The sequence below is a fragment of the Eschrichtius robustus genome, chromosome 16 (genome assembly GCF_028021215.1).
Source record: "Eschrichtius robustus isolate mEscRob2 chromosome 16, mEscRob2.pri, whole genome shotgun sequence".
In the NCBI taxonomy this organism is placed as follows: domain Eukaryota; kingdom Metazoa; phylum Chordata; class Mammalia; order Artiodactyla; family Eschrichtiidae; genus Eschrichtius; species Eschrichtius robustus.
In genome coordinates this window covers 75,365,014-75,820,080 of record NC_090839.1, presented here as the reverse complement: position 1 = coordinate 75,820,080, position 455,067 = coordinate 75,365,014, and the positions used below count along the sequence as shown (strand labels likewise).

At 49.2% G+C, this 455,067-nt stretch overlaps 5 protein-coding genes across 20 annotated transcripts; 2 read left to right on the top strand and 3 right to left on the bottom strand.

The window, feature by feature from the left end:
* Positions 1-6,848: 6,848 nt before the first annotated feature.
* KATNIP (katanin interacting protein) lies at positions 6,849-201,756 on the bottom strand. Of its 7 annotated transcripts, none has more exons than XM_068524184.1 (31): positions 201,700-201,723; positions 183,577-183,632; positions 156,466-156,618; positions 156,073-156,242; positions 153,496-153,572; positions 144,968-145,137; positions 143,252-143,349; positions 131,358-131,489; positions 111,009-111,276; positions 104,028-104,159; positions 89,368-89,540; positions 88,305-88,364; positions 86,683-86,801; positions 85,005-85,107; positions 80,862-81,077; positions 71,559-71,696; positions 69,784-69,996; positions 52,683-53,550; positions 35,751-36,476; positions 34,739-34,944; positions 32,527-32,605; positions 25,421-25,598; positions 20,308-20,473; positions 17,064-17,221; positions 15,488-15,552; positions 14,058-14,168; positions 12,178-12,317; positions 10,196-10,297; positions 9,468-9,628; positions 9,263-9,351; positions 6,849-8,710 (listed from the first exon to the last, which is right to left on the bottom strand). In XM_068524184.1, the coding sequence occupies exons 4-31, from the start codon at positions 156,172-156,174 to the stop codon at positions 8,652-8,654; spliced, it is 5,109 nt and encodes a 1,702-aa protein (XP_068380285.1). In that variant the 5' UTR covers positions 156,175-156,242; positions 156,466-156,618; positions 183,577-183,632; positions 201,700-201,723; the 3' UTR covers positions 6,849-8,651. The 7 variants fall into 7 exon arrangements, with proteins under 7 accessions (XP_068380285.1, XP_068380287.1, XP_068380288.1 ...); XM_068524186.1 differs by having other exon boundaries at positions 35,751-36,473; XM_068524187.1 differs by having other exon boundaries at positions 71,586-71,696.
* Positions 201,757-201,977: 221 nt separating this feature from the next.
* On the top strand, positions 201,978-275,102 carry GTF3C1 (general transcription factor IIIC subunit 1). 2 transcript variants are annotated; one of them, XM_068565264.1, is made up of 37 exons: positions 201,978-202,208; positions 203,937-204,146; positions 206,901-207,077; positions 207,824-207,967; positions 209,664-209,760; positions 214,312-214,435; positions 228,769-228,927; positions 230,547-230,662; positions 231,743-232,052; positions 232,830-233,044; positions 235,568-235,704; positions 237,430-237,583; positions 240,426-240,529; positions 241,967-242,151; positions 243,643-243,897; positions 244,165-244,310; positions 245,437-245,534; positions 246,030-246,126; positions 246,244-246,421; positions 249,128-249,269; positions 249,667-249,802; positions 250,239-250,320; positions 250,454-250,642; positions 252,398-252,555; positions 254,414-254,556; positions 256,684-256,765; positions 258,872-258,984; positions 260,667-260,729; positions 261,622-261,715; positions 265,251-265,423; positions 266,578-266,865; positions 267,587-267,846; positions 268,931-269,211; positions 270,903-271,458; positions 272,092-272,143; positions 273,011-273,203; positions 274,151-275,102. In XM_068565264.1, exons 1-37 carry the CDS (start codon positions 201,988-201,990, stop codon positions 274,361-274,363), a joined length of 6,345 nt encoding a protein of 2,114 aa, XP_068421365.1. In that variant the 5' UTR covers positions 201,978-201,987; the 3' UTR covers positions 274,364-275,102. The 2 variants fall into 2 exon arrangements, with proteins under 2 accessions (XP_068421365.1, XP_068421366.1); XM_068565265.1 differs by lacking the exons at positions 201,978-202,208; positions 203,937-204,146; positions 206,901-207,077; ... (1 more) ...; positions 209,664-209,760; positions 230,547-230,662 and having other exon boundaries at positions 214,417-214,435.
* A 7,011-nt stretch (positions 275,103-282,113) lies between these two features.
* On the bottom strand, positions 282,114-314,772 carry IL21R (interleukin 21 receptor). 2 transcript variants are annotated; one of them, XM_068566031.1, is made up of 9 exons: positions 314,165-314,772; positions 298,011-298,074; positions 295,118-295,220; positions 291,837-292,036; positions 289,476-289,621; positions 288,243-288,420; positions 287,684-287,780; positions 286,598-286,682; positions 282,114-284,786 (listed from the first exon to the last, which is right to left on the bottom strand). In XM_068566031.1, exons 2-9 carry the CDS (start codon positions 298,057-298,059, stop codon positions 284,022-284,024), a joined length of 1,623 nt encoding a protein of 540 aa, XP_068422132.1. In that variant the 5' UTR covers positions 298,060-298,074; positions 314,165-314,772; the 3' UTR covers positions 282,114-284,021. The 2 variants fall into 2 exon arrangements, with proteins under 2 accessions (XP_068422132.1, XP_068422133.1); XM_068566032.1 differs by having other exon boundaries at positions 314,326-314,772.
* Positions 314,773-351,965: 37,193 nt separating this feature from the next.
* IL4R (interleukin 4 receptor) lies at positions 351,966-390,754 on the bottom strand. Of its 7 annotated transcripts, XM_068565290.1 has the most exons (11): positions 390,667-390,753; positions 378,066-378,256; positions 372,388-372,475; positions 371,812-371,986; positions 369,935-370,086; positions 368,577-368,728; positions 363,442-363,598; positions 359,863-359,962; positions 357,955-358,033; positions 356,485-356,534; positions 351,966-354,963 (listed from the first exon to the last, which is right to left on the bottom strand). In XM_068565290.1, exons 3-11 carry the CDS (start codon positions 372,455-372,457, stop codon positions 353,400-353,402), a joined length of 2,499 nt encoding a protein of 832 aa, XP_068421391.1. In that variant the 5' UTR covers positions 372,458-372,475; positions 378,066-378,256; positions 390,667-390,753; the 3' UTR covers positions 351,966-353,399. The 7 variants fall into 7 exon arrangements, with proteins under 7 accessions (XP_068421391.1, XP_068421393.1, XP_068421394.1 ...); XM_068565292.1 differs by lacking the exon at positions 378,066-378,256 and having other exon boundaries at positions 390,667-390,754; XM_068565293.1 differs by lacking the exon at positions 378,066-378,256 and having other exon boundaries at positions 372,388-372,478; positions 390,667-390,747.
* Positions 390,755-419,573: 28,819 nt separating this feature from the next.
* NSMCE1 (NSE1 homolog, SMC5-SMC6 complex component) lies at positions 419,574-454,841 on the top strand. Of its 2 annotated transcripts, none has more exons than XM_068565299.1 (8): positions 419,574-419,631; positions 426,534-426,680; positions 446,260-446,381; positions 447,151-447,228; positions 448,422-448,568; positions 453,047-453,163; positions 454,019-454,139; positions 454,621-454,841. In XM_068565299.1, the coding sequence occupies exons 2-8, from the start codon at positions 426,545-426,547 to the stop codon at positions 454,698-454,700; spliced, it is 801 nt and encodes a 266-aa protein (XP_068421400.1). In that variant the 5' UTR covers positions 419,574-419,631; positions 426,534-426,544; the 3' UTR covers positions 454,701-454,841. The 2 variants fall into 2 exon arrangements, with proteins under 2 accessions (XP_068421400.1, XP_068421401.1); XM_068565300.1 differs by lacking the exon at positions 419,574-419,631 and adding an exon at positions 419,793-420,122.
* The last annotated feature ends 226 nt before the right edge of the window (positions 454,842-455,067 follow it).

Sequence of the window (455,067 nt, the reverse complement as noted above, 5' to 3'; positions counted from 1 at the left end):
CAGGTGCGGAGAGAAGGGAGAGCAGCGGAGGTGGTGAGAAATCTGGCAGCAGAGGTCGGTGGGGCCAGAGGGACTCTGAAGCCTCTTTGGGACGGAGCAGCGGGGGATGCTTTCAGCAGAGTGGGAAGCGCCCAGCTGTGCATTCCAGGAAGGTCCCCGCAGCTCTGGACAGAGAACAGATGCGAGAGGATGGCTCCCTTCCTCATCCTCACCACACCTGAAGGGAGAGAAGCGGGTGGGCTGCTTCAGCACGGAGGCCCTGGGATGGGACAGTGAGAGCAGATTCAGGAGCTAGTCAGCAGGGAGAACAGGCCGAGGTGGGGGGAGGAGAGGGGAAAGTCAGCGATGACTCTCAGGTTATGGGCTGCGGGAGGCGGGGGCAGGGTCAGATGTCTTCTGTCTCAGTGCCTGGGGGACACCCAGGTGGAGGTGTGTGCTAGTCATTCATTCATTCATGCAGCTGTTAAGCCAGTGATTCATTCATCCAGTGAATATTGCAGACCTACCGTGAGGGGTGGGAGCTGGGTCTGGGAGACAGACTGGGACCCAAATAAAAAGGCATTGAATGTCAGGACAAGAGGGTCAGGCTTTGGCCTCTGGGCGAGAAGAAAGCACAGCAGCAGCGTGAGGCTGGGCAGGGGCGCGTCCAAAGGGAAATCTGGCCCAGGGCCCCTTGGAGCTCTCTATTCTCACCCAGGATCCTTTCAAAGTTACAAGTGGACCACAGAGGTCCGGGAGATGATTTTCATTGACACATGGGAAAAATTCTAATCTATTTTAACAGTTGTGTTTATGTAAATGTGTATTAGGAAAAAAATGTGTAACGGGCACATTAGTGCCATGATTTCACAGACGTTATTCCTTAAGATGAAACCAAAATAGGCATTTAAGTTAAAAGAAAAAAGTTGGCTTAAAGAAAAATATTAAATAAATAATCGTGGAAGTGGTATGTGATTATGGTACGCGGACGGCTCAAGCGAGGGCCATTCTTACCCTCTGCTCAGGCCAGAGAGGGACGGGGAGGAGGGAGGAGGCCCATGGGACCACTCAAGCTTCAAGTCCTTTCGGGCACCTGCTGGGCGGCGGGGAGAAGTAGCTGTCTTTCAGTCTCACAGAGGTTGCAGCAAGAAGGCTGCAGGTTAGATTAAAGGAAGCACTTCCAGGCAGGCCAGGTGAATGATCCCAATGAGTCCCTACTGAGAGTTACTGGAAGGGTTGTCTTCATGCAGGGAACAAATGCCACACTGTCTGTCTGAACCTGGGAGGAGGAAGGACCACCTGGTTTGAAAGCAGGGGTCCTGGGTGAGCACACAGAGGCTTGGATGGGGAGGCAAAGGCGCCCTCCTCCCGCCCCGGCAGACAACTTTCCCAGCTCCATCCCCTGCAGTGAGCAGACATGGATAGAATGACCATCCGTCTGTCCATGGATAGAATGGCCGTTGACCTTGGATGTTGACCTTGACCCCCATAGGTTGGCCTGACCCACAGCCCAGAGTAGTTCTTATGCAGCCTGTTCTGCCCTGGGCACCTGCTCCCAGCCTCCCTGTAGCCACACACCCTGGGCTTGTGTGCACACGCCAACCTCGACATTGTATAAGCTTGAGTTAGCAATTTGTACGTGCACAGCTGCTAACCCACCCTTGCCTGTGTGCTCCCGCTGGCCCTGAGCACGCGCTCATGTGGGCACGTGCTGGCCCTGGACCCGTGACTGCACATGCCCCGTGCCCTGAAATGAGGCTCTGCCCTTTTGTTTGCTCACATGGCACCCCCTTTCTCCCCAGGTGCCCTTGGGGCCATGGTCCTTGCCCTGCCCGGGGGCTAACGGGCAGGTCCAGGCCTCTGGAGGTCACTGGGCTGACTGCCCTCTTCGGCTGGTGGCTGCGATGAGCCGTCCTCCCCGCCGCCAGCACCAAAGCCAGCCCATCCTGGCCACACACTCCCTCAGGTAATGGAAGCGTCAACTTGATTCATGGCCATTCGTCCGCGGCAGCCAGGCCTGAGGACAAGGCTCGCTGGGAGGCTCATCTCTGGGAAGAGCCGCTGCTTCCAAGGTGCCGACTCCTTGTTTGGGAGGAAGTGGGGACAGAGGAAAGCAGCTGGGGCTGCAGAGTTAGTTCAGATCCTGAGACCACCGCTGACCAGCATTGGGCCTCATTCATCGAGAACTATTTGCCGAGGGGCTTCCGTGTGCCAGGCGCTGAGTGTGCACTGGAGCTGCCACGGTGAGTCAGAAAGACACTGACTCTATCCTCATGGAAAGGATATTCCAGGGCGGAGACAGAGATGACTTTAATAATTCTAACAAAAATATCAGTTCAGCTTCTGGGAAGCGCTGTGTAGGCGAACCACGGAAAGACCGGATTTAAACTGCAGGGGTGAGGGCGGGCCTCTCAGAGGAAGGGCCATGGCAACAGGGATTGAAGGATGAGGAAGGAGGCAACGAGGCGGTGTGGGCAGAAGTCACAGCATGTGCAAAGGCCCTGGGGTCGACGCGAATGCCGTGTGGTTGTGTGTGAAACCGGGACAGTGTGCCTGGAGCTCCAGGCGAGGGCATGAGGCCTGCTACTGAGCAGGCGTCTGGGGTCAGAGTGTGTGGGGCCTTGTGGATTACGGCAAGTTTGGCCTTCACCTGGAAGGCTGCAGGGAACCTCTGATAGGAGGGTTTTAAGAGATGGACACATCATGATGACTGATTAAAAAAAAAAAAAAAAAAAGAGATGGACACATCAGCTCTGAGTTTTGGGAAGTGCACCCAGGTCTGGGAGATGGGGTGCAGGGCAGAGGCAGGGTGACCAGAGAGGAGCTGCTGCAGGTCCTGGAGGGAGATGGGGAGGGGGGAGGGGCGTCTGGACTGGGCTGGCCTTTCTCTGAGCCTCCCTTTGGGGCTTTGATACTGTGCAGGCAGGGATGCTGTAGGCCACATGAGGCCTTCGTGGAAACCAGGAAAGAGTGTCCTCTGAGTGGACGACTTAGAAAAGCTCCTGTCCCCAAGCCACGAGAGACGGGGCCCTGGAGCACATAGCCTGGGAGGCCTGGAGTTTAGCTCCTCTCACCCCTCACCCCTCACCCAGGGCCTCTGGGCGGTGAACAAATTACGCCGCTGCACTGGTGGACAGCCCCGCCGTGGGACCGAAGATAAACTCAGCCCAGCCGGCCCACCAGTCATGAGGAAAAACCAGTCTCCTCCGCGTGGGGATTTACTGCATAGACAGACAGGAAATCACGGCCCGGGACCTCTTCCCTGTTCCCGCCATTCCCTGGAAATTGCTTCTCGGGCCACATTTCACCCCGGACGGACGCTGTCTGAGCTTCTGCCTTCGGGGAGGCCGGTGGCTGGGGGATGGCCAGAGGCCTGGCAGGGGAGCAGGCAGCTGCCAGGACTGGCCAGGACATTGAGGAGGGAGGGGCCCTGGGACTCGGGGGGCGGGGAGCGGGAAGGGGCCTCTGCCTGGGAGAAGTTCCAGGGCATGAGGCCGAGATGGTGAGTCAGTGCACCAAGCCCCCTTCCCTGGACCCTGCTGACCCTCCCCCAGAACTTCCAGGGTGAGTGGGTGGGTGTGAGGGGTGGGAGGTGCAGGCCAGGGTGGGTTAGAGAGAGAAGGCGAGGGAGGGGCTCAGAGCAGGGACAAGAGCTGGCGGGGGAGGGGAGACAGCACTCACTCTCTGAGGCCAGTGCCCTTTGAGGACCGACCAGCTGAGGCTGGAGGGCATCCCGGAAGTTCAGGTGGGCGGAGCGGGAGCGAGCGCCGCCGTGCTGCTCTGGTGAGGAGCCTCAGCCCGGAGCTGGGCAGCCCTGGGGTCCCATCTCAGCCCCCAGGCCGCTCTCTTACTGTGAAAGCCTCAGTTTGCACACCTGTAAAGTGAGGGCAATCATAGAGCTTAGCCAGCGTGCCCTCCCTCCCAGGAGATGCCCCAAGGGCACCCAGAGCGACTCCACGGCGCAGGCATGGCTGGCACCCTGCGACCTGGGTAAGGAAGCTGAGGAGGCACGGGGCATAAGGTCACTCGAGAAGGTCGCACAGCTAGGAGGTGGTGGGGCCCACACTTGAGCCCTGGCTGGCTGGCCCCAGGGCCGTTGCTCCCATCATCAACACGCTGGGGAAAGGGTGCCCTCGAGGTCTCGGTGTCTAACAGTGATACGCACCTTCAGTGACGAAACCCACAGAGCATCCGGCTTGGTATGGGCTTCGTATGCGCTGGCTGTTATTATTTTTGTTGTTCTTATCATCACAGAATGTGACTACCAAAGGCTGCCCCTTCGGCAGGGGCTGAGTGGAGCAGTTTCCCAGAGGCTGGGAACCTGGAAGTGGTGTCGCGAATGAATGCCGCGTAGAGGTCCAAGGACATGCCTGACCCGCCAGCCCCATGGCACATTGGGACACACGACCCATTGGGCGGCCTCCCCCAGCCCCCTGGCCTGGGCCTGTTGCCTGACTGGATGTTTGAAGCTTGAGTCCCAGGATGCCAGGAGAGCTCTCTGTGTGCCTAGGAGGCTGAGCCCCACCCCTGCTGGGCCCTTACAGCACTGTCACCCCGTCCCCTCCTGCTCCTCCACATAATCAACCTGTCTCTGTCTCAGGGGTGCAAAGTCGGATGCCTGTAGAGTTGTGATGTCGAGGCCAGTGAGGCAAAAGGGGCTGGTGGGGACTGCGGTGATCCGGGGAGGACCTGCCGGGCTCAGGGCCAGCTCTGGCTTTGGGGACCGTCCGGTAAGGTGGGGTGAGAGCTGCCAGAGCTTCCAGTTTTTCCAGAGAAGCAGGGAATTGCCAGACCAGGGCAGCCAACCAACCCCGAGGAGGCTGAGCCTCCAGACTGTGAGCTGCCGTTTCACTCAGAGGCCAGGGGGTGCCTGGAGCCTCGGGAAAGGACCATCCTGGCTCCAGGTGGGGTGGGAGGTGAGGCCTGCGGAGGGACCCAGGGCGTCTCAGCAAACATGTCTGGGCATGGGGCAGCTGTCACCTGTCTGGCTACAGAAACAGCCTTGGCAGGCTCTGCGGGACCCTCTGGGCCCTTCTGAGGTCATGGTGCCAGTGCTGGAACTGCCTGGAGCCAGACAAACATACAGAAGCCGGTCCTTCCCACTGAAGAGCAGAGAAGGCAGGTCCCCAGGGCACGCAGGCCTGCGGGGAGGCTCCCCTGGGGGCCTGTGCCTGCTCTGCCTTAACCCTCTTGTCAGCTGTGGCCAAGATTCACTCCCAGCAGACCATGCCTGGGTGCCAACGAGCCCCTGCGTGGTCTGCGTGCCAACTGACAGCTATGGTTTGGGGCTGATTTACACCCCTGTGTTTTCAGGGTCGGGGTGGGATGCAGGGAACAGGAGGCGGGATGTGGAGAGAGAGGGAGGTCTCTGTTCTCCAGGAGGGCTGGGGCTGGGGACTGTAGCTCCAGTCGGCAAAGGTTACCCCACTGACCCCTGCCTTTCTGCCCCTGGGGACTGAGGGGCGGGGCTGAGTTCTCAGGAATAATCCCCTCCCTCCCTTTACCTCCCTGGAGAGGCAAGGAGGGCTGGGGGGGGGAACCAGCCCTGGGCACTCATGGAGCCAGGGGTCAGGGACCAAAACCTCCCGGGGGCCAGGAAGGGAGGGGGGCTGATGTTCAGGCTGAGCTGGAGTGGGAGCCGGGGTGGACGGTCGGCTTCACAGGACTTGTAACCGGATTTATTTGGCTCACTCAGTGTTTACTTTAACTTAACAATTTAGAGCCAACATTTAAAAGTCAGATTTCACATTAAAAATAATTAAAACACCTGGATTCCTGGCTTCCCTTAAAACCCCTGAAGATCTGGCCTTGAGGGCCCCTGGGTGCTGAGCTGCAGCTGCCCCCTAGAAGGGGCCCGTGCTGCCCTGTTGACCAGGTCCTTGAAGGCCAGCTTTGCTCCCCGACGTTGCTTGCCTGGCTCCTGAGCAACAGGGACCCAGGCCCAGGGCCCTGGCTGGTGGCTGGAGAGGCTTAGAAGTTGGGATGCCCGGCCGGCCTCACAGCCCACAGCTGGAATGCGGGAAGGGCTGGCCTGCGTTTAGGGTCTCCAGGGCTGGCGCAGAGACACAAGCCCTGGCAGCACCAGGGTGGCTGGCAGAGCAGGGCCCTTCTGTATTCACAGGAACTCAGAGGGGAGCAGGGGCTGGGGCAGGCCCCCTAGAGGCCCTGCCATTTTCCCTGCATTCAGGCAGGACAGAGGCCCTCTCCTCTCTCGCTGGTTCAGTGGAGGGAGGTGGGGTCTCCAGAGGGCCCTCTTACCTAGTGCCAATGCAATTGCTGGCAACCGAGCTGCAGTCTAGACCCCTGGCCCCTTCAACTGAACCTTCTTCCCACTCAAGGGCTGCTTTATCCAGATGCCAGTGCTCACCCCTAAAGGACGCAGGGGCGTGGGGAACCGCAGGAGGAGCCAGCAATCCAGCATCTGGGGGCTGGGCTTTCAGAATCCACACATGCTGAAGGGAAACCCCAGGGCCCAGGGAATTTCACCCCGTCTCAGCTCTCCCTTGGTTATCTCAGGATTTGTGTATTGTCTAATAGCTCCCCAAGCTGTGTGTCTTGGGCAAGTTACTCAGCCTCTCTGTGCCCTGGTTCCCTTGTCTGTAAAAGGAGGATCATAATCATACCTACCCTACAGGGTTGCATGCGGATGAAATGAGTTAGTGCCAAGCAGGTAATAACCACTATAAACGTACGGGCTTCTATTACCTGGCCAGGACCACGACCCCATTTGCAGGTGGGAAGAGGGAACAGCCAGCCTCCAGCGGACTCTGACTCAGTTCTTGGCGGCAGCACAGGCTCCCTCTGTCTGAGCCCAAATCCAGTGCATCAGACCATATTCTTAACAACATCTTTTATTGATTTTGCAAGAGAAAAAAATAGAGAGTTAATGCCTGTACAGCTTTTCCCCCCCCCTAAATTGCATGGTACATACAATTATTCTAAACATCAACTGAGATTCCAGGAGCAAGAGTGTGCGGTGTTCGTGCAATCTCCCGGACACGTCTGACCTGTACACGTGCCTCGGCGGGGATGGAAGGCTGGGCTCCCTTGAAAGCCACGGCACTGGTTTTGGTCACTAAAAGCTGGTCAGGTCTCCTGGGAGCCCCGAGGCCCCGGAGGCGCTTGCCACATCTGGGAGGTGAGCAGGGCAGCCGGGGGCTTGCAAGCTACAGAAATGATGGATCTTCTCCGGGAGAAACAATTCCTTATCTTCACATCAGCACCACGCTCCAAATGAGAAGCGCATTTGCATAGCTGCTCAGCTGAAGCTGCAAAGCTCATAAAGTATTTGCTGGGGCTTTTGGTTGCATAGGAACTACTTTGAGTGCAGTAACGCGGCGGGGCTGGGCCGGGCGCCAGGAAAACCACGGATTAATATTTGGAACAAGAAATTACCCACCACTGGGAAACCAATTAGGTCCCTGATCCGAGCTTGTTACACAGGTGGAAATAGATGCGTTTTGGGCTTCACACAGCTGGGGGTGCAACCTTATTTCCAACTTGCTGGGAAGCTGCTCGATGAGGGAGCAGGGGTGGGGACCCCCGGCACCAAGAACCTCACTGTCTGACGCCCAGGACACGGGGTCAAGGACAGGTGGAAAGGGAGACAGCAAGCGCGAAAAGCCTGGATCAGACCGAGGGCAGGGACAGGCGGGGAGTGAGGGCCCCGCCCCCTCCAGGCTCGTTCCAGCGGAAGGGGGCGGGGCCTCTGGGGCCCGAGGGTGGGGCCGTGGCACCGGTCCTCTGTCTCCGGGCCCTGCATCCAGAAGGCATCTGGGTGGGTCCTACTGGCCCTCTGGGGTATGACGCTGCCCACCTGTCCTATCTGGGCCGGGCAGCTCCTCAGGGACAAGGCCCCGCAGGCCAGGGTGGGGCCGGCTCTAGGCCGCTGGTGGGTTCAGCTCCCTCCGTTGCTCAGCAGGACACATGCCCTTGGCAGATCCCTTCTTGGGCTTGACCAGAGGACAGAGGCCCTGCAGGACCAGCTCCCCTCAGGGGATCCCTCCTTCTCAGCTGGGCCTGGGCGGGACCCAGGATGGGTGAAGGGGTGGTAGCAGTCCAGGCTAGACATCTAGGAGGGTCCAGGGGAAAGTCCCACCTGCTCCGCTGGCTCCGCAGCCCCCAGATGAGGCGGGGATGTGGTGGGGGTGGGAGCTGCTGGCCCGTCAGCAGGGGCCTCGGAAGGCAGGACCCCACGCCTGTCGGTGTTGGTGTCTGACGCCTGGCCTCCACTGCCCGCTCAGCCATACTCCAGGCCCTGGCACGGCTGGCCATGGTACCGTCCTGCCTGGAGTCAGGCTGAGCCCGCGGATCCCACGACAGGCCTCAGCGGACTCGGGCCCTGCTTTGCTGGATCTCACGGTAGAGCCACGGAGCCAGGGGACCCCGGGCTCCCTGCAGCTGGGCCCAGGACCGCGGGGGACAGTGGAAGGCCACACCACACCCCTTCTTCCACCTGCCCAGAACTCCTGTATTTCCCAGGGCCGTTCACCCCTTGAGTCCCTTCTCTCCAGCGGGCTCCCTCCACGCTGCAGCTCCCTTCCAGCTCTTGGGGTCCGGGGTCTGGACTGGCCCACACGGAGGCCTGAGGGCGGGGGACATGGGTGCTGAGTGGGGGCCGGGTGACGGAGCCCCACCCCGGCTGAGACGACCAGCTCCCCCTCCCTCAGCGGTCAGCACCGCCAGCGTCTCGCTGTCTCCTTCTCGCTGATGCAGGTTTTGGGGCGTAAGGCTGTCGAGGGAGAGCACAGAGGGAGCAGTGTCACCCAGCCACCATCCCCGAGGGCTGCCCCATACCCCTGGGGTGAAATCCAGACTGACTGGGGTTGCCATTCACGGCCCCTGGAGACCTGGCCTCCGCCCCCAGCAGCCTCGAGCTCGGAGCAGGCTCCGCCACGCTGTTCCCTCTGCCCGACCAACCCTGAGCATCTTTCGGGATCCAGCTCGAGCATCCCTCCTCTGGGAAGCCCTCGCCCTGCGCATCCTCTCCTGGTTTCCCGCGGCCCAGGGCAACCCTTTCAATATAGCGCTTCTGCCCTTCATGGCCCTTTTCCCTCTGTACATGCAAGGCTTGGCTTCTGGGAAGCGCACCACATTGCTCCCGGGGTTCTGCCCCCATCAGCCCCCCCCGCAGCCCCCCGGGGAAGGCTCCTGGGTGGAAGAGAGGGGTCTGAGGGCTGGCAGGGGCGAGAGACGGTGTGTGATGCTGCCAGCTCCTTCTCTGTTCCGACCAGACTCCTGAAGGGGGGTGGGAGGGGTGCTCTGGGCAGAGAAGGAAACTGACCTGGGTCAGCTGCATTCTGCTTCCTTTTCGAGTTGGTAACGATTTGGTTTTCATTCATCATCTGCACGTCCTGATCCTCCACCTGGTTACTGCGGGGAGGGAAAAGCCAGAAGGTTCCATCAGGCTCCAGGCCACGTGTCCCTGCCATCCTTCCTCGTTAGGGCCGGCAGGGGAGGTGAGGTCACGGAGCCGGCTCGGGGCGCACCTGATGGCGGTGTGCTTCTCCTGGTGACAGATGTCCGTGTCCTCGGTGAAGAGGATGGTGTGGTAGGGTACTGTGGGCTCGCACGTGGGCAGGATGCCCCTGACCAGGTGGCCCACCATGGCCAGGATCCCATTGTACACGAGCAAGTCATCCACCAGGAGCTGGACAGACAGAGGAAGGGCTGTGTGGCGTGTGGTCCATCATCCCCCTCGTCCTTCCCACGTGTGACCTCGGGCAAAGTGCATCACTGCTCAGAGCCTCGCCTACTAGGTGCACGGCCCATGTTATGATTTCAAATCTTCACGACGACCAGGAAAGGCGCCTGGATTAGCCCCACGTTGCAGATGGGGAAGCTGAGGCTCAAAGGGCTAAAATCTTTCGCCCATGTGGCAGGGCTGGGAGGCAAACTCGGGTCTCTGGTCCCCCAGGACCCTAGCTCTCCCTACCCCAGAGTCGCCTCCGGCAGGAAGAGCTCCCTACACCAGTACGATTCGAGAAGAAAAGATGAAAGAAAAGCCACTCTGTTTTTTTCGGGGTGATGATTCAAATCACTTGGAGGTTTTGAATTCACGGTTGGATGGCAAATCTCCCTGCCTCTGAGGACCAGGCACTTGTGTCTAAGGTTGCAGCCGAGAAAAGTAAATCGAACTGCAACAAATGATAATTGCCGGCAGCCTAATTACCAACAAGCATAATTATCTCCAAAAACTCAGCCAGTAAGTACTTACGCCAAACTCCTTCACTCCTCGATGGGGTGTTTTTGCGTAATTCCACAGTTTGATCATTGACACCGTGGTAGGCCGATCGAAAATCACATAAACCCGGTTCACCTGTCAGAGAGAAGAACTAATTAAAACAGGCATGTTTGGGAACAGAGGCACTGGGCTGGGCCCGGGGTGCCAGGCGTGGGCCGGGGCGCGAGGGCGGTGGGTGCCCGCGGCAGTGCCGGCCCAGGTGAGCCGCCTGGGCTGCTCGGGACCGCTGTGCGTGGGGTTCCCGCTGCCTTTCTTCTCCTTGCAGGCCATCTTGAGTCAGGTCACGTGTGGCTGCGTTTGCAACAAACCGCTGAGCTGGCTGTTGAAAGGCCTGTTTTCCGGGCCTGGCATGGCCGTCATTTAAATGCCCGCGGAGAACTGGGTGCGCCCTTCCCTTCCCTCCAGGTCAGGTCCAGAAACACAGTCTGGGGCTCCAGGGGCCAAGGGAGCGGTCCCCAGCTCCAGAGTCAAGAGGCACGACCTCCGAGCAATCAGCACAGCCTTGACCCCTGTTTGTCCTTTCTCCGAGTCATAAATGAAAAGCACAGCCGAGTGGCCCTGAAGGCACTGCTGGGTGATTTTCAGCGGAGATCTCTGAACCTCTGCTGGGGGAGGGGGAGGAAGGTGTCCCGATCCGTGGCAGATCAGCTAGTAAAGTGGGACCCAACAGCCTCCACCAGTTCCTCACCCCCAACAAAGACTCGCAAATATTAGGGGGCCCCTTGCAAGACAGAATAAAGCAGTAAGAATTCAGTGTTGGCCACAGGCTGCAGACTTCGTTTTGTCCCAGCCCTGGGTCTCAGCCCCAAGAGGACGTAGGGGGATGTGGAAAGGGTCAGCCTTCTGCTTGTACCGTGGAAATAATAAAGGTCTAGAGGAGGGTCCTCAAACTCAGTTGCCCACAGCGTTCAACTGGATACAAATGTTTGAGTCCAGCTAGAAGAGGGAGAGACGGAGAAACTGCTCTACACCCAAAGGCCTTCATGTGAAAGACGTTGGCAAATGCCTGCTGGCCAAGGTCAAGATGGCAGCAGGCTGGACTGGCCAGGGGGCCACCAGTTTGCAGCCCCAGGTCGGAGGGCTGATAGATCTATATGGTTCCCTTTTGCAGTGGTGGGGCTGAGGGGTTTGGCCTCTTCTCAAGGGAAGCTGATGGACCATTGAAGGGGTGCTGCCCCTTCCTGTGAGGGTTTTGAGAGGAAAATGTACCCCTTATCTTCCCACCCAGTGGTCACAGGGGTAGATGCCCAGCCCCTGCTGCACATCTACCCAGGCATCTGGCCCCGTGACTGAGAGGCTAGGGGGTGCTACCCAACCCGTCCCATCTCCTGGTCTCTCACCTCCCTCTCTACCGCTATCGACCAGGCCCAGGCGGGCAAAGGCCCACCCCTAGGTTCGCCATCAGGCCTTGGAGCAAAGAGACAGGCAGGACCAACTGCAGAGTCTGAGACCTGGGAGACTGAGTCAGTTGGTTGGAAGAGCTTACCAGGCAGGTCTGAGGCCAGAGAGAGGGCAAGGTTGGGGTCAAGTGCCCAGTGACATAAAAAGGGAGCAGAAACAGTGAATGTGGAGAGGCTGGGGCTGGGAAGAAGAGGACAGAGTGGACTCTTCAGAGAGAGGAAGGGGCAGAAAAGAGAACCAGAGAGGGATGTCTTGCAGGGATCGACAGATGCCCAAGCCCCCAGGACCGCTGCACTGGGCTCCTGGCCTCAGAGTCCAATGTGGCCCTTCATCTCCCTGGTGTCCCCTTATAATATGCACCCTCAGAGCAAAGGGAAAGAACTCTGGCCAGGAACAGCCAACCCGTCAGATGTGTCAGCAAAGACCCGAGCCTTCCTGGCAGTCCCTGGGCATTTTGACTTGTTCGAGGTTAACCTGGAAGAAAGATGTGTCACTGAGACCAGGGACAGAAAGCCCCCCCATCCACCCCAGGGCTGAGAGCCTCCGGAACCCACCAGGCCAGGCAGGATGGGAGCCAGCCACATGTGTCTGCCGTCATTGGTGTCGTTCACTTGGTCGATGAGCTTGTCGGGGGTCCGCACGTCCCCACACACGCCCTCCAGAGAGTTGACGCTGTCGGGGAAGGCGGCGATATCTGTGGGCGCCTCTAAGCTCTCATAACCCAAAGCAGAGTGCTCAGCACCGCGCACCGTGGGCCACTCTTGCGGCCGCCAGCCTCCATCAGGCTGATGGCGCGGCTCAGGGGACGCCAGGGCGGGCGCGCCTGGCGGGCAGAGCCGCCATCTGCTGCTCCGGGCAGCCAGAGGAGTGACAGCCAAATTAGACATGTTCTGGGGAAAATGAAAGCAAGGAGGCTGAGGGGAGTCGGGGTGAGAGTGGAGGCGTGGCCAGTTTCAAGGAAAGGGGAGGAAAGCAGGCAGAGAGCAGGCTGAAAAAGATGGGTTTCATGGAAGTGCTGGAGGCGGGAAGAAAAACTGTTGCTGTCTCTTTGGCGAGTGGAGGGCAGACTCTGAGAAGGTTTTCCTTTGCGAGGGGATGGACGGGGTCATGGCTGGATTCTGCCTTGGCGTGTGACCACCCTACCGAGACTGGAAGGATGTGGGGGGCGGAGCCTGACTCAGCTCTTGCTACTCAACGGATGGGTGTTAATGTGGACGGAGAGGACATGGTCCCAGCTCTGGCTCTGCCATCCTGACCTGTGAGATCTTGGGCAAGTCATGGGCTATCTCTGGGCTTGTTTCCTCATCTGTAAAATGGGAATAAACGTCTCTATGTCCCAGAATGGATGAAGACTTATACATCTAAGGAATCACTAATAACGATCAAAACCACCAAGAATCACTTATCCCAGGTGAGGAGCATGGTGCCATGCCACCAGGGCAAAGCAGAAAAGGATCCAATCAGAACCCAGGGACCCCAAAGAGATGCAAGGGAGGCTTTCGGGGGTTTGACCTGCTCTGGTAGTTCCCTAACTGGTGCGTCAGGGATCACAGATCAAGAGCCCAGAGGGGTCGTGCAGGTTATATCAAAGGGAAGCAGGACAGCTCAGTGGTCAAGAGCATGGTCTTTGGAGCCAGACTCCCAGCTCACTGGCTGTGTGACCTTGGGTAAGTTACTCAACCTCTCTGTGCCTCACTTCACAAGATTGTTGTGAGGGCAAATGAGGTACATGGGACAAGCCCTGGCACCGAGTGAGCCCTTGGTGAATATTAGCACTATGTTTCTGGGGCCTGGGAGGTAACAGTGGAGGTAGAGGACTGGGATCAAGCAGGTGGATGCGCTTGGGGAGAAAGGGCAGCAGACACTCAGGTCCAGCCATCGTCACTATGCAGGACTGTGGCCTCGCACTGCCAACTTCCCAAGAGAAGCTGAAGATTGGGTTGTCATCTGAAACCTGCTGATTTTTAAAACATATTAGCGACTAACTCAAAACATGTAAAAACCCATTGGGCTAACAGTTTGCTAATTCTGGTGTCGGCATTCTGTGAGCAAAGGGCTCCATGGTCAATAAATTCAGGACACACTGGGTTGAACACAATAGAACAGGTTTCTCCCTACAGGCCTTGTCAGAGCCTTTACAACTCCAAAGTGTCTGTGGTTCTCCAAGAGGGGGCTGCACTTGGTAGCCTCTCCCAAATTCCTGGACCACAGGACTCTTTGTTTTATGGATGTCTTGGCAGGTGTGCCTGGGAGCTCCTCTCTGCTTTGCAAGGGTCACATCTGACCGTAAGCAGAGCCCAGTGGCATTTTTAATTTCCAGGTCTGGTTCCTAAAGGGACATTTCTCTCTACATTTGAGGATTCTGCTTCTTCCCCCGACCCTCCCATGCTCCCTGCAGTCTGGGTGGAGCCCCCCTTCTGCCTAGAAAGGATACTGTTTTCCGACAGAGGGATTTTTTCTCCCCGTTCGTCATACAGCTCCAGGCTGGTAAGACCGATGTAATAGGGGTCACCCCAGCTGGTCAGCAGCTGAAACTGGAAAATGACTGGAGCATGTTATTAAGGAAAAACAGGCTTAATTTTCTGGAGAACAGAGGGAAACAATTACAAAGATAAAAGGGATATATATATATATATATATATATATATATATATATATATATATGTTTATAGAGATGAATGAGAGAAAAAAATGATTTCTTTTTCCTTTGAGACTGAAGTCAATCAAAATGTATGTGGCATGAAATTTTCTTTAATTTAAACTGTGTATGAGTGTGTGTATGTGTGTTTTAAGAATTCAAAAGCTTTCTCCAGGCCCCAGGAGGTAGGAGGACAGGCGGGGAGGGTGCGCTCCAGGGAGCTGGCAGGATGGGGACGCATCTGTCACAAACTCAGTATTTAGAGCTGAACAGTGACCAGGACTCAAACTACCTCCTGCCTCAGTTTCCCTGGTTGTAAAATGACACGAACAGAGTGCCTGTTCCCTGCTCCACCCGTTTCAAGTGTGCAGGGCGTGAACGGGGAGGGGGGATGCGGGAGCATCACAGCATTGGGGGGATGGGCCCTGGCAGGGTGACACCCCCCCCCACTCCCGCATTGCTGACTGCGCCTCACACAGACAACCGGGCATCCAGCCCTTCCTCAGCTCTGTTCCCCACTGGCTCCCAGCATCCCCAGGAGCAGGCAGGCCGGGAAGCCTGAGAAGTGGTAGGGTGGTCCCCAGGCGATAAAGCCGGAGGGAGAAAAGGCTAGTGAGAGAGCCAGGCTATCTGTGTTCACTAACCTGGTCCTACCCCTTCCTGGCTAGGTGGCCTGGCAAGTTAGTTAACCTCTCTGTGCCTCAGTTTTCTCAGCTGTGAAATGGGGATGCAGTACCCACCTCACGGGGCTAACACAGGAGGTTCATACAGGCGACCTACTGCAAACAGTGCTGGGCGGCAGAAAGGGTCCAGCACATTTGAGCTATGATTCCTTCTCTTCTCTCTTCACCTCCTCCCTGCCTGGTTGAAGGAGAGCCCCCAGCCCAGTCCCGGGGTCAGTTCCAGCTTCTCTGGCCCCTCCCAGGTGCAGTCCTCGATGCTGCCTCCTGAACCTCAGCCCACCAGGGGGGCGGGGCCTGGAACTCCTCGGTCCCAGCAGCACCCAGTGTTCCCAAGGACCCGGGAGCTCTCCCATCCTCCCCTTAGTTTCCCTGCATGGGCTCCAGCTGCCTTGGCTGTGGTCTGGCTGAAACCCCAGGGCAGCAGCTGAGGCCCAGACCCCACCTCAGGGCCCGTGAGGGGGCCACAAGGGCCTCGCCCTCTCCCTGGGCTCTGGGCATAGAGCCAGTGCCTGGGATGCGAGGCGGGTGGAGGAGGAAGGATACAGCCACAGGGCATCAGGGGCGCCTCATAGTCCATGCTCGCCCGCTCCAGGCTCTTTGTGTCCAGTCTGAAAAAACAACAGAACAGCACCAGGAAGCAGAGGATTGCAGTGGCCCGAGTCGCTGGTCAGTGATCCCCCGGGGAGGCAGTGGGGGAAGGACAGACAAGCTTCCGGAGTTTCCCATCTACTGGGGGAGGCTCGTCACCTCGGGTTTGACTCACGTTCCTCAAAACAACCCTGGGAGGTGGGTGCTCTCACACCCCTGGGTTGTGGGTGAGGAAAGTGGAGCACAGGGAAGTGAAGTCACTTGCTCAAGGTCACACAGCTGGGCGGTGGCAGAAGTGGGATGTGACCTGAGGTTGTCTGGTTCCAGGGTCCACACTCTTATTAATCACCCCACCCGACTTTAGCCCCTTCATGAACAAGGTAAGTCCACACTGTTCTGAGAGCTGAGTGAGACCCACGATGGGCCGATGGGGTGGAGTGCTGGGAGGGGGCAGGCTACCCCAGGCGGTAATCAGGGAAGTGATGTCTGAGCTAAGGAGGAGGCAGCCATGGGAAGAGTCAGAGCTGAGCCTTCCAAGCCAAAGAGCACCCAGAACAAAGGCCCTGAGGTGGGACGGGGCTAGACAGTTGATGTTTGTCCCAGAAAGCAGCCAGATGGGCTGAAGTGTGGGGTGGGATGGGAGGCGGGCAGGGAGAGGAGGCAGGGAGGTGGGGAGAGCCCTGAAGTCTTTGCTTCATGATCTTGAGCAAGCGGCTTCACTTGCCTGGGCCTCAGTTCCCACATCTGTGAAATGGGCTTAACAATCCCTGCTTCAAAGGGTGGTTGGAAGGATTCCCTGAAGGATGACTACAAAGCATCTGGCTCACAGCAGGCACACGGGAGGGAGCCTCTCTCCTCCTCCAGACTCCTCCCCGCGGGGCTTCTCTCCCTGGTCCACGGCCAGTGCCCTCCAGCCCTGGCCTGGTTTTATTCAGTTTCAAGGGCAGTGTTATAATTAAGTGACTATTCCCAGTATCTGGCCCAAGGAGTGATCCCAGCTACAGTGGAGGGAAGCTCATTTTGTTTTGAGAGCTTGGCCTCTGGTACTTGGACATCAGGGGGTTTAAATGAATAAACTTAACGTGGCATTTACAAATTGTTATGAACTTAATGGCAGCTGAGACGGGCCAAGCAATCCCAGTGAATCCATGAAATGTTAGGCTCTATTTTTCTCTTTGAATCTTTCTAAATCAGGAATACAGAAACAAGAGGAGGAAGGCCCTTCCCCGAATTGGCCAGCAGGCATTTCTGGAATCTAGGCAGGCTTGAGCCTCTCTTCCCAGCAGGAAGCACAACGAAGCATTTAAAACCTCAAGCGCTCCAGACTGTGAGAAACCCAAACATCCCCAGACAAGGTGGGTACATCCCCCAGGCTTCCAGAGAGGCTTGGCTAAGCTTTAGAAAACAGCCAAGTTGAAAAGCAATGTGTTTGATCATCATTTCAAAACCCTTTAGGTACACGTTTCAGAGCACGACGCAAAGCCAGCGCCCTTGGGCCGGGAGGGACCATTCATGGAGCCGCTCCCCTCACCTCTGGGCTGGCGGGGGCAGCGGGCAGGGCTGCAGGTAGTCCACAAAGAGGATTTCTTGAGCAAAATCAAAGTGGCAGTTGCCCGGCCCCTTCCGGATGAGGAAGCCCTCAGGAGGGGAGACGCACAGGCCATCCAGGGAGACGTGGACGACTTTGGCCTAGCAAACAAAAGAAATAACAAGCCTGAAAAGCAGGAGCCAGCGTGAGGAGGGCGGTGAGCGCTGGCGTGGCTGGTGCTGCCGGCAGCTGGCATGTATGACTGGGGGCCTTCACAGAGCCCCCAGGCCTTTCTCCCAGACCAGACCACTTGGCCGGGGTCCCCTTTCCAGTGCCATCCCTACTCTGTGCTGGGCACTGGACGGATAGCAGGGGAGCAGGCAGGTGAGGCCCCAGCCACGGTGGACACATGCAGACCTTCCCCAGTCTACTCAGCTGCAGTGGCCTGAGCAGGTATGACATGGTGGTCAAGGGCATGGACTCAGCTGCTCTGAGATCCACCATGAGTAGTTGTGCAAGTTACTTGACCTCCCTGCCTCAATTTCCTCATCTGTTAAATGGGCTCAACGAGGAGCTGACTTATATTAAGTCTCCAGAACAGAACAGTGCCTTGCACAAAATACACACTGGACCAGTGTTAGCCTAGACTGATCCTTCTCCAAACCCTGGTTCATACCTCACCTCCTCTCCTAGCACCTTCCCCTGCGACAGAAATGGGCCCCTTCCTGATATTCTTTCTCACAGCCCTTGGCTTGTCCTTTTAAGGGCATGTACTCCCTAGCTGCGTCCTCCGTGGTTTCGGGGTCTCCCCTGATGGCAGAGACCCCAGCTGGATTATCTCTACATCCGCCTCTGGGCCTGGCATACAGTAGGAGCTTGCTGAATTGATTGGATCTGGGCCACCATGGCCCCCTTGCCAGCCGGATGGCCAGGATCTGCCAGTAAATATCAAAGCCTAATGGCAGGATCTGAGGTGGCTCAACTCTGTCCCCCGGGGAAGGAGGCTGGTAGGTGAGCAGAGAGGGGGCTAAGCCAGTACCCTCTCTGACTCCACATTTTGGAATCAGGGCTCCTTGGCGCCTCACTCCACCTTCATGGTTGGCAGCCCAGCCAGCTGCTGACCAAACTGGTGGTGTTTCACCCCGGGAGACACAGAGGGCTTCTCCGTGAGGAAAGGAAGGGGCCCTGTCCTGGGTCTCATGGATAACAACGTACCCTGGGGCTCTTCACCCTTCAGCATTTAGGGAGCCCCCGTAACTCAGTCAGTCAGTCACAGGGTGCATAAACCTAAAAGGTGTAGAGGGGCTGGAAATGGCGACCCCAAAGCTGTCACTACACCTCCACTCTGCTTTCCTCAAGCCTAATTCCTGCCTGGGCCCCAAGGCTGGACCTGTGACTCAGGCCTGGCTAAACAGAGAACTGTCACCCACTGGCCATGTGGTTGGTTCGGGGTGATGGAACTCGACCAGAACAATCAGCGTGGCTCTTGGGGGTTTTGCTGGCTTGCTCTGCTAGACTTGGAGCATGCAGGATGCAAGCCCAGAGCTGCCAGGGTTGGCCCGGAGGAGAAAGCCACCTGAAGTGAAGCTGGCAACAGAGCAAAGCAGAGGTCCAGGAAGTCCCTGTCCCTCTTCTAGGGCCACCACCGCCTCCTGGGAGCATCTCTGACTTCCCCAGACCCCGGTTCATTGCCTCAGAAGGGGCTTTTATTATCACCTCCATCTTATAGCTAAGGAAACTAGAGTTCAGAGAGGCTAAGTAATTTGCCCAAGGACACACTGGAGGGGTGTGACGCCCACCTCCTGGAGTGCCAGGCCTGGCTCTAACCTCATGCCAGGGGCTCAGAGCCAGGGTACCCAGTGGTGCCTTGTGGGGTAGGCATCTGATGCACTTCCCTGGGGAGCGAGGGGCCAGAGTTCCCATTACTCTGTGCCCTGGGATCGCCCTCTCAGATGGCGCTCAGCCCCCCTCCCGTGGTGGCCATTCATCACTGGCACCAAGGCTGGCGGGGGCCCGACCTGGGAAGCAGGGGCTCTGGGCCCAACGTTTCCAGGCGGTAAATCCAGGTCGTGGAAGCTCAACTGGAAAGAGGGATTCGCTCAAGGGAAGGGAAAGGCCCAGAGGCACGAGTTGAGGCAAAAGAATGTTTCTTTAACCCCAATATAGCTGACATTTCACTCGCGCTCGACCCAAGAGCACGCTTACAAAGACACCAGGGCGGCCTGGGGAGGGTTTGTAAACTGCACGCTCAGAGGAGCCGCCGGGGGGCTGGGGGCTGCTCACTCCGCTGTGATAAACCACCACAGTCTTAAGTCCCTGGGCGTATTGAGGACCCAGACCTGGGCTCACAGCACCCTCACAGGCCGGGTCCTGGCTTTGTCAACTTCCGTGGGCCAGAGGCAGGTATCCTCCTCCTCCTCCTCCTCCTTTTACAGACGAGGAAACTGAGGTCCAGGGAAGGTGGGCCACTTGCCAAAGGTCACACAGCTGGTAAGGGTCAGAGGGGGGATTCAGACGCAGAGCCTTGTGCATTTAGGGCCCTAACTGCATTGCTATATTTTAGGTGACCTTGTCATCATCACTTCCATGTAGTGGGAGGGGACAAATGTCTCATGGTTCATGGTCACACGGGTCAGAAAAGCCCATGAAAGGGGGCACTTCTGATGCTCTTTTCCACATGCCAACAGAGGCTCCTGCTTTTTCACACCCAGAAGGAGAAGAACATAGAGTGGAAATTAAGAGTGTAGGCTCCAAGCTCAGCAGACGTAGACTGGGCCTCTAGCTGTGTGACCTGAGACGAGTGACTGGACCTCTCTGAACCTCAGTTTTCAATACCTTGAAAGATGGGGGTAATAACACCTGCCTCCCAGAGGCTGGGATGCGGGTCCAATGAGATGACAAAGGCGTGAGAAGCCCTCAGCCCGGGCCTGGCCCCCAAAGCGCTCAGTGAACAGCAGGGCTGCAACCGACCACTGTGAGTTGGGGCTGGGCCTGCTGAGGACCCCTGAACCCCCAGAAGAGACAAGGCACTGCAGTTCTCCGAGTCTGCCCTGGGCTCTTTAGCCTGCATTTGCTGTTTGCAGAAGAAGGAAAAGGAGCAGCTCTCTCTCCCTGGCTGTAACCTCCCGCAGCTTCATCTGGAAAGTTCTGAAGGATTTATGCTCCTCTCTGGCAGCCACGCCAGCCGTTCATCAAGGTGCTGTTTCCCTGACAGCGGACTGAGCGCGGCTGCTGTTGCCCGGCTTACCCCTCGATAGGTGTCCTCGGGAGATTTATTGTAGTTCCAGAAGCGCAGGCCTGCGATGCTTTCGGCTCTGTCGAAGTGGATCGTGACCACGTGGTCCAGCCCCGGCGAGAAGGGGATCAGCCACATATGCTCATCCTCCATCGTGATGTTGGCTCCATCGATTAACCTGCACTCAGTGGGGAAGGAGCGGAGAGATGGGGGCAGCCCGGTCTGCTGGGAGAACTCACAGTGTAGGGTCTACACCCACTCCTCTCCCCATGGCAGCCCCTGCCTGGCACGAGCCTGGCTGGATCTGGCTCATTAAGGGGAGGTGAGACTAATTAAAGCAACAGTGAGGAGCCATCTCTCATCTGTGAAGTTAGACAGAATAGGAAAACAAGGGGAAAAATAACAGTCTGTGCTGTTAAAGGTACAGTGAAGCAATCATCAAGGTTTTTAAAATGGGGATGGGGGTGTGTGCTATTTTTTAGGACCCTTTAACCCAGAGATCCCATTTCTAGAATTTATTCCCCCTAAGAAAAATTTATTCAACATGTCAAAAAGCTATCTGCACCAAGATACTACTTACACTAGCAACAAAGAAGCAAACCCTAAAAGGTCTCAAAATAGGGAAAAGTTCAGTAAATCTGTACGGTAGTTAAAATGACGATCACAAGGATGACGCAGTGACGGGAAAAGGCAGGCTATGGGATGGCAGGGGCACTGATTTTAATGCTGTAAAATGAGGACAAGGGCCAGGAGAGATTATGCAAAAGTGAAAGATATATTTCTGTCAGAGGGGATGGGGGGGTGACTATTTCTATTTTCCCAAATTTCTATAAAGTGATGTATTGACTCCATGGTACATTTTGAAAGAATTCTATTCCTTCTTTCTTGTGCTGGGGGAGAAAGACACTAAAGCACCAGGGTGAACTTGGCAGCTCCTGGCGTGGGACAAGTACAAGAAGGGGCAGGTGCCTCTTGGGGGAGATGGTCTGGCCTGTAGTCACCCAGCCTGGGTATCCCAGGGCAGCCCGCCACCGCTGGGAGGGAGCCCCCCGCACCCTCATGTTCTAAAAGAGCTTGTCACCACACTGCAGTCCCATCCTGGCCAGTTTCTGGTTCTCCTGCTTGAGACATCCTGCCTCATCCTTCCCAACTCTGCCCAGCACACCTCAGCCCAGACCCCAGCCCTGATCTCACTACCACTGAGAGGCCTGGCCCTGGAGATAGGGGCCCAACTCTCAGCCTCTTGGGCGACCCCCTCCCCTCACCCTCCCATTTTCCTGGTGGCTTTGAAGCTGCTGCCCTGGGAGGGACACAGGCTGCTGCCACACTTCCTAGATTTTTTTTTTTTTTTTAAACATTCTATTGATTTATTTTGGTGGCGCAGCATGTGGGATCTTAGTTTCCAGACCAGGGATCGAATCCATGCCCCCTGCATTGGGAGCACGGATTCTTAACCACTGGACTGCCAGGGAAGGCCCCACGTTTCCTAGATTTTAAAATAAACTTTATGTTTTTCCTCTTACATTTTGAAGTTTTGGACTTGGAATAAATCTTACAATCGAAGTGTTCATCCAAGGAGGTAATGTTTCTTTTTTTCTCTAAAAGGCTGTTATTAAATTGATGGATGGTGTGTCTTACAATTGCTGGCATCTTAAAACTGAGGAAATTCAGCAATTTAACCCTGGGGTGTTTGTGGAATTAAGCTGACTGAGGTCTAACGCTAGAGAACCTTCTATTTCCTCCCCAAAGCAATTACCTCTCTGTCCTAGATATGGTGCCACCTCCAAAGCAAAACTACTGCCCAATTCTGAGAGTGGAGAGAACCGATGAAGCGTTTATAGCTGACAGTGAAGAGAGGTCCCTATAGACACCCTCAAGAATATCTAAATGATACTTCCTAGCTCTGTCCACAAAAAAAGCCTAGAAACAAGGATTGACCCAGAAGCAATGAGCATCCCTAGAGGCTAGATTATGGTCTCTAAATACCATTTCCCACTAGAAGGAACCTGGGCTTCTTGGAGAAATAGCTGATTCCATGCCTGGGACAATACACATAAAAGAGGAACCTGGACTACCTTGTCACATCAGAAAGCAAGGCAGCTATCAGAGACTACTATTTTACAAAAGGATTTGGGAGGTCCCAATGTCCAAAGAGGGATCAATTTGAGCATCAATAGGATAAAAACCGTAATAGATTGAAACCCTTCAAACACAGTAGGTTTAAATCCATGAGTTTATGGTAGTCAAAAGCAAACAAATGTTTTAAAGGATGCTAGAGAAACAATTTGCTCTTTTGAAAACTGAAAAATAAAGGGAAAGAATCAAACATTTAGGTTGTCTTTCCTGTTTGAATTGTACCTCAAAGTAACCAAATAGGGCTTCCCTGGTGGTGCAGTGGTTGAGGGTCTGCCTGCCAGTGCAGGGGACACGGGTTCGAGCCCTGGTCTGGGAAGATCCCACATGCCGCGGAGCAACTGGGCCCGTGAGCCACAACTACTGAGCCTGCGCGTCTGGAGCCTGTGCTCTGCAACAAGAGAGGCCGCGATAGTGAGAGGCTCACGCACCACGATGAAGAGTGGCCCCCGCTCGCCGCAACTGGAGAAAGCCCTCGCACAGAAACGAAGACCCAACACAGCCAAAAATAAATAAATAAATAAATTAAAAAAAAAAAAAAAAAAGTAACCAAATAATTGAGGGAAATTTTCCCTTTACTGACAAAAAAAAAAAGTGATAGGATCAGTGTATCACTGTTTCACAACCCCTAATAGAGTAATAGATCTAACCACTACGTATTGGCTGCCAACATCACAGAAAGCCTGACAACCAGATATTCCATGAGTCCTGAAGGGAATACACAGTGACATCCACGCCCTGATGGTTATGTCTTGCCCTAATGGTCAAACCTCAATCTGATCAGGCCTCTAGATCTGGTGAACAATTTACAAGAAATACAGGGGCCTGAAGAACAGGCTAAACGATACCATAGCGATGCAGCCAGTAAAATCCAGACTCAACAGGGCAAAAACCCTGGTTTCTTCAACAGATAATTTATAAGGAAAAAAAGAAGAAAGATGGAAGGGAACCTAGAGATTATGAGAGGCTTAAGGGACATATCAACCTACAAAGGAACTTACTTACAAAATAGAAATAGACTCACAGTCATAGAAAACAAACTTATGGTTACCAAAGTGGAAAGAGGTGGGGGAGGGATAAATTAGGAGTTTGGGATTAAAATATACACATTACTATATATAAAATAGACAACCAACAAGGACCCACTGTGTAGCACAGGGAACTCTACTCAATATTTTGTAATAACCTGTAATGGAAAAGAATCTAAAAAAGGAATATGAATATATAGATATATATATCTGAATCACTTTGCTGCTTACCCTAAACTAACGAAACATTGTAAATCAACTATATTTCAATAAAAATTTAAAAATAAATAAATAAATAAAATTTTTAAATTAAAAAAAAAATTATTTTTTGGCCGCGCCACTTGGTTTGCGGGATCTTAGTTCCCCGACTAGGGATCGAACCTGGGCCCTCTGCAGTGGAACTGTAGAGTCCTAACCACTGGACTGCCAGGGAATTCCCCCCAAATTTTTTTAAAACGAGGCATAACAACCAATCACAATGTATGGACCTTACCTGGATGTCAATTCAAGAAACAAACTGTTATAAAAGGGGGAAAAAGGTGGTCAGGAAAATAGAAACATGCAGGATATCTAGTAATTTGAGAAATGACTGTTAGTTATTTAGGTGGAATAATGGTACTCAGATTATGTTTAAGTCCTTATTGTTTAGAGCTACATACTGAAATATGTAGAGATGAAATACTATCAGACTTGGGATTTGCTGCAACACAATCTGGGTAGAGGGTGGGTGTGGATGAACAAGCAGGGCCAGCCATGAGCTGATCACCTTTCCAATCGGCAGCAGGGACCACAGTGTGCAGGAGTGTGACTCGCCAAGATGGCCCGTGAGCAGGCAATGAATGACAGCAGGCTGTGAGGGCCGCGGCTAAGGGGCACCTTAGAGGAAAGCAGGTAGGAGCCCACCATGGACCCCACACACGCTCTGGGCCAGGGACGGGTCGCAGCTGTGATGTGGCAATCCCCCTCCCGCCCTCCAGACATGGGAATTATTGTCCCCATTCTACTGATAAGGAAACTGAGGCATAACTTAGTGGTTAAATGTATGGGTGTTGGTCTCCCATGGACCCGTGTTCAAATCATGACTCTGCCGCTCAACTAGTGTGGGTGACAATTTTAACCTCTCTGTACCTCAGTTTCTTCATCTGTAGAGTGGGGGCCTCTTTGGGCTGTTTGAGGTTTAAATGAATGAATATCTGCAACCTGCTTAGCATGGTCCAGTGTCTGGCATTTAATAAATGCTCAAAAAATGGCAGTTATAATTTCCGTTATTATTATTATTATCACGACTATTACTATTGGAGAGGTTAAGAAACTAGCTGGTAAGGGGCAGAGACAGGATTTGAACTCTCATCCCTCTGACTCCCCTAGACTCTTCTTGTTTGCACCTCCAGGCAGGGCCTAAGCCTGACAGCTGTCCTGATTCAGGGGGGCCAAGTGCCAGTCTGCAGGTTCTGGGGCCCCGTGGATCAATGCTATATTCAGGCTTGTGTTCTCTTATTGACTTGACCCAACCTGGGCTTATGAGTCTGACAAATGCAGAGGAAAGTGCAGCTGTAGCCACCTGTGGAGACTTCCTCAGCCATCACCTCTGACCTCAGGGAGGGGAAAGCTTTCAGCCCCCGAGAGGTGGGGTCCCTCACGCCTAAACACCGAGCTAAAGGCTTACCAAGCAGCCACCATGTGCGAGGCCCATGCTAAGCACCGTGAAGAAAACACAAAGCACACCTGGGTCTGGAAGCAGGAGAGCCTGGCTTCCAATCCTGCCTACCTCTTGCAGTTGTGTGGCCCTTTCCTGGGCCTCAGTTTCCCTTGAGTATAAAATGGGCAGACCCCAGACCTCATGGGATGGCTGGGAGAAGGTGGAATAGGAGATGCCGGCTGACGGTTGAGTCTGAAACCTACGATACAGATCAGGTCCCCGAACCCCTGCTGTCATGAGCCTTGCACTTCTTACAGACACTCACTTGTCCAGGGTCCGGGAGTTGTTGGTGTGCTCAGGAAGGTCATTTAAGTCTCTGGGGGAGGCAGAGATCTGGTGCAGGTTGATGGGCAGTGCCTGGCCGTCCTTGCCCACCACTTCCAGGCCTGTGAGCCCCAGGTAATGCAGGTCTCCCCAGGAGGCGGTGAAATTCAGCTGGAGGCCTGCAGCAGGAAGAAAAGTGTCCCGTGAACATCAGAGGTTCCAGAGGAGGTACCCAAGATGGAGAGAGGAAGAGGAGTGATCTTCAGCCTCTGCATTCTACCACCTGGAAAGCCCAGACTTCAGTGAAAGGGCCTTCAGAGTGGGCTCTGCACCTTTCCTCTCCGTGGCCCTTGGGCCTGGGTCACTGTTGATGCTCAGGAAATGTCTGCAGGATGAGTGCGCCGGTGTGGTTTAAACTTGCACACAGCCCTGGGTCTTTTCTCCACTTATCAATCACGTTGCCCACCCCATGCTTAACACCTTAGCGTGGCTTCCCATGCTGCTTGGCCAGCAGGCTTCGTCATCTGCCTTCTGCCTACTTCTCTAACCTCATCTTGCACCCAAAATCCCTTGCTCCACTCAGACTGTCTTTCAGTCCCTCATATTCACATTCCCCTCTCCCACCACAGGGCCTTTGCACATGCTGTTCTCTCCCTCCTGAACTCACATGGCCTAGGCTAACTTGTGCTCATCCTTCAGATTCCAGCTACTTCCTCAGGGAAGCCCTCCCAACTTCTTTGACCACATCAAGCCTCCACTCACAGCCTGCCATGTCACTGTGAACTTCCCCTTGCATGCTCTGGTCACCACTGTGATCTTGTGATCGTTTGGTAAATACCCATCTGCCCTGAGGGCAGAAATCCCATCTGTTTTGCTAGCTCGCTGTGCCCCCAGAGCTTGGCACAGTACCTGCCACACAGTAGGAGCTCAGTACAGATGGAATGATTAAACAAGTAACTAAATAGAGGGGGCTGCAGCAGTGAGCCACAGCGTCGGAAATGGACATTTTATGCAAATTGGCTGCTATCATGAGGATTCAAGGTAAAGGATTCAAGGTAAAGGAAGTGACCCATGGTGACACTCCCATGCTCTTGCCCTTGTTCCACCCCTTCTCCATCAGGGAGCATTTAGGAGTGAACTTCTGGGCAAAACTGCCCAGGTGAGTCATTCATTTGCCCAGAAAGTGCAAAGCCGATGAATCTCTATCTAATATCTGGCTGGAGTTTCTCTTTCCTGAATGGTCTCCCGTTACAGCAGGACCAGGACCACGCCCCATGAACTCTTCTACCCTTGGAGAACTGGGGGCCTACTTTAGCACTCTTTTGGGTGGTTGTGTTCCAAAGAGTCACACTTGTTGCAACTTTCACAGAATGCCAGCACCGTAGCACTGGAGGAAGGAAGCCTGGATTCACGCAGCTCCACCCATTTCAGCTCAGGGAGGTTGCAGACGTCCTTGCGGCTGGAAGGGAGGCCAAGCCACGTGACCTCCCTGGAGCGTGGCTTCCTCTCCTACGCCCCTGTCGTTTCCAACATACATTTTGTAACTTGGTCTCAGATCCCTCCCCTCTGCGCTCCATGGTGCCAAGGTAACTCTGAGCATCTTGGGGGCACATGAAACAGATGTGTGACCAGCATGGTCCTGGGCACATCATAGCTTCTCACAGCACCAGAAGCCTGCAACATGGCCACAAATTCCTCCCACCGAGTCCTTGTCTCTTTGCAACGTGATTTTTGCCGCTTCTCCCATCCAGAAGTGGAGTCTATTTCTTCACTTCCTGATCTGGGCCATGTGATTTGCTTTGGCCAATGGGACAGAAGCAAAAGTGAAGCACGCAGAGGCTGTAAAGCGCATGTATACAGGGGTTTGGCCTCTCTTTCCACACCTGGAGTCTTGCCATGTGAAGGAGCCAGGCTAGCCTCCCAATTGCAGGCCATGGGGGTGAAGACATCCTAGGTCATTCAGCTGCCAGCCCATCTGCCAGCTGACTAGACACATGAGCAGGGCCAGCAGAGGCCAGCCCGGCTCAGATGCAAAGGAATGCCCAGCCAAGCCACTGAATTATGATAAATCACAATTAATGGTGGTTATATTAAGCTGCTAAATTTGGGGTTGGTTTGTTTCACAGCAGAAGCTAACTGATGCATTCCTTCTCATGATGAGTCTGTGTTCAATTGTCATCTCCTCAGAGAGGCCCTGCCAGCCACCTGAACTCAAATAGCACCCTCTCCCATCACTCTCAAAACCCTTCCTCTGCTTTATTTTTTGTCACAAGATGTTCTACATTGATTTGCTTATTTGTTTTCATCAGTCTTTCCCACTAAGATGGAAGCTCCCTGAGGGCAGGGGCTCTGTTAGCTGTGTTTCACTGTTGTTATCTCCAGAGCCTAGAATATTGCCTGAAAACAGATGGTCCATTAAGGCTTTTTTAAAAAAAATAAATGATTGATTGAAGAGTATGTGTTTAGTAGATACGTGTAGGTAAATGAATCAAAATACAATCATTTGAGTTTCACCAAAATCACAGTCAATGGTAAACATATTGCTACTATGGTACCAAGCCCTGTTCTTGGCACTGGAGATTCAGGGGTAAATACACAGCAAAATCTCTCTAGGAGCTTCCACTGCAGTGAAGACAGACAATGAACACACACTAAAAAAATAATCTGATAGTTCCATAGAGTGATGAATACCATGAAAAAAATGAAAGAGATAAGACAGGGACTAACTAAGCAGGAATAGGGCTGGCCACGGAGGGCCTTTCTGAGGAGGTGACATTTGAGCTGAGAGCTGGGTGATAAGAAGGAGGCCGCCATTCTGTAGCATTTCTGGAAGAACATTCTAGGCTGAGAGGGCAGGAAGGGCAAAGGCCCTGGGATGGGAACATATTTGATCTGTGGTTGGAACCAAGTGACTGAGGTAGAAGGTGGAGGAAAATGAGGTCAGAAGGTTAGGTGGAGGCCAGATCATGTCACGAAGTCTGGATTTTCTTCTCTGCAGTGGGCAGCTAGGGAGGCTTAGATGTGGAAGCCGAGAAGTGACATGATCGGACCCGTGTCTTGGAAAGCGCACTGGGGTTGGACTCCATAGGGAGGCCAGGGAGGAGGCAATTGGGATACCTGTGGCCGGGACAAAGGCGGTAGTGGTGAAAACGGGGGCAAAGTGGACAGGTTCAGGACCTGTTTTGGAGACAGCCTTGCCAGGGTTCTCAATGGCCTGTATGGAATTAACGAAGAGAGAAAATGTTTCTGACCCAAGGGACAGAGTAGCTGTGGGTACCATTCCTGAGATGGAGAAGGCCTGGAGGTGGAGGAGGGAGTGGATTTAGATCAGGGGGATCCCTGTGAGGGAGAAATGCCACCTCCCCCTCGAAACAAGAGGCAGCACCCCAGACGCTCCCAAGCCTGCCACCCCTTCGTCTGCCTGGCAAGATGCACTATGATGCCATCTAATCGAGGCTGCTCTGAAAGTGATGGATGACTCTCCTTTTTGAGCTGATATCCGTGTTCCATATTCATTTGTATCAATTAGTATTTATATAAATGGAAATTAATTTTGTTATTTCTCTCCCATGTTTCAACTCTCTCAGCTCCTTTCCTATTCATCACCGCTGATATTGGCAAAACTTCCAAAATTAGTGTCATCTGCAAATTAGCAAGTCATATATCCCCGTTCAAAACATTAACAGGATTGGCCGTATTTACCAACCCCAACGCATCCCCCCTGGGTCACTTTATCAAAGCTCTCTTCATTTGCACAGGCTGGGAAAGTAGGGTTAGGATTTGTGATACAATGAGGAGAAAGCCAAAGGTTCAGAGAAGAGAGATTCGGAAATCACAGGCCTCAAAACGGGCAGAGGGTCCTTGATCAGGAGGTTCTTCTGCCTTCCTGCTGAGTAGAGACGCAGAGAAATTACACTTCCCTTGCAGCAAAAAGGTCTGGGAGCGCTACTCCAGGGCAAAACTCCCAAAGGCACTGAAATAACACTTCTGAGAAAGGTCAGAAGCCGGTTCAGTGGGACAGACATTTACAGACAGCATCTTTGGGGAAATCATCAGATGCAGCATCTTTGGGGAAATCATCAGAGGAAGAGGACACTGGCTGCTTCTGGCCTGCCTGCCTGCCTGCCTGCCTGCCTGCCTGCCTGCCTGCCTGCCTTCCTTCCTTCCTTCCTTCCTTCCTTCCTTCCTTCCTTCCTTCCTTCCTTCCTTCCTTCCTCCCTCCCTCCCTCCCTCCCTTCCTCTGGTTATGGCACTCTAACCTCCTCTGAAGCACTGTATGGGAGGCTGACTCCTCACCCTTGGCTCCAAAGATGGGCTTCTGACCCAGGCTGGGCCAATCCATGTTTTCCATCACACCCCCTTCCCTCCCCGCCAAGGTGAGCCACGGTGATTATTAGTTAAGGATGGGCACGTGACCTGAGCCAGGTGAGGAGACAATTCTGGGACAACTGTTGGACTTATTGGGAAACAGAAGTTCTTTTACCTGGGATTACCAGGTAGAGCTTCTAGGAGCTCCCAGGTGGACAGAGTCTGAATGGGAGACGGACAAGAGAGTAAGAAACAGGGCAGAGAGATGCAGGGAGATGCCAAGGCTTGATGACGTCGTTTGCACACCTGGATCCAGCAGTACGGGGAAACTAGCAACACCTGATCTTTTCAGTTGCATAAGCTAAGGAATTCTCTTTTTTGCTTAACTCAATTGGAATTCAAGTTCCATTGTTCCCCCCCCCCGACCCCGCCCCCCAGGATCCTGACCAACCTAGGGGAGTCCAGACTGAACAAGAAATGACTGCTCTCTTCCAGGACCTTACAGCTCTGTGGGGATGCTGACTCTTCCCAAAGACCTCTGAGGTCAGGCAGCCTCTCAGGGAGTGTGTAGAGTGGTGAGGACCTGGGCTTTGAATTCAGATATGCTTGGTCCCGTTCTTGGCCTTGTACTAGCTGTGTGACTTTGGGTGGCTTTCTCAATTTCTCGGAGCCTCAGTTTCCTAATCTAATCTGAAAAATGAGGAGAATAAGAGCTGTGAGTGAGATAAGGGAGGGAAAGCCCCAGCACAGTGCCTGAATGGGATACACAACCAAGCCTCAAAGCAGGCTCTTCACTACATTAGGTTGGCTTTTAAATTACTCGGTTGTCCCAAGGTCCCAAAGTAATTGAGAGAGAGTTCTGGAGAGTAAGGGGCTGTGAGGATTCAAAGGAAGACTTTGTCTTTTCTAAGAGGTAATTTGTCCTTGTGGAGTGAGGGAGGGAGAGCTGAATTGTCAGTGGGCACCGTGGGGAAGGCTTCTGGGGATGGGATGGGATTACAGCAAGGCCTTAAGAAGGCGGAGTGGAGGACAGTGTGGGGCACCGCCCAGATCCCACCTCCCATCCCCAGGGTTGAAGGGCTCATCCCTCCAGTGGCTGGGAGTGCTGACGGCTGACAGCTCACAGCTGAGTCCCCCCACTTGTGACTAACCTTGGCTTTGCCCCTCCCCAGCCCATATCCAGTGACATGTTAACACAGGAGTGTAAAGGCCCAGCCCCCTCACTCAACTCAGGGACAACTTTCAGGGGACTTTGCAGCTCCCTGTGGAGCTGGCAGAGGGCTTGGTGTGACTGCCCCGTGGCCCAGTTCTCCCTCTGCCCAGCCCTGCTTCCTGCCCTCCCCCAAAAGCATGCCCCAGTCAACTCCATCTCAGAGGCTGCTTCTTGGGAACCCAATCGACAGTCGACATCTTCTCAATGGCAGGGATGGAGAGTGAGGGAACAGAAGCCTGCAGGGGGAGGCTGGGGCGGGGAGGAGCGGAGCAAGGAGGGGGCTAAACTCTGACACATTCCGCTTCGGCTACGTTCTGGAGATGATGGTGGGGATGTGGGGAGGGGGCGTGACAATGGCACGTCTCTTCTTTTCAGAAGATAACTGGAGGCAGATGACAGGCACAAGGGGGCAAGAAAGAGCAGCAGGGGGACTTCCCTGGTGGCGCAGTGGTTAAGAATCTGCCTGACAATGCAGGGGACACGGGTTCGAGCCCTGGTCCGGGAAGATCCCACATGCCGCGCAGCAGCTAAGCCCGTGCGCCACAACTACTGAGCCCGCGCGCCTAGAGCCCGTGCTCCGCAACAAGAGAAGCCACCGCAATGCGAAGCCCGCACACCGCAACAAAGAGTAGCCCCTGCTCGCCGCAACTAGAGAAAGCCTGCGCACAGCAAAGAAGACCCAACGCAGCCAAAAATAAAAAAATTTAGAAATTAAAAAAAAAAAAGAAAGAGCAGGAGGGGAGGCCGCAGCGAGCAAGCCCGCAGAGCCTTGTGAACAGGGAACCGGTGGGAGAGATCACAGCGCTACGCTGGGCCTGAGGATTCCCTGGGATGCAGGCAGAGGTGCTGGTGGGAAGTACGCGGAGTAAGAGAGGAACTGGCTGGAAGGGCACACAGGCAGAGGAGACAGAAGAACAGACAGCGAAACCCAGACGGGATTTGCTCAGAGGCCACCAACCAGCAGCCGGCTGGCCGAACACATGTGTTTTGTTTGGCTCATAGGGCGTTTTAAAATACTGTAAAATTAGTCACCAACATTGAAAAATCTGGAGATTTCATGTAAAAATCCAGATTTCTGACTTCTCAGAAGACCTGGCACCTGGGCTGGTACTCCTGCTGCCCCACCCCACCTAGCGCCAGGAGGATGCAGACCTTCTCTGCCGCAGCACCTGCTCTGTGGTCCAGTTTGAAGGGGCAACTCAAACCCCTGACTGACAGATGCCCAGGTCTCTCTGGCTCTTATGTCTTCTTGCTCTATAACTTCTGGGCTCTGACTGACGCCTCCTGGGTCAGGGCTGCAGCTAACACGTAAGACGTCTGCGTGTGAAATGCAGAAGTGCCCCTCTGGGAGGGCACACTGCCAGGAGGACCCCTCCTCTGAAGGGATGCAGCCCTGCCCGGGCCAGTGTCGCCAGTGCAGGCTGGTTTCAGCCCTGACTTATCCCAGGGCCTGGTGTCTCTGTGCCAAGGTACAACCTGCCTAACTGTCCCGGGAAACCCTGCCCCAAGTGGCCATGACTCCCTCCCCACCCCCGACCCGTGAAGGTCCTCCTTCCCCTGACACTGCCCCCAGAGAGGGTACTCACAGATGCCGTGGTAGATGCCCGGCTCTGGCGTGGTGACTTCAGGGACAGTGGGGCTGGGGGGCAGCTCTGGCTCAGGGGTCTGCACACAGGTTGGAGAGAAGCAGAGGGAAAGGGGGTGACTTTAGTGATACCCACGCAGCTCACTGGACATCTTCCCAGCTAGATGCCTACTCTGTGCCCCAGGTAAGCCCCAGGTAAGTCCCGGTGTCTTTTCTGGTGTTTTCTGCCCTGGTGGGAGCTCCATGACTGGTAATATGGGCGGGCCCAGAAACCCTGAGTGCATCTGAGTCCTTGCCGGAAGTTCTTACTGTAGGGGAGGAGTTTGACACTAACCAGCTCAGGTGATTAGATTTTCTGGGACAGGGAAGGGCCCTATCTAGTTTATCTAGTGAACTAGAGGAAGGGGGGAGGGAGAGAGATCGGGAGGGAGGGATGGAGGGAAGGAGAAGAAAGAATTCAAACGTAGAGAGTGGTTCTCAACCCTGGGGTCTATGATCTGCATTTTTAAAACCTCCTCTGTGATTCCCATGGGCAGGCAGATAAAGAACCCTCGGTCTACAGACACGGTGGGCTGCCACACCCTGCTTCTTGGGTCTCTATGTAAACTCTTTTGATTAGATCTCTGCACCGTAAGTCAGGGTAGAAGCGCCTGTACTACTTCACAGACAGGAAAGCTGAGATGCAAAAAGAGGTGAAGTCGCTTGTCTGGATCTTAGAGTTTTTAGTGGGGATGGTGTTTCGGTACCCAATGACACCCTGATGACCCCTCAGTCCAGCCCCTAGGGACAGCCCCTCCAGGCCCCTGCCCGGCTATGGGGAGGAGGGAGAGGAAGCCTGTCTGCCAGAAGTTAACCCCTGACGCTGAGTGGCCTCCCGGAAAGCTGCTGCCCTGGAACCCACGTGCCTTCTCCTGCCTTCCCTGGCGCCCTGCCCACCCTGAGCCTCCTGCCACGCCCCCTGGTGGATGCACCGACCAGGACACCTAGGCAGGCGTGGGGCGGCTCCAGCCCAGCCACCTGCTAGGGGTGTGACACTGACGTGGCCTCCCTGAGCTCGAGGTCCTATCTCTAAGGCAGAGAGAGTGATCCCTACCTGCCCCTCCCAGGACTAGGTCCTATCAGAGCTCCTGAGCAGGCACTTTGCCATTTGGAAAATGTTGGGGGAATGAAAGGCCTCAAGGCCATCTCCCAGCTGGAGGCCTGCACAGCAAAGCCAGACCACGGACATGTTTTGTGGCGCGCAGAAGGGTTGAAAACATCATGGATTAGTTGCCAACATTTCTTAATGGGGAGATTTTTACATAACAATCCAGATTTCTGGCTTTCTTTGAAAAAATCAGGACAACCATCAACAATGAGCTAGACTGTCTGAGTGGGCGGGGCAGGGGCATGTCACTGCACCGCCCTGGTCATGACCTTCTTGTGGCCGAACCTTTTGTCCGTGGTTCCTGGTTCTTTCCACTCTTCCCCCCACCCTCTTTAACCGTCTCCTCTTTCTCCTGTGGCCTCAGGAACACCCCCGGAGACCCTGGTGTCTCTTCACCTTGATTACTCGTCTTTGACTTGGGCTGACCCTTGCCCTGAAGGTCATCTTTCACTTTTGATAATTTGTCCATTAAAAGCACAGACTTTGGAGTCCTACATTCAAGTTCTAGCCTTGCTACTTTCCCAAGATGTGCCCTTGGGCAAGGCCCTTAGCCTGTCTGAGCCTTGGTTTCCTAAACGGGGATATGAATCACCTCTACCCCAAGGGCTGTCAGGAGGGTTAAACGCGGTAACAAGGTGCTTCCACAACTGGATCACGGTATGTGCCCAAGAAGTGACTGCCAGGATCATCATTCTTTCCATTCTCAAGTCCGCCTCTTAAACGCATTTCTAGCCCTTCCATCAAAAACAACAGTGAGTGATCAAAACGCAACCCAAAGCAAAAATTCCCCTGAGACTGCCAACCTCTAAATTACAGAAATGACACAGAACTGATTTCCCCTAGCTCTGATTAAAATTTGAATACTTCCTTCACTTTGGTTTAGAAAAAAATAAAAAGTAATTAGAGAATGAAATATGACCTACAGAACAAAAATGAAGCAGAAAAAATGGGAAATGTCAAAACGGGAGCACCAGCGGCTTAAAGGAGATCCATCTTCATTCCTCCTGGTATACTCCGAGTCAGGAGAAGAAACCTCTCTGGGGCGCCCACCCGCCTCCAGTCCTACCCGGTCATCAGCCCACGAGCCAGCCTGGGTGTAGGGCCTCTCCTCCCACTGGCCGTCGGCCGTGCTGGGCCTCCTCAGCGCCTGCTCGCACTGCAGGCTGCACGGGCTCTCCACGTCCAAGTCAAACGTCTCATCAGAACAGAAGATGGCCTCAAGAATGTCCTCATCGGTTGTGAATAAGATCGTGTCTCCAAAGTGCTCTGGAGCTGACAGGGGTACCAGGAAGACAGAAGAGTCAGCTCACCCCATGTCCCAGTGATGTGCAGACCAGGAACCTAAACCCATCAATCTTTGGGCTAGAAAGTCCCAAACCACTAACAGGTCTTGATTTGTGTAACTGAGCCTTATTCTTCTTTACGTATTTGCAAATGGAATTCACGGACCATAAGAACCACATAGATTTAATGAAGGCACCTAATCTAACGAGAATCACTGTGGTCTGTCATGAAATAAGGGATGTTTCTTAGGCGCGGGTGAGGCACAGTAGCTGATGCGGTTGGTGCCCCATCCAGATCCTTTGCCGATCCTTATAGGGGGCCTTCCTGGAAGGATGTGGGAGTTACGTCCCAACCAGGAGTCTGAGGCTTCCAAAGCCCTGCTGCTTTGACTTAAGGCAGGACAGACCCTGCAATTTACACTCCAGAGCTCCCCTTGGGATCAGGCTGAGGCTGGGCTTCCCCTGAAACGATATCCTTGCCTAGCTTCTCCCCTGACCCTTCCATATCCTACACCCCTCCCTGCCCTACAGGGTCTCCTGAGAGCACTCCCTCCATAACTCACTTGCACTCATCAGGCTCAGGCCCTAGGAGGCTAAGTAAGGCTGGTACCCAGGGGAGGCGTTTCAATGAGGTCAGCTCTTTCACACCCAGCAGCAAAAGACGAGGAGCGGGCCAGCTCTTGGAAAGGAGAGAGACCTGTCTGTCACTGGCTAGCCACTAAGTTTAGTTTTTCCTCAGAGCCTCAGCGAGTAGCAGGTAGGGGCTTCGAGGGCATTCTTACAGACATACTGTACCTCCCGTCAGGGTTCCTGAGGCCTTGGCGATTTCTCCCTTAAAGATGCACTGTGTATCTAACAGCATCGTGATGTCCTTCACACCCCGGAAGGAGTGTATCCGCGATTTATTGTAATTCCAGATCCTGATCAGGGCGACTTGGCAAGGCTGCAGGAAGTCGATGGAGATGGAGTGGGACTTGCCCGGCGTGAAGGGGGCCAGCCAGACATGCATGTCGTCCTGGGTCCTATTCACCCCGTCGATAAGGTTGGTGACCACACGGGGGTCTCTCCCATAGGCCGGTAAGATATTGATGTCCGGGGGGTCGGCTTGAATGTTCGCAATTCGCACCGGCTCTCCCTTGGAACTGAATATTTCTATCCCGTTCAGGCCCACGTAGTGCCTGTCCCCCCACGTGGACTTGATGTCCACGACCAAGTGCTGTCCATAAGGCAAGACGGGGATTTTAAAGTCACCCCCGTCATCTATCTCTAGGGAGCCGTGGTCCTGTCCTTTCATGGGCTCCGGCTTCTCCTCCTTCCATGGGTGCGGCTGGTCGCTGTGTCGGCTGCTCTTCTGCTGCTGCAGGAACTCATCCAGGATGTCGCCTTGGAACTCCACGTTGGAGATGCGTCCCCGGTGGGAGTGGTCAAAGACGGTGAGGGAGTTCCACGATTCACGTAAGGTGTGTTCCTGCTCGCTGTGCCACTGGGGCCGCAGTGGCGTCCGGGTGGACCAGGCATCTTCTGGAAGGAAGGACACAGGAGAGGCGAAGCCCCATTAGTGGCGTGTGTGGAAGTGGGGACCCTTAGAGATCGTTTCACCCAGTGGCTCTCAGCTGGGTGGGGGTCACCCTCAGGGGGAAATTCTAGAAACCAGTGGGTGGTTCGACGCTCTTGGCCGTCTCAGTGCCTATTGGCCCTGCTGGCACTTGAAGGATGGGACCAGGGATGCGACTGTCCCTCACTGCCGGGGATGGTTCCAGGCACAGAGTACGCTCTCCTGTCTCAGGCACCATTCAGCTCGGTAAAAAAATTGTTTATGGTCACCCGAGTCTGGAACCTAGTTGTTTTACAAAGAGCAAAGTGTTTCTCGATGTACTTTGAACTTTCTAAGAATGAGACCACCATGCAGATGAAGGGGACACTCTCTGCTTGTGTGAGAACCTTTTCAGAAACTCACACGACCCAGGGCGATGCCGCTGCCTGCGGAGTCTGAGTCAGCAGCCCCAGGGTCTGCTCTGACGGCCGTCACAGCCACGTGACTCTAACGGGGTGTTTCAAAGACTGCCTAATAGCAGGCGGAAGGCTTGTGAAAGAATGTTACACGGGGAAAAAAAAAGAGCCAGATAGGCCATTTTAGATGCGGCCTCTCGTAGTGTGGGCGGCATGTCCCGACCTGTTAATATCATCGTGTCTGCGTGGTGAGTAGGAAAGACTTGTACTTTCCTCTTTGACACCTTATCTTCTAAGTTCCCTATGTGTATTATTTTTATAATCAGGGACACATTCTATTAAAAAACCAAACAACTCAGGTACATTACAAGGCAAGGAATTTACTTCTACTTGTGGTTAAATTGGCTCCAAGAGCCGAAGCTGCGTCTGGGGCATGCGGAGAACACGGGCCTGGCCCTCAGAGGCATGGCTCTGAAGGCGCTGCTCTCCTCCCTGTAGAATATTAAAGTCCTGGCGTGTGCATCTAAGCAGCGGCCGGTCCTCACGGCCACGCCATGGCTAAATGCCATCTAAGGGTGTCATTCTGGAAAAACAGCAGCTGATGACACTGACATTCTGTTTTTCCTTCTTTCATATCGTGCTGCGCCCTGCACTCCATTTTCTGCCTGTCTCCTCGGGGGCCTGGCCCCATCAATTATCTCCTCTCTCCAGAATCTTCAATCACTCCTTCCCCACTGGCATCTTCCCCTCTCTCTGCCTGCAGACATGCATAAATCTCTCCTGCCTGAAAGAAAAAGGAAGCTGACCTGATCTTGGGGCTCCCTCCCACCACCGTCCTATTTTCTCCCTCCTTTCACCAAAGACACTGCATCCTCATCACCACTGCCCTCTCTCACCACCATCACCCTCTCTCAACCCCCTGAAACTTGGCTCCTGTGTGCAGACTTGTTGTTTTGCCCACCCAGACTCCACTTCTCCTTCTCCTAGGAACAAGATTCTGATTTTCCCCATCTTCGGTCCACGCAGATTAGGCAAACACTGACAGCATCCTTCCAAGCTAGGCTCATGAAAGGAACTACGGGGAGAGAGAGGGGCTCTCTTTAAATTGACACTGCTGAGCTGGTAGGATGGAGGGGTGGAGTTGTTGGTGGCCATTTGCTACACCGTGTGGGGGGAGCCTGGCTGAGAATGAAGCCAACCTGGGGAACGTGAGCTGAGAGATGGAGAGTCCTGATGACAATCATTTGAGCCCCTGGATCCAGCTGCGCCTGAAGTCAAACCCTTTGCGGTTTTCTGTTCCTGGCATCCATAAGAGTCCTCTAATTCCCACAACCCTCCACTGAAGTGACTTTCTCCAAGTACACAATGACTCCAAGTACACAACCTTTTCTCAGTCCTCCTTCCCTGCTTGACATCCCAGGCAAAGCTCCTCCACTCAGCAGTGCCCCCTCCACCAGGTTAGGAGACATCATCCCTCCCTGGTTCCCCATTTCCCCGGCCAACAGCTCCTCTCTTTGTGTCATGGCGCCCTCCACTCCTCCCTGCACTCGAAGTCTGGTTGCGCCCAAACCCCTCAGCTCCATGCCGTCCTCTCCCAACACTGCCCTCATCCAGCTCCTGGCTCCCATGCAGGCCCTGCTCACTGACATCAGCCAAGTTCTGGCCTCTCTTCCTGGGGTACCATCTTCCAATTCCAAAGACCCCTTGGACGGTCCAGACATGTCCACTCTGTCACTTCAAACTCCGGGTACCTAAAATGGAGTTTGTCATCAACCCCTCTAATTGGCATTATCTCTACTACATTGAGAATAAAGAAAATCTAACTCCTCACTGTGCCCCTAGGGCCCTGAGTGTGGGCCCCCAACTCCCAGCTGACTTCTCCAGCCCAGCCTCACAGCCTTCTCTCCACGAGCATCCCACTCCAGCCACGCCAGCCTTTCATTCCACGGACACAAGTCTCTCCTCGCCTCAGAGTCTTTGCCCTTACTGTGCCCTCTGCCAGGAACGCTCTTCCCCCAGAGCCCCACTTCGCTGGCTCTTCTTGACACCCTCCTTCTTGGAGAGGCCTTTTCTGCCCTGTTCCCTGCTGCATCCCAGGGCCTGGCACAGAACCTGGTGCCTGGAAGTGCTCAATAAGTGTGTGCCAGTAAAGGGACGGGTGGTTGGCGCCACCATCACGTACCCCCTGTGCTCAGGGCTGGAAGCCGAGGGACTGCCCCTCCACCTGTCAGTTCTCCTGCACCTCCTGTCCTCTCCCCTCCTCCTCAGCTGTCATTAACAAGACCCCAGGAGTTCCTTCCATCCTTTCTTCTGGGCATGAGGCTTAACATCTGGCAGAAGGAACTTCCCATATGGGTCGTCATGACCTCAGTTTACTGTGATTTGATTTCCACTGACTGAAGTGAATGGGCTGGGTTGGTCTGCAAGGGCAACCGAGGAGAAAGCACCAAAAGTCACGTGTCAGGGACTCAGCCTGCCTTTCTCTGCCGGGGTGTGCAAGAAAGGCAGGACTTGGCTTTCATCCTGCATCTGCTTTCTGACCTATTCTCCCTGAGGTGTACGTACGCCCTGGGTTTTAAAAGCAGAGAGGTATAGACTTTGTCCTGGACCTCTCAGATGAAACAGCGGGCTGGGGCCCACGTTTCCCTCTGTCACACATGACTCATTAGTCTTTGGGAGTTGGGCAACTGCTGGGATCGGTGCTTTGTCTTGTCTGTCAACATTCCTGCCAACAAATCTGAACCAACAACAGAAAGCTACTGCTTTAATCTGCAGTCCGCATGGTCTGGGAGGGACCAGTATGAGATGATGGGATTAAAGGTTCAAAACTACTCTTTGGTGGAGATTAATATGAACTGCAAAGTTCTGAATTTCAGTTTATAAAAATCACTGGCACCACTATGAGGTAGGCATTAATTGCTATTAAAATGGGAAGTGAAAAAGCATGTAGTGAGATGCAACAGAATCACGTTTATTCTAGGTGAACAGCCCTTTAGCCATAGCTGATTGGACTAGGAGTGGACACCTGACCCATGACAGCCAATCAGCTTCTGCCCTGAGACTCTGGAATTGCATTCTGGAGCTAGAGCTGGGAAATTGTCACTTTTGGACTGTGAAGCCATTTCCTGCCATGTGCACAGAGGAGGGGGTGAGGAAGAGTGGACCTGCAAAGAAGCAGAGGCAGGGCCCAGCAGCCCTGGAGAGTCAGGGAGAAGCTTCCTCGGTGCCTACTGGCTTTCTGGTTCCTCCTTCAAATCCCATGTGATGCTTCCTGCCTTTGGGGGTCCAGGAGCTTCTCAAATAACACCCCTTTTTACTGCTCAAACTGGGCCAGTGAGATTTCATTCACCTGTAGCTAACTGACCCCTGATAAAGACACTTCCAAAATGCAGATGTCATTACAATGAGATACTTTGTTTAACAAAAGGATTTCCAGGCTCTATGTTATGGTAACAGCACGATTCCAGTCCCAGGGAGGATCGTGGGCAGTCATTCATTCTACAAGCACTGTTGGAGGGCTTGGCCCCCACCTTTCCTGAAGGGCATGGCTATGGGATTTGGCTCTATGTAATGGGTAATTTAAAATTTCTAAGCAACTTTCCTTTTTAGCACGACCAGCTTAACAAGCATGAAATCTCAGGGGCTCAGTTCTTAATGTGTGTTGAGCCAAGCAGTGAAATGCCTGGAAGGAAATTAAAGCGAGACAAAGTCTTCTGAACATGGACAAGTTAGAAAAATGCCCATCACCTCATAACTCCCAGAGGTTCTTTGGGTCTGTTTACCAGGAAGGTTTGGAATTGCCTAGCTCTTCTGGGGCAGGTGGCTGATGACAGCTGGGGAAACAGGGCACTGTAGGGTAGTAGTTCGAAGCACGGATGCTGGAGCAGGACTGCTTGGGTTCAAATCCTGCTCTAACCCTTATCGGCTGTGCGACCTGAGGAAGTTACTTAAACCTCACATTTTCTTTTCTTTTCTCTTTTTTAATCATATAACTTTCAGGTGTACTGCATTGTGGTTCAACATCTGTATACACTACAAAGTGATCACCACCATAAATCTAGCTCCTATCCATCACCATACAGTTGACCTCCTTCATCCATTTCACCCACACCACAACTGCCTTCTCCTCTGGTAGCCACTAATCTGCTCTCCATATCTATAAATTTGTCTTTGTTTTATTGTGTTTGTTTTGTTTATTAGATTCCACATATTAGTGAAGTCATCGGTATTTGTCTTTCTCTGTCTGACTTATTTTACTTAGCATAATACCCTCAAGGTCCACCCATGTTGTTGCAAATGGCAGGATTTCATTCTTTTTTATGGCTGAGAAGTATGACATTGTACGTATATTATTCCATGTACATATATACTATATATATATGTATATACATACCACATCTTTTTTATTCATTCATCAGTGGACACTTAGGTTTTTTCCATATCTTGTCTCCTGTAAATAATGCTGCAATGAACATGGGGGTGCATATATCTTTTCAAATTAGTGTTTTCATGTTCTTCAGATAAATACCCGGAAGTGGTATAGCTGGGTCATATAGCAGTTCTAGTCTTAATATTTTGAGATACCTCCATATTGTTTTCCATAGTGGCTGCACCAATTTACAATCTCGCCAACAGTGTACAAGCATTCCCTTTTCTCCACATCCTCTCCAACATTTATTATTTCTTGTCTTGTTAATAGTAGCCATTCTAACAGGTGTGATGGGACATTGCCTTGTGGTTTTGATTTGCATCTCCCTGATAATTAGTGATACTGAACATCTTTTCTTGTGCTTGTTGGCCATCTGTATGTCTTCTTTGGAAAAACGTCTATTCAGACCCTCTTCCCACTTTTAAATCTGTTTGCTTGTTTTTTGTTGTTGAGTTGTATGAGTTCTTTATATATTTTGGATATTAACCCCTTAAAAGATATATGATTTGCGAATATCTTCTCCCATTCGGTAGGTTGCCTTTTCATTTTGAGGATGGTTTCCTTTACTGTACATAACCTTTTCTGTTTGATGTAGTCCCATTTATTTATTTATGCTTTTGTTTCTCTTGCCTTTGGAGTCAGATCCACAAAAACATTTCTAAGGCTGATGTCAATAAGGTTACTGCCTATGTTTTCTTCTAGGAATTTTATGGTTTCAGGTCTTATATTCAAGTCTTTAATCCATTTTGAGTTAATTTTTGTGTATGGTGTAAGATAGTGGTCTAGTTCCATCCTTTTGCATGTGGCTGTCCAGTTTTCCCAACACAATTTATTGAAGAGACTGTCCTTTCTCCATTCTATGTCTTTGCTCCTTTGTCATTGATTAATAGTCCATATGTGCATGGGTTTATTTCTGGGCTCTCAATTCTATTCCATTGATCTGTGTGTCTCTTTTTGTGCCAGTGTCATACTGTCTTGATCACTATAGCTCTGTAGTATAATTTAAAATCAGGGAGCATGATACCTCCAGCTTTGTTCTTCTTTCTCAAGATGCTTTTGGCTATTTGGGATCTTTTGTGGTTCTATATACATTTTAGAATTATTTGTTCTAGTTCTGTGAAATACACCACTGGAATTTTGATAAGGATTGCATTATATCTATAGATTGCTTTAGTAGTATGGTATGGACATTTTAACAATATTAATTCTTCCAATCCATGAGCAAGGAATATCTTTCATTTTGTGTGTGTGTGTCTTCTTTAATTTCTTTCATCAGTGTCTTATAGCTTTCAGTGTACAAGTCTTTAACCTCCTTGGTTAAATTTATTCCTAGGTATTGTTTCTTTTTGATGCAATTGTAAACGGGATTGTTTTCTTTACTTCTCTTTCTGATAGCTCATTATTAGTGTATAGAAATGCCACATATTTCTGTATATTGATTTTGTATCCTGCAGTTTTACTGAATTCATTTATTAGTTATAACAGTTTTTTGATGGAGTCTTTACGGTTTTCTATATATAGTATCATGTCATCTGCAAATAGTGAGTTTTATTTCTTCCGTTCTGATTTGGATGATTTTTATTTCTTTTTCTTGCCGAATTGCTGTGGCTAGGACTTCCAATGTTGAATGAAAGTGGTGAGAGTGTGCATCCTTGTCTTGTTCCTGATCTCTTAGAGGAAACCCTTTCAGCTTTTCACCATTGAGTATGATGTTAGCTGTGAGTTTGTCACATATGGTCTTTATTATGTTGAGGTATGTTCCCTCTATACCAACGATGTTGAGAATTTTTATCATAAGTAAATGTCGAACTTTGTCAAAAGCATTTTTAAAATCTATTGAGATAATCATATGATTTGTATTCTTCAATTTTGTTGTATCATGTTGATTGATTTGTGGATATTGAACCATCTTTGCATCCCTGGAATAAATCCCACTTATTCATGGTGTATGAGACTTTTAATGTATTGTTGGATTAGGTTTGCTCATATTTTGTTGAGAATTTCTGCATGTATGTTCACCAGTGATATTGGCCTGTAATTTTTTTTTTTTTTTTTTTTTTTTTTTTTGTGATGTCCTTGTCCAGTTTTGGTATCAGGGTAATGCTGGCTTCATAAAATATGTTTGGAAGGTTTCCCTCCTCTTCAATTTTTTGGAAGCGTTTGAAAAGACTAGGTATTAAATCTTCTTTGAGCGTTTTGTAGAATTCACCAGTGAAGCCGTCTGGTCCTGGACTTTTGTTTGTTGGAAGATTTTTGATTACTTTTTCAATCTGCTTACTAGTAATTGGTCTATTTAAATTTTCTATTTCTTCATGATTCAGTCTTAGAAGATTGTTTGTTTCTAGGAATTTATCCATTTCTTCTAGGTTGCCCAATTTATTGGCATATAATTGTTCATAGTAGTCTCTTACGATCCTTTGTATTTGTGTGGTATTAGTCGTAACTTCTCTTTCATTTCTGATTTTATTTATTTGAGCCCTCTCTCTTTTTCTCTTGGTTAGTCTATCTAAAGGTTTGTCAACTACATTTATCTTTTCAAAGAATCAGCTCTTAGTTTCACTGATTTTTTTCTATTTTATTTTAGTCTCTACTTCATTTATTTCTGCTCTGATCTTTATTATTTCCTTCATCTACTAATTCTGGGCTTCATTTGTTCTTCTTTTTCTAGTTCCTTTAGGTGTTAAGTTAGATTGTTTATTGGGAATTTTTCTTATTTCTTGAGGTAGGTCTGTATTGCTATGAACTTCCCTCTCAGAACCACTTTTGTTGTATCCCACAGATTTTGGTATGTTGTATTTCTGTTTTCATTTGTCTCCAGGTATTTTTTGTTTCTCCTTGATTTCTTCAATGCCTCCCCCCCCCCCCCGCCGCAGTTGTTTTGTAGCATGTTGTTTAATCTTCATGTTTTTGTGGTTTTTCCCATTTTTTTCTTGTGATTGATTTCTAGTTTCATACCATTGTAGTTGGAGAAGATTCTTGATATGATTTAAATCTTCCTGAATTTATTGAGACTTGTTTTGTGACCTAACATGTCATCTATCCTGGAGAATGTTCCATGTGCACTTGAGAAGAATGTATGTTCTGCTGCTTTTGAATGGAATATTTGGTATATATCTGTTAATCCCATCTGTTATAATGTGTTGCTTAAGTCTGATGTTTCCTTATCAATTTTCTGTCTGGATGATTTATCCATTGAGGTAAGTAGGGTGTTAAAGTCCCCTACTATTACTGTATTGCTTTCAATTTCTCTAAGTCCATCAATATTTGCTTTATATATTTCGGTGCTCCTATGTTGGGTGCACATACATTTATAAATGTTATAACTTCTTGTTGCATCGACTCCTTTATCATTATGTAATGCCCTCCTATGGGAACGCCCATAAGGTTAACAGCTGATTTCTCAGCAGAAACTCTGCAAGCCAGAAGGGAGTGGCATGATATACTTAAAGTGATGAAAGGGAAGAACCTACAACCAAGATTACTCTACCCGGCAAGGATCTCATTTAGATTTGATGGAGAAATCAAAAGCTTTACAGACAAGCAAAAGCTAAGAGAATTCAGCACCACCAAACCAGCTCTACAACAAATGCTAAAGGAACTTCTCTAAGTGGGAAACACAAGAGAAGAAAAGGACCTACAAAAACAAACCCAAAACAATTAAGAAAATGGTCATAGGAACATACATATCGATAATTACCTTAAACGTGAATGGATTAAATGCCCCAACCAAAAGACATAGACTGGCTGAATGGATACAAAAACAAGACCCATATATATGCTGTCTACAAGGGACCCACTTTAGACCTAGGGACACATACAGACTGAAAGTGAGGGGATGGAAAAAGATATTCCATGCAAATGGAAATCAAAAGAAAGCTGGAGTAGCTATACTCATATCAGATAAAATAGACTTTAAAATAAAGAATGTTACAAGAGACAAGGAAGGACACTACATAATGATCCAGGGACCAATCCAAGAAGAAGATATAACAATTATAAATATATATGCACCCAACATAGGAGCACCTCAATACATAAGGCAACTGCTAACAGCTATAAAAGAGGAAATCGACAGTAACACAGTAATAGTGGGGGACTTTAACACCTCACTTACACCAATGGACAGATCATCCAGACAGAAAATTAATAAGGAAACACAAGCTTTAAATGACACAATAGACCAGATAGATTTAATTGATATATATAGGACATTCCATCCAAAAACAGCAGATTACACGTTCTTCTCAAGTGCGCACGGAACATTCTCCAGGATAGATCACATCTTGGGTCACAGATCAAGCCTCAGTAAATTTAAGAAAATTGAAATCATATCAAGCATCTTTTCTGACCACAACGCTATGAGATTAGAAATGAATTACAGGGAAAAAAACGTAAAAAAGACAAACACATGGAGGCTAAACAATACGCTACTAAATAACCAAGAGATCACTGAAGAAATCAAAGAGGAAATCAAAAAATACCTAGAGACAAATGACAATGAAAACACGACGACCCAAAACCTATGGGATGCAGCAAAAGCGGTTCTAAGAGGGAAGTTTATAGCTATACAAGCCTACCTAAAGAAATAAGAAAAATCTCAAATAAACAATCTAACCTTACACTTAAAGAATCTAGAGAAAGAAGAACAAACAAAACCCAAAGTTAGCAGAAGGAAAGAAATCATAAAGATCAGAGCAGAAATAAATGAAATAGAATCAAAGAAAACAATAGCAAAGATCAATAAAACTAAAAGTTGGTTCTTTGAGAAGATAAACAAAATTGATAAGCCATTAGCCAGACTCATCAAGAAAAAGAGGGAGAGGACTCAAATCAATAAAATCAGAAATGAAAAAGGAGAAGTTACAACAGACACCGCAGAAATACAAAGCATCCTAAGAGACTACTACAAGCAACTCTATGCCAATAAAATGGACAACCTGGAAGAAATGGACAAATTCTTAGAAAGGTATAACCTTCCAAGACTGAACCAGGAAGAAACAGAAAATATGAACAGACCAATCACAAGTAATGAAATTGAAACTGTGATTAAAAATCTTCCAACAAACAAAAGTCCAGGACCAGATGGCTTCACAGGTGAATTCTATCAAACATTTAGAGAAGAGCTAACACCCATCCTTCTCAAACTCTTCCAAAAAATTGCAGAGGAAGGAACACTCCCAAACTCATTCTATGAGGCCACCATCACCCTGATACCAAAACCAGACAAAGACACTACAAAAAAAGAAAATTACAGACCAATATCACTGATGAATATAGATGCAAAAATCCTCAACAAAATACTAGCAAACAGAATCCAACAACACATTAAAAGGATCATACACCACGATCAAGTGGGATTTATCCCAGGGATGCAAGGATTCTTCAATATACGCAAATCAATCAATGTGATACACCATATTAACAAATTGAAGAATAAAAACCATATGATCATCTCAATAGATGCAGAAAAAGCTTTTGACAAAATTCAACACCCATTTCTGATAAAAACTCTCCAGAAAGTGGGCATAGAGGGAACCTACCTCAACATAATAAAGGCCATATATGACAAACCCACAGCAAACATCATTCTCAATGGTGAAAAACTGAAAGCATTTCCTCTAAGATCAGGAACGAGACAAGGATGTCCACTCTCACCACTATTATTCAACATAGTTCTGGAAGTCCTAGCCACGGCAATCAGAGAAGAAAAAGAAATAAAAGGAATACAAATTGGAAAAGAAGAAGTAAAACTGTCACTGTTTGCGGATGACATGATACTATACATAGAGAATCCTAAAACTGCCACCAGAAAACTGCTAGAGCTAATTCATGAATATGGTAAAGTTGCAGGATACAAAATTAATGCACAGAAATCTCTTGCATTCCTATACACTAATGATGAAAAATCTGAAAGAGAAATTAAGGAAGCACTCCCATTTACCATTGCAACAAAAAGAATAAAATACCTAGGAATAAACCTACCTAGGGAGACAAAAGACCTGTATGCAGAAAACTATAAGACACTGATGAAAGAAATTAAAGATGATACCAACAGATGGAGAGATATACCATGTTCTTGGATTGGAAGAATCAACATTGTGAAAATGAGTATACTACCCAAAGCAATCTACAGATTCAATGCAATCCCTATCAAATTACCAATGGCATTTTTTACGGAGCTAGAACAAATCATCTTAAAATTTGTATGGAGACACAAAAGACCCCGAATAGCCAAAGCAGTCTTGAGGGAAAAAAATGGAGCTGGAGGAATCAGACTCCCTGACTTCAGAGTCTACTACAAAGCTACAGTAATCAAGACAATATGGTACTGGCACAAAAACACAAACATAGATCAATGGAACAAGATAGAAAGCCCAGAGATTAACCCACGCACCTATGGTCAACTAATCTATGACAAAGGAGGCAAGGATATACAATGGAGAAAAGACAGTCTCTTCAATAAGTGGTGCTGGGAAAACTGGACAGCTACATGTAAAAGAATGAAATTAGAATACTCCCTAACACCATACACAAAAATAAACTCAAAATGGATTAGAGACCTAAATATAAGACTGGACACTATAAAACTCTTAGAGGAAAACATAGGAAGAACACTCTTTGACATAAATCACAGCAAGATCTTTTTTGATCCACCTCCTAGAGTAATGGAAATAAAAACAAAAATAAACAAGTGGGACCTAATGAAACTTCAAAGCTTTTGCACAGCAAAGGAAACCATAAACAAGACGAAAAGACAACCCTCAGAATGGGAGAAAATATTTGCAAATGGATCAACGGACAAAGGATTAATCTCCAAAATATATAAACAGCTCATTCAGCTCAATATTAAAGAAACAAACACCCCAATCCAAAAATGGGCAGAAGACCTAAATAGACATTTCTCCAAAGAAGACATACAGAGGGCCACGAAGCACATGAAAAGATGCTCAACATCACTAATTATTAGAGAAATGCAAATCAAAACTACAATGAGGTATCACCTCACTCCTGTTAGAATGGGCATCATCAGAAAATCTACAAACAACAAATGCTGGAGAGGGTGTGGAGAAAAGGGAACCCTCTTGCACTGTTGGTGGGAATGTAAATTGATACAGCCACTATGGAGAACAATATGGAGGTTCCTTAAAAAACTAAAAATAGAATTACCATATGACCCAGCAATCCCACTACTGGGCATATACCCAGAGAAAACCGTAATTCAAAAAGACACATGCACCCGAATGTTCATTGCAGCACTATTTACAATAGCCAGGTCACGGAAGCAACCTAAATGCCCATCAACAGACGAATGGATAAAGAAGTTGTGGTACATATATACAATGGAATATTACTCAGCCATAAAAAGGAACGAAATTGAGTCATTTGTTGAGACGTGGATGGATCTAGAGACTGTCATACAGAGTGAAGTAAGTCAGAAAGAGAAAAACAAATATCGTATATTAATGCATGTATGTGGAACCTAGAAAAATGGTACAGATGAGCCAGTTTGCAGGGCAGAAGTTGAGACACAGATGTAGAGAATGGACATATGGACACCAAGGGGGGAAAACTGCGGTGGGGTGGGGATGGTGGTGTGCTGAATTGGGCGATTGGGATTGACGTGTATACACTGATGTGTATAAAATTGATGCCTAATAAGAACCTGCAGTATAAAAAAACAAACAAACAACAACAACAAAAAAATCTGCTGACAGCCTTAAAGGGATTTCCTTGTATGTCACAGCTGTTTTTCTCTTGCTGCTTTTAGGATTCTCTTTTTATCCTTAACTTTTACCATTTTAATTATAATGTGTCTTGGTGGGTGTCTCTTTGGGTTCATCTTATTCAGAACTCTCCAGGCTTCCTGGATGTCTGTTTCCTTCCCCAGGGAAATTTTCAGCCACTATTCCTTCAAATAATTTTTCTTGCCCTTCCTCTCTTCTCCTTCTGGGAGCCTATAATATGAATGTTATTCTGCTTGATGTCCCAAAGGTCCCTTAAAATATCTTTATTTTTTTAAAATTCTTTTTTCATTATGCTGCTCTGTCTGGGTGAGTTCCATTGCTTTGTCTTCCAGCTTGCTGATTTGTTTTTCTACCTCATCCAATCTGCTGTTGAACCCCTCTAGTGTATTTCTCAGTTCAGTTATAATTTGTGTGATACTTTTTTATATTCTCTATCTCTTTGTTGTTCTCACCATGTTTGTCCATTCTTCTCCCAAGTTCTATGAGCATCATTTGACCGTTATTTTGAGCTTTTTATCAGGTAGATTGATTATCTGTTTTGTTTAGTTCTTTTTCTGTGGTTCTGTCTTGTTCTTTCAACAGGAATATACTCCTCTGTTTCCTCATTTTGCCTAATTTTCTGTGTTTGTTTCTATATATTAAGTAAATCGACTACCTCTCTTGGCCTTGAAGGAGTGGCCTTATGTAGGAGACGTCCTGTGGGGCTCAGAAATGCAGTCATGCCTGGCCACCAGAGCCAGGTCCTCAAGTAGTGTCCCCTTATGGGTTGCATGCACCCTCTTGTTGTGGCAGGGTCATGGATGCTGCTGCCATGCATTGGTGGGCAGGGCTGGCCCCTGGAAAGACTGCAATGCTGGCCACAATGGCTGATGGGTTCTAGTGGGCAGGGTTATCACATAGTCAGCTGTGAGGCCTGGCTGAGGTGCAGGGGTGGGTGGGGCTCTAAGTGGGGTGTGCCAACTGGTGCTAACAGACTAGAGGGAGAATTCCAAAATGGCACCCACAAGCATTGGAATCAGCAAGGTAGCCTGAGACTGGAAAAATGGCTCCCTCCAGTTTCTCAGTCCCCAGAGAGCATCCCAACTCATTCCTGCCTCTCCAGCAGATGCTTCAAGATTAGTAGGTGGGTCCCATTCACCTATGGCCCATGCACTTTTCAGTCTGGTGTTTTTGTGCTGGTTTTCAGGTGGAGTGAGTGTGAGTGTGCCCTTTAAAAGCTAGCTTTCCATTCTCTGCAGTTCTGTAGTTTTGAGTGTATTCCCCATTGGTTTTCAGAGCCAGATGTTTTGGGGTCTCATCTCTCTTGTGCAGGATCTAAGGACTGGGGTGCCTGATGTGAAGCTCAAATCCCTCAATCCCCAAGGTAAGTAACTGTACCTGTGTAATCCCTCCCATCTGTGGACTATCACACCTGGGGTGTGGTTTTTTTCCTTGATGAGATCATCTCTCTGCCTCTCTTATCTGCCTTGATGCTGCCCTTTTACCCTTTCTTGTGGAGACTCTGTTCATCCAGTTTTCAGGTCCTTTTCAGAGGGAATTAGTCTACACGTAGCTGTAGTTTTGTTGTGTCCATGCGAGGAGCTGAGTTCAGGATCTTCCTCTGCCACCATCCTGAACCTCCCATCTCACCCTGCTTTCTTACCTCACATTTTCTTTATCTGTAAAATGGGACTGGTATGAGGATTAAATGAACCCGTTTGAGTAACGTGCCCAAATGACAGCCTGGCTTACCGCAAACATGCCATGCATCTAGCCATTGCAGCTCCTTCTTTCCATGATTCCTCCCACACTGCAGAAGACCCACCATGAGTCAGACACCTGGGTCCTGGGAACCCCAACACAAATAAGACGCAGTCCCTGCCCCCAAAGAGCTTCTCGGTTCTGTTCTCCCACTCTGCTCTCCTCCCTGATACCCAGTCTCAGGGTTAAGTCTTGGTTGGGGTGGGCAGCAGAATCTGTAAGGCTGGGGAGCCAGAAGGGGAAGCTCTGCCTGGGAGAAGGGAGCCAGCCGCTCACCATGGAAAGGCACTCAAGAGTCTAAGGGACTTGCTCTGCCCTAAGTAACATCAAGGGTCTGAAAGAGGCCACAAACTCTTCACATTTCTATGTGTAGACTCTGGCTAAATGCAGGCCTTTGGGGTCTGTCCAGTAGACAGTAATAGTGCAGATGCTAATGTAATTCACTAAAAATATATACATTGGCTTCACATACAGATACACCAAGAGGCAGAGTCACGGAATGGGGATGACGATGATGGTGATGATGATGATGATGACAATAATAATAATACATAGCAGCAGCTAACGTCTGTTGGGTGCTCTTATGTCCCAGGCACAGTGCCAAATGCTGCACATGTAGGATCTCATTTGATCCTCCCAGCCCCTCGTGAGTTGGATATTATTGGTGTCCTTATAAACGAGGAAACTGAGGCTCAGGGGGATTTCAGAACTTGCCCACAGTGTGGGTTGGCAGTGGGGAACCAGGATACATGCCCAGTCAGTTTGACTCCAGGGCTTCTGCTCCTGTGTGGTAGGGGGTGGGGATAAACTCAGAGGATCTAGAGGTAGGTAGGTAGGCTTCTGCTCCTGCCTTGGTAGGTCCAGGAGCTCTGTGGACAATAAAGGATGTAGAAGCTAGTGTTGAAATAGTGGCCACCACTTCTGGAGCACTTTCCACATGCCAGGCTCTGGTCAATATTTTGAAGCTATCATCTCATTCATTTTTCACAACACTGTGGGGCGTGGGGGTTCATTCCCATTTCACAGATGAAGATGCTGAGGCTCAGAAAGTGGAAATGCCCAGCTCTATAGGACCCAGTCTAGAGGTCCCAGACCTATAAGTAGCAGAGCTTGAATTCATATGATTTGACTCCTTGTTGCTATGCTACACTCCATCCCAGTAGCCAAATCTGAGGGCAAATATTCAGTAACCCAGCCGTTGGCACCTCCTTTCGGATCTCTTAGAGATAATCTACTGTAAAGTTCACAAAGCAGGTGAATCCTGCTAGCAGATGTATATATATATTTTTTGACCCACACAGTGGTTTAAAAATAATCTCCATCAGTTGCCCATGTTGAAAAACAAGAATATTCTACAATTTTGATTTCTCTTGATAAAAGGAAAAGGGAGATCTGGCATACTGGTCTTGTATTCCTGAATGCCATAGTCCTCACCATTCCCTATAGTCCTTCCAACCCCCAGGCAAGAATTGATTGCTATTTTTCAGCACACTTGTATTATTTTTCTAATGGTATGGTTAAGAAAAAGTGAAGTTCTTAGAGACCAACGTCTCCATCAGAGGTGGGATAACAGTCTAGATTGGAAAAGCCATGTTTTGCAAGAAAAATGGACAAAGGAACGTATCTTGGAGGTAATGACAAATATATCTATGAGTTTAACATGCAAAGTGTGCCTTGCCCATTTCACTCACTGCTGCCATCCCTGTGGCCCCTGAGACAGGGAATTTGTGACCCTTAGTTGAGAAGAACCCACTTGCTTTGCAGATGAGGAAACTGAGGTTCAGGGAGCAAAATGGCTTCATGCCAATCAGTGGCCCTGGCTCAGGTGACATGGCCCCGAGTCAGACTGCCTCCCAAGCTTACCTCTGCCGTCTGGCTGGCCATCACCATGACTGTTGCCGAGGGCGTCCTTCCTCAGGCCCCTCCTCCCACTAGCAGGGTGCTCCCTGTGGGAGGGTTGGTTAAAGATGTCGAAGTCATCACCGCAGACTCTGGGGATCGCCCTCTGAGCTCGCTCGCTGGCGATGACATTCCAGCTGCTTGCCCGCCCTTGCTCACGTCTGGGGCCTTTATCTCCGGCCTCGGTCTCTCCAGGCCCCTCACGGCTGATATCCTCTGATGGAAGCCTGCCTCTCCAGTCCAGTGGCTTCTCCGGACTCAGCCAGAGGGGTTTTGACTTCGGGCCTCCCTGCTTCCTGCCTTTCCCTGCGGGAGAAGGTTGTAACCAGGATGGGGTTTTCCCTGGAGGCTCAGAGACTTTTCTGCCCATAAGGTTTTCCAGCTGTTGGATCAGCGAGAGCTCCTGGTCAAGAGGAGGAGGGCATTCGGCGGGGGAGGAGTGGGGAGGGACACTGGGCATGCCACCCGGCGAGGATGGTGCGGCTAAAAAGCTGCACTCTTCCTCTAACTTGGACAAATTGTCCTTCATGCAGTCAGGAGAATTCATCCTTCCACCAAATAAATTTCCTTGTGAAGAAACCTTCACATCCGCTGCTGCTGCAGCTGGCTGCGAGTAACTGACGCCGCGCTCCTCGTCCCCATCGGTGCTGCTCCTCTGGCGGGCACCTTTGCTTTCTTCCGAGTGGGCAGCAACGCTGTTTTCCATTCTCTCAGTTTGCAGGCCCACCAGGATGCTCTGTGGGGCCTCGTCACCTCCTTTGTCTAAGTTGCCATCAAAGATGAGTTTTTTGTTGACGTAAAGCTTCACGTTTTTGGCCCCAATGTCAAGATCCTGAAAACACAAAATTTCACAAAATGAAGATGCCTGGCATGGGACTGATGTATCAGATTTTGAAAGGAGCAGATGAAAAAGACAAATGTGGGACGCTGGAAACGTGAGCTTTCTGAGACTACGGCACTGGGGCTGTTAAATCAGACTCCTTTTCATTTCCGAGCAAAGGGTTACATATGTTATAAATCAAAGGACTTTCACAAAGAGGCGGCCTCCATCACTGTCTTCGTCATCATTACCTCCTGCTGGGACACATGTAACAGCCTGCTAATTGGTCTCCCTGCTTCCTGTCTCTTGCTCCTCCGACCTCAGCTCCACATTGCCACCCGCGTTAGTTTTCTACAAGAGCAGATCTGGCCCAGTCACATCCCTTTGTGAAATTCTTCATGTTTTTTTCACTGCCTATAGCAGGGTTCTTTAAAGTGTGGTTCCTAGGCCTCCTGCGTCAGAAAAGCGTGGCAGGCACATAAAATGCAGATGCCCTAGGTTCCATGGGTGCCATATTTTGGGGGCCCTGAGAGCAGAGCCTGAGACAAGGATTTGAGTGCAGGGAGCTTATCAGCAGGTGCTCCTAAGAGGGAGAGTCAGGTAGGGCAGGTGAAAACCCAAAAAGGTTTGGGGCTGGTCACTGCTGTGGGGAACTGGGGCTCCATCCAGCTGGGACACTGTGAGGGACCGGCAGAATGCATCTCAGAAGTGTCCCTCCAAAGGCGGGAGGCTGGGTGTTTATCCACTGACTCCCTTCCCTGCTGTTGATGGCTGCCCCTGGGGACACTGACTCCCCGCCATGACCACAGGCTAAGCCCTCTAGAGGCTTCGGCAAAAGGACCCAAGCAGAAGGGCTTAGAGCCTGGAAGCGCTGGAAGTGGTGCCCAGTCAGCACTCCCGGGACTGTCCCAATGCAGCTGTGGCCACAAGTGGAGGGGAGCCCAGAGGATGCGGTGTGGGCGCTGCACTTGTGTGGAGAACACCAGGCCCATGAGATGAATTCCGAACCCCTCAGCATGACGTACAGTAACCTTCACAAAAGGGTCCCTGCTAGCCTTCTGTCTCCTCCTCTCCCAGCACATGTGCCCCGTATCAGGCAGGTGTTCAACGCTTCTTGGGTCATACTTAAAATTAGGGGGCTTCCCTGGTGGTGCAGTGGTTAAGAATCCGCCTGCCAATGCAGGGGACACGGGTTTGAGCCCTGATCCGGGAAGATCCCACATGCCGCGGAGCAACTAAGCCCGTGCACCACAACTACTGAGCCCGCATGCCACAACTACTGAAGCCTGTGTGCCTAGAGCCTGTGCTCCGCAATAAGAGAAGCCACTGTAATGAGAAGGCCTTGCACCACAATGAAGAGTAGCCTCCGCTCGCTGCAACTAGAGAAAGCCCGTGCGCAGCAAAGAAGACCCAATGCAGCCAAAAAAAAAAAAGAAAAAAAAGAAAAGAAAAAAAAATCAAATAACACCTCCTCCTGCTACTGCCTTATTTGGCCATACCTCTTTACACAAAAACATTTTTAATAAACAGCTTTCTCGAGGAATATAATACATACCTCATACAGTAAACTGTACATGTTTAAAGCATACAACTTAATGGATAAAGAAGATGTGGTGTATATATATATATATATATATATATATATATATATATATATATATATATATATATATATATATATATATACACACACATACACACACAATGGATATTACTCAGCCATAAAAAAAGCATGAAATAATGCCATTTGCAGCAACATGGATGGACCTAGAGATGATCATACTAAGTCAAGTAAGACAGAGAAAGACAAATATCATGTGATATTGCTTATATGTGGAATCTAAAAAAAAGATACAAATGAACTTATTTACAAAACAGAAATAGACCCACATTCATAGAAAATAAATTAATGGTTACCAAAGGGGAAAGGGAGGGATAAATTAGGAGCTTGGGATTAGCAGATACACACTCCTAAGTATAAAAGAGATAACCAACAAGGATCTACTTATAGCACAGGGAACTATATTCAATATTTTGTGATAACCTCTAAGTGAAAAGAATCTGCAAAGGATATATATATATATACACACACACACACATATATATAACTATATATAACTGAATCACTGTGCTATACACCTAAAACTAACACAACATTGTAAATCAACTATACTTCAATAAAAAAAAATAAAGCATGCTACTTGATAAGTTCTAACACATGTACATCCATGATCGAGGTAATGAACACACCTGTCACCCATGAGGTTTCCTCGTACCCCTACGTAATCCCTGCCACCCTATCTTTTTCCCCCACCCCGAGCCAACCGCCCATCAGCCTTCTGTCACTATAGATTACTTTGCATTTTCTAGAATTTTTCTATAAAAGGCATTACACACTATGAACTCTTTGGGGCCTGGCTTCTTTCACTCAGCATAATAACTCTGAGATTCATCCATGTTGTGTAAATGAGTAGTTTTATTCCTTCTTATTGCTGGGGTGCCCCACAATCTGTTTGTCCACCTTTACAGCAAACTCTTAAGAGTCACAGTCACAGCTGCGTCTCCTGCCCGCTGGCCTTTGCCTCCTCCTCTACATGAACCCACCCTGCCAAGGGTGCCAGAAACTGGGTCACAGAACTTCCCTGTTTGCCTGGACGATTCTGATTTATTCCTGTTGCCCTAGTCTATCACTCATAGAGCCTTCTTTTCACTCTCAAGGGTGCCCTGGTTTGGACAATCAGTTTTAGGGTCTAGCAGGGGATCAGAACCACCGGGAAGTTCTCCGTTCTCAGGTAGGCTGTCCTCCTGCCCCCCTGCTCTCACCACAGCCCAGGCTCCCCGCTGTTGCTCCTCTTCAGCTGGGCCTTGACCGGTTGGGCTGGTCCCCAGCCTCCCGATTTTCCTGCACCCTCTCACTAGGGGGTCCCATTCAGGCCCAGGGCCCTAACTATCATTCTCTCATTGGTGACTCCTGACTATTTAATTTTATTTTATTATTGAAGTATAGGTGATTTACTATGTTGTTTCAGTTTCAGATGTACAGCAAAGTGATTCCGTTTTATATATGTGTGTGTATATATATTCTTTTCCATTATGGTTTTTTTAAAAAATAAATTTTATTTATTTATTTATACTTTTGGCTGCATTGGGTCTTTGTTGCTGTGCATGGGCTTTCTCTAGTTGTGGCGAGCGGGGGCTACTCTTTGTTGCGGTGCACGGGCCTCTCATTGCGGTGGCTTCTCTTTGTTGCGGAGCACGGGCTCTAGGTGCACGGGCTTCGGTAGTTGTGGCTCACGGTCTCTAGAGTGCAGGCTCAGTAGTTGTGGCGCACGGGCTTAGTTGCTCCGTGGCACGTGGGATCTTCCAGGACCAGGGATCGAACCCGTGTCCCCTGCATTGACAGGCGGATTCTTAACCACTGCGTCACCAGGGAAGTCCCTTCCATTATGTTTTACTGCAAGATGTTGAATATAGTTCTTTGTGCTATATAGTAGGTCTTTGTTGTTTATCTATTTTAAATATAATAGTTTGTATCTGCTAATCCCCAACTCCTAATTTATCCTTCCCCACCCCCTTTCCCCCTCGGTGACCATAAGTTTGTTTTCTATGTCTGTGAGTCTGTTTCTATTGTGTGAATAAGTTCATTTGTATCATTTTTTAGATTCCACATATAAGTGATATATGATATTTGTCTTTCTCTGTCTGATTTACTTCACTTAGTATGATAATCTCTAGGTCCATCCATGTTGCTGCAAATGGAATTATTTTTGTCCTTTTTTATGGCTGAGTAGTATTCCATTGTATATAGGTACCACATCTTCTTTATCCATTCGTTTGTCAGTGGACATTTAGGTTGCTTCCATGTCTTGGCTATTGTGAATAATGCCAATGAACACTGGATTCCTGACTATTTCAATCTCCAATCCTGACCTCTCCATCCAGCCCACAGTGACCACATGACCTCTCTTCTTGGATATCTACCAGGCGTCTCAACCTTAACAGGCCCCAAACAGAATGATCAACCCACTCTTCCCAAACCTTGTCTTCTTTCATCTCAAAAGTGGTTCCGCCATTCAACCAGCTGCCCCAAACCTAGGAGTCCTTGAGTCTTCTTGCTGTCTCACTCACACATCCAATCCATCAGAAGCCCTGCGGCTCTACCTCCAAAACCCCTCCGGAATCTGACCTCTTCTCCCTGAATGGCGGCCGCCTCCTAGCCCGGGCCACAGTCATCTCTCCTGGAGACAACAACCGTATCCTCCTAAGTGCTCTCTGCGTTTCCACTCTGCACTGTCACCCACCCACCCCCACCCCACCCCGGCACACACACTTCATTTCCAGCCGCCAGTCTTTCTCAAAAAACAACTTAAATCAGGGAATTCCCTGGCGGTCCAGTGGTTAGGACTCTGCGCTTCCACAGCAGGGGGCCTGGATTCAATCCCTGGTCGGGGAACTGGGATCCCACAAGCCGCACGGTGCTGCCAGAAAAAACCAAACCAAACCAAAACAACTTAAATCAGATCACAGCAGCCCCCTGCTTAAAACCACCCAATGACTTCCTACTACGCGGAGAATAAATTCCAGCTCCTTTCAGTGGTCAATGTGGCCTGCGTGATCTGGTCCTTTGACAACCTGTCTCTCCCTTCCCCTTCTGCTTCCAACACACCGCTCTGCTTGCTGCTCTGTGATCCCAGGGAGCTCCTGCCCACCTTGGGACCTGGGCACCTGCCTGGAATGTTCTGCTCCGGAAACCTGCAAGGCTGGCACCTCCTTGTCTTCAGAGAGACGTGGCTGCTCTCCCTAGAGCAGCCCCCGGCCCATCCCGTCACTTCTCTAGCCCATGGACCTGTTTCCTTTCCTTCTGGTCTCTGAAATAGTCTTGTTTATCAGCTTTCTAACTTATTTATTGTCTCCCCCACTCAAAGTTAAGCTCCAAGACAGCAGAGACCCGACTAATCTCATCCAAGGGCCCGGCAAGTGCCTGGCACATAGCTGCTGCTCAGTAATCCCTTCGGAATTGTAAGTGAATAAACACAGGTATTTTTCTCCCCGGGCAACACTGCTCTCTAACCATCTTCAGAGAACAAACCTGATCAGAAAAATGGTAGCCTGTTGGTTTCAACCCCAGACCATTTTCCATCTTGCTTTGGCTTCTGATCCGCTCTTGGGATACAAGATCTGAGATCCCAGAGGTGTCCATCTATACTTATTTCCCCCTGCCTTAGCCCTCCTGAAAGCCAGGCAACGAAGCTCTAACTAACTTCCTAGTTCACTAAGTTATTGCTACGAAGGTTTCCGTAGCAATTTAGGATGAGCAACTTCAAGCCCGTGTTACACCACAGGAACCCAGCTTCAATCGTCCAATTGCAGGATGGCAGGCTACTATTTGCCGCCTGTCAGAAAAGTCGATTCTCAAAGAAGCCCTCTTTTACATGTTTATACGGATGTGTTCTCTGTTTAGCGGAGGCGCAGAGCAAGTGTGTGATGTGAATTAATCAGGAAATAGCTATTTGAGAAGAGGACAGCCTGGGCAGCTTTCAATGACTAGTTCCGCAAAATTACCGCCGTGGAAACATCTGGTGAGACAGACACGCTCTCACCGAGAGAGGCGGTGGGTGGGGAGGAGAACTTTCAGTCCGCACAGTCATCAGATGGGCATCCCGGCTTCCGTAAGGAGATGCCTGGTTTCCACAATGGGCTTCTGGACCGTCCGTGAACGGTCTAGAGCCCCGTCTGACCTCAGCTCTCTCCAAGAAGCCTGGCTGAGTGAGGACAGAGAGAGGGGAGCAGGCTGGGGTGCTATTAGAGGGGTGTGACCTCTAATGCCCCTAGGATCAGGCAGGTAGGAGAGAGAAGAGGGTTAGGGTGGAAACCACAGGGAGTGGCGGGGGTCATGGGGAGCTGAGAGGTTCATGCCCCCTACCTGATGGTGTTTAAAGTTTCCAACACTCTGCAGACCAAACAAGCCGTATCTGTGGGTGGATTTGGTCCAAGCATCACCAGGGTGGGATCCCTGGTGGGGAACGGTAGGGAGTCACTTCTCTGGGGATTCCATGTGTTAAAAAAAAAAAAAGGCTGCATGCATTGTTCCATGCTGTCTTTGGAACAACTCCCCAAGGTCTTGGGCATTAGGGCCCATCTGACAGATGAAGAAACTGAGCCTCAGCCTTCCCTGAGGTCACACAGCTGGTGCACAGGGAGCCACTCTGGCTGGCACCCTGAGGTCCTACTGCCACCTCCCTTTGGGTCAAGCCAGACCTGGAGAGGGCCTCCGTCTTGGCCGTGCTCGCCTGGCCACCTGCTCTGGGAGGAACCCTGAGTCCCCACTTCTATTTCTTAATTAGTCCCCATGGACCAACTATCTCGTACTCCCATCCTAGCTCTCTCCTCACTCCCTAGAGGCAGTCCCTGTGGGCACTGGTGGGGAGCATGTGCACGTATGCTTGTGTCCTTCCAGGCTTTTCCTATGTATTTACGTACATATTGATGCAACTGCCATCACACCTCAAGAGTGTGGTCCAAAGCTATGTGAGACACGTGTGTGCTCCGTGGAGAAGACGGGGTTGAGATTTTGCAGGTCTGTACTACTTGGCATCCCTCTGTAAAGCTCTGCATGAGGGGTGCCTTTGGGAATAGATCCAAGGGAAAATCCTTTCACTCCTAAACAACCAGCCTGCTTCCTCCTTTCCAACAAGAGGGCTCTAGTCCTGGCTGTTTCCTCCTTTGCCTCAGCTTCCAAGAAGTCCAGGTGAAACTCCATCCTGCTGACGACCTTACCCTTGAGAACCATTTGTGTGTGTGTGTGTGTGGGTGGGTACTTGCTTCCTTGGTGCTCATATTTTCTTCCTCGTTTAACTAGAGTTATTGCTATGCCTTTTGTTGATGCTGTCTCAAACCCCTTTTGCAGTGGATTTTCAAAAGGACACTTTGAAACTCTGTGGCTGCCACGTAGTTGATGGGAGCACCTTCTCTGGTCCAAAGAAGGACTTTATCCTTCTTCCCAGTTGACGAGAACCAATCATGTTGAGACTGTAATGCATTTTAACACAACAACATTAGTATTATTTTGATCTAAGTAATTGAATTGACTCGATAAGGCCACTTTCCTCCCTGGTCCTGGGGTCAAATAACATGTCTCTTCCAATGAGCACATGAATTGCTCAGCAAAGATAGATGGCGGCCCGGCTCCATCATGACAACAACCCAAGCACAGGCGGGGGCTCTTGTGCTCACAAAACACTTTCCCTAGAGACCAACAACCGCCCTCAGCACAGGCCAAAAAGCCTGAAGGAAATGATCTGGAGCAAAGCATTGGCTAAGCCTACGTGCCGGATGCCAGGGAGGGTCCATTAAAGCAAACCCTTCCTCGGCGTGGGTGACAATTGGAGTCGAACCAGCTGTGTGTCGCTGGACCTCATTCATGCACAGCCCGAGGGGGCCCGCACTCTAGGGGTTCTGTCACCTGCTGGGCACCCACGCTGGCTCCACTGCATGGGGAGAACATGGGCTGCCGTCCCTTACTGCTCTCTTTGCCGGGAAGTGCTGGGTCCACAACAGGAGGGGCCGAGGGGTTGTGGGCTGATTGGGAGGCTTATCAGGCACGGGGGACTTTGGGGAGTGAGCTGCGGCTGCCCAGAGAGCTGCCATGTAGGCTTCGGGACCTGGCTCAGGAGCTGAGGACCCCTCCGGGAAGCCCCTGGCCCTCCCAATCTGCCCCTCCCGATGTGCCTCTCCCCGCCTCCTCAGGTTGAGTCGAGGGTCCTCCTCTAGGCTCTCACAGCTGGGCTTGCGGCTAGACCCTTGCGCCTACTACCTCGTGGCCCCATGTGCTCACCTGTCTTCAGCCGGATGGAGACCTTCAAGGATGGGGAACAGGACTATCGCCATCTATCTTGAGGCCTGGCTCTGGGAACTAAACCTGCTCTTTCCACCTGAACTTGAATGCTTTATCGAGAGGAGCTCTCAATGACCTTTCATATGTCCCTTGGGAGGAAGAGCAGTGAAAACCCTTCTTTGTGATGTAGCCACTTGAAGAAGATGGTGGGGACATGTGACATTTAAAAAGCTACATTTAACCTATTACATGCCAGGCTGGGGGCCAACGACTCTGACCTCCTGGCGTCACAGACTCAGAGGACAAAGGATGGGGATGGGACCTGACAGACGGGGTCACTAACTGGAGGACCCACAGCTGAATCTGGGCTGGTTTGGCCCATAGAGCAGTTAAAAATTTCAGAACCAGCTGATAATATCTAAAAACTGAGAGCTTTCACATAACAATGTGCATTTTTGGCCTCTCTTGAAAATTTAGGCCATCTGGCAGGAGGGGCCCAGGGCAGAGTGATGGCTGCTCTAGGCAGGGCCCGGCTTGCCAGTGACCACAACTACTCTCTATTGAAAGGCGGGACCAGGTGGTGGGCACCAGATTGCCTGGTAGTCACGTGACTACCAGCAAGTTCTTCTGCTTTTCTGTGCCTCAGCTTCCCCATCTGTAGGATGGAGCTGATCACCATAGTACCAATCTCATAGGACTGCTGTACGGAATAAACGAGCTCATACGTGTAAAGTGCTTTGAATGCTGACTGGCACATAATACACACTCAAGAAACGCAAGCCGCCATCATTGTCTTGTACCCCATCTACTGCCTGGATGGAAGTACCCGCTGAGGCTGGCTGCTCAGGGCTAGCGTGGCTGGAGACTCCCTGCTCCCCTAAGTCCTGGTGCAGCAGTTCCCTGTTCCTGGGAGAGGCTGGCAGCAGGCACAGGAGAACGCCATCCACTCCAGAGTGGGACCTAGCATTACTCCTGCGGACTTAGGTCAAGATTCCCCTCAAGTTGGGATTGACATATACACACTACTATATATAAAACAGACAACCAACAAGGACCTTCTGTATAGCACAGGGAACTCGACTCAGTATTTTGTAATAACCTATAAGGGAAAAGAATCTGAAAAGGAATATATATATATATATATATATGTGTATATATGTACATACATAACATATATATGCATACATATATATAACTGAATCACTATGCTGTACACCAGAAACTTACACGATATTGTAAATCAACTATATTTCAATAAAAAATAAATTAAAAAAAAAAAAAAGATTCCCCTCGATCTGGGCTCAGGCACCAGCAGGCAATTCTCGCAATTTTATTCAACCCAGCACATACCACATGGGGGCCTTTCAGGATCCTGGCCTGTGTGAGACACAAAAGATGAGAGCAAGGCTCCTCTCCTTAAGGAGTTCACAAAAGTATGAATAATTAGGTGTCACAGACTCAAATGCTTGCAGCACCACAGACGTGAGCGGCACGGGGACGCTGGTGAGCTGGGGAACGCACACCTGCCAAGTCCAGAGGCTGCAGGGGCCACTGGGCTCCAGCCGGTGGACGCCACAGAGGGAATATAGCAGGCTCATCAAAAGCCAACTTTCCAACGTTGTCAGATGTTTCACAAGCTGTACAACATCGTGAGTGCCAAACGGAATACGCCTGCAGGATAGATTTGGCCGGGGGCACCCGTTTGGGACACCAAAGGCTCAGGAAACTGAGGGATACCCTAGGGAAGTACATGACTTGGTGCCCGGAAGGGGTGGCTGAGACCACCAGAAGGGGCCTGGGGTAGGCTAAGGGTGTGCAGGAGGCTGGTGGGTGAAGCAGAACCTTGATGTTTCCAAAGGCAGGGTTTGTAATGAGACCGGCTAGGCATTCCAGGTGCTGGAAAGGGCAGGAGCAAAGGCACAGAAGAGAGGAGCTTCCTAGGGACCAGAGGGGATGAAAGTTGCATAAGGATGGAAGAGCCAGAGAGCCAGTTTTGGGGTCTGAGAATGGGGAAGGCCACCAGTGCACACGCACGCAGGGCCCGGGCAAGCATGGCAAATGGGAGAGGTGGTGTGGTGTCAGGACAACTGTGTCACTGTGTCGGGGACACAAGTAGGAGTGGTGGGGACTGCGGCGCCGTGACTCAGCTCCGCCAAAGCTTCCAGGAGTGGATGTCACCTCGTGTCGCCAGATCGTCTAGTTTCTCAATAAAAGTCAAAAATCCCTATTTTGCACGGAATCCCTTCCAACTTTTAAATGTTGGCAATTAATTAAAGAACTTTGAAAACACGCTGTGAGCCAGCTGCAATCTGTGAGCTGCCTTTGGTGAGTCGGGGCACAGCCTCTTCCCAGGATGCCCCGGCAGCACGAGCTGGCCGGGGACTGCGGCCTCTCCCCTGAGGCATTCTGCAGTGGCGAGGCCCTCGGCTCATCTCCCGCCACTGTCCCAGCCCCACTGAACTGTGGTTTGCCGTTATCCCCCTGGGCCCTCCTGCCTGGGTGAGAGCTCGCAGGGGCAGACAGCGTGTCCGATTCCCGGCCCCAGCAAAACGCCTGAGTGGGGCGATCGATACGGCTCTGCTGATGAGACGGAGGGACTGACCATATGAGTGAGCGGAGCGGGGAGGTGGAGGGGGCAGCGGGCAGCAGGGGAAGGAGGAGCTGGACTTGGAAGGAGACAGGTTTGGGCAATGGAAATGGTAGGACTTAGAAATGACTGGCAGTGAGGGGCAAAGGGCGGAGCGGAGGATTCAAAGGTGGGAGTCGGGCGCTGCTGCAGACAGTAAGAGGAAGAGGAAGCGGAGCCGGGACCGGGGCAGAGGGGCCTGGGGGTGGGGATACCAAGTTGGGGTGTCAGTGCAAGGCCAGGCGGAAATGCCGAAGAAAAGTATCTCGTGGCTGGGAGCGAAGCTTGGTTCAGAAGTTAAGCCTTGGGGAAGGTTTAACGAATAAATTCAACAGCATGTGATTTCTGCATTCTTAGAGGAAAAGAAAAAGGACCTAGTTTGGGTATCGTTTTCTACTTTCCCTGGTGATGGTCCCTTCTTTTGGAGACAGCACCTCAATTTTCCATCGGGAATCCACCCTTCCCTCGACCTGACTTCATGTGGATAATGTGGGCCTCACCCCAGGTTGCAACCCAGGCCTGGCCAGTGGGCCCTCAGTCTGGGACTTTCTTGGAGGAGAGTCTCTTTCTGCAAGGAGTGCTGAAATCAAGAGCGATGTCATCAGGGACCACCACCTGGAACCTGAGGATGATGCCAACACAGAGGAAAGCAGAGATATGTGATAGAGGGAGGCAGATTCCTGATGACATCATGTGAACTCCTGGATCCTGCCATGCCTGAAGCCAGCAAACTCATACTCTCCTGTAACATGAGCCAAAGAACACTTTTTTGTCCTTAAGCCGGATTTAATTGGGTTTTCTTGTCCTTTGTTACCAAGAGAATCCTGGCTGATACACTAGCGCTGGGACTGAGAACTTTAATCAACAGATTCAGCTACTAAATCAGTCCTGGCCAAGGGAGGCAGGAGATGGGGAGCCCTACCGCCTAGGGGGTCTGGGATTTATCTTGCTGTCCTAGGCTGGCCCCTGCACATGGGTGAGCAGTTCTCCCTACTTAGACATCTGTCTGGTCCCAGATGCAGCCTGTCCCCTGGTCTGTACAGAACAGGACATGGGCCTCAGCTTCTACCCTGGTTCTGCATCTGTGTTCTCATCCCTGGTGGGAGCACAGTATGGATCTGAATTCCAACCTTCTGGTTGGAGCCTGAATACCTCGTTGGGCCCCCTCTCTCAAGGCAGAATTCTCTGCTCACTTCTCCTTCCCCTGCTGGCTGGGGGTCTGCTTCAAACCTGAGCCTCCTGGGACTCTCAAGATGACCACACCTGTATCTTCCCGAGTATGGACTCTGCACATAGATTTCAGATCCTGCAGCCCACCTACAAGAGAGCACCCTCTGGTGACAGGCAACGGCCTAGACCAAGCCTGAGGTCAACGCCTGAGGAAGGCTCTCGTGCACCTGGGTTAGTGCCTTTCCCACCAGCTGCCCTGTTAAGATGCCATCATGATCTCCAGGCCCAAGGGTGCACAGATCCCACCATATGGCAGAGCCATCAGGCTACACTGACTTAGCTGCCCAAATGAAGGTCACATCTTTGACTTCAAAGCCATTGCCATGTTTGGCCTCCTCCGTTTGTATCCTGATCCAAACAAATCAACTATTAAAAAAAATAATTTGGGGGCAATCAAGGATATTTGAATATGGACTGGGTATTACAGCATAATAATTAATTATTGTCAGGTATGATAGTGGCATTGGGATTATATAAAAACCAACTCCTTATCTGTTAGAGATGCATACAAAAAATTTATGAGTGAAATGATATGATAGCTACAATTTATTTTTAAATGTTAGGGGAAGAGATGGAACAAAAATGGCAGAATGTAGATAATTAATGAAGCTGGTTAAAGGCACACAGGTCGTTATTGAACTAATCTCTTCACTTGCATTCATTTGAAAATCCACCCCCCCAACCCTGCCAAAAAAAGAGGCCTTTCTGAAAATAGAAATATTGCCCTGGGATGAATTGAGTCTACCCATGGTGCACTCCAGAAGCACTGTGACCCTCATCCAAGCCACCAAGCTAGACTATGCTAAGAGCCTCCTCTTGGGGCTCCCTCTTCCCTCTGATCCCTTCTCCAAACAGCAGCCTGAGTGATCTTTTAAATTCCTCAATCAGATTGTATCACCCTTTGCCCAAAACCCTCCAATAATGATACTAAGAGCTGACCTTTGTATAGTGCTCACAAAGGCCAGGAGTCATTCTGAGCATTTCATACATATTAACCGAACAATAATCACCCCATTTTCCAGATGAGGAAACCGAGGCATAGAGGCGTAGAGTAACACGCCCAAGGTCACATGGCTAGGAAGAGGAGGAGCCAGGGTTTGCCCCAGCTGGGCTGGCTCTGACCATCCCCCTATTCTGCCTCCAAACCAGTAAGGCCCACACGACCTGGTTCCCACCTACCCTTGGGACCTCCCCTTACCCTCTCCTCTGTTCACCAGCTCAATCTCTGCCTAAACTGGTTGTTCCTGCCTTTGCTCTTGCTGTGCCCCCTGCTGGGAATTCTCTTCCCACTGATGTTAGCACGGCTGCTCCTTCTCAACATCCAGGTCAGGGAAGGCCTTTGATCACCTGTCCAGAGCAGCCCTGCCTCTTTCTCCTCTTGCCTCTCTCCCGTTGCCTGATTTTATTGTCTTCAGAACACTTAGCATTACCTGAAATGACACTATTCACTTGGGTCCTTTTTTTTTTTTTGTCCCTTCCTCATGAGAAGGGACAGGGCTGTGTGAACAGGACCTTGTCTATTTGTTCAACATGGTTCCCTTAGCACCAAGACCCTTATGGTCCAATATGTAGTCACCAGCCACATGTGGACAATTACATTAATATTAAAATGAAATAAATTGTAAAATGCAGTCTCTCAGTTACAGGAGCCACAATTCAAGTTCTCAGTGGCCACCTGGGGCTAGTGGCTACTGCCCTAGACAAGGCAGATAGAGCATGTTAATATCATCAGAAGTTCTACTGGGCAGTCCTGGCCTGGATCACCATGACAAGTCACAGAAATATACCACTGGAGTTTGGGATTGACATGTACACACTGCTCTTTTTAAAATGGATAACCAACAAGGACCTGCTGTAGAGCACAGGGAACTCTGCTCGATATTACGTAACAACCTAAATGGGAAAAGAATTTGAAAAAGAATAGTTATATGTATATGTATAACTGAATCACTTTGCTGTATACCTGAAACTATCACAACGTTGTTAATCAACTATACTCCAATATAAAATAAAAAGTTAAAAAAAAAAAAAGAAAAGAAATACACCACTGGGGAAATCTAACATTAATTAATTAATTAATTAATTCAGAAACTACTTAGTGAGCACCATTTCCATGCATAAAATATATCACTGGGTCCTGCCTCACTTGCTGTCGTGACCAGGCTGGAGGTGGCGTCCGCATGGTGATGCTGCAGGTGAAAATGGTGATGGAATGGCGCCACGGAGATGATGAATGTGCTTATTATAAACGAAAACAGATGGGCCGTGGCGAGCAGCTGAAAGCCCACTTTTTGGATGGGTTATTACATCCTAGAGGAGGGAGACCACTGATTCCTTTCTCCTAGCAGATGTCGCTCTGCAGGGGAAGCAATGCCGAGAAAAACCGCAGGAAAACCCACAGCCCCCATGTTCCCTTCCCACCTCGGTCCCTTACTCCTCACTAGCTGGGCCAGTCATCTAATCTGGGGAAACATCACAAAATGTGACAAACATATTATCGCGTCCTCCTCCTGAGCCCAAGACAGGCATCGCTGATCAATCACACACCCTTTCCTGGATGAACCAGAAGGAAAGTTCTAAATCCTTCTCAAGACAGCACTCCAGGCAGCCATTTCCAAGCAGAGTTGGCAAAAGAGACGCAGCTATCTGTCCCGTAGGATCTTTTTATCCTAAGCCCCAGCTTCTTTATCTACAACGTGGGGCCCGACAACATCCACCTTGCAGGATGGTTGGGGGGTTAATTGAGATGATTCATTTGTTCAGTTATTTGTTCAGGCATCAGATGTTTACGGAGCGCTCAGTGGGGGCTTCACGCCTGCCGGATGCATGCAGCACTGGGTAAACGGCGGCTGTCATGAGTACCGACACCTGCGGGCCGCCCTGTGTGCCTGCGTGGACGGATGCTAGCCTCCGTGTCCCTACCCTGCCCGCAAGTCCTCTCCTCCGGGCCGGCTCACGCTTACCGCATCACCTAACGAGGGGGAAGGAACCCATCCAAGTTAGCCCGAGGATTAAACGGGCAGCAGATTTTCCAATAAGAGACTTCCATTCTTCTGGCACCTTCTTTTCTTATGCTCTAAATAAGCCTTGGTTGGATCAGCGCCTCACATTGAACTTTGCTTCCTTGAATTCCCAGACACAAAACACTGTCTTAACAAGCCGTGTCTACTGGGCTGAGCTATACTTCCTATAAACTCTCATTTTATCTCCTCTAAAACACACAGTAATAGCATTCTCTGGAGAATATTAAATGAAACCAACCTGCAGCTGCATTTGTTTGCGCTTTCTGTCCCCGGAAAATTCTGTCAACAGATAGGTGTGCGTGACGTAAGTGGTGGCCCTGCCGGGGACTGCGGCCCTCCACACGCTCCTCTGTGTAGAAGCACCTCAAGTCTCTAATCCCCGCAGCCGGCTGCTCCCCAAAACGCCCGCAACAGCAATGACGCCCTGATGTCCTGCTCCTTTTCTGTTCTCAGCACACAGGGGAGGCCGAGCGCAGGTTAAAGAAGAAAGGCAGGCCTCAGCCAACAGGGACGAAGCTTATCTGCTTTGTAATCCAGCACATAAAATCTGCTTTTCTTGGCCTGAGCGACATAGTTGTTGACAGGGCCGAGCTACAGGGCACGGGCTTGGGCAGCCAGCGCTGTTTCACTAACCATTGCAGAAGATGCTGGTGACCGCCTGCCAGGAAGTGCCGGGAGAACTGGAGAAGGAGAGGACCCAGCCCTAGATGCCGGGAACGCGCCGCAGCTACGTGGGGCTGGGGCTGCATCCGGGGCCTAGAGGACAGCCGCTCCGCACACCCCGGGCAGGGGAGGCTGACACGCCCACAGGAACTTTCTCATTTGTTTCAATAGTTTGGACTTTTTCTCAAATCTAAACTTCAGGCATTTGTTTGAAAAAAAAAATCGAAACACAGAAATCAGAGAAAGCTTTTTGTTACTTCTCTGGGGCAGCGTCGTGTGTGAACAGAGCCGCCTGGGACCGCGTCTGCCATGTTAGCCTCCAGATCCCCAGAGCCTAGCAGATGGCTGTTTGGGAGCTGGAGGGACGGCTGGGTGAGTGGGTGGGTGGAGAACCAGCCAGAAGAGGTACAGGAGGGGAGGACGGCAAGGTGGGAGGAGGCACGGAGTCTCCTGGTTGAGCCCCAGTTGGCCTCTAGCCTGCGGTATGACCTTGGGCAAGCATCCTAACCCCTCCTACTCTCAGTCTCTCATCTGGATCTCAAGCAGGATGAGACAATTGCTTATGGGCTCTTCGGGGAATGAACTCATTCATTCATTCGACAACCATGTATTTCTAATTGGAACAGAGCAGTGGTGGAGACGACTCAGGCCCTGCTCCCAAGAGGCCCACAGTGTGATGGGGGGACAAGTGTCCATCCTGGTACAGGGGTGATAGAACCAGTTCATGAGGTCCAGAAGTACACAGGGGTCAGGGGGTCAGGTCAGCATCCTGGAGAAAGGGATGTCTGGGTTTCCCAGGAATACGAGGCAGAGGCAAGCATTCTGAGTTGAGCGAGACGGGAGGGGCCGGGGACTAAAGGTGCGCCTACCAGGGAGGGCGGTGGAGAGCCACGAGCAGCTGGCACTCTGGAGGGTGGCGTGGTCAAGGGGCGGGTGCCAAGAAGGAGGCAGGCTTGACGCACAGGGATTAGGGGCCCTCTGTCCTGGATTCTCTGGATCAAGGGGAGCCTTTGAGGGCTTGAAACAGCAGAGTCGTGATCAGACCTCCCAGTGGCTACTGGAGACAGACCGGAGGCTTGGGCCTGGGGTCAGAGAGAGCGATTAGGAAGCTGTACTCTTCCACACCTCCACGCCTTTGGCCGCGAAGCTCCCTCCACCTGGAGAGCCTTTCCCTTTTCTGTCCGGCTCAGTGCTTCTCTTTCCACTAGAGCTCAGGTATGCGCTCTTTCAACTACCTTCCCTGACCTCTCCCAGCCTGAGGTGGGCTCCCTCCTCCAGGCTCCAGGGCCCGCAGACTGGGAAAGGCTAGCTCCAGCCCAAAGATGAGTTTGGTTTGAACTGTATGGTGGCTTCAAAAGAAGTGAAATTAGCTACTGACATTTGCAAACAGAATAGCTCATCTCAAAATCCAGATTCCCAGCTCTCTGGGAATGTTCAGAAGATCTAGCAGTGCTGGCTGGCATTGCTCCATATCAACCATTAGTTAAAGCTGAAAAATGCCCTGCCCTTTACCTGGGCCATGTGCTTGCCAGTCTGCCACGTTCCCCACCAGGCCCTAGCGTCTCTCTCTAACAATATTGAGGCCGACGATTGGTTCCCATTTATCATCTCGCTTGTACTATTGCTTCCCTTATAGCAGATTAGAAAGGAAAGTAGAACAAGTTTGGCTCCCTTTTCTATCATAAGAGGGGAAACCAAGATAGGCTGAGGGAGTCCTGTCCCTCCTTGCTCACTGCGTTCCCCTGCTGAGTCCCTGGGGCTTCTGTTTGAAACCCTTGGCTCTCCGGGTTCAGCTTTATCAAGGCCTTCATCACACTGCCTCATACTTCCACATTTACTTGTCTGCCAGCTTTTAGACAAGGAGTACCTCCAAGGCATGGACTGTGTCTTTACCTCAGCGTCCTCAGAACTGATCATGAAGCCTGATGGTACCTACGATGTGCTCAATAATCAAGGTTGAATGGAGGAATAAATGCATATGAATATGTGAAAAACAACATGGAGAAGAAAGCAAGGATGAGGGCCTGGGTAGTGGTGTGAGGGTAGGAAGGAGGGGAGGGACTCTGAAACCAGAGGGGCTGAAGAGCCCAGAGGTTAAGAGCTTGGCTGTTTAGAGCGGGGTGCACACACCAGGAGCGCTGGTACATGCGGGAGCTGTGAGACGTGCAGCATCTTGGGCCCCGCCCTAGACCTGCTGGATTAGAACCCGCTTTTCATCAAGATCCCAGGCAAGTTGTTGCGGATACTGTTTGAGAAGCGCTGGCTAAGCCAATGGGCCTGGAGTCTGACTGCAGGGAATCAAATTCTCACTCTGACGCTCACTGGCTGTGTGACTTGGGCCACGTTACGTAACCTCTCTGTGCGTCTGTTTCCTTATCTGTTAAAACTGCGCCTCGGTTCATATTTCTCCAGTTCCCCCAAAGGGTGACCTGATTCTACTTCCCAAACCTTCAGCGGAGGCTCTGCTCCTGGGGGCTCTGACAACGCGAAGTGAAAGCCCCCAGCAGGCGCTTGCTACACCCAGGGGGAAGGGCAACGGGGCCTCCTGGTCCCCATTTTGCAACTTCGGGAATCAGGCTGCGGGAAAGCACTAAGTGCTTCCATCAGCCAAATGCCCAGCCAGGAACCGGAGCCCGTTACTTACGCCATCAGCCGTGCAGTAATTCCAAACCTTGATGTTAGTTAGATCAAAGTCACGCAGCTGTCTCGTGTTGCGGATAACAAAAAAGAGCTGGAGCGGCGGGTGGAAGGGGCACGTCCACAAGGAAGGGTCTTTCTTGCCCTGAAACGCCAGCAAGAGAAGGAAGTTGTTATTGTTAGCACAATTCTGCCTTACCCCAAAGTAAGCGGGCAGTGACCATGGAAACCCGGGGAGGATGAGGATGGGAAGCCACCCACCTTCTCTACTTCATCCTGGGTGGGGTCTTAGATCTCACCCCATCTGGACCGTATTTTGGAGCAGGCTACTGACCCTCGTCCCCGGCACAAAGCTGCCACATGCGCCCCTCTACCCCTGCCATCCAGACCAAATTTAAAATGCAGCGGGCTTTATTTTAATCAACCTAATCGGCTTTGTTGGGGAGAGAGACTGGAGGAGAAGGACGGGAAAAGAGCCATGACTTGCGCTATTTGATTAACCTGGCAAACAGAGCCTTTGATTTTCTTTTGTAAAACCCTGTAGAATTTTTAAAATTTAAAAATAGAAAAGAAAGAAACTGGCTCAGGCGTTTGTTGGGACGGGGCCATGGCACTGAGCCTTAGGATTTATTCTGTTCCCTTTCAGGGTTTCCAAGCCGTGGGACCCCTGTGTGCAGTTTCCGCCTGCCAGCGAGGCTGCCAAGGCCATTCTCAAGGCCAAAGAAGCAGAGGAGCAGGGGAGCCTTGCTGTCATTTTCATTTGCACCAACAAAATTTCGTATCATGAGTGCTTGGGATGCAGATGGGAAAAAGTGAAATCAGGGGACTTTTCTCAGCCCTGGTCACCTCCTCTCTTGTCTCTTTGGGTACCTCTTCTGCTCTCTGGACAAAACGCACAGTTGTTCCCAAATATGTCCATGCTGGCTCGGCCTCTGTGCCTTTGCACAGCCTGGGCCTCTGCGTGCAGTACTCTCCTGCCCTTCTCCCCCTGGGAACTTCAGCTCAGATGTGCTGTCTCCCCCATTGTCACCCCTTCCCTTGACACAATCACTCCCTTCTCCAGGTGCCCACGGCTCCTTGCAACACCTGAGGTTATAATTTACTCAGTGTCCCACAAGTACCTGTCTTCATGTCTATGTCACCCCCCTCGCCAACACACGCATGCGCGCGCACACACACATACACATACACGCACACTCAGCTGTGAGCTCTTCTAATTCATTCCAGAACCCTTAGCGTTCAGCACAGTTCCTTGGCACCTGGTAAATGACAAAAAAATCTTGGAATTGAATTTTTTGAACAATCGTTCAATGAAGAAATGAAGAAATGAACAGATAAGTGAAATGTACCTCCTAATATCTGTCCTCTCACTGAAACTTTAAAGAAGAGACTAAACTGATCTGGCCGGCAGAGCTATTTTGTCTAGCTCATGAAGTGTTTTTTTTTTTTTTTTAAAGGCAAATGCGTTGCCAAGACTTAAAGATGGAAGATATCCCCTCCCCCTCAGAGCTAGATGTCTGGCTTGTCTACAGACTTAGGAGAGGCGGCAACACGGGGTCCCTGACAGCCGTTGGCTGGAGCTGTGTACACTGCTCTGGCGGCCAGGGCGGGTGCTCTCTGGTGCCCCAGTCCTCACCATTCCCTACTGTTCTACACCCACCTCACCTCCCTGGTTATGCTTCTGCCCGGACCCTGCAGGCCTGAGTTTAGGGTCCCTGCTTAGGGGCTGAACAGTCACAAGTCCCATCTGCCAATAAGCAACCTGTATCTCTGACACTGGCTGAAGTTGTTCCTTTTATCTAAAAGGAGCATCTCCCCTTATTTGAGAGCGTCTGCATGGGCTCCCATCCCCAGGACCGTGCCTGCCTCTGGGGTCTGCTGGCCCCCAGGAGACGTGAGGCTCAGGCTCCAGCTGCGCGGAGGACAGAGGTGGCTTGTCCCAGTGACAATGGTGCCTTTCAGGAGGGAGGAGGCTGCTTTGTTAAGGGGGAGAGACGAGTTCAAGGGGTTCTGACTTATTCTGGCAAGTTTCTCAAGCTCTGCGAGAACTTTTAGTGCTCTGGGCAGCTGCGAGGGGTCAAAGATAGCACATCTCAAATCCAGCAGGGGAGTCTCATTCCTTCTCTTCATTGGAGCCTAAAATGGGTTGCTGAGGCTGCTTGACAAAGGCAGAGACTGAAGGCTGACCTTAGACACAAGCGAGGGGACTGTGATTGATTTCCCATCACATTTCCGTCAGCGGGAGGGATAACGGGAGGGCTAAGTGGGAGTCGTGGTGTTCAAAGTCAGAGAACATTAACCTGCGGGTAAGTCGGCCTCATTAGCAACTGGGCCTTCTGATGTTTCCTTTCCACAGACAGAGTCCCCGAGAGGAAGGCTGCCGGGGAGCTGCCGAGGGCTGACCCAAGGCACGCTGGGCAAACCTCCAGATGCCTGGCCAGCAGGAGAGCGTCTGCTGCACCTGCCCATCGCAGGTGGTAATCAAGATGGCAGAACAAGAATCAGGGCACCTGGGCACCGCCGTTATCTCACTGGGTTCTCTCCGAGCCCTGGAAGGTGAGTACTGCAATAACACCCGTGTCACCGAAGGAAGACCAGAGTCCAGCAAAGGTGTGGTTTGCCCAAGTGATGGAGTGAGGATTTAAACCTAGGTTTTTAATTCATTCATTCATTCATTCTGTGTTGGTTTGGATTCCCCCAGGAGCAGACCCTGAGGCAAGGCAAGTGTAAGGAGTTGATTTAGACAGTGAAGGAAACACCAGTTGGAGGGTGGGGAAGTGAGAGAGGGAGAGGCATTCCATAAAGAGTGTGTTACCAGGCTAGGCAGTTATGTTAGGAGTTAGAAAGTTACCTCCTGAGAGAGGCCTTCTTCTCTGACCATCCATTCTAAATTAGTCCTTCCATTGGCCATTAATAATTCTCTCATATTTTCTTCATTGAATTTATTCCCCCACCCCCAGCCCCGCTTGATTTTTTTTTTTCTTGGCAATGTTACTTGTTTGCCTCCCCTCCTGGCACAGAGCTGGGATCTGCTGGGCCAGGCTCCCCCCGCACTCGGCATTTGTTGAGCAAGTGGGTAGCAGATGCCGTTGGCGCCTCCCCCAGTCCCCTGCCCTTCCCACTTTGGTCCCTGCTGGCTGCTCTTCCCACTGCCAGCACACACATTTCTCCGATGGAGGATCTGTTTTCTGGCCTCCAGGGCCCACTTTGCCTCCCCTGCAGCAGGCCCAAACTGGCGGGGAACTGAGCCCCCAGGAGCAGCCCTGAACCTACACTGATGGGAACTGGGGTGTGGATACCCCAGCTCCCTTGTCCCGGAAGTGGAGTCACCCTGAGGTGTGTTCCACACTGGCTCCCAGGTTCCCTGGTGGCGTGGAGCTACTTTGGCCATATTTTCACTGGGTTGTTTGTCTTTTTGTTGTTGAGTCTGAGTCCTTTTCTTCATATATTCTGGATACAAGACCCTTATCAGATACATGATTTGCAAATATTTTCTCCTTTTTTGTAGGTTATCTTTTTACTTTCTTGATAATGTTCTTTGAAGCAAAAATGTTTAAAAATTTTTGTTTGTTTAAAAATTTTGATGAGGTCTGATTTACCTGTTTTTTTCCTTTGTCGTTTATGCTTTGGATGTCATATCTAAAACTCCGCTGAAAAATTCCAGGCTATGAAGATTTACACCTATGTTTTCTTCTAAGAGTTTTATAGCCTTAACACTATGAAAGTTTCAAGGTATTTGATCCATTGAGTTAGCTTTTGTACGTGGTGTGTAGGAGTCCAATTTCATTCTTTTGCATGTGGAAATCCAGTTGTTCCAATACCATTCGTTGAAAAGAAACTATTCTTTCCTCATCAAATGGTATTGGCATCCTTGTTAAAAATCAATTGACTATAGATGTATGAATCCATTTCTGGACTCTCAATTCCATTCCATTGATCTATATGTCTACCCTTACGCCAGAACCACACAGTCTTAATTACTGTGGCTTGGTAGTATGTTTTGAAACTGGACTCACTCAAAGTGTGAGTCCTCCAACTTTGTTCTTTTCCAACATTGTTTTGGCTCTTCTGGGTTCTCTGAACTTCCATTATACACTTTAGAACCAGCTTGTCAATTTCCACAAAAAAGGCAGTAGGATTTAACTGAATCTGTAGATAATTTGGGAGCACTGCCATATCAATGGTATTAAGTCTTCCAATCCATGAACACAGATATCTTTTCATCTTTCATTATTTAGGTCTTTAATTTCTGTCAACAATATTTTGTACTTTTCAGTGTACAAGTCTTTCACTTATTTGGTGAAGTCTATTCTTAAGTATTTTATTCTTAAATAGCATCAAACTATTATAAATGGAAACTTTCTTAATTTCCTTTTCGGATGGTTCATTGATAGTGTATAGGAATACTACTGATTTCTGTATATTGATCTTTTATTCTCTAAGCTTGCTGAACTCGATGTTAGTTTTACCAGTAACTTCTGTGAATTCTTTAAGATTATCTGTATATAAGATCGTATCACCTACATATATAGTTTATTTCTTCCTTTCTAACCTCTTATTTCATTTTCTAGCTTAACTTCCTTGGGTAGAATCTCCAGCACAACATTGAATGGAAGTGATGAAAGCAGGCGTCCTTGTCCCATTCCTGGTCTTAGAGGGAAAGCTTTCAGTCTTCCACCATTCAGTATGATGTTAGCTGTGGGTTTTCATAGATGCCCTTTATCAGACTGAGGATGTTTCCTTCTATTCTTGGTTTGTTGATGTATTATCATGAAAGAATGTTGAATTTTATCAAATGCCTTTTCTGTGTCTATTAAGACGTCATATGGTTATTCCGTCATTTATTCTATTAATATGTTGTATTCTGTTGATTAATTTCCATATGTTGAACAACTTTGCATTCCTGGAATAAACTCCACTAGGTCTTGATATATAAATCTTTTTATAAACTGCTAGATTTGGTTTGTTAATGTTTTGTTGAGGATTTTTACATCTATATTCATAAGGGATACTGGTCTTTAGTTTTCTTGTGATGGCTTTTTCTGGTTTTGGTATCAGCGTAATACTGGCCTCAGAGAATGAGTTGGGAAGTGTTCTCTCTTCTTCTATATTTTAGAACAGTTTGTGAAGGCTTGGTGCTAATTCTTTAAATATTTGGTAAGATTCACCAGTGAAGCCATCTGGTCCCGGGCTTTTCTTTGTGGGAAGTTTTTTATTGATCACTAATTCAATCTCTTTTCTGGCTATAGGTCTATTCAGATTTTCTATTTCTTCTTGATTCAGTTTTGGTAATTTGTGTCTTTCTAGGAATTTGTCCATTTCATCTAGGATATCTAATTTGTTGGCATAAAATTGTTCATGATATTCCCTTGTAATCCTTTTTATTTCTATTAGTTTGGTAGTGATGGCCCCTTTTTCATTCCTGATTTTAGTAATTTGAATATTTTCCCCTTTTTTTTTCTTGCTCAGTCTAGCTAAAGGTTTGTTCATTTTGTTGATTCTTCCCAAAAAACAACTTTTGGCTTTGTTGATTTTTCTCTATTGTTCTTCTCTTTTCTGCGCTGTTTTTTTTTTAAAAACAATTTCCTGTGAGTCTATAATTATTTTTAAAAGTTCAAAAATGTACTGCTCTATGTGCTACGGATATAGTGTGAATAGCACAGACAAGAACTTACAGGTTGATGGGAGGAGACAGATCAGAAACAAGTGAACAAAATCACTTTTGATAGTGGGAAGTGGTCTGAAGAAAATGAAAAAAGCTGATGTGATACAGACTGGCGTAGGGAGGGAACAGGACTCCTCCAGCTTGTAGAGTCCGGGAAGGTCTTGCTGAGAAAGTGATACCTGGGCTGAAATCTGAGTGATGAGAAAGGAAGGAGCCACATGAACATCGGGAGGAGGGATGCTCTGGGCAGAGGGGGCGGCAAGTGCCAAACCCACAGGTGAGAACGAGCTTGGCAGGTCAGAGGAGCAGCAGGGAGCCCTGGTATGTGAGGCAGGCAGAGAGCGAGCTGGAGGTCGGTTCACAGACAGCCTCCGGGGCCACAGAGAGGCATCCAATTTTCCCCAGAAAGTCACGGCAGGGGTTTTAAGCAGGGGAGGGCTGCAAGCTGACATTTGTTAAAGATCCCTTTGGATACAGAGTGGAAAATGGAGTGGATGGGGGCAAGAATGGAAGAAAGGGATGAGAGAGGAGACCACTTAATAGTTCCAGTGAGAGGGAGCAGCTGATCAGACTTGGGAAGAACCAGTGGAAATGGAGAGAAGGGGCCAGATCTAGGCTCCATGTTGGAGGTGGAATCAATAGGACTTCCTGATGTGTTGGAAGGGGAAGGGGCGTGGCGCCACCAAGGAAGACTCTTAAGTGGTGGGCTTGGCAGCTGAGCGGATGGGGATGCCATTTACTGAGCTGGAGGAGGAAGAGATGTGGGCGTGGGCCAGGGAATCAACACTCAGGTTTCAGGTCTCTGAAGTCTGAGATGTTGAGCGGAAGCTGACATTCAAGTCAGGAACTTGGAAGCAGGCAGGGCTGGGCATCTAAATTTGGAGCCAACTTGAAGCCACGGGCCTGGGGGGTGGCGATGAGAGAGATGGGGTGGGCAGGGCAGGAAGGAGGGTGTGCACTGAACACAGGGCACTCATACAGCCCCCTGCATGCCCCCCATTCACCTCCATTGAAGCAACTTCTCTTTCAAACCCAGACTCTGCTTTCAGGTATCTTCTCCTCAGCTTTCAGCCGAGCCCCACCACTCCACAGCAGTGTGGCCTGGACGAGTCACTCATCCTCCCTGAGACTTGGTTTTCTCGTTTATCAGATGGGGAAAGTCATCCCGAGGTTTATGTGAGGATTCAGTGAGGGATGCCCGAGACCCCAGTGAAACTGAATGGTTCTGAGAGGCAGTGTGTCCTGGTGGCCCCAGGCGTGGTTCACGGGGCGGCTATCAGAGAGATCCCAAGCCAGGGCAGCAGGGGGAATCCAGCCCACCCACAGCTGGGCCCAGAGATCTAGCAGCCCAGGGTGAGACAGGTGCCTCAGGGCCCAAAATTTAAAAAAAAACAAAAACAAAAACAAAAAAACGAAACCCACAAAAACCCCGGGCCAAAGTCCTCACTGCTGTCACATGGCAATGCTCATCAGCCTCTGCTAAACAGAGAAAAGGGGAGAGCAATCAACAGAATTTGTCCCCATTAAATCCAGTGATGCTTTTTATCGCCCCTGGTATGCTCTGTTCTGTACGGTAGGCTTCCAAAAATGCCACTGCTTTGTGCACAAGGGGGACGGGAGAGGTTTAGCAAGGGCTGGTCCAAGCCTCAGCAGCATGCACGGGAGCCTACAGACTTGAAGCAGGGAGCAGAGCAGGGAATGCAAGGCCAGAGTGTCCAAGCGGCCATGACCTGTTTCCTTCAAGGTCCCAGAGCTGCTGATCTTTAAGTGGGCTCAGAAAACACCCAGTCCAACCCTATGGACAGGCTGCGTTTCCTGGCTATCTCACATCTACCCTGCCTTTCTTTCAGTAACAACCACAAATTTCTTCAGGGAAAATTCCCTCCCTGCCCCACTGGGGCATCTTAGTGGAACTGGCACCAAGGTGCCCGGCCCTCCTAGCCAGGTTGGTCCATCAGCCTTCCTTTCCTGGACTGGATATCTCCAGCAGAATGACAAGATGACAAACCAACTAACTAACCAATCAACCAACAAACACTGCACCCTCCCCCCACCAAAAAAGAAGACCAAACTCTCGGTGTTCATGCGTCCCAGGATGCTACCCAGAACCCCAAGTTGCTCACGGGGCCTGTCCTCTTTTGGCCTGGGTGACAGTGAATACGCCAGCTACTCAAAAGACTTGCAACAAATTTCTTTTCAAAAATTGGCTAAAGAGAGCCAGACTCAGTTTCTTTTGCTGGCAAAATAAGAATCATACGAATTATCCAGGCCCTCCACTCCCATTCTACAGGGGGCAGAAAAAAATGACTCTCAGAGAAGGCGGGTAAGATGCCCAAGGCTAGAGAGTCAAGACCAGAACTTGGGTCTCTAGAGCTGGGGATTTCAAAGCCCTCCTTTCTTGCTTCTTTTTCTTTAAATGGTAATAATATTTACTTCATAGTGGTATTACTACTACGACGACGAGTAACAACGGAAACAGGAATAGCTGATGTTTTGGAGCCCTTTCGAAGAGTGAGGATCATATTTACATGTGATCCTTAAAACATCGTATCAAGGTAAGTACTATTATTATCCCCATTTTACAGACGAGGAAATCAAAGTAGATGTTAGGTGAGTTGCCCACGATCGTGAAGCCGTAAGTGATTAAGCGTTGAACCCAGGCCTTTCTGCTTCTCCAGCCTGTACACTGTTTCGTTTAAATAAGGTTATACACACAACACACTTAGCGTGGTGCCGGGCACAAAGCAAGAACTGAACATGTGGCAATTGTCTTCATTTTCAATACCTTTAAAAAAATTAATAATTTGTTCTTTGGAATAGCAAATACATGTACGTCGCAGGAAATTTAAAAAGTGCAAAAAAGCCTCCAAGGGAAAGTCTTCCTATTGCCCCTGTCCCTTGCTCAGCCAGTTCCGTGGCTCAGAGGCAACCTCTCTTCCCCATATCTCGGGCCCCTCCCAGAGGTCACGGTGACTGATGCTGAAGCAACATAGCACCGTAAAGATGTCAGTCAGTGCTGGGTGGTCTGTCTAGTCTCCTGTGTCCAGCTTGCAAGTGGCAGGAAGAGAAAATGCCAGTGCTTTTCTTTTTTTAACTTTCAGATATTTAAAAGAAAGTGATGTTCCACGTTTGCTGGGTGCGTACTCCATGCCCCAGGGAAGCAGGACCCTGAGAGGGTGCATGGGCCCTGGGCCAGGCTGCAGGGGGTGCATTTGCACCGCCCCCCTCCCCCCTCCCTGACCTTCCAGCTGTGTGACCTTGGCCAAGTCAACGCCCTTGTCCAAGCCTTAGCTTCTTCATCTACAAAATGTGGGCGTTGTCCTCAATGACCCCTGAGGTCCCGTGTTTGGCGGTTACTGTGGGAAACTGCAATGTAGATAAAGGGGGTGAACCGGCTCCGCTTTGTCCCCTCAACCCCCATAAGAACCCTCTACAGAGCAGGGATCTGGGCAAGAGCTCAGGCCCGGGGGTGCGGTTGGAGGCCTCTCCCTCCGTCTCCTCCCCACCCTGCCCAAATGAATGGCTGTGGACGATTACATCATCCTTCCCCTTGCTGCACCCACACCCTTACCGTGGGCTTATCGTGGGCAGAAAAAATGCATCAAAACATTCGGCCAAGACTCACACAAGGGCGCCTCCACTTACAGCCAAGTTCTTGCTGACCAGGTGGCCCAGCTCCCCGGGCGTGTCCGAGTTCCGGACAGCCACATCACAAGGTGACACATAAAGCTTTGTGTTGTTCCGGTCGAAGAACTCCACTTCCGTGAGACCCACCCACGACGCGCTGCCCCAGTTGGACAGGATTTCCATGGTCACGTAGATGGCATCTTTGATCTCTTCTGCTTTCGGTCCCGATTTGTCCTTAGCGAGGAGAAAAGTAATGCCAAAGGATGGAAATACAACAGGTGGAATCCAGCTCTACCACTAAATGACAAGGTATTTAATTGTTCAGTGCCCGGGATTCCCCCTCTGTACCATGAGGATAAGAAGAGCACCCATTACAGATGGTTATCATGGAGATTAAATGAGCTCATGTTTGTAAGGCATTTCAAACATAGTTACTAGAGGAATTTCCTGGCGGTCCAGTGGTTAGGACTCCACTTTCACTGCCGGGGCCCAGGTTCCATCCCTGGTCGGGGAACCAAGATCCCGCAAGCCATGCAGTACGGCCAAAAAAAAAAAGTTACTGTGAACCCTGGCACTTAGTATTTTCTGTAAGAGTCTGTAAATAACAAAGAATGTTTAAAAGGCATCAGATTCTGCCTGAACACGTACTTTTCTCATCCACTACCAAGGGTTCATGTCCTATAGGCATGTCACAACTTATGCTGAATTGGGCTGGTGTTATGGGCTAAATTGTGTCCGCCACACACAAATTCAGATACTGAAGCCCAAACCCTAGTACCTCAGAAGATGACTCTGTTTGGAGACAGGGCCTTTAAAGAGGTAATTAAGTTAAAATGAGGCCGTTAGGGTGGGCCTAATCCATTCTGACTGATGTCCTTACAAGAAGAGGACATTTGGACACCACCACCACCTCCGTGGGCTGTGGATTATTTACCCAGTTTGACAGTCACACACCCCCAGGACCAGAGAGACACCAGGGATGGGCAGGCACGAAGCAAAGGCCATGTGGGGACTCAGTGAGAAGGTGGAGAAACCCAGCCTGCCAACACCTGGATCTTGCATTCGCTTCCAGAACTGTGAGAAAAGAAGTCTCTGTTGTTTAAGCCACCCAGTCTGTGGTACTTGGTAGTGGTAGCCTAGCAGATGGCCTGTCTAACACAGTAGATAACACAGGGCCCTGGACAAGCCAGTTGACATCCCCCTGCCTGGTTGGGGACCAGGAGATGACACCATAGATCTGACAATCCTGTCCCGGAGATTAAGCGGGATATGCACCCGGAGAAGACCCGGTCAGCAGTCCTGGCCTGCGTGCACTCTGTAAGTGGCCATTTCCGCCCATTTCTCTCCTCCATGGATTTTAATGCCTGCCTCCTTCGCGGGTAGGTTGTCTGGTCTGAGAGGCCGTGAATGCCATCAATCAATGGCCACACCGCGGAATGACTTCCCGAGGCCCCTTCGGGCTCTGATTGCAGTGCTGGTCGCCACGGATCAGCCGCTCAGAAAATGGTACCTTCCCCGCTTGCACATGCCCTCTCTTAATTAACACCGTAATCTGCGATGGTTCTGTGAGCAGGAAGCTGGGCAAATGAACAGCAACTGTTCCCTACTTATTTTTTTAATTAATAGCCAGCGAGACGTGCTAGCGCTCTCAGCATGTGTTTGGATGAGCCTTGATTGTCAGGCGATGGGATGGGGACACGGAGGGAGGTAAGTAAGCTGTCAGCCCCCGGAAGGAATGCAGGGGCTGTGTTTATTAGCAGACCCCATGGCTTCCTCCTTCTCTGCCGCGGGGCCCTGTGGGCCCAGGCCAAGCCCTCTGCTACCCTGGGCCTGAGTCCCAGGCGGGCAGGATGGTGATAAAACTCAACGGGCCCGGCTCAGGGCTCGGGGATCGGGAGGTTAATGAACTTGTGCTTGGGAGGCGCGTTCCGCTGCCAGGTGCGCCCCGTGGGAGGCGTGAGGATGCGGTGCTGGTCACCGTGGTTGTTGGCCGTTGGGAGGAGGCCAGATGGGAGGCGAGCTGCCTCGAGGAGGGGCTGCTGGATCTCACGCACAGTGCAACCTAAGATATGCAAATTCCTGCAGCGGGGTTTCTAAATGAAGAAGCTGAAGGGTCTATTAACTAAGGAAGTGTCACAACTTGTAAGAGTTGCAACCTGACGGCCACCCCTGCTCGATTTAGGATCGAGGGGTCTGAGGCAAACACTGGCTGGCAAGCTTCTGGTCCCCGGCATTCACTGCCCCGCTCTCAACAAGACCACCTGCTTTTCCTTTGGTGAAGCTGTCCCTTCTCTTTTCTCAGCCATGAGGTATGGGGGATGGACACTTTCCTACCCCAAGGAGTAGATGAACTGGTCCAATTGATCAGTGTGTCCTGTCACCCGGGCCACCTGGAGGGAATGGCTCAGTGATGGGCACGTGACCCAATTTCAGATCTGTGTGTGGAGAAACTGCTCTTTTCTCCTGACTGTGGGGTCTGAGGGTATAAGGGCAAGAGGTGGGAATCACTCTAGCTATTGAGGGATCACAGGGAGACAGCAGAGCTGGGACTGGGCATTGAGGTGGGGATGAGGCTCAAGATGCAGCTGACACGGTACAGACATAGCGTGAGCCTCTGGATCAAGTCCTACTTGATCCCGACTACGGCACTCATTACAAAGAAATGTGCCATTTTTCTTCTCTTTGTTTTATAAGTCAGCTTGCCCTGGGTTTTCTGTCTCCTATAATATAAGGAGACTTGATGCATCCAGGCTCTTTTTAACGTGGCTGAGGTTTCACCACACTTAGGATCTTCATAGCTAAGAAACCAACTATGCCATACAGGGGGGAACAAAGCTTTGCTTTCCCTAGATTTTTCTAGACGGCATATTTCCTGATTCCTCCTTGCCTTGTGCCAGGCACTGAGCCGTCTGCCCTCACAGACCTTTCCTCTTCCAGCTGCACAGTGGCCCCCGTGGGCTGTGGATTATTTACCTAGTTTGACAGTCACACACCCCCAGGACCAGACAGCTTAAGAGGCTTATCTAAGGTCACACGACCTCTAAATGATGGTGCCAGACTCCAAGCCAGAACTCCAGTCTGGGCTGGAGCAGGGCTCTTTCTGCTGTCATATGAGCTTTACGTGTGACTTTGGGAGGGCTTCCTGTTAAGTCCCCATTGGCCAATCACAAGATGGGTGACCACGGAACCAAATAGTTATAAGAAAGGCTTGGGTAGAGGAAGAAGTGAGAGGATGTGCTGGACACACACCTTTTGACCAAAAGAGAAGAGCATCACCCGTTATCCCTCCACCCTGATGCTACCTTGCCCTTTCACCGTTCATGTCTCAGCTCCATCGACCCGCTCATAGCCATATCCTCGCCCAGTCGCTGCAATCGTATTGGACTCGATGAAGGTGAACATCACTTTTTGCAGCTAACTTTATATCCTTAACATTTTCTATCCGTATAATCTCCATAATGAAAATTTCCATCCTTTTACACGACTGCATTGTGCCGATGTATCATACTTTCCTGATTAACTCTACTATCGTGAGACATTTATGTTATTTCTGTGTTTTTTTCTCTCACCTTTCCCTACTTCCAATAATTGTGCAATAGACATGTTTGCACCTATAGTTTTTTATTCCTGTTGAGTGATTTCTTCAGGGTAAGGAAGTGGGATCGTCGGGCTGGAAGACATAAGTATTTCTAAGGCTCTTCCTAAGAGCCTTTCAGCTTTTCAAAAGCTTTCCACCCATTTCTATTGCTGCCGGCAGGGTAAGACTGCCAGCTTTACTGTAACCTTGCCAGTGCCAGAGGTTATCATAAAAAATAATTTGTTAACTGAGATTTGTTGACATCAAATGGGATGTTAAGGTTGCTCTAATTTGTATTTCTTGATTACAAGTGATGCTGGATATTTTTCTATGGGCTTACAGGCTATTTATATTTCCTCTTGTGTGGACAGGCTTCTGTCTGCTGAAACTCCATGCTCCATTACATGGATGTCTATGTGCTGGGGAGGAGGGGGGACGGAGACTGGGGCAGAAAGATGCTAAGTTTACCACTGTTAGAGCAGCTCCCACCGAACAGAAATGATTGTACCGAGGGGCCCTTCCTCCCTCAGCCTTCAGGCAAGACGTGGATGCCTTCCGAAACCCTCACAGGTCAAGGTTCTCACCTCTGGGTCCAGAACTTGCTCCTCAGTGGGTGAAACAACCTGGCTGAGTTGGGCGGAGTCACTTTCGATGGCCTGGAGGACTTTCAGAACCTTCTGCTGTTGTCTGAAATTGATTTTGTTTTAGCAAACAGGTATCGATAGTAATGATACACAATAGAGAATGTTCCCATCAAGGGTACCGGGCTTACTTTTCTATTTCAGAGAGAAGTAACAATTTGAGACGAAAATACTCACACCCCGCAGACAGATCAAAGGCGCACACCAGCTGGTTTTCTCCCTTTATAAATAATTGTACAATTAGCGATGAAAGAAGGGCCAAGTAAGAGAAATTGCTTGGGGCCAGATGGCCAGCTGATCTCCTTAAGCTGACTGCTAGGCTGTAAGAGTCTAGAGCCGGTGCCTACACAGTACATACAGCCTGCAGGTCAAATGCAGCCCGCAGCCTGTTTCTGTGTGGCCTGCAAGCTAAGAATGGTTTTTACGTTGTTAAGGTGTTGTTAAAACAAACAAACAAGCAAAAAGTGAAAAGCCTGAAGTATTTGCTATCTGGCCCTTTACTGAAAAAGTCTGCCAGCTCCTGATCTAGTGACCTGCCTTGCAGCTCTAGTTTCTGAGGACACAGCATTCCAAACCTAGCAGAGAGTTGTCTGCAAACACACCCTACTTGTGCTGTTTAAGGCTGAGAACTCCCAAGACCCTGAAGCACAAAGGATCTTGATGATGAAGAAAGAAGCATTTGGTGCTGTGTGTGCTGCTTGTAATGTATCCTGTGTCTGTATCTGATGTAACATATCCTCAAGGCCCAGCCCTTTCACTCTCAGAGGAAACTTCAAGTTCTTATCTATGGCCACAGTGGTCCACAGCATGGTTTCCAGTCTGGGGTCTGCAGACTCCTGGAGGAGTGGCTAGCACTGCCTTTAGCCTATTCAGAGTTTTTCTACAAATTATCAAAGGCAAACACCCTCTGGATGGACACAGATCTGGAGAGTACATAGACTGGCCAGGAAGTTCCTCCTTTGTGCAGAGAAAAAGCCCCCACGCCTTTTGGGGCTGATGCAGCCTCAGGCCAGAGCCTCAGCTTAGCGACCGCTGTGCAGGCTGGATTTCAGCTGCTCTCACCGCTCAGCCAGGCACGGGCACTGCACAGACTACCATGCGCCCGGCTCTGCACAGCGGCCCGGGGAGCATGGTGGGGTTCAAATGCGTGCTTGAAGCTATTGGCTCGGCATGGTGCATCTTTCTGAAGATCAGTGTTGCCTGACGACTACAGGAAAGCCTTTATTTTGACAGTAAAACTTGACAGTGCCAATCACTGATGCGGTGCGCGAACGGAAGAGAATGCCGCGTTTGAACAAACTCTGAACAGAGAAAAGAAGGTTCAGAGGACACTGCCTTGGGTCACTGTCTGCCGCGTGGGCTGCTTCCGTGGAACCCTTTGAGGAGACTGAAGTTTTACACGGGCTGAATGGAACTGAACAAGCCAAGAGCCATGTGTCTGAAAGAAATCAAATCAATTTCAGGCTTTGGGGTTGGAGGGAGGGTGAGGGGGGATGCAGTCTAAGGGAGCAGTTTTAGATGGTCTGGAATCATAATGCAAAGGAAAGCCTCAGTTAACAAGGTCCTCGTGGCTGGGTGGCTACGGGTTGCTGTGTTTGTTTTGAAGCTGCCTCATAAGTACCTGCTCCCCAGAAGGCCAATTCTGTCGATGGCTCCGCTGACGGCTCTGGCTCCCCCTGCTGCCCTGGACTGCTCCTGCGCGCTGGTCGCTGTGCTGGTTGCCGCGGTGATGGAGGGCCGCTGAGGCAGGATGGAAAAGCTTATTACACAGATGTCCCAGGCGACCCTCCTGGCCCAAGACACAGCAGAGCCACGGTCAAAGGGACACACTTGGCAGGCCATCAGTCTCGTTGCGGGAAACCGGGAACAGGAATGAGGGTGAAAGCGACTACCTGGGGCTGATTAGATCTAGAATCCCCTCACACGGTCTTTGCAAGAAAGGTGGGATCTCAGTTTCTTATGATCTTGGGAGGTCCCAGGAGATGGTCTGCTTCAATGAGCCACTGAAAAATTTCTCTCGTCAAAACCTTTCTCCACCTCCAGTGAACCTCTGTTCTGTTTGCTACAAGGGAATGGGACTCCATGGAGAATTCCAGTAACATTAGACCCTTTGATTTTTAATCCTCCAAGCCTTTTCCCCTTCTTTTCCATTTATCATCTAAACTAGAAATGTGCTCTGCTCTTTATCTGCAAATAATTGTAGTCATTTGAAGCTCCGTGAATCAGGGGTCAGGTCATCCAGAAATCCTGGACCGCAGGGCGGGCAGAGTGGCGAACCTGTCAGAAATATTGGCCGGCAACGGTTTAAGATGACTGGGAAGTAATAGAAAAAGCAGGAGCAATGCCAAAAGAAAACCACTGCGTTGCTCTGGGGTGCTGCCCTGCCCGGCACTCTGTCTCATGAGCGTTCTCTCCAATTCCCTACTGTCCACCCCTTATCTTCCCCTGTCCTCTTCTCCTCCACGACTCTCCCACTCCTGGGACAGGCCAGGCTCATTCCCACCTCAAAGCTTTTCCCCTGTTCCTTCCACTTGGAATGCTGTTCCTTTGTTGGCTGGCTCCTTTTTTTTTTTTTTTTTTGGCTCCTTCTTACTAGACAGGGCTCAGCCTAAATGGGACACCTTCCAAGGGACCTCCTTGGATCCCCCTGTGGGAGGTAGCCACCATCCTATACCCTGTCACTCTCTCACCCATTAGCACCTTGTATTGCCACCTCTCTCTGAAGTCACCTTGGTTATATACGGCTTTACTCGTATATACTCGAATCTTGTCTGAAAGCTCCCTGAGGGCAGGGGCTACTCTGGTCTGACTCAGCCACCTCTGTATTCTGAGAACACAGCATAGACTTGTGCACAATCTAACAAAGACGTTCCCAGGTGTTTTATTAATTCACGACCATACTTCCTGGGGCCATCTTTGCTGAGATTGGCCTAACTGACCTAGGTAGATGTAGATATAAATTGATTTATTTAGGATACTAAGACCCTTTTCTGTGTTATCTTGTCAGGAAATGGAAACGTAACAAGGGACTGGAATCAGCAGGCCTGGGTGAGTTCTGGCTTCCACTCGTAACCTTGGGCAACGCGCTTCAGCACGGGTCTCCCCATCTGGGAGATGGGCAGAATGCTGGCGTGCACAGGGAGCACGGTGAGGCCCTGCTGGGACCGTGTGGGGAAGGCCCTCTGGAGACCGTTGGCTGCTGTGGGAATGGGGCTCTGCTGTCCCTCTCTGGCCTTCACTGACCTCAGGGGTCTCCTCCTTCAGCAGACAGGTCCATGACTCTGCTGGTGGTCTCTCTGTGCCCTGGAAGGATGGAATCACATGATCTGAGGTCAGAATAAAGCCATCCACTTTACACTCTTCACTGATAGAGGTACAGACCGTCTTGAGGTCATAGACACAAATGTCAGGGGCAAAGGGCCGAACGCCAGGAAAACAGACTACAGATGCTGCTTGATGATCGCCCCAAAGAGCAGCCCGCCAACAGGGCCTGGGGAGCAACTAGCGGTGTGGACGGGGCCCTAGGCTTTCAGGCAGGCAGACCTCAGCCACTTCCACAGACATACCATGAGAGAGCCACCCTGATTCTCTGGGTGCCATCAGCCATATCTATAAAACAGTGTGATGAAACCAGCCCTGCCTGTTTCAGGGCTACTGTGAACATCAAGTTAAGGTAAAGGATTTCAACAGGTGAGTCAGGGAACATGCTTCTGAGAAAGGATGTAGACATTGAGGGATGTCCAAGGCCTCCAGCTCCCCAGAGACCCCCGCTCCACCCCACCATCCATCCTCCTGTTTGCTGCTCAAAGCCGAAGGCTGTGGGCACCAACTCAAACACCTGTAGGGCCAGAGGGGTTTCCTGAGAAGGTGAAGCAGGCCAGGAGCAGGACATTAAGGAGTGGTGAGGACTGCGGAGCCCGGAAGGGCTCATGCTCTGGGGAAGGGGGTCTTTCCAGAGAAGCCAGAGCTGGTTGTTTGCGCCATTCTGTCTCGGACCCAACAATGTGCAACTCTAGTTGAAGGTATTCAGGGTTTGTAAGGAAATCAGCAAGAATTGGAGGCATATTAGCGTCCAACTTAGGCTTAGGAAACAAAAGATGGAAAGGAGGTGGAGGAAATGGGGACTTCGACAGGTCAGTAAGCAGCTGTGCATCAGACAGTGGATGTGCTGATTGGTCTAAGGTCAGGGATGCCTCCACTGCTCTCTCTCCTCGCCATGTGCCCTTTGCAAGCACCGCTCAGACACTGCCTGGTCCCTGAGTAGCCCAAGTCCTTCTCCATCCTTTCCCTCTGCCCGGGAACGCACCTGTGGTGGGCTGGCGGGGGGCTCAGCCTTTCTGCTGAGGATCGCCCTCTGCAGGGCCTCGTTCTCCACCTGGATGGCTCTGAGCACGGCTGAGGCGTCCTCCTCTCGGTCCTCCGCCTTGCGCGCGAGTTTTCGGGTTGCTGATAGGGGTCTCTCTCGGCGGCTTCCAGGTCCTGGGGGCAGAAAACAGGGGGTGAGCCTTTAGACTGCATTCTTGGAGGTCAGCTCCAAATCGATTAGACTCAAATTGAGGAACATTCTATAAAAACAACTGGCCCATACTCTCCAAAAATGTCAAGGTCAAATAAGACAAAGATAGCCTGGAGAGCTGCTCTAGATGAAAGCAGATGGGGCAGACATGGCAGCTGAATGCAATGGTGATCCCGAGGCTGGATCCTGGGTTGGCAAATATCCCTGTAAAGAACATTATTGTAGCAAGTGGAGAAATCCGAGTAGAGTCTGTGACTTGGATAATAGTATTGTATTAATGCTAAATATCCTGAATTTCATACGTAAGTGCACTGTGGCAATGTAAAATGAATGCCCTTGTTCTTAGGAGATACATACCGCAGTGTTCAGGGTAAAGTGGGATGCTGTCTACAATTTAATCTCAAATGATTTAAAAATACACACACGCAGAGCAAATATAAAGCAACTGCAGCAAAATGTTAACAACTGGTGAACCTGGGGGAATGGGAGTGTCATTTGTACGATCCTTGCAACTTGCCTTTACATCTAAAATTGAAATAAAAAGTTAAAAAGTTAGCCCTCTAACAAAGTGCCTATAAGGACTAATACCTGACATTGTGAAGAAGGATGGGTATTTGGGAATATTTTTGCTTTGTTTCATATTTGCACGGGTAATAAGAGTTACAAAGAAATTACTCCTCAACTGAAGAAAAAAAGTATTGCAAAGCTGTAGTCGATTCTGGAAGTTCTAATGAGTGGAACACTGATTTTATAATATGCAAAAATATTTGCAATATATGAAAAAGTACCCAACAAGACTGGTTGGAAAAAAATACATTATGGTACGTTTACCCAATGGAATACTACACATCTGTAAAAAGAAAGGCATTCTAAAATATCTATAGATAAATATGGTGACCTGAATTTGCTTCATAATCACCTGGGGTGTGGGTGTGGGTGCAGATGAAATTGGCCATCAATTGACCATTGCCAAGGTCGGGTAATGAACATGGGGGGTTATGATAACATCCTCTCAATTACTTATGTTTGGATTCTTTCTCTGTTAAAAAAAAAAAAAAAATCTCCATTTAAAAATAGAACTGCTCAAAATGTTTCCATTGGGATGTTTAAAGAGGCTTTAACCTACTGAATTTCATCCCCTCGGCAAATATTTATTGAGTGCCACTCTGCCAGGCTCTGTTCTTAGCACTGGGGACACAGCAGCGACCACACAGATCAAGACCCTCGCCCTTGTAGAGAGAGGCAATAGGCAGAGAAACAATAAATACTCTAGGGTGTTCCATGTCAGAAAATGATATGGAAAAACAAGAACAGCAGAGCAGGGTAACAGAGATGGGGCGAGCAGGGTGGCAGCGTTGGCCTCACGGAGCGTTGGGGAAGTGTGGTCCAGGAACCAGTGCGAAGTGAGAGGCCTGAGAAGGGGTGGGGAGGGCCAAGGCAGGGCCTCGGAGGACACTGTAAGGCCATTACTCCGAGAGAAATGGGGAGCCACTGAAGGCTTGAGAGCAGGGGACCTGATTTGAGTTAGGTGCTGAGTGGAGAACAGAATGAAGAGGGGTGAGGGGGAAAGCAGAGAGGCCAGTTAGGGCTCCTGCAGCTGTCCAGTGGAGGGGGGACGCAGAGTGTGGTCAGTTTCTGCGTGTATGTTGCAGACAGAGCCAACAGGATTTCCTGACAGAGTAGATGTGGCTGGTGCAGAAAGAGAGGAGTCAAGAGTGATGCCAAGGTTCTGCCCTGAGGAAACAGAGGATGGGGCTGCTTTCAGTTGAGCTGGGGAGGGCTGTCAGCAGAGCAGGTTTGGAAGCGAAGAGCGGGGGCAGCTTGGAGCCCAGAGATGCGATTTTGGCATCAGGGTGGAGCTGTCGAGTGTGGAGTTTGGGAGGGTGGTCTGGGCTGGAGATGTGAATTCAACATAGGCAACTGGGTTGCATCATTTAACAATAGTATCAAAGACTGACATTAACGCTGGCCTATAACTAACTAACTGGGAATTGATAGCTATGACTTCTCTGGGGAGATATAGATATAGATATAGATACAGATATATAGATATAGATAGCCTGGCACAAAGGCTTGTTAAAAACCAGCAACCTGGGCTTACCTGGTAGCACAGTGGTTGAGAGTCCACCTGCCAATGCAGGGGACACGGGTTCGAGCCCTGGTCCGGGAAGATCCCACGTGCCACGGAGTAACTAAGCCCGTGCGCCACAACTACCGAGCCTGCGCTCTAGTGCCTGTGAGCCACAACTACTGAGCCTGCGTGCCACAACTACTGAGCCCACGCGCCTAGAGCCCGTGCTCTGCAACAAGAGAAGCCACCGCAATAAGAAGCCCGTGCACCGCAACAAAGAGCAGCCCCCGCTCGCCACAACTAGAGAAAGCCTGTGCGCAGCAACGAAGACCCAACGCAGCCAATAAATAAATACATAAATAAAATTTGAAAACAAACAAACAAAAAAAACCCAGCAACCTTCCATCCTCATGACCTCAGTTAACAGGCACCGTTGATTATTAGAGATTTAGTTGGAGCCCTTTATCCTCCTGCTGTGTTGTTAGAATTTGCATCTGAATGAGACTTCAAGTAGCAACACCAAGAATGGCTTTGGCAGGAGAGGGAGTATAGCCAGGTACTGGGTTGATGGAAAAGCTAAGCTAAAAGGAGGGGACACCAATTTCTTCCAGGCATCCAGGAGAGGGGCTTTGGATGTGAATAACCAGGGACCGGGCAGGCACTCTGAGTGAGTAAGACCGAACTCAGGGTGGGGGTCGGGGAGATGGGAGGCAGCTGAGCCACTGCCCAGCTCCAGCCAATGCCTGCCAGACAGAGCTGTGCTTCTAGTGTTGCCAGGTTTTCCTCCAAGAAAAGTTAGAATCTGAAGTTTATGTGAAATCCCCCTGAATGTATTTGTTCATAAAGTATTTCAGTCTTTAGGAAACATGAAAGCCAACAGAACCCAAGGGCTGGTCTAATACAGGCCACGGCAAGTCCAAGCTGCTCCTCCAGGAAAGTCAAGGGCACCCAAAGGAAGCCTTGCATGCCTTCGGATGGCTGGCTGGCCTGGGCGATAACGGCAGTGGGTCATCCTCTGACTTTGATGGACTCTTGCTGTGGCTCCAGTACTGCTCCTGGGGACATAGAGTAAGGCACTGCTGGCAATGTGACCTGGGGATTCTGTTCTCCCCAGTCAAGGCTGCTTTAACTCTGTTTTCCTTTCTTATCAGCTACTCGGCCTGCTCTGCAACTCGAGGGATGAGAAGGTGAGAGCTGGAAGGAGCTGATGGAGGTGGGGATTCTCATTGCTATGGAAACACTGTGGGTCCAAGGGGTGTGGTGAGGCCACTGAGATCTTCCTCACGCAGGTCCCTGAAGCAGCTGGGAGGACAGACAAAGAGAGTGAAAGAAAAGAAGTGGCCTTGAGCCCCTCTGGAGCTGGAACTGAGGAATCCTGAAGCACCAACACATCCTCACCCCAAGGGGAGCTGAAGCAGAACTGGGTTCCCCGCAAGGCACAGGCATTAATGACACAGGCTCTCAACTGTCACTACACTGTGGGATGAGATGCTGCTCTGGGTGCCGGGGTACAGACGTGGGTGGGAAAGGCATGTCCCTGTCCTCACAGACCTCACAGCCATGGGGCAGAGACAGACACGGATCAGGCACACAGGACACACCAGCAGCAGGTGATGAGTGCTGGGGAGAAAAATCAAGTGGGATAAAAGCTAGAGATGACAGGAGGGGGAAGGACACTATTTCAGACACTCGGTCAGGGAAGGTGACACCTGAGCAGAGACCTGAAGGCGGGGAGCCTTGTGAATACCCATATGCGGAGGCTGTTTCAGGCCAAGGGAGCAGCAGGTGTCAAGGCCCTGCGGTGGGCGGAGCTTGGCACAGGGGGGCTGGCCTCGGGGAGCGAGGGGAAGCCTGGGGGGCAGCGGGGGGGTGGACAGGTCTCATGGGACCCTGAGGCCACGTAAGCCCCAGAGGCCTCCTACTACTCCAGGAGGCCACGCCCACCTTGTTTGCTGCTATGCCCTGGCTCCCGGCATTATGATCGTTGTCAAATGAATGGATAGAAAATGATTTCAATTCCAAACCTTGTCAATCTGCAGTATTTGCGAATATCATTAAGACATATCATCTCCTCCTCCATCTGCAGTAAAGCAGAGCTGAGAAATTCAAGGCCCCTTCAGAACCTACAGAAGACCCTATAAATAAGGGCCAAGGATCTTGTGTACAGCTAAACAAACGCACCAGCACTCTGACACTGGGGGTGCGAACCCCAGCATCGGTGCGAGGCTCGGGCAACGCCAGGATAAGCAGAACCTGAGATTCGTAAGCTCCTTCTGCACTTCGTGCCTAGAGCACTTATAAAGTCAGTCGAAAGAGAGCCCCTGCGTGGTGACCCTTGCCTATGTATTGCCACTATGTGGGCGAGAGCCCCGTCCGCTTGTGCCTCAGTGGTCTGGGGCTATGGCGGAGCAGCGCGCCCAACAAAACCATCTGTTCTTGGCCACTACAACCCTACGATCACCTCTTCTTGGAAAAGGATAATCAGGAAGGCATTTTCTTCCAGCAGGGTTCAGCTTTGTCTGCACAAACCCGTCTGCCCTGAGCGCCTTTCATCTGGGAGGGAATGCTCCTGCAACAACACGATCGTTGGGTCCTGCCTGTGCCCTTTGAGTCCTATTAGGCTAAGAAGATGCTTTTAAAAATTATATCAGCCTTTCTCTGAGTGAAGGTCAATGCCACAGCTCCAGCACCAGAGCTCTCCCCACCCACGGCTTCCCAGAAACGCGTGTACACAGTGCCCGTGTCCTCCTGAATCACATCCTCGCTGCCCGGCTGTGTAGACTGCGTTTCCTCATTGCACACGAGGTCACTGCCTTTTGATTCCAATGGAAGTTCTCCTTGCTCTCTTGGGGGAGCTGTTTCTGCACTGGCCTGAGCACCACGTGAGGGTGGATTTATTCTCATCACAGATCTGGAGAACGGTGGATTTATTCACACAATAAATCGGTGCCACCAGCAAAAGCCAAATGGCACATTTTAATTTATCCCAAGCTTCTCTTTTCTGGTTGAAAACCACTCCTCTACTGTTAACTTCACTTTCTCTTTGCTTCACTAGAACTTGGCTTTCATCTCTCTTGCAGGGAAACAAAAGAGCGTATCAATTCAGGAGATTTACCATGAATGCAGCACATGTCACAAAGAAGACGTGAGGACATGGGGGCTGTCCGGTCAGCTCACCAGCCAGGCGGCTTCTTCCCACTCGCCAGCTATGACTCGAAAAGCTCAAAGTCAGAGTCTCAGCAAAATGACCCCTTCCCACATGCAAGGGCCCTTTGAGATCACCTGGGAATCCACTGAAAAGGCAAACATTACATCTGAGAATCACAAGGGTCTAACGTAGAGCTCATAGGCCGGCAGCCCAAAGGCTGAAGCCAGCCTGCAGATTGCGTTGTGTGACTTTTTTTAAAAATTGGAAACATGCTAAGTTAAAAAAAAAAAAAAAAAGAAGAAGAGGAAATCCACCTGAAAATCGGGATTCCTGGTGTCTCTTGAAAAGTCCTATGATCCGACGTGGCAATCGTGAGCTGGGGAGCAGCGCCTGCTATAGACGGGGCATCAGTGGTGGTAACGTGCCTGTCAGCCCGGAAACTGTGCACGATTTGTGTGGTGAAAGGTCCAGGGTAACAGCTGGCTTAGCCGTGTTTTGTCCTGAGCTGCACACACTCCCTCTAAAATCCAACCAGGAGGGGGAAGGGGGCTGCCCGCTGGGACAAGAGCTTACATCTGAGTATTCCAGAGCCTCTGTGCATTTTAAGTTGGCTCAGCCTCAGCAGGCTACACGCTTCCCACAGCGTAGGAGACTGCGACAAATGGCCACAAATGCCTCCCACCTGCAATGTGCCACATCGCCCTGTGACGCTGCAGCATTTCCCATCAAGAGGTGGGCTGAATCTGTTTCTCTAGCTGGGCATGGCCTGGTGACTTCCTTTGGCCAACAGGTCCTTAGCAGTCACGACCAAGTGGAGCCTAACTTAAGAAAGCACTGCTGGGGTGTGTCCTCTCGGGCTGCCTGGAGACCACCAGGCGCTGGATAATGAGACCACGTGGAGCAGAGACGAGGTGTCCCAGCTGAGGCCCTTGGGCCAGCGGGACCGCCAGATGTTGTGAGGGTGGCCGTGCGAGACCAGGCAGCCAGGCACCCACTATGGAACTGGCCAGCCCCCCCCCCCCCGCAGCAATAATAAAAGCATTGTTGCTTGCAGTCACTGCAGTGTGGAAAGGATTGTTAGGCAGCAAGAGATAGTTGATACACCTGGCTTGTCCAGGCCTGTGCTCTTCTCATCTCTGAAGCTTATTTGGGGGCCTCTCCACAGGCAGATGCTGTCTGTAACCCTTAATACTCATTCTTCCGCTGCTGTCTCTTCGTGAGCCCAGGAATGCACGTGATTTTTAATGATTTTTCAAGGAAGGCAGTCAGCCCCCATCTCCCCATCCCTGACTAAATGACTTTACTCTTTCCTCGCATATTACAGTCCTTTGCTCCGCACCCGGCCCCTGAAGATTTGTAGCAAAGTGTCCTGTGTGGTTAATTTTTGTAAGAAATGAGCAGCAGTTGCTTTCATCCTCCCAGCAGCAGTGACCTTCACGGCATCCATGTTTTCCTTCAGGGAACCACCTCTTCTCCATCTTCTCAGTCTACATGCTTTGGATGGATCTGGATCTGCCCCCACTCCTGGCCCTGCCTGGGCCCTTGAGAGAACAGGTGCTCTCCCTGACTACAGAGACTGGAGATCGGTTCAGGGTAGAGCTGGTTCTTGGACTCTGCTGGAACTATTTGGAGAGGAGCAGTCCCTTTCCCCTGGGGTTGCTAAGTCAGTAAATGCGAGCCTGGAGCCACCAGGGACCATCTCCGGACCATGCCTGAGACTACAGATGTGGTTCTCAAAGTGTGGTCCCTGGAGCAGTAACATCAGTATCACCTAGGAACTTGTTAGGAATTAAAACACTTAGGCTCCACCCTAGACGCACTGAATTAAAAATTGGGCAGGGTCCAACAATCTGGTTTTAATTTGCTTGGCCAATACTTCTGATGCATGTTCAAGTTTGAGACCCACTGGACTCAAAAAGTAGAGCCAAGTGATGAAGAAACAGTTCCTGGTGATAGCATCATCTGAGTACCTGGATCCCACCATGCCTGAGGGCAAATCTATAGTCCTGGACTTTTCAGGTCTCTGAGCAATACATCTTCCTGTGTTGCTTCAGCCAGTTTGGATTTCTGACACTTGCTATTAATAATGAACACTGACATATGTTATGAGACTCTGGACTTTGGCAGAATGGTCTTCCTGCTGCAGGTTTTCTTGACAGAAATGCTAACTGCGCTAACTGCAGGGCTGTTAGGGTCTTCTAATTCACTCATGCTGAGGGGTGTTACTTTATTTCTGTGGTTGGCAGCTTGTCTGGGAAAAGTGGTTCAGATATATAACTTCCCTAGAGCACTCTGACAACTTGGACAGTAAACTTTCTGCATTAAAGACTGACGTTCTTTCACCTTCAACAAGACAACAGGTCTCTGGAAGTTTCCTGGAAGGCTTATTGATAGAGACCAAAGTAACCCAGGGCATGAGGCCCTTTCATTAGAACAAGGGACAATTATAGTGATAGAGAGGAATTAAGCTCTTGTGGAGTTGCATCATGTGTACATTTAATTGACATAAATTCAATTTTATGACCTTGGCCAAGGATAAAGGAGCAAGGAGAGAAATAACTCTTTTAAGAGGGCAGGCAATAGGTTACACTTATGGTAATGGCAGGCTATCTAATCCAGACCAACCTATCCCTGGAGCACAACTAGAAAACCCGGACCAAATAGTAGTATAAAAATCTGTTTATAAAAAGAAATCTGTTTGAAGGCATGGAGAGTGAACAGGGCTGTGAAGGGTTACAGGCAGGAGAATAGAAACCTAGAGAGGTGACCCCAGCGCCTGGGAAGTGTTTCCCCTCAAGGTGCTGCTGATTCTAAGAGCTGTTGCAAGGCTGAGAAACTGAAGAGAGCTGGTGACAGACTCAGGGCTACAGTCTGAGAGTCAGGGTGACCTAGAAAGAGCCAGGCGTGAAGGGCACAGAAAGGTTAACAATGTAGGCAAATGTAAATTACTATTGACTATTTTAATAATAATAATAATAATAATGATGATGTCTGGTGAGGTTTAATATCTAGAGAGAATTAAAATGCATGACAATAATAGCATTTAATTTTGGATGGGAGTAAATGGAGTTACAGAGTTGTAAGGTCTCCACTGAATGAGAAGCGGTAAACTTGCTAATTTAAAGTAGGCTCTAATAAGTCAAGAATACATGTTGCAATCTCTGGTAATGACTAAAGACTAGTAAAAGAATGTATAACTAACAAGCTAATAGAGAAGAAAAAAGAGGGATAATGTAATCAGTTCAGAATAGGGCAAGAAAGGAGAGAAAAAGGAACATAAAACAGGCGGAACAAATAAAAAGCAAACAATAAAATGGTAGATTTAAAATCAAATATATCTGCAATTACATTAAACGTAAATGGACTAAATGTGCCCATTAAAACACATAGATTGTTAGAGGATAAAAATAAAAACCAATTACATGGGGTTTACAAGAGACAAACCCCAATGTAAGGATGCAGACTGTTTGAAATGAAAGGATGAAAAAGGATACGCTACATAAACACTAACCAAAAGAAAGCTGGTCAACTTTAAGACAAAAGCATTATTAGAGTGAAAGAGACAACACATGGTGATAAAAGGTTCAGTTCACCAGGAAGATATAAAAAGGCTGATTTTGTATGCCCCCCAGAAAGATGTCCCCCCCACAAACAGAAAGTAAAGCATCTAAGCAGTCCAGATTTTGCCTGGACAAGTGAGAGCTGGTTTGAGTCTTCTGTCCTTTCAGCAAGTCTCAGGGTCCTGTGCCTCTGGAGGTACGAATATCTCAGTGACCTCAGCATAATGCCAGTGCTTATAATCACATTTTCCCTACAACCAGACCCTAAACAAGGCCAACTGCTTCATCTGGAGCTTGACCAAGAAGCTGTGATTGTCCCCACCCTGAAGGAGCAATGACTCTTGGGCTTAAGGAGAGGTGATATGGCTGTATGGGGTTTTCTAGATGGAGCCACATACGCTGCACTTGATCATCAGTCTGAGGGATTTTCAAGGGTAGCTTTAACCACCTGCACTTTTTTTTGACCTTTAGAACCTCATCCCCGTGGGACATGTGGCTCCAATGTCATCCCATTTCAGTATGAGAGTGGTGACAATGCCATGGTTTTCAACTTTCCTTTTTTTCAAATTTGGCCTATGTAGGAGCCATGTATACTTAATAGATAAAGGCTGACCTCCAAACCTGTTCAAAATGAGGATTCCACCACCTCAAACAGTGTCCTCTTTAAGGGAATCAATGGGACAAACTAAGAACCAAGTGCCAGGGACAGCTGGTAATCTGATTTTTACCAGATGGACCCAGTGACATGTGCTGTTTATGTGAATGCATTGCTTCCTTGCCATGGTGGTCCAGAAACTCAGAGTCATGAGTGTGACCCCCTGAGGCATTCATCTGTTCACCCCTTGGCGTCAACTTATTGTTCCTACTCTTGTTTTCCCTTTACCTTCATTTCCTTACGTATTTGTTAAAGTCTTCTTGCACTACAAAATTTGTTAGAACATGTCAGAACTTCTTGGAGAAAGGCAGATTATAAATAATTAATGAAGCTTGACTTCTCAAAATGCTGTACATGAAGGTGTGTGTTACAGTTGATTTGTTGAAGTCTTAACCTCCTAGCACCTGTGAATGTGACCTTATTTGGAAATAGGGTCTTTGCTGATGATCGAGTTAAGAAGAGGTCATTAGGGTGGGCCTCAATCCAATATGACTGGTACCCTTATAAAAAGGGGAAACTTGGATCCAGAGACAGATGTGCATACAGGAAAGCACCAGGTGAAGGTTGGAGTTATGTTGCCACAAGGCAAGGAAATACCAGAAGCTAGGAGAGAAGCCTGGTGCAGATTCACCCCTAGTGCCTTCAGAAGGAACATGGCCCTGCTGACACCTTGATCTTGGACTTCCCAGCCTCCAGAAATGTGACACAATAACTTTCTATTGTTTAAGCCAATCAGATTGTGGTACTTTGTTACAGCAGCCCTGGGAAATGAATACAGTATTTGAAATGATTTTAGTTGATACATGGTTTAACTTTAAAAATGTTAATATATTATATATTTATATTAATGAACATTAGAAAAAACAGAATAAGTGACTCCAACCTGTGGATTTTAGGCACGTCATTGCTTAGAACTAGACTGATGTGGGTATGTCGCAAGCAAATAGCAGTTTAGTTGACACACGAGGGGCCATGCAGTGGAGTGATTAAGAACAGATACTCTGCAGCCAGGTTTTAAACACTGGCTTTACCACTTACTGGCTGTGTGACCTTGGACAGAGTCCTCAACCTCTCTGTGCCTTGGTTTCCTCTGTATAATAGTGTTGATAATAGCAGTACCTACTACACGGGGTTGTCTGGGTGATTAAATGCAAGATTAACACGTGTGGTACAAAACACCACCTGGGAGCTGGTTCAGTGCTTTGTAAGTGCTGGTTCTTCATTTTATTACCCAGAAACGAAAATATTTAGTGATCATGGCCTGCACATGAAGGAGGGAGATCCCAGTGAGCCCAGCAGGACGGCTGGGAAGGGTGCTTGACCGCCACTGTGCTGCTCCCACTCTACCAGGGGCTCTGGAAGGTTCCTGCACAGTGGCACTCTACCCTTGGTTTCATTTCTTTTAACAACTTGTCTTGGAGGAATTTTCTAAAAAGCCATTTTAAAATTTTTCACATAGAGTGAACATCAGCAGTACAGACTGGAGTCCTGTCAACTCGAGCAGTGGTCAGTGGAGCCAGTCCAGGCGTAGAAGAAACAATGGCTCAGGGCTTGCCCTCCACACTCTCCACCAGCTGACCCTGAGCAAGCACTGAGCTGCTCTGAGCCAGGCGCTCCTCTAAGCAGTCTATCCATCCAGTCCTTTAATCCTTATACTGACCCTCAGAGGAGAGTCTTACTCTTATCCCTGTTTGGCAGATGGGAGAGTGAGGCCCAGAGAGGTTAAGTAACCTGCCCAAGGTCACAGAGCTGGTAGGTGGACGGGCAGGATTTGTACCAGGTGGTCAGGCTGCAGAGTCTGCCAGGCCTATTTTCTGCCAGGGTTGCTGGGCTGGTGGGCTGTCAGCCCAGAGCTGCTGGTGGGCTGTCTCACCACCCTAAGAGCCTTTCTGAGAATGCAAGGCATAAAGGAGAAGCTGAGCCAAGAGGTGTGGAGAGGCAGACTGCTGACATACTTTAATTACTGGGGTCTGGCTGTGCCCAAAGATCACACCACCTTTGAAAGTTCATTTACACGGGTTGATGTAGATGCTTTTCCTTCAATCCACTCTTTTTACCACTTGCTATCTAAAATGCTTTGCCTTGTATTAGTACAGTCTTTCCCCCCCATCAGTTTGGGGCTTGATAAGGGTTAATCAGGGAATGCCTGGGTGCCCCCTTAGCCAGACCTCCACCTGCAGCTCTGCCTCAGGGCTCCACCGGCACCCAGAGCCTCCTGAGCCAGAGCACTGGAGGGTCAACACCACCAGGCACAGCCCGCAACCCAGGACCGAAGGGAGGGTCCCTCATCCACCCCGGGGTGGGAGCAGGCTTCTGCTCGGCACCGCCCCCTGAGCTCCCCAGCCAGGTGGAGCTCCACCTGCCCAGTGAACTTGTTTGGTGATGAAGCCAGTTTTGGCTCCTCCCCTTTCCTGTCCCCTTCCAGGGACCACCTCCCAACTAGATTACTTGTTCTGGAATCCTTATCTCAGAGTCTGGTTCTGGGGAATCCAAACCAAGACAATATTTACACAGCAGGGAGCAAACGCTCAGTAAGTGGAAGGACTGTTATCACTTCCTCCGCCTCCTTCCATCTGCCCTGAGCTGCTGGGAAAAGAGCTTCAAGCCTCAGGCCTCATGCATGGAGTGCACTGGTCCAGATCTGGGAACGGTGACTGTTTGGAGTAGGGGTTGCTTCCTGCCGCCAGGTCCCCTGGCCCGTCCCTGCAGGAAACAGTCCCTCCAGCTCCTTAGTAAACGTGGATGGAATGTCATGGCCACAGAGGTCACTTGTCTAACAAGGCTGGCTGGCTGGGGCTGGATTTTGCCCTAGGCACCCCACAGTTCCAAATTCTTAGGACACCAGGATGCCTTGAGCTCCCTGAGGTTCTCTGGATCACAGAACTCAGAAGCAAGTTGCCCTCACAGAGTCACTCCAGCCACTAGTTTGGATCCACAGCATCAGACTGAGATGTTTCATCTGCAGCCTCCAGTGTGTGCAGTCTGCTGGGTAAGCACACAGCAGTGGAGTCACTCCCCCAGGGTTTGAGGCCTACATCTGCTGCTTTCCAGTTGTGTGAATCACCTGCTCTGTGCCTCAGTTCCTCATCTGAGAAATGGGCACAATCGGAGAACCCACCTCAGAGCCTGGTGATAAGGATTATAATTTACCTACACATATAAATTACATATATAATTTACTTATACAGTAAGTCCCTTACATACGAATGAGTTCTGTTCCGAGAGTGGGTTCGTAAGTCCAATTCATTCATAAGTCCAACAGAGTTAGCCTAGATACCCAACTAACACAATCAGCTATATAGTGCTGTACTGTAATAGGTTTATAATACTTTTCACACAAATAATACATTAAAAACCCACAAAGAATAAAGAAAACATTTTTAGGGGACTTCCCTGGCAGTCCAGTGGTTAAGACTCTGTGCTCCCAATGAAGGGGTTGTGGGTTCAATCCCTGGTTGGGGAATTAAGATCCCACATGCCGTGCACAGTGTGGCCAAAAAAACCCAAACAAACAAACAAAACAACCAAACATTTTAAATCTTACAGTACGGTACCTTGAAAAGTACAGTAGTACAGTACAACAGCTGGCATACAGGGGCTGGCATCGAGTGAGCAGGCAAGAAGAGTTACTGACTGGAGGAGGGAGAGGAGGTGGGAGACGGTAGAGCTGAAGGATCGTCAGCAATAGGAGACGGAGGCCAAGCTGCAATTTCACTCACACATGACACTGATGGAACGCACATTCACATCTTTGAAATTTCGCAAATTGAAGGTTCATATGTAGGGGACTTACTGCATATAGATGAGTAAATTTCATATAGAATTTATATATATATATAAGTAAACTATATAATGTATATAAGTAAATGATAAGTAAACACATAGTAAATTGTAATAAATAAAAGCTTACAGTGGTGGCTGGCTCATGGTAAGTACTCAATCAATGGACCCCCTCATTTCATTAGAAGGGCGGCACACAGACCTTTCACCATAAACTTCTTTGTACCTTTAGAATGTAGTATCATCTGCATGTATTGTTACCCATATAAAGTAAGCAAATTCATTTAAAAGTAAAAACAAAAATAAAACAAATTTTCAGTTATAACCACATCTTGGTTGTAGACCCAGAAAGTAACTGTGACGGTTAATTTTAGGTGTCCACTCAACTAGGCCATGGGGAGCCCAGCTATTTGGTCAAACATTATTCTGGATGTTTCTGAGAGGGTGTTTGGGGGTGAGATTAACATGTTAATTGGTAGAAGAAAACAGGCTGCCCTCCATAGTGTGGGTGGGCCTCATCCAATCAGTGGAAGGCCTGAATAAAACAAAAAAGCTGATCCTCCCACAAATAAGAGAGAATCCTCCAGCAGACTGCCTCCGGATTTCATCTGCAACACTGGCCCTTCCTGCCTGATGGCCTTCGAACTGGAACACTGACTTTTCCTGGGTCTCCAGCCTGCTGACCCATCGTATAGATTGGACTTGGCAGCCTCCATAATTGCATGAGCCAATTCCTTACAACAAATTTCTCTCTGGGGGAGGGACGGACTGGGAGTTTGGGGTTAGCAGATGAAAACCATGACATACAGAATGGATGGACAACAAGGTCCTACTGGATAGCACAGGGAACTATATTCAATACCCTGGGGTAAACCATACTGGAAAAGAATATATAAAAGAATGTATGTATGTGTATAACTGAGTCATTTTGCTGTGCAGCAGAAATTAACACAACATTGTAAATCAACTATACTTCAATAAAAAAATAATTAAAAAAAATAAATTTCTCCACCTCTCTCTCTCTATATATATATGTATGTATATATATAGGCATATGTATATACACACACATCCTATTGGCTCTGTTTCTCTGGAGACCTTGACCAATAATACATTTGCTGAAGGTCAGCTCAGGCCTCAGGGAGGAGGGTGAAGAAGCAAGGACTCCTCCATCACGGCACCCCACTGACCCAAAGCCCAGTCCCAACTGCTCGGGGGTGGGCACGGAACTCTTACTTGAGCATGCCCTCTCCTGGTCTGGGAACACGGTCAGGGACTGGGGACTCAGGTTTGGCTCAGGTTTGCTGGGAATGAAGACCTCAGCGTTGTCCTTCCGCTTAGCAGACAAATTCCTTTCCTTTTTATTACCTGTAAAAACACAATAGTTTATATGTCAAACACTGAGTACAGGCAGAGTTGGGAAATTCTGCTCCAGCATCTGTTTATTTGTGCGTTCACTTATTCATTCAACAAATATTGATGGAATCCCTGTTCTGGGCCAGGCACCATGCTAGTTTCGGATTTGTTGCAGACAACAAAACAAGTTTGCCGACAGCCGTTATGTGCCAAGTACCACATTTTGATAAATAAGTGAATTCTTCTAGGACACACACAGGTTTTCAGGTTTTAACATTTCTGATTAGGGACAAGTCTTATAAACAATGGGGTACTAGGTTTAATTGGCAGCAAGATACAGAAAATAATGATGTAACCAAGGATATGCAAGAGCAGGAAAAGTATAGTAGAACATGTTTGCTGCCCTCGAGGCACATTCGCGCCGAGGAAAAGGATGGTTGAATGGATAAGAGAGCAGGGCTGGCACAGAAGAAAGGATCCAGTACCAGGGTCACAGAGGACGGGGCTGGCAGGTGTGTAGTCGACAGTGAAGAGAACCCTTACAGATGACCAGGGTGTCTCCAGGGCACAGAACTGGGGGGCATTCAGACACAGGGAACAGTGTGTGTGAAGGCTTGAGAGCTGACATGCATGTGGCAGGTGAGTGGCTAGGGTCTGGGCTGGCGAGAGGAGCCAGACAGTGAAGGGCCCACGGGCCATGATTTATAGTCAGTGTTTCCCAAAGTGGGGTGCCTGGACCACTGGTTGGGCATTGGGGGTGATGACTGGGACTTCCCTCGTGGCGCAGTGGATAAGCATCCACCTGCCAAAGCAGGGCACATGGGTTTGATCCCTGGTCCGGGAAGATCCCACATGCCGCGGAGCAACTAAGCCCGTGCGCCACAACTACTGAGCCTGCACGCCACAACTACTGAGCCCATGTGCCACAACCACTGAGGGCCACATGCCTAGAGCCCGTGCTCTGCAACAAGAGAAGCCACTGCAATGAGAAGCCCGCACACTGCAACGAAGAGTAGCCCCCACTCGCTGCAACTAGAGAAAGCCCGCACGCAGCAATGAAGACCCAACGCTGCTAAAAATAAATAAAATATAAAAAAAGAAAGCAATTATCTATCTTAATGTGTATGGGAAAAAAATAAGCAACCAGTATATCAAACCTTGACTTCGTGTATATTATTGTGTGGAACAATCCTAGAATTATGAAAGAAAAGAAAGAAGGAGTGAGGAAGGAAGGGGTGAGGGGGTGGAGAGAAAAGGAAAGGAGGAAAGAAGAAAGGTGACTGGTTTAAATAACAGCTAAAAAATAGTATGAGTGGTCTGTGAATTTGGCAAAAAAAAAAAAATTGTGAAGAAGGTTTGCAAATGGCACAAGTCTGGGTAAAGTGGCTCCAGGCAGGAAAGCAGCCCAGGGGGCAGCGAGACAGGTGGCTAAATGGAATAAAGAGAAAAAGCAGGGAGAAGAGTTAGGTCCCTGGACTTGGGAACCTCCAGCCTGGGAAGGCAGAAAACCTCGGAAGTGTCTGCTCAAATTCAGAGGAAATCCTGGGGCCTGTGGTGGCCCAAAGGAGGGAAGTCCCAGAATCAAGGGCGCTATGGGATTCTTGGGAGCTCAGGGTAGATGTTGGGGATGAGTGTGGCGTCTGTCCGACTTGCACTAACCTCTCTGCCATCCCCCCTTGACTTTGCAAAGGACACGTGTTTCTCTACACTTTCTCAAGTGGCTGCTCCCTGGTTGGCCTGACATCCAGGGCCCAAGGGCAGACCTGTGTGTGAGCGAGAAGCCACCATGTCCAATGGGACAAGACAAAGAATGGAGAGGGGCCAAGGCCCAAACGGAGATTGGCTGTCTAAGTGCTGAAAATATGCTGATGATGGTAAGAACTACAGCCAGCATGTATTCAGTTCAGCCTCCTGAGTGCCCAGGCACTGGGGCAGGTCCTTGGCACACACTGTCTCATGTGTTTCCCCAGCCATCTTAGTGGGTGGAGGGTAGGTAGAACAATGGACCTCAAAAATGGCCACATCCTAATTCTCAGAAGCTGTGCATGTGTTAGGCTACAAGGCAAAGGGGAATTAACTGTGCTCATCAGCTGACCTTAAACTAGGGAGGTTATTTTGGATTATTCCGCTGGACCCAAGGTAATCACAAGGGTTCTTAAAAGTGGAAGAGGGACAGAGTTTCAGTTTGGGATGATGAAAAACTTCTGGTGATAGATAGTGGTGATGGTTACACAACAATGTGAGTGTACTTCGTGACACCGAATTGTGCTCTTAAAAATGGTGAAGATGGTAAATTCTATGTTATGTATATTTTGCCACAATAAAACACATGTGCATGTGCAGCACACAGGTGGAAAAGTGCTGCAGAAGAGCAAGATCAAAGGGAGATGTCACTATAGAGGAAAAGCACAGAGAGATGCAATGTTGCCAGCTTGGAAGGCGGCCAGGAGCCAAGGTATGTGACAGCCTCTAAAAGCTGGAAAAGGCAAGGAAACACATTTTCCCCTGGAGCTTCCATAAGGAACACAGCCTTGCTGACACTGTGATTTTAGCTCAGTGAGACTGAACGTCAAACTTCTGACCCACAGAACTATAAGATAATAAGTTGGTATTGTTTTAAGCCACCAAGTTTGGGCTAATTTGTTATAGCAGCAGTAGAAAACTAATACATACTATTGCAGAGTAAGGCTCTGAGGTTCAAGTCGTTTGTCCAACATCACAGAGCTAGGAAGTGAGGGAATCAGGATTTGACCAGGCCTGCCTGGCTCAGAGCCCTGCCCTTAACCACTTTATTCCCTGTCTCCTGGCTCCCTCCTCTCCTTAAGACTGCCCTTCAGCAACTCTGGTGGAGGTCTGCCTTGGCCATCAAAAGTCTATACAAGGGGGCTTCCCTGGTGGCGCAGTGGTTGAGAGTCTGCCTGCCGATGCAGGGGACACGGGTTCGAGCCCTGGTCTGGGAACATCCCACATGCCGCGGAGCGACTGGGCCCGTGAGCCACAACTACTGAGCCTGCGCGTCTGGAGCAGTGCTCCGCAACGAGAGGCCGCGACAGTGAGAGGCCCGCGCACCGCGATGAAGAGTGGCCCCCGCTCGCCGCAACTGGAGAAAGCCCTCGCATAGAAACGAAGACCCAACTCAGCAAAAATAAATAAATAAATTAATTAATTAAAACAGAAACACAGAAACAATTAAAAAAAAAAAAAAGTCTATACAAGGATATTTCTTAGGGCACCAAAGGACCCAGACTCTTGGTGCGATCCTAAAACCATCAGGTCTTCATGGAAAGTGGCCTGGGTTCACTCATTTTGTACCACCCTCCCCCCACCCTTGGCCCCGACTCACTCGGCTGCAGCCATACTGGCCCTTTCTCTGTACTTGGGTACACCAAGCTCTTTCCCTCTCCAAGCCCTTTGTGCTTGCTGATCCCTGGACCTGGAATGCTGTTGCCATGGCTGCTTTCTCTTCCTCATTCCTGTCCCAGCTTAAACATCACCTCCTCTGAGAAGGCTTTTCTGACCATCCCAGCTACCAGCATCCTTCGCTGACCCCCAACGCCCAACCAGTGTCCTGTTTTATAATCTTCACAACTTTCAAGACCATCAGGGTACCATTCTCTCCTCCTCCCTGAATTCCTAACCCATGACCCAGCCCTCCCCTTTCCAGTTAATAGAAAAATAACTTCTGCCTTTCTCTGTGCCGCTCATTCACTGCCCCTTGCTCACAAGGAGGACAAAAGGGATGGGAGAGAGTGGGGGCAGGAAGCCATCGGGGCTCAGCCCAGGCCCTCCTTCTTCCCTCTTCTGTGGGCTGGGGTGGGGTGGGGGGGTGCCGTCAGGTCACATGGCCCCCTTCCACCATGCTGATGCCATCAGCGGTCCAGCTTTGCCAACATCTGGGGTCAGGGGTCAGTGTACTGCAGAGGGGCAGTACTTTCAGTTGGAGAGGTAATCATTTGCTGACCTTCCATCCATGATCATTTCTCATTTGTTTCACAATTTAGAAGGGAAAGCAGAGGCGGGTGGGGTTACTTACTGGCTCCTCAAAGCCCAATTATCACTTTGTAACTTCATCTGGTTTATTTATTTAGCCTAAAGATTAAGAGCGCAGGCTCTGGGCTCAGACTGCTGCAGATTCAATTCCACTCTGCCCGTTCCTAGCTGTGTGACCTTGGGCAAGTTATTTGACCTCTCTGTGCTTCAGTTTCCCCTCTGTAAAACAAGTACAACGACAGGACTTTCCTCGGGGTTGAGATTTAATGTGCGGGTGAGGATTTAATGAGGGACTATATGTAAAGCCCTTGGAATAGCTCTTGGCTCATATTAATAACAACTCAGTAAGTGTTGGCAATTATTATTTATGTAGTTATGCGCTTATTGTCTGTTTTCCCTGCTAGGATTAAATGACGTAGAATGAGCGGGCCCATCTCGTCCCAGCACAGGGCCTGGGGCATGATGCGTGCCCAGTGCATGAATGAACTGCCCAGAACCAAGCACATCTTTTCAGGTTACTGCTGACTGTTCTTGAGTAAACACTCAGGATTATCTCAGAACTCCAATCCCATGCTGGGGTCTGGGGAGACCTTGTAACAGGCCCCTCAGCCTCCTTCTTGCTCCCCTTGGTGGGAGGCTGTCTCCTGCTGGGGCTGAGAAGCCAGCCAGGGGCTGCAGATGAAAGGGGCGGCTGAGAGCGGCGGTAGGGGGCATTCGTGCCGCCCTCGTGTACTGCAGACTGGGCACCCGCCGCCTGCAGCAGACATCACCAGGGTCAACTCGGGGCCTGCCGAGCAATCTAATTGTTAAAAAATGTAAAATGGCAAGAAAGTGAAGTTCTCTCCTTCAGCTTTATGCCCAGTATCACTCTTAAACTGCCTGGGGTTCAATTGCTCCCCTTCTGTGGCCTGGTCCTCCACACCCGGAAGTGACTGTCATACCCACTCCCACCTCCGTCCCCGCCACACCCCCGTTTCCAGGGCAGGGGCCCAGTCAACCCCCTCACAGCACTTCCCTTCCCCTTGGAGGAAACACAATCCACAGCAATGACGCAGCCCCAGTGGGTCTCAGTCAGAAGGGTATGTTCATTGCCGTGACCACCAGACGCTTTAGCAGGTGGGCATAGTCCTTCATTTATTTTAAAGATTTCCCGAATGGCTTGAATGTGCCAGGTGAAGGCTGCAAGCTGGGGATGCAACAGAGGGGAAGAGCTGGCCTGTGCCCTGGCAGAGCTCACAGGCCGGAGGGAGAGAAAGGCAACTGCGGGCATTGAGACTAGGGCCATGATGACGCTACAGGAGCAGAGCAGGCACCGACCTAGCTGGCCAGGCTGGGAGTGCCAAGAAGGCTTCCTGGAGGAAGCAGCCTCTGAGCTGAGTCTCGAGGAAAAAGCAGGGAGCCAGGTTTCATGGGTCAGAGTGGAGAGGAAAGAAAATGTGGTGATCTAGGTGGAGGGAACAGCCCAGCAAGGAGGTGAGAGCATGTCGGAGGGACAAATGTTCTCTTCGCTGGAGACATCAACCGTGGGGTGTAGATTTTCCAGAGCTGCCTATTATTATGTCCCCCCAAGACTCATAGGTTCAAGTCCTAACCCCCAGTACCTCAGAATGTGGCTGTATTTGGAGATAGGGTCACTAGAGAGGTAGTTAAGGTAAAATGAGGCCTTTAGAGTGGGCGTTAAGCCAACATGACTGGTGTCCTTATAAGAAGAGGAGATTAGGACACAGGGACACACAGAGGGAAGACCATGTGAGGACACAGGGAGAAGGTAGCCGTCTGCAAGCCAAGGAGAGAGGCCTCAGAAGACACCAAGCTTGCCAAAGCCCTGATCTTGGACTTCTAGCCTCCAGAACTGTGAACAAAATTACATTTCCGTGGCTGTTGATGCCACCCCTGGTCTGTGTACTTTGTTACGGCAGCCTGGGCAGACGAATATACTCACTGCCTGATTTCAAACATTCCCTCATTTCTCTTTCCTTAGGTTCACTCATGCTTCCCCATTGGTTGGTCTTGGTATTTGGTTCAGGAAATTCGGCACCTCCAGCTTTGGGGAGAATGCCCTAACCGTAATCCCCCCTGCCACCCACCAATTGTTCTGTTGACTCTACCTTCTAGGGTGATTTCTGAAAAACCCTCTCCAGTGGACAACTGCTGTTGGTGCCTAGCTGCTTTCCTCCTCCTTCAGATTCACCTTAATTTTCCTTTGGAAACTACTATCTCCGTCCATGTGGTTTGGGTGGCGATAACCACACCCCCAGTCCTGTTGGTCGGACCTGGCCAATCAGAGCCACAGTGACTAGTTCAGAGATGTGACCCCACGTGGGTTCGAGAGCCAAGTCTGGGACTTTTGCTGGAGCTTTTAGGAAGAGAAATCCACTTTCTGATGGAGTTGCAAAGCCAGTGTCTCAATTCTGTGTCTATATGTGGAAAGCCCACGTGAGAATGGTGCCAAGACAAAAGAAGGAAGAGAGAAGAGGGAGGAAGGGAAGAAGGGAAGGAGAGGGGAGGGGAACAGAAATGAGTCCTATTGCAGCCCTGGACTCCTTAGTTATCCAAGTCAATAAATAGTCCCTTTTGCTCAAGTCAGTTTCACTAGCCAGTTGCCGCATAGATGCTGGTAAACTTCCTACAATGCACAGGACAGCCCCCTACAACTATCTGCCAGACATTTACCATCTGGAATTTCAGGGTCATCTGTAAGCTTTTGGGAGCCTTCACCTCTTGCAATCAGCAGAAACCTGACTGATATATACCCCGGCCTGTGAGATAGTCTACCCAAAGCTGAATTCAAAGTACCACTGGAAATTTAAGTCCTATTATTAGATCCAGAGACATCAAAGGCAAAGAAATGCCGCCTAAGACAGAGCTTACTTTTGGAAGCTGGGTTAAATTCCAGCACTACGAGGGTGTCTGGGCCCTGGGGAGGGCGTCCTTCTGTCCCCTGGTCCTCGGAAACATCCTTCTGCACTGAGTCCCCAGTGGGAAGAGGGGAGTCATCTCTAGGACGGCCCAGCAGCACCTGGTCCTCAGGCTCCGGCTCAGAGAGTACATCTTCTTCGATAGAGTCATACTCATCACTGGAACCATCCTCTTCTTTCCTTTGTAGATTGACACTAAGTTCCAGGCTTTTTCTTAGCTCCTGCCAAAAGTCAAGAAGAGAAGTGAAAAATGAAATACGTTCCTTTGAGGAAAAACTCTTTTGAAAATAGATCATTAGAATCAAAGAACTATTCCCATGAAACTAACATTTACCAAAACCATCTCAACCCATGTGTTATCCTCGCTTTGAGGATGAGAAAACAAAGGGGCAGGGACAAATGAGAAACTCTCCTCTGGATGGAGCAGAGTTTAGTTTTATAGTATTAATTGTGGTTTCCTGTAGCTGCTTGCAAATTTTTTCATACGTCTTCTGTCTCTAAGAGATTGTAGATTTACAATCTTAAGACCAAGCATTAAGCTATACTTACAGTGATCAGAAAATTTATCACTGAAGCCAGGATATTGTGAATTTATTTATTTATTTTTGGCTGCATTGGGTCTTTGTTTCTGCACGCGGGCTTTTCTCTAGTCGTGGAAAGCGGAGAGCGGGGGCTACTCTTTGTTGTGGTGTGCGGGCCTCTCATTGCGGTGGCTTCTCTTGTTGCGGAGCACGGGCTCTAGGCACGCGGGCTCCAGTAGTTGTGGCTCACGGGCTCAGCAGTTGTGACTCGCGGGCTCTAGAGCACAGGCTCAGTAGTTGTGGCGCACGGGCTTAGCTGCTCCACGGCATGTGGGATCTTCCCGGACCGGGGCTCGAACCCGTGTCCCCTGCGTTGGCAGGCGGATTCTTAACCACTGCACCACCAGGGAAGTCCCCAGGATACTTTGGAAGGGGAATAAAGGCACTACTACATTTACACTGGGACGAAAGTGTACACTGGACTGTCTGGGGAAACCAGTATGTTTGGTTAGCCTAGCTATGCTATCCCTGTAGCCCTTGTAGTAACTAACATAGCTGTGAGAGCATGAGAAGCAATCAAGTTTACGGTTGACCATAAACTTAATAGTTGTGTGGTAGGCTGAATAATGATCCCCCAAAGATGTCCAAGTCCTTATTCCTGGACCCACTGAATTAGTGAGGGCTCATGTACAAGTGAGAAGCACCACATAGAAAACTTTGATCATCTTAGAGAAATCATCCTAAAAAGCCCAGTGATAGAAATATGGAATCAAAGGTGCTGCTGGTGAGGGCTCAGGAAATAAGGAACATGTTATTGGGAACTAGAGGACAGAAAATCCTGTTATGTGGCAGCAGAATCTTAGCCAAACTGTGTCCTACAGTTATACGGTAAGAGGAACTTGTAAATGATGAACTTGGATATTTAGCTCAAGAGAGTTCCAAGCAAAGTGTTAAAGATACAGTCTGGTTCCTTCCTGCTGCTTAGAGTAAAATGCTAGAGGAAAGGGACAGACTGAGAGAACCGTTAAGTACAAAGAACTGGGAGTTGATGATTTGGGAAGCTCTCAGCCTACTACAAAAGATGCTAAAAAAAAAAAAAAAAAGCATGAAAAAGCCAGGAAAGCGTGCTCTGGAGAAAAAAACGAAGGGTGTGGCTGGACAACCTTTTGCCAAAACCTCAGAAGGATCTACAGTTTAGAGCAGCGGTCCCCAACCCCTGGTCCATGGACCAGTACCGGTCCGCGGCCTGTTAGGTGAGGTGAGCAGCGGAGGTGAGCAGCCGGCCGGCGAGCGAAGCTTCATCTGCCACTCCCCATCGCTCACATGACTGCCTGAACCATCACCCCACCCCTGTCCGTGGAAAAATTGCCTTCCATGAAACGGTTCCTGGTGCCAAAAAGGTTGGGGACCGCTGGTTTAGAGTATTCAATCACACTGAGGGCTCTTTGAAGAGATTAGACATGTGACTCATGAATCCCCTTAGACATCTCAGCAGAAGCCAGGAATAGAGATGGGATTATCCAGGAAAGGTTTGTGGAGGAGCCTCTTGTCTAATGGAGTGAATCCTAGAGACATACAGAGGAGACCCACATGGTTTTTGAGACTGTTATACCAGCAGAAACACTGCCAGCTTGAACTCCGTGGGAGAGAGAAAGGACAAAATTAAAGAAAGCTGACAGGCTCCCAAAATTCTACAGGCAGGAAACAGGTTAATAAAACTACGTAGGTGCAAACACATGCTACCCTTCATGAAAGAGGAAGAATGACTCCCAGGGTGGAGCCATGGGCCCAGAGGGCGGAATCCTGAGCCACAGAGAATTATTCCTGTGCCACAGAGAATTATTCCTGTGCCTTGAAACCTAATGGAGTTTGCCCAGTTGGATTTCAAACTTGCTTGGGTTTGGTGACTCTTTTTTTCCCTTTAATTTTCTGTCTATTGTAATGGGAATGTCTATAACTGTTATCCTGTGCCTGACCCACCACTGTATTTGGGAGCAGATAACTTGTTTTCTAGTTTTAAAAGTTCAAAGAGGGAGAGAAATTTTGCCCTAAGATGAGTAATACCCATAGATTCACCCCTCCTAATTTAGATATAGATAATGAGCTTTGGGAGTTTTGAGCAGATGAGACTTAAATGATATTTTGCACTTAAGTTGCTACTGTAAGGGGTTGAGACTTTTGGGAAACTTGGGATGGGATGGAAGTATTTTGCATGTGAGGGGGACATGAATCTTTGGGGACCCAAGAGCGGACTGCTGTGGGCCCCAAAGATGTCCATGTTCTAATCACCTTGGATGGTGAATATTACATGGCAAAGGGACCTTGCAGATGTGATTAACGATCTTGAGATGGGGGATATTATCTTGGATATCTAGAGAGGCCTATGTAATCACAAGGGTCCTTCTAAGAGGGAGGCAGGAAGATCAGCATCAGAAAGACGAGATATAAGGGTGGAAGCAGAGGTTAGGGAGGAGAAAAGATGCTACCCTGCTGGCCTTGAAGGAGGAAAGGGCACAAGCCAAGGAATGTAGGTGGCCTCTAGAAGTTGGAAAAGGCAAGGAAACGGATTCTCCTCTAGAGCCTCTAGAAGGAACACAGGTCTGCTGACATCTTGATTTTAGACCAATGAAACTGAATTTGGATTTCTGAGCTCTAGAACTGTAAGATAAACCACTAAGTTTGTGGTAAGTTGTCATGGCAGCAATAAGAAACTTTTTTTTGTTTTTAGACATGCTTCACAGCTTGTGGGATCTTAGTTCCCTGACCAGGGATTGAACCCAGGCCCCTGGCAGTGGAAGCACTGAGTCTTAACCATTGGACCACCAGGGAATTCCCCAGGAAACTAATATAGCTATCTATCTTTTATAGCTCTCTCCCTCCCACCCTGCCCAATATCAAGTATCAGTGATATTTATTGAGCAAATAGAACACTGCCTGGCACATAGTAGATGCTTGACAAATATGTGCTGAATGACTAATTTATGTCAGTGACTGGGTAGAAGCTGTAAGCAGGGGTGGAGAGCACCCACCTGCCTTGGCGGTGGCATTAGTGATGTGACTCTTAGAAAGTTACTTAACTTCTCTGATCTGCATTTTGCCATCCATAAAAATGGGTTAACAAATCCCAACCTCACCGAATTGTTTTATTAAAGTAGTGGTGTGAACTGGGGATGATTTTGGACATTTGGCAATTATTTGGAGATGTATTTGGTGAGAACTGGGGGAAAGGAGTGCTAGCGGCATCTGGTAGGTGGAGGCCAGGCATGCTGCTAAACATCCTAGAATGTACAGGACAGTTCCCACAACAAAGAATTATCTGGGCAAATGTCAATAGTGGTGTGAGTGAAAAACCCTACATTAAAGTGAGCACGTATTCACCGATGGCATTTCAAAAGATCATAGCAAGGTCTTCTAGTTGAGTGTATTGACATGATCCACGCAACCTTCACGGAAGCCAGACTAAAGTCATGGCTCATGTCTTCACAGTCTGACTGTAGTCGGCAGTTGGAGGGCGAACAGATTTACTGCTCCTCCGTGGGGAAACTTGAGTTCCTGGGTGGCCTGCTGTTTAACAGCAACTGCAGTGACGGTAAAGCTAGTAATCCTTTACAGCGGAATAATGTTCTGTACTTTACAAAACATTTTCAACTCCCTCCCTCATTTGATCCTCACAATAACCCTGCAACATAGATGGGTGGAGTGAAACTTGCTTTGATGATAACGTGAACTCCTGTTACAGCAGGATAAGCAGTCGGTTCCGGTTCTTGGTCCACCCCACCCATCTCAGATAGGGTCATCTTCAGTTCTCTGTTCTGCAGGGGTGGAGGCAAGGCTAGGTGAGAAAACAGTGGGCAAACCCGGTATTCTCACCCAGTCACGGTGGAAAAAAATGATTAAATGGATGCCAGCTAAACTGGGAGATTCCCGGATGGGAGACTGCTGTGACTGTCCAGGAAATCTCGGTCAGTCCCAGGGCCCAGAATCCTCCCCACTGATGTCTAAGGCCGAGTGGAGCTACCACCCACTGCCAGTTCCAGGAAATAGCTGGATGGGGCATTAGGATTCTAGAACCCACGGTCAGCTGAGCAGGTTCCCTCCAGCCTCTTCATTACCTTCACCTTGTGGTGGCCCCATGTTTTAAGAGACTGAATTTCTGGAGTCCCCACAAGTCAGAGGACTGAGGCCTAGAGCCTTTAAGCTGGTCCGACCCGTCACAGTGATTAAGTAGCAGAGTCGTGACGTGTGCCCTCAGCCACTGCTCCCTGCTCCTTCTAGACTCTCCAAGTGTAAAACAGACCCACTTTTGTGGTCCAACCAATGGGGAAGAAGATGCGGCAACTATTATCATTCATTTATTCACACACGCAGGTGTGCTACAGGCGCTTCGTTGAGGGCTGAGGTCATGGTGGGGAGTAAGATGGCGAAGCCTCGGGCAATCAGTGCATAAAGAAAAAGAATCAGGGGCATTTCAGATGTGGCCAGGACTGGGAAGGAAAGAGCCTGCCTGGATGACGGAACCAAGAGTAAGTGGGCTGAGGGCAGCCCTGTTGAAAGCTGGTCAGGGAATGCTGGGTGGTAAAGAAACGCCCAGTGAATGTCTGGGGCACAAGGTGTGTCAGGAGGAACAGCAGAGGCAAAAGCCTGGAGGCAGCAATGGCTGGAGGGCAGCGGGTACCAAACACACTGGGAGGGGAGGGCGGGGAGCAGGAAGGGGGTCACAGGGGCAGTGCCTTGTAGGCCTCAGAGCAGAGTCTGGATTTTCTTTGATGTACCATGAGAGGTCACGAAGGGTGCTAAGCAGAAATACAACATTATCTGATTTCTGTTTTTAAAGATCACTATGGGGCTTCCCTGGTGGCGCAGTGGTTGAGAATCTGCCTGCCAATGCAGGGGACACGGGTTAGAGCCCTGGTCTGGGAAGATCCCACATGCCACGGAGCAACTAGGCCCGTAAGCCACAATTACTGAGCCTGCGCGTCTGGAGCCTGTGCTCCGCAACAAGAGAGGCCTCGATAGTGAGAGGCCAGCGCACCGCGATGAAGAGTGGCCCCCGCTTGCCGCAACTAGAGAAAGCCCTCGCACAGAAACGAAGACCCAACACAGCAATCAATCAATCAATCAATCAATCAATATTTTAAAAAAATAAAATAAAATAAAGATCACTATGGCTCTTGGATACCAAGTGGATTTTGAGAGGCGGGGCCAGGATGGAAACAGGACAGACAGCAGACAGCTGCACCTGCGGTAGCAGGTAAAGAGGAAGGTGGAAGCAGAGGTGGGGACAAGAGATGCATTTTGAGATGTATTTTGGAGGCCGAGATGACAGAAATGGCTGACTAGAAATTAATAATGTGCATACCCTTCACCCCAGCCCTTCTAGGAATTTACCCTTCATTCTTAAGTATGCAAAGATCGTTGAGGCATCATTTATAAAAGAGAATGACCTGCATGTTCATTAGTAAGAGATGGGTTAAATTACTAATAGAGCAGGCGTTGACGGAGCCCCAGGCAACCCTTACAGAGAATCAGGTAGGTCTCATGCACTTATTCAGAAAGACAACAAGATATATGCTTAAGTAAAGAGAAGCATGTTGGAAAATGTACATATAGTATAAACCTGATTTTTAAAAAAATTATTATGTTAGTATGTATACATATAGGCATACAAAAAGTCTGGAAACATCAAACTCTTAACAATATTCTCTCTGGGGTGGCATGATGGGGACTTTGTTTTCTGCTTTGTTTTACTTAATTTTTTATTATAAGCATGTTTTCCATTTTATAAATAGAAAAAAATCAGGTATTTACATTTACGTTTAAATCCTTACTCCTGAAAATAAATAAATTCCATATAAGAGTGGTAGCAACAGTGGTGTGGAGGACCCTGAACGGCCAGTTGTCTGATAGGCACTGATCTCTAGCCCTGGAACACATCTTGTCCCCAAAAGAGGGAGATGATGGAGCCGCGTCTAACTTACTGTATCCAGTCAAGGGGTCCAGATTTAAAAGCAACAAGCCACCACTCTCAACAGGGAGACATTCCGGTAATAGAAATATAGCACCCATAAGTCCTTCTCAGAAAAAACCTCCAGAGGACAAAATCCAAAGAATGAAAAGTAAAATCAAAATAAAGAACGCAGACCAGGAGACCCTATGATAAAAGGTCTAATGGTGAACACTGAAGACGCTTAGAGACTAAAGAAATACAAGTGACCCTCGAACAACACGGGGACTGGGGCCCTGCCCCCCATGCAGTCGAAAATCCATGTACTGCTGTCTCTGCCTCAAAAGCAAAGGAACTGATAAATGGCTCACCCAAGGGCAGGAAGCTGAAGCAGTCTGGAGAGAAGAGGACTCAAACCCTAGTTCTTTTGATTTCGCATATTGCGATCTCTAACCGAACACAAACTTTTCCCCATACTTAAAGATCTGTAAAATGAAAATACAGGAACTATATTTATTGACAAAAACCCCGCATACAAGTGGACCCATGCAGTTCAAACCCGTGTTATTTAAGGGTCAACTGTATTAGACAATTGTGCGTATCTGGGTTGTGGACCAAAATGTAATGTTCTAAACCTAAGCTCTTAGCTAAGCTCACAAAAGCCAGAAGAGGGCAGGCAGTGTGGGTGCACCCTGGCCTCATTTTCCATAGCAGATTAGTCAATTCATATCCATCTTAAATGGAAACAACAGGGTTTTAAAAAATGGCAACTCCGACCTCTTAATATTTTGTTCATAATTTATTAAACGGACGGGATGTTTTAAGAAATCTCTCTTGTGATAAAGAAATCTGAATTTCAATAATTCTGTTTCAATTTGGTTTTGCTTCTGGCAAATTAATGCAAATTTAAATGCCATAATTGTATTTACTATAAATATATATAGTAAATATATATATAAAAGAAGCCTAGATTCTGCATTACTGCTATCTTGTTCACAGAGGAAAATAATACATTTGCTTACACTGGGTGAGCACACTTTAAGAACCTAGGCCCTTATAATGCCCACGTGACCTAAAACCATCCGTTCCAGGGGCAAAGGGGAGATGAACTAAGTAGCCACATTCCCTCGAGAAAGCTGTTCAAATCCTTTCCACCTGGAAAGATGAGGACCTTGGGTTGGTCGCTTTGAAAGCCAACCTCCCGATACTTCAAAGGGATACCCTGCTAGGGCATCTACCAGTTGCTTTGAAGCTGTCATCCAGAAAAAGCTCTGTGAAAACTTACTTTATAGCTTTGCTTTAAAACCCTGTTATATGCAATTTCAATGCTCAGCCCTTAAAATGTTCAGTTCAAGCCCTTTCAACAGAAAGCCTTCTTCGTGAAGGCCAGGCTGCAAATACCACAGGTGGGGAGCAGATGATGGGACTGTATACAAATTGGCCTTCTTGCTAGAGAGCCAGGGAGGAGGCGAGGGGAGGAAGGATGCTGGACCAGTGACTAAAACGCAGCCGAGGTGTCATGGTCAGTGGATTAGTGCCGTACATGCCTGATCTTCCTCTTTTCTGCTGGGCTAGGAAAAGAGCAAAACCGGGTCACCATAGCACATGAAATGTCTGCAACAATAGCAACCACAACTGTAATATCAACAATGGCAGCAGCTGCCGATTACAAAGGTTTTGCTACATATGAGGCACCAGGCTAACCCCTCTACACACCTCATCTCCCTGCAGCCTCCCACCACCCCTGTGTGTAGGTATCCTTATCTTATAGGTTCAGGGCACTTAAATGGCAGCCCCAGCTCATGTGGCTAGCAAGGGCAGAGCCAGGGTTTGGATGAAGGACTGTCTGACTCCAAAGTCCAGGTTTTTCATTCCGTGCCCACGTTTATTCCCTGCCTGGCATCAATGCATTGGAAGCCAGTGGTCTCTAGAGCGAGATGAAAGTCAGGTGCTCTGTGATCACCCATTGGCTTACACGAAATTGATGACACCTGCCTGCAAGAGCGTTCGACACAAAGCCGCCATGAGGCCACTAAATGTGTTAAAGCATGTGTTCGGTGTTAGTGGATGAAGCATTAAACCTCTAACTCCACTTAGAAACGGGAACAGCTTGGTCTAAGTTCTGGGTGTGGGTTCCAGGCCCGACTCCAGCCGCCCTATGTCCCCAGGCAAGTCTCTGAGCCTCAAGCCCCCACCTCTCATGTGGGAAAATGTTCCCTGACAACCTGACAAGTTTGTGGAAGGGATGCAATGAGATAATAGCTATGAATTAGTGTTTCGTGATTGCTCTAACAGAGGTCAGTTTTTACAGAAAATTTAACATTGAGATGACAGCATATTCTTTTCTATCTCTCAGACCCTAGTGACACTGCCTACAAGAGTATCAGATGTTTAGCCCATGAAGCCACACTGGATACTTTGAGTCCTCAAGAGGAAGCAGCAGTCTCTGCGGTAGAGGTCATGGACATGCAGCGAACCCCCAATGATGTCCTCATTTGATTGGCAATTTTATAAAAGTAGGATCTGCATGCACTGTTAGTTGCAATAATTCCCACCAACTCCTATTGCCTTACATGAGCCATTTTACATATATTAAACTGCCTGACCCAGAAATGATTTTTACCCTGCAATGAGGGGTTAATTAACTAATCTGTCCTTCTTTTCATTCATTCATTTATTGTTGAATATATGTGTCCCCATAAGCAGGTCTGATTGCTAAGTGCTAGGGATAGAGTGATGAATAAGACAGAGTCCCTGTTCTCATGGAATTTATAATCTGGCAACAAAGACAGCCATTCCATAAGAAATTACAAATATGACGAGTGTCAAGAACCCACATCTGAGGCTTACCAGTCCACACCTCAAGCTTGGTGGCATCTAGATCACAAACTTCCCAGAATAAAGTGACTTGAGCTCTAACTATAGGGTCCACGCTGTGTATTTTTTAAATCACATTTCCCTACATCAATTCTGATGGAACTGTGGCTAGGAAAGTATGAGTTTTATCTGAGCTTCAAGTACCTGTGTGATGTTTTTGGTTTTCTGCTACTTTCTTACTGCCCCCTTTCAACCTTGGATTTTCTTTCACTGATTTTCATTCAAAGCTAAATTTATTTATGAAGCCCCCTAGAGTTCAGTCTCAAATGTCCATTATTATGAAGAAAAAAGCCATCCTTGTCTTAAGGAGTGGAGTGATATAAGAGAAAGAGCACAGACTCAGGAAGCAGAAAGGTACCATTTCCTGGCTATGAGGCCCTGGGCAAACCCTGTGGCATCAGTGTGCTGTGGCTGCCTCACCTGATCCTGTCCAGAGCAGGGGTGGGAGGGTGGCTGAAAGATCAAGAGAAGGAAATCGGAAAGGGATGGCAGGATAGAGACCAAACAACACAGAATGCTGCTGGATCACTAGAAATTTTGAGGAATTCCTGAGAGGCAAGAAAGCAGAGATCACATCTATGAAGCAGTAAAAGCAGAGGAAACTATGGACCAAAACAAGGGCAGTAAAATTTTCCATACAAGGAATTGTGTGTGTGTGTGTGTGTGTGTGTGTGTGTGTGTGTGTGTGTAGCTGAGTCCAGAGTCAAGGTGGAGTGAGAGGAAGCCCTGGGGCATTCACTGGGGGCTGCTTTTAGGGCTGCTGGCCCCTCCCCAGCTGTATTAAGTGCACACAGGCTGATGCTTGGATGTGGGCAATGCTCCTGGAGGTCGTTTTCCCCAAAGTAGACTGGGAGTTCCCATACCTGGAAGAGGAGCTAAGGCACACAGCCTCCAGGAGCATGTTGTGCCCCAACCAACATCAAGGTCAGGTTATATTAAATAGAACAGGCAGAAGAAGTAGGATTCTCAAATACAAAGATGAGCAGACAACTGAGAATGACCAAACATTTGGGAAAACCAAAACTCTGAAGATTGGCACAAAATTTAATTAACAAAAGAACAAACACCCAATGAAAGAGAGTTAATAGAATAAGCAGAGGAAGACTTTAGAATCCTGAAAATTAATATCCCTGGAGAGATTTGAGAGGACATTTCAGCCATGAAAAAGAAACAGCTAGAGATCTCAAGTTTTAATTTTATCATTAACATTTTGAAAAAGATAAACTAAGTACAGAAAGAGCTAAAAGGTGACAAATTAAATGTGCTAGAAATTCAAGCCAAACAATTTCACATGGACACAGTATAAAAAGACAAAAAGAAAAATATAAAAGAAAAATTAAGAGACTTGAAGATCTGGGCCAACATTTGTCCAAGAGAAGATCCAGAGGATAGAACAGAAACAATGGAAAATAATAACAACAACAATAATAAATGAACATTTTCCAATGCTAAAGAAAGATATACGCCTTTAGACTGAAAAGGCCCACCTAGCGCTTTAAATGGAACAAAGAGAATGATACTGATATATTCATATGGATTAAACAAACAACCTGTCAGAAAACATCTTGACTCTATATGTACACAATGACAGATTTGAAATGTATAAAGCAAAAACAGAGAAATATAAGGGAATATTGATAAGTTCACAGAAATCACCCAGATTAAACAGACAAAAATTAATTAGGGCTCTATTGCAGTGGTTTGCTAATGAGCATAAGAATTTTCTGGGAGTCCTATTAAAAATGCAGATTCTGAGCACTCCATGCCCCCTGTAAACCCAGCTCTATATCTTTGAACGGGGTATGAGAATTTACGTTTTTAATAAGAAGCCAAAGTGATTCTGATATAGGTGGTCTGGGACTATACTGGGACATACATAATTGCCTGGTTAAATAACATAATTAATAGCTTGCTTTAATAGATATACTGAGAACTTTATACCAAAAAGAGAATGATTATTCTTTTGAAATACCATAGAGCATTCATAAAAATTATCTGGTAGACCACAAAGTCTCAGAAACTTCCAAAACAACAGGAATCAAACAGACCAATCTCTAACCATAATGTAGTAAAATTAGAAATTAACACAGAAAGATAGACAAAAACTCTCTACTTAGAACATTTGTAAAACTCTTCTAAATAAAGAGAAAAAAATCCCTAAAATCACAAACCAAAAGAAGTAAATGACAATGAAAACATTACATACACGCAAAATTTGTGAGGTAAGGACAGAGCAGTATTCAGAGGAAAATTTATAGGCTTAAAATTGCTGTATTAGAAAACAAGACTGAAAATAAGGTAATTAAGCGTTTAAAGTAAGAAGTCAGGTTATGGGATGGTGGTGGGGGGAGAATCAAAGCAATAAATTAAACCAAAAAGTTTAGGGAAGGAATCAAGATAAAAGCAGAAATGAACTGAAATAGAAAACAGTAAATGAATGAGTGAATGAATGACAAAATAAATAAAGTATGCATGCTCAACAGAACTGAAAGCTGGGCCTGGTTTGTCTGCGTGGTAGAGAGAGCTTTTCCTATTTTAATGAGAAATCACTCATGTATTAGATGTTATATAAAACGACAAAATAATGTGAAAATACCTAAGAAATTCTAAGTAGACTATAAACGCAAGAAATAAAAAAGATGATTTATTCCGGTATTGATTCAGAGATCATTTAAAATTTTCATTAAGATTGAAAAGGATGCTTTAGGAAGTCAAATACCATCCAGTATCTTCACTTACAGGAATGCTCTATTAGGTGAAAGAATTACTACATCTCTCAGTTCTGGACCTGTATTTTATGGGTATTTAGTGCTTGTTCAGCATCATTCCACACAAATCATTCAAGCTCATCACTGAATTATTCCTGCTCAGCTGGCTTTGTGCTGTCTGACCTACCTGCTCAGGGGCCTTCCTAATGTCGTTGGCCAGGTGGTCCTTTGGTCTGAGCTATCCAGCTGGGCATCTCTGGGTACATTCAGGACGCCATGCCCCTGATGGCTCTGGGTACCAGAGGGGCTAACTCAAGTGTCACTGGAAAGGAAAAAACCTCTTCCTCTTCTCTTGTCAGGAGCAACAAAGCTTTCATTGTCTAAATCAAAAGTTGCAAGCTGGTGGTCTGAAGACCAAATCTGGCCAGCAGGCACATTTTGTTTGGTTCATAGAAAATCGTGAATTAGTTACCAACATAAAAAAAATGAGAGAGGGCTTCCCTGGTGGTGCAGTGGTTGAGAATCCGCCTGCCAATGCAGGGGACACGGGTTCGAGCCCTGGCCTGGGAAGATCCCACATGCCTCAGAGCAACTGGGCCCGTGAGCCGGAACTACTGAGCCTGCGCGTCTGGAGCCTGTGCTCCGCAACAAGAGAGGCCGCGACAGTGAGAGGCCCGTGCACCGCAGTGAGGAGTGGCCCCCGCTCGCCGCAACTAGAGAAAGCCCTCGCACAGAAATGAAGACCCAACACAGCCAAAAATAAATAAATAAATTTATAAAAAAAAAAAAAAAAATGGGAGAAATCAAACACAGACAAGCCCAGATACTTGGCTTCTCTTGAAATTAGAAAGCCTGGCGCCACCGGGCCCCTATGATGACAGTCAGCTGAGCTGTGTAGAGACTGTTCCCTACATCCCCTCTACTTTCTACCATGCCCTGACACCCAGGCCAAGTGCCATCCTTGGTACCTCCCCCCGCCCCCCTCACTCACGTCACTTAAAATATTCATTTTAATTAGCACCCTCTGCCAGAAATCCCAATATTTCAGAATCCAAGCTACATCTCCCAAACTGACACTTCTACCCCAAGTAGCACAGAAATTCCTTGTCAGATTATGTGTCCTGATTCATAGTTTGGAAAATACTGTCATCATAATTATAACTTAGCGATGTGATAACTGAACTCAGCTATGTGTGGGCTGGCCAGGGTGCCTAATCAACATCTCTGCCACACTAGCTCATTGATTCAATCAATCAACTACCCAATTCAGTTGCTTAACAAAGATTTGCAAACTAACTCTACGCCAGGCACTTTTCTAGGGACCAGAGACACGGCAGGCAAGAGATGGCACATGTCTATGCCATCATAAGCTTAGATCTGGGATGGGGGGGAAGGGTGTTTCAAGCCCTAAATATGTAACTTGCAAACAGCCTCCAGAAATGGTCCTTGGATGAGTGGAGGGCTCCATGAACTACCACGTGTCCTCTGTTCTTGTGGATTTTACAATATGGGAACACCTATAAACTCCCCCTAGGATGTATGATTTCAGAGCTGACAGGCACAGGAAATATCTAATCTATCCCTTTTTGTTGTAGGGGAGGAAATGGGGCTCCAAAAGACTGTGACTTAGCCAAGTCCCCAAAGAGTTTATAGAAAAGCTCAAACTACCCTCTCCAGACTTGCTGAGTCACAGTCACTGGTTCTTTTTCCTCCCTAAAGCAGGAGCCACAAGCTCCCTACATCTTCAGAAAATGTAATGTCGTGTGAAACAGCAATGGGAGACACAGTGTCAGACAACAGGGAGAGGTGAGGACTAAGGCAGAGTGAAGGGTGCATGCTCAGAATAAAAGTTTTCTAAGTCAAAATATTGGTTTGGCCAAAAAGTTCGTTCAGATTTTTTCCAGTTTGGCCAACCCCCTAAAATAGCAACAATAATGATTATAGCACAACACCAGACCAGCCAATGAAACACGCCCATGAGCTGAAGCTGGCCCTTGAGGTCACGGGTCCAAACCCTCCCCTTTGGATATATCCTCTTCCATTTATCACTATATTTCTACCCTTAGCTTGAATTTAAGCATAACTTTTTCAAGTCATAACTAATAAGAAATCCTCTCTTACATGCCCCTATTTTTTCTGAATTTTTTTCCTCAAGTTTGAGACCTATTTTGAATGTGCGACATATCTTGAATGTGAACGAAGTGAGAAAACCAAGTATGAAGGGTGCATATTCATTTTCTTAATATCATAATGCCTTAATAATATAAAATGAATTTTCTATTTATCTAAAATTCACCCCTTTAAATAGTCAAAAACCTAAATAAAATAATTTTAAATGAAAGTATTTCTAAAATAGATAAGACTTCTTTGTCTTCTTAAAAGAGTATGTATATTAAACATAATTTAGTCTTTTCTTAATATGAATGATCAATATTCTGGATAGAAATTGATCTATAATACAGGAGATATTGCCAGGAGCTATTATGCTTTTGTATCTTTCATTTATTAAGTGACATCCTCTCCTACCCGAGTTTCCAGAAGTACAGGATATGGTTTGAAGACAAGGGAAGAGTCCCCTCTCATCCCTTTCTGGCTTTTGTGAACCTCTGGATTTTTGTTGTTATTTTATTTTACTTTTTACTTTACAGTTATCTTAATTTTATCTGACATATGAGATTTTGACTTCCAATTTTAACATTTCTTTCTTTTATAGCCCCCAAATCAAAGCCACAAAGTCCAAATGATCTCGAAAACTTTCCTTCCATCTGAGAGAGACTCTAATCTTCAGACCTTCTGATTCAGAATATCCAGGAGTTCATCTGTTAAAAACTGTGCTAACCTCCTGTGAACAACTCTCTTAGCATAAAAATTAGACCTAAAATATGCATTTAAAAAAATATCGTGGGACTTCCCTGGTGGTCCACTGGTTAAGACTCCACGCTCCCAATGCAGGGGACTCGGGTTCAATCCCTGGTCAGGGAACTAGAGCCCGCATGATGCAACTAAAGATCCCACATGCCGCAAAAAAGATCGCGCGTACCGCAACTAAGACCCAGCACGGGCAAAAAAAATATATATATACATACATACATATACATATATATATATATATATATATACACATATATATATATATATATACACACACATACATACATATATATATATATATGTATATGTATGTATGTATGTATATATCTCCTTAGTGATTCTTTTTGTTGTTGTTGTTGTTATTTACTTTTCCCTTTTATTTTTTTTTTAAACATCTTTATTGGAGTATAATTTCTTTACAATGGTATGTTAGTTTCTGCTTTATAACAAAGTGAATCAGCTATACATATACATATATCCCCATATCTCCTCCCTCTTACGTCTCCCTCCCACCCTCCCTATCCCACCCCTCTAGGTGGTCACAAAGCACCGAGCTGATCTCCCTGTGCTATGCGGCTGCTTCCCACTAGCTATCTATTTTACATTTAGTAGTGTATATATGTCCATGCCACTCTCTCACTTTGTCCCAGCTTACCCTTCCCCCTCTCCATGTCCTCAAGTCCATTCTCTACGTCTGCATCTTTATTTCTGTCCTGCCCCTAGGTTCTTCAGAAACTTTTTTTTTTTTTTTAGATTCCATATACATGTGTTAGCATACGGTATTTGTTTTTCTCATTCTGACTTACTTCACTCTGTATGACAGACTCTAGGTCCATCCACCTCACTACAAATAACTCAGTTTCGTTTCTTTTTATGGCTGAGTAATATTCCATTGTATATATATGTGCCACATCTTCTTTATCCATTCATCTGTCGATGGACCTTAGTGATTCTTGTGTATATCAAATTTTAAGATCCATGGCTCTATCTTTTCCTTATAACGGTGGTTCTCAAACATTGCTGCAAATTACAGTCACATGGGCACTTAAACAGAGGAACCATGTCTGAGTCCAAATCCAGAATCAGAATCAAAACCTCTGGATGATATGACCTGGACATTTGTGTTTTTTTTATTTAGTTAGCTTTTTACTTTTTGTTTTGAGCTAACTGTAGACAATACAGAGCCATCCCATGTACCCTTCATCCAGTCTCCCCCATGGTAACATCCCGTATAACAACAGCACAATAGCACAGTCCAGAAACTGACATCAGTACAATCCTATTAAGCTTTTCTAACTAGGTCTCCTTTTTTTTACTTTTTTCTATTTCTTCCTTTGCTGATGCTTAGCTCTACTGAAGCAGCTTATCTCCTCCTTAATGTACTAGCTTCTTTAAAACTTGGTTTGAAAAAATGTAAAACCCGTAGAAAATTTATCAGCACAGTATAATAGAAGGGTATAATGAATGCCCAAATACCCATCACCTATATTCACCAATTCTTCACCAGTTCTCAGAAACCTGAGAACAGGGACCTTTTCTTACATAACCACAATATAATTACCGAATTCAGGAAATTTAACATCAATACAGTATTATTTTCTAATAATAGGTCTTTAGTTGTTATGTGTGTCAGCAAGTAACAATGACTTCAAAACATTGAATTGTAATTGTGGCCAAATATCCAATTCACGCCACTCCAGGATCTACACAATGGAAAGAAAAACTCAGAGAAGGTATTCCAGAAGATGCCGGAGTGGGCCAATCTTCTTCCCATCACCTGTCATGCTCTCAGGGACTGAAAAGATAACTAAACGCAGAAAATACCACTCATTGGGAACAGGCCAGGACTGGAACATTCCAGATCAACTATCTCATCCTGGATATAATTAATATATACTTTCAAGGAATAGAATGAATACATGCAAGTTTTAGTCTGGATGGTTATACAGTCACCTATTCACAGCACTGATCTCTGGGGCAGTGGGATTATGAGAGGACTTTTATTTTCTTTGTTATCATTTGAATTTTTAACATTGATCATGCATTGTCAGGAAAAAAAGGATACCTTAATAATAGAAAAAAAATGTGTACTTTCATTCCTGGTCCCTAAATGGAGCCGAAAGCATTTAAATGGAGCCTTATTATCCACTGTAACACATACACTAAGGCAAGCCAACATAACCAAGACCTGGCACTTAGGCAGAACTCTCTGGAAAGAAAGAGGTGTCCTCCTTTCCCTGGAGTTGTTAAGCTACAGTGGCTTACAAAACCCTACGATGGCTTCTCCTCTGACTCAAAGTAGAATCCCTCACCTCTAGCGCAGCCCTCAAAGCCCGATGCCATCTAAGCCTTGGCTGTGTCTCTGGCCTCACCCCCTCTTCCTCGTCCCCTTGCTCACTCACCTCCAGCCACACCGGCCTCCCTGCTGTCCTCCCTCCTCGGGGCCTCTGCACCTGCTGCTCCGTGTGTGTGGAATCTCTTCTCTACCTACTCACTCCCTGGCTTCCTTGAGGCCCTCACACAGCACCTCATCAAGGGTAAGCCCCGTCCTCCCATATCACACGGCAGCCTCTGCCCACATTCTCTAGCCCCTTACTCTGCCCTAGTTCTCTTATAAGCCCGATCACCTGCTGGCATATTATGTACTTGTCTGTTCTAGCTTCAGCGTCTAGATGGTGCCTGGGACATGGTGGGGACTGTGGTACATGCAGCACACACTTGTCTAAGGGGACAGCTACCCCTCAGCTCCACTCGCGGCTGTCATTTAAGAATGTAATTCCTAAATCTTTCGACTTTTCAAGAGAAACCCCCAATTCAGATTTTGACATGAACTCTCCTGATTCTTAAATGTCAGCTAGTAATTCACATCTTTTAAAAAGGCACAGTCAACGGGGGTGAAGGCCAACAGAACACGCCTGCATATGCCGGTCTGTGAACTCAAGAGTGCCAAGAAATTGAAGTTCACTAAGGATCTGATGGAAGGCAAAAAGGCTGGTGTGTTTCAACAGTGAAGGTCAGATGAAAAGTACACATGCGGGCAGCAATTCCTTTTGCTCCATTTCAGACTGCACTTGCAAACAGTGTGAGGGGGGCTGAGTATATTTAGCCAGGCATTATTTTTCCTTCTCTGTCAGATTGCATCTCTTAAGGCTTCTGCCTTTGCCGAAAACTGGCATGGCCATTTCACTCTTTCACTTAGCAGGAAAATAACTCCAAGGGGAAATTGACTGTGAAGGCTTACGGAGTGCCCCCTCAAGATGGGGAGAAAAAGGGAAGCAAGACATACAATCAGGCACTCACGGTGGAGAAAATTAAGTGTGGGTGAGCAGGGAGATGCTGATTCAGAGCACGCTCACACAGGAACGCTAACGGAGCTTAATAGCTTGTGAGGGACAGGCTGCGTGGTGTTGCAGGGAGCTTGGAAGCTTGCAAAAGAAGGAATACTGTATATGTTCAATTAACAGGGGGTGCCAAATGGCCAAAGGAGGAGAGGACGAGCATGCCTCTTGCTCGAAGGGCATGCATGCGTTCTGAGACAGGGGACGGGGCTAGCGTTGCAACAGACTGAACTTGGCTTCAAACCAGCCTCCCTAAGGGAAGCTGAGGGCTGTTTGCACAGACCGATCCTGAGCAGAGAACCTTTTGGCTGATTCAAAAGCGTGTGTGTGTCTGTCTGTGTGTCTGTGTTGTGTGGGAGGTGGGTGTTGAGGGCAATAAAGTCCACGATTTTGCCCACTGTAAAAATCCCATTCCTATGGACTGTTTTTAAGGAAACAAGGTCTTTGGGTCCTTCCATAGAAAAGGACTTTTTTTTTCCAGGAAGACAAAAATTTGCAATTAACTTTCAGATTTTTTGCAGCCAGAATGTGAAACAAAGTGATCCCCTGCTCCTTAAGTTGTCCTTCCTTTACAAGCAAAGAAGGAAACACCAACATGCAATGGTGATCAGAGGAATGTTTCCTGGGTGACATTCCCATCTCCTTTTTGAGTCATTTTCATTTCAGAAAAGCAGGTTTTTGGTACAGAAGGCACATGCGGAAGGAAGTCTGTCTTCCTGGTGAGGCTCTGGAATCTGCAGCCCGGGTCCACGGCTGAACAATCTCATTCTGGCAAATGGGGCAGGACTGGCTTAGCAACTTGACTCTGCCTCCTCTCTAAAATTTAGCTCGTATATAACCATGGAGATAATTTACACACTCATTCTAATTATAAAAGCGATGCCCTTGAAATAAAATTCAACTCTCCATCCCCACCCCTGCCTGGTGTGCCCCTCTGCCCCACCAACCTCATCACCTTCTAACGCCCCTTGGCTCACATCATGTCTACATCATGCGCCCTTGAACAAGCCCAGCCTCAGGTCACCCGTGCTTGCTGTTCCCTCCGCCTGGAATGCTTTTCCCATTGCTGGCTCCAAAGCCGGCTCCTTCTTATCCATCAAGTTTCAGCTGAAACATCATACCTGAGAGAGACGCTCCTTCCCTCTCTACCATCTAATGTTCCCTCTCTCCCATGCTGTCTGATCTCCTGGCTGTCCCATCTCCCCTTTCTGTTTTTTATTCCTAGAACATATCAATACCTGAAATCGCATTAGTTATTTCTTTGTTTTATTCTTTATTGTCTGTCTCTCCCTCGGGAACGTGAGTTGCTTAAGAAGAGGCCCCTTGTCAGTTTTGTTCATTTCTGCATCTCTGGTGCCTAGGACAGAGCCCGATGCTCAAAAGTCGGTACCCAACAAATGCTTGTTGAATGGGAGGCTGGGGTTTACTGTTGCAATTCCAAGGATTTCAGAAATGAAATGACAATTTGAGGAAGGGGAGTGAAACACCCCATGGTCAACCCTGTGAGTTGCTACATGGCCAGGGACTCTGAGCTACAGCTACACAGGGCCTCTGGGTGTTTCCATGTGTGGTTTCTGGTGCCGTGGCAGGAGGGGGAGGGGGCGCGGATATTCAAAATATTTAACAACAGGTTTAGGCATACAGGTGTGGACAGGCTGAGTATCAGCTCAGCTTACCTACCCTTACCTCCCTGGCCCTCACACTCTTACCCAGCTTTTAGGAACCAGGTAAATGTCACTCCCTCCAGGAAGCCTTCCTAGATAATCTCCCTCCTGGTCCCGCCATGCCCTGCCCCACCTCTCAGCTCCCTCTTGCGGTAAAAAGATTATATGCTTTTGCCTCTTTTGGGTCAGACACCAGCCTTGCTGACCTTTGGACACCGGGTCCCTAGCAGAGCGTCTAGCACAAGATTTGTCTGCTTGTTAAAGTGCGGGAAATAAATGCAAGAGTGAAGGAAGGCAAGGGCTCGCAAAGGAAGGAATGAGTAACTGTTAGAAAGCGCCCCCGAGAGCCGCTATAGCCCCGAGCTGAGGCCAGTCCTACCTGTGGACGATCCCCAGAAGCAGCCTCTGCCTTGACAGTCACACCCCCACGTGGCTCACAATCTTCAGAATAGTCCAGAGGAGGCTCGATGTGGAGCCGCGGGCCAGCTTCCGTTCTGATCTGCACAGATTTCTATACACAAAAAGTCAGACCGTTTCAGATATGGTGAAACGAACCTCTTGTTTCCTCCGAGGGGCAAACACTGCAGGGGTTCGCTGCACATGACAGCAGTCAGGTCGGGGTGCACCTGGCCCGGCGCCATCCCGGGAAGGCCAGCTGGATGGGTCATGCCACTTCCACTCAAGTCTTTACTGGTTCTTACTGCCCAAAGAGTGTTCAGTAGAATTTTTCAGTAATTTTTTTGGTTTAAAATAACTTATCGGTAGAACTTCCCCAAATGGGCTTTGTGATCTAAATAAGTTTAGGAAAGCCCGGGTTTTGGGCCAGGACTTCTCAGGGCCTTTAATGGCCCCCACACCCCCTCCTCCACACACACTGTGGATATCCTAAAGCAGAATACAGATGGAACATACCCCAAACTTTTGGGGCCATGGAAACTGAGCGGTGGGGCCTCTTCCTCCTAGCACTCCCTGGATCATTCTTTAGGAAACCCATCCTTTGGCCTGGCGTGTCCCCGGAATGTCCGCCTCCCCTTTCTCTCTTGTACTGCGTCTCCGGATGTGCAAGTGGTGCTCCCAGCATCCCCTGCGGCTGGGAGGGAGCAGGTGAACACGTTCTGGCCCGTGATGTGTGGGTGGGTGAGAGGGGCATGTACACCTTTGAGGTTGTGCCTGGAAAGGAAAGGGGAGAGCACCCCCCTTGCCCTGCCCCCCTTCCTGCCGACTGGAATGAGGAGGTGGCAGCAAGCTGCTGAGGACTGCGGGGAGGGGGCGACAGCTGGAGGATGCTGGAGTGACAAAAGAGGTTGTGCTGGGGTTGGTTCCCCTGTGAACTCTCGGAGCAAGGTGACTGCCCACCGCTAACCTGTGTCAGAGACATCAACTTTCATGTTGTTTAAGCCAGTATTTGGATCTCCTTGCTTTAGGAGCCAGACCTGTACCCTAAATGGTGTATACCTGGCATGTGAAGGTCTCTACAACACGGCCCCAACAGATCTTTCCCGCATTGATTCCCACACATACATTCACACACCTGACACCTGGGCCAAGCAAAATTGCTTCCTGTACCCCGAGTATCTGCAGCTTTGTCAGCCCAGCATCCATTCCCCAGCCTGCAGGAAAGGTCTCCCTCATTTTCCTCCAGGCCCCATTTCCCTTCCCGACTCAGTCCACATGTGGCCCAAGGGAGGGTGGGAATGTGACTCAGGTCTGGCCAATCAGCCCACTCCATCCCTCACAATACGCCTGGCCAGCGGTTCAGGGACGGGAATGGACCTACGGCAGCCAATGACAGTAGCCCCAGGACTCCTGCTACAGCTGTGGGAGGAGGTGCCCTCTTCCTACAGGGGTGCTAAGCTACAGGGAGGCACCCCAGGAGCTGCTGGGGACCATCGTGCCCCTTCCACAGAGATAAAGAGAGCTGAGAGAGTGAAGCAGAGTCCTGGTGGATTTGTTCAGAACCCCTGGATCCAGCCATGCCTGAAGGAAGACATCGCTGAAGCTTCCTCTCTTTTGCTTAAGCCAACGCGAATAGGATTTATGTCGTTTGTGACAAGAGTCCTGACTCTCGCCTGGGCCCCAAAATCTCCCGCCTCTGTGCCTTTGCTCATGCTGTTCTCCCGATCTTAAGGCCATTCTTTCAAATCTTCTCCAAGTATCCAAGTCCTATCTAAACTTTGGAGACACTCCCTGACCGCCCAATAGCTATCCATGGCCCTCTCCATCCTGACTTAATGGAACTCTGATTCTATCGAGTTGGCCTTGTGCCCCTTTAAGATGGTCATGTCGCTGGAGGCCCTTGCAGCTGGGAAGGCGTGTGAGGCTGATGTGAGTGGCTGGAGGAGCCGCCGAGGAAGCCACTGTTTCCCTGCTAATCAAGACTCACTCAGGGGGGCTTCCCTGGTGGCGCAGTGGTTAAGAATCCGCCTACCAATGCAGGGAACACGGGTTCGAGCCCTGGTCTGGGAAGATCCCACATGCCTCAGAGCAGCTAGGCCCGTGTGCCACAACTACTGAGCCTGCGCTCCAGAACCCACGAGCCACAACTACTGAGCCCATGTATCATAACTACTGAAGCCCGTGCGCCTAGAACCCGTCCTCCGCAACAAGAGAAGCCACCGCAGTGAGAAGCCCGCGCACCGCAACGAAGAGTAGCCCCCACTCGCCGCAACTAGAGAAAGCCTCCTGTGCACAGCGACGAAGACCCAACACAGCCAAAAAAAAAAAAAAAAGACTCACTCAGGGACACAGGATTTTTGCCCTTTATCCTTCTAAACCCTTCTTCCTGATGGAATGTGGATGGAACATTTGGGAGCAGGGTAGCCATCTTGTGAGAATAAGGAAGCAAGCCACATGCTAAGGATGGCAAAACCGAAGGAGCCTGGGTCCCTGGGGCATCATCCACCCGTCCTAGCAGCCTGGCTGCCTCCAAATGCCTTGTTCGTGTCAGAGGAAGAACAACAACAGTCTTTAAGCCCCAGTGGTTCAGCGTCCATTACGTGCAGCTGAGCTGAACCCACCCTAGTGGATAACCCTCCTTTGGGCGCTCGTCACTCTTTGTGGCTGTTTTGCAGTTGCTCACATGTGGTTTAGGGCCTGGGTTCTAAATTCAGGCAGGCGGGTTCGATCCCTGGCACTCTGATGATTATTCCCTGTGCAGCCCTGGGCAAGTCATGGACCCTCGCTGAGCACCGGTGTCCACGTCTGTCAGGGTGGCACTAATGCCATCTTCCTCGCAGAACCGCCATGAGGATGACTCGTGGTGATGGGCTGAGCCCTGGGCGAGGGGCTGTGATGAGCAGTGCGGTGGGGCTGCACCATTCACCTTAGGTGGCATCAAGTCTACACAGGGGGCCAGACCTCCCCCCAAGGGTATGTTTCATCCACCATGGGCCCAGGACCAAACTGCCTGGGCAGTCAAGCAAAGAAACTGCCAACGGTCCAGCATTGGCTGTGCTAGACTTGGTGAGCAAGGCTGGGGCCAGTGTGAGGCGAGCCAGGTGCCCAGGGAGCAACACCTAAGGAGGTGTTCCCTAGGGGTGAGGCCACGCACGTGCACAAATCCGAGAGCCAGGGCCTCCTTCAACGTCACTCTGAGAGTCAGAAGAGGTCCACCAAGCCATGTGGACTGGACCTACTTCCCAGCCGAGGGACAGTCAAGGGTGATTTAGAGCTTGCATTTCCCCTGATGCCCCAGCGTAAGAACCCTCCACCCCTGGGGTGAGATTCAGCTTCCCCACAAGCTTAGTGAAACGAGCTATTATTGTATCTAGAGGATGAGGATGGTGAGCCTTGTTGACCTGCGGGACTCTCGCTGGTTAGGACGGAAGTTCTTTCTCATCGCGTCCACGCCGCCCGCGCTCCCACCCCACCCCCTGCCATCACCTGGGGCACCAAGTCACTTAATGCAGAGCGGGTGCCACTCCAAGAGCTTCGGGGGCATTTGCTCATTTAGTCCTCACAGCCATCCCAGGGGGGAGACCGGGGCACAAGGGTGTAAGCCACGTGGCCAAGGTCACACAGCTAGGAAGCCACAGACCTGGATCTGAACCCCAGCAGCGTGGCTCCAGAGGCCTTACTCGAAAACAGGGATGGGCCAGTTTCCTGTAAAGAATAAATATTTTAAGGCTTTGCCAGCCCTGTGGTCTCTGCTACAATAGTCAACTGTTCCACTGTAGCTCAGAGCAGCCCTTGACGATGCCTACATAAATGGGCATGGCTGTGTCCCCAGAACACTTGATTTACAGAAACAGGCTGTGGCCGAATTTGGCCCCGGGGCTGTAGTTTGCTGACTGACCCCAGTCCTGCACCTCGATGCTGTATTGCCCCCAACAGGCAAGTGAAGAAGAAATGTATCCAGCCTGGGCTACAGTGGCCTTTGGGGAGAACAAGGAGGGATTCAAGAATTTCCTGAGACTGTTTAACACTAAAGGGGCAGGGGATGGGCTCTAGATCATGCCAGGAAAAGGCCTTGGAGAGAGAGTGTAAGAGGCAGAAAAAGGCAGGTAGGGAGCCCCCCATCGGAGAACCGGGAGGCAGAGGTGCACGAGGAAGGGACCCTGGGACACTTTTCCTTCCACGGGCGATCCGTCTTGTGGCGATGTTTGCCAGACTCCAAGTGTGCCTTGCTCTTTCTGGAACTGCACCTTCCACCCGTCTTCCTTTTGGCCGTTGGCCTCGCTGCCCTGGGCTCTGGCCTCCCGTGTGGTGTCACTGCCTCCCAGGCTTTGTCAATTCGCTCTCAGAGCGTTTGTTGGCGCCAGCAGTGGGCACCACGTGGAGGGCGGGCACCACGGAATCCACAGACCTGGGCCTTTCCAGGCCAGGAGGCTCCTGGGGGCTTTCCCGCCTTGGACCAGGATGAAGCTGTGAAGGCTTTGAAGGTCATGGCTGGGATGGGTGTTCCACAGTGTGCTCCTCCCTCCTCCCGGGAACCACTCAGTAACGTTCAAATGTTGGGAAGAAACAGTCCAAGAGCGGAGGAGGGAAGGAGGAGGGGCAACAGAGCGAGGACCACTGGGCACGGGGCCCAGGCCTGGGGCGCAGCCTGGCTCCTCCGTGGGTTTCTGTTCCTTTCTCTGGAAAGGGAGGGCTGGGACGAGGATCCAGGGACCAGCAGCATTGGCTTCTCCTAGGAATTTGTGAGAAATGCAAGGTTTCAAGCCCCACCTCAGATGCAGGAATCAGAAGCTGCATTTTACCAAGAACCCGGGTGATTTATACGCACATTAAAGTTGGCGAGGTGTGAGATCAGGAGGTCTGTGAGGTTTTGTGGTGGGCACTGTTGCTTCTGTCTGTCCAGCATGCATTCCCCTGTCTTCTGGTAAAAATACCTTGGTTTTCTTTTGGGAAATCCTCCCTTTCCCCACTCCCAACCCAAGCATTCATGTGGAACTGCATCCAGGGGTGGGTAGAGCACATGACCAAGGCCTGGTCACTCTGAGCATTAGATCCTGCTGGCCCACGGTGTCTGGGTGATTGGTTTAGGGAAGCCAAAGAGATGTAACAGCAGGTGAAAGAATGTAAGTTGGGAGCTGCTGGTGGCCATCTTGGTTCACCCAGGGCAACATGGAAAAAAGCAGAGTTGGGTGACGGTGAATGAGCCCTGCTACATTTTCTGAGCACCTGGATCCAGCCATACCTGAAGTGGGAATTCCCGCTGGCAAGTAAGAGAGTTGGGATTAATGCAGCTCTACTGGTCTGATCTTAATTATAAATATGAGAAGGCACACCAGCGTTCAAGGAGAAGAGTCCATGTGTGTCTCTCGGTTCTGCAGCTTTTCCATCCTCCCTCCAAGGAGCTTAGCACAACTGCTCACCTCACCAAGATATCAGGAGACAGGCTTGCAATAGGCATTAAGGAACAATCAGCAAGTCCTTACCGAGTGCTAACTGCATACTAGGCTCTGGAAACATGTCAAGATATAAAAAAAATTTAAAACCAATGTCGGGCCTCAAGGAACCCACCCAGCACACATAACGGAAAATGTGTTTATGAAGCAACATGTGACAAAATTAATGTGGTCCAGAAGGAGTGTCTAAACACTGAGTGGGTGCTGGAGAGGGAAATAAATAGTCTCTCCATCTGGCCGGCTCTCCCGCCCCAGCCCCAGGGAGCTGCCTCTACCCCCACCGGGAGGAGATGGCAAGCAGCCCCGCCCATACGAGGACACCCACCTGCTGCTGAGGAGCTGCTGAGGAGTGCTGGGTGGCAGGTTCCAACCCAGTCCCCGGGCTCGCCCGCCCGCTCCCTGTCTCCCACCTTCACGCCCTTGCGAAGATGATGCCCAAGCTTCTGGCTGGCTCCCCGCTCGGCACACCGCTTTACCCGGAGTGGGTGTTTCTAAGCGGCTGCTCTTTCCTGCCTACTTGCAAGCGCCCAGACCTGGTACTCCATTGCAGTATCGGCCATATACTGGAACAGGGTTTAAAAGCCCTCATGCCTAAACACCCATGTACCAGTTTGCCAGCCCAAGGCCAGCTTGTTCTGTACTCAGCCGCACTCAGCCCAGTGTCGCGCTCAGAGTTTTTTGTGTGTATTGCCTCCCTTCTTAGCAAAGTATTCCAAGAGGTGTGCATTAACGCTTATTATCAGTTAGAAAAAAAGAGCAAGGCTGGGAGCTGCCCTGGATGGTTGCACAGGTTGTGCAGTATGTAAATGGCTCCCTCTAGAGGTGGGAGAGCTCTGAAGATACTGACAGAGCCAGCTTTGGGTTGGGGTGGGGAATAAATAGACCTTATTTGATATGTTCTTCCCGGATCTGTCTGATCTCTTACAAATAACAGCATTCGCGTTCTGACAGTCTGTGTCAAGCAAGGTCACTGTAAAGGCTGATGCTTTATGGGTTGTTTCATTTATTGTCCTCACTGCAGGGGTTTTCAAAACTCAGAAGAAAAAAAAAAAAAGAAAACAAAGGGAAGGGCCCCACATGCTTCACATTTTCACTTATGAGCTTTCCTGGAGGTGTTTAAGCTGCCTGGCCCCCAACAGGAAAGCGGATATGGCGGCAGAGCGAGGACAAAGCCTTTGCTTTAATGACTGCAATGAACTTGCTTTCCAGGCCTTTAAGGAAAGCCCACCCCACAGTAAATTGCTGGAAAGCCAATCCCTTCACTACCAATTTAACGCTAAGAGCCGACGACGTTCATCAAATCTGACAGCATTTTGGTAAACGACGGCTCTGTTGATTAGGCCTCTGTCCACCCAAGTATTACAAGGCTGAGGAAGCCATAAATCTTAATCCACTGATAGCAGCAGAAAGATCTAAGGCCGAGAAGCAGTGGGGGAAAAAAGGACAGCACCGACAAGAGCCATTTATCACCACCAGCCCGATCCACAGTGTGGGCGGCCGCACGGAAGCCCAGCCCAGTGCCGCCAACCGCCTCCCTGGCTCCCCCAGCACTGGAGAGTCAGGGAAGGGTTTTACGGGTGGAGCGGTCAGCATCTCGGCCAGCATTTGGATGACTCTCTGACCTTCTGGCCCAGGTATCCTTGGGCCCGTGCACCTGCGGCAGCCCCTTCCATCAGGGCAGCTCCACCCAAAAGTGCTTCCTAGTTGGTGGGCAAGACCCTAAGCTGGCAACTCCATTCTACTGGAAGAGGCATTGGGCTTGGTCAGTGGAAAGGTTATGTGGGACTCAAGAGAGTTTAGGGGGCCGCTCAGAGAAACCGGCAAGGCGACAAGTCGGAAGGGGCGGGGATGCGACAGGGAGGAAGTGGTGCTGGCTGGGGGCTGGCTGTGACCGCTGTGTCCCCTGCTGACCCGGACACGGCCCGTGTGAATACACCCAGTGACTGTGTGGCCCCACCTGTCCCTCCAGCTGGGCACAGCACACAAGAGGACTGGGACAGGACTGTGGTCCCTCTCCTGATGGGGTGGCTTTTGAGAACTGGCCACCAGTGGCCATTGGAGATTCTGCTGCCTTGACCACTCTGCCTGACCTTGGCCGCCTCCAAGGGCGATGGTACCCATCCGAAAGGATGGAGATAGAGAGACCACCTTCCTCTCTATCCTTCACACCCCCAAGTCTGTCTCCATGTACTTTCCACCATGGAGAAATTTTCTACTTTACTCCACTTCTTGGGGCCAAAGGAAGCCAATCCATTCCCTCTTCCTCTTGACAATAACAGTGCAGCTGGCAAATCGAGTCTATTTACTGTCCTGCCTACAGCCTCCTCGACGAGAAGGTGGGGACCCAGTCCCTGCTCAGGGGACAGCTCTAGGGCAGGCAGGCTTTGAATCGTCTGACCTGGTCCCCACCTCCAGTCTCGGCCAACTGAGGCCTGAGTGGGCGCCTCATCAGGCTGACCGGCAGGCCAGGCCGTGACTCGAGTAACAAAGATGAGCTGAGAGACTCACAAGGTCTCTCTCTTGGAAAATTTCACCAAACGAATACTGAGGGAGAGAAAAACTGTGACCTGGAGAAAGCTGAAGTGAGAAGGGGAAGCTGGGGGAAGGAAGCAGGTGCAAGGGTGGGGCTGGGGAAACCTGGGAGAGAGAAAAGGCCCGTTAGGCTTACGGGAAGCCCTGCTTCAAAGCCCCCCACCTGGTCCTTCTGTGCAACCGCTGCGGATGTTTCCAAAACAGAAGCCCAACACACAACTCTCCTGCTGAAAACCCTCCAGGGGAGTCCTCACATGTAAGATGAAATGCAAGCTCCTTTCTGGGGTCTTCTAGACCCTCTGGCCTATGAGTCCCGACCCGCACACCAGAGCTGGCCTAGCCTGCCTCACTTACTGCTCTGACCCCAGCACCTGCAAGTGTCCAGTAGATGGTCCCAGAATGAATGAAGGACTGAACGAGTGAAGGAACCCTCTGGAGTGAAGAGCCGCCCTCGGCATCTGCCTGCCTCTCAGCTGATTACAACGGTCACTACCGTTTACTGTCGGCTTCCTCTGTGCCAGGCACTGGTTGGCGCGTTCTACAAACACCGGTTCCCTCACTCAGTCCTCAGCAACTAGCCGCTGAGGAGGGTACCATCACCAGCCCCACTTACAGATGAGAAGACAAGCCACTTACCCAGGGCCGTACAGCCAGCAACTGTTAGAGCTGAGGCTTTGAACCCAGGCCGCTGGGTTCCTGAGTCTGCGCTCTTAACCATCTGGACTTGTCTGTCACCTGCCGCCAGGTGCTCCTACCTGAGGAAGCCGACCGCCCCTGCTGATGGACCGCCCGTGACACATACTATACACACATTCCTTCCCAGCAGCCCTGGGAGGCTTTATGGATGGTGAGCCCAAAGCTCAGAGAGGTCACAAGGCTGGCTCCAGGGCACACAGCTAGTAAGCTGTTTGTCTGACTCCAAAGCCCATTCCCTTCTACTCCCCAGGGGCCCAGGTTCAAACGCCCCAGTGAGCCAGGTGGGGAACGGCAAAGGGGGAAGCTGCTGGGTATAAGAGAAACAGCAGCCAGAGCATGATGACAAACTGCAACTACCGCTCGGCCTCGGCACTAGGGCTCTAAAGCGAGTGCTGGGGACCACGGCAAACAGGAGGCCTGTTCGCTGTCTAAACTGGGAACCGCCACTCAGCTGCCACTGATGGCTGCCTTATGGGCGGCCGCCCAGCATGGGGGCCAGATCTTCCCGTTTCCCTAGGCAAGGAGGAATCGAACTTTTAAAAAAATGTGTAAAATCTTTTGAATTTAAATGTTAGCAAGTGATACAGTCTTTTTTAAACTGTGTGAGTCCAAAAACCATTATCTGGAGGGCCAGTTCAGCCCACAGGCTTCAAGCTGTTGACTTTCAGAGTCTACCGGGCTAGCCCTCCGTATGTTGGAGAACAGCTGTGGCACCTTCCTCCCAGGATAAGCAGTGCCCATGTCTTCACAATCGGATCTTCCAGGGCAGGAACTGAGCCTGAGTTTTGTTTTTTAACCCCAGAGCCTTGCAGAGTGCCTGGCCCGTGGTAATACATGTTCGTTAACTTAATGGATGACTTCTCTCATGATATGGCTCCCAGCCCACTCACCACTTCTGAAGGTTCCCGGGTTTGTCTCCATCTCTGAGGGGTGGTCCCCAAAGGACTGTGCGTGGGTGGAACAGAGTCGACGCGAAGCTGGGGGGGTGGCCCCCCAGCACCCATTCCGCTCTCCTCCAAGGGTGCCTCTCTGCTCAGAAGAGGCTGGAAAGCCAGACACTGCGTTTCGCAGCCTCCCTCCCAGCTGGGGTCTGGATGTGACGTGGGTGCAGCAGATCAGATGGCCTCATGGAAGGCAGGGACAGCAGAAGTGAGGTGGAAAGGAGGGGACACACGCTGGCTGTTTCTGTGCTAAGCACGTGGCAGAGGCCATGAGTGCTTTCATCCATGTCCCACCCTGGCCGGATGAGCTGTGAGCAAGGTCTTTCTTCAAAGTGTCACTCTAGCAGACACAGCATCACTCTGAGGCCAGTGGTTGTGGCACTGGCTTCCTGATTCCTGGATCACAGCTCAGGTGACACATTCCTGAGGCTGATCCCCACCTTCCCTCCTGTGTCCTAGGCAGCAGCTTTCCTGGCAGGTCCGCGTTAGGATGCTGGGTACCATTCCTGGAGGCCTGGCTCGGAGCCCATCCTCTCGCCGGATGTAAGCACCCAATTCCCTGCCTTCCATTCATTTATGCTTCAGATAGCCTGAGAGGTCTCTGTTGTTAGGCACTGACTGACCCCTGACGGGTTCGGTACAGAAGGCCAATTACAGCCTTCGTGGCATCAGGAAGCCAGGAAATTAGCCACGATTAGGCCCTGTGAAGTGTGGGACCACAGGGAGAGACTGGGGAGGGATGCTAATTAATCTTAGGCCAAGTCTTTAAATTGCACAGACTCTGGGGTCAGCCATTAAGTCACAGTCTAAGATGCAAATATGGCTCCTGATAATAGAAGGCACTCCAAACAGCTAGGAGAACTCTCTGAAGTGAGAAGTGGAGAAAGGCCTCATTAGTGGGAAATTAACATTCATTGCTGGGGACAAAAGGAAGCCTCCAGGCTGTGTGCCCTGAAGGCCTTGCTCATCAGCATCGAGATGAGGCCTGGGAGTTAGCTGGCAGGAACACCCCTCCCCGTTTCATCAGAGACCCACAAACATCCCTGCAGAGAAGTGAGGACCACTGGGTTTGGAGTCACAGGTCCAGGGTGCAAACCTCAGCCTACGTCCTCCCTTAGTATCTATGGGAGCAAGTCACCTTATTACCTCTCTGCTCTCTAGGCCTCAATTTCTTCAGTGGCACAATGAGGATACTTATGTACCTCCAGGGTTATTGCAAAGATGGCGGATAAAGCGTAGGAAAGTATTTACCCTAGACCCATACGTATGTGCAGTGTGAAATGTTATAAAGCAGTACTTCCCAATCTTGGTGAACAAAGGATTAACATATATATACATATATATATATATGTACACACACACACACACACACACACACACACACATATACATATATATATATAAATATACTTATATGTATGTATATGTTGCTTAAGCCTCATCTCAGACCAAGTGAGCCAGAACCTCTGAGGGTGGGGCCTGAGAATCCCAGGTGATTCGAATGTGCAGTGGGGGTCCCACTGGTCCCAAGTAAGGCTGAGTAACTGCAAGGGAAGGTGTCAGGACTATATGAGCAAGAACGCTGAGCCTGGAGCCACAGATCTAGATTTGAATCTTGATTCTGCCACTTCCTAGTGGTTGACCTTGGAAAGCTCACTTAACTTTTCTGAGCTCTCGTGTCCTCAGCATCCTTAAAAGAGGAAGGACTTTGGAATTTATGCTATAGGTCTGCTGTGCGGGTAAAGGAGAGGAGTCACGTGGGAGCTTAGCTCACGCCTGGTACTGGCAGGTGCTCAAAAAAGCAAACTGCCAGATCAGCAGCATCGGTAGCAATCCGAAGAGGCATCTCAGGTCTGTGGGGCAGGGGTTTTGTCTTATCCACCCACTGCATCCATGGCATCTAAGACCACGCCTGGCACATCACAGGTGCTCAATAAAAAACAGCTGTACGAATACACCATCATGACAGGGCTGTGAGTTTGACCAGTGATGCTCCTGAGTGGGGCTGGGGTGGCCCCAGCCAGAAGGGAGGGTCATGCCACAGCATGGGCTGGAGGGTCCCCAGGGCTCCTCTGCTCTCCAGAGGCCAGTGCCACAGGCGGAGAGGGCACCATGGCAGTGCCCAGCCAGACCCACCCCCTGCCCGTGGGGATTCCAAATGCTCTGATTATGTTTCTGTTCTCACAATAACCCTGCTGCTTATTCTAAAGTGTGAGCTGGGGCCACCGCCTTGTCTCTGCCCAGGGTTTCCACACCTGGTGCCATCCTCGGCGCTGGACTTTGCTGGGGGCTGTCCGTGAATTGCGTCTTAAAGTTTCTTCAGCTTCTCGAAACAGGGTTTTTCGTCCGCAATCTGCACCAGAGATGAGGGAAAGAGACTCGGTGAGGCCCCGATGACGAGCCCACACTGATGGTGCTTTTGTAACTTACATCTACAATGCCCGTCAGGGTGCCCAGAGTCTTGTGTGTGAAGCAATACACTTTTGTAGCACTGTTTGTAGCCAAAAGGCATCAGAAAACAAGCTAAATGCCCAACAAAAAGGGATGGGGTATCAGTCACAGCACCTCTGTGCTATGGAACAGTAGGTATGTTCCTGAATTGGGCAGGTCTACGTACAAAAGGAGCAATCTCTAAGATACAGAAGCAGGGTACATAGGACAGGGCGCCCAACAGACCAGCATTAGTATAAAAGAGGGGTGAGGGGAGAGAGATATGCGGAATGAGTAAATATACTGCTGGGGGCCCAAGTACAGAGACTCCTGTTATCTGCACCTCCCTGAAACCTGGACCAGGAAAGGCCGGCTTCTCCTAACCAGCAAGTCAACCAGACTCCTCCCCCATGAAAGCTAGGAGAGTCCATCCCATTTCCCTCTTTGCCCTGGGGGCTAGGAAACTCATGCTAAACTCTAAGCAGAAATGCAGTGGCTCTCCTAGGGGAAGATTTGAAGACACCACTTTCTCCTTTTATACCCTTGTTGTTGTATTGACTTTTACCGTCTATTAATAGCTTGGGATCTTACCATACCTGTGAGGCAATGAATTAGAACACAAGTCAAGATTATTGTGTGCTGGACACTTTACACTTCTTATGTTGTTTAATCTTCCTGGGAAGCCTGTGAAGTGGGCATAATTATTCCCATTTTACAGAAGAGGAAACTGAGGGTCAGAGAGGACCCAATTGCCAGAGGTCTCAAAGCTAGAAAGTGGCAGAACAGGGTTCGAACCCAACCCTGCCTTGTTCCAAGTCCTCTTCTTGTAACCCAGTAGCACACTGTCCTCTTAGACAAAGTGACCCGCCTTGAAGGGCACTCTGGCACTCATTAGCCCCATTTTAAAGATGAGAAAACAAAGTCACAGAGAGACAAAAATGGCTTCCCCAAAGCAACACAGCCAAACTGGTATCTGACTCCTATGCACTGCCATTTCATTCATTCAACCACCACCAAATCATTTTCGGTGCCTATATGGGGCCAGCCACTGGGTCGGGTGCCTTCTAGGCCACTTCCCAGATTTTATTTCATGTGTCCTTTATTATAGGACACCTGAAATCCACTTAAAGTCTGCAGAGTATGTATTAACTAAATTCAGACATGAACAGTGGAATCAATTATCACAGGGGTTAGGTACTGAAGTTAAGACATAGTGAGTGAAAATCAAGTATAATCAAAATTATCCTTGACATTTCCTTAAACGACTGGCACATGAGACCTAGGAAATGTAAAAGCCAGGAATTGACTGCTCTGGCCACCTCTGCCCTGGGGGAGTGGAGGCCGAGACTAGTTTAAAAAGAAGTGGAAAAGGATTTCTCTCTCTCTCTCTCTCTCTCTCTCTCTCTCTCTCACACTTTCATGTTCTTTCTTTCTGGCCAAGTGGGTAGAGTTAACTTGTATAGGTTAACCAATTTCTGTGCATGGGGCGTGGCTCCATTGTCCCTAATTTGTCCGCAGAGCTGTTGCTGGCCTGTGCTCACCGTGAGTCCCCTCGGCGTGGGAGGCACTTCTGGAGAAGCTGGAGTGGACGGCTTTCCGAGGGGATGTCTTCTGTTCAGAATTGGCCCCGTTGACGTAGACAGAGAACCCGTGTTCCAGGTGCTCCAGCCTCAATTGCATGGGGTCCTTGGCTCTCAAATGCTTTAATATCCTGGAAGAGAAACGATTGCTGGCTTCTCATTCTAGGAGCCTGGGCCACCGCCCACCCCCACGCGGGGAGGGACCTGCTGCTCTGACAGCCAAGCGTCTCTAATCAGAGGGCGGGTGGCGGGTGCCCAGCTGTTCATCCATAAACAGCCCTGAGAGGCCCATTACACACATGCAGGAGCAGCGACGGGGAGGCTGTTCCGGACCCTGCAGGGGTGTTTCTGCTTGTCATTCTGAGGCTCAGACATACGTTAGCAAAACCTTGGACACCCAGCCTCGCCCCAAGGTGGCTGAGACAAAGCAGGCGCGTGTGCACGCTGCTACACACAGCCCGGATCTCCAGGGATGATCCCAATTTCACGCATCTCTACTTTGCGTGGATAGCAACACTTTGTTCCACGTGTAACAAAACGCGGTCTAAGCCTTTGTGAGAGAGATTGCACGGAACACATACACACATCAGGAAACGGCTGTCATCAGGCCAGGTGGACTGATTTTTGGCTTCAGGAAATAAATGTGTTCTCAAACACTCACCCCCTGATATCCCAAATGTCATTATTTTATATTCTGATGCAGTTTAAAAATACACCCGTGCAGGCTTTGCTCAAGATTAATGATGTGATGATCACACCCTTTGGCTAAAAGGGTCTTGGCGTGAGCATGGCCGGGTCCGTTGTTCAGCTTTCTCTAAAGCCCAACCTCGCACCTTGGCTTGGTCCTTTTTTCCCCAGACCTGACGTTCACTGCCGTAAACGGTGTGCAGTGTACTCTTCGGAATTGCTCCCGTGTGACGCCAAACCCTTCAGCGCCTTTACAGACACTTTTAGGCACCCCGCACAAACCAGAGTTATTTCCGCACAAGAAGAAATACAACCAACCAACCATCGTGGCAATAAATGTGCATCCTCTTCAGTGATTAAGTAAGTTCCCACCAAATTAGCAAAATGTAAATTTTAAAAAATAATAGTAATGGTAATCACATAAAGGGTAGAAGGCCAAACCCGGTTCTAGATGCTTTGCATATAGTCAGTTCTCATTATTCACAATAGTTATGTTCTATAAAGTTGCCTCAAACACTGAATTAGTGAATACTGAACCACTCTTCCTAGGGGAAAATACAGGATTTGGTTCCTGTGAGCCTCTGGTCACAACATTTTCATCAGCCGATCAATACAAAACCTTGCTTTATGTGTGTTTCTGTTTGAAGGCGCCTTATTTAACATATACTTAATACAATAACACTGAACTCATGCCAGCAGCACTTCAACTCATGAGTGAAGGAAGCTTATCTAACACGTGTATTTTCTCCGTAAGGGACATCATAGCCTTCTTGGGCTTAGAAATAAATGCGAGACACCACTTCACCCCTATGCCAGGGGGCCAGTTTAAACAGCAAAGTCATCAATGAAAAGCACAAAAATATAAAAAACACGGTGAAATGGAGCAGGACCCTATGGTCTTTGCACCCCAGGTCCTCAGCCTGCCTTTTGTCTGTGGAAGAACTTTAGCCAAAGAATAAATTTCATCAGAGAAGTGAGAAAATGCAGAAACAAAGGAAAACAGTCCAACAAGACCTTTAGTTCCTTCTCAAGGGCTATAGGTAATATTCTGAGCCATATCCCCTGAGCTGTCTTGTAGACACTGAAAGCCCCACTAGGTGGAAGAAGTTAACTACCTGATGACCAGACTGTAGCCATGACATAAGCTCCCACAATTCCAAGAACTGGCCTCAAGGAAATGGGAACAAACCGACCCTGGAACTGAAGATTAACTGTACTTAAAACAATCAAATGATGCTGGTCAGACCACCGCAGGACCAATTTCAAGATGGCTGTCAAGAGTTGACTGTTCTGTTTCTGCCTGTAGCCCCCTTCCTTTGTCTATAAAAGCTCTTGCCCACTGATTGTCAGTGTGGGGGGAGTTGGCCTTTGGTCAGAAGTCCACCCTCCCTTCTGGTTGCCGGCATCTGAAATAAAGCAAACTTTCCTTTCCACCAACCTGGCCTCTTTATTGGCTTTTGAGTGGTGAGCAGCTGGACCCCACTTTCGGTTACAACAGCACTAAGTAAAATGTGAAAAGGACACTTTACAGTGTAAGATCTGAAACAAGAAGGCAGAGTGTTCCCTTGTTCTACCTTAGCTGGGAACGTGTGTGCTGGGCAGCTACAATTTTTTTGCCATCTGCATGTGTCTTTGAGTGACCACAAAAGCACTGCAAGTATTGATTTGGAGGTTACAAATAAATTTTAGTGAGTGGGTAAATTTGCAAATATGGAATCTGTGAATAATAAGGACTGACTGTATTAAGACTTTAATCTTTACAACAACCCTGTGGGTAATTACTTTTCTTAACCTCATTGAATAGATAAAGAAACTGGAGCACAGAGAGGTTAAGTAACTTGCCTAAGGTCACACAGCTAGTATGGCATCAGGGTTAGGATGCAAATTGAAGCAATGTGGCTCCAGAGTCTTCACCACAACAAAGGCGACTTATAAAGCTAGCAAGCTGAAACTGGCAAACTTAGACATTGCTGGAAACTCAGAGGACCTTCTCAGAAGTAATATGAAAATACAGAAAATGCCATTTGCTTGGTCTTTGCCCAGTGAGCAAACTGTTTCCGATCAGGAACAATGGTCAGCATTCAGTCATAACAAAACCATGAAAGCAACTCGAATGTCCAACACTAGGGAAGTGAAAGCCGGGATCTCATGCAGCTGTTAAAATTATGAAGAGTCTATGGAAACATAGGGGCTTATTTGTGATCTGTTCAGTGGGGAGTGAAAAAGGCAGGATAAAAATGGTATATATGTGATAAGTGCAAAGTTGGAAAAAAGTGTGTTTGTGGACCCAGAGTGGAGGTTGATAAATGTGAAAATTAAATCAGCTGTTGAGGGAGGGTGGTGGTAGTACTGGTGATTTCTTTGTTTGCTTTTTAAATGTTTCTTTAACGGTTGATACATCCATCTTGCCAATCATGGCAGGAACATTTATTACAGACTGCTTATCTCTTGCCAGCCTCGGAAGCCTGGGAGATGCCTGATAGTTGGGCAACAGCATAAAACAGAAGGAAAACACAAGTAACTAAGAGACAATTTCCAAACACGGCAGTAGCTGCATTCTCTGGAGCAAACAATCAAAGGGCGCAGTGGGTACCAACAGTCCCCGGGGAGGGAGAACAGGGAGCCCAGGGAGGGGCGGCACGCAGAAAATCTGACCACCTAGCCAGGGAGTGCCTGCCTCAACTTCCTTCCGGAGACCGCCCTGTCTCCTGATGCTACCTTAATGGTCACGGTGGCATCCCGTTACCCAGGCTCTGTGGCTGGCGCTCCACAGAGGTCTCTCTTTAAGCAGAGTGATTTATGAAAATGTGGATTTATGAAACTGATAAATGGGGAGATAACTATTCAGACTGTGAAAGGAATCACTAAAGGAACTCCCCTGCTGCAGCTGAGCACATCAGCAGTACACACGTGGCATCAAAGAAAAGTGGGTGTTTTTTAACAGATAGCTTATTGTGCATAAAAAGCTGCCCTTAGTGTCGGGGATTCAGAAAAATCAGATTAAGTCCCTGCCCTTTCGGAGATGGAGCCCCCAGCCACCTGCTGCCCTGTCACTCTCTATTCCCTTACGGATTCTGTTTGTTTCAGAGCACGTGTCTCCCTGCCTCCCGCTATGGAACAGTGTCTGGGTGCCTGTTTATTCTCCCTTCCTGCCCCCTGGGTGTGGGGTCCACGATGAGTGTGAGGAACGGTGAGGAATACTCTCAATATTTCTGGAACTCAAGGTCCAGCAGGAGAGAGAAGGCATGCACGCGCACCCTAATACAGCTACCGTGTATCTAACCACGCCACAGGCATCATTTCCGCTTATCTCGTAATGACCTCTGGGGTCACTTGTACAGAGAGCTCTTTTGTTCAGAAGAGGAAGTGGAGGCGCTGTGAGTTAGAGCACAGGGTGTCACGTGAGGGACTGTGACCGGGGACATGACACGCTTGATGGCTGAGCAGTCAGGGCACAAGCAGGGGTCCAGGTGGTGAGAGGACTTAGCTGAGCTCAAAGGGCAGGTGGCGTGTTGTTCATGGGCCTAATTGTGACCGGGTTTATTGACTGAACCATCTCGGTCTCTAAGCGCCACAGTTACTGTGTGACTGTGGGCTGGCCACGTGCCTCCTCTGGACCTCATTTACTCCCAGGGTCAACTGAGGGGTTCTCTAAGGGTCAGGCATTCAAGGATTATCTGGACATCATTTGAGAAGGCATGTTTATCATTAAAATGATGATGATGATGATGATGATGATGATGATGATGATGATGATGATGATTGATGATGATGGAGAAAGTATACTTGGATGGGTGGGCTTACTGTGGACCGCCAAGCACCTTGTCCTGCTTAATCCTTCACTGGCCCAGGGATTAAGTTCCTACCATTGATCTGTTTTATAGGTGAATTTGCCCAAGGTCAGAGAGCCGAGGAAGCAGCCAGGATTTAAATTCCAGTCCATGAGGCTCCAGAGCCTGTCTCCCAGCCACATCATTGTGCCATTGCTTGTCTCCTCACCAGGCATCATGCCGCAGGGGCTCCAAGAAAGGAGAGTTCAGAGGAGAAGCAGTGGCTCCCAGGTGGGGGCTTCTTGGAGGTGGTGGCATTTGAGTGCAGCCTTGAAGGATGGAGAGGAGGAAGGCAGTGGTGCAAAGAGCCTGCCATTCCTCCCAGAACCTGGTGGCCCACAGGCTCTGTGATTTGTCTTCTAGGATGTCACCACCCCCCATCCATGTGGGTGGAGGACAGAGCTCCGTACTGGAGGCTCTGCCATTTCCCAGCTTTTGTGACCTTGGGCAAGTCCCTACACCTCCCGGGGCCTGTTTCCTCTTCTGTAAAATGAGACCAAGGATGCCTATGGCTCATGAGGATGGAAGGGGATACCAGATGAATCTCCAGCTCAGAGACTGGCCTGTGCAAGGCCTGCCCTGGGTGCTGGTTCTCCCCTTTCTTCTTTCTGCCTGAATCTCCTCTTGGGGCAGTGGGTTCACCTCTCATACGGGTACGTTTTCCTATAAGTGTCCCTCAAACAACCTTTTTCAAAAAGCAAATACCATTGCTGGATTTTTAGATCTTAGATCTGCCACCATCTAGCGCGTATATTACAGCCCCTCTTAGCCGTTAGCTCTTAACTGTTCCTCATATCTCAGCCCTTTGATGATTCTGGTTGCGTTTTCATGAGTCCTGTTGGCCATGATTACATCTTTCCTGAAGCTGAGCGACTAGAATCACTAAGCATCCTCTGGGTGAGGGTTGTACGGGGGTGAACCAGGGCTGCCACACCTTCCCCACTCTCCCCGGTCCTCTCCTGGAGCATGTGATCACTTTCTGTGTTTCTGGCATAGTCACAGGTGGCCCTGTGCTCACGTGCCGCTGCCTGGGGAGTTCCTTGAGGGCCAGGGCTGTGTGGTGGGCACCTGTTCTTTTTGCCTGTCCAGCAACTCTCCCCCATCTTCCAAACACAGCCCCTCAGGTTCCCCTTGGGAACTGCTCCACTCCTCCTCTTACTCCACGTGGTTTGGGTGAGACTCACATCATCGCCCAGGAGTGGCCAGGCAGACCCTGCCACCCCCACCAGGCACAGGGCAGCGACTGGCTCAGGGATGGGAACGGGGCCCCGGCCAGACCAACGGGGGCCCTCCTCAGCACTTCTGTTGGAACTATTAGGAAAGATGTGTTCTCTTCCCCTTGAGGTAGGATGTAAGTATGGGGTTTCCAGTGGCTGCCTTGACCTCTGTGAGGGAAGTACCTGCCTGAGATGATTCCAACATGAGAAAACAGAACTGAGAGATGGAGAGTGACTGATTTCAGTGGCCCAGTTTGAGTGCCTGGATCCAACTATGCCTGAAGCCAGTGTATCATCCTGGATTTGTTAATTTCACAAGTCAATACGTTTCGTTGTTTAAAGTCATTTACCTTGGGTTCCTGTCCCTTCAAGCAAAGGAGCACTAACTAATACAGTCTGTGTCTCCCTCATTGCAATGTTCTCCTTCATACCAGTGGTAATGCTAGGCACTGAGAAGGTACTCAGTGGAATCCTGCTGAATGAATAGAAGAATAATGTCACCAGCATCTTGTGGGCAGCTGTGTTCTGGGCAGATGTCTAAGAACTCAGCCCAGTGATTGCACACCCCCTTCTTGGGTCACAAGGCAACGCAGATAAGCAGCCCGGGTTTTCACCTTCCTCTATGCCCAATATAAAGTTCAGAGGCTGGTTTTCTACCCAGTCTTGTAACTACATTTCCAAGTCAATTTCAGTTTATTCCCATAAAACTCCTCCGTAGTGAACTTAGAGCCATTGGCAACCCTGGCAGGTTTCTCTCCTTTTGATTATTGATGACAATGTCAAACAAAACATAAATAAGAAAGTACGGCCCAGCTCCACCACTTCCTGGCTGCATGACCGTGGTCAAATTGCTTGCTGTCCTGGTCTCCACTTCCTTATCTGTAAAATGGGTGCAATAACTGTACCGGCTTCATCAGGTAGTGTGTGGATAAAACGAAATGATGGGGTTGAGGTGCCTGCCACACAGCTGGCACTCCAGCAAAAGTGCCTTTTCAGGCTTCATCTGATGACAGCTCAGGGGCACTCCCACTCTGCAGGTCTCCATTTGGAGGTGTTCTAGCTCTACTTTCTAATTTCCTGTCATCAAGCCAGCTCTCTCTTGGTGACAACACATCCCCCAAATTTTATGGCAGCTCCATGTTGACATATTTTTTAATGGCCTTTGTGCTGCAACCTCATCTCTGGATCTGTTCAGCTATGTTACTTGTCGGTGCCCTTTGATCACGCACGTATTGATCTCTCGATTAATGAGAAGCAATTTGCTCGTAAGGAACTATGACACTCTCCTCCCAGACAAGTCACATGTGTATGATTCAGTGATCGCCCAGGTGTTCAGTGGCACCAGCAGCCTGCCGGAAACTGAATAAAAACATTCTGTTCCTGGCATTAATGATGATAAAAACCCACATAGGTCTAATCAGCACAAGCCTGGGTTTGAGGCTGCCCCTGGGACAGAGAGAGATGAGTGCAGAGCGGCTGGGCACATGGGATGTTGCCTGGCATTTCTGGCTGGTCCTGGAGAGTTGATCTATTCAGAAGTTCTCTACTGGGGGCGGGACCACCTTGCAAGGAGGCATCTGGAATGCGGGCAGGTATTGTTGTCACAGATACTGGGGGTCTTAGTGGAATTAAGTAAAGGGGTGGGTAGGCAGGGATGCTAAACTCCTACAACACATGGGACAATCCCGCACCATAAAAACTTGCCCCATGCGACATGCCACCGGAGCCCCAGTTGACAAGCACCAGGAATCCAGCCCATCAGACAAGGGCTGAATTCACATTCAGAATAACAACCCACAGACCCTCTTACCTACAAGACCCCAAGCCCAGACCACAACACAAAGCCCCACATTAGTACCCCCATCCTTCCCCCTCCTGCAGATCTGTTTGGGGGGCCTGCGGTATTCCTCTGTTTGTTTTGTGCTTTGATTTGAATTCATTACCAACATTTTAAAACTCAGGAGATTTCACCACATAAATCCACATTTCCAGCTTCTCTGGCCACCTTGGAGGATATGGACCCCTTGGCCCGTGAGAGTTCCAGGTGCCCACTGTCCCCACTGAGCCAGCTTCACTCCCTGCCTGTCCCCTCCTAGCATCGGAGTTTGCCAACCCAGCTTTCTGTAAGGTTCCAGGCCTGAAGACAAACCACAGTGAACTGCAAATGAACTTGCGCAGCCCTGCAAAGGCACGGAGGACACGATATCCACTCTCTTTCAAACCAGACCACAAACCTTGACCCCAGTCACTACACATGGCATGGCTGCAGGCTTTTGTAAGAACCAGCACTCCAGAGTCAAAATCAGGACTGACTTAACTTTAAATGACATCAACCAACTTCAAACACAAGTGTAAAAGGACTCCTCCTTTACACAACAAGGCATGATTACAGGCTCAGATTTCCAGGGACCTTCAAAGCCTGTGAGATCACAGGCTGGCCTATTCAGGTGACTAATGCACAGGCCCTGCCAAATTCTAGCTTTTCATAACAAACCCAGCTTCTCCCAGAACCGAAGCAGGGAAGCGAGAGGCGGCTCTGACACGTCAAACAGTTTGCTACAGCTCAATCAAAAGATGCAATTAAATCAGTGAATGGAGAAATAGGAACTGGGATGGCAGATATTATTCCAAGCTTCTGAGTGGAGGGTGACTGCACCCCATTCCCGTGTGTAAGAGCCTGCATGCTGTTAATAAATCTAAATAGGATTTTGATTTGGTTAATATTAAGGGCAGCCGTTGAGCGGCTTCATCTTACCGGTTCCTCTGCTGGAGCAATATTAAATACTCATCGTGTTTCTCATCAAAGTCTGTCACCATGTCCTTAGTGTAACCCTGAAATGAAGAAACAGAGCGGTGTGATATCGGAATGCAGGGAAGCTTTACTGAAGCCTGGGTACAGCACACACCACACAGGAGGACGAGAGGCAGAGAGGCTGACCTTGACGAAGGCCCAGCTCCCTGGGCGCATCACCCTGGTGACCCAGAGCCCCAGAGACTGTCTGATGGCCCACTGGGTCTTGAACATACACAACTAACAATCTACGAAAAGGAGAAGGTCGATTCCCCAGCCTTGCCACTGTTCTTTCCTCCCATGTCCTATAAAATCAAGGACTCTGGGAAGACTTGGGCTTTACTGTTTTCTCCACACTCATGATTTTGTGATCTCAGTTGTCCCAACCAGATGGAACCCAGATCAGTTGTTTAAGAGGGGAAGCTCATCTTTCTCTTGCCATTGTAAGAAAAACGCATGCTTATTATGAACAACTCAGTCATTACAAAAATATATGACCCCCAGGGCTTCCCTGGTGGCGCAGCGGTTGAGAATCTGCCTGCCAATGCAGGGGACACGGGTTCGAGCCCTGGTCTGGGAAGATCCCACATGCCGCGGAGCAACTAGGCCCGTGAGCCACAACTACTGAGCCTGCGCGTCTGGAGCCTGTGCTCCGCAACAAGAGAGGCCGCGACAGTGAGAGGCCCGCGCACCGCGATGAAGTGGCCCCCGCTTGCCGCAACTAGAGAAAGCCCTCGCACAGAAACGAAGACCCGACACAGCCAAAAATAAATAAAAATTAAAAAAAAAAAAATATATATATATATATATATGACCCCTAGAGTGAAGGCTCCTTTAAAGCAGACATTTGTGGTTTCCTGCTTCCTCTTCCGGCCACAGAACTCTGAATTTCTTTGGGGGAACCATTCGGCCCCCTTTTTTCAGTTCACTGGCTTCCTTAGACACCCATGAAAGTTCCTTTGGTCTCCTCTTGGGTCACATGACCTTGGCCTTGGTCTCAACCATCAACATAGTACTTCCCTCAGCCACAACGATTCACTAGTCTAGGGATGAGCCATGGCCTGAGCACGGCCCTTGAAAGTCAGCCCTGGGACTTTGCTAATACTCCTGGGGAAAAAGCTGTTCTCTTTCCACTGGGGTGCTAAAGTGATGAGATGCAGGCCTGGAATTGCCCGAGAATGAAGTCAAGAAAGAAGACAGCAGATCCCAGAGATGGAGAGAGAGAGATTCCCAATGACATAATTTGAGCCCCTGGATCCACCCATGCCTGAAGAAGTACTGGAACAACTTAGTTATTTCTTTAAAGTTTCAGCTGAGCTTCTGTCCTTTGTAGCCAAAAGAATTATAAGTCATATACCGTAACCTGAACATTAGAGATAACCCCTATTAGAATTTGTTACAGCTTTATGGAGGGATAATAAATGTATAATAAACTATACATATTAAAAGCAACATGTATATACCAGTAAAACCCCCATTACAATCTGATACATATTTCTCTAGATGTTTTTCTTTGTTTACAATATACATATATTCATATTTATAAATACACAAACACACACATTCTTTTAAACAAAAGGATTATACTGTAAACAATGCTTTGTAATTTTCTGTGTTTCTTAACTAACTTTTTGCCAAGGAATGGATTAAAGGGACAATATCAGCTTCATTCTAGTCACAAGTCACAGGGATGAAGTGTTAAATGGCAAGTAAGACATTTGCAAGAGAAACACAGTTTGTGTAAAAATCCTAGCGATTATCATGGGAAGAAGAAAAAAAAAGAATCTCCATCATTCTCTTCTTAGCGCCTCAAAATCTGGCCTTAACCCCACTAATCTACCAGAACTCTCTCCCCAAGGGTGACTCATAACCTCCTTAAGCAAATATAATAGCGCTTCCCAACTTCATCCTTTTCAACTGCTCCGGGCCATGGGGAGCTGCTCCCACCCACCCGTCCCCAAATTCCCCTCCTGTAGCTTCTGCGGTTCTGGATGAGCCTCCCTTCCCTCCTGCGCCTTCTCTGGCTTCCCTTCCTCCTTGGCCTTGGACGTGATGGTCACTGTCTCTCCATCTCACCTCTCTGGGTCTCTCTCCCTCTGGCTTCTCTTCTTCCGACACAAGGAAACGGGTCCCCTGGATGGGGGAGGCCAGAGAGTCACTGCTAGCCCAGGGCTGAAAGCCCAGTCCCCTGCTCTCCCCTTTTCCTATAGGACTCCAGGTTGTGGCCGTCTGCTTCCCTCTTTCCCTGTCACCCCCACTTTTCCTCCCAGGCTCCCCTCTCTCTGGGCCACCTGGGGATAGGATGCTGTACTCCCATCTTCTCTCACCCTGATGTCTCTGAAGCCTCTGGGTTTTCCTGGGGTTTTCCGGCCTAGCTAATCTGGCCAGTCGGGAAGTGGGGAACAATAAGAAAGGGTGATGTTATGAAATCGTAAGAAATTTAAACAAACGAGCAATAGGTGTTCCTATTCCTATTTCCCTGGCTTCCTGAGATGCCCAGAGATGCTCCCTCGTCCTCCTTGGGACTGAGCCCTGCCTCACCTTGGCTGTGAGCAAAGCACTGCGACCTCCGCCCTCTGGACAGCCGGTTGGTTGCGGGACGCTGGGTCTGGGGAGGATTCTCAGTTCCTTCCACGACAACATGTGTACGATGCGGACAGCTGACGCAGCAATTCCATGTACGTGATTCTCCTTTGATCTTTGCAGCAGCCCTTGAAGTGGTCATTGTTGCCCCGTTTAAGATACAAGGAAACCCATCCCATGCATCTTCCCGGAATAGGGATCCTGCTCCATGGCAACTTACATACCATTTTGAGATATTAAAATGACCACCGATAGATTATGGTACGGAATGGAAGAGTCAATGCCACGTTTGGATGAAATGTGAGACTCCAGAGAAATCTCAGCTTGGTGTGGGCTGTCCTGGGCTCTTACCTCAGACCCTCCGGGAATACATCTATTCGCCTCTGCCAGCAGGGAGATGTCATAGGGAAGATTTGAAGAGCTCAGGCATAGATCCAGCCAAACTCCTCACCAGTCCCGTGCTTCTCAAATGCTGATGCGAACACAAATCACCTGGGGATTGTGCTGAAATGCAGGTTCTGGTTCAGTGGGACTGGGAAGGGTCCCAAGCCGACACCTCTAACAAGCTCCCAGGCAATGCCCGGGGGCCACACTTAGCCAGCAAGGCCCTAGACCAGCCCAGCTTATTCCCCACTATTCACAATACGCCCACCTCTAATCAGATCAGCACTGAACTTGAGCTGCGAAGAATGTGCGCTTTGGAGTCCAGGCCTGGCTCCAAGTCACAACAGTGCTATTTGTTTCCTTATCTATCAAATGGAGGTAATAATAGTACCTGTCTGGTTGGATTTGTCTTTCCCTCACAGGGTCAAAGGTGGGTTGGATGCAGTAACAATAAAAAAGCCACAGCACAGTACCTGGCACTTGGGTAGTTCTCAATGAACGTTAGTTACATTTGCATTTATGGAGGTCTATTATTTAACTAGTACTATCCTGGCCCCTCCCCACTCCCAGCCAGCTCATTGCTATCCTGATGCCTTAATCATTCGATTCCCTTTCCCTCCAACCTCCACCCAAATCCTCCCCAAGGCCCAGCTCAGCTCCCCAATTCTCCACGAAGCCTTCCCCTACCATTCTCATCCCCGCTCACTTCAGCTCATTCTGAAACCCTGCAATTAGTATTAAATTATATACAATACAGGGTGAAATCATATATAATTAAGTGCTACATTGTAAGCCTTTAACTATATCTATTGCTCACTCATTATCTAGGGATTTGGAGACCTGGAGGTGAGTCCTGAACTCTGCTACTTACCTTCTCTGAGCCTCAGTTTCCTCATCTGTAAAAAGGGAATAGTAATAAGGTCTACCTCGCAGGGCTGCTCTAAGGATTAACTAGGAGAAAAGTAGAAGTAATTTAGGATCTGTTTCTTTCTTTTTCTTATTGATTCCCCAGCTGGATTATAAATTCCTGGAGCACAGAGCTGGGGAAGGAGGGGACCATCATGTGGGAAGCCTGGAGTCCTGGGCCCGGGTCTCAGCTTCAACAACATCCAGCTCCGTGATAACTGCCAAGGCTGACCAAGTACCCACCTGGTCAACCCTCACCCTGGTCAGACACCAGACACGACCTCTCCCCAGCACGGCATATTTCACTTTGCTGAGGCTTTATTTCTCAGGCTATAAAGCGGAGGCATTAATTAATATTTAAGGCATCCCACAAAGGTAGGAGAAGCTTAGAAAGCGCCAGGTTTATCATCACTGTGTTTCAGCAAACACTGATCAAGTGTTTACTGTGTGGCTGTTTACCTATGCAATGAGGGTTTAACAAAAGACTGACCCAGCGTGCATTCAGATTCCAACGTGCCTGTAGACAGTACCCAACCACCGGCCAGGGGCCGATCTGCACAACTCTGCCCCCATTCCTGTTGTGTGCGGTGTGAATGGCACCCCCTGCTTTCATGTACCCAGTCAAGCAACACACACTGGCCAGGGGTCCCTAATATGGGGGATGGCCTGCAGGGGGCTCTGGGGACACCGATTCAATTGAATGCACAAGGGTACTATTCTGGGAAGAGAGTCCATAACTTTCATCAGATTACCAAGGGCGTCTGAGGCCAAAAAAAAGAGACAAGTGGGGGCTTCCCTGGTGGCGCAGTGGTTGAGAATCTGCCTGCTAATGCAGGGGACATGGGTTCGAGCCCTGGTCTGGGAAGATCCCACATGCCGCGGAGCAACTAGGCCCGTGAGCCACAACTACTGAGCCTGCGCGTCTGGCGCCTGTGCTCCGCAACAAGAGAGGCCGCGACAGTGAGAGGCCCGCGCACCGCGATGAAGAGTGGCCCCCGCTTGCCACAACTAGAGGAAGCCCTCGCACAGAAACGAAGACCCGACACAGCCAAAATAAATAAATAAATAAATAAATAAATAATAATTAAAGGTGCTAATAATTTAAAAAAAAAGAGAAAAGAGAGACAAGTGATTATAGCAAAATGTATAAAATGTGATGCCAAGGATCTGAAGGAGGGAACAGGGAAGGCTCCTGAGGGCACGGCCAGGCCCAAATCCTTGGGAATCATCTTCGAAGCGTAACTCACTAACTCACTCTTCCACTCCACGTCCAATCCATCAGCTCCATGTGAAAAATACCATGTATCCAAAATCTGACCACTTCTCCCTACTTACCCGCTACCACACTGGTTCAGGACCCTTCACTGGCCTCCTGCTCCCGCCCTCACCCCTGTTCTCCTTTCTACAGCCGCGGGTCCTGATGAAGGGGAAGTCGAATCATGTCACTTCTCTGCTCTGGACTCTGCACGGGTCCCAGCGGCCACCAGGCCCTGCCCACTGGGCCTCCATCCACGTCTCTGACCACCTCCCACTGCTCCACCCTCCTCCTCATCACTCCAGTACCCGCAACACCCAGCATGTGCCCACTCAGGGCCTTAGACCCACCATTCCTTCCCCCAGGTAAATACCCAGATTCCTCACCTCCTCAAGGCTTGTCTTAGATCTTACCTTCTCGGGGAGGTCCTCCCCAGCCATCTTATTTAAAATTGCAAGCTGTGCGTGCACCTGTGCACAGGCATGCACACACACACACACACACACACACACACACTCCCAACCGCTCACTAATAATCTCTACTTTATCTTACTCATCAAGCCTTTTATTTATTGGGCCATCCCCTGCACTAGAATGGAAATTTCATGAAGGCAGGGACTGTGTCTGTTTTGATCACTTGCGTATGCCAAGCCCCTAGGACATTGTCTGGCACACAATGGGCCCTAAATGAATAAATAAGGAGACATTTGAGCTGAGATTTGAAAGTTGAAAGGTGTGCTGGGCAATAAGAGAAAGGCATTCCAGGCAGCAGGAGCAGCACAGGCAAAGGTTTGGGGGCCTGAAAAAGCCTGAAACGTTCATGGATTGGCCAGAAGTTGGGTTTGACTAGAGTGATGGGTGCCGGGGAGGCATGAGTTAAGTACGGGAAAAGGTTTAAGGAATTTGGACGTGATGCGAAAGCAAAGTCCCACTGCCATTATTGTTATCCTTATCATCTTTATCCCTAATGCTGGCCCCAGAGATGGTGTAGAATTTTATCAATGGCCATATTATTAATTCTCTCTGGGGAAAAAGAAATGGAATTGGAGAGAAACGCCAAGAATCAGTTATGCTTAAAGGAACTCGACAGAGTCTATATTTCAGGGATCACGTATTCCTCTGAGGCCAGAATATTGGAATTCTCCTAAACAGGGTTGATTTAGTGAGTGCCAGAGCCTGAGCTGCATTAACGAGCAGCTTAGAGCGTAGGGTTGGTTTCCAGGGCTGGAAGACACTGAGGACCTGACTTTGTAGGTGTCAAGTCCCAGCAGAGAAGAACAATAACTTGGAATGGTTTAATAATGAGCTGTGAACACACTGTGCCGGGGGCACCACAGAGTTCTCGGAGCACTTCCGCACACCTGTACTCCACCTGCCCTGCCCCTCTCCCTCCCCCAAATGCCACATCTTAACTGAGGGATGATTTATGAGCAACAGGCGAGGTTACTGGAGCCCAGTCTTCGGGCCGCTTTAATGACCATTTATGATGCTCTCTGCGGCGCTTATTGTGGGTGTCTGCAATAATGCTATGCCCTGGGGTCATTATACCCATTTTGCAGAGGAGGAAACTGAGGCTTTGAAAGCTGAAGCGAATTGCCCAAAGGCCATGTCCAAGTGGAGATAGTGGACATTTGTTGTTTCTGTCGGTTTAGCATCTATTCATTTTCTTCTAGTTACATCGTCTTGGTTTTCCTTTGGGAAACCACCTCTCCTCCACTCTCAATCCATGTGGTATGGGTGGAAATAACACTGCTGGCACTTCAAGGGCGAGCACATGACAGAGGCCTGGCCACTCAAGGCCAGGTTAGTCTGGCTAGTCCGTTTCCCTGGCCATGTGACTGGTTTAGGACTAGGCATGTGCCCAAAGCCAGGCCAACAGACTCAACCCAGGGATTGGCTGAATCTGCTGGAAAAGTCCCTCTTCCTCTTCCCCTGGAATTATTAGCTGATGTGAGCCGAGAGCTACAAGGGCCACCAAAAGGAAGAAGTTATTTTTTATCAACTGATTAGGTTCACTTTTATGAATGTCCTTCTATGTTCCATGAAGAGATCTGTCCAAGAGTGACACCAACATAGAGGGAGCAGAATTGAGGACACAGAGAGACAGACCAGATAGAAAGTAGAACTTCTTAACCGTGTTCAACCCCCATAACCAGCCCCACATGGAGCCAGCACTATCTTGGGCTTTTAAGTCACAAGAGCTAATACATTCCTTTCTTTACTCAAGACACTTTGAATTGCGTGCGTGTCTGTGTGTGTGTGTGTGACTCACACTTGAGTGAGTTCTCGGTGGTACAGTGGAAGAACTAATACTCAGAGGTGTCTGAATCTGAAGTCTCTGCCATGTCCTACGGCCAGAGGAGCATTTAGTAGAGGATTAAAATAATTCCTTAATGAATATTCTCAACGATGGCCCTAAGCACACAGAAAGCGACGATCCAAATGTATCTCACAGTACAAAACTCCTACTCTTCCTTCAAAACCCACCCTAGTGATCTCCCAGTGATTCTGTTCTTTGTGTCCCAGTGCTGTGTCCCAGTGCTGTATAGTGCTGTAAGTCCTTAATGCATATTAGTTGAATGAAAAGGTATAGTTCTGAGTTTGTTTTTTGCAGCTTTTGCTGACATATCAGATGTACTCCCATACTCAAAACAAGAACAATAAATACTCCGCATTTGGGACTTGCCTGGTGGTCCAGTGGTAAAGAATCCGCCTTCCGATGCAGGGGACGTGGGTTCGATCCCTGGTTGGGGAACTAAGATCCCACATGCCGCGGGGCAAATAAGCCTGCATGCCACAACTACTGAGCCCACGTGCCTCAACTAGAGAGAAAAAAAACCCACACGCCACAACTAGAGAGAAGCCCGCGCTACAGTGAAAGATCCCAAGTGCCTCAACTAAGACCTGACGCAGCCAAATATAAAAACAAAATAAATAAAAATAAAGTAAATAAATATTAAAAAAAAAAAAAATACTCCGCATTCAGTATGCTTACATTGCGAGACCTAAAGCAATGGCTGAGACTGCCTCCTAGAGGTGGATCAAAACAACCCAAACACTGAAGCAAAGGTTGGAGTGTCGCATGCCCTGGGTAGATGTGCCAATAAAATCACATGCTATTTGCATACCAGGTGGATAATCCAAAGAAGACTTTGGGTTATTTCTCAAATACCTATGCACCATTATTTACTGCAACCAATGTACACCTTGAGATTTTATTCTTAGTTTCAGGTTTGTAGAATATTGACGCAGATTCAGAATCTAGGGCTTCCTCCTGGTCTCCAGGACACGGTACGCTGTATCTTTATGAAAATGTTTTTCTTCCACGGCTATCTAAAAAATCATTTTCAATACATCGCCACTAGAAAATAATTAACGTTTCTTTGTATTCTCAGAAAAGTTTCCTTGTAAGATGGCAATGTGTATTATAAACTATCTTTTAGGCTGGCAAATATAGATTTTTCTTTTTTTAATCTTGAATGAGCTTGCTTCAAAAAGGAAACTTTATATTAACGCCATAAATGGAAAATCATTATCGCTTGCCATAAACAGAAGGCAAACAGAAATACAGCCCTACTGAAATAGCACGTTTACATGCCACCTGCAGTGTTGTGCAAGTGTGCAAACCACATACTGGGAAGCTCGGTGCCCGAAATTCCACATCCACACAACCTCGAGAGGCGGGAGGCGCTGACCTCATTTCCCCAATTCATCTGTTCACTCAATATTTATTGAACGCCCCTTCTGGACACACAGTGGGCACATCAAAGTCTCCACTATCACGGAGCTCACATTCTAGCGAGAGGAGACAAGTGATTAAAAGAAAAAAAAAAAGTAAATATATAGTATGTCAAATGATGCTTGGTGCTACAGAAAATAGGAGGTAGAGAAAAACAGGGAGTGGGGAGAGAGGTGTTATTTTAGCCAGGGGGTCAGAGAAGGCCTCTGGTGAAATGACATTTGAGCAGAGACTGAAGGAAGTGGAGGAGAGGAACCTCTGTGGGAATCTGGACAAAGGGGGTTTCCAGGTGGCAGGAACAGCAAGTGCAAAGGCCCTGAGATGGGGGCGGAGGCCATGGTGAGGACTCTGGTCTTACTGTGAGGTGACCAGGAGGCTAGTGGAGGGTTTTGAGCAGACCTGCCATGGGCTGAGGCTGTCCCCACCGTTCACCCTGAGGAGCACTCGGGGGGTGGGGGGGGACGCAGGCCTGCAGGGCCCACTGGAAGCCCGGTAGCGTAAACAGCCTCTGACTGCTAAGGAGGGAACAAGGCACGCCTGCTCCTGAACTCGAAGACTGGTGCTAAACTGATTTAGGGCGGCTGTTACCTGTCAGAGCCTCTAATCCCACAGCACCCGTCACTTGGCCTGATGAGAGGAGAGAGGCGGCCTGGGTGGAACTTTCCCTCCAGTCTCCGCCTCCACCATCTGATTTGCAACCGAGAATTTTTCCTTCTAATGGAGTGAACCTCTCACAGAGCGCATCCATCACCAGGACCTTACCTATCACCTCCTGCCCAGCAAGCTGGGCTGCTTGAGCTGACGCTTTCCTCCCAGGGCTGCCCCCCTGCCCCCTGAAAGGGGAGCACTCAGGCCCCTTCCCCATTGATTCAACAAAGACTCCTTGAGCTTCTCCTATGGGTTGGGTGCTGCGCTAAGGGCCCGAGACAGAGACGGATGTAATCTGGCTCCACGACCCTCTTGACCTCACTCCCACCTCCCGCACCCCCCTCAGCCCAGTGGCTCTTCAGGCTGTTTCTCAGAGAGGCCCCTTCCTCCTCAGGGCCGAGACACTTGCTCTTCCCCCTGCCTGGATGGCTTCCTCTTGTTCATGGGCATGTGCGGCCCTTATTGGGGCCTCTTCTGACTGTCCCCGGCCTTCTCGGCCTCCTCGACGTGGCAGTACTTCCCTCTTTGGAAGTATCTCTGTTTTTTGTTTGTGGTTCCCCTGCTGGGATGCCAGACCCATGAGGGCAGGGCCAGCGTATTTGTGGAAAGGAAGGGATGAGGAGGAAAAGAAAGAGAGGGAGGCAGGAAGACAAGGTCCCTGTCCTCAAGGAACTTAGAGGAGCAGCAAAGACACTGCTCTGAGGCCATGGAGTAGGTGCTGTGCCGGGGGCGGTGGGTGGAGAGGACGGGTCCTTGGCATCGCTCCGGGGCTGGGCAGGCTCTACAGAGGAGAGGACGAGTGCCGACGGTAAGGAGCTCAGAGGTGGATGGGGCGGGCAGAGGAGGGACGGGAAGGGCATCCGGGCAGGAACAGTGTGTGCAAAGGCCCAGTGCCAGGAGACCCTGGGAGCTCATCTCGGGGCTGGGATGGAGAGTGGTCAGAGCATGTTGGTTGACTGCAGGGGAGAGCCCTGGCTTCCGACATTCCAGCCAGCTTAAAGCCCGACGAGGGACAAAGCCTGTTTGTGCCGATGACAGGTGCTGAGTGGTGGGGAAAGCCAGGAAGGGACTGAAACGTTCTGCTCAAGTCTAGGGCGGTGCAGTGGGGCTCAGGGTCCCCATTTTGATGCTGTCTCACACACTAGTCAAGATTTCTGCCATGTGAGATCCTGGAGATCCAGGAATGTAAAGGAGACGGTTCGCCCCCATCTCCTCCCTGATCACGTGGGGCTGTGATCCTTTCCTCCCTCCCTCCGTCTCCCCTTTCCCCCGTTTAGGTTGACTGAGCACCTCCTATTCCACACGGGGACAAGTTCCCTTGCCTTAGGGAATGGACCGTCTAGGGAGGGAGGCCAACTTTAAGCAAACGACCCCACCACCAAAGTACATCGTCAGCCATTTCTGGAGGTAGGTGCGTGGTGCCTTGAGAGGTTTTCAATGGGAAACATGACTGTGGCAGGGAGGTGAGGTGACGCTCCGTGGAAGGGTGACAACAACCGCGATGTGAAGGACGAACACGTCAACTTAGGGGCGCAGAGGGGGGTGTGCTCTAAGCAAAACGAACGCACGTGTGAAGGCCACGTGGTGAGAGGGAGCAGAGAGTAAGAGTGAGACAAGATGGGATGTGGGACCCTTTGCTGCAGTGCTGCAGTGCTTGCACCTGGACAAATGTCTCCTCAAGCTACAAATTACAAAGAAACTATAAGGGACTAAAGATAACTGTGTGCATGTGCAGTTGGGGCAAATTATAGACAAAAAGATACAGAAAGACCAAAAAAAAAACCCAACTGTCACTTCTGAAGGGCCGGGAGCAAAAGCAGGGTACTGCGCATGCCCCCTGCACACACCACCACCTAAGGGGTGGGCAGACCACCTAAGCCACGCCTCCGACCCCACCCCTGGACACACCCCTACCCTCACCCCATATAGGGTACTGGCTCCCCCCCCCCCCCCGCCCCACCTCAGGGAGCAAGTAAGGGGACCTGTTATTTGTTCTTGCTCCTTCCGGCGGCTGCAGGGGCCTCAGTAAAGCCTTGCCTGAATTTCTTGTCTGGCCTCTAGTCAATTTCTATTGCTTGGGGAAGGCCAAGAACCCTGGTCGCTATCAAGAGGGACAAGGAATGACAGAGGGGCTGGAGCCGGGGGGCAGGGGAGCAGGGGTTGACTCGGGACTCAGCGGGCAAGACCACCATGTGGGCCACAGCAGGGAGTTTTTCCCTTAAGCCCAGACCAATGGGAAGCCACGTGGGGTTACTGGGGTAGAGGGTGGAGGCTGGAGTGAGAGGCAGCTGGGAGTGGGTGCTGTGGGTGTTCGGACAAGAGGTGTCAGTCAGCCACATGGAGGAAGCAGGGAGAACATGTTTCCAAGGTGAGGGCAGAGGACCTGGTGATGGGCTGGAAAAAGGAGGCGAGGAAGAATGAAGTACTGTGGATGATTGTGCAGCTTCTGGCCTGGGGAACTGGAGGGACAGTGGTGTCATTCTCGGAGAGGTCAAGGCTGGACGAGGGGCGGGGCTGAGTGTGGTCTGGAGCAGTCGTGTGGATACTCTGAGGCACCCAAGAGGCGCAGTTCGTGGACTGGCGGTTGGAATGTATAGGTTTGGGGTTCAAGGTTTCATGGCACAGTTAAGATGCCCCTTCCTCCCTGCTCACCCCCATCCCAGGCTGGGTTACACCCTCCCTCAGCTGTGCTCCTGAAGCGTCTTCACAGACTGTTCTCTGTCGGGACACTGATGAAAGCCACCATGGACATGGGCCTAGGTGTGCATAGTGGACGCTGTGCTACGGGCCCAGATCACCCACTCACACCCCAGCTGCTGGGAGCTGTGTCCCTTCCCAGAGAGAAGCCTGTCTTGCCCCAGGTTATGTCTGATCTCTGATACTGATTAATGACAAGGGTACAAAGACCCAGGCTCCTTGCCTCAACTGGGAACATCTCTGAAGGGCCACCCATCCCCACAGCTCCCTGTGGGATCAGCAAGGCCGGCATCACAGTTCAGCTCCTCCCTCTGTCCAATCCTGCTTCCCTCATCCTCACGGGTATTGTTCCTGAGATCCCTCCCCAATCAGCCTCCTGCATGCACATCTCCATCCCACAGTCTGCTTCCTGGGGACCTACGGCAGTTACTTGACCATGAACTCCCAGGGCAGAGCTGAATCTTGTTACATCAAAGGCCACTGGTAAACGCAAACTGAATTGAATGGACAGTCCTGACTCAGCCAGGACTTCCCACAATGGTCCTGAATTCAAATAGGACAGACCCAAGTCCCCCAAAAATGAATTCCTCGGACCACGGGGCCCAATATTTAATTCTGAAACATGGTTGCCATGAAGGCGTGTGACATAGGTCCTCAATTTCCAGGCCTTAGTAGTTCGACAGCTAAACAGCCAAGTTGGGTGGTAAGGAGTCGGCTGTGAAGCCAGGCACCTGGGTAAGAATCCCATCAGGCTCTTTTGAGTGGGAAAAGATACTTGTTCCTAAGTTTCCTCAGCTGTCAAACTGGGATGCCATCCTAGCGGTGTTGTTCATAATAGCCCCAAAAGTGGAAGCAACCCAACTGTCCATCAGTGGATGAATGGATAAACAGGCTGTGGCATATCCGTACAATGGAATATCATCTGGTCATAGAAAGGAATGAAGCACAGGCACATGTGACCACATGGATGACCCTGAGAACATTATGCTAAGTGCAAGAAGCCAGACATAAAAGGCTACATATTGTATGATTCCATATACATGAAAGGTCCAAAATAGGCAAATCCACAGTGACACAAAGTATCAGTAGATCAGTGGTTGCCAGGGAATGGGGGAAAGAGGAATTGGGAGTGACTGCTAACAGGTACAGGGTTTCTATATGGGGTGATCTAAATGTTTTGGAACTAAATAGCAGTGATGGTTGCATAGCTTTGCGAATATCACTGAATTGTACACTTTTTTTTTTTATTTGCTGCGCCGTAAGGCATGCGGATCTTAATTCCTCGATCAGGGATTGAACCTGTGCCACCTGCAGTGGAGGTGCGGCGTCTTAACCACTGGACCGCCAGGGAAGTCCCGGAATTGTACACTTTAAAACGGTGAATTTTGTGTTACGTAAATTGTATCTCAATAAAAAAAGGCAAAAAAAAAAGTGGGATGACGATTAAAAGCCTCCACCTTATAAACACAAAATATTTAGAATATTGCCTGGTGTGTAATACATGCTCGATAAACGTTAGCAATGAAGATGATGCTGATGAGAAATAATTCGAAGTTTCTAATTACGATGGCACAAAATCTGAACTTGGAGTTGACCCTAGACCCAGTTCCCTGAGCTAACCCTAAAGGCATTTTATACCACAAAGTTAACACCCGCCTGAAATTCATGCAAAGAAAAGATGACGTAACTTCTCAAAGGCTGCAACTTTCCTTTTCCCGTGTAGGAAGGGGAGAGCAGCTGGGTGTAGGATTCGGTCTGCCTCAGGAGTGGGACTGCAATCACACCCTCGGAACAGGTGCCAAGCTGGTGACAAACACGACCTTGGTCATGCACCAACCCTTGAATGTGCCGTCGAGGGTGGCAGGCAAAGGATGCTCTCAGGCTGGGGTCAGGACAAGGGGCCCACTGATGGAGGAGTTGGTCTGCTCTAATAAAAATAGCATTTTTATAATGTCTTGATTGGTGTGTTTGTCAAAAGGGGATGACTTCAAGCTGGTGAGGAGGGCTAGGAATAGAAACTGGCTGACAGGGAAGAAGCCAGGCGTGCAGGCTGCGGGAGAGATGGTATTTCATTTGTGCTAATCTATTTCCAGGAGGAAAGGAAGGGATTGGGAGCATCTCTCCCAGCCCCTAAAGTAGCCTGTGTCCTCCCTGAATGTGGGTTCTTAAGAGCAGAACAGCAGCCCACAAATTCCCTTCTCGGCTTCCTGCTCGCTCCTTCCAACCCACAGCCTGCCACTGTGCTTTGCACGACAATACAGATCCCTGTGGCCTCCCTCATGAAAAACCTGCCACAGCTGGCGAGTAAGGTGACAGAGGCACTTCAGGGGGCAATGGCAGTCTCCGCTAAACAAGACAAAACAAAACCCTGAATAGCTTCGGTCTACTCAGACCCAGACATTTCACTCCTTGGAATCTACCAGAAAGACTCACACAGGTGCCGGAGGAGGAATGTACAAAATGCTAATGCCCTCCATCTGGAAAATGACTAAATAACCCACAGTCTGTCCATAACATACCGTAACAAGTTTAGAAAAATCTGGGTTTGTTTGTAACACCGAGGATGGATCTTGAAGACATAGTTCAGAGAAGAGAGGCAAATGACAAGTTACAAAAGCACAAATGACACGTTCATTATGACACCGTTTTGTTAAAATACATACACTCCCCAAATACCACATATATTTTATGGATACACTCGAATATGTGGATGTGCAGAGAAAGGTCTGGAAGGATGCATGCCAAGCTTGTGACAACAATTAGTCCAGGAGGGGAAGGCTGGGATTAGGGAGGGTTGGGAATTGGCAGAAGGGACTCAAGCCTTATCTAGAGGGTGAAAAATATTTTCTTAAGGAAGCTGTTTTCTTGTATTACTTGCCTAACTAATGACCTCCATCCACCCACTTCCCTTCTCCAAAAAGTAAGAAAAAAAAAAAAAATCAATGGTTCCACATTCCAGACAGATGCAGCCTGACATGACTTTTCCCCAGAATTCCAGATTCCCATACCCAGCTGCGGGTTCAATCGAGGTCTTGTCAGGGTTTAAGCTGAATTCCTGATCTTCCCCCTAAAACCCGCCCCCACTCTCGTGCCCATCTTAGGAGATGACCAATCTCTCTGGTTTTCCGACCAAAACTTAAAGTCCTTCTTGACTCCTCTCTCTCTTCCCCACCCATATCCTGTCCAACCACAGATCCAAGCGACTCCATCTTCACGATGCTTGGGACCTGGCGCCTTCTCTGCTCCTCCACTGCTGCCCCCGCAAGTCCGAGCCACCGTCACCTCCACAGAGTTTCTGCAACAGCCCCGACAGGTCTTCCCATCTGCCCTTCCCCACTGTCTGTTCTCCACATACAGCCAGGGAGCATATCCTGCTAAAATCGGGTCCTGGTCCTCTTTCACTGAAAATGTTCCCATGACTCCCCTCTCACTCAGACGAAAGCCCAAGTCCTTACTAACGGCCACAAGGCCCTCCACGACCTGGCCTTTGCCCCTCTCCTCGCCTCCCACCACCCTGCCCCTCATTCCCCCAATTCGGCCTCCACCCTCAGGCCTCTCGTCTTTGCTGTCTTCTCTGACCAAAGCTCTCCCCTCTCACCTCCTTTGGTCTCTGCCTGAGGACCTATGTAACAAAACAAGCCGCCTAGCAGCCCCCATCCCGCTTCCCTGCTTTATTTGTTTCCCTGCTACCCTTTATATTTCACTCATTTATTTGCTTGGTGTCTGCCTCTAACCACTGGAACACAAGGGTGTGGATTTGTGTCTGTTTTGTTCACCGAGAAATCTACAAGCCCCAGGGCAGTGCCTGGCACACAGCAGGTACTTGACAAATATTTGCTAAGTGGACGCATGAACTGATTGCTCTATGCTGGCCATATGTGGTTTACACGTATTACCTCACTAAATCACCACCACAACAACTAACAAAGTAGGTAGTATTACCTCCATTTTACAGTTATGGAAACTGAGGCACAGAGAGTCACCAGTGAAAAAGTGGCAGAGCTGGAATCTGAACCTAGCTTTACTGGGCTCCAAAGTCTGTGCTTATCCTCTTAAGTATCAGGTCCCTCATCAAAGTTGTGTGTGAGTCCTGTGACGGCCAGCACTGAGGCATCTGCCGAGTCACCAAAGAAACAAGCAAACCAACCAACCAACCAAGGGTCTCAGAGCCCTGATCTGGGACATGGTGAGGCATTAGGTGGGTGCCTGAGCTGTCCTGCTAGAGACACAGGCCAGCCTTCAACAGCACCACCACAGGAGCTGCCCTGGGGCCACGTGCCCGGTGTAAGGAACAGAGCATCAACAATACAAGCTTCAGCATCAGATAAACCAGGATTAAGTCTTGATTCCTCTACTTACTTGCCATTGACTCTGGGCCTCCCTTTCATTTGTAAATGTACAAATGTCATGGGGCAGGGCTCTGGATGTCACCTGCCCCATGGCCACCAGGTCATAGCACTGAGAATCCTGGAGGTGATGTGCAGACAGTGTGATCCCACCACCGCCCAGGAGCAGGCACCTGACCCAAGCAGAGCCAATAATCCTGGGGAATTGGGACTAACAGGCTCAGGTAAGATCTGGCTGTTTTCTCAAAAGGGGGAACATGAACTCAGAGTTGCTGGCGGGATTATTTTCTGCCAGGTGAACTGAGAAACAGAGAAAGCTGGTTTGTACCAAGTGAGAAGAAGGACACAGATACTGACAGATGTAAAGATAAGAGCCATAGAGAGAGGATTTTCTAGGACCTTAGGGGCCCCAGGCATTGGTTCACCATTTTTGACACCGTTTTTGCCATCGTGCCACCCAGATGCATCCCTGCCCTTGGCTTCTGGGAAGCACCTGCCCTTTAGAGCTTTGTAATGAAGTAACATAGTTTAAAAAAATAAACTCTATCTTTAGCAGAACAGGGACTAAGTCCTAAGTAATACAAATACTTACCTTATAGACTTGTTATAAGAAATAAAGATAATATATGAAAAATGCTTACCTCAGTGCCTGGCCTGTAAATAACACCCAATACATGGTTGCTAATATTATTATTATAATCAAGCCACAAGGACAAGAGTATTACAGGAACTGGACAAATTAATCATCTTGCCCAGTCATCTAAATTACTCTTCCCCTGAGGGGTGGCATGCCATGGGGTTCTGTCCTTGGTCGTATCCCAGGCCGTAATTTTATCAATGGCCAGATCTGGCTGTTGAAGGCTGTTTATTAAGTCTGCAGATGATATTCAGATGGGCAGCACACAGAGTAAACTGGATGACGGAATCTGGGTTCAGATCAATTTCTACGGGCTAGAGATGGATCAAGAAAAGGTTGATAAAATGCGTCATGGCCAAGGTAAAGGTCCTATACAAGGAGAGGCACTGGAAAAGTCTGCTTGAGAAAAGTTCACGAGACAAAGGCAGGGCTTTTAGCTAATGTGTTCAGTATGAGCTAACGGGGTGATGTGGCTGCCAAAAACTGCCACCACCACAGCAAACATGACGAGTGTGTTAGAAATTTTGTCAGGATCAGAGAGAAGAAGGGAACTAACACGTTTCAGCACCTACTGTGTACCAGGCCCCACCTTAAACACTTGACACACTATTGCAATTGATACTTTCATTAACCTATGAGGGGGTGTTATAATCATTATTCCCATGTGACAGGTGAGGAAACTGAGGCTTAGAGAAGTGAAGGGACTTGACCAATGTATTGATAGTAGAGACCAGAGTTAGTATTGGAACCCAGTCCTTATTAGAAAGTACACTCCATCTCCACAGTCTACACTGATCTGTTCATAGTTGGAATATTCAGTTTGGTTCTGACACAGTGTATTTTTAGAGAAAGATGAACTTGTCCAGATGAAGGTGACCAGGAAGATGAAAACTCTAATGAGAAGTCACCTTGAGACTGAATCAAGTTGGGAAGACCAAGAGCAAATACACACATCAGCCTCTCCCACCCAAGTCCACAGAAATGACACCATTTAAAATTCATAAGAGCACAGGAAGATATGGAGGGGTGCTACTGGCAGCTTTAAAATGTTGAGAAACTCCTGAGAAATGGATGGCAGACAGAACTGGATTAATGAAAAGAAGCACAGGCCAAATCCGAAGCTAGAAAGGACTGCTGGGATAGGGGAAGGTGGTCTTAGGCTGCTCCAAACCTAGAGGCAACACATTCTCCAGGGAGAGGAGGGGGCCTAAGGTCAAAGGTCAAACAGACTGATTGAGAATGCCTGTGGGGATGCTAGGAAGTGGCCCTTCAATCCACCCAGCTTGTAGGAGCTGTGACTGTGGGTCTCTGCGACAGAAAGGCAGGACGTGTCCAGAAGGAAAAGGAAGATTCTGTGCTCAGAAGACAAACTATTAGCATCACACTTCTTGTGGCAATTTCCACCCCTCTGTCCACAATCACCGGCGGCAAATTCGAGTAAAAAGAAATAGCATCCACAGAGAAGAAAACAGGGGATCAGATTACATAGAAGAGCACATATTCACAAATCACCAAACATTCCAGGAAAACTCACACCATGAAAGAGAAGAGCCAACTCAACAAACGGAACTAACAACCAAAGAAACAGAGATAACGATGCAAGCAGAGATATTAAAAATACATTTAATATTCTTAGAGAGATAAGAGAGGACATTGACTCCATCAAACAAGAGCAACCTACTATGCAAAAGAATTAGAAATTATGAATAAAATATTTAATCATCAAAATAAAAAAAAAATCAAAAGACAATGAAGAACAGAATAGATACAGTTATAGAGAAAATTACTGAGCTGGAAGATCAGACAGAGGTATTTCCCCCCAAAACACAGGAATAACACAAAGAGTACTGGCAAAAACAGCATAGGCTGTTAATATCCACTATTAGCAAGGTCTTAGAGAGTCCAGCATTCTCAAATATTTTTAGCAGGAGTATAAATTATTAGATTTTTCTTATGAGACTATTTCTATATTTCTTGCCACATGAGCCAAACAAATCCCTGTTGTTAAGCCAAGGGTCAGCAAATTATACCCCACAGGGAAAATCTGTTCCACTGCCTATTTTTGTCAATAAAGTTTTACTGGAACACAGACACACTCATTAATTGACATATTGACTATGGCTGTTTTCATACTACAATGACAGAGTTGAGTAGCTGTGACAGAGACAGTATGGCCTTTTACATAAAAAATTTGCTGATTCCTGGTTTAGGCCATTGTTAGTTGGGTTTCCTGTTCTTTGCAGCCAAATGCACTCCCAACTGAAACAATGACTAGAATTGTTTAAATAGAAAAAAGCCCAGAAAGATGAACATCCTACTGATAATAGGTTGTTTCTAGAAAGGGGAATTAAGTTGGGGTATGTTTGAGAGCAAAGTTTATTTAATGAGCAAACTTGAAATTTTAAAAATAATGACAACTAAATTATTTTAAAAATTTGCAATTTAATTTTTCTAATGAAAGAATAACTGAAGATTTAATAACACAGTGGTAAAGAGTGAATTACTGATACATTTTAAAACATGGATGAATCTCACAGACATGTTTAACAAAAACAAAAAACAAAAAGACAAAAAAAGTGCTTACTCTGTGAATCCATTTATATGAAGTTCAAATACAGGCAAAACTAATCTATGCTATTAGAGCCAAGATAGTGGTTACTCTTGGAGAGGTGTAGTAACTGGGAGGTGGCATGAAGATGTCTCCTGCGTTGCTAGGAATGTTGCATATTTTGATGTGGGTAGTGCTAACACAGGAGTATTCATACATGAAAATTCACAAAACTGTATGCCAAATATTATCCCCTTTATTGTATATGTTATACCTCAATAAATAAAAAAAAGCTGATAAAGAATAATAGAAGGTAGGCATTTCTAATTGTCTCTTACTATGATCCTAATCCTGAAATATATATAGTTGCATAGGGAAAAGCTAGAAGGGGAAAAAAAAAAAGTAAGATTAATTATATAGGTGGTAGGATAAGGACTAATTTTTGTAGCTTTCTGCTTCTTCTATTTTTCTACAATCAGCATGCATCAGTTCTTGAATCAGAAGGAGATTAAAAATGTCTAATGCTGGCCCCACTGAGGTAAATGCCTACAAATGTGAACTATACTGACCCTGCCTCCCTCAGCTACCCCAGCTGATGGAACATTCTATGAAGGGGACCCAGTGGTGGGACTTGAATAACAATAGCATACATTTAAACAGCACTTACAGGTATGGTCCTAAATACTTCATGTGTATTATTTAATTCTCTCAACAACCCCATGAGGTGGCACTATGCTTTCAGTTCCATTCTGCAGACAGAAACTGAAGCACAGAGAGGTTATGTAAAGTGTCAAAGACCACACAGTGAATTAAGAGATAGAACCAGGATGCAAACCCAAGCAGTCCGACCTGGACCCCTTCCCTGCCCTTGACCAGTCTTGCCATTCCGCCCCTCATGTGCCAAGCCATCTCCCAGGGCATCAACAGAGCATGAGCAGCCCAAAGAAAATTTTTCGAAAGAGTTTAGGCTTCTATATTTAAAACATAAAGGCAGGACTTCCCTGGTGGCTCAGTGATTAAGAATCCGCCTGCCATGGCAGGAGACACGGGTTCAAGGCCTGGTCCGGGAAGATCCCACATACCGCGAGCAACGAAGCCCGTGCACCACAACTACTGAGCCCAAACGCCTAGAGCCCGTGCTCCGCAACAAGCGAAGCCACTGCAATGAGAAGCCCGCTCACCTCAACGAAGAGTAGCCCCCCCTCACCGCAGCTAGAGAAAGCCCGCACGCAGCAACGAAGACCCAACGCAGCCAAAAAAACACCAAAACCAAAACCAAAAAACCATAAAAGGGCATCAAAGTAGTCATCCTGGGAAAAGAAATGGAGAACTCTGTTGAACTTTCCTACACTTATTTCACAGTTTTTGTTTTGAAATACGTAGTGGGGGGCGGGGAGGGGCACATAATCTCTTCACTGGCCTCTAATGGGAATCTAGCCATCATTAACAGCGTTTAGCTGGAAGTCAGTGTCAGACTATCTCAGCTCATCAGGTGAGGAAACCAAGGCTTCCATTTATCTGGCAGTCACTGCCCCAGCCTCCCATTCACCCGTCCAGCTCTATGGTCCCAGGAGCCTGGGGTCCTCCAGTCTAGCTCTGAACTGGCAGCAGGGCCCATGGGGAGGAGAGGGGAGAGGCAGGGGCGTCCTGAGAGGGGCTGGGCGTCCCGTGTTTATCTCCCTCAACCTCACTGAGCCCTCAGACACCTGAGGAGGAAGGACTGATAACGCCCATTTTACAGCTAAAGAAACTGAGTCTGGGAAGGGTGAAGAAACGTGCCTAAGCTCCCCCAGCTGCCTCCACTTCGCCACGTGCACAGAACGTGCAGGATCAGCTAGGCCCAGTGCTTGCTGTGTTAACTGGGGCAGGTGGCCTCCTTGCTCTGAGCCGACATCCCTCACGTGCGAGATGAGGATACTATCGCTTACCTCACCGAGTACTGTGATCATGGACGTGAAAGCAATTCCTTTTTCTTTTAATAAATGTATTTATTTTATTTATTTATTTTTGGCTGCAACGGGTCTTTGTTGCTGTGCGCGGGCTTTCTCTAGTTGCGGGGAGCAGGGGCTACTCTTCGCTGCGGTGCATGGACTTCTCATTGCAGTGGCTTCCCTTGTTGTGGAGCACAGGCTCTAGGTGCACGGGCTTCAGTAGTTGTGGCACACAGGTTCAGTAGTTGTGGCTCACGGACTCTAGAGCGCGGGCTCAGCAGTTGTGGCGCAAGGGCTGAGCTGCTCCGCGGCATGTGGGATCTTCCCAGACCAGGGCTTGAACCCGTGTCCCCTGCACCGGCAGGCGGATTCTTAACCACTGCGCCACTAGGGAAGCCCGAAAGCAATTCTTAACAACTGCGCTATTTGTCCGCTTTACCACACCCACTACACAGTGGCCAGGTGATGGACAGCGGCTTGGCTTTGCCTGCCCACCAGCCTTTCCCATTTCTTCTGGTAACTGGATCTTGATGGTACTTTGGGAAAACACCCCTTCCTTACCATGTGCTTAACGTGCGGACTCTCTTTTGCTGAAATTGCCGAGAGAATTGTAATAATGACAGGAAAAAAGTAAGAGAAGAGGAAGAAGCCTCTGTCACTCACTCACTTACTACATGTCAGGCACCGTTCAGAGTATCCCTGACAACCGGCAGAGGTAGGTGTTGCTCTCATCCCCATTCTACATATGAAGAAACCAAGGCTCAGAGGCAGATAAGCACTTGGGTCAGTGACGAGTCAGGATTTGACCCCAGGCTATCTGGCTCCAGTGCCTGTGTGGTTCCCCCCACCGCACCCCTGCACCCGTGAGCTATCCAGCATCTATGCAGTCGGCCTGGTGCTTCCAGTGGCCAGTTTACACTGAGCAGGACCAGAAGCTGGAGAATGGCCACGTCTTAGAAGAAGGCAGGGTCAGAAGGACTGAGCCAGAGCACCTGGATCCAGCCATTCCTGACGTGGTCCACCCCTGAACTTTACAGCTAGGTGAGGCAACGGATTCCCTTTTTTGCTGACGCTGGTCTGAGGAAGGCTTCTATCACTTGAACAGAGCCTAAGAGACACAGCTTGTGAACCCTAATGAAGCTGAAGTTCACAGGACCATCGGCTCTTATCAGACCCAGAGTAGTGACAGAGGAAATGGAGGCCCAGAGTGGGGAGAGTGAGTGTGCCTACTGTCAGCCACGGTGACTCAGGACTGGAGCCCAGGTGCCCTGACACTCTTACAGCCCTCGTTCTGCTCCTCCAGAGGTGTCCCCAGACTGAGGAACAATTCTACGGGCGCATTTTCACCCAGGACACATACCTTTCATCAGTAATTTGCAGGAACCTTCTTCCTTTAGATAGTATCATTCTTTTTTCTAATCATATTCTGTATTCTATAAAGTGATCTGGGGGGGCGGTGGAGAGGTGAAGGGAGACTCAGGGCAATTTCATGCCTAAGATCTGAGGATACAGGAAACTTTGATGATGCTCTGGTGAAGGGCACAATGCTTATCCAAAACCGACTCAGGAGGAAGAGGCTGTCAACATTATCTCCTTCTGGTCACAAATTGCAGCTCTCTGATGGGTTTTTTTCCCCCGAGTTTAATCTTCTGCCGGAAGCTCAGCTGATACCAGGAAGGTTTCAGACATGTCAGTCTCCTCCCTGGCATTTTATCAGAAATTGATTCTCTTTGCTTTTCGAAGCTCAAGTCTTGGCCTTGCTGTTGTTCAACTTGGGTTACGGGCACGGCATCTGTATACACGTTTCCTGCAGCTCCCAGCCTGATTGCAGGGGTCTGGGAGTAGGTGGTGATTCAAGGGCAAGGTAATTCTCACAGGAGGGATTATGTGTTGTTCCATCACACCGAAGGGGTGAGGAACAATGGCCCAATCCGTGTCCTGCTTTTTCTTAGAAAGAGTTCTCATCCCCTTCCGACTCGGAAGGGATTAACAAGCCATTTTGCCCTCAATATAATACTAATTATAATACCAGTCCTAAATTATAATACTCAACACTCATCGAGTTCCTAGTAAGTGCCAGGCACTGTTCAAGGTACTTTACACGCATCAGCTCATTGAATCCTTACCTCACCCCTAGGCTGCAGCTTCTATATTACCCCTACTCTTTTTTTCTTTTTTTTTTAATTTTTATTTTATTATTTATTTATTTATTTTTGGCTGTGTTGGGTCTTCATTGCTGCGTGCGGGCTTTCTCCAGTTGTGGCGACCGGGGGCTACTCTTCACTGCAGTGCACGGACTTTTCATTGCAGTGGCTCCTCTTGCTGCGGAGCCCGGGCTCTCGGCGTGTGGGCTTCAGTAGTTGTGGCCCATGGGCTTAGTTACTCCGCGGCATGTGGGATCTTCCTGGACCAGGGCTCGAACCCGTGTCCCCTGCATTGGCAGGTGGATTTTTAACCACTGCGCCACCAGGGATTCCCTATATTATCCCTACTCTTTAGAAGAGGAAGTCAAGTCACAGACAGGTTAGGTATCTTGCCCGAGTGATGGCACGAGCCTAGGAATCCAGACTGTTTGGTTCCAGGGCTCACTTGGCTACGCTGCTTCAAACCCTGCCATGTGACTGCCCTGCCCTGCAGAAATCAGAAGCTGTTCATGTCACCAGGGCCCCCACTTGTCCGAGTTCTCAAAGCAATGGAGACCAAGAGCAAAAGAAGCAAAAAAACTGACAACGGTAACTTCACAACTGGGAACACATTTGGCAGTTGGACGTAAAATGGATTTAGTTCTTCTCTGCCCAGAAATGTGAACTTTTTCCAGGAAAAGTGCAGATTTGGAATGTCGGCTGTCACATCAGACAGGCTCTTGTAATGCAGCACCATCCGCTTACATTGTCTTTTTTTCTCTCCCTTCCTTTTAAAAAAATTTTTTTTTTTTTAGCATTTTAAACAAAGCAGTGGAGATCTGTAAATATGCAAGGGGCAGCTCCTGATTCCCCCAGGAGACTGAAGCTGCAAGAACACTGAGAACTGAAATGAGGAAAGGGGAGGGTCTCCAGGCTAGTGGGGTCCGAAGCTTACAAGAAGAGTCACCAGTCCCATTGGCCTCCTGCAATTGGCCAAGACAGGTGCTTGGAGTTGAGGGCCCATGAGAGATGGCATTCAGAAATCGAGGTGCTGGACATGTCCCCAAGTCCTTCTCAGGACAATGCCCTGCTCCCACTCCCTGCTGAGGAAAGCGGGCTGGGGAACTACAGCAGAGGCCACTGAGTGTGGGTGCCTCAGCCAACGGTAGCCACACTTGAATCTGGCCAGAATGCTACCAGGTGTCTTGGAACAAAAAACTCTGCCCCTCTCGTGCACTGCTACAAAACAAATCAGAAACGCTCATCTAAAAAAGCATATCCCCTGTGATCCCTTAATTCTATTTGCAAGAATTAACCTTTGGCTATTCCTGCCCAAGTGCACCGAGATGCCTGCTCTAGAATATTCTTTCCAGTACTCTTATAGTAGCAGAAGACTATTGATAGCCTAGATTAGTCATTAACCGGGAACTACTCATGTATTTATGGACAGGTCCACGATCCTTTATATGTCATTTTTTTAGAAGCAAAACCAGATTTGAACTGACATGAAATTTAAAGTCTTGATTTACCCCACCTAGTATGAATATTCTTATTTTCCTACAGATATATTAACATATTTGATTATAGAGTGCTGACCCAGGCCATACTGGGATGGTATTACTTTCTAAATTCTAAAAAAATGAAATACATTTGGCCCCAAAGATTTCATATAAAGGATTGTGTTTCTGTGGATTCACAGTGGAGTACTAGGTAGCCATAAAAAAGAATGGATGAGGGACTTCCCTAGTGGTCCAGCAGTTAAGATTCCACACTCCCAATGCAGGGGGCCCGGGTTCAATCCCTGGTTGGGGAACTAGATCCTGCCTGCCACAACTAAGACCCGGCGCAGCCAAATAAATTAAAAAAAAAAAAAAAGAAAGAAAGAATGGATGAGATTTGTACTATAGAATGTTCTCTAAGACATGTTGTTAAGTGAAAAGAAAAATCCAGAACAATGTGTATTGCATGCTATCATTGTGTTAAAAGGCAGGGGGTAGAGGTAAGGGCAGAGGGGATAGATAGAATATTTCTGGAAGGACACAAGAAATTGATTTCAATGGTTGTCTCTTGGGCGGGCAACCGGGGGGCTAATGTCAAGAGTACTGTACCCCCTCAATGCCCTTTAGCATCGATTAGCCAGGTTGATCAGACTCTCTCTCTGGCCTCTGAGCTGAAAGAAGGAACGAACAGCTGGGAGAGAGGAGCATAAAGACGACAACGAGGTACAGGGAGGGACCAGAGGGGAGCAGACGCGTGTCCGTGGCGGCACACGGAGAGGTTGTTGGGATAGCCCCATCCCTGGAGGCACCCTGGATCCTGGCCTCCCTCCTTTGCTGTGTTCCCCTGAGAACCCAGTCTCCTCCTTTGCTTGGCAAGATGAAAGGCCTCTCTAGTCCTTGCACCACAAGGCTCTGCTTAATAGCAGGAAGTGTTCGCATGTGTGCACGCTTATGCGTGCGTGCAAAAGGAAGGCTTAACATTTTCTAGGTGGTTGAGTTAAATGACTTTTGCAGTCCTTTACAAAGTGAGCTCAACAGAGGAGTGTGCCGTCAGGAGCATTTTGCAGAATCTCCTATCAGCTGCACAAGGAGGCAGTCCATGATCACAGAAGGCCTTCAAAGTGGTATACAGTGGAGGCCCCAGAGCTAGCCTGCCTGGGGCTCGCTTGCCTGGGGGCGCACAGCCAGAAGCCTGGACGGCTGGAATCAGCCTAAAGTGCAGCTGGAGCAAGGGAGACCCCTTCAGTACTAAGTGAAATTGTGCTGCCTTTTCCGTCCAAGGCCGTGACTGTCTCTCTGCTAAATTCTAGACACTCTAAGGAATGATTACAATTATGTAGCAACTAACATTTACGGAATGTTTACTATGTGCTATGCTAGGCACTTTATTACTGCCTTGACTCTGTATACTGAGTCTCCAAGGTGGGAATTACCAAATCAGGTGTGAGGGGTCAAGAGACTCGTCCAAGGTCACCTGACAAGGATTTGAGACAGAAGTCCATTGTGGGCACTAATTCAGAGAGTTGCCTGGGGCCTGCGTGCCTCTGTGCAGTAGGAGAACATGTCCCCAGCGCCATGTCTGTGAGCCCCAAGGTGCCATGGCCATCAGTGTGGACCCTAGTGAGGGGGGGGTGATGAATAAAGATTTCTTCCTCCTCTGTGGTTTCCCGGTTTTTGTTTTTTTTAACACTGTATGATAAATTTACTTTCTAATGATTTTTGAGTAAACTACAATGACCATGATTTCAAAACCATTAATAATTCATGATCAAGGGCCATAAACACTATATAATCTCCACAGGCAGTGAATTCTTGCTAGAGAAGAAGTGGAGAATACTTTTACCAGCTACCTCAAAAGTATCTACCGACTTCAAGCCAACCATCAAAGATACATTTTTTCAGAAATGACTAACCCTTCCAAAGCCTCGGTTAAAGCCGCCTCTTCCAGGAAGTCTTCTCTCTCTCCTCCAGCACCCGCTGGGGCTTTAACTGGGTCTCCTCTGTGCTGGCTGTCATTCTCTGCTATGATCTGTGCCTGTCTGTGTCTGTGACAGGGCTTGAGAACCGAAGCATCCTTGGTGCAGGTCAGGCATGCAGTGCGTGGGGAAGCACTGAGAACCAGGGGTTACTTAATAACCCGTAAAACGCTGGTTCTCATCCATGGCTGCACATCGGAACCACTTGGGAAGATTAAAAAATTCTGATGCCTGGGTCACACCCCCAGACATTCTGATTTAACTGGTTTGGAAAGAGGCCTGGACATGGGGGTATTTAACAGCTCCCAGGTGATTCTAACGTGCTGCAACATTTGTGAACCGCAGACATCAAGCACCCAGCACAGGGCCTGGCATCACGTGGGTGCTAATACCTGCTTGCTGTTGAGCGGGTGGGGGGTCGGGGGGACAGGGAGGGTCCCATCAAAAGGGGGACATGTCCTCATCAGAAGCCATTGCCCACTGTTGCCTTATAGGAATAAGGAAGGACTCAGTGTTGTCATTCTCCATTTTTTCAGAGAAGCAAGAAGTCTGCATTTTTATGTGAAATCTCCTAATTTTTGAATGCAGCTGCCTAATTTTTAAAAACTGTAGTAGGGTATGGGCCAAATAAAACACATCTTTGGGCTGAATGTGGCCTGGCAAGCTCACTGAGAACAGCTTCCCATCCTCCCTTTGCTGTGCTGGCCCACGACCATGCAGGATGGTACCCAATCTCCACCCAGGATGGAAACTGCACATCCACCTGCCAAGGTGTGAGCTGGCCCGTTACCCTACCTCCGAAGGAACATGATGAGTGTCCTTGTCTGTTTGTTCTAACCAGCTTGTCTTTTCCTTGCCTTTCATAAGGACAAAGCTTCCTCTATACCTGGCATCCCGTGTAAGCACAGAGTATCAGGAAGTGCAGATTTCACAGACGACGGGGGGAAGGATGTGGAAAGAGGAGGTGGGTGGAAAGGCATGTTATAATATATCAAGATGAGCATCCTGGCAGCTTGCTATTAGTTTCTTTCTCTTGTTTTTCTAACCAAACAAAAGCCTTGTTAAGAAAGCACTCTTTTTCAGAGGGCCTGAAACCATTTTAAACATCTTTCAGGGTTAAACTCGGATGTTGCGATAAACAACCCCACTCTCCCTTTTCCCTCATTCAAGCATTTTTCAGAAGAGTGATCTGAAATGCTCTCGGGCGACTGGCATGATGGGAGTAGCTGGGAAAGCGGCAATTAGGGGAGTCCTGTTGCCAAGGAGAGAGATGAGGGGAGGGAAAAAGTATCTCTGCTAGTTACCGGCTGCCCTGCTCCATCATTTTTCCAGAGAATTTCTTAATGTGGATAAATCGGATGCTGTCATTCTGCAACCAAAGGCCTCAGGTTTAAACAATTCATTCCTGGCCTAGGGGGACTGGTCCCCACTCTTGGTTACTTTTTTTTAATAAATTTAATTTTTAAAAAATTTTTATTTATTTTTGGCTACATTGGGTCTTTGTTGCTGCGGGCGGTCTTCCTCTAGTTGTGGCGAGCGGGGGCTACTCTTCGTTGTGGTGCATGGGCTTCTCATTGGGATGGCTTCTCTTGTTGCGGAGCACGGGCTCTAGGCACATGGGCTTCAGTAGTTGTGGCACGCGGGCTCTAGAGCGCAGGCTCAGTAGTTGTGGCACACAGGCTTAGTTGCTCCACGGCATGTGGGATCTTCCCGGACCAGGGCTCAAACCCGTGTCCCCTGCATTGGCAGGCGGATTCTTAACCACTGTGCAACCAGGGAAGTCCCACCTCTCTGCGTTTGACCATGCTATTTACTTGGCCTGGAAAACTACTCACCCTCAAGAGTTGGTCTTTACATCCGCTTTTCTGCAAAGCCTTTCTTGATACCACTGGCAGAGGCAGGTGACCCTTTTTCCGTATTGAAATCCCACTCTTGGCCTTCTCTCCCTGTACTGGCACTTTCACACTGTATTGTAATGATCTCATCGCACATCCCTTCCAACTACGCTGTGCACACCCTGAGTCAAGGACTGTCTCTCATCCATCCCTTAGTCCCGGCCCTGGGGCCCAGCACAGCGCAGGTGGGCTCAGTGTGGCAAATTTCAAAAATTTCAAGAGTGGTAAATTTCAAGAATGTGGTAAATTTCAATATTTTGTAGCTCTTCCCATTAAGAGGTGAGGCCTATTCCCCCACCCCTTGAACCTGAATTATTGACCTTGTGATTTGCTTTAAAGAACAGAAAGTGGCAGAAGTGACACCATGCCAGTGCCGAGCCTAGAACTCAGGTGTTCCTGCGCCTTCCAATCTCATGCTCTTGAACCCCTGAGCCCCCATGTGAACAAACCTGGCTGGCTTGCTGGAGGATGGGAGAACATTGGAGGAGAACTAAAGCACCCTAACTGATGTTCAGGCAGCCCCAGGGCAACACCCCTGTTAACTGCAGATGCATAAGTGAGCCCAGCTGAAGTCAGCAGAGCCTGGCCCAAAAGCAGAACTGTCTGGGGAAGCTAAGCCCAGATGGCTGACCCTCAGAATCATGAACTAAATCTGTGGTTGTTTTGAGTCACTAAAATCTGGGTGACTTGTTACACAGTCAAAGCTAACTGATACATTCAGTAAGAGATTATTACTATAAGTGACACTGGGTTAATAACTCCAGTTGAGAATGAGAGAAAAGAATAAGAGATCCAGGGATACTTAATCACCAGCCCACTCCCTCAGGTCTCTTTAAATAGAGTTGCCTCCCACCTGCCCTCCCCAGTGACTCATTTACCTCCTTTTTCTCCCGAGAGCAGGACCGGCTTCTCTCAGCCTTCTGCAGAGTCTGACCTGTAGCAGTTCAAAAGCAGAAACAGAGATTAAGGCTGTTTTAAAACAGCTAGTTTATCACCACAAAAGCTTTTTATTTGCAAACCGAATAGATGGGACCAATCACAATCAAGTGATTTTAAGAAAATGTAGCCTATTAAGATAATGGGAAAATGGCATACTCTTGAAATAGACCAACGGCAATGAAATGGTCATTCACACACTCATATTATTTGACTATAATGAACAAAGCCTCCACTCTTTAATCTGGAACATTATCTGCACTCTGCAAGGGCTGACAGACTAGTTTTTCCCAGTCAAATTACATTTTTATTAAATTGGAGTTATATAAAATGCCTTCCACTGTGCACATACACATAACCTTTGATGAGTGTGTGCCAATATGCTGCACCAAACCCCCAAACTCGCCACATAGGTGCTGGTGCAAATGTGAATTAGCAGCAATCACCTGCATTTCACATAATGGGGCAATTTCAGAGAGAATTGTTGCTTTTCTCGGAAAACTAGAAAACTAACATTGAAGTTATGCATACATTTCACAGATCGACATCAAATGTTTAAATACGCTGTTCCAAATGCAGTTTTTACAACTTCGATGGAAGTGTCCATTATAAAAGGAATCCTTGATGGGAAATTAATGGATCGCCTTGGTTTTAAAACATAAGATGCAAGTCTCACTGCACGTTGTCAGTGTGTCTCCCAAATCGTCCAGCTTCACTCTCAGGTGGCTATTTTTTAGAGTGCCACAACCATATGTCCCATTAGGCAGGAGCACTCTGAAGGCAGGAACAAAAAGGCTTAGTGATGACTTATTGAGAGGCGAGAGATGAGGACCGAATCTGAGAGGAAAGACGTTTGTCTTTGGATGTGGTCACTTGCAGTGGGACCACATGTGAGGGGGATGCAGAGGGGCTCACAGCTAGTGATAAAGCTCAGGTCAAGGGATGATGCTCTTTCCAAAAAAGTGAGAATAAGGGAAAGAGCAAAGGTCCAAAGATGAACTTCTGGCACTGGCCAAACTTTGGGCCAATACATAAGAGGATGTAGAAAAGAGGCAGCTATTTATAGGAGACCCCGGGTTGTACAGTATCGTGGTATGGTAGACATCTTTGAGGGTATCTGCTCAGCTCATAATGACACCCTAGACTGCTCCCTTCTCTCTTTTCTTCCTCCCCAGCCCCACGGTGGGGTCCTGTGGCAGCCACGACTGTACATGACCCCATACCCTGAACTTCATATGCTGCACTGGGTATGGGCCCTTGACGCAGTTGCAGCCAATCAGAATCCCAGCCCCTAACACTGAAATTGATTCTGAGAGAGAGAGAGGACAGAGGGCCGGAGCAGGGCTCCCTCCATGTGTGAGCAGCCACCAGCCACTGGCCTTGGGGACAGACTAACACAGAATGCCAAGACAGAATGAACAGATCTGAAACCAACTGCATGCTTGCCTTTGTGTTCCACAGACACCCACTTAGATTAGGTTCTCTGTGTGTGTGTGTGTTTGTTGCCTCTTTTTTTTTTTTTTTTTTTTTTTTTTGCCTTAAGACAAAGAAGCTAGGGTTTAAAGATGAAAAAGAGCCCAGGAAAAGATACCACTGTGATGGGGGATGTCGATAGTGGGGGAGGATTTACAAATGTGGACAGGGGGTATACGAGAACTCTCTGTACTTTCCACTCAATTTCACTATGAACATAAATCTGCTCCATAAAATAAAGTTTATTAACTAAAAAAAAAAAAACCGGGATTTAGGGATCAGGTGATCCGGGTTGTTATGTCAATTTTATCCCGACCTCCTGATCCCTGATGCTCTAGGGCAGGAGCTTGGTTGGACAGCTCCCCCAAACCCTTATCCACACCAGCTCTGGCTGTCAGTCAAGGCCTCAGGGTAGGCCCTAAGGTCGACCAGAGAGGATGACATACCAGGTAGTAGGCCACGCAATGCAGAGCCAGGAGCTGGGAGGTGGGTCTGGAGCTGGAAGGGCACAGAGCAGACTGGAGGGCAGGAATGCTGTGCTGACAGGCCAGGGTGTTCTAGCAGCAGAAGTAGTGTTGAGGCAAGTAAGACGTCAGCAGAGCCAAGAAAAGCCCAGAGCAAGGGTAGGGAGCAGGAGGGAAACAGTGCTAGTTCGGGGGTGAACATGGCAGACCCCAGAGTCTGGCTGAGGCCCTTCCTGTTCTGGTCAGACACATGCCTGGGGATCCAGTCCAGTGGATCGCTGACCAGTTATGAGATCTTAGATAACTCACAAGATCCAACAGGTTCTCTATGGGCCATATTTTCTTCCTATTTTTTAAAAATGAGGATTAGACTGAATCACCTCTGGGTTTGCTTTCCATCTCGAAAGTTCTTTTATACCAATAAAGAACAGTAAAAAAAAAAAAAGATTCAGGTGAGCCATAAAAAGAAAATATTAATACAAAGAACAGAGAGCTTAACCACTGAAATTTGCAAGCAAATTTCTCTACTGGAGTTTATTAGAAGCTCCTTTATTCATTAAATTGGAAAATAATTTGCTAATTTTCTAATGAAGATAATTCACTCTAATTATGCACATTTGTTATTGAATGCCTCTGTCCTCACCCCACTGAGCCCCTCTCTCCTCCAGGTAGCTCGATGTGGAGACGACGACTCCTCCTCCCCAAGGACAGAAGGAACAGGTTACACTGTGCCTGTCTACTGCACTTAGCTTCTCTGAGTAGCTAGCTTCCTACCTAGATCTCATTTTATCCTCACAACGACAGGGAGGGGTAAGAAGGTGACATTAATATCAATATATGCTGCTTGCAAAATTAAGGGGGTGTTCCTCTGCATTTTGCAAGGTGACCTGCCAGCTTCAGCCAGGAAACAATAAATAAGGTCAAATGTAAATACCACGTGTACACCTCACTTTAGAAAACAGATGTGTGCCTAGGGAAAAGAAAAAGTGACTGCATTGAATTGTTGTAAATATAATACCGGTCTCCCACTTAGGATTTCGGAGAGATTTTATCTGCACTTAGGATTAATTTTCAGTGGTTAGAAGATTCTGACACTTTAGTTTTACTTTGCTCTGGCTGCAGATAATACTATTCATCACTACCATTTAGAGGGAAGTTGTGTCTTCCTTGGATGTTAGCTTCTGAAGTCCTCAGGCACGGGAAAAATCAGTGTCAAAATTCCCCTTGAAAAAGAGCCTTAAACCTCCTGTAAAGTACAGCCTCCAGGACACAGATTTTATATCCACTGTTGTTGACTAATGTGCATGTGTAATATTTGGTGCATTTGGAAATGCATGGTACATGGTAAAATACATATGCAAAATATAATTTCATGGTATTTCTAATTAAGCTATCGATATTGTAATTATTCCCTCTGTTTTTTATCTTGGGGTAGGAGGAGAGGGCAGCGGGGGGTGGGGCGAGGGGGGATGGTGGCAAGAACCAGGCACTGAGTTCCTGAAGCTTAAATGCTTAGTTGATATAGCTCCACTGTACCGGACACCTGCTATGGTCCAGGTTCTATGCACGGGCTTCATCTCCTGCATTCTCACAGACACTCCTTTAGATCAGGGGTCAATAAACTTTTTCTGTAAAGGCCCAGAGAGTAAATATTTTTTTAGTTTATAGACCATAAAGTCATGAGGTTATAAGGCCTCTGGTGCAACTACTCAACTCTGCCATTAGAGCATGAAAACAGCCATAGACAATATGTAAACAAATGGGTGTGGCTGTGTTCCAATAAAACTTTATTCACAAAAACAGGCAGCAAGCCAGGTATGGTGCCCAGGCTGTAGTTTGCTGACTCTTGTTTTAGGTGGACAGAGCTATTCCCATCGGAACAAACCAATGAAGAAATGAGAAACAAACTGAGGGTGAGTGATTGAGCCGCTTGCTCAAGGCCAGAGAAGCGTAGCTTGTAAGTGGTCAGGCTCAGTGTGCTCCCAGTGGCCATCATCACCAGCACCAGCACCAGCACCAGCACCAGCATCACTATCACCACCATCATTATCATCATCATCATTACCACATGAGCTCACCTTATCAGGGTTTCTTATGTGCCAGGCCCTGAGCTCCAGGCTACGTACATGAATCAACTCATGTACTCTTTATAGCTACTTTATGAAATAGGTACTATTATTATCCCACTTGTCCAAGGTGGGCATGGAGACCCAAAGAGGTTAGGAAACTTGCCTAATATCACACAGCTAGTGAGTATAGGAGCCTGGATTTGAATCTGGGTAGTTTGGCTCCAGAGCCTGCACTCCTAACCACTAGACTACGCTGCCCCTCGGTCAGGTTAAAGACAAGTCTGAGAAGGCCAGCATGTGCTAGGGAGGGAGTCTGACTTAAGGATTTCTTTCTGTGATGCAGCTATTTAATGTACTTTGGACTCCTAGAGTAATTAATAAGGGGACTAGAACAAAATGATTCCCCAAGGGTCAAGGAAGATGGGAGTTCCCCATTAGCCAGAAAACTGCCATTAAATGCCAAATGTGGAAAGGCAGGTTGGCATTAGACACTCACTCCCATCCACTCAGGTACAATGCTCAGCCTTGGCAAGCAGGGTTGGGCTTTGGAGAATAAAGGCGACTCAATGGAAATCCAAGACTATGCAGGGACCTCCCCATCAAAAAGGAGTTTTAAATGAAGAACTTGTTTCTCCCAACTGGGGTGATGGTGCTTCTACTAGGTTACTAAAACGAGTTTATTTCTTCTGCGGTCCAAATATAAGGGCTCACCCTGTTCTCATTTTATATATCTATGTAATTTAATTCAAATGGCAAATATCCCAGAGATGACACTTAATCTTACCCATTGGATTGGCAAAAATCCAGAGGTTGGACAATATACTGTTGGCAAGATCTGGGAAGCAGGCATTTTCGAGCACTGCTGGGAGAAATATAAAATGATACAGGCTCTGTGGAGGGGATTTTGGCAATATCTTCAAAAAGGCTTTTGGCAGTATCCCTTTAAGCTAGCAATATCACTTCTAGGAATCTACCGGGAAGAAATACCTCCACAAACAGGAAACAAATGCATGCACAAGGTATTCACTGCATCATAATTTGCAATGGAAAATATTAGAAGTGACCTATAAGTCTATCACAGTGGGGACTGGCTGAATAAATATGGTGGATCCACACAATGGAATGGAATACTGGGTGAAAGAATGGCAAGCTGATAATATGACCATATGTTAAATGAACTCAAGGGGGAGAAAGTTGACGTAGTATGCAATTTTTTCCTCTATGAAAGAGGGAAAATAAGAATATATGCTCCTGGGACTTCCCTGGTGGCACAGTGGTTAAGAATCCGCCTGCCAATGCAGGGGTCATGGGATCGATCCCTGGTCCGGGAAGATCCCACATGCCACACAGCAACTAAGCCCATGCGCCACAACTACTGAGCCTGCGCTCTAGAGTCTGTGAGCCACAACTACTGAGCCCGTGCACCTAGAGCCCATGCTCCGCAACAAGAGAAGCCACCGCAATGAGAAGCCCGCGCACCACAACAAAGAGTAGCCCCTGCTCGCCGCAACTTAGAGAAAGCCTGCGTGCAGCAACAAAGACCAGATGCAATCAAAAATAAATAAATAAAATAAATTTTAAAAAAAACAAAAAACACCTATAAAAACAGATTTCTCTAAAAAAAAATGGTACAAATGAACTTATAAAAAAAAAAAAAGAATATATGCTCATATTGGTTCTGTTTGTACACCTGGAAGGCACATGCACAAGAGCGACTTCTCAATGTAAACTTTTTATATTGTTTTTATTTTTGAATGATTTAGTTGGAACTATTTCCTACTCAAGAAACTAAAATAAACTTAAAACATTAAATGTCCAAAAGGGCTGGTTCAGATTTTTAAAAAATATAGTGAGAAACGCCGTGGACACTCCCACCTAAGGTCCAAGGGTGTGGTCTGCCGGAGGGAGACAAGAGTAGCCTCCATGGACCTCAGGACTCCGAAGCTTGCTCGAAAGGACACAGTATTTTCGGAGGAAAAGCTGCCTTCTTTTAAGAGATCAGTCTGTAATGTGTGAGAGTTAAGAATGAAATGATGACAAAATATGGTTTCTGGACATTGGAACAACAGTTTCTGAGCTAAGCCAGTAGGCTGGTGGTGACCTGCTCGTTTACTTGAGGGCTAAGTTTTTTTCTTTATGAAACGGCTAGACAAGATGAGAAAGGAAAAAGAGAAAAAGAAAAAAGGAAAGGAAGATTGAGACCTGTCCAGATGGCTTGTCTGGAACTCGTGGTTTCCTAGTGCTTACTGGGCATGGTCAGGTTCCTCCCCAGGTGATAGTTCTTGGGATTCCCTCACTAGCACATGCAACAACAAAGCCGTGAGGCTCAGAGGAGCAGAGTAACTTGCCCAAGGTCACAGAGCAACGAAGAGAAAGAACTGGGGTTAAGAACCCATCAGCTGGCTGCTAATCCTGTGTTCACTACACCCTGCAGCCTGCCTGCCTGCACGCCTTCTTCACCTCCAGGAATGCCAGAGCTCCAGCCCCACTGGCCTTTCTACGCCACCTCACACCCACCTTCAGCCCCATCCCAGCCTCCTGAACCTACAGCCTCTGCAGAGACACGTGTGGCAGGGTGGGGACAGGGCAGTCTGGCAAGCACCTGCTCAGCCTAAAGAGGAATCACTATTTGTCTCCGGCTGCAGGTTTCCAGGCAGGAACGTGGGCTCAGTTTTGTTGGGTGAGATTTTTCCAGAGAAGTCCAGTTGTATGAGAAAGCTTCTAATCTTTAAATGTTGACAAGTAATTAAAATTTTTTTAGAGCTCTGGACAGGCCCAACAAAAGAGGCCTCTAGTTTCCAACCTAGTAGACAACTAGGCAGAAGATGGGAAAATCTCCCACTCCTCCCATTATTTCCTTATCTCAATGCCGCGGACCCTTTTTGGGGAGGGGGAAGGGAGACCTCTTTAAGGAAATATCATCATTAGAACAGAAATCTATTAGACAAAGAGCATGACTGTTTGGGAGCCAAGTAAACAAACATTGGCTCTGAGACACATTTTGCTCTTCAAATTCTCCATGTGCACCTCCAGGCTGGTTCTGGGCCTTTAAGTTACATCCTGTCTTCTGAAAGCCCGAAACAATATCCCTGTCACTCTTCCTTTGCATTTTCTGTATAACTCAAATTCCCAGGGCCCAGTTTACTGCCAAATTACCTGAGATAAGCAAGTCAGGCTAAGATTCTCTTCTCCTGTCCAAACCTAAACAGCAGCTGGCAGCTAGAAATGGTTATTTATAACCTGCACACCGTTCCGCGCATTTGCTTGGTTTAGAAATGCTTAGCCGTGCATTCTTCAGCCAGCTTCATAATCACATGAGAGCCTGGGGACGATGCTGTGCGGTGGCCGAGAGGCTAGGCTCTGGGTCAGCCTGTCTCGCTCAGCCACTCATTACCTGTTTGGGAACCCTAAGAGTTCCAATTCCATTTTTAGGGTTAAGATAGTACATGTGAAACACTTAGAACACTGCCCTGCACGTAGTAGGTACTTAGCAGTTAGCAGTTTCCTTCCGCAGAAACAGCTGTTTGTGGATCTGAGGGAGTTCCGTTGAACTCTGCTGCCCAAACATATCCTGAATCTGCTCCTTCCTCTCAATCATCCCTTTGTGTGCCCTGTCATCTCTCCAACAGCCACCTGGTAGGTCTCCACCCTCCACTATTGCTGGCTTTTCCCACTGCAGCCATCTAAAAATAAGGCCATAAGTCCAAGTGATAACACTTGCCTGCCTGACCCTCCTCTGGTATATTTCACTTTGTACATTTCCCTCTTCCCTCCCTCACATTCACACCTCTGCAGCCCCCAGTCTTTCTCCTGCTCCTTGGACTCAGGATCCATTCCTGCCTCGGGGCCTTTGTCCTCATCCCCCTAGGTCTTCTCATGCTGGCTCCTTCTCATCAATCAGATCTCAGCTTAAAGGGACCCACTTGCTCAGAGTGGACTAGCCCCCAATCCTCCCTACTTTAATCTTCTGCATAGCACTTATCTGATCTTTATTTGCTGATGTGGTCTGCCTGCCTCACTAGATATCAGCTTTGTGAAATCAGAGGTTTCCTGTCTGGTTTTTTATCACTGCATTTCCCACACCTGGAACAGTGCCTGAAATGGAGTAGGCGTCGGTAGGCATTTCTGAAATCAATGAATGAGTGAATGACTAAATTTCTGAATGGACAATGCTGGAAGGGCAGGAGGCATGATTATGAACTGCTGTAAAGACTTCATCTTCTCTTGCAATGTGCTCTCCTGACCCTTTCCCCCTGCTCTTTCTGGGATGGTGAAATGAAATATGACAAAGTAAGTTTAATACACCATTGGAGCACACAGCAACGAAGACCCAACGTAGCCAAAAAGAAATTAAATTTTAAAAAAATACACCATTGGAGATAATTGGAAAATATTGATTTTTTTCATTTGAAATAGTGAAGATAAGTAAATGCCACACATCTGTAATCTAATCAGTGGTCTACGTGATGACACGCTTCCCAGGCTAAAATGGACTTTGGTCTACCTCTGTATCCATCATACAAGCTCCCAAACGCACTCCCACTCCAAACCCCACCCAGCCCCCTCCTCCCATCCCAGCTCCCCATAGAATACAAGCGATGACACTGACTGCATTTGTGAAAATATGTGTATGTATGTGGATATCCAAATTCAAGTATCTTTTGAGTATTTTCATCCCCCCCAAAAAAATGGTCGGCCAAACAATCTTGGAAAACATGAGACTGGTTCATGAGATCCCTGGAATCCTAAGGAAAAAGATGCATTTGTTCCTCTGATAGCTAATTGTTACTGAGAGCCTATTAAGTGTTGGGCACCATTCTAAGGGCTTTAGATAGATGAATTCACTTGGTTCTCAGAGCAGCCCTATGGGAAGGTCCTACTGTTACCGAGTCCAAGCTCGCTCGGCTCGCCGCACAACAGACCAATAAGTTGGAGACAAGGTGTTGAGGCAAGGGATATGACTTTATAAGGAAAGCCAGCAGACCAAGAAAATGGCAGACTAATGTCTCAAAATAACCATCTTATGGGGTCTGGATGCCAGTTTCGTTTATAGAATCAGAGAGGGAAGTTAAGTAAAAAGGCATAATGGAGAGGGAGAGGTGGTGAGGAAGTAAAGTAAAAAGGGCCATCAGCCTTGCAAAACATCTCCTGGAATGGCCAGCCTTGGTGAGGGGACTTGTTAATTTCAGCCATTTACAGGTGGGCAGGGTCAGATTGTCTCCCTGTGAGCTGAACAAAGGCACTTTAGTTCAACATTCAGGCAGAGGGGCAGGGTTCCCTGAGTCAGGCCATTATGTATGATTATAATAACAAAAGCAATGAAAAGCAAAGGTTAAAGTCAAAGAAACAGATCCAACATGGAGTCCGATTTAGCTCTTCCCTGTTACACTCTATTAATCTCCGTTTTACAATTTAAGAGTCCAGGTACTGAGATGAAGTAACTAACACCGCTGCCCCAGCCGGGATCACGTGGCTGGGAAGAGGCGTCGCCAGAAATCGAAGCCCTTTTGACTAAAACTCCACGAGCTCGGCTCCTTCCACTCCTTTCCAGGATGAGGAAGCCTCAGGTGAGCATCAACATGAAGAGAGGGAGAGGAGAGTCTAAATTCTTGGCCCTGGTTTTCACAGTTCCACTCTGCAGGCTTAAAATGAAATCTCCGTCCCAGTGGAGGCAGGAGGCAGAACTTCTGCCGCGCAGGCTCATTACGAGAAAGGCTTTGCGGTGTGGGTAGGGGCGCCGGACTGAAAGCGATCTGAGCCTTGTTCACCTACTCTTGGGCTGCCCATCGGGGGCTCTTAACTACACCCCGTGCCTCGGCCTTCACAGCTAATACATGACAGTGATCAGACTACATCCAAAGTCACTCGCTGGCCGAACCCAGCCCACATACATTTGTCTGGTCTCCAAACTGTTGAAAAAGATTTTTTCTTTTTTTTCCAGCCAACATTTAAAGCTTGGGAGATGTCACATTTAAAAATCCTGAGTTCTGGATTCTTTTGAAAAACTGAAAAATCTGTCAACACAGGACCTGCGTTCCTGTCTGGCAGCCATTGTCGGGAGCTGAGGGCAATGTCCACCAGATGGCATGGTGCCCTCCCATCCCTCCCCGTTCCCCAGTTGTCTCCCTACCACAGAGGTCAAGTCCAAGTTGCCGTTTATCAGCAGGTCTGAGAGGTTTTTCCCTACAGTAAAGATGCAAGTGAAGGTTCATGTGTCCACGTCTACAGCAAGAGTGAATCATCATCATTATCAAAAGTACTTAAAACGTGTACTTCTCAAGTGCCAACCCCTGATCTAAGGGCTTGGCAGCTACTAATGTATTTAATTCTCACAACAACCCTAGGAGGTGAATACATTTATTATCTCTATTGTATAGATGACAGAGAGATGGAGGAAGACACGCGCTTCAAGATATTAGTAGAGGGACTTCCCTGGTGGCACAGTGGTTAAGAATCTGCCTGCCAATGCAGGGGACAGGGGTTCGATCCCTGGTCCGGGAAGACCCCACATGCCACGGAGCAACTAAGCCCGTGCACCACCACTACTGAGCCTGCATGCTACGACTACTGAAGCCCATGCGCCCTAGAGCCGGTGCTCTGCAACAAGAGAAGCCACCACAATGAGAAGCCCGCGCAACGCAATGAAGAGTAGCCCCCGCTCGCCGCAACTAGAGAAAGCCCGCACCCAACAACAAAGATCCAACACAGCCAAAAATAAATAAATTAATTAATTTAAAAAAATTAGCAGACAACAGATTTCTTTAGGAAATTCCCAGATATGCAAAGTGTATTTAGGTGTTGAAAAAACCCGACGCAAATCAGCATAAGGAAATAAACCCTGGCCACTGCCGCCATTATATTACCTGCCTGGTCCCTGCAGGCTTCTAAACTTATGACCTCTCTACAGGATCCTCAGTGTTCTGAGATATATCAGCATTCCCCAAATGGGATCCTGGACTAGATCTGTCAAGTGCCTTCCAGCTGTAACCTTCTGTGATTTTATGTTGGTTCATACAATGTATCTAATTAGTTTGGGACCCTTTGTAGTGGAAACACACACACACAATGCATTGCAAGTTCACTTAGAGTTTAGAAAAGTGTTGTAGTCCCTGCAGGGGACCTGTGGTTGGTGACTAGACATCTGTGATATTCCAACTTCCTGCCAGGTGCTGCATTCAGCGGCTGTGTCTGGAGAATCCATCAGCTAAGGGTGGTCAAGGTATAACAGCATCGGACTCCAAAATGAGTCGGGAGGTAGGAGTGACAGTGACTTTACTGGGATAGGGAATGGGGGAGCATAAGAATGCCAACTGAGGACTTCCCTGGTGGTGCAGTGGTTAAAACTCCGCCTGCCAATGCAGGGGACACAGGTTCGAGCCCTGGTCCGGGACGGTCCCACATGCCGTGGAGCAACTAAGCCCGTGCACCACAACTACTGAGCCTGTGCTCTGGAGCCTGCGAGCCACAACTACTGAGCCTGTGCACTGCAACTACTGAGCCCACGCGCCACAACTACTGAAGCCCATGTGCCTAGAGCCCACGCTCCGCAACAAGAGAAGGCAGCACAATGAGAAGCCCGCGCACCACAACAAAGAGTAGCCCCCGCTTGCCGCAACTAGAGAAAGCCCGTGCACTGCAACGAAGACACAACGCAGCCACAAATAAAAATAAATAAAATAAATTAAAAAAAAAAAAAAAAAGAATGCCAACTGAAAAGTTGAGGAAGAACAAAATAAAACTAGAGGCTCTGGGGTATAGTAAAGGTAGCTAGGCTAGAGTATATTATTAGGACTGCATTGAATTGCTGCAAAGGACAGAGTCTGGAGGAACCATACTTGTCCACCAGAGAAAGAGAAACCAGCTGAGGTCTCTGGAACTTGGCCTGGAGGCTTGTCTACAAGGGCCTTTTCTCTGCTTAATGGAGACCAGCCAACAATTCACTAAGGAACAAATGGATTCATCTCTTTCCTGGTTACAATGTCAACCCAGCAAACACTCATGGGCATCTCCCTGTGCCAGTCCTTGGGCCAAGTGTTGGGCATGTAAAGGAACAAGAATGGGTCTCTACCCACAGAGAAGGAGAAAGGCTTGGAGCCCAGTACCTGTGATACAGCACCATGCCTGAGAGGCCACAGGATTCCACCACGTGGGAGGAATTAAGACTGCAGGTGACGTTACTCACCGTAATCTACAGTGTGAAAGTGACATGAAAGAAGGGCACAGTTGGCAGGGAGCACAGCAAAGGCAAGGCGGGGAGGTGGGAAAGGATACAGGGTGCTCAAGAGACGGCCAGCTTTCTGAGGTGGCTTGGCTAGGGGCTGAAATCACAGACGCCTGTAGGGTCAGGCCAATATTCTCAATGCAAGAAGTAAACACTTGATGACTGGCACCACCAGCCAGAAGACTGAGTCAAACTGTTATCACATGCCCAAGGTCAAGGGGGTGGCCACTGGGGCTGTGTAGGAAGGCAGGTCTACACAGCCCCAGGGCTAAAGCTCCCTTTTATCAAGAGACTGAAATGTCCAGGTTTTTATGGGAAATCATTATTTTTAAATGTGGGAAAACACATCTATGGACCCAGTTCAGCCCAATATAAAACCTCTGGGCATGAGAATGGGTGGGTGAGTGTCTAAAGATGAAGAGGGAGACCAACCGAGGGATAGGGGAAAGGAGGGGGGCACTGCTTCCCCAGGGAAATTCTCCGATTAAAGGTGCTATGTCCACAGGGCAACTGTTAAGGTTACAAGGGTCAGGCTGTTCAAAACCCCATGGGGTGGACTTCCCTGGTGGTCCAGTGGTTAAGACTTTGCCTCCCAATGCAGGGGGTGAGGTTCCATCCCTGTTTGGGGAGCTAAGATCCCACATGCCTAGCGGCCAAAAAACCAAAACATGAAAGAGAAGCAATATTGTAACAAATTCAATAAAGACTTTAAAAATAGTCCACATGAAAAAAATCTTAAAAAAACAAAACAAAACCCATGGGGCACCAGTAGTCAGTCCAGTGGTATTAACGGATGCTTTCTTATACATAAAGTGCTCTGTGAACAGCTCCAAGCTCCTCCTTCCAACCAACCATGTTGCTCCTCGTAAGCCCCCTCCTACGTGGACACAGAGGCGCATCCACAGGGTCAGATCCAGGAGGGAGCCAAGAAAGTAGTCGAGGACAGTGTCTTTTAAACCAGCCTAACGGGCAAGCCTCACCCGCAGACTCACTCCCCAGGTGTGAGAACCTAGCCACACACTGGCAGGGACAGGGCTGGGCTGGGTCTTTGATGACACACTAGAGTGTAGACTTTATTCAGCTGAGTCCTGGTTCTGCCACCAACTAGCTGTGTGGTGTAAAAGGAGCACAATTACAGCATCGTATTGAGCTGTCTGAAGGACCAAACTGGGTCTTCTACAGCAGAAGTTGGCAAACTTCTCCTGTGAAGGGCCAGACAGTAAATATTTTTGGCTTTGGGGGCCATCTGTTCCCTGTCACAATGAGTCAGCTCTGCTACTGAAACATGAAAACAGCCATAGACTGTTGGTGTGCATTTGTATGCAAATAGGTGTGGCTGTGTTCCAATAAAACTTTATTTACAAAAGCCAGCAGTGGACCAGAGTGCTTTGGGTGTGGGGAAGACCTTTACAAATGTTATCTTCCGGGGACCCCCATGTTGGACTATAGTTATCTGTTTATGTCTGGCTTTCTCACTCGACTATGAAGTTCTTCAGGGAAGAGAATATATCCTCCCCCACTTTTTTTTTTTCCAGATTAAAACTAAAAGAGCGGCTTCCCTGGTGGCACAGTGGTTGAGAATCTGCCTGCCAATGCAGGGGACACGGGTTCGAGCCCTGGTCTGGGAAGATCCCACATGCCGTGGAGCAACTAGGCCCGTGAGCCACAGTTGCTGAGCCTGCGCGGCTGGAGCCTGTGCTCCGCAACAAGAGAGGCCGCGATAGTGAGAGGCCCACGCACCGCGATGAAGAGTGGCCCCTGCTTGCCACAACTAGAGAAAGCCCTTGCACAGAAACGAAGACCCAAAACAGCCATAAATAAATAAATAAATAAATAAATAAATAAACTACACTTCACCATATTCCCTCCTTCCTCTTCTGTCAGCAATGCGGAAGAAGTCTGCACATTGGCAGGTAATGACAGCATCAGCTACCACACAGGTGTGCTTTTTATACGCCAGACTTGGTGTTAAGTGCGTTCATGCATAGTCTCATTGAATTCACAATAATAGATTCACCAACGGACGGGCACACAAAACGAGGTAAGCTTCATCATCATCTCCACTTTATTGACAGGAAAACTGAGGCTCAGAGAGGTCAGAGTACACTGCTGGGATTCAAATCCAGGGCTATTTGGTCTGCAAAACCTATGAGTATTACACCACGCTGCATTGCAGAGCCAGATAGAACCTGCCGAAAGTCAAACCCAATGGGCCAGAAAAAATGCTGTGAAAAGCTATGCTGACTAGGACAGGAAGAATAAACCAAACTACAATCCAGTTTGGGGATACTTAGCAGACATTTAAGCTTTTGTGGGTTTAGGAAGTAAACATCTTTCTAACAAGGCTGGACTTGGCTTATCTATCTAGTTGGCTAGAATCAAAATTCATCACGGTATGCCTCACGTTACCCAATAGATATATGCCTGGGAAATTGTGCAGAGATCAAAGTTTTAAAAATTGCAAAGGAAAAAGGGATCCTTTGAATGCTAAATCTAATCTTAGGGCAAACACTTTCTTAGAACAAATTTTTCCTTTTTGTAACCAATCTGAAAATGGACAAGTTCCTCCACTGGGCCATAATAATGCTCAGGAGCACTGAGATGATAACAGAACTGACTGAATAGACTTCTTGAAAATGGTCTACAGCAATGTTTCTCAAAGTGTGTTCCACAGATCCTGGGAGGAAGAGGGGTTCCCAAGGACAAGTATTATCTTCATCATAATTCTAAGACTTTTTCACTGTGTTGGTATTTGCCCTGATGATGCAAAAGCAACAGTAGGTAAAACTGCTGATAGCTTGAGTGGCTACAGGGCAGCGGCACCAAACTATCAGTAGTCATTATACTCTTTAGTGCCATGTGCTGACGATAAAACAAACAAAAAAACATTTTCACTTAAGAATGTCCTGATGAAACAGTAAAAATTAATTTTATTAAACCTGAACCCACGAGAACACATCTTTTAAATATTCTGTGTGAAAAAATGCAAAGTACACATAAAGCACTTCTGCTATAAGCCAAAGTACAACAGTTGATCCTAGAAAACACTTGTGTGTTTAAGTTGCCAGCTGAAGTAGCCACATATTGTATCAAATGTCATGTTTACTTGAATGAACAACTAGTAGACAAACTATAGTTATTCAGACTTGAGTATCTGGCAGACATTTTCTTAAAAACAAAAGTGAGCATGTCACTTCAAGGAAACAAGTGATGGTATTTGTTGCCAATGATAAAATTCAAGCTTTCAAGTGAAAACAAGTAGGAAACTTGTTTCCAGTACTTCGAGTTTAATAGCTTCCCAATACGTAAACTTTCTTTTTAAAAAGGGATACTAAGGAATGTGATTTTTTGATATTGTGTAATGACATGCCATTTAATATTGTATTTCCAATGTCAACATTTAGAAGATCTGCATAACTCAGTGAACTTTCCAAATGACCAGTGCCTAATGTTACGGACTCATACATGGGTAAAATACGCAATCAAAGGGCAAGATAGACCAATGGGCTTTAATGTAACAGAGTACAAACAAAAGTTCACCAATATGGTTTCAGATGCCACATTGTGACTAACCTTTGAGAAATTACCACTTGCTAAGTTTCGGAATACTATCAAAGAAGAATGTTTACAGCTATCTGAAAAGACAATTAAAATACTCCCTGTTCCAAAAAAAATGTCTGTGTGAGGCCCCATTTTCTTCAAATATATCAGCCAAAATAACAACACAACAGTTTGGTTGCTGAAGCAGAAACGAGTCTAGCTATTTCCTATTAAACCAGATATTAAAGAGATTTAATCATTGTAAAGCAATTATACTCCAATAAAGATGTTAAAAAAAAAAATTTTTAAATTTTAAAAAATTAAAAAAAAAAAAGATTTAAGAAACTCTAAAACAATATCATGCTTCCTACTAACCTTTCTGGTGGGAAATATAGCCACTTTTCAATAAAAAGTATTATTTATGTTCAGAAGTAATGCATTTATTATTGCTTTTAAATGAGTTGATAAATGACAAATGTCTTAAGATTTTCTTGGCTTTGATTTCTGATATGGTAAATATCATAGATACAATACACACAAAGCTCTCTTGAGGTAAGAGCATAAAGGCATCCTGAGACCAGAAAGATTTGAGTACTGTTGTTCTATAGCAACATTACATTGACCTTTCCACTGGGCAAACTAGTGAATGACATTTTATACTACCTCTGAAGTACAAAGGGCAAAGATATCTTTTAAGCACATAACAGATTGTTCAATTAAAATTTTTTTCCACACTGTGTTAAGCAGATATCACAAAGGAAAAACATTTCCCAGAAGTTAGGGACAGTGGTATAATGAGAAAAATTATGTGGATTCTGGCCAACTCTTCCCATTTATAAAATGAGATATCAGGGTAGCCTATTTTTAGAATCATAGAATTCTATGATTCTTATCGGGGATCCCTAAATGATGACCCACAGGCTGCATCTGGCCTTCAGACTGATTGGCCATTGTGGCATTTTGAGAAGCACCCCAGGAAACTAATTGGTTGGAGCTGAGCGAGAAGCTTCCCTTTCAGAAAAGAAATTGACTTTTAATCAGAAAAGAAATTGACTTTTAATCACAGCCCAATCCAGCCCACTAGACTTGCCCCTGCAAATATCTGCATTTGCAACTTCTGGAATGAAGGGCTTCTAAAATGCCTTTCAAATCTCAGACTCCCTAATTCAGCTCCAGAGACAGTGTCCGGGTTCCTTACTCACTCTGCACTTGATGACTTTGATTTGGGGCAAGATACTTCACTTCTCTGAGCCTCAGTGTTCTCATTTGTAAAATGGGATAACACTGACCTCAAAAGACTGTTATGAAGCTTACCGAGTTGCTTGACAACATTTAGAGTTCCTGGCACTGAACAGTATCATTAACATCAAAGCACAGAAAGAGAGTCTCCCCCTCATCCCCCTTACCAAGTCCCATTTCCCAGTAGCTGATGACTGCATTCCCCACGATGCTTACTTCCAAACCAACTCCCGTATTCCACAGTTCCACGCCCCAGGACACACAACAACGCCCCCCCCCCGGACCTCTATTTGTCTTTCTCACCCTAAACCCTGATAAATGGAATATTGCCTGCCATATCAGTAAACAAAGGATGTCACAGGCATCAGCAATTGCAGCCCTCGAACAGGAGCCAGTGAGCCCTGAGGGAACTCAGGAAGAAAAAGAATACCTGCCATTTAGCAGCCATCAGACTGCAGCCACTCCCTACATACTGAACCCAAATAGCTGAGGTGCATATCAAAGGAATGATTTCAGTGAGCCCAGACTCTAGTATCTTCCCATACATAGAAAAGCGCTAAATTCCTTAACTTGGTATATCTGGTTTTCTTTAATTGACAATAATCTTTTGACGTTCAGACTACCTGCCCTTTGTTGCAAAACTCCTATATATCCGGGCTCCCCCCACTTGCCTCCTCTGAGCAGTTCTCTCAGGATTACTTGAGATGCTGCCTAGCGGGGTTGAAGTTCTAAAAACTCCCACCAAATGAAACATAACTCTCAACTTTTAGGTTGTGAATAATTTTTCAGTCGACAACCTTTTCTCTGATGCCCTGGCCAGTACGGGGTTCCAACACAACCACAGGCAGCATAGTGACCAAATCGCTGACCACTCCCCCCAGCCTCCTCTTCCCATCCCGGACCACTAAGGCTCCCTTTCCCTCAGACGGAGACCACCTTGGGTCAGGCAGTGGTGGTCCAGGGGTCTGTGGCCTAGGGCTCTGCCCGGGGCGGGGGGGGCCCTCATGAGGGATGGGAGAGTAACTGCCCGACCTCCCGGGGGGGCCCAGAGACACTCACCGTCCATCCCTAGAGGCGGCGGTTCCGGGTGCTCGAACCGGAAGCGGCGTCTACACTGTTTGCAGTTCCCCTGGTTACTGGGGGGTTCCGGACCAATGGCAATGGAGTTCCACGGAATGAACCCTCCCCCAAAGGGAGTGACAGCACGACCATGCTCTGGAACTCCTCCTCCGGTCCCCGGATCCGCCCCGCCTCCCTGGCTGCCGGTCGTTGTGCGCAGGCGCTCTGGAGCAGGGCCCTTGGCGGCGTGGTGCGCAGGCGCCCCGGGTGCTGCCAACTGAAGTAGCAATGGACGCGCTGGAGTCGTTGTTGGACGAGGTGGCCCTGGAGGGGCTTGATGGCTTGTGTCTTCCCGCGCTTTGGAGCCGTCTGGAGACGCGAGTGCCGCCCTTCCCGCTGCCTCTGGAGCCCTACACGCAGGAGTTTCTGTGGCGGGCCCTTGCTACGCACCCGGGCATCAGCTTCTACGAGGAGCCTCGGGAGAGACCGGATCTCCAGCTCCAAGACCGGTCAGCGGCCTGGCTCTGCGGGCGGGCGGGGGCAGAGACCCGGGTCTGATGGAGCTGCGAGGCGGCCAGGTTCTTACGGGAGGGGAGAAAAAGGAGTGGAGCGGAAGAAAGACCCGGAGTCTGATGGAGGCGCAGAGAAAGGCTGATTTGGGGTCCCTCAGGCCTGGCAGGACCCAGGCGTCTGATGGAGTTGGGGGGGGCGGTCATCTGGTGATGTTCCATTATGTTCGTGTGTGTTTGGGGTGGTGGTGAGCAGGACTGGGAGGATATTCTTTGGTTTTCAAAGAGTATTTCCTCTGAAGTTGAGCTTAGGATTGGAGCAGGAAGGCTGTTCAGATCAAGACTGGAGACAGTTGAGTTCCACAGAACAGAGCATTCATTCAGTGCTGGATTAGAGAGCCTAAGGCAACTAGAGATCTTCACGACGGCAAGCTTAGCAACAACAAGAACAATAATAATAGCTAACATTTATTTAGTGCTCGTTATGGCCTCGTACTATTCTAAGATCTTGTTCCTGGAGACTGAACCCACTTCATTCTCTCACAGTGACACTATGAGGGAAGGTGCTCTTATCTTCCCCTTTTTTTTTTTGGCTGTGCCACGGGGCTTGCGGGATCTCAGTTCCCCATGCAGCACCGAGTCCTCACCACTGGACTGCCAGGGAATTCCCAGTTATCTTCCCCATTTTGCAGAGAAGGAAACTGAGTGATAGAGAGAGATTAAGTAACCGGTCCAAAGTTATGGATATTGTAAGTGACTGAGTATTGACTCAACCCAGGCTGTCTGTCTCCCAAGTCTGTGCTCTTAAGCCATATTGTGAGGGTCGGGAGAGGTTCCCAGAGGTAATACTGTCTAAAACAAGACTTAAAGGTTGGATTTAGGTAGCCAGTTGGCAGAGTATTCCAAAGGAAGAGAAGTACGTTAAGTTTGGTTGAAGTGTAGAACTGGAGATAGTGAATGAGGAATGATAGTTGACATTTACATATATGCTTATTGTAAGCAGGAACTGTTCTAAGATCCTTACGTATAGCAAGTTAATTTTTGCAACAACTTTAGGAGCTGGATATTCTTATCCCCATTTTCTTGAAGAGAAAATTGAGATGCAGAGAGGGTCATCAACCCAGAATCTGAACCCAGACTGGGAGAAAGTGGTACCAAGGAGGGGAAGGAGGGACTTTGTTGGAGGTGGGGAGTGGCAGTCATAACTTGAGTTTTGATCTCATCAAATCTGAGGCGTAGACAGCTGAAGGCAGGATTAGTGTTTGGGGGAAAAACAGGACCGAGGATTTGATGGTGAGAATTGTTAACATGCAAGTGATAATTGAAACCATAAAAATGGATGGAAGTACGAGAGGGATAACTAAAGAGATGTGGAAAGGTAACATCGTAAAGCAGGGAAGCCTTGAGTCATTAAGTCCAAACTTGATGGTTTGGAGACCAGGCACTGGATTGGGGGGAAAACAAAAGGCCATGACTTGGGCCAGGAAGGTGGTTCTGGTTTCAGCATTCAGCGTCCAGGGTGGATTCAGAGGCTCCTAGAAAAGTCTCTTGTCTGGGATAGAGAGGCAGGGACGCTGCTTGTTAAGATGACCTGCGTTTGGAAGGCGGGTGCGACGAGGTGATCGCACTCCCTCTCTCCGACCTCTGCCAGAGGTTGTCGGAAGAACACGCCAAACGTGTCATTTCTGAGGCTGAGCTGTGGTTTGATATCTGTGATCTCCCCCTTAGGTATGAAGAAATTGATTTAGAAACTGGCATTTTGGAGTCCAGGAGGGACCCGGTCCCTTTGGAGGATGTCTACCCCATTCATATGATCTTGGAGAATAAAGATGGCATCCAGGGCTCATGCCAGTACTTTAAAGAGAGGAAAAACATTACCAGTGACATCAGGACCAAGATGTTACAGCCCCGCTGTACGATGGTGGAAGCCTTTGGCAGGTAACTGATTTGCATCATGGGAAACTTGTGGGCATCATCCTGCTTTAAGTTGGGGGTGTGGTCAGAACGCCACAACGGGCGTGCCGCCCTCGTGCCCATCGTGCCCATCAGAGTGCGTAGGCCCTGCCCCAAGCCAGTCCTTGGCCTTTACCGCTCGCCTCCTCTTGGGGCTAGTTTTGCTGGGGGCGGGGGTGGGGCGCTGCCTTTCTCTTCCCTTTGTGCCCACAGGCCTGGCCCTTTGGGCAGGACAGGCAGGTGTCATTTGGATGGGTGCCTTTCGCTCTCTTGTCCAGGCTGCGTCCTCTGCTGCCCAGCCGTACTTTTGTGAGTCTTCAGTCAGGGTGCCAATTTTCCAGACTGCCTCAAGCCCCTCGCCCCATCCCCACCTCCCTTCCTACTTGACGGAACAGGGAGAAGCTTCCAGTGTGAACTCTCCTAGTTGCCACCTTCTTCCTCAGCTTGCAGACTTGCCCATATTTCTCTCCCCCTCCCTCACCTCAGGGGAGACGGGAAACCGGGCCCTGCCTCGGGCAGTCATCTGGATGCTTCTCTTCCTCCGTTTCTCCCCTCTACCTCGTGCTCTTTCCTACCTCTGTCAGCTAGCTCCTCTTTCTCCTTTATTTTCAGCTTTTGCCCGTTGACCAGTACTTTCTCGTCAGCCCATTACCATGGCTCGTTCATCTTAAAACAAGACCCCTTGGCCTTGGATCCCCTGTAGCTGTGATTCTGTTGCTGCAGCCATGCTTCTTGGAAGAAACAGCTATACTCACTCTTTCTCCCTCTTGACCTCCCCTCCCCTCCTCTGGCTCTGGAGCTTTGCAGCTTCTGCTTCCTGACCCTCCCCCACCCAGCTTCCTGCTAGCTCAGGAAGAGCCCTCCCTGGTGACCGCACACAGGCTCTCTTCACACACATAGGCCTGAATGGGGGCTCCTCGTACATGTCATTTCATGACCTTGACACACAGTTATCGAATCCCAGAGTAAGTGTTCCTTTTCTTGTTTTTCTCTTCAGTAGACTCTGAGCTCCGTGAAGGCAGATGCCATTTTTATTTGTTTTGGCATCTCCGGTACTTTGCGTGGCGCTTAATCAGTGTTGGATAACCTATGTGATGACCAGGGTCAGCAAATTGGGCCTCGGGCAGGAGTCCTAGAGTCAGCTACTGGGAGATGTTGGAGTTCTGATGGGACAGGGGAGTAAACCACCCTGAACACATTCTTAAAGCAGCAAATCAGCTCCCCTGTTTTCAAACTTTTCTCAGCTGACCTCTTCCAATTTAACTCAATGAGCCTGTTTCGAGACAGAGAACACAGGTCCTAAGTTTGTGACACGCAGACACAGAAAAGTAGACTTTCTGTCCGTCACGTGTATGCACAGCCTCACATTCTTTTTGAAGATGGACCATACAGAGCCTGTGACTATGCGGAAGACTAATTATGGGTCACAGGCAATGTGAAGGAAGCTGCAGTTAAAGGAAACCGTTGACAACCTCCTCTTTTTCCTTTTTGCCTGTTCAGTGGGAGCAATGAAGTCATCTGGTATTGGGCGGCAAGGGGGGCAAGAGGAGGAACTGTCAGACTGAGCGATGTGACTGAAGACAGGCCTTGCGATCAGGCATCTGTAAACCACAGGCTGGGGGCAGTAGATGGTGGCTCTAGGTGGGAGGGGTTGGGAGCCCGTGGGCTCTAATATGGACCCTTGGTGACTCATTCCCCTGGGAGAGGGAGCTCCTCCAACTGTTGCGTCTCGATGCCAAGGAGTGAGTGGGGATGGCTTCTCTGCCAGCGCACCCTTGTGGGATCTCTGGCAGGGCTAGGACCTGAGACATTCTGCCCAAGATGGCCATTTAAGTCAGCAGGCAAGGCGCCAGGGTGGAGTCTCCGTCTTCAGCGCCGTAGACTGTTCGACCTCAGCAGAGAAGTCAGTTTTCCCAGCTGCGACATCTCGAAGCACCTGGCTGGGAAGTGTTCTTGGCCTCTTTTTCAGGCATTATTTTTCGCACACCAAGACAGTAGGAGGAACTAATGATTTGTCCCAAGTCTGGTCTCCAACAGGCTGCAGGTCCACTGATGACACAGGGCACTGTTTTTGATTCTGAAGTTTGTTTTATCCATCCAGTTCAGGAGGCGAGTTTGTTCACTTATTAGATATTTACAGAGACCCTGCTGTGCACCAGAACCATTCTAGGCCCTGAGGATGTCTTGGGGACCCTGATGACAACCTGCCCCCTCTTACGGCGCTTATTGCAGAAATGTGTACCTAAAAAAGCGGCCATATCTGAGAGTGCCAGGTGCTGTGAAGAGTCTGGAAATGGTCAGAGGCGGGGGATAGACTCGGGTTAAAATTTTCAGGAAGACCTGGGGTGTTGGTATCTGAGCAGTGGCCTGAATGATGAGAATCAGTGGCCTGAAGATGTGAGGGTAGAGCAGCTGGGCAGAGGACCAGCGGGGCTGTTGTGGATGCAGGGCAGGGCCGTGGGGGTGTATAGGACGGGCCAGGCCCTGGTGGGGAGTCAGGGGTATGGCCTGAGGGCCCTGGCCGGACGGGGAGGGCTCTGAGCAAGGAACTGGTGAGACTGGCTCTGTTCCCCCTGAATGCTCTGTGGTTCTAGGATGGAAACCTCCTTAACTGGGGGATTGTGAACCTCCAAGAAGAAGCAGGAAATGATAGTTCACTAAGGTTCTGCTTTTTTATATTTCGATATTCTTAAAAATCAATTACAGTTATTTCTTCCTGCGGTGGCTTCTGATTTGCAGGTGGGGGAAGAAACTGATCATCGTTGCCTCCCAAGACATGCGGTACCGGGCCTTGATCGGCTTGGAGGGTGACCCCGACTTGAAGCTCCCCGACTTCTCTTACTGCATTTTGGAGCGATTAGGCCGGTCCCGGTGGCAAGGGGAGCTCCAACGAGACCTCCACAGCACTGCTTTCAAGTGAGGGGATGCTTTGCTTCTCTGCTGTAAATGTTGGGGCTCCCTGATCATTGGGCCCTGCCACCTGGGCAGTCCCCACATCCATGGTGATTGGAAGCACGATGCTTTCTCATTGAAGAGACCCTGGAAAAAAAGACCAAAAAGAGGGGACTCCCTGGCAGTCCAGTGGTTTAGACTCTGCCTTTCCATTGCAGGGGGGCATGGGTTTGATCCCTGGTCTGGGGAACTAAGATCCTGCATGCCTCATGGTGCGGCTGAAAAAAGAAAAAAAAAAGAAAGAGAGAGACACCCTGGGGTGACCATAGAATTTATTGTCCAAACCAGACATTTTGAGAGTGGAAGGTGGAGATGACCAGAAGGGATGCCAAGGCAATGGGCATAAACTGAGACCACCTGGCGAGCCAGAATGCATGGCGACCCTGGTTATTGGCCGCTGTATGATTAGAGACCCATGTCTGATCAGCTCCTTGCTAGTATAACCCTCACTGTCTCCCACGCCAGCCATCCTTTCCCACTCCGTTTCCCCTATCCTCTACCCCCATCTCCCCGTCCACCTCTCTTAGGGGTCTGGGGTGTGCCTTAGGCTGAGGCACTGCTGTTCTTTCCAAGGCCATTGTCACATAGCAACTGTTCTCTTAGGTTGGCTGGATAGGAGGTGTGTGTCTCTGGTGTTCATGTCCTCCACACTGTGGGGTGAAAGCAACCAACAAAGCAAAATGACCACCTATTCTCTTCCTCTCCTCCAGGGTTGATGCTGGGAAGCTCCACTATCATAGGAAAATTTTGAACAAAAATGGGCTCATTACGATGCAGTCACATGTGATCCGATTACCCACCGGAGCCCAGCAGCACTCAATCCTCCTCCTCCTGAATCGGTTTCACATGGACAGGTACAGTGTGAGACACCAGAACGCTCCCTTACCTGTCTGCTCCCTTACCTCTGTCCTTCAGCCATGTGTATTATACCTTTAAAAATCCTAGAGACCAAATCAGAATATGACTAGCTTTTAAAAAAAGATATTTACCACCTATTTTGGATTATGAGAATAAGTCTTGCTTATTTAGGAAATCTGGAAATCATACAGAAAAGAAGGGCAAAAAATACCTATCACCCCACAGCCCAGCAATAGGAACTATTAACATTTTGGTGAAATTTGGGAATGTAAAAATAAAAGTAAATAAGTCAGATTTGATTTGTTATGGTGACAGAGTTCTGTGGGTAGAAGAGAGAACAATGGACTAAGTCAAGATCTGTATTTAAGTCTTTGCTCCTGATTTGGGCACGATCACTTGACCTATCTGAACCACTGTTTCCTCTTCTGTAGAATGGCCATGACACAGCTTGGTACTAGTTCATATGCAGTGAATATCTGTGCCTTCATCTATTCTTTCATTCATTGAAAGGCAGTAAAAATGGAGAAGTGGGCATCTCTGGATCCCATATATATGCCCTCCCTGCTGCTAAACCTGTGGGCAGTTAAAGCCAAGTTCACCTTCCCCAGCTGCATGACAATACCTTCCTCTCCGCCCCTCCTCCAACACCCCCCCACCCACACACAGCTGGGGAGCCCTTGGCTCCTTTAATAGCTTCCTTTAGCTTGTAAGCATTTATTATGACATCCACTTCACAATAAAAATGCAAAGGAAGGGAAAGTCAGTCACGCCAGCGAAGTGAGAGGTAGAAACCAGGGCTTCAGAATCAGAGAGGTGTCCTGATTACTGCAGAGGGCACTGTATTTCGAGGAAGAAGACCTGGGTTCACATTTTGTGCCTGAATTTTAGAAAAGCTTAACTTATTTATGAAATAATTCCTATCCTTTCTTACCAAGTGATTTATAAGGAAATATGTTGGTGCTTCCTAAACTTTAAGGTATTGTCAACTCAAAAAATATTCACAATCTAAAAGTTGAGAGTTATGTTTTATTCGGTGGGAATTTTTAGGACTTCAAGCCCAGAGCAGGTAATCTGAACGTCAAAAGATAATTGTTAAAGAAAACCAAGTTAAGGAATTTAGCGCTTTTCTGTGTATGGCAAGGTGCAAGAGTCTGGGCTCACTGAAATCATTCCTTTGATATGCACCTCAGCTATTTGGGGCCAGTATCCTGTGTTTTCACATCCTGAGTTTCCTCAGGGCCCACCGTGGGGAGTGGCTGCAGTCTGATGGCTGCTAGATGGCAGGTATTCTTTCCTGAGTTTCCTCAGGGCTCACCGGCTCACCTTGGAGGGCTGCAATTGCTGATGACTGTGACATCCTTTGTTTACTGATATGGCAGGCAGTATTCCATTTATCAGTATGATCAAAAGATGTAAGGCATTTTAAAGAATCATTTCATGACAGTTTTAGCCACAGAGGCTAGTCTGTACACTGCCACTAGTTCGGTGACCTTGGCCGTGAGACTGAACCACTCAGAGCCCCAGTCTTTCCAGCTGTAAAGGACAAGGAGTTGGGCTGGATGTTCTCTGAGACCTAAGACCACAAGGTTCTGTAGTTTGATATGTTGTCATTTAAATCTTGTCATCTTTAAAAAACAGGCAGTCTTTAGCAATAGGTGTGGGAAAAAATGAAGTGTTTTATGTTTCTCACAGGAGGAGCAAGTACGACATCCTTATGGAGAAGCTTTCGGCTGTGCTGAGCACACGGAGTAACCGGACAGAGACACTGGGAAAGCTGAGGGAGGAGCTGGTGAGCTGCCCCTGCCCGTGTGGGGGGCTGGATCCGTTTGTGACGCCGTGGGGAGCATTGTCAAGTGTAGATTTCAGTGCGTTGCAGTTGAAAACCCTGTCATGGACTTGACCATCCCTAGCTGTTACCGAGTCCAAGCTCGTTCTGCCCGCCGCACGACAGGCCAGTAAATCGGGAGACGAGGTGTTGAGGCAAGGGATAATGACTTTACTCGGAAAGTCGGCAGACCGAGAAGATGCGAACTAGGGTCCCCAAAAACCTTCCTATCCAGGTCTGGATGCCAGTTTTTTTTATAGAACAGAGCGGGGTAGGAGGTGAGGAAGTAAAGTAAAATGGCCATTAGTTTTGCCTGGCTTGGCCAGCATCCGGGAGGGGATATGTTAATTTCTTCTTCTCAGAAGCCTTTCACCGGTGGGCAGGGTCAGATTGTCTCCCTGTGAGCTGAACAAAGGCACTTTAGTTCAACTTTCAGGCAGAGGGGCAGGGTTCCCTGAGGCAGGTCATTATGTATGATTATAATAACAAAAGCAACGGAAAGCAAAGGTTAAAGTCAAACAGATCCAACATGGAGTCAAAATTGGCTCTTCCCTGTTACATAGCCATGAAACCAGCAGAACTTTCCTTTGCTTTACAGAATGAAAAAGGGCTCAGTCTTTAATTTAAGTCCTTCCTGCTCTTGGGTGGCCTCCAGTTTTCCCGGGGATTTGCGCCAAGTCCTGCTATAAAAGTTCCTGTGGAATGGTGAATCTGGGCATTTACATTTACTTTCGTAATCAAGCTTGTAATTTTGTTCCCAGTGGTTTTATGCTGAAATAACAGAGTGACTACTGAGAAGGAGAGACAACACAGGGAGAAAAGCAGTTATGGACCTGCTTCATCTTTGGGTCCAGGAACAGAGGCAGTGATGAAGTGAGAGTGGGAGGAAGAAAGCAGAGGGGTGATGCCACTTCCGGTCTGATTTGAGCCCTCTTCGGTAGAAGTTAGGAAAGAGCCAACACTGGAAACGGGAGGAAAGTAAAACTGCCCTGTAGGTTAAACAGTACGATTTGAAGTCAAGATTTGGGGTGATAGTAATTAGTCCCCAGAGGAGCATGGCTTGGAGTCTGGTTGTAGAGTCCAGGTAGATCCTTCTTGCTCCTTGCCTTGTGCTGCCCCCGGGGGGGCTCTGCTCTCTGATTTCACTGCGCTGAGGGAAGGGCTCTCTCCCCTCCTGCTAAATGCACTGTATGCCCAAGCCTCTTTAAAGCAGAGGTTATAAACCAAAGCTTGTGGGTCAGATTCGGCCTGCACATTGTTAAAAAGAACTTTGACCTAGCATCTTTTAAAAATTGAGATTTTGCCTCACAATCTAGGTTACCAGCTTCCCTTGAAATATCAGAGGCTCTGGCCAGCCTGGGCCCGTGGTCTCTTGTGATAGCAGTTATCTGGAGCTGGCTGTGTGCTGGCCGCCCACCCCAGGCCCCTTACCTCCTGTCAGCTCTCAGACGCCCAGGCAGTGCCATTTGTCACTCCATGAGCACTGCTGTTCAGGAGGAGAGAAATATTTCTCAGTGTCTGAGTGTCTGTCAAAAGTGGGGAATAAAAGGTAGACTGATAAGGCCTCTTCCTGAGAGGCCCTAGTCAAGATGAAGGAAATTCCTGCAAGCTCAAATATCTGCCCGCTTTGTTCTTTATATTGTTCGTCCAGCCCATGCAGACACTGAAGATCGAAACCCTCTGCCCTGCTGAGTCACTCAAGGGTAGAGAAACTGAGCAGTCTCAGGTCAATGCTGTGGACGATCTAAGTGACAAGATTTGACTGATACAGGACACTGTTTATTTTATTTATTTATTCATGCGACAGATACTTTAGTGAGTGTCTGTTTGGAGTCAGAACTGTGTTTCGCACCACCATGGCAAAAATTAACCAGGATGACAGTCTTACGATGTCGCAGAGCAGTCTAATTGGAGGGGCTGACGTGTGACCACACACTCAGGCCAGACTGCTCCTTGGAAGGATGTGTTTGAGTTGCGTGAAAGGAGAGATGGGAAAAGCTTTGTAGAGCCAGTTCCAGTTGAGCTGGGCTTTGAAGATGAAGTCAGCATCATCCGACAGAGGAGAGACCATCTTTCAGGCAGAGGAGACGGGCGGGAGCAAAGGCGTGGAGCTGTGGGAGGTGATAGGGTGTTTCCGAGGTTGGCAGTGACACAGGGGGCAGCCAGGCGGCAGCGTGCCCGGCGGGAGTAGTAAGAGACATGGCTGGAAAGGAAAGTTGGAGCCAGATAAGGAAGGTCTCAATTGCCAGGCTGAGGACTTGGGTTTCAGCCTTTAGCCTAGTAAACTGCAGTTTGAGCGTTTGGGAAATGAACTGATGGATGGGGAGGAGATTGGAGGCAGGGAGGGGAGGTGGGTGCTGTGGCCTCAGGTAGGGTGGGTGACGGCTTGAATTGTTGGTGACATTTGGGGGGTGGCACTAGCAGGACTTGGTGAGTGACTGAAGCCGGGGTGTGGGTGTCGGGTGTGGGGAGGAACAAAGGAGAAGGACTCTGTTGTCCAGTGTGAGTGGCAGCCCCTCCCTGGAGTGGACCAGAGCTGGAGGGCGGGCTCCTGAGGGCAGGGACCGCGCCTGCCACCCCCCACCATGAGGGATGGCCTGGCCCACGGAGACGCTGAGCCCAGATTTGTTGAATGAGTGTACAATGAAAGTAGAGAGTTCAGAAAGAGGAATGAGTTTGCCTGAGATTGAGGCACATGGCAAATTTGATTTTAGGATTTATTGAGTATGAAGATCTTCTGGGACTTTGACTTGGTGATGTTTAGTCAGCAGCTGGAAATAGGGGTCAGAGAAGGCTGAGCAGGATTTAGTGAATAATTAACCTCTGGATGAGGTGGACGCCGTGAATATGGATGCTGTCTTTTGGGGGGAGTGGGGAAGGCCACTTTCTTTAACTGGGCAGATCGTGCGAGTCCTCAACGGTGGCCCCCCCGTAAGGGAAGGACCGTGTCATCCTCCATCCTCTGGGCAGATGATGTGAGTCCTTGATGGCAGCCCCCCATAGGATGGTCCCGGGCTCAGGGCCATATGTTGAGGGCTAGGCTTTGATGGATGCGTTTCCGTAGGGTCTTTCCATGACGCTGGGGGCACGGCTGGATTAACAAGAGGTGCCATTTACCAGCCAGCAGGTTAAATGAGCCATATGTGAGTTGTCTGTATTTCTTTGATAACAATATGTTCTGCTGCCCAGCAGTTAGCATACTGGCTCCTCCGAGAGGTGATCACACGTACGTGGGTGGTGGCAGCAGCCCTCAGACATATGCTGCCTCTCTCCCCCCCAGAGTGTAAGAGGAAACCTGGGAGGTGCCATGAACCACTCTTAGTCGCAAGTGCCTCCTGCTTTTCAGGTGGTAACCTGCCTGTCGTCCAGAGGTGGCAAAATCAAATGCTAGTAGTGGCCAGGAGGGTGGTACGGATTAGTGAAACAGGCCAAGTGTAAAATAATTTTTTGAGGGAGTTCCCTGGTGGTTTAGTGGTTAGGATTCAGCACTTTCACTGCTGTGGCCCAGGTTCAATCCCTGGTTGGGGAACTGAGATCCTGCAAGCCACGTGGCGTGGGCAAAAAAAAAAAAAAATTTTTTTTATATCAATATGGATTCAAGAATTATTCAACTTTCCTCTTAACTATCATGAGAGAAAAGCAGCACAAAAATGGTGATAAACAGGAACTGACCTTCGGCCTCACCGTGTAAGGGGTGTGATGGGCAGAGAAGGCCAGGGCGTCCGGGGCGGGCGTGCCTGTCTGGAGGGAGCAGCTGGTCCTCACCTCCCGCTGGCTGATGCTGGGAGGAACCACAGGCCTAGGATTTGTTGCCAGATCCTGTTTTTCAAAAGAAGCCAGAATCTGTTTTTTTTAACATGAACTCTCTCACTTTTCAATGTTGGCAAGTAAATTACTTTTTTCAAAAAAAACGTGTAGATGAAAAAACACGGCCTGCACTGGAGGCTGCTCGTTGGTAACCTCGACAGTTAGGGGGGCTTTGGGTCATTTTGGTTGTGTTGCCTCCTCGCAGAAATGTGAGTGATGGGGTGGAGGTACTCGGCCTCATTTTGTTGAAACTTCACAGATAGACTAAATTTTTTTTAAAGTTCTTAAATTTAATTTTTTCTCTTCCACTGCCTGTGAGAGGTGTGTGTATGTATGTATATATCTATTAATAATTAATAGTACACTTACTTGTTTAAAAAAACCAAAACAATATGAAAAGGTATACAGTGAAAATTTTCTAGTGCTGCCCCCATCTGCCTCATTCTCACCCCTTTCGGGTGCATCCTTTCAGGATCTTTGTAGGGAAATCTCTTTCCCCACTCATAATCAAAAGGATGGTTTATATGCTGCTGCAGACTCATTTTGTTCCCTGGACAAGGTAGCTTGGCAGTATTTTCTCATTAGTGCCTCCAGTGTTTCCTCATTCAAGATCATCAGTTAACTCAGGTCCCCACTTGTTCGTTTACATGACCCTCGAATAGTTTCAAACACCTTGCTCTACCTAACAGCAGCATTTCAATTTTGCAGGGGCTGTGCGAGAGGACATTTAAGCGTCTGTACCAGTACATGCTGAACGCGGGGCTGGCCAAGGTGGTGCCTCTTCCCTTACAAGAGATCCACCCTGAACGTGGACCCTGCAAGACCAAGAAAGGTAAAGGCAGTCTCGGTTCCTCCCCGGGCTGCACGGACAGTTTTCACTTCTCCCCTCTAAGTGCCAGCCCGTCCCTCTTACCACGTTCTGCCCTGAGGTAGGATGATTTCACGTTATTTTTTCAACTCTGTTCCTCAGCGCCTGGCTCAGGACCTCCTATATAAAAAGCGCTCAGGAAACGTTTGCTGAATGAAACCCATTCTGACTCCCAGCAAACATCTCTATATGGATGTCCCTCCAACATCTCCCATTCCTGGTGTCCAGAAACCAAAATTTATCTTTTCCTTCTTATGCTAAGCCAGTATTTTTTAAGTACCTGATCTGTGTGTTGCATGATTGCATTTTCTAGCCCTGCAAAGTAGGTGGTATCATTACCATTTTACAGGTAAGAAAATTAAAGTTAAGAGATGCTAAGTAACTTACATGAGGTTAGGCAATCAGGAAGTGGTGGAGGTGGGATTTGAACCTTCTAAGAAAGTTAAACTAGGGACAATAGACTCTGAAACTTTAAAAACCTTCCTTAGTCCTTTATTTTTCTCAGTTCTTGATTTTTATCCCATGCTGTTTAACCCCTCCTGATTAACCAAAGTTGTTTAAAAATCTTAGGGTCAGAGCTTTCAGTAAAAGATGACAGAAGGAATAGATGTGTTTTTCTGCACTCTTCCAACTCCTTCCTAGTGATGATAGGCTATAAAAGGAATAAACCTGCAAGTACAAAGAGAATAGGACAGGAAGTGACGGCAGGGAGAGTTGTCTACATTTTTGTGCTCAAAGGCAGATGTACAAATGGTAACTGACCGAGCAGACTGGGAAAGCTAAATGCTTGTGCGGGGCAGTAGCCAAGAGTGGACACCTCAAACCTGAAATAAACCAGGGACCTCTGAAAGCACCAGTCTGGATGGGGCTAGAGACAAGAGGATTGGTTTAATAGTCTGTGAAGAGCCATTGCGCCCCCAGGTCCCCTCCCCTACTTGGCATAGCCAGGTAACAAGCCCTTTCCCACAAAGACAGAGGTCTGGACTTCGTGGGTTAGTCTTTCCTCGTTAGTACCTCCAGTGATTCCTCATTCCTTGGACTTAACCTCAAGAGAAGATGCACTGGAGGCTTTTGAGACTCTCAGACATGAGATGCAGCTGGGGACAGGGTACAGTGCTGATAACAGGCGGTCTGAGATAATCTCTATACACAATGAGGTAGGAGTCTTCACTGCCTTTCCCCCTGTGGCTCCTAAAACACTGGCAGCCAGGCTTACAGTCCCTAAGGCCAGAGGCTGGAGGCTTCTTTTCTGCAGAAACTGACCAGTCCAAGAGAAAAGTCTTCTAGATCCTGAAATTTAGGGGTTTCCTAGCAAAATAGCCAGCCTCTGCCTGCTTACACTTCACGGAAGCCCACACAATGGCAGCCTCTCCCTTTCTCTTCCCGACCCTGCAAAACACAGGACTTTTAATATACAGCAGTATTTTAATGAAGCATTTTAACGTTTCACCAAGCATTTGAGAACTCTAACATGAATGTAAGAGAAACAAACTAACTTAGGAAATAGAAACAAAGTGAGGAGCAGAAGAAAAGGAAAGGAGAGAGAAGGAAGGTACTGCATCCATGAAACCAGAGCAAGAGGCTATAAAGGAGGGACATGCAGAAAATAAAAAAGAGCTCTTGGAAATAAAAGAAATATGACTATTGCAATAAAAGATTTGGTGGAAGGAAAGATAGTGAGATAAAGTTGAGAAAATCTCCTGTAAAGAACAGAAACTCAAAAGGGATGGAAATAGGAGAGTTTAAGTTGAAAATAAGAAGCTGAGCCTAAAAGATCCAATGTCCACACAGTAGGAGTTCAAGTTCACAGTAGGGGGAGGGAGTGTGTGTGCAGGGGAGTAGAAAGGAGGAGATGACGGGAAATGACACGGAATTTTCCCGGATCTGAAAGATGTTAAGTTCTAGATCAAAAGACCTAGCAGATGTCTAGCATGATGAACATAAAGAAACCCACACCAGGATCCAACAGCCTGAGACTTCAGAAGTCTGGGGCTTGAAGAGCCTCCAGAGAGGAGACATCAGACTTCCCAGTAGTAACGGAAGCTAGAGAGCTTGGAGCAACACCATCAACTTTCTGAAGGGGATGGACTTTCACCCTGGAATCTTCCAATCAGTGAGGTGTGAGAATAAGGACCTCACACATTTTCATACATGTGGATTAGAAACAATTCATCTCTAATCTCCCAAGTTCCCTTTTAGGAAGCTACAGGAGGATGTACACCACCAACTGACAGGCTAAGCCAAGAGACAGGAAAGCATGGGGTCCAGGAAGAGGGGGGACAATGGAAAGCCTGGAGAGATGATGAAGGGAAATCATGATGACAGACGTGGGGGGGTGGGGGACGGAAGTCCATGCAAAGGATCAGTTGCCTAGTGCCTGTGAATGTGTGAAGGGAAATTTGTATGCTAGCAGAGAGTCTGAGTGTGAATTCGATATGGGTACAGAGAAAACCAAGCAAATGGAAAAAAGTTATGAACGCCAAGTAAAACCAAAAGGTGTGTAATTTTTAAAAACTTAAGGCCTGTGTGCTTGACTATGTGGGCATAGCAAGTAACCTGTGGAGACTGGCCTCACTAACAGCTCCAGAGAATGTTTGCTGGATGAGGACAGACCACGGCGTCCCCAATACTTGGCTTGGTGCCTGCAGGAGGGAGGTGGTATGCTTGCTGAGTGACCGAGCTGCCAGTCTGAGGGAGCTGTGTCTCTTCCTTTGCTTCCTCATTTAGTTAATGGAATCACTGCCCCCCCGTCTGACTTCCCTGTGTCTAAGTCTTTTGGAGGAGATGGTAACACACAGATATTACCACACAACAGGTGTATAAAAGGCAGGAGCCCCTGGAGGTAGGAAAGCCCCCCAAGAGCAGACTTCATCTTTGAGTGTCTTAAGTGCTGAGTAGATGTGTGACTGGTTGAATGACTGGAGTTCCTCAGGGGAAGGGGTGGGGAGCATCAGCCTTTAAGTGGACAGGAAACCAGGAAGTTCCGCTGGGTCCTGAGGCAGGGAAGAAAAGGCTTCAGGAACTGAGAGGTGTGCTGGGGATTCCCACCTAACATTTGGCTTGGAAATATGATTATCTGAATGCTTAAAATATCATGACCTGTGGATCTAATAAGCATTCTTATTTCCTGACCTACTGAAAGAAAGGCATTAAAAATAAGCAGATGAGTAATTTTTTTAGAGTAAAGAGAAATTAAGAGAGAAATAGCCTTAAATAACTTTTTTTGCTGGGCTTCTCCATGGCTTGAGGTCCTTGGAAATTCAAAGTAGCCTCTTGAGACTATCACACCTGAATGGACTTTTGATGTAAGACAGCCTGGGTTAGAATTCTTTTTTTTATATATATAAATTTATTTATTTATTTATTTATTTATTTATGGCTGTGTTGGGTCTTCATTTCTGTGCAAAGGCTTTCTCCAGTTGCAGCAAGCGGGGGCCACTCTTCATCGCGGTGCGCGGGTCTCTCACTGTCGCAGCCTCTCCCGTTGTGGAGCACAGGCTCCAGACGCGCAGGCTCAGTAGTTGTGGCTCGCGGGCCTAGCCGCTCCACGGCATGTGGGATCTTCCCGGACCAGGGCACGAACCCGTGTCCCCTGCATTGGCCGGCGGATTCCTAACCACTGCACCACCAGGGAAGCCCCTGGGTTAGAATTCTTGTCCTGTCACTTCCTGTTGGGGAGTCCTTCATCAAATTTTGACCTCTCTCTGCCTCAGCTTCCTCATCAGGATTATCTGGAATAATAATATATATCTTTCCAGAGTGTCGTGGAGCTTACAGGTGACAGTGTACCCAGAGCAGGGCCTTTGGGCCACATCTGGCAGTGTATTTTGTTGGCCTCATGGTGTTTGTTTTAATTGTAGTTGTTGGCGTTTAAAAATCAGAAATTTCACCTACAAAGTCAGCCTTTCAACTTTTCTGTAAAAATAAAACTAGGCAACGTTGAACTGCATTTCTTTAATAGCAATTGGTGAGGCAGAGAGGTGTGCCACCCCCTGTTGAGGGAACCCACCTTCCCCCATTCACCTCTCCCATTTATTCAGCTGCTGTTTAACCCGCAGCTGGCTTCAGTCTGGGTATGTCGTCTGCCTAACCCTTGAAGGGGTGTCCTCATCACACCATGAGTGGTCCTAGCTTTCTGGAGGCCCAGTGCTGGGAAGAAGGATCAGCACGGCTCAGAGACTGGGTACTAAGGGTGTCAGTGGTGAGATTAAGAGGGCAAATACCTACGACGATGAGATGACAGCATTTTTAGATTGTCACGCGCACGCGCAGTGAGCCCATTCCTGACCGTTCAGGAGGCTCATCTCATCCCCGCGTGGTCTTGTCACCACCTCTCAGCTGTTTAGGCTCATGGACAGGCCTGCCACGCTGTGTCTCAGCTATTTATCTGTGTGACTTATTCCCAACTAAGCCACCCTCCTTGAGGGTGGCGGCCGCACCCCTCACATACTTTCTGTCCTTAATGTCTGTGCATTGTCTGCTGGGAGCAGAGTAGGTGCTAAGTAAATGTTTAGCCAATTTAATTTAATTAGGTGCCCCTTCAGTGACTTTCCTCGCGCAGGAGACAAGGGATGAATGCACAGCTTTTTAGTCTTTTCTTGCTTTGAGCTGTGTCTTCCCAGTTCGCAAAATTAACATAAAACCTTCCCTCCAAGCTCTTATGGAGTAGACAAGACTTAAATAATAAATAAAGATGACGTATTGCTTCATGTAAATTTACAGGTGCGCCTGGATATATATGAGTGTTTCTAAAAGGCCATAAACAAAGAGTTTGGATTTCGGGCATATTTCAAATGTGTTACAGAAAGCTGCAGTGATCTGTTTTGCAAAAGGCAAAAATATCTTGGTAATGAAAACAGTCACCTAAACTGATGTGTTTTGCAAATTTGGATTATTTTCTTCAAGTGTTTAGCAGTCATTCTGTGTTTGTTAAATTGTGCTGAGGACAGAAAGGAAGAGAAATAGAAGTTAACTTTGTAATCCCTCAGAAAAGGATCACAGTCGGAAGACAGAAGTTGTGCTCCCTGGGGCTAATGACTGAGACAGGCATTTAGCGGGTTTCCCAGGTTCAGTGGCAAGGTGAGTCCAGCTGTGAAGAGGATGGGGTGGTTCTAGTGTTCTGTACCTCCCTGCTTATGGTGTGTACTCTTCCCCCAAGCTGTTGCCCTGTGACTTTTCAAAAATAAAAAACAAGTCCAACAAGGTAGCAGGACAAGATCAATATACAAAAATCAGTTATATTTCTTTACCCTTGTAATGAACAGTCCAAAAATGAAATTAAGAAAACAATTCTGTTCACAATAGTATCAAAAAGAATAAAATACTTAGGAATAAATTTAACAAAACAAGTACAAAACATATACTCTGAAAACTACAAAATATTGACAGAGACTTAAGATCTAAGTAAATGGGAAAATATCCCCTGTTCATAGATCAGAAGACTTAACATTGTTAAGATGTCAGTACTCCCCAAACTGATCTTCAGATTCCACGCAATTCCTATAAGAATCCCAGCTGATTTCTTTGTGGAAATCAATAAACTAATTCTAAAATTCATATGGAATTAGAGGGTATGTAGAAAGCTAAAACAATCCTGAAAAAGAAGAATCCAGTAAGAGGACTCACACATTGTAATTTCAAAACTTACTACAAAGCAACAGTAATCCAGACAGCATGGTACTGGCACAAGGATAGAATTAGAGACTGATGGAATAGAATTGAGAGTCCAGAAATAAACCCACACATCTGTGGTCAACTGACTTTTCAGCCAGGGTGCCATGATCATTCAGTGGAGAAAGAAGCCAATCACAAAAGGCCATGACTATGGGATTCCATTTAGGGGTGAGTCCAGAATAGGACAGTAGATTAGTGAGTGCTTAGGGCTGGGCTGGGGGCACAGAGGGGTGATAGCTAAAGGATTTGAGGTGACGAGAATGTTCTAGAACTGACTTGTGATGGGTGCACATACCTGTGAATATACTAAAAAACCACTGACTTGTATAGTTTAAACAGGTGAATTGTGTGGTGTATGAATTACATCTCAATAAAGCTGTTAAAATTATAATAAAATTGAAAACCAAATCCAACAAACACTTAAAACAGGGTACAGCAAACTAAATTATGGTCATTAAAATGGCAGAAGGGGACATTTAAAATGTTACAGTAGGATTAAAGTATAGAAGCTAAGAAAAAAGAGACATGAGCCATACTAAGAAGGATTAAAATACAATAAAATAAATATAAAGGTTTAAAAGAGCTTTGAAACCAGAAAACCAGAATTAAAAAGAATGAAGATCAGAAACACAGGATAAAGGGCGAGCATAAACATGAAAAGAATAGAAGATTGTCAGGAAAGTTTAAAGCCTAGAAAATGAATGGTGCTCGAGGGGAAAACAGGTCAAACAGTTAAAAATAGCGAGATTTCTCTAAGTTAAAAGTGACAAGATTGATTAAAGGACTCTAGCTAAAATATGAAGATAATTACTCTCAATAATTAAGATGAATAAAATAGACCTTTTAATATGGCAAAAACTACTAAAGGCAGGAACTTAAAAGAGTAGAGAAAGGGGTAGAATCCTCAGTGGCATAAATTCTGGGCCTTGGGTGACTTCACTGGTGTTGAGGGGGCACAGGCACCTGGAGGGTGCCCTTGTGGGAAAACAGTCCTTTCCTCTGTGTCCCCCCCAGGAGGGAACACGGGCTCAAGCCTGCTGGCCGCTCCATCGACCCCCCTGAGCAGGAAGATGGGCCTGCCTGGTCTGTGGGGTGGAAGGAGCAGGCTGGCAACGGGGGGAAGGGCGGTGAGGTCTGGGGCAGAATTCTGGAGAATGAGACGGGGACAGACAACAGCAGATGTGCCTCGGAGGTGAGGGACTGGCGACATTGTCCTTTGAGAACTTTCTGTGGTATGATTGAGGGATGAGAAGGGAAGGCTCCCCATGCTTGGAAGAGCCCGAAGGCAAGTGCTGGGACCTGTGAGCACAGGGCTGGCCTACAGGTGAGCAGCCTGGCCACAGAAACGTTCAGGGGGCCAGTAAAGTGACTGAGAGGTGTCTGTGTGGCCAGTAAAGTGACTGAGAGGTGTCTGCGTGGTGAGGTTTCGTTCTTGAACAGCGCCCAGCTTGGAGTCCTAGAGAAAGTTCTGCCTGTCGGTCACGCTGTAAGAGCTTTGGGGACCTAAGTGATCCGTCCAGAGGGTCCGGGAGGTGGTACTCGCACCAGATATTGAAGGATGACTGAACCTCTAGACCGAGGCCGTTCCCACAGTTTCCTAAACCTGTGTGAGCCCCTGTGTGTGCTACTGTCAGGACCCGCACTGCCTTGCACAGTTAGCCAGAGAGACCTCTGACTCTGATGGCTTGTCTTAGGGCGTGAAAAAGAGGAAGGGGCTAGTGGAGATTCCGCACTTTGTTAGCCATTTTGTGCCTTGGGGGACGCGGGGCGGAAGAACCGTGGAGGGACACTGAGCCAAGTGTTAGTTCTTTGACTCTGATCCCTTTATCACCCCATCTTCTCAGTGCTATTCTTCACTGATAAGCAACTAAAGCACAGATCACTTGCCTAAGGTCACAGAGCTGGGACGTGCTGGTAGGGGAGTGAGCACAGAAAAGTGTGGCTCTTAAGGTGAAGGTGAAGGTGAAGGCGGCCTGGGTGGCCGGGGACAGGAGACCCCTCCATCAGCCCTTCTTCCACACCCACCGGTATCTTCCCGTCATGCCTGCAGAATGAAAAATAAAACCTCTGCTCGGCTAGAGACCATCTGCAATCATCTGCAATCTCCTCTTCGTTCTCATCCTCATTCCTGCCTCTCCCACCAGCACCCCTTCCCAAACGGCCAGTCCTTTTCCACCTCTGCCTTTGCTGGTGCCCTTCCATCTGCATAGAATGCCTGTCCTCTTCTGCCAAGACAGTTTCTTCCGGATCCTTTAATATCCCACCCAAATGGCCCCTCCTCTCTCCCTTCCCCTGCGTAGTCTTTTTGTTTGCCAGCTCTGTGGGTTTTGGAAGCAGAGCCCTGAGCGCATGGTAGCCGATTTCTCTGTAGCCATCCAGCTGGATAGCGTAGCCTGAGCACTTAACTCATTCACTCCCTTAGTCCTTACTCCCAGGTTAGTCTAGACACGTTGTAGAATTATCCCCGCCTTGTAGCCTTGTAGATGAGAAGCCTGAGGCTCAGGTTCACAGCTCGCTCATGGTAGAGCCGGAGTTCACGCCCGGGCCTGTGTGAAGCCTAATCACCCTGTCCGAGGCTCCCTGGCCTCTCTCTCAGGCACAACCCTTTGCAGGGGTGGGAACCCTGTCTTGTCCTTCTTTATGTGTTCTAGGCCCATCACAGAATAAATGCTGTGAAATTGAATGAAAGGCCCCAAGCAGCCTCCTGACATTTTCAACACCGGTGACTCCGTCTGACACTGGAGCCCCCAAGCTCTGTTTTTGCGAGGTTGTGGTGGTGATAACAGTAATGATAAAGCAGTAGCAAGCACTGTCCCGAGCACTCTGTGAGGAAGATGCTATTCTTGTCCCCATTTCATAGCTGAGCAGCCTGAGGCACAGGGCTGTGGGATCACTCAGCCACGCTGATGCAGCCAGTAAGAGGCAGAGGCAGGTTCTCACCAGACGGACTGACTCCAGAGCCCATACTTTTCACCCGCTCCATCGCCCTGGGTGGGGGCTGCAGCACCCCCCTCCGTCCTTCTGGGTGCTGCCCTGAATGCTGTCCTTCCATCTCTGGTTAGGCCTCTCTGCCGGTACCCAAGGCAGTCACCTCCTTAGAATGTCCCATGGGCTTGCTTATAGTTTCTGTTTCCCAGACTATCTGAATGACTGACCAGCCCAGCCCCATTCGGGGGGGGGGGGGGTGTGGTGTGTGTGTGTGTGTGTGTGTGTGTGTGTGTTGGAGTGAAGGGGGTAACACTCTGAATTTACATAACTTCCGCTTGGCTTACTAGTAGGACTGTCCCTTTGTCTGTGACCCTTTAAGAGGAAGTCTGTCCTGGGGCTCATTTGTTGCTTTTTTTCCCTCCCTGGTTGATCACAGTTGAGGGTACCTCTCTGCTAGGAGGCAGATGAGATGTTTCATTGGGAATGTGAGACACACGGGCTGTTGGTTCTACGTCACAGCCACTCTGGCTTTTCCTTTACAAGGAACAGTGCTTTCTGGTAGAAATGTGAAATTCAGGCCCAATCATGTGGCCTAGTGTGGAAGGAAGGCCACTTGCTGGGTCCAAGCCCACTTAGATCACTTGAGCCCTCTGAGCTTCAGTTTCTTTTTTCTTAAAACGGTGATAATAACTTGCAGAATTCACACGATGGTTATGTAAAATAGCCTCTGAAAGGACCTAACACAGTGCCTGGCCCATCCCAGGTACTCAGTAAAGATTCTGTCCTTCCTTTCTTCCTTTTTGGAACTTCAGGATGTCTAAATTAAGGCGCTTTTCATGCTAAGGTGGAGCCCTTCCTGGATCATTGACACAGAAGAACTGCGTGGTTCCTTTGTGTGGAAATGCTGACCTTAGTGCACGCCACATGTTTTTGTGTGTGTAAAATGCCTAAAACTTTGTGTGTTTGAGAGCACGAGCAGTGATCTGGCCGGTTGTATTTCTCCTCCCTTTTGTTCCTGGAAAGAAAACCCTGCACCCAGGGGTCAGGGGCCGTCATCAACGGGACCGCGACTCCTCCAGGGCAGTTGCAGGTAACCGAGGTGGCAGCTCAGATGGAGTGACAGGCCACGTTCACCTGCGTGAGTCTGCTGGCCAGTCTCACTCTAGCCCCTTCTGCTTTGACTTCAGCTGCCTTGTGCTCTGGAACAATATCCTCAAAAATAGCAAGTATGGGGGACTTAACTTCCCTGGTGGTCCAGTGGTTAAGACTCCACGCTCCCACTGCAGGGGGCCCGGGTTTGATCCCTGGTTGGGGAACTAAGATCCTGCAAGCTGCGTAGCACAGCCAAAAAAAAAAAAGGCAAGTATGAGCTGAAGGGATTTTAATAAAAATAGAAATTCTGAGTCTGGAAAAAACTCTAGAACTATGGGAAATGCATAAAGATCTGGTGAAACGAATTCCAAGTGGTCCCTTGGACCATGAAGCTCAGACTGCCCTGTGCCCCATCCTTTACCTGCTTTTTCTCCTGCCTCTCTCCCCCAGCCCCACGAGGCTGACATTCTTTCTCATCAGCCCTGGTTTGCGGGCGAGTCAGTGGAGGCTGAGGGAGGTCGACCAGCTTGCCCAGGTTCCCACACCAGCTCGGGCAGAAGAGTCCAGATTCTTAACCACTGTGCAGGCTCGCTCTCTCTCACGCAGGGTTTTCCAAAGGAAAGATGCAAATGACACGGCCTGAGGAAAGGGAAACGTTGCCGCCATCAGTGTGTTGAGAAAGACAAGCGACAGATGCAGCGTGGGTGAATGACCAGGGCTAACCTCTCTGACGGATACAGAAACAAGTGCAGTCGGGATTCAGGGCAGAGAAATCAGCTGTGCTCAGGGACAGGCAGAGCTGCAGACCCTGTGACCCCACACCTCTCCAGGCGCCATCTGGATGAGTCATAGCAGCCTCCTGCCCAGCCCAGCCTCAGATGCTGGAGCTCACCCCTTGAGATGTGTTGGGACTCCTCCTCCCCCCACTGGGCCGCATGCTCCTTGTTGGTCCTGGGGCTCACAGTTCCCGGTGTGATCGCAGGGAGCAGCCTGGTCCTCCTGCGTCACCCTCAGCCTCCCCCAGCCAGCGGCCTGCCTGTCTAGGCGCCTTCCTGAACCCCATGCTCAGAACCAGAGCAGGGGAGAGTTCCCATGGGACCCAGGAGCCAGGTCACCCCGACCGTGGGCCAGTTGTGGGGCTTTCCTACCTGGCAGGAAGGGACCAACCACCCTGAGTTCAGCTCCTGTTTGTCACGCCTTTGCACAGTGCTAGGGTGCTAGGTGCCGGTGATGCCATTAAGAGCAACTGCTGTGTTAGTTGAAAGTCAGACAGCCTGGGTCACATCCTAGCTCTGCCACTTCACAGCTCTGTCGCTTTGAGCAAGTCACTTAACTTTTCTGTACCTCAGCTTCCGCGTCTGTACAGTGCAGCTTACAGGGGACTGCCAGCCTCAGATCATGAGATTTGATGGGTTAATTTATGTAACGCTCACAACACAGTGCCTGGCCCATGGCTCCACACCAGCCTCTGTACAGACGTTGTCTCGGGTCTCGCTGACACTCACCCGTGAGGCGGAGAACATCATCTCTCATTTCACTGAGTGGGGAGCAGAGAGCTACAGCAAGTCATCGCCCCAGAGTTACAGAGCTGAGCTTGAAACCCACATGTGCCTGACCCGGGAGCCCGTTTATCCCCACTCTCCTCTGGGCATCCTTCCGTCCTGGCTGTCAGCAGAGGACGCAGCTGTGCCATCAGGAGAAGGCTATGACGGGGGATGCAGGTGAGAACAGCTACTGCCTCGGCATGAGGAGCAGGCTGATGGCTGAGGGCGTTTTCCTTTGTTGCCTTCGAGTCCACGAGTGTACTAGTAACGCTTTTCCTCTTCCACTTAGCTTACTTTGAGGGCTGTTCTGTGTATCTTTTCTTGGCTAATTAGCCCCTTACGGAAGTCATAAAAGTGGGGGAAAAAATCACACTGGGCTCTTGCCTGAGAGCGAGTCCGTCTGCCTCCATAAATGCTGCGTTGTGTCACCCCTCACGCGGGCTGGCCCTTGCCCCGGGTCACCCGCTGTTCTCAGTCACATGGGCATCTTTGAATCAGGGGCCGTATGCCATCAAAGGTTTAGGGCTTGGGCTTCGAGGCTGGACTGCCCAGTAAATCCCAGCTCCTCACTTGCTAAGGGATGGGAGTTTGGGCAAATCCCTTGGCTCCTCACGTTCTCAGGCATGACACAGGGATGGTAGCCCACCTCCTACGGCTGTGATGAGGACTAACCCATATAACCTGCCAGGAGAGCTTAGATCAGCGTCCGGGACCTGGCAGGCGTCCGAGGAGTGGTGGTGGTTTTATTGTTAGGAGCAGGAGGTCGCTCTGTGAGTACCAGCTTAGGGGTGAGAGGGGGGCTGAGGGGCTTGGCAGTAGCTCAAGGTAGAGGACAGAGAGGAAGACCAGGTGGCGAGTGGCTTGGCGGCCAGTGTTCTGCCCACGTGCTGGGGGTGCCGGCCACGGGGAGGACCCAGTCCCGGGCCCCGGAGCCTTGAAATAGTTCTCACCCATTCAGATGGCCCAGGAGTCCCCTCGTTCCCAGGTCTTCCCTCTTGGGAGGGGGAGGCCAGGAGCGAAGCGCAAAGCTTTGGAAGCAGGAAGGGAGGACCTGGCAGGCGCAGAGGGAGCCAGGGGCAGGGAGGCTGTGCCAGACGCGGCTTCGCGGGCTTCATGTTTCTTCTCATGAAAAGTCGAGAACTGGGGGATTTTCTCTCACTGGCGGGAGTGGAGGGGAATCAGCTGGTGCCCGAGCCCTGCCGAGGGTGCCCGCACGCCTGCTGACCTTTGGCCCCAGGCCAGCCCTCCCGGAGGGTTCTGGTGGGTCAGCCTCTGTGGACCTGACTCTGAGGGTAAAGTCTCTGATGTCAGAGTTCAGGCCCCTGAGATGCTTTACAGTTTGTGAACTTCACCTGCAAACCACGTGCTGTGTCCCCCACCTACAGAGAATCCCCTGCCCGAGTTGGGGTGATTGGACTTGATCTGCTCAGACGTCAGTCTGTGCTGCCCTGGTGTGAGTGTTCCACACACCTTTCACAGCAAGGCCCTCAGTGGCACAGCTCCTGTAGGAGGCACTGGGTTGCAGAGACCAGCTTCACTGCCACTGCTCCTTGCCCTGGTACCCGAGGATTCTGCATCTCGGTGTGCTGATGGACGCTGGTGGAGAAGCTGCTGATAGCCCAGCTGTAACAATTACTACAAATACAGTGACTTAACACAACACAAACTCGTTATTTTATCGTTCTGAAGGTTGGAAGTCTGTCATTGGACTAAAATCGAGGTTTCGGCAGGGCCGTGCTCCTTCTGGAGGCTCTAGGAAAGAATCCATTTCCTGGCCTTTTCCAGTTTCTAGACTCTGCTTGCATTCCTTGGCTCGTGGTCCCTTCCATCTTCAAAGCCAGCAGCGTAGCATCTTCCAATCTCTCACTCTGATCCTCCTGCCTCCCTCTTACAAGGACTCTGTGATGTTATACTGGTCCCAGCCAGATATTCCAGGATAATCTCAAAATCCTTGACCACCAGCACGACGACAAAAAGCCTTAGCTTAATCGTGCCTGCAAGTCCCTTCTGCCACGGCAGGTAACATATTCATAGTTTCCAGGGATGAAAGCGTGGACATCCTTGAGGGGCTGTTATTCTGCCTCCCTGCTGTCAGTATCATAGGACATCATAGTGTAGAACCATCTCTTCCATATCAGAGACTGGCACCTGCCTGAGTCACTTAACCCCTGTCACAGGCTACTGGGAGTTTGGGCAAGTTAGTTAACGCGTCTGTACCTCAGTTTCATCTGTATGCCTCCTAGGGTTGTCAGGATCAAAGGAGTTAGCGCACGTAGTGTCGAGATGTTTTTCCTTTTCCTTGTACCTCTCGTGTTATAGCCATAGGCGTGAGCTTGTTACTTTCCCCACATGGTGCTTCCGTAGGTTGAGTTCCGGCGCCTTGTGATTGTCTGAAGGCAGGCACTCGCCTGCAGAGTGTGGTGACTTGTCCGTGTCCTGCCCTTAGTCCTGGTCGTCATTTATATTATTCACAGAAGCTGGGTCTTTAAAGAGTTCTGTTTGGACCTCTTACTATTGGCAGTTTTGCCTCTTTTTGAGTTATTCCTTGGAGTAAATTCCTACCCTTGGAATCATGGAGTTAAAGGTCTCTCGAAATGCTCTGGAAAGGTCGTAGAATTTGTTCACACTGCTGCCATACCTTAGTGGCAACGGGTATTGGCTTAAAAGGGAGAAGATTGTATTCATCCTTTCAGCAATACCGCCCATGTGCCTGCTGTGTGCCAGGCACTATCCGGGGGAGCAGGGGGTGGTGATGGGAAAAGACAGGCACGTTTCCTGTAGTCATGGAGCTTGTCTGAAGCAGAGGCTGCTGTTTATAATAAACAGGCCCCTCATTATTCCTTTCATTTGCATTTCTTTGTTCACTAATAATATGTTTTTTGTTTTTAAAGCAGTTTTATGGAGTCAGTATTCAGGTCTCGTGCCCCAAGGTGTGCAGTGTAAAATGTTCCAAACTCGATGCCCTGTGCGGCCTTTCTCGGGGCCTCTGGGTCTGCTGAAGCCGCCTCCCCCAGGGCCACACTGATTTGTCATCATGGAACCGTGTGCCTGTGTTCCCAGGGACCGACGTCATGGTGCGCTGCCTCAGGCTGCTGAAGGAGTTCAAGCGGAAGGTCGAAGACCAGGACGACGACGAGGACGAGGAGGCCATTTCCAAGGCCGTGCCACCGGTGGACATCGTGTACGAGCGGGACATGCTCACACAGACCTACGAGCTCAGTAAGTCCCGTTCTCCTACCTGCATATACACAGGGTTTCCGAGCTTTGAGTCGAGGTGTGTTTTGGTCACATGTTGAAAGAGGGCCCTGCTGTCGAGAATGTCACGCAGCGGGAAGCCCCCCGGTCCCCTTGAGGGTTTAGGCTTTGGGGTCAGATTTGAGTTTGAGTCCTTGCTCTGCCCCTTGTCCGCCAGCTGGAGACTTTAGCAAGGTCTCCGAGCCTCAGTTCCCTCATCTGTAAAATGGGGATATCTCCCCTAGCACGTAAGAGGACTGAATAAGTAGGATTAAAACATCTGGTGTAGTGCCTGGTACGTAGAAAGCACTAAAAAAATTACCTATTAATATTACTACTCAAAGATTTGAGAGTCACCTAACAACTTCTAAAATTGGTCTGGAATCATTGCAGCCTGGGGATTGTTGTGATGAAGGGGGAAGAAACATGTCTCTGTCCATTCCTCCCCCTTCCCCTAAATCCCCTAAAATCTATGTAAGCCAGCAGTGACCCAGTGCCGTAGATGGTGTGGCTGCAGGTCGCTGTGGAGCGGAGGATGTCTAGAGTAGAAGGGGAGGGGCTGCAGGAGATCTGGTTCAGCCAGCAGGTACGAAAGCACCTGGCAAATCAGCACAGCCTTTAGGAAAGGGTGTTTGGCTGTTTCCATCAACTCTTCAAGATCTCTCAGGATCTGTTCCTCAGAACACAGTTTGAGAAATGCTGTCCATAACCCTTTCATCCCCGCTTTTAGCATGTTACTAGTTTAACATAGGAACACATTCTAGTCACCTCTTTCCATTCTGCTGTTTATTTTTATGCATGGACAATACAGCAAAACTGCCTTTATCCAGATCGGTTTTGCCTGGCGGCCTCAAGTGTATGCCACATCAGGAAATAAAGGGGAAGCTCTTTCTGAATGGTCCAAGAGTGTTGCCCCGAAGTCTGCCCTGTAGTATTTTGCTGGAGGGACTCCCGCCCACCGCCACCCCACCAGGCTCCTTCCTGGAGTTCCCACGCCCTGAGTAGTCGAGTAAATTTGAAAGGGCTCATTGGAGGAAGATGCAGTAATAGCACAGCGTGTAGCAGGGCAGGAGCTGACACACCAGACAGAGCAAGTAATAGAGCACAGTTGCCTACTGGTCATTTATTACAGGAGCAAATAGCATTATTTCCTTCTGTGGCCCCTGCTGGCTGGCAGCTGTTATGGAATAAGGCAATAATCGGTGTCTGTAGTGCCTCTGAGCCTACCGAGAAGGATGGGCAGACGTTCTTCCTTAAAAATTCCTTCGGTGCTTTTTAAAAGGCTCAGTTTAACTTAGCTGAGAAAGTTCGTTCGTGTGAAAGCACACACTTCCTGCTGCAGGATAAAACGGCGTCCCTGGAACTCGGTGGATCGGGCGTCGATTGCTTGACATACAGCTGTGACGTGGAAGAGTCAGATAGTGAGCGCTTAAAAATGAGCAATGAGTCGGAGCGTTCAGAGTCTTGGGAGGGGAGGGTGGGAGGAGGCAGGTGTCTTATTCTGTTTGTCGGTTTCCCCGCATTGAAATGTCTGGGAACGGACCTGACTTGTGCAGAACGGCTCCATGGCGGAGGCTGGGGTTCAAGTGTATTGTTTCACATAGTTGAGCGTCGAGGCACGAAAGGCATTTCCCAAGCTGAAATCCGAGTGGCTATGAACGTGGGAAAACTGGAAGCCAGAATGCTGTGCCGTCTCCTTCAGAGATTCAAAGTGGTCAAGGTAACAGCGTGAGTTCATTGTCTTCGGATGTGCACACAGCGTGGTTCTGAAGGGCTGTCTCAGACGTCGGGAGCCCAGGTCGGCCTTCCGTCTCGGTCAAGGAGGCAGATGGCTGCCAGGGAGGGCGGGAGTGCTGAACGCAGCCCACAAGTGTGCCCCACCCCACCCCCACTGTGGATTTTGTTGGTTTTCGCTTTTTGAAAATTGAATGAGTTGTCAGCTTTGAAAAGTCAGCAGGAGATGCTGCAGCCCGGGGAGCAGGCCCCCCACTCCCGCGTGGGGCATCAGCTGAGGTGGCGCCGCCGACGGCGCCCAGACACAAAGCGGGCACCCCCCAGGCCTCAGTCCCAGCCGGCCCTCCCTCTCATTTACGTTCCTTGCCTGGGTCCTGGGGACCCCGAGTCGGCCAACTGTGTCTGGTGTCCCCTTTCGGGACCCAGACCTGCTATCTCAGCCCGTTATGCTTTGCTCCCTTCTTGCCAACTTTCTGGCCAGTTTGCTGGAAGGCAGTATTACAGTTGAGCTAATGATTGTGGAGCACTTAGCACTGTCCTTGGCGTGTGGTTGGTACGTGGAAGGTGTTACTCTTTCTGCCATTAAGGGCAGAAAGCCCCTTTCCCCTGTTGTAGGAGACAGAAGGGAGTAGCTGAGTGACAGCTTCACCACCACTCCCCACGGCAGTGGCCGAACGGAGCTGGTGACCTCAAGGCCCTGACTCCGAGTGTGTGACAACAGTTAGGAACCGTCGAATTCCGCTTATTGACCGTTTCTCCTAGGCCTCGTCCTGTGCCAGGCCCCGGGGGTTTGCGGAAGGCCAAGTTAGGGCCCTGCCCAGCGGGGAGCTCACAGTCTCCTAGAGCAGACACACAGTCGGGATTGCTTCCTGTGGAAGCAGAACCTGAGGGACGGCGAGACGGGAGGACCCACGAGGGGCTGAGCTGGGGCCCAGGCGTGAGGTGGAGGAGACGTGGGGGAATGTGGGGATGACAAGGAAACAGACACCGCAGAAGCCCGGTCACCCGAACGCCTGGGTGTCCCGGTGTCCTCTGCAGTGTCTTAGACACATCTCGTCCCCTCCAGGGCTTCATGGAGGACGAAGGACGGCAGCGAACCACCAAGTACATCTCCTGCGTGTTTGCGGAGGAGAGCGACCTGAGCCGGCAGTACGAGAGGGAGAAGGCGCGGAGCGAGCTGCTGACCACCGTGAGCCTGGCCGCGGTGCAGGAGGAGTCCCTGCTGCCCGAGGGCGAGGACGCTTTCCTCTCCGAGTCGGACAGCGAGGAGGAGGGCAGCGGCTGCAGGAGGAGAGGCAGAGGATCACAGCGGGACTCGAAGTCCTTCTCGAACGGCGGTCTCAGGACTCAGCCTCACCACACCACCCCGACCAAGGGTAGGGGCGTGCTCGGGGCGGGGGGTAGGGGGGTGGGCAGGGGGGTGCGCGCCCTCAGTCTGAGCTGCTGCCTGTCCTGCCTGGCTCTGGGGATGTTCAGTCCAGCAGACACCTGAGGATGGCCTTGGTGCTGCCCTAACTAGGGACTTGTTGGTGTCATGTGCATCACATAATCATAAGCTTAGGAGGTGCTTGTGTGGTCTGTCTCCAGGCTGCTGGCAAGTCATTTCTCCTTGGCAGATGTTTTGTTTGTTTTGCTTTTATTTGGTTGCGCCGGGGCTCCGTTTAGTTGCGGCTCGTGGGCTCCTTAGTTGCGGCATGCATGTGGGATCTAATTCCCTGACCAGTGATCGAACCTGGGCCCCCTGCATTGGGAGCGCAGAGTCTTAACCACTGGACCGCCAGGGAAGTCCCCTTGGCAGATGTTTTGTTTGTTATGTGTTGACTCTTAAAGGGATGGAATTCCCTAAACTTCCTCTATCCCTTTCCCTCCAACAACCTATGTAAGAAGCCCTTGGGGTTTTAGTTTAGTTATGGAAGACTTTTCTTAAAACACGTGGAGGGTGGTGCTGATGACAGATTTGCACATCGGGGGTGGGGGTCGGAGTCCGGAGGGTGCGCTCGCTGCTTGCTGGTCCACTTCCCTCGTCTTAAACTGACCACACGGACTCCTTTGGCCTGTGCGGCTCTGGTCCGGCAGCTGAGCAGAAGTGCCCCTCTCGCTTTCCCCTTGCTGTGGCCGCGGTTCATCCGTTCTACGCCTGTCCTCCACTGCAGGGGGGTGGAAAGTCATCAGCCTTCACCCATTGAAGAAGCATTCGTCCTCCTCCGTGGGAGCGGCTGAGAGAGCCGGCCAGAGCTCCTTCGGGGGGGACAACCTCCTGGACACCAGCAGCTCCGCAGACCCCGGCGTGTCCTTGGGCTCCCACTGCATGGAGAGTCACAGCGGCGACATCGCCGTGATCGAAGAGGTCAGGCTTGAAAACCCAAAGGTGAGTGCCCACGGGGGAGGGCGTTTCCTCTAGGGAGGAGCCTGTGGCAGGTGGACATCAGCCTTGGCTTTTCTGTGCTTAAGAATCACAACAACAACAACAAAATGAATAATAGTAAAAGTGCCACATGCTCAGGCAGTGTAGGTGGGGGGGCCTCTACGGGAGGAATGCAATGCTCGTTGACACACCACCTTCACGCAGCCCGCCTTTAGCAGAAATCACCTGCATATTATTTACAGGGTTTTAAAATTTCCAACAACGTACTCTTTCTACTTAAATTTATTTTGAAGGAAAAATGTGTATGGCTACTTTAAATCAGTGGTTCTCACTCTGGGCCGATTTTGCCCCCCGGGGGACATTTGGCAACGTCTGGAGACATTTTTCGTTGTCACATCGGGGAGAGGGTGCTAATGGCATCTCGTAGGCAGAGGCCAGGGATGCTGTTAAATGTCCTGGACTATGCAGGGCAAACCACAGCAGCGTCATCCAGCCCGAAGTGTCAGCAGTGCTGAGGTTGAAAAACCCTGCTTTAGATGAGAAGCCAGTGTCATTTGCCATAAAAAGAAGGTGATCGTAAAATAGATCTGATAAAAACAAAACTTTCTTAGTCCATTCTGGTCAGATAGTGTTGTACTTCACAGTGTTAAAGACAGTAGAATCAAACCAATACTTTATCCTCAGTGTAATTAGAAGGATTAAAAGGCAGTTGACACAGGAATGCCTTTGTCATTATGTGATTCAGTTCACTCAGTGCTGTCCTTGGTCGCTGGAAGGTGCCTCAGATACGGCCAGTGGTGGCCTTTGTTGCTGTTGCTGCTGTTTGGTTCAGGCTTCACAGCAGCCCTGTAAGATGAAAGCCAGCTCTGGTCAGGAGGAGGCGAGCAGAGCCTCTGGGGACTGAGGGACTTGCCTGCTCAGTTAATGACAAAATGGAGAGTGGAACCCGTGGGTGTGGAGCTCCCACCCTGCCCTGCTTCTCCATTTCCGGTGTGGAAGCCTGAGCTTGGGTTCTGTCCCTACAGCAGGAGTGATGGGGCATGGGGTGGGGGAGAGTTTCTGTGGAATTTTCTAGAACCTTCTAGCTGTATCCTGTCATTGGATGCCATGACTCTTTATCAAGGCATGATTGGTCTTGTCTCCACCTGAAGCACCTGCCGTCCTGGCCCTGCCACCCCCTTTGCACCTCCTCCTCAGGTCCACGTGTCCCCGGCAGCACACTCCCTCCAGGCCCTGCCAATCCTGCTGCTAGCTTCCTAGCTCAGCTCTTTCTCTTCCTCTTAGAAATCTGTCCCCAGAGTAATGGCAGAACCTTGTCCTTCTTTTTGCCCACTTGCTGAGAAGAGGGGCGTGAACTGTCCTGTCTGGAGGTCCCTTGGTGAAGCATGTGTTCACTTTGCAGCAGCACCGTGGGAAGCAGGCAGATTTTCCCACGTGGTTCTCCTCCAAAATGTTTGCTTTGAAACGCAAGGGAGAAGCAAAGTCTTTCTGCCACTCTTGGGCCCCTTCTTGGATCTGTGACTCTTTCACCCCTCGAGCCCCGCCCCCTTCAGGAAAGAACCGAGCCTCTTCCAGAGCACCGGTGCCAGCGGGGAAGTGATGGGACCCCGGCCCAAGGCGCCTCCTCAAGTGTGTTCTCATTCTCTCGAAGCACTTCTCCAAGCAAGGAGGGCGTCCAGCAAAACAGGCCATGGGACCGCCAAGTGGCGCTGAATTATGCTGAGTGATTTGCCAGGAGTGTGTTAGGGTTGGGATTTCCTTTCCCTTCAGGGTGCACATTTGGGCTTCAGCGTCTTTGATCCAAAGGCAGATGGAACAAGTTCAGATTCTAAGTTCCTGGAAGCTAAAAGGAACCACGAAGAGAAAAGTGGGTGTCGCAGCAGGGGTGGGGGAGGGCACCCGTCCGCTCTTTTCTCCGTCATTCACTGGCCACTCCTCCTGATCCACTCGGAAGCCTGCCTCTGCATCTCCCTTATGTTCCCAGAGAGGCTGCCCATGGCTTCCCTGAGGCGGAGGCAGAAGCCTGTCCTGGCGCACATTCACGCCCTGGGACCTGGCATGGTGGTTTCACCTCACTGAGCCCTGGTTTCCTGTTCCATAAAATGGGGACCATAATAATGAGGTGGTTGAGAGTTCTGGATGAAGAAGCCCCATAGAGTGATGGCAGGGAGTCGGCCCTGAGTCTGTCCATTTCCTTCCTTCCACTGCGGAAGAACCAAGTAAAGACTGAGTGAACGCGGTCCCCTTCCCCGGGAAGGGCTGGAGTGGATGCCTCTGCTTTCTGTTCTGAAACCAGCTGATCTTCATAAAGTTCTGGGATCCTCTGCTGGCAGATGTCTGTGCTGTTACAAAGCACTGAAACAGTGGGGTAGTGGGATCCTATGGGGGCAGTAATCCCTTGACTTTTCTTCTTGAAATACGGTGTAGAAATTCCGTAAAGAGGGAAAGCATACCGGCAGGAGTGGTGTCTGGCCCCCAAACCTTGCTGAGTCCATAGTTTTCTCATGCTTTTGGTCCCTGTTCTAGGAGAGTAGCAGTTCCCAGAAGACTGGGAAGCACGGCCCAGGCCAAGACAAACCCCATGAGACTTACCGACTGCTGAAACGCAGGAATCTGATCATAGAGGCTGTCACCAACCTCCGCTTAATCGAGAGCTTATTCACGTAAGGAGTAGTCTGTCTGTCTGTCTTGCATTAATAGTAAATCCCACATCAATCAGTCATCGCCATCCACAGAAACGACTTAGAGGCATTTGCATCTCTCTTCTGCTGTATAGATTCTCATAGGAGCCCCCTTTGTGGTAGAAAGGATTTGCAGTCTGTTTGTGTGATTTGAAAAGTGTAGACATTGAGAAATATCCATACACTTGACAGGGAGAGAATGATGGAGCAGGAAACAGAGGTCATGGGGAAAGTGCATTTGCCTTGTTCCTTCCTTAGGAATTTGGTGCTCAGGAAGGGGTGAGAGGAAACGGAGGCAGGTAATAGCATCAGCTTAGAAACATTGTTATTAGTTCTCCAGGGAGCCTTTTGTTCAAACAAAATCCTTTATGAAAACAAAAACAAAAGGGACATGAATGGCTAAAGAAGATGTGGCACATACATACAATGGAATATTACTCAGCCATAAAAAGAAACAAAATTGAGTTATTTGTAGTGAGGTGGATGGACCTAGAGTCTATCGTACAGAGTGAAGTAAGTCAGAAAGAGAAAAATAAATACCTTATGCTAACACATATATATGGAATCTAAAAAAAAAAAAAAAAAAAAATAATGGTTCTGAAGAACCTAGAGCCAGGACAGGAATAAAGAGGAAGACATAGAAAATGGACTTGAGGACATGGGGTGGGAGGGCGAAGCCGGAGCGAAGTGAGAGTAGCATCGGCTTATATACACTACTGAATGTAAAATAGTTGGCTGGTGGGAAGCAGCCGCATAGCACAGGGAGATGGACTCGGTGCTTTGTGATGACCTAGAGGGGTGGGATAGGGAGGATGGGAGGGAGGCTCAAGAGGGAGGGGATATGGGGATACATGTATACATAGAGCTGATTCGCTTTGTTGTGCAACAGAAACTAACACAGTATTGTGAAGCAATTGTACTCCAATAAAGATCTGTTTAAAAAAAAAGGGGACACATGTGGAGCTTCTGTGTCCAGGGTGCAGTGGGGGCTCTGCTCCCTGGTTTGGTCCTTCTAACCCACTGTTACCACCACGTCCTGGGAGGCATCCTTGGGCTTCTGGGCAGCCAAGGTCAAAGCCACTCGATTGGAAGGAGCCTTACCCTTGAGTCAAGGATGTGAGTTCTCTAACTAGGGGATGGGGAGACCGCCTGTGGATACTGCTGCCTGGGTCTCCTCTTCTGTGCAGGTGAGATGGAGCTAGGTGCTCCTAATATCCCTTCTGGGCCTGCCATTCTATGAGTAGTGATATAGAAACATCACCATAGTGACTCAGTAACATCTAGAGAGAAGATACGTGGGGAGAGGAGTCAAAAGAGCTTCAGATCTGAGGGTGTCAACAGTGGTAAACTGGAACATTCCTTAGCTGGATGTTGAATTAGCATGGAGACTCAGTGAAGACAGATTTCCATCACGGAGCTCAGTTTCCCCACCATCGTTGTCACGAATCACGTAATCTCTTTAGTTCCTGGTGAAAGGCTCAGAACGTGAAGCTGCTGTGCATGGTGGCTTGTCTTTAGCTAACTCATTTATCACAAAGGGAGGTGATCTTTGCTATCTTAAGAAGTCATCCTTTCAGTGGTGAAACACCCTTTAATTCTCCCCTACTTTCTGCTGGATCCCATTAGGCAGGTGTCGGTTGCCTGGGTTTAGAAAGGCCTTCCATGTTGAGACTGGGAATATTAACGGCTTATTTTGTGATGCTGCAGGATTCAGAAGATGATCATGGATCAGGAGAAGCAAGAAGGTGTGTCCACCAAGTGCTGCAAGAAGTCCATCGTTCGCTTGGTGCGGAACCTGTCCGAGGAAGGCCTCCTGAGGCTGTATCGGACGACAGTCATTCAAGATGGCATCAAGAAGAAGGTAACCACGCAGACCACCGCGCGTGCTGGGTGTTTTCTTACCCAGCTTCCCACATCCTTGTCCCTCGGTTGTTCCTTTGTTGCCGATAGTTCGGAATTTCCCATTATGCCTCCTCACTGCGGCAACAGGGATTATCTCCACTTCCTGTGGAAGCTGGAAACAGAAAAGAGGAATAACCTGCTTGGATTGTAGAGCAGCCTGTGCAGCCCAAGGCAGGTGTCCTGCCCCACAGCCAGCCTCGAAGGAGAGGATGGAAAGGGAGGCATATCCAGGTTCAGCTGACTAGTACTGGGAGAAATTAAGCAACATTTAGAAGGTGGAAAATTTAGGGCTTCCCTGGTGGCGCAGTGGTTAAGAATCCACCTGCCAATGCAGGGGACACGGGTTCGAACCCTGGTCCGGGAAGATCCCACGTGCCGTGGAGCAACTAAGCCCGTGCGGCACAACTACTGAGCCTGCGCTCTAGAGCCCACAAGCCATAACTACTGAGCCCGCGTGCCACAACTACTGAAGCCCACGCGCCCAGAGCCTGTGCTCCGCAACAAGAGAAGCCACCGCAATGAGAAGCCCATGCACCACAACAAAGAGTAGCCCCCGCTCGCCACAACCAGAGAAAGCTCGAGCATAGCAACGAAGACCCAATGCAGCCCAAAATAAATAAATAAATAAATTTATTTTAAAAAAAAAAAAAAAAAGGAAGGTGGAAAATTTAGACTAAGCAGCAAGAACATTAGCCACAGAAATCTGCAGAAACATATCCCAGAGGAAATGATATCAGCAACTCAATTAGCATGCACTTCCGGGTCGTCCAACGGGGACAGTGGATCTCTTCTTTCCCAATTTATCTGTTTCTGTAAAGTTTAAAGTTTGGGCCATTCCCATAGCAACTGCAGCTCAGTGGCTTTGCACATATTCTAAGGCATAAATTTTTCAGGGTCAGAGTCATTTGAGATACCCGGCTGGGCGTTGGGACCAAAGGGAATGGTGCTGCGGAATAGGCGTTTGTAATTTCCTGCCCTTTTTTTGACTACGTTTTAAATCTCTGCCTTAAGAAAGCTCTGCTTTGATGTTTTGTTTTCTTAATAAGCTGGCAAGGTCATTTCTGGTCTCTTTTACTTTATCTTATTTTTTTGAGACCTTTGAAATTTGAGAAACATAGAGCAGTACCAGAAAATGACTTAAAAAACTCTGTTTCTACCATTCCAAGTTGGGCAGCTCATCAGTTTTTATATCTGCTGTGAGTCCCCTTGACATCGCCCCTCTCCCTTCCCCAGGCTGCCTGCCTCTCGTCCCCCTGAGCATGGCAGGAGGGCCTGGTGCTGACCTCTCTCACTGGGGGACAGCAGCCCAGCCAGTCAGCAGCAATGCCTCTGATTTCTGTTGGTCTTCGCAGAGCAGGTCTTTCCGATGTGCAGCCTCCTCAGGCAGTAACTGAGAGCAGGGAAATGAAATCCCCCCCCAGCCTAGGAGTGGAGAGAGACTGTGTTTATATAGACATATGGACATCTGCCGTGTCCCCCATGCCTATTTGGCCCCATATCCATCGGTGGTACCAGAGGGAGTGGGCAAGAGGTAGGGATGAGGAGTGAGTGTCCCAGGTGAACACTGAGGATCGATCAGTGTCCCAGTACTGGGGGCCTCTTGCCAGGGGGTTACCACTGTAGTAGCCCATTTGCCAGCTGGAAAGGCCGCCGTATTGTACATCTGCCTCCAGGGTAAGCTTCAGTTTCTCGGCAGCACTTTCTCTGGCACCCAGAGCATGTGCTGCTGGTTGGCTCCCGCCGATCTGCTGGAGCCACGCTGCTGGAGTTGCTGTGTCCGGCACCCGCCTTTTGCCTTTGCTCCTGTGTCCTGCCCTGTCCATCGGACTTTTGGGAAGTTGGCCCGGCCATTTGGCTGCGGAAAGTGGGGAACTAGGAATGCTTTGTATTTGCACCTGGCTTATAGATTCTCTGAGGTGTTGCCTAACTGTATCTCATTTGAACCTCACAAAACCACGAAAACAGTTGGCAGGGCAGCGGGGAAGGGTCTCCATTTCCCAAGTGAGGAGCAGAAGAGATGGAGCCACGTGTGGCCTTTGGAGTCCCTGTCCAGGCGTGGCCACCTGTCCCCTGTGACCCACCCTCTTCAGGCCACTTTGGGCACGAAGCCTGCTGGCCAGAGTTACTTGTTTAGAAAACCTTACCTTGCTGTCTCCTGGGGCCCAGGCCTCACACTCCCATCTGCTGCTCAGCCCCACCGAGTTATGGCCATTTGTGAGTCTAGTTATCACTCGAGAAATGATAACCACCTTACTGTTAAGCCTCAGTACCTTGGAAAAGCTAAAACAACAAAGGCAGCCCTAAATCCTCTGTCACTTTGTTTAGAGGCACAGCTGGCAGGAGTCCCCCGATGGCACTCTCAGCAAGGGGAGATTAATGAAAGCCGCTTACCTCTTCCAGATGGAAGCCCTCAGGATTCCCGAGCAACTGTGGGAAATGCTCAGCTAGCAGGATGGGGTGTCGGGAGCAGCCCCCCAGATAGCAGCCAGGACCAGTGGGCCATGACAGCCCAGCTGGGGGGCTGCAGGGCAGACCGCTTGATTTCCAGGGCAGAATTCCTAACCAGTCAGAGCAGCACATTACGGATGGCGGAGCTTTCTGGCTTGGGCACTTGAGGGATTTTGATGCCAGAAACTGTAAGGGCAAACTGTTTAGCATTTTACGTCCCGTTTCATAACTGCCTTTTGGAAATGTCAATGACAGCAGGTATAACCAGGGTTCCACCAGGGAACCGAGCTGTGGAACTAAGTCTCCCCTGGCACCTCCCCTGCCCTTTGGGACCCCCCGATCTCTCTCCGCAGGTGGATCTGGTGGTGCACCCGTCCATGGACCAGAACGACCCTCTCGTGAGAAGTGCTATCGAGCAGGTTCGTTTCCGGATGTCCAATTCAAGCACAGCCAACAGGCAAGTGGCAGCTCCCATGGGAATTCACAGTGACGCTCCCTGGGTTTGTGTTCCAACCTGAAGCAGTTTCCACAAAAGCCCTTTATTCATACTTTTGTGATATCAGTGAAGTCACTGGTTTGGGGTTTATGGTTCATGATCCCCTAGTCTCAAAAAGGATCAATTTCTGGATTCTTTAAGAGGAAAAAAATCCTAACATTCTTCTTTTTTTAATTTTTATTTTATATTGGGGCATAGTTGATTAACAATATTGTTAGTTTCAGGTGTACAGTAAAGTGATTCAGTTATACATATATATGTGTATATATATATATATATATTAAGTTATACACGTATCTATTCTTTTTCAAATTCTTTTCCCATTTGGGTTGTTACAGAATAATGAGCAGAGTTTCCCTCTGCTAACATTCTTTAGGAGCAGTTCCACGTGTAGATGTATTTCTACTGTATCTGTGGGAAGGAAGGTGATCTCCACGTCTTACTCTTCCGCCATCTTGCCCCCTTCTCCCCCATCTTGCCCCCTCCTCCCCCCTCTGCTAACATTCTTTTTTTTTTTTTTTTTTTTTTAATAAATTTATTTATTTATTTATTTATTTATGGCTGTGCTGGGTCTTCGTTTCTGTGCGAGGGCTTTCTCCAGTTGTGGCAAGCGGGGGCCACTCTTCATCGCGGTGCGCGGGCCTCTCACTATTGCCACGGCCTCTCTTGTTGCGGAGCACAGGCTCCAGACGCGCAGGCTCAGTAGTTGTGGCTCACGGGCCTAGTTGCTCCGTGGCATGTGGGATCTTCCCAGACCGGGGCTCGAACCCGTGTCCCCTGCATTGGCAGGCAGATTCTCAACCGCTGCGCCACCAGGGAAGCCCTCTGCTAACATTCTTAATTCCATACTCTCTAATGGAGTGTGGACAGAGTGGTCCAAGTCACAGGCCCTATGACATGTGAGACTTGCCTAGTTTATAATATAGCTCAGAATGATTCTGGTTGCCTTTCTGAGGTCTTCTTTCATTTTGTTCATAAGCAACCTAATGGACCGGCAGAAAGCTCGGTGGGAGAACGTTCTCAGTTGGGTTTAAATTAGAGGTGGCGCCTGGGTTCGCAGATGTTGGTTTTTGTGGCCTGCCATGCCTTGGCCACAGGTGCTTTGAATCAGTTACCAATTAATTTCATGTCAAATTCCTGATTTCTGGCATTGATGAAAGTGTCAGAGGACCCAGCACATTGGGCTGCCCTTCTCACGAGGTAGCAGCTGCCCCGTAGGTGGGGGTCCACTGTCCAGGTCACCCCCAAATGTCCAGTGCCCTGACATGTTTTATCCGTTTGCATCACCTGTTTGGCCCCTACAGGCAGTTGATTTGAAACCCCAGGGCCAAATTCTTGAGGACAGACCCTGTCCTTTCTCAGCCCTTGCTTTTCTAACATCTTATATTTGAACTTCAGGGTTAAAGCGCCCCAGCCTTCAGTGCCTCAAGGGGAAGCTGAAGAAGAAAGTCAAGGAAAAGGAGGCCCAAGAGGATCAGGAGACTCTCAGCTGAATGCTTCCTCTAAACTAGAAAGTGGACGGGTGAAAAAGACTGATGAGAAGATGGGCATAACCCAGCTGAAAAACTATCACCCTGTTGTAGGTAAAAAGCAGCTTCTTGTCAGTGTCTGATTGTGTTTCATTTGGTCTTCTGAGTCACTTGGTGTTGCACATCCGAGCCCTGGGCTGCAGGCAGAAAGTCAGGTCTGAATCAACAGCTGGGGTCGTGGGGGGCTGGTCACGTGCCGGCATCAGTTTTCCTGTCTGTAAAATGGGGGTGATTCTTGCCCGGAGTACCTCACAAGGCTATTGTGAGGCCCAGGTGAAATTATGCCAGGTCCCAACCTGAGGAATTGTTCACAAAGATTAACTCTTTCTGCTGAATACCCTTGGGCTGGAACATTCTGTAAACCACAGAAAATCTCTGCCTTTCCTGAGCCCACAAGCCTCTGGTAGTTACAGCCACTGATGGCTTTGAGCATTCATCTAATTTTCTGGGATGCAGATCTCGAACAGGGCTGTCTCCCCTCACCCCACACCAAGCTGCTCTGACGTCAGCTTGTGCTGGGCCGGTGCCCACGGCCGGGCCTTCATAATTGGGGTGTAGTTGTAGTTGCTGGTCACAGCGTGCAGCTGGAGGAGGAGGGCAATGGTGACAGCTCACAGACTTCTGTCAGGCAGAAATGTCCTGGTGGGGGACCCAGCAACCTGGGGGTTCTGAGCAGGAGAGGTCATTTGTGTGACTTCCCTTGCTGAGGGCTCCAGGCACACGGACTTGGCCCAGACTCTTAAGGGGTCACAGTTAGAAAGTACAGATGGAGGGAGAAGCTTGCGCACGAGGCGGCGCAGCGGAGCAGCACGTGCGCCTGAGTGGACAGGAGGCGGCCGAGAGCTCCTCGCACGGTCAAGGCCTGACGGCAGAGGAGGGGCCCCCCGGTCCCTTGTCCTCGCCACCCTGTTCCGTGCCTCCCTTGGCTCTCACTTGTCTCCTCTCGCTGCGGAAAGTCAAGGAGCACTTTGTGTCAAAGAAATAAGCCATTTCGAAAAACCTAGATTCTGGGATATTCTGCACAGTCCCCATCAGCCTCAGGTCCTCTTGCTGGGGTCTGTCGTGGTGGCCCCCTGCCCTGTTACACTCTGGCTCACCTCCTGCGCGCTCCTCCTTCCTTGCTCCACCCCGTCACTCGGGCCTCCTGGCCCTTCCTCGAATGTGCCAGGCACACCCCCGTCTCAGGCTTCTTGCATTCGCCCTGGGGGGGGCATGTCGCCCAGGTGTCTGCATGGCCCGCTCCCTCACCAACTCGAGGACGTCCCTTAAGGCCTCTCCCCAGTGAGACCTTCCAGGCCTCTGTAGAATTATAGCCCTCCTCTGCCTTCCTTGCTTTATTTTCTGCATCAGCTCTTTCCATCCGATGTACTATCTTAGGTAGTTTGTTGCTGTCTGCCCTTTCCCGCTAGAAAGTAAGTCCCGTGAGGGTGAAAACATTTGCCGTCTCCCTGGCCCCTGGGATACAGTGGCACTCAATAGTTTTTGAATGAATTGAACTCACTTAAATCTGGGATTTTCAAGCATCGCCCTCCTTTCTTGCCCCAGTTCCTGGACTTGGGCGTTCTCTAGGGTTTCTGCCCAAAATGCCTCGCCTGCGGGTGATCCACATGTTTCTGTGGTACCTGATCTATGGGCACCCTGCCAGCGACACGGTGGAGAAGCCGGGCTTCAGCAGCGAAAGGAGGACGGGGGCCCCATCCTCCTCCGGGAGCAACCTGGAGGCCTCCTTCGATGCGCCACCCAAGGACACCCAAGATGGAGCCACCCGGGAGGGTGAAGTGGAGCTCTCCACAGAGACCGGTGAGATGCCCTGGGCAGGCAGGCCACAGTGGGGTCCAGAGGGGAGTCACGGTGGTTCCTTGTCCTTATGATCTGAACTGGTTGAGTCCCCATATTGCCCTGATCAAAACAAAGACATAATCCAAACTTCCTGAGCCTCTGGGCTTCCTGCCTGACAAGGAGGGTGTTGCCCTAGTTTGTGGTGAGAGGGAACCAAGACCTACTGGGAGGCAATACCAGCATCATGACCAGGACCCTGTCTCGGGACTGACCCCTGTTTTCCCCTAGTGTATGTGGATGAAGCCTCGTGGACGCGCTACATCCCTCCCGTCCCAATCCACAAGGACTTTGGCTTCGGCTGGGCTCTGGTCAGCGACATTCTTCTCTGCCTGCCCCTCTCCATCTTCACCCAGATTGTGCAAGTCAGCTACAAGGTACTGATGACTCCCAGGCTTTCTCAGGGGCTGGTCCCTCAGCTCCATACCAGAGGGCCTACACTCACCTGGTCAAGGGAAAATACTTGCAGTTGCCTGGCTGGCTGGCTGGGTGGGTGGCTCGCCAGATAGATAGATAGATAGAGTGGCTCGCTAGATAGATACATAGATAGAAAGAAAGGCAGACAGAATAGATTGGGTGGGTGGATGGATGGATAGATGGTGGGTCAAGGGAAATATTTCAAAGACTTGTTCTTCTAGATCAGTCAAAAGACAGACAATTATGGTATAGCAATAAAATATATTTTTACAAATTTGGTAAATACAGAAAAAGGAAAAAATAGAAATTACCATAGAAATGCTGTAACTTCATCACTCAGAGGTATCACTGCTAGTGTTTTTGGTGCATTTTCTTCTAGTCTTTTTCTTCCTATGCCATGTTTGTATGTAATGCATGTATATATATATATGAGGTCTTCCTTTTTAAAAAAAAATTTGAGACCATACTGTATTTACTCTTTTATTATCTGTTCTTTCCACTGAACAATGTATTGTATTTTCCACTTCATTGCCTTAACTTGATATTAAGTAAATCCGTAGTATTCCTTCTTATGCACGTACCCTAATTTATTTAACCAATACTCTATTTTTGGACATTTAAGCTCCAGTTTCTTGGTGGTGTAAGTGACATGTTGATGAATACCTTTTGGTAGACGTATTTGTGGGCAGCTCCAAAATTTTTCATCTTAGGTTAAGGATAGAAGTAGAATCACTGGCTTTAAAGGCAATAAGCATCCTTCATCTTCTTAAAACTTTTTTAATATGAATAAATATATTCCCCTATTGTCCCCCAGAAATGTTTTAGCACTTTGCATGCCCACCAGCAGTGAGTGAAGCCACCTGTTTACTGTACCCAGCAGTGTGGCAGATGGGTTGGAGGGGAGGGGCGTCAGGACTGAGAGATGTGGGAGGTTTGGAGGGACAGGCAAGAGGGGGCGCTGTCCCCATGGGACGGATGGCCAGATTCAGCGAGACCACAGCCTGGAAAGTAGTGGTGTTTTTTTTAACAATTCTTGCAATTCACCCTGCCCTTGAGGGTGAGCTGAACCTGAAAATCACCTCTCAGGTGGACAACCTCGAGGAGTTTCTGAACGACCCTCTGAAGAAGCACACGCTGATCCGCTTTCTCCCCAGGCCCATCCGGCAACAGCTTCTGTACAAGAGGTGAGGTCCCTGCAGCCGACTCAGGGCGGCCGAGGGTCCTGGTAGGCCCCTTGGAGTTGGGCTTCTGAGTAATCGTTGATCAGGAAGAGGAAAGGTTTCTGCCTGCCAGGTTGTAGCGACCCAAGGTCATTAATTCAGCCACCTGTGCCTTCTACATAAAGCACAGAGGCAAATGCAGTGTGGGCTGGGACATTTTAGTACTTGCTTTCAAGGTTCTTTTAAAGTAAAATCTGCTGATAAAGACTGCAGGTAATGAGGTGGGTCTTTCCTTTTGTTACTTTTACTTTCGAACTCAAGCCCCCCAAGTAGGATCAATGCCCCGTTGCCCTGCTTGGTGTTGGGATGGGGGTTCTGGGTCTCAGCACAGTTCAGGCCTGAGGCCCGTCCTCGAGGTCCCACAGGTCGAAGAGCGGAGAAGAAGCAAGTCACATCCCTCACCCCCATGCAGACCCCCTGACGGCAGCTGAGAACCCGCCACCCTCCTCTGTTTTCCAGACGTTACATTTTCTCGGTGGTGGAGAACCTTCAGAAGCTGTGCTACATGGGGCTGCTCCAGTTCGGGCCCACAGAGAAGTTTCAGGATAAAGATCAGGTAACGGCCTCCAGGCCCAGATGAAGGTTGTCCTGACTGCTAAGCGCAGTTTCCAGACACCTCACCGATGCTGAGGCTGAGGCTCTCCCCTCACCCCATCCAGTGTCTCCCTCGTAGGTCTTTATCTTCTTGAAGAAGAACGTGGTCATCGTGGACACCACCACCTGTGACCCCCATTACAACCTGGCCCACAGCAGCCGGCCCTTCGAGAGGCGTCTCTACGTCCTGAACTCAATGCAGGACGTGGAGAACTATTGGTTCGATCTGCAGTGCGTCTGCCTCAACACCCCACTAGGTACCATCCGTCTTTACTGGACTCGCCGTTTTCCCTCCTTTCTGTGGGATAGCCGGGAGTTAGAGCTAGAAGAGACTAGAAGCCGTCTGCTGGTTTTCCGACTGTCCCCCGGAGGCCTGGAGTGTCCTGGAAGCTCCCTTAGAAAGGACAGTGGTGGGCCTCACCTGGGAGGGCCACTAGCCCTCCACCCCATTGAGCCCACGCAGCTTCGCTTTTGTCTTTATTCATTTGCTCCTTCTGTAGGTATTTATTGAACACCTTGTGTGTGTCTTTTCCTATGCCCAATAACACAGCAACAGGACTTAGGCTGTCTTGGCGAAGACACAGCACACAGAGATCCAGAGTGTGATAAGAGCTGGGGAGGAAACACACCGGGTGACGAATCGAGGGTGTTTTACTGGGCTGGTCAGGAGCAGCCTTTCTGAGGAGGAGACTTTGAGCTGAGTTCTAAAGGATGAGGCCGAGCCATCCCAGGCAGGTGCAACGGCCCCGAGTGTTGCTGGAGAAACAGAAGAGGCCGGTGTGCGTGGGAGGGGAGTGGCAGCTGATGAGATGGAGAAGCAGGCAGGAAGCAGACTCTGGGGCCTTGCAGGACACAGGAAGAGTTTAGATTTGTTCTAAGAGCAGCGAGAAGCCATTGGAGGTTGTAAGCCAAGATCTCAGGTCTTTCAAAGTTGCCCTGGCTGCTGGGTGGAGAACAGACTGAGAAGCACCAGAGTAGAAGCAGGGAGACCAGCTAGGGGCTGTGATTCGGGTCCAGGAGAGGTCCGCTGATAGTGATAGTGAAGGACAGAGGACAGGTTGGGAGGTCTTTAGGAGGAGGAACTGACCAGACTGTCCAGTGGGTTGGATGACTTGGGCTTTGAGTTAAGCCTTGGCTTGTGTTTTCTTCTCTCTCTGGAACATCCCGACCTATGTTCACCTTGCAGATGGCCACTCCTACTTCAAGCATTCTCTCTCCGAGAAAGCCTTTCCAGCATCTTTACTGTCATCTGCTGTCATTCTGGGAATTCCTTGAGCACAGGAAATTTGGCTTGTATCCCCAGCATGTCTCAAAGTGCCTGGTACATAGGTGACATCCCGTAAATGTTTATGGAATGAATGGAGGGTTTGTAGAAGGCGTTAGAACCTCCAGTCTTGTGCTCTTTCCTCTAAGCCAGTTTTCATCAGTTCCTTTCTTGCCACCTGTCCCAGGAGGAAAAGGATGCCACATTCCATTTGCACCTGGGAGAGGACTCCCTCTCTTCCTTCTGTCACAGAGCTGGAAGATCAAGGTTACACTTTGATTTTTGCAAAGCAGGGGCCACATGTTTATTGGGTAGAACTGTTTAATGCCAATAGGCTAATGAGCACTTGTATAGATCCTTTAATGGGTCCAGACAAATTTTAGAAACAGTGTTTTGTAGAATCCTTTGGCATCAACAGTGAGCTAGGCTTTTACCAGGGCAGATTTTAAAGTGCCCTAATTCCCCCGCATTTTATACCTAGATAAAAATTTGCGAACCAGTATGTTATTTGCACCAGAGTTTTTCAGGCTTGACAACTGGTGAATTTCCATCCCTTCCCACGTTCGTGAGCCGAAATGTGGGAGGCTTATTGAGTCCGTTAATCAGGCATTGATTGTCCCTTCATTCAACAAACATTTGAGGGGGTTCTGCCCCATCAATAAGACGTGAGCATCCTTTAAACTGGGGCTCCCAGAGCTTGAGTGCACACAGGCAGTACCTGGGGAACCCGTTGAAATGCAGATTACTGGGCACGGTCCAGGGATTTGGATTCAGTAGCCCTGGGGAGGGCCTGAATCTGCGTCTCCCACAGGCAGCTTGGTGGTGCAAGGCGAAGCATCGCCTGAAGTCTTCTTAGGTTCAAGGTCCATTCAAATGCATGACCTGGGTAAGCTCTTTGTAACCTCCTGAGCCTCAGTTTCTTCATTTCTAATCTGGGAACACCACCACCGCCTTGTGGGGCTGAGGTGAAGCTTGAACCAGACTTCTCACGTAAAGCTCCAGCTGGGAGGTGCAGGGCATGGGCTCTCCCCGCCGCCCCTTACCACCACCCAGGCCAAAGTCTCCCGCTGACCATGTTATGAGAGGCTCTTCGGTAGTCTGCAAATTATCATAGCCTTCCCTGGCCTGACGCAAGCAACGGTTTTAGTTGTATTTTATATTTCCTTGCAAGAGATGCCTTACGGTGGAATCACTGAATGTAATTTCCCAACTAAATTAATGCACCTCTGGGGCACTCAGGAAACGTCTGGCTGCTCCTGGAGCCCAGTGGGCCCAGGGAGACCGTGACGCTGCCTCGCACTATCTGTCTAGACCCCCACCAGCCCGACCCTGGCAGCCACCACCGTGTGCAGCCGTTTTCACTCGTCGCTTCCTCTGTGCGGCGCACAGCTCCCCGGGGCATTCCCCTGGAAGGAAGAAGGCGTGGGGTTTCTCTGGTTGCCTGCTCGCCTCGCCTCCGTAATAGAGTACAGGCTGCATGCAGGCCCTTTTCTCAGGGTCACGACCAGCTTTAACTCGCTGCCTTCTGCATTTTGTGCATTTTGTGCAAAGAGGTCCCCCAGTTTCAGACCCTCTCCCCTGGTGGGGAGCCTGGTCACAGAAAGGGAATCCAGCCTTCTCTCGCCACCCCTCGGCAGGCCGTGGCCGGCAGACCGTGGCAGGAAGGTGTCCTCAGCGGGGCTTGTGTCTGGTTTCCTAGGCGTGGTGCGCTGCCCGCGCATCCGGAAGAACAGCGGCCCGGATCAGGGCAGCGATGAGGAGGGCAGTCTGCAGAAGGAGCAGGAGAGCGCCATGGACAAGCACACCCTGGAGCGCAAGTGTGCCATGATGGAGTACACCGCGTGCGTCCCCGCCCCGCCCCGCGCTGCCCCCGCATGCGGAGCCGCGGGCGTCCTCCTCCTGCAGACTCGGGCCCGCCCCCCACCGGGCTTCCCCGTCAGGCCCGGAAGCCTGAGCCTCTGGTGCCGAGGCTGCAAGTTGGTGGCCGTGGCTCACATCTGGCCCCAGCCATGCTGTAGTTAGCTCACCTATGGTCAAGAAATAAAAAGAACCAGTAACCAGAGTGCAGAAATTGGGAATTTTACCTAACAGTCCGGGTTTTTGACAAGCCCTTTATTTCCACCTATCAGGTGTTTTTCTGGGAAGGTAACAGTTATAATAAATGCCCCCTACCCACTCCATGAGCTCTCTTTTCAGTTCCCAAGGAGGGCGTGTTTTCTGTTTATTTCCATCTCCCAGGGGCAGCCGTGAGGTCGTGGATGAAGGCTTTATCCCCGGAGATGGGCTGGGAGCCGCTGGGCTCGATTCCAGTTTCTACGGACACCTAAAGCGAAACTGGATCTGGACCAGCTACATCATCGACAAGGCCAAAAAGGTGGGCTTTCAGGACGTGGGCAGCCATCCCCGGGCCCCCACCCGGGGGGCTGCCGTTGCTACTCACCTGCCTCTCCGTTTCCTGGCTCACAGTTTTTGAACTGGCCAAACGAAAATTGACCAGAGACACAAATAATTACTTCCATATATACTAAAGGTATGTCAGGCCCCTTAAATATCTGCCTGGCCTTTTTTTTTTTTTCCCCAATGGATTCTAATTTATTCCGCGACGTGGACAAGTATTCCTTTTTAAAAGGAAGAACAGAAAGTCTGTAAGACAGAGGTCACACGGGGAGGGGGTACCTGTGTGATAGGAGGGTGGCGGTCCCCCACAGTCTCTTTGTCAGAGACTCGTACACCTGAGTGCTGTGGCTGCCCTGGGCTCCCCGGGGTCCATGAAAGCTCACGCTTTATCCGGTGCCATCCTCGTCTTTTAGGAGACCACCGCGTCGGAGAACGGGCTCACGGTGAGGCTGCAGACGTTCCTGTCCAAGCGCCCGTTGCCTCTTGGCGCTGGAGGTACGTGGGCCAGGAGTTCAGCAGAAATAGACGTGGGACCGTCTCGGGCCGACACGATCGCTGCGCATTGGCTTTGGCTTCTGGCCTTTGCAGAGGTCATTGTGCAGCGCCGGTGTCCTGTGCTTATTTCCAGGCAGCGGCAGGTTGACTGTCTGGGGAGAAGCACGAGCTGGATCGGGGCTCTGTGCCGACAGGGAAGAGCACTTTGAGGTTGACCGAGAGCCCACGCTTGACAGGAACCAGAAAGTGAGGGGTGGGAAAAGCCAGAAGCGCAAGCGGCTGAAGAAGGACCCTGGGAAGAAGATCAAGAGAAAGAAAAAAGGTTTCGTGGTGCTCGTTCGTGTGTGCCAGGCTTGCCTTTGCATGCACGGTCTGGCTGGGGATGGACAGCAGCCTCCCCGCAGCCCAGCCTGAGCTCTGCCTTCAGACTCGGGTTCCGCCTCCTTCCATTTGCGGCACTAACTCTGCGTGATAATGTTTTATTTTCCACATGCAGCCTGCTGGCCAAGAGGGCCTCGAACTGACTCTGCGCTTCCCCCTGCTTTCTCTGTCTCTGCATTGTGTAGAGCCTTTTCACTTAGTAACTCCCTCAGTTCAAATTTCTAATTTCTTCTCAACTGGGAAAAAAAAAACCTCGGCAAAAAATCCATAGCAAAGTCCTCATCACAACCAGCCCAAATCCTATTATTCTTTTGGTTTGCTTTTTAATATCTGCATCTGTGCTAATCAGGGCAAAGTTTAAAGTTACGTTGTGTTTTTAAATCAGAGGCAACATGGGCGTCACTTAAGCCCGCAGGATCTCTCCAGGTCTCGTGAACCCCTCGTGTGCGGTGCCTTGTAGATTGCCCTTTCGGAGTCTTCATTTGGGCGGTATTTACAGTGAAGGAGGGCAGCGAGAAGACCAGTGTCCAGGTTTTAGGCCACTTTCATATCACCTCGGTGGTGTGTGTGTTTTCACAGTGATCTGATGGCTATAGCTATTCCAGCTGAGAACAGAATATTTGAACAGGAACCTGTTTGTAGTGGTTCATTCGGCTGGTGCTCACAACAAATAACCTCGCGTCAGCTGAAACAGCCTCCTCTGTTTAGCCTGTCCAGATACGCGTAAGATCAATTGGCTCGCAAAGACCTGAATGCATTACAAGGCAAAATTCGGTGGTGGTGTCGATTTGAATCTAAATGCTTTTGCCCACTTTTCTCCTGCCCTCATTTGGAAGACACTCACTAAACAGTCTTTCGGAATTGGCGGTAGCATATGGTGTCTGCCTGTGAAACTGCCACCAGCGTCTCCCCGAGGGGAAGAAACTTTGGGAAACCCAGTGGTTGAGAGCTCAGGGTTCCACTCCTGTCTGCTGCTTACTAGGCTCTGACTTTGGGCAAGGTGCTGTATCTCTCTGTGTTTCAGGTTCCTCAGCTGCCAAATGGGGATAATAATTGTATCCTTCTCATAGGGTTGTTGCCAAGTATTATTTTTAATTATAAGTGAATATATGTAAAAAGCTTAAGCCAGTGTTTGGCACCTAGTAAACATTCCATAATGTTAGTGATTGTTATTGTTTAGGTAGTAGCTACTTTGTGCCAGGTGCTGCGCGAGAGGTGTTTTATACCCAGTCTCGTTCACTCCTCAAGGCAGCCCCGTAGGGTGGGCCTTGTCCCCACGCTGCGCCAGAGTTTGCACAGCATCTCTGAGGTCGCAGAGCAGGGGATGGTGGGGACCCACTTACCCAGAGAGCGCACCCCAAGCAGGCTCCCTCGGCTTCTGTGCCAGGTGCTTTCAAAGGGCTCGGTGCCTCCAAGGGAAGGATCAGAGATGGGCAGATAACTAACAAGAGGCTGCATCAGGCTGCCCAGCCCGTTGCCATGAAGTGTGACCAAAGAGAAATGATGAAAGGGGTAAAGAAAGTCCGTCAGGATGGGCTGAGTCTTTTGTGATTCGTTTACGTGACTCCCCGCACGATGAGATTCTGATAACCAGTACCTTGGTGCAGTCTGACCTGCTGGGTAGGGACCCTTCCCCTCTCCACAGTGACAGCTCCAGACTGGTTATTAGAGGCCCCCTCTCCTCTTCCCCTCTTAGAAGAGCTCCCGGAAGAAAAAAGCAAAAGGCTGCGTTACCACGATGAGGCCGACCAGAGCGCCCTGCAGAGGATGACCCGGCTGCGTGTCACCTGGTCCATGCAGGAGGACGGGCTGCTTGCGCTCTGCCGGATTGCCAGCAACGTCCTCAACACCAAGGTTCGCGGCCCGGCGCCCCCGCCCCCTCCCAGCCTCGGGCCCGCTGATTCGCGAGTCCCTCTCATCGTGGGACCCACGTAGGGAGGCTCGTGCCTGGGACCTCTCATCCATCCCATCTACTCCACTTGGCCACTGGGAGAAGCATTTCCCAGAATCCTAGCAATGGATACCACGCTCGTTTTCTTTTTTTTAAATTTTATTGGGATATAGTTGATTTACAATGTTGTGTTAGTGTCAGGTGTACAGCAGAATTAATCTGTTACACATATACACATATCCACTCTTTTTTAGGTTCTTTTCCCACGTAGGTCATTACAGAGCACTGACAGAGTTGCCTGTGCTAGACAGCAGGTTCTTCTGAGTTACCCGCGCGCCCGCCATGCTTATTTTTGCACATCTGTTTCCTGGCTTCGGCTCGCGTGTCTATGTCTTTGCCTGGCTGCAGGCCACAGGGCTGAGAGCTGTGATCTCCCTCTCTCTTCACCAGGAATCTGACCCTTCCCTGCTCCCCACCTCCCACCCTCATCTGCCTGGAAGACTCCTATTTATCTTTCAGTAACTGCTTATCATCTCTGGAAAGGCTTCACTGATCCTGCCAAAGGGAAGCAGTTACTGCGCTCTCGCTCTGCCCCTTGGACGCGTACATTTCACGCTGCTCCTTTGGCTTCTGGCACCTCTTGGCCCACTGGAGTGGCTGCTTCTAGAGGCAGAGGGACTTCTTACTTGTTTTTGTAGCTGCAGCCCCTCGCGTGGTGCCTCCCGCACAGTAATCACTCTGTCCGTGCGGACCAAGTCAGCGTGGGATGGTGGATGTCCCCGGGTTCACTCCCCGCCTCCCATGCCATGCCGAGGCGAATGTCCCATCAAGCTGGTTCACAGAAGCCACCCGGGGCGTGGGCTCTGCCAGTGTCCCGTCCAGGGCCCCTTCCAGGCAGTAATACCGCCAGGCAGAGTAGGTGAGGCGGCTTCATAGGAGCCCCGTTTGTGTTTCCTGTTCTCAGCCATACCAGCCAAGAGAAACCCCCTGACAGGTCTGATGCTCGCTGCCTGCAAGCTCATTAAATCCCTTTTCTTGATCATTGCCCCAGATTTCCTTATCCCTCCACCCCTTCCTCAATTCCCACCCAATCCCTTCTGCCAGGAGGAACCCGAAGACGTGTTGCTGTCCCTAGTACCTGGCCTTGTCTCATCACAGCACTGATGGGAGAGGCCTCTCTCCTCCCCCCCGCCCTCCACGCAGCCAGAGGAGCCAGGAGAGCCTTGCACGGACCCTCCACTCACTCGCTTCAACTTACACCAGATTCCTGGGCCCACTCCTGCTGGGGCGCTAAGAAAATTACCCTGTCATCAAGCCCCTTCCTTACCTGGGCTGTGCCTTCCTGCATGTGTTCACTGAGAGGGTCTCCTGAGTCTGTGACTCAGCACGTTCTGTTTCCACTAGTGTAACCACAGGCGCCGTACGCAAGAGCGTTTTTGAGCGTACATGATGGGTACTTAAACCTCTAAAACCGTCTAATGAAATGCATCTTCTATACTCCTGACCTCCTGTGACGCATTGCCGTCCAGTCAGTATTACCCAAGCACCCTCCGAGCACCTCTGCTAGTCACCAAAAGATACTTTTCCCACTGGACCTGGAGGATTTGTCTTATTCCTCTCTGCCCAGCACCCACTCAGGGCCAGGCACGTACATGGTCAGTGCCCAGTAAATGTGACTGAGTAAATGCGTGAGGTGACAGTTTTGCGTGTCCGCTGAGGAAAGAGGCTCCGCAGAGCGTATTCCCCCCTCCTTTACGTTAGTGACCCATAACGTGGGCTCCGAGGGTACTGATTTTGTGTCTTGGCTTGTGTTTGATCCAGGTGAAGGGCCCGTTTGTCCCCTGGCAGGTCGTGCGGGACATTTTGCACTCAACCTTGGAAGAGTCTTTGGATAAAACATCCCATTCGGTCGGACGAAGAGCTCGCTACATAGTCAAAAACCCACAAGCCTACCTGAACTATAAGTAAGCCTCCTTTGAACTTCCGTGACTCCAAGACGAGGGTATCCCAATGCTTCTAGTTCATTCTTTACTCTTCTTTCATCCCATTTGCTTAAGAGTCGGCTGTAAAATCCAGATAGATAAAATCTGAGTCGTCCAGTAGCACATCAGTAGTCTGTTGGAGACTGTTGGTGAAATTGTCCTTGATTTTGGGGGGCTGGGTGTGATTCTGGGCACTTTCACATTCAAGGTGTTATTTACACTTTAGAACAGCCTTGTGAGGCAGGTGCTGCTCTCCTTTGTTACAGGTGAAGAAACAGGCTAAACAGGCTAGGTGACAGCGCTGAGTGTTACCTCTTCACCTCACCTGAGTAGCATGTGGTGAAAGCAGAGGCCTCCGCCCATTTCCACTAGGGTTTCAGCACTCCAGAGCAGCTTTTGATGTCTCCGTGTTAGTGGCCCATCACATAGCTCACTCCAGAAAGAAGCTAGACAGGAACGGGATCACTGGACCAAAAGCACTCAGCCATTTCCTCAGCAGAGCCGGGCGTTCCCTTAAGACGTGAGGGCACGGCAGCTGGCCAGGAGCTGCAAAGCCTCCCCCATCATCAGTTGCCGGGGAGGCTGCCCCGCCGTCCGTGTCTGTCGGGGCCAGGGTGTAAAGCCGTCGCCAGCCCCGTCAGACTCCTGCAGCTCCCTCCTTCCAGCGGCGTGGGCTCGAGTGGGGAAGCCCGGCGGGTGGTGTGGGAAGGTACCCGAGTGTTGCAGCCGGCACGAGGGTGGGGCCGGAAAGCGGAGCTGCTTCCACCAGCTGATGTTCAGGCCACGGGTCAGTGGGAGAGCGTGGCTCCGGGTTGATTCCGAGCCCTGGGCTGCCTGCAGTCAGCCAGGTTGCCAGGGAAGCAGCCCAGCCCTGGACTGCGGAGGAGACTCAGCCCTCTGCCCAGGCTTCTCAGTCTCGGCGCTGCTGACATGTGGGGCGGCTCGTTCTCTGTTGTGGGGCGTCCTGGGCACTGTGGGGTGTTTAGCAGCCTCCCTGCCTCCGCCCCCCCACTGCCCCACCAACTGTGACAATCAAAAATGTCTTCACACGCCCCCCGGTGGGGGGGCAGATCGCCCCAACGAGAACCACTGGGTTAGACACACCAAGGGGCCTTCCTGTGTGAAGCCACTTCCCCAGTGCGTGGAAGACTCTTAGAATGTTCTGTCTGAAAGGGCTCTGATCACCTGGTCCAAAGTCCTCCTTTTTGCAGAGTGGAAACAGGCCCAGAGAGAGCGTGCAAGTTGGCTGGGGTGACAGTGAGCTGGCAGTGAAGTGAGGTCTGGAAGTCGGGTTTCCTGGCCCCTGCCTGACGCTCTTCCTCTTGTCCCGCAGCAGCCGGGGAAGGGGGACGTGAGGGGGCTGCAGGGTGCGCAGGACCAGGTCTCCGTCCACTGCAGCTCAGAGCTGTGGGACCTGGGACGGGGCATTTATCCCCTTAGAGGCTGTTTCCCCACCTGTGAGCAGGACGATACCAATAGTAACCACACCTGTCCCACCTGCCCTGGCCCTTGGCTTCTGTGTGACCTCGGGGGCAGGGGCGGACCCTACACCTCACTGAGCTGTGAAGTGGAATGACAGTCTCTACCTTGCAAGCTCTTTATGAAGGAGCAGCTCCAGCTTTCAAAGTGTGCAGCTCCTAGGAACCCAGCAAACGCTGGTTGTCTTTCCCTCCATTTCCCTTTGGGCAGGTCAGGCTCTTTTGATGCCTGGAGGTGTGAAGATGTGTGCAGTGGACAGAGTGCTGGAGGAGGCCGGAGCTCTTAATACCAAACACCAGGGCCTGTTTTTAAACTTATGATCCTCTTTGACATAGGTCTCTCCTGTGGTCCTGGCCAAATCCCCGTGAGGGCAGGCGGGTGGAGGCTACTGTTCTCAGTTTGCACGTGGAGGACAGAAGCTCAGAGAAGTCGAGATGTGAAGCGTGAGCACTAACAGGCCGACCCCAAATCCTTCATTTTCAAAAGCTATAATCACCCAGCAGGCACATAAGCAGATCATACTTCATGTTTACCCAAGGCCAGAACTGTTAGGACAGAAATCTTCCGGTGGTTCTGAACGTGGGCATTGTTACATTGCCCAGACTTCACTGTGGCCTGCTCTCCCCACAGGGTTTGCCTCGCCGAGGTGTACCAGGATAAGGCGCTTGTTGGAGATTTCATGAATCGAAAATGCGACTACGGAGACCCAAAGGTGGGCCCCGCGTGGTGGTCAGGCTCAGCCAGCCCTGAGGCAGGGATCTCTAGGTTCTAGTCTGGTCCTCTGGGTCCCACGGTGCCTCTGCCAGCCTTGCAAACATGGGCTTTTCCCCTGCTCATTTGGGAAATTGACTTGTCAGTTCTTTGGCTGTGGCCCTCACTTGATCTGGGTCCAGCATCAGTTTTAAAGATGATTAGAATTTGCCATGTCTCTTTGCAACGCTGCTGTGTCTTGGGTCTATTTTATTAAGAAAATAGGGTTGCTCTTCAGAAATTACAAACAGCTAGACTTCTGGAAAGCTCGTGGATAGGCCATGAGTTTTTTGGTTTTTGGTTTTTTTTTAAATTTTATTTAAAATTTTATTTTTATTTTTGACTGCGTTGGGTCTTCGTTGCTGTGCGCAGGCTTTCTCTAGTTGCGGCGAGTGGGGGCTACTCTTCGTTGTGGTGCGCGGGCTTCTTCTCATTGTGGTGGCTTCTCTTGTTGCGGAGCACGGGCTCTAGGTGCGCGGGCTTCAGTAGTTGTGGCTCGCGGGCTCTAGAGCGCAGGCTCAGTAGTTGTGGCTCACGGGCTTAGTTGCTCCTCGGCATGTGGGATCTTCCCGGACCAGGGCTCGAACCCTTGTCCCCTGCATTGGCAGGCAGACTCTTAACCACTGTGCCACCAGGGAAGCCCAGCCATGAGTTTTCTGTGGGCGGGGCCGGGACGGTGATTGACAAGGAAGGAAGCTGTCTTTCCAGACCCAGGCTTCTCTGTTCTGTGGCTCAGAGTCTGCTCACCCCTCACTCATTGAGCTCACACCGGACTCCGCTGCGTGTATGTCCGGCCTTGTGCCAGGCGAGGCCAGTTGAAATGGAGCCACAGGGCAGTGGGACGGGCAGAGAAGTAAATGCGCACCGCAGAACAGTGCAGCCACCCTGAGAGAGGAAAGCACAGGCCACTGAGGTCTCAGAGGGAGAATTAGGAGTGCTTTTGATGCAGGTGACGGAAAAAAAAACATAACAGGGGCTTAAGGCTTTTTTTTCCCCATGTGCCAAGCAGCCCGGAAGTAGGCCGTCCTATGCAGGTGCAGCAAAGCAGAGATGTCCTCAGGGTCCCAGGTTTATCCTGTCACTCTGTCTCCATTCCTGGTGGTCAGCTTTCCATCCTCACGCTGGTCACCTCATGGCTGCCAGGTAACTGCTGGAGCTCAGTCCTCACAACAGAATCCCAGGGCAAGAAGAAGTGGGGAGAGGGCCCTTGTATCAGGGAGGGGACAGCCTTTCCCAGGAGATCCATCCTGACTCACCTTGGGAAGCTGGGCAGTCTGTCTCCCCACACCAAATTGGGGCTGGCTCCACTGCTAAGAAAGAACGGGATGAAGGAAGTAGGCGACCAACGGCATCTACTACAGAGGGCTTTTCAAATGTGTCAGCACTGAGCCCAGACTGCAGAGATGAGGAACCAGCCGAGGAAAGGCAGAGAAGGAAGGAAGGCAAGGTGCCCCATGGGAGGACGGCAGCGAGAGGCGTCAGGGAGGAGTGTGAACTTGTCCTGTAGCGCTGGACACCGGGTGACAGGGTGACGAGGTCGGTTTGCTGGCCATACCATGGAGGATGAGTTGGAGGTGTGAGCCTGGGGGTGGCGAGGCAGTGAGGGACCACGCTGTGATCCAGGTCTGCACTGGGATGGTCGCAGGTTGGGTACAGAGGAGGAGGGGTCTGGTTTGGGGTTCACGGTTGAGCGTGGCGGTGGAGGCCGACTTGCACAGGTGAGTCACAGAGGAACAGACCTGGGGGGAGGGAGGCGATGAGGGGACACAGGCCTGCTGATTGGAGGAGACTGCACAGGACACGTTCGGGGCTCCCATCTGGGGCTCGGGGGAGAGTGCTGGCGGCGCAGGTGTAAGGCTCTCTCCATCTCCGAGTGAAGTGGCGAGCATCTGTCACCTTCCCAGGGGGGCTGGGGAGGCAGGAGGACACAGGAGACAGTGTTTCTGTCATTGTCTCTGGGAGGTCGCTGCCGAGGGAGTTTGCTACAAGATTTTCCCTCAATGTGTCTTAGTGAAACCTCCATTCAGGGAGAAAAAGGGTTTAACATCTCATTCTCTCACGTTGAAAGGTTTGTGCCAGCGAGTTTAAAGAATTTGTGGAGAAGCTTAAAGAGAAGTTCAGTTCAGCCCTAAAGAATCCTAACCTTGAAATCCCAGACACACTCAAGGAGCTGTTTGCCAGGTAAGGTTCCCTTGGGAAGGTTCTGTGTGAACCTTGGGGCAAGAGGAAAAGTCACCGGCCAGGACCGCCACGGGTGTGTCCCCCACCAGCAGTTCCACTTGACCTTGCAGCGAACCCTGCACTACCCTTGACTCTGGACGCCCTCGTCTCCTCTCATGGGTGACTTGAAAATGGGGAGGCACTGCCATCCCTCGCGCCCCACCAAGCACTCCCTTCCATTCCATGGAGGCCCTGCTCTGACTTAATTCTGGCCTACTCAGGTATTTGAGTCCTTTTGCTGTGATGGCTCATTTTAAGCACGAGGAAACTCTGAGATGTACTTAACTTCCCAAGGTCACAGTGCTAGTGAGCCCCAGGCCGGGATTTGAACTTAGGTAGGTCTGACCCCAGAGCCCCTGCTCTTTCCAGCTCAACCACTGGGCATCTGGAAAAGAACATACTTGGGTTTGAGCCCAAACCTGTGAAACTTGAAAATCTTGAGTGCTGTGAACCAGACCTATTTCCGCTGCTTGATCCAAATGTGAATCCCTTCTCTTCACCGTCCTCATCAGGGTAGTCCCTCTCGCCACTGTATTTCCACATTTCTTCCATCCATCAGGTCCCACTGTGAACTGTGTGGTACCTTTTCAGTGAGCCGTCTGCATTTCCGTTGGGGATCTCGTCCTTTCATTCACCCAACAAATAGTTTATGTCGTGCCCACTGTGTGCCAGGGCCAAGGAGCGATTTGTAGCCGTTTACAGATTTTGCCTTCGCCACAAACTCCTCCCCAGAACCCACAAGTGGCATGGTTTCTCTTCAGTCTTGAAGATGTTTCAAGTGGCCTGTTTACCTATATATAATTTCTGTCCCCACATATTTTCAATAAATGTGTGGGGCAACTTTTAGTTATAAAAGAAGAAGTTTAAGAGTTTTAAATAAGAGTTCATGACCCATCTAGAGGAGAGAAAAAAGTTCCAGCTGTAACAGTTTACCACTGAATTTGATCTTGAGCATTCTGGCAGGCAAAGCAAAAAAGAAGACAGTTCCAAATATTTTCTTGCTTGACCAAAATCAGGTCACGTTTTTCTGAAAAGGTGCTTTGTCTTGTTCCTAAATTTTAGGAAGAATTGACGATTGCAAAGATGAGTTTTGACTTTAGTTTTGTAGAAACCAAAGAAATGTCTCAAATAGATGGCCGTGTTTTTTTGTAGAGTTCTACGATTTACTTCTATATTTATTTGCTTGGTATGAACACAATAAAACAATATTACTTGGAGCTCAGAAAAGTAGATCAGGGGTTAACCTGTAATGCCATCACCTAATACAGCTATGCCCTGTGGGGTGTTTTCTCCCCACCTTCTTCCTTATGCTTGTTTTTCATCATGGTGAGCCCACGGCTGTCTGTCCTCCTCCAGTAACACTTAACAGTCGCTCCCTGTGAGTTAACATCTCCTTGTTGCCTCAAAATGGTCAGTGAACGAACATTCCTCATTTCCTCAACCCTCATTCTTGCAACACACTCAATTCGATGGGCAGAACGTGGTGTTTTCTCATTTTAATTCACATGTACGTGTTTCAATTTTAGGGACTTTACTATTTTTTCCACCATGTTAGCCAATCAGTAACCACCTCCCACGAACATCACCTTGGCTATGGGAGGTCAGCTGGGCTCCGTTCACAAGTTCTTCTGTTTCCTATGCAGATACCGAGTTTTGATGATTGGAGATGAAAAAGATCAAGTCAGGAAAGAGGATGAACTTAATAGGCAAGTACTGACAGACCCAGTGCCTTTTCCTCGGCTGCTTGATTGGGTTGTCTGCAACCTCCTAGCACAGGGTCATCTAGGGCTGAATCTAGCCTGGCGCCGATTTCTGGAAAGAAAGTGTTATTGGAACACAGCCACACCCATTGCATGTGTAGCCTGCACTGCTTTGACGCTCTGACGGCAGGGTTGGGTGGCTGCAACAGAGACCATTGGGCCCAAAGAGACTAAATTATTTATTATTAGGCCCTGTGCGGGGAGAGTGTGCCGACCCCTCACCCCGCCTGTCCGTGGCCCAGCCTGAGGACGGGTTGGGGAAGGGGTTTGAACTCCTAGCCCATGAACTTCCTAAGCAAAAACTCCCTTGGGACTTCCCTGGTGGTCCAGAGGTTAAGACTTCACACTTCCACTTCAGGGGGCACCGGTTTGATCCCTGGTCGGGAAACTAAGATCTCACATGCTACGCAGCGCAGCGAAAAGTTAAAAAAAAAAGAAAGAAAGAAGCCTCAGCCTTTTCTTTCCATCTTGGATAATCAATATTCAGTTTGATTTTTAGCTCTGTATTCAATGAAAAGCCTATTCTCGTTGGAGAAACAGTTGTTTAAAATTAGACAAAAAGAAAATCTAAGCACTAACCACATGAGTTAGTTGTCATGAAAACCCGTTTCCAGGTTATGTCACCCCTTACCCACCAGACTGAAACTTTTTCCCTGTGAAAATGGACCAATCAGTAAGGCATAAAAACCATCATTTCTTTTGTTTTGGTTTATGACTAGTTTGGACATTCGTATCACTTTTGTGAGATTGAAAACTTTTTTGAGACTGAATCTACCCAAGATGCGCGGTGCCCTGCGGCCTGTGGGCTCACGTGGCCCTGTTGCCCCGTCTCTTTCAGCGTGGATGACATCCACTTCCTGGTGCTCCAGAACCTGATCCAGAGCACACTGGCCCTCTCGGACAGCCAGATGGAGATCTACCAGTCATTTCAGGTGGGTGTCAGGGACGCAAAGTCAGCTTCACAGCAGTGCTCTGGAACTCGGGGCCTTTCCCAGGCCGGGCCCTGTGAGGTTTCCACCCCTTCACTTCTTCACTGCAGGGCCTCAGAGGGCCTGATTGCCCCTGAGACTCTAGCTCCGACTCTGTTCATCTTTTCTTTTTTTTTTTTGGCCGCACCGCACTGCTTTTGGGATCTTAGTTCCCCAACCAGGGATTGAACCCAGGCCACAGCAGTGAGAGTACCGAGTCCTAACCCCTGGACTGCCAGGGAACTCCCCCGTTCATCTTTGAAGTATGGGCACAGGATCTGGTGACCTCCAAAATCCCTCCCAGCGCTGAGGTTTTGAGTCTAATGTTGAAGGCAGAAAATTAGGCAGAAGAGGAAATGAGCCTTTCGAAAGAGCTGAGAAAGTAATTGGACTACATAGCATATCTTTTCCAATTATAACGGACAGATGTCAACATATTTTGATTGCTAGATATCGCCCAGTGGGAAAGCTGCCTTTCTGCAGGCGTTGAGTCATATATCTCCTGAGAACTTACTAGAACTGTAATGCTGCTTTATCGTGGCCGAATGAGGATGAACGAGAAAGGCGGATCTCCTTCAGCCCCGCGCTGAGCCTGGGAAGTGCTCTTTTACAAGTGTGAAAACTTGAGGTTCAGAGAAGTTAAAAAGCCCATGCCCAAGATTCCAGAGCTCATCCATCTAACCTGAGTCTGTGTGGCTCCAAGCCCCCAGCAGAGGGGCCCTCTCCCCAAGCCCATGCTTCCCTTGTTTCTAAGGATTGCAAAAGTGTGTTCCAAGCAGAGCCTGTCTACTTTTGTATTTAGTCTCTAAACCCTAAACTCAGCTCTTCAAGCCAGTTTGGGACATGCGGGGGAAAAAAGTCAGAAAACAAAAGGCTGGTGTTATTTCTCATCCCACTGATCTATTCAGACGGGTGCTGTCCCACACGTTGTGGGGATGCCTCAGAGTCAACTGGAGAGCTCTTGTGGCACGTGGGCCCCAAGCCCCACCCCACAGTGTGCAGTCAGGAGTGGAGGGGGCAGGGCCCTGACGAGCTCTCCTGCCCAGCCGGGGTTAGAGCTAGCAGGACCTCGGGGGGTCAGTCCAAGCCCCCGTCACACGAGAAAGCCCAGCCCCCAAGTTATGGCAAGAGCCTGGTCCCTGTGTCCCAGCCAGGGCCGTGGCCTCATTTTTCCTTCCTCCGGCTCCATTTCCAGGTGGGGTCTGAGCGGTAGGGATGGTGCCAAGGGGCTGTCACTCTCACTGACCACCCAGGGTGTGGGAAGTCGCATGAGGGAGAGCACCTGAGCCCAAGGAGGACACAGGGCCCTTCTTCAGGGATCCCCTCCCCCTGGCAGCAAGGAATGGGAGGTCATTAGGGATGAAGTCAGGGAATTCCCTGGTGGTCCAGTGTTTAGGACTCCATGCTTTCACTGCCGAGGGCCCGGGTTCCATCCCTGGTCAGGGAACTAAAATCTCACAAGCCACGTGGCGTGCCCTGCCGACCTCCAAAAAAAAAAAAAGAAAAGGGATGAGGTCATAGGCCACCCGGGATCCTACCAGGCTCCCTGCAGCCCCGAGCTTCTGGGAAGTGTGCTGCAGGAAGGTGGACGTCACAGGCACCCCAGATGGCGGTAGTTCACTGTGTCTGTGACAGCCCAGCCTCTTGGGAGTCTGACGGGCTGCGCCACACTCCCCCCTCACTGTGCGTGGTCTGTGCGCTCCTGTTCCACGCCAGCGGCCATCTGGGGGGTGTGCCCATCCTCGTCGTCACGGGGAAGAGACGAGCAGAAGGTGCAGGTGCTTCACAGGAAGCTGGATTCAGCTTCCACTTGCGCTTGGGGGGAGGCAGCGATGACCTAGCGGCTGCTCCCTGCTTCTTCCCTCCGCCCCGCTCAGTCTGTCCCCATCAGGCTGCTCGTCCGTGCACCAGAACTGACGTAGAGGTGGTACCTGAGAAATCGAGGGCACTGTGCGCACCTCGGACTGACGGGACCCAGTGTGTGCCCAGAACCCCCTCTGTCTCCGGGAGAGCCACCCCCCATGCTGCCCCAGCACCCCAACTGACCACCACTTGACTCTCAATCCCCTGGCCACTGGCTCAAGGACAAGACCTCATCCTCTCCCTGGTCCCGCCCCTCGCAGCAGTGTGGCCTCGGAAGATACCTCGAAGTCCGTGAGCCTCAGTCTCCTGTCACCCTCGGGTCCCGGGGTCAGTGCAGCAGAGAACTTTCTAAGCCAGGATTCTCAGACCATGCCTGCAGGTGTTCTTGGCCAGTGCTTTGAACTTTCCTGGAGGCTGGTGTGTACTTGACTTTTGCTGTCAGTTGATTGAACCAGCGCTGTTCGGAAAACTGGAATGACGGGACTGCCGGTCCCGCAGTCCTTTGAGCTGCCCCTCCTCTGGGCGGGATCCGCATCTGCGAGCCAGGGAGCCATGGCGGCGTGGCCCACGGGGGGAGCCTCTGCACCTAGTACCCAACACCGCCCTCCATGTATGCCCCATGCTGGGTGCCAGGCGCCTGCTGGGGCAGCAGTAAGAGTCAAGTCTGTGTTCTTATGGAAGAGAGTGACAGTGAATAAACAAATGAGATCACTTCAGGTAGACGCAGTTACTACGGAGAAAAGGAAACAGGTTAATGTAATAGAGCTGACTGCAGAGGAGCAGGACGGAGGAGGATTTGGCCTTTGAGGGGAAGTGTGTGAGCTGAGAGCCGAATGTTAGGGAGTCAGCCACGCGGGGACTGGGGGAGTGTGCTGTCCCAGAAATGGGAGCGGGAAGTGCAAAGGCCCTGAGGCGGGAGTGCCTTGGCCTTTTCAAGAAACGTAAGGAGGCCGGTGAGGCTGGAGGGTAGTGAGCAAGGGCTGCACTTATTGTAGGAGTCGAGGCCAGGGTGGTGGGCCAGGTCCCACTCATGGGGCTCTCGTCAAGCCTAGTGAGGACTGGGAGTTCCGCCTGCAGACAGAAGCCATCGGGGCTTTCGAGGCAGGGAAGGAACGTGTGGTCTGATTTAGGCATCAAAGGGCTACTTTGGCTGCTGTGCAGAGTGGTCGGGCTGGGGGCAGGGGGCAGGAAGCAGCAAGAACGGTTGGCAGGAGGCCACGGGGAGAAACGATGGTGGCATGGCCCAGATGGTGGCAGTGTAGATGGCACAGACCAGATGCGTCTGGGAACATATTTTGGGGGTAGAGCCCAGCAGACATGCTGATGGGTTAGGTAGGGGTAAGGGATACAGTGGTATCAGAGGTGATTCTGCATCAGCTCCCAGCGTCTTTGCGGCCAGAGAAATAGGCATGGGGCGCAGCCCGCCTCTCCCTGCAGTTGCCTGTTCTCTGTCCTCTCTGAGGTGACGTGAAGGTGGGTGCAGGCCGACCGTCGGGACGTGGGCTTCCTCCGGGCTCTCCCCCACCGCCAGCCGCTTCCTCCATCGATGATCAGCTGTGGCTTCTCTGCATCCACGTCTGGGTGTTCCCCCCGCCGGCTGGAGAGCCCTGTTCATGCACGGCCTGCTGTGTTACAGACGTTCCGCCTCTACCGGGAGTATAAGGACCACATCCTGGTGAAGGCCTTTGTGGAGTACCAGAAGAGGAGCTTGGTCAACCGGCGCCGGGTCAACCACATGCTGGGCCCCAAGAAAAACCGTGCCCTGCCCTTCGCGCCCATGTCCTACCAGTTGTCCCAGACCTACCACAGGTGAGCACGGGGAGGGCGGGGCCTGTCTGCGGAGAGGAGCACAGGTGAGCGGAAGTGACGGGCGTCCCTCTTCATCAGAGAGCAGGGCGGCCTGGGCCTCTTGCGGCCTCGTGTGCGAGACACAGCCTCTGGGACCAAGTTTCTCATCAATGTCTATCCTCCCTTCTATGGGAATAAGGTTAATGCTTGCTGTATTTTGTGTTGGGGTGTTTTACCAATTTTGTAGGTAGTTTGTTTCCCTTTTTCCCATCAAATTGGGTAAAATGAGTTTCTAATAATTAGACCAGCTGAAAGTGCACCCTCCCGGTTGGGCATAACCTCGGTCCTAATCTTCACGGCTCCGAGCTGTACCAGGCCGCCCGCCTTGCAGGCTCACACACTTCATTTGGAAGCCATCATGTACTTTCTGTTTTTTTAAGGTGCTCTTTTTATATATATATATTTATTTATTTATTATTTATTTATTTATTTATGGCTGCGTTGGGTCTTTGTTGCTGCATGTGGGCTTCTCATTGCGGTGGCTTCTCTTGTTGGGGAGCACGGGCTCTAGGTACTTGGGCTTCAGTAGTTGTGGCTCGCGGGCTCAGTAGTTGTGGCTTGCGGGCTGTAGAGCGCAGGCTCGGTAGTTGTGGCGCACGGGCTTAGTTGCTCCGTGTCATGTGGGAGCTTCCCTGACCAGGGCTCGAACCCGTGTCCCCTGCATTGGCAGGCGGATTCTTAACCACTGCGCCACCAGGGAAGCCCCATCATGTACTTTTTAGACCCAGTTTGCGGCACGTCAGCAAGAGGTTGTTACAGGGTCTGGAAAGTCACCCCTCTGGACAGAGGCGAGGGCTTGACTGCAGGCTCCGAGTGGAGACTGTGAGATTGAACACACGCCTGTCCCCTCCCCTCTGTAGGGGTTCAGGACTTGCCTTGTGTAAAGATGATTACAAATAGCACATTCATCTTCCCCAATTTGGTACCACGAGGCCTAGGGTGTTGGGTTAGATGAAAAGGTGCAGCACCTTCATTCGAGATGGAAAACAGGGCTTCCAGGGAGAAGCCGGTGTGTTTAGTGTTGACGGCAAGATTTGAAGTGCCCTCAGCCCATCCGCACCAAGGCCTCCAGCATCCCGTCCTCAGAAAGGCCCTTCCCTTCTCTTCCTGTGTAGGATTTTCACGTGGCGCTTTCCGAGTACCATCTGCACAGAATCATTCCAGTTCTTCGACAGAATCCGGGCTGCTGGCAAGTTGGACCAGCCTGATAATTTTTCCTTCAAAGACCAGGACAATAATGACTCCACGAGCGACCTGGTGGCATTTTCTTTGGACGGCCCTGGAGGACACTGTGTGGCCGTCCTGACCCTTTTCTCTTTGGGCCTTGTTTCCATGGACGTCAGGATCCCAGAGCAGATCGTTGTGGTGGACAGTTCAATGGTGGAGAACGAGGTCATTAAGAGGTAAGAGCCGGGGCAGCCTCTGGGGTGCTGCTCTGAGCACCGTCGGGGGCTTTGGGCACCATCACTTCCTCTCAGGCTGTGGCATCTGCAATTTTATTTCCTCAGTCATCTGGTTTTTATTTTCAACGAACACGTGCTGCGTTTCTCTGCGTCGTGCTTGGCATTGTGTGGGTATTTGCCGCACAAAGACAGCAGGGCCTCGGCAGTGCCTTCCGGGAGCTCCCGGGTCGGGGCGTCACGGGTCTGTGAACCAGGGATTCCAGTACGGTGTCCAGTGCAGCACCTCCTGCTGGTGCCTCTGGGCGCCGGGGGAGCCAGAGGAGGGGGTGACTGGGCCGCGCCGAAGAGGAGGTCCCAGAACAGTGTGGCACGGAGGGTGGGGTAGGCAGAGCAGGGGGATCGTTAAAGGTTCCTTGAGGCCGTAATAGCTGAATTGGGATTTAATGGAAAAGCAGGCATTTTTGGACAGAGACTAGGAAGGGTTTCCAGGCGGAAGGGACAGCCCTTGCAGAGACACAGGTATAGGGACAGGGGTGCGGGGGGGGCGGGGTATGGAAGGTGGACGAGGGGGATGAATCTGGAGCGCAGCCTGTGCTGACCTGACCTCACAGCCGGATGCCAGGGCCGCGTCTGTGGTCAGAGCGCCGCTCTCTGAGGGGGCGGCCAGACCAGCAGAAGGCTGGGCTGGGCTCCGTCATCCAGGTCCGTTTTCTGCTCCTAGCCTGGGAAAGGACGGCACCTTGGAAGAGGACGAGGACGAAGAGGAAGACCTGGACGAGGGCTCGGGGGCCAAGCGCCGGAACATCGAGGTGAAAGCCCGCCAGGCCTCCCACACCAACTACCTGCTGATGAAGGGCTGCTGCGCCCCCGGCATAGTCAGCAACCGCAACCTCAACCCCAGCGACAGCATCGTGGTGAACTCCTGCCGGGTCAGGCTCCGGCTGCGCTGCACCCCGAAGCCCACCGGGCTCGGGCCCGCCGGTGAGTGCCCCCCCAGCTGCCCCGTGGCCCAGACCTGGGGCTCATGGCCAGGCTCCCAGGGCCACGTGCGGCAGCCACCACTGACTGAGCCAAAGCGGAAAATGAAGGAAAGGCCCTCCTCTCCGTAGCAGCCGGCCCGGGGGGCGCGCGTCCTGAGTTGCGCACTCACCTGGGGAGCCCTGGGCTGTGCCCGCCGTGTGGTTAGCGCCCACCATGGTCTTTTTGCCTGCGTGTTGCCTTCTGACCTCTTGCTGTGAAAGATGAGTATTCTGCTTATATTCATTATCTCTTATCTCCTTTACTTCCAGTTTTTACACTTTTCTGAGTTCTTCTATTGATTGCCTTTGAGACGATAATGACTTGCTTAAACCTCCATTTCCTGCACCCTTAATTTCTGGCAGTCTCTCCTCCCTCCACATAAAACGAGAATATTAGGGCCTCGTCCCTGCACTTCTCTTCCCCCTTCCTACCCCTTTCCCGCTCTGTCTGACTTGCCTTTATTTTCGCATGTTGAGGTGTTTACCTTCACAACCACAGTCAGTATTCTGTGCTGTTTCAGGAGCTTGGCCCAGGCAAAAATGTGATGACCTGTAGCCTGTGGTCTGAGCAGAGACACCTTGTACAGGAAGCACCAGAAACCAGCCGTGGCTGGTGTGAACAAAAGTCGGGACTTATGGAGGGGTCCCGGCGTATCTCACGGGGTCTGCGGAGCCGTGGACGTGGGAGCATCAGGAAGGGTGGGGCCCGGGCAGCCTGAGTGGAGGACCACCCCGCTCCCTCCAGAGCTCTAGGGTTCTGGTTCTCAGACCCCAGCCCCACCTTTGTGCCTTTCCCTGTGAGTCTTGAACAAGAGAATCATACTGGCCCTGGGGATCCAGTGGGCTGCAGTCAAGGGCCCAGGGCGGCATGTACCAGGAACCCTACTGCCAGGGGCCCAACCGTGTCCACCCAGAAGGCAACCCCTGGACATTTGGGGAGCAGTGAGTCGGTGTTGGAGCATGACCTGCCTCGGCGTCGCTTGTACACTGGTCTGGGGAGGGGAGGGGCTTCTCAGGGCTGATTCTGGTCCTCCTGGTCTCCACAGTCACTTCTCTGGAAGAGCTGATGGTGGGAACCTCCTGCCTCCCTGACACATTCACCAGGCTGATAAACAGCCAGGAGGACACCTGCAGCTTGGAAGAGTTCGCCCACCAGGTGGCGCTATCCGGGTACAGACCCGGAGACGTGTCGGCCGCCCTGGAGGTCCAGGGGGCCATCGCTGCGGCCGGCTGCTTTGGGGTGGACAGGGCGGAGCTGAGCCGAAGGTTCTCGGCCTTGGCGAGGGCGGACGGGGAGCGCTCCCGGACCTTCGCAGACTACGTCCAGGTGAGCTGCGCTCTCAGGTGGCCTGTGGTGGCCAAGCCAGAAGTAGCAGCTCACGGGCCAGACGCGCGCTGCGGGTGGGCTTGGCTTGGGGCATGTAGTGGAATTTTTTCAAAAGCTGGATTAGTTGTCAACATTGAAGACAGGAGATCCTGCCTGAAATTTTGCCAGCTTCTCCTGAGCGTTAGAAGGTCTGGCCACTCTGGGCTGTTTCTTCAGCACAGCTGGCCGAGCCTCCCCAAGCCATGGGCCTTGTTCTCCCCAGCTCTCTGCTGTCTCCAGATACCCTGCACCTGGTCCACAGTACTCACCGCTTCATTAGCGCGAGTCCACGTGCCCGATGCGCAGTGAGGCCCGACAAGCCAAGACGTCGGAGTTTGGAGGGGGGAAAGGTTTACTGCAGGGCCCTGCAAGGAGACAGGTGGCTCATGCCCCAAAAAGCCCCGAGCTCCCTGAAAAGTTTCAGCAAAACATTTTTAAAGGCCAGGTGAGGGAGGGGTGTTGCAGGGTACGTGATCAGCTCGTGTACAGTTCTCTGATTGGCTGATGGCGAGGGAACAGGTTGGTGTCACAGGGGTTAACATTGTCAGTCCTTAGGTGCCAGTAGGTCTGGGGACTGCAAATTTAAATTTCTTCCATTTGATGGGGTGGGGGGTGGTTCACATCTGTAAAACAACTCAGGAAAGTGCACCAGATACTGTTACCTGGGTACTTCAGAGAGGAGCTAAAGCAGAAGGTATGGGGGAAAGGCCTGCCCCGCAAAGGCCCCATAGGGTCCTGCTTGGTTACAGCTTTACCTGCCCAGACCCATTTTCATCAGTGACCCTTGAACCCAAAGAATGTGAGAAGAGTTGGACCTTTTAGATCAAGTGCCCCGGGACCTGGCTTGCCCTCCCGCGTGTCAGTTGTTATCGATGTTGTGTGTTACTGATGTTGCGGAGGTGCCTGCCTTGCATGTGTTCCTGGGGCGGGGGGGGTAGCGGGGGGGAAGTCGATACTTGTCATTATCAAAGGAGTTCTTACCCATGCAGGAAATACAAGAGGGCTGTTGAGTACCTTTCACTTGGTGTTGGATTGTTCTTAAAACTCATGGTGCCTCTGGGGCCCTGGGAGGGAGGGTGAGGATTTTCTCCAGGCAGCGGATCCCACTGGCTGCCGAGAGGTGAGGGGCAGGCAGCTCCCTCTGTTCCTTGGTGCCCAGCACAGGGCCCTAGTGGCGCATGCGCAGCTGACCCTCCGCAGACCCGCGTGTTGTGGGTGTGAGTCCTGCATCCAGGCTGTGAACAGGGGCAAACTCCTTGAATCTTGACTTGTGGGTTTTTTAATGTAAAAGAAAAAGATGTTGGTGAATCCCTGTGTGCTGCCCAGAGTTGGTGCAGCTCGTAGATAAGAACAAGGACGTGGGAAGAGGGCGTGGTGAACGAGGGAAGGAGTCACTGTCCTTCACTTGGGAATAATTATGGCTTTTGCAGAAGAACTTGGTAACCCTCGGGGTGTTAAGCCTAGGAGGAGCTGGCCAGGCAGAAGGAGACTAGTAAGGTCACATCAGCTTTGAGGGCGCAGGCGGAGCCGCCTGTCCTGAAGGAGCTGGGCTGGCCACTTGCTCAGGACGCTTAAACACCTCAGGCAGGGGAAGGGGACCCCGATGACCCTGGGGATCCCTACGGATGCAGAGTGTCTCCTGCTTTTCCTAGGACCTCTTAGAGCAACAGCAGGTGCTGGAAGTCGGCGGCAACACCGCTCGCCTGGTGTCCGTGGCCTCTGCCGAGCCCTGGCTCCTGCACTCGGTGCGGCTAAAAGACAAAGAGGAGGGCACTGACCCTCAAAGAGAAGATCCCCAGGCCAGACCCCCCGAGGGGACTTCCAGCGAGGACGACCCCTCTGAGAGGCAGGCACCACCTTCTCAGGGCCCCCTGAGCGCCAAGAGGCGTGCCAGCTGGGCCAGTGCAGATGTGGACAGCCAGGGCGGGGGGGCCGACCCCGAGAGTGCCCCGGAGCCCCCCACAAAGAGGCCCACACTCCAGGACGTGCGTTTGGCCCCCAGCCCGGGGCCCAGAGCAGAAGAAGAGCCAGAAACCCAGGTGCCTGCCCTGCCCACAGCTCCTGAGGACACAGGCGTAAGGGAGCTTCCCCCCAGAGCATCGGAAGCCAGGCAGGAGGACCAAGAGGGTGTCGGGGTACCCAGCTCCCCAGGCCAAGAGCAGCTGAGCTGTCAGGCCCAGCTTCCGGAGGGCCCTGAAGACCCCAGAGGTACCAAACCCTGTCCCCCACCCCACCTTCCCCTACCCGCCCATTCTGTGTCACGGGGCCTGATGGGGAACCTGCTGCAGCCACAAAAGGGGACTTTACATCAGCTTTTCTCGGCCTCGACTTCGAGGGGGAGGCTCTTGCCTGTTGACACTCGTATTTCCACTAGAGGGCAGAGGCCTCAGACGCTCCTAAGCCGACCTGTGAAACGCGAGGATGCGGCGCTCTCTTGGTTCTGGAAAGAGGTGTTTCCTGAAGCATCCCTGTCAGGAAGCAGAAAGGGGGGGGTCTGGCCTCCCCAGGGGCCTGGCAGGGGCCCCGTTTCCCTCTCCCCTGCTGTAACCCTCTGGGATGTTTTTGCCCAAGGCTTTCACACCCCCAGCTCTGTGGTCGGGGCTCCAGGCGCGCGCCGCTCCCCGGCACACTTGCACCCCGCCACCTGTCCTCTGTTGTCCTGGGCGTGCAGGCTTTGCCCCCCACGCCCCGCCCCCCCGGGAAGAAGGCTCTGAGGAGTGGGATTGCTGTTGCTTTGTTCACTGCTTTATCCCCAGACCCAGAAGGACTTGCGGAATGAATGGGGGAGGGAGAGATGGGCCTCACCTTCTTCAGTCTCCCACACCCCTTCTCTCTTGTCAGGTTTGGCGGACAGTTCTGTGGCCGGGGGCCTCTCCCAGGCAGCGTGGGAAAGGTGAGTGTGCTTCAGACTCAGGTGGCCTGGGCCGGGGGGAGCAGTGAGGGCCTTGGGGGTTGTCCTCAGGGTCCAAGATTAGTTATTACCTGAAGGTCTTTCACAAAGATCTGTCTGGCACAGGGGTCCCGGACACGGGAGGGACTGTTGGTCCCGCTCACGGGGGGACCAGGCAGGTGCTCCTTGCACGTGGTGGACGAGGGCCAGCAGTGCTGACTGCTGTAGCGCCCGGTCCGTCGGGAACAGTGGGTGTCACAGAAGCCTTTCTGGCGAGGGGGCGCCTGCCCCAGTGTGTACATCACCCTCAGCTTGGCGGGGCTGTGCTCTCCCAGCTCAGGTGTAGCCCCCCGCCAGGGCCCAGTCACGCGGTCCGAGCCAAGTGTCCAGCTACCCTGGGGCCTGTCCCACGCCGGGACCCTGTGTGTCAGACCAGTCACTGGTTAAGCTTTTAGCAGAAACCTTCTAAGGAAAGTGTGTCTGGAACCCCCGTATACAGCACAGAAGTAGAACTTTTGAGTACAGACCTGAGAGCTTGGTCAGAAGGGGAGGCAGCCAGTGGCCCGGGTCCCAGATGGAGCTGGAAAATCCAGAGGTCCTAGCTCTTCCCTCCCCCCATCCCCCCACCTCCACCAGTGTGCGGTGATGTGGGTCCGGCGCTCGTGGGCCGTGGGGCTGGGACCCCGTCTGTCCAGATGGGAGGGGAGCAGGAGGTGGAAGAGCAAGAGGGAGACGGTCCCCAGCCCTGAGTCCCAGGCCAGGCGCCAGACCTCCCCGAGCCTTGATGTCCCATCCCCGGAGCTGGGACCACGCGGGCGTGGCTGTCTCCCCTTCCCCACCGAGCCTGAGGCCCGTGTGCCCACCCCGCAGGGACTGTGAGAGCGTCCGCTTCATCGGGCGCCCGTGGCGCATCGTGGACGGCCGCCTGAACACGCCCGTGATCAAGGGCATGATGGAGGGCGTGCTGCACCACGTCATGACCAGGCCCGGCGTGCCCGAGAGCTGCCTGCTACAGCACTACGAGGGCGTCCTGCAGCCCCTCGCTGTGCTCGAGCTGCTCCAGGTGTGACTGGGCTCGGGGAGGGTCCTCACTGGGTCCCCGTCCCCCGCTGCAGCTCCCTCTTCCTGGGTCTGGGCTTGAGTCTCAGAGGGCCAGGGGTGGTGGGCGCATTGGCCGAGCTCTAGGGTGTGGCCGCCACGTACAGGCTCGGCCCGTGAGGGGGCACTGGCCTCCTGGCAGAGAGCTAGGCTCCTCAGAAGAGCCTCAGGCCCCAGGTGTCCCCCGCACTGCTTACTGCCCCACCCCCCGTCAGCCCCGCTGCCCTCCGAGGCCGCGGCGCTGGCCGAGCCCCACGCCCGCTTCTGTCCTCCTGCCTCTGGCCTCTGTGCCCTTTAGCGCTGCTGGCGCCCAGCCTCCCCCATCCCCCACCCCTGCCCTGGGTTCCTGTCCCCAGGCCGTCCCTCACAGCACCCTTCCCCAGCCCCGAGCTGCTGCCCAGGCCTACATGTCGGCGTTCCCGGGGTCTTGCCTCTGACCCTTTCTCTAGACCAGGGCTCAGAGGCTCACAGGCCCACAGGGACAGGTGAGTAGTGAGTGACAAGCCCCCGTGGATGGCAGGGAGAGCTGGAGACATGCTCGCGGCCCCCTGAGGGCAGCTCGGCCTGATGGCCGCCGTGCGCTCCGGCCCCGTGTGCCCTGGGCCTCCAGCTCCTCAACAGAAGTGGAAACGGGAAGTTCAGTGTGGAACTCCCTGCACTTTACAGCAGGTCTGGGCCAAACAGAACCCCAGCTGGAAGCTGGCCTGCAACCCCTGCTCAGCACAGGGCCGCTGTACAGATGCTGGTCACGCGCTTCTCTCTCTTGCCCTGGGCTTTTGCCTAAACCCCTCTGGTCAATCCCTACTCGTCTCTCAAGGCCAGGTTCAGGTGTTCGTTCTGGGAGCAGCTCCGGGCACAGAGGACGTGGTCCTCGAATGCCCCTGTGAACCGGTCTGTCTGTGTCGTCTGCAGGGCCTGGAATCCCTCGGCTGCGTTCAAAAGCGCCTGCTGCGAAAGCTCCCGGCCGCCTCGCTCTTCTCTAAGCCGGCGGGCGGAGAGGCAGAGACGCCCCCCAGCCCAGGCGGGAGCCCCATGGTCTTCTACGAGCCCACGCTGGACTGCACGCTCCGCCTGGGCCGCGCCTTCCCCCACGAGGCCAACTGGAACAAGTGGGTCCACTTCTGAGCCTCTTGTCCCACCGCCGGCCCTGAGGAGAGGGTGTTCTCTCCTGGGGGGCCCACGTGTGCGGTGCAGCCTGGCGAGGTCGGGGCACGGGGGGCCCTGCGTCCCGCCCGCTGCACGGGGACACTGTGTGCCCAGCCTGCGGCCCCGCCTGTGGTTCCCAGCCTGGAACTCTGGAAGGAAGGCCGTCAGCCCGGGGCCTGGGGGAGAGCTTGGAGACACTGGTCCCGCCTGTTCTCCTCCTCGTGTTCCTGATCTCTCTGGAACCTTGGTTGTGGGGAGCGTCCTCCAAGGGCTTCCGAGGCGAGGCTGCCCAGGCCCCGAGCCTTCTGTACGGACATCCACTGGCCAGTGAGGGGTCAGGAGCTGGGGGCCGCGGGGGTCTGCCCCATCCACGCAGGCCTCGCGTTCCAGGTTCCAGCCACCCCGCCGCGGAGGACTCTCCCTGCTCCCTGGAAAGCCCTTGTGGCCTGAGGGCCAGGGCCTCTTGGGGACGTGTCACGGAGCGGGGCTGGGTGCCCCACTGCCGAGGGCCCGGCAGAGACGTGCTCCTCTCCAGGCAGCACCCCTGACCTCTGGGCTGGGGCTGAGCCTGCGACCCGCCTGCAGGCCTCCTGCCACCTAGGAATGGGGAGTCCTGGCAGGTTTGGGGTTTGTTTTGTTCTTTCAACCTCTTATTAAGAAAAAAAAATCCCCTGGCATGTATTTATATATTTTTTAATTAAAGTGAAGTAAAATGCAATTTGTTCTGTGTGTCTCCTAAAGAATCTTTGATCCCCTGGGAGCTCCTTGTTTTTCAACCTCGGAACAGCGGGGAATAGATATTGCCCGTAAAACCAAACAGGAGGGGTGCTGGGTGCAGCCTGACCGCCTGCGGCTGCCTTGGAAGCCCGTCCTCCCACTCAGCTGGGCCCGTGCCTGTCCCTTGACAGGCGTCTGGCAGCGCCCAATCCGGGGCAGGCCTGCGCCCAATCGGCGTGGCCCACGATGCCAGCAGGCCGCAGAGGTCTCAGGCCTGGGACATGGATTTGGCCTGTGGCTGTTCTCTTTAGCCCACATTTCTTTTTCTGTTGTTTTTTTAGTTACCAACATTTTTTAAAAATCAGAGTTTTCACATTTTTAAAAAATCCAGCTCTCTTCTTGAAAGATGAGAAACCTGGTAACACTGCATGTGATGGTCACAAGTACGGGACATGCCCCCCTAGTTACCGCCGCCCCACCCCCAGGCCCGGTCTCAGGTCCATTGCAGCTCCTCTCACTCACAGCCTGCAGCTCCTGACCTGGCCCAGCTGGCGGTCCTGTGTTTCCATCCTCCCTCTGCCAGGGACCTGGTACCCGGGCCAGACTCCAGAATGACGGGGCAGTGGGTAGGGTCTTGAGGGTGAACCCTAGCACAGCCAAGACCTGGCCAAGTCTTAGCATCATTTTTTTCTTCTTTTTTCATTTTTACTCAAGTGTGAAAAACTAGCATTTGGGGGGATTTTCTGAGATCAACTAGAATAGTGGATGTGATCTGCTTTGTAAACAGATGCTGATTATGTGGGAATGTGTTGTGTGGCAGGAGCAAGGTAGGGTTAGGATCAAGTCTTTTTGTTTTTTAATTGACGGATAGTTGATTGACAGTGCTGTGCCAATCTCTGCTGTACAGCAAAGAGTCTCAGTTACACACATAGAGACATTCTTTTTTTTATATTCTTTTCCATTAAGGTTTATCCCAGGAGATTGGCTAGAGTTCCCTATGCTTTGTAGTAGGACTTTGTTGTTGGGATCCAGTCTTGATGTTCAGGTCTCAGGGCCTTGGTTTTCTCATCTGAGAAATGGGGATAGAATATCCCCCTCACAGGAGGGCCAGAGGAGCTGAAGAACACCAAGGGCAAGCGCAGCTCAGCCAAGTCTGTTTCCTTTCCTGTTTCCCCAGTTGAGGGACAGTTTGGGCACGTGTATGGGAGATGGGACATAGGGATGTGGGGTTGGCTCTTGATGCTGAAATCTCAGCCTCTGCACCGGTGCCAAATCGAATCTCGGGACAGAGTTTTGGGGGAAGCAGAAAAGAACAGCTTTATTGCTTTGCCAGGCAAAGGGGGACACAGCAGGCTCCTTCCCTGAAAAACTGTATGATTTCCCAACCTGGGAGGATTTGATGAGGAGTTTTATAGCAATGGTTCAAGGGTGGGGTTGCTGATAAGATTAGGGTGTGTGCAGGGCTTGCACTCCTCTAATCTGGTCTCAGGTAATCTTGTTGATGAGCTTCTCTGGTAAGAAAAATGCTGACATCTTCCATTTGTTGGGTTTTAATTCTATAATAAATAGCTTAAAGACACTGATACATGTATCCCCTGAGGTGGAACCAGGACCCTGCCCCCAGGCTGCACTATTGTTTCTTGGCTGCCCCTCCCTTGTCTTTGCATCCCTTTCCTTCCCGGATTAGCGACTGTTCCAATCTGCCCTTTGGAACTCAGGGAAGGTCATGGAGGCTGGAGTCTGTTCCCTACAAGAAACGGGGGACAGGGGACTTCCTTCCCTGGCGGTTCAGTGGTTAAGACTCTGTCCTCCCACTGTAGGGGGTGCGCGTTCAATCCCTGGTCGGGGAACTAAGATCCCACATGCCGCAGGGCGCGGCCAAAAAAAAGACAAAAAAAGCGGGGAACAGAAAAGCTTCCGTGCCCAGGAGCCCCACAGGGTCCTGCTCGGTTTCATTACTCCTTTTTACTTACATAAACCATGAGTTAATCCATTCTCTTTAAACACTTAAAACATTACAGATATGACTTAAGCCTCCAGGCTGCTTTCTCCTTCAGGCCTTTTCTCTTCATTTAGATACCTTTTATGCTCCCCTACCCCCGAGAAAACAGAGACCTGCGATGACATTATACATATTGACACAGCTCCGGCTGTTCACCCTGCAGTGTCCCTGGCACATCTGTATCAGCACGTAGAGAGCTACATGCTATGTAATCTCTATGGTAGGAGTCCTGGCACTGAGGTCCTGATTTTATTCCCTCTTCACTGAAATTGCTTCCTGGTTTCCCCCATTGAGCATCCTCTCGGCTGCCTTCTCAGGATCCGCCTCCCTTCTTCCTGGAGCTCAATCAGATCTCATTCAGTCTGCTGCTGCCGCCAGCCTCCTCCCACGTCCCCTCCCTTCCCTTGCAGCCTCGTTTCGCCCAAGGCCACCCAGGACCCTGGGCTGAGAGTGAGCTCTGTCCTCTGACTACCTGACTACCCATCCTTCCCTTGGGCCCTTGACCCACTTATGCCGGGGACTTTCCAGATGTGCATGTGCATATATGTGTTGTGTGTGTGAAGTATGTGTGTATGTGTGTATATGTACATGTGTGTGTGCGCACACACATGTGATCTCCCTGCTTAGTGTGGTCTCACTGCCCACACAGCCCACTGCCCAATGCAGGTCCACCCACCCAAGGAGTAGAATTCAGTCCTTGTTGAATTTTAAAAAGAACCTACTAAAAATAATTAATTATTAATTAATTAATTAATAAAAAAGAACATACTGTGGTTACCAAAGGGGAGAGGAGAGGGGGAGGGACAAATTGGGAGGTTAGGATTAACACATACAAACAACTATACATAAGACAGGTAAGCAACAAGGATTTACTGTGTGGCATAGGAAATTAAACCCAATATCTTGTAATAACCTATATGGAATACGGAAAGAAAAAAAAAAGATACACACACGCAAAAACCCCAAAAAACGAATCACTAGGCTATACACCTGAAACTAACACAATATTGTAAACCAGCTATACTTCAATTTAAAAAAAAGAACCTACCCGTTCACCTTGTGTCCTCATCACCACATTCCCACCGCATGGAGTTTCTGTGACAGTTGTGAAGCCACCTGACAGCGCTGGCAGATGCTAGTGGAGCCCCTGGACCGCAGCGTGGGGAGGGCACCGCCTTCAGCCGGCTCCTCAGCCAAGTTCCAGTGGTCACCAGCAGGTGGCAGCAGCAGCCCAACATCTCCGTTTCCTGCTGGTTCATCTGGGTCTCCAGATGTCTGTAGCTCGCTGTCTATCCACGTTTAAGGTTGAGATCAACAAAAGCTTGCTGGGGTTGGGGGGACTTGGCCACAGAGATGATGATAAAGTGACAACACTTTCTGAGCACTTGCAAGGTGCCACGCTGCTCTCCACACTTCACACATATTAACTCTTGGTCTCACAACAGGCCTAAGAAAGTATGTCCAATTAATATACCCATTTCATGTATGAGAAAACCAAGGCACAGGAAGTAAAATAATTCCTGCAGGTTGGAAGCTAGTAAGTGGATCTACTGGCTTCCCAACTCAGGCCATCCAGCCTCAAAGCTCTCCCCCTTGACACTTCTTTTTAGGGATGGGGTTTGCTTTGGGGTGGGCAGCCAGCATGATGCTGAGAGACCCACAAAATGGCAGAATGCAAAATTTCTTTTCTGGGAACATCACTTTTTAAGAGAAAACCCCTCACGCCTGTTGCCACTATAGATGAAGGAAGATCCCCAGCTGCTCCACAGTGTGAGCAGCGGGGGGAGGGGGGGTGTCTCTTGCTCCATTCACAGACTTCAAGGAGGCCCCTATTTTCACTTTCATGTCCCATTCTGGGCCATTTCCAAGTCCAAGGGCAAGTGGGTCCCTCCTGGTTTCAGTCCCCTCCCTCCTCTCTGCCCGCTTCTTTGTCAGTCACAACTCTGCCTTTGATTGATTCATTCGTTCAGTATTTGTTGAGCACCTGCTATGTGCTATGTGCCAGGCACTAAGCTAGGCTCTGAGACCGAGTAGTGGATAAAACAGACAAAATCCCTGTGCTAGTGGGACAGACAGTAAATATGATAAGCAAGTAAAAGACATATGTTAAAAGCACAATAAATGTTATGGAAAATAATAAATCTAGGTCTGTGGGGTGCTGCAGTTTTGAGTAAGGAGACTAGGGTGGGTCCCATTGTGAAGGTGACATTTGAGCAAAGACTTGACTCTGCTTGTTTTCCATTCATGTGTTGATGCTTCTTGACTGCAGGTGACCCCCTGTCCCATCCCCTTCATTGTGGAGAGTTTATACGCCTTTCTCCTTTGCTCTTGGTGTCATGATCTCCCCGGAGGGGAAGTACATGCGCTCACTCTGCCATCACCCACAGAAGGCCCGTTCTGGGTTTTGTTTTTGTTTTTGATTTTTTTTGGCCGTGCAACGCGGCATATGAGATCTTAGTTCCCTGATCAGGGATCAAGCCCGTACCCACTGCAGTGGAAGCGTGGAGTCTTAACCACTGGACCGCCAGGGAAGTCCCCTATTCTGGGTTTTGATGGTGCATCTGGGGGGACCACAGCTGGGGCGGGCTGTGACGGGCTATCCTGCATGCAGTGCCAGCAGCAGCCCAGGCAAACCGAGTCCCCAGATGGGTGGGAGGAGGGGGGAAGAGGCTCTCCCTCCAACAAGAGGCCAAAAAGGAGCTGAGGATGCAGAGTGGAGAGCACGGACTCCGGGTGACTGGGCGAGTCACTGCCCCTCTGGGCCTCTGTTTCCCCAGCAGTAAAATGAAGGGCTGGGTCCAATTTGCACTCTCTCCCTCCTTCCCAAAGTAGATGGTCCGGGACATCCAGAGAGCATCCGAGGCTGAGACCTTGCAGTAACTGATGGGGAAATGTCTGGACGCTAGAGTTCTTGGGTTCTTTAAATCCTAGCACAGGGCAATGTCAGCTTCAGGGTATTTCTCTGGGAAGGAGACTGGAGAAGGGCTGGGACCACAGCACTTTCCTCATCTGACCCAGAGGCCAGCTGAAGGTGATGGCAGAGAAGCACATACACATTTAATGTCCCTGTCCTCATCCTCCCTTTTCATCCCCAGAGTCAGCCGAGAGGCTGATTCCTGCCCCACATTACAAAAGAGGAAACAGGTTCAGAGACAGCGAGCGACTTGCCCAAGGTCATTCATGATACAAGATGGAGCCTGGTCCTCAGGCCCCTTTGAATGTGGTCCTTCCTTGGGATGGGAGGACAGTCCTCACTACAGGGATGAGATGAGAATACTGTCCAATACAAGTGACAGAAACCCATCCCAAACATGCTTAAGCAAAAAAAAGGAAACTTACAGCTCATTGATTCAGTCAGGATAGGCTGGGTTATGCTGTGGTAACAATCAGCTCCCAAATCTTAGCAGATTAGAATAAAAGATTTATTTCTTGCTCACAATACGCGTCCATCACAGGTGAACTAGAAGTTCTGCTCCACATCTCCCCACTCGAGGCCCCGGGCTGATGGAGAAGCCACCATCTCACACAACACTGGTCACTGTGGCACAGAGGAACACTCTGAAGGGCATCACGACTGTCAGTTCAATGCTCTGGTCCAGAAGTGAGACTTACCACTTCTGCTCACCACTCATTGGCCAATCCTGGTCATGTGGTGCCATCTGACCACAAGGTGGGGCAGAAGGCCAAGAGCTGGAAATACTTGGTGAACAGTATGACTTCCATACTCATCTACCTCAAAAGTCCAGGGGGAATGTAGTTTCAGGCATGGCTGGATCCAGGAGCTTAAGAGGATATTTCCAGGAGTATATGCCCACTTCCCAGCTCTGCTTTCCAGTGTGTTGGCCTCATATTAGGTGAGCTGCTTCTTCCTGGTGCCCCCTCCCCGGTCCCACCACCCAGCAGCTCCAGGCTCAGTCTAGCCCTACAGCTGAGCAGTCCCAGCAGGAAAAGCGTATGGACCAGCTTGGTCACATGTCTGACCCTGAACTGGCCCTGAGGCCGGGAGGATAGAATGCTCTCTTGGCCAGGCCTGGGTCACTCCCAGAGCTGGGGTCAGCTACCCCAACGATGCTGTGAGGGCAGAAGCACAGGCACCCACAGGTGTTTGCTGAGAGTTTCTTCGCCCCTGACCTAGGTGCCTTCCAGCGGAGCGAGGTGAGGATAGCTGGACTTGGGATCAGGAGCCCAGAGTTCAAGTTCTGACTCTGACATTTAATTCAGTGTGTGACCTCAGGCAAGTCAGCGGCCCCTTCTGCACCTTCATTTGTCAGATGGATATCCTGCCCCTCGGAGCCTGCAGATGGAAAAGGGCTGGGTCAGGAGCCCTGCCTCTGAAGACAGGATCATTAGCAATTCTGGCCTGGACTCTGGGTGACAGGGAACTGCCTTCCCCACCCCCATGTGTTCAGGGCTGGGTCACACCTCCAGGACTTTGCTCAAGCTCTTCCCTCTGCCTGAGTAGCTGGTGTCCCTAACAACTCCTATTCACTTTTCAAAGCCCAACGAATACCACCTCCTCCCTGAAACCCCCCGAGGCCTTCCTGCTGCCTGTCTGGGCTCCCACCCGTGGTGTGCCGGGGCTGCCTCCTACCAGCTAGGAGAGTTGATTGTAAACATCTCTTCCAACCGCATGTTTAAAGTCCTCAAGTTGGTAGCTTGAAATTGACCGTGGTGAAAGTGTTTACACCATGGAAATAAGCAAACACTGCAAATCAGGCTTTACTGAAGGCCCACTAGGTGCCTGATGGGGGTGTAAAGCAGTGAACAAAAGAGGCAAAGTTGTTGCCTTCGTGGAGCTTAGGTTTGATATTTCATCCTTGTCTCTAGCAACTGTTTATCTCCATCCACCTATCCAACTGCTCTTCCTTCAAGCCTTTACCATGAGCTGGGTCCCCTTCAAAGACAGAGCTGTTGAGGAACCACGTCTGGCCCAGGCCAGAGCCCCATCCCCCCGCCCCCCGGCCTGGCATCAGCCAGTGTCCCAGGTGTCCCCTTCCCCTACTCCCCGGCCCAGAGCTGTGTGTGCTGGAGAGAGAGCTGAGCTGCTTCCACGGGGAGCCTGGGGCTCACGGGGTGCCTGGAACCTGTGGCCTCCGTGAGGGTGTGAAAACCACATCACACCTTGACCCAAGCATCTCCAGGGTGACGGTGGAGGATGGTGAGGGCTGCTCACACCTGCGGGAGCTGTGGTTTCGCACTTGGGCTCCCATCCGAGCCTCACACCTTGATCCCAGGTTAACAGTATCACTATTAAGACCATCAATGTTGTAGAACTTTCAGAACCAAGGAATCCCATGTTCTCTCAGTGACTTCTTCCAATCATCCCCTTTTACAGAAGAGTCACAGAGAAACTATCAGCAGGATCGACAGCTCAGCCCTCGTCCAAAAGCAGAGACAAGCCAGAGTTTCAGGCATTGCCCTGCATGCAGCCTGGCCTTTGGGGAGGACCACAGGCCAGGCAGGTCCAGGCCAGGGTAGGGATTCCCCTCAGGGCTCTGAGACCCGGTGGCTGAATCAGACTCTGCTATTTTAACCCTGCTTCATGAACTCGAAAAAGCTGCCTCTAAAGGTGAGCACCCTTAGGAGGAAAACGATCTCTTTTCTTTCTTTCTTTTTTTAAAGTATGAGTTGTATGCAATATGCAGCACCAATATGGAGCTCCTGTCCAAAGCTGACGTTCAATAAGGTGCCTTCAAAAAGTCACAAAGAAGTATTTTCTTAGCATCTTAAATTCACATTTCAGCAGTTTCTCCGGCCAATCATCAAAAAGAACTTGACTTCCTCCAATTCCCCAGGGCAAACAAGTAAGACGCCAGGGGATCAGGACCACCGTGTCATTACTGCCGAGTCCAGCCTGCGGCCCTCCCCAACGTGAGTGCCAAGGGGAGCGTCCTCTCGCTGTCTCCCAGCACCTGCATGTACTCAGTAAATGTGCTCAATAAATATTTCTGGGGTGCATAAAGGGAACAACAAAATGGGCAGCAGGAGCCAGAAAAAGAAATCTTGGTTGGTGAGGGGCTGATTTTAAGAAACTAATCTGATTTTAAACCCGGAATCCCCCAAGTGCCCCTCTGCAGGGTGGGACAGCCCGCAGGTACCTGGGCTGTGTCTGGTTTCTCACTCCCACCCACCTCCAGCACAAGCCTTGGTCCTGGCCGCAGAAGGAAGGAAGCTGACGTTTATTGAGAGTCTGGGCTGCACACTGTACGTGGGCGACCTCTCCAATTTCTCCCCGGGGTAGGTCAGGCCGCCCCCATTATTAAGACAGGAAACTCCAGCCCAGAGAGGGGAAGTGACTCACCCAAGAAGGCACAGCCAGGAGGTGTCAGAGTCAGGATTCAGAGCCAGGTCCACCGGCTCCCCCCAAAATCTTCCCACCCCCGGGGTCACTGTGGGCTCGCTTGGTCCCCTTCCCCTCCCCCTGAAAGGCGGTAAGGAACAGTTTGGACTTTATGTGGCTCTGCAGGCAGGACCTGGGGGGCTGGGCTTGGTGTCTGTCCCAGGCAGTGCCCTGGTCCCAGCAGGCCCAGTGGGCAGCACTGGACCAGCCTCTCGGCACGTGACCCGGGGGTCACCCACGTGCCTCGGAGGGAGGGAGGCTGTCATCACGTGCCCACAGACACGCGTGCCGCTCACATTCGCGCACACAGGAAGCTCACGCCGGCACAGACACACGAGTGGCCTTGGGAATATGGCAGAACCACGGGCGAGCTCCGTGTCCACAGGCACGCAGGCTACTCACACGCGCAGCCATGCCAGTGGGCACCTGAGCCCCAGACACGCGCTGTAAACACCAGGCTCAGGGGTCCCATCCGGGAGACCGAGGGCTGCAGGCCTCTTTACACCTCAGCCCAGGTGATCCCGTCCGTGGCTCGTGGCTCAGTGGCATGGCCGGCTCTGGATGGCCAGGCAGCCTCACTAGCTGACCTGGGGCCCAGGCCCTGCAGGTGGAGGGGCCGTGACCACCCACTGGCGGAGGTAGCTCCTGGGGGGCCCTTCGTCCCTGGGGCTACTGAAGTCATGCTCCACGGGGCTGCCGCAGTCAGAGTCCGCGAAGCCGCTGTCAAACGTGTCCATGTCCAGGCCAGCTGGGGGCGAACCTGCCTCGCTGTCCGACACCCCTCGGGGCGACCCACCATCCCAGGGCGGCCCGGGGGCCCAACCCTCTTCATCCTTGAGGTGCAGCTTTATCCTGTCAAGGAGGCTGCCCAGGGGGCCCCCCGGCCCGGCAGGGCCACTGGCTGAGACGAAGCCACAGGATAGGACGGTGGCCCCCGTGCCCAGGAGCGAGTCCTCCGTGCCTGGGCCAGGCTCCAGGCCGGTGTCCAGGTTCAGGGCTGGGTAGCCGTCATCCCCGCAGGTGCAAGGCCAGGCGCACAGCCCCCCTGTGTCCACCACGGTCACCGTGTCGATGGATACCAGGCCGTACGGCCGGTCCCTCTCCTGGCTGTGAGCTGAGCTGCCCAAGCTGCCGGTGGTGGAGCGGGCTGGGCCCCAGGAGCCCGGCTCAAGCACCCCGTCGGCTTCCACCAGGTCTGGGGGCTCCGGCAGCTCTGTGGGCACCAGCCCCTTGGCTGCAGTCTGCGGTGGGCACTGGCTGTGCATCTCCAGGGACAAGGGCACCCCTGGGCTCCAGGATCTCAGCTCCAGGCTGGAGGCAGTGAAGGGGGTGCCCACCCATTTCTGTGAGAGAGAAGAGGAGGGAGAGTCATGGATGGGATGGGGGACAAGGGGCGGCAGGGGAGCATGTCAACAGACAGACACAGAGACCAGACAGACAGCAAGAGAGAAAGAGACAAAGACTCCAGAAGATAAAGAGAGAGATGGGGGTGGGGGGAGATGAGCACCGTGCTGTGTCCCTGTCGCGGGACAGTCCCTGCCGCTGTCCTGGCCTCCCTGGGCCTCAGTCTCCCTGCCTGTAGCAGGGAGCCACGGCCCTCAGCAGCCTGCAGGCGCAGACAATCCGCTGCTCAGTGGCCTGGGGTCTGTATGGGTGTGGGTCCAAGATTCCCGAGCTGTGGGGACGAGGGGCAGGAGGCCCTGAGAACTGAGTGACAGAGCCCCCACCAGGCCTTCTGTTTTATGTCCTTGGGGAGATTTCTTGAAACCATGCATTCTTCTGTTTGTGTCCTCATCAGAGTGGACACATGACCAGGGAAGAAGCCCCAATTCTTCTGGTCACGGCTGTGTCCCCAGAGGCTCACACAGTGCCTGGCGCACAGTAGGCACCCAATAAATGTATATTAACTAAATGAATGAATGGAGTGAATCAAGGACCAGCCACTCAGAATAGATAAGGGCTGTGGGGTGACAATGGACTGAGGCAGCCGTCCCTAAACTTTAAGGATCCCCCTGCCCTCACCTGCCAGGGGTCCCACTCATGACACAGGGTCTCCATCCAGTTGGCAGAGAAAATCCCTGAGAACCAAAATCTCCCAGTTTTGAGCCTACTCCATCAGAAAGCTCCTCTCAGAACCCTGCTGAGGCCGCCACCGCTGATTTGAAGTCACTTCTCAGCTGTGTGGCCTTGAGCCAGTTACTTACCCTCTCTGTGCCTCAGTTTCTGCATCTGTAAAATGGGCCTGCTAATAGTCCCCACTCCACAGGGTGGTTGTGGGGATTAAATGATAAATTAAATAACATCTGTGGCGCTCCTAGCAGAGTGCCTGGTGCACAGCAAGTGCTGTATGAGTATTGGTAAAACAAACACAAAATAGATGTGATATTTGAGCTTCAGGGAGAGTGCAGAGGAAAGAGGAAAGAGTCTATCCAATGTGGGCTGCAGCCTAGGCTCCTCCCCTGCCCGGCTCTGAGCCTCGGTCTCCTCGGTCTCCTCGTGGTTCCCCTGGGATGGTGGAGCACCCCCCCCTCCCCACCTGCAGGGGCTGCTAAGAGGATGAAAGGGTGGAGGTGAGACAGCGCTCAGTGAGCGCCAGGCAGACAGCAGGTCGCACTTCCTGACTTCCAGGCTCTGCTGGAGCAGGTGGGTCACCACATCCTCTCTGCGGTGACTGCCGCCACCGGGTGGGTGGTGGTAAATAGGCACAGAGAACCCAAGGGCGATGGCGCTGGTAGCAGGGGTTGGGGCCTGGATGGGGCTGGTGTATTTTGCAGGCAGGGCCATATCCTTCCCAGAAGCTGCTCCCTCCCCACCTCCACAGCAAGGGCTTCTACCAAAGGACCAGGAGACCACTTTGTGGCTCAAGGGACCACCTGGCTCACCCTCTCTCCCAGTTTGGCTCCTCGGGCTGGGAAATGCTGCAGGATCTTGTTTAATTCTTAGGCCAACTCTGCCCCACTGGAAGTATTTCCTGCACTTTGCATGTGCAGAGACTGAAGCCTGGTTCCCGGCCGGGTGGGGGATCTGGGTGCCCCGGGCCTACAGGGTGGGGTTGGTGGTCTAGGTGTGTGGGTGGAAGCAAGCTCCCAGAGAGTGAGAAGCTCCCAGAGAGTGAGAGGCTCCCAGGGGCTCAGCACGTGGTGGGGACACTCACCTTGAAGTCTCCGCTGTGGCCCATGTACAGGGGCTGGAAGAAGGGCTCTGGGCTGGGCACCTGCACCCACACCTTTTTCCATAGCCTGGGAGGGCAGAGACGAGGTGAGCCCCCCGCATCTCCCAGAGGGCAGCCGGGCCTCCCACTCAGATGCTCCCCAAATGTGTCCTGCGGGAGGCTCAGAGCCTCCAAGACACACCCAGGCCCCTCCCTTCCGCCCCTCTGCCCCAGGCCTCAGTTTTCATATCTGTAAAATGGGGCAGCAAGTCTCCTGAAGGTGCTCCGAGTTTAAGGGCTTGGCTGCCTATTCTCTGCTGAGCCAGTGCTGGCCCCTGAGCCTTGACTTCCTCCTCCACCACCAGGGATGAGCCAACAGCCAATTCCGTGGGGTTGTAGGGAGGGGTCAGGAAGTGTAGGCACAGCACCAGGCACCCCAGCACCCAGAGACTGGCCTGCAACACCCTCTGTGATTCGCAGGCTTCTCTGCATTGAACAGGGTATGCAGGGCCCCCGCCCAGCGTCTGCCACTTAGCAAGGGCTCAGCCTCAGCCAGCAGCACGCACGAAGGCCAGGGGACCTTAGGTTTTATCAATATTTTTAATCAGCATCAGCCTTTCTCTCGATGGCCACGTTCGGCAGAAACCCAATACATAAAGAGATAAAAGCAAAACCTCTGGTTTTGAAGCAGGATTGTCGGGCGGGTTATCCTACCAGCCCTTCACTCCCACCTGGCGGCCCCTCCTGACCCTCAGGACTCAAAGCTTAAAATTCACTGGACAAGATCACAGCTGAGGTCATTGTTATGAGCACAGGTAGAAATTCCTTCTCCTCCACTTCACTGCTGTGTGACTTTGGGCAAGTTCCTAGACAGCTCTGTGCCTCAGTTTCCCCATTTGTCAAATGGAAGTAAATGCCATGTATCAAGCGCATATGGCTGCTGTGAGGGTTAAGCATGTGCTCTACACAGTGCCCAGTAAACGGTTTATTATCACCATCACTGTCATTACTATTGTCGTGGTGACAGGTGTGTCCCCCAGTCCTGGCCCAGGCTGACCCCCTCCCTGCCACCCTGTTCCCTGGCCTCACCTCCAAGGCAGGTGGATCTTCAGGCCTAAGAAGACAAGGATGGGGCATACGAGGACCAGGATGGGAAGCAGTTGAGGGTACAAGTCTCCCTTTATCTCTGGGAAGGAAGAAAACTCTGGGTGAAATTGACCAACCTCTACAAGAGGTCACCCGGGCTGGCTGTGGAGGGCACTGGGTCTGGGCTGGAGTGGAAGGGGGTGGGAAGGCTGCTGGTGCCTCGCAGTGGGATGGACCTGGCTTCAACTCCTGCTCCCACCCCCACCTTAGGCAAGTGATTTCATCTCTCTGAACCTCAGTTTTCTCATCTGCAAAATGGGGATAATAATTCCCACTTCATAGATACATTAGGAGGATCAAAGGCCCTGCCAGGAGAAGCACCTGGCACCCAATGCAGGACCTGGCAAGCAGGGGCCCCAGAAATGCTGTGGAACAGCTACAAGTGGATGCATGACTGAGTGGGTACCTTCCAGCCGTGCTGAAAATCTCAGGGCTCAGGGCTGCTGCACTAGGACAAGATTTAGTACAAGGAGTGGGTGTCCATCCCTGCTTCACATCTTACCTTCTGGCTGGGTGTGAAAGATGACTGGGTCACTCCACTCGCTCCAGGTCCCCTGGAAGGAGGAGCCAGGCTGGGGCCCTGCCCGCACCTGCAGCTCGTAGCTTGAGCCTTTGTGGAACTCCAAGGGGAGGAGAGAGACGCTTCTCGAATCCACTGAGATCAGCTTTTTCCCTGGACTCTGCCAACACAGGGAAAGGATGCACTGGGTTAGGACCACCCAGGCCAGTCCCCGCCTCCAGCAGAACCACCCTTTACCAGCCCCCAGGAAAGGGGTGGAGCTTCTCCTGGCAAGTCTCTGCCCCCTCCACAAGAATCAGTGTGAGTTCTGGCCACTCCAGTGTGGGCAGCACAGAGCCATGGGCGCTGCCCTGGCCTTGCCTGTGATACAGTGCTTTGTTCGGTTTGTCTCTGATCCCAGCTCAGTCACTCACAGCCCCACAGGGGACCCTTCCTGCTGGGCCTGGGAATGTCCCAGGAACAGCAGTGGCCATTCCTGGGAATGTTTAGCTGGCAGCATTTCAGACTTTGGACACTTCTATAATTCTTCAACAGTGGGTATTTTCAATAGTGGGCATTTCTGGGCGTCTTTAACTACAGGCATCTTAGCAATGGGTACCTCTGGAAGTCTTCCACTGGGGACCGTCTAAACTATGGCATTTATGAAAATCTTAAACTGAGACCATTCTAAAGGATGGATAATTAGAACACTTCAGCTGTGACTGTTCTAAATAGTGGGCCATTCTGGAACTCTCCAACATTCTAAACAAAGAATGCCTCTAGAAGCCTTCACATTTGAAACAACGGTCCCTTTGACACTGAACTTTCTTGGTTATTGATACTTCTGGAACTCTCCAACTATGGCCATTCTAAGCAAAGCGGGAAAGTTCCGGACTGCCCCATTTCTGAAACTTCTTCTACTGTGACGGTACTAGACTTGAGATAGAACCAGGGACAGTGCAGATCCCTTCCTCCTTGGCACACCGATAGAGGGGGAAACAGGCACAGGAAGGAATGAATTTTAAGGGGTCTCCTACCCCAGGGAGAAATGAGGCAAGGGCAGCATGGAGTGAGAGAGCACAAGGGAGAGCGTCCATCCCTGGCGAGTCCCTGGTTTCCACTCTGGACTGTGAATTACAAGCTCACCTGTGTCTGCCCCTCCCCCCAACCCGGATGCTCAGCACTGCCCCTCCCCCTCCCCACCCCCACCTCGCCCCAATCCTCTGAGGGTCTCACCAGAGCCCAGGGGTCTCCAAGCTTCCTGTACCGCAGCTCATACTGAAGTTTGCCCTTCAGCGCGTAGAAATTGTAATTGGAGCTCCAGGAGATGTTATATTGTCCGGAGAAGGTCACGGTCACGTTGAAAGGGGGAGATGGCTTGACTTAGAGGAAAAAGTCAGAAAGATAAAATGGGATGAGATTTTGCAGCAGTTGAGAATGATGTGGTGATGCGAATAGATGCTCTCCTTGATGAGATCAAGACTAATGACCCTGAATCACTTGGGGTAAAGCATTCCCTGTCTCTGGGCCTTAGTTTACTCATCTGAGAAACGAGAGATTTAGGTGAATCTAAAGGGTGGGTGCTACGACTCAGGGGGGCAAGAATGCAGACCGGCGTGGCTGGGGGGAAAAAAACCAACGAGACCCACTCATTCTCCATTTCTGTTCTAAATGATGGCATCATTTTCTTTTAACTCTAGCTTTCTTGAGAAGTCAAAAGACTGTCATTAGCATCATGCTAATTAATTAGCACCAATTATGCTAATGATGGAAGTTACCACCTCTGAGTGCCTGCCGGGCTGCTCTACAACGAGCATTTTGACGCCCGCAGGGGTCCTGGGAATTCGATGTGACTGTTGGCATCTCCCAGACATCTTCTGGAAAGTGCGGGAGCAGAGATTTGGGCCACAACACCACGCCCTCCTGGGCTCTGTGATCCGGCTTGCCATATGCCCCTGTATTGGGGATCTTAGCTCCTTGGGACAGAGGTTTTGTTCTCCAGGTCAGTGCTGTGTCCGCAGCTCCTAGGACAGAGCCGGCACACAGCAGGCCCTCAAGAGATACTTGTTAAACCAACAAATGAACCTTCCAGGGATTCCAGAAAGGAACTCTGAGGCTGCGGACGACTCAGCACCAAGGCCTGCGATGGGAGAAGGTGAGTGTTCGGGAGGCTGCGGCGAGGGCTTTATTGTCATTGCTATTCCAGCCATGGGTCCTTTGGGACTGGAATAACTGCTAAGCCCTCTCTTCTTTTCCCCAGGCCGATGGAGACCTGGTTTTCCACTTCCCTGTACGTCCTGGGCTGGGTGGTGAGGACCAGAGCTGGGGATCAGGGATGGGGTCAAGGACGGGGGCCCAGAGCCCAGGAGGGGGAAGGGAGTAGAACACTGCCCCCTGCCAAATCTGGGCACAGGCCTGGCTTCAGGCCCTGGCAGGGAGGAGGAGAGGGAGGGGGCCAGAGAGAAATGGGACTTGGAGCCACCCTGTGAGGTGGAGGGGCCGTGAAGCGGTTCCTTCTCCTCTGCAGGGGCAGGGGGAGGCTTGCTGTCTGCCCAGCTCACTCAGAGGGGTAAGAGGGCGCCCCTGCTCCGTGAACTCGCCATGCCTGGATCTGCATGGCTGAGTGAGCGTGTGCGTATGTGTGCATATGGGCGTGTGTGAGAGAGCGTGGGCCTGTGGCCGGGCTGGCTAGGCCGAGGGCTGCTGGGACACCCGTGCATTTGTCCAAGGCTGTATTTATGAGTGTGTGTGTGAGAGACTCTGGGTGTGTCTGCGTGTGTGTGAATCTTCATTCACACCTTGTGCGGTGCGACACCCACTCAGCGAAGTGGTGCAAACCTGGACCCCCTCCAGGTGACAGACACCCTCTCACCACCCTGCCCCACCACTGGGAACCTAGGGCCAAAATCCCCCAGAGATTCCTCGCAGAGGCTGGGCCTTCCCGAGGAGGGCAGGACTCTCTTAGTAGTCTGCGTTTGCATGCCTCTGAGCACGGGCTTCTCACCCCCTCCGTGGAAATCCCACTTTGGGGACACACACACACACACACACACACACACACACTAAAAGTTGCCTCCTGGACCCGCCCTGGTTCTGGACCCACAGAGACAACTGCTTCCACCAGCCAGGCCCCCCCTGCTCCTGGACTCCTCCCTACCCCCAGCCTGGAGGGAAATTCCAGGCCTCACTGGAGCTAATGAATGGGAGAAAACTCAGGGAGGTTTTTCTCTTGGGACTCAATGTCCCCACTTGCCTCATAATGTAGACAGAATCCCTAAGAGTCAGTGTTAAAAGGGCCCTCACTCTACAAATAGGGAAGCGGTCCAAGTTCACAGATAGGCAGGGGCTGAGCCAGAACTGAAGGCCAAGATCCTGGGTCCCAGTCCAGCTCCTTTGCACACCGCTGCTGCCTCTCTTTGGTTAAAGCTCAAACCTAGTTATCAACCCATCACACCTTAGTAAACATCAGTGCATCTACAGAGCAGAACTCCAAGGGGAGGTAAGGACATAGGACAGGTCAGCTATGATGGTGGGGGAAGGGGAGCCGTCTCAGGGACCATGTGTCCTCCTCAGCTCTGGGGTCCAAGGGATACTCACTGCTTTTAGCCAGGATGAAGCTGCCGCACTCCTGGGAGTGGTTGCCGGTCTGGTCTGTCATGCTGACACTGAAAACGTCGTCGGCCATGAATTGGAACATATCCATGTGGCACGTGTACTCCGCATGCGTGGCGTTGTGGGTGGACCAGCAGAGGCTGCAGGAGGTGACCTCGTCCTCCAGTTCTCCATATGAGTCTTGCCTTCAAGGACAGAGCAGCCGGTTATGGCTGGAAGCCAGCGGGGCTCAGGGCACAGGGCCAGGACCCAAGCCCAGAATCTTGGGGCTGGGAGGGAGTTGAGGTGGCGCCGGGGGTCACCTGGTCCAACTACCCCTTTCCCCGGGAAGATACTCCTCCCCGAAGCAGCCCTGATGGATGGTGTCCAGGCGTGGCTTGTATGCCTCCAAGGGACTGGGAACTCACTACCTCATTTAAGGACAGCAGCTCTTAACTTTGGAAATTTGGGCCATTCTTGCCTGGACTGAGCCTAAATCTGTCCCTGTCAGTTCCATCAGCTGTATCACTGTCCTACAGAAAGGGTGCTAAGCATTTCAGTTCTCCTTCCTGCCCTCTTCTGTCCAACATCTGCTGAATACCTAATAAGTGCTTGTGCTCAGGGCCAAGATAAGAGCTAAATGAACTTCATCCCCTGCTTTGGGTGAACTACCAGGGAGGCTATTGGTATAAGGGTGGGGGGAAATGCTCTGCCTTTTAACTGCCAGTGGGCAGAAACAGTGGGTTTTGAAGTATGTATAGGAGTTCACCAGATATTTATTTCCCTACCTACATCTTCAGGCTGTGAACATGACCACTCTTGAGGGCTAATATGGATGTGTGGACTCAGTTCTTTGCTAAATATTTGCTGGAATAGAAACTTCTGCTGAATAAAGGGTCTCTAAACCTCTTGCACAACAGCCAGGAGGATCTTTAAAAACTCCCTGTCATCCCCATGCCTAAAACCCTCGGTGGCTTCTCATCACCCACACAATAAAAGCTGGCCCTTGCTTACCTCTCATCTCCTTTGCTTGTTATTCTCTCTCACACTGGGTCACTCTGCTCTGGCCCCACTGACCTCCTCGCACTTCCTCAGACTCATTAGTCTCTCCCTACCTCAGGATCTTTGCACTTTCAGTGCCCTCTGCCTGGACTGCCCTTTCCCCAGCTCACTGGCTGCCTCCTTCTCACCCAGAGAGGCCTGCCCCGACCACCCTGGCTAAAGCAGACCTTCCCCCCATGTCACTTGCTTTCTCAGAAAGCATCCTGTTGGTTGTTTACGTGTTTCTTGTCTATCTCCCCAGCCACTCCCCGCCTGCAGTGAATCAGCTCCGGGACCAGCTGGGACCTTGTTGGTCTTAGGCTCTACTGGGCCCCCAGTGCCTGCAAGTGTCTGGCAAGAGCTTAATAAATATGTTCTGAAGAAGTAAGTGAATGAACGAATGAATTGATGATGACAGAATGAAAGCCAGCTGTTCTTTATCCTGAGCAGCACATTGACAAAGACTCTCCTTGACCAGGCTCAATTCAGGCTCCTCGGAACTCTCTCCTCAACCAGGCCCTGACTTTGGGACTTCCACGCTCGTCTCTGCATTGTCTAATTTTAGCAAGAATCCTGCTAAGTCATTTTAGCCAGAGTCTTCCATCCTTGATATCTGATCGAATTCCTCATCCTCCACCACCCCCGGGTGATGTAGGCTCACCCTGGGCTGCCATTAGCAAGAATCCTGTTAAGTCAGTTTAGCTGGAACCCCCCTTACCCTGATGTTTCCTCTTAGTATTTTTCCATCCATTGACCTGCTCCTTGGCTATAAATTCCTAATTTTCCTTGTTGTATTCGAGTTGAGCCCAAGCTCTCTTCCCCACGCCAAAACCCCACGCAGCGGTCGTCCCTACACCGATCATGATGGTCTTTTTTTTTTTTTTTTTTTTTAAAGAATCCCTTATATATTCTTTTTTAAAAAAATAAATTTATTTACTTATTTATTTTTGCCTGAGTTGGGTCTTCGTTTCTGCGTGCGGGCTTTCTCTAGTTGCGGCGAGAGGGGCCTCTCTTCATTGCAGTGTGCAGGCTTCTCATTGCAGTGGCTTCTCTTGTTGCGGAGCACGGGCTCTAGGTGCGTAGGCTTCAGTAGTTGTGGCACGTGGGCTCAGTAGTTGTGGCTTACGGGCTCTAGAGCGCAGGTTCAGTAGTTGTGGCACACGGGCTTAGTTGCTCCACGGCATGCGGGATCTTCCAGGACCAGTGCTCGAAACTGTGTCCCCTGCATTGGCAGGCGGATTCTTAACCACTGCGCCACCAGGGAAGCCCGATCATTATGGTCTTGAATAAAGTCTGCCTTACCATTCTTTAACAAGTGCAGGGGCTTCCCTGGTGGCGCAGTGGTTAGGAATCCGCCTGCCAATGCAGGGGACACGGGTTCGTGCCCCGCTCCGGGAAGATCCCACATGCCGCGGAGCGGCTAGGCCCATGAGCCACAACTACTGAGCCTGCGCGTCTGGAGCCTGTGCTCCGCAACCGGAGAGGCCGCGACAGTGAGAGGCCCGCGCACCGCGATGAAGAGTGGCCCCCGCTCGCCGCAACTGGAGAAAGCCCTTGCACAGAAACGAAGACCCAACACAGCCAAAAATAAATAAATAAATAAACAAATTTATTTTAAAAAAAAAACAAGTGCAATGAAAAATTTTTCTTTAACAATAGGGACCCATGAATCTTGGAGTCAGACTGCCTGTGTTTGAATCTCACCTCCACCATTCACTGGCTGTGTGACCTTGGGCAAACTGCATAACCTCTCTGAACCCTAGTGTCCTCGTTTGTTAAACGGGAGTAATAATCGTGAGGATGGGAATTGATGGTTCATGTGAAGTGTAGCAGGATGCCGGGCATGTATTCAGTGTTCAAAAAAATCATGTGGCAGTCTGGTCATCCTGGGGTCTCAAAACCACAGTCTGGCCTGTGTGGGCAAGAGAGTATGGTCTTTGGAGCCCTGCTCACTGGACAAGTCTCGTGAGTCCTGCATGGGCATCTGTAAGATAGGCACAGTGATTCCCAGCTCACGGTCCCAGATCACGGTCAGTGATTCTCAGCTCATGGTGAAACCAAATGCTGTTGGTGAAAGTGCTGAGAGAGTCCCCAGAAGTGGCAGCCATTATTTTTATTGCTAAACTACCTGCCAGGCACACAGTAGGTCCAACTCAGTCTGTGGCCTCTGGCAGTCCTGCCTCACCCCAGCCCTGCAGGGCTACCCTGAATAGCATCCCTGAGGCTGGCAAGGCCTGGCCACTTACCAGGTGAGGGTGAGCGTGCCAGGGTGCAGGGCCCATGTCTCCAGGATGCAGGTGACCGTCTGGATGTAATCGGTGTAGCAGACGAGGTCTGAGCAGCCGCAGGCTGGAGGGTCAAGGGAGACAGAAACCTTGGTGTTGGGGGGGGCCGGTCGGGGGCAGCAGAGCTCATCACCCCCTCAGCCCCTTGAGGGCTGGAGGATGAGGGGAAGCAGGGGTCCCAGGGCCAGGATGAATATGACAACCCTAGGGCCACTAAGATAAAGTCCTGGAGCAAGGGGGTCCTTGCCACTTAAGAATTCTATTTTTGAGCCCCCAAAGTTGCGAGGTTGGCTATGGAGACAAGACTCTCTTAACGATAAACATCATAAACTAAGCGGGTCCCCACCCAGCGCCCTCCCCACAAGCCCTGTGTCCAGACACCAGGTCAGCAGCCCTCCTGGCCGGCCTCCCTCTCAAGGTGGTGTGTCCTGAACTCCCCGGTTGCCGGGGGAACCTGCACATCCCGCGAGAGGGATTCATGTGGTCAGTGAGAGACCACATGCTCCCTCTGTTCCCCGCAGCTGGTCCAAGACAGGACACGGACCTCGGTGACCTGGCAGTGCTTCGAGGGAGCAAGAAACCTTCAGAAAACTGAGAAGCCCTTGGATACTTTTGCCAAGATGTCTGTATTATCCTACTGCCCAAACCATCGCCACCAGCACCAACCAAGTGACACAGGTATGGTCCCCCTCAGGCAATTTTATTGGAAGATTGGATAATCTCCCAACTCCAACATTAATTGCTTTACTTTGTGCTAAAAATGTTCGACAAAATCCAGTTAATAAGTTTTAGTTTAGCTTTGTTTTGTAAGATCAAGTGCCAACGCTGCTATTCCCCCTGCCTCCACCCCCCATTATTTACCAGAAATTTGTTCCCCTTTTAAATGGATTCGTTCTTAGTGGCTTTTTCCTATTTTTCCTTGACTAATGAAGATCCAGGGGGTAGCAGTACATTCCTCCTGGGTCTCCATCTAGGTCAGAAGCTGGATTTGCAGTCAAGAACACTGTCACTGGAAACATCCTTTATTTCTACTCCCATCACATTTTACAAATGAGAACACTGAAGCTCTGAGACTGGGCTACACCTCTTGTCTCGCTCTTGGTCTGGGCTCATGAGACCCAGGAAAGGCAAAATCTAATCTGTGCTGGTTCTTCACATCCACACACATGGCAGACACCGCTCATCGATCATGGCACTCACTCCCTTGGGTGTGGCCTCAGAATCCTTCTCAACACAGTTGAGTGGCTCCAGACAGCCACTACCAAGGGATCTGAGATGTGGAAATGAATCCTGTTCTAGGAGGAAGTTTCCCTCGGGGAGGGGCACAGGGCCTGTCAGTGGACACAGAGCGGCCAGTTCAGATACTCTGCGGAGAAAAGAGGACTGATTCTGGCAGGACCAAAACCCACGTGGCTGTGTCCTCTCTGAGTTCATCGTAGCCTAGCTGTTCTCTTTCAGGGCTCCAGAACTCGGAGAGGAGCTGCCTTTCCTAGGTAGACTCAAGGCCACCAAGGGACAGGGTTTGTCCCAAACTTGTAATGAAACATTGGAGAGGGGACAGTAGTCCCTGAACTAGTGTGGAGGTGGCATCAGGGACCAGAGGGAGTAAAAACCCTGTCACCGGTCACTACCCTGAGCCCTGGGCAGAGAGCCCCCGGGCCACCCCCCACCCCGCCCAGGGTTATCACAGCGTGTGGGAGGCAGTGGGAGCCATGAAAAGTGCACACATGACTCACGACTGCTCTGAGTCCCTATTTGTAAGCTGGAGACACTGGCCCCTCGGAGGGGGTGGGGAGGTATTTAGATGATATCACGCCGGTGCAGCCCACGCTGCCTGCACGTGGCACTCACCCAATAAAAGCAGTTAAGACCACGGGAATCAGGCAGATTTGGGAACCCATCCCAGCTCTGCCACTGCCCGGCTGTGTGGCCGTGGACCTGCCTCTCACCCTCTCTGAACCTCACAGGCTGTCGGGAGAAGGGAATGAGGATGCTTGGCCCCTGGGACACAGCAGGGGCTTGTTATTTGTGCCCACGGGGTGGGGAGAGGCAGCGGGTGACCCAAAGGCCCTTAGAGGCTAGGACAGGATGCTGACCACTCAGAAAGGGAAAATAAAGGAGCCTGATATCTGTTTCCTGATGGAGCTATTTGAGGCTTTGGGTCTTCCGGTAAAAACCGGAGTCAAATGCCTATGAGTCAGCACAGTGGCGGCTGAGGGCACCCCTGCCCCCAGGCCAGCTCCCATTCGAGCCTGTGTGCTGCGTCCCGCCTCCTCTGGGAAGGCTTCCTGGATCTCTCAGCCCTGACTGCGCCCCCAAGTCTAACACCTGGCCTTTCCCTGCTCGGGTCTCAAACATCTCTCCCTCTGACTGCAACATCTTCTGGTCCTCCGGGGCTTCCTTCTGAGGCTTTGGCTACTTTTGTCTCCACAGCCACTCCCCCACCCAGGGAATATCTGTGCTGGCAGTGGATCCAGTGATTGTTGAGAAACATCTCCTAGGAGATGAGGAGAAACTGAGGTTAGACCACAGGCAGGACTTCCTCACTCTGAGAAGTGGGAGCCAGCCAAGGCAGAGAGAAGAAGGATGAAGTCTCTCATCCTCCCGCCCCCCTTCCCCGGCCAGTGAGACGTGGAGGCCAGGACAGTGGGCTGGGCCATGTGGGACTCACTTCTGGACAGTGGAGCTCTCTGGTGGGATGGGCTCTGGCTAATGCAGAGATGGCTACTGGACTTGTGTCGGCCGCAAGTGGACAGATGCCACAGACTCTGACCCCGTGGCCTCTACCCCGCCCTGGAGCCCACAAGGTCAGCCCGGCCGCTCTCCACCCACACACCACGGGGCAACTACTTACCCCCCTGGAGCATCAGCAGGAGCAAAGGGGCAGCCCAGCCGCAGAGCATGCTGCCTGCCAGAGCCTGGAAGAGACACACAGGGAGAAGGTGGGCCTGGGGCCTGGGGACCAAAGGACCTTGAACATCCTGCCTCTGGTCCCCATCCCTCCTCTGGAAGACTTGCCTCAGTTTCTTGGATTTGTTTCTGAGAAACAAGAGTTTGAGGAGCCCGTGGCTGCCCCCAAGGATTCCTGTCCCTTAGAAGTGGCTTCTTTGCCCCTTGGATCCCTCCCCACGTCTCCCCACTTCTGCCTGGGCCCCCAGCACCATCACAAATGAGAGGGGGATGTAAAGGGGGAAGAGCTCACTGCTGGTCCACGCCTGCTAAGCCTGTTGATGTAGCACGATGTGCGCACGTTTATCCATCTAGATAAGAAAGAGGGAGGCAGGGAGGGGAAAGTGGCTTGGAAAGTGGTATTTGAGGAGCAGCGATCTTGAGTCCTCCTTCTTACGAAACCCCCATGTTGATGTTAGCCCAATTAATTGGCTTCTTAATGAGTAACAAATCCAAGATTAGCCCACAAAGGAGACAGTTACTGCATACCTAAGATAAGCTTAGCCCAATAGTGAGGGTTCTGACCCAAATACAGAGCTCCCCTGGGTTAGCCCACCAGCAAGCACGGGGGAACCCAGCTTGACCACACGAAGGTGCCCTGGACACCCTGATCTGCATGAGATGGAGAAGAGACCTCTTTGGAGACCAGAGTCAGCCTGTCCAGGAAGAGCGGACTTCGGTACCTTGGGCAGAAGAACAACCCACCAGGCTGGCAATGCCAGGCTCTTGCTGGCACTTTGTCCATTGCATCCCCAGCTCTGTGTCTACTTGGGGAGGTACCAGCCAGAAGCCAGTGGGTCCCAAGAACCCTACCCAGATAGATCCCATGGACAGGGGTGTAGCTGGAACAGGAGCCCAGAGGGCTGACCCGTGCAGGGACCAAGTCACACACATGGCTTCTTCCGGACACCATCCCTGAACCTGGGTTCCCCCAGAGCCTACTCTGGCCCTGCCAGGAGCTTCCTCTGAGCTCCCTAACAAGTCACCAGGCAGGCAGTGGTGCAGGGCACGGAGAGGTTCAGCTGTGTGGCTCTCGGCTGGTCGCTTCCCCTCTCTGAGCCTTAGAAGTAAAGATGGTAAAGCCTGCTTCCAGGATTCTTGTGAGGATTCAAAGACTCCATTTATAGAATCACTGGGCCCCTGGCATAGCCCCTGACACATAAACACTCAAGAAACAGTGATGGATACAGGCTTTTAAAGCACCAGAATGGATGGACTCCCTGAGTGATCTAGTCAAGAGGTCCCCAAATGTCTCATTTTCCAAAAGTTGGCCATATTTGTAGATCATGTGTACTATTATTTATTTAATGTATTTTCTATAAACAAACCCTATTAAAAATTTAACTCCAACTTCAAGCTAAGCAATAATGCACATAGTTGTGTATTTTTTCCCCATAGTTGTGTATCATTCCCCAGTCAATGACTGTAAAGCATTTGAAACAGTGCCTGGCATATAGCAGGTGTTATATAACTGTTTCTTAAACAAAACAATCAACTTACCATAAAACAAAATGCAGTGAAATGTAAAAACTAAATACAAGGAAAACAAAAGACAATAATTGAATTTTAGTCAGATACTATTCCCTGCTTAAGACTCTGATGGGGCTTCCCTGGTGGCTCAGTGGTTAAGAATCCGCCTGCCAATGCAGGGGACACTGGTTCGAGCCCTGGTTCGGGAAGATCCCACGTGCTGCGGAGCAACTAAGCCCATGGGCCACAACTACTGAGCCTGCGCTCTAGAGCCTGAGAGCCACAACTACTGAGCCCACGTGCCACAACTACTGAAGCCTGTGCGCCTAGAGCCTGTGCTCCGCAACAAGAGAAGCCACTGCAATGAGAAGCCCACGTGCTGCAACGAAGACCCAATGCAGCCAAAAATAAATAAATAAAATAAATAAATTTATTTTAAAAAAAAGACTCTGATGAGTTGGAGATCTAGTTTGCCTTTGTTTAAAAAGGGAGATTAAAGAGTATTAGAGAGGTGTTGAAGACATACTAGCATCAAGCTGAGATTCTCACCCCCTCCCTCATCAGAGGATAGAAAGAAATTTGAAAAAGGTCTCACTCTCTCACTAGGGGGCCCAGGGATATTTAACACCATCTAAAACAAGCCACTCAATTCTGGGAAACATCAGCCTTGAATGATGACGTCTTCTCCTGTTTCCACAGCACCAAGTAGGAACGCCTCCCGGTCCTACTGCCCTCCCTGCCCTGAATCCACCCCTTATGGGGCTTCCCACTCAGCCGACTCCTGAGGGCAACAGCAACTTACTCCCCAGATGCACCCAGACCAGCAGGTGTGCTTCCTGAGTGAAGGACAGAGGGTGCCCTGCAGCCTCCTACAGAGGAGTGAAGAACACCTGGCTTGGAGTCTGCCAGGTGCCAGCTGGGCGACCTTGGGCAAGTTCCTGACCTCTCTGATTCTCTGTTTTCTTATCTTTGTTGTAGGCACTAAATGCATCATTGCCTGTGAAGCACTCCAGCGCAGTCCTGGATGGGATGGCGCCCTAAATTGGTGCTTAGCCATCAGGCTCCAGTGCCTAGAAATGACTTCTGAGGTTGTGGTCCTTCAGACTAAAAGTTGGCCAAATTTCAGGAGAGTCTGGGGATGTGGAGAAGACTGGGGGGAGGAAGTCAAATGGAAGCAGGTGCTATGGAGAACACAAAGTGCTTAACTTCACAGTCAACAGGGAAATGCAAATGAAAACCACAATAACATGCCATTTAAATTTTATCAGATTAGTAAAAACTAAAAGTCTGACAACATCACATGTTGCTGAGGACACAACGTAATGGGAACTCTCATTTACAGCTAGTGGATATGTAAATTAATACAACTAGTCTGGAAAATAGTTTGGCATGGTCTAATAAACCTGAACAAGTGTTTGCCCTAAGACCCAGCAATTCCACTGTGAGGTATCCTACCAAGGAAACACTGGCACATGTGTACAAGAAACATAGGCAGAAATGTTTATAGTGGCATTGATTTTAATATTGAAAAACTGGAAACAACCTAAATATCCATAAGCAAGAGAATGGAAAGATAAACTATGGTGTAATCACTCAATGTGAAAATGAATCATAGCTTCACACAACAAAGCAAATGACTCTTACAGAAAAACAACAACAACAACAACCAAAAAACAAACCAAAAAACCCACAAAGCAAATGACTCTTTCTGAAGCAAAAGAAAAATTAGAAGAGAACAGAGGCATAATAACAACATCTGTGTCACACTTAACACCATGTAAAGCAGGTCTATATATTGTTTGGGTGAATATACATGTGTCCTGAATATACAGAGAAATCCAAGGGAATGAAAAACATCAAATCTTGAATAGCGTAGACAAGGAGGGGATGTGATGAGGTGAGGGTCTCCAGGGGTCTCAACAGTTTGGTAAAACTGAGTGAAGCTACCATGGGTGTTGATTATGTTTTTCTTTACACCTTTTTGTATGTCCAAACTATTTCATAACATTTTAAATGTAAGTGAATCTTGGATTTATAAAATAAAATGTGAAGGGGGACTTTCACTTCTGGCCATGATGGAGCTGGTATCTGAGTAACCCTCTCACTAAGAACAACTACAAGAGGAGAAAAAAAACCGCTAGAAAGCATGAGAAAGCAACCAAGTTAGATAGTACTTGAGAGGCCAGGGTGCCAGAGAGAAGGAAAATGTGTTGAAATTCTGCATGCAATGTCCCCTCAAATAATCTGCCAAGTCATTGCAAATGAGTTACATTCCAGGAAACCTAGCAGAAAGCATCTGGTAACAGGCTAAAAGGCTAAGAAGAGATTTTGTCAGTTTCACAATGCTAAGGAAAGAATCAGAGTCTAAGAAAAACGGGCCCTGATAAATACCCAGTTACTCAGGAAAGGCTATGCCTTGGGAATAAGAAAAATCAGAAATAGTTCAGTCTTCACTGCATCAAGATGATCTGCCTATATGCTATATGTCTGCTACAAAAAAAAATTAAAACCTATCTGGAAAAACTTAGCTTCATCTAAAGCCTCCATACTTTTCATACACAATGTCCAGCATTGAATTAAATTGATAAGACAAACCAGAAAACAGTACCAAATGACCAAAAGCCAAGAGGATAAAACCAAAACAAAACCAGAAACAGACCGATAAGTGATTCAGAAAATGGCCTTATGAGACAGGATTTAAAATAACTATGATCAGTACGTTCAAAAATTCCACCAGAAATACGGCATCTATTTAAAAGTAGAAACTCTAGAGCTGAAAAATGCAATAATTGAAATGTATAAGAACTTAATAGATGGATAAAGGAACAGATTAGAAAATCAGAAGATAGGATTGGTGAACTGAAAGATTGGTAGAAAATGAACAGATTGAAGCATGCAGAGAAAAAAATGTTTAAAAATACAGAAAAGAGCAAAAGAGACACATGAGACATTGTGAAAAGGTCTAACATAAATGTATTTGGAGTCAAGAAAAAGAAGAGAGAGAATAACTCAGAAGCAATAATAGAGATACTGGTTAAGAATTTTTCAAAACTAACAGGAAACCTTAAGCTACAGATTCTACTGTACTGGCTTATTTACAGACATATAGATCAATGGACTAAAACTGAGAGTCCAGAAAAAAGGTCATACATTTACATTCAATTGATGTTTGACAAGGGTGCCAAGACAACTCACTGGGGGAAAAGAATAGTCTTTAAAATAAATGGGGGACCTCCCTGGTGGCACAGTGGTTAAGAATCAGCCTGCCAATGCAGGGGACACGGGTTCAATCCCTGGTCCGGGAAGATCCCACATGCCACAGAGCAACTGTGCGCCACAATTGCTGAGCCTGCACTCTAGAGCCCACGCGCCACAACTGCTGAAGCCTGTGCGCCACAACTACTGAGTCCACACGCCGCAACTACTGAGCCCACATGCTGCAACTACTGAAGCCCGCACGCCTAGAGTATGTGCTCAAGAGAAGCCACCGCAATGAAAAACCTGCGCACCACAACGAAGAGTAGCCCCCACTCGCCGCAACTAGAGAAAGTCTGCGCACAGCAATGAAGACCCAACGCAGCCAAAAGTAAAATAAAATAATTTTAAAATTAAAATAAATAAATAAAATAAAATAAATGGTGCTCATACAACTGGGTATCCACAGGAAATAGAATGAAACTGGACTCCTATTTCACACCATATACAAAAATCAACTCAAAATGGATCAAAGGCCCAGTATGAAGAGGAAGAACTATTAAACTCTTAAAATAAAATACAGGTGTAAATCTTCAGAACCTTGTATTAGACAGTAGTTTCTTAGACATGAAACTAAAAGCACAAGCAACCAAAGGAAAACAGATATATTGAACTATTTCAAATTTTAAAACTTTCGTGCTTCAAAAGACACTATCAAGAAAGTGAAAAGACAATATACAGAATGGGAAAAACATTTGCAAACCATATATTTGTTAGTGTTCAGAATACATAAAGAACCCTCAAGATCTAAAAGACAACCCAATTTTAAACTGTGCAAAAGATTTGAATAGACATTTTTCCAATGAGATATACTAGTGACCAATAAACACATGAAAAGATGCTTATCATCATTAGTCATTAGGGAAATGCAAATAAGGACCACGGAGTGATACCACCTCACACCCACTAGATGGCTATTTTTAAAAATGGAAAATAAAAAATGTGGGTGAGGATATAAGGGTGGAACCCTTATACATTGCTGATGGGAATGTAAAATGGTGCAGCCACTATGCAAAACAGTTTTACAGTTTCTCAAAAAGTTAATATAGTGTTACCACGTGACCAAGCAATTTGACTCCTAGGTATATAGCGAAAAGAATTGAAAACATATGTTCACAAAAAAACCCTTCTACACAAATGTTCATAGCAGCATTACTTATAATAACCCTAAACTGGAAGCAACTCAAATGTTCATTAACTGATGAATAGACAAGCAAAATGTAGACTATGCATACAATGGAATATTATTCCACCATAAAAATGAATCAATTACTGATACGTGTTGCAACACGGATGAACCTTGAAAATTTATCCAAAGTAAAGAAGCCAGACACAAAAAGGCACATATCGTATGATTCTATTTATATGAAGTGTCCAGAATAGGCAAATCCATAGACAGGTAGTAGATTAGTTGTTGTCAAGGGCTAGAGCTTTGGAGGGAGGGGGAATAGGGAGTGACTGCTAATGGGTATAGGATGTTTTTGGAGCAATAAAAATGTTCTGTAGTTAGATAGTAGTGATGATTGCACAAATTTATCAGTATACTAAAAACTACTTAATTGTGTACCTCAAAAGAGTGAATTTTATGGTATGTGAATTGGATCTTAATTACAAATTTTTTTAAATGAAGGCAAAATAAATCTTTATTTTTTATACCAAAAAAAAAAAAAGCTGAGAGAATTTGTCACCTGTAGACCTGCATCAAAAGACATATTAAAGTGAATTTTGGGGGCAAAAGGAAAATAATCTCAGATGGGAAGCAATTCACTGTAGGAAGGAATGAAGAGCAATAGAATATTATAAATACTATTGATTGCTGAAAATAATAATGACAATATCTTATGAAGTTTAAACAATATGCAGAATTAAAATACATTACCATGATACCCCAAAGATAAGAAGGGGTGAATAAAGTTAAAGGTCACTGTATTGTCTGGGAAGTGATAAAAATACTAATATAAAGGTAGACTCCAAAAAAAAAATCAATTACGCATGCTGTAATCTCTAAGAAAAACACTAAAAGAGTCACAAAAGAAAATATAACAAACTAATAGACAGGAGACATAGATTAATAATTTTTAAAACTTTATTCATCTAAAAAATGGGACAAAGAAGAAAAAGGAACAAAGAATAGATAGGACAAAAGGAAAACAAATAATAAGAAGTTACACTTAATCCCAAACACCTCAGTATTTTTATTAAGTGTATGAACTAATCACTGAAATTAAAGACGTAACCTTGAAACCAACACTTTGCATTAAAATAAAGTGAAATTATAGTTTAATCTCTCTCATAAATATACTTACAAAAATTCTAAGCAAAATATTAACAAATCAAATCTGATGATATATACAAAAGTAAATTATACATCCTTATCACATGAGGTTTATTCCAAGAATACAAGGGTAGTTTGACATTTGAAAGTCAGTCATCTATTTCACCACATAAACAGAATAAAGAAGAAATTTTATACGATAATTTAATAATTTTTATTATGACATTTAATAATTTACAACACTCATTCATGATTTTTAAAACACTCTCAGGAAACCAGGAATAGAAGGAACACTCTTAATCTGATAAGGAGCACACACGCGTGTGCACACGCACACACACACACTATATACAACTAACATCCCTAATCGTCAGATATTGAACACTTTATCCTCTAGGGCAGGACAAAGGTAAGAATGTCTTGTACTGGAGGTCCTAGTCAATGCAATAAGGCAAGAAAAATAAATAAATTTATAAATATTAGAAAACTATAAGGATTGGAATGATATTACCTTAAAAAGTCCAGATACTTAACAGATAAACTGTTAGATAATAACTGTTAAACAAGGGCACTGAATTTGAGACTAATATAAAAAATATATTTCTAAAGATCAACAAAGCTGACAAACCTTTAGCTAGACTAAGAAAGAGAAGATTCAAAAAACTAAAATCAGAAAAGAAAGATGAGACATTACAACTGATGCCACAGAAGTAAAATTGATTATAAGATACAACTATGAATAATCATACAGCAACAAATTCGATAATGTAGAAGAAATGGATAAATTCCTAAAAACCTGCCAAGACTGAATTATGAAGAAATAAGTAGGCTCTAAGTAGGCTGCAAAAGCAGCAAAAGCAAAGATAGGGAAGTGGGACTACATCATAGTAAAAAGCTTCTGCACTGCAAAGAAAACCATCAACAACATGAAAAGGTAACCTACTGAGTGGGAGAAAATATTTGAAAATTATATATCAGATAAGGCACTAATATGCCAAATATATAAAGAGCTCATACAATCTGATTTAAAAATGAGCAGAAGATCTGAATAGACATTTTTCCAAGGAGAACATACAGATGGACAATAGGTACATGAAAAAAATGCTCAGCATCATTAATCATCAGGGAAATGCAAATCAAAATCACAATGAGATTTCACCTGACACCTGTTAGAATGGCTATTATCAAAAAGACAAGAAATAACTAGTATTGGTGAGGATATGAAGAAAAGGGACCACTTGTGCACTGTTGGTGGAAATGTATTTGGTGCAGCCACTATGGAAAACAGTATGGAGGTCCCCCAAAAAATTAAAAGTAGAACTACCACATGATCCAGCAATTCCACTTCTGGGTATATACCCAAAGGAAATGAAATCAGTATCTCGAAAAGATATCTGCACCCCTATGTTCATTACAGTATTATTTACAACAATCAAGATATGGAAACAACCTAAGTGTCCTTCAATAGATGAATGGATGAAGATGATGTGGAATATACATACAATGGAATATTATTCAGCCATGAAAAATAATGAAATCTTGCCATTTACAACAACATGGATGAACTTCGAGGGTATTATGCTAAGTGAAATAAGCCAGACAGAGAAAGATAAACACTGTATGATCTCTCTTATATGTAGAATCCAAAAATAATAATAATAAATAAGTTCATAGATACAGAGAACAGGTTGATGGTTGCCAGAAGAAAGGAGTGGGAGGTGGGAGGAATAGGTGAAGGGGGTCAAAAGGTAAAAAAAAAAAAAAATGTGGTGCATTATTGAGCAAAAACAACACCAAAAAAGCAGCAAAAAAAAATTTTTTTTAATGTATGTACTTGCAATGCATAAGCTCAGAGGGTCTTGTTCAGTGTAGTTAAATTTCATGAACAGACTATTACTCCATAAATTATAATGCTACACCAACATTGAGTATTGTATTTATTCTAGCTTTGCCTCTGTCTTTTTGTTCAAAGAGTATGTCAAAAGTACACAAAAACATGTTTTCAGCAATTTTATAAAGACTGAATAATGCTGCAGAAACTAAAATATATTGCAACTTGAATACAATGCATTTTCTCTAAAAGCAATGACACAGCTTATTAAAATACTCACTTTGAACTTTATATCACCATCACTGAAACTAGGGAGAATTTTAAATCATAAAATAAACTGTCAATTATAGAGAGGATATTAATTTTACATAGCAATGTATGATTTTGATAAATTTACCTTTACAAAGTAGAATGTACATTAAGTAACTTTGTAGAAATCAACTGATAACGTGATTCAGTATCAACATTCATATGCTAATTTTGACCTCTATTTTAAGAGCCAACTTTGTTTCATTTTAAGAAGTCATAAGCCACACTGCAAAATTTATGTACTATTTTCCTTATTTAAAAAAATTTTTAAAGTATGGAGAAGTAGAATATGTGGTAAACAAATCACGCCTCTCGTGTCCTAGTATCTTCCCAGATAGCTTATCAAAAGGGAAATAAATACTTGCACAATTACCTTGTGCATAAGTCTAAAATCTATAAAAATATGCATCAGGCAATAACAGATTAATATACTGAGGTGTCAGATAAATTGCCAAATGTTGATGAAGATAGCTTGATTGATGGAGTAAACTACCTTCATTAAATTGGGGTATGTTTTATTGTTCTGAAAAAAGGAGACAATAATAGGTCACACTGTAATTCCATTTTTTTTCTCCAGTGGAAGTACCTTTTGAATTCAGAAAATTTTTGACTTTTATAAAAGACACAAACAAAAAGACAAATTGAAAAAAAAGAATGGAAAAGAAACTGAAATGAGAGATTATATCTATATCTGTTATAGTTTCTTTCATATAATTATATATTTTATATAATTGTATATAAATATATAATATGTTAAACTATGTATATAATTATATACAACATATAGAGAGAGAACTCCTACAAAACAATTATAGATAAATAACCCAGAACTCAATTTTTTTTTCAATGGACAAAAAGCTTAAACAGACACTTCCTAAAGCAGGACATCCAAACAGCCAACAAGCATGTTAAAAAGGCTTAAAATCGTTACTTATCAAAGAAGTGCAAATTTATATCCCAATATGATAGCACTACACATCAGCCCAGAATGACTAAAATGAAAAAAACAAAACAAAACAATTCCAAGTGCTAAAAAGGATATGAACTAATCAAAACTCTCAATCTCTACTCAAGTTTCTCTGAGGAGTGTAAATTGGTACAACCACTTTGGAAAACTTCTGCTGAACAGGAGACCCAACAATTCCATTTCTAGATTATGCACCAAAGAGCAAAATGTACATGTACACAAGCAGACATGTACCAGAGTGCTCACAGCAGCATTATTTACCTCCCCAAACTGGAAAGAACCCAAGTTCTTGGTTCCCCTGTATCTCCTTTCCCTCACTGATGATTCAGGAATGGGACTCGTTCAGATCCTTAAGTCGGTCACCATTTCCAATGTGACCCAGGTGGGGACTGGGGCTTGAAAGTGAACGGTGAGGGGTGTGGTAAAAGTAAAATGGCCCGTTTTCCACAGGGACCAAGAAGACATGAGGTTGTTGAAGAGGGACTCCCCAGCAGTGCCAGAAACAAGACCCAACAGGTCACCAGAAGGGGAAGTGTCAAGACTGAGGGACTTCCCGAGAGAGAACACAGAAGAAAGGGCTCCTAGTTTATCCCTGGTCTCCAAGGACTTCTGCTCACCTGCCCTCCTCCTGGCCTCCTCCCTGACCTCCCTGCCTCCAGCTGTGGCCCCTCCAGCCCAGTCCTCACTCCAGCTATGTCTCTCCATGGCTCCCCACTGCCCTTCAGAGAAAGCCCCAAATTCCTTAGCCCAGCATTCAAAACATGTCAGGATCTGCCCCCCAACATTCCCTTTGCCCCTAGTCTTCATCCCGGACTCCAGGTGCTCCAGATCCCCGACATCTGGACATCTTCACAACATCCCCATTCGTCTGGTTCTCACACCTTCGCACGTGCTGTTTCAGCCACCGGAACTCTCTGCTCCCCCTGGCTGTCTATCAGCTTCCTACTCAGGCTTCAAAAGCCAGTTCAAATGTCGTCTCCTTTGTAAATCTTTGACCTCTCCAAGGCATGAGTCACTCCTTCCTCTGGGGTCCATCCTTCCACCAGAGCACATTGCTCATGGTGTTTTTGGCAACATTCTGAGCAGTTTCTAGGTGGGAACCACGTGTTGCTTGGTTACTGCTGAATGGCAGTGGCTAACCAGTGCCTGACAGACAGTAGGTGCTCAAAGCATTCGTTACATGAGTGACGAAACGCAAGAAGATGCTTTCTATCATAGTGGATTTTGAAGCTTACCCTCAATGTAGAAACTCATATAGACTGTACACTCCACAAAGATAAATCTTATTCTTTTTGACTCTTGTTTCTTAAATTCAGTGCATTGAGGATCTTTATGCACTTGATAAGGATAAAAGCTCCAGAACTCCAACATTTTCCCCCCACCTCAGGGCCTGTGCACATGCCACTCCTTCTACCTAGAACACTTTTCCCCCCTGCTTCTTTGCTTTCTTATCCTCAGGTTTCAGCTACAATGTTGCCTCCTTAAAGAGGCAACCAGTCTCTGTCTGAAATGCGTCTCCCCTGCAGTTCTGGGTGCCACACACCCCTTTGTTTGTCTCCTTCTTGGCAACTGTAATATTAGCATTCATTTAGCAAATGTTCCTGGTTTCGTGTTTATGACCTGTCTCTATCCTGAAGCACAGGCTCCCAGAAGTTGGGAAATTTACCTATTTTGTTCACACAGCATCCCTAGTGCGGAGAACGGGGCATGGAACATAACAGATACTTAACAAGGAGCTGAAGAACGGTGAATGAGTGACAGAGGCTACAAATTGCTGTGTCCAGTCCTACAAGGAGCAGGCCCCAAGGCAGCCCCCAAGAGGTCTTGGTTTCTCCATCCACTTTGTCACTGTCCTCAGGAACTTCCCCCCACCCGGGGCAACACCCTCAACTCCCAGGGTCTGAGTGACCGTGACCGTTGTCATCAGATTAGCAGCAAGAAATTGTCATAGAGGGACGTTGGGTTGCCCAGGGTCACACAGCGAGTTCTTAAAGCGGAGCTCTCAGGCTGGGGAAGAACCAGCCTTGTGGCCCTGGATCCAGAAGGAGGCTCTGCCTCTAACTCATAGTGGGACCTTGGGCTCTTCTTTTCTCTGGGCCTCAGTTTCCTCATCTGTAGAATGGGGGCAGTGGCCCTGGCCTGGCTGAGGGAGCCTAAGGCGGGTGCTGGGCACACTGTAGGTGTGTGAGTATTGCAAGTTGCTTTTTACATAGTTTGGGGAGGGGGACGGTGGCAAAGGGTGGGTTGGGGGTGTCTGAGGACAGGTGTGCCAAGACCCTGTGATGACGGCTTCGTCAGTAGGAGCTGAACATGAGGGGAAAGGCCTTCCCAGCCTGTCCCACCTCTGAGCCTGTGGAATCTTTTAGTCTGTCTCTCTCTCCCAGCCGGGCCATGAATCCCCGTCCACGCAGCCTCTCCAAGCCTGACTGGCCTTTCCCTACGGGAACTTCTCCAGCCTGTGCAACCTCTCCCAGCTGAGGCGCATGCCCCACTCCCAGCAAACTCTTCCTGCCTGTGCCATCTCTATTTGCCCTTCACTGTGCTAGGCAACCCCACCCAGACTGTGCAACCTCCCTGGGCTCCCGTAGCCACACCTCACCCCAGTCCCATTTCCCCGCCCCCTGACCAGGAGGGGCTGGCTGTAAGGCAGAGAAAAAAGGATGCTTTGAACCAGGGCTGCTTGAGGTCACAAGGCGGGGGTGGGGGGCTGGGGTGGGTTGGGGGGGCGGGGCTGGCGACCTGCCCTTTATCCCATCCTTGCCCAGCACGCCCCCATCAGCCTGCCCTGGCCCTGGCCCAAGTAGACTGGGGGTTACTGGTTCATACTGGAGAAAGCCTGCAGGCCCTCGTCCCAGGCTACATCATCAAGCCCTCTTGGCAGATGAGGAAACAGAGGCCCAGAGAGGCCCAGAGCCTTGCCCAGGTCACAGAGCGAGAAGCGGCCAGGGCCTGAGCAGGGAGCCAGGCTGGTGCATTTGCCCCACCTCACTCAGGACGATATGAGTGGCCAGATCCTTCCCAGGGGCTGTGAGGACCCGCAGGCCAGGGCCCTTTTGCAGGTGGCCTGGCCATCGGGGGCCCTCAGAGGGACCTCTGCTCACACCCCGGGGAATACTGTCAGGTTGTTTCAGAAGTTCCAAGTTTACTCAGAGCTCTCATTTGAGCTGTCGTAAAAAGTCCCTTTGGCCGGGAGCCAGGGCGAGAAGTGGGGGCAGTGCCACCTGTGAGCCACGAACCTGGGGGCTCCTCTCAGCCCTGCTTCCCCTGCCCCTGGGGGCTGGGGTGCTGCAGAAGGCACGGAAGGGAGAAGCGGGGGAGGAAGGGGCTGTGATGGGGGGGAAGACCCGCCCCCCGAGGAAGTGTTTGTTCCCTTGTCTTCACAGCTTTCTTCCCTCTGCTTGTACATGACTCCCTGGGTGACCCTAGGAAACCCCCAGCCCTCTCAGAGCCTCAGCTTCCCCATCTGAGAAAGGGGGGAGTAGAATCATCATAGAATGATCATTTATTGAGGGCTGAGTATAAGCCAGAAGCTACACCAAGTGTTCTGGATAATAACAAGACGATTATTACCAATGATATTTAAAGTAAAACATAGTAGCTGCTATTTCTCGTGAGCCACTGCTAAGCTCTTTCCCCTCAAACTGCCACTGGCTCTGTCTTGTGTACCACCGAATCCCCAGGACCTAGGACAGTGCTCAATAAATACACATTGAATAAAACCTCACAGCAAACCGAGATAGGCATCCTTATTTCCATATAACAGATAAGGAAACCAAAGGTTCAGAGAGGTTAAGTGACTCACTGCAGGTCACACAGGTACTAAGTGATGGAGATGGTACTCGAACCTGGGTCTGACTGTTTTCAAAGCCCCAAATCACAATCGGTAGTGTGGTGATGAGCCAGATCCAGGGCTCCCCAGCTGATTGTGGAGACCTCCCAGCTGTGTGGAAAAGTTGAGCCATCATTCTGGCCTGCCAGGGTTCTGAAGGCACTGGCTCCCCTCGCTGGGAGGAAGGATGCCCTTTCTTCCTTCCTTCCTTTCATTCATTTATTTATCAGGCCCCAGGGTGGTCCTGATGCTGTGGAGAAGCTGGTCCCTCCCAAAGCTTCTGGTTGCCTGCTTTACTCTCTCAAACTGGCCCCCTCCTCCAGCAAGCCCCCTTCCTCTGCCTATAAGCCCCTTTGGGCTCCAGTCCCCACCTCCAACCCCTTTCTCTTCCTCGATGGGCAGGTGGGAGCCTGCAGCACCTGGGGCACATCCTTTGTCTGGCTCACCTGCCTCTCCTGGCCCGGGGTCTTGGCCACACCCTAACATAAGGGCTCTTAGTTTCCTCCACTGCGGGGATGTGAGTATCCAGACTCCCTGCCAGGTGCGGGGCGGGCAAGACTAGGGCTTCTGCTGACCCCACCATGGGGAACAGGTGATCGGGGCTCCCCCTCTGGGGTCTGCCCAGCCCCCTTGATCCAGTGCCCCTCTCAGAAGGTGCCCTAGGCCTATGACTCTTGCTTTTTTGTCATCCTGTCCAGCAGGTTGTCACCCTGGGGTTCCAAACCCAGCTCTGCGTCTTATGGTCACAGCTGACCTGGGGCAAGCTTCTCCTCACTGAGGGGCAGTCTCCTCATCTGTGAAATGGGCTGAATGAGGCCACCAGCCTCACCTGGTGTTGGGGAGATGATGGGAGAGCTTCACGCGCCTGTTGCATGCTGAGCCCTGGCCCCGGGAGGACCAGAACCCAGGCGGCTGAGGGAGGTGGGACTGACTGCACGTTCCCGAGTGTGTCCCTGCACCTTCCATGGCTCTTGGACACTGGCCTTTCTCCTCCACAGGCTCCAGCCACCTCATGATGCAAATTCCCTTCCTGGGCAGGCCCCCAGCCAGCAGCTTTGATATTTTCATCCCCTCGAATCCTCACAACCAGCCCTACAAGGACGGAGCTGCCATTCTCCCCATTTCACAGATGAGAAAACCGAGGCTCCGCGAGGCTAGAAGAAGCAGAGTAACTTGCCCAAGTTCACCCAGCCAGGAAGCCGCATGGCTGGATTTTGAACCCACCAGGTTTTCCCCACTCTACCATGTGCTTCTGAAACCCCCACACTTTCCCCCAGGGGAAAGCAGATGTCCTCCCCGGAGCAGCCCCTGACTTTTTAATGTCCCCCCTGCCCTGGGTCCTCTGCATCCTAAGTTCCCCTCCAGGCGTTTACTCACCTGCTCCTCTGCCAGGAGTGTGTCTGCCTGTTTCTTCCTTCCGCCTTTTTTCCCCAAGTCAAAATTCAACCCATCCTTCAAGGCTCAGCCTCCCCGAGTCTCCTCATTCCCCTCTCCTCCGCACACACAGAACCGACTTGCCTCTCAGCATCGGCGCATCCGCCGTGTTTTCATGAGAAAGATGAGGAGACAGCACGTGGAGGGCAGGACCAGCCTCCAAGTCACCTGCCGACCCTGCTACGTACTGGTTGAGTCACCTTGGGAAAATCACTCTACCTCTCAGAACCTGTATTTATCTGTGAAATGGGCACACCAACCCATCTTAAAGGATTTAGATGAAATAAAGGAGATAAAACACAGAACCTGGTACAAAGTCGATGCCTCTCCCCTTCCCCAAACAGACCCCGTCACACTCATGTCCACCCCTGCCCGGCTCAGCTGCCCAGAACCATGGTGACTGTCACATCATGTTCAGTCTGGAACCAGCTTTCCCTCCCCAGCCCCTGCCTTTTGGAGGCTGGTTTCCACAACCTCAGGGGGTCATCTCAGCCATGCCTCTGCCTCTGCCTCTATGTCCCTGGGGCCTCTTGCAGACCCACAGAGAGGGACGCCAGGCATCCTGAGCTGGGCTGAACTGTCCCCAGGTGTGATGAGGGCACAGGACCCCTGCACGTCTTCCTGGGCAGATAAGGTACCTCCTCCCCTACCCCCCCCCCCCCCCAGAGCGGTAGCTAGAGGTAAGTTACCTGCTGTCCTACTTCTTTCTCAGAAATCCATTCTCTCTGTGCTTCCGGCAATCCGGTGGGCTCCCAGGGGATGGCAGCTGGGCTTGGCGTGAGGGATGGGGGTCTGGGAGAACAGGCAGGGGACTGGGGTGGGAAGCTGTAACCTGCCCCAAGTCACCTACCAGACAGCACAAGACCTGTCACCCAGACGGAGGGCAGCTGGGCTCCGGGCAGGCGGGCCACGCAGAGGCAAAGGCAACCATCAGTCACATCCCAAAGAGGTCACACATGGACAGAAGACAGAGGTTGTTGGGCAGGGACCGATCAGCTGCACCGACGATGGACCGACAGCAGCCACGGGCTGGCCCGCCAGTCAGACAGGAGATGTCAAGCAAAGAGATAGCTGGCCACCCAGGCAGACAGACAGACAGCCAGGCAGACGGGCAGGCAGGCAGGCAGACAGACAGCCGGGTGGCTGTCAGTCACGCGCAGGGAGAAGCAGGCAGACAGTCGGACCCCGAGCTCTTCGGTCACTCAGCAGAGAGACGCCAGTGGGTCTGCCAGAGGCGGTGCCTGCCATCCCAGCCCCACCGCGTGCTCAGGGTGGGGAGGAAGGGGAGGATGTGGTGAGCCGCTCCCCAGGCCCCGCCCACAGAGCAGCCGGCTCCTCCCCCAGGGAGTGAGAAAGAGGTGGGAGGGGGCCCGGCCCCAGGGCAAGGCCCACTGCTCACCAAAGGTCGCCCGCTAGGAAGACATTTGGGGCCACCGGCGTGACGTTTGCCTCCTGCGGACGGGTGACAAGACCCCCACAGGCCTCTCAGTCTTGACCTTTAAGGCGGGCAGGGGGGCGGTGAGCCGCCGCTTCTCCCAGCTGCGGAAACTGAAGCTCCGAGGGTGAGGAGGTGGCATAGCGAGACCCGGGAGGTCCCCAGGGGTCTCAGCTCAGAGAGAAGCATGAGAGCCCAGAGACCTGCCCAAGGTCCCATGGAGAGGCAATGGCCCCTCTTCTGGAGTTTGCACGCTGGCCGGCTTCACTCCTGCACGCTGCCTGCCTGGCCCAGCAGAGGTCTGAGTTCGGGACTCCCTCCCAGACTCTCTGAGGCTTTTTCCTTTGAATCCGGCTTCCTGGTGCAATGCTGCGGGGAGCAGGATGCTGTCTCCGTGCCTTTGAGAAGACAATCCCTTGGGCATGTCACATCACCCCTCTGGATGCCTCGCTTTGCCCATCTGTCAAATGGGGAGACCTAGCCATTTAACACATGGGAACTCATGAAGAAAATAGAGAACAGAAATTCTCAAGAGAATTCTTGTCTTGCTGACAAGCCAAGGGCCCGTGAGAGGGTCAGATGTCTCTTGCAGACATTTATGAAACCTGGGGGCAAAATTCAGCAAGTTCACCCAGCAGCCTCAAAAAGCTGGTGCTATCACAACCACTACTATTAGTATCTTGCATTTTTTAGGCACTAGGTGATGTCATTTATTCTACAAACGCTGTGAGGCAAATAAGATTATGCCTATTTATTTTACAGTGGGAGAAACCAAGGCTCAGAGGGGTGACATGTCACACTAGCAAAGAAGTGTCAGAGCTGGGATTTGAACCTGGGTGGATCAGATTCCTAAGGCCGTGGAAATGGGCCCAAACATTTCATCCTTGAAATGTTACCAGGGTGGATGGGGGCTGTTTTGTGCTGTTTTAATGACACAGGTTGGCTCAAACATACATTCCATCTCTCCCCACCTGACTCATTTTGGGGAAACAATTTGCAGCTAAGCCACATGACCGCTCCAGAGAAAGAAAGCATCTTGTTATTTATTCTTTTTTTTTTTTTTTTTTTTCTAGCTGTTTCTGAGGAACTTGGTACAAATTCCCCTGTGGCCGATTCAAAAGAAGTTTGCCCTAAAGAGATTCTCTTCCTCACAACCAAAATAACTTGTATTCTCTGGAGCACGTTTCTTGAGAGGAAGCCAGCTTTTCTTTGTCTTTCTCTTGACCTTCAGGGTGAGTTTTCTGATACCATGGATGAAAGATCAAGAGAAGGAGTAGTTAAAAAAAAAAAAAAAAAAGAGCTAATATTTGCTGAAAGCTGATTCTGTGCCAGGGTTTTAAGGACTTTAAAGGTGTATCACCTCACTTAAACCTCAGAATAACATGAGAAGGTAGTTATTATTACCATCATGGACATCATCCCTATTTTACAGATAAGGAAACCAAGGCTCAGAGAGGTTAAGTGACTTGTCCAAGGTCACACAGCTGATGCTGGCAGAGATGAGATTTTAATTCAGTCATTCGGGCTCCTGAGTTTACATTCTTGATCACGCACTACACTGCTTCTGGATGTATGTTAACCCAGGGATATTCAATCCCTCTTCCCACCCTCCCTCCCAGCTGCCTGCTTTCTCCCCTCCCATTCTTCTCTCTACCCTCCTATTCACCCACCCACCCCCTCTTCCATTCTTCTACCCACCCACCCACCCAACCCATTCTCTCCTTCCGGCCTTCTACCCGCCAACACTGAACATGCCCTTGGCTAGGTAGTGGGGATATTCTCCAGAAATACACAAGAGTGGTGGCCCTCATGGAGCCTGTATTCTGGTGGGGAGAGACAGACAAAAAGAAGTAATGGACAAACTAAATGCAAATTATACTGTCATAGAAAACCGATGAGAGGTCTAGGTAGTGACACAGAGGGGGCACCCTGGATTGTAAGAAATACCCCAGCCACAGGGGAATCATTTTAGGCAGAAGGACCTGCAGGTGCAAAGGCACTGAGGTGGGAGGGAGTGTGGCTCGCTCCAGGAACTTGGGAACAGTGTGGGAAATAGAGTGAGCAAGCAAAGGAATGCTAGGAGACGGAGTCATGGAAGTCCCACATCCTGCACACCACCTGGGACCTTGCAGGACGGGGTGAAGAAGGTAGATTTGGCTCCAAGGGAAATTGGATGTCATCTGAGGTTTCATCAGAGGAGTGGCTTAATCCAATTTACATTTTCAAAAGAGTGCTCCAGCCATGATTTAGGGAGTGGGTAAGATGCAGCAGTGGCAACTTAACCCTTTGTGTTTAAAAAGTAGATGCTTTTGGAGATGGAAAGTTAACAGCTGCCATGTCCTCTGGGGTGAACCTGAGTCCCCTTAGAAATAGATCTGTGTTGAGGGAAGGGTCCCTTAAGGGACCCCTCTGGGTCAGTTCCTGTCTCATGAATGTGGCCCAGGAGGTCTCAGAAGAGGGTGAAATAAGATCTCTCAACACCCTCCCAACACCCCTGAGTATTTAAAGCTGGTCAGCGGGGAGGAAGTGGTTAAATTTGCATTTCAGCCAAGGGGACTACTGGGAAAAAAATAATTGACACAGCCCCTCCTTCAACCTATTTCCTCTTTTTATTTTGACAGTTTTATTGAGGTATAATTTACACAGCATAAAATTCACCCATTGTAAGTGTACAATTCAATGATTTTTAGTAAGTTTACTGAGCTTTGCAACCATCACCGCTATCTAATTTTTTGAACATTTCCAAAAAGGTCCCTTTTTCCTGTTTGCAGTCAATCTCATTCCCACCCCCAGCCCCAGTAACCTCCTTTCTGTCTCTACTGATTTTCCTTTTTCTTTTCTGGATATTCGGTATAAATTGAATCATGCATGTGGTCTTTTGTGTCTGCTTTCTTTTCTTTTGCATAACGTGTGTGAGTTTCTTCTGTGTGGTAGCATGTACTTCATTCATTTTTATGCCCGAGTAATACTCCATCGCACAGATATGCTACATTTGGTTTATCCGTTCATCAGCTGATGGAAGTTGGATTGTGTTCACCTTATCTTTATTACGAATAATACGGCTATGAACATTTCCAAGCATATCTATATGCAGACCTGCATTTCAAATCTTGCGGATATACACCCAGGAGTGGATTGCTGGGTCATTGTATGTTTAACTTACTGAAGAGCTGACAAACGGATTTCCACAGCAGCCACACCATTTTACACGCCCACCAGCAAGGTATGAGAACTCCAATTTCTCCACATCATTGCCAACAGTTACTATTTTCCTTTTTTTTATTTTACTAGAGCCATCTTAGTGGGTATAAAGTGGTATCTCATTGTGGTTTTGCTTTGCATTTCCCTGCTGGTTAATGATGTTGAACGTATTTTCGTGTGCTTGGTAGTCATTTATTCACCTTCTTTGGAGAAATGTCTATTCAAGTCCTTTGCCTGTTTTTAACTTGGGCTGTGCTATAGACTGTCTGTTCCCCCCCAAAATCACATGTGGAAATCCTACCCCTCAAATGTAACGGTATTAGAAGGTGGGGCCTCTGAGAGATGATTAGGTCATGAGGGCAGAGCCTTCATGGATGCGAATAGTGCCCTTATGAACAAGACACTAGAAAGATAAGTTACTCCTTCTGCCGTGTGAGGACACAACAGTCTATAAACAAGGAAGCGGGCTCTATCGAATCTGCTGGCACCTTGATGTTGGACTTCCCAGTCTCCAGAACTGTAAGAAGTAAATTCTGTTGTTAATAAGCCACCTAGTCTACTGGATTTTGTTATAGCAGCCCAAACAGACTAAGACAGATTGTTTGTCATTTTGTTGTTGAGTTGTAAGAGTTCTTTATATATTCTGGATACTAGACCCTTAGCAGATACATGATTTGCAAATATTTTCTCCCATTCTGTGGTCATCTTTTCACTTTCTTATAGTTTTTAATGTTTATGAAGTACAATTTTTCTCTCTTGTTCTTTTGTTGCTCATGCTTTTGGTGTCATGTCTAAGAATCTATCACCAAATCTAAGGACATGAAGATTTACCCTTATACCTTCCTCTAAGAGTTTTATTTTGTTAGCTCTTATATTTAAGTCTCTAATCCATTTTATATTGATTTTTGTATATGATGTAAGGGTCCATGTATGTAGATATCCAGTTGTCCCAGCACCTGCTTGTTGAAGAGACTATTCTTTCCCCGTTGAATTGTCTTGGCATCCTTGTCAAAAGTCACTGTCCGTACATGCATGGATTTATTTCTAGACTCTTGATTCAATTCCACTGATCTCTATTTCTATCCTTATGCCAGTATTACACTGTTTTAATTACTGTAGATTTGTAGTAAGTTCTGAAGTTGGGAGTTTGAGTCCTCCAACTTTGTTGTTCTTTTTAAAGATTATTTTGGCTATTCTGGGTCCTATGCAATTTCATATGAATTTTAGGATCAACTTTTCCATTTCTGAAAGAACAAAAGGTTATTGGGATTTTGACAGGGATTGCACTGAATCTAGATGTTGTTTTGAGGAAAAGTGCCATCTTAACAATGTTAATTCTTTCATTACATGAACATGGGATGCTTTTTCATTTACTTAGATCTTTAATTTCTTTCAGCAATGTTTTGTAATTTCCAGTGTATAAGTCTTTCACCTCCTTGGTTAAATCTATTCCTAAGTATATTATTATTTTTGATACTATTATATGTGGAATTGTTTTCTTGATTTCCTTTTTGGATTGTTCATTGTTAGTGTATATAAACTCAGCTAACTTTTATGTTAATCTTGTACCCTGCCATTTTGCTTAATTTGTTTATTAGCTCTAATAATTTTTTTGTGAATTCTTAAGGATTTTGTAGCTATAGTATTATGTCATCTACAAACAGTGGTATTTTACCTCTTCCTTTCCAGTTTCTTTTATTTCTTTTTCTTGCTGAATTGCTCTGGCAAAAACCTTCAGTGCAATGTTGAATAGCAGTGGTGACAGCAGGCATCCTTCTTTCTGATCTTAGGGGAAAAGCTTTTGGTGTATCATTCATCATGTGTGATGTTAACTGTGGGTTTTTCACATATGGCCTTTATGACGTTGAGGGACTGCCATTCTATTCCTAGTTTGCTAAGTGATTTTATCATGAAAGGGTATTGAATTTTATCAAATGCTTCTTTTTTTTGCATCAGTTGAGATGATTATGTGGGTTTTCTTTCATTTTATTAATGTGGTGTACTACATTGATTAATTTTATGTTGAACCACCCTTGAATTCCTGGGAAAACCCTACTTGGTCATGGTGTATAATCCTCTTAACATGCGATAGGATTCAGTTTGCTGGTATTTTGTTGAAGATTTTACATCTGTATTCATAAAGGATATTGGCACATAATGTAGTTTTCTTTTCTTCTGCTGCTTTTATCTGGCTTTGGTATTATAGAATGACTTAGGAAGTATTTCCTCCTCTTCTATTTTGTGGAAGAGTTTGAGAAGGATTGATGTTAATTCTTCCTTAAATGTTTGGTAGAAGTTATCAGTGAAGCATTTCTGACTCTGGACTTTTCTTTGTTAAGAGGTTTTTGATTATTGATTCAACTATTTTTTTCTTATATATCTGTTTAGATTTTCTTTTTTTTTTTTTTTGAGTCAGTTTTGGTAATTTATGTCTTTTTAGGAGTCTTTCCATTTCTAAATGGATAATTAGGTTATCTAATTTTTGCCATACAATTTTTATTCTCTTATAATCTTTTTTCTGTAAGGTTGGTAATAATGGCCTCATTTCCATTTCTAATTTTAGTCTGTTGCATCTTCTCTTTTTTGCTTAGTTCAGCTAAAGGTGTGTCAATTTTGTTGATCTTTTCAAAGAAACAACTCTTGGTGTTGTTGATCCTCTTCACTGTTTTTCTATACTTTGTTTCATTTGTCTCCACTTTAATCTTTTTTATTTCCTTCCTCTGCCAGTTTTGGGTTTAATTTGCTCTTCTTTTTCTAATTCCTTAAGGTGTACAGTTAGGTTACTGATTTGTAGTAACAGATGGTGGAGGCCATTCAGATATTCTCTCTGGCCCTTTCCCTCCTCTCCTTCTGGGACTCTTATAAATCATATGTTGTTATACTAATGGGGCCCCACAAGTCCGTCAGGCTCTGTTCATTTTTCTTCACTCTCATTTTCCTTTATGCACCTCAAACTGGATAATTTCAATTTGCCTGTCTTCAAGTCACTGATTCTTTGTTCTGCCTGCTGCAAATCTGATGTTGAACCCCTCTGGTAAATTTCTCATTTCAGTGTTTACTTTTTAGCTCCAGAATTTCTATTTGGTTCCTTTGTGTAATTTCTTTTTATTAATATTTTCTATTTGTTCATACATCATTCTGGTTTCCCTTAGTTCTTCATCCGTGGTTTCCTTTAGCATTTTGTGCATATTTAAGACACCAGATTTAAAATTTTTAACTAGTAAGTCCAATGTCTGGATTTCCTCAGGGACAGTTTCTGTCAATTTCTTTTTTTGTTTGTTTTTTCCTTGTGAATGGGCCTTGCTTTCCTATGTCTTTTATGCCTTATTGTTATTGTTATTGTTGAAAACTGGACATCTTGAACATTGTAATGTGATAACTCTGGAAATTAGATTCTCCCCTGCCCCTCTGCCCCAACAGGGTTTGCTTTTGTGGTTTGTTTTGGCTACGGCCATCCGTTTGTTTAGTGACTTTTCCGATCTATTTTTGCAAATACTGTATTATTCCTTGTTGTTGTATATTCACTGAAGTCTCCATTCCATTATCTTAGCAGTCAGCCAGTGATCTGATAGAGATTTCCTTAAATACCTGGAGCCAAAATGAATAAGGCACACAGAACAAAAAATACTTTCTTAGTCTTCAGAGCCTGGCTCTGAGCTGGGACACTTCTTCAATGCTTAGCCAGGCTGACTATAACTGCATTTTAGCTTTCATCGTAGCTTTTCACCTGCTTTTGAAGAACCCAAAGATCAGCCAGAGGTGCAAACCTAGGGTCTTCTCAGATCTTTCTTGTGCATGCATTCAGCCCTGGACATATGCATTGCATTCCAGATTCCCTGGTATATGTTGAAGCCTTTCAATGCCTTTGTATTTTCCTCTCCAGCCTCCTCCTTCCCAGGCTTTTTGGTCTGTCTGTGCTTGCTCTGTCCATCACCCCTTGCCCCAGTTGGGCAGTATATGTCTTTAAATTATTTCAACAGACACTACCTAGGAAGCAGCTCCAGTCTTGAAAGAGTTTCAAAGGGGGGCAAAATGAAGGCAAATGCCCAAGCCAATCCCTCAGGAAGCTACCAGACAGATCAAAAGGTACAACAATTCTTTGAGAACAAAGTCTGTATTGCCCTTTCCTGTTCTAGCAAATCACACCCAAAATGCAGACTACTGTTCCCACACCCGCCCCACTGAGCTGGGGAATAAGAAATAGTAAGCAGATAAGCAAAAATGCCACAACACATTCTTAGCAAACACTTTCTTCATCAAGGAGGCCCCCTGGTTGCTTTACAGTTTTGATTAGATTCCAGGAAAAAAAGTTGATTCTGACAGTTTTTGCCAGCTTAATGCTTGTGTCAGTGGAAAGACTGATCCTTGAAATTCTCTACATTTTAAAGCTTATTAAAGTGCAATTCACCAATTTTTTTTTTCCTTCTGTGGATTGCATTTTTGGTGCATGTCTAAGAGTAACGTGCCTAGCCCAAGGTAACAAAAATTCTCCTTATGTTTTCTTCTAAAAGTTTCATTGTTTTAGTTCTTATGTTTAGCACCGTGGTTCATTTTGAGTTAATGTTTGTGTATAGTGTGAGGTAATCTAAATTTATCTTTTTGCATGTGAATATCCATAATATATTATGGATATTATGTTAAAAAGATTATCTTTTCCCCATGGAATTACCTTGGCACCTATTTTGAAAATTAATTAACTATAAATGTATGGGTTTATTTTTGTACTCTCTATTCTGTTCCATTGCTTTATGTCTATCTGTGTGTCAGTACCACACTGTCTGGATTACAGTAGCTTTGTAGCAAGTTTTGAAATTGGGACGTGAAAGTCATGCAACTTTATTTTGCTTTTTCAGAATTGTTTTGCCTATTCTGGTTCCTTTGGATTTCTGTATAAATTTTAGGATTAGCTTGTTAATTTCTGCAAAAATATCTGCTGGGATTTTGACAAGGATTGTGTCGAATCTATAGATCAATTGGGGGAGATGTGCCATCTTAAAGATATTGTGTCTTCCAATCTATGCCCACGAACTAGCTCTCCATTTATTTAGATCTTTTAAAATCTCTCTCAGGCACCTCCTTCCGCATCCATTTCCTTTTGAGGCCCAACATTGTAGGGCTCCTTTGATGGACCAAATGGTCCGCTGAGGACTCTAGCCAAGGAAGGGCAGGAGGTGTTACACTGAGAACTCACCATAGCAGAAGGTAACATCTAGAGGGTGGAGGCAGGAGGGCTGGGTTGTACACACATGTGGTTGAGACTTGGAACCATCTTTTCATTCTGTTACGCTGATACAGTGGATTTATTTCAAGAACAGTGGCTGAATATAAAGGAAAAACTAATAAACGGTGCCCTCAGTTACGAGTAACACAGAAGGGAAATGATTATCCTGCTTTCAAGACTCACCTTGGTGTGTTTGAGGCCGTGGACCAAACAGGACTCTCATTCAAGCAGATGATAATAACGTCTTAGAATTTTCTCAATCTCTTCCTCAAATTAGTCTCCCTGGTGGGCTGATCAGATTGCCCAGCCATTGAGCACATTATTGCTGTTTGAGGCAGGAAGGATGTCTTGGTTGGGTTCCCCCAGAAGCAATTTCTTTTATAAAAATTGATTAATTAATTAGTTAATTAATTAATTTATTTATTTTTGGCTGCATTGGGTCTTCTTTGCTGCGCGCAGGCTTTCTCTAGATGCGGCAAGCGGGGGCTACTCTTCGTTGTGGTGCGCAGGCTTCTCATTGCGGTGGCTTCTCTTGTTGCAGAGCCAGAAGCAATTTCTAAGACAAGGATTCAAGTGCACATGATGGATTTGGGAGGTGATCCCAGAAAACATTTGCAGGCGAGTCAGCAAGTGAGGCACGACAGGGCAGGAGGCCAATAGGGATCTCTAAGAGCAGGTTAGTGCTGTGGCAACTGGAACTTAATCCAGTTAATTTCCCCAACTTGTCCCAGATGAGGAGCAAGGAAGCCGGGGTATTTCTTCACTAGAACCCCATCTGTCATTAGTAGAGGGCTGCTTCCAGGGGCACTTCAGCTGCCCTCCTGTGTGTACCTGCAGCCAAAAATATGCCTTCGGGCTACTAGTTGCCAGTATTTGCAATAAAAATGCCTCAGTGTGTAGAGCTGAGAGGATGAGGGTGAGGCTCCAACGGTGGCTACAGGGCAAATGGCAGCAACTGCTAATTGCCTCCCAGCTTCCTTCCTGCCCTTCTTCCTCATATTAGAACCACAGTGTAGAGAGATTGGTTGAAGATGGCAGAGTAGAAGGACGTGCGCTCATCCCTCTTGCGAGAGCACCGGAATCACAACTGACTGCTGAACAATCATCGATGGGAAGACACTGGAACTCACCAAAAAAGATACCCCACATCCAAAGACAAAGGAGAAGCCGCAATGAGACGGTAGGAGGGGCGCAATCACAATAAAATCAAATCCCATAACTGCTGGGGTGGTTACTCACAAACTGGAGAACACTTACACCACAGAAGTCCACCCACTGGAGTGAAGGTTCTGAGCCCCACGTCAGGCTTCCCAACCTGGGGGTCCGGCAACGGGAGGAGGAATTCCTAGAGAATCAGACTTTGAAGGCTAGCGGGATTTGATTGCAGGACTTCAACAGGACTGGGAGAAACAGACACTCCACCCTTGGAGGGCACACACAAAGTAGTGTGCGCATCAGGACCCAGGGGAAGGAGAGTGACCCCAGGGGAGACTGAACCAGACTTACCTGCTAGTGTTGGAGGGTCTCCTGCAGAGGCAGGGAGTGGCTGTGGCTCACCGTGGGGACAAGGACACTGGCAGCAGAAGTTCTGGGAAGTACTCCTTGGCGTGAGCCCTCCCAGAGTCTGCCATTAGCCCCACCAAAGAGCCAGGTAGGCTCCAGTGCTGGGTTGCCTCAGGCCAAACAACCAACAGGGAGGGAACCCAGCCCCACCCATCAGCAGTCAAGGGGATTAAAGTTTTACTGAGCTCTGCCCACCAGAGCAACACCCAGCTCTACCCACCACCAGTCCCTCCCATCAGGAAGCTTGCACAGCCTCTTAGATAGCCTCATCCACCAGAGAGCAGACAGCAGAAGCAAGAAAAACTGCAATTCTGCAGCCTGTGGAAGGAAAACCACATTCACAGAAAGATAGACGAAATGAAAAGGCAGAGGACTTTGTACCAGATGAAGGAAAAAGATAAAACCCCAGAAAAACAGCTAAATGAGGTGGAGATAGGCAACCTTCCAGAAAAAGAATTCAGAGTAATGATAGTGAAGATGGCCCAGGACCTCGGAAAAAGAATGGAGGCAAAGATCGAGAAGATGCAAGAAATGTTTAACAAAGACCTAGAAGAATTAAAGAACAAACAAACAGAGATGACCAATACAATAACTGAAATGAAAACTACACTAGAAGGAATCAATAGCAGAATAACTGAGGCAGAAGAACGGATAAGTGACCTGGAAGACAGAATGGTGGAATTCAGTGCTGCAGAACAGAATAAAGAAAAAAGAATGAAAAGAAATGAAGACAGCCTAAGAGACCTCTGGGACTACATTAAATGCAACAACATTCACATTATAGGGGTCCCAGAAGGAGAAGAGAGAGAGAAAGGACCCAAGAAAATATTTGAAGAGATTATAGTTGAAAACTTCCCTAACATGGGAAAGGAAATAACCACCCAAGTCCAGGAAGCACAGAGAGTCCCAGGCAGGATAAACCCAAGGAGAAATACGCCAAGACACAAAGTAATCAAATTGACAAAAATGAAAGACAAAGAAAAATTATTGAAAGCAACAAGGGAAAAATGACAAATAACATACAAGGGAACGCCCATAAGGTTAAGAGCTGATTTCTCAACAGAAACTCTACAAGCCAGAAGGGAGTGGCATGATATATTTAAAGTGATGAAAGGGAAGAACCTACAACCAAGATTACTCTACCCAGCAAGGATCTCATTCAGCTTCGATGGAGAAATCAAAAGCTTTACAGACAAGCAAAAGCTAAGAGAATTCAGCACCACCAAACCAGCTCTACAACAAATGCTAAAGGAACTTCTCTAAGTGGGAAACACAAGAGAAGAAAAGGACCTACAAAAACAAACCCAAAACGATTAAGAAAATGGTAATAGGAACACACATATTGATAATTACCTTAAATGTGAATGGATTAAATGCTCCAACCAAAAGACACAGGCTCACTGAATGGATACAAAAACAAGACCCATATATATGCTGTCTATAAGAGACCCACTTCAGACCTAGGGACACATACAGACTGAAAGTTAAGGGATGGAAAAAGATATTCCATGCCAATGGAAATCAAAAGAAAGCTGGAGTAGCAATACTCATATCAGATAAAATAGACTTTAAAATAAAGAATGTTACAAGAGACAAGGAAGGACACTACATAATGATCCAGGGATCAATCCAAGAAGAAGATATAACAATTATAAATATATATGCACCCAACATAGGAGCACCTCAATACATAAGGAAACTGCTAACAGCTATAAAAGAGGAAATCGACAGTGACACAATAATAGTGGGGGACTTTAACACCTCACTTACACCAATGGACAGATCATCCAGACAGAAAATTAATAAGGAAACACAAGCTTTAAATGACACAATAGACCAGATAGATTTAATTGATATTTATAGGACATTCCATCCAAACACAGCAGATTACACTCAATTCTCAAGTGCACATGGAACATTCTCCAGGATAGATCACATCTTGGGTCACAAATCAAGCCTTGGTAAATTAAGAAAATTGAAACCATATCAAGCATCTTTTCTGACCACAATGCTATGAGATTAGAAATCAATTAAAAGGAAAAAAACGTAAAAAACACAAACACATGGAGGCTAAACAATACACTACTAAATAACCAAGAGATCACTGAAGAAATCAAAGAGGAAATTAAAAAATACCTAGAGACAAATTACAATGAAAACACGACTATCCAAAACCTATGGGATGCAGCAAAAGCAGTTCTAAGAGGGAAGTTTATAGCAATACAAGCCTACCTCAAGAAACAAGAAAAATCTCAAATAAACAATCTAACCTTATACCTAAAGGAACTAGAGAAAGAACAACAAACAAAACGCAAAGTTAGTAGAAGGAAAGAAATCATAAAGATCAGAGCAGAAATAAATGAAATAGAAGCAAAGAAAACAATAGCAAAGATCAATAAAACTAAAAGCTGGTTCTTTGAGAAGATAAACAAAATTGATAAACCATTAGCCAGACTCATTAAGAAAAAGAGGGAGAGGACTCAAATCAATAAAATTAGAAATGAAAAAGGAGAAGTTACAACAGACACTGCAGAAACACAAAGCATCATAAGAAACTACTACAAGCAACTCTATGACAATAAAATGGACAACCTGGAAGAAATGGACAAATTCTTAGAAAGGTATAACCTTCCAAGACTGAACCAGGAAGAAACAGAAAATATGAACAGACCAATCACAAGTAATGAAGTTGAAACTGTGATTAAAAATCTTCCAACAGACAAAAGTCGAGGACCAGATGGCTTCACAGGTGAACTCTATCAAACATTTAGAGAAGAGCTAACACCCATCCTTCTCAAACTCTTCCAAAAAATTGCAGAGGAAGGAACACTCCCAAACTCATTCTATGAGGCCACCATCACCCTGATACCAAAACCAGACAAAGATACCACAAAAAAAGAAAATTTCAGCAAGAGGGAAGAGATATGGGAACATATGTATATGTATAACTGATTTACTTTGTTATAAAGCAGAAACTAACACACCATTGTAAAGCAATTATACTCCAATAAAGATGTTTAAAAAAAAAAAAAGAAAATTACAGACCAATATCACTGATGAATATAGATGCAAAAATCCTTGACAAAATACTAGCAAACAAAATCCAACAACACAGTAAAAGGATCGTACAACATGATCAAGTGGGATTTATCCCAGGGGTGCAAGGATTCTTCAATATATGCAAAGCAATCAATGTGATACACCATATTAACAAACTGAAGAATAAAAACCATATGATCATCTCAATAGATGCAGAAAAAGCTTTTGACAAAATTCAACACGCACTTATGATAAAAACTCTCCAGAGAGTGGGCACAGAGGGAACCTACCTCAACATAATAAAGGCCATATACGACAAACCCACAGCAAACATCATTCTCAATGGTGAAAAACTGAAAGCATTTCCTCTAAGATCAGGAACAAGACAAGGATGTCCACTCTCGCCACTGTTATTCAGCATAGTTTTGGAAGTCCTAGCCATGGCAATCAGAGAAGAAAAAGAAGTAAAAGGAATACAAATTGGAAAAGAAGAAGTAAAATTGTCACTGTTTGCAGATGACATGAGACTATACACAGAGAATCCTAAAGATGCCACCAGAAAACTACTAGAGCTAATCAATGAATTTGGTAAAGTTGCAGGATACAAAATTAATGCACAGAAATCTCTTGTATCCCTATACACTAACAATGAAAGATCGGAAAGAGAAATTAAGGAAACAATCCCATTCACCATTGCAACAAAGTAAGATAGAAGAAGCCTTGGTGCCCGGGTGATTTTGTGGGGCACCACTCAGCCCTGGACATCTCTGTCCATGTAAGAAAAAAACCACTCATTTAAGCCGCTATCAACTTGAGTTCCTGTTGCATGCAACCGAACCTGTATTTGAACTAATACAGGTACAGATTTGCATACAGATGTTGATGTAGACGTAGCGGTAGATATAGATGCAGATAGAATCCTGACTGATGGATAGATGCCCATCAGGGGCTTGTTATGGAGGAAAAAAGATAAAACTGACACTGGCAACGAACAGTCTCTCATATCCTAGAAAATAAACTAAACAAATTTTATTACTCGGGGCATGTTACTAACAACATTATTCCAGTTGCAGTGGTAGAAAACCAAACCAAGCAAGCTTAGCAAACCTGGGAATGTATTGCAGCAGGTGGGCAAAGCTCAGAAAGGGATTCTCTCCTACTGCAGTTGGGCTTTCTCTGTGTAGCATCTGGAGACCCCGAACTCCCAACTCACCAGCTCTGCAGTCAGAGTGGAAAGGAATAGTTCCCATGGACTCCAGCCAGAAAAACCCCAGGGAATTATTTGCATTGGCTTGGACTGAATCACAAGCCAATCTCTGTGCCAGTCTGGGGTCAAGGATGCCTCAGCTTGAGTAACCTGGCCATACCTGCACGAGTCACTGTGACCAGGAGGAGGGAGGCTCTGATTGGGTCACTGCCAACCCATAGCTGTGGTTATCACAAAAAGAAGGGGGTGCGGGTACAGAGTCATGTTACACAAAGACAATAGCCATCACATATACTGATATTATTGCTAAGGACTGACCTGCATTCCCCCCAACCCCGCCCACCAATTCATATGTTGAAACCCTTATCCCCAATGTTATACTGTCTGGAGACAAAGCCTTTAGGAGGTAATTCAAGTTAAATGAAGTCATAAGGGTGAAGCCTGAATCCGATAAGACTGTAGCTTTATAAGAAGAGGAAGAGACACCAGAGCACACACTCACTCTCTCTCTCTTTCTCTGCCTCCCCAACATTCGTGAAGACTCAGCAAGAAGATGGCCGTCTGCAAGCCAGGAAAAGAGCCCTCACCAGAACCCGACCATGCTGACTTCCTGGCTCAGACTTGATCTCAGACTTCCAGCCTCCAGAACAGTGAGAAAATAAATTTCTGTTGTTTAAGCGCCCGCTGCCCCCCCCCCGCCCCCATCTATGGTATTTTGTTATGGCAGCCTGAACCGACTAAGACATATTTCTCTGTATTAGTCAAGGTTCTCCAGAGAAACAGAACCCTGACTAATACAATTATTAATAACAAAATTGTTTACACTTTTAAGGAACTTACCATCTAATAGGCCCTGTGCTAAGTTATCACTTTATTTATTTATTTATTTATTTTATTTTTGGCTGCGTTGGGTCTTCATTGCTGCGCGCGGGCTTTCTCAAGTTGCGGTGAGCGGGGGCCACTCTTCGTTGCGGTGTGTGGGCTTCTCATTGCAGTGGCTTCTCTTGTTGCGGAGCATGGGCTCTAGGCGCGCGGGCTTCGGTAGTTGTGGCTCGTGGGCTTAGTTGCTCCATGGCATGTGGGATCTTCCTGGACCAGGGCTCGAACCCATGTCCCCTGCATTGGCAGGTGGATTCTTAACCACTGTGCCACCAGGGAAGTCCCTAAGTTATCACTTTTAACATCCGCATTTTAGACTCAGGGAAATGAAGGTGCAGGAGATTAAGCAACTTGCCCAGGATCATAGGGCTAGTAAGTGGTCAAGTCAGGATTTGAACCTGGACAGTCTAGCTCCAAGTGTTAATAGGGCTATATCTAGGTGGTGGGAATTTTTATTTTTAATTTTTTGTATTTTTCTGTATTGAATTTTTTTTTTGGCTGTGCCATGCGGCATGCGGGATCTTAGTTCCCCAACCAGGGATTGAACCCATGCTCCCTGCAGTGGAAGCATGGAGTCCTAACCACTGGACCACCAGAGAATTCCCTGTATTGATTTTTAAAGTGATACATTGCTTCTGGAATCTGAGGAAAATAATAAAGCTATTTCCATTTTTCAAATTAAAAATGGAAGGTCACAAAGCACCTGCATGCTGGAGAGAGGGCACAGCAAGAGGGAAGGCATTAAAAATTTATAGAGATGTGAGTAGTGGTCCTTCCAAAGACACTGACCAAGGATGAGTGTTATGTCCTTTACTTCAAGTCAACTAGTCAATTTCACACGTGTGAGGATTAGAACCACTGAAGCAACATGCGCTTGGGGGTTTTTCCCAACGTCAAGAGTATGTCACGGCCAAGAGAAACTTGAGGCACCCTGAGGCTGCCTTAAGAGAGTTGTGGTGCCCAGAAGAAGGGAGGTAAGCCTCACTGCAGTGGCCACACCTGCAGCCTATGTCTAGTTCTGGCCCTTCATTTTAAGAACATTGGTGAACTGGAGTATATTCAGAAGAGGCAACCAAAAAGGTGGGAGGGGTGTGAAGAGGGTCTGAAAACCACCAGAGAGCAGAGGTATTTAGCTTGAAGAAGAGAAGATTCAGGATGGGGGATGTGACAGCTGACCTTTAGGTCCAGACCAGTGCAGGCAGATCTGCCTAATTACAGTAGAAGGTGAACTTCCTGTCCCTGGTGGTATGCAAACCAAGGCTTGGCCACCTGTTGATGTGGGTGTATGGTCAGATTGATTGCATGTGTGGTTGGACCACAGGGCCAATAAAGCCTCCTTTCATGCTGAGTGTCTGTGCGGCTCTGATTTTTGGAAAGATGTGGGAGGGCTTATCCTGGAAGGAGAGTGTTCTGGACTGAATGTTCGCGTCCCCGTGAAATTCACATGTTGTAGCCCTAACCCTCCGTGTGACTGTATATGGAGATGGGGCTGCTAAGGAAGTCATTAAGGATTGGATTGGTGTCCTTACAAGAAGAGGCACCAGGGAGCTCGCTCTCTCTCCCCCTCTCCACGGGCACTAAGGAAAGGCCATGTGAGGATGCAGCAAGAGAGCAGCTGCCCAAGAGAGGAAGCGGGTTCTCACCAGGAACTGAATCAGTCAGCACCTTGATCTTGGACTTTCCTGCCTCCAGAACCGTGAGAAATAAATCTGTTGTTTAAGCCCCTTCGTCTGTGGTATTTGTTGTAGCAGCCGGAGCTGATTAAGACAGAGAGTTACTGCAGCAGCTACACTAATAAGGTTGAGGAGGAGTTGCCCATCTCCTTCCTCCCCTGTAGCTTCCGATTTTTCTCAGTTAATACAACAGAGCTTCCCTCACTGTCGATGGTCTCAAGTCCAGTGGGAAAGGGACACGCAGGACTAAAAGTAAAGCACTTGGGGTGGTGGCATTCGGTGAGTATAAGACTGACTTAAATAGTTGTTGTTAGTAGTAAAACTATTTAGGAGTAGTGCCTTTTTACTTTTTCTTTTTCTTTTTTAGCTTTCTGGTACTAGCTTATTCCTCTCCTGGTAACTGTGTCCTGATTTTTTCTGTCTCTCTCCCCAGGGGAGCACATTACCCTGTCCTAAGCCAATGTACTCTATTCTCCAGGCCATATTAATTAATCCAGTGAGAGTGTGTGACCCAGTCAGAACCAATGAGACTCCATGAAACTTTTGATGAGACAGTTAGGGCAAAGACTCCAGACTTGGAGCAGAGAGGATGAGCTATCTGCAGTAGCTGCAGTAGCTGCGGATAGCTCATGGCCACAATGAGAGAACTTACAACAGAATGGAGTCAACATACAGGAAATGACCCAAGAGATAAACTGAGTCGTCAGGAATCAGAACACCTGGATCCAGCTGTGCCTGAAAGTCAGACATCTTAGTGAAATGAGACAGTAAGTTCCCTTTTGGTTTCAGCCAAAGGAATCAATTTTCTTTCACTTGAAACTGAAAGAGTCTTGACAGATACATTACTGTGTGCCCTAAAAGTGCTACAGTGATCATCTGTATAAAGTGCCATGGGAACAGAAAAGAGGCAACTACTAATTACATGCCTGGGCTGGGGTGGAGGGACTGTCCAGGGAAGGCTTCTCAGAGGAGGGGCCACTTGAACTGGACTCGGAAGAGCAGTTCACTATGTTGAAAAGATAGGAGAGGCCATTCCAAAGGCTTTCAAAAATGTGGTTGGGGAAACAAAGAAATACACCTCTAAATTACCTAAGGGACAACGAGAAAAATCACAGTGGAAAATTAGAAAGCATTTTGAACTGAACGATACAAAAAGTACATATCAAAACTTGTGGGTTGCAGCTAAAACAATACCGAGAGGGAAATTTGTAGCCTTAAAGATTCATAAATTAGAAAAGAAGAAAAGCTAAGAAGGAATGTTTCAAACATCCCTCTCAAGAATTTGGAAAAAGAGCAGCAAGATAAATGCAGAAGAAAATAAGAGAAGGAAAATAGTCAAGAACAGACTGAAAGAGGAAGGAAGTGTGCCCTGGAGATGAGCAACAAAGCCCCAAGCAGAGACACAGGGTATTTGGGGAATGAGGGCCCTGGTGTGGGTGGACAAGAGGGAAGTGGTGAGGCCATTGACTGGAGGGGAAGATGGTACCCAGAGCCATAGAAGGTCCTCAGCAGGGTAGTGGGCTGGGGACACATCGGGCCCTTTGAGACCATCAGCACATGAGAGGCCTAGGCCCAGATGCCTGGGCTGGTTGAAAAGGAGAAGAAAAGCCACAAGGATGTTGAGTTCAGTTCCATAGAGGAACCAGCCTCTGTCACCACAGCTGCCTGCTGCTAACTGCCACCCTAGCACAGGCTCACTTCTCATTCAGGGAGGGGCTCCCAAATCCCCCAGGCGGTCTCTTAGGGGCGCTGGAAGGATGGGGGAGCAAGGTCTCTCCAGCTCGGTGCTGTGGACATTTGGGCTGGATGATTCTTTGCTGTGGGGCTGTCCTCTGCATCGAACGATGTTAAGCAGCATCCTGGGCTCCTAGATGCCAGCAGTAGCAACCAGAAGTGTCACTCGACATTGCCAAGTAGCCCCTGGAGAGGACCCCTGATTTGGTGTTGTAGTGGGAGGGGTGTTGGACCCACAATCCTACTGATGACATCTCAGGTGAACCTCAACCCTGAGGGCCGCGTGAGCCTGGGCGGGCCTCCTTCTTTTGAGCCTCTACACCCCTAGCTGCAGATGGGGTGATAACGAGGATGCAGTGAGGTCACCACGCCTGGCTGAGCAGGGGCTCAACAGACAGCAGGGGCTACGATTATGCTTCTCGGTGATAATTATTCCACCCGCTCCAGGCTGAAGGGGGTGAAGTGCGAGCGTGCCTGGTCCCCAGCACGGCCTCAGCCCAGGGTCATCCTTGCCTTCTTGCTTTCTCTCCTCACCCTGAACCCACGTGTCAGGAAGTCTTGCCGGTCTACCCTCAAAACACACCCAGACTCCACGGTCAGCACCTGCCCTGGGCCACCAGCATCCCTCACCTGGGTGATTGTAGCAGGCTGCTCATTGCTCTTCCCGCTTGTGCCTTCGGACCTCCCCCACCCGAAACATCCTGTCCTCCTCCCTGCAGAGTGGTCATTTAAAACAAAAATCTGGGGGCTTCCCTGGTGGCGCAGTGGTTAAGAATCCGCCTGCCAATGCAGTGGGACACGGGTTCGAGGCCTGGTCCGGGAAGATCCCACATGCCGCAGAGCAACTAAGCCCGCGAGCCACAACTACTGAGCCCGCCTGCCACAACTACTGAAGCCTGCGCGCCTAGAGCCCGTGCTCCACAAGAGAAGCCACCGCAATGAGAAGCCTGCGCACCGCAACGAAGAGTAGCCCCCGCTCGCCGCAACTAAAAGCAAAGCCTGCGCGCAGCAACGAGGACCCAATGCAGCCAAAAATAAATAAATTTATAAAAATAAATAAAACAAAAATCTGATCTCGTCACTTCCATGTTGGGGAAGGCCCCCCAAAGCCTTCTTGTCATTTGTAGAATAAACCCAAAGTTCTGGGACTTCCCTGGCAGTCCAGTGGTTAAGACTCTGCGCTTCCAATGCAGGGGGTGCAGATTTGATCCCTGGTGGGGGAACTAGGGTCCCTCATGCCGCACGGTGCGGCCAAAACAAACAAACAAATAAGAAACCCGAAGTCCTTAGGGTACCAGCGAGGCCCTCCGTGGCTGGTCCCCACCGCCAGTGAATTCATCTCCTCGCCCCCTCGCTCTCTGCTCCAGACACGCTGGCCTCCCTGCTGTTCCTCGATCACAGCGTTCCCTTCTCAGGGCCTTTGCCCAGGCTGCCGCTCCGCCCGGAACATTCTCCCTCTCCCACCTCCAGATGCGTGCGTGGCCCATTCCTTTACTCCCATCAAGCCAGTGTTCAAACGCCCCCGCCCCTCAGCGAGGCTTTCCCTGGCCTCCCCCGACAGCAGCTCTCTGCCCTTCTTTCCCTCACCTCCCTGGCCTGTTCACTGCCACCCGACCTCACTCAGTGTGTTCATGCCCATCTCCTGGCTGTCTGTCCCCACAGTAGACACGCAACTTCATTAGGGCCGTGATTTGTCTGTTCTGTTCACAGCACAGCCCCCCACCCTCAGAGCAGTGCCTGGCGCATAGTAGGTGCTCATGAAATATTTGTCGAGTGATTGCATGGGTATTTCAAGGCCCTCCTTTCCACCATCAGCCCCATTCCACCCCCACTTTGGACTCATCCCAGGAAATAGGCACCCCTGCCACCCCGAGTCAGGATGGCCTACAGATGACAAGGCCCTTTCAGCCTCAAACACCACATGTGGCTCCCAGGGCTCTGCTTTCCCCTCCGGCTTCACCTACCACCTCACTCACCTCACACTGTGTGCTCCAGCCAGGTCGGGCTGTTCCTCCAGGTCTTTGCCTGTGCTGTATCCTCCACCAGACGCCCTCTCGCCCCTGCCATCTCCTGGTAAACAGGTTCTCATTCTTCAGGTTTCATTGGAGATGTCACCTCCTACAGGAAGCTTTCCTTGATGCCCCAAGACTGGGTGAGTCATCCCTCCTCTGGGCCCATGCTTCCCTCATCGTGCTGTGAACCACACTGCATTATTGGGGCTTTTCTATGTGACTGCAAGTTCCACGTGGGCAGGAACCGGTCTTGGATCCCCCAGGGCCTAGAATCTTCTGGGACTCAAGAAATGTGATTCGAGTGAATCAGTGGATGAATGAACACTCTGGATTAGCCTCGGAGGTCACTTCCCGTCCTCCAGCCCCTCCCAGGGCCTGGGCAGGAGTGACCGAAAGTCCTCATCCTCTTTAATCACGCTGATCGGTTGACAGTCTCCTCTGATGTCTTCCGAGGTACAAAGTTCCCCTCCTGAGCATGATCGCTCTTTTTAGACCCCTGAAAGTCACCTGGTTCTTTCCATTTTATGGCATTAGTGGAAGATTCCGGCCCAATGGACCTCTAATGGGCACACCCAGAGCCACTCCCAATGGAATCACCGTGAGCACATCCTAGGACCACTTTTTCTCAGAGTGAGCTCCTCACCCATCTTTTCATATCTTCCTCGCCAGAGCCCAGTGAGCTGGCCAGGCAAAGACTGATCTCTCCAGGCTGGGAGGATGGAGTCAGGTGACCAAGGAAAGACCAAGTTCTGCTCCCCGAGTGGGGAGGAAGGATGGCTGAGGGGAGGGGCTGCGATGCTGAGTCCAGTCTCCCCCCAGCTCCACCCTGCTCCAATCATCTTAGACCGAAGCCTGATTATTTCCCTGTAACCCACATGCAAATCCTGGTGCCCAGCAGAGAGGGTCCTTATCTCTCTATGGCTGAGGTGGGGGCAGGCTGGGGACACAGATGTGCTCATAGAGCCATGCGCAACACACCACTTAAAACAGTAGCAGGCGGCATGATTGGGACTTGCTAATGGCATTAGTGGAAGATTCCCGCCCAATGGACCTCTCATGGGCACGCCCAGAGCCACTCCTAATGGAATCAGTGCCAAGGGCTAGTATCTTATTTAGTCCCCCAAATGGCTCCAGGAGGCAGCTGCTATTATCACCCCATCTCACAGATAAAGAAACTGAGGCACAAAGAGTTTAAGTAACTCGTCCACGGTTGCTCAGATGGACGAGCTATGAAATGAAAGAGGAATTTGAGCCTGGACGGTTTGCTAACCACCGCCCCATCACCTTTCTCACAAAAGTCCATGCACGCCCCCGTGTGTACATCTGAACAGCTCTCACATACACACACGTGCACATGAAATCACACCCCTGCTCACGCACCCATGCGCACGTGCAACCCGAGCTCTCAGAGATAGATTCCCAGCTATCGGGAGATGCATCACGCGTGGTCACGTGGGCTGGTGAGGACTCAGCCCCCTCTCTCACGTTCCCTCTTCAGGCACATTCACACACAGGCGTGCACATCCCTGTTCACGCGGCTGCACAGAAAGCACACAACACCCCCATCCACCCATGTTCACCCGTGTGCAGGTACACACACGGTCACGTGAGCACAGGCACATATATGTGTACACGTGCACACCTGCATAAGAGCAAATATTTATTGAGCATCTACTATGTGCCAGACACTGTGCTGGGGACATAGCGGTGACAAAAACAGAGTTCCCGCCTTCCCAACGTGTGTAATGGACGGGGTGGGGGGGAAGGTGGCACGCGCATGTGTAGACATGCACGCACCATGGTCAAATCAGACAGGTCCTGGTTACTGAGTATTCACTCTGCAGAGCTGAGCCCTCCCATGCATCTGGGGCTGTGAGTACTGTTCCCCACATGTGCACACAGGAGTAGACCCTCTCCCTCTCTGCTGGAGCCACAGGGCACAACCTGGGTCTTGGCAGGAGGTGGGTTGTGCAGGGGACAGAGACCAGCATTATTTCCAGCACCCTTTGTGGTCGGAGGATCCCCAAGCCTCTGTCAACCTGCCTGAAACCAGACCATGATCCAAGTGACAAATCCACATGCATTTGCTGACGTGCACAACCCCACGTGTGTGTGCGCACACGTGTGTCAGCCTCCAGGGCCTCCCACCCCACCAAGAGCCGCTGCCCCAAAGTCCCCAACCTCCTCCTCTTCCCCCATCTTGCACCGGAGGGAGCAGTGGCCCCGAGACACCTGGGTCTTCCAAGAGGCTGCGCACGCAGGGAGGAAGGGCTGCAATGACTCTGCTTCCAGGCAGCTGTGGTGAGTTTCTGCAAAGACTCCCTTCCTCAAAGAGGCTCCTCTTTACTGAAAGTTCAGGCTGCCGTGGTTTCCCCACATTCACATGGGGAAAAGGTCAAATTCACAAAAATATTTACCAAGAACTGTCAATCAACAAGCATTTACTGACAGCAGCAGCTTGCAGGCTGGGCTGGGTGTAGCAGGGAAAGAGGAGGAGGAAGAAGCAGAGGTCTCGTCCTTCAAAGGTCAGGGGCCACGAGGGAGCCATGGTTAGCCGTGGGGGGAGGGGAGGAGGGGTCCAGGCAGAGGGAGCTGCATGCGCAAAATCTGGTTGTGGGAAAGCATGTCCCGGTCAGACTGAAACAAGGGTTCTGTGGTCCCCCCAAATAACAATGGGAGGTGTGCTGGTCAGCCATCAAAAAGCAAAAAACAAAAACCTAGTATGTGGTGTTTGCTGCTTTCCATGTTGTAAATACTCCCACCCTGGCCACTTTCAAGCTACCAATATGATGTCACAGAATGCAGGGCTGAGTAAAAATGACACAGCTGCTCTCTGGAGCTGGTGCAAACCAGCCTTAGGATGCCCACTGGTCCACAGCCTTCTCTTCCCAGGGACACATGGAGGATGCAGCCAGGGCCTTGGTGCCCAGGGCAGGGCAAGAGTCTCAGTTAGAAGGGCTCAGGGATGAGAACAAAGTCACTTGTGTACCCTTCGATGCATATTCTGATATGTCCTTTCATGAACTCAGCACCCACCCCATGCTGGACAACGGGCACCCCAAGATGTCTCAGATCATCCCTACCTGTGCTGATGGGGAAGCACAGTGTGAGGAGCCCCGAGGAGAGGCACCTAACCAAAGTCTGGGGAGCCAGAGGACTTCCTGGAGGTGGGGGCATCTAAGCGGAAAGGTAACGGAGTAAGGCAGTGAGTAAGGGGTAGAAAAGAGTATTTCCAAGCAGAGGAAACAGCATGTGCAATGACTTAGCCATCTCATGCACTTCTTGGTTAATCCAGAAAAAGTATCCTGTTTAACAGACTTCTTAAATGAGCCAGATCTCATCTAAATGCTAAGCAAATCTTCACTCATTTAATCCTCAGATGACCCTAGGACATACTTAGTATTTTTAGCCCCATTGTACAGATGGGACAACTGAGATAAGTTTAGTCAACATGCCCGTGATGGCTGGTTTGCTCTGCCTCCCCACTATGCTGCCTCTAAGCATCTGAAGTGGGTGTGGCTTGGGAAAATTTTAGGGAGTACCCAGACATGACAACCAACTGTAACTTTAGTTTGGGGTTTAATTAATTGTCAGAGTGTGGGAAGTGATCAGTTCAGCTAAAGCATACCACCCCCACCTGCCCTTCACACACAAACAAGGTAAGAGTGTTGTCTATTGTGGAACTGTTTACAAAGGATGTCCAGCAGTCAGTCAACAAACCTTTTCTGGCATCTTCATGTCTTGGCCCAGCCCAGGGCTGGGATGTTTGGACTGAGCCCTTGTTCACTTTTTGTTTTAATATTTTATTTATTCATTTTCACTGAACACTTTGTCTGAACCTGGCCCTGGGCTGGGGGCTAGGAGACACAGAAGAAATATAGTTTCTGCCCTCAAGGCAGTCTAGTCAGAGAAATAGGAGTAGTAATTTTCTGTATGTTCAAAATATTCCATTGTTAAAAACAAAAAATAAAACTGACAATCATAAGTGATAATAAAGGGATGTGTCTAAAAGAGAGAACAATTCTGCCTTGTGTTTAGTGAAAGGTTCTGGGGAAATGCCCACTGTAACTGGGTCTTAAAAGATGACGTTTCATCAGTGGTCACCAGGGGATGGGCGGAGGGCAAATTGGGAGTGACTGCTGATGACTTGGGGTTTTTTTGCGAGGAGGGGTGTGGTGGGTGATGATGGAATTAGATAGCAGTGATGGATTCAACATTGTGAATATACTACAACCCAGTAAATTGTATATTTTTAAGTAATTAAAATGGAGAAGTTTATGCTATGTGAATTCTATCTAAAAAAACAAAACAAAACAAAACAAAACAAGAAAATGCTGTTTCAAGCAGGAGCCTTGTGGTTGCAAGTGACAGAACTAGCTTTTTAAAATGGGTTTACTGGCTCATAAAAAGATTTTTTTTGAGTTGAAGAATATAGTTTCAGGCATGGATGGATCAAATAATGTCTTCAGAGTGGAGGGCTCCACCTCTGGGATCTGCTTTCTTTTGTATTGGCTTTACCTTAAGCAGGCTGAGTGAAACTCAGCTGTTCCCCCTGCCCCCTCCCCACCCAAAGATAAAGGTTCTCAGAAGTCCAGGCTTATAACCTACCAGTTTAGGAAGCACAGAGGAAAAAACAGATCTTTCTTCTAATGGTCTCAGTGATCATATCAGGAAAGGCTCTCATTGGTCAGTTTTAATCACATGCCCATCCCTGAACCAACCACTATACAGATTGGGGAAGGAACACTCTGATTGGCCAAGCCTATGTGTCCTATTGGAAGGCTGAGAGTGAGATCAGTTCCTTGGAAACAACATGAACTAAGAGTAGGGCGAGATTGTCCCCAAGGAAGACCAGGTCCTGTTAATAGAAGGAGGAGTAGATGCTGGGCAGACAGAAGCAGAATCCCTCTGTATGAGGATGGAGAGGTGTCTGATGGAGACGTGGGGGAGGGCACACTTGGTAGGGGGAAGGGCATGAGCAAAGGCTTGGGGTTTTCGAATACATAGTGTGGTCTGGGTACAGTGGCCAGGTCATGGTGTCTAGGGGTTCCCAGGTACGATTCTGACACCAATTCTAATATGTGTGTGTGCTCTTCCACACCACCAAGCAATTAACTCAATTCTGTCACTATCTATCCAAAGATAGCATCAGATCCCACAGGCTGAGGGCTCAGTCCTACAAGACTGTCCCCCACCCCCTACTTCAGACACCAGTTGGAAGTCCAGGCTGTCCCCTGTGCTTCTGATCAACTTGCAGTAGAGTGGAGGTTCCGACAACCCCCTAGTCAGGTTTGATTAATTTGCTAATGCAGCTCACATGGCTGAGAGAAACATTTTATTTACTAGATTCTCATTTATTAGGAAAGGATTTAACTCAGGAACAGCCAGATGGAAGAGATGCATTAGGGCAAGGTATGGGGAAAGGGCACAGAGCTTCCAGGTCATCTCCAGAGCTAGCCAATCTCCCAGCACCTCCAAATGTTCACTAAACCAGAAGCCCCCAAACCCTGTCCCTTTGAGTTTCGGTGGCAGCCTCATCATATAGGCTCGAATGATCATATCATTGGCCATTGGTGATTGAACGCAGTCTCCAGCCCCTCTCCCTTCCCAGGTTGTTGAAGGGAGGGACAGTCAGTTCCCCTCTAATCACAAGGTTGGTTCCCCTGGCAACCAGCCTCCATCCTTAGGTGACCTAGGGGCTTCCCAAAGGTCACCTCATTAACATAACAAAAGACATTTAATGCTCTTGTCACTTAGGAAATTCTGAGGGTTTTAGGAGCTCTGTGCCAGGAACAGGGACGAAGACCAAATATATATTTCTTATTATAAGTCGTTATATCACACAAGGTCACGTGTCTGGGGAGTAGTATGGGCTGAAGGAATGAGAAGGGAGGAGCCAGGAGCCAGGCTGCAAAGGGTTTGGGCTCTGGTCTGTAGACCCACGTCTTCCAAACTTTTGTCCCTCATCCACACTGCCACAATTTATTTCTTCCAGATTTACATGTTTGTCCATCACTTTTAAATAATTAATTAATTAATTAATTAATTTTTGGCTGCGTTGGGTCTTGGTTGCTGCGCGCGGGCTTTCTCTAGTTGCGGCGAGCGGGGGCTACTCTTCATTGTGGAGCACAGGCTCTAGGCACATGGGCTTCAGTAGTTGTGGCATGTGGGCTCAGTAGTTGTGGCTCGTGGGCTCTAGAGCGCAGGCTCAGTAGTTGTGGCCCATGGGCTTAGTTGCTCCACGGCACGTGGGATCCTCCCGGACCAGGGCTCAAACCCGTGTCCCCTGCATTGGCAGGCAGATTCTTAACCACTGTACTGCCAGGGAAGCCCTCCATCACTTTTAAACTTTTTCTTCATGTTGACTTACTTGTTTTATTTAAAGAATTTTATTTTTAGAAGAACCATTGTCATCATCACAAATGGAAAACCAGCCTTCCTTATCATAAACAGAAATGAACTATGAAAACAAAAACAATGACACCAAAAACGAATTATGGAATTCTAGCTAGATACTGTAGCCTGTGGAAGGCTAGTCAGATGAAGAGAAAGAGAATTGAAAAAGGGATCACTTTCTCGATGTCCTTTTACCCCACACCCATGTGCCACTTCAAATCATCTTGGGGACCCCAGGGGTTTGTGGCCCCCACCTGGATTACCCCAGGGGTATGTGTACCACACTTCTGGCTAATGCAAGCCAGGAGGTGCTGTGAGCAGGAAAGAGACACAGAAAAATAGCTCAGGTCATGATGGGGAGAGCGTTAGAGAAGATGCTATTTGCATAATTCCAGGTGATACAAATGAGGAGGCCGACTTGGCCAAAGAGAGTTGCTGGAGAGATGGGGTGCTAGGAACAGAGTGCCAGCGCCTGAATCTCAGTAGAGAGGGAGGAGGGGGCTGCCTGGAGTAATGCTCACTCTTTAGATTTAGCAGTTGAGACCAGGACCCGGAAGGAGACGGTGTGGGGAGGATAATGAAGAACCCAGCTGAGGATACACTGAGTCTGAGATGTGGGCACATCCATGTGGAGATCCATTAATTTGTTCAGAGTATTTCTTGAGCACCTACTATGTACCACACTCTGTTCTAAGGCCCCAGGGTACAGCAGTGGACCAACCAACCCAAAATCTCTGTCCCCGTGAAGGCTGCCTTCTAGTGGGAGAGGCATGGGAGACCTGATGAGAAATCAAGGACAATATTTCATACAATATATCATAACTGATGTCACATTAGATAGCGATGTTTACTACAGGGGACATATCTGGGTGGGAGATGTGGAAATTGAGATACACCCAATAGCAGTTGGCTATATGGGTCTGGAGTTTAGGGGAGAGATCTGGGCTGGGGAGACATATTTAGAAGGCTTCATTCATTCATTCATTCATGCACTGAACAAACGTTTCTTGAGCACACTCTGTGTGCCAAGCACTATGCTGGGTGCTGGGCAATACCGTCCCTACCCCATGAAACTCTAGTCTAGATTTAGTAAAGGTTGTGGTTGGCTACAATCTGTATGGACACAGATAAGATTCCACGTGGGGGGTGTGTGTGTGTGTTTTGTGTGTGTGTGTGGCCCAGGACAGGCCCTGAGGACTCCCAACATTTCAGGGAGGGCAGAGGAGACCTGGGAAGGGAGCCTGTCCAGGAGAAAACAGCCTGTAGCAAGAAAACCAAGAGGGGCAGAGCCTCAAGAACAAGGGAGAGGCTGGTGCCAGAGGACGCTAGGGACTGAAACAGGCCTGGACCTGGCAGCTGGTGTCCATGAAAGCAGGCTCCTGGCAGAAGTGCTTCTGCACAGAGAGGGCTGAGGAGTGGGTGTGCTCTGAGGAAGTGGAGACAGAGAGAGGAGACTGCTTTCGAGAACTGTGTCTGGGGAGGGAAAGAGAGACAGAGACAGAGACAGACAGAGACAGAGAGAGACAGAGAGACAGAGACAGAGAGAGACAGAGACAGAGACAGAGAGATAGAGACAGAGACAGAGAGAGACAGAGAAACAGAGAGACAGAGGCAGAGACAGAGACAGAGACAAAGAGACAGAGAGAGGGAAAGTCAGAGGCTGGTGGAGGGAAGCTTTGGTTGTCTGCAGATGGAAGGGACCAGAACAGCTATACGTGGTGGTGGGAAGAAGCCTGCACAGGGAAAAAGCTGAAAACTCAGGGGAGTGATGGTGTTTGGAGGTGGAGGGCTCAACCTTGGAGAGAAAGAATGACTCCATGTCAGGAATGGCTACGGAATTTGAGGGGCTCAGGGCAAAATGAAAACGCAGGGCTGCTTCTTCAAAAAGTACTAAGAATTCAAGATGGTGACTCTTGGTACCTGGATGGGGAGCAGGCAAGAGGCCCGCTTCGGCTGAGCTGCAGCCTCTGGCCTCGCGGCAGACACGCCTGGGGTGGGAATGGTCACCGCCATACTCTTCACCAAGATCCCATGAGGTGAGCAACTGACCTCCACCCTCCCTTGTGCCTTCCTTGTGTCCAGCCCCCTCCAGTGGACACTGGATGCAGGTGGGAAGGGGGAGGCCAAGTAGTATCTAGAGGGCCAGGGGGTGCAGGGGCAGGTGGCTATGACCCTCTGCCAGGGGGGCGGGCAGATGGCTGGAGGTGGGAGTTTTGAGCAGAGACTCTGAGCCCTTGGCGCATGCTTCACTGTCCCGTGGGACTTCCCCTACAAAGCACAGATTCAAAGGTAAAATTATTAAGAATTTCAGGAAGGGGACCTCAGAGCATCAAATTCCAAGCACAGGGCCCTGCAGCACTAGTGCCCTGGTGGCCTGTCCATGAAGTTCAGCCCTGCCCCACGTTCACTTTAACAAGAAATGATGGATGTGATGGAGGTAGGGAGCAGGCAGAGATCTGACAGAACCCTCTGGAAGTGGAGACTGAGTGGCAAAAAATGAGGGAGAGGATGGTGATGGGTGAAGGGCTTGAGGTAAAGAAGGCTGGGATGTGTCCAGATGAACGAGGAGTATCTGTGGATTAGTTTCCTATTGCTGCTGTAATAAATGCTACAAATCCAGTGGCTTGAAATACAAAAATGTATTATCTTATAGTTCTAGGGTCAGAGGTCTGAAACTGGTCTCACTGAGCTAAATATCAAGGTGTCAGCAGGGCTGCATTCCTTCTGGAGACGCAAAAGGAGAGTCTGTTCCTAGACTTTCCCAGCTTCTAGTGGTTTCCTGCATTCCTTGGCTTCTGGCCCCTTCTTCCATCTTCAAAGCCAGCAGCGTAGCATCTTCAATTCTCTGACTCTTAACTTTCCTACATCCTTCTTTCACTTATAAAGACTCTTGTGATTATGTCAGTCCATCCACGTAATCCAGGATAATCTCCCATCTCAAGGTCAGTTAATTAGCAATTGAGATTCCACCTGCAACCTTGATTCTCCCTTGCAATGTAATAGGTCCACAGTTTCCAGAGATTAGGACGTGAACATCTTTAGGGGGTCCATTATTCTACCAACTACAGTCTTCAAGGCTGCTTTATGGCTTTAAAGCTGCTTTATGGCTTTTCTTGTTTAAACCAAGAAAATCTACATGGTTTAAACAAAAGCATGTTGATGGTTTATTTCAGAATCCGGAGGTCGATTTGATCACTGGATGATATAATCAAGGACCCAGGCCCTTTTTTTCTTCTCACTCTGCCCCATTCAGAGCACTATCTTTCTTCTCCTAGCTTGTCCCCTCATGATCACAAGATGGCTTCCAAACCACCAGACATCACATCCAAAGCAGAACAGAAGGTGGCAAAGGGGCCTTCCTTAACACTGCTCTCTTTGATTAGAAAGGAGAACTGCGAGCTTTCTCTGTGGTTCCATGGCAGAGAGGAAGGACAGACAGACCAGATATGTTGACCAACTCAAGCCGAATTTACCAGCTGGAAATCAGGAAATGCCATTTCCCAGATGGGGTGGGGTGTCAGTGTATAAAAGTGAGGGGTCCAAGTGGCCAGAGTCAGAGATCAGTCTATGGTTGGGGTCAAAGATTATTCTGTTGCCAGGGCTAGGGGTCAGCAGGTGGCTGGGGTCAGTGTGCAGCCGGGATCATGAATAGGTCCACAGCATGGGTCAGGCATCGGTCTACAGCTGGGTCAGAGGTCATTCTGTAGTTGGAGTCAAGTATCAAACTGGAGCTGGGATCAGAAGTTTGTTTAGTGTTTCTCTCTGCATCTTGGTCTCTCTTGTTTTGTTCTCCTTCTCTGGAAAGACCTGTCTTATATAATATCTATGAACATATGATGAGAAATGCATGATAGAAACCTCTGCAATATACAAACACTGACTCTGCCCATGGACCATGTCTAGAAGTGATGTGGACACATACAAACACAGTTGGTGGGGTGATGCCATCGGGACCATTTCTGTGTCGGATTTCTATTGGTCCAGTCTGTCCTTTTTAAAATAAAGTAACATTAAATTTAGAATATTATTATCTCCTTTAATTATGTTTTATGACACCCGCAGACCCATTCAGTATAATAACAATAAATGCTAGGAAACGCTCAGACAGCATTAACTATGTACAGGCACCATTCTGAGCCGTATGTGTATTAACATATTTAATTCTAACAACAGCTCCATGAGGTCAGTACTATTATTATTCCCATTTTACAGAAGAGGAAGGAAGCACAGAGGGGTTCCATGACTGGCCCTGAGCCACACAGCTGGTCCTTGGAGCACCCTGAGTTCTGAATGTATGTCAAGCCCTTTGCCAGGTGCTGGAGGGGATGGAGGAGAAAGGCAGGGATGAAAGAGAGGAGAGGTCGGAAGGGTGGAGATAACCCAGGCCTAGTTTTCTGGGCTTTCTGGGCATGGCACCTCCATGGCACCTCCACAGGCATAGGTGCATAGGCACCTCCAGGGGCAGGCGCTGGGCAAGAGTGAGCCACTAGGGGGCAGCAGGGACCAATAAGCGGGTCTCTAGCCAATCTGATCTCCACTGGCCAGGCGTCCTCAACTCATTAATAAAGCTGGGATTTCGAGGAAGAACTGGCACTGTCCTGCTGCTGTCAGGAAGCTCAGGCCAGTTCATCACAAGAGCAGCTGGGCATCGCCTGGCCTTCACCCATCAAGACATCTTCTCCTCACCCCACCACTGTGGGCTGCAGGGTGCTTCTCTTATCCATCTTTGATGGGGAGGAAACTGAGACCCAGAGTGGTCAACGCTTTGCCCACAGTCACACGGCTCCGAATTGGCAAAGGCAGGTTCAAACCGAGGCAGGATGAGTGCAGAGCCCTTGCTTCTCGGAGTCTCAGTGTTCTCACCTGTAAAAGCAGTATAAGAATCTAGGAAAATGGCAGACAAGAGTGGTTAGGAGTCAGGGTACATCATGGAAAAGTCTCGCACAGAGGTCTCTGGCTGCTGTGAGGATCCAGTGAGGTCATGCTTCCCTTGCAGCGGGGGCTCAGAAACTTCTTGCTGTTAGTGTTGTTGTTTTTTTAATCAATAACTTTCGTGGGAAAATAATGTCAGAAAGGTTATTCAACAGGATGTTAACGGAGATACACCTTCAAAAACATATACATTTTGGGACCGCCCACGAGATGCCAGGTGCTGGGGCGGGGGACAGGATTTCCGGTGGTTTTCACTTTCCTATTTATACGTTTAGGTTTTCCCTGAATCGGAGAAGGCTGGCACGTGCCGATTTAGTAATCAGAAAAAAGCGTTAAATAGGGGTTTTGTTTAAAAAAAAAAAAAAAAAACTAAAGCGGAAACGACCCCCCCATCCTGCCACCCCCACCTCCTGGAAAAATCTTTGTAAAATCGAGGCGGTGGGTGTGCGGGGCTGGGGCGGGGGGACCCCGAATTCAATGCCTCTGGAGGTCTCCTGGGTTCTGCTGAGACCTTCCAGTCTCCGGCCGCGCCCAGCCCCCTTTGGTGCTGCTACCCTGGGGCACCCCTCCTGCTCTCCATACCTCTGGTCCAGACCGGCGAGGGGCGCTGGGAAACTCACGCGGCCAGCATCTCGCTCCGCCCACACCTGCCGCCTACTTCCTACTTGGTGGGGCGGTCCCCCGCTGGTCCCACCCGATCCATTAGACCCCGCCCCTCAGTAGCTCTGGGGCAGAAGTTTGATGCAGTCTGTCCCTCCTCTCTCCTTTCATCTCTTCGGACCCTCTCCTCGCTCCTCCACGCTGAGGCAACTGCTAAAGTTGTACCTTGGACTGTAATGATCTAGCCCTGTCCTCCTGTCCAATAATGTAATCACTAGCCACTTGGGGCTATTTAAATTGGGGGGGGGCTGTTTAAATTTAAATGTTAATTCAATAAAATTAAAAAATCAGTTCCTCAGTCACACTAACCATATTTCAAGTGTGTAATAGCCACACATGGCTAGCGCCACTGTATCGGACAACGTGAAAGCTTTCCATCACAGCAAAAATTTCTGTTGGAGGGGCTTCCCTGGTGGCGCAGCGGTTGAGAATCTGCCTGCCAATGCGGGGGGCACGGGTTCGAGCCCTGGTCTGGGAAGATCCCACATGCCGCGGAGCAACTGGGCCCGTGAGCCACAACTACTGAGCCTGCGCGTCTGGAGCCTGTGCTCCGCAACAAGAGAGGCCGCGACAGTGAGAGGCCCGCGCACTGCGATGAGGAGTGGCCCCCGAGTGGGGACTCGCCACAACTAGAGAAAGCCCTCGCACAGAAACGAAGACCCAACACAGAAAAAATAAATAAATTAATTAATTAATTAAAAAAAAAAAAGGAATTAAGTTAAAAAAAAAAATTTCTGTTGGATAGCGTTATTCTGGACACTCATTTGCCTTGCTGTAAATCCCTTCCTAATGTAACAGAGCAGGTCCTTCTGGGGTCTTCTGGGGACAGACCCCTCCCCCATATCCTCTGCTGTAGCTCCTCTCTGAAGTATTGATATCTAGATAATAGCATCTGATGCACATTTCCTCAGTTGTTTTTACAGATGCTAAAACCACCACTAAATGGAAGAAATTAACTGCTTGATACTGATGAGCCCCAGACCTACTGGCGCCTAAGAATTGATACCTCACCATCAACCAATCAGAAAACTGTGCACGAGCTGATCACACACCCTGTGACCCCCCACCCCCTCACCTGGCCTTTAAAAATGCTTTGCTGAAACCCTTTGGGGAGTTCGGGGTTGAGTACAAGCCATCCGCTCACCTTGCATGGCCCTGCAATAAACCTTTCTCTGCTCCAAACTCCTACATTTTGGTTTGTTGGTCTCACTGTGTGTCCGGCACATGAACTTGCGTTTGGTAACACTAAGATTGTTCCTTGAACCAATGTTCTCTCTTTTTCTGATTCCCTCTCTAAAAATCTAAAATAAAACTTTGATCCACTTTCATAATTTGAGAAATTTATTTATTTTTTAACAATTGCTGTCAGGGAGTAATTATATTTGAATGAAGGAGTGACTCGCTAGGCTTAGTCTGGCGAAGCCCTGACCTCGAAGGAGTAGGCAGAAGCCAGAGAGCATGGGGGACTGAGGGGGGCATGAGCTGGGGATCTCCCATTGTCAGGATCAACCAATGGCAGTGGGAGTCATCAGGGGCTTACCAGGGAGATTTGGAGTGTCTACTGAAAGAAAACAAAAAAACCAAAAAAAACGCACACCGTACAAGTTGAGAATTATGTTTTATTCAGGGACATTACTGAGAACTATATAGCCCAGGATACAGCCTCTCAGATAGCTCTGAGGAACTGTTCCAAAGAGGTAAGAGAGCAGCCTGGATATATAAGAGTTTTTGCTGAAACAAAACAAAACATGTAGTAGAACATCGAAAGATTATTGCTAATCACAAGAAAAAGCAGACATCTCAAGTTAATGATTTTAGTGCTTTTCTGTGTTTGGGAAAGTGCGAGAGTCTGGGCTTATTGAAATTACTCCTTTGATATGCATCTTAACTGTCTAGGGCTGGTATCCTGTTTTTCTCCCAAATTCCCTTCGGGGCTCCCTGTCCTGGGGAAGCTGCAGTGGCTGAAGGCTTGATGGTGAGCAATATTTTTGTTTACCAGAATGGCAGACACCATTCTTTGTTGACTGAAACGGCAGGCAACATTTTGTTTGTTTGTTTTTGGTCCACGGGAGGAAGCCCAGAGCAGTGGCTGAGGCTGAGAATTCTAGATTTCTAAGCTGGTTGTACCTTTTCACTCTTGTTACCTGTGCCCCCGCCAGGCTGGAGTAAACCCAGGAGATGATGAAGATGATGATAATGTAGACCATCTTCAGGACAACCCTCCAATGCAGATTTTATTATCCTTCTTATTTTACAAACGAAAAAAATGAAGGCACAGGCAGGACAAAGGAGACAGAGAGAGCAGAGATGGGGGCTGGGACTTGACACCCCGAAGACCCTTGGGTTCCCTGCCTAATTCGGAGACTAGTGCCTGGGAGGTCAAGATCAGATTTTAAGGGGATTTTTAAAAGTCTTTTATCAAAGAAATTCCCAAGGAAGACCCTGGCGGCCAGTCACTCCCCTGTGCTAATCAACACATTTCTGGTGGGATTCACTTCACTCCTGAGTGAGAAGAGCAGCTAGGAGGATGTTAAGCACCCCGTCACTGTTATCAGAAGGAACCTTAGTCCTCCACTTCTGCGAGGTGAGAGGGAGTCCTATTGGAGGAGCAGCTCCAGTGCCTCCACTTCCTCTCCTGGGCTCCTGCTTATGGATGGATTACGTTTGGGACTGGAGAGATTGAAGAGAGATGGGTGTCTACTGGAGCATGTTTCTCAGTGGGTGGGGCTAATGTGCATTTAAGCCAAAATATAAATTCCTCACTCCAGTCCCCCATCCTGCCTGACCTTATCTCTCACCACTGTCCCTGGCTCACTGCACTGTAGCTGATCTTTCTTACTGGGAACTCGCCAAACTCCTCGTGCCTCAGGGCCTTTGCACTTGCTCTGTCCTCTGCCTGGAATGCTCTTCCTCCAGTCCATCCTGGTTCTTCTAGTCACTGAAGGCTCAGCTCAAATGTCACCTCCTTAAAGACCTCTCCACTAAAGCCCCCATCTCAGACTCCTTTTTTTTCCTTTTGTCTTTTACATTTCTGTCTCCCCCACTGAACTGTAAGATCCAAGAGGGAAGGGACTTTGTGTCGCTCACAGTTTCCTCACATCCAGCACAGTGGCTGGCCCATAGTAGGTTCTCAGTAAACATCGGTGGGATGTGTGGCTTTCCCGCTCTCTCTGCTTCCTCCTTCCCTGTGTTAAGATGCAGAAGGAGGTTGAGGAAGCCAGAACGGTGACCTCTCTCCAGCTTCCCTGAACCTGGGAGGGTGGGTTGAAATCCGGATAAGAGATGGGAGGTGTCTCTGCCTAGTTCTCCATTCTAGTTTCCCAAAGCCCAGCGGATTCTGTAATATGAGCCTCAGCTGACAAGTTGGGTGTCTTCCTCCTAAGATCCTGGGGATAGAATAAGTCAGTCTCAATTCTGTTGGACTTGGAATCCAACCAGCTCTCCAGCACTCACCCAAGTATGTTTTCTCTGTTGGCTGCTTAGTTTTTTTAGTTTTTATTTTATTTTTGGCCACCCCACGAGGCTTGAGGGATCTTAGTTCCCCGACCAGGTATTGAACCTGGGCCACGGCAGTGAAAGCACCGAGTCCTATCCACTGGACACCAGGGAATTCCCTGGCTGCTTAGTTTTAAAATCTGATTTTCTGAGATGACCCGCAGGCTAATCAGAGCTGACAATCGAGTCGGTGCCATGCTGTACATGAGATGGCACACCGTGGTGGCTGGGAACTCTGCAATCAGACCTGGATTCAAATCCTGGCTCCCGGACTTCCCAGTTGTGTGGCCCTAAGCTAAACCTCAACCTCTCTGGGCCTGCTCCCTTATCTGTAAAACTGGGATAATAACCTGCTCGCTAGAGCTGTGACACAGTGTATGACACCAAACAAATTGCTTGGTCCTAACTAGTTATTTTTATTTCAAATTATTATATTTTATTACAAAGAGCTCTTGAAGACAAAAGGTCCAGAGGGCTAGTTCAGGTTCTGCCACAGTTCAGGTTCTGCCACTGTATGACGTTGGGCAAGTCCCTTTTCCTCTCTAGAGCAGTTTCCCTGATCTGCAAACCGTGGGTGTGGGGTGGTGACTCAGGCAGCTAAAGGGATAGACTTGGGCTCAGCACAAAGGAGGCAGTTCTCACAAACATCAGGCTGCATGTGAAGTAGTGAGCTCCCCATCACCTCTGTAATGTATTACATAGAATGCCAGAGCAGGAAGGAACCTCAAACAGCCGAGCCCTTCATTCTGCAAGCGTGGCAGTCAGGGCGGCTACTCAGACACAGTGATTGCAGACAAAGGAGCTTAAGATCCCCTGCCTGCCTGTCTGAGGCCCACTCCATACACCCACCGCCCAGATGTCAAGCACGGATCACCTACAGAGAGCCTGAGCAAGGGCTCAGCTACGGGTCTGCCACTAGCTGTGTGACCTTGGCAAAGTAGCAGCTGCCATCACAGCCCTGTCCACATCTTCACGTGCCCGAAGCTGCTCAAACACGGCTCCCCCCACCCCCACCCCACCCCCGCAACTCTCAATCTGAGGAATTTTTCCTGGAGCAGCTGGAAGTGCTGGGGAGTTGCCCCTGGCAGCAGCCCTCCACCAATGACAGATGGGAGTTGGTGGACAAACAGCCCGCTCCCCACCTCTAGGCATGCGCTGTGCCTGGCCTGCCCAAGCTCCTCGGCGGGGTGAAGCATCTGTTGCCCGTGCTGGCACTCTGTGTGATAACACCTTTTATTGCCTCCTGCCCTTCCCTGCCTCCTTTCCCCACTCTCCAAGCAGGGCTTCCTGGGATCGCCACCTATCTCAACAAACTGCAACGGAATCCTGGTCTCAGGGAAACCCAAGCAGACAGGAAGTTACTTAACCTCTTGGGTTGGTCTCAGTACCTCTGGATGGGAGGATTCTATGAGTTAATAGAGATAAAGCACTCGAAACAGTGCCTGGCAGTATGTTTGTTTAATAAATGGGGTGGGGAGGGTGGGGAAGGAGGTAAAGAACCTTTATTTATACAAAACTCCATCCCCTCCCATTCTACCCTCCTCAGCAAACACAAACACCAGGTGATGAAACAATTTTTGAGATACACACAAAGAAGCATTACTCAACCTGAGGTCGGGCCGAGGTGCAGGCGATATGCCTGGTGTCGGCATCTCGGACGCCCAGCTCGCTGGATCAGGAGACCTGAGCCACTCCCTCTGAACCACCGATGCCGGCAACGGCATGCGTGGGGGTACACACCGGCCCCAAGGTCACCAGGCATGCTTGTTCTGGGGATCCAGTGCTTAACAGGAACCCCCACCCTTACAGCTGTGTGGGAAGCTGGCAGCAAGCTGTCACTGCTCGGTAATCACAATTTTTCGTGTCCTCGTTAACCCCACTTGACTAAGCGCCCCTCCGCAGCTCAGACTCTGCTGCCAGTGTCAACCTCTGTTAAATGAACAGGCGTCTCTGGGCAAACGACCACCCTTTCTGGACCTCAGTTTCCCAAGGCCTCCCAAGTCATTCTCCCATTGGCTTGGTTAGCTTCTAGGCTCAGCCTCCAATCCAGTGAGATGGTGGCAGCTGACCCCAGGCCTGGGCAAGACATGGGCAACAGAGCAGCTCGGTGGACAAAACACGCCTTGAGCGTGACAGGGATAGTCCACCGGGGCAGCTGTGGACCCATGAAATGACCGACAGCTCATTCACAAGCCAAGGTGCCCGGGAACCTCCTGATCCCTGCAGGTGCCTGCTGTGGGTACAGCTGCCTGGCACCCTCCACTCCCATGGGACGTGGCGAGCCCGGGCCAACGTTGGGAGCCGGGGGCATCCGGCCTCCGTAACCCCAGTGTTGGACGACTTCACAACTTCACACCAGGGTTCTCTGAGTCTTTCGGAACACTGCCAGCCTGGCTGCCTTCTGGAGGGAGGCACTTCGCAGTCACGGGTAAGGCCCAGTCCTCACCTGCAGACTTCAGCAAGAAGCAGGCACGCACCTAGGAAGCGTCCGTGCACGTGAGCCCTGGGGAGAGCATGGCCACCACTGTGGAGGTCTGGCTTGAGCTCTGAGCATTGTCGGGGGCAGTTTGGAAGAACAGGGGGGGCTTACCCTCCTCTGAGACACCCAAGGGTGCTAGGGAGGCGGGGGGGAGGCTGGCCTCCAGTGGAGCCCCACCAAGCTGGGCATCCAGGGCCCTCAGGGGGCTCACCGGGGGTGAGGACCCGTCCCCACGGCAGCAGCCACAGCAGGGGCTGGCCTCGACGTGGGCCTTGCCACGTTCCTCCTGGCCGTGGCATTGCTTCAGGTGGCCACACAGGTGGCAGGTGAGGGCTGAGTAGACAACGCCATTGCCCAGGTCATCCCTGAGGGGGTCTGTGGCCGGCTCCGGGGATAGCGGGGCCTTCTGGCTGTCTTCTCCCTTGACCACTGGCTCCAAACCAGGGCACTCTGGGGTGCTGCCTGGGAGGAGTGAGTCGTGAGGGCTGTGAGGGGGCTCCACGTCCAGTCCAAAGGTGAACAGGGGGACGGGGACTGGGGCAGGGGCTCCGGGGCAGCCAGGAGTGAGGCTCTGGAAGGGCTTGTAGCCCCCCTCCCCACTGCTGGGCTCAACCCCAGATGTCCCCGGGCGGCTAGCGCTGCCAGCGAGCAAGCTGGAGAAGGCCTTGTAGCCAGCCTCTCCACAAGGGCCAAAGCCCTCCAGCCCGCTGTCCTGGGCACCGCCCTGCTTCACCGCCTGCACAAACTCCCGGTAGCCACTGCTGGGGGCCGAGGCAGGGCCCGGGGCCGCCCTGCACTGGAGGACGCTCTGGCGCAGGATCTGCTCCCACGTTTCTGGCTCAGGCTGGAGTGCGGCGGGCGGTGCAGGTTGCTGGGGGGCGGCGGGGATGCCGGAGTCCACTTCCCCCAGGTGTTCGGCCAGCTGTGAGTCTGAGTCAAGCTCTCCAGGGCCTGAGGACTGGCTCAGGAAGGTGCTGAAGCTGCGGCAAGTGGGGTAGTCTGCGATGACGCCGGGCATCTCTGGGAAAGCCAGCCTGGCTGGGCTCTGGGTCGGAGGACTTGACTCTGGGTTCAAAGGCTCCTTGTCCTCAGACAATGCCTCCTGGGGCCCCACACTTGGGAACGTGGCCCAGGGCCTCTGAGCACTTGGATTTTCTAAAGGTGGAAGAAGGCAGGACTCCTCCAAGCCCTGTGGGCTAAAGCCCCCATCCTCACCCCCGAGTAGGTCCAGGAACAGGCTCTCTGTCAGCCGGGCTGCGATGCCCTCCCTGCCCTCCTGGAAGCTGCCCCCGCTGCTGTCAGGTGATGGGCAGAAGCTCCCTTTATCTTCCTCCACTTCCTCTTCTTCATTCTCCACTTGGGCCTCAAACAGCTCCACGCACCGAACCAAGCTGATGCTCTCTGGCCAGAGGATTGTCTTGTTGACCTCCATGGGGTGCCATGCTACTTTTCCAGGACACTGGAAAGGCTCATTTCTAGCAGGCTTGGAGGAATCTTCATCCCTTTCCATGCCATGCTCCAGTAAACAGGGCAGAAGCTTGGCAAGACAAGTCTTCCAGTGTCTACAAAAGCAAAGTTTGATCAGGGTTCAGTTTCTCCACTTGAAAAAACTCCTATTCATCCTTCAAAGCCCAGCTCAAAATCACCCTGGACTGATGTTGAGACAGGCTGGGACCCAGGACCCTTTGCTGTAGTGCTACAATGCTTGCACCTGGACAAACCTCACCTCCAGCAACAAAATACAAAGAAACTATATGGGACTAAAAATAACTGCCTGCAAGCGCAGTTGGGGCAAATTATGTACAAAAGATACAGAAAGACCAAAAAATGCAACTGCCACTTCTGAAGAGCCAGGAGCAAAAACAGGGTGTAAGGAGCAAAACCAGGGTACTGCGCATGCTCCCTGCACTCAACACCACCAGAGGGGTGGGCAGACCACCTAAGGCACCCCTCCGGCCCAATCCCTGGACATACCCATACCCTCACTCCACATAAGGAACCTGCTCGCCCCCCTTGGGGAGCGGGCAAGAGAACCTGCTACGTGTTCTCCAACACCCCCCAGCCCCTCACCCACGCCACCCCGCCCCATTGCAGCAGGGGCCCCAGTAAAGCCTTGCCTGAATTTCTTGTCTGGCGTCTAGTCAATTTCTCTTGACTAGGGAAGGCCGAGAACCCTGGTGGGTATCAATGTCTATCTGTTGCAAACACACTTCCAGACTTTATAATCAATAATCTATCAGTCTACCCTCACTACTAGATTGGGAACTCCTTGAAGGCAGGGCCTGTGTCTTACTTTGGGATTTCTGGAACCTGGCATATAATACAAACTCAATCTATTGAATAAGGAGAAGTCTTTGTCAGGGATGATGGTATTTAAAATACCTATCAGGGGTAGGATAGGGAGGGTGGGAGGGAGGCGCAAGAGGGAGCGGATAGGGGGATATATATGTATACATAGAGCTGATTCACTTTGTTATACAGCAGAAACTGATACAACGTTGTAAAGCAATTATATTCCAATAAAGACGTTAAAAAATAAATAAAAATAAAATACCTATCAACACCATAGCATAAGTAAGGGCCAATTAGAACGGCTGGGGAGTCCTAGGGCTGGGGCAGCATGCTGGAGTCCCCTGCTGTGCTAGGTATAAACCCTTCAGTTACTGGATTGTGGGTAGGTTCAGGGGGCCCTGAGAGAGGGGCTAAGGAGGCCAGGAAGATGGTGGCATACTCAAGGGTCCAGGATAGTGGTATCTGCCCACCAGTATGCCACTATGTCAACATTTTAACAAGTGGTACAGCTACCCTGCTTGTTACCCCCATCAGGCTTGCTCAGGACAGACTGGGCATCCCAAGGGGGTTCAGTATGTACCTGACCCCCAGTGAAACTCAGAGGGCTCAGCCAGCAGCTGACCTACCCAGACCACCCCGCCCCCCTGCCATCCCTTGAAGTACAGTGTCACAGGACAAGTGCTGAACACAAAGGAAGATAAGGCAGACTCTCAAGATGGGGCCCACCACCCCAATTCCATCCTCTTCCAAATCCACATAGGCTATGACCCAAGTTCAGTTCATATACATACGGGCACTTGGCTGGTTCCTGGCCTTGGGACCGCTTCCCCCACAGTGACACCTAAAACATAGAGACAGCCAGTGACACAGAGCGGAGAGGCCTGCCGGCCCAGCCTAGCGTCCAGCAATGCTCAGCACGTGTTTGCTGTGAGAAGACTTTGAGTCTTGACATCACACAGGTCTGAGGTCTGATCAGGCCACTTCCCCTCTCCGAGCCTCAGTTTTCTGAGAATTAAGGAGGCTGCACTATTAAGTTGCTGTGGCTGATGGCAAAAATGGCCACAGTCTCTGAAGCTCCTCCCATCCCTGAATCTGGCATGGCTGTGTGACTTGCTTTGACCAATAGAATGTGGTAGAAGTGATACTGCGCCAACTGGGTCAGCCTGCTGAAGGATGACAGACACATACATGGCTTAGTAACCTCCATGGCCCCAGATGTGTCAGCCACCTGCCAGACCTGCGAGTGAGGCCACTGGTACAGGCCCAGCCAAACCCAGGATCCTTCCACCCCCACTGCTGAGCACAGCCCAACTACAGACTTGCAGAAGCAAGAGCTACATAAGTGGCTATTGTTTTAACTTTCTAAATTTTGGGATGATTTGTTACACAGCAAAATCTAACTGATACATAAACGACACTATGTGCAGGATGCTGTAATATACACTTCATGTGGATTGTCTCAGTGAATTCCAACACCAGCCCTGTTATAACCACTGCTATAACCCACACAAGGAAACTGAGGCTCAGAGAAGTTAAGCAACTTGTTAAGTCTAACCTGCAGGTAAGTGGCAGAGCCAGGGTTCAAAACCAGTACCACTGGACTCCAGAGCCTGCTACAGGGTCCCTGGAGAACTGAGGACACTCAGACCTTCTGTTCTAGACGGGGCCTGTATCCCCCCTCCCCCTGTCCTAGAGAACCCTGATGGCACTAAGGCAAACCCCACCTGGCCATCGCACTGGGGAAGCTGACCCCACCCGTAGCTCAGGGGTGGCCACCTGGTTGGTCTCAAGTATTCCCACTCCTTACAAGCGAGTGGTTTAGGAAAGAGGCTGTGATGTAATTCAAGCCAATGAGAATGGAGAGATTTGCTAGTGCTTTGGGGGGGCAGTTTCCTGCTCCTAAGAGGAATATACAGAACGCCTGTCCCCTTCTCCCTCTCCTTTTGGCCTCCTGCTCTGGTACAGGTACCTTGCCAAGAGATGACATGCCGATGACCTCAGGGATCCTCTCCTCCCAAGGGAGGGAAAAAAAACCAACCCCAGAGGAACCCCTGTCCCCCACTCAGGCTGAAAGAACAGTCATGGAAGCCAAAGGGAAGGGAGTGAAAGCCTCTAGCTGCTGACTCAACCTACCCTGAAACCTTCCTGACTTCCCATGTGCAACCCCAAAAGCCAAGCAATATCCTGAACATCCCAGACGCCTTGAGTTGTATTTCCCGATACACGCAGCGCACAGCATCCTTCCCAGCCCCCTCTCCTACCTGAGAATCCTGGATGACAACAGCCACGAGGGGGCTGTGGGCTGGGTTGGGAATTTGGTCCCACCATTCTTTCTTAATCCTGAAAAAGAAAAGGACAAGATGTTGGTCCCTGTATCACTAACAGGTTGACGTTCCTCCCATAAAAATTATCATAGTCACCAAGACTTATCAGGGGTCAGAGATCATGTCGATAGGTTTTCTGGCTGTCTCACCCTCACTCCGTGAAACAGGTTCTACTGCTAACCCCACTCTACCGATGAGGAGACTGAGGCCCAGGGAGGTGAAGTGACAGCCAGTGGGCAGAACAGCCGGGTTTGGGCTCCAGCATCCTGTTACCCAGACTGGAGTTCCTAATGTGGCCGCCTCTGTCCCAGAGGGAACAAGTTCCAGGGAATCAGGAGACACTCAAGCTGCAGAGAGAGAATGCTGGGTTTCCCCTTCAACAACCTTTACTCTGGAGCAGCTGAGGATAAGGTGCTGGGGAGAGGCCTGGGATGGCCTGAGAGGCTGAGGGGTTCCTTCTCCCTTCCTGGGTCAGCCTGGAGCCACGGAGCGTCAGTGCTGGGAGGGAAAGTCCTCAGACACCCCCTGGATTAGCCTCCACCCACTCCATTCAGTCAGTTAACACACATTTATTGAGTACCTACTATGTACCACTCACTGTGCCAGGCCTCGGGGACACACAGTGAACAAGACAGGCAAAAACCCTGCAGAAATGATTATGTAACATCATTCATTCCTGGCGATAAGCGCCAGGAATAAAAATAAAGAAGATAAGGGACTAGAGAGGAATAGTGTGATCCAGGAAGGCCTCCCTGAGGAGGTGACTTCTGAGAGGCAACTGTAGGTGGAGGAGGAGTCGGTCTCGGTGATGCCTGGAAAAAGGGCTTTCCAGGCAGAGAGCACAGCGAGTGCAAAGGCTCCAAGGGAAGATCTTGCTTGGGGCGTTCAAAGAACAGCAAGGAGGTTGGAGCACTGGAACACAGTGAGTAGGGGTGGGGAAGACAGACGATGGGGAAACTGAGGCTCAGAGAAGGGGAAAGACCAGCCCAGGGGGGCTCAGAGGCATCAGCAACAGACGTGGAGAGGGGACCTTGCATTCCCTGCACACCTACTGTGTGCCCAGCAGAGTGCAGACACTTGCTCACATCAATCCTCAACCATCGCCATCGTTAAGTGGTCAGCTCGGGCTCGCTCGTCCCATTTCAGAGGTGGGAGGACTGAGGCTCTGAGACTCCATGATTCCAAGGGCTCAAGCTCACTGGAAACAAGGCTCCTTCTGCCCCCCTACACCGAGTGATCGGGGAGTCCCTTAGGACTCTTGGGACTGATGAAATAGGGACCCACGGCTGAACAGAGGTTCAGAAACTTGGTCACACAGCTACCAAGCACCAAGGCCAGGATCTGAACCCAGGTCTCCTGACTCTGCAGGGCAATCATCTAGAATTCCTCTGTCTATTGCCACGTGCCTTCAAGTGTCTGGGCCATACCCTGGGTGTGATCCATCTCGCTTCTGCCAAAGGAAGGCCCTGCCCCCATCTCCTGCCCTGGCCAGCTCCTTTCCCCTAGTCAGGTCTCAGCTCACACATCACCTCGTCAGAGGGGCCCGCACTGGCCTCCCCATCCAAAACAGCCCCTGGAGCATTTCACCCCCTTGCCCTGGCATATTTCCTTCAGCGCAAGGATCACTATGGAAAACAGCCACGGTTACTTGGTGGCCTGGCATCTTGTGCCTCCCCGAGGACACAGGGTCCCTGTCGGTCTCAGTGCCTCGCACATAGTAGCCGCTCAGTAAATAGCTATCGTTGCATGAAAGGGCTGCAAGCTGACAGATGAGAGGGGAAATTCCCACCCACTCCACACCACAGGGGGCTGGCCTGGCGGCCTCCTGCACAGCTCAGGACTCACTTGATGATGCTGACATAGCAGGACAGGCAGACAGCCAGGATGACGACGCAGGAGATGCTGACGCCCAGTGGGAGGCGCTGCTCCAAGGTCGCCTCGTAGTCTGGAAGTGGAGGGAAGCCGTGAGCTTGCATCGCGCTGCGTTCAGCCTGGTCTCCATTTCCCAGAGCGGGAGACCGAGGCCTCGTGAAAGCATCCTCCAAGACTCTGCGTGAGCTGGCTGCTGCATCCCCTCCTACTCCCCTCTCTTGCACATTGAGCCCTCGCCACATCGGCCTCCTTGCTGTCCTCTGTTCCTCCAAAGCTCGGGGCCACCTCAGGATCTTGAACTTGCTGCTTTCTCTTTTTTGAAGCAGTGAGGTCAAGGGCAGAGACTCTGGAGCCGGACGGTCCCAGTTCGAAGCCTGACTCTGTCATATACTAGCTGGCGACCCAGGACAAGCCCCTCACTCACTCTGTACCTCGGTTTCCTCTCTGTGCAATGGGGTTAATAACTACTTAACTCATAGGGTTGTTGTGAGGATTGTACGATTTAATATACACTTGAAGCAGTGCCCGCACGTCCACTCACACAGCTGGCCCCCTCTCCTTGCTCGCTGTCAGGTCCCAAAAGTTCTCCCTCACACCCTCTCTACTGTTGCCTCCTCCCATCCTTTTCCCCTGCTTTATTTCCTTCCCAGAATTATTGTCCTCGGGATCTAGATCTCATTTATATTTTTGTTTACTTGTTTATTTTCTGTCTCCCCCTCCAGAATGTCAGTTCCACAAGAACAGGGATTTTTGCCTATTTTGTTCACCACTGGGCCAGCACGTAGTAGGAGCTCAAGAAATATCTGTGGAAATAATGAGTGTCCAGCACATGGTGTCTGTCCCATACAAGTTATTTCCCTTCCCTTCTCCAGGTTAAAGGAAGAATCAAATCAATTAAAAAAAATTTTCCCAAGCACTTACTGTGTGCCTGGCACCATGCTGGGCAATGGAGATATAGACACAGAGCGGATACTACCCATAGAGCTCACAGCCCGGAGTGGGAGACAGGTGGTCAAGAGGTATCCATGGAACAGGATGAGCGATGCTGAGAGGGGCGTGTGGTGGGTTGGGTTGGGGTACCTGCCAATCACCACTGTGCCCAGCATTTCGAAGAATCCTTCCTTCATTGAATGTTCACAACAGCCCTTCCTTCTCCCCATTGTACGGATGATGCCCGAGGCAGCCTCCACCACGCAACAGCTATCTCTCCTTCTTCTTTGCTAGGCTGCAATGTGCCCACCCTGAGGTTTGAGCCAATCATGGGTCAAAACTAGTCCCCTTTCCAGATATTTGAGTTCCCAGCCTCCCTTGCTGTTGGGAGAGGCCACGTGACAGTCCTGAACAATGAAAGGCAAGGGAAAGTCCACCAGGACTGGAAAGGTTTTTGTTTCATGATAAAAGATGCACGGGATGCACTCCTTGTGGCAGCTTTCCATTTCCTTTGGGTCTTGGGCATGAGGGTGTGTGCAGCAGACAACTTGGGGCCATGAGGTGACTAGGGTAAGGATAAAATGCTACCATGCTAGGGATGGCAGAGGGAAAGAAGACAAGACTCTGGGGTGACATAACTGAGCGGCTGTATGAACCAGGAAGGTCCACTGGCAAGACTTCATTTTAAGGGAATTCCCTGGCAGCGGTCCAGTGATTAGGACTCTGCACTTCCACTGCAGGGGGCATGGGTTCGATCCCTGGTGGGGGAATTAAGATCCCACATGCTGTGCGGCCAAAAAAAAATAAAGACTTCATTTTATGTAAGATAATTCAATATTCTTTTGCAAAAGTGTGATAAAGTCGCAAAGAGTTGTTTGGAGGACGCAGCTACCAGGTGAGGGACTACATTTCCCAGAATCCCTTACAGCTATGTGTGGCCATGTGACCAGCTCCACCAATAGAGCTTGAGAGGAAGGGATGTGTGTCACTTCTGGGCTAATAAGGCTTTTAAGAAGCAGGTGTGGTCTCCCTGCTCTCATTCCCTTTCGGCTGGCTGGATGCAGATGATGGCAGGTCCATAGAGCAGGGATTCTTAACTTGGGGTCCACAGACCTCCAACATGGTTGCTGTTAGGATTTAGGGGTCTGGGAACTTGGATGGGAAAGAAATGATATCTTTATTTTCACTAACTTCTGAAACCTGGCATTTCCCCCCATTAGGAATAGAGGGAGCAAACCACGGTAATAGCAGCATCAGTCACTTAGCCCCCATCAGAAGTCACAGCTATTCTCAAATCACCTGACAGCTGCAGTAGTAGGAAATACCATTTATGTTCATCTACTGTGAAATTACAGTATTTATGAGAACTACCATTAGATCCTGCTTTTAATGTGTTATTAAAGAAGCATATATTCCTAGATAACAAATATATTCTAAAATCTTTTTATAATCGCATTTCAATAAAATTAGGTTTCCCTTGAAGGCCTATGTATTTTATTTTATACGTTTAAAAATATTATTCTGGGGGCTTCCCTGGTGCGCAGTGGTTGAGAATCTGCCTGCCAATGCAGGGGACACGGGTTCGAGCCCTGGTCTGGGAAGATCCCACATGCCGCGGAGCAACTGGGCCCGTGAGCCACAACTACTGAGCCTGCGCGTCTGGAGCCTGTGCTCCGCAACAAGAGAGGCCGCGATAGTGAGAGGCCCGCACACCGCGATGAAGAGCGGCCCCCGCTTGCCGCAACTAGAGAAAAGCCCTAGCACAGAAACAAAGACCCAACACAGCCAAAAGTAAATAAATAAATAATTAAAAAAAAAAAATTATTCTGGCTCATGGTTGCCAAGGGGGGAAGGTGGGGAGGAGGGATGAACTGGGAGTTTGGGACTGGCATATGCACACTACTATATATAAAATAGATAATCAACAAGGACCTACTGTACAGCACAGGGAACTCTACTCAATACTCTGTAATAACCTACATGGGAAAAGAATCCGAAAAAGAATAGATATATGAATATGTATAACTAAATCACTCTGCTGGACACCTGAAACTAACACAACGTTGTGAATCAACTATACTCTAAAATAAAATTAAAAATTAAAAAAAATAAAAATAAAAATATTATTCTGAGATGAGGTCCACAGGCTTCACCAGACTGCCAAAAGGGTCCATGATACAGAAAGGCTGAGAATCTCTGTCCTAGAGAATGATGGAGCCACAGGGAGGAAAACCACCCACCAATCAGCAAAGTTCGTGTTGAACTGTTATGTGAGCAAGAGATATATTTCTACAGTGTTAAGCCGCAGAACTTGTGGGTTTGTTACTGTAACTTACCCTACCCTGACCAGTACACCACATCAGTTGGTAATTCTGTCACTGCAGTTAGAGCATCCTGTGATATGGAAACCAGATGTTTGGCTGGGGGAAGTCTCTGGCCACAGAATGAAAGTGGGGAACAGAGACGCTAACTGCTGGGAATTCCCTGGTGGCCTAGTGGTTAGGATTCCGGGCTTTCACTGCCGTGGCCCAGGTTCAATCCCTGGTTCCCTGTTCGGGAAACTGAGATCCTGCAAGCCACACGGCGCGGCTGACTGCTCAGGACTCCCAGCAGGATACTCACAGTTAAGCCACTTGACGCTGGGGCTCCACTCACTCCAGGTGCTGTTGTAGCTCTGAGCCCAGGCCTTCACCTGTGCGCTGTAGGAAGCTCCAGACTTTAGGGTGCTGGCTGCGAAGCGGAGGGTGGGCCCCATGTAGGTCACGTTATAGATTCTGAACTGGTAGAGGAAAGGGAGCCATTAGCGCACCAACTCTGGGGGAGGGGAGTACCAGCTCCCACCCGGGCTGCTGTCCTTAGCTGACCCCACAATGTTTAAGAGCCACCAGCCTGGGTATTTGGTTATTCCTCCAATTCCAGGCCCTTGTTTGTCACTTCCACAACTGTGACCAGAATCGAGCAAGATGGGTCAGGGAATCAGCCCTTATCCTGACCCTCGCTCCCACCCTGATTAGCCATTTTGACGTTACTGGGGCAAGTCGATGAACCTTTCTGAGTTTTAGTTTCCTCATCTGTAAAATGAAGGTAAGAGTTCCTACTGCCACTTTCTGGCTGTGTGACCTTAGATAAGTGACATAACCTCTCTGGACCTTGATGTCTTCTTCTGCAACATGGCGATAATAAAAGTGCCTACTTCCCAGGGTTGCTGTGAGGATTAAGTGGGTTAACACAGGTAAGCACTTCGGACAGGGCCAGGCATGCGGGGAGCACGAGAGTGATCTTTCTGAGGCACAGACGGGGTCACCGCGTCCCTCTCTCTCCTTCAAGGGCTCTCTAGAGGCTCCACGGTCAAGCCCAAACACAATGGCCCATCATCTCAGTCCCGCCCAACCTAGGCCCAATTGGGAAGGAAGGTCCAAGATCCGTTGTTAAGTGAAAAAGGTAACATGAAGATTAGTATGTGTTGTCTGTTGCCTTTCATGTTAAAAACATAAAGGGAGAAGGCATAGTGATGGTGGCAGACAGACTCATGGTCCCGTGACCTCACCTTGTATCACGCCCTTGTGTAATCCCCTCTCCTTGCCTAAAGGGGCGGGGGGACCTATGACTTGTTCCTAACCAACAGAATATGGTGAAGGTGATGGATACATAGGGACTACATGGATGTGATTCCATTATGCAAGACTGTAACTCCAACTTGCTAGGAGACTCTCTCCCCCTTGCTGGCTTTGAAAAGGCCACAAGGGAAGGAACTGAGGGCGGCCTCCCGACAAAGGTCAGCAAGAACCCGACACTCTCAGTTCAAAGCCCACAAGAAACTGGATGCTGCCAACATCACAGGAGGTTGGAAGCAATCCCCTGGCCAACCCCTGTGTGTGCAGCCTTGTGAGACCCCAAGCAGAGGACCCAGCTAAGCCGTGCCCAGACTCCAGACCCCCAGAAACTCTGGGGCAATAAATATGTGCTGTTTAAAGCAGTTCTGTTTGCAGTAATATTATCATGTAATAATAGAAAATTCATGGTGATGAAGGAACACACACACATTTGCTCGTATAGGCATAAACTCTCTCTAGAAGGACACACATGCCTCCACACCCTCTGCCTGCTCTAGCCTGGCCTTCCCCTCCTGGCAAGAGACGGGAGCAGTGGTCAACCTCTGGGAGAGGTACTGGAGGTTGGGGTTAGGAGAGAAACATATTTCCTTTCTAAGTCCTTTGGTAGCATTTGAATTTTTTACTTCATGTAAATATTACTTTTATTTTTAAGACTTTAAAAAAATGAAAAATGAAGTAAAATTTGGGTTCAGGATGGATTCTGACAGCAAGACAGTGGCCTGAATCCTCTGCCTGGGCTTCTTCCCCTGTGGGGGGGGTCCATCCCTTCGCAGCCCCCCCACCAATCCCCTGCAGCCCCTTCCCAGCTCCTGGCAAACTGCTCCTGCTGGCAGGTTGGAAGCACTTGGGGGAAACGGTCTGGTGTAAAGTGAGCCGAGGGGAGGTTTTGCACAACAAGGAAGCAAAGTCCTAACAGCTTGCTGGAGAAACTGGAGGGCAGCTGGAACCTTCCAGGGAAGCTGGGGACAGGGTGGGAGTGGCAGGAGGAGACCAGGGCAGGGAGAGAAGGACACTCTTACTGCCAGTGTTCCTTTCTTTCTAAATCGCAGTAAACAGGAAGAAGCAGCTGGATCTGGTTCACTGAAGGAATCACACAACTTAGAGAGGAGTAGGGAATTGGGAAATGGTTTACTAAGAAACAAAAAAGAAATTGAGCTTCCGAGGAACTACTTGTGGTTGGTGTGTTTTTTAACAAAAAGGCCAGGTGTTCGGGAGACCACTCTGAGAGAAAGATCCGGAAGAAGAGAACAGCACAGGTCCCGCAGTCCAAATCCTGGCTTCAAATCCCAGCTTGGCCATTTCCAGCTGTGGGACACTGGGCAAGTCATTCCACCTCTCCAAACCTCAGTGTCCTGGTCACTAAAATGGATAGACAAACACCTTCCCACCTACAGGGCTTTCCCAGTCATTGGTGATAATACACATTGAGCCTGGCACATAGTAAGCACCCGAGACATTATCATGAACATGGCATTCATGGCCCTCAGTAAGCTTGTGGCCTCATTTTCTGCCTTTTCACTGTACACACTCCCACAGCCCCATAATCCTCAGATACACCATGAATTTTCATGCCTCCAAGACTTGGCTCATGTAGTTCCCTCTGCCTGGCCTACCCTTCCCTAGCTAGAGAACTCCTATACATCCTTCACTGCCCAAGCCAAAACTCTACCTCCATTATAGAACCTTGTCCAGAAATCACCCAGGACAATGGGCATCTCCATCTCCCAAATTCCACAGCGAGTTTCTAATATTTTTAGAATTGATCCCACCAGTCTGAGCCACAGGTGGTGTCTGCAATACTGCAGCAAACACAGCTGGGCACCCACCCAGCATCTACACAATCGGGGTCAGGTACCCAAAGCTCAGGGCAGGTAAACCTCTGTCTCCAGTTCCAGGGTTAACTCTCATTGGTCTAAACCAATCACGGCTATTTCATTCCCTAGCCTGTGACTGGTTAGAGAGGAGCATGTGACTCTCTCTGGCCAATGACTAACGAGGGGAATTCTTCAGGCCCGGTTCTGTCCCTGGGAAGGGAGAGATGGGGGAAGCGTGTCTCAGTAGATTCTGCCCCACCAGCAAGAGAAGCTGGACCTGGAATTCTGAGGCCTGGGGCAGCCCCGAGCACCTACGTGACCATTAAGCCATAGCCCAGGCACACCGACCAATTCTGTCCGCTGGCTGGAGTCTGGTGCCGGGTCCTAAACCCAGCTGTGTTTCAGCCAGCCCAGTCTGTGTTTCCTCTTCCCCAGAACATCCTTTGGGGAGCCACCCCTCCCTCATTTTCAGCACATCTGGTTTGGGTGAGGCTGACCTGACCTGCTCCAGAGGTGGGCATGTGACTCGGCCCCGGCCAGTGAGAACACTGCACCAGCACCCCGTCTCCTGCCCACAGCCCGCGACAGGTTCAGAGAGTGGCATGTGATCCCAGGCAGGTAACTGATCATTGGCCCCAGGACTTTTACTGGGACTATCTGGAGAGAAGAACTTTTCCCACTGCGGTTTTAAGATGCAGGCCTGGAGCTGCTAGTAGACATATTGGCAGCTACGTGAGGGAAGAGCCTGCCTAAAAATGAAGCCAACACAGAATAAAGCAGGACCAAAGGATGGAGATTCCTGGAACCTGGATCCAGCCACGATAAGCAAATAAATGATATTCCTTTGGACCCTATAGGTCGTACCCTTCTCTCCCCTCCAGCCTATCCCTGCACAGGCCCAGGAACGGGAAGGGGATTTACTGACAAAACTGAACCTGCGTCTTTCCTCAGTGTCTGTGCCAACCACCTCTTCTCGATTGCTCTGAGAGCCCAGCTGCCCCATTCCTGCTCCTACCCCACATCCTGGCCCAGTGCCAAGGAGGAAAACCACACCTGAGAGATGTAAATCAACACCTGCCACCCCCCCGGCTTGGCCAGGAAGAGAAGAAGCAGGGACAGAAGCTGATGTGACAGCTCAAGATGTCAGGGGCCTGCTCCCCGGCAGCCGAAGCCAGGCCAGCCTGGACACGAAGGCATGGCTCCCAGCAGACCCTCAACGGTTACAGGCCAGGGCGCGGGAGGGAGAGTCAGATGGGATTTCCAAGGCCTGTGGCACTCAGGAGAAAAGGAGGATGACATTTATGACAGGGGAGCCTGTCTGTGTCGTACATTTCCTGCTCTCCACAGCCCTAGGGGATGGGTACTCTTGTTATCGCCATGTTACAGATGGGGAAACTGAGGCACGAGGAGGTTGAGCAAAAAACTCAAGATCATGCAGCAAGTGGCAGGGCAGGTACTGGAACCCAGCTCTGTGGGACACTGGGGCCCCTGGTATTCAGATGTCATCCCTGCAATGGGAATATTTGAGGGGAAAACATGGGTGGCTGGAAATGGCCTCCACTCCCAGTTGCACCTAAAATAGAGGCGGGCCAAGCCATCCACTGTGTAGCCCCTGTGATTATTTACTTGATCGTTTCCTACAAATCAGCTCTCCCTATTTAAAAAATGTCAATACATTCGTTTTTTTAAAAAGGAACATCATAAAATAAAAGAATAAAATAGAATAGAATAAAATAAAATAAAATGGCACCTCACTGCCACTGTTATGACTGGAAAGCAAGTATGAAATGCCGTAAGCATCTCATAAAGTAAATGCAATCAGAACCACGTAACGGCATTAAATTTCGGCTGAACTTGTTTTCTGGGGGAAGGCTCTGAGCCTGCAGCCTCTTCTCTCTGTTAAAGAGAAGGGTTAGTAAACCAATCAGCTCAGCTGAGATGCCTCCCTTGACAGTCAGGGTCGGGCAGGAGTGGGCGTGGAGTGACCGGTCTCACCCTGGGATTCGCTCATTTAAGTGTGTTTGGAGGTACCACCTAAAATCCCAAGTGTCCCGCCCCCTGGGAAACAAATGTGGTCCAGAGCCCTTCCTTATAGATGAGGAACAGTGCCCAGAAATAAACTCCCCTGTCTGCACGCTGGGAATCAGGGGCCTGGAGGGGTGGAGGGCCCGGTCCCGGCACAGAGCCAGAGGAGAAGCTGGGGGTCCAGATCCCCAGGGTTTGCTGTCCAGTCGCGGGTCACTTTCCCCACCTCCCACCCCAGAGCCTGAGTCTCGACCCGTCTGAGTCTCAAGAGGTCACAGAGAGACCCCACAGGGCGCCCACTCACATCCGTGGGGTCGTTCTCATTTGAGATGTTGACCAGGTAGGTGAGCTCGGAGTATAGGTGATTCTCAGGAGGGTACGGGTTGTTCCACGTCAGCAGCCACGTGCGGGAGGTGTTGGCGTGAACAGTGAGGTTTCTGGGCGCCAGGGGTTTCACTGCGGAGAAGTGGTGCCTGGTGAGGGGCTGGGCTGGGCGTCAGGAGGAGGCCCGGCCCGGCCTGCAGACCATTTAGATTTTCGGTCAACACCACCTCCATAATACGTTGATGGGATACCACACAGATTTCGTCATAATGGAGAATTAAAACCCTGATACCGATTCTCATGTTGCTAAAATCCTACTTAGCACTTTAGGGGTTGTTAAGTACATTTCCACAGTGAGTGCAAAATGGATAGGCAAAGTAACCCAAACTTTGGCCTTTCTACCTTCATCCTTCACTCTACTGGCCACCTCTGTGCTCTGTATTATTATGTGCTAAGTATTTTTCTTTATTTTGATTCATGTGTTTTAAAACTTAGTCTCTTTTAAAGCAATCATATCCATGAGATCACAGGTATATAATGAGCATTAAAATCAACACACACTTATAAAAATTCTTTTAATTCATGGATCCGTTCATGGGACGATTTAAATCACCTCCCCCCCACACCCTCCAACTCCGGGTATGAGTAAGCCCTTCCGGAGTTGCTGATGGAGTGGTGACTACTGTGAGCTCTGTGAGAATACTGCCTCTGCTGCTGAGGAGCTGTGTGACCTGAGGGCAGGTTACTTGCCTTCTCTGAACTATGTACGGTTTTTTTCAATTGCAAAATAGGGATAATAACTGTCCTTTGGAAACTGAGGCTCAGAGAGGTAACATGACTTGCCCAAGATCATACAGCAATAAGTGGTGTTTTAAACTCCTGTCACTACACCCCAGCAAGCTCTTGGGGAATTCCTGCGGGAACTCTGGGTACCAGGATAGACTGGTCTAGCCTCCCGTGGTCTAGACTGTCTGAAGAAGAAGCAACAGCTGAACAGTTGACAGAGGGTGGAAGGACGGTTCCCGGTTCAGTTTCTGATCTGCAGCAAACATGCCTTCCACCAAATACGCCTCATTCAGCACCCTGATCTGGGCACTTAAACACAGGGGGTTGAAATATCTGAACCGAAGGGGTCCTGACGTACTGCTGAGCCCAACCCCATTTCAAAGATGGGAGGACTGAGGCCCAGAAAGGGGCAACAACCCCATCAGGGGTTGGAGGCTGCTTGAATGGCCCCCTCCCCCAAATGGAGCCTGCCTCCCTTGCCCGGCACCTGGCCGCTGTGGGAAAAACTGCGGCCCTGCCCTATGCCACCCCACCGTGCCCCGCCCTGCTCACCATGCTCACTGGGCTTGAAGGAGCTCTTCCACAGCAGCTGCTCCCCAGCCCACAGGTCCAGCTGGTAGGTGTCCGCACTGACCACGTTATCCATATGCATATGGCACACGCACACCGCGCCAGCTCTGTTCTCGGGGACACACATGTGGTTTCTGCAGACACAGATGTTGCATTAGGCTGGTCATGTGACCCACGGGCATCCCAGGACACACCTCAAGGAACCACAGGCCCTTCCAGCTTCCTGGTCACCCTGCCTCAAGGACCAGATCTGGGAACTTGGGAGCAGAGTGGCCAGGATGCAATGGGGACAGGGGCCTGGGACCACCTCCCTGCTGGCCACAGCCCCTCACCACACCCACCATGGACTCTTATCCGCCCCTGGTCCCAGCCTTGGACCCTGAAAGCCAGCAAAAGGGAAGAACCCACGGCATGAAAGAATTTGTAACAACATATGTGTCTGTCCCAGCATCCCTCTGGTAGCACAGTTTAGCCCAGTACAGCGGACTGTGGCTTGGCAGGCACATACCCTGTGCCCCACAGCCTAATCCTAATGTGTCACCCAAAACAGCCAACCCCATGTCTCATGGACTAGGCCAGGGGTCAGCAAACGTCTTCTGTAATGGGCCAGATAGTAAATATTTGGGGCTTTGAGGGCCATACCCTTGCTGTTCCAACTATACAGCTCTGCTGATACAGCACAAAAAAGCCCCAGCCGTAGACAATACGTAAACAAATAGGCATGGCTGTGTGTCAATAAAACTTTATTTACAAAAACAAGTGGTAGGCCAGATGTGGCCCATGGGCCATAGTTTGCAGATCCCTGGTCTAGGCCAATGTATCACATACAGAAGCACAGCTGGTCCACCTTAGTATATTGTGGAATAATAGCTCTGTCAGTGTAGCCCACATCAGGTGTGCTGTATATCCCACTGTGCTCCATAACTGTGTGCCTTGTGTACTGGGTCATGTCCTGGGGCACCACCTATACCAGTGGTTACCCCTGTGTACCATGGATTATCCCAGTGGACCACCTGGAAAAACATATCCCAAGTTCCATGGTCCACCAACCATCGCTGTGAACTCCACTGCTAACACTGTACCCCCAAACAATGGTCTAGCCCAGAGGTTCTCAAAGTGTGGTCTGGGATTCCACCGGGTCAAACTGGTTTCACAGTAATACTCCGACATTAGTTGCCATTTCCACTCTCCTTCTCTCACAAGTGTACAGTGGACTTTTCCAGAGGGTACACGATGTGTGATAATGCCGTTGCTCCGACGGCCTGTTGAATGTGAACTTGTGGGCTGTTGTGATTTAAAATTTCTGTTTTAATTTCTAATAGGGGAAATATAGATAGATGTAAGCTACCCAGACTAAAGCTTTGGGGGTCCTCACTAATTCTTTTCTTTCTTTCTTTCTTTGGTTGCACCGGGTCTTAGTTGCAGCATGCAGGATCTTTAGTTGCAACATGCGAACTCTTAGTTGCGGCATGTGGGATCTGGTTCCCTGACCAGGGATAGAACCTGGGCCCCCTGCACTGGGAGTATGGACTCTTAGCCACTGGACCACCAGGGAAGTCCCTGGTCCTCACTAATTCTTAAGCACGCAAGAGAGTCCTAGGACGAAAAAGCTTGAGAACTGCTGGTCTAGTCCAGGATTCCACCACATCCACATGCCACGTGCCTCGGTGACACTGAGCTTGGAGCACCGTGATGCACTCGCTGTGTCTTACACACGCTGCACCCCAGGGCACCTCGCCTCTACCATGCCCAGTAAGCCCCCGTGAACCGCATTTAGCACACGCACTCCGGGGTACCACATGGGCCAGGTGAACTCCGAGGCAAACCTTCCCCAACTCCCAGTTCCAGCCCAGGCTTACTCAAAGGAGAAAAATTCCAGCTGGTAGAACAGGCGGAGCTCGGCTCTGCAGTTGGTGGGCCGGGCCATCTCCCACTCACAGGTGGAGATGTTGATGTAGTCAGAGAAGCAGGTGGGCCCCTGCAGGACCCTCACACTCCCTGGGGAGACACAGGAGACGTCTGAGCAGCTAGAGCCTGACGACCAAGAGGGATGAGTTGGAAACCAGCCCAAACAGGACCAAGGGGCCCATCACAAAACAACGAAACCACTGTCCGAGGCACGGTCCTCCCTATGCAGGGGCCAGGAATGGGGCTCTGTGAGCTTCCCAGCTGGCACTGGGGTGATGCCTGCAGCTGAAGAAATACCCTTGGGTACAGGGTCCATCAGTGGAGACAGACCAAATGCACCTTTATAGTATGCAAAGGCAACTACCTGCCCTTGGCCGAATTAAAGGAAAAATACGCCAGTCTTAAGGGTAGCTATCCCACCATCACAGGCATCTGTCCCACGGCGTGAGCCTGGTGCATAAAGAGTCAATACTGTAAAGGTTTGCTGAATGAAGGAAGGAATGAATGAATGAGAGGTGGTGACTTACCAGAGCCTGCCGCCCACATCAGGATCAGACAGCCCACGGAAAACGTGAGCCCAGAGTGAAGCCACGCCATTGGGAGATCCTACAGCGCCTGCTGGGAGCAAGTGAGCCCGTTAGCGCTGATTCATGATTCCCAGGGTCCCCATCATCCCGAGCGCAGCTTTCAGAGCTCACCTCCAGATACAGCCCTCCCCGTCCGCCGCACGCCCCCTCCACCTGGCCCCGCCTCCCTCTCCACCAGGCCTGCACCTGCCCCCCTGCACACCTTTACTTCCTGCTGCTCTTCAAACATACCACGAATTCACTCTCACCCCCATGCCTTTCCTCTCCCTGTCCTTCTCATTGATTCTCTCAGTCTCTGTCTCTGTCTTCTCTCTCATTTATTCATTTTATTCATCCATCTATTCATAATGAATAAATGGCCCCTTAATACTCCAGTGTTTATTAAGAAAAACAAGGACAGTTGCCGACATAACTACAATACAACCATCAAAATCAGGAAATTAACACGGATGCATTACTGCCAGCTAATGCACAGACCCTATTTCCATTTTGCTAATTGCCACAGCAATGCTCTTTATAAGTCCAGGATCTAGTCCAGAATCATGCGTTGCATCTGATGATCATGCCATCCTAGTGCCCAGGTCTTGGCTTCTAAATACTATTCTCGACTGACAGGAACCAGGGCTCCTCGGAGAAACAGCTGACTCCAGGAGAAGGGAAAGTACAAGAAAAGCCTGGAATTCTTCTTGTGCCAGAAAGTAAGGAAGTGCTCCACGAATGATGGGGACCTCTTGAAAAGACATAGGAGCCAGACAGAATGGACGCCCACCGGCCAAAATGGGCACAATTAGAGCCTCACAATGAATATTATAGTAACCAACTGTAACCCTTAGAGTTAAAATAGGGGTGCAGGAGTCTACGGTGATAAAGATGAGTAAGTGGGGGGAAGGGACAGCTCTATTTCACCACAGCAGGCTCCAAGTATCTCCCCACAAACTCATATTAATTAACTTTACATAATTCATATACAATACTTGATATATGTAATTGTATAGAACCTTATATACAGAAACCTGGCAGATACCACCTTAACCAAATGGTCAGTGTTGACATGGCCAGGAATGGGACAAACCAAGGTCATGAGCTTTCTGAAAACAATGCCCTTGGAAGAACACAGTATCACTTCCCTGGGGTCCCTGCCCCCAGTGCACAAATCGCATGGAAACATCAGACAAGCCCACACTGAGGGGCAGTCTATGCAGGAAGCGGCCTGTACTCTTCAAAAAGTGCCCTGGGGGCAAAAGGCAAGGAGAATGGGAGATGTTCTCCTTTCAGTTGTGTGTCTGTCGTCCCGAGAGCCTGCGTTTGTCTTGTGCACGGCCAATCTCCTAGTACCTACGGCAATGCCTGGCACGCAGCACGTGCTCAGGCAAGTCTGTCAAATAAATTCACTTTGGACATGATGTGGGGCCACTGATGGGCTCAGCACGGGGCTGGAAAGCTCTCCCTAGGGGGAGACTTGGTATCCACTCAAAGCCTCAACTGGCCTTCCTGGCAGAGCCACAGTGAAGACCAAGGAAGGAGGGGTGGGAGTGGGGTTTGGAAAACAGTGATGCTGGTTTCCTCTGCCAAGTCCCAGCAACCTTCCTTCTTGTGAGTTCACAGACATCCACAGCATCCTGTGGCAGAGACGGCAAAGGGGTCACTCTAGCCCCAATTTTGAATAAAGAGAAACAGAGAGGTCAAGACGTGTGTCCAAGGTCACACAGCAGAAAGGCTACTGTGGTAAAGTCCTTTAAAAAGGTGTGGGGGAGTGAAGCAACCCCCTCAGGGTAGACTATATCATGACATCTACAGCGGTCAGGGTGTTATCTTTGATGTGTTTCGGAGGGCACATCCAGATGTACGCATGTGCACACACACACCCACACACGCACACTGACTGGTTTCACAGGGATGGCAGGTGCTGCGTCTCAGGAGAAACCGCAGCACAGATGTGGTGGTGACAAGGCCTCTCTGAACATCACAGGGAACGAAGGACGAACGTGCAGAGAAGCAGAGGAATTAAAAAGAATAATTACCAAATGATCAGGGTGTAAGGCACATGGCAAAAGGAAATAATTTCAAGTCCACACCCTCGACTGTCGGATTCCTGACGTGTAGGGGTTGGGAGGAGTCTCAGGGTCACCTGCCCAGCCCAAGTGGCAACCTGAACAGGAGTGCCTGCCGAGATACCATCTCTGACATGTTGCCATCCAGTTTCTGCTTGTCCTCTTTCCATGGGTGGGGTGGTCACCCCCAGGTCATTTTTGAGCAGAGCCTGACTATTGGAAACAGCTTCCTTGTGCTGAACCAAGCATTTGTGTAAACAAAATCCTGCTTATCAAGTACTCACATGTGCTTGACCCTTTGCCGTGTGCACTAGAGTTATTACCTTTTTGACTCTGCCCAAGAACCCTGCAAGACGGACTGTTATTTCTGCTTTCTTCCTAAGGGAACCGAGGCCAGAGAGATCAAATAACTTGCCCATCGGGTCCCACAGCTGGCGAGAGGGCAGGGCCAGAGTCAGAATCCAGGTCTGCTGGCTTCTGAGCCCAAGGTACCTTCCAATATACCAACTCCTTCAGTTTCTCCTAGAACCACAGACTGAACCCAACAAGGTGGAATGAAATGGGCCAGGAAGAGTTGGTCAACCTGCTTCCTTCTAAACATTTTACACCGATTAATTCAATAATCAAAACAGCTCTTGTAGCTAAAGCCATATTAACAGAGATATGAGAGCCAAGACCAGGGAGGCGATAGTACCCAATCGTAACTGTGCATCCCTTTGGAAGAAATCTTGCTGATTTCAAGCTTGTCAAGAGGATGACAACTAATGCAGAGAGGGCCTGAAAATCCCAGAGGGGCTAGAAGGCCTTTCCCTAAACGGCTCTGCTCTCCTATTTCCTGCAGCCTCATCATGCACTCAACAAACATAAAATATTTACCAAAATATTTAAACATGCCAAGTTTCTTTCTAAACATTTTACATACAATAATTCAATATTTAAAACAGCCCTAATGAAGTAGCTACTAGTACTTTTTCCCATTTTTAGAGGAGGAAACCAAGGCTCAGGAAAGTTAAGTGACTTGTCTGAGGTTACAGAGAGGTGATAGTCCTAGGATTTGAACAGGGGCAGTCAGGCTCCAGAGCCTTGGCTCCTAACCACTATCTGTGTTTAGACCCCAGAGTTCTCCATGTTTTGGAGGTCCCTGACCCATGTGAACCTCCGATGCAAACTCCAAGCTCTCTTTCCAGAAAAGTGCACACATTTAATTTTGCATTCCGTCTTAGTGGTTCACACAGCGGTTACTTGAGCTTACTGAAGCCCAAGTAAGGATTCCAGGTCAAAGCCCCACCCGCTCCCCAGGCAATGAGCAGTTTTTGAGGGTCTTTGAATAGGGTCGTGGCAAGATTTTTCCAAGACCCAGTCTGGGGCTGGGGAGAACGCTGAAATGAGGGGGAGCCGGCGGGGTGGGGGGCAGTTAGCAGTTGCTGCAAACGCGAGTCTCTTCTCCACGCTGAAACCAGAGTCATTTTCAAATTGGAAACCAGGCCATGATCTGTCTGTTCACTTCACTGGCCTCTGGCTCCTGAAAGATGTCTTCACCCCCGGGGTGGGGGGTGGGGGTGGGGGCCACAGAGCCCCAGGGGTCCACAGCCCATCCAAGAGCAGCATCTCAGAATCAAATCCAAGCCCCGGAATGAAAGCAGCCAAAGCAGCCAAAGCAGCCAATCGAAAAGGCTACATGCTGTTTGATTCCCTTTATGTAACATTCTTGAAATGACCAAACTATGGAAATGGTGAATAGATTCGTGGTTGCCGCATAGGTGGGGGGGGGGGGACAGCAGGGAGGGAGGGAGGTATGGCTATAAAAGGGCAACACGGGGATCCTTGTGATGGTAGGACTGTTCTGTATCTCACTGCAGTGGTGGAGACAAAAACTGTGCACGTGATAAAGTTAAATTAATAAGAAGCAAGCTAACAAAACGAATAAAAATAACGTGTGTGCATGCGCAAACACGCAAATACACACGCAAACGAGTACCAGTAAAATGGAGGCAATCTGAGGAAGATCAGTGGTTTCCATCAATGTCAATACCTTGGTTGCGATACTGAACTATAGTTTTGTAAGATGTTACCCTTGGGGGAAACAGAGTAGAGGGGATCTCTCTGTATTATTTCTTACAACTGCGTGGATTAATCCTTACAACAATTACCACAAAATAAGAAGTTTAAGAAAATGCAAAAAAAAAAAAAAACCAACCCAAACCACTCAAGCCCCTCTGATGATCTGGCCCCCAGAGACCCCACTACCATCCCCTCCTATTCCTGCTCCCTCCCCCTCAAGCCTTCTGTCCCACTGGCCTTCTGACACACCCCTGTCCCTTTCCTCCCTCGCACCCTTTACACCCAGAAACACCATCCAGCGAGGGCGCCCTCTGTTACTTCTCATCACAGCACCCTGTTTATTTCTGTCATATACTTATCACCATCTCTAATCATATCTCTGTGGTTATATATGTGAATGTTTATTTTATTTCAGTAGGTAGATGGCAAAGATAGAAAGATTTGACTGCAAAAATGTTTTGAACTTCCCCAGATCAAAACGCACCATAAAGAAAAAAAGCAAGCAAGCAAAAGATTAGCAAAAAGTGGCAATCTACATTACAGAAAGTGAAGGGCCTTAACATATAAAGTGGTCTGACAAATAAGTACGACAAAACATTCCTTTAAGTAAAATAGCCATGGTCATTGCTTTGTCCCGTGTCTAAACAGTGCCTGACATGTACACAGTATGTGCTCATGAAACATCTATTAAATGAATGATTGGTTAAAATTCAACCACAATGAATACAATAATCTGTTTTTAAACATGGAGTATGTACCAAGCCTTTGCCCCTCATAACTGCCATGCATATACAGTACTTATTACGTGCCAGGCATGGTTCTAAGTGCTTATAATATATTAAGCATCTCACAACTTTATGAAGTAGATGCCATTAAAATCCCCATTTTAGGGCTTGCCTGGTGGCGCAGTGGTTAAGAATCCGCCTGCCAATGCAGGGGACACGGGTTCCGAGCCTCTGGCCCGGGAAGATCACACATGCTGCGGAGCAACTCGGCCCGTGCGCCACAACTACTGAGCCTGCGCTGTGGATCCTGTGATCCACAACAAGAGAAGCCACCGCAATGGGAAGGCCGCGCACCGCAGCGAAGAGTGGCCCCCGCTCGCCGCAACTAGAGAAAGCCCGCGCACAGCCACGAAGACCCAACGCAGCCAAAAATAAAAAATTAATTAAAAAAAAAAATCCTCATTTTAATGATGAGGAGACGAAGGCAGGGAGACGTCAGAGCACTCGTTTGTGGTCACAGAGCTGGGATTTGAACCCAGGCAATCTCCCGCCAGAATCCACGCACCACTGCCTCTCAGAATGTCGTCCCTGCAGCCCTGGCATGTGGTGTTATTAGTCTGATTGGCCAAAGAGGAAACTTGGGGCCTACAGAGGGCAAGTGACAAAGCCAAGTTCACGGAGTTAGGAAGCAGCAGAGTGGGTGAAAGCCTGACCAAGAAAAGAGCAGAAGTGCCCAGAGTGGGAAAACACTCCTGCTGGCCGGGAAACACAGTTAACTCACTCTTTTTATCTGGGGGGAGATGAGTGGCGAGTCTTGAAATGTCAGAAGCCAGCAGCAGTACAGAAGCGACGCAGCGGGGCTCTTCCTGAACCCAGTGGGTGTGCAGGCCTCCTGCTCCTCTTCCCTCTCTAGGCTGCAGACCGACGTGGAGGGGGTGGGAGGTTGGATCGGCAGACAGGATGCAGCCGGTCCTGTGACAAGAGGCATGTGGACAGGAAACCCGGGACAGCAGGCGCTGCGGGTGACCTCCCTCCAGAGCCGCTGACCCCTGAAACGCCACAATCTTAAGCTGGCCTGAAGCTTCTGCTGAGCTGGTCTGGCAGGGGGGGCAGGGATACACTTCTCCATGGGGCAGCAGCCTTCCCAGAACTGCTGCCCAGCTAGGGTTCCCAGAACCGACAGCCACGTCACCAGCCCCACCCAGGACGGTGAGGAAGGCCGTCCAGGGCCCCAAAATGGCCTGGGCTCTGCCTGCCTGCCCCACCCCCAGCCCAGAGAGTGGAGGGGAGGGGCGGCAGCAGGCTGCTTCTGCTGCCGGCAGCAGCAAGAGCCAGCCACCTCAGCCAAAGAGCCCACCAGGCTCCCCCCGTGCCTACTGTGTGCTCCTGGTCCTCACCCCCTCGCTTGTGCCCCATGTATTCTCGCTGCAGGTGTTTCCTCAGCACCTACTATGTGCCAGCTACTACAGATGTGAAAAAGGCCATTCATTTCATTCATTCATTCGTGCCTTTTTACCTTCTTTCCCTTAACAAATATTGGAGTGAGGAGAGAAGTTACTGGAGGATTTGGGGCACAGAGGTGAGACTTCAAAGGCTCCCTCTGGCCTCTGGGGTCAAGGGCAGAAGCAGGGACCCATGAGGAGGCCACTGGACTAGCCCAGGCACCAGGTGCCAGGTGCACCAGGGTTGTAGGGAAGAAGAGGTAAGAACGGGTTAAATTCTAGATCTGTTGTGAAGGTAGAGTCAACAGGCTTTGCTGACAGAATGGAGTTCGGGGGCTGGGTCAGAGCAAAGGGGACAAGTAGGGGTCAAGAATGACTCTGAGGCTTTCGGCCGGAGCCACTGAAAGGATGGAGGTGCCACCCACCAAGATGGAGTGGGCTGTGGGAAGGACCAGTGTGAGGTCAGGCATCATCAGATACGTAAGAGGCTGTGAGCACAGAGCTGTCAGTGAGGAGGGGCGAGGAAGGGCCAGCTGGTCCTACAGGGTCGGTGGGGGGCCAGGGGGCAGGTAAATGAACAAGAATCCTCCAGGGGAGGGACGGCGGCATGCGGAGAGGAAGGAAGAATGTCCCCCAGAAGGCATGGTGGGCTCTGTGAGGGCAGGGGATGTGCTCCATCTTCTGGAAGCAGAACGCCTAGCCCGTGCCCAGCACAGAGCAGGTACTCAATAAATGAGCATGTGTACTTTACTTTATTCTGACTTTTACACTTATACAGTGTTTCCTCCGTGCCAGGCACCGTTCTAGGATGCTTTAAGACCCCGTATGAGATGAGTACAATTATTAAACCCATTTTACAGATTCTGAAGGATCCTAAGATAGGGAGGGCGTGGCCCATTTCCCATCCTACAAGACAGGCCCTTGGCTGCAGCAAGGGGTAGGGGTCATAGCGGATGAGAGCAGTGCAATCAGAAAGGCCAGAGGACAACACTGTCTACCAGGGGTGGTAAGCGATTCAGACTCCATCCTCAGGGCAGTAGGGAGCCACTGAAGGCTATTGAGCAGGAGAGGAGCTGCTTTCCAGAAAGCCCACTCTGACCTGCGTGTGGAGAACGAGTGCAGGAGCAGCTGACAGAAGAGGCGGTGCCGCTCGAGCTGCAGAAGAGAAGGCAGGCTCTAGCTCTGTTTGGGAGGTGGACGTGGCAGAAGTTGGTGACGACTGGTGGCTGGGAGCTGGGAGCAGGGAGGTGGCCTTGGGCTGGAGCATGGGCGGATGGGTGGTGGCGGGTGCCGGGAAGAGGAGTGGTCTTGCTGCGGAAGACCACGCACTTCACCATACTGTGGACCTGGTGAGTCCAAGTAGGCGATGGGCCCGAAAAGGCATCCAGGAGGCAGTATGTCCTAGCGGCCTGGTGCTCAGGAGGAAGGCTCACGCTGGAGACCGGTTTGCAGGTCATCAGCTGTGGCTGAAGCCCACAGGGGCTGTGCAGAGTGAGAGACACAGCCTTGTCTGAGAGGGGAGGGAGGGGGCTGGAGACCGTGAACCTCCTTCGTGGGATTCGGATGGGCCAGAGCCCCGAGGGGGTGCACCATCTCGGGGACAGGCTGGCATCCTGGGCTAACAGCCACCTTATGGCAATGTGGACGCTCACATTGGCTGCGGACACATGAAGTCCAAGTGTCCACGGGAGGGGCAGCCGGGTGACTCCATCTAGGATCCTGGAAGCCATGCCCATCCTCAGAAGGTACCAGTGCCCCCGGGGAGGAGGCTGCGCCTGAATGAGGACCTGAGTGCAGACGCCACCTGCTCAGGACCAGCAGCCAGCCTCCATCACTCTGCAAGCCCTTCTGCTTTATTTCTCTTCCTGGCACTTACTCCTCACAGCCTAGCACACACGCACGTGTCCTGTGCACAGTCCAAATCCCCCAGAGAACACCAGCTCCTACAGGCTGCACCCACCGGGTTCACTGCTATAGCCCTACAGCCTAGCACAGTGCCTGGCACACAGTGGGGGGGGGGGGTCCATAGATATTTGCTGAATGGAAGAATAAATGAACGAACTCCCCCTGGCTGTGTGCAGTGAGGCCTGGCCAGCCATCCCTGATGGAGGCAGGGATACAGCTCCCAGAGCTGGCATTTTCTGCCTCTTACTGCTGGATAAACACTGACCAATTCTGGCTCAGAGTCTCCTTATATACCCCAAGGCAGGCACCACACCGATCTTGGCCACCCCAAGAGGGGAGGGGGGAGCTGATCTCCAGAGAGCTGGTAATTGGGGCATTACCCTGATTACTGCTCATTGCCCTGATACACAGATACAAGATGTCTCGGTCCCAAGATGCTGATTAGATTTTGGCTGTCTTAGTGACAGTCACGGCTCCCGGTTCACCTTCTTCCTGAGGTCACCAGAAGTCACCATGATTGCCCCCAATTCCCTGAGTCTTTAGAGACCATGTCCTGGGCCCTTCTGCCCATAGGTTCCACCCTTCCCCAACTGAGGAACATGGAAGGTGCAATTATTATCATTCCCTTTGTAGACATGGGGAAACTGAGGCCCAGAGAGGTCCAGGAACCTGCCTAAGGATGCACAGCTAGTAAGAGGTGGGCCTGGGAACTGAACCCAGATCTTTTGGTTCTGGAGTCACAGTACAGCATCTGGCATGGAGGAAGCAGCCGTAAATTCACTCCTTTTATACACCTCTCTGTTTGCTCCTCCCAGCAAGCCCCGTGTGGAAGATGTGGTTAAACATTACCTGCACAGAGGAGGAAATTGAGGCTCAGGGGAATTCAGAAATAGTCCCAAGGTAACAGGGCAGGAAGTGATGAACTAGAACTTGGCCTCCACCACCGACCACTGTTTGCCCGGTCCTCACAGGGAGCATGTCTCAACAGGGACCAGGACTTTGGCCCCTGGGCAAACGCAAAGCAGTAGCATGTCAGCACAGATAAGAGCTCCCTGTTCATGGTCTGTCTGCAGACAGGCAGGGGTTGGGATGGGGCTCTCCCTCGAGTTCTTTCTGTTGTCTCATCCTTTATCATTCTTGGCATGGTCAGGGACACACAGATGTGTGGGGACACCCACATGGGCAGGGACCCCAGAGCATGTGAGATGCGGAAGCGTAACTCTGAGTCTAAGCGCGTGGCCTCTGCACTGACTGGCTGGGAGATCTTGGCACACTGTGGTCCTCTCAGAGCCTCGGTCTCCTTATCTGTGAAATGAGAGCTGAACCACTTGCCTCCTGGGGCGGTTGAGGGGAGGCAAAGAGACCATGGCTGGCATAGCTGGGCAGAAGAGGCTTAGGGCAGTGCTGATGGAGCAGGCAGCAAAAGCTCGTCTCCAAACGCCAAGTACAGACCCTGAGTACATGACAGCTGCCATGACAGCACAGACGGGTCTCAGAGTACAAGCTGAGTATAGGAAGCTGGGCTTGAAAGGGCAATACTCATTCCATTTATATAAAGTCCAAAAGGATACAAACCAATCTTGGGGTTAGTGGTCAGGAAAGTGTCCTGGGGGAGGGTGGGACGGGAGAGAATCTTCTGGGGGGCTAGTCATGCTTTGTTTCCTGATCAGGTTATACACGCTTGTGTTTACTTTGTGAAGCTGGGCACTTGTCTGCATGCACATTGCAATAAAAAGAAAAAGAAAAAAACGATGGGTGAGAGGGAAGCGAATAGAGCGGAAGGTGCACGAGGCTATCGGGGTTTGCCAGCGAAGGTCTCAGAACAGCCAGTTCTCAGGGCTGGTGGATCCCCAAAGACCCTGGAGTCCAAGCCAGCTAACACTTCACGTCCCCCTAGGCCTTTGCCACGGGGCCATCAACCCTCTAGTTGCCTGCTTCCAGCAATGGAGCGCTCACTCCCTCCGGGGGCAGTTCCCAGCTCCCAGCCGCCTCTCACGGCCACGGAGGGTCATTTCCCTAACGTCAACTCAAATATCTAAGAGAACGCAGATGCATGACCTCAGTGAGTAGAGAGGGGGCAGGTGGCGAGCACATGTCCAGTTCCTAACAGGCACCCGCCACTCTGCTTTGCACCATGTAAATGAAGGCCTAGGGGTCGCTAGGGTGCTCGATCTTTCACAAGAAGCTGGAAATCCAGATTTGTATGTATATTACCCTGGTTTTTAAATGCTCAATTTTTAAAAAGCCACACCCCACATTTGTGGTCCCTCTGTGCCTTACAACCACCAGGTGATGTCCTCCTGGGTGAGTGGGTGTCCTGAGACACCAGAAGACCCCCAATAAGAGGAAAGGAGCAACAGGTGAGACCCACCCCCCCGCACCTTCCCTAAGCTCCCTAAGCTCCGGCACCCCCAAACGTTCCCTTCCTTCTGTCCCTGCGGGATGCGGCTGTTAACGGTGCTGAGAAGCATCGTTTTGTCAGTGAGGAGTTCCAAAATTTTGCAAAAGCCCCACTGCTTTCCTCCTCGGGGTGGGTGGACGAGGGGATCAAAGAACAGTCCTTCCACCCTCCCAGCCCTGCCCCACCCTCCCCATATGTGCCCAGACTCCCCACTTCCCTTGGGCTGTTTCCTCTGCCTCTCAGTGCCCTCCTCCTACGCCACCCTCTCAGGATGTTCCTGGTCAAACGCTACTCTTTCCTCCTCCCACTTCCCAGCTCTGCCTGTCCCGCTGTCCAGACATCCTTTCCGTTCCCATAAAGAGTGAGCCGTGCGCGTCATTTTGCTCCATTTCCAGACTGAAAGTCCTCCAGGCCAGGGACTGTGTCTCATGCACGTCTCCTTGCGAACGCAGAGGCAGCCAGCCAATGATGGCGAAACTGAAGTCGTTGGCTGCCTCATTGTTGGATGTGTTCCTTCCTCCAGGCCTTTGTACATGCCATTCTCACTGCCTGGAATGCCGGCCAATGTTTACACCCAACGACTAATATGAGTACAGGGATGTTTACAATGCCTTTCATATTCACTACGTGTTGTTATTTTCACAAAAACCCTAGAGAGGGGCAAAGCGAGTCATAGCCCCATGTTACGGTTTAGGAAATTGAGGCCCAAAGAGGGAAAATGACTTGCCCAAGATCACTGAGCAAGTGGGTTGCAGAGCTGAGACTAAAATGCAAGTTTCTTTTTTGTTTTTTTTTTAAACTCATGTGGCTACCAGACTGGAGTCAAAGAAAAGTCCTTCGACTTTAGAGGGGAAGAAAAGAAAATAAAGAATTGGAAAATTAGTCAAGAAAAACGCAAATAAAGATAACAGGTATAGGAATACTAATACTGAATAAAATGGAATTTAAGCCACCAAAGTATTAAAAGAAAGGTAGCTGTTTTATACTGATGAAAGGAGCAGCTCACCAAGAAGGTATAAAAATCATGAACCCTCTTCTATTCGTATCGTATATTCTGTTTATAAGCACCTAACAACATACCTTCAAAAATGAAGCAAAAAACTGAGAGAAGGCCAGAGAAAACTGAACAGATCCTCTGTCATAGTGGGAGATAAATCAGGTAGAGAAAACTACATAAAAACGGAGAAAATATAAATGATATAATTAGTAAGGGTGAACAAAATATATTTCCAGAACTTTAACCCAACAAAAACACACATCCTTTCAAATACAAGAGGAACAAACAGAAAAAAAATGGACCAGAAAATCCTACAAAGATGATCTCGACAAATTCTCCATCACTGATATCATAGAATCTACAGATATTGACCATTATGCAATACATTCAGAAATCAACAATCAAAAAATAACTTAAAAAATTCCATCCACCTTAAACATATTATAACGCACATAACACTTTTAAGCAAAAGGGAAATTATAAACTATAGTAGTTAGTAGTGAATGACACTGTGTAACAAGACCTGTGGAATGAAGCCATAGCAGTACTCAGAGAAAAAACTATAGCCTGCAGTTGATTTAGTAGAAAACAAGAAAGACTGAGAACGATTGTTAGCCTCAAACAAGGAACCTCAGAATGGAAGAAACCTTAATTGACAGCAGCTCGTGTAGACGAGAGAATTGGAGGGTTTAGCTGACAAGTTCAATACCAGCCCCAACTCGGGTGTGGCCACTACAAAGTATGATTGCAGGTGGTATCAACAGAGGTATGGGCTCCAGATCCAAGGAGGTGACAGCCTCCCTCCTCTCTGACTGGGCAGGCTTTGGGGGAGGCAATGGTTTTTATGTGGGACTCTGACCAATTGGATCATGTCCAAAGCCAGACTGAAGAGGAAGAATGACTGAATGAATTATGGCTGTGTCATCTGAATAAGAGAATCACTGCGCTGGGATGGAGGAGAATGCTTACTACCTCCAAGGGGTAGAACCAAAGCCAGAAAGCGAAAGCTGCTGGAAAGCTAATTTGGCTAAATCCCAGGAAAGATATTCTCCCAGTAAGAGCTGTCCAACAGGAGAAATCTGGTTTCTAGAAGGCCTACCCCCCAGAAGCAAGACTGTTGGGAAGCTGAGGGTCTGCGGGCTTGGAGGGCTGCCCCCGCAGAGATCTGGCGTCCCTCCTCTCTGGAGAAGTTCCTCTTTTAAAAAGACAAAACACTCTCCTGGCTGCTTCAGGAAACCCTCAGGCCTTCCGCAGTTCTCCAAAACAGCTCTTGGTGACTGTGCTCCCTTATTTCTAACCTAGAAACCTACTTCTTTTAAACTCTGCTCCTTGGGCTGGATGGCTCAGAATAGCAGCTAAATGCATAGGCTCCCAGCCCTGGATTTGAATCCAGATTCTGCCCCTTCCAAGTTGCATCACCGGGTAAGTCTCTTCCCTGAGCCTCAGTTTCCTCCCCAGGGAAATGGGGAGGCACCCACGCATCTACCTGCCTCCACGACCCTCAGCCCCGCCACGCCCCCTCTGCTTTAGGGTGTCTGCCATGCTGGGAAGATGCTCCTCGGTAAAACAATCTGTAAAATGATCTGGGCAATGATCGGATCACCTGTGACGTCGGTCCTGGCCTGACCACGTGCACAGGGTTGCTGGGCAGATCGATGGGAGGTGAGCACCGACAGTAGACAGTGACAGGTGGGCCTTTAGCGCTTGAGTACAGTTTCCATGATGTGTTTAAACACAGTGGTAAAGACTGAGGACCCTGGAGCTGCTGGGTTCACAGCTATGTGACCCCGGACAAGTTACTAAAGCTTCTGTGCCTGTTTTTTTCATCTGTAAAATCTGGATAAGAGCAGTTCCTACCTCGTACAGTTACTGTACAAGTTGAGTGAGACAATGCAGGTCTCTGGCTCCTATTGGCTTTCCTGACCTCTCTCCCCGGGCCCCTTCAACTTGCTTCAACTCCATCCAACCACATCAGCTTCCTTGTTGTGAGTCAAACACACCTCAGGGCCTTTGCACTTGCTGTTCCCTCTGCTGGGATCACTCTTTCCCCAGATATCCACGTGTCTTTCTATGTCAGGTCTTAGCTCAAAAGTCACCTCCACCACCAGACGGTCAGCTCCATGAGGGCCCTTGTTGCTGCATCAGTCACTGCTGTGTCCCCAGCCCCAGCACGCTTGCTGAGTTGAGTGTAAGCAGCGAGCCCCATGCTGGCACTCAAGACACGTGCGTGCCTGTCACTTTTAGCTTTGCAAACTGGCTCTGCAGGCCGGAGGCTGTTAGTCCCTTCACAGTCCTGTTGCTTAGAACACCTCCTTCCTCTCAGGAAATCTGTTCCACCAAACCCTTGAGGGCCAAGCTTCTCTTCCCCTCACCAGGACCCACCTCCTGCCTCTCTCCCTGGAGGGAGGGGGAGGGGGGACTCGGATGCCAGCCCAGATGGTGAGCAACCCCAGCGAGTCGCAGCTCCCAGGCCTGCTTTGTTGAAGACTTGGATTTCTTAAGTGACGTCGAGAAGATGAGGAGGCCCGAGGGGGCCCCAAGAATGAAAATGAGTCAGTCGGAGGCAAACCCGAAACCTCAGAGGCACCACCACTTCTTGGAAAGGCGAAGATGTGTGCATTTAGACAGAACTGTGCACGCAGAGCGGGGGCAAGCAGCAGGCCCGGAAATGGGGCCAGTCGGGCGGACGAGACCTTTTCTAGCATCCTCTCTGGTTCCCGCCACCTGGCCCGCTCCTCCAGGGCCTCTGCCCCTTGTCCTTCTAAATGTCCCTCCTCGGAGAGGCTCCCCCGACTCCACCCCCACACTGCTTCCAAGCACTGTCACTATGTGACACGATACTGTAGGTGCCTGTCTTCCTGTGTGAGATCCTGGGGGCCAGGTGTGTTTCTGAATTCAGAATTACTCAGATTAGAGAAAGGTAATCTTGTATAAAATACCACCCATCAAAACTACCCCTGTCCCCCACGGGGCCCGAGGAGCACCTTGTGATCAATCACATGAATATCTCTGCAGCAAGACACACGAGCCTTCACACCAAGGAGAATAAATAAAGCCTCCAAAGAGCCTCGCATTTAGTTCATGTCAGGTCTTGCTTCCACTTGAGTGATGAGAACGCTTCCGGTTTTCAGAGCTTGTGGATTTCGAATGCTAGATAAGGAGTATAGATCTGTGTACGTTTGTTTGTGTACTGCCTGTTTTCAGAGCTAGAAGTCTAACTCCAGGAGAGCAAGGACTTTGTCCAGTGCTCTATTAGTAGCACCTGGCACCTTGCCTGGCACACAAGTGCCCAATAAATATCCAAAGAAGAAATGAATGAGGAAGCCAGGCGCTGGATGTGAAGAAGTGACTCTGTCCTAATCGGGGAGAGAAACAGCAATCACGGAGCTGTGGGCAAGGTAACTCCAAAAATCATCTCACGAATACCGCCCCCTCCCCACCTCCAAACACCCATTTTACTGACAAGCAAACTGAGGCTCAGAGAGGTTAAGCAACTTCCTCCAGATCCCACAGATAGGAAGAACAGCAAGCTCACATTTGAACCTGGGGCCCCTGTCTTCAAGCCTGTGACCTTCTCTCTGCCTCAGGCTCAGAGAAGCAGAATGACTTGGCTGGAAGCAAAGCAACAGGGGTTACGGCCCATCAGATGCAGGGTCCCCCGGTCTCTCTAGGACTCTCAGCCTCCACTGGGGTTCTCCCATCCACATTCTTGCAAGGGCAAATTCGTACAACATCTAGGCAAGCCGTCGGCCTCTCTTCTAGCCGAGCCAAGGGAAATCTGGTCAAACAAGACTGGCATGTCTCCACGGTCCTGAGGAATGCTCCAAAAGATGTCCCTCTTGGCCACCCCAGCAAAGTGGCACAGTGGGAAAGGACAGAGGTTGGGAAGGAAAGCAGGTTTGAATCCCACCATCTGTCACTCTTAGATGTGCTCTTAGATGTACGACCTTAGGCAAGGCCACCACGCACATCTCTGAGTCTTGGTTTCCTCACCTGCAAAATGGGCAGATTAAATGCCATCCAATGGGGTTCATTTATTTACTTAACAAATATATAGTGCTTACTCTACACTGGGCGCTGTTCTGTATGCTTGACACTTATGAATTCAGTTCATCATCACTACAAACGGTATAAAGTAGACACTATAATTTCACAAATGGGGAAACTGAAGTCTTGAGAACTTGGCTCCATAAGAAATGGCAAAGCCAGCATTTGAACCTGTGCGATCTGGATCCAGAGTCCATGCTCTTAACCTCCAAGCTATATTTCTTGACAGGTAACAACAGACATGAATACTGACTGTGCATGTGTTGTGTTGGAAATTGTGCTAAGGAGCTTATAAAACATGATGTCATTAGCACTCATAGAAGCTCAATTTTACAAACGTGAGGAAACTAAGCACCCAGGGGGCCTCTGTCCCTGCCCCACTCCCAGGTGCCATCAAGGGCAGTGGACATTTGATCCCAAACTCTCTCTTCCATCCGGGGGTAGGGATGGGGGATAGGGGGATAGAGAGAAGGGGGTCCAGGAAAGGGTCTCTCTTCTCATTTCCTTGATACTTCATTTCAGCTCCTCTTCTGAATCTGAACACCAGGAAATTGTGAATGCCTTCGGGGACAGCATTCCTGCCCCTGCCTCGGCTTTCTGCAACCCTGAGCTTTTGCTGTACAAAACACATCAGTTACTGAGTCACTGCCCACAATTTGGAAATCCTCAGGTCATCCCAGACCTGCTGGTAACTGGGTGTGTTGTAACCAGGGTGACTGGTTAGTGATTTTCCCTCCCTGCGGCCTTCCCCCAGCCTCCCTCTAGATTTAGCTCCAGAGGTCCACGGCGGGGCCCAGGAATCTGTATCGTGATTCTTATGGTTCAGGCAAAGGTAAAATACACTGGCCTACACTCCTCCGCATGGCATTCAAGGCCTTTCACAACACGCCCCACCTTTCCATCCATCACTGGCTTCTCCCCCGCTCCCTGAACGACCTCCTAGCCTTTATCCATGCTGTTCCCACTGCTCAGCATGCTGTTCCCTCTCATTCTGCACCTACCGAGCTCCTCTCCTCCTCTCCCAGGGCTGGCTCAGAGGTCCCTGCTCCATGAAGTCTGTCCCACTGACCCATGAAGGTTGATCACCCCCTACCTGTGCTTCCTCCCTTCCTCATAGCTCTCCCCAACCGCCCCCCGAGAGAGAGCTCCTTGAGGGCAAACACCAGTGCCCTGAACAGCACTCAGGCAGTACCCAGTGAGTGCTAATGAGTGAATGAATGGCTGGGGTAGGTCACCTCCCTTTCTATACCTCAGCATCCTCATCTGTACTCATGGTGGGGCTAGCTGAGTTCAAGTGGCCTTTGTAGGACTCTGGAAACCGCTGACTGTGGGGGACACCTGGACAAACCCCTGACTGTGGGGGACACCTGGACAAAAGTAAACCTGAGCCTCAGTTTTCCCACTGGACTTAAGGATTTTAATAAAGGCACTGTTGTCCCAGCAAATGCCTGGTGCTCCTAAAAGGCCACCCATAGGGGAGGAGTTGCAGGGGGGCGGCGGTCATACTTCGCCGCAGAGGGCAAAGGCTGGCATTCAAGCAGGGTAAGTGCTGGCCTGGGGGTGATGTGTGGATCCCAGCAGCAGGCACCAAGTGTGCTGGTTCCCAGACTCTCCTGATTATAAGAAACATAGAATTTGTTCAAGAGAAGAAGGAGAAGGAGAAGGAGGGGAAAAAGGAGAAGGAGAAGGAGAGGAAGGAGGAGGAGGAGGAGGAGGGAGGAGAAGGAGAAGAAGGAGAAGAAGAATCTAGATTCCTGTGTTTACTGAATCTGAATCTCACCAAAAAGAGCCTGAGAAGCTGCATCTTAATCGAATCCCCTGGAGAATTTGTTTATGGGGTAGTTTGACAAATTTTGTTGACATGTGGAAGGCAGTGGGCTCTGGTGCCACAATGAGTGCGTTGGAATCCTGCTCTGCACTTTCTTTGTGGGCATCACCTTGGGCAAGTCATTTAAGCTGCCTGTGCCTCAGCAGTTCTCATCTGCAAAATGGCCACAATACACACAAAGCACCGACCAGAAAGGTTATTTTGAACTTTAACTCAGAATACTTTCAGTGCTCAGGGCAGGCCCGTACAACACAAGTCCCAGCAAATGATCGCTATTATTGGGCCCATCAATATTCACATAAGGAGAGCAGAGGTCGAAAGGGCCTTGTTTCACCAGATTCCTCGATCCAAATCCTCACCGACTTCCTGTGCGCGGGGTGGGGGGTGACTGCCCAGAGAAGACGGGGGAGGTTGGTGGCCCAAGACCTGCCTCCCCCCACGCTCACGACGTTCCCAAGCCCCTCCAAGAGGCCGCCCCTCTGACGTGTCGCGGACGGGGCGAGTTTGGGGCGTGCGGGTGTCTGAGCACCAGCACTCGCCTCCCCAGCCCCACTTCAGGTGCGCTGGGCGGAAGGGACGGAGCCGCCGCTGCCCCTCGCGCGAAGAGGAGCCGGCAGGTGAGCAATCCCCACTGGGGATCGGGAAATCCCGGGGTCCCAGCCTCCTGGCGCCCCGCCGGCGGCCCCAGCGCTCTGTGGACCGCCGCCGCGTGCCCGGGCCGATCCCCCAGCCTCCCACCCGTGCGCGGGCCCCGGGTCCTACCTGCGCGCTCCGGGTCCAGTCGCCGCGCCAGCGCCGGAGCGGCAAGTGGGAGACACCCCGGGCGGCTGTCCCAGCCCTGGCTGCACCAGGCGGGGCTTTCCTAGGCCCCCTGCCAAGCCCGCCCAGCTTCCTGCGCCGCGCCCCGCTCCCCGCCCATTGGCCTGCGCCGCCCCGCCCCGCCCCGCCCCGCCCCGCTCACCCCGCGCTCCCCGGGGCGCCCTCCCGGCAGGGGCGCCGACGGTCACAGCTGCGTCACTGTCCCGGTCCCCTCCGTCCCCGCAGTCCGAGGGGCTGCCGATCTCTCCCGGAGGCGATCCCAGCGCCCGGGCCCCATGGCCACTGGAGGTCACACCCCAGCGGGGAGAACTCCGCAGGGCTTCCCCTAGCTCTCAGAATAAAATCCCAGCTCCGGATGGAGCCTCCGGATTTGGCACCAGCTGGTCCCACCGCCCCTGCCCCTGCCTTTCCTGCTGAGGCCCCTCTCTGCCTCTCTAGGCACAGGGGGCAGGTCCGTTAAGGGTTGGGGGGCTGGGCATCTTTAATCCTGCTCCCCTTCCTGACAGCCCAACTTCTGCTGAATGCGGATGTGTGTTCTTCTCTTCAGCAAATGTTTTCTGAGCGCCTACGATATGCCGGGCTCCAGAAAAATTTAGACAGTAAAACAACTCTTCAATCAACAGTTAGTACCATCTGGCAGACCCCTTTCTAAGGCCATGCATATATTAACTGACAACTACCCTGTGAGGGAGCTATACTACTGTCCCCCAGTTTGCAGATGGGGAAACAGGCACAGAGCCTCTGAGGGGAAACTTGCTCAGAGTCATGCAGCCGGTGTGGGATTCCAACCCACGCTCCATGGACCACTAATCACTGCACACCATAAAAGCCCTGATGGAGCCCAGAAGCTGGGAAAAACAGTAAATGAATAAAGTATTTCAGGTAACAAGAGACACCAAGAAGAGAGTAAAACAGAGAGAGACCTAACTCCTCCTGGAGGAGGAAACATTTGAGCTTCTAGCCTGAAGGGGATGGGGGCAAGACTAGTTTAGAAAGTGAGAACAGCAAGTGCAAAGGCCCTGGGGTGGGAACCAATTTAGCATGTTGGAGGAATTGCCTGAAGGCCAGGTTGGCTGGAGAGCCTTGAGGAGGGGAGAGGGGAAGAAGGTCAGGTAGGAGGTGTGCAGACCCAGGCTGGATAGTGCTGAGGTCCCCTCCTAAACATGAAATCTTCTTTTGCCCCGTCTTTGTGTCTCTGAGTTTGTGTCAAGTTTTATCTGGAGACAGTGGAAGTCTCACTTTGGGAATGTGTGGCCTGGGCTGTCTGCCCTCCTGGCCTCCCAAACTGGGCTCCCACCCTGTTTTCTGCATCTTTAAGTCATCCTTCACTCTTCCCTCACTTCCACCTGACTGACTGCGTCTGCGTACTAACCCCACTGCTTACTATGGACTCTGGGTGAAGTGGCTCGTGCACAGTGCGTGCCTCAGCTCCCACATCTGCAAAGTGGGGACGATCACAGGCCCCACCTCATAGGGTCTGAAATACATGTGATGAGGTCCATGAAAAGTTCTTGGAGCAACACCTGGCACATAGTAGGCACTCAATAAATGTTCACTGTTGTTCTGATCAGAAGGAAGATGAGAAGCCAATTCAGAGCCTGCTTCCTCCGCCTGTTTGCTTGGTTGTGAAATGGGGGTAAAAACAGCACTGAAAAGACAGGAAAGGATGGGGCAGATGTGGTTGGATGTGAAAACATTTGGGAAATCTGGAGAAAGGGAATATGGGAATTCTTTGTACTTGCCACTTTTTTGTAAGTCTGAAATTATGTCAATATAAAGAGTTAACGACCCAACACAGCCAAAAATTAAAAAAAAAAAAAAAAAGAGTTAACGAAAATAGGACATTGTCCTGAAGCCTTAGAAGGATAATAAATGTAAAGTTTGCCATCTCACATATAGTTGCACTATTTGGATTCCTGCCTGAGCTGTCCAAACTTTGTCAGTGGCTGCTCTGTGTCAGGCCTTGGAGGGGGGGTTTGGAGGCCCCAAAGCAATAAAAACTCAGGCCCTCAACACAGGCAGTTGCCAAGTTTGGCCTCAGTACGAGCTCAGCTCACATTACATTACTTGTTTTTAATCCTGTCTTTCAGGTTTAAATTTTTTTTTTTAATTTTAGAACAGTTGTAGATTTTACAGAAAAATTGATAGTACAGAGAGCTCTTATATTACCGCCTCCCCTGTGCATAATTTCCCCTATTAGTAACATCTTGCATTAATACAGTACATTTGTAACAGTTAGTGAACCGGTATTTATACATTATTGTTAACTGAAGTCTGCTCTTTACATTAAGGTTAACGCTCGCTTCCTTCTGAGCTGTTCTGTGGGTTTCGACAAATGCATAATGACATCTATCCACCAGTACAGCAACATAAAGAAGAGTTTCACCTTCCTGAAAATCCCCTAGGCTTCACCTCCTCCTCCTCCTCCCCATGAACCTTGGAAGCCACTGATCTTTTTACTGTCCCTATAGTTTTGCTTTTTCCAGAATACCATATAGTTGGAATCTGACAGTATATAGCCTCTTAAGACTGGCTTCTTTCACTTAGCAATATGCATTTAAGGTCCCCCCATGTCTTTTCATGGCTTGATACCTCATTTCTTTTTAGCACTGAATAATATTCCATTGTCTGGCTGTACCACTGCTTATTTAGCCATTCACCTACCGAAGGACTCCTTGATTGCTTTCAGTTTTTGACAAGTATGAATAAAGCTGCTATATAAACACTTGTGTGCAGGTTTTTATGTGGACATGTTTTCAACTCCTTTGGGTAAATACCGAGTGTGATTGCTAAGATCATATGGTAAGAATACATTTAGTTTTGTAAGAAACTGCCAAACTCTTCCAAAATGGCTGTGCCATTTTGCATTTCCACCAGCAGTGAATGAGTGTCCCTGTTGCTCTGCATTCCTGCCAGCACTCGGTGTTGTCAGTTTTTGGGATCTTAGCCAGTCGAGTAGATGTGTAATGGTATCTCATGGTTGTTTTCATCTGCAAGTTCCTTAAAGATATATTATGTTGAGCATATTTTCACATGCTTATTTGCCATCTGTGTATCTTCTTTTTCATCTGTCAAGATCTTTTGCCCATTTTTAAATAGGGTTGTTTGTTTTCTTAGAGTTGAGTTTTTAAAAATTCTTTGTATATTTTGGATACAAGTCCTTTATTGGACATGTGTTTTGCAAAGATTTTCTCCAAGCTTTGGCTTATCTTTTCATTCTCTTAACAGTGTTTTTTGTAAAGTGGAATTTTTGACTTTAAATGAAGTCCGACTTATTAAGTTTTTTCTTTCGTGGATCATGCTCTTGGTGTTGTTATCTAAAAACTGATTGCCAAACCTAGATCCTAGATTTTCTTCTATGTTATATTCTAGAAGTTTTATAGTTTTGCATTGTACATTCAGGTTTATGATCCATTTTGCATTATTTTTTGTGAAAGGTAGAAGGTCTATGTATAGAATCCCTTCCTTCCTTCCTTCCTCCCTCCCTCCTCTCTCTCTCTTTCTTCCTTCCTTCCTTCCTTTCTTCCTTTCTTTCTTCCTTCCTTCCTTCCTCCCTCCCTCCCACCCTCCCTCCCTCTCTCCCTTTCTTTCTTTCTTTCTTTATTTCTGTTGTCTGCCTGTCTGTCTGTCTCTTGTCTCTTTCTCTCTCGCTCTCTCAGCTCACACTTGGGATCCTTGAGCTGACATGTGAGACGTCCAGCTACCCTGAAGCCACAGTCCTGGAGAGAGAACATGGAGAGAACACAGAGAGACAGAGAGAAAGGCCGGAGGAGCCCCAGCTGTACGGGACTTCCCAGCCCAGGCCCAGATGTGAGCAAGCGAGCCCTCAGATGTTTCCAGCTCCCATTCCTGAGCCATCCCAGCTGACACCAAGAGGAACAGACATGAGCCGAGCCCACTGAACCCTGACCAAATTGCAAAGTCACCAGCAAAATGAATGTTGCTAATGAATGTTGTTTCAATCTGATGCCAAGTAGCACAGAGACAAACTGTCCCCAAATAAGCCCGGCCAGGTTGCAGATTCATTAGCTAAATAAATGCCACAAAGTTTGGGGATAGTTTGTTTTGCAGCCATTGTACCTTGACCTGCTGCAGACCTACGATACTCACCTCTCACGTTCTTCCTTGCCAACAGAGCCCAGACTTCATCAGGGCAGCGGTGTACCCTCCCGGAGGCAATGGAACATGATTTGTTTCAGCCAATCATGACAGTCCCGTTCCAGCTTTCCTAGCCTCCCTTGTCCTATGGGTGGCTGAATGACCCAGTTCTGCCAACTAAACACACGTGGAAGTCTGCATGTGGGGGAGTGCTTCTGGGGCAGTGTTAGTATTCCTGATAGAAGGGGTCCTGCGGCTGTGAACACAGGCCATCCTACCGCCAGGAGGGAAGGCCAAGACAACCGCGGTGTGGGAGTCCTGATGTCTGCGGACTATGGACGCAACTCCAGCAAGAGCCAATATCTGGAATTCTTGTAAGGTGAAAAGAATTTTCCAGACATGGGAGCCCTGACATCTTTGAACAGCTGAACCACAGCAGCTGTGGTCTACCTACAGACACCATTTCTCCACAGGAGAAATTTTGACTTTTTGTCATTTTGCAGTTTTTAACAGAGCAGATCCAGGGGGTTTATTTCAAGAGTTGGAGCCACCTGGGGCCTCCAAGCTGGCCTGGCTCACCTGGTTTTGGCGGGTGAGGACAAAGGGATTGATAACAACCCTGAACCAAGCTCTGTGGACATAACCAGCAGACTGTGTCAAGGGGGCTGAGGGTTGATCCCTTTTGCTACCACCCTTGGGGCAGAATGACATCCAATCAAACCTCAGGTAGCGCAGGTTCGATAAACAGGCTTTCTTCTAAAAGAAAGGAATGATGATCGTGGTGATGGTGAAGATGATGGTGGTGATGATGATGACGATGATGGTGCTGGTGGGGATAATCATGGTGGTGGAGGTGGGGATGATGACGTTAATGGTGATGGTGGCGATGTTGATGATGATGGTGGTGATGATGATGACGATGATGGTGCTGGTGGGGATAATCATGGTGGTGGAGGTGGGGATGCTGACGTTAATGATGATGGTGGTGATGATGATGATGATAGTGGTGGGGGTGTTGAAGTTGATGATGATGATAGGGATGATGATGATGATAAGGATGGTGGTGGTGATGGTGGTAGTGATGACAGGATGATATTAAGAGCTGACATTTATGTAGTAGTGTGGCACTATGTACCAGACTCTGTTGTAGGCTCTTGTCATATATTAATTAATCCTTACAAAAACTCTTGGAATTAGGTACTATGATTAGGTCCATTTACAGTTGAGGAAAAGACACAGAGAGGGTAAGATACTTGCTCAAGATCACATAGCTGGTGAGTACTGAGTGAGCACACTTCCTCAGGAGAGAGAAACTCCTCTCAGGAACCTAACTGACATTGTAACACTGTGCTTGTTGCAATATGCATGATTTGCCATCTGGGAGGAATGTATACAGAGCTTAGTGTTTCTGGCTGAAGACCAGTACACTCCTGCCTGCTTACTTCACTGATTTCCTGGGACAGAGGAAAAAAAGTCCTGAATTATACTGTCTCCAGGGCTGCCTTCCTCCAGGCCACCACGGACTCAGCTGTCAGAATTCACAAAGTTAAATCTCTCTCTCTTTTGGTTGAGAATCTCCCTGTGACTCCTCATTGCTTAATGGTTAAACCAGAGTTTCTCAACCTTGGCGCTATTGACATTTTGAGCTGGATAAGTCTTTGTTGTGGGGAGGTGTCCCATGCATTGTAAGATGTTTAGCAGCATCCTTGGCCTCTACCCACTAGATTCCAGAAGTCTCCTGCCTGTTGTAGCAACCAAAATGTCTCCAGACTTTGCCTAATGCAAAGTGGGGTGGGAAGTGGTGGTGGCCCCAGGTATGGAACCACTGGGTTAAAGGAAACAGGTTTCCAACCTTTAAAAGGTAATTGGACCACAGGGCTCTCAGGGGAGCCTCCCATCAGACAGCGGGCTTCCCAAGGGTGAAGACCCAGCCTTACTTGGCTTATTTCTCTTCCCCTGAGGTTGATCTGTAGCTCAGAGCAATGAGGACTCAAGAGATAGGAGTCAAATTGAGTACAACCAGATTGTGATAAGGGGTAAAAGGATACAAACAGGAAGCGTGGGGACTACCAAGGAGGGAGGCATCCGAAATGGGTCCTGAGTGCATCTCTGAAGAGGAGTGAGTTGCAGTGGAAGGTAGGGCAGCACTCTGAAGGAGACAAGAGGGAAGATGGGCATCCAGGCAGAAAAAGCAGCACGAGCAAGGGGTGGAGGTGTACAAGTATATCTCAGGGAGTGCTGGGCTGGGGCCAGCAATGCAGCTTGGGGCCATATTACAAAATGTCTTGAACACCAGCTTCAGGTGATGTGGAGCGTCAAAGGATTCCAAACCAAGGCAAGAGAGGTTCAACCGTGGGTTATAGAACAATCCCTCTGGCAGTTGCATGGATGGCGAATCTGAGGGAGACACAGCTGGTGACCAGCTGGGGTGTTGCAATAATCCACATGAGAGCTGAGGCCCAGCAGAGGGTAGAGCAAGAGGCAGAAGGATTCTAGGCATGGCAAGAGGCAGTGTCTTCCTGTTTCATTGTGGATAAATTCTAATCCTTTCCAAGAGTGAAAAGGCAAATACAAAATTTCCGGCCCATAGTAAATGATTAATAATATGAGCTTTCCCTTCTCCATCTCTCTTCCCTGGGCTGGCTGTGCTCTTCTTCCATTCCTCAGCCTGCAGAAACCACCGTCTTTTTTGAAGGCCTGACATCTCCTCAGTGGAGAAGTCTTGAGCTTCCCAGACAGGGTACCTCCTCTGTATGCCTATGGCCACCTACCCAATGTCCTTGTTTAGGAGTTTTGGGCACCTTGTGATTTTGTGCTTGTTTTCCCTATTAGACGTGAGCTCTTTGCGGACTGTGACTCTGTCTGTCTTGTTCATTTACTCTGTGAACCAATATTTATTGAGCACCTACTATGTGCCAGGCACTGTGCTATGTACTGGGATACAGCTACCACCAACAGTCTTGTATTTCCAGCACTCACAGAGCGCCCGGTGAGTGAGTGAGTGAATGAATGAATGAAGGCGTGGACAATGGGATGGTTGAGGTGGGCGAGACCTACAGAGCTTTGGTGAGTCACCCTTGACTGCCCAGCAGGAAGTGACCAAGGAGGAGCTGAAGCCCAGACAGTTAAAGAACGTGGAAACCAGCTCTCGGCACACTGGGGCTCCACATCCAATGCTTTCCTGTGATGTTTCTGTGTTCCCTGAGTGGCCTCACATGGCGGCAGGACTACCACCTGTCAGTTGGCATGGCTCTGCCCTCTTCAGCTAGTTGGCCGAAGCTGCGGGAACTGTGGCTTTATTTGTAATGGATATTAGTGGTCTGTCGCCCACACATAATTGTCCCCTTGTTGCCAGGCAACAAGCCCTGTTTGTTTTTTTTTTTTAATCTTTACTGGAGTATAATTGCTTTACAATGGTGTGTTAGTTTCTGCTGTATAACAAAGTGAATCAGCTATACATATACATATACCCCCATATCTCTTCCCTCTTGCGTCTCCCTCCCAACCTCCCTATCCCACCCCTCTAGGTGGACACAAAGCACCGAGCTGATCTCCCTGTGCTATGCGGCTGCTTCCCACTAGCTACCTGTTTTACATTTGGTAGTGTATATATGTCCATGCCACTCTCTCACTTCGTCCCAGCTTACGCTTCCCCCTCCCCGTGTCCTCAAGGCCATTCTCTACGTCTGCGTCTTCATTCCCATCCTGCCCCTAGGTTCTTTAGAACATTATTTTTTTTTTAGATTCCATATATATGTGTTAGCATAGATTCCGTATATATGTGTTAGCATATATAGCATTCCATATATATGTGTTAGCATAGATTCCATATATATGTGTTAGCATATATAACATTCCATATATATGTGTTAGCATTTCTCTTTCTGACTTACTTCACTCTGTATGACAGTCTCTAGGTCCATCCACCTCACTACAAATAAATCAATTTAGTTTATTTTTATGGCTGAGTAATATTCCATTGTATACATGCGCCACATTTTCTTTATCCACTCATCTGTCGATGGACACTTATGTTTCTTCCATGTCCTGGCTATTGTAAATAGAGCTGCAATGAACATTGTAGTACATGACTCTTCTTGAATTATGATTTTTCTCAGGGTATATGCCCAGTAGTGGGATTGCTGGGTCACATGGTAGTTCTATTTTTAGTTTTTTAAGGAACCTCCATACTGTTCTCCATAGTCAAGCCCTGTTTTAAATCTCCGGGGATCTACTCCCCTCCCCCAACTTTCCATCCATAAACCTGCATGGGCTCCATGCCCAGCCTAGGGTTGGAATGCGTGGCCCAGGCTATTCCACTGGCCACGTGGCCACAGGGCCACAAAGCTTGGCAGGGCAAGCATGTGACCTAAGTACCCTAAGCTAGTCCAATCAGGGTGAACCTCAAGACTTTTTGTGGGACTGCTGGGACAAGAGCACTTATACCCTTTTGCACTGGAGCTGAGTGTGGAAGGTATGGGATTTTAACTTCATTGTTGTTGGATGCCATCTTATAACCACCAAGAGAGGGCTTTTCTGTTTATGGACACCCACAGAAAGCAGTCAAGAGATGGAGAACGAGAGAGTGAAATTAGGTCCCAATGAAACTGTCAGAACTCCTGGATCCAGCCGTGCCTGAAGCTAGCAGGATCTTACCCTGGACATTTTGGTTTTTTCCTCAAGCCAGTTTGTTAGCTTTCCATTCTTAACATTTGCTGTGCTGAACCGAGTGCTCAACCTGTGTGCGGAAATATTTGTAGTGGTTAGTCTCCAGTGGAAGGGAGCAGGAATGTGCCATGGCAAAGCTGTCAGTAGGGTGGCACCCCACTGCTGCCCTCCAGCTGCTTTGCAAGAAGGAGTCAGTGGAGCACCAGATTCTTCGAACAAGGGACAAGCCAACATGTGCCCTGCCTTCCTAGAGTACATTTCCTAAACGGAGTGGCCTCCTGGTTCCAGACTTTACTCCTGGGTGTTCTTGCAGCATCTGCATAATCAGTGCTGTTTGTCCTTAGTGACATCTTTTGCTGGTCCTTTAGTGCCATCTGTGTCTTTGGTCTTTAACTCAGCTTACCTCTGGCTGGGTCTTTTCTCTTCTCCTTCGGACACTCAGACATACCTCTTGGGAAATGTCATTTCTCCAGACTGGACTCATTTCCATTTCTTGGAAACTTGCCATGTGCCCAGTGCCATATAATCAATTGCCCCATTTAATCTTCAAACAACACTGTGCATTCCCATTTTATAGATGAAGATGTTGAAGCTCAGAGAGATTAAGTAACTTTCCCAAGATCTCACAGCTAGCAAGTGGTAAAAATGCACAATACCCAATATCTCTCCTACTCCACAGCCTGTGCCCTTGACCACTCTGCTATACTTCCTCTCTGGGATGCTATCTGGGAGGTATATCTGTGGGCTTCTTTGCCTTGAGGGTAAGACCCAGACCAAAATGAGCCAATGACTCTCCTGACTATGACCTTCTCTCCATGCACATGTGCATTCACACCCTACACACCTGCTCCCATATCCACAGTCACAGAATTAGCGTTACTTTGGAAGATGTGGGGCCATTCTGGGACAAAGGCCACAAAGATAAGGCTATGATGTCATCTTCATAAAGACAGTTGTTTGCCTCAGCATGCCCGGAAGGAATTTACAAGGATGAAAGGACTAGTATGGGGCATGGAGAGAAGAAAGTTGAAAGGCTAAAGTCTCAGGGCGATTGAAGGAGGTTATAAAAAATGATGGTTAAGAAATCAGAGATATACAGGACAATAAAATATGCAGGAATGGGGCCTTCGGAAAAACCAGGCTGGTTTATTTAAAACCCTGTCACCCAGAACCCTGGGGTTTATTCATTCATTCAGTGAATATTTATTGATGCCTATTATATGTCATCACATCCTGGGAGCTAGGGACTGCAAAGGTGAATAAGACATGGTCCCTGTCCCCAAGGAGCTCATGATCAGCTGGAGGAAAGCATGACCAAGTAATTAGGGTACAATGTTATACCAGTCCTGAGAGGGAAGCATGAAAACAGAAGTTTTCTGGAAGAAGGGCCAAACTTGGAACATCTGATGGATGAGGAGGCGTTCTCCAGTTTGAGCGTGAGTGGGACGAGGTGGGGAGAGTGACCCAGGGGAAGAAACAGAATTTGCAAAGGTATTAAGAGGAGACCAATTACTGGGGTAATTGATATGAGATCAAAAAAGCTGAGGGGACAGGGAGAGTGACAAGACAGGTAGAAAAGAAACACAGCGTTCTGGTCCAGGAGAATAGTAGCTTTTAAATCTTTTTGATTACAACCCACAGTAAGAAATGCATTTTCTATTCTGGCCCGGTACAATCACACACACACATGCACATGCACACGTGTGTGCATGCATGTGTGAAACAAAGATCAACAAAGCAATATTTCGCACTGCAACTTGCCATTCATTCTGATATGTTGTATTCTGTTCTATTTTGTTTTTCAAATGTTGGTCAGGGGTGAAATAAGCTTATCACAAAATAGTACACATCGTATGATTTCATTTATATGCAATTCTGTAACAGACACAACTAATCTAATCTACAGTGGTATAAATTAGGTCAGTGGCTGTCTGGGCTGCAGATGGGGTGGGGCAAGATTAAAAGCAAAGAAGTGAAAGAGAGCTTTCTTAGGAGATGAAAATATTCTGCATCTTGATTAGGGTGGTGCTTACATGGACACATGCATTTGTCAAAAATAAATACATAAAAATAAATGCATGGGAGGGAACTTTCCGGGGTGGTATTGGTGTTCTATATCTTGATAAGGAATTTGCATTGCACAGGTGAATGCATTTGTCAAAACTCATCAAGTGGTACACTTAAGATTTGTGTATTTCATTGTATGTACATTTTATAACAAAAGGAAAAAAATTGTGGGCAAGTAGTGAACTGTAGTTGATGATATGCATGCTGAAGCGTTAGGAGAAAGTATTCTGGTGTCGGCAACTCACTTTTTGAAATGCATCAAAAAATAAAATAGATTGGTGGATGGATAGAGGAATGGAAAGATTTACAGATATGTGATAAAGAAAATATAAAAAACTGTTAACACATGTCAAGACAATTCAACGAGGAAAGGCCAGCCTTTTCAATAAATGGTGCTGGAATAACTGGATATTTACCTGCAAAAGAATGAAGTTGGAGACTTCCCTGATGGTCCAGCGCGTGAGGCTCCACTCACCCAACGTGGGAGGCCTGGGTTAGGTCCCTGGTCGGGGAGCTGGATCCCACATGCATGCTGTGACTGGGAGTTCGCATGCCGCAACTAAAAAGAGTCCGAATGCCGCAACTAAAGACTCTGCATGCCGCAACTAAGAAGTCCGCATGACTCAACTGAGGGATCCCGCATGCCGTGACAGGGATCCCGAGTGCTGCAGCTGAGACCCAGTGCAGCCTAAATAAACAAACAAACAAACAAACAAATAAATAAATAAATATTTTTTTAAAAACCCAAAAAACAAAAGAATGAAGTTGGATCCTTACCTCACATCATATGCAAAAATTAACTCAAAATGGATCTAAGACCTAAATGGAAGAGTTAAACTATAAAACTCTTAGAAGAATACATGGATGTAAATTTTCCTGACCTTGGATTAGGCAATGATTTCTGAGCTATGACACAAAAAACAGAATCGACAAAAGAAAAAAGAATAAGTAAATTTGACATCATCAAATTTAAAAGCTTTGGGGCTTTAAAGGACACCATTAAGAAAGTGAAAAGATAATCCCCAGAATTGAAGAAAATTTTTGAAAATCATATATCCGATAAGAGACTTGTATCTAGAATATGTAAACAACAACAAAAACTTGCACACAATGGCATTATGCATAATCCCCAAAAGGTGGAAACAACACAAGTGTTCATCCACTAAGAGTGGATAAATAAAATGTGCCATATTCATACGAGGGAATATTATTTGGGAATAAAAAGAAATGAAGTACTGATACAAGCTACAACATGGATAAACCTCGAAAACATTGTGCCAAGTGAAAGAAGCCATCTGTGAAGGATCACATGTTGTGTGATTCTATTTAGTATATACGGAAGATCCAAAACAGACAAATCTAAAGATCCAGAAAGTAGATTACGTTGCCCAGGGTTGGAGGTGGGGATGAGACAGCAGGAGACTGATGGTTAAGGAGTGCAGGGTTTCTTCTTGGGGTAATGAAAAGGTTCTAAAATTGATTGTGGTGATGGTTTGCACAAATCTGTGAATATAGTAAAGTGATTAAATTATACACTTTAAATGGCTGAATTGTATGGTTTATGGATTTTATCTCAATAAAGCTGTTTAAAAATGTTAATGTAGACAAAAATGAAACAATTGATAAATTGCACTTCACCAAAATTAAACACTTCTGCTCTTCAAAAGATACTACTAAGGAAATAAAGAGGCAAGCCACAGATGGTAAGAAAATATTTGCAAACTATGTATCTAATAAAGGACTTGTATCTATAATATAAAGAACTCTAAAATGCAATAAAAAACAACTCAATTCTTAAAAATGGGCAAAAGACTTGAACAGACATTTTACCAATAAATATAGACATATAGCAAATAAACATGTGAAAAGATGCTCAGCATCATGTCATTAGGGATTTAGAAACGAAAATCACAATGAGATACCTCAACACACATACTAGAATGGCTCATATTTTTATATTAAAAAAATTTTTTTTAATATATCGCAATTCCAAGTGATAGTGAGGATTGAAATAACAGGAATTCTCACACCTTCTGGCGGGAATGCAAAATGATACTGTCATTTGGAAAACAGCTGGGCAGTTTCTTATAAAGTAAAACATGTTCTACTATACGACCCACTTTTCCACTCTGAGGTATTTATCCTGGAGGAATGAAAACTCAGGTTCACACAGCAATCTGTCTGCAAATGTTTACAGTGACTTTATTCGTAACTGCCAAAAACTAGATGTCCCCCAGCTGGTGAATGAATAAATGAACCTCAGTACATGCATATGATGGAATGCTATTCAACAATAAAAAGGAAGAATCTTCTGGTACACACAACATTGTGGAAAAATCTCCAAAGCACTATGTGTTATGAAAGAAGCCAGACTGAAAATGCTACCTACTGTATGACTCTGTTTATATGACAGACTCGAGGGAGAAAAACTAGACCAGTGATTGCCAGGGACGCGATGGGAAGCTGGGTCACTGCAAAGGGGCAGGGGAGAATTTTTGGGATTGAAGGCACTGCTCTGAATCGTGACTGTGGTAGTAGCTGCTTGACTGTATCTGTCAAAACTCACAGAACTGTGCACTAAAGTAGGTGAATCTTACTCTAAGTAAATTATACCTTAATCTAAAATTTTTAAAAATATATATTAAAGGTAGAATCTAGATGGTGGGAATATGTGTATTCATATCTTCTTGGTATGTTTGAATAAGTTCAGAATCAGATGTTTGGCAAAAACATCAAAAAGATATTAAGCGATTGATAAAAATAAATAAATGTACGCATGACCAAAACAAACAATTAATTACATAAAAAATAGTGAGTCATTTCACCCTTCATATCTTAAATAATAAATGTAATAATTAAAGCATTGGAAGTCATGACCCACTAAATTGATTTTATAAGCTACTGATGGTCGTGACCTGCAGTTTGAAAAACACTGCTGTAGACCAGGTTAAGGCACTTAGAGTTTAGCCTGAGAGAGCCTGGGGAGATTGGGGCCTCCAGAAGTGAGCAGAGCTGGGTGAGTTCTCCACTCTGGGACCAGGGCCAGTTGGAGGTCCTGGGCAGTAGCTGGAGCCTGTGCTCAGTTCAGAGGGAAATGGCTGCCTGCTGTCCCCAGGGAAGCTGGACCATGGACAGAATCCTGTCTCCTGCATCAGAGAGCCAGCTTGAGGTGGCAACAGAAGGCAGTCAGCGTTCTCGAAGTCATCTGTGTGGGTGAAAACCACAAGGCTCTCATCCACCATCTGGACTGGATCGGACCTTGGATTTGCACTCGACTCCGGATGGGAAAAAGTTCTCCCATTCTGACAGAGATTAGCTTTCTCACCAGCCTCGTCACTGGGCATACAGGGTCAGGCTTAATTTAATTTATTAGTAAAATCATGTTTCCTAACTTCAAGACAGTTGTGGTCAAGGAAAAATGTATCTCTATTATATCTGATTTTGATATTGGAGTTACAGTTAATTTCAACTTGTAGAGGGGTTCATGCATTAAAAAAATGTTCTTCTACTTAAAAGTGCAAGTTTGGAAACCCTCATTCAAAGTCATTTCTGCAATTTTAAGAGCTGGGCTTACCTACCCATGGTCTTGGAGCTCAAGATAAAACCCTGGTGTCTTCGTTCTCAGAGTCATCACCTGAGCTCTGCGCCATTTGCCCAACGCTCAGAATATTCACAGTCCCGAAGAGGAGCAATGCCTTTCATACCTCTTTGCCTTTGCATAGAATTTTTTCCCTCTCTTGTTCCTCTGGTGAAACTCCTATTCGTCCTTCAGTACCCTGCACCTCTTCTGTGGCGATTTTTCTGGATTCCTTCTCCTACAGCAGAGGCAGTGATTCCTTTTTTGGCATTTCCATCTATCTGCGCGTGCAGCTGTAAAGTAAAGCTGGCTCTCTCTTTGGATGAACAAAACGCCACAGGAATTTGTTGTTCCAAATAAAGTTGTCTGCTGCCAAGACCTCATGCCCCAGAGTACAACAAATTACTCTAAGTAGTTGCTTAGACTCTCCCAGCCTCCAGGTTGAGACAGAGGGTGGAGGCATGTATGCAGTGTAGACACTTACGGAGAACCCTCTGGGCTCTGATCTACAAAAGGCACCACAGAGAGGCTATTGTCCAATCCTGCCAGGCCCTGGAAGGTGGGTGTCCTCCCAGGTCCCTCCCAGCTGGGGCACGAGTGTCTGGCAGTGGCTGGGTGAAGCTTCCCCTCATAGCATCATGTAGTCATTCAAATTGGGATCCTGTCACCTCCCTGGGCACCATGAGGCAGCATGGCATTGTCACACAATCCCAAAATGCCCGCACCCCCGCCTCCCAGTTTGAGGAACTCGCTGCTTCTGCCCATCTCCCCCAAGCTCTTCCCTCTGTTCCCTTCTTCCCTGGGAGTTTTCACTGGAAACACAGCATGGTCTTGCTTGCCTAGGGGAGGGGGCAAGGGATACCGAGGCCAGACAGTTTCTTACTAACTGTTACACATCTATCAGCACCTACCTCACCACGTTACAGTGATTTATTTCCTGGCCTGGACCTTTCTCTGAACTGTGAGTCTTCTGAGGTCAAGAACAGTCTCACTGACCTTGGTCTCCAAACGCTCAAGAGTGGGCTTTCTAATTGTGCCACTGAGGCAAGTTTTTTAAACTTCTCTGAGCCTCAGTAAAATGGGACCAATCTCATAGTAGTTTGGTTGGTATGAACAAAGGTAATGCATATTAATTCCTTAGAACAGTGCCTGTCGTGTACCAACAACTCAATTAATATTACCTGCTATTATTACTTGTTATTCTTATTATTGTTACTTGTTGTGGATGTTTGGTTGCCTACCCAACAGTCATTCCCAGCTTCTTTTTTTCCACATTAGAGACTGAAAGTGCAAAGTACTCATCTTCCCAGACTTGCCTGCAGCCGGGGCAGGCGCCTGTGCCCCAATCTTGGGCAACAGGACTTGAACAAAAGTGTGCAAGAGGCTTCTGGGAAAGATTTTCCTCTCTGATAAATAGACAGAGAGATAGAGACCTTGGACACTATCACAGAGAGAGGTGATGCTTGGAGCTGTGGCAGCCATCTTGTGACCATGAGGGCAGAGGTAAGGATAAAAGTCAACATGCTGAAAATGTCAGAGCAGAAAGATGCAAGGGTCAGGGGCCTTGATGACGTTTTTGAAAAAATTTATTTATTTATTTATTTATTTATTTATTTATTTATTTATTTTTGGCTGAGTTGGGTCTTCGTTGCTGTGCATGGGCTTTCTCTATTTGCGGCGAGCTGGGGCTACTCTTGGTTGCGGTGCATGGGCTTCTCATTGCAGTGGCTTCTCTTGTTGCGGGGCATGGGCTCTAGGTGCGGGGGCTTCAGTAGTTGTGGCTCGCGGGCTCTAGAGCGCAGGCTCAGTAGTTGTGGCTCATGGGCTTAGTTGCTCCATGGCATGTGGGATCTTCCCAGACCAGGAATTGAACCCGTCTCCCCTGCATTGGCAGGCGGATTCTTAACCACTGCGCCACCAGGGAAGCCCCATGACATTGTTGAGTTGCTGCCCCAACCTTGGAACTTCCTATCTTAGAACACTTTGTTAGATTGGATCTGAAATGTCCTTATTATGAGGGCTACTTTGAGTTGGGGATTCTGGTATTAGCAGCTGAAAGTATTCCACTGAATATGTTTTTTAAATTTATTTTTTATTTATTTATTTTTGGCTGTGTTGGGTCTTCGTTGCTGTGCACGGGCTTTCTCTAGCTGCAGCGAGCGGGGACTACTCTTGGTTGCGGTGCGCGGGCTTCTCACTGCGGTGGCTTCTCTTGTTGCGGAGCATGGGCTCTAGGCGCGCGGGCTTCAGTAGTTGTGGCACGCGGGCTCAGTAGTTGTGGTGCACGGGCTTAGCTGCTCTGCGGCATGTGGGATCTTCCCGGACCAGGGCTCGAACCCGTGTCCCCTGCATTGGCAGGCGGATTCTTAACCACTGCACCACCAGGGAAGCCCCATTGAATATGTTATTACAGAAATTTATGCTCAGTAACTGTTGAAAGGAAGTGACAGTGCCAGGATGGAAATCCTGGACTCCTGGGGCCCTGGTAAGTGGCCTTTCAACGAACACCCCCTACTCTCCAGCCTCCACTCCCCCACCCAGATTCACATTAGCACAAGAGCTGACTGCCAACCGAGGTCATAGATGGGTAATGCTTCTTGGTCCACTAGTACGTGTGTTGGCCTCATGGGCAGTTCTACAGTGTGTCCACAGGAGAGTGGGTGAACGCACAGCAAAAGAAAATACAGAAGGAAGGGAGGGATCACTCACAAGTGAATAATCCAGATTCCTCGGGCTTGGTTTGTGCTCAATTGGATCACACAGCCTTGTTCATTTAATCTGGGGGCGTCCCATAATCAGAATTGTAACATGGGGGTCGGCCTGTCATGGGCTGGCAAAGAAACCATTACCTATCATCACCTTGTTATGACAGTATTTCTAACTTAGTTTCCGAACGTTATTCATTTTATTGTATTGGAAACTTTGTCTCTTTTTTGCTGAGAAAAAGGGTCGGTGGGGAGACAGGGGTTATGTTTCTCTTGTTTCTGGTTAATTTTGTGGCTAGAAAAAATTTCGTGGGAAAGACAAATGCACAACCTATTTACACCACAACAACTACCGGTCCCATGGTGATGCAGGATGTTACAGCAATAACTGGTGTGTGCCTTGTACAGGTTCATCAACACCTAACACTTGGTGTGGGAGTCCCATAGGTCAAAAACTAGCTAAAATATTTGAGGAGGGGTGGGATCATACATTTTAAGGATGTGATAGGTCTCCTGTAGTTAAGAAATATCATTTCTGTGGCAGCACTTGTCTCCCGCACTTTCTTGAGCTGCCGTGTTCTCTCCTTATGTCACCACAGTTCTGTGTATGTGACCGTATTTCAACTCCACACTTACAGAACTTTCTAGGGTCAACAATGGCAGCTTCAACACAAAGGCCTGCTTTTTCCAGGTCCCACGCAGTCTCCCCCACCTCTGCAGCTGCCCATTCTTCCTCAAATGTTCTCCTGTGTTGATTCATAAGATTCCACACAGACTCTCTAATCACCTTTTTCTCTTTCCTTTCATCCTGCCCTCTAAATGGGATCGTTCACCACGTCCTCTTCTTTTTCCTGTAGCACTCTCCTTGTTCAGCTCGTTTACAAACTTACTTTTCCCTTATCAGATACGTGCCTGTGATCAAAGCTTCAAGGATGCATAAGGATGTAAAGTCAGTGAATGTTTTCCCCTGGATCTACTCCCCCACCCCTGACCCTCCCGATCCTTCTTCCCAGAAGGAAGCTCTATGAGTATTGAGATGTGCATTCTTGTATAAACAGAGACATAATTTGATTGATAGTGTGGTTTTGACCACAGCTCTATGTTGATAATTCTCTGTCTCTACATCTGGCCCTGCCTGTCCTCCATGTCCCAGTGTTTCACGACCCCCATCTTGTGTGCGTTTCCCCTGTTGCTATCTCTCAGACCTCTCAAACTCCACGCCTAAGACCAACTCATCATCTTTCTCCAGCTTTACTTCTCCTTCTGTGTTCTCAGCCTCAGTTAATGGTGTCGCCATCCAACTAAGCAAGCTGGAAATGATGTCGCCATCTTTGACCTCCCCCTGTCTGTCGGTCTCTCTCTTTCCCCTTCTCTCTCATGAAAGACAGCCGTAAGCCACCATGGTCTGCCCACTCCACTCCTGGATTCATTTTCACATCTGCCCTATTTCCCTCTCCCTGCTGCTTCTGCCCTGGTCCAGGCCCTAACTCCCTCTCATACGAACTAAAGCAACAAATTGCTTTTTGTTGCTGGTGGTAGCCCCTGTATTATAGCCTACCCAGCACCCCTTCTTCTCTCTCACTTCATTCAAGCTGCCATGGCCCATGCCTAAAGAATGAATCATGATTGACTGAAGCCAGAAACAGCAGTCCTAATGCTCTTTGACAGATTCTCACTTTCCTGGTCTCCTTTGCACCAAGAGGTGGTGATATGATTCAGTTTTGACCAATAAGACATACAGGGGAAACCTGGAAAGAGGCCCATGAAGAGAAGGACCTCTGCTCGCCCCGCCCCCTCTCCCCAACCAGCAGCATCATTGTCATTTATGTTTTATTTTTGATTATTTTATTTAATTTAATATTTTTGGCCATGCCGTGTGGCTTGTGGGATCTTAGTTCCCCGACCAGGGATTGAGCCCGGGCCCACAGCAGTGAAAGCGCTGAGTCCTAACCGCTGAACCGCCAGGGAATTCCCTTATTTATGTTTTAGAAGTTTGAACTCTTTAGGCTGACATTTGATGCCTAGACAGCCTCACTCTGCACTTATCTTTCTTGCAATGTTACCCACTTCTCACCACATACCTTATGCTGGAGGCTGGGAGTAAGAAGGCCAAGAGCAGGTACGTCCTCCATGGTAGCTGGTCTCCAAAGATGGCCCCCAATGGAGCCTGTCTCCCAGGATCCACAATCTTGTGCAGCCCCCTCCCACTCTGAATCTGCACAGGTCCTGTCAAATACTTTAATTCTTCGATAGCAGAGGGCCTGATGCTATGTCAGTCTGGGTCAAGACGACCCAGCAGATCCCACTGTTACATCCTCAGTAGCCCTAAGCCACCGGATAAGCAATCCAACCACACTGAGACCACTGCGCCTGAGGCAGTGTAAGTGAACCCCAGGAAAGGCCACGTGGAGGAGAGCTGAGAATCTCAGTCAACACAGAAGACCAAGGCGCCCAACTCGTGTTGGAGGGTGAGCCATTCCCGCCAGGCCCCACCCGCTTGTGTCCCCTGAACTGACAGCCAGTGGAGCAAAGACAAGCTGGCAAGATGGGGTGAAAAAGTAGCTGAAACTCACTTCTTCTAGTCAGAATCAACTAGTCTCCTCTTTCTTGCAGATGATACTACTGCTGCATCCACACTTTGCCTAGATTAGGTTTCCTCCTCATCACGTTTATCCCATCCTCAAGGCTCATCTTGAATGTCACCTCTTTAAAACCTTCTCGATTATGTCAACCCTGAATACTTGGGTATTTGGATCAGCTCTGGAGCAGGTGTGTGTTTTTGCCCACCTGCATGCACCCTCCCTTTCTACTGTAACAGCGCACCAATTTTGTTTGGACGGATGATCCCTCCTTCCTTTTTGGTGAAACTGTCAATCAAGTTGTCCACTCATCTCTGCCTTGGGTGGGACGTAAAACCTGACTGGGGCCAATCAGCTGCTCTCTCCCTCCGGTACAAATCCTGAGATGGGTGACATGAAACCCCAAAGGGATGGCAGCCTGACTGCATCCTCACAGCTTCTGCCAGCTGGGTCCCCCAAGCTGCTCTCATCCCTGTTCAGTGCAAGAGTTGATTCTTCAGCTTTCTCTTTGAGTCTCTGAACCCACTTGTAGCAGAGACAGTAAGATCACCAATTATTCCATTTTCCCCTTACATTTTCCAGTCCCTTGCAGTTAGGGCAGACCCTGTGACTAGTTCTGACAGATGACAGTAGAGTAGAAATGACATGTCACTTTCAGGCTGAGGCAGTAAAAAACCCCTGTGCAAATCTCTAGTCTCTAGAGACCCCTGCATGATTACCGAGGAGGCTACGTGTTTCAGGTGATGTGGCTACAGGATCGTGGAGCCTCTGTTAATCTGAGGCCCTGAGTGAGTGCAGAGAAGAACCTCTGCTGACACACAAGGGCTAGGTAGCATGACCTAGAAATAATGATTTGGGGGATGTTTGTTACAGCACCATAGCCTAGCCTAGCCTGAGTAATATACACCCGATATCCTTACAACAATTTCTTTTTTTTGCTTAAGTTCCCAGAGTCAGTTTCTTATGGTAAAATAGCTTAACTGATAAACTCTACAGCACTTAGCAGTTCCTTCTTTGATTATACTTACTAATGTGCATCTATCTTATTTTTTTAATCAGCTATATATTTTTTAATCAACCTGACTAGGGACTACCAAGATTTCATCTTTGCATGCTACCACACTGCCGTACACTTATAAAGCTCTCAACAATTATTTGTTAGGATGAATGCAAAAGTTGAATGAAAATGAAAAGTGTGATGAGTCAACTAGATACATTCTTTTCAGTCTTGGCTTCCAAATCTATTTTCAAGTGAGTTTTAATTAAGAGATTAAAAACATGATTTTACCTCCATTTTTATGATGATGGTGGCAATATATATGTATATATATGTTTTCAATCATATTATAATTGATTCATAACTTCAAAAATTTATTAAATGCTAAAGAACAAAATACTTTTGAAACATCAGAACAAAAATAATATTCACTAAGCTCTTAATTCATGACAGATACTATATGTAGGGTTTTTAGTTTTTCATCTCCCCATCCCACCCCTCCCCCAATCCTGATGTTTAACCTTGTATTGTGGACAAAGAGAGAAGCAGCAATTTGGAAATATTTGTCTATCATTCCCAAAGGAATTAATAATTTTCAAATCAGAATAAAAGTGTCCCAAGAAGTTGCTGAACCCATGAGGAAGAACCATGGAGAAGAAGGAATTCTCCACTTTTCTTCCTTTTAAAAGAAACACATGTAAAGTGAAAATGATTTACAACCTGTTCCCAGTGAGAAAGAGAGAGAGAAGAGAGAGAAAATGCTTTTGTTGGAATAACCTGTAAGAGCATGCGCCATGGGACGTGTGAATAAATTTAAGTGTTTTCTAAATCAGTCCTGCTCCAACTTTGACGTGCTTGCGATTCAGCTGGGGATCTTGTTAAAATGCAGATTCTGCTCCAGTAGGTCAGGGTGGGGCCTCAGACTCATCCTGTGAGATGTCCCACAAGCTCCCAGGTGATGCTGACGCGCTAGTACATGGACCACCTTGGAAGAGCAAATGTAGAATGTTCCTTATGTGATCAGAACCGTCACTGCAATTCAAGAGCTCTTAAAAGGCCTACTTGAGACCACACTGAATTTGGAGTTTTGATCAGCTTGCCCTGAATTCAACCTTTGATAAGTTTTCTTTTGAAGTCAGTTAGGAAATCACTATGACCTTGAATCTTATCTGAAAATCACTTCTCTCGTAATTTCACTCTTTAGAAAATAGTTGAGAGCACAGACACAGGCAAAACAGAGGCCTGAGAAAATAGGTGTATCTAATTCTAAATGTGTTCATTTTACTAATATTTAGCTTTATTATTATTATTTGCCACTTTTCCAACATTTATTTGCTCAGGCCAGGGGACGTTAAAAGAAGGCAGTTACAAGAAGAGATTAGGACTGCTGGTAGCTTGACAGAGGGAAGAAGATGGAAATACTGTAAAAAGCTGATGCTACAATTACAAACTTGGGGTATTTCATGCAAAGGCAAGAAGCCCTAGAAGTAGTAATTGTCCTCAAAGACTTCCCTGTACTCATCAAGAAAAGTCATTATTGGCTTAAAACGGCAGATAAGTATTTTAGAATTATTAATACAGAAAATAGAAAACTTTTAAAATGTTAGTGTGTAAAGGGATAATCTAGTTGTACGGAAAATTCCTTTCTGTATAACAAATCTTGGATGATGCTAGATAAGTATGGCTGTAACTATATCCCAATTTTTATAGTGTCAATTTCATTATATCTAAAATCTTCATGATCACAGACTCTATTTTGAAAAATAATATTTCTCATGAATATAAGACATGCTTTTCGAGAAAAGTTGGAAAATATAAGAAAGTGACATGAAAAAAAATTTACCTGTAATCCCCCCAATGAGGGATATCCATCGATAATATTTTAGTATATATTCTTCTAGTTCTCTAGTTTTCTCTTTCTCTGAAAATATTCTGCATTATGGTTTTTTTCTGACCTCAAGTATTCTTTGAAAACATGATTTTCAGGCTGCATAATGTTCTGCAGAATTTTAACTTATGCCAACCATTCTCCTTTTTAATTATATGGAGACATTTAAATTGTTGCCATTTTCCTCTGATGGAATTAAGGCTATGATGTACTTCTTTGTACATTAACCTTTGTGTGAGTCTCTGATTATGTCTTCAGATTCCTAGAAGTGGACTTATGAGGTCAAAGAACATGATATGTCTAGGCTCGTCATGGGCACAGCCAAATTGCCCTTTATGAAGATTGAACAGTCTACACTGCCCTGCAGCATGCACATTTCTCAGTCCACTGTTGGACTCTAAATAGGGATCGTTTTTAAAGCTGACCTTTGGGGGCTGTCTCCATCCTTCTAACATAAGGGATGAGTAGAGGGGAATCACTTTCCCTTTCTGCTCCACAAATTCATACCCATTTCCTCCACCGGATCAAACTTCAAATGTAATGAATCCCCAAATTATGTGAGTAATAGATGCTAAAGAGGACTGTCATGAAAAAATGAAAAGGGTTTAACCTTTCTACTTTCTTCTCCATTTATTGCCATGTACTTTAAAAAATTAAAATGTGGTTTTCATTCTTCTTCTTATTTTCACTCTTCCTATTAGAAATTAAAAATAAATACAGAAAAGTGAAAGAGAAAAAAATGACAGTCATCCATTTTCCCACCATCCAACATTAACCACTGTTAAGATTTTGGCACATTTACCTCTATCCCCTTTTTTAAAGGGGATGTTTGGAAAATTATACAAACTCTATATGAATATGTGGTTTTACTATTTTAAGATTATCATATTACAGATAAACCTCAAGACTTCTTTATTTTCTACCTCATCCCACACCCCTTCCCCCTTCCTAGAGGCCCTCTAGTTACAGTTTTGTGACAATATTTCCAATCCTTAAAAAGAAAATACTTTTATATGCATATATTTATCTATTGGAAATATAAACTATTCCCGTTATGCATTTCATCAATTTTGCATAAATGGTAATCCTGTTGCATCCTTCTGTATCTTGCTTTTTTCCCACTCCATTCTATGCTTTTAAGATTCATCCGCGGAAACACTTGTGAGTCAATTCATCCTTTTTAATGTTACACAATTATCTATTGCACGTGAATATTTTGCTTTTTCATTTCCCTATTAAAGATGTTTTCTTTTTTTCCCTCTATTGCCAACACTGTGGCAGCAAACCTCCTCAAGAGCACAAGGGAAGTTTTCTCCAGTTAATTTCCTAGAAGTGGAGCTGATAGATGAGCTTTTTCTATTTCAGTAACGCCAAATTGCTCTCCAGAGCAGCTATAATATTTACAACTCCACCATATACGTACCAGAATACTGGTCTCCTCTCACCCTTGGCAACGTTTTGTCATTCTTATGGGGGAAAATCGGTATCTCTTTGTTTTTATTTCCAAGTAATAATAAGGTTGAACATCTTTCTACACATTTTGCAGCCATTTGAATTTCCTCTTCTGGAAGATACACTGGGAGACTCAGTTTTTGCAACCATGTTTGTAATATAGATGGAGCTGACATTTTCTTTAACTCTGCTGTTCTCATTTTGGTATCAAGTTTAGACTAGCCTCATAGAATGTGTTGGATCGACTACTCTATCTTGTTCACATTCCAGGGCAGTTTGTGTAATACAGTTTTGTTCTGTTTTTTGTTTTTCTCATTTTTTGTGTATCACTCCAGTAAAACTATTTCGGTCTAGGCATTTTGGCAGTTGGAGCCAGTCTTCTATACTACCTTTTCAAGTTCATTGATGATTGTTCATCTACGTCTCTTCTTTTTGGACCAAGTTTTGTAATTTGTATTTTTGTCAAAAATTACCCCTTTTATCTAGGTTTTCAAATGTATTGGCATAAAGTTGTTCATTGTGTTCTCTGATGTTTTCTAACATTTTTACTCTATCTGGTGTCTCCTCTGCCATTTATAACATTGCCTATGTGTATCATTTTCTTGATCAGTCTTATTAGGAGTTTGTCAATTTTATTTGTCTTTAACAGAACATCGGGTTTTGGTTTCCATAATCAACTTCATTTTGCTTTTAAAGAATTGCTTTCCCTTTTGTTGTCTCTTTGGTTTTTATTTTTCTACCTCTTAAATGCAACACTTAAATTTTGTTTTCTTTCTTTGTAATAAGTACCCTTAAGGCTATAAATCCCTCCTCTAATTGTTGTTTTAGTTAGATCCCACAAGTTTTATGTCTCACAAGTTTTATGTCAGGCTTTTATTGTCATTCATTTCTAAATATTTTATAATTTTTTTATTGGTTTTCTTTTCAAGCCGTGTGTATTCTTCAGTTACCAAATGTATGTTCTTTTTCTTTCTCTTTTTAAAATTAATTAATTAATTTAAATTTTTGGCTGCATTGGGTCTTCATTGCTGCGCGCAGCCTTTCTCTAGTTGAAGAGAGAGGGGGCTACTCTTCATTGCGGTGTGCGGGCTTCTCATTGCGGTGGCTTCTCTTGTTGCGGAGCACGGGCTCTAGGCGCATGGGCTTCAGTAGTTGTGGCACGCAGGCTCAGTAGTTGTGGCTCGTGGGCTCTAGAGTGCAGGCTCAGTAGTTGTGGCGCATGGGCTTAGTTGCTCTGCAGCATGTGTGATCTTCCGGACCAGGGCTCGAACCCGTGTCCCCTGCATTGGCAGGCGGATTCTTTTTTTTTAATTATTAATTAATTAATTTTTGGCTGTGTTGGGTCTCCGTTTCTGTGCGAGGGCTTTCTCTAGTTGCGGCAAGCGGGGGCCACTCTTCATCACAGCGCGTGGGCCTCTCACTGTCGCGGCCTCTCTTGTTACAGAGCACAGGCTCCAGACGCGCAGGCTCAGTAGTTGTGGCTCATGGGCCTAGTTGCTCCACGGCATGTGGGATCTTCCCAGACCAGGGCTTGAACCCGTGTCCCCTGCATTGGCAGGCAGATTCTCAACCACTGCGCCACCAGGGAAGCCCTGGCAGGCGGATTCTTAACCACTGCGCCACCAGGGAAGTCCCTGTTGTTTTTCCTTTAAAAATGTATTATAAAATCTTTCAAAATACAAAAAGATATTTAAAAATAATGAATACCCAGCTTAAGAAATAAAACTCAAAGTGTATGCTGATAATTTTCAATTTTACTTTTCATAAGTAAAAGATGCACGTGATAAAAAACAAATCACTTTGTCTTGCTGGTCCCCTCCTGAGAAGCAACTGCAGTTACTAATTTAAGGTGTATTCTTGTGAGTTGAATAGGTTTCTTTTTGGCTCTCTTTTTGTTTTTGATTTTTAATTTTACTTTGTTGCGGTTTGTGAATACAGTCTGTAGATTCTTTGGAATTTAAGCTTCCTTTGTGGGCCAGCGCATAGCCAATTTCTATAAATGTTTCAACTGTGTTTGACACGAACAGGTGTGCTAATGTTCTTTGTCTAAAATACAAAACTGTTCTCATCACTTCCTCTCTGATAGCTTCTGTGGTCCTCGGGTTAAAGACCCACTGCCTTAGCCTATGATTTGGCCCCAACCTTCCTCTTTAGCCAAGCCCTCAGTCACCTCCCTTTGATACAACACATTTACAGACATGTAGCTCTTGTACCTTTTAGGGTCAACTTTCAGAAGCAATGCTTGAACTGTCAGAGTTGTCCTGTAGCAGACAGTCCAATGCCTGACAACGCAAAGGTCCTATTAGATACTCAATGAGTCAGCCATAGCATGGGCTGTCTTCTGAGGATGGAGTTATGCTGAGACAGGACAGTCACCCAGTGGTGGGTTACTCACTCCCTCATCATGAACTCTAATCCTTACTCCCTACTTGCTCCTCCTGAACCCAACTTGCCTCACTGAGGTCTCTGGTTGCAGTACCCTCCATGTCAATTTCTCAGCACTTTCCCTCCTCCCTCCCTCTGCCTGCCCATCATGGTGGATCACTTCAAAGGCCCTCCCACCAACGCTCTCCAGTTGCTTTGCCTTCTAGAGTCAGTGGCATATGCCCAACCAAGACCCACCCCAGGATGAACCCACACTAAGCTTTTGCTCTGAGGCCCCTGACACACGAACGGGAGATTGTGTGTGTGTGGGGGGAGGGGAATCGGGTAAGCGACTGTCCTGTCTACACATTTAAGGTTTCAACCTTTGCTGGAACCTCACTTTTGCATTCCCTTCGGCCTCTGTTCCAAACCTTTTGACTCCTCTCAAGTCCCCTAGCATCTCCCCAGCCCCTTTATTCAGCAGAATGATAGTTTGCTAAGTTATGGAGAAAATAGAATACATCAGGGGTGAGCCTTTATTTAAACATTTTCACTTCCTTTCCTTCTGTTTCAGAGCGTCTCTCTTCCTCCTTAGGGTAAAAGTAATCCTGTCTCCGTATGTCCTTGACTCCATCCTCTCTTGTCTCCCCTGTTTTTATTCTACTTTTTCCCTCTGCTCCTGTGTCTCCCCTTCCCAAACCATCCTTCCCAAAAGTAGTCAGCACCCCCGACCTCAGCTTCCCTGCATCCACTCCTATTGGAGGCCAGCCTAGCTTCTTCCCCTCTCTATGGGCTCTAACTGGCCATCAGACTCTAAACTCGGGTCACATCTTTCTTGCCCTCTCCAGAGCGCTGAAGATCCCGACCACTCCCTGCTTCTCAAAACTCTCTCCTACCTATTTTGCCCCTGATACCACTCTGTCTTGAATCTCTTTCTTGTCTTTCTACCTTCTTTCTTGTCCCTTTGATCCTGAAACGTCCCCAGCGTTTTCTACTCATGGTGCTCAGTTTTTATTTCTCCACACACACCAGGAAAGCACACAATTCATTACGAAGGGGCGTAGTCTCTACCAAGCTCCGAACAAGCACTGCCATGGGAGAATGCTGGCTGATTGTCACTACATTGCCCCATTTTTCAAGAGCTGTCAGATACCCTAGGGTTTTACGTGAAATGCCTCAACTTTAAATGTAGATTATGAATTGAAAGTTTGCCAAAACTGTGCAGAGTAAATAAAACATGGATGGTCTCATTAGGGCTGTTCTTTTCTTATTCGACTGCCCCTAGGACAATTTATAAGGTACTTTATTAGTAATGGAAGTTCACATTTATTGAGGATTTACTATGTGCCAGACACACCTCTGAGTGGTTTGCATGTATTAACTCATTCAATCTTCACAACAATCCTATCAACAAAGTGCTATTATTATCCTGCTTTATAGAGGGAGCAAACTGAGGCAGAGAGCTTCAGTACTTTGCCCTGGGTCTCAGAGATTTTGAGTTTAAGAACCAGGTTTCAAATCCAGACAGTCCAGCTCCAGAGCTCAAGTTTTTAACCACAGTACTCTGCTGGTTTCCTCCCGCAGTAGATGAGAAAACTGAGGACCAGAGAGATTGAGAAGTTGTCCAAGACCACAGGAGTGGTAACCGGCCAAGTAGGGACTTGAAGATATCATCACAGGGATAGACACTTGCACTTTCTACTGGTCTATAATTAGTTACCTGTTACCTGTTGCCCCTGCTAGACTGCACGACCAGCTCTCAGAGCAGGGACTGGAATACAAACGTTTGTAAAATGAGTGCCCTGGAGACGCAAAACAGTCTGTTCACCTCTGTTAATAACTTCATTTACTTCTCACAACAGTGCCCAGGTAGGACAGTAGCTAACATTTAATTAGCACTTCCATGTGCCGTTATCTCTTAAAACCTCACAAACACACTATTTCATAGGGACTATTATTATCCCTACTAGACAGAAGAAGAACCTGAGGCTCAGTGCAGCTCCGTGACTTGCCCGAGATCTGGCAACTAGTAAGCGACAGAGTCAGGATTCTAGCGCGCGCTATGAGACAACAGAGGCCTCTTTCTTGACCATGAGGCCACACTGTAAGTTCTACAGATGGGAAAACTGAGGCCCGGGACAGGGCACTAACTTGTCCTGGGAATGGGAATCGCGCCCCATCGAGGAGGGCATACAGCACTCTTGCTCTTCCCTCTCTTGGGCCGCGCGGCGCCACTGCCGAGCGGGAGGCGGAGGACGAGAAGCGGAAGCCCTTTCCCATAAGGTACCGAGAGCCGCTTAGATGCGCTAACTCCCGCCCTAACTGACGGATCCCGCGACTCCAAGGCAACGGCGCGGGCTAGAGAACAGGAAGTGAGTCACCGGTGGGAGGGACAAATCTGCTACAATCACCAATGGGAGCGCCGCGTCCACGTTCGCCCCGCCCCGAGGGAGGGGCCGAACCCGCCTTTTTGCCTTCGCCGCCGGCAGTGTGGGCTGCGCTTGGGCGCTGCGGTGGGTAATCGGGGCGTGGGGGCGCGAGGCTGACAGGGAAGGAAGAGGGCCGCTCAGGAAGGCGAGGGGCGGCCGGCCGGTGGGGGTCAGGCCCCGGGGGTCGGTCCGCGTGCTGTGCCGCAGTGTGGCTCCGGGGCCCGGGGGCTGGGGCTTCTCAATTCCTGATGGGGAAACTGAGGCCCCGAGAGGGGCGGCAGAGCTAGGTAGACCGGAAGCTAGGCCATCACACGCAGACATTTTAAAAACGTAATATTAGGTGAAAAAATACTTTAAATCATAATATTAGTTGAAAAAGCAAAATACGAAATTCTGTCTAAACTGAATACGTAAAATAGGGCCTTCACTGACCACCCTCTTAGTCTCGCCGGCCTCTGTGCTTCCCCTCTATTTTGGGTACAGAACTTCTTACTTTGTACATGTCCACAGCCCCTTATTTTAAAGCCCTGAGGCTGGATGTGTTCAGAATCCCGAATTTCTCGGATTTTCGAAAGGTAATATGGAGCATATATTATATGTTCTGTCGTATCTTCAACGGGGTCTGGGGCGATGTCTTGTGATCAAATACATTACTTTTCTCACAGCTAAATATGTGCGTATTTACGCGAAGGGGGTAAACATCAACCATAAATAGTCTCACCTTAGGTCAGATCAGGTTTTCAAACTTAGAAGATTAGTTTTGAGAACTTTCGAGATTTGAGAATTGCAGATAAGGGACCTGGATCATAATTTTATCGTTCACTCATATTTCTCACTAATTCGGACTGAGGCTGCCACAGTTCCTCACCCTGCTTTTTGTATGGTCACTTCCCTGTCTCCATTACTAACGCTGTGTCGCCTTGTGCCCTCTCAGCCTCAGTTTCCTCATCTGTAAAATGGGGTCAGTAATGCTTTCCTCATAAGGCTCTGGGGAGGATGAAATGAGACTGTGAATGTGAAACATTAATACTGTGTCTAGCACTTGGCACAGACAGTTATGTTTGAGATTTGCTTATTCCACAAACATTTCTATTTTTAAATTATTTGAATGGTGATACATCAACCCTCCTTTCATAGAGACAACTGACTTCTCTGCATAAACAAGCCTATATGTATCTTTCATCCTCATTTTCCCACCCCTTTTCCCCAAATTATAGCATTGTATACTGTTCTATACCTCCTTCTTATTAACATTTATTTTGGCTGTTCCTTAACATACTTATATAATTTTCTTTTTTTTTTTTTATTAAGATAAGTTACCCACCTATAAAAATGTGTGATATAAGTTTGAAGAACAAAAGCACAGTGAACACCCATCCACACACCACCAAGTTAAGAAATAGTACATTGTCATATCCTCAAAGCCTCCACTGAATCCTTTTCTTCCCTCCCTAAAGATAACTACTGCCCTAAGTATTGTGTTATCATTTCCTTGTTTTTCCTTGTACTTTTTAGTATCTATGTATCTCTCATGAATGCAGTGTACGGTTTTGCTAGTTTTTAGATTTTATATAAATGGGATCCGAATATATATTTTGTGTGACTTGATTTTTGCACATAACATTACATTTATGAGATGCATCCATGTTACTATGAGTAGCTCTACTTCATTGCTGTTTTGAATTCCATGGTATGATTATAAAGTCTTTATGTAGGTGTTCTTCAGTTGATTGGCACTTATACTGTTGCCAGATTTTTGCTATTACATCATGCTTCATAAACATACTTCCTGGGGTAAATGTGGAAGTTTCTGTAAGGTATATACCTAATAGTAGATTTCTGGGGATATCAGATTTTTAGTGATATCAAATCAATGTCTGAAGTGGTTATAAGGGCTTATACTCTACCAGCAGTGGATGAAAGTTTCAGCCTCAGCCATTCTTAAGAATTTATGCCTTTCTGGTGACAGGTAAGACATAATCACTATGGTTTTAATACTCATTTGCCTGATGACGTTGAACATTTCTTTATGTATTTATTAGTCATTTGTGCATTCTCTTCATAAATTTTCTCTTGCTCATTTTTCTCTTACATTGCCTTCCCCTTACTGATTTGTAAGATTTCTTTATATATTCTGAATCTTTTGTGTGTGGCTTAAATGTGTTTCAGATACCTTCCAGTTTGAGCTTGTCTTTTGTCTCTCTGTCTCTGTCTCTGTCTCTGTCTCCCCCACTTTCTGTATTTTTGATGAACAGAGGATCTTAATTTTAACAAAAGCGTATTTATCAGTATATTCTTTTATGGTTTGTACTTTTCATATCTTTTAAAGAAATTCTGCTTTCTCTACCTTTGGGTCATAAAGATATACTCCTATATTGTTGTCTAAAAGTTTTATTGTGTTTCCTTTCTTATGACCTTAATCCTCAAGAATTGAGTTTTGTGCATAATGTGAAGTAAGGGTCTAGTTTTATTTTTTTTCACATATGAATAATGGGTTGTTCTGGCACCTTTCATTGAAAAGTCTGCTTTGATCTGGAGTTCCATTTCTTCAACATATCAAGTATCCATATATGTATACATTTCTATTTCTTAGTTGTCTGTTCTGTTCCATTGGCCTTATTTGTCCATTTCTGTACCATTATCATGCTTTATTCATTACTCTACTTGTATAATAAGTCGTGGTACCTGGTAGGACAAGTCCTCCTGCCTTTATCTTCTCTAAGAATGTCTTTGCTGCTTTGCCTTTACATTTTCTATGTAAATTTTAGAACCATCTTGTCAAATCACACACAGACATGTACACAAAGCCTGTGAGGATTTTGATTGGAATTGTACTGATTCAATTGCATTGGATCAATTTGGAATTTAAAGTGATTGCTTTGAACATTTCATCCTTAAGTGTTATGTGTGCTGTGGGTTTTTGTAGAAGTTTCCTTCTATTCCAAGTTTGTTAAAGAGTTTTTAGTATGAACAAATGTTGAATTTTATCAACTATATTTTCTGCATCTATTAAGATGATTGTATGCTTTTTCTCCTTTCTATTAATGTGGTGGCTCACACTGATTGGTTTTTCTCTCCTGCCACAGCTTTATTGAGATATTATTGACATATGACATTTTTTTTTAAACATCTTTATTGGAGTGTAATTGCTTTACAATGGTTTGTTAGTTTCTGCTTTTATAACAAAGTGAATCAGTTATACATATACATATATCCCCATATCCCCTCCCTCTTGCGTCTCCCTCCCTCCCACCCTCCCTATCCCACCCCTCTAGGTGGTCACAAAGCACCGAGCTGATCTCCCTGTGCTATGCAGCTGCTTCCCACTAGCTGTCTATTTTACATTTGGTAGTGTATATATGTCCATGCCACTCTCTCACTTCGTCCCAGCTTACCCTTCCCCCTCCCCGTGTCCTCAAGTCCATTCTCTAGTAGGTCTGCGTCTTTATTCCCGTCTTGCCCCTAGGTTTCTTCATGACCATTTTTTTTGTTTGTTTTTTAGATTCCATATGTATGTGTTAGCATACGGTATTTGTTTTTCTCTTTCTGACTTACTTCACTCTGTATGATAGACTCTAGGTCCATCCACCTCACTGCAAATAACTCAATTTCTTTTCTTTTTATGACATATGACATTTGATGGACTTTCAGATGTTTAACCATTGCTGGTATAAACCACACAACATATCGTCCTTTTTACATTGCTAGATTCGGTGTGTTAACATTTTGCTATGTTCATGAAAGATAACGGATTTTCATTTTACCTTCTTTTGAAGTCTTTGTTAGGTTTCAGTGCCCAACTTATGTCAGCCTCATCAGATGCTTTGGGGATGGTTTGTTCTTTTTCTGGCTCTGGGATAGTTTATGTAACATTTGAAATGATTTGTTTCTAGAATGTTTGGTAGGATTTCTTGATAAGTCCATTGGGACCTGAAGTGTTCTTTGTGGGAAGATAAATTTCCCATAAAATGTCTTTAATGGTTATGAAATTGTTTAGGTTTTTAAATTATCTTTAGTCAGTTTTGAATGAATTTCCTGTGACTTTGTACACATTTAAAATACAGATTATTTTAAGTTGTCTATAATATCTTTTTAAAATGTTTGTGTCTGCAATTAGTTTCCCTTTTTCATTCCAAATATTATTTATTTATAAGTTTTCTCTCTCTTGGAAAATCTTGTCAGAGGTTTGTCACTTTTATTAAGTGTTTTCAAAGAATAATTTTGGTTTTATTGATCTTTTCAGATATGCACTTATTTTCTATTTCATTAATTTCTGGTCTTTATTATTTTCTTTCTTTAACGTTCTTTGGATTTAGTTTGCTGTTATTATTTTTATAGCTTCTTCAGATGGATGTCTAACTCACTAATTTTCCCCCCCTTCCCAAAAAATATATATATATATAAACATTTAAGGCTATTAATTTCTCTCTACTGTTTTAGTTGCCTCCCACCAATTTCTATGTGTAATATTTTATTTTCAGTTCAAAATATTTTCTGATTTCCATTAACAATTCATCTTTGATAAAGGATTATTTAGGAGTGTGTTTCTTAAATTTTAAACAGTTTTTCTACTTTTCTTTCTGTTTCTGGTTCCCACCTTTATTGCATTGCAGTCAGAGAACATGTTCTGTATGAGACCAGTCTTTTACAGTTTGCTAAGACTTACTTTCTGACCCATATGTGGCAATTTGCAAAACTGTTCCAGGTATGCTTGAAGATTGTGTATTCTGTGGCTGTTGAGTACAATGTTTTATGCATGTCCATCACATTAAGCTTTTTGTTGTGTTTTACAAATCTTCTCTATACACACATTTTTTTGTTCATTTATCAATGATGGAGAGGGATATGTTAGAATCTCCCACTATGGTTATGGATTTGTATGTTTATTTTCGTAGGTCTGTTAACTGTTTTGAGGTTCTGTTATTACGTGCTTAAATATTTAAAATTGTTATGGCTTCTTTGGAACTGAACCTTTTTATCATTTTATGGGGACCATCCTTATCTCTAGTAATGCTTTCTGCCTTAAAGTCTATTTTGTGTCATATTAATATAGCCACACCAGCTCTCTTTTGGTTAGTTCACAGAGTGTATATTTTCCTATGCTTTTACTGTAAATTTTTTGGCATTCTTATGTTTTAGAAGTAACTGCTATGTCATATAGCTAGGTTTTATTAATTATTCAATTTGACAAGTTTTTGATCTGGTTTAACAGCCTGGCTGTATCATCTACTTAAAGACCCTTAGTTTGGAAAGCATGAATCTCCAGAGTTTCTAGGATAAAAGTCCAAATTCCTCAGCCCAGCATATTCTGTTTTTGTGTCTGGAACAATCACTGGCAAATAAGGGGTACTCAATACCTAAAACTAGAATGGATGAATGAAGGTACCTGATCCTAGTGATAGGAAGTAGACGTGGCAGGACTTGGGGGCTGGCTGGATCTCGTCAGCCTCAGAGGAGAGCAGGATCAGGGTTTGATGCTCAGGTCTGTGGTGTCTGTATGTCTGCGTGGACTGTACCACCCAAACCAGATGATTCTCGGAGAGGACTCGCGGGGAGGAAGGGGTCGAGGAAGGAGAAGATGAGTCTGGTTTGGGATTGGTTGAGGTTGAGATGCTGGTGAGATATTCTCGAGGAGAGCTAGCAGGCAGTCAGAGAAGCTGGTCATGAGATGGTGCCTCTTCCCAGCTCTGAGGCCCAGCTGATGATGCCGTTTAAAAAGAACAGGAACTAGCCTTCTTGCGTATCTCCTAGTGCTAGTTCTTGGCAAACCCTTGGTAGTCATATCTCATTTAAACTGCATCTTATTCTTTAAAGATCGTATTATCCCCATTTTATAGAAGAAAAGACTGAGATTAAGCATATTAGCTAAAAATGTGTCTGTGTTATATTTGCCTAAGGTAACAGCGACTTTCTTATAAGATCATGGCATCACCTGAAGTGGATGTTAAAACCTCAGAATTTCAAGCCCCTCTGCAGTCAGAACCTCCAGAAAAGACCTGGGGATCTGCATTTTTAATACACAGGTTGATTCTTAAGATCAGGCGGGTCTGGCAGGCACAGGTCTCAAAGCCACCTGTCTAGTTCTCACCCTGAGGTCTTAGCCGCTGCACGGCGCCACCTCTCTGTGGCAGGGGCAGGCTTTTTGATCAGGGCTTGTGCAGTCCTTTTATCAGCTCTGATCTTTGTGGTTTGTGGAAAGATAGCATTTTAGTAGAGAGCAGGAGATTTTGAAAAGCACCCTGCAGTCCTAGCGTGACAGTTGTTTTATTAGTGGTTTGGGAAAGGGGAAGGAAACTAGCATTTATTAAGTGTTTACTAGTAGTTCTCTAAGCAGTGAAAGTTATTCTGATTTTATAGTGAGAAATGGGGCCTCAGCTAAATTTATCCCAGGCCATAGATCTGGTAGGAGGCTGAGCCAAGTTTCAGACCCAGAAGTGTCTACTAGTAAAAATAGCTAAAATTTTTTTTTTAGTGTCTAGTGTGTTACCATGCTCTTATATGTATTTTTTTATTGAGGTATAGTTGATATACAATATTATATAAGTTTCAGGTGTACAACAGAGTGATTCACAATTTTTAAAGGTTATACTCCATTTATAGTTGTTATAGGCTTTTATGTGTATTTACTCATTTAATCCTCATAGTAATTCTAGGGAAGACGTTTCTATCACTATTCTCACTTAACAGATCAGAAACTGAAGCACGTGGAGGTTAAGTGTCCCCGTTTCACACACCTCCGTGGTGGAGCCGCCTGTGAATCCAGGCTTTCTGGCTGCTTCCAGAGTCCACACTTCTCACCACTGCCCAGTACTAATTTGCCTCACGCCTGACTCGTGTCCTTTTCGTCTTTGTACTATTCATCGCGATGAACTAGATTTTAAAAACCGTAACACACTTTTATCTGTTAATGTAAATTGGAACGGACCGTGGAACGTTGCTTTTGGTGTGCTCAGACATGACTGGATTGCCTTTGCTTCTTTTTTCAGTTCCTCCATCCATGCAGGGCAGCACGAGGAGAATGGGCGTCATGACTGATGTCCACCGGCGATTCCTCCAGCTGCTGATGACTCACGGCGTGCTGGAGGAGTGGGACGTCCAGCGCTTGCAGAAGCACTGCTATAAGGTCCATGACCGTGAGTATCGTTTCCCTGTTCCCAGGCTGCTCTGCCACCGTGTGATCAGGGGCTAGTGACACTGGACTAATACCATGTACCCAGTCAACCGATATTGCTGACCTGGGCGTTCAAGTCTCTCACCATCTCGTGCCAGCCCACCTTTCTCATCTCATCTTCAACTTTTTATTTTTTTTAAAGTAAATCTGACATTGAGCCCAGTGGCTAAGAACTTGGACTCTGAAGCTGGATAGTCATGGTTCACACCAGAGCTCTAGCACCTTCTCCAGTCCAAGTTGCATCATCTCTTTAATGAGGATAATTATTTGTACTTCACACCTGGGGTGATTCAGAGGATTAAGAGACATAATACATACAAAACACCTGGCACGGAAGGCGCTGCATTGGCTATTGATAGGAAGAGGGCACCTTAGCACAGGGGTGAAGGGCACAGCCTTGGACTTGGCCAAATTGGTGAAGTGCCATCCCTGCCCTGTGCCAGCTGTGGGCACTGGGAGCATCTTCTCAGTGGGTTGTTGGGAGGGGTAAATAAGATAACACACGGAGAGCACTTAGAGACAGGACCTGGTTTCAATAACTGGAGGTAGCGGTAGAAGCAAGAGGATCCATTCTGATAGATCAGTGAGATCAATATTGGTAGATCTTACTGAGTGAGTGTCAGTATGGGTAGATCTTGTTGAGTGAAAAAGAAAGTTGATAAATTATACCTGTTGTATGATGTCATTGTGCTAAGTGTTTTTGTAAAACTTCACGATCTTTATTGTTCATGAATACATACATCTGTGTGTAAAAATATAAAGGTGGATTCTAGAAGGATGTGCAGTACACCGTAAGGTGGGATCGTTTTGTCACTAGAAATCAAAGGATACTTCATCGTTACCCTGTTTTGTTCTTTTATTTAAAAAAAGACTTAAACATGGCATTGTCAGCATAGTCTAATGGTTGTCCTTCTGATTGATTAACAGGAATTTAAGTATTTGTTTCTTATTCTATGTTTTTGTCTTTCTGTATTTTTAATTTTCAAAAGAAGTAGTCAGCTAAGTCGAGAGGGGTGGGGAAAGGTGTGGGAGGGGCCCTGGGTGCACTGGTGAAGGGACCCAAGACGAGGTGCCACATTTCGAGAACTGCAGTCTGTGGCCTGACAGAGGCAGAAGCCAGATCCCTAGGAGCTGAGGGGGGAAGGGCAGTAAGAGGGAAGACAGTGAGTAGAGAAGCAGTGCCTTCCTGATGTGTAGAAGAAGGAAGACTTAAGAGGGTGGCATTTAGAGAAGAGGCAGGGTTTGAAGCGGCTGCTCCAGTGAGGTGTTCACGGGAAATTCTGGGAGCTGGATGGTGCACGTCAACAAATTAAAAGCTTGGAGGGGCCCTACAGTAAGGAATCCTTTTAAACTCTGTTTAATCTTCCGTGTCCAAACTTAACTGACCTACAAACCTTGGGAAACTGGACAAGAACATATGCCGTGTGGGAAGAGAACAGGTTCTTGTGGTACGTAGGTTTACAGGTTATGAAGAACTCATAATTGTACACCATAGTAATGGGTTTTGTTTTTTTTTTAAATTTAATTCTGTGCACATTGCAGACGTCTAGAAGGATTTGAAGCAGGAGAGTGACATAATTATTGCTGTGTTTGAGACTCTCCTTCTGGTGAAAATATGTTTGCTCGAATTGCCTGTACTGTGGTGGATCGGGGTCTTTGGTGAGAGCCTCCTTTATGGAAGGGGAATATTACATCTGTCAAGCTACCTTCTCTTGCTCTTTAAAAAACACAGCAGGACTTTAAACCTGGCCCTCAACGTCCTTTAGTGATGGGCAGAATCATGCTTTTCTTAATTTTACCTACGTGACAGTTCCTTTTCCCTTTTAGTTTCTCATCTAAGTCTTTTGAGTGTGAGCTTCATTGTTGACGGGGAAGTTTCAGAGCTCACTGCAAGAAGCTATATGATGCCTAAGTACTTAGAATGAAAGTGTTTTTGCCTTTATTTGACCTTTAAAGTTGTCATGACCTAATTTAGGAAAGTCCTGTAAAATGTGTCTAGGAATTGATTTATTCTTCACACTTTATGTACCATTTCTGGGCATCAAGATATGGTTACGGCTAGGGTAGTCAGGATAGAACTATCGGTGTTTTCTCCCATCCTTCATTAAAAAAAAAAAGAGAGAGAGAAAAGCTTGTTTCCAAGTGTTAATGTTATTTGAGGGATTTTTAAACCGAGGGATGATGGAATGAAATTATCTAAAATTAAGTAAAAACTTGTAAGACCAATATTATTAATCTCCTATCTTTTGAAGAGATTCCTAGGAAATTCCCCTTTTACCAACTAGAAAAATATTTAGGTTCTCAGAGAATGATGAAACAAAGGAGTATTTGAAACTGCAAGTTTCAGTTTCCCAGAGCATTTGTCCCTTTTATCAAAGCACTTCCTATTCTGGGCTCTTGCTTGGGCTGTCCTTTTACTGTCATTAGGGGAAGACCAACTCCCCACATCTCCTGGCTAGTGAAGAATTTTGATTTTTTTCCTGATGTCCTGGTATAAAGCCTTGGCCTTTCTTCCTGGCATTGGAGCACCTTAGATTTTGAACCAGGGCTTGTGTACAAGCATGTGGCCATCCAGCACCATTTCCTGAGACTCTCCAGTGGGCCAGGACTCTGTGCAAGGACTGATGACACAGATAAACTTTTGCTTCGCCTTGGGTTTCGTGAGTCAGACATGGAATCAGACACGGAATCAGACGATTCCAGTATGAGCCCCCTTGATGGCAGTAGGTACAGGAGGCCTGGGGAGTGGTGGTTAAGAAGACTTGGATTTGAGGATTTCCACTTTAGACCAAGATGGAGTAACAGGGACTGATTTACCTTCCTGTCTGAAACAATCAAAAGATGAACAAAAACATGCAACACTGGACATTAGTCAGTGAAGGACAGTGATCTCTTGAGAGGTTTTTCCCTCTTGATATGCATTTTTTTCCCAGCACTACCTCCCCAGTTCTCTGGACACCAACTTGGGTGTCCAAGAACTCAATTCAGTTCTGACACTACCTACCTGGAGTTAGAGTCAGATCCCACCAGTGAGGGGCTTAGTCCCACGAGACTGCCCCTACTTACGATGCCAGTCTCAAGTCCTGGGCCACCCATACTTCTGACTGGCTATAAATCAGGGTTCTCATGATGCCCTCCTCAGGTTCAATACATTGGTAGAATGGCTCACGGAACTCAGGAAGACACTTTACTTGCATTTGCTGGTTTACTATAAAGGATACAACTCAAGAACAGCCATATGGATAAGATGCATAGGGCAGGCTGCTGGGGGCAGGGGTGGTTTGGAGCCTCCGTGCCCTCTCTGGGTGCTCTACCCTCCTAGCACCTGGATGTGTTCACCATCCCGGAAGCTCTCCAGATCTCAACATTTAGGGATTTTTTTAATGGAGGTTTTATCACGTAGTCATGATTGATTAAATCACTGGCTGTTGGTGATTAGCTCAATCTCCTCTGCCCAGAGTTGTGGGATGGGGCCGAAAGTTCGAGGCATGTAATCAAGGCTTGGTCTTTCTGGCAACCAGCCCCCATCCTGAAGTTATTTAGGGACCTGCCAAGAGTCATCTCATTAGAACAAAAGACATGCCTATCACCTTATCACTCAGGAAATTCCAAGTGTTTTAGGAGCTCTGTGCCAGGAACCAGGGACAAAGAGCAAGTATCTTTCTTTCTTTTTTTTTTTTAAAACATCTTTATTGGAGTATAATTGCTTTACATGGTGTGTTAATTTCTGCTTTATACAAAGTGAATCAGTTATACGTATACATATGTCCCCATATCTCTTCCCTCTTGCATCTCCCTCCCTCCCACCCGCAAGTATCTTTCTTATACCACAGGGAGAATTGGGGTGCGCACTACAATTGCCTCCGGTCACTGCTGTGAGAGCACTTTCAGGCCATGGCACAGGGGAAACCAGGCAGAGCTAGACAGACTCTCAGAGTTGAGGAGATGGAGCTGAGAGTTCAAGGAGATGAAAGCAGCTAGGGTTTGTAGGACAGAACTGTACTGGAGAAGAGAGATGCACAGAGAGAAAAGTAGAGATCTATAGAGTACCCCTCCACCCCCATCAAGGATCCGGCTGAGAACTGATCAGCAAGGGAACTACCTGAGGCTAAGGAAAGAACCAGTTGAAAGAAAGAGTTAGGGAAACAATGTGGCATGTTCACACGGGGCTGGGAATAGTGCCTTTTCCAGGCCCAAATGGCTTCCCTGGTGAATTCTACCAAACATTCAAGGAAGAAGTGATACCAGTTCCACCCTTACTCTTCCAGAACATTGAAGAGAAGAGAACACTCCCAACTCATTCTATTAAGCTTGTGTTATCCTGATACTAAAACCAGACAAAGACATTGCAAGGAGAGAAGGCTATAAAGACCAGGATCCATCATGAACGTAGATGCTAAAATTCTAAACACAATTTTTGCCAATCTCATTCAGCAATATATAAAAAGGATGATGTAATATGACCAAGTGGGGTTTACCCCAAGAATGCAGGGTTGGTTTAGCATTTGAAAATCAATCCATGTAATTCACCACATTAACAAACTAAAAAAGCAAAACCATATGATCATCTCAGTAGGTGCAGAAGAAGCATTTGACAAAATCCAACATCTACCCAGGCATGATGAAGCAGAAGTTTTTTTTTTGTTTTTGTTTTTAAATTTATTTATTATTTATTTATTTGTTTATTTATTTTTGGCTGCATTGGGTCTTCAATGTTGGGTCTTCATGCCTGCGCACAAGCTTTCTCTAGTTGGGGCGAGCGGGGGCTACTCTTTGTTGCGGTGCGCGGGCTTCTCATTGCAGTGGCTTCTCTTGTTGCAGAGCTTGGGCTCTAGGCGTGCAGGCTTCAGTAGTTGTGGCACGCGGGCTCAGTAGTTGTGGCTCGCGGGCTCTAGAGCGCAGGCTCAGTAGTTGTGGCGCATGGGCTTAGCTGCTTCGCAGCATGTGGGATCTTCCCGGATCAGGGCTCGAACACGTGTGCCCTGCATTGGCAGGCGGATTCTCAACCACTGTGCCACCAGGGAAGTCCCAAAGCAGAAGTTTCTTACAGAAAGCTAAAGAGATCCTCAGGAACAGTGTGTAAACAAGATAAACAGGACCTCAGGCCTTAGAGCAGGAGAGAGGAATCAACAACTGTCTGCACAGAGTTGAAAAATCCAACATCTATTTCTGATTAAAAAAAAAAAAAAAAAGAAAACCCTCAGCAAGTAGGAAAAGAAGGGAACTTCCTTAACCCAATAAAGGGGATCTATGTAAAACTACAGCTAACATATTTAATTGTGAGAGACTGAATACTTTTCCCCTAATATCAGGAGCAAGACAGGAATGTCCATTCTCATCATTTCTGTTCACCGTTGTACTAGAGGTTCTAGCCAGTGCACCCAGGCAAGGGAAAAAAAAAAATCCACATTGGAAAGGAAGACGTAAAAGTGTCTATTCACAGACATGATCATCGTAGAAAATGTGATGGAATCTTTGAAAAAGCTACTAGAACTAATAAGTGGGTTTAGTAAAGTTGCAGGATACAAGATCAATATACAAAAATCCGTTGCATTTCTGTGTGTTAGCAGTGAATCATCAGAAACTGAAAAATTTTTTAAAAGCACCATTTATAATGGCATCAAAAATATGAAGTACTTAGGAATAAATCTGACAAAAATTTGTAAGGCCTGTAAACTGAAAACCACAAAATATTGCTGAGAGAAATTAAGGGAGATCTAAATAGATGGAGAGACATGCCATGTTCATGGGCTGGAAAATTCAGTATTGCTAAGATATCAGTTCTCCCCCAAATGATATATAGATTCAACTCAATTTCAGTCAAATTGAAACCGCTAGGTGGCGTTTCGGGGAGGGCTCCGAGGAGCTCCGGTTCTTTATGTCTCAGTGCAGAAAGAATTCAGTGAGAGGCAAAGTGATAAGAAGTGATTTATTAGAATAGGACGCTTGTGAGGTTACAAGTAGCGGACGGGCAAGAGGGTGCCATCCGCTGAGAACTTAGTGGGCCACAGTTTTATAATCAAAGGAAAAGTGGGGAGGGGGAAAAGGCCACCCTCTTCCTCATTCTAGAGTTGACGTCAGGCTTCCCTCATCAGCTCCTCCTCCAGGTTGGCCAGGGGAGTTTTCTTGTCCCTACTTGGTCAAGCCAGGACTGTCGTGGCACTATGGAAATGAGCAAAAAGGCGGTAACATATGCTAAAACTGGTAAATCATCTCAGGTTTTGGTATAATGTCACCTTTTCCTTATATTTTTGTTTTTCGTACATGCAGAGGAGCGTGTCCTAGGAATCATTAACTTACTGAGTCAGGATATGGGTTAGGCTGTGGGTCTCATGCCACCATTGTTTTACTGTTTTGGGGGGTGTCTCATACTTCTGTTGCGTGGTTTTGTTGCTAAGCAAGTCTGCTTTCTTGAGTCATCATTAACTCACAGAGGTCGCCGATACTTTTTTCTTTACTTACAATCCCCTAGTGGAATTAACTATTTAATTACAGTAAGTCCCCTACATACAAACAAGTTCCGTTCCAAGAGCGCGTTCTTAAGTCCAATTTGTTCGTAAGTCCAGCAAAGTTAGCCTAGGTACCCCAACTAACACAATCGGCTATATAGTACTGTACTGTAATAGGTTAGTAATACTTTTCACAAAAATAATACATAAAAAACAAACAAAAAATAAAGAAAACGTTTATAATCTTACAGTATAATACCTTGAAAAGTACAGCAGTACAGTACAACAGCTGGCATACAGGGGCTGGTATCAAGTGAACAGGCAAGAAGAGTTACTGACTGGAGGCGGGAGACGAGGTGGAAGATGGTAGAGCTGAAGGATTGTCAGCAATAGGAGATGGAGGGCAAGCTGCAATTTCACTCACGCATGACGTTGATGGCACAGGTTCTGGTTCCTTGCTGGGTTCAATTCTATCTACCCTCTTGAAAAACCGATCCGGTGATGTCTGGGTAGTAGGTCCTTTTTTCTTGTCATAGATGACACGGTAGCACTGGATTGCATTCTGAACGGCTGCTGAACCTTCGTGTACTGTGCTACGTTTGGGTCCTGTGCCTCAAAAACTAACAGTGCCTCCTCAGATAAAAAAAATCCCCTTGTCATTTCCTGTGTCGTGAATCTCTTCAATTCTTCAGTTACTTCTTCCTCTTGTCTCTCTTCGTCCTTTCTCTGGGCACGTTCGCATCTTTGAAAGTTCGCAACTTGAAGGTTTGTATGTAGGGGACTTACTGTACCTACTTTGTCCCTTTACTCTGTCCCTATCAAAATCCCAGCAAGGTTTTTTGTAGAAATTGACAAGCTGATTCCAAAATTCACATGGAAATGCAAAGAACCAAGAAGAGCCAGAACTATTTTGAAGAGGGAATCAAACTTGGAGGATTAACTCTGATAAATAAGGTTAATTAAGATTACCTGATTTTAAGACTTATTATATAGCTGCCATATCAAGGCAGTGTAGTATTGGCATAAAGAAAGATATACAGGTCAATGGAATAGAATAGAGAGTCTAGGAATAGACCCACACATAGATGGACAGCTGATTGTTGACGGACATGCGAAGTCAACTCAGCGAAGATAGTCTTTTCAAAAAATGATGCTGAAATAATTGGATATCCATATTCAGAAAAATGAACCCGAGCCATACTTTGCACCCTATACAAAAGTTAACTCAAGATGAATCATATACCTAAACATAAAACCTAAAACTGTCACACTTCTAGAAGAAAATATAGGAAGAAACCTTTGTGACCTTGGGTTAGGCAAAGATTTCTTGGATATGATCCGTAAGAGAACGAATCAATAATTGCACTTCAGAATTTTAAAATTCTGCTCTTTAAAATATGCCACTTAGAGAATGAAAAGACAAGCCAAATACTGGGAGAAAATATTTGCAAATCACATATCTGATCACGGATTTGTATCCAGAACATATAGAGGACTCAAAAAACCGACAATCAGAAAACATACAACCCAATTAAAAAAGAGACAAAAGACTTGAACAGACACTTCACCAAAGAAGTTATGTGGATGGCAGATGAGCACATGAAAAGATGCTCAGCCTGTCATTAGACCTTAGGGAAATGCAAACTAAAACCACAATGAGAGACTACTGCACACCTATCAGAATGGCTACAATTTAAAAGACTGTGTGTATCATGTGTTGGCGAGACAGTGGAAGAACTAACTGGAGCGCTCATCTGCCGTTGGGTGTAAAATGCTATAGCCATTTTGAAAAACAGTGTGGCAGCTTCTTGACACAGCCGTTTCTCTCTCATGTACTTGTTTTTAGACGCAAGAGAAGCGAAGATACATGTCCACAGAAAGGCTTGCACGTAAGTCTTCAGAGTAGGTTTACTTGTAATGGCCCCAAACTGAAAAAATCCTACTTGTTCCATCAACAGGCGAACTGGTAAGTAGACTGTGGTGTTATCCATCTGACGGGCTACTACTTAGCAATAAAAAGGAATGAACCATTGCTACCTGCTACAATATGAATGAATCTCAAAATGGTCATGTCCAGTGGAGAAGCCAAACAAAGGAGAGTATATACTGTATGAACCCATATATAAACAATTCTAGACAACGCATATATGGCTATAGTGACAGAAAGTAGTTCAGTGGTTGCCTGGGGATGGTATAGTGGAGAGTTGTGAGGGGTGGGAGAGAGGGATTACACAGAGACATGAGGAGACTTTTAGGGAGTGATGGATATGCTTATTATCTTGACTGTGGTGATGGTTTCAAGAGTGTATACGTGTTGGGACTTCCCTGGTGGCGCAGTGGTTAAGAACCTGCCTGCCAATGCAGAGGACACGGGTTTGAGCCCTGGTCCGGGAAGATGCCACATGCTGCAGAGCAACTAAGCCCGTGCGCCACAACTACTGAGCCCACGTGCCACAACTACTGAAGTCCGTGCACCTAGAGCCCGTGCTCTGCAACAAGAGAAGCCACAGCAATGAGAAGCCTGTGCACTGCAACAAAGACCCAATGCAGCCAAAAATAAATAAATAAATTTATAAAAAAATAAATAAGAACAAGCAAGAAAAATTAAAAAAAAAAGAGTGTACACGTGTATCACAACTTACTAAATTGTACCCTTTAAAAATTGTATGTCAATTATATCTCAACAAAGCTGTTTAAAAAAAAATCTGCATTTAAACCTATTTCGCTACTTGGTAGCTGTGTAACCTTGATCGTCACTAAACCCCAGAGCTTCGTGAATATAATGTGTGGCATGTGCTCCGTGGCCTGTAAGTGCCATGTAGAGGGATAAACAGGTTTCCAAAATGCAGCTCGTTCTCTTGGTCTCATAAGGCCCTGTGTTATCTGTGTGGGACTCTAAGGAAATAGATGCAGCATTCAGGAAAAGTATCCTTTCTGTATCCAGGGCTTACCTGGAGAGGCCCCCTTCTTGAAGTCTGACTCCCAAGAGAGTTGGCAAGTAGTTACGGAAAGTTTCATTAGTTCAATTTTCTAAAAACAAAACAAACATGGAAGCCTGAATTTTGAAGCCTTCGAAGGAGGCCCAGGTCCCCTTGGGAAGTTGGTATTCCTGATGACGTTGTCGGGGAATGGTGTTGCCCAGCTTGGGGCTTGAGGGGGCCCTGAACCTGAACCTGACTCTGGGTTGGAATGTGTGTCATTGATCATGTGGCTTTACTGGGCAGGAGCAGAAGGTTGCCACAGCCCACAGTTTCATGGCAACGAGTCTCTCAAAGTTATTCGCCTTGTTAAACTATTTTGGGGCTGGTCTTTCTGGTTCTGTTTGGTTGAACAAGTTGGGTTTTAGGGGATCATTGGGCCCAGCCTCCTCGTCTTACAAAGCAGGAAGCAGAAACCCCTGGGAGTCTGGTGTGCTGTGTAGCCCCTTCTCACACAATGGCTCTGGGCCCCAGCACTGCCCAGTGCTGCCTTCTGAGTCAGTGCCCGATTCTTTGAGGGCCTGCCTTGCCTGAAGCTCCTAGGGTTGCTTTTTAAATTTATTTTTTTATTTTGAAATAGTTCCAAACTCACAGGAGAGTTGTAAGAATAGTACAAAGAACTTTTTCCCCCCTGAATCATTTGAGAGTAGGTTACCAATTTGAAATTCCATCACTCCTACACTCTTTAGGGTGTGTTTCCTTCTAGTGAAGACATTCTCCTGAGTAACCGCAGGATAACCATTAAAATCTGATGTTAAGGGCTTCCCTGGTGGCGCAGTGGTTGAGAATCTGCCTGCCAATGCAGGGGACACGGGTTCGAGCCCTGGTCTGGGAAGATCCCACATGCCGCGGAGCAACTGGGCCCGTGAGCCACAACTACTGAGCCTGAGCGTCTGGAGCCTCTGCTCCGCAACAAGAGAGGCCGCGATAGTGAGAGGCCCGCGCACCGCGATGAAGAGTGGCCCCCACTCGCCGCAACTGGAGAAAGCCCTCGCACAGAAACGGAGACCCAACACAGCCAAAAATAAAAATAATAAATAAATAATAAATTAAAAAATTAAAAAAAAAAATGATGTAAACATTGATCCATCACTATGATCTAGTCCACAGACCCCATTGGGGTTTCTCCAGTTGTCCCAATATTGTCTTTTTTAGCAAAGGATCCACCCCAGAGTCATGTGTCACATTTAGTTGTCACATACAATTTGTCCTCAGGACAAATTAGGTAGAATACCTGAAATCTTAGATTAAAAAATTAAGACTTAACATAATTTCAGTGAGCAGAATAAGTGATATGACGTTCAGGCAAAACACCAGTGAACTGAAGTGCATGTACCAAAAATAGATTAGGGAACACAGTGTCAGAGGACCATTATGGATGATAGATATTTTCCGTTTTTGTCAAACCTCTCATCTGCCCTCATCCTAGCTTTGTTTTTCTCATGCGGGTTTACATGACCGCATCTGCGCTGTTGTCTCTGCAGGCCTCGGGGCTCAGACTCATCGCTGGGTGGCACGTGTCAGTGGTGAGGCGGTGGTGCTGTCCGCCTTTCAGTTCAGTACTCCATCCTGTATCTGCAGTCGCGTTTATACGCACCTTCTCTTTCCACGGCGGACTCAGCGATGATTAGACGCTGGCTCCAAATAAGTTTTCCTCCTGCTTTTAATGATTTCATTGTACATTTCTCCCCTTTGGCCGTGATGAACAGTTAATAAGCTTACCGCTGTCTTTCTGCTTGCCTTTCCAGTTAATCAAAGCCCGCTTGCCTTTCCAGTTAATCAAGGGGGATTAGGCTTGTGACCGTAACTGAAAAGTGGCATAAAATTAGCATGAAAAGTAACATCTCAAACGCAACTTGATGAATATTTCAACATACAGAATTTCATAACAGGCAGTTGTGATGTGCTCAGACCAGAGTCTTTGGGTTCTGGAAGCTCTGCAGCCACGAGGAAACAAACTCTTGTGGCTTTCACATCTCTGGCTCTTGAAGGACTCACTGTGTCCAAGTTCCAGCCGGCCCTTGATGACTGTGTGGCGCAGGAACCCAGCGGGGAGATGGCCCCCAGCAGCCCTTCCAGGCCAGTGTGGGTTTGCTGAGCCGGGGCCTCTGTGTGCTCCACGCTCTCCCAAAGTGTGGGCTTCATTTGCTCCAGGAAGTGTTTTAATACTGGATCCCAACCACGAGGGAGGGTGTGTGGGTGTGTGGGAGCACTGGGAGTGGATTCTTCAGCAGGATTACCACACACACCACTGGCAGCAATAGGGAAGCCATTTCTTGAAGACACAGGTTCAAATCAGGGACTTGGGAAAGTTTGTTTTTTTCACTTTCTCAGTCTCCGCTTTCTGTTTTATAGAGGAGATCTTACCTACCTCATGGAAAAGTCATGAGTGTTAAACAGGGAACTTAGGTGAAACGCCTGGCACAGAGTACTTCCTGCTCCACGTCCAGCGCATGCGCCTTGCTGCCCCTGCCTTCATGTATGGCCCGCCCCCTACCATCTACTCTCAGATCCCGGGGCTGGGGTTGGGGGTGGGAACTCACCTCAGAAGATCCAGGATGTTGGTAAGTAGGGTGAAAGGAATTGTTATGTAGACCATAGGCTGCGTTTCTCACGCTGGGATTTTCGCAGAAATCCTCGTGGAAGGAGATCACGAGTGCAGGTGCTGAGTGGGGGTGTGAGCGACAGGAAGGCCAGCGCGACCGAGAGTAGAGCGGTGGAGGCACACGGGAGCCACTGGTGGCTTCCAGGTTGGTGGTGGTGGTGCGGGTTATCTGGCTTCACCCTGGCTGCGTGTGGAGGACGGGTGGGGGGCTAGGGTGGACGCTGGGAGGCTGGAGGAGGCTGTGTCACACTCCAGGGGCAAGGTGCTGCGGACTCAGAGGGGGGCTGCAGGGAACCGGACGAAAGTGGCCAGCGTCATCTTTCTGATGGCACCACAGGCCTGCTCGTGCCTTGCAGCCACCTTCCTCACCCGTGCCGGGAACAGGGTGCTGAACCAAGTCCCACGTGTACAGAGTGTGGACATAAGTGAAGACCACTCAGATGAGAACAGGCAAGGGCTGTTTATTCAGAGCTTGCTCTAGCAGGGGGACTTGGTGTTTTGGAGACTTGCTGGCAGGCAGAGGAGTGGGAAAGCTGTATAGAGGAACAAAGGGGAGGCTTCAGCTGTGCCCTGATTGGAGGCCGTCGGCTCGGGAAGCTGGAGGCGGGCAGTCTAGAAGCAGGACAGGCTGTGATTGGTTGGGGGAGCACACCTGGCTTTCTCTGGTTGGTCCTAAGTTGGAAGCAGGGACAAAAATTAGGGAAGCTGTCAGTTATTAATCAAGACCTGGTCATTTTTTTTTAATATAGATTATTTTATTTTATTATTTATTTTTGGCTGCATTGGGTCTTCATTGCTGCGCGCGGGCTTTCTCTAGTTGCGGTGAGCGGGGGCTACTCTTCATTGCGGTGCATGGGCTTCTCATTGCAGTGACTTCTCTTGTTGCGGAGCACCGGCTCTAGGCGCGTGGGCTTCAGTAGTTGCGGCACTCGGGCTCAGTAGTAGTGGCTCGCGGGCTCGAGTGCAGGCTCAGTAGTTGTGGCGCAAGGGCTTAGTTGCTCCGCGGCGTGTGGGATCTTCCAGGACCAGGGCTCGAACCCGTGTCCCCTGCATTGGCAGGTGGATTCTTAACCACTGCACTACCAGGGAAGCCCAAGACCTGGTCGTTTTGAGCCAATTATTACAGAGGTTATGGCTGGCTTCCTGAGCTGGTTGCTAGAGATAGTGGTCTGACCTCCTACACGTCTAACTTACAGGTAGCAGGCTGGCTTCCTGGGCTGGTTACTCTAGGTGGTGGGTTGGTTCCCTGGGCTGGTTGCTGCAGATTGTGGATCAGAGCCCTGTTTCTATAACGTTTATTGTCCGTTTGTATATTCAGTCTCTCAGAAGAAGGTGTGTGACACAGTCTGTTCCTTTGAGTTGTTTGCAGTCCAGCTTCTGAGAAACCACAACTGCTTATCCGGTGGGTCAGGGGACGGAGTGGCCTCTGCAGTCACCATGTCTCTTTATGGCAGGGCTCCAGCCCACACCAGAATTTGAAAACTGTTGGAGCGTCATTGGGATCTAGCTTACAGTCAGAGCCCTGAGCTAATCTCCGTTGTCACAAGACACTACCATTTTTCTCTTTTTTGATTCAGAGTCCTGGGGGTTAAGGCATCAAGTTATGTTGTTGAGCGTCGAAATATTTTTTTAACCTTTTATTATGGAGAAAGAAAGGTAGGGAGAATAATACAACGCAGCCTCATGTACACATCACCCAGTTAAAATGATAACTCATGACTAATCTTGTTTTATCTGTGCTCCTGATTACTTATCCCCATATCATTTTGACATAATTCTCAGACCTCATTGCATATCTGAGTAAGAATTTTTTTTTTAAATGAATGCTCAGGTCCTTTTGTCACTGTGCCAGACTGAAGGCCAGATGTTTGTTTTCTGGCCTGGACTTTGTCACTTACCGGCCCTGTGGTCTTGGGTAAGTCCTTACGCTCTCTGACCCTTGGTTTCCTCTTTTGGAAAACAGACTGTACCACATACTGGCTCCCCTTGGCGGTCGTTCGTGAGGGTCTGATGAGATCCTGAGGGAGCAGAACTTTAGCACGTGGTGATGTGATGTACGGATGGAGAGAACGCTTTGTCTAATCTGTCTGCCGCGTAAAAGGCTGCTCTCCTTCTGTCTCTGCTCTTCCCAGCACTGTTCACTAACCGCACTGTGGAGGTGCCATTGTCAGCTCCCGTCTTTCCACTCACATGCCTGAGTGTCGAGGGGATCATCTTCCCCAGGCAACTGAGGTGAAAGCCCTAGGCTGGGACGCGACCCCTCACACACCTCTCTGGCCCAGTGTGCCTGCCTGCCAGCCTCTCCCAGCCCAGGGGTCTGCTCTCGGGCCTGATGTGCCCTAGTGCCCATGCCTGGTCCAGGGCCTGGGCTGCCCCGTCCTCAGCGCTCAGGAGGACCACCCAGCTGGCCCCATCAGATGAGAGAGCTCTCATGGGGCATGTTGGCCCGTAAGTGGTTTGGTCCCCTGGGGTCTTATTTTTTGCTATTATTTCCTCTGCCTAAAATAGTATTTCCTCTGCCTAAAATAGTATTTCCTCTGCCTAAAAGTTTTCTATCTGTGGTGCCTGGTTTGGAATAAAACTATCTGTTGTTCAGAAGTTAGGGCAGCAGACTTCCTGCTGCCCAAGTATGCAGTGAACCCTGGGTTCCAGTAGGCTTCTGGGAAGCAGAGACTCTGATTAACAAGAAGAGGTTTGTTGGTTAAATTAAAATTTATTTTAAAAGAAGAGGAGGTAACAGTGGTGGCCAGAAAAAAACGACCTCTCAAGATGAATTGAACCAGCTCTCACTCCTCAGAGAAGTGTCCCGTTTGCTCAGTGCTACCCCAGCCAGGCCACTGCCCTGAGTCCCATTTTTTAATTGCCCCAACAGAAGGGCATTTCCTGCTGAAGAAAGAGCTATTCTGTCCTGAGTCCTTGGCCTTTAGTTTAGCTCCTCCCGCAGCAGTGCGTGTGACCCTGGCCAAGTAGTCAGGGCTGGAGGGATGATGGATGCCGGCCAGGCACAGCCCTGTACGTGGCCTCGGGGCACAGCCCTCTGGCGTCAGCACCGCCTCTGGCGTCTTTCCCAGGCACTGCTCAGACACTTTCTGCCTTTCTGTATTGGCCGAGTCCCTCTTTGTGACCCTGAAGGCACAGTGCCAAGTTCTGGAGGAATGTAGATGTGACCTTGGTGGGGTCTGGGGTAGGGAACGTTCCCAGAGGACGCTTGCTCTGCTCCACAGAGGCTGTGTGGCTTCTGGCGCAGGAGCTTGGCCTGGGCTCCATTTGCAGCGCTGGGCGAGTTGTTTAACCTCTGGTATGTAAGGGCGATGATAACAGCTGACCTCGTGGAGTTAGTGCTCTTGCAGCGACGCAGTGAGCCAAGCTAATGAGCCGTGCCCAGCGCGTACTAAGCTGAACGACAGCCCCACATTTACGGGTCTGTTGTTCTCAGCCCAGCAGAAGCAACCTCACCACAGCGCATAAGAAAGGCACAGCTCCAGCCTGCTTCATGGAGAGAGAGCACGGGTGGCACCGCAGATCTACAGACCCTTGCTTGCCTCAGCCGTTGTCCTGACTGTCCTGGTTAGGGTGTCTCTTTGCTCTTTGAGAAGAGGCAGCTGTGGTAGGTCCAGGGCCTTGTTCCTTACCTCTTATAGCTCATCCCATGTTGCTGACTGCTGGTCATTGGTGTGGAGGGCCCCAGCCTCTGATCCAGTTCTACCTGCAAAAACTTGGTATTTTGATACTTACCTGAAGCGTATCTTTTTTTCTCAATTGGTTCGGGATCTGAAGGGAGGAGCAGTGTTATTCGTTAGTTCTCTAAAGTCCCTCGAAGTGGTAGAACCAAGACTGGAAATAGTTGCCTCAAAATCATGTGATATGGTCTTTATCTCACGCACGGTATCGCGACTGTGGACTCATAGGATATTGGGGCCAAATGGATCCTCGGACACTGCTTTAGGCCCAGTGTGTTCCTACAGATTTGCCAACTGTAGCTTTTCCACCATGGGCTCCAGGAAGAGGGGAGGGAGAGGGGGCAGAGCAGTGAAAATTAGCTGGTTTGAAGACTTGATTTTGGGAAGCACTGATCTGGTGTTACCTTGCCACTTAACGGGCATGTCAGGGATCTTGGTAGCAAGCAAGAGTTCCCAATTCTGGCCAACCTGAAAAGGAACGTGTTGGGAGGCTGTTGGGAAAGGAACACACGGGACTGACCGCTGGCTGGTGGCCAGACTGGGGAAGGGGCCGGAGCCCCAGGGCACCAGGCACAGGAAAGCACAGCAGCACCTCTCGGCCAAAGCCCCCCTCCCCCTCCCCCTGCAGCGACTGGGCTGGAACCACCTCCCGCCATCCCTTTGTCCCTTGCTCAGATTGAGAGGGTGTCTGACAGGCTGAGCACGGGTTCTGGCCCAGTGTTGGCTGACCTGGGACCTGGCCTCTGCAGGTTCCTGCTCTCTGGTTTTCTGCATATGGGATTTGTTTTCCCACCAGAATCACACAGATGGGGGAAAGAAAGACTCTTTGGTAGAGTCTATTTAGGGAGTGGGGCAGCCAGACTTGGTAGCTGGAACAAAGTGTGATGGGGAAGGAAGTGCTTGAGGACCGTGGGAGGACAGAGACAGCGCGGGTCCCTGAGCCTCTGTGGTCAGGGCCGGCCTGCACAGGAAGGGGCGTGGCCGGACGCCCGCCGGCCGGTCGGGAGCCTGGCTGGTTGGAGCGGGGGTGGTGGAGAGAGGGTCGCAGGGAAGTGTTCTCGTCGCGTGTGAGGTTGGACGTGAGGTGGCCGGTGGCCTTCAGGGATGAGAGAAAGGGAGAGGCTGGCTTGGGGGCCCACAGAGGGGCGGGGCGGGACTGGGCCGGCCCTGCTGCTGCCTCTGTGGCCCCAAGAAGTCCAGTTAGGGCGGGCGTGTGGCTGAACAGGAGAGCAGCTTCTTCCCAGGTGATGGTGCAGCGCAGGGCATCCATGGGCAGCACGGGCAGGTCCGCCCAGGGGAGGGCTGTGGCCGAGCCCCTGACAGGGCCACTGTGCGCTGGAGCCCACGGGGGCCCCTGAGCAGGCGGCCGGCTGCTGCAAGGTCAGTGGTAGGAAGGGCTTTTTCTTCCTTAAATTGAAAGCATTCATGTTTCTGAAAAGTGAGGCTGGACAGCAAACTGGAGGTGGCGGGAGAGGGGAAAGCGCAGGGCGGCTATTAGCTCATCTCCGTGCGGACGAGGAAAGTCCGAGGTAGCAGAATGCTTTTGATCTGCCCACAGAGTACGTTTTTCTGAACGACACCCAGGAGAGGCCTTTTCAGTGGAAAATGTGAATTGTCGCTTTCAGAGGGAGGTGGGACTTGCCACTGTGTCACCTGGGGTGGACGGGCTGGCTCCCGAGGCAGAGATCCTGTCAGTGGGCAGGAGGCGGTTCTTGGTGCCCGGGGGCCCCGCGCCTGACTCTCCCACGGTCGAGTCGGGTGCTTGGCGGGGCCGAAGGGTGTCCAGCAGGCCGGGCGCGGGGCTCGTCCGTGGAAACTGGCCCCACACACCGGGGCGAGATGCTTTGCGTGGTGTGGGAGCGGAGGAAAGCACCGGAGCACTTCGTGCCGGCGCAGCAGAGAACAGCTCGCGGAAGAAAGTGCCCTGCGAGCTGGCTTTCGTAACTAGTCGATGGGAGTGAGGAGGAGGGCGTGTGAGCAGGGGCACGGAGGCAGGAAATGTGACCGTATTTCACTCCTCTGATCACACTTTTTCAGCAGCTGTGGCCAAATTTCATCATCACGCTACCGTTACGATTTTTGCCACGTCCATGTACCATCCGTTTATTAATACGAATTTTTTCTTTAAATTGCTTTCTTTGTCGTCATTTTTTGTTTTTTTGTTTTGGTCGCGCCACGTGGCTTGAGGGATCTTAATTCCCTGACCAGGGACTGAACCCGGGCCACGGCAGTGAAAGCTCGGAGTCCTGACCACTGGACTGCCAGGGAATTCCCTAAATTGTTTTTTTTTTTTTTTTTCTTTAACTTAAGCAACTTTACTTGTAAAGGAAGATTAGATCCCGCCTGTGATTCACCTATTAGTATTTCTGTCCGGGTCTTTGTCATTAGCTTTTCTGGGCCTCCTCAGCAGATGCCGTGCCTGTGTCACAGCTGTCGCCTTTACATGGCTGCGACCTCCATTGCCACCAGCGTGATCTTTTATTTTCTTAAACTTTCATAATATTTAGCTATACAAGGAGCTTACAAGTACCTTTCTAAGAAGCCAAACAGATAAAGTTCAAGTGCCCTGGGATGACCCCCTCATTTTAGTTCCCTTCCTAGCAATGGCCTTGTTCATCAGTTTGGTGGGTAACCTTCCTGGCCTTTTTCCTGCATATATTGGTGGTTTTATTATTGTTTTTAACATAATATTATATTGTCTGTTTTCCTGCTATTTTTTTCTTACAGTGATTTTTCTAAGGCACAAATCTTTTGAAATTAATTATTTTAATAAGTGAAAACAGTAATACATACGCTTGGTTTAAAAAAGTCTCACAGTTCAACAGGGTGATTCCAGGACCCAAGGCTCACCATGTCTCTCCTCTGCTTCCAGCTCTGAGAGGCTCCCATGTCCCACAGGAGGAAGGGCACACCCCCCCCCCCCCCCAGCCCATGGGGCCCTGGGCCATCTGGCTCCTGCTTCCTGCTGCTGCCGCCGCAGCCCTCCCAGCCGTCCTTCCTTCCCCTGCCAGTCTGCTGTCCATCCACCCCAGCCCCCTGCGGTGCTCCCCGGGCCCTGTCTGTACCCCCTCCTCTGACAGGCTGATGGCCCCGGAGAGGGCGCTGCTGCCTTGTGCGTCACCAGGGGCAGCACGGGGCGGCTGGCATACAGGTCAGGGGCTGTGGCCGTGCTGTCAGGGCTCCCCGCTGCTCGCCGTGCCTGGCGGTGTAACGCTGGGTGAGTGAGCCCCCCCTCTGCAGGCAGGATGGGTTCATAACTGCGTGAAGAGCGCTCAGATCAGGGCCTTCCCCGGGCTGGGTGCTCCGTGTGAGCTGTTGCGTGAGCTGTTGTTCTTACCTTGTGGTCGTTACTCTTCACTGTCGCAGCCCCGGGCCAGCACAGGCGTGTCAGTGTTCGATGTGTGTTTGGATGTCGAATAAAGGGAGGAAGGACAGAGGTGGACCTGACGCGTGCGTGAGGACAGGCGGGGGCAGAGGCTCTACGGAGGAGTCAGGCTGCGATGCCCACTGCACTGAAGTGCTGAGTGGGGACGGTGACCGGGGGCGGCAGGGAACTGGGGCCGGGGAGGAGGCCGAGGGCTGCCAGCCAAGACAGGAAGACCTCGGCAGGCTCAGACACCATTTCCCAGGCCTTTCTACTTCGCAGCGCTGTCTCTTTGCTCCAGGAAGAAAGCAGCCGCAGGCGTTGGCACTCACCCAACAGGGCCAGGGCCTTCGCCCATTTCTGGCTTTGCTGTCTCGTGTTCAGGATGATGGCGGGATTGAAACAAGCTGCACTTTTTTTGATGGAGCACCCCCCCCTTTTTGGCTTTTGCCTGTTTATTTCCAGGCAGTGCTACCGTAGAGAAGCTGGAGGACTTCATCAACAACATTAACAGTGTCTTGGAGTCTTTGTACATCGAGATAAAGAAAGGCGTCACGGAAGATGACGGGAGACCCATTTACGCGCTGGTGAGTGCAGACAGAGCCCCCTGGTGGATGTGTGAGGGACTGCAGCGGAGACAGCCCCGTGCCCTCCTTACTGGGGCGAATGCAGGTGCACCCGCCTCACCAAGGGCTTGGAGGGAGAAAGGGATAAAATGCCTTTTCATTTAGAACAAGACATAGAAGCTGGGAAAAGAAACAACGTGCGTGGCCGCGAAGGACTGAGACATATTTGGGGCCTCCTGTTTTCAGGTTTTCCCTCCCAGCTAGGGAAGGAGGTGAAATACAAACCCCCATCCTTGGCTCGGGAACCACCTTAGGCCGTCAAAGGAGATCAGGCTCCTACCCACCGGGCCCACCCAGAGAGGGGCTCTAGCCCAGGGTTTCCCAAACGTTGTTCCATGGAAGAAAGGGTCATGGAGTCAAATAACATGGAAATGCTGGGTCAAATCGGTAAATCAGATTTATTTACTGCCAGACTTCCCAGTGCCTTTTGCATTTGAAGCTCCGTTAGCACGCAGACAAGTTTCCTGAATTTATCTGAGTTTGGAAGATACCACGCAATCTTGGGAATTCTAAAAATCTCTGAAAATTAGACATACTGACTGAGCTACAGGTTTAAGCCTGTAACATAAGACCGGTTACAAATTTATTCCTGTGGCCCACAGTGCCGGGACACAGGTGCTCCGTGACTTGGCAAGGCAGGGAGGGAGGCGGGGAGGGAGAGAGCGCCAACAAGTGAATTAACTGACAAGTGAAGGGCACAACCTGACCCTCACGCTGACTTATTTTTTAGGTGAATCTTGCAACAACTTCAATTTCTAAAATGGCTTCAGATTTTGCAGAGAATGAGCTGGATCTGTTTAGAAAGGCTGTAAGTACGGTAGCTCCCATTGCCCAGCAGCTGGGCTTCTTGTGGGAATTCCTGTCTTTCACTGGAAATGGAAACTGCAATCTTAGAGGGTCACCACTGCTGCCTGAGAAAGCCCTTTGCAGAGGGATGTCACCGAGCACCTCGCCCAGAATTCATAGCTGCCAGGTGATTGCTGGGGAGGTCGCCGCGGCTGCCTAGGAAAGAAAGGCTGGTCCGGGTTTGACCCCAGCTGGTTGAGCAACAGTGGGCCTCCTGGGTGTGTGAGGCAGGTGAGCAGGTGTCAGTGCCTGGTACCGCGGCAGCATCGCCCGGGAGCTTGCTAGAAAGGCCGAATCCCAGTCCCCGCCCAGACTGCGTTCTAAGAAGGTGCCCCCGATCCGTTTGCACAGGCACATTTGTGAAGCGCTGCTCTGCCTGCCCGGCTTTGGAGCTGCTCACTCAGCCACCTTGTCACTCACCGGGCTGAGTGCCTGGTCAAGACAGTGCTTCTCAGCTCTGGCTGCACCGTAGTAACTGGGGAGGTAAAAACAACACAGACATTCTGGCCTCAGGTCAGGTCTGTCGAGTCCAAGTCTCTGAGGACCGAGTCCTGGAATCCTTCCTTTCTAAGCCTCCTCTGGGGACGATCAGCAGCCGAGGTTGAGAATTGGGCTCTAAGATGCCGGACACACCTATGTGTGCAGGAAGCCTGTCTTCCCAGTGGCTGTGCCCTGCTGTGGGCAGAAGTGTCAGGGCGGTTGGCCGGCCAGCCTCTCCCGGCCCTGCGTCCACCGTGCCTCTGCACCTCCCGAGCGTGCTCTCTCGCTGCCCACCCTGCTCTCCTGTGCCCTTCCCGACTCCAGCCTGCCACTCAGACCAGCCCTGATGGCCTGCCCACCTTTGAGTAGGAGGGGTGCCGCCCCATTTCCTTATTCATTCATTCCTCAGCTTCTCCACCTTCAGGGAGGTGAAGTGACCCTTCTTGATTTGGGGGGCATTAAGGTCATTCATTTGGGATGGTGTTACAGGAGAGACTTTTGGGTCAAAACTGTTCATGGCTTTGGATGCATATTATTAAGTTATTTTCCTGAAGAGTCCTGCAGTTCTGCCTGTGATATGCATAGTTTCACTGCACCCCTGCCAGAATTGGTATTATTGCTTGAAAGTTGTTTTTGTCAATTTAATAGATGAATGTGGTTATCTATTTCTTCCAGTTGGAACTGATTATTGACTCAGAAACTGGCTTTGCATCTTCCACAAATATTTTGAACCTGGTTGATCAGCTTAAAGGCAAGAAGATGAGGAAGAAGGAAGCCGAGCATGTGCTGCAGAAGTTCGTACAAAACAAATGGCTGATTGAGGTACTTCGTGCCGTGGGTTTTCCAGCTTGGCTCACTTTTTAGAATGCATCACAGTTTTTCCTCCAAAACCATATTGTATCTGATGGATGTCTGTTGAGCCAGGCCCGTTCGGGTCCCTTCTCTGCTTTGAGGCCCACAGTGACCCTGCAAGGACGACTGGAACCTCCTGTTCATTCACGTGACCTGGGGGAGCCCCAGCTGGAAGTGGGGGAGCCCCAGCTGGAAGTGGCAGAGCCGTGGGCCCCAGACTCTGCTCCCCAGGCAGGTCATGTAGTATGGTAGTATGGCGGGCAGGAGCACGGCGCTAGCGTCAGCCCTGGGCCTGAACCCCGGTGCAGGTGCCCCCGCGTTCCTGTGAGAGGGGGGTGATAGCGTGCACCTCCGGGTGTGTGAGGCGCGGGGCGAGCCGGTGTGTGTCGGGTCCCAGCGCTGGGCCCCCACAGGAGTCACCGTCCCTGTCGTGGTTATCGCTGTCAGCGTCGTATTATCCAGGGCCAGCGCTGTTTGGGCTCTTTCACTTAGATGGTGGCCCTTAAAGAGCAAAGAGGACGTGTAGACAAGCGTTTGGAGAGGGGCTGTAGGAATCTGTGAGAGGTTTAAGTTTCTCGACGCCCTGTGTCTAATTCTGTTGGCTGGAGCAGTCAGATGTTTCAGTTCTTTTTTCAACAAATGCACCACCGTTTCCAAGAAACCCGAGTCAGACAGGCTCAGCGCTGCCTCGTGCACCACAGCCCTGCCCCTCGGGGGCCAGTGTCTGGGCAGGACGTGCTGAGATAGTCCCTCAGCTTCCTCATTTGGCGGTCAGCCCCTTGGCTGGAGGCCGCTGCTGTGGTGACATGATGCTTCACTTCCTTTTGGGGTGGAGCTCACCTCTGGAGTCCTGGCGACAGTGTTCTGAGTTACTGATCTCAGAGGGTGAGCGGGCCCTGGTAGTCTGACCAGAAACATTCAGTGCCTGAGGTACTTGCCTGATGGGAGGAAATGTCTGAAGAGGCCACAGCGGCGGGGAGCTGCTAGTGGGTGCCAGCATCCCTGGGCGTGTCTGCGCAGCATGTGCTTGGGTCCTCCCAGCCGCGCTGTGAGGGCGGGGAGCCCCTTAGCTATGTTTTGTAGCTGAGCCCACTGCAGCTCCGTGATCTGGGTGAAGTCCCACACCCGGCAAGAGGCAGAGCATGTTCAGGCCCCAGCTTGGGTGACTGCAGGTCCCCATCAATTGCTTTGTCACAGTTTTTCTTCCTCTCTGGGGTGGATTTGGCAATATGGAATGTTCTCGGGCAGCTCGGGTCGTAACTGACCATGCTCTGTCCTCGGGCCAGGCTTTCTAAGGGCGGGGACTGTTATTTCATCGTTGTACTTCATCACTCCTGGAGGTACTACTTCCTGAACGGTGACTGGGTGGGTAGAGGAAGTTCCAGAGGAACAGCATTTATCTCAAGCTTACCCCCAAAATAATACAAGAAATCCTCGTAGATTAGGAAATACCAGTATTCATACGGGACCTTGTTGATACGAACACCCGTCATGTCCCCCGAAGCTCACCCTCCGCTGCCCAGGCGCAGCCTCTGTGCCCGGCTTTGGGCCCCAGGGTGGTCGTGTGTGTCTAGCACATGCAGGTGCTGTCCCACCACAGTGCAGGGCTGTGTGCCCGACTTTATCGGGACTGATGCTTTGCTGCCCAGAGCAGGGACGACAGAAGGAAAGAACGCCTCTGGGATCCACTGGACTTGCCTTGGGCCCTGCCTCCCATGCTCTCTGCTTCTTCCTCAGTGAAGTGGAGACGCTGGTGCGTCCTCCCAGGGCTGGGGGTTCCCTGAGCACTGGCCTCTGCAGCCCCGAGGGCCTCCGGGGAGCCCTCTTGCTGCCTGACCCCTCCGGCCTCGTGTGGACAAAGGAACAGACCCCGGAGGAGGTGGGGGGCATGGTGGTGAGACACCCCCAGGGTCCTCCTCCGGCCTTGCCTGTACCTCTGGCGGTGGCTTCTCGCCTCTGAGCCTGTTTCCTGTCTGAAGGGTGAGGACGGTGGTGGCGCGCGGGTGTTTTTGTCACGAGGGCAGGGTGCTTTCTGAAGTGGTCAGCATGGCGTGGCCGTGAGTTCTGTGGCACTTGCGAGGAACAGCTGAGGGGCTGCCAGGTGAGTGCTGGCCAGTCCCCCGACCAGCCTTCCTGGGGCAGCACCTTGACCGGAGGGACCATGTCTGAGTCTCATCCTCAGCCTCTCAGAAACGGGACTTTCCTCAGAAGCCATGCTGTGGGGGAATGTCACCTGGTGGCACTTTGTTACGAAAGTACCTGGAGAGCCCTGCCTGGTACCCTGCGCAAGGCTCCGCCCTGGCCTTGCACAGGGTACGGAGGTGCTGAGGCACCTGTGCAGCCCCTCAGGGGGCCCTGGCGTGGAGGGTGGTCAGGGTCAGCAGGCGAGGCCCCAAGACATGGAGGCGGCCTCGGAGAAGGCGTGGATCCTTGGAGCTTGGGTGTCTGCTGGCAGCTGCGTCTCTGCGCACCCTCGGCACCAGTCCCCGCTGCAAGAGCCCAGCTCAAAGGATGGCTGTGAGGCCTGGGAGGTCACTTGGGTTTGGGTCTTCCTTGGAGATCCAGGGCAGGCCGCCTGTCCCGGTGACGGGGCCCCGAGGATGAGTGGGGTCATGAACAGTAAGCACCGGGCAGTTTCAGGCAGCTAGAAGACGTTTAGTAACTGCAACTCGAGCCTGACTCTGAGCTTGAACTTGCTCACCCCAGCTTTGGGCGTTCCTCCTTGGGATCGATGCAAGGGCCACAGCGCTAACAGAGCAACCTGCCCTCTGCAGAGGAAGTGACACTCAGCTGAGGGCTAGATAGGAGGCACCTGGACTGGGGGTGGGGACCATGGTCCAGGGCAGAAGGAGCAGCCTGTGCCCGAGTGGGCATGGTGGGCGCAAGGAGCTACGGCTGGGCGCTCTGGAAGAGGGGACGAGGTGAGCCTGGAGGTGGGCAGGAAGGGGTTCGGTTCTTCAGCCTAAGAACGGCAGAGCATCACAGGGCTGGGCCCCGCAGAGCTCAGGTCGCTGGAGAGGCTTGCAGAGGAGCAAGGGTGGGCCCAGAGGGCGGTTAGGGGGGTGAGGGTGGCCGTGGAGGTGGAGCGTTGTTACGGACTTGGGAGCTTTTGAGAAGGTAGCAACCACAGGACCCAGGACAGCCTGGGAGGCCGCCCTCCCGTGCCCAGCACCTGCGGGGCACAGAGCTCCCGTCCGCTTCCTGGCTGGCCCGACAGCCTGCGGCGCGGGACACCAGTGCCTCGTGCTGGGCCTCCGTCCACTTGTGACAGTCCTCGGGCTGCATCCTGCCTGCCCGCCCTGCTCCCGCAGTCGGCGCTCCTGCTGACTCTGCACCCATTTGCCATGTCTCCCTCTGGCTGGTCACCCACCTGCCACTGGAGGCCCAGAGTGAATGCACTGCCTGGCTGGGTTACGGTGGGGAGGGGGTGTGAAGTGGGAGAAACGGGCCCCGCTTGTTGCAGGCGTCAGGTGGAGAAGAGCAGAGACGCGAAGGGGCGCTGGGCTGACCCAGCAGCCGCAGGTTCCGGTAGCGGCTTCTCCTGCAAGGCCTGCGACGTCGGCCTGCCCCAGCTGCCCACCGGCCCTTCAGTGCCCTTTGCCCAGGAGCCCCACCGGCAGCTCCTCCTCCCCCAGCGCGGGCAGTGGAGGGGAACGAACATGGTTAAGAGGTTCACCTCCCGCTTCACTAGTCGGTCACCTCCCGCTTCACTAGTCGGTTTTCATGAATAAACGTCCGTGGGCCTCTGTGACCCCTGCCTCTGCCCTGTGAGCTGGCCGTAGGGCAGTTACCACAGCCAGGTTTTCTGTACATCCTGGCTTTCCACCGTGTCTGGTTGGGGGAACCGGGAGGCCCCACCGGCCATGCCACCCAGCCACGCTGGGGGCCTCCCTGGACCGTCTCCAGCGTTGTCTGTAAAGTGGCGCGGCTGGAAGTGATCACGGATGGTCCCCTCGGAGGCTCCAGGCAGCAGGGCTGGGGGCACCTGCTGTGCTGCTCCCTGGGGGTGGGGCTGGGGGGCGCTGGGGAGGAGAGGAGGAAGTGGGCGCTTGGGTAGGGGGTGGAGTTCATGCCGTGGGATCACTGCCTCCCTTTCACGGCCTCTGTCCTCATCTGGGGGGCTGGGCAGGCCTCACACGTGGGGCTGCCGTGCAAGATCCGTGATTCCTGTCTGTGAAGGCACAAGGAAGGCGCTAAGAAGATGCGGGGGCGGGGGTCCTTGCCTCGGTTTCCTTTTAGGTCTTACCTAAGTTTTCCCCGCTAGAGGCTCTGCAAGAGGCCGGCGCGGATGCCGGTTGACCGGGGTTGGTGAAAGCCTGTGCGGCGAGGGGCGTGTGGACCTCTCCCCGTTTCTGGGCCTCGGGCCATGGGAGCAGAGATACAGGGTGGGAAGAGGGCCAGGTGTGCCAGTTTCATAAACGATGCCACTTCCTGTTGTGTCCCTGCAGAAGGAAGGGGAGTTTACGCTGCACGGCCGGGCCATCCTGGAGATGGAGCAGTACATCCGGGAGACGTACCCCGACGCCGTGAAGGTCTGCACCATCTGCCACAGCCTCCTCATCCAGGTACCGCAGGGCCGGGGGCGGGCACTTTCTAGAACTCTCACTCTGGGCCCCAGGCCTTCCTCGAGCGCGAGCAGAAGGTGGGCGTCTCCTCAGAAGCGTCCGAGCATGAGTGAGCGCACGGAGGCCCGCCTCTCCTCCCTGGTCCCTCTGTTCTCGTCCCAGCGCTCTTTCTACTTTTCTTCCAGATAAGGCTCTCAGAGGTCTTCTGCGTGGTCCATATTATCTCGGCAGCTGTGTGGTGAACACCTTTCTGTCTCAACCATGGTTTCCCCGTCATCTGTTTTCCCCTGTGTACTTTGTAGGGCTGCAGAGCAGAGCAGCTGGACCGGTGCCGGTGCTGGGTGTTCGTGTTTCCTTTTTATCTCTTTGCGATCGTCACCTACACTGGGATAGGCCTCTTTGCACGTCCATCCTTGGGCACCTGGTTGTTTTCTTGGGTTGAATTCCTGGGAGTGGAATTCCTGGAACAGAGTGCACACACGACTGTTGAAAGCTTTGCTCCACGTTGCTAAAGTGCCTTCTGAAAAGTGGCCGTCCTCACGCCCACTGCAGGACCCACACGTGCTGGGAGCCTGGGACTCAGCCTTGCTGCTCCAAGGGCCTGGCCCGCCGCCCCTGCTGCCGCGCTCTGGCCTTTGGAGTCTTGAGCTTCTTCCCCATGTGCTCATTCGTCAGATTCTTTACTAAAACCCACTGCACTAAGTTAGACTTAACGGGTTGTTCTTATTATTAATCTGGGGCCTGGAAGACAAAAATACTGAGCCTGCGGGACGTTTTCCTTGCAGTTTCCTGAAGGTTTATGAACATGGCGGGTTCCACGCCGTGGCTCCACGGCCATCACCTTTCTCATTTCAGGGTCAAAGCTGCGAGACCTGTGGAATCAGGATGCACTTGCCTTGTGTGGCCAAGTACTTCCAGTCCAACTCGGAGCCGCGCTGCCCCCATTGCAACGACTACTGGCCCCACGAGATACCAGGTTCGTGTCCCCAAGCTGCTGTCTCCTCCTGGCCTCCGGGCGGCTGGGCTGGCAGGGCTGTGAGCGTGCCCGAGTTCTGGTGCCTGGCCCTGAGGGGCCACGGTGGGGGGCAGGGAGACGGGGTGCTCCAACAAAGCCGCCACGTGCGCACAGGACCTGAGCCGCACACGCTGAAGCAGCTCTGAGTAAGCGGAGGCCAGCTTGCTTGCCCTGTTCCACAGGGCTCCCTAGACCCCGGTAGACGTCCTGAGGCATGTGAGGGTCTGGTGTAGACGAGGCTCTCTCCCCGGCAGCTGTCTCGGGAGGGGAGGTATAAGCGGTGTCCCCAGCTCCCTCTGTTTGTTTATCTGTCAACTGGGGCTAATTCTGCCTTCCTGGGGAGTAGAATGTCCCATAGGACAGAGTCCTTGGCACACAGACATGGCTGTGGATGGCAGCCGGCCGCACCGTTCACAGTATTTTGTGGCTTTTCTGCGTACAGAAGTCTTTGACCCCGAGAAGGAGAGGGAGGCCGGCATCTCCAAATCGAACAAAAGGTCCTTGCGATCCAGGCAGCACTAGCCGGCCGCCGCCTTCAGGGGAGAGTGCCCGGCGCGCCCCGTTTGGAAGAGAGGCATCAGTTTCGTGTTTCACGTGAATCACCTCCTTTATCTTTTAACGTTCACTTCTGAACAGGTTTGGAATAAACTTGCTAAGCAGCCACCTCGGCCTCGTCTGTGGTCGTGTGCCCCTCTTTCCTGGGGCTCACTGAGAGTTGGGAGCCCCTCAGCTTGGGCTCCGGAGCGGAGTGAGGCTGGCAGAGCTCCTCCCGCCCGGCACCGTCTGAGGCCACTTGCTCAGGGCGGCTTTGCCTTCGGTCCCCAGCTGTGGTCACCCGTCCCACCCACACTGGCTGGCCTGACTTGGGCTTGTGGGGGCCTTGGCCCCC

Bases quoted from the DNA above. Each gene is read 5' to 3' on its own strand.
- KATNIP (XM_068524184.1), bottom strand. From the start codon at position 156,174: ATGTTGTCGTGGAAGGAACTGAGAATCCTCCCCAGACCCAGCGTCCCG. The intron at 88,365-89,367 runs GTGCGTTCCCGG...CCATCCTTCCAG, and splicing joins CCCCCGCCAGCCCACCACAG to GGCACAGAGAGACCACCAGC. The intron at 10,298-12,177 runs GTGGGTTCCGGA...TCTCTCTGACAG, and splicing joins CTCCCATCCTGCCTGGCCTG to GTGAACCGGGTTTATGTGAT.
- GTF3C1 (XM_068565264.1), top strand. From the start codon at position 201,988: ATGGACGCGCTGGAGTCGTTGTTGGACGAGGTGGCCCTGGAGGGGCTT. The intron at 256,766-258,871 runs GTGGGCCCCGCG...TCACGTTGAAAG, and splicing joins GCGACTACGGAGACCCAAAG to GTTTGTGCCAGCGAGTTTAA. The intron at 261,716-265,250 runs GTGGGTGTCAGG...GCTGTGTTACAG, and splicing joins AGATCTACCAGTCATTTCAG to ACGTTCCGCCTCTACCGGGA.
- IL21R (XM_068566031.1), bottom strand. From the start codon at position 298,059: ATGCTCTGCGGCTGGGCTGCCCCTTTGCTCCTGCTGATGCTCCAGGGG. The intron at 289,622-291,836 runs GTGAGTATCCCT...TTTTCCTCTAAG, and splicing joins CTTCATCCTGGCTAAAAGCA to TCAAGCCATCTCCCCCTTTC. The intron at 284,787-286,597 runs GTGAGTGTCCCC...TCTCTCTCACAG, and splicing joins GCCACAGCGGAGACTTCAAG to AAATGGGTGGGCACCCCCTT.
- IL4R (XM_068565292.1), bottom strand. From the start codon at position 372,457: ATGGCGTGGCTTCACTCTGGGCTCACGTTTTCCGTGGGCTGTCTGATC. The intron at 371,987-372,387 runs GTAAGTCACCAC...CTTGGTCGTCAG, and splicing joins GATGTGGGCGGCAGGCTCTG to GCTCTAGCTGCTCAGACGTC. The intron at 370,087-371,811 runs GTAAGCCTGGGC...CTGTGTCTGCAG, and splicing joins CTGGAATTTTTCTCCTTTGA to AAACCACATGTGTGTCCCCG.
- NSMCE1 (XM_068565299.1), top strand. From the start codon at position 426,545: ATGCAGGGCAGCACGAGGAGAATGGGCGTCATGACTGATGTCCACCGG. The intron at 447,229-448,421 runs GTAAGTACGGTA...TATTTCTTCCAG, and splicing joins TGGATCTGTTTAGAAAGGCT to TTGGAACTGATTATTGACTC. The intron at 454,140-454,620 runs GTTCGTGTCCCC...TTCTGCGTACAG, and splicing joins CTGGCCCCACGAGATACCAG to AAGTCTTTGACCCCGAGAAG.